Genomic DNA, 475,861 nt, shown 5'->3' with positions numbered 1-475,861 from the left:
GGATATTCTCGTGGAGATTAATCTATGGAAACGAAGGCTGCTCCCAAGACTTCCAGAAAACCAACACAAAGAACACTACACTTTCAGTATGGGCCACCACTATTTAAAAGTTTAATGTACATTAAGAGTGTGATGTAGCAGCCAAAGAAACTAACTAGCTCTTATGCGATATCAATAGACATAGTATCCAGAAGGAAAGCACTGATGATGCCCTTGCATGCTGTCCTAGGTACTGTGCTCAGTTCTGGGTGTCACAATGCTGACAAACTGGAGAGCCAAGTTACGTAGAGACACATAATTGCTATTTTTAAGGCCTGCAAGAGCTGCATATAGAAGAAGGATTAGTCTTGCTCTGCTTAGCTCCAGAGGATAAAAACAAAAAGAAATCACAAAAAAGAGCAATCTAGCTTGCTTACATAGAGAGATAGCTAGATGGTGGATAAAGTGCTAGGCTCGAAAACGGAAGAGTCCTTCTCCTGTGTTCAAATCTGGCCTCAGACGTTTCCTAGCTATATAATACTGGACAAATCACTTAAATCTAATTTGCCTCAGTTTTCTCATCTATAAAATGAGCTGCAGAAGGAAATGGCAAACTACTCCAGTATCTTTGACAAGAAAATCCCAGAGATGGACACAACTGAAATAACTAAAGAATATATAAAGAAAACTTCCAAAGAACTGAAGATCTTCCAGAGTAAAATGAGCAGCTCCCCAAAGAAGGGTCCATCACTGGATGTCTGCAAACAAAGGAATTTTTTTGAGGGAATTATAGAAGGGATTCCTTTATAGGTATGTGTTGGAATAGATGACCTGTGAATTCTATTCTACTTCTATTCTGATAACTGAATAACTACAATCTATTGTTGGACAACTTTAATTGTTAGAAAGTTCTTCCTTGGCTTATATAAATCAATGCAAAGTGAATTAAGCAAAACCAGGAAAAAATGTACACAATGACTGGAACAACACTGTGCTCCAAAAGCCTTTAATAGCTAAAATGACAATAAGACTTTTGGGGAATACTGTGTAATCATAATGAAGGTTGGCCCTGAAGATGAGATATGAGAACATGGTTCCTTTACCTTTTTTACTGATATGGGAGATTGTGGATTTGGCTAAATAATTATAAATATTTATAGCAGGTCTTTTTGAGGTGGCTAAAATGTGGAAATTGATAGGTTATCCATCAATTAGACAATGACTGAATAAGAAGTGGTATATGATTATGATGGAATAGTCTTATCGTAGAAAAATGATGAAGCGGATGGTTTCAGAAAAATCATGGATAGATCTGTATGAAGTGATATTAAGTGAATTGAACAGAACTTTGAGATCATCGTACACATTAACAGTAATATTGTAATGATGATCAACTGTGAAAGTTAGCCACTCTGATCAATACAACAATCAAAGATAATTCTGAAGAACTCATGATGAAAAAATGCTCACCACCTCCATGTATAATTGATGCCATATTTCTTACCTTCTCAGGGAGTAGGACAGGAGCTAGAAGAGAGAAAGAATTTGAAACAAAATTTTAAAATGCTAAAAAGAATAAATTGAAAAATAAAATTAAAATATAAGGAATGTAAACTAAGGATTTGGAACATTGCTCCTAATTTAGTTGACATCTTTGTGGTTATATGAACTGATTTTTTTTTCTTTCCTTTGTTGTATATTAGAAGAGATGGCTCTCTGTTATGGGGGAAGAGAGAGATTGAAAAAGGAGATATTAAGAAATGAAAGTTATATAAAGACAAAAGATATCAATTTTTAAAAAAAATAAGGTCTTTCTTAGTTTGAAGTCTCTTGAAATTATGACTTTAGGCATAATTTCCTCCAACTTTGCCATTTTACAAATAGGAAAACTGAGACTTAGAAGATAAAGTGATGCTCAGCATCACACAGAATTGCAACCAGAACACAGGATTTCTGACTCTGCTCTTTGAATTAAAGAAATGAAAGAAAGGACATATAATGGCAGAAAAGAGAGCCATATTGGGCATACAGTGAAAACTACATTAAAGGGAAGAGCCTATATAATGTCTCTATCCAGATATTTTTTGCTTTATGGAGTAGCTTTCCTCTCAACACAACAGATGCTTAATAAATGTTTGTTGAATTGAAATCAAGGCATTGCAGCCAACTGGCTGAAAAGTGAATTCTATTTCCCTCCAGATTATCTTTATAGAATCAAAAATTTATTTCCATGCCAGCAAAATACGAACTCTGACAGGTCCTGCTAAACTGAAACATTCAAGCACAGGCGAGCAATAATCTCTGTGTCTGTCACAGTGTTGTTGGATGATTGATTTAGAGCTAAGAGGAAGCTCTGAGATTATTATACCTAACCCTCTCATTTTACTCATGAAGAAATAGAGATTCAGAGAAAGTAATCAACTTAGCCAAACTCACACCAGCAGGACCCGAATTCTAGTACCCTGGCTCCTGAGTGTGGTCCCTTTGTTCTCTACAAAATGAGCTCTACCAAATTTCCTAGCTAAAGTTCAGCCAAGTGCCTAGAGAGACAAGCAACGTGTTTGTTTGTGGCCTTGGTAACTCATAAAACTTTGAAGCATGGAAGGGCTGCAATCTGCATCAGTGGAAGAGGTACCCAAATTGATGATAACAGATATTTTGAGTATTAAAAAAGTCCTCCCAAGGACATCCCAAGGAGATATCATTCTCCAGTGGACTATTGACTAAATTAGACAACATTTGGGGTTAGATGGTATCCAGATCCTTGGCTTGCAGGCCACTGAATAAAAGTAAACTATCTCTGTTGAGAATACTTTCAAAGCCCTTTCCAAGTTCCAAAATTTATCTGTCCCTGAAATCTAGCCAGCATGTAATGTATGATGCTTCCATCTTGAGATGATGTAAGTTCAACATGAAGGATTCTGGAATGAATTTGTCCTGGAATGGAAACCTAGAATTTTGCATCTTATTCTAATTTACAGAGTAAGACAATAATTTATATTTCTTTAGAACTTCAAAATTTACAAAGCATTTTCCTCAAGATTACACAGTGAAATAGGTAATCCAAGTATTATTATTCCCATTTTACAGATAAGGAAGTTGGACTCAATCAAATGTGAGATTTCTTACCCAGAGTCACACATCTAGTAAGTGTCAGAGTCATGATGGGAACTCAAGCCTCTCCTGGTTTTGAGGCTAGAACTTATAAACCTCTTGGAACTAAACTCTCTGACCTCTCTGAAGTTTGTTAGCATTGCTTGTCATCTTATAGAATAAGCTATTTAATCCTGTCAGTTGCCTATAAGTTTTGTGTTTGGTTATGTGACTTCTTCTCAGAGATGAGATATTATGGAAAGAATTCTAGCACTCAGTTTTTAAGGAGCTCCAGATCATACTAGTGTTTTGTTTCTTTCAACTTCACCTCCACTTCCCCTGGTCCCCTTGATTCATCCTTACAGTATCTTTTGTCTCTTTTGTCTCTATACCTCCTTGGAATGGGCTAGATTTTGGGGGTGACTTAGTGTAAAGATGAGGGCAGAGAAGAATGCAATAGATTCTGGTGCAGGATCAAGGGCAATTATGAATTGATCAGTAGATCAGGACTTTGGAAAGCAAAACTGGAAGCGGCCCCAAGGAATGAAATTGGCACTTTCTACCTACCTGCTATGTTCTCAAAGACTTCTTGGACTTTTTTTGGTTTGACAGTACAGAGCAGGATAGAAGCTTGAGTCCTTAAGATTCTGCCAAATAAAAATTGAAAAGAGAGGAAAAGGTCTTGGAAGAGAGGAAGCAAATATTAGGTTCAAGAAAGCAGTTTACTACAGGGACACTGCTTCAGTTGAATTATTATTTCCTCCCTTGCTGCTGGCACAGGGGCCACAGACATCATTGATGGGGGTCAGAGGAAGCTAGCTTTGATATGGATCAGAAGCATGGTTTGAATCCCCAGCTCTCTATCCACTAGTCAAAGTTTTTTCTCATATATTGAAATATAAACTTTCCCAAAATACAGGTAATTTCTAGGGGAAAGAGATTCTTTGGTTGAGGGATTAGCAAAGTCCTCATGGAGAGGTTGGTGCTTGAGTTAAGCTTTAAAAGAAACTTTCACCAGAGATATCTCTGGAAGGAAGGAAACAGAAAAGCGATTGTTCATCACAGGGGAGCCCACATCTTTTCCCCAGTCCATGTCAAGCACCTCATGGTCTTGTTTTATGACAGATATATTAAGAAATTCACGTTCTCTTAATCCATAAGTTTAAAAAAAGAGCATTGCTATATGTCCTTCCCTTTGCTAGACGCTGTAGGAAAGAAACAGTTCTTTTTTTTAAATTTATTTTTAATAGCCTTTTATTTACAGGTTATATGTATGGGTAACTTTACAGCACTGAAAATTGCCAAACCTCTTGTTCCAATTTTTCCCCTCCTTCTCCCCCACCCCCTCCCCCAGATGGCAGGATGACCAGTAGATGTTAAATATATTAAAATATAAATTAGATACACAATAAGTATATGTGACCAAACCGTTATTTTGCTGTACAAAAAGAATTGGACTCTGAAATATTGTACAATTAGCCTGTGAAGGAAATCCAAAATGCAGGTGGGCAAAAATAGAGGGATTGGGAATTCAATGTAATGGTTCTTAGTCATCTCCCAGAGTTCTTTCTCTGGGCGTAGCTGGTTCAGTTCATTACTGCTCCATTGGAAATGATTTGGTTGATCTCATTGCTGAGGATGGCCAAGTCCATCAGAACTGGTCATCATATAGTATTGTTGTTGAAGTATATAATGATCTCTTGGCCCTGCTCTAGAAACATAGTTCTATACCATCAGAGGAAAGACTCACCCTCTATAAGTATGTCCTGGTCATTCCAGCAATGTGCTCTGGCCATATGTGTTACCTGTGTGTGTTCCCCTATATTTTTTTACAAGTTGTTCCCATTCTTCACACTGATGCCATGTGCATTTGTGGAAGATTATGTACCATTTTTTTGGGGGGGAGGGGGGAAGTGTCCTATTACTATTTTTAGTATGTTATTTCATTGTGTCCTTGCTTTGAGCAAATAGTGTTTTCTCACAGACCATCACATTGGTGGTGACTCTTGACTTGTCATTTTTGAGTGGAGGGAGACTAACAAGGATTCTGGACCTAGAGTAACTTTTTTGAGAAGGCTTCCTTATGAGCAAGATTCTATTTTTTTCATTGATTAATTTTAATTTATGGAACAAAACAAAAATTTCCATAACAGTATAATAAGAAGACTGTGCAAAAGACTACAAAGTCATTATGCACTGCTATGGGCCAGAACTCTGTACTTGAAACAAGGATTCTTACAAGGTGTTAAGTCATTGGAATTGATGAGACAATGGTTATCTAGTTTAGCATGGTGATTGATAGTTCTCTAGTTTAGTATGATTGAATTAATCTTACAACAAATAATGGTTCCCTAGTGATGTAATGATTGGTTTATATTCACTATACTCCATATAAGCTGAGAGTGATTCATTCCATCTTCCACCTTTGTGATGGCTGGAAGCTGGAGCACAAGCCCTCTGACTGAGACAGACTTCAAGACAGAAAAGAGCAGTCCTCCTGCCTCCCCCACAGAAAGCAAGACACATTCCAGAGGACCTCCAGAAAGCTAGCCCGGGCTCCAGGTAAGGAAACTAGATGGTGAAAGAGATAATAAAGGATTTGGACTTTAACACCTGGTTATTCTTGTGGTGGTTACTTTGCTGAAACAAAGGCTGGTCCAGAGACCTCCAGAAAACCAACCAGAATACTATAATGCACAACTTGCTAATCTTTTCAAATATACAACAAACTTACATAAATTCACTTTTCTTCTTCCCCTCTTTCCTAGAGATGGCCACATCTTTAGAGAGTGTATATGTGTGTGTATGGGAATACATACACATATATTTGTGTATATACATCCATTCATATATATATACATATATATGTATGTATGTATGTCTACAGACATACATATATAGTGTGTAAAAATATATATGTAAAATTATTCTACACATACTTCTATTCATCAGTTCTTTCTCTGGATACAGATAACATCTTTCTTCATAAGTCCTTTATAGTTAATTTGACTATCTATATTTTTATTCACCTCTCAGCTTTTGCTGCTTCATCTTCTTACAAATCTTCATAGTCACCCCTTCATTATCCCAGTCATGTACCTTAATATGCTGTAGTTTGTCAGTCTTTCCTAAATTATTTTATTAAGAGCTGTACCCAATATTGTAGGTATAATCTGTATGAGACAGAGTTCAATCAAAGTATTACCTCCATTAGTATCATTAATGGGTCCTTAAGTTAAATAATTCAATCCAATCTAAACTAATAAGCATTTATTAAGGATCTGCTATATGCAAGACAATGATCTAGTCACTGAGAATACAAAAATAAAATGGGCAAAAAGCTTGGATCATCACCAACCATCTGCTTTAGTACACCATGAGAATAGTAAAGATGTGGAAAGTCTTGTAATAGCTGAAGCATGATTTCTCTTGACCTCATAATTTCTTGTATTGCATTATTATCAGTATTTTATATTTTTCCCATTCTCTCCATCAATACTATGTGTGCTAGTTGGAGAATATGCTCCAGATTCATTAGTGTAATGCTTTAGAGATACTGTTACTGTTAGAGATACTATTTGCCTTTGTTTTGTGATACTTGTATCTACTAACTGAATATGAAACCAAAATATACTGATGGGAGCTCATGAGTTACAGTTTTAGAAGTCTGGACCAACAGAGTACCTTGAAACTGGGGGAATGATCACATCTCTGAGGACCAAACTTGCAAACCTCTCATTTTTAAATTGGGGAGTTGCTCAGAGGTAATACTATAAATACTGAACAAATTGGATCTATGACTTACAGTGATACAGGAAACTACCAGTGCAGATTGACTCCCATCCTCATTACTGCTGATGCTTCCCTCTGTTGATTATCTCCAATCTATCTTCTATATGGCTTGTTTGTACATCATGTGTTATCTCTCTCAGTAGAGCTCCTTGACTTTCTTTTGTCTTTTTTTGTAACCATAACAATTAGCACAGTTTCTGGAACATAGTAAGGATTTAGGAGGTGTTTATTGACTTACCTATTGACTGACTTTTAGTCTTATAGAGTGTCCTAGAGCACTGGGAAAGATCATACCAGTCAGGATCACACGGACAGCATGGATCAGAAGGATGATTTGGATCCCCAGCTCTCTATCCACTAGACAAAGTTTTTTCTCATACATAGAAATATAAACTTTCCCAAAATACAAGGTAATTTCTAGGGGGAAGATGTTCTTTGACTGGGGATTAGCAAAGTCCTCATGCAGAAGTTAGTGCTTGAGTTAAGCTTTAAAAGAAGTAGAGGGATGCATGGAGGGCTTGCTAAGTCTTTTTCAGAGCTGCTAACCCATCTTTGGTGACCACCTTTTACCCAACTCCCATCTGTGGCTCCAAGAAGCTGCTGCATGTGCAGTGGCCACTCCTTGGTAAAACTGTCTTGGCAGATGGGCTACTCCAGGTTGAGGCAACCATTGGTGAGTTAGAGTGTCTACTTAAAGCGTGTGAAAACCTCTCCTGTTGGAAAGGGCGGTTGAGAGCAATTTGTTCCAGTAACCATGATGGCGGCTGAAGCATGTGCTGTGGAGCACTTAGAGCTTGGTCGGGCACTGAAAACATCATGGTCACCCACTGCATCCTGGGCCATCAACAGTTGTCCTGATGCTGGTCCCCTCACTAGACTTCCATGACTCTGGAGAGACTGAAGCAGATGATTTTGTGCAACTTGATCTTGCTTAAATCTAATTCAAGATGACCCCCTCACCCATGATGTCATTGATCCTCTTTGAAAACAGTGGATGACAAAAATAAAATAAATTAGAGATGCTAAGAGACAAAGGTGAGGGGAGAGCAGGCTCCAGCTACAACCAGCCCCCCACCATGAGAGGAAGGTAACTCAGCCTGGACTCCCATTGAAGCTAGGTCCATCCTGGAGCTCAGGATAGCTCCTATCTCTTCTGGAGAAGATCAAAGTGCTCCCTTCTCCAAAGTAATTCTGTAGAGATGTGAAATAGGCAGGGAAGACTGAGCCTCACATGCTCATTTCTTCCCTGACTTCTCTGCTTCCTGGTGGTCTTGGCTCTGTTCTATGTCTGTGGTCCGCTCTTGGCTCTCAGCCCTCATTAGCTGTCCCTCCCCACTCCATCTGCAGAAGCATTTATTAAATATCCCATTACTCATCTGGGTTTTTAAATCTTGCTTCATACATCAACCGTCCCTCTGGCCTCTTACTCATTTGGCTACCATCACTTTGGGGAGATGAGTACTGATAAAGCTAGAAGAGCTCAATGGATGCATCTGTTTTTGTGTCCGTATATATGTGACTATGAGAAGGGTGAAAGGGAAATGGGAAGGAATCTGTGTGTGCACATTACGTAAATATATTTCATTATATAGCATTATAACATATTTGCATATGGTATATATGTAGTATCTCTCTCTATATTTATATAAATATACAAACCCATACAGAAATATATGATATGTATACAGATATATTTATAGATATATACATATGGGATATGTATACACACATACATATATGTATTATATATACACAAACATATATATGTGAAATGTATACTTATATAAACATACATGTATATACACATGTACATATAACATATACATCTATATGAGTTTGTATGAGTACATATGTTTGTGTGTCAGTATGCCTGTGTGTACAGATGAATGTATGTGTATGTGTGTGTTTCTGTGCATGTATGACTACATGAATATGCACATGGGTATACAAGAACATTAGTGTGAGACTGAGAACAGCATCTTATAGTAGAAAAAGCACTATATCTGGAGTTAGAAACCCTGAGCTCAAACTTGTTTTTTCACATATTATCTGGGACAACTTGGACAAGGCCAATCTCTGGGCCTCGGTTACCTTATCTGTAATAAGATTCTTCCTGGCTCCAGCTCCAATACTTGCTCCACCACACCATGCTGAGAAAAGGAAGGTAAAACCAGTCTACTCTCTCGTCCCCTCTCTCCTCTTCAGGATGACTGGTTTCTCTAAATTGGGAAAACCAAACACATTTCCTCCATCTCTGAAGAAGATGGTTGGAGGAGGGAGTGGGGAGACAAAGAAAGGCCTGAAGAAGGTAATATTTGAAATGAGTTTTGAAGGAAACCAAAGAAATGAGGATGCGGAGGTGAGGAAGAAGAGCATTCTAGACGTGGAGGACAGACAGCGGATAAAAGGGCAGAGATGGAGTGTTGTATGTGCATGTAACGGCAAATAGACAGCTATACTACAATGATTGCAGACTGCATGAAGGGTGTAAAATGTAAGAAAATAGCAAAGGCAGGGAGGTGCCAGGTTATGAATAGTTCTATATGTCAGGCTTTTATAGTCGATCCTGGAACTACTAGGGAGCCAATAGAGTTTAAAGTGTACATGGGTGACATGAACAGGACTCCTTTGAAAAAATCATTTTGGCAGCTGAGAGAAGCTGAAGCGAAGCTGGAATATTATGGGCAAGAAGAGAAATAAGGAGGTTCTCACAATAATCCAAGTGAGAGGCGATAATGGTAGTAATGGTATGCACAAAGAAGTGGATGAAAATTTTATACTTTTTCTTAACCAGTTGTTTTTAGGCTTGTCTGAATCTTTGTGACCCCATTTATTTTCTTAGCAAAGATACTGGAGCAGTTTGCCATTTCCTTCTCTAGCTCATTTTACAAATAGGGAAACTGAGGCAAATAGGGTCAAGGGATTTGTCCAGGGTCACAAGCTGCATTTGAATTCAGATCTTCCTGACTCCTGGGCTGTTACACTGCACCTCCTAGCTCCCTGTGTTATAAAAGTAGGAATATTTGGCAATGGATTGGCTATATCAGTGTGAGAATGAGATCTTGAACATCTAGTCCTATCAGAATAAAGACAATAGGAATTCAAATCTAGGAAGTGAATAATATCAAAGAATTATCATTATCATAATGTACAGACTACACCTGTAAAATGAACATGGACTCAGCATCTTTTTTATTCATAATGTTTCATTTTCCCCCAGTTACATGTAAAAACAATTTTTAATACTACAATTTTTTTGAGTTCTAAATTTTCTCCCTCCCTCCCTCACGTTCTCCCTCCCTGAAACAGTAAGCAATCTGATGTTCTACGTGTTCAATTACGTAAAACATTATCATTTTATGTGAAAAAAGACACTCCAAGGAAACACACACACACACACACACACACACATACAGAAAGTGAAAAACAGTATGCTTGGATCTGCATTTAGACTTAATTAGTTCTTTCTCTGGGGGTGTGTAGCATGTTTCATCATGAATCCTTGGAATTGTCTTGGATCCTTGCATTATATCAGTGACTTAGAGAATAGCTAAGTCATTCACCGTTGATTAGCTGTATATAGTACAGCAAAGCTGTTACCATATCCAACGTCCCTGGTTCTGCTCACTTCACTTTGCATCAGTTCATATAAGGCTTTCCAAGTGCTTCTGAAATCTGCCTGCTCCTCATCTCTTACAGCACACTAATATTGCAGTACAGTCCTGCACCACAGCTTGTTCAGTCATTACCCTGTCCACAAAGATGAACTTTAGCATCTTAATGTGCTCTCTGGATCAATGGTACTGTGATCTTTGGCAGGCTATGTCCATAATATTATGCCAGCTCTACAGTGGCAAGGACAGATCTATAGTTGAATTAGAACAAAGGATGGGGCAACCCTTCACTAAAAGGTGATGATGGCCAGCCTTCTTGACACATAGGAATGGTGGAGGCTGAGGTTAACTGGGGATTATTGGGAACAAGGGGTCACTTCCTCCTGGCTAGCATCTGTGGCTAGATGAGGGATATTTAAGATGAGATTTCCATGTTCCAAAATGAAACTAATCGATTCTCTGTTCTCCATTTTGCTTTTTCCGGTATCTTGTAATACCCTTCAAGCCCTTTTTTGGAAAATTCAACCTTTGCTCCCAATGAACGAAGAGGAAGAAGTTTGTCCATTGTAAGACCTAGTGGTTAGGGGAAATGGGTTCCTTGGAAGTCAGACAGAGACTGGCAGCAACAAGTGAGGGGATTGTTAACCCAATACTATTCGGAGGAGATTGCTAGAGTGTAGAAAATCTTCCAGGAGCTGGTTTGGGGTTCAATTGTAACTTCTTATCCAAATGGAATGTTTCTTTGAGACAGTCAATAAACATTAAGCACCTATTATGTTCTAGGTACTGGACCTCTACTCCTCTGTAGTCCTACTCTGCTATTCTCTGTGCCCACCTTAGCTCCCCAATGCTTCCTCTCAATGCCAATAGGTCAGTCATTTCCCCATACTCAACTACTGCTTGCTAATGCCCACCTCAGCATGTTGCCCGTGCCCAGGATCACAGGCTTTGGCTGGCACAGCCCAGAGATCCAAACCCCAAGTTTCCCCTGGCAACAAACCCTGCAAGGGAATCCCAAGGGGACCATGGGCAGCAATTTGGGAGCTGCCAAAAATAAATGCTGGTTGAAAACCTAATTGGGTGTAGAAAATCAAACTTGGGAAAAACCACAGAAAGCCACGGGAAGTTGGCCTGTAGCAGGCATGGAATGCTGGGCTGGTGTGAAAATCCATCGGCCAGTGGTACCCACATCAGTTGTGAAACATCTGAACACATCAATCAAGCAATCTAGAAAAATTTATTAAAAGCCTCCTTTTTTTTCTGAATCAATTGGGGTTAAGTGATTTGCCTAGGGTCATACAGTTAGGAAGTGTTAAGTGTCTGAGGTCAGATTTGAATTCAGGTCCTCCTGACTTCAGGACTGGTGCTCTATCCACTGCACCACCCAGCTGCCCCAAGAACCTACTTTTTAAGAGCAACTAGATGGTATAGTGGATAGAGTGCTGGCCCTGCAATCAGGAGAACCTGAGTTCAAATCCGATCTCACACGTTTCCTAGCTGTGTGACGCTAGGCAAATCACTTAACCCCAATTGCTTCCAAAACAAAAACCCTACTATTTGCAAAGCACTACCATGGGGATAAAAAAGCAAAGTAAAACAGTCCCTACCTCCTCACAAGGTGTGGGGTGAGGATAATAAAGAGAAGAAAAGCCACAGAATTAATTTTTTTAATTTAAAATACATCTATATGGCTTCTTCTTCTGTCCCTCCGCACCCCCTCTTCTTTCTTCAGTCCCATGGATTGTAACAGGGAGCATCCCAGTTCTCTAGGAATTGCACCTCAGAGAAATTCCTAGTCACTTTTCTGTTCTTCCTAATCTATGGCTGGGAGATAAGGCATCCTGGGTCCTATACCTTACTTTCTTCATTTGGGGCTCTTTCCTCATCTCTCTATAGAATCAATCACCAAATCCTATCAATTATATCTTTGCAATCCTATCGCTGCCCTGTCCTTACAGCCTAATCCAGCACTAATGCCTTCCACACAACTTCTTTTTCTACTTCTGTCTACACACTTCTGCCCCCCTCCATTAAGACCCTCAGTCTTCTCCCACCTCCACGCCTTTGCTAGAGCTTCTATTCTTCTCTGTTGAATTCATCCCCAAATCTTCCAGCTTTCTAAGAAGGCTTTCCTGATGTTTCCCGTCAGGAATGACCGTTTCCTCATCAGACCACAATGTCATATTGTGTATTACAGTCACCAGGCCTGTTCTTTTCTCTCTGACAGACAGCAAGCTCCCTGGGGGCAAGGTTCAGACGCCTATATAAATGGCATTATCCCCTCGCCCCTGGCGTAGTCCTCTGCTTACAAATACAGAATATGTGTTTGTGGAATTGAACCAAAGTGAATTGAACTAAATTGTGTTAAATCTAATCGAAGGAACCCACCTGAAAGGCGCTGAATTGGATGGAACCTGAATGAAATGAATCAAACGGAATTGTCTGAAATGAATGGAAATAAGCCTAACTGGGTCGAATTGGACTGAACTGGGCCGAATTGGACTAAGATGAAGTGAAATGAATTATGTGCCACCTGAACTGAACGGAGATGAATGAAATTGGATGGAAATGAATGGAATCGATTTGCTCTGGAAGGAAAAAAATGTTAAACAATTCACTTGAATTGAAACAAAATGAATTGCTTTGAATGGAATCACAGCAAAGTGAGTTGAATTGATTTTGAATTGAATTGCAATGAAGTGAAGTGACTGGGGTGGAACGGGGCCCGGAAGGGCCGGGCCCTGCCCAGCTTGGCAGCGGCCCCCACCGCTCGGCTCCCTCCGAGAGCCTGGATCCGGCTCGGTCGGGCTGGGGCTGGCTCGCCCGCTCGAGGTGACAGTCCAGGCGGATAATTACAGGGCATTAAGCCGATTGCTTTTTCCAAGCGCGACAAGTCGCCGCCCTAGCCTCGCAGCGCCACCGTTGCGTTCGCCGACAGAAGCCAGTGCTTGAGGCCGGGGAGAACCCCCACTCCCAGCCCCTCTCCTTCTCCCCCCCTCTCTCCCTCTCCCTCTCCCACCTCCTCCTCCTCTCTCTCTCCCCTCCGTCTCCTCCTCCCTCTCCCCTCCCTCTTTCTGCGTGACTCCGAGGCTGACAGTCCCCCTTGCTAAGCGATGAAAAATATCTTGACAGAGCCTTTGTTGGTTTTCCATAAAAGAAAATCGTTTCTACAAAGAGAAAGCCTCAGGTAGCTTTTAACCAGCACTGGGGAAGCCTGGGGCAGAACGTGTTTAAGCTGGAGGCGGCTGTCACTAGGAGAGGGGAGGGGGGAGAGTGAGAAACCGCCTCCATTTCACCTTTTCTCCTTCCCTCCCTCCTTTACTCCTTCCTTAACTCCCTCTCTTGCACCTTTTCTCCTTTCTTTTCTCCTTCCCTCCCTCCCTCCCTTTTTTCTCCTTCCCTCTTTCCCTTCTTTTCCCCTCCCCTCCCTCTTTTTTGCCTTTTCTCCCTCCCTTCTTTTCTCATTCCTTCTTTTATTTCCTCCCTCCTCTTCTTCCCTAATCCCTTTCTTTCCTCTCTTCTCCCTCCCTTCCCTTTTCTTCTTCCTTTTTCCCCGAGAGGCCCTCACTGCATTAGCGGATGGAAGCGGTTCCTGCCCGGGGCCTGATTGAGTTTGCTCAGGCAACGACCAGTGGGAGAGAGAACCTTTCTAAAGAGTAGGGGGAAAGGAAAATCAATATTAATCAGGGACGACCGGCATTATCATAAGAGAAATTTTAAGCAGCTGTTGGCCTGATGTGGGGGAGGGAAGAGGACTTAGCACATGTCATTTGTAACTTGCAGTCTCTGAGGGAGGGGGAGGGGGAAGAGAGCTGGTGCTAGGAGAAATTACGAGCCGCCTGGGGTCGTTCTTTTTAAAAAAAAATAATATATCTATTGAACGTGCATTATTAACGCAAACCCATGCATGGGGGAGGGGAGGCTGTCTCTAACTGGAGTTAAGAGAGAGATGAATATATTCATTCCACTCAGAGTAATTGAGTGAACAATTGGAGTGTTTCTGCAGCCCATAAAACTGCCTGATTTGTGGGAAAGGCAACCAGACTTGATGGAGTAGGAATCAGCAGGAGGAGGGACCTAGATAGGGGCTGAGGATGTGAGGTCCAGAGAAGAAGGGTGGAGAAGCTAAGGCAAGTGACCTGGAGCTAAGACTCCTGGTTTTGGTCCCTCACTAACCTTTCCTCTCTTTTAAAAAAAAAAATCTTTTCAGTGATCAAAAAACCAAAAACAAACAAAAATCCTCTTGAAATGGTCCCTTTCTCTCTGCTGACAAGGCCACCATCTGGCTTTACCACTCACCTTACCTCATCACTTCTTACTGGAAAAAAAACAAAAACATGTTATCTTGGTTTCCAGTTGCCCCTTCTCCAAATTCAGCTTCTTTATAGCTGCCAAAATAATCTTCTAAAGACTCAAGACCCCTCATCATTTCACTCCCCCTCAAGAATTTTAGTAGCTCCTTAAAACTGTAGGATAAAAATAAACCTTCCTCAGCACAGCATTGAAAACCTTTCCAAGTGTCTTCAGTCTACCTTTACAGACTTACCTTCTGTTAGGCACTTTCACACAGCACATTCCCACCAAACCAGCCTACTTGACATTTTCTAAGTTCAGGATCTCATCTCCCAGCTCCGGATCTGTGCTTCCCTTTATTTCTATCCCAGGCCTAAAATATAGTCTCTTCTCACCTTCCCTTCTTAAGATCTTTGCTTTTCTCTGCGGCTTGGTTTACACACCATTCCCTACCAAAATCCTTCCTTGAACTATTGTTCAAGCTGCTAATTTTACAGATGAGGATACTGAGACCAAAGGAAGTGGTGACCTGTAGTCATAGACAGGATTTGAATCCAGGGCCTTGGAGACTCCAGAAACTTTATTCTATGTGGAGGCTGATCAGCACTATCAGATGCTGATATGTTCTGGCCACGGCAAATCATGAAATAATCATGGAGATTAGGGGAGGGAGATGTGGACACATATGTCTTGAGCTGTGTCTCACTTCTCAAGCTTTTTATATCAACTTATATATTTACAGGTTTATATTAGAATGAACAAGTTCTTTTTCTTTTTCAGTCTCCTCTTAGAATTCATGTGCCTAAAAGAGCATCTTATTAAATAAATGTTAGTTGGATTGGATCTCCCCTATACCACCTCTCCACACCAATTTCATAGACCTTAGAATTTAAAATGAGATTCAGAAAAGTAGAGGGATTACAAAGGCAGCTAGGAACAAAATGGGATTTGAATCCAGATCTTCTGACTTCTAATGCTTCGTACTTCAGCATGACAGACCAGTTTCTATAATCACTTCCCTTCACAAACCTTAATAAGCTAGCATCCTCCCCAAGTACAAATGCTGGGTATCTGCCTTGTCTCATGTGGAGACCTTGATCTCCCTGCTCCCGTTATCATTAGAGAGACTTTGAGAAACTTGGAGGTGCTAGAAAATCTGGAGGGAGAGAAGCAATTTGAGCCTGATTCCCCAGGTATCAGTTTCCCCACCTGAGAAATGGGGGTAGTGACCCCTTCTCTTCTATAAATTTGGGGAAAACTAACCCTGCTTTTATATTTTCCTGCTCCTCATAGGTCTGGAGTCTGGAATAATAAGCCTTGAGGGGATCTGGGAGATCTATCCAAAGAAAGAGTGCCCAGAAGCCAATTTGTGAAGAAGGACTCAAGGCCATCTGGAACCAGACTGCCAGCTCCCCAGGAGATGAGACAGGCTGAAAAATCACAGAACTCTACATCCCTCCCCTCCCCCTTCATAAATGATCACTTGAGGCATTTTAAGGTACCATTTATATAAAGGACCTCCCTCATACCATCTTATAAATGTCGGATATCATTACTGAGTAGCAATGAAAGTAATGGACTTAATTCCATTGTGAATGAATGAATGGAGAGCTATTTGTTGCTTTAAGAATCACTATAAAACAGAACCTTAATACTCCAAGAATATGGGATTTTATTTATTTTATCCACTTTCCATCATCACCCCTGCCCTCCTCTGCCCCTGTCTAGTACAGACAGTGTCTTGTCTTCCTGTAACCAAAAGATTTCAATATGCAATAGTGTGAAATCTCCAACTAGAACACAGAACAGAGGATCTGAATTCAAATCCTACCTCTAAGTCACTCTGCTTCCTTGGGGCTCAGTATTCATCTATAAAAAGAGCGGGGTGGAGGAGGTGACCCCTGAAGTCCTTTCTGCTGCTGAGCTTGAACCTTTCCAGCTGGAGGTCAGATTCCATTTCACTGCCCCCGCCTGTAGGAACCCCAGGAACCTTCTGTTCCAGGAGGAGGCATCTGAGGAAGACCTTCCCGTTGGTTCCTGGCGATACAATTCAATGAAGGTTCACTGAATCTTAAGCAGTTAAATAAACAATATTGTAAACATATCATAGGAGAGGCAGTGTGGTGAAATGGGTAGAGCCTCTGATACACAGAGATCAAGGTTCAAGAACTGTCTCTGAAACAGATGGGCAAATTACTTAACCTCTCAGTATTCTAGGCAACTCTTTCTGTCAGATGCAGAGGGAATCCTCATCTTCATCGGTAGAGGGATTTTTCTTATTTTGAAGTTCTTTATCCCAGCTAAATCACAGGACCAATATTTCCCGCTATGACCAACCTAAGGTAATATAATTCCTAATGGATAATACAGCTAGCTTCAGTGCCAAGAAGACTTGGGTTCAAATTCTGTTGCTAATGTGCTTTGCTGGGGAACTATGGACCAGGGACTTAATGTCTCAGTGCCCCCAGGCAGGTTTCTCAGTTTGCAAATTCCATGTTACAGAAGATATAATTTGCATTCATGGAATTTTCATGGGAAGGGTTCCTCACCCTGATGATATTCACACATCTGGATCTGCATTTGTCCGTCTGATTGTCTTTATGTCTCTGTCTGTCTCCCTCTGTCTCCGTCTATGTCTGTCTCTCTCTGTCTTTGTCTCTCTGTGTCTCTCTTTGTCTCTGTCTCTCTTCCATGTCTGTTTCTCTCTTTCTCTTTGTCTCTCTCTGTCTGTCTCCCTCTGTCTCCGTCTATGTCTGTCTCCCTCTGTCTCTATCTCCGTCTGTCTCAGTCTCTCTATGTGTCTCTCTCTCTTCCTCTCTCTGTATCTCTATCTCCCTCTGTCTCTGAGTCTGCCTTTATATGTCTCTCTTTTTCTCTGTCTGTCTCTGTATCTCTATCTCTGTCTCTGTCTCTCCTCCCTCTATGTCTGTTTTTCTCTCTGTCTCTCTGTCTGTCTCTGTGTATGTCTCTTTCTGTTTCTGTCTCTGTCTTTCTCTGTCTCTCTCCCCTATCTTCCTTTCTCCCTTCCACACTGAGGTTTTACTGGCTGTATCGAGGTGAAAATAATTTAAATTTCTTGAGCCTCAGTTTGCTCAGATGAGATTCAATCATGCAAAAATAAACTAGTAGAGTTACGAAGAGACATCCAAATGCCAAGTATTCTGGAGACAGGGAGTCAAATATGAAGAAACAGTTCCTGCTGAAGGCTCACATTCATAAACTTCCACAGAATTCACACTCTTACTACCTACCTCAAGGAGTACTTATAAGGAAAGCACTTTCATGGGATTATAGATTTAGAAATCATCCTGTCTAGTTTTACATTAGGTGACTTACCCAATGTCCCCTAGACAATAAATGGCAGAACCAATGGGATCCAGATCTTCTGACTTCCAATCTAGCTCTGTCTCTCTCTTTCTTGCTGCTGCCAGTTGTTAACTTGTCATCATTCAGTATAATATAATATGTTCTACTTTCCATAATGGCAGCCATTGCCATGTTCATACAGTGCACTAATCCCTCTTCTCAGGGGGCTCCCATCATGGAGATCAATGTAACTTCACCAATTACTTGGTGGTAATACCTCAGGTTTTCCTAAATGAAGACTGAGAGCAAAGGCTTCCTCTGCCAATCACTTCCTCCTTTCAAATCCATAGGATTGGTTCCAAGATCTAAGCATTTACCACCACTTTATTATTATGTTGGGATTAAAAATCATTTGCCTGGGAAAAAAGAATGAAAATTGATTTAAAATTTTAAAAATCCTAACAAAAGCCAGAAAGCCACATTGCAAAAGGTCCTGGTGGATTGTGGATCATCTCCAGAAAGAAACCAGATTGTTTGGGCTATGTTATTGGGCAATTTGCCTCAGTTTCTTCATCTGTAAAACTGAGCTGGAGAAGGAAATGGTAAATTCCTCCAGGATCTCTTCCAAGAAATTCCCAAATGGGATCATGGAGAGTCAAGCATGTCTGAAAAATAACTGAACAGAAACGACAAGAATGCTAAGAAATGAGAACTACTGGGAAATCCCAGACTCTCCCTGGTAGGGCACCCAAGAAAGGACTTTCCAGGATGGGAGAACAGAACTGATAGATTGAGAACAACCTAAACATTCCTAAAGAATTGAGAAAGAACTTTCAGATCTCCAGGACCCAGAATCAATAATTCTATGTGAGGAATAATTCAGATCTCAACTCTCAACTCTTGCCCTAGCAGTACTCCTAGAAATTGCCATCTCGAAAGATTTTCTTTTTAAATAATGATGCCTAGGGAAAAGTCATTGGTAGTTGGGTCCCTTCCCCCACCAAAAAAAAAGATAGTTTAAAACAGTAGTCCAAAAAAGAAAGACCAAAATTCTGTCCCAAACAAAAATAAAAATCTGCTCCACAATAATGTTTTTGGTGCTAAATGGGTGTGCCGATTTTGGACCTGAAAGTAAAATGAGGCAAAATGGAATTTTATACCCTGGAGAACTGAAAAGGAAAAAAAAAAGAGCTTTTTAATGGTCCTCTGATGTCATAGTTTTTGAAGCACATAGGGGCCTTCAAGGTCATCAAAATAATCCAGTCCCATCATTATAGACATTAAGGCCAGAGCAAATGAAGCATTTTGCCCCTTTGCCCAGTAAGGAGCAGAGCTCAAATTCGAACCTGGCTTTTCTCACCCCAGATCCAAGTCAGTCTTCATGCTCAGACTTGACACTCTTTGTTTCTTTCCTAGTGGGGTTGACCTACATAGAAACAAGTACTGGTTCCCCCCCCCACACACACACACACACCAACCCCCGGCTCCCCCCACCCAGCCCCTGCCTCCCCCTTAATTCAACAAACATTTACTGAGTGCCTACTGGGTTCAAAGCACTGCACTCTGGAGGCTACAGAGATGAATTAAAAGCAATCCCTGACCCCTGGGAGCCCCAGTATGGAAAGGGAGCACACATAATAACAGTACAAGGCAGAATGTTGAAAATGTCAGTAGAGGGGTGTGACTACAGAGGGTTTCAGAGGAAAAAGAAAACATCTCTGGCAGGATGGTCAAAAAAGTCTTAATGGAAGAAGAAACATCTGAATCAGGCCTTGAGGGATGAGTAAGAATTGGACGGGCAAAAATCAGAGAGAATTTCAGGTGGAGAGAATGACATGAAAAAGGGAATTTCCAAGATGTAAGAGCTACACTTTGTCACTAGGAGAGAAAAAGGGAACCAGATGCTAGGGGAGAGTAGCGTGCTACTCAGCTGTGAGGGCCTTATGGGTCTATTTAAAGGATTCATATTGTGATTTTTTTTCTGCCAACAATGGGGAGGGAGAATGAGCAGGGAGAGTGACATCACCAGACCTGGACATTAGGAGGTGAACCCAGAAGGATGGATTGTTGAGGGAACGGAGAAGCTTAAAAGGCTGGCGCAATAGCCCAGACATGACAGGGAGACCTTATGTACTCTCATAGCAATTAAAATCTATCGTCTGCAATTAAAACGTCTATCTCCACACCCTTTCTTCATTCATCCCTATTCCTGCCCTTTTTCTCCTCCTTATGTTGTTTTCTCTCAAGGAGGAAAATAGGAGATCTACTAATTCCTTCTGAGATGGGGAGGGACGGGATGCCGGTCTCCTCCTAAGAGGGAGTCACAGGATAAAAGGGCATCCCAGGAAAAGCAATGCTGAGCTCGAAGAAATGAAATGATGGTGATGATGATGATAGCTAACATTTATATAATGCTTTCTCTGTGCTAAATGCTTTACGATTATTAGCTGCAATTTCCACCCCCTTCCCCACCAAGAACCTCGGAAGCCAGATGCTATTATTTCCCCTTTTTACAGACAAGGAAATTTAGACATACAAAAGTGAAGTGACTTGTCCAGTGACATAGACAGTAAATGTCTGAGGCTAAATTTAAACATCTTCCCGACTCCATGTAGCCAGAGCTCCACCCACCAATAACAGGCTGATGAGAATTCTGCTGATAATGATGGAATTTCAGGCAATGAGGCAAGATGCTGAAAGCCCCAGACCCTGGTCAGCATGTGGGTGTGTGTCAGGGGGGTGAGAGGTCAGAGGTTAGGGAGGACTCCTATCATCCATCACATCACACCTTCTCTGCTTAAGCAAAATGTCAACGCTGTCTGAAAGGGGCAATGTCATGAAAAGAGCTTGGGTTTTAGGGGTCAGAGGACTCAAATTCAAATCCCACCTCTGATCAATGTCACATATGTGACTTTGGGCAAGACGTTCAGCCTCTCCAGACCTCAGTTTGCTCATTCGTAAAACTGGAGGATTGAACTAGAAGTTGGTCTCTGGGGTCTTTTTCCTTCTAAATGAATGGTGCTAAAGGAGTGTCTGCCAGGGGGATAGGAACACAGGAAAGACATTTCCCGCATGTCCACAGCTTGTGAGAACATCTGAGCAGCTTGATGTGAAAGAAATGGATGGAAACAGATTTTTTTTTAAATAGAGGAGAAAATTGGCAGTCTCCTCTGGGAACCTGCTCTCCTCGTGTTTCCTGTAGTACAAAAGCCCTGAAGTCCAGCCAGCCAACCTTTCCAAATTGGCAAGCCCATCTCCTGGTCAGAAATGTGTCATGGGAGTGCGCCCGGGGCCACAGGGACTCGGCAGAGAACCTCAGCTGTTTCAGGGGTTAGGAGTTCAAATCTCAGCTTGGTGGTCTGCTCAGCCCACTGGCAGGCTCTGCTTCCAGATGGGAGCCAGAGAAAGGGGCTGAAATGAGATCGGACCTTGGACGCCCCAAACCAGGGGTGGGTGGAGAAATGCCAAGTGCTTCCTTGGGAGAAAAGAAAATTGGACCTAAGATTTCAGCTACTCGATGGTAGAGACCCAGCAGTGCTATTATCTTATACTCTTAAGTGCTGTCTATATATTTCTCCAAATCCTTTATGCTGCCAATGAGCCGCTAATTCCAGCCAAGAACTTAAAGTCATGGGATCCTAGATATTGAGACGTAAAAGACCTTAAAACCATCAGTTGACGGAAAGAATAATTCAATAATTTGCCCAGAGTCACAGAGTTAATAAGGTGCCTGTGGTGGGATTTGAATACAGGTCTTCCTGAATCTAAGTTTGGGAACCTATCCACAAGAATGATAGAAATAGACAATAGTCAACACCAAGCCATTACTCATAGATGGAAGACTTCCCAGAAAGGGAAACACACCCTAAGAGATCTTTTGACTCACAAAATGGAAAATTTTGATGGACTCATTTAGACCAGATCCTTGGTTTATACAAATAAGGAAACCCAGGTTTAAAAAAAAGAAGGGACGTGTATCAGCGCAGGGTTCTTTCTCCTCCTCACTTCATAAATCTCTAATCATGTTCCTCTCATTTTGTTTTTGAAGTGGGCTTATCATTTCATTGGTACAAAGAGTTCCCAGGGAGAAACTCCCTCCTCCAATACAGATCAGCAGCTTCTCTACAACTTAAGAGACACATCAAGTGAATTGCCCGGGGTCACACAGCCAGTATGTGTCAGAAGTAGGACTTGAACTCAGATCTCAGTGGTGAGGTTCTCTCTCTATCCACTGTATCATACTGCCTTTCTTGAGGAATAGAACCCTAAATCATTAGGATTCTTAGCATCATAGGATCTCAGAAATGGAAGAAGCTTTAGAAGACTAGTCCAATTTCTTCTCAGTGTAGGAAAACCTGCCCCCTCAACCAAAGAATATTCGGCTTTTCCCTGGATACCTCCCACAAACCAGCATCTTGGCACCTCACAAAGCTCCTTATTCTATTATCAGACAGACCAGAACGCTAGAATTCTAGCTCCTCCCCCCATCCATACCATTGGTCCACATTTTGTTATCTGGAGTAACAAAAGATGTGTTTCATCTTCTACAAAGCAAATTTTGAAAAAAAATTTCTTTTAACAAATTTTAATAGTATTTTATTTTACTTTTACAAATACATGCAAGGATAGTTTTTGATATTCACCTTTGTAAAAATCTTCTGTTCCAAATTTTTATCTCTGTTCTTTCTTCTCTCTCCCCCCTTCCAAGACAGCAAGCAATCTGATAAAGGTCAAATGTTTGCAGTTCTTCTAAACATATTTCTATATTCATCATGCTGCACCAAAAAAAAAAATCAGATCAAAAGGGGAAAAACACGAGAAAGGAAAAAACAAGCAAGCAGGTAAACAATAACAACAAAAGTGAAAATACTCTGCTTTGATCCACATTCAGTCTCCATGGTTTTCTCTCTGGGTGCAGATGGCTCTCTCCATCACAAGTCTATTGGAAATGCCTTGAATCACCTCATTGTTTAAAAGAGCCAAGTCAGTTACAGTTGATCATCACATAATCTTCTTATCGTTGTGTAAAATATTCTCTTGGTTCTACTCATTTCACTCAGCGTCAGTTCCTGTAAGTCTCCCCAGGCCTTTCTGAAATCATCCTGCTGGTCATTTCTTGTAGAACAATAATATCCCATAACATTCATATGCCATAACTTATTCAGCCATTCCCCAATTGATAGACAGCCACTCAATTTCCACTTGCCACTACAAAAAGGGCTGCTACAAACATCTTTGGGCATGTGGGTCTTTCCCCCTCTTTCCTGATCTCACAAAGCAAACTTTTAGATAAATGACCCGCCAATTCTAGACATAGTCCCCAAGGCACCCAGCAGTGTGGGGAGAATTTGTCCTTCTGCAATAGAACCCCCTTTCAGCTCATTGGTGTTCCTTTTACTAGTAGGATGACTTGATAGAAAGCATTATGCAATGGGTAGGGGAGGCAACCTACCTGAACCATTCTCGGGGCAAGGCTGAGACCATAAAGCTACTGCTATACAGAGCCTAATTCAATGATGAGGATGCTTAATTCAAACATTTTTTCTACTAAGCAGTAACCTCAGCTCAGAGCAGGACCAAAGCCAGGAGTCAAATGGAAGTCCCCTATCCCCAAAGTCACCCTGATGCTTCTTGCATTGCCCTGATCATGAAATTCTACTCATTCTTTTTTTTGCCAAATAATCACATTCTTAATCCTGGATTTCGAGGTCTTCCACAATTTGGCCACAGCCTCTGTTTTATCTGCCATTTACGTATTCTCAGTTTCAAACTGAATTACCATCCCCTCTGCCATAATACTAACTGGCATTTATTCTAAGTATCTATGACAGTACCAAGTAGGCAGGTGGTACTTTGGCTAGAGTGCTGAATTTGGGGATCAAGAAGACTCATCAAATCCGGCCTCAGACTCTTACTTGCTGGGACCCTGGGTAAGTCATTTAACCCTGTGTGCCTCAGTTTCCTCATCTATAAAACAAGTTGGAGAAGGAAATGGCAAACCTCCCAATATTTTGCCAAGAAAACTGCAAATGGGATCACAAAGAGTCAGACATGACTGAAATGACTGAACAACACGACATTAAGAGCAAGTAGGGATCCAAGAAAAATAGGAATCTCCCGCCTCCTTCATCTTCCTCCATGGTCATCCTGCAAACTCTTCCCTTTCCTCTGTAGGACTTGATACCCCTGTGTCTCCTTTGCCAGGAGATTATCATGAACTTCTAGAGAAACAAAAACACTAATTTTGGATAGGGCTGAACTGAACTGACCTTCCCTAGAAACAGTGTACATGATTGCTTACACAATGTGATGTGAAGACACAGGGAACAATCCCCACAAAGAAACAGCCCAGCTCTTCCACAGGCTAAGTCATTTACCCTCCTCCCTCTAAGCCAGTTTCCTTATTTGTAAAATTAGAGGAATAGACTAGAATGAAATCTGAGGTCCTACCAGTTCTGAATTTATGATCCTATGATTTCCCTCAATGCTTAGCGCTGCCTATCAACTGCTAGAACATACTAGCTTGAAAGCTAATAGATCCTGGAATCATACAATTTGTGTCTGAACCCCAACTCTAGTTGTGTGACCCCCTGGACAAATCATTTATCTGAGCCTTGGTTTTCTCATACATAAAATAGGGTCAATAATATTTGCATTATTCATCATGAGATGGTAAGGAAAGTGCTATTAATCATATGAATTCGTATCATTTTTTATTCAATCATCCCTTCTTACAGATTTTTCTCTTGCAACAGACACTTCCTTGGGAGGGAGAGTTCAGTCAAGGAGAATGGATTTTTCCAGTCATTTTCCAAGGGACTGAGACAGTTTGAAGGCTTTAGGTACCTGGCATGAGGGAATGGAGGAGAAGAGGAGAAGGGGAGAAGAGTGAGACTAGAAGTGCAAACAGGGACAAAGGGGGGCATTCCTATGTCACTCAAACTTCAGGGACTTCTTAATGTTGCACCCTATAGATAGACCCTCGCCTGTCCAAAAAAGACTTGTTGGGTCCCATATATCCTCTAGGATATGGTGGGGGAGGAGTGGAGAGAGCTGGGGAAAAGAAAAAATATATAGGGCCCTGTCACTGCAGGCTCAGCCTCCTCCCTGTCACTCCCCCCCAACACCCAAGAACTGTCTTTCCAGAAAGTCAACACTTTCTCCATTCTTTGCTTGAGCTGGAGTGTTGAAGAAGACATTGAATCTCCATATGGTGGTGATTCACTCCCACTTCTCTCTTCCAAATGGGGCTTGGCAAGCCTGGGCATTAGGTTTGAGGAGCTGAAATATTCAATCCTACATCTCTTCTGCCTTCTCTGATGAGGAGAATGATCTTCAGACTGGAAAGGTTAGAACAAACACAGATAAGAGGGAACGGAAGCCCAGAACTGGTGAGAAGAGGGTAAGGAAGTATTTAGCTACCTTCCATACGTTAATGTCACCAGATCCATATGGATTTGAGGCTCCTGAAAAAATTAACAGATGCAATTATTGAACTTCAGTTAGTGATCTGTAAGAAAGAAGAGGGAAGTACTCTAAGATCGGATGTAATCATATATCAGAGCTATTTCCCCCCAAGAAAGAGAAAGTGGATTTTTGAAAATCTAGTGAGCTGAATATAGCTCCTGGAAATCTTCTAGAACAGAGTAGTTAGCAGATTGTCTATGAGGACGCGGGAAGGGAAGTGGTAATCACTAGGAGACAACATGGGTTTACTAAGATAAAATCCTGCCAGATTAATCTGATTTGCTTTTTTTTTTTTAATATCAAGACAATGTTATAGCATAGCATATCTTTATTTTGACAAGTTATTTGATAAGTTCTCTCAGAACATATGTGTGTATATACATATACATAGATATGCACATACTATTTATCAAAATACATACACATGAATTCACATATATGGTATTAGGATACGTACACAAATATTTGATTCGTGTATAAAATAGAGGTCTGCATTGGACCATAGTTATAGCATTGAAACTTGTTAAAAGACAATCGAATAATGAATTAATCTCACAGAACTATGACCTCAGACCTCTCCTGTTCAATGATTTATCAGCAGGTTTTTGTTTGTTTGTTTTTGCTGAGGCAACTGGGGTTAAGTGACTTGCCCAAGGACACACAGTTGGGAAGTGTTAAGTGTCTGAGACCAAATTTGAACTCAGGTCGTCCTGACTTCAGGGCTGGTGCTCTCTCCACAGCACCTCCTAGCTGCCCCTTTATCAGCAGTTTTAATGAAGATGTGGATTGCCCACTTATCAAATTATCTGATAAAAGCAGAGAGGGAAAGTTAATTCATTAAATGACACAACTGTGATCCCAATTTTTAAAAGTTTGATTCTTTTCACTTAACAAGCATTTATTTTCTCTCCCTTTCACCGACTGAAAAAGGGGAAAAAAGAAATCTTTGTTATAAATATATAGTCACCCATATTGATCACATAACTCTGTAAATCCTGCTGCCAGGAAGGCGGGTGTTTGGAGACATGGATATGGCTGGTATCTATTTCACAACTGGCTCTCTATAAATGCTCACATAGAAAATTTAACAACTGGCTTTCCGAAGCAGATCCTAGCTGGTTTCAACACATACCTGGCTTTTTGAACTCAGTGGCTCTAGTTCTGATCTAAGTTTATCATTAATATGGTGAGCCCCCCAGGATCAAGGGAGCCCATCAGATTGTCTGTCTGTCTATCTACACACACACACACACACACACACACACGTGTTCTTTGAGAACAGAACTCTGCCTTCTAAAAATTCTTGTACCTCCAGTGACAAGCATCATAGTTAGTTCTTGAACATAACAGGTTTAGAGCTAGAAGGAGCATCAAGTCCAATCATTTTACAGATGAGGAAACTGAGGTCCAGAAAAAATGAAGTGTCTTCCTCAGCATTAAACAGATAATAAGTATCTGAGGTGGAGTTTGACCCCAGATCTCCTTGATTCCAAGCCCAGCACTCTATCCAGGGCACTTAGGGAATCTAATTCTTCAGGGTAGCCCTTGCCTTATTTGTCATGTCCTTTATGTCTAAGACTGGACTTCCCTATCCCACTTGGGTTAGAGTGCTCTATCCCCCTCCAATTGCCATATACATACCTACACATACACATACATATGTGTACACATGTGGCTACATGGGCAGGTAGGTAATACACATACACATACGTGTGTGTACATATATACACATATTCTATATATGTGCACATATATGTATATGTCACATTAGAAACAATTGGAAAAGACTAAGAGCCATTGCATTGGTCCCTAAATATCTGCAAGGCATCCATTGGAAGAAAAATTCAATTAATTCTATTTGGCCCAAGAAGGCTGAATTGTAGACTGAACTCTGTTCCCACCCTAGCCACAGACTGACCTTGTAGTTTGGCCACAAACTGACCCTGGATCTTGGCCACAAACTGGGTTCTAACTTCAGGCAAAGACTGATTCCCTGACTCTGGTCCCAGATTAACCCTTCGCCCTTTCCATAGACCGATCTTTAATGCACACATTAAGCCCCAACCCTAGCCAAACTTAACCCTAGTCTCTAAGAGACTAACCTCTAACCCTGGCTATTACTCCGCAGGAAAGTAAATAAGATTTCTTCCTTTGGGATTTAACTCTTCCCCCAAACACTTTCCCATCGATTGTCTCTTTGGAGCGTCCCCACAACCCTGGGGAGCCTTGTTTGCACTTTAAAGAGGAAGCAGTAACCCCAATCTTGCCCTAGGTCACTCCGCCAGCAAGGGCTAAAACACAGTTGTCTCTGCTGACATTTACATGACTACACTGACTTACAAACTGCTTTTTGTTTTCTCACACAATCCCTTTTTCCTCCCAAAGGCTTATGGATTTCGAGCCAGAAAAGGTATCCCAATTCCCTAATTTTACAAACGAGGAAACTGAGTCTCAGAGGTATACAGCAAAAATGGGATTTAAACGGAAATCCTCTGCCTCCTAACTCAGCATCTTTTCCTCCGTACTAGTCTCCTATACTATAAAGCAGATGTTTTGTGGGGTCGGTAACGAATTCTGGAACTCGTGGGGACCGAGTCCGTGAAATTGAGCTGACGTGGAAACGAGAGGCAAGCACCCCAGCACGATGGAGCCCCGGGCGTGGGTCCCGGCCTAGATCGGCGAGAACAGAACCTTCACTTTCTCAGCGTCCCTCTGTCCTCTCCCCTTCCCTTCTTTCCTTCCTCCCAACCCATCCCATCCTCCCACCAAATAAGACATGTTAGGGAAGCACGAGGGGCCCCTCCTGACACTGTCCAAGAATCCTCACCTGACAGACCAGGTGAATCCAGATCTGGACAGTTTTTGCCGGGTCGCCAGGGCAGACAAGGCACCTTAGGCTCTTCATTAACAATCTCTACTCCACATCTCGCTAGAACTGCCCCCCTTTTTGCCCACCTGCTAGAATGGATGGGCTATCACCTGGGGAGGGTTTGCCTCCTCCTCCGAGGACATTAGCAGTGAGGTCAGAGGGCATGGGAAGACAATAAATCAGAGGGAAAACTATTAAAATTGCGAAGAATCTCTTCTTGCATTCTTCACTTTTAAACATTGGAGAACCTAGAATACAAGGAAATGGGCACTTACTGGTCCTGCAATCAGAAGACGAGTTTGAATATTGATTGTAACATTAACTGGTTAACAGCATGATCTTTCTCTGTCTCTGTCTTTTAACAGGGTTCAGTGGAAAGGACACTAATTTTTTTTTCTTATTTGTTTATATTTATTTGTGGATATTTTCTTTCTCTAGTAAACTATAAGCTCTTTGCAAAGATTTTCCACAATAATAGTGAATATTTACATAGAACTCTGATTAAGAAAGCACTTTACATATGCTATGTAATTTGATCCTCACAGCAACTTTGTTCAACAGAACCTCCTATAATCCATTCTTTTAAAATGAGGAAACTGAGGCAAACAAAGCTTAAATGATATTCCAGGTGCCATATAACTACCATTTGACTTTGAGGTGCAGCTCGATATTTGGAAGACTCATTATCCATACAGGAAGCTTGCTCCAACATTGGATTCTTTCGATTATTAGAAAATGATTATGTTGTTGAAACTTTAGTCCCTGTAACTCTCACTAGCCAGATTAGCTGTACCCAGTTAAATGTCTGTCACCTCCATAGTGAAATCTCCATTGTTTGGGCCTTTTTCAAGCTGCCTCCATGCCTGGACAGGGGACAATTTAAGGACACTAAATTTGGAGGCAAAGAACTGGGGTTTGAATACTGCTTCTATTTTGTAGTCTCTTTGTTGTTTATTCCATTCAATTGTGCCCCACTCTTGGTAACTCCACTTAGGGTTTTCTTGGCAAAAATACTGGAGTAGTTTGCCACTTCCTTCTTCAGCTCATTTTACAGATGAGGAAACTGAGGTAAATAAGATTAGGTGCTTGCCCAGGGTCACCCAGGGTTGTATCTGCTGGATTTGAATTTATGTGATCTAGGCCATATCATTTAGCCTCTCTTCCCTTTAGGCGTTAAGCTCATTGGGCTCTCTGGTTCTTTCAGGCTTTAAATCTATAATCCTATGGATCTGGGAAATGGGATAAGAAGATTTGTACTCCTTCATAGGGAGCTGGTGGAAAACACATCTTAAGCCTTCAATCTGTTGTTCAGTTCTGGCCACCTTATTGTAAAAGGGATAATGACAAACCCAGCTGCTTTGAGAGGAAGACAGTCAAGGCAGCTAGAGGTCTAGAATGGTTAAGGAAATAGAGAAGACAAGACAAAAAGGGGACATGACAATTATGTCGAGGGCTGTCCTGAAGAACTAAATTAAATTCACTAAATGCACTGGATGAAGAACTGGGTTTGCAGTCAAGGAGACAGGGGTTCAAATTCCACCTGAGGCACTCACTGACTGTTTAATGCTGGGCAAGTCCCTTAATTTTTCTGGGTCTCAGTTTCCTCATCTGTAAAATGAGAGGGTTGGACCTGATGCTCCTTCTAGCTCTAAATCTTGGCACTGGGAGTACATCAATTTTTAAGAGGCAGAGTCCTGTTCTCAAAAAGATTATTTCCTACTAGGAAGGACATACTATTGAAACAAATACATTTGCCAAAGTGGGGACAAAGAATAAGTTTAGACAAATTGTTATAGGAAAATTTGAGAAGGAAGCGAACAGTGTGAGCTGGGATCAGGAAAGGCTTCTCAGAGGTGATATTTGAACTAATCTATGAAGAAAAAGAAACATTTCATCAGGCAAGTGATAAGACCACCTAGGGAATGATCTATGTGAACACACGACAGTGGGGGTGAACAAGACAAATTCGGGGAGGCGGAACTGAGAGTAAAGTTTGGCTGGAATACAGTGTGTTTTATAGAGGACCATGAGCTTGTGAACTTCCAAAGGTAGAGAGATGGAGCCAACAAAGATCCAGGACTTTGCTTTTCAAGACATCAGAATCCAGCAAGGATGAAATCCAGGGATCAAAGGCAGCCAAAACGGAGCCATGTTGATTCATTCATTCATTGAGTGATAAGTGGGGAAAAGATTTCTCAGAGTTTATATGGGCTGCACATGCATTAAACATCTGATACATGCAAGACATGGAGGATACAGAGATGAATCATGGTAGTTTCTGAAAACAAATTTACATTCTACAGTGGAAAAGGAGAGATGGATCTTACAAATACACATATCTGTATTATCCAAGGTTGGATGTGATGGAGAAAAACAGAAAACTACCCAAAATTCTCTAAGCCAATTAGAGGTAATGAAAAGCACGGCTGGGGTGATGGTATTATGAGTGGACAGGAGGGAATGTGGGAGATGTTGGGAGGTCCCAGCAACAGGACTTGACAACTGATTGGCTATGGAGCTGAGTAAGAAGGAATAACCAGAGGCTGAGGCCTTGTCAGTTTTAGATACTCCTTTAGCTTTTGGACCTTACTGACCACAGGGGCTTTCTCAATGGGTGAAAAGAATCTTGAATTATGTATATTTCAGTTCCTTCCAATCCTTCCCACTATTTTATTAATGGTGAATACAAGACAACCTGGAGGGATGAAAAATTCAATTCTGTTCTTTCCAATTTCATTCAGAATCCTGGGATGTTTGAGGTGGGTAATGTCTGGTACTCCAATTCATTTTTACAAATAAGGAAATTGAAGCCCAAAGACATCATACACTGAGATTTGAACCCCTGCCCTCTGACACGACTCATTTAAGATGACCCAGAAAATCTGTGACAATGATAAGCTTTAAAAAACCCGTGTCTTGGATTGCTGAGCCATGTCAAGTGCTATTTCTTTCAAGAATTTTTCTACAATGACTCCCCTCCCCCAACTGTCACTGATTACCCAGAGCTAATGTTATAATGGATTTAATACTTGAGTCTATATTACTCCCGTTTCCAAATTTTAGCACTCTGATTCTGAAGGATTTTTTGTCTTCATCATGCCCAGCTGTCAGAACTTCGGCTTTTGCTTCCTGTGGCCCAGGAGATCATAGCATTAGTCTGGCTCCCCAACCTGTAGCCCCGGCCAGGGCAGAGCCTTGAGGGACAGCTTCCCGGGAAAGGCTGAACGAGGCGATCGGCAGGATTTAGCCCCAGCCACGCACTCAAGCCCCCAGGGGACGGCCGAGATGGCTGGTTAGGTCTTTAGCTGCTCTAATTTCTATAATTTCCCGTCATCATCTCCCCGCCATGTTCCCTCTTAAAGTGTCAGGTATTGGCTTCTGAGAGACAGGAAAATGGCTTTCAGGGGTGAGGGAAATCGCTCCCCTCCCAGCATCTGGGGAAGAGAGGGAGAAAATTACCTGGGGCCTGACAAACACAGAAACTATAAAAGTCTCCTAATGGAGCAGACAATGGAGGAGGGAGAGCGGAGCTGCGGTAATTGTGCCACAGGTGAAGTGTATTTCTTTCTTTCTTGTCATAAATGGCGAGGGAATTAATTCAGCCCGTTTAGCCCGGAGGAATTTTGAGATCATTTCAACCCCATTCTGGGGGGAGGGGAGGAGAGAGTAGTGAAGGAGGAAAACGAGGGAGGGGGAAAGAAGTGAAAGAGAAGGGGAAAGGAGAAGGAGGGAGGAAGAGGAGAGAGGGAAAGGAGAAAGGAGGGAGGAAGAGGAGAGAGAAAGAAGTGAAAGAGAAGGGGGAAAGGAGAAAGGAGGGGAGGAAGAGGAGAGAGAAAAGAAGTGAAAGAGAAGGGGGAAAGGAGAAAGGAGGGGAGGAAGAGGAGAGAGAAAAGAAGTGAAAGAGAAGGGAGAAAGGAGGGAGGAAGAGGAGAGAGAAAAGAAGTGAAAAAGAAGGGGAAAGGAGAAGGGAGGGGAGGAAGAGGAGAGAGGGGAAAGGAGAAAGGAGGGAGGAAGAGGAGAGAGGGGAAAAGGAGTGAAAGAGAAGGGGGAAAGGAGAAGGGAGGGGGAGGAGGAGAGAGAGGGGGAAGGAGTGAAAGAGAAGGGGGAAAGGAGAAGGGAGGGAGAGGAAGAGGAGAGAGAAAAGAAGTGAAAGAGAAGGGGGAAAGGAGAAAGGAGGAGAGGAGAGAGAGGGAAAGGAGTGAAAGAAGGGGGAAAGGAGAAGGGAGGGGAGGAGAGAGAGGGGGAAGGAGTGAAAGAGAAGGGGGAAAGGAGAAGGGAGGGGAGGAAGAGGAGAGAGGGAAAGGAGAAGGAGGGAGGAAGAGGAGAGAGGGGAAAGGAGTGAAAGAGAAGGGGGAAAGGAGAAGGGGGGGGAGGAGGAGAGAGGGGGAAGGAGGGAAAGAGAAGGGGGAAAGGAGAAGGAGGGAGGAAGAAGAGAGGAGGGGAAGGAAGGGGAAAGAGAAGGGGGAAAGGAGAGAAAGGAAGGGGAAAGGAAGGGGAAAGAGAGAAAAGGAAGGAAAGAGGAAGGGGAAAAGGGGAGAAGGGAGGGAAGAGGAGAGAAAAGAAGTGGAAAGAGAAGGGGAAAGGAGAAGGGAGGGAGAGGAAGAGGAGAGAGAAAAGAAGTGAAAGAGAAGGGAAAGGAGAAGGGAGGGAGAGGAAGAGGAGAGGAGGGAAGGAAGTGAAAGAGAAGGGGGAAAGGAGAAGGGAGGGAGAGGAAGAGGAGAGGAGGGAAGGAGTGAAAGAGAAGGGGGAAAGGAGAAGGGAGGGAGAGGAAGAGGAGAGAGGAAAGAAGGAAAGAGAAGGGGAAAGGAGAAGGGAGGGAGAGGAAGAGGGAGAAAAAGAAGTGAAAGAGAAGGGGGAAAGGAGAAGGGAGGGAGGAAGAGGAGAGAGAAAAGAAGTGAAAGAGAAGGGGAAAGGAGAAGGGAGGGAGGAAGAGAGAGGAGGGAAGGAGGAAAGAGAAGGGGGAAAGGAGAAGGGAGGGGAGGAAGAGGAGAGGAGGGAAGGAGTGAAAGAGAAGGGGAAAGGAGAAAGGAGGGAGGAAGAGGAGAGAGAAGGAGGAAAGAGAAGGAGAAAGGAGGGGAGGAAGAGGAGAGAGAAAAGAAGTGAAAGAGAAGGGGGAAAGGAGAAAGGAGGAGAGGAGAGAGAAAAGAAGTGAAAGAGAAGGGGGAAAGGAGAAGGGGGCGAGGAATAAGAGGAGGAGGAAGCCCTGTCTCTTGGGAAGCCTCTCCTGACTCGGGCTGGGACGGGAGGAAGGCGCAGGAGCCGGGGCTGGGGGGCGGGGCTGGGAGACACGCCTGCAGTTTCCCTGACGAGGCCAGGCCCTGCCCTGGAGCCCTGAGGCCATTGACGGGGAGGGGGCCCCCACCCCGGCCAGAGCCCTCCGAAAGCCTTGAACGGGCCCTTCCTTCCGCCCTGGCCCTCTGGAGGAAAACTGACGCAGCCTCGGTCGGGGCCGGGAAGAGCCGACCTGGAAACCGGCCCCCACGGGAGAGTTTGCCCGCCCCCGGGAGGGCGGGCTTCATGGGCGATCCGGGGGGGGCGCGCCGCGTGGGGCTGGGGGGGAGGCCTTGAGGCCCACGGGAGGGAGGGGGGAGAGGGGGGAGGAGGGTAGCTCCCCGTCTGCGTAACTGCAGGCCAAGGCCGTCACCGCCAGCAGGCCCGTGTCCCCAAAACGAGAACCGACCAAAGGTCGTAACTTTCCCTTCCCAGCTCAAAAATCTGGCTTGAGTTCAAATCTTACCGCTGCCATGTGCGTACAAATCCCTTAGAAAAGCCCCACCCTTCGGGGCAGCCGGGTGGCGCAGGGAGCAGAGCGCCCGCCCTGAAGTCAGGAGGTCCGTAATCTCACCCGGACTCAGCACGCCGTGTGACCCTGGGCGCACAACCCAACCTGAGCAAAAAAAAGTATTCTTTAATCTGGAAAATGAGATTGGAAGGAATAAACTCCCTCAAAGTGTAACCCAGCTGTAAAGCTGTCAATTAATACTTGTTCAAGGAAACCTTTCCTTAAGTGATCCCTGCACACAGTAGGTGCTCAATAAATGGCGAGTTATCTTAGTGGGACCTAGATATGGATGCTAAGGTCCCTTCACCTCTCGAATTCTGTGATTCTTGGGTTATTCTCAATGACCTCTGAAGTTTTTTCTGGTTCCAACATTCTGTGTTCAGCTCTACATGGCTCCCTGTTTTGTTTTGTTTGTTTGTTTGTTTTTTTTTGTTTTGATTTTCTGAGGCAGTTGGGGTTAAGTGACTTGCCCAGGCTCACACAGCCAGGCAGTGTTCAGTGTCTGAGGCCGGTGTCTCAGGTCCTTCAGAGCTGGTGCTCTATCCACTAACCTGTTTTTTAATCTCTCGCTCCCTTGCCCACCCTCATGCACACACAAACCCCAAACCCATAGATAACACTCCCATAAACTGTATCTTCCTCTGCTCAGCTGCTGCGGGAGGGAGATGGAGTGTGAGGAACAGAACAGAGGCAAGAGCCTCGGGAGGGCAAACTGTGACTAGTGGAGGAGGGCAAGGGAGCAGAACTTTAAAAGCCAAACAGGATGTTCTAGTTTATCCAGGAAATGCTTGAGGCAGTATTTGAATCCAGATCTTTCTGAACTCAAGGACGGGGAAATTTCTCCTTTGTGTCATACTGCTTCTACTTTGTACCTAGTAGGTACTTATTAAGTGTCTGTTGGCATTTTTTACCTAAACTTTAGATTTTCTCCAGCGTGAAATAGCCCCCACACAAAACAGGTCACCTACTCATTCAATTAATGAGCATTTAAAACGAATTCTTGAAAAAAAAAAAAGTAAAAGAAAAGAAAAAAGTAAATAAAGAGGTTTTTGTTGCACTCCTATTGCCTCACAAAAAAATTAAAAAACAAAATGGATCTATTCCATAGTAGGAGTTATGTCAGATTCTGGGGCTACAAGTCCCTGCCTTCAAAAGAGCTTACATTCTTCTCCAGAGGATACAACATGAACCCATGGGCACAAAATCTATGCAAAAAAAATAAATAAATAAAGTAACATAGGAAGGTGGCAGGGGGAGAGAGTACCAGCCACTGGGCAAGTCAGGAAAGTCTTCCTAAGCCTTAGTCACTTAGTAGCTAAGTGGCACTTAGTCAACTAACATGCACTAACCACGTGGCAGACTTTGAACTAAATACCATCATTGCCGGGATGCAAAGAAAGACAAGAACCGGGTCTCTACTTTCAGGAGCTCGTATACTGAAGACAATACGTAAATTATCAGGCCTTCACACTCAGGGCTATAACAATAACGGATCCACCTCCTTCTAAAAGCTGGAGGTGGATCCTAGTTATAACCCCGAGTTTGAATCCTGACTTTCCCACGTGGCAGCTATTTCATTTTGGGCAACTCGAGTGATCCGTGGGCCTCAGGTTCCAAAATGGGAATAATCTTACCTTGTAGGGAGGTTGTAAGATATAAATGTAATAAATTATGTAAAGTTTTATATAATAACAAAAGAAGCCGGAGGTGAAAAAGGTGAGCACTCCAACTCTGAGGGAGGAGGGAGCGGAACAGCTCATACAAAGGCAAGGAGGTGAGAGAACTTCTGTATGAAAACAGCAAGTATGTGTAACCAGCCTGGAAAAGTTAGTGTGGTCGTGCGTTCGGTTATTTCAGCCTTTTCTGCCTCTTTATAACCCCATTTGAGGGTTTTCTCGGCAAAGATACTGGCCATTTCCTCCTCCATTTTACAGATGAGGAAACAGACACACGGGATGAATCACACAGATAGAAAGTGTCTTCTGTGTCTTCCATATTCCAGGCCCAGCACTGTTCACTGCATCACCTAGATGCCCTTTGATAGCCCTAGACAGTTTTAAATTTAATGATTTTTTTTTTTTTTAGTGAAAAAATCTTGCTGGGCTGGACTCATTTATCCAGGCAGGAGCATAGTTTGGAAATCCAGCTGAGAATCATCCCTCTGGACCGAGACTGGTCCCAGGCTCAGGGTAACTCAGCTCTACTGAGGGGGAGGAAAAGCAAAAGCCGGGCCTGGCCCGTCCCTGGCTGGGCTCTTCCATGTGGCCCCGTTTCTGGGCCTTTCTCCCGACCAACCTGCTCCTGAGTGGCTGGGAGTGGGGGGGAAAGGAGGATGGGGGGACGTTATATTGTTTTAATCTTCCTCTTCCCCATGATTGCTTTTCAGCGACCCCAGGGCCCACTGGGGAAGGCAGATTTCCCCTCTAGATTGCTTTCTATGTTTCTGGGCTGGGAGACAGGCCGGGGCCTGGCCCATCTCAGCACTGCATTAATCCAATTGCAAATGAGATTTCATAACCTCAAATGAGATTAGTTCCTGAGGCTTTCCAGGCTCTAGGGAGGGGCCAGACAGACAGACAGACAGATAGCAGCAGGCACTCAGCCAGCAAGGAGACATGGGAGATACCAGAGCAGGGGAAGCTGGAGGAGAGGAGAATTTAGATTGGAGAATCGGGGACGGGGAGTGTCAACTGAGAAGGGAAAATCCAGCTTGAATCAGCTGTCCTTGGTAACCGAAGCCTCTTCCCTTCCTCTCTCCCTCCCCACAAGGTAATCTAACCCCTCTCTCCTCCCCTCACCCCATTCCTCTTTGACTCCCTCCTCCCGAAGGGTCTCAAGTTGGAAGAGACTTTAGGAGGCCGTGTGGTCTAAAACCTTCCCTTTGTAGAGGAAATAACACAGGCCCACTCTTCCCTCCGTGCTATTTCTCTCCATGCAATCTCACCATCACCTAAGGATTCAGTTACCTCTGCTGCTTCTCCAGTCTCTCTGCCCATCCTAATCTCTGGTCCGAGGCTCCAACTGGATGTCCAGGAGCATCTTAAGTTCAGCTTGTGCAAAGCTGAATGCATTATTTCCCCCCAACCCTCTCCCCTTCCTTTCCTATTACTCATAGGAAGTACTAATAAGTAAGAACAATAATAAAGGAATTAATAATTACTAATAGCTTTCCTATTACTATTGGGGTTTTCAGTCACCGGGGCTCACACTGGGGGCGTCATTTTTTATTTTTCCCTATCTCACCTTCCCCTATTCAGTCTGCCACCAAGGCCGGGGTCCACCATCATTAACAGCTCTCATCCACTTCCCCTTCTCTGTCTCCACCACCACCATATTGTAGGACCTGCCACTCATACCTGGCCTATTGCACTCGTTTTCTGGTGAGTCTGCCAGCCTCAAGCCCTCTCCCCCATCCAGTCTATTCTCTACTAACCTGTCCAAGTGATTGTCTTACAGTGTCAGTCTGCCCATGTCACCCCTCTACTCCATAAATCCCACTGATCCCCTTTCACCTCCAGGATCAGATACAAAATCCTCAGTTTGGGGTTCAAACCCCTGCACACAAACTCTTTTCTTGTCTTCTTACATTCTCCACATACTCGCTGATCTAATGACACTGATCCCTTTGCTCTGAAAAAATTCTCCATTTCTCAGCTCCAGAGTTTTTCGCTGAATCTCTGTATGTCTACAATGTTCTCCCTTTTATCTCCACCTTCTGGATCCTTTTAAGGCCCAAAGAGAATGCTACCTCCTGCAGGAAGCCTTTCCTGATACCTCCTTCATTTTCTGTTTTTCTCCTTTAGTTTTTTTTTTTAATTTTAAATTTGTAGAACAAAACAGATTTCCATAATACAATATAGTAATAAAAAAGATGATTACCCATGAAACTACTGATCTATAATGTATAATTTGCTATTTCTTTTAAATATATAATAGTTATCACATAAGTTCCTTGTTTTATTCTTCTCTCCTTCCCCCCACCTTAGAGTTGGCTACTATTAGACACAAATAAGCATATATATATGTATGTACACATATAAATGTTTGTGTGTATACTTATAGAGATGTATTATCATTAGACACAAATAAGTATATATAGACATACATATATGTATATACACACATATAAATATGTTTGTGTGTATACATATAGAGATGTACTACCCTTAGACATAAATAAGTATATATATATACATACATACACATATATATAAATATATTTCTCTGTATGTATATATATAGAGAGAGAGAGAGAGAGAGATGGCTACCATTAGAGACCAATAAGCATATATATGCACAAACATATAAATATATTTATGTATACATACATACATATACTTACATATTTATATATACATATATATTGCTAGTATTGTATACAGTGTTCTACCATTTCTGTTCATTTCATTCTTCATTATTTCATGCATTTCCAATTTTTTCTAAAATCACTGAATTAATCACTTTTTATAGCATAGTAATATAGTTAATTCTTGGCCAAGACATTGGAGCAGTTTGCCATTTCTTTCTCCAACTCATTTCACAGATGAGGAAACTGAGGCAAACAGGGTTAAGTGACTTGTCTAAGGTCACACAGTTAGTGTTTGGGGCTGGATTTGAACGAACCTCTTCTTGTCTCCAAGCCTGTACTCTATCCACTGGGCCACTTAGCTTTGCCTCTTAGAGGGAAGTTATTGTTTTTTGTTTTTGTTTGAATCCCCAGCACTTAGCAGAGCCCTTGGTATATAATAGTTGCTTAATAAATGTTTATTCATCCGCCTATTATGTAGCAAAGTCAGAATTTGAACCAAGCATTATGTGTTCTTATAAATCATGGATACCTCCTAACAAAGGTAGTAATGCCGGAATTAAAAACTAAAAAAAAAAAAATATCCTTGTCCTGGCAAAATGGAAAGAAATTTGAATTCAATCACCAGAAGATATGGATTCAAATCCTGTCTACGCTTGCCATTTGTGTGGTCTTAGGCAAGTCACTTAGGCAAGTCTGTTTCTTCTTCTGTAAAATAGAGTTTGATTAAATAGGTCTTACATTCCTTTTCAGGACAGCAAAGTGATAAAGTGGATAGAGCTCTGGGTTTCCTTGACAAAGACACTGGAGGGAGTTGCCAGTTCCTTCTCTAGCTCATTTTACAGTAAGGAAACAAGCACATAGGGTCACCCAGCTAAGATTTGAATTCAGGTGTTCAAAGTCCTGAATTTTGAATTCATACACACAAACACACAAGTATATTTGTGTGTGTATACATATAGAGATGTACTACCAGTGTCTTTGTCAAGGGAATCCCATATGGAGACATGATAGAAACAAGTGAACAACAATAACAGGTGTGGAAAAGAATCTCCTTCCCACGATAGGGCAAATCTTTCTATGATTCTTGGATTTGGGTCCAAAAGATTGGGTTTGAATTTGTTTGGCCACTTGCTTCATGATCCCGGTCAAGAAAGCTCAGCCCTTTGTGTCCCCATCCTAACTCTGAACCTGTGACCCTACACTTTATGTTTGGTTGTGTGACTGAAGGAAAATCAACACAGGAATTTAGTTGGAAAATCTGAATTTTATCTTCCATGAAACTTTGGAGAATTTTTCAAATCTCTTGGATGGAAGACTAGCTCCAATAGGGCTTCGGTATCCGGCTGGCTACAGGGAAGGGGCAGGGAGCCACAGCACAATTTAAGGGAGCCCAGGGAAGCATTGACTTAGAAAAGCTTGTGGGGAATTCAGAGCCTCTTCATTCTCATTACCCCACCAGCTGCAATTTCAAGGGGTCTCTGGAGGGAGATAAAGCTGCTTCCCATTGCCCCGCCCATCCATCACTCCTTGGGAAGGGCTCTCAGGCTCAGAGAAACCCATCATTCTCTTCCTCAACAAGATTCCTTGCACTAGCTTGGGCAGCCCAGGACCCCTCCTCAGCCCTGACCCTCCAGGCTGAATGAACCCGGGATGAAGAAGGGAGCGGGAATTAAGATTCTCGTATTCAATGGTAGAAAATGTTTCTTCATCTGTAAATGGGAATTACAACAATCAATATTATTCACAGGGACATTATAAGGCTGAACTGAGACTATAGGATACTGAAGAGACATTAGGGGTCACCTAGTCCAATCCCCTGGTTTTACAAAGGAGAAAATGAAGACTCAGAGAGGCGAAAAGCTATTTTACAATATACAAGTCAAAACTAGCCTAGCTGAGCCAGCATTAGAACTTGGGTTTTTTTTACTACAAAGGTAATATAGGTAAAGCAGTCCAGAAATTTTAAGGCCCAATAATTGATATTTATAGTTTCTTTTCCCTCCACATTTATTTTAATTTATGGAATAAAGCAAGCATTTCATAACATAGTATAACAAAAAAATGATTGTATATGAAACTACAAATCTACTATGTACAACTTCCTATTCCTTTCAAATATATAATAAAGCTATCATGTAAATTTTTCTTTTTTCCTTTCCTCCCCCCTAGAGATGGTTATCATTAGATACAAATATATATATATATATATGTATATATATATATATATATATATACATATACGATTATTCTATAGCTTCCTTTTGTTGCTCTGTCATTTTTCAGTCATGGCTGCCTCTTTGTGACCCTATTTGAAGTTTTCTTGGCAGAGATACTGGAGTGGTTTGCCATTTCTTTCTCCGGCTAATTTTACAGATGAGGAAACTGAGGCAGACAGGGTGAAGTGACTTGCTCAAGGTCACATAGCTAGTAAGTGTCTGAAGATAGATTTGAACTCAATGAATAGAGTGCTGGGCCTGGAGTTCAGAAGATTCATCTTCCTGAATTACTACGCCTTTGAAAGCTTTATTTTTCAATATTGTTATTGTATAAATTATTCTCTTGGTTATACTCACTTCATTTTATGTCAGTCCATAAAAGCCTTCCCAGATTTTTTCTGAAATCACCCCCTTCCTTTCTTTCAGCACAGTAGTATTAGTATTAGTAGTATAGCATTCATATTCCATAGTTTGCACAGCCGTTCCAAAACTGATGAGGATCCGTTCCACTTCTAATTCTTTGTTGTCACAAAAAGGGTTTTTTTGTGCCTGATTCTTTTTCTTCTTTCTTTAATATCTTTGGGGTATAGCCCATGTAGCAGTATTGCCGAATCAAAGGATATTACAGTGTGGGATATTACAGTATGGTGAAATTTGGACCCATAACTAACAGTGCTTAACAGATACTTTTTAACTAACTGATCAATGGAACAATTATCAAAGTGAGGAGAATTTAAATCAAGTGGTGGAGTAATGGCCAATAAGTACAGAAAAAGGTGAGATCACAACAGCTGAGGGGTGAGAGCTGCTCTCCCAGAGAAGTTAGGATGTGAATATGATCTCACAGGATAAGTAGGATTCCAAGCAGATGAAGGTGTCTCCTAGAACATGGGAACAAGCAAAGGATCCAAGAGGAATCATGGAGGAAGTGACAAGACTTTTCAGGCGAAAACTGAACATCTGTGTTGGGGAGTAGCTATGGTTGAATCTGTTTTACAATCAATAAAATGGGAAGAATGACATCTAGCTATTTTTAGTTATATTATCGGCATCAAAAGATAAAATTAAGGGAGAATGGGACCTTAAGAGACCATTAAACTAATTTATCTGATGAAGTCCAATAAAAGGAAGTGACTGATAGATCACATAACAAACAATCAAGTCAATACTTGAATTCAATTCTTTACATCTAGGCTAAGGCTCTGGCCATTTTATGATACTCCAGGTCTTTAAAATAAACTCATGGTTGGGAAATGATGGGAGGGGTGGAAAGGAATTGTTAAAATAAAAGCTCTCCCCTGCATTTATGTTGTCCAGGTAACTCAGCCCAATTCGTCTACCCAATATGAGGTCTCATTGTCCCTCTAGAAATGGAAGACGTAGGAGTAGTGAAAAGCTGGCAGAGTTGATTAGTTCAAAAAGCACCAGCTGCTAGTGTTCTTTATCAACTACCTTCTGATCCCTGTGGTTTTTATTTTATTTTTGTTTTAAAATTCTTTTATTTTATTTTCAGTTCCAAATGCTCTTTTTCTCCCTGCCCCTTCCCAAGCCATTGAACATGAGGCTGAAGCATAGGCTATTATTCATAATCTTTGAGTTTTAACTTTAAAGAAAGCAAATATTATATAGTTATTATCAACCCTTAACAACTTGGCCTGAATTAGTGTATCAGATTAAGTAAAAGTAAAACCTAGGTCCTGTATCCTTAGAACACAATCTGAAAAGGTTTTGTAGAACAATGGAGTAAGGGAGGTGAGGGGGAATGGGGAGAGAAGAAAGAGGAAAAGTCTTAGGGTCCAGGTTACTTAGGAGATACAGGCCTAGGCGGGACCTTGAGTTGAAGAGTAAGAACAGCAAATACTGGGTCCATGAGGATCACGGGCTAAAAGGATGGAGTGGAAAGTTGAAAGCAAACCACCCATTTAATGGCTCCTAGTAGGGCAAATCTTATTCCCATAGATGTTTTGAACTAGGGGTCCCCTGCTGAAAAATTCCTCTCTGCTTATGTACTAAGCAGAGGAGGAAGGAGGGGAAAGGGAAAAGGACAAAGTGGGACTGGAAAAAACACAGGATAATGCTAAGCAGAAGGCAGATCCTTGTCTACTTGATTAATGGCATCAATCTGGTCCCCCTCAGACTGTGAAAGCCATACAGAAATCCCTGCTGGTGGGAACAGCTCTCCTGTAGATAAGCCGCTGGACCTTTGACTTTCCTAATGAGCCAGCCCTATGACCCCGAGGAAGAGAAGGTGTGAGCAGAATTGGCCTTTGGAAGCCTGCCATTCTTCCCTGAGTGGTCTGCAGGTAGCCTCTGGATGGGTAAGAGAAGCATCAGAGGTCTCATCCTTCCAAGGAAGCAGTAACAATTCCCCCAGAGTCAACTTTCATAGACAGAATCAGCAAGACTTGGCAATAGCTCAGATATAGGAGAGGGGGCCTGGGAATGAATGACACTGAGGAGTCCAAAATCACTCCGAGATTGGTGTCGACTTCAACTTATTGGAAGAATCGTAATACTATTTCAGAAGAACATGGGAACTCAAGAAAAAAGGAGTAAGCGGTGTGTGTGTGTGTGATGAATTTTATTTTGTACTTGTAGAGTTTGAAGTGTCTATGGGACATTTAGGGAGAGATGTCCAGCAAGCACTTGGAGACACAGTATTAGAACTTCTAAAGTCCTTCATAACCCATCCCATCCTACCTTTCCAGACTTCTTACTCCTTATTCCCTTATCTCCCTCAGCCCCATTCTTTCATGTCCTCTGGAATCCACTGACACTGACCTGGATATTATCCTCCCATACCTGGGATACTCAGCCTGAATCTCTGCTTTCTCATTTTCCTGGAGTCCTTTAATTCTCTGCTCCAATCCTACATTCCACAGGAATCCTTTCCCATTTTCCTTAATCTTGATGTCTGCTTCAGAAACTAGCTGGGTGACTTAGGCAAGTCATTTAACCATTTAACTATTCAACCTCAGTTTCCTCATCTATGAAATAATCTAGAGAAAGAAATGTCAAAGCACTCCAGTCTCTTTGCCAAGAAAATCCCAAATGGTTGGATATGATGGAAATGATTGAACTCACACATTTCCCTCAGAGGTTACCCCCAGTCTGTATCTTGTTTGTACCTATTAGCTCATTGTCTCCATTAAGCTGTGAGCTACTTGAAAATAGTCATTTTTTAGCCTTTCTTTGTATCTTCAGATATACCCTAAGTACTGTAGGCACCTAATAAATATTAATTGGATAACTGAAATGCAAATAAATGATGAGAGCTCACTATGTAAGCATTTACAAACGTCTCACCTAACCCTCACAACCACCCCAGGAGATGGGTGCTATTATCACCCCCTTTTTACAGATGAGGAAACTAAAACAGACAGAGGTGAAGTGCCTTGCCTAGTTTCACACAATTAGGAAGTGTGTGAGGCAGTATTTGAACTTTCCAACACTTAATGCCCTGTCCACTAAGCTATTAGCTAATGGTTAGTCCGTGGAGTGGGAGGCAAGGCTAAGAAAGTCACCAATGGAGAACAGAGAAAGGAGAAAAAGCCCTGATGTTTCCCTATGGATGATGATCCTGTGAGAAAGATTGAGGGACTGGCAGAGAGCAGACTCAGGGAGACTCAGGGAGGAGAGAGGAACCCAAGAGCGACAAATGCTTTAGAGAGGTAAAAAAAAAATCAAAATGAGTCAGACATGTTCATTGGTTTTGTTTCCCCAACCCCAAAGTAAGTCTCCTTATTCCTTCTCCACCATCTCTGACAAGTGGTCACCCAATAGCTCCTTAAAGAGGTTTCATAACAGGGAACTCACTACTTCCTAGAGAGAGGTCTGTTCTTCTTTCAGTTCTTCTTTCTATTTAGCCGACTCTGCTCCTCTGCTCATCTCCCTAACCCTCATCTCCCCCGGTTTCTACCCAATACTTCTAATTCTTCCCTACAGGGCCAAACAGAGCAACTCCGATTCTTCTCTTGCATCATGGCCAAGATGCCTCCAAGAAAAGAAGGGGGCTAGCATGGAGGACCCCTGGGTTCTTATTTCGGATATTAACAACCTACAAGTCTATGAATGATGGCTTCCTGTGCTCTCATTTACCTATGACATCACATAGCATCCCCATGGCAACAGAACTTGCCCCTAACCCCTCAGGAGAAGAGAAAGTAAGTTCCCCAGGTCTCCGTGAGAGCAGGGAGACGGTGTCATCCCCTCGTCCTTCATGGGGGGGTGTGATGACTAAGGATGCTTGGCTGTTGACCCTGCCACACCCTCCTCATTGACTGCCATGTCTGTGGCCCTCGATGGCATTGCCAGACCTGGAATGCCCCTTCACTGAGGAAGACACCCAGCCACAGTTCTGCCCCGTCCACTCCCGATCACCAGAGGCCAGTGGATCGCACAGCCTCTAACTGTTACTCTGACCCATCTGCCCAGGGGATGTCCGTGTCGCTGTTCCACAGACTTGGAGACATCTGTGCCAGCCCCCAGGTGGAGCGGAACTGATTCTAGTTGACTCAGCAGTGCCAGACACTAGCACCCACAATTATTCATTGAGAAAGAATCGAAGAAGAAAGCTCCTCTGAAAAAGAATGGGATGGAACAAGAGAAGGGTAAGCTATTATTATTCCCTAGCTCTGTGAGGGTTAGTTTTTCACTTCTCCTCAGTTTTCTTATGTGTGAAATGAAAGCGATAATAGATAACTGTACTGAGTCCTTCTGTGCTTAATATCCTACCAACCTAAAGCATGCTAAATACAACATGGTGATCTAGCCTTCAGGTCGCAAAATCATAGGGCTAGCAAAGTATCTAAAGAATTCCTTCAACTCCCCTTTCTAGCCCAGGATTCAAGAACTCAGGCAAATAAATGTAAGTCTTTACTCATCACTTACCGTGTGCCAGTCATGATGTGAAATGTTGGAGATACACGTGAGCAAAAAGTAAAACCATCCTTGTTCTCAAAAAGCGTACATTCTTCTTTAATTTTAATTTTCAGTTCCAAAGTTTCTCTCTCTCTTCACTTCTCTCCCACCTATTGAGAAGGCAAGAAATATAAAACTCATTATATGTATAAAGTCATGCAAAACATTTCCATGTTAGACACATTGCAAAAAAAAAAAATAAGAAAAATAAAGGGAAAAATATGCTTCAACTCAAACTCTGAAACCATCATTTCTCTACGTGGAGGTAGAGAGCATTTTTTCCACAATGAGTCATTTGAAATTGTCGTGGATCATTTTATTGATCGGAGTAGCTAAGCCTTTCATAGTAGATTATTGTTGCAATACTGCTGTTACATGTGCAACGTTCTTCTAGATCTGCTCACTTCATTTTGCACCGGTTCGTGCAAAGTCTTCTCAGATTTTTCTGAAACCATTTCCTTCATCATTTCTTATAGCACAATAATATTTCTTCACAATCATATACACGATTTGTTCAGCCATTGCCCAATTGATTTGCATACCCTCAGCTTCCAGTTCTTTGCCACCACAAAAAGAAGTGCTATAAATATTTTTGTAAATGTCTATCCTTTCCCTTTTTTCTTTGATCTCTTTGGGATACAGACCTGGTAGGTAATTCAAAGAGTTTTATAGATCTTTGGGCATAATTCCAAATTGTGTTCCAGAATGGTTGAGCCAGTTCACAACTCTACCAACAGTGCATTAGTGTCTCTATTTTTACATCTCCTTTTCAGCATCTGTCATTTTCCTGTACTGTCAGTATTAGCCAATATGATAGATGTGAGATGGTACCTCAGAGTTTTAAAATCTGCATTTCTCTTATTATTAGTTATTTAAAGCATTTTTTTCATAGGATGATAGATGGCTTTGACTTTTTTCTTCTGAAAATTGCCTATTCATATTCTTTGACTAGTTATCAATTGGAGAATGGTCTCTTTTTTATATAAATTTGGTTCAGTTCTCTATGTATTTAAGGAATGAGTCCTTTAAAGGGGAGGATTCTGGGAAGATAGTGAATACAGCAGTAAGTTTCAAGCTCTCCAGATTTCCCACAACAGAACAAATTTGTGCCTCAGGTTGAACATAGATGGGTGAAAAATCAAGAAGATTAAGTTTAGAACAGGGGTCCTCCTGGTGCAATATGATAAGATCCAAAGAAAGACCCCAGGCTGGGGATTAAGCCTTGTAAAATGCAAACACTCCTCCTAGATTAGCTCAGCACAAACACCCAGTGGGAACTCCTAGGGTGAGCTGGGGAACCTCAGCAGGAACCACAGGAACTTTCGCCTCCTGGACTGCGTCAGAGTCAGAGTCCTGTCAGACTGAGGGAACCTCGGCTGATTAGGAACGTCAGACCCAGCTATGCTGCTGAGAGGTGGCCTTGGGGGAATAGGAACCAACACATCAGGAGGGCAGAAACAAGGGGATTGCTGCTGGCTGTGGGCACTTGCTGGAAGGGGACTCTTGGTTTGGGAAGGCACCATTCCCCTAACCCCAGATTAGTAATGCTTACACTAATAATTCTCATAAAAAAATGAACAGGCAAAGACTCCAAACATAGAAAATTACTATGGGAACAGGATTAATCTTTAGAGGAGGACACTGAAGTAAAAAAAAAAAAAAAAAAAAAGCCTTCTCCACCCCAAAGAAATGGCACCCTGCCCAGAAAGAATTTATAAAAGAGCTCAAAAAAGGGTTTAAAAATCAAATAAGAAACATTGTGGCAAAACTAAAATAAATAAAAACCATTCCAGAAAAATAAGAAGATTATGGGAAAAAGTTATCTAACTAGAAAAGGAGATAAAGAGTTTAAAGATGAAAATAACTCTTTGAAAACTGGAATTTGGGAAAGGGAAGTGGAAGTCAGTGAAGCTTATGAGACACCAAGAAATAACAATATAGAATATAAAGAATGAAAAATAGAACAAAATATGAAACAAGAAAAATAGTAACTAGAGAATAGATCAAGAAGAGAAAACAGAAGAATAATTGGACTACTTTAGAACTGTGATCAAAAAAAGAATCTTGACTTAATAATTCAAGAAAATTGCCCGGGGGTGATAGAACATGAAGGAAAAGTAGAAAAAGAAAAAAATCCACCAATCACCACTTCTAACAGATCCTTTGTGGAGACTACATAAGAATATTATTACCAAATTTCAAAAACCCTAAATCAGAGAGAAAATTCTGCAAGCAACAAGAAAAAAAACCAATTCAAATATACTGGAGCTACAATTAAACTTGTACAGGAGTTATCAGCAGCTGCAATAAAAGACCGCAGGTCCTGGAATCATAATATATTGGCAACCAAAAGAACTAAGCCTATGGTCAAAAATATCATATCCAGCAAAAGTATGCATAATGTTGAATGAAAAAAAAATGGACATTCAACAAACTTACAGATTGTTAGGACTTTCACCCAAATCTGAACTCAACATACAAGAGCCAATATCCAAGATTAATTTTAAGGAATTTAGCATGCACAAATTGTTTATGTTTCTTTATATGGAAATGTATACCATATGTTTAAGACTGACATCGGTAATTGGGTAGCTCAAAAGAAAAATGTATACAAATGAGATGCAGAGGAAGAATAGACACAGAGGCATTCGAGGAGGGAAAATCTACAACCTGAAATCCTAGAATGGATTAAATAAATAAAATTACATCTCTACCTTGAAGGGTATAGTACCTTTAAAATCTAGAAAGAAGTAAGTGGGAAGGGAAGGGTGGAGGGAGAAGAAAAGGGTAGGGGAAGAAGAGACAAGGGAGGGATCCATGAGAGGGGAGAGTTTAATTCAGAGGTCCTCAGACTTTTAAAATAGGGGACCAGTTCACTGTCCCTCAGACTGTTGGAGGGCCGGACTACAGTAAAAACAAAAATTTTGTTTTGTGGGCCTTTAAATAAAGAAACTTCATATCCCTGGGGGAGGGGGATAAACGTCCTCAGCTGATGTAAAGGACCCCTGTAAAATGGCAAGACAAGTTAAGGAGCAGAATTAAAGTAGAAGAGTTAGCAAGGATAGGAAAGAAGAGATATACAGAAACTCTACAACAAGGATCAAGAGTCAAGTTTATTAGGGAAAAAAAAAGTATGATTAGTAATCATTGATCTCAGACAAAGTCAAACAAAGATTCAACAAAGAGAGGAATATACATGTTTTTCCACCAATACTAATACTGTTTTCTATGTGTTTTCATGTGGGTAAATGCATGTGTGTGTGTGTGTCTGAGTATATGTAGCTATGGATGCATGTTGCTCTATGTGTGTATGTATGTGGATATATGTATATGTGTGTGAGTCTATGTGTGGATATGAGAGTGTGCGTGTATATATATATATATATATATGCATGTGTATGTATATATCTATTAAATATATCTTAACTATAGCCTGCTTGGAGGAGCTAGGGGGGAATTAAAGAAGAAAAAAAGAATAAAGTAAAAAATGCATAGCAAAGAAAAGATGGACACTCATGAATATGATTTCTTCTACTTTATATATCCTTTCTTGAACTGGAAATTTATGTTACGTATTTTGAATCCTCCCTGATGTGCTGCTGGGAACATGACAATATTCTGTTTAGTTTTGTTTTTCTTTTCTTTCTTTTTTAAATGTTTTTTAAATAAACAAAAAAATAAAAAGAAAGACATGAGGCTTTTATCAGAGAAACTTGCTGAAACAAAATTTCCCCCAATTGTTTTATTTATTTATTTATTTTTTTGCTTTCAAAGGATACCTTGGTTTTGTTTCTGTAAAACCTTTTAAATTTAGTTTAATAAAAATTATCCATTTTACCGCTTGTGATGCTCTTTAACGCTTTTTTGGTCATGAAATTTTTTCTATGTTCCCCTTATTTGCTTATGATATCAACCTTTATGTCTAAATCATGTCCCCATTTTGACCTTATCTTTGTATATAGTGTGAGATATTGGTCTATGCCTAGGTTCTGCTATTCTGTTTTTCAGGTTTCCCACATATTTTGTCAAATAGTGAGTTCTTGTTCTAAAATCTGGGATTTTTGTGTATATCAGACAGTAGATTATATTGGTCTTTTACTTTTGTATATTGAATACCCAATTTACTCCATTGATCAACCATTCTATTTTTTTTTTATCAGTCTCCAATTATTTCAATGACCACCACTTTGTAATATACTTTAAGATCTAGAACTGGTAGGTCACCTTCCTTCATTTTTTCATTGATTCCCTTGATGTTCTTGATCTTTTGTGTCTCACAAAATTTGTTATTCTTGTTATTTTCTTATTTTTTTTTAGCTCTGTAAAATAATTATTTGGTAGCTTGATTGGCATTGTATTGTACAAGTAAATTAATTTAGGTAATACTATCATATTATTATATTTGCTAAGCCTACCCACATAAGCAATTCACATTTCTTCAATTTTTAAAAAATCTGTCTTTATTTGTATGAAGAATATTCTGTAATTAATGTTCATATAAGTTGTTGTGTATGTTTTAGCAGGTAGAGACCCAAGTATTTTGTACCATCTACATTTAATTTTAAATGGAATTTTTCTTTTTATCTCTTTCTTCTGGGTTCTGTTGATGATATAAAAAAGTTGATAATTTATGTGTTTATTTTTATATCTTGCATCTTTGCATGTTATTTCAACTAGTTTTTAAAACTGATTCTCTAGGATTCTCTAAGTATACTATCATATCACCTGCAAAAAAAGTGACAATTTTGTTTCTTCATTGTCTATTCTTATTCTTCAATTTCTTTTGGAGGGGAAGGCAAGCGAAAGGGTCTTCTTGCTATAGCTAGTATATCTAGTACAATATTGAATAATATGATCATAATGGACATCCTTACTTCATCCTTGATCTTATTGAAAAGGCTTCTAGTTTATCCTCATTACAGAGAGTGATTGCAATTGGTTTTAGATAAGTAACCAGGGTTTGTGGGATGTTCAAGGAAAACTGAAATTTCTAGGGTGAGAATTTGCTGAGCCTTTTTCGGGACTACTCATTCATTTTTGATGTCTCCCTGATTCATCCAATTCTTACCTCCAAGAATCTGTACAATGCATGGTGGCTACGTCCCAGTAAATCACCTCAGCAGTATGCTGTACCAAATTGAAGGTAACCAACAGGACTAAATTCATTAGTGAGTCAGCAGTGAATAGGTGAGTATCTGTCCTAAGCATGTGAAGACTTTCCTTAGAAAAAAGGACAGATGAAAACAATTTGTTCTATAGCAAAAAAAAAAAAATAATTACTAAAACAGGTGCTTGGAGTGCTTAGAGCTTGGTCAGACATCAAAGACATCAAGGTCATATACTGCATCCCAAACATCATCAGGCATCTTGATTTTCATCTTGCCACCGGACTTTAATGATCCTGAAAGAGAAAATGCAACTTGTGCAACCCTGCCTCACTTAAATTCAATTTGCACACTAGTCAAGACATTATTCCATGATGTCACTGATTCTCTTTGGAAATGGACAAACAACAGTAGTTATATAGTAGTAATCATTGTAAAAAAAATTCTATTTATTTGTATGTTTTCTAGGGTTTTTAATAAGAATGGATGTTGTATTAAATCAAAAGCTTTTCTTGCATCTGTTGACATAAGATTTTTGTTATTAATGATATGGTGATTTATGCTTTTAATTTTCTCGATATTGAGTTGGTCTGGGAGCTGATATTCTAATGGAAGAAGACAACACACAAAAAGGAGCTGAAAAGCTGGGTTGTGTGGGGAGAAAAGGTACTGATACAGGAATCTGGGAGAGGCAGGAACAAAGCCAAGAGAGAAATAATGAATGGCTTGGGTACCTTCCCCAAATGGAGATTCTTAGAGGAACTCAAGAGAAGAAGGGGGTTTTAAGGCTAAAAGAGTGTTGGGATGAGAAGGCAATTGAGACCGGGCAAAGTCCAGAAAATCACAAGCAGAGCCAGGAGAGGAGCCCGTGAGAAGAAAATCTACTCAATAATGCTGGCTTTAGAATTAAGATCTGGGTCAAATTGGACCTTTACTACTATTGTGTGACATGAGCAAAAGAGAGGTTGGATTAAATGCTCTCTCAGGTCCCTAAATTTAAAATGCTATCATCCTATGCCCTTTCACGTACAAGGAGAGAGGGAGCCTGATACAGGAGATAGAAAGCAGCTCTCAGATTTATAAGGACCTGGTCTGAGTTCATCCTCTGTCATCCTTCTAAGTGACCTCCTAAACAAGTTGTTTAAGCTTTTGGTGTTCCTAACACTCTCAGTTACAGGGAAGGTATCATTTTACATCTAAAAAGAAAATTTTGGGGGCAGCTAAGTGGTGCAGTGGATAGAACACCAGCCCTGAAGTCAGGAGGACCTGAGTTCAAATCTGATCTCAGACACTTAATATGTCCTAGCTGTGTGACCCTGGGCAAGTCACTTAACCCCAATTGTTTCAGTAAAAATAATAATAATAATAAGAGAATTTTTTTTTACTATAAACTTCTTACACTGATAACATTGAAGGTCATATTTAAAGAAAAAAAATGTGCAAGACCCTACAGCTGAACTTGTATGAAAGGAGACACGAAGGTGGAAGAAATAATTCCAAAATGGAATAGTACTTACCCTTCAAGAGCTTACTGTCTACTGGAGGGATATAGCATGAATAAAAAAAATTAGCAGAGTATAATGCTATTTCATAAAGGAGGGGGAGCAACTGGGGAGGGGGAACTAGGGAAGGCTTTCTTTAAGAGATCGGTTGGTTGGTTAGTTGAAACTCAAAGAGGACCAAAATAACATCACTGTGTTAGAGTAGAATTACAGTGTGTCCGACTGTGGCTGTTAAGACCAATACGAGCTCAGGCTGCTCTGTCACAAATCAGCCATATATAGTCCATCTGAACATTTGGGATGGGCCTCTAGCTTTGCCCATCTCCTGTTTCTTCTGAGCTAATTCAGTTCTTCTTTGCTTAAAAAAATAAGCACCTTCTTGATGAGGATAGTCCATGCTGGGTGGTCCTGTGCCAGTGTCTCTCATGTCAAACAATCAATTCATTTGCACATGAGAAAAGTGAGACTTATATCTCAGAATGGGGACTCTAATAATAATTCTGTATTACAGATTTCGCCCTCATTTTCCTTGCTCTCTGATGTTTGGTGATCCTTCTTCCATTTTCCTTTTAACAAAGCTTACCTATCACCTATGTGTCCCAAAAAAATGTTTGTAGCAGCCCTTTTTGTAGTGGCAAGGAACTGGAAGCTGAGTGGCTGCCATTAACTGGGGAATGGCTGAATAAGTTATGGTCTGTGAATGTTACGGAATATTGATGATTTCAGAGAGGCTTGGAGAGAGTTATATGAACTGATGCTGATGAATAGAAACAGGAAAACATTATACACAGCAACAGCAAGATTATATGTTGATCAATTCTGATGGACGTAGCTCTTTTTAACTACGAGGTGATTCCAGCCATTTCCAATGGTCTTGTGATGGAGAGATCCATCTGCACCCAGAGAGAGGACTGTGGGAACTGATCACAACATAGCATTTTCACTCTTTTTGTTGTTGTTTGCTTTCTTTTTGTTTTCTCCCTCTTTTGTTTCTTTCTGATCTGATTTTTCTTGTGCAGCATGATAACTGTGGAAATATGTATAGAAGAATTGCACAGGTTTAACATAAATTGAATTACTTGATGTCTGGGGAAGAGGGTGGAAGGAAGGGAGAAAAAATTTTTTGGAACACAAGATTTTTCAAGGTTGAATGTTTAAAATTATCTATGCATATGTTTTGAAAATAAAAAGCTTTAATAATTTTTTTTAAAATTACCTGTTCTTATATCTTATGTTCCATCTGTGCAGGAATTCATTTGAGGTGTGAGTTATTTCATGAACTATTTTTTCTTCCTAGTTAACATATTCATTTTAATATCAGCCTTTAATTTCTTTGGGGTTTTTTTTGGGGGGGTTGTTTTTGGTTTTTGGCTAAGATCTCTAATGGCTGCATATCAGGTACTGATGGAGGAGATATTTTTTCATAAAGAGGGCTCTTAAATCATATCAGGAAATACATTTTATCTATTTCTTGGGTCAGTTCTGCCAGTGACAAGGGAAGCTTGGTTAATCATTAGACCACAAATCTGCTATTACTGCTTTTAACCATATTTCCCTTTCCTCCAGCCTCAATTATCTTTCTCCACCATTCTTTTTTTCTCTCTAATTTTGGGCTACCTTCTATAGTCTGCCTTTCCAGACTCTTCCAGGATGCTCTGTTCTCTCCTCTCTTATACCTCATATCTTCTGAGGCACCCAGATCAGCCAATCCTTGATCTTGCACTATCCTGTACTGTTCTCCAACTTTGTCACCTGTTAAGTCTTCTCTCTCCAACTAGGTTATGAGGTCCCTTAAGGAAAGAGACCCTGTACTTCTATTCTGTTGAGGCTTCAATGCATGGGAGCCACTGGGTTGAGACTGATTGATGCTAATTGATGGAATTTTGAGCTATGATAGGTGGGAGGAGAGAAAGGAGGGGGAAAGCATTGACCAAGTGCCTTCTCTGTATCAGGCACTGTGCTAAGTAATTAAAACCTTAAATGTAATGTAAAAAATGTAAAAAAAATGTAAAATGTAAAAGTAATTTACAACAATACAAAGTTGTATTTTATATAGCATAATATATAAATATATGATGATAATAGTGACAATAATTTAATCCTCACAACAACTGGAGATGGAAATGCGATTATCATCTCCATTTCACAGTTGAGGAAATTGAGGTAAATGGAGTTTAAATGACTTGCTTCAGGATTACACCCCTGGTAAATATTTAAGGAAAGATTTAAACTTTCCAGGTCTTTCCAACTCTAGATTCAACGTTCTAACCACCACACTAGCGAGATATTATAGAGTCCTAAATTTGGAATCAGAAAAATCTTTGAGTCCTAACTCTGCTATTTGCTAACATGTAATTTTGTAGAAGTTCCTTTATTAGAACTTAATTTCCTCTTTGCAAAATAAGGATGGTAATAGCTTTCACGTAGAGTTTTCCGAGGCTCAGATGATTAGGAGGCGGAATGGTACAAAGCAGATGCAGGGCTGGACTTTGGAGGCAGGAGGTGCTGGGTTTGCATCCCATCTAGCTGTGCCATCTGGGAAAGTTGTAAACAACAGGTAAACTACTGTGTGTGAAGCTTTGTAAACCTTCCAGAATGATACGGATAAAAATAAGTAGCCCCCGAAGGGTTAGCCATCTATTTATCCATCCACACATACGTATCCACACCTGTCTATATGTATTATAGATCCACTTACATTCATGTATTACATGTATGTGCATGTTTATACAATACAGGTGAGTTTATATACATATATACATATATGTACGTACATGTGTGTGTATATATGTGTGTGTAAAGCAGCCCTTTGGTTTCTTAAGTTTTGTCTGTCTATGGGATTACTGCAAATGCTTAGCAGGAAGACAGAATTTCTCCAAGGTAATTATACAGTTAAGGGACATTTTTCTTCTCTTCGCACCTCCAGAAATCTGTTTGTTACACATGCAAACAAGCCAAGCAATTACTCCGGTGTTGATTCATGCCGTGTTCAAATTTCATAATTTCTGGAAGGCTTTTTCACTGGGGGGGAGGAGGGGAGACTCTCACCATGGAGACGCTTAATCAACACTTCCCAAGGTTGCTGAAAATTGCCACGACTCTCTGCTCCGAGCTCGCGGCCCCCGCCCCCCGCCACTTCATGTTGAGGGTCAGCCCCAGGCACTGGAAAGATCCCCTCGATTTAAAGGGGCCCCGTCATCAGGTGGATTGTCAGCTATGAGAGCCAGGCTGCCGACGAGATCCATCTGGGGCTGGGGACTTTTAAAGAGACATTTGCATATCGTTGGCAAAAGTGATGAGGAGCTGATATTAAAACACCCTTTGGGCCTTAGGGAAAGTGGAAATTCAGAGGAACCTGAGCTGTCTTCTCTTTGTGAGCTATTTCTCCTCCTCCCCGGTGCCCACAGAGCTTCAGGGTCTTGTTGTAGGAGACACCCTGTGGCCGGGGTCCCTCTCCCGGAATCCCGCAGTCCCCGCCAGCCCCTCTAAAGGGTTTTGCCATCAAGAGAACGGTTTTCAGGCATAAACCGGCTGTGCAATGGGGGCAGTGATACTGGTACTACCCGCTGAATTGTAGCGAGGAAAGTGCCTTGTAAAATAGAAAGCCCCGCGTGCCCGCGGGGGCAAGTAGGTGACATCGTAGGGCACAGAGCGCCAGAGCTGGAGTCAGGAAGACGCATTTTCCTGAGTTCAGATTGGGTCTCAGCCCCTTACCAGCTGTGCGACTCTGGGGAGTCACGTAACCATTTGCCTCAGTTTCCTCATCTGTAAAATCAGCAACAGCTGTAATATCTTCATAAAGAAATCCCCCAAAAGGGTCCCAAAGAGTTGGACATTACTGAAAATGACAAACCAACAGCAACTGGGGAATACAGCTCCATGTATTTGTGCCTTAACCTTCACTGAACTGTAAGCTCCGTGAGGGGAAGGATTGTGTCTAGTCCGAGACTCATCTCCCCCAGCACTAAACAAAATGTTTTGCTCATTGTAGGGACTTGATTGAAATTTGTTGGACTGAACTGTGTTACACGGTGGTTTGTGGTTCAGTTTTGCCTCCTCTTCCTGAGCCCACTGAGGGTTTTCTCGGCAAAGATCCTGGAGTGGTCGGCCATGTCCTTCTGCAACTCATTTTACAGATGAGGAAACTGAGGCACAAAGGCCGGAGTGACTTGCCCGGGATCACATAGACAGCGAGTGTCTGAGACCGGATTGGAACTCAGAAAAATGAGTCTTCCTGACTTTCAGCCCAGGGCCACCTGGATAGAGGAGGAGATAGAGAGGGAAGAGCAGAGGAGAGAGGGAAGGGAGGAAGAAGGAAAAGTGGGGGGAACAAAAAGGGAGAAAGAGAATGAAAGGGAGAAGGAGAGAGGAGAAAGGGGAAGATTAGGGTTGTTGTGAGGCTCAAATATGTTAACATGGGTAAAAGAGCTTTTGCAAATTTGTAAAAGGGCTACATAAATGGTAGCTATTATCACCTTAAAAGATTATTTCTGTTCTTTGCAAGCTGGTTTTTATTTTAATTTCTTTCCTCCAGAGTTCCTTTTTACAATATCTTAACATTTGTCCCTGAGAAAAAGAAATAAGGAGATGCCCATACCCACAGCATCAATAAAGATATACAAAAAGGGCATTTGAATGGTTCGGGGGTGGGTGAACAGAGGAAGGCAGATAGAGACTGAGACTGTGACAAAAATAATCAGTCAATAAGTATTTATTAAGCTCTTACCAGCCATGTACCAACTACTATGTTCAAATCTGGAAATATAAATAGAAAAACAAAAACTTCAAGGAGTACACTCCAAAAAGGGAAAAACAAATGCATGTATGAACAGTTACAAAATCAATATGAACAAATAACTAGAAGGTCATTGGGGAGAAAGAAGAGTATTAGCTCTTGGGAGAATTGGAAAGCTTTCTGTAAAAGGTGATAAGTTAACTTCATCTTGAAGGAAGTGAAAGATGCTGTAAGACAGAATGAGGAGAAAGAGCACACCAGAAAAAAAAAAAAGAAAGTCCTAAATAGGATTCTGTCTGAATACTCTTCTCCATCTCCTTCCCTTTCTCCTTCTTGCTGACATTTCAGTTCTGACTCAAACCTAGGTACTATGTACCCCTCGTTAACCTTATTGGTTCCCTTCTGCCTTAGAAGACATTCACATATCTCCTCCCTTACCACTCTGGTAATGTATTTAATTTATAAAATTTAGGGCAAGGGAATCTCGCATTTTACATGTAGTTCTGATCTTTACTTGTATGAATACAACAACTTTTGTTCTTCATCTAGGAAACTAGGAGTTCATATTCTTCTCCTTCTTGGGCTGGCTTTTGTGAATCTAACTGGGATTTGAGAAAATAGTTATTATAATATCAATAATCCATGTGAAAACTTTGAGGATATAGAACTTCAGTTAGATTGGCTACTGCTGACTTGGGAGAAGAAAAAGCTGATTTAAGTCCCAGACTAATTTATTTCTGTGACTTGGGACAGTCAGCTTATATTTCTGAGCCTCAGTTTCTGCTTTTGTAAAACAAGGGGGTTAGATTTAGAAAATCAGATTTCCACATGAAATGATAGGCACAGCATCTTATGCTTTTTGAGACTAAGAGGGATGGAGACTGACAGAAGAAATCCTCACAATACAATTTCAAATTACCCTGATGGAGAAGAATAAAAGGAGCAGGTGTCTAAAGAGACCAATTAGGCTACACAGAGGGGCCCAGATTTTAAAAAGAAAACTACAAAAAGATGGAAGCCAAGGGCAATAACCAAGGCCAAATTCAGGCGAGCAACACAGACCTTTAGGAATAAGATTGGGAATGATAAAGCCCAGGATGAATGGAAATAAAGAAAGGCTTTTTGTTTTCATCTTTGTCTGGAGCAAGAAGGAGATACAAGAAGGGGCAGATGGTGTAATGGTAACAGATGATAGAGAGGAAGCAAAACTACTCGATTCTATTTTAGTGCCAAGGAAACTCCCTGACAAGAATAGCATCCAAACTCAAGAATAGTAGCCAAACAAGGTCATAAGAAGATTTGAGGTCCATTGGAAGTGAGGAGAGGAAAGGGTCCCTCGTTGTTCAATGCATCCAGGTCTCCAAGTCCAATTGAGTAAAAATCCTAATTATAATCATTATCTTCATTATAATCATATCATCATAAGCACAAGTGTGATCATCCACAAGCACAATCATAATCATTTGATCCTCACAATAACCTATGAGAAAGGCACTACCATTATTCACATTTTACAAATGAAGAAATTGAAATTCAGAGGGTTTTTTTTTTGTTATTCAGTCATTTTAAATTCTGTCAACTGAGACAGTATTTGAGCCTTTCTTGGCAAAGATACTGGAGTAGTTTGTCATTTCCTTTTCTACTTATTTTACAGATGGGGAAACTGAGGTAAACAGGATGAAGTGACTTTTTCAGGGTCACACAGCTAGTTAGTGTTTGAGGTTGGATTTTAATTCAAAGGTTCTTGACTCTAGGCCTACTATACTAGTTACTGAGCTCAAGGTCAAACAAGTGGTAAGTGTCTTTCCTGGGGCTTAAACCCCAGTTTTACTAACTCCCCAAGCTATCACTTTGCCACTAGGTGAATGGCATTTCAAGGTACTCTCAGAAAGTGCAGGTAAGATAGCTGCCTAGTAGGAAGAGCTGTTTCTGAGGAACTGAGAGATGGCACAGACTGGAGGTGGGCAGATGCTCCATTTTTTTCCAAAGAGAAGATTCTGGAAACTATAGGTTGTTGTATCCATCTATTAGACTAATAGGTGACTTGTGAGCATTAAGGAAAGCCTCAGTCCCTTAAAATCAGGTTCTATCAGACTAGATTTATTTCCTTTTTTGATAGGATAACTATTGATCATCTTGATAACTAATCCATTGGATCATGGAATTGCTGAATACATCACGTATTTAAGAATGTCTTTTGTGGATGAACAAATGAAACTATCATAGAATCCTACCACTTAGAGCTAGAAGAGACCTTAGAAGCTTCATTTTACAAATGAGAGAACTAAGACCCAGAGACAATAAGTGATGTGCCTGATCTCCCAACTCCAAATTTAAATTTCCACTGGACCATGCTGTCTTCAGTGGGCTGAGTGAGATAGACATGTGGTAGCTGGGTGGCTGAACAAGCAGAGGACCAGGATGTAGGTATCTTCCTGAAGGGAAATATTGTCTAATTTTGTCCTTTTTCAGCGTTTTGATCAATGATTCGGTCAAAGAAATAGATGGCAAGCTTTTTCCCATTTTCAAATTATGAGGAACTAAGAGGGAGGAACTGTACATTCAACAACAGAAACAGGATGCTAAAAGATCCTAATGGGCTGGAATGATGGGACAAATCCAATGAGATGAAATCTAATATGGATAATTAATGAATTAATATGGATAAATAAGAGTATTATTCTTGCTTAAAAGATTAAACTCTACAAGTTTCGGGCTGCAATTTTGTTCGATGTGAGTCATCTATGAGACATGGCAGCTCAATTCCACAGGCATGTATTAAACATCTTCTGTGGGATCGTTACTGTGTGAGACACTGGGGCTAGAAAAAAAGGAGAAAAATTAAGCAGCCCCTGCTTCAAAGAGTTTAGATTCTGCTATTATCTGAGACTAGGGAAAGCTAGGTGACACAAGGGATAGAGTGCTGGACTCATCTTCCTTCAAATCTGGCTTCAGACAGTACTGTGTGACTCTGGCCAAGTCACTTAACTTTATTTGTCTCAGTTTCTCCATCTGTCAAATGAACTGGAGAAGGAAATGGCAGATTACTCGGGTATCTTCGCCAAGAAAACCCTGAATGAGGCTGGAGTTAGATATGTCTGAAATGACTGAACCACAACAAATCCTCTGAGGCTACATCAATAGGAAAAAAAAAGATAGAAATTACTAGTGTGGAAAATACTGAGGGGTGCCCAGCAAGGGAGCACTGCGTGTTCTGGCCTTGAGTCGGAAAACCTGGGTTTTAATTCTACCTGTGTGACTGGGCAAATCATTTCTCTCTCTGGGCTTCATTTTACTCATCTGTGAAATGGGGGGCAGAACTAAACTAGTCTCTTAGGTCCCTTTCAACTCTGGAAGCTGATGATATTCAATCAGAGGCTGAGGTGGAGAAACTAAGAGGCAGAGTAATCAACTAGACCAAAGCTTCTTAAACTGTGGGTCCCGACCCCCATGGAGTCTTGTAACTGAATGTGAGGGTCACCAAATTGTGCTTTATTATCAGTAAATGTTTGGTTTGTATACCTATTTTATATATCTATATACCAAAGTCGTGTAAAAATTTCTCAGGCACGACGAGGTTGTGAGTGGGAAAAGTTTAAGAAGCCCCCAACTAGATTAGAGATGAGAGGGAGCCGGCTGGGTTTCTAGATTGCCAGGTATCAAAGAATCCTGAAGGAGTGGGCAACTGCAGACTCTCCCCATTTACATCCTGGATATTGTAGAAATTGAATCAGGGGCCCCAAAGTGGGTTCCATAGAAGCAAAGTTAAGACAAAGCCTCTTTTTTCCCTCTTTTTCTGGTTTTTTCCTCCTCCTCTCTCTCTCCCTTCCCTAAGCTTGCTGGGATTCAGAGTTCCCAGGCTTCCAGTCAGGGTGCTGAGCAATCATTTGGGGGAATGGGGAGGAAACTGAGAAGGGAGGGGTTGAGCCCTTCCTCCAGGAGTCTGGCACCCGATCAGCCCAGGAGAAAGGAGAAGACTGGGGGGAGAAGTCAGGAGGGGAGAAAGGGCTGTCAATGCCTTGGTCTTTAGGTTGTGTCTTGGCAACCTGAGCCGCTAGGGACATTTGGAGCCCAGAGCAGGCATTCATTAAGTGCTTCAGGGATGGCTCCCTGAGCAGGAGATGGGGAGGGCCCCTCAGCCTTACCCAACAGACAGGAGGGGCTGTGAGGTTCGCCTCTGCAGCCCCAGCTTCCTGTTCTGCTCCATCCCAACAGCCGGCTATTGCCCGCCCCTCTGCCTCAGGCCCACCTGTCAGGGAGGAGGGGATCAGAAACGGGTGTTGCTGAGAGGAGGTGAGAAAGACCAAGTGCTTGGAAGCCATGGCAACGCAGGAGAGAGCAGAGGAGGAATTTCTCCCGTCCTAACAGGCCAGTCAGAAAGAGGCCAAAAGGGATCCTGGCCTTGCCTCTCCACATCACTCTCCTGACCAGGTGCCCTCTGGGGGGACCGACCAATGGGCAGGAGGGAGGGTCAGGGAGGGGCTCTGAGTAACAGGCTTACAGGACCTCAGGGCTGTGGGATCCTGGGCAGGTCAAGGCACCTCCTGCCTGGGTTTCCTCGTACTGTACCATGTTATACTAGAGCAGATGGTCTTTTGGTCCTTTCCAGTTACAAAGCTTAGGGTCCTAGTTCTCCAACAGATGGAATGAAGAGGAGGAATTTGGGAAGGGATTCAGCTTTGTTTGCCGGCTGTGAGTCTGGGATTTTGTCTTTTCAGTGGCTAGAAGGGACTATAAAGCTCATTGATCCACCTTGCTAATTTTGTGGTTCTGGAAACAGAATTTCAGAAGGGTTAATCAACCAACAAGTATCTGTTAAACACACACACACATATATATGAGAGGATATGTATGTGTGTGTGTGTGTGTGTATGTGTGTGTGTCTGTGTGTCTGTGTGTGTGACAAAGATGGTGGGAGAGGGAGAGGGAGAGGGAAAAGAAGAGGGGGGAGGAAGGAAGAGAGAGAGAGAGAGAGAGAGAGAGAGAGAGAGAGAGAGAACAAAAATATATGGTTTGCAGATCGATTTTCATTTCCAGAGAGCTTGGCAGGGAGCAAACTTGACAATGCAGAGAAAAGGAGGAAGGAGGGATAATGACATGGAGCTTCTCTGGAAGGAGTAAATTGACATTTTTTCTGCCCTTTATTCTACGGAGCTTTCTTAGCCTCCCTGCTGGCCATCTTCCTAACTTCTGGGCCCTCTGCTCTGATCCCCCATTCTTTGTCCCAAGTTGGAAAGGAAACCAGGGCCATTGAGTTCCTCAAACATAAAAGGGTTAGCCCAGACCAGTCCAGGCTCTGGGGAAACCTAGAGTCTGGGTGTGAACACAGGATGAAGAATTGAGATTCCCAGCATCTTATCCCAAGGCTGATGATAATTTACTGTGTTATCTCGGGTGAGCAGTGCTGCTCTGCCGGCCTGCAGGTTTTCCAGTTAAAACAAACCACAATGATCCCTGTTTCTTTTTACCTTTAAAAGGAGAAGAAAGTACTTCATCTTTAGAGAAGTCAGGGAAATGCTTTACATAAGCTCAAGGCTAATTCATAGAGAACTGTTTGTCCCGAATTAGGAATAGGGAAGGGCAAACACCAACAGCCTTTTGTCCAAGCCTAAGTGTTGATCAAGTAGAGTCAGAATGATTAGAAGGATCATTAAAAAGCTATTTTCCTCCCTGGACCTCAACTTCCTGATCTTCAAAATGTTTGTATGGTGGGTAGGACATGGGATTTAGTCAGGAAGATCATCCTTCCTAGCTTTATGACTTTGGACAAGATATTTAACCACTTCATTTGTAAAGTGGGTTTAATTATGACACTACCTTCTAAGTAGCTAGGGAACACATTTCATACCTCTCAGACTGGCTAAGATGGCAGGAAAAGATCATGTTAAATGTTGGAGGGGATGTGGGAAAATTGGGACACTGACACATTATTGGTGGAGTTGTGAACTGATCCAACCATTTTGGAAAACATTTTAGAACTCTGCCCAGAGAGTTATTAAACTTTTCATACCCTTTGACCCAATAGTATCACTACTGAGTCGATATCCCAAAGAGATCATAAAAGAGGGAGAAAAACCCACATTTGCAAAACTGTTGTAGCAGCTCTTCTCATAGTGGCAGGGAACTGGAAACTTGAGTGGATGCCCATCAATTGGAGAATGGTTGGGTAAATTGTGATAGATGAATGTTACGGAATATTATTGTTCTGTAAGAAATGATCAGCAGGATGAATACAGAGAGACTTGGAGAGAAATGAACTGGTGCTGAGTGAGTAGAACCAAGAGAACATTGTGCACAGCAACAAGATTATGTGATGATCCACTGTGACAGGACTTGGCTCTTTTCAACAATGGGGTGATTTGAGGCAATTCCAATAGACTTGTGATGAAGAGAGCCATCTGCCTCCAGAAAGAGAACTATGGGGACTGAATGTATATCAAAACATGGTATTTTTACCTTTTTGTTGTTGTTTATTTGCTTGTTTTTTTTCTCACGTTTTTTCCCTTTTGATCTGATTTTTATTGTGCAGCATGATGAATATGGAAATATGTTTAGTAGAATTGTATGTGTTTAATTTATATTGGATTATTTGGTGTCTAAGGGAGGGAGAAAGGAAAGGAGAAACATTTGCATGTATTTGGAAAAATGAAAAGTTATTATAAAAAAAGAGTAGGGGCATATGGCCCCTGAGATCCCTTTTACTACTAGGACAGTAATTTTTTTGGGTAAACCTTTTTTTTTTTTTTTTGGATTAGAAAACTGCAACCCAGAGAGGGAGCCTTGCCTTGCTCGTGGTTACCAAGTTAGTCAACAGCAGAGCTAGGTTTCTGATCCCTGGTTCAGGGCTCTTTCCACTAGAAACACTTAGAAAAGTAAACTCCATGGGATTTGAAAGGGGATGGAGGGTATGAAAAGAGAGAGTAGAAGGGAGTTAGGGATGGAGAGAGATGATTTATACCAAAGCCAAATCTAGATGATTTTTACATTATTTAGTATTGGAATCACCATTCTCCACTATTAATCTGGATCGTGGCAGAATAGATTTGGGGCTGAGAAGGACCTTCAGTATTATCTAGTTCAAACTCCTCAATTTAAAGAGGAGGAAACGAGACAGGGTTAGGATGTTCCCAGTGTCACACAACTAGACAGGGTCTAGGGCAAGATTTTAATTCAGGTCTCTGTGACTCCAGCCTGGGCACCCTGTCCACTGTGACACCTTTTCTCTCCTCCCCTAAAAAAAAGCTAAAGCAAGAGCGTCTCTTCCGTCCATCCCTCCCTTTTCTTCCTCTCCTATTCAGGGCTCAGGGACCCGTAGAGGACAGAGAACCGGAGGAGATGCATGCATGGGCACCTTTCAGGTCTGCTGGTTTCAGACTGAGCAGGGCCTGACTCCTGGCTGCCCATCCAGCCCAGCCTCAGCCCAGAACCCCGAGAGACACCGGGGAGGGAGGGGAGCCACTGCCTCCTGAAGGAGGCCCCTCAGAGGAAGGCAGGGGCGGCAATCTGGACTTTCATTAACACCTCTGCTGCTGCTGATGGCACCTGCTCGGGCTGGGGAGAAGGAAAGGGTGGGGGGGGGGAATGGGTTCTGTCAGTCATAGAGGGGAGGGGTTTCTGAGCACTGCCCGCGTCTCTGCCCAGGGAAAAGCTGCTCTGGGTCCTGTCCAGACATCCTGTTGTCCTCAGCAGTTTTCCTTCTGAGCGTCTCATTTAACCGTTCTGAACATGGCGGAGGCAGAAGGCAAAGCCGGCTGGTCTGAGAGTCAGGGGCCGGGTGCTAGTCTTAGCTTGGGGACCAATTTGTTGTGAGACTTTGTAGAAGGACCTTCCCTTCCTGGGGTCATTGGTAACCTTATCTGAAACCCAAACTGCACAGCAGGCCTTGAAGTGTCAACCTGGGCAGTTCTGCTCTTACACACACACACACACACACAGAGATATATATATATATATAGTATATATATACACATGTATATATACAAATCTGCTATATGTTTTATTTATAATCAGTTACACATATATAAATATTATCTATCTATAAATCAGCTATATATTATACATTTATATATATATATATCTTGTCTATAAACCAGCTATATATAATATATGTATGTGTATATGTATCTTATCTATCTATACATCAGTTATATGTAATATATGTCTATCTCTTATCTATCTATGTACCAGTATATATCATATGTATATACATCTCATCTATCTATAAACCAGCTCTATATCTCATATGTATGTGTATATGTATCTTATCTATAAATCATATGTATATACAGCTTATCTATATCAGCTCAGGGGAAGATGGCTCAGTGCACAGAGTTCTGGGCCTGGGATGAGGAAGACTCTTCTTCCCAAGTCCAAATCTGGCTTAAAATATTTCCTGACTGGGTGCCCTTGGATAAGTCACTTAACTCTTTTTGCCTCAGTTTCCTCATTTATAAAATGAGCTGGAGAAGGAAATAGCAAATTATTTTAGTATCTTTGCCAAGAAAACCCCAAATGGGCTCACAAAGAGTTGGACATGACTGAAAACAACTGAATAACAACAAAAATTTTATCAGAAATACATATATAAGGCAACAAAACATTTATTAGAATATATTATATTAGATACTAATATATGCATCTGTATGTATACTGATCTATCAAATGAAGTAGAATGTGTGAAGTGCTAAGGTACACACTGCTTTACACAGCCTTTCCTTTTCTCTTCCTTATTTAAAGGATTCTCCATGGCCATGATTCTCCAAGGCCAAGAGGAGGGGCCTTCTACAATAATAACAGGGCATTTATGTGGCTCTTTTAAAATCTTCATAGTACTTTCATGTACTATTTGGTCCTCATGTGTGGTAGAGTACCACTGTTCTTCCCATTTTAAAGATAAGGAAACTAAGGCTGAATGCCAAGGTCACAGGGGTAGTAAGCATCTGAGGAAGAATTTGAACTCATTCCCACCTCCCGACTCCAAGGCCAGTATTCTATCCACATTGCATCCCCAGCACATGGCAGGGGCTTGTTGAATTGGACAGACCTCTAGCATGTCCCATCCTAGACAAGTTTCCTACCACTCTGTTGGGCCACTGCCTTCTGGTCACTGGTACTCAGAACCCTAACTAGCAAGTCTGGGAGGCTCCATCTTCAAGGTCGCCCAGCCAGGACACCTCCCAGGAACCTCAGCTGTACCTTGCCTCTGCTTCCTTTGCTTAGCTGATTAATTTGCCTCATCCTATTCCAGTGTCCTCCAGGCTCCCCAACCACTTGGAATGGGGAAATAAGATACTCCATAGGTACTGGCCAAGCCCTTTGCCTGAACCCATCCTCCTGTCCCCCAGACAAAACCCCATCCTCCAGTTAACAAAGAAACCCCATCTTTTCACTCTGCCTCCTGTGAGATGTGATGTGAGAGCTCTGGATTTAGAATCAGAAAATGTGGCTCAGTTCTCTTCCAAGCTGCTCAACCTTAGGCCTTACAAGTAACAGATTGCTTTGTACCTCCATTTCTAGTAAGGGCTGATATGGCCTAGAACTGATATGGCTTTGAATTAAGTCCTGAGAGAGGAAAGACAGACAGACAAAATAGAAGAAAAACGAATGTGTGTGTGTGTGTGAGAGAGACTAACATAAAGACAGAGACAGAGACAGAGTTAAAAAGCTAGAGAGAGGAGCTGTTATGTAGAGAAAGAGTCATTAACCCTGAAGAAGCTCTCCCTAAAATTTTTGATTGATATGAAGTTAGTCACCTTTTAACCGGATAGAGATGGTTGGTGTGACATAGGAGAGGCATTTTGTACCATCAGGTAACACCTGGGTCCATCAGCCCAAATAGGACGGGCAGAAGGAGCTCCCCAGAGGCAAAGACAAGATGACTTAGAATCACAGGAGCTGCCACATTTCTTCAGTGACAGCAAAGAAGCGATGTTACCCCCAAGAAATTCACTGGGTTTGAAGCAGAGTGATAAAAACTAAGAAGAACGCAACTTGGTGGAAAGAATCCTGGGAGCACAGAAAGGACAGAGGGACTAGGATATTGGAGTGGGACAAAAGAACTTTCTTTTTTTAGTATTCATTTTTAAATGAATTTTCTTAATTTTAAATTAAATTAAATTTTTGAAAAATGTTGAGTACCAAATTTTCTCCTCCCTCCTCCTTAAGATAGTGTGCAATTTGACATAAGTTAGATATGTGCCATTGTGTAAAACATTTCTATAGAGTAAGGAATTTGAAGAGCATACAGGTCCCAGAGCTGGAAGTCTAGCTCAGCAACCCCTTGTCCAATTCATGTCCAAGAGGAATCTGCACTAGAAAATACCTGACCGTGGGTCTCCAGCCTCTGCTTAAAGACCTTCAAAGAGGGAAAGGTCTTTGACTTCCTCCCCTACCCATCCCACTTGTGGATGACTTTTAATTGGGAAGGAGTTTTTCCCTCCACATCAAACTTCATTTTGCCTCTCTGACTTCAAGAGGGGCCCCCAGGGCTATGTGTCTGTCACTGGGTTAGGAGCAGAGGTCACAGGAGGGCACCTGCTCCAAGGAGCTTCTGCTCTTAGCCCAATCCTCTGTTCCACACGTTCCCCTCTCTGGCTGTGAGTTGTCGGGGAAAGTCCCTGCAAAAGCATCTAATAGAAAGCAGAATGACCAGTATGTTTCATCTGGAGGCTCAATATTCCTTTAAGGAAGGAGGAAGTCCAGGGACCCAGAATGGATAGATTTCCGGGGATCCATGAATAGTAATATCATCAGATCAAAGGGTATACCCAGTTTTTTGGCCCTTTGGACATAGTTCTGTATTATTCTCTAGAATTCTTGAGTTTGTTCACAATTCCACTAAGATTAGTGTCCCAGTATTTTTATCTCCTCTTGATGATTGGTCATTTTCCCTTTTCTGACATATCAACCAATCTGATGTTATTGTTATTTGTCCATTGTTCTTATATTTCTTTTTTTTTTTTTTTTTATTTAATAGCCTTTAATTTACAGGATATATACATGGGTAACTTTACAGCATTAACAATTGCCAAACCTCTTGTTCCAATTTTTCACCTCTTACCCCCCCCCACCCCCTCCCCTAAATGGCAGGATGACCAGTAGATGTTAAATATATTAAAATATAACTTAGATACACAATAAGTATACATGACCAAAACATTATTTTGCTGTACAAAAAGAATCAGACTCTGAATTATTGTACAATTAGCTTGTGAAGGAAATCAAAGATGCAGGTGTGCATAAATATAGGGACTGGGAATTCAATGTAATGGTTTTTAGTCATCTCCCAGAGTTCTTTTTCTGGGTATAGCTAGTTCAGTTCATTACTGCTCCATTAGAAATGATTTGGTTGATCTCGTTGCTGAGGATGGCCTGATCCATCAGGACTGGTCATCATCTAGTATTGTTGTTGAAGTATATAATGATCTCCTGGTCCTGCTCATTTCACTTAGCATCAGTTCGTGTAAGTCTCTCCAGGCCTTTCTGAAATCATCCTGTTGGTCATTTCTTACAGAACAGTAATATTCCATAATTTTCATATACCACAATTTATTCAGCCATTCTCCAACTGATGGACATCCATTCAGTTTCCAGTTTCTAGCCACTACAAAAAGGGCTGCCACAAACATTCGTGCACATACAGGTCCCTTTCCCTTCTTTATAATCTCTTTGGGATATAATCCCAGTAGTAACACTGCTGGATCAAAGGGTATGCACAGTTTGATAACTTTTTGAGCATAGTTCCAAACTACTCTCCAAAATGGTTGGATTCGTTCACAACTCCACCAACAATGAATCAATGTCCCAGTTTTCCCACATCCCCTCCAACAATCATCATTATTTTTTCCTTTCATCTTAGCCAATCTGACAGGTGTGTAGTGGTATCTTAGGGTTGTCTTAATTTGCATTTCTCTGATTAATAATGACTTGGAGCATCTTTTCATATGACTAGAAATAGTTTCAATTTCTTCATCTGAGAATTGTCTGTTCATATCCTTTGACCATTTTTCAATTGGAGAATGGTGTCCATTGTTCTTAAAGAAGACTGTGACATGCAAGTGAATTTGGATTTAAGTGAGGGAGGGTCATGCAAAGTCACCAGTCTCACTTTCCCTCCAGAGCCATCTGGGTCCAGTGGCCAGAGATAGATCAGAATAATTGGATACGGCCCAGATGCAGTGGGAAGCCTTCGTCTTTTTAAGCTCAGGTCTTCAACAGGTCTCTCTGATAGGTATCAGATGTGCCTCAGGATTGTTTTAATTTGCACTTTTCTAATCAATAATGATTTAGATCATTTTTTCATATGACTACAGATAGTTTTACTTTCTTTATCTGAAAATTTCCTGTTTATATCCTTTGACTAATTATCAATCACAGAATGATTCATATCGAACACTCAAATAAAAAAAAAAGAAAAGCACCCATATGTACAAAAATATTTATAGCAGCTTTTTGTGATCAAAGAACCAAAAATTGAGGGGATGGCCATCAATTGGGGAATATCTGAACAAATTATGGTTTATGATTGTGATGAAAACTTTTGTGCTATAAGAAATGAATAAAATTTAATGCAACATGAACTGATACAAAATGAAATGAGCAGAAACAGAAAAACAGGGTATACAGTAACAGCAATGCTTTATGATGATCAAGTGTGAATGACTTAGCTATTCTCAGCAATATAAAGATCAAGCAATTCTGAAGTATTTATGATGAAAAAGAAGTGATGGATTGAAACATGTCGGGTATTTTTTAAGCTTAATTTTTCTTGTTTTTTTCTCTTGTTTTCTTTTTACAACATGATTAATATGGAAATATGTTTTATGTGACTGCACATGCATAATTTTTATCAAACTGTTTGCCTTCTCTATAAGGGGGAAATTCATTTGTTACTCAAAATTGTAAAACAAACAAACAAACAAAAAAACCAACAACAAAGATTAACAATAGTTTTTACATGTAATTGGAAAAAATATTAAAATATTTTTTAAAAAATAAACTTTGTTCTAGACGCAGGGGTCCTCAAACTACTACCTGCAGGCCAGATGCAGCAGCTGAGGACATTTATTCCCCCTCACTCAGGGCTATGAAGTTTCTTTATTTAAAGGCCCACAAAACAAAGGTTTTGTTTTTACTATAGTCCGGCCCTCCAACAGTCTGAGGGACAGTGAACTGGCCCCCTATTTAAAAAGTCTGAGGACCCCTGTAGAGGATTCACTTATACCCCCGAATAATGCTTCCTGGTTTCAGCCATGAGGTCCATTGAGCCCCTATCCTGGGTCTCATGAGATTCCAATGATCATTGGGAAAGGCCAGAGTCACTCTCTGTGATGTCATCCTCACAAGACAGGGAGGTCACCTAAATACCAAACTCACCTCAGAAACTATGTGAGGATCTCTCCTCCAGGGTTTGGTGATACTCCCAGCTTAGACCTACTATGAGTTTAACATTATGATGTTACCTTCAGTGGAAGTGAAATATCCTGGGCTTGTTCCTTCCTTCACTTTCTTCTGCCTCAGAAGTGTTTGAGGTTTGATGAAGTCTGGGAATCATTTGACTCTCCTTTGAGAATTTATCAGTATCCATCTGCATGCCGTCTGTGCCTTTCAGCGAAGAAAATCACAAATTGTGATATTACCTCAAATGTCCATATATTCCCCCATTCTTCCTTCTCTGTATTAAAGTTACTTTTTTCTTTTACTGGGTCCTCCCCAAGCTTAGTCTAGTAGAAAGACCCCAGCCTAGTGATAGGATTTAGACCCAACTTCATAATGAACAATCTGGATTGGCCATGGGAAAACACTATTCTTTCTATGGCTCTCAGTTTCCCCATATATAAAATGAGTTAGTTTAATTATATGTGTGTGTCCATGTGATAAAATCTATGGACCCTCTCTCTGAATAATGTCCATATATGTATATGAAGGCAATGCTAAATTTCTGTTAGAAGTTAGTGATCATAAAGATGTATTTTTTTCTTATTCAGATTTGTAGATGCCTTGAAATTAATCCAAGAGACTCCCCCCACCTTTTTAAAATTTTAAATTAAAGCTTTTTATTTTCAAAACATATGCATGGATAATTTTTCAACACTGACCCCTGCAAAACCTTGTGTTACAAATTATCCTCTCCTTCTTTCCCTCCCCTAGATGGCAAGCAATCCAATGTATGTTAAGGATGTTAAAATATATGTTAAATCCAATATATGCATACATATGTATACAATTATCTTGTTGCACAAGAAAAATCAGATCAAAAAGGAAAGAAATGAGAAAGAAAACAAAATGCAAGCAAACAACAAAAAGAGTGAGAATGTTACATTGTGGTCCACACTCCATTCCCACAGTCCTCTCTCTCTGGGTGTAGATGGCCCTCTTAATCATTGGAACTGGCCTGAATCATCTCATTGTTGGAGATGGCCATGTCCATCAGAATTGATCATCATGTAATCTTGTTGTTAGCATATATAATGATCTCCTGGTTCTGCTCATTTCACTCAGCACCAGTTCCTGTAAGTCTCTCCAGACCTCTCTGAAATCATCCTCCTGGTCATTTCTTACAGAACAATAATATTCCGTTACATTCTTGTGCCATCACTTATTCAGCCATTCCCCAACTGATGGGATCCACTCAGTTTCCAGTTTCTGGCCACTACAAACAGGGCTGCCACAAACATTCATGCACATGTGGGTCCCCTTTCCCTCCTTTAAGGTCTCTTTGGGAAACAGGCCCAGGAGAAACACTGCTGGATCAAAGGGATGCACAGTTTATAACTCTTTGGGCCTAGTTCCAGATTGCTCTCCAGAATAGCTGGATTCATTCACAACTCCACCAACAATGTATCAGTGTCCTTGTTTTCCGACATCCCCTCCAACATTCCGCGTTATCTTTCCCTGTCATTCTAGTCAATCTGACAGGTGTGTAGTGGTATCTCAGAGTTGTCTTAATTTGCATTTCTCTGATGAATAGTGATTTGGAACATCTTTTCATATGACTAGAAATAATCCAAGAGACTCTTGAGGGACTCCAGCTTATGTACCCATGAGATGAGTGATAGCTTTAAGGTTCCTCTAACATCCAACATTTCTCTTGACATAGGGAGACCAGATGTGCAATCCGGGGGTTGGCTGACCCTAGAGAATTTGTTAGAAAAGCCCTGCCGTGATCAAAGACCATGCCCCAGTGTCTCCCCAACCTTCAGATCAAGAATAAAGTAGAACCTGAATCTGGGCCCAGACCACACTAGACTAGATAGCTGCGGCCATAGAGAATCAAAGAATTTAATGGGGGAGAAGGGAAGCAGGGTCAGGCTTGTCCATGTGGATGAAATTGAGGGCAGCAGGGGGTCCAGAAGACAAAGTCTATTCAATCCTAAGGGCCTGGCTCCGGCTTCAGGGTTTTCTCTCTTGTCTCATCACATCTTCTTTTGCCATTTAATGAGAGAAGGAGGTAAACACCCCCCACTGGTTTCCTTACAGATGGAATTAGGCCAAGTGGGCCTTGATACATGTGGAAACTTGACCAGGGTTGGTCCTGTCCCCAGGGTGGGGAGTTAGTCACTGTGGGAGGCAAAACCTGTCTCTTAAAAGATGAGACACAGCCCAGCCTGCTCTTCTTTTCCTCTTGGAGGTTAACCAGTTAACATAGAACAAAATAGTAACAATAATAGCAAATTTATACATTACTTTAAGTTTTAAAAAGTACTCTTAACTATAACAATAATAGCTGACATTTATACATTACTTTAAGTTTGCCCATAGAATAAAGTCCAAAGGCCTTCCATAATCTTGCCACTGACTTTCTTTCTAGTCTAATTTCTCACTGAGGTTCACTCAGTGTTCCCTAAACATGCCGTTGGCTAGCTATGTAGCTTTTGGTGAGCAATTATCCCCTTTCTAAGCACAGTTTGTAATTATAGCTCACTGATATACTGATTTAAGTTTTGCCAAGTGAGTCGTACACTTTATCTCAGTTAAACTTCATACCATATGATGTAGGAGTTATTCCCATCTCCATTTTACAGAAGAGATGATGAGATTTCGAGAGGTCAATCAGCTCATAAGTGTCTGTGGTAGAATTTGAATCTGTGCCTTCCAGATTCCACACACGGGGCTCCATTTCCCCCTGAGCAGTCCCGCCTCCATTTTTTTGCCTTTTCTAAATTAATGTTGTAGATGAGCCTTGAGGCTTTAGTGGACAGGGAGCTTGACTGTACCTACACCGTCCAGTTAAAACACGGCAACTGGAAAAACCTCCTGTGGTCTTTGGTTGAATAAAGAGAGAGGCACAGTGTCCAATGAGAGAGGCAATAACAGCCCTGCAGGACTTTGCCCTGGTCTTCCCACATCTGCAGTATTATCGGCCGGTATTGGTCATTACATTTCAGGAAGAAAATCCAGAGGCAGCTGAGCAGGAGACAGAGGCAATGACCAGCCAAGCCATGCAAGATCAGAGTTGATTGAAAGAAAAAGGCTAGCCCTAGAAGAAATGGCTCAGGGAGAACAAGAGCTGTTCGTAAAAAGCAGCATTTGTTTTCCTTTTCCTTGTCTCAGCAGACAAAAGCAGACACTGTGGACAAAAGACTTTTTTATAAAAAGAGCTTGTTAACAATTAAAGCAAAAGATGAATGGGTTTTTGTAGCAAAGTGGTGACTTCTCCTTCACAGAATATACTAAAGTAGAGGCCAGATGACCATTTATGGGGGAATGTCATGGAAGGAATCTTTGTTTGGCAGGGGTTGAACTAGGTATCCTTATTCATTTCATTCATATAATAAGCCCCTACTATGTATAAGGGACCATGCAATGGGACCACAAAGACAAGACCTCTGAAATTCCTTTATGTTGGGAGATTCTGAAATCTTTTCCCATCCTGCCCTTGGCACTAGGGGGCTCATTGGATAGAGGGCTGAAATTTCAGTTAGGAATACCTGAATTCAAATCTAGCCCCCAGATAATTTCTAGGTGTGTGATTCTGAACAAGTCATTTAGTTTCCTCCAGACTCAGCTTCTTCAACTATAAAATGGGGATAATAATAGTATCTACTTCAGGTTTGGTGTCAGTAACAATAAGATACTGTTAAAGCATTTGTAAAGCATTTGGAACAGTGCCTGGCATGTTGGAGTCACTATATAAATGCTTACTCCCTTCTCTTTCTCCTTTGTTAGATTTATTTCATTATTCACCTAGAATGCCCTCCTCTCTGACAATTTAAGACCTGGTTATCCTTCAAGGCCCACTTCAATTTCTAGTGATTTCTTCCCATTCTAAGCTGTTTTAACAATTACTGTCTGTATCAATTCATTTGGCAGTTTTCAAGATCTCTTCCATTATTGGTTTGAACTGTTATGAAAATCGTTTACTTAACTCTAGTTTCAAGGTAATAAGTCTCTGTCTTCAGGCTGTCTGCTCTCTAGAAAAATAATTCTTTTCTAAGACCCTAGGAATTCAGAGCTAAAGGTATTCTCTCTCTCTCTCTCTCTCTCTCTCTCTCTCTCTCTCTCTCTCTCTCTCTCTGTGTGTGTGTGTGTGTCTGTCTGTCTGTCTGTCTCTTTCTTCCTTCCCTTCTGTCTCTGTCTCTGTCTCTCTCTGTGTGTCTCTCCCTCTCTCCCTCGTTCTCTCTCTCTGTCTCTGTCTCTCTTTCTCTCTCTCTGCCTCTCAGTCTCTTTGCCTCTCTGTCTGTCTCTCTGCCTCTCTCTGTCTCTCTCTCTGTCTGTCTCTGTCTCTCTGTCTCTGTCTCTGTCTGTCTCTCTCTCTGTCTCTTTCTTCCTTCCTCTCTCTCTCTCTCTCTCTCTCTCTCTCTCTCTCTCTTTCTCTCTTTCCCTCTTTCTTTCCCTCTCTCCATCTCTCTCTCTCTGTCTCTCTCTCTCTGCCTCTCAGTCTCTTTGCCTCTCTGCCTCTCTGCTTCTCTGTCTCTCTCTGTGTCTCTGTGTCTCTCTGCCTCTCTGCCCCTGCCTCTCTCTCTGTCTCTATCCTTGTCTATCTCTCTTTCACTCCCCCTTTCTCTCTTTGTCTCTCTCTGTCTCTGTCTCTCTGTGTGTATCTCTCTCTCCCTTTCTCCCTCTTTCTCTCTCTGTCTCTGTCAGTCTCTGTCTCTTTCTCTGCCTCTCTGCCTCTGCCTCTCTGCCTCTGCCTCTCTCTCTGTCTCTCTATCTCTGTCTATCTCTCTTTTACTCCCCTTTTCTCTCTCTGTCTCTCTATCTTTCTTTCTCTCCCCCTCTATCCCTTCCTCTCTCTCTTTCTCTCTTTCTCTCTGCAATTCAGAAAATTTCTTCCTTTTACAAAAAGGAAACACTGTAAAATTCAATTCAATTCAATAAGCTTTTATGAAATACCTACCCTGAACAAGGCAATATCCTAGGTATCAAGGATATAAAAATAGAAAGACAAAATAGCTCCTGCCTTGAAGAATCTGACACAATTCCAAAAAAGATGAAGAAAATGCTAAGTTGTGTGCAACTTTTCAGAAAATGTGTACAGCAGACAGACAGATATGTGTGCTTGCCACCAAACAAGGAACTCGGTCAACTGTCCACTTCTGAGGTGGGCTTGACAGAACTTCGCATTTGACTGACTATGGTGAATGAGAGAAAGGGAAGCATGAAATAATACTCCAAGGTTCTGAGTCTGAGTGACTAAAAGCATGTTAAATTGAGCGTTAGAAATTGGAAGCTGGCGTGAGATTATGGAAGCAGACAAAAGGCTCCCCTGCTCCCTTTTTTAGAAATATTAAGAAAGCATTTTAATAAGTAATTAGAGAAGTCATTTAACAAGAACACAGAGTCCTCAATTAGGTCATTTTGATTGGATGAAAATCAGATTCTGAGACCTCCTAAGATCATCTCTGACCATCTCAAAAGGAGTATTTTGTGATGGGAATGGTCAAAAATGGATTGCATGATTTTAAGAAGCTATTTGTGACATCTGCTCTAAGTGATGAAGCAAAATATTAACTGAACTTCTACCTTACCCTGGTCTCTGTAACTCTATATTTTTTTAATATTGTGAAAGATCAACTTTATTTTTAAAAATCCTAAAAACTAGGATTAATGTAAAAATGATTTATGTTATATTTTTCAAGGGCATGAAAGGGATCTTGTCAGTTTGGAAAATTTTCTCCCTAAGCAGAATAAAGCTTGGATTAGAAGAATGACAAATTAATTAAAATTGATCCTGGCAGGCCTGTGCCTATAAAACAGAAAATGGTATTAATTTTTTTCCCTTGACAAGAGGGGAATTTAGGACATTTTGAATTTGAGAGATCAGCTAAAGCTAAAACTCAACAGTAAACCCAATCCTAAAGGAAGAGAGAACCAATGAGAAGAGATGGTAATAGAATAGAACAGTTGGAATAGAAGCGGCCTGGCTATAACATAATATCCTTTTCTCCTGGCTCTTTTCTGGTAGGTGGAAGAGAACCCCTTACCCCTTGAAGAAGCTTCTCGCCATGCAGAGACCTCCTATGGCCACTTGGCGCCAACCCAGAAGGAAATCATCACAATCAGTCTCCATGGGGCTGTCAACCTGCCCTCTCGCAAGACTGGCTCCAAACCCTTGGCCTTTGTGGTAGCGTGAGTACCTGGATGGGGGGTGGGGAGACAAGAATGGGTCCTAGGGAGCAGGTATATTCTGTATACACTTCATAAGGTACAGGTACTAGAGGTGTGCCTGCCAGACAATGAATATTGGGTGTGCAAAGTACTAGAGGTGGAGAGCAAGGGTACAAAGAAATTGGAGGACAATCTAAAGAGCAAAGTGTGAGCTACCTGGACTGTGAAGGACTATTAGAGGAATGATTCTGAGGTCTCAAGTCCTTGGGATCCAGGGACATGAAAGGAGGAAAATCAGAAACACAAGTACCAGATATTGAACAAATATTACTAAGGAGGGGAAAGAGGGAGGGAGGGAGGGAGAGAGGGGAAGGGAGAGAGAGACACAGAGTGACAGAGAAACAGAGACAGAGACAGAGAGAAAGAGAGAGAGACAAAGAAACAGAGAGAGACATAGAGAACTAGACAGGGAGAGAGAAAAGAAAAAGAAGAAGGAAAGAGACATAGAGACAGAGAAAGAGAGAGAGAGAGAGAGAGAGACCAAGAGAGAGAAAGAAAAGGAGAGGGAAAGACAGAGACAGAGACAGAGAGACAGAAAAGGAAAGATAGAGTGTACATATGTCCTGTATCTGTAGCCAAAGAATATAATTTTTTTTTGTTGTAGAATAATGTAATAGAAAGATTTAAAGGTAGAGTCAAAGGAATGTAGTTGTCATCCCAGCCCTTTCACTTATTATCTGGGCATCCTTAAACTGTAACTTCCTATTTCTGGACCCTGGGGTCCTATTCTATGCAATGAAGGAGTTGGGTCAGATAATCTCGTAACGTTCCTTCCAACTCTGAATGGATGGTCCTGTGTTCCTTTGTCACAGCAGTCACGCTGAAAAGATTGCACCAGTTTTGTGACCTCTACAGACCAAGGCCCCACCTTGAAATATTCTGGCCTGCAGCAGAGTAGGGATTCTTTGGCAGTCCACTAGACTGACTTCAGGATTAGAACAAAGGGGCCCTTAGTTAGGCTCAGGGTTAGGGTTAGGCAGCCTGGGGCCCAGCTGCTCCATGCTTCCTGACGACTCCTGTCACAAGCTGTATCCCTCCCTCCTCCTCCCTGCAATTCAATTCAATTCGTTTTATTAATCAATACATTGATAAGCATTGATCAAATGCCTACTATGGACAGTGCACTGGGGAAGACACAGACAATAGAAACCATCATGAAACAGCGCCTGCTCTCCAAGAGGAGGATACTGGGAAGATATAATATGTTTAGGAGGTTTGTTGTTGTTGTTGTTTCAATATTTACTTTTATTAGGGCTTGATTTCTAATTTTACTCTTCCTCTCTTCCTTCCTCATCCCCAAGATGGGAAGCAATCTGGTACGGTTACACGCACACAGCTATATTAAGCATAGAAGATGAAGAATGTACACAGAGTGTGTCCTAGAAGTTTTAGGGGTCAACAAGAAAGCAAGAAAACAGGGCTGCTGTGTGACTCAGGGGAGAGAGAGCCGGCCCAAGGCAGCCCTGGCTCCACTCCGTCTAGCCCTGTTCCTCGCTGTTTCTTCCAGGAAGGCCCAGACCTTTGCCTCTGGTCTATCTTCCTCTAGGATGTAGGGCTCTCTGGGGCGTTCAGGGCTAGACAGAAAGGAAAAGGAAATGGCTTGACCCTAGCTAGCCTTATTGGTCCTCCAGATACACATATACACCACATATATCTCCTCAACCCCTCCTCAAGGAGGCTTGAAAGGAAGGAGGAGGGACCATATCTGGAGGAAGGAGCTTCTGTCTCTCTATGCTCTGTCTGTCTCTGTCTCTGTCTCCCTATCTGTATCTCTCTTCTCTCTCACTATTTCTGTCTCCCTATCTGTCTCTGTGTCTCTCTGTATATCTCTGTGTCTCTGCATCTGTCTCTCTTGTCCCTCTATCTCTCTCTGTGTCTCTATCTTTGTTTCATTCTCTATCTCTCTTTTTCTCTCTCTTTCTGTCTCTTGTCTCTCTCTTTCTCTGTGTTTCTCTTTCTCTCTCCCCCCTCACTCTCTCCTTCCCCTTCAATACCCACATATAGCTCATTTTTCCATCTGTATTATTGTATTTCCCATTTAGATTGTGAGCTCCTGAAGAGCAGGAACTGTCTTTTGCTTCTTTTTGCAAGCTCAGTGCTTAGTCTATTTAGGAACATGGGATTCATGCACATCAAACTGTCAGAAGAGAATAAAAGATAGTGAATAAAGAATAGGCTACTTGGTGGGGTGGTACCTTGTTCCTTCCTCAGCTAAGTTTCCTGGAAATGGAGAAAAAGTATATCTTCAGCACTCATTACCAGGTATAAGCCCCAGGGACACAACTCATCCTTGATCATTTCCTTAAGCAATCTGGCCAGTTCAAGGTGGAGCCCTGCTTCCTCCTGAATGCTTTGAGACAAAGGCTACTCTGTAAGAGTCCTCATTCTTCCAAGAATACATACAGAGAGAGGATAACCTTTCCCTGATTCCGGGGAAAAGTCCATAAATACATTCACAGGACATGGGGTGGGATTTGCAGGCTACAATTGGTCAGAAAGTTCTTTGATGCTCCAGGGAATCAGTCAGTCAATCAATGAATATTTTCTAAATGCCTAATAAATACAAATACTGCATGAAGGACAGGAGGTACAAAAAGAGATCTCTTCTCTCAGGGAGCCCACAATCTCTATGGGAGAGACAACGACCAGTAAATAAATCTGTACAAAGAAGCTATCTATATACAGAATAAATGGGAAATAATTAACAGAAGGGAAATATTTGAATTAAGAGGGATTGTGAAAGGTTTCCTATAGAAGATGAGATTTTAGTGGAGACTTGAAGGCAGAGATGAGGAGAAAGAGAATTCTAAGCATTCCCAAAGTAGAGAAATAGGGTATCTTGCTCTTTGACTAGAAAGAAATAAGTGCCACTGAATTGTGGAGTACTTGGTGAAGGAGTAAGGTGCAAGATAGAAGGAAGGTGGGTTATGAAGGCCAAACAGAGGGTTTTGCATTTGATGCAAGAGGATAAGGGATTTGAGTAAATGGATGATATGGTTGGACTCATAGTTTAGGAAAATCACTTTGATGGCTGAATGAAAGATGGATGATAGTGGAGAGAGAACAGAGGCCAGCTGACTTCCCACAGCTATTGTAGGAGTCTGAGTATGATGTGATGGGGGACTGTAACAAAGTACTGGCCATGTGAGAGGGGAGATGGATTGCATTCAGGAGATGTTGCAAAGGTGAAATCAAAAGCTTATGGCAACAGATTAAATATGAGGAGGGATTGGGAGGAGACCGGGATGACACCTAATTTACCTGCTTGAGGGACTGGGATTATGGTGGTGTCCTCTGTAGTAGTTGGGAAATTAGAAGGCAGGCAGAGTTTAGGGAGAAAGATAATTAATTTAGTCTGTGACTTTCTGGTGTCAACTGGAATCCAGTCGAATTGGAGATGTGAGATGGGAGGTTAGCAGAGAGTTCAGGGATGGTTGAGAATGGAGATGGTTATACACTCTAAGGGAGCTGATGAGATCTCCAAGTGAAGCAGAAGAGGGTCCCTGAGAGACCCCTGTGCAACACCAAATCTTAGAGGGCAGGATCTGGAGGGAGGATCCTCTGAAGAAGACTGGGAAGGTAGTTAGTAATGGGAACCTTATTCTAGCTCAGATGAAAGTGTGGATGAGCCTCTGCTCAGGGGATGAATGCAATAGGAAATAGAAGGCTGGCAGTCAGAGAAAAGACTCACTCCAGTTAGAGCTGTGAGCTGATATAGTAGGTGGAGTGCCAGACCTGGAGACAAGAAGCCTTGAGTTCAAATCCATCCTATGACGCTTACTAAGTGTGTAACCCTGGGCAAGTAACTTAATTTCCATTTCCCTTAGTTTCTTCATCTGTAAAATGGGAATAAAAATGGCACCCATCTTCCAAGGTTGTTGTAGGGAATCAAATGATAAAAAAAACTGCAAAGTGCTCAGCACAGTACCCGGCACATAGTAGGTGCTCTATAAATGTCGACAGTTATTAGTAGTATCCGTATCATTATTTATTCTTACTTGAGGGAAGAGATCAGATGGGCACAGCAGGAAGCGGAATTCTTGAACACAAGAAGAAATTCGGTTGGCATAGATGGGACTCCCCGCTTACCTTGCCCATGTCCCCTTGGGGACATGAGCAGCAGGGGACAGAAGTTGGTGGTGGCCCCAGGTTTGCAGGAGCTGTTCCCCAAAGCCACACAGCTTTCATCCTGCAGTGACTGGCTCTAGCCATGGTGCTGATGAAGAACTAACAGTAGGAGGGGGTTCCTGCCTCCCTGTTGTGCCTGCTGGGCCGACAGCCTGCACCAGAGAAGGGGGGATCTGCTGCTGCTGCTGCCGAAGGCACAATTCCAGGCAGTTCCAGTTCTGCTTCTTTTCTCCCTGGCTTCTCACTCACCACCTCTCAGGCTAGTGTTGCTGGGAACTCCCCCCACTTCCAACTTTGTGGCTGTGAGAATCTTGTGTGCTGTGCCCCACCAGTCTGGCCAGCCCTGGCTGACCCTCCTATTTTTAGCACAGACAGGGCTTTTTCTGCATAGATGCCGGGCAAGGCGAGTTCCCTTATCACTGGATGGTGCAGTAAGCGTTACGCTTTGTCAAGAATGCTTACTGATGGTTGGAGCCATCCAAGAAGGTTTCATTCCCTTCCTGATGCTCAGCATCTCAGCCATCCATGAGGACCTGAATGGGCAACAGCTCCCATCCTTCTCTTTTTAGCCCAGCCTGACCTGATTGATAGACAGCTGAGTTGTAGTGGAAAATGTGCTGGTCTCAAAGTGAGAAAACCTAGATAGGAGTGTGTCTTGTCACCTGAGAATTCAATGATCTCATGTGATGTGGGAATAATATTCAGATATTAGTCATAGCACATTTACTTATCCTTTTGGCTTACCATAAGCACATTGTGGGACAAGGTTCAGAAAGTTTTCCTTTCTTTCTCTTGGTCTCACAAAGATTCTGGTCAAGCACGTGATCTACTCAGTGGCTACTGCTGTCTCTGGCCCTGTGAGCCAAGTTTTTATTCTGCTTTTTTTTTCCCACTAGTCTCATTCCTTATTTTTATGGAAGCTCATTTCTCATAAAGCATAAAATAATGCTTTGGGTTCAGCCATGTTGTTGGGATTTTAGATGATAAAGCATCTTAGAAATTTAGGGCAATGTAATTAGCTCTCAAGGGTTTTAGGGGAGAAACTGAGGCAATACCAAGCCAAAGAGGTTCTGCAATAACAGCTTTTCCAACCTCTCTTTTCTCCTAAGTATTTAACTTTTACACCCAGTTCTATCCCCTCTTCCCAGGAAGTAGACTAGTTGCTATCACTACAAGTGGCCCCTTAGGATGCTCTGATCCTCTTCTATCCTGCCTGAGGCATAAATAAATCCCCTTTCCTCCTCGTTCAACTATAACAAAGTGAAGATTGTGCAAAAGTGTTAGAAAAGCAGGAGAAAAGGGAACAGAGGCAAGCGGTTAAAAAACAGAATTCTACAGAGCAGATGTTTCATCCTGTGGTGACTTAGTGTATCACTTCCTAGGAGCTTTGCTGGCTCAGAGAATGGGACACTCGGTCTCACAGGGCACTCTTTGTCTCCTAGACAGTCAATAAATAAGTAATAAGCTCCTACTATGTGCCAGCTAAGACTGATTCTTCCCTTCAAGGAAACTCAGTTCCTTATTTTCTTGTTCTAGATTAAATCCGAACCTGGTCTCATGAAGTGTCCATTATCAGGACCCTGAAAGAAAGAACCCCTAGACTCCCTCTTCATTCCCTACTTGCTTCCCCAGGAAATTGGGACAAGCTCCTGAATTCTCAGTCCCACTAACAGGCAGAAGCGAGGGCTGTCTGCTGGCCCATATAATCCGGTCTGTACAGTCTAGCAGTCGTTCACTTTCCCCTTCGAAGGGTCTCAGCTTGCGTGCGATAGCTAATCTGGTGTGTTCTGGTGGCAATTCCCTTGTCTGGTACAGGTCTTGGCTTGCTTGTCCAAACCCCTGCTCGTATCTCACCCCCAAAGCCCAGTTTCCCCGACTCAAGGGTCATCTTCCATACCGACCCTTTGCTGCCCTCCTCCCCATTAACCCCAGGCTGCTGGAGACGGCTCTCCCCAAGGTGCTCACTGATTGACTAGTCAGTGTTTTCTAAGCCCTTCCAACTCTGAGATGCTGTGATCCCCCAAACCTCTGCGAATTCCCCCAGATGGCATAAAGCCTGGCTTAGCACAGGGTCAGACGCAGAGACAGCCGGGGAGAAACTCGCAGATTGGTTTGTGCGGGCAAACACCTGGTTACTATAGCAATAATCACCTTGGGAACCAGGGGATTTGAGCAGAGGAGAGAGGTCCTAATCCAACAGGTGAAACACCTGCTCATTGGCTGGGAGGAGGAGGGGCAGTCCCGCCCCACTGCTTCCTTTTCCCTCCCCCAGCCCTCACTATTTCTTCTCTTTTTTGCTCTTCTCTCCTCTCTCCCTCCTCCCACTCTGGCCACTCCTCATTTTCATGTAGATGGGGATTGTGTCCTGGGAGGACAGGTTGGGGGTGGGGAGTGGGGGAAGAGGAGAGAACCTGTTTGAAAGGAGCTCTCCATTTCATGGAGAGCTTAGCTCGCCATCTTCCTGGCAGGCCCCTGGGTTATTTCCATAAACCAATTATCGCCAGATGATCTCAGGAGAGCCCAGCGACACTAGTCCCCGAGATGGGAACGGGAGCGCAGCGTGTGATTGTCACAGCTCTCCCTGCAGTTGTGACAGTCTCCATCACCGCGTTACCATGGGAACGCCACTCCTGGGCGGGGAGAGTGGAGCGGGGTGAGCCGGAGCCGGAGCCGGAGCCAGTCCGTGGGCGGGAGGGTCTGGGAATTAGCCATGCAGGGCACATCGAGTTTGCTCTTAGCAACCACAGCCAGGGACTTGCACTGGGAGGGAGCCAAGTCTGGGACTTGAAGTGAAAAGAAGCTGACGCTGATGACACTGAAGCCAGAGGCAGGAAGGGGGGTGATTCAGAGGTAGAGGGGGAGAGTGATGGATCTGCAGGGAGGTGGGGGCAGGGCTGGAGGTGAGTGCCAGCCAAGGAGCAGACGAGGAGGTGTCTGAGACTCAGGGCCCCGAAGCAGCTGTCACCACCCCCGGCTGCAGGTGATAATGAAATGCTCGTGAAAGGAGAAAGGCAGAGTTGCTGCGAGGGAAGGGCGTCCCAGCTGTCGTCCAAAGAGGGAGATGAAAGTCTTCCCCAAGCCCCTTCCTCCTTCCGCTGCCCGCCTCCATCCTGCGGGCTCTGCCCTCTGCCCTGGCCCCTCTCAGCTCGGTGATGGAGGCGTGGAGGGCACAGCCGGCCCAGAAGTGAGGTCTCCTCCGTCCTGTCCCACCCTGCCCAGCCGGGGCTGCAAGGACCTTTAAAGAATCAGCTCATTCATTACAGAGAAACATATGGAGTATTAGAGAGGGAAGGGAGAAGGAGGAGAAGGGCGCAAGCACGTATGAAGTGTTACCATGTGCCAGCCATTAAACTGAGCACTTTACAAATATTATCTTCAGAAAAAACACTGGCTTTCAGATCAGAAAATCTGGATTCTGCTCCGTTACTGTCTGTGAGATCTTGGGCAAGCTGTTTAAATGCCCTGGTCTCTCTTCTCCCATCTGTAAAAGGAAGGGGTGGGACTGAAGTCTCCGGTGGCTCTATGAATGTCGTGGACATGTCACTACAAGCCCAGAGATCGAAAAGGTCCCAGGTCCAAGCTCATCCTCTCTGTGGCCTGGGTCATGTGACAGGATCTCTGTGAATCAATGAACAAGCATTTATTAAGCACCTACTATTATCTTCTAAGCATTTTGTTAAGCTCTGGAAATACATAAACCAAATCAAAACAGCCTCTGCCCTTAAGTTTTATATGCTAAAGGAGGAGGGGCACAACACAGTGTGTATATGTGAACTTGCACAGAATTAATACAACATAAGGCAGTTTGGAGAAAATGGCATCAACTGGGAGTCAAGAAGTCCAGTGAATTCCTGAGTCTGATGTACAAACTCTTCTGTAAGTAAGCAAAGGTAATTTGGGCTTGCTTTCAGGTCACTAGTAGCCATCCAACAAGTATTTATTAAGTACCTACTATAGGCCAAACATGGTGCTAATTAATGGGAATGCATAGAAAAGTAAAAACTTTCCCTGTCCTCAAGAAATTTGCATTCTCATGGGCACCACAACTGTGTAAAAGGTTTGAAGAGAAGTGAGGTTTGGGCAGCCACTGTGGAGAGTAGGAGAAAAAAAATCTATGGTGGGGGGTGTTGAGGGAATGATTGCCTTGCGGCAGTGAGAGCTCAGTTGAAGTTAGACAACGTAAACTTGTGGTGGGCCCCATGGGCAGAGTTTTGTGATTTCTCCCAGCTCTGCTCACCAACATGTATGGGATAAGGAGCAAGGGAGTCAGATGGTGAGAGCAAACCTTGCTAGGGCTTGGGCAAGCTTTTCCTCAGCAATAAAACAAAAGTGTTCAAGTTTTGAGAGTAGAGTAAGTAAGAAACTTTATTGGATTAGTTAGATGCCCCACTAGAGACCAGGAAGGGATGCTGATCACAGCTATCTCTACGGGGCTTCCAAAATAAACTTCCCAAGAATGGCAGGGAAGGATCTTATATAGTCCCTGCAGGGAATACAGATTCAGCAATATTCTTTTATTTTTATAGCTCATGGTAAGACCGTAGACCTTGTTGCAGAAGGGCATTAGTTATCTGTTGGAATAAAAAATCTTGAGGTAGTCACATGTGCTTGCCTTCTGATTTATTGAACACATAAGATCATAGAATTGAGGAGTAAAGGGGAACCTGAGAAAGCATTTGGTCTAAGCTCCTCATTTTACAGAGTCAGTTTTAAAAAGGTGATTTTCATTAGCTGCCCCTTCCTTAAAATAGAAAATTTCCCTTTCTTTTCCCTGCCTCTGAATCAATCCTTCAAGATTCAACTCCAATATCACTCTCTTCATGAGATCTTTCCTAGACCCCTTCCCCCATAAGCTTCTTTTATCTGCCTTCTCCCTAAGGTTATCCTTTATGTGTTTTCTGTATAGCTAGCTATGTGTGTGCGTGTTGTCTTCAGTTAGTATGTAAGTAGCCTGAAGACCAGGACTCATTTAGCCTTTGCATCTTATGCCTAGTACATAATATATCTTAATAAATGTTTATTTGTTGGTTAACTCCTTTTAGAGTCTTTCCCAAACAGATTCTTTGGAGGGCAGGGTCTATTTCTGGAGACAAGTTCTTTGCCAGTCATTGCCCAGCCCCCTTCCATTGCCACCATAATCTCATCAGACCATTTAATGTATGACTAAATGCTTTTGCCCCTGGTAAAAATATTCCTTCAGGGCCATGCAGTATCTAAACTATGACTGTAGTTGCCCTTAGTCAGGCGGCAAGTTGAAAATTTTGACTTATTTTCTTTTTTTATTTTATTACAGGTTTTTATTTACAAGATATATGCATGGGTGATTTTTCAGCATTGACCCTTTTTCTGTTCCAACTTTTACCCTCCTTCTCCCCACCCCCTCCCCAAGATGTCTGGTAGACCAATACATATTAGATATGTTAAGGTAAATGTAAAATGCAATATATATTCATATCCATATAGTTATTTTGCTGCAAAAATAAAGAATCAGACTTTGAAATAATGTACAATTATTCTGTGAAGGAAATCAAAAATGCAGGCAGAGAAAAATATAGGGATTGGGAATTCTATGTAGTGGTTCATACTCATTTCCCAGAGTTCTTTCGCTGGATGTAGCTCGTTCTCTTCATTATTGAACAAATGGAACTGATTTGGTTCATGTCATTGTTGAAGAGGGCCACGTCCATCAGAATTGATCATCATATAGTATTGTTGTTGAAGTGTATAATGATCTCCTGGTCCTGCTCATTTCACTCAGCATCAGTTCCTGTAAGTCTATCCAGGCCTTTCTGAAATCATCCTGCTGGTCATTTCTTACAGAACAATAATATTCCATAATATTCATATACCACAATTTATTCAGCCATTCTCCAATTGATGGGCATCCACTCAGTTTCCAGTTTCTAGCCACCTCAAAGAGGACTCTGGACTGTTTTCTTTCTGGGCCGCTGCCCATGATCTAAAGCTGCCACCCAACTTGTTACTGCCTGGCACAATGGATCAAGGATTAGCATCCCAGTATCTATCCTCCTCCAAGACTTGACATGAATAAATATGTCAATAAAAGCTCAGCAAGGGGCAGAACAGGAAGATGGAGGCAACTGGTTGGGAATGATGGTAGCCAGCAGGGCAGAGTCCAGAGGCAAAGAGATTAGCCTACAGTGTTTTGACTTCTAGCCAATGGTAAGGGCTACTTGGCCACTCTTTTTGTTCACAGATCTGCTGTTGGGGACTTAATGATTGATCACCAGATCAGCTAGCAGACTGGGCACTGGGCTAGGGAACAGGATACTGGAAACTGCAGGAAAGTAGATTGAACCCCATCTGGGACAGTTATCACACAAAGAAAAATCATGCTCCTTGGCAACAGATTGAACCCCTGTTCTGTCAATAGAACGGATCCTGTCCCTGGTCATAACCTGGCCCATTCCCCAGACCATATACCGAGTCCTGACAATAGACTAAACCTTATGTGTAGCCATTGCATGAGCCCTAACTCACTCACAAACTTACCCCTAACTCTTTTTTCCATACTGAAAATTCTTTCCTTCATCTCAATGCCTTTTGTCACTATCCCTTTCACTTCTGTTTTACATAATAGGTAGTCCTTCTCCACACTGAGGCAAACCCCTCTACTTGCACAAGTGATCCTCTTCCAACCCCTTCTCTCCCCCTCAAATTCTTTCACTTTTCTTCTATCTCCTTGTCTACTGGCTGCTTCCCTGCTATCTATCACATCTCTTCCATCCTCAAAAAAGCTTTGTTTTATCCATCCATCCCTACTTAGTTATCTTGCCATCTCTCTTCCCTTTTGTAGTCAAACTCCTTGAGAAAGCCATCTACAATTATTTCTCTACCATAACTCTCTATAATCCAAGTTCCAACTCCATCTTTCAATGGAAACTACTCTCTCCAAAGCTATTTATGATTTCTTACTTGCTAAATCAACAACTTTTTAATCACTCTTCATCCTTTTTGATGTGACTGCAATCTTTGATCCTTTTTATCACCCTCTTCTCCTTGATAATACCCATATTAACTATAAGTATCCAACGAGCCTCTATTCTGGGCTTTTTCTTCTTCACTTGGTGATCTTATCCAATGTCATAGATTCAATTGTAATCTCCGTACTAATGAGTCAAGTCAACTTACCTAGCTAGGTCTGATCTCGGGTACCACATCTCCAACTTCCTATTGGACATCTCAAACTGGATGTCTCACAAGCAAATTAAACTCAACATATGAAAAGTGAACTCTGTCTTTCCCCCCAAAATCCTTTCCCTTTCTTAACTTCCCCATTCTTGTTGAGGTTACCACCATTGTTCCAGTCATGCAGACTAACAACCTTCTTCACTCTCTCCTTCCCCCATATTAAATTGCCAGTTTCCAATATCTTTTGTATATGCTTTCTTCTTTCTTCTGATAATACCACCACCTAGTACAGGCCCTTATCATCTAACTCTTAGACTATTACAACAGCTTATTAGTTGGTTTCCTGCCACAATTTTTCCCATTAGTTGTTAGTGCTTCTATCTGATTTTGTGACTCCTTTTGGGGTTTTCCTGACAAAAGTATCAAGGCAGTGTTCTTGGCAAAGATATCAAGGCAGTTTGCCATTTTTTTCTTACAAATGAGGAAACGGATGCAGACACAGTTAAGTGACTTTCCAAGGGTTACATAGATAATAAGTATCTGAGGCCAGATTTGAATTCAGGTCTTCCTGACTCAAGTCTGATGCTCTATATACCATACAATCTAATTAATTAAACATTGAGAAATGTTTGTTGACCAATCTCAGACTACCTATGTGACCTCAGAAAAATCACTTAATCTCTCTTACTCTGTTTCCTCTTCTACAAAGGGCAAATAATAATAATAATAATAATAATAATAATAATAATAATAAAATAGACTTTCAGGATCATTGTGGTGATTAGGTAACATTATTGCTTTGTAAACCTTAAAACAACATAAATATCAGCTATCATTATTGTTAAAGGGGGAATGATGGAAAGAGTATGACTGCTTCAATATAATTCATCTCTATTGTTAGAGATGTGGTTCCAAGCCCCTTTTCTGCTCTTGCAGGAAGACTCATTTTGAGGTACATAGCACTGAATGTGGTCACTGAACAGAGGCTCTTGGAATGGCACAGTGGAAAGAACATTGGCTCTGGAGCCAGAGAACCTAGGTTCAAATCTTCCTCTTGATATTTTTGTTATCTCGGGGAACTTAAGTCATTTACTCTAACTGGATCTTAATTTCTCCTTCTATAAAATGAGGATGGCTGGCCTAGAGTCCTCAGAGGCCCCTCCAAGCTCTAGAGCTGAGATTGTGTATTATCCCATGTAGAATTGCAGCAGACATCATCAATGATCTCAATCATGTCACAAATGGATGACAGTCATAAGTGATTGATATTTAAGAGTGAGGTTGGAAATAGGATATATATAGCATCACAATTTACTTAGAGTTGGAGTTGAAAGTCTCTCCAACTAAAAAATCTCCATTTCCTTCTACTAGAATCATTCAATTCATCATATTACCACATCCCAAAATGATGCTGAAGAACAATCTGATCAATAAAGGATGTAGAATATTGGATTAGGCCCCAGTCAAACCACATTCCCTCTTTGGGTCTCAGTTTCCTCATTTGCAAAATGAAGAAATGCCCTGAAATATTCACAAAGGCTCTTCTCTGCCCTAATACTCTTTGTTCTAAGGCATTGTTCCAGCTCTAACATCCTAAAGCATGACCAGTGTTTCAAGCTTGCCTCCAGCTCAAACAGTTTATGAATCTGTGATTTCCTTTCTTGAAAGAAACACCCACCCTCTTCCCAGATGCACTGGGAGACAATGAGGTCTGCATTCCTGGATTCTCAGAAAAGAACCAGATGGCTCTCCAGAGAAGCCAGCCCAATCCAGACCATCTGGAATTCTTTCCCTCTCTGTCTCGTTGGCTCCGGGCCTCCTGGACATGAGGGGGAAGAATAGGAAGAGGAGGTAGGGGAGAACAAGCAGTCAATTTGACTAGGCAAACATCCCATCGCATCCCCAGGGTCCCCAGCTTGGGTAGCTGTTACGTTCACTCCAAGCCAGAACTGCCTGCTCTTTGGTCCAGCCATCCATAGAGGCCTGAAGTCAATTAACATTGGTCTCCTTTTCTCTTGATTCCATTGAATTTTTATTTGGTGAGAACTTAGAAAAATGCTTTGGAGGCCAGCGGAAGGCAGTAAACACAGCCTGAACAGAGGGAAAGAAAAGCCAGAAGAAAAAACATAAAATAGGGAAAGTTTAACATCAACAGTTGCCATCTTTCCTCCGATGGTAGTCAGAGAAGCCAGATTGGCAAAAGGCTGTAGCCCATGTTGTCTGTAGCCCATGTTGTCTAAGACTTGTTGAAGAAACTGAGGAGGTTTAGCCAGGGAGAGGACTCAGGAAGACACAACAGATGGCTTCAAGTATTTGAAAGGCTGTCACCTGGACGACAGATTAAACGCATTCTGTTTATCCCCAGAATGAAACAGTGGGCTAAACTTTAGGATTAAAATAATGAAAAATTTTCTGTTTCGTTGAGTCAGTGTTGGATTGTAATAAAAAATTTTAAAAAGACCATGGTTCAAACCCTGATTTATTGCTTTCTATTTTTATGACCTCAAGCAACTTCATTTTCTCTTAAGCCTCAGTTTCTTCATCTGTAAAACTGGAAGATTTAGACCAGAAAACCTCAAAATTTCTTCTTATCAGTGATTCTGTGATCTCACTGAGTCTCAGTTTCCTCATCAGTAAAGAAAGGTGGGATACTAGAAAATCACGAAGGTTCCTCTAAATCCAGTTCTAAATCTATGGTTCTATTCAAAAATGGAATGGGCTATCTCATGAGGTAGTGAGTTCTCCATCACTTTCCAGTCTTAAAAGACTTGATGAAGGGAGGGAAAAAAGGGAAGGGAGGGAGAAAAAAATTGGAATACAAGATTTTGCAAGGTAAATGTTGGAAACTCTCTTTGCATGTATTTTGAAAACACAAAGCTATTATTTTTTAAATGCTAGATGACCCCAGTCAGGTACATTATAGAAAGTGTTCTTGTTGGTCTCGGGGTCCCATCTAGCTCTAAGACTAAAACATTTTTGTGACCTTCTGATTTAAAGATACTGTCTACATTCCTGCTACATCTGCTCTTTCACCCAGTCCCTAAAGCAATGGCTGTTTTCACATCCCCTCACTATGGTAAGCCTGAAATCAAAAATCATTCCAGCTTTCCTTGCTGGAATCACCTCAAATGTCTTCCTGTTCTCATTCTGCTCCCCATCTTTATCAACAGCTTAGAAGTCAGAAACAGTCTGCTTCTCCAATATGCAGGTGAAGAGAGCAGGAAGGGACAGTTGACACATCCCCCAATATTTCACACTGGAGTTATCATTCCATCTACTAACATTGATTGCAACCCCAAGTCTTAGGGGGACCATTTTCATGAGCGACTGTGGCTGAAAAAAATCCAGCCCTTGTGGCCAAGTCTCTGGGAGTGAGCCTTCCATACTCAATAAGGTTGTTCCTCATAATTCAAGCTCTCTGTCTCTCTCATCCCACCCTGAAAACCTTCCCAACTCCCTTGGAGGCTTCAAATCTTGCTTTCTGTTGACACGATATCTGACATCATATAGCATATCCCCAAAGTTGTAGTGATGTTTTAAGCTTATAAGGCTTTGGGGAAACCCTCTACAATGCTTTAGAGTTTGGAAAACCTACTTTTTCATTGGAGCCTCACAACGATCCTTAGAGAGAGGTGGTGTTTTTCACTCGTTTCAATTGTATATGACTCTTTGTAACCCCGTGTGGGGTTTTCTCAGCAAAGATACTAGAGAGCTTTGATATTTCCTTCTCCTGCTCATTTTATAGAGGAGGAAATTGAGACAAGTAGGGTTAAGTGACTTGCTCAGGGTCGTGTCAGAGGCCAGATTTGAACTCAGGAAGTTAAAGTACTCTATCCATTGCACCATCTAGCTGTGAGACAAATATTACAGGTATTATTAAGACCTATTTTAGAAATGAAAAAATTGAGACCCATTAGTGGCCATCCCAAGGTCAAACAGCTACTTAATGGCAGTGCACAGATTCAAACCCAGATGTCCCAAAATTCAGCTCAGGGCTCTTTATTATATTCCATATGTCTTTTCCTACCTCACCGGGTCATTGTGAGGGAAGTGCTAGGGGGGGAAGGCACTCTAGGCTGAGGACTGGAATGGGCCCTGAAAAGAATACTAGGCTTCGGAGTGAAAGGATGGGGATTAAAATCTGAACTCTGATCCAATCTGTGTGACCATTGAAAATGGCTCACTTTGGCAGTTAGGTGGTGCAGTGGATAGAGCAAAATCCCTAAAGTCGGGAGGACCCGAGTTCAAATTTGATCTCAGACACTTAACATTTCCCAGCTGTGTGACCCTGGGCAAGTCACTTAACCCCAATTGAGGGAAGGAGGGAAGGAAGGAAGGAAGAAAGGAGGGAAAGAAGGAAGGAGGGAAGGAAGGAGAGAAGGAAGGAAGAAAAAGACTCACTTCTTTGGGTCTGGAAAATGAAAAGAATGATCCTTGCACTACAAATAGCTATAGAAACACTTGGTACCTACTATCTACTAGGGATTGTACTAAGTGCACTTAGTGCACTAAGTGTACAATTATTACTTCACTTGACCCTCACAGCAACCCCAAGCTGCAGGTATTATTATCCCCATATTACAGCAAGTGTTTGCACAGTACTTTAAGATTTACAAAGGCCTTTGCAAATACCACCTCTGATTCTGACAGCTCTGGGGAGCAGGAACTATCATTACCCCCCCATACCCCATACATTTTATGTGTTAAGTAAGACACAGCCAGTGTCTGAATCTGAATTTGAATTCAGGTCTTCCTCCCTTGAAGTCCAGCTCACCACCGTCAGATAAAAAGTATTAAAGGGTAGAATCTGTACCCAAGCCCTCTGAGTCCAAAGCCAGTGCAACCTTTGGAAATAATAATACTACAAATAACTCATGTTTCTATAGCAGTTTAAGACACTAAAGGTGCTTGCCTCACAATCCCTCTGAGAGGTGGGTAAGCTTGTGTTATTCTCTCCATTTTAGCGATTAGAGAACAAAAATGAGATGCGATTTGCTCCAGGTCACACAACCAAGAAGTGTCACAAATCCCATGCTCTTTGTATGTACCAGAAACCAGCCCTAGAAGCTTGGGGTCTTTCTGCACTTGAAGTCCTCTACTCTGCTCATGAGCCTACACCAAGAGCAATTTGAAGGCATTCACTCCCATTTCTTTAGTGAATATACTCTGGGATGAGTTTTTTGCTCAAAACACCCAAAAAATGTATTGAGTGCAAGGAGCCCCATTTTACAGATGAATATAAAAGGAGCAACCTGGTGACATCTAGGATGTCCTGTGTGACCTTGAGCAAGCCATAGTTGCCTCCTGAGTCTCTGTAAAATGACAGAGGTATGTTAAATTCTTTTTAATGCTCCTTTCAGCTCCAAAAAATCTATCATGAGATGAATTAATGAAATTGTAAGAGTTACCCCTTAAAGCTTCAATAAACATATTTGTACATATGAGTCTTTTCCCTTTTTCTCCTTCTTTGACATTTTTGAGATATAGACCTATTAGCACTATTGCTGGGTCAAATGATATGTACAGGTTAGTAACTTTGGAGAAATACTTCCAAATCATACAAAATGATTCGTCACTTTACAAAAGAGTTACCTACAGAATCCCATAGGTAGTGGTGGTGGTAGTAGTAGTAGTAATGGTAATAGTAGTAGTAGTAATAGTGCTAGTAGTAGTAGTGTAGTGCTAGTAGTGATAGTAGTAGTACTAGTAGGGCTAGTAATAGTAGGAGTAGTAACAGTGGTGGTAGTAGTAGTAGTAATAGTACTAGTAGTAGTAGTAGTAGTGGTGGTGGTGGTGGTAGTAGTAGTAGTAATAGTAGTAGTAGTAAGAGTGCTAGTAGTAGTTGTAGTAGTGCTACTACTACTACTAGTAGTGCTATAGTAATAGTAGTAGTAGTAGTAGTAGTGCTAGTAGGAGTAGGAGTAGGAGTAGTGGTGGTGGTAGTAGTAGTAGTAGTAGTAGTAGTAGTAGTAATAGTGCTAGTAGTAGTAATGGTGGTGATGGTGGTGGTAGTAGTAGTAGTAGTAATAGTAATAGTAGTAGTAGTAGTAGTAGTAGTAGTAGTAATAGTGCTAATAGTAGTAGTAGTGCTAGTAGTAGTAGTAATGGTGATGATGGTAGTAGTAGCAGTAATAGTAATAGCAGCTAATGTCTATAATGCCTACTATGTGCTAGTCACTGTGCTAAGAACTTACTAGTTATGCCATTTGGTCCTCACTAACTTTGGCAGTAATAGTGCTATTACTATTCTCATTTTATAGAAGAGAAAACTGAGGCAAAATTTAAATGACTTGTCCAGGGTCATATAGCTAGTTAAGTGTCTGGATCCAGATTTGAACTCAACTCTTCCTGATTCTAGGCTCAGAACTCTAGCCACTGTGCAATCTAGCTGCCTCAAGCAAGTCATTTAACATGTCTGCCTCAGTTTCTTCATTTATAAATTGGAAATAATAATAATACCTCCTCAGACAATTGGGAGAATAAAATAAGTTAATATTTGTGAAGTGCTATGAAAAGCTATGAAAAGTCCAACCAGAATGGACAGAGTACATCACTGAGGAGTTAATCAGCATCTGTGGGGAGAGGGGGTTGATTTTACCCAGTCCTATCCCTGAGCACTTGTCCCTTAATTCCAGGTACACCTGTAGCTTTGTTTACCCAAGGGGTATTAGTGCTTGTTCATTATGAGTCTAATTAATGAATGAAACCCCGCAAGTTCTGGCTGAGAAATGAAATGATAACAACCCTTGGCAGCACTGAAATAACAGCTCTTTTCTTGTTTCAAGTGATTTCCTCCCAAGAGCTCAAAGGATATAACAGATGATTATCTTCCTAGCCCCTTTGAGGAGGGAATGGTCTTGCTTTAGGGTTGTTTATTATTGGGTAATAGGGTAACAGGAAGGCAGGGCTAGAGAGAGAAGAATAAATCATATTTCCACTGTTCCTGAGATTTAAAAAAGTACTTTCATCAAAGCTCCATGGGACTATTTTTTCTTCCATTTTACAGATAAGGAAACTGAGACTTGAGAGGTTAAGCAACTTGCCCATGATGTCCCAGCAAGAAAACATATGAAGCAATATTTGAACCTAAGGTTTCTGGACTCAGGTTTATTCACTCCAACACTCTGCCAAATTCTTCTCCATTTTAAGGGGCAGGAGTCCTGGTGTTTTCATCCCTGATTATTGAGAGCTGATGTACAGATTTCTGAGACTCTGGCATTGGGGTGGACCTCTGGTGGATCGTGGAGGCTGGGGGCCTTGTCAACTCCCCATTGCTGCCCATTCTCCATCAGCATTAGCAGCACGTCTTGCCTAGAATTCCCCATGGAGCTCATTATCAGAGGTTTGGAGGCTCCAGCCTTGCCAGAAGGATGCAGACATCGTGCTAATATTTAGTCCCACCTACCCAGGTCTCTACTGGAGAGCTCGGTTTCAGCCCTGACCTTGTTTTCCTCAGAGTTGTTCAAGTGAGGGGATGAAGTCATTTTATAGGAAACCTCCTATACAGTTATATGGGATGTGTTCTCTAGGCAGGCAAGGTATGGACCAACTAGTGACAGTCTTTCTTCCTCCTTTCACACATTCTTTTCTCTTCCTTTCTTCTTTCTTTTTCTGATTTTTCTCCTTTTCTCCTTTCTTCCCCACTGATGCACTCCTCTTCTCTTTCTCTCTTCTCTTTCCCTCTCTTCCCCTCTTCCCTTCTTATTGTCTCTCCTTCCCTCTCCCCTCATCCCCACCATTCTCCTCTTCTCCCATCTTCTCCCCTCCCCTCCTCTCTCTTCAGCTCCCAGAGATTCAGTAGGCAGATGCTTGGAGTGTAAGGGTTATTTTTGTCCAGCATAGCTGCCATAACTGTCCCCCTTCACACATTCATTTATATGCTCCTTTATTTAACACATTCTGAACTGAGCCCCTGTCTCCCATCCAAGCCAGTGCCAAGCTCTGAGGAGGAAAGAAAAGAAGAAAAAAGTTAAGGATCCCCTCTCTACCCTGCCTCCACATCCTCAGATTACCCTCTTCTCTCCCTTCAGCCAAATCTCACCAATTTGTTCAGATCCAATTGGAGTCCACCTCCTCCAGGAAACCTCTGCTCTCTGAGTTCCTTCAGGTAAAACCAGATGGGGTAATGACTAGAACTCCGATCTCAATGGTCTCTAAAGTTCCTTCTAACTCAAAATCCATGATTCTGCAACCCTGTGAACTCTCCCTCTTTTAGGTAGCTAGGCAGAACAGTAACTAGAGCTCTGGGCTTGGAACCAGGAAAAACGAGTCAAGATCCAGCCTCAGACACTTACTAGCCATGTGATCTGGAACAAATCACTTAATCTCTACCTCAGTCTTCAATTGTAAAATGGGAATGATAATAGTGCCTATGTCTCTGGGTCCTTGTTAGGATCAATGAGAGAATGTTTGCAAAGCATCTGGCACACAGTAGGTGTTTAATAAAAGATTGTTTCCTTCTTTCCTTCTCTGGCCTTTTACAGAGAGAGTCTGATCTCCAGAGTCTAGCTATTGATAAAATATTTTTTCCCCTTGAATGTCAGTGATTTCAACATGTTACGAAAATTCACCAATGTAGATCAACAACTAGAATTTGGCTTCCTGTCATACTCTGGATAGTTTCCTGTGAATATTGAGTGATTCAGAGTTCCAGATGGTCTTGACTTCAGAGATGACCCTCTATCCATCAAACATCATCAAAATACTGTTAGATCCTGATTCATAATGTTCTCTCATCAAATTGTTTCCTATTGGACAGATACCTTGGTATACGAGCTCTGGACCTGGAGTCAGATTTTCTCAGGTTCAAATCTCACCTCCTGGACTTGGTGGCTCTGAGGCCATTCAATTAACTTTACCTGTAAAATAAAGTTCTTTCCACATTGGATTATTGTGGGAGAAGAGATTTGTACTGTAATGTGCTAGATAAATGATAGCCATTTGTGTATCTATATTGTGTCTTTCTAATCCAACTGGAGCATTTATAGCCCCAGAATGCCTTTGAAATTATATTAGGCAACTTAAATCTTCAATTTCTCGTGTATCATCTGAAACTCCACCATTAGAGGCTCATTCTTCTAAGTCTTAAAGAATTTGTAGGCTTCCAAATTCCCAAGAGAATCTAAATATTCCTAAGAGGAGTAAGTTTATTAGTGGGATGGTGGGAATTATTTTTAGATGCTTTCCAATTCTGAGCTGACATCTGGACCCTTCAGACAAGGGACACATTGAGGTACCTACATTAAGCTTAGGGAGGTCATAAGGATGTTTGGATCAGAGATGTAGAAGTGAGAGGGATCTCTAAAGTCTTCTAGTTAAGGTTATGAAAACATGTAGTCTCTAGTCTCTTAACTAGAGAAGTTAAGGACTCTCCTAATATAACACAGGAAGTAAATGATCAAATCAGTATTTGAACTCCTGATCTTTGATGACAATTTCTGATGACAATTTAGCAGGACACTGAAGGTGGATTTCCCAGGTAGGGCACTCAAGACCCACGAGCAACTTCACCTAATCCCATCCTGGCTCATGAATGCCAAAGGAAAATAGGGGTTACCGGATTGCAATTAATTTCTAGATGTTTCCTAGAGTCATCAAGGAACTGACAAATGTAGTCCACGAATAAAGAAGGAAATCATTAGGAAGAAACAGATTGGGAAGGGGATATAGACTTCTGCTCAGGAGAAATATGAGGTGTTCCCTCTCAGCACCTTCCTCTACTACAATCTTTTGAGCTAGATAGTACAAATATTAGCAATGTTGATTTTACAATTGAAACTGAAATTCTGGCATGTTGCTTAAATCACAGGAATCTGGAATCAACCCTAGTCTTTTGGTACTAGGTCATAAAGTCACTAAACTATAGCCTCAGAGGATCTATAATCCATTCTCCATTTTTACAGATAGTGAAAGTATGGGTGCTTAATTTAGACCCACAGAGGAAGCTGGCTACTTGGCGAGAGAAACCTAGAACCTTTGGTGTACAAATTAGTTAATAATTGACTTAGGTCTGTCTCTCATCCTGTAGAACAGATGTTAAATCCTTGTTTGCCAACTCTGCCAGAATGCCCAGGAAGCATCAGAGATGAGATTTGAACTTAGGTTCCCTGCCCCGAGAGCCAGTGCTGTATTGTCCCCCTCCCCAGCTCCTTGAGTGTCCAGGCTATAAGGGACTTCAAAAGCCTTCCACTACAAGTCTATATACAACATTAAGAAGTGAGTCATCTGAGCTCTACTGGCCACTCTTCTTCCTAGGTACCCTTGTGCTGCATCACGAGGCTTTCATGCCTGGGGAAAAGCCATGGGATCCAGAGGCCCAGACTGGAAACACGTGGGGTCATTGCTGTGATCACATGTTTTTCAAACCCACAAAAATGTGCTTCCCCAGGGATGAGAAGTTTTTTCCATAGCTCCCGGACTAAGATGGTCTTGTAAATTATGAGTCAAGAGACTTGATGGCCAGTTGGCTCCATTCTACGTCTGGGATCCTTCATCCTGCATCTCACTCTACGAGTTACATCATGGTCCTGGATGGGGAAACTCAGAGGCGAAGACTGTGAGCTGCCCCCTTGTTTCATCAGAGTCTCCCTCTTTCCTTCTCATGCCTGCCCCGTGAAGCTCAGCTTAGATATTGGGTCCTACAGCCGGGGCTGAGAGGGACTTTAGGAGTTTTTGAGTGCAACCCCCTGTGTCACACAGGAAGAGGGAGCCAGGATTGGCTCCCAAATTTACACCTCCAAATCTAAGGTTTTTCCCACTATACAAAACTACATCATATCCTGTCCCTGAGTCACAATAGCAAATTAGGGACATTGATTTGGCCCTGTAAGCATCATGAGATCATAGACCCAACATTTTCAGGGACTTCAGAGGACACAGAATTCCAACCCCCTTCTTTATAGGCATGAAAACAGGCTGGGCAAGAATAGGGGACATGCCCAAAGTCACACAAACAGCAAAAAACAAACAATAAAACCCACTGGGATTTGGACACAGCTTTCTGGACTTCAAATAAAGTCCCTATTCAGCTGCATCACACTAAAGTAAAGCCTTGCCTGTCAATTTGCTCTTACTACATTTAAGTTCAATGGAAACTCCTCCATTTGACATTTCTAGCTCTTCACAACCTGGACCCCTTCCATATGCTCTGCTGCCGACGCCTCCATCTCCTGTTCCCTGCCCCTGCACTAACTGGTCCCATGTGCAGAATTCCTCCTTTCTCCTCCCCTCCCTCACCACCTTCTGAGCTCCCTAGTTTCTTGTAAGAATAGAGCAAGTATCATTTTCTGTAGGAGCATTATATGCATTGCCCTCTTCCCCATTCCTGCCAGACCCCTCCTTTTCAAGGGTACCTTATATTTATTTTGAAAGAGAGAGAGATGGATTATACAGAGTATATTAAATGTCACATACACACATATAATGGATACATGTATATATTGCATCTGTACATATTTATTATATATTGAATATCATATGCACACATATAAAATATATGTGTGTATATATAATATATTTTTTATTATAGGTAATATGCTGTTGCTCATCTCTGACTCTTCATGACCCCATTTAGGGTTTTCTTGGCAAAGATGCTGGAGTGTGGGCCATTTCCTCCTTCAGCTCATGTTACAGTTGAGGAAATTGAGGCACACAGGGTTAAGTGACTTGTCCAGAGCCACACAGCTAGTAACTCTCTGACACTGGATTTGAACTCATAAAGATGAGCCTTCCTGACTCCAGGCCCAAAAATCTGTGCACTCCCCTAGCTATTCCCTATATATATAAAATATGTTGAATGTAGTAATATTAATTCATTTAGGTACAATGTAAATGTGAGCATATTATTATATTATAGGTTGAAAAAAGATATATAATAAATCTATCATATATATATAAGCAAATATTTTTAATATAATATATACTGTATTATCTATAAAATATAGGTTGTAATATGTGCATGCATGATGCATACATGTGCACAATATTATATGTTGTGAATAAAAAGTAATGCTTGCAATTATATATAATACATTTATGTATATTTATGCAATATATTTATGCATTATATAGTATACAATATGTTTCACATAGTAAATTGAATGTAATATACACAACAATATGCATATATATATGTGGAGATGCGATATATTGTACATTGAAAATAATATAGATCTAATATATATATTATATATATATATATATATATATATATATATATATATATATATAATGTGTGTGTATGCTGTGGCTTAGAGACCTTTAACTAATGACTAAAGTTACACTGACCAGTAACCGAGTCAGTTCTGAAAACTGATGCAAGGAGTTTTCTCACAATTATACTTCTCAAGCATTATATGTGTCTTATCTGAAAATTTGCCCTTACTAGTCAGTCATTGTTTCCATGTTCTTTTATCAAATAGTAATAAAAGCAATAGTTTGTGCTTAAATACAGTTTTACATACACATTACAGTAACACTGACATTGATCAAATGTCCATTGCATTATATGTCTTTATTAGCGATACATATATGTGTAATATGTTCTTGTGCTCACAGAGTATGTGATTATGTTCTGTACCATGTTAGAGATGAGTCAGATATTCTTTCAATATAATGTATCTGTATGTATCACCTGTCATGTATGATACACACATGTATGTGTTTGTTTCCCATACCTATATGTGTATGTGTTGTTTCCCTTATCAGAATGTAACCCTTGAGGGCTCCCATTTCCATTTTTATCTCTATATTCCCAACTCTTAGAACAGTCCTTGACCCTGGGTAGCTGCTTGATAAACGCTGATTAACTGGTTCTGGATGCTCATAGAGAGTTTTCATCCTTGCACTAGCCAAATGGCTGTTGGGGGCCCTCCTCCCTGTGGCCAGGCAGGTGGGTCCTGAGGACCAGAGGCAGAAGTCACTCCGGAGATGATCAGCTCACCAAGTGCTGTACACAGACTCATGGAGCACATTGCCCTTGTGGCTAGGAAGACCTGGCACTGCGGTCAGGGAATGGAAACTGGTGCACATCTTTCTCTTGTCCTGTGAAAGACACAGCAGGTTTGTGTTTGCCTGTCATGTCAGAAAGTGCAGGAAGAAGGCTTAGCTTCCCTCGAGTTTCTGGAACACATTCAGGGCTCAGAGGAATTAGCTCTGCCAGGAAAAAACCATTAAACTTACATCCTCTCTCCACCTGCTTGAAAGCTTCTTTCCTCCCCTCCAGGGACTAGAGCCCCCTCCCCTGCTTAAAGCTACCATGCTATTTTTTGATTCTCTGTATTCGTCTTTCAAGGTACTCGTTGGGCCCCTTAATCCAAAGAAGGATGGCCCCCTAGTCCAGGGCTTCTTAAACTGTGGTTCTCAACTCATATGGGGTCTCAAAACTGAATGTGGGCGTCACAAAATTGAGATTTATTTACAGCAAATGTTTGATTCGTATACCTCTCTTGTATTCTTGGGGTTGTATACAAATTTCTTGAATGAAATGGGGCAATAATGGAAAAAGTTTAAGTCTTGCCCTAATCACTTCAGTGCTATGGGGGTTAGTGAACATGCCAGGGGCTTTTGTCCAACTCATAAGATTAAGAGATGGGAAGGACTTTTAGAGATCAATTAATCCAATCCTCTCATTTTGTAGATAAGATAATGAATGAATAGACATATATTGCTTAATTTGTATAAATATTGTTCTGAGTACAGAGAATACAAATATAAAAGCAATAATAACCCCAGGCATCAGGAAGCTTACAATCTCAAGAGATAAACACACACACAAAATTTGTGTCATTCAGAGAGGAATAGTTTAATCTAAAAAAGTACAAGTTACTGGGAACATGGGGAAGTATACCAACACACTCCATCCAGGAACAATGACAGAGTTGTTGGATCATATGACTCCAGAACTGGGTTGAGGTGTGGAGATGTGTGCAGAATAGCCAGCAAAGTGATACCTTGGATACCTCAAGGAGTGCAGAATTAACTGAAATAAAATTTTAATTAGGTTAATGAATTAACTGAAGCTTTTCCAAAATAGTGATCTGACTGAGGTCTTCACTAGCTTTCTTAGCAGATGTGGACATCACTTATTGTCTCAAGTTTTCTGATTTAGAAAAACCCACTACTTGTGGGATGTACTTTTCTTGGTGTGAAGAAGAGTGGTTCAAATCTTGTTTCTGACACTTAATATCTATGTGAGCATGGGCAAATAATGTTACTTTTCTAAGCTCAATCTAACTCTAAATCTGTGACCCTATGCTTTTTTTCAATTAAGCAAAATGGCCCCAAACATAGCTGATTTTATATGTAAACAGAATAGGTAACCACCAACTTTTATGATTTTAGTGACGCCAAGGAGATATTTACAAGAAGACAAATCCATGCCCAAAATGTCGCCCATTCTGAAATTCCCATTAGTGTTTATAGAATCATAGATTCAGAGAGGGGCTCCATAGGCATCTGGATCAATCCTTTCATTTTGAAGATAAAAAAGCTGACGCCCAATGAGATAAGTCATTTTAAAAAGGCCACACAGGGAGTGAGCATCAGAGGTGAGATATGAATCCATACTCCTTTACTCCAAAGCCAGTTTCCTATCCATCATATCACACAAATTGCAGGCTTAGCCATTTTTTTGGAGAAATACAAAATGAAGAACTTTAGAGGGAAGGAAATGCTATTTATTGGTTATTGTTCAGTCACTTCAGTCATGTCCAACTCTTTGTGACCACACTTGAGGTTTTCTTGGCAGAGATACTGGAGTGGTTTGCTATTTCCTTCCCTAGACCATTTTACAGATTAGGAAATTGAGGCAACCAGGGTTAAATGACTCCCCCATGGTCATATAGCTAGTCAATATCCAAGATTCAGGAAGAGGAGTTTTCTTGACTTCAGGACTAGCACTTTATTCACTGTACTATCTAGCTACCCTTTATAAACATTTTTCTTTTAAAATATAAATTCCCCTGTGAGATATGAATGAATGCAGGAGCATTTATTAAGTGCCAAGCTAAGAGCTGGGATACAAATACAAATGTGTCCGATGATGCCTTAAGCTAATATTAATAACCAGAACTTTACAAAGGATAAAAATGCTTCTCAGTAAGACAGACCTAAAAGAAGAGCGGAAAGGGGTTTTTATTTTGCTTTGTAATGTTTCAGCAGGAAAGCAGAGAAGATGGCAAAGTTAGACCTGCACAGTAGCATGAGAAAGCCCCGGTGGGTCAGAATTTGTAAGAACTGACTTTAAAGTGTGACTCATGCCTGCTATTCGGATTGCCTTGGACAGGTGCATTCCCTAGTTCTCATTTTCCTATATGGAAAATGAGCAGGTTGAATTAGAAGGTCTCTGATGTCACTTTTAAACCCTTTGACCCATTCATAGAAGGCAAGCAGGATTTATGGAGGCTCTGGGCAGATCTCAGCAGCTGTAGAACAAAGGATGCTGGAGAGAGAGGCTCTAAGAAGAAGGAACAGAGAAGCACTTCAAGAGTACATTGTCAGAGTGCCTAAAAACAAAAGTTCCTTCCCTGACAATTATATCCAGGGTTTGGTTCCAACTCCCAAGGGAAGAGAGAACAATCATGGTTTTAGTGTTCAATCCAAAACTCAGGAGATAATGATCATCAAGATGGTGGGCAATGGATAGAATCTTGGAAGATTCAGCTTTCTGAATTCAAATATGACCTCAGATATTTACCAGCCATGCAGCCCTATTTGCCTCAGTTTCTTTATCTGTAAAATGAGCTAAAGAAAGGATCCAGTATCTTTGCCAAGAAAACCCCAAATGGGATCATAAAGAATTGTACACAACTAATTAATAACAACAAATTGAGGGAGAAGCCCTCAGCTCTAAGAAAATTCTCAAACTGAGGAAACAATATTCACATCCATTGACCTGAATCAAGTATTGGTCTTTGGGACATTCGGTCAATCAACAAGGATTTAGGTGCCTCCTGTGTGTCAGTTATTGTGCTAGGCACTGGAAATAAAAAGAAAAATGAGGCTATCCCTCTCAAAATCTTCTCTCAGGAGACATATAAATATATATGGACATCTACAAATATATCCAGAATAAATACAAAATAAATACTATGTCATTAAATATTAAATAGCCCAGAGGGGAAGTATTAGCATATTTAGGGATCCCAGAGGACTTTGTGTAAGAAAACAGAGTTTGATCTGCACCTGGAAGAAAAAAGGAATTCTACGTAGCAGATGAGGAGGAATGAATTCCAGGCATGGGGAATGGCTGGTGTGAAGAAATAGGAAGCCCAGAAAAGAGTCCACTTTGGCTGGATCAAAGTGTACAAACTGAGGATAATATATTAATGCTGGAATTATGTGAAGTTATAAAAGCTTATAAAAGTCAGTTTATAGGTTGTCCTGGAGGCAATGGGGAGCCATTGGAGTTTATTGAGCAGGTGAGTGACATGGTCAGATACACCATAGAAATATTATCCCCATTTTATAGATGAGGAAAGAAGTAAAGTGATGCCCAAGAAGGGACAGACAACTTAGCATCTTGTCACTGGAGTCACCTGGACTCAGTCTCCTCATCTGTAAAATGAGGCATTTAGCCTAGATGGTCTCAAAGGTCCTTCCAGCTTTAAACCTGTGCTCCCATGATCCATGAGTCTACATTTCTTACTCCATCACTCTCAGCCTCATTGAAGACCATTACAACCACTGAGTATGACCCTGCTAAGATGTAAAAGCAGCCCCTCATCATGCCAGCAATCCAGCCAAGTCCAGCTATCGCCTCCCTTGTCTGGAAAGTGCCAGACCTATACTATTTTAAAGCCCTCTCTTTCCTGTTATTTTAGCTGACTGTCACAGTACTCTTGCAGGGTTGGCTAAGTAGGAATTATTTTCTCTCCTTTCAAAGATGAGGAAAGGGGACCCAGCCAAGTAAAGTAACTCTCGCAAGGGCACCCAGAGTCAGTGACAAGCCAGGATCCAAACTTGGATTTTTTGACTCCTCTTCCAAGGAGCTTTCATTGACATCCCCTTTCTAGCTTTTGGAGGGGTCTCCTGGACTCATTGCCTCACTTTCCCTTAGTGACGGGAGCTCAGGCAGCAGGCATTGTGTCTCCATTCTGTTCCTGGCTGTGAGGGAGCAGTGTTGGGGGTGCTCACCTCATGAATTGTTGCAATTAATGTCGCATTACCATTCCAAGCGTCAATATAATAACTGTGTTGGCAAAAAGCTTATTAAGTCTCCAATTGAGCTATTTAACTGTGCAGTCTCTGGCGGGTACTTATTCCAGATCGCAAGGCTATGTTATGAAATCATAACAGCAATGATGCATTGGGCATCGAGCTCATATCCTGCCCAATCCAGTTGCTACATGGACAGAAAGACGAGTGAGCAGAGCTGGAGGAACTGACATAATTGGAAGCAAGAAGAGGGTAGAGGGACTGTGTAATGATGATTTCATTTTATTCCCTCCAGTATCCAGTTAGGACAGACGTTCGAAACCTGGGCTTCTGGGGACACAGTTCATGGGGTCTGTGAAAGGCTTTTAAAAATATTTGGATAACTCTGTAATTTCCTTTGCAATCTCATGTGCTTTATTGTAAACATTTAAAAATATAATTCTGAGAAGTGTTTCATATACCTCGCCAAACTTCCAGAGGAGTGCAAAAAAGATTAGGAACCTCTGAGCTTGGAGAGGAATAGATAATAGGTAGGTAGGTAGGAAGAAAGAAGGAAGGCAGAAGAGAACAAGGGAGGAAAAAAAGGAAGGAGGAGAGAGAAAAGGGAAGAAAGGAAGGAAGGAAGGAAGGAAGGAAGGAAGGAAGGAAGGAAGGAAGGAAGGAAGGAAGGAAGAAAGGGAGGAAGGAAGGGAAGGAGAGAAGAAAGGAAGGAAGGAGGGAAAGAAGGAGGGAAGGAAGGAAGGAAGGGAGGGAGGGAGGGGAGAAATGAGGGAGGGAGGAAAGGAAGGAAGGAAAGAAGACATAGTAGAAAGAGCACCAGTTTGTGCAGAGGGGGAATCAGAAGATTTGAATTCAAGTTTCAACTATGAGACTTGCTAGTTCTGCATCACTTTAAAGGTCATTTCCCCTTTCTGGACCTCAGTTTTCTCAACTATAAAATGGGAAGGTTTATATAAATGGATGGATGGGCGCAAAATTGCTTATTGAATGTCAGTAATACTTAGTGGATGCCAAGATTAGATAATCTCTAAGGTTCCTACAAGCTCTAACTCTCTGCAGGGCTCTCTGACATGGAGAATCAACAAGGTCATGTTTATGGTCAATGTGGAAAGAAATCCGAATTATCATTTCACAACATTAAATCTGTTATAAATCTTCAAAGTCACATAGATGAGGAAACTGAGATCCAGAAAGATGGGAGGGCATTAAAGGAAACAGCTTGTTGGTACAGCCCTCACTCTGACATTTGTCAGATAAGTGGCCTTTGGCTAGTACTTTGACATCTCCGAGCCTCAATTTTCCCCTCTACAAAATGGGGACAAGACCTTCTTCAAGGAAAACATTTGCAAGATGCTGTGTGTGTGAACTATCATGAAATGATTTGCCCAAACGAGACTAGAATTGATGTCTCTTATTCCCCAGTTAAGGATCTTTCCATGAAGCCATGTTACCTTGGTCACCAAATTGCTCAGTGCTAAAAAGATATACTGTCTTTTCAGTTTGTGTTGGAATCTTTACAAACTGTAAAGAACCATCTTATTATTATATTATATTTAAAGAAGAAAAAACACCAACAAGTTTGGAGGAGATAAGAAAGACAAACAGAAAGAAGTGCTGTGTCCCTTTCATTTGCACTGAGATATGTAAAAGACAGAAAATAGAAACAGATTAAATTGCAATTTTGACAAATTCCTCTATGAGAGAGCCTGAATGGATAATTACCTGTGATTATTTAAAATATAATCTGATAAAGAGGCACCTTGATATAGTAGATAAGGTGCTGCATTTGAAGGCGGGGAAGAAGGATCTGTATTCCAGACCTGATTTTTACTCTTTGTAATTGTGTGACTCTGGGTAAGTCACTTAACTCCGCAGATCCTCAGTTTCCTTATTTGTTAAATAAGAATAATAATAATGCCTTGTAGTACCCATTTCCTACAGTGGCTTTGAGGCTCAAATGAGATCAGGTAGCTAAAGTACTTTGTACATTTTAAACATTATGTAAATGTCATTTGATTGCTAAGTTTTTGAGTTGAATATTATTGGAGAGAGGTAACTCTCCTGATCTCTCCTTAACCATTCATTGACAGTTTCTGTGATGCTTGACGTGTACCATTGACTTTATCCTCATGGTATTTTTAGTGCTCTTAGGTTTTCACAACACAAAGGATAGTCAATGTGGGTTAGTTTCTTTTCTGTTCTTTCCTTTTTTCTTCCTCTCTCCTCTCTTCTCTTCTTCTTTTCTCCATTCTTCTCTTCTTTTTTCTTCTCCCCTTCTCTCTCTACCCTTCCCCTCTATTTTCCCTCTGTCACTCCCTTGCCCTCTCCTTTTCCCCTCTCTGTCTCAAGGTTGATCCCAAACAGCATGAGTCAAGTCCATTCCTGTTACCGTTCCCAGTCAGCTCACTCAGAACATGCCTCTGATGACAACTCTAAAAAACATTTATGAAGGCCTTACTCTAGGGTTTTTCTTTTTTATTTAATTAATTAATTTATTTCATTAACAAAATTTTATGTTCTCTCTTTCCCCCTTCCTCCATTTGGAAAAGGAAAAAAGAATCAAAGCCCTTGAAAAAAGCATACAACACAAATCCCCACCCTGGCCATGTGCAGAAAAGGATCTCCTTCTCTTGCTTATCATTTAGAGAATCTAGTTCTGAGCTAGATGGCTCTCACATTAAGTCGTTGGGATGAGACATGGTCCTTCCCACATGAAGCTTAATCTGAGAGGATGAAACACCCATGCAAAGAGCCACCAGACATGTGGCACATTCATTGCATGAGAACAGAGGAGCAAGGCCATTGCTTTTGAGAGGGAATCAAGGAAGGCTTCCTGGAAGAAGTGGAATTTTTGTTAGCTTTTTCAAGGATGGGCAGGAATTTAACAGAATGAAAGAAGGTAACCTAAGTAAACTTGTTATTTTCCTCCTTCCCTGAGACAAACACAGCTCTGAAAGCTCGTAATAATGTGGTTTAAAGTGAGCAATTACACAGGGAAAGGCAAGACCATACATTAGCCCAGCAACTAAGACAATTGATGAGCACGCCCTCAAGTGCTGGCAGGTGACATTGCTGGATAGCTCCTGCTTTGAGAAAACATTTCTGGTCTTCTCCTTCAGTTCTTTTCATCTTTGGAACCCTCACGACCAACGGGACTGGAGTGTGTAGGAAGGAGTTATTCCACCTTTCCTTTTCCAACACCCTCTTTTCCTCTATCCTTCCCCCCCCCCACCCAGGAAAACCACCTCACAGGAGGAAAAACACCAGGAGTCTACCGCCGTTACCTCAACTACCTGGGAGCCCACCAGAAGTCCCACCTGGGAAACAACAGTCAAGTTGGAGATCCAAACTGCAGACGTGGGTCGTGAAGGTGAGGCTTTGGGTTTGGAGAGCAGGTGAGCCGGAAGGGAAGCCCTCAGTGGTGGGCCGGGGATTACACTTGTGTCAAGCTCTCTTTGGAGCTGAGGGAACGATTGGGTCTCATTTTGAATAATATTGCCATGATATCTTATGTTCCAATGACTGGACTGAAAAAATTCAGCAAAGACACAACTCATTAAAACTAGCTCACTGAAGAATGTGTAGCTAAGTTAGTTTGCCAAATAATTGAGATTTTCCTTTTTTAGTGTCAAAATATTTTAATACGACCATTTTAGATGGAAATGACTCTTAAGAATGCCTTCTTAACAGAGGATATGCGTTTGAATGTAACCTTTTTTAATGATCTAATATTTTAGTACACCATTTTGAATGGAAATGACTCTTTTAAGAACGTCTTCTTAAAAGAGGTTATAGATGTGAATATAACCTTCTTTAATGATCTAATATTTTAATACAACCATTTTAGATGGAAATGACTCTTTTAAGAACAAGGATATGGATGTGAATGTAACCTTCTTTAATGCCATTGAGAGCGATTGAGCTATACAAGGCTATTGGCTCCTATAAATCATCCCAAGTGTTGTGTTTCAGAGATGATTGAATCAGGGACTGTCAGAGCTGAGACACCGAAGCCCAGTAACAGCCATAATTAGGACAAGGCAGCTGAGGCTTTGTACCAGGGTAGAAAATCCAGAGGGCTTTGACAACATTGTTCTTGGGGCACCTCCTTCCCTGTTTGTCCCATCCCCATCAAAGGTAACAGGCTTCAAGTCCTCAGCAGCTGAGCTTTGAGCAGCATAGAAACCTCAGAGAGTCTCCCGTCCTATCCCACAGTGGAAAGAACCTGGCCGTTGTCATTCTTGTGAGGAGCAGCCAATTAGTTCCTTAGAAGCCTGGAAGTCTAATAGAATCTCAGGGACCGCTGCCTCTTCTTGACTACAACATGGTTGAGCCTAGTCTTCAATCACTTGCCCCAACTAAAAAGATATTGATAAGATAAAGATAAGAGATACTGAGAGTCTAGACTAGTGATAACGAGGATGACAGGGACAGTAAGGATGAGAGACACCCTGAAGACTCAATGGATGACTGACTGTAGTGGTAGCCAGGGAGAGATTAAATGACTTGCCTAATATCTAGTTAGTGACAAGAGTCAGGACTAGAATCCAGGTCTTTTGGCCACCAGTCTAAAGTCCTTTCCAACAGTTCTTATGTCTTTTTTTCATACATTTTTATTCCACTGCTCTGCCTGCTCTAACCCCTTTCCCTTCACTCACCCCACTTCTAATTTGATATTGTTAATTCGGGGTGAGCTAAAATAAATGACAGCACTGAGCCGATTAAAATTTTATGTAAAATTAGAGTCAGTAGGGTCTGAGCAAGGACCATTAGATACTTTCCTATGCATTAAATGCATGCATGAACATGATGACATATACTTTGACAGCTTCAAAGAACTTTTTGGCTTTCTTCTGGGTTCTCTGCCATGTTTTAGAGAAGTGAGGTTATGGGTAAATGGATTGCTGCCATACTTCTAACCTCCTCTAGGGCTCACTTTCAAAATTCTCTTTTATACACCCTGGGCCAGCAGCTAAGTGGTTAAACCACTAAGAATGCTAACTGAGGTCATAAATTAAGATCATATGTTAACCAGTGAGCTTCTATAACATAGAGAAAATCTTTCTCCAACCCATAGACTGACCTCTCATCCTGCCTAACTACCATCACTCCTCTCATTCGGATTTGTCAATCCTGCCTCCTCAATGTCTCTCCTATGCTTATTGTCCTTCTTCCCTTACCACTTGCCTGGTTGGGATATCTCAGTTCCTTTTCCTTGAACCCCACAGAGTATATTAACTATTTTTCCCTTTTCAGTCTCCCTTTCAGCTCCTCTTTCACACACTGCCAAACAGCTGTCATCCTATTAGTTTCCTGATATAATTTTCAGTAACTCCCCATTGCCTAATTCAATCCAAATCCCTTAGCCAGACATGCAATGAAGACTCTCCACAGTCTGCTTCCATGGCACCCTCCAAACCTGATCTCATACTAGCCTCTTTTTTTCATCCTATGCTACAAAACAACTCACTTCTATCAATAGATGTCTGGTGGAAGGGATCTGGAAACCACAGACTTGGGTTTGCCTCCCAACTCAATCACTTCCTACCTTGGACAAGTCACTCAGCCTCATCAGTTAGACAACTTCAGAGGAAAACTTCAGTATCCTCATCTATAAAACTAAGGAGTTGGATAAGATTATATTTACACTCCCTTCCAATTTCCAAAGTAATGAAATGTTCTCCAGGCAACCTCTATGTGTTTGTTCATTTGACTCCTTCGCCTAAAATGTTCTTTCTTCCCCAAATTTGTCCTTCATTTGTCCTAGATTAAAAAATCCATCTCTCTTTGAAGCATCTTGCCTGATGCCTTTGGTCAAGCATCATCTGAACTCCCCACAGCACCATCTCCTCCCCTCTAATATACCATTGAGAACCTTTTACCTTGGCTTGGCCTCCATGTTTTTCTCTCTCCTAAATGGTAAGCCTTTCAAGGGCTGGGGCCCAGTCTTCCTTCTTGTTTCTTCCCAAATTCCTAGTGCCGGATAAATATTGAATTGCTCTAATATTTAGAGCACTAATCTCAATATTAGTCAGGGTGCTTCTTACCATAAAGATGTACAACAAGTCATAAAAACTGGGGGTGTCTCTGGCAGCTCAATATAGGCGATGCAGTTTGGAGCATGTTTCAGTGCAGATAAATGAGCAGGGAATGACATTTTTGTGGATAAAGGATGACATGTCTCTACATGACTATTTACTTTGTCCACTGAATGCCTAATTATTCCATGTGAACAAATCTCTACAAATCAGGCAAGGGTGCCTCCCTATCTCTCTCTACATGCCTTTTATCTCCCAGCATTTTTCCCTCAAAGGAAAATTTTTACCCTTTAACTCTCAGGGCATTCCAAGCTGTTAGTATCCTTGGAGCTGTTTGGGTTTCAAGCTCGGTGTGACATAAACTTGTAATAATTTAATGGAATTATGTCATTTTCTCCAGAGGTGCTCCAAGATTCATCTCTTCTCAGAATGTTAGAGGGCATTGGGAACTTAAGAGATCATGTCATTTGGAGGAAAAATAGAACTTAGGTTTGAATGTCAGCTCTGCTTTTCCCTAACTGTCTTTAGTTAAATCCCTTCTTTTTAGTTCAGTTCAGTAGGCTTCTTTGTCTGTAACATAAGTGGGCTGAAATCAATGATTTCTAGGGTCCTTTCTAACCTTTTTTCATCTGTAACATAAGTGAGTTAGAATCGATGATTTCTAGAGTCCCTTCTAGCCCTAAAATCTCTCAGTGAATCAGGAGTCTATGGAAATACTCTGTGCACTCATCTCAAAGGCAATCACTAAATCCTCCCCCCCCCCCACAAATTCCTGTCCTTCTGAATTGGAGATAGAGGGATTTAACTTCTCCAGAACTCTGCCCTCAGACAACCTTGGATTTCTTAGGTTTGCAGGGATTGGTTTTCTCCCAATGAATAACAGGACATTTTTATCTTCATAAAAGGCACTTAAGAAAAACCGATATTATCACTCAGGTAAAGTAACTCATGTCAGAAAAGGGGGAAGCCCACCCTGCCGGAAAGAAATCTCCTATTCTGAGGCAAATCTCCTATTCTGTTGCTGCTGCTGCTGTCATTATGAACAGTGACGGGGATTACTGGAATGGAGAATGATGGGTGAGGGGAGGATGGAACAAGGAAATGAAACATAGAAGAAGAAGCAACCCTGGGTGGGGTCTGGGACCCGGAGACATACACATCAGGGTTCTCAGAGGAATTAGACAGCAGCTGTGATACAGGGAGTGGGAAGTGTTCTACATCTCTAACCCCACTCCAGGGCTGAGGAAAGTTGGCAGAAGGTGGAGGAGATATCCCTGGCAGGGAGAAGTTTGCCAAGCAGCTCTCTCTGAGCCAAAGTGACCAGGGACAGGGCTGGAGGAATGGGGAGGACAGGAAATGCAGAGCTCGTTGCTGTGGTGATGTGTGAGGGCAGTAAAGAAGGGTTAAATTGGAGGAGGTGGAATGTGAAGGGGGAGGAATTTCAAGGACGTGTTAATGAAAAGCAAGAGAAAATTTCATTCTCCCTGTGTCAGGGTCAACATGACAGAAATGGCTTTTTGCTCATGACACAAAGAGAGCTAGCAGGAGGCAGGGAAGGGGAAGACAATGGCAGCAAACTAGACGTGTTCCTAGCATGAAGACCAGGCAGAGAGAAGTGGGGGCTCCTCAACCCCCAGCCCCTTTGCTAGCTAATCTCTTCAGTGAGCACACAGGATGCTCAAGACAAGGGAGGCCCCCTTCTCAGGAGATGCAAGAAGGAGCTAGCTGCCCATCTGGGAAGGAGGGAGAATAAGAAGCCTTTTAGAATACTGGGTTTGGGAAAACCTCGAGGAAAATGTTAGCAATCCACTCTAATCCAGCAAACATGTATTAAGGACCTACTATGTGTAAGGCCCCATGTTGGGTTAGGTGCCGGGACTATAAAAACAAAACAAAAACAAAATACAGCCGCTAGTTTCCATCTTCCCTTGCCTGCTTTGCCCACTGTCAATCAGAATACATCTAATTGAGCTAGAACCGCACTAGGGGTTTCTCAGGTGTACAATGAAAGGGCCTGGTTGGTAAAAATAAATATTGTTCTCTGCTTTAGTCATAAGACTATTGAATGTAAGCTCCTTGAAGGCAGGAACTATTTCTGCTGCTTATCTGTATCTTCACCACTTAACACAATGCCTAACAAATAGGAAGTATACTTAATCAATGTTTATTCATCAATAAAAGCTTTTGGAGAAGCTTTCTCCTCCCTCCCTCTTCTCTTCTTCCTCCTCCACCTCCACTCTCCTTTTCATACTTCCTTTCTCTCTCTCCTGATTTCTTCTCTTTCCCACTTCTTTTCTCTCCTAATTCTTCTCCTCTCCCTTTCTTTACTACTACTTCTTTCTTTTTTCTTTCTTCCTCTCTTGAATTCTTCTTCATCTTTCCTTTCCCTATCATTCACTTTAGTTTTCTGCTTCATCACAGCCTCTTTTTTCTCTTCCTTCTCATCCTGCTTTATGTTTTCTACATCTCCCATCTTCTTTCATTTGTTCCAGCTTCCATTATCTTCTCTTCCTCCTACTGCCTCACCTTCTCTTCATATCTTGGGAGACATAAAAAAATAATAAAAAGATCCCTAAACTTTGAGACCGAAGGCTTGGCCTTGCCACTACTTAGTTGTGGGACCTTCAACAGGGCTCTTCCCCACTCTGGGATTCAGTTCCCTGCTCTTTTCTCTAGCTCTGACATTCTGTAATTCTACTTCCACTCCAGAAGAATAAAAAACAGGTGAGTCCAAAGTAACAGCAGGTATGGAACATCTTCCCTTTGAAATGTGAAATTTGAATGAAATTGGAAATTCCCTGTGAAATGGGCTTCTTCTCACTCAAGGGAAAGGAAGGATTGGTAACAGAGCAACTAGAACACCTGGAGCTCATTGTGTGACACACACATACCCCCAACCTCCAGTGAGTCTGGGGAACATCGGTACAAATGAAAGCAGGCCTTGGGTTTGGTGAAATAGCTTGGACTGGACTGTGTAACCCAAAGTAATTGGGACAAGGGACCAGAAGAGCTGCTGGTTTGAAATGAATGGAGCTGTTAGACCTGGAGGCTCCTAAGTCCGGGGAGCGGGGCATTGATTGGCAACATCATCCCCAAATTCACATGGAGAGAATTTTCTGTAACATTTACTCAGAAAACAGATTTATTTCTGGAATTGAATGTGGGAGTGCATATGGGTGTTTAGATCAATGTAGATGTTTACATTTGTGAAGGTCTTTGTGTATCTATGTGCACATGCACATATTCTCATGTGGACCTATATTACTCTGCCCTCCTAAATTTGTGTGTATTTCTACATGTAAATTGTTCTTCCTTTTTATCCTTGAGCATGGCTTTTTCCTTCTCTTTTTGCTTCTCTCACTCTCTCTCTCCTTTCCCTAACAACCCTACTCTTCTCTTCATTTTCTTTCTCCCCTTCCAACTTCCTTTTCCTCTGTTCTCCTTTGATTCTCTTTCTCACCCTCTTTTATTCTCTCTGCCTCCTTTTCCTCCTCTATCCTACCTCTATCACTCTCTCCCTTTCTCTCCCTGTTTCACCTCTTCTTTCAAGCCATCTCCTTTCTTCCTCCTCTTTCATTTTCTTTCACTCCCTCTCCTATTCTCCTTTGGTCCTATCTCCCTCTGTTCTCTCCCTCTCATAGAGTGAAGCTAACCTGAGCTGTCCCTCTGCTCTCCCTTCCAGAGGCAATCCTGAATGTGCTTGACAGCAGAACCAAAGAATTGCTAGTTTCCTACCGGATACCCATTAAGTACCTTCGCCCTTTCCACACCTACCATTTTGAGCTGATGATGGTGAGTGTACTGGACCAGAGATCCAGCTTTGGGGGCAGCTCTGCTTTGGCCTGGCAGGGGATTAGGGCTGGGCTATTCCACTGCCTCTTTCCAGTCTAAGGTCAAACTCGGGGGAATCCATAATGGCTCTGTTCCCAACCTATGATTTAGAAAAGTACTCAAGCTTAGGAGTGAGGAAGTGGGGAGGACTTGCTCTGGAAGTAGATGGGCCAAACAAACATTGATGGGACAAGACTTTATTTTTGTTGGCATTTGGCACCCTCAAAGACCTTTTCCCTTTGTTTCTATTAGTCTGTGTTATCCACTACCTATTCCTCTCCCCAAATGAGAATAGTCATGTATGAAAATAAATCCCTCAACACGTACATGAGTAGTCAGGAAAATCAGATTAGCTGTGTCTGAAAATAGATGTCGTCTTCTGCATTTTAAGTTCACCTCCTCTCTGACTCTTTATCAGTTTACAGAGGTTTTCTGTTTCCTCTGAAACTGTCCATTGGTTATTCCTTATGGCCCAGTGATATTCCATTCTCATTCAGCAATTTGTTTAGTTGTTCTCCAATGGGAGGACACCTCCCTTAGTTTCCATTTTTTGGCTACCATGAAAAGAGCTACTATAGATATTTTTATACATGTGAGTTCCTTTTTCCCTTTTGATTTCTTTGGATTATTGGTCTAGTAATGGTATAATTGGTTCAACGTGCACACAGTTTAATAACTTTGGGGACCCAGTTCCAAATTGCTTTCCAGAGTTTGGGCCAGTTCACAGATCTACCAGTAATGTGAGTGTACCTGTTTTCCCTCAGTGGGAACGGGGGGGGGGGGGAATTGGAGATGAAGGGGAAACTCCCAGGTATAAAGTCTTTATGGGGAAGTAGAATCTCATTCATAGTTCACGATTAATCCTTTGAGTGACCCAGTAGCACTTCCCCGGTGTGATAGGAGGGAAACAGCCCCATAGAAGTCAAAAATTAGTCTCTATTCTATTGGTAGTTTTAGGATTAGAATTCAGGTCTTCCACCTCTCCATCTATCTGGAATCAGATCTGGAGACAATTCCTGGTTCTACCACATGCAGGCAGCAAATGATTTAACCTTTCTGGGATTCAGTTTCCTGGTCTGAAAAATGAGGGTAAAAATACCTGCTGCCCTCCTCACAGGGTTGTTGTGAAGGTCAAATGATATAGTAAAGTGCTTTTTAACAGTGAAGCATTATATGCTTGAGTTATTATATTATTATCTCTCAAATGACAATAAGGCTTTGTGGTTGGCTGCGATGTATGTTCATCTATTATATCATTGTACCTTCTGACATACTTTAGCCCAGTTATCCCTGTCTTTACAAGGGAGCAAGTAAGCCACGGTCCTTGTGAGGACGGTGAAATATTCAAATGGAAAAGCCAAAGATTTATTATAATATTGATCTTTCTGTAAAGGTTCCAAGGGACACTGGGCTTTAATTACCGGCTTCTGCTCCGGTGGTCATTCAAAGCCACAGTGGGGCTGTGGCCAATATTTGGCCACATGTGGGGCCTTGATTTATGGCTGGACCTGCTGCTTAACTTTGTGTTTTATCTCCTCTGTCTCTCCATCTTTGTCACCATCCCTTCCATTGTTCCTCAGGCTCACAAGAGTGGTTTAGCCAAATTGTATGCTTCAGTTACTCGGGAGAGCAGTTTCATGCCCCGATACATTGGATGCACTCACACAGCCTTAGAGGTAAGGCATGAAGTAGTCTGTCGGGAACGTTGTCTTGGGATAAGTAGTAACAAAATAGAGAAAGCTAGTGAATCACTATCCTCAGGTAGGAGAGGAGTGTGGGGACTACAGTTATAGGGAGAGGAAGGAATGGGAAATATCTTCTTTGAGGAAAATAAGGTACTATTGTGTGCAAGGGAGATGATTAGGGACCTTTCAGTGTGATCAGTGGTCAACAACCTCTTCAGAGACTGCTTGGGAAAAAAATAATAGCCCCAAAAGACAAAAGAGGAAGATAGGAAGGGGAAGAAATTGAGGAAGAAAAAAAATAAAAAGTTGATTTAGAGGAAAAAAAAAAGCTAATCTAACAAGAAGAATCCAGATTGACTCACAATATGCACATTCATAGAAATTAGCAGATGACAAATGGTTTTTGCTCCTAACCCTCACTGGTGGTCACAGGTTCCTTGTTTCTGTGTTGTTCCAACAATCCCAAATATCAGTATCTACCTGGATCTTTGGAAAAAACAAGTCTGTCCCCTTCTTGTCCATCATAGTTCCTGGGAAGCCCTCCTATCACCATGACACTTTACTATAGTGCTCTTCAGGAAGGCAGAAAGCACCCATCTTTTCAATGGAAAACTCCCAAGGAAATATCTTAGGACTGCCTCTACTCTCCTTGGTTTGCCAACTCCATTCCATTGTTCCTTCAAGGGGCAGCTTTATTCTCCCTATCTTAATGTCTCTATCAGCCACACTTGCCTGTCTTGGTCTGGGTAGAGACCGAGATTGAAATTGAGCAAAGAATCTGGGTATGTTCTCTCTTATCCCTCTTTTCTCATCTGTCTTTTCTCTTCCATACCATTTACCTCTCTCATCCGTATTTGGTGACTCCCTCTCTTGCTCCTGTCTCCTCTGGTCCATGTTGTGGAGTCCTGGAGAGTTCTGAATTTTTAGTCAAAGGACATGCATTTTAATCCCAACTTTGCCACTTATTACTTGAATGATCTTGGATAAGTCATTCATTCATTTGTTTGTTTAAAGGAGACATAATTTAGACATTTAAATCAAAGAAACTTAAGACCAGACTAAATACATTCATTCAAATACAATAAATTTAGCTTTTCAGTTTTATAATCATCAGTTAATAACAAAACTTTAAGTATAATTTCACGTTCTCATATACTTTCCATTCCAGTTCCCAGAGTAACAAAGTATTTTTATGTACTCTTATTTTCTTTTTATAATCAGGCATAATATCCGTTGTTTATAGAATATTTCACTTCATATTAAAACTGTTAATACATACTGTGGGTGAATACCATATTAAAACTCAACCCCAATAACTACAAAGTTTCAAAGAAAAGACTCGAAAGCATGGTAATAACTATTTGAACACTTGAGCTCTATGACTCCTTGTATGGGAGTCTACCAGAATAATTGGGAATAAGTGACTCTGGACTTGGATAAGTCATTTAACACCTTGGGTTCCAGTTTCCTCTAAATCCTCTTAGATGCAGCCCCTCTTCATTTCCTCTCTCGTCTCTATTATCTCCCTTATTCCTTTCTCCCCTTTCATCCATATTCCTTCTTTCACCCATCTCTCTTCTTTTTCACATCAGTTTTCTTCCTTCATCTTTGTCTCTTCTCCCTTCCATATTCTACTCCTTCCCTGTATCCTCTCAATCCCTATCACCTTCCCACCCTTTCATTCTCTTTCATCAGTAGCCCCTCTCTCATTACTGTCCTTTTCCCCAACCTTCTTACCTCTCCCATAATTCTTTTCATTGTTTCCTTTCTCATCCTTATGCTTTCTCCAATCCTTGGTCTCAATCTCTCTTCTATTCTCGTTCTCTCTCTCATAGCCCTATCTCCTTTCCTCCTCTCCCCCCATTCTCAGCTCTCTTCCATCTTAAGCTCCTGCTACATTATCCCCACTGATTTCTTTACAGCAGAGAAAGAATTGTCCCAATCAACACCCTGATGTGTGCCTCTGAGGAACACTTTCCTCCCTCCCAAACACACACACCCTTTCTCTTTCTACATCAAAGCTGTCAGGCTAGAATTGATTTGAGCTCTGAGGCAGAAGTTGTCTAGTTTCAGATTCTTAAAGAATCAATGACCATCACCCCCACTCCTGCCATCTTTTTCTTCTTTTTCTCTTTGAGCTAATATCTCTCTTCATCAAGTAATTAGAGGTTAAAGGTGACTGATATTTCCAGATGCCTGTGTCCTAGTTTATTTGATTGTGTTTTTTTTCTATTGTGTTTCTATCCTACCAGTGCCTTAAGGAACACTGGGAAAAATTGTCCATGTGTTCAAATTCCCCACTAGCCTGCCATGGTCCTTAAAAAATACCTTCCAAAGGCTTCTCACTGATATAGTAACCTTCTCACTAAGAGAGGGAACTCATGTGTTCTTCTTACTACAGGGAGTTTTCTTTTTTTTTCCAAAGGAGGAGAGGCAATATGAGAGCTCTTGAGGGAGAAATCAGCTAACAATAATTTATTAAGCACCTACTATGTGCCAGGAACCATGCTGGAAATTTTGAAATACAAATATAAAGAATTAAATATTCTTTATTTTCAAAAAGTTGTCATTCTAATGGGAAAGGTGACTATATGAAAAAATATATACAGCACAAATAAAAAATTTGTAAATACAATTATTTGTGTATAATACAAAATATTATACCTACTCTATATACACAATATATAGTACAAACAGAAATACAAAATAGTTGGGAAGGGAGAGCACTAATCATTGGGGAGATCAGGAAAAACCTGATCACACAGAAGATTGTGTCTGAGCTGCAGATTAGAGGAGGAGAAAAGAATTAGCGGTAAGGAAGGAGTGATTTTCCAGGGATGGCATTAGCCAGTGCCAAGGTATGTAGAGGGGAAATGAAGTGAAGTGGAAAGAGCCCAGAAAAAGAAGGGGATCACAGAGAAAAATAGCTGCTTTTTGCTAAGGTTCAGATCTACTAAATGATACTCAAGCAGTTGAACATTGTGGACAAAAATGAGAATGGGAATTCTACACTCCTTGGGGCATTAAGGAGGAGAGGGGTTTGTGTTTAGATAAGGGCATAACTGATGGGAACATAATCACTTTGGGAAACTGAGGCAATTTGGGGGTTAGGTAAAGCTTTCAGTGCCCCTTCACTCAGTGTCAGAAGGTTTCCTGGAGACAGTCTGCTAACATGGCTGTTACCCATGTGTCTCCTCATGGCACCAGGAGCTTTCCATGCCTCTTTTTCCATTTTAGTCCTTCTGAAAGGGCAGTGCCTAAAGAAGACTTGAGAATATCTCATTGTAGGGGTCTTCTAACAGGAGCGGGGCCATGCTCTACAGTATCCTTTGGCTCCCTTTTGCCCCAGGGAAAAGTCCATTTCCCCCAGTAACTGACCCACAGTAATCTTCCCATTCCATATTCATCAACAATCCTTAGGACTTGCTCAAGCCATTCAAATCCCTCAAACTGTAGTCCTAAACTGTCTTTTCAGGATTATCTCCTCCCCTATTCATATAATCAGCATATTTCCCATATAATATTGTTTCAAACACCACCACTCATTTAAACATTGTAATCAAACTTCATAGTAACATCATGAAACTAGGAAGATGACATCCCCAAGATACAAATCAGCTTGCTAGTGATTAGCCAAGCAAACTGGCTGTAACATTGTGTCCCTGAACACCCTGTTTCCTTGTAACCAGTTAGGCAGGATGTGCTTGCCCTCCCTGTTTCCTACCAGCTTTGCCCATCGTTTTGCTCTTGCTTGTGCTGTTCCCTCCAACTGCAATGCCCTCCCTCATGTATTCATCCTTCAGTGCCCTCTTAATTGCCACTTCCTCCTTGAAGCCTTCCTAACCCCTAATAATTGTAGCTCAACTTTATATAAATATACATCATCTCATTTGGTCCTCAGAACAGCCTGTGAGGGGGGTGTTAATATTGCCTGCATTTTACAGAGGAGGAAACTGAGGCACTTAGCTATGTTGAGCAATTTGTCCAAGGTCACGGAGCCAATAAATTTCTAAAATAGAATGCAAGCCCAAGTTTTCATAATTCCAAACCCCATGCTGTATTCATTATGCCAACCTGTCTCTCTGAGACAAATGTGATCAGAAGCCCCATAGCCCTTTGCTTAAATCTCTCATGGCAGCTATCACATTCTGATTGGCAATGAAGTGATTCATATCCATGTTTTATTCTTCCTGCTAGACTGTCCTCTGGGCAGCGAGGTTGCTTAGTAGATAGACTGCCAGGCTTAAAGCCAGGAAGATCTGATTTCAAATTCAACTTCAGACACTTGCTAGCAGTTTGACCTTAGGCAAGTCACTTCATTTCTCTAAGCCTCAGTTTCCTCATCTGTAACATGAGGGATTTGAGTTAGCTAGTCTCTGAGGTCCCTTCCAACGTTGGAGATCCGGGACCCTCACCATTTGACCCCATCTTTCCATCCTGATTTCTTTCCCCAAGCCAGATGAAACAAGCCCCATTCTCTCCAACTCCTCCCACTGGCCATCAGTTCAGAGAAGTTGCCTCCATGGAAGGCTTCTCTTCCAGAAGCAGGTGATTACAGGAGCAGCCTTGGTAGGGGGTGAGCCAACCAGAGAAATTGCTCCTGCTAATCCCAAGGATCTGAGTGGGGGCAGGTATCCAATTCACAGCACACCAGTCCCAGGATAAGTGTGAATTACCATCTCTTGCCTTTGGCACCTTCCCCCAGAAGCTCAGCTAGGAGTCCTCACCAGTTCAGAGGCCATTTCTGCCTCCCCCTGTGAGTAATAAAGGACCCACACCTGCCTAGTCACATGGTCGTCCAGGTCCATCTCAGCAGGAAACCCAACCTCTTTGTCTGGCTCCTCAGCTGACTTTACCCATAAGCAATCTTGGTGGTTTGAGTGGAGTAGGGCTGGGAAAGAAAGGCCTCTCTCACACACTTTTCTCCCCAATTGATGCGTGAAATTCCACTATTATGGAATCTTTTTTTGAGTCTTTAAAGGCTTTTCATTCTTGAGTTCCTTGATGCCATTCAAATAACCCCAGAAGGGAGAACTCCTTAATGTTCCTCGGTTTGAATTTTCCTGAAAATTAGTTAACTACCAGCTAAGGGAGAGACCTTGAAAGCATAAGCCAGAAGACTAGGGCTCGGGCTGAGAACTGAATGAGGTGGAAGGAGACCACAAATGAACCTCTGAGACTTGACAGTTTTGCCGAGAGGGGACCACCCTGTAAGTTTCTTTACTAGAGCCATATGAAGGAACCCATTCCAAAAGAGGAAACTTTCATGAGGTTGAGTTCCCTCATCTGTAAGTAATAATATTTATAGCTGGCATTTATATCACATGTGTTGAGATTTACAAAGCAGTTCACATATTGTCTCTTTTAATCTTCACATCAACGGAAGGAGGAGGTGCTATTATCATCCCCATTTTACAGATGAGGAAACTGAGTCCTTGTCCAGAGTCACACCTCTAGTAAATATTTGAAGTAGGATTTGAACTCTGGTCTTCTTTACTCTCAAGTCCAGTTGCTCCATCTACTTCAACAATGATAAAATGTATGCTAATAGATACAGTACTTAAACTCACTGGGTATTTGGAAGAGAGTGTTCCTTTAAAGCACTATAAAATAGTTCTGTAGTATTTTTGCAACAAAAGTCATGACCGTGTTTAGTGCTTCCTAGTTTAAAAGGGGGCCCTTACATGTACCTCTAGACAGACACACAGCAACAGTATCAAGCATTATCTTCACCATTTTGCAAGGAGAGAAAATGAAGTCCCAGAAGTAAGGGGAATTGGTCAGGTTCACATAACCTGTGACAAAGCCAGTATGGAATCCTAGATTTCTGACCTCCAACCCATACTCTTTTTGCTTTATCACATCTTCCTTCACAATATAATGCAATTCAATGTCAATTGAGATGGTAAAAGGCCAGAAAGAGGAAAGATCGGTCCAAACTATATTGATCTGGAAAGACTCCCTAGAAGAAGTCAGTCTTGATTTGGGTCTTGAAGGTAGAGGGGCGGGGGAAGGGACATTCTGGGACTGACGAAAAGGTTAAGAATGAGCCTGGCACATTTTGGCAGGCAGGAAACCTCACTGGAGCAGAAGGTGCACATTAGGGAGTTGAGAGTGGAGAGGGAGCATGTTTAAGCTGAGGATGGCCAAAACTGTTGAGTTGAGGAGGTTGAACCTTTGGTATGAGAGAGTTGTTCCCTGATTCTTTCTATGTCCCAAACATTCATTCACCTTCTATTCTTTCCACTTTCAGGTCTTTCTTCGGGGAATCAATGAACCCCTCGCCAACCCCTTTGGCCCTATCATGGTGGTTGCCCGTGTCATTCCCAACTACAAGGAGTTCAAGTAAGTAGAGAATGTTGAAATGAGAGAGTGAGGGGCCATAATGTCTTTCTCCTTTTTCTGTTTCTGATAGCAGTCCTGCATTTATCCATAGGTGAAATAGGCAATTGCCTGCATAGGTATAATTGCAAAAAACTTAAGAAGCCTTTAAAAAAAAAGATCCCCTTGGCTATGAATGATACTTTGAGATCCTTTCATAAAGTAACAAATTTCTAATTCTACACAGAAGGCTCAAGCTTGGAAGTTTTATGACCCTGGGAAGGAATTCCAAGGAAAGAGTCTCACTGAAGAACCACATTTAATCTCAGAGCTTAATAGGGAGAAAAAAGCTTGAGGAGCTTGGAAGGGAGAAGGTCCAGAGATTGGGGGGAAAGGAAGAAAGAAAGATAGCCACTACATGGGTGCATATAAGATAAACCATTTGTTACAGTTTTATCTGGAGATGGCTAAGTAACATGTGATGGTTGTCAATGGACGGTTTTACCTAATCAGGACTTCAATTCTTTGCTCAGAAAACTCCCATTCAGATCAGGGAAAGTGGGAGTTAAGCTCCTGAAAGAATCATTCTTAGATAAATAATCATCTTCATAGGAAACAAAGAAAGATAATAATGTATAGTAATAGAAAATATGGCAGAAAGAACAATGGAATTTTAATCCTAGTTCCACTACTGATTTATTATATTCTCTTAGCCAGAATATTTTCTTTCTCAAGAGTTCAATTTAGGCATCTATATAATGGGGGTGATAGTGGCTATCTTACCTATTTCATATAATCAGTGTGAGAATGGACTTATATAATGGATATGAGAATGCTTTGGAAAGTGCAGTGTGCTCTACAAATAGGAATGACTGTTGTGTTAATAGGCTGAATAGATTTTGCAGCACAATGCTGAGGAATAGAGACCTAGTATTGGAGTCAAGAAAACCTGGGCTAGAATCTTCTGCTACTTAGAATCTGTGTGACATTGGCTGAGTTATTCAGCTTTTCTAGTTCTCATTGAGAACCGTGGGCTGGGCAGTCCTTGAATTCCCTTCTAACCTTGAATCTAAGTCCTGTCTTTTGATGATGTGTTTCCCACATTTGGTCCTTTCAATTCACAAAACATTTTAAAGCACTTCTTATGTGCAAAGCATAATATTAGGAGCTAAGGTACTCATGAAAGAAGCTGAGAAATTCAAAGAACTCTTAAGTACAAGTAATTTCAAGGGTGTGGATGCTGAAATAAGTATGGTAGTACGTGAAGGGGCAAAGAGCCAAGTACCATAAATGGTAACTTAGGCAACAAGTAGGCCCCTGAAAATTCTGATATCCCTGATTCTGGAGTCCTTTGCTTCTTTTCTCAGGTTCAATGTAGCCATTGATTGAGTGATCAATTATGTAAAAAATAACCAGAGTCTCCATCAATAAAAACACCCATAATAAGACCAATGTTAAGAGGCCCCAATCTAATAGTAAAAGCACTTAATAAATAAAGTAATACAAGTAAAAAGATGAAGAAATCAATGGTACAGTCATTCTTTATCCGTCAAATACAAATGGATATGACCTCCTTAAAGACTTCTGAAGACTGGTTTAATCCTCTCTCCCAATCCTATGAGACTTCCCAAAATATTGAGAACTGACCACAATCTCTTTAGAACTCATAATTCTGTGGTAAAGGCTGTCTGCTTTGTGGAGTTCTGTAATCTTTCTGGGTACATTAGGAAACTTCTTGGAATGGACTAGAGATCTCTGAAGCCTCTTGTTTCAATTCAAGGGAATAAGGAAAGGCTTCTCCTAGGATATCTCATGTAAAGCTGAATCTTGAACACAGATAGAGATGCTCAAAGATAGAGGTAAAGAGGGTGTGCATTCTAGGTGAGGATAACAGCTTTACAGAGGATCCATAACAGGAGATGACTCACCAAGTCTGAGAAGCAGAAGTTAGTCCAATTTGACTGGAGCGCAGAGTAGCTGAAGAAAATGTCCATTACTGACCTGGAACAGGAGGCAGAAGTCAGACTGTAAAGGGCTTTAAATATCAGGTCAAGATGTTTGTTTTATTCTAGAGGCAATAAGGAGCCACTAGAGATTTTTTTTATAGATTTTTATTGATATCTTCTGCTTTTCCTTCCTGAGATTTATTTTTGTAACTCTCTTTCCTTCTCCAAAAGAGCCATCCCTTATAACAAAGAATCTAAAAAAGAGGAAAAATGAGCAAAACTAATCAAAGAGAGACCAAAAAGTCTAACATTATAGGAAACATTCCATACTCACAGGCTCCAACATTTGCAAGGGATGGAGCAAGGGTGAAGAAGGGGTATGTTCTCAAATGTTTTCTTTCGGGATTTTTATAATTTCGTTGCTTTCAGTTTCAGTGCTTTATGTATGATCACTTTTTTCATTTACGTTGTTGTAGCCCTTCTGTATATTGTTTCCCAGCTTTGCTTATTTCAATTTGCATCAGTTTGCATAAGTTTTCCCATGAAACTCTTAGAAGAATACTTCTTAGCAGTGTTGATAGTCCTTTATATTCATGTGCCACAATTTGTTTAGGTATTCTACAATCAATGGAGATCTACTTTATTTCCAATTCTTTGTAGCCACAAAGTACTGTTAGAAATATATGCTGTTTATGAAACTTTTTGGGGCTATGGCCACCTTAAGGCATATGCCCCTGAGAAACCTCTGGGCTCACAATTTCCAGACATTTGAATCATTTTCTTTGACCAATGTCACATTGCTTTCCAGAAGTGGTTGACCCAATCCCCACAGAAGATTCTCAAACAAAAATATGACATAGTCAGACATATGGTTTAGGAATATCATTCTGGCAACTATGTATAAATGGCTAGGACAAGCGAAAGACTATAACAGGTAAACCAGTTGAAAAATGGTTGTAAGAGTATGGGAAACAGGTGATAAGAGCAAGGACCAAGATGATGGCCACATGAGTAGAGATGGTTTGGGTGTCTTATTGACTTCAGGGACTTTTTCATGATCTATTACTCAGGAACTCATTGCGGAGATTACCCTCGGTACCTTACTTATGGTTTTACAATGCTCAGCCTATTCATGTAGTAAAAATTACAGTGATCATTTCCACTTCTATATAGGAGGCAAGTAGAAAAGGAGGATTGTTGTGTCTGTTTTAAAACTGAAGAAATGGATGCCCTTTAACAAAATAGCACTAGTCAGTAGATGAGTTGGGGCTCATATTCATGTCTTCTGTCTTGGTTTCCCAAAACTGTGTGTCAGTGGATTTCCGTTTCCTCATCTATTATTCTTATAGAAAATAAGGACCTATGCTAAATGAGAGGGATTAGGCTTGCTACTCACTTCTTGATCTAAGATGAAAGACCACTGTCCACTTCCAGGTGCTCAGGAGAGCAAAAGACTCCATTTGTTCTGCTCACCCTTAATCTTTCTTTTCTTCCCTAGGGAGACAAAGTTGAACAAAGAGCCTTTATCTTTGGGGCTGCCTATAAAAACTGTCAACTTTCCGAGCCCCTCAGTGCTGGCTTTTGATGTTCCTCGGACCAACAAGCAGGGATACCCTCAGGTCAGTATTTATCCATCTGTTCATTTATCTATCTATCTACTCAATGGCCAATATTCATTCATTTCTTCTTATATTGAGTAAGCTGGTATTCATTTCCTCATCTATTTCCTCATTTATTCATGAATGAGAAGCAAGTAGAATTGTAAAGTACATAAATTCAGGACTGAAAAGTCCTTTAGTAAAAGGGTGTCTCTCTCATGGAAGTTTACAAGATATAAATGCTTAGGGGCAGCTAGTTGGTGCCATAGCGGATAGACTCCTGGGTCTGAAGTCAGAAAGACTCATCTTCCTGATCTCAAACATTTACTAGCTATGTGTGACCCTGGACAAGTCACTTAAGCCTTTGTGCCTCATCTATGATTCCTCATCTGTAAAATGAGCTGGAGAAGGAAATGGCAAACTACTCCAATATCTCTGCCAAGAAAACTCCAAGTGGAGTCACAAAGAACTGGACACAACTGAACAAGATTCCTTCTAGTTCTAAGTCTCTACTTTGATGATCTCCATGATCCTTCAGCAGTTATCATTGGAAATGTGTAAAAGACAGGTGTTTTGGGAGGTGAGAAGCATGAAAAGGAGAGAAGAGTAAGAGGATAACTCTGAAAATACCTTACTTTGTAGGGGTCAGACTGGCCTTGGGTAAAAAGGGGTTCAAATGTTTATGGGTTATGTCAGGCTTAGTGTTTGGTGATGATGACTCATCTTTTGAACATGGCTTGGACACTGGCTTTTTTTTTGCTATTATTTATTTTTCATATTAAAGCTTTTTATTTTTTCAAACCGTATGCATGGATAATTCTTCGACATTAACCTTGCAAAACCTTGTGTTCCAATTATCTCCCTTCCCACCCTCTCCCCTCAATGGCAAGTAGTCCAACATATGTTAAACATTGTAGAAATATATCTGATATATGCATAAATATTTATACAATTATCTTGCTGCACAAGAAAAATCAAATCAAACCAGAAAAAAGAAACAAAATAAAATGCAAACAATAAAAAGAGTGAAAATGCTATGTTGTGAACCAAACTTAGTTCCCACAGTCCTCTCTCTGGATGCAGATGGTTTTCTTTGCCTGGACACTGGCTTTTACGAGGGGGTGACATCAGAGAATCCTGACCAAGAAGAAATATGAAGAGGTACTGTTTGGGATTAAAACCCAATCCCAGCTCTTTGGCTAGTTAAGAAATAAGAAAGTTTAACTGTTTGAAAAAGCTCCCTCTCCTCTACCAGAGGGATTCTCATAAGTGAGCATCCCTTAGAATCTCTCAGTCAAGTCAGAAGACTTTCCCTTCTCAAAGTCCTCCCCAACAACCCCAGGACAAACAGCAGTCCTCATTGCTCTGTGTGTGGGGGGGGGGGGAGAAGAAATGAAAACCCCAAGTGTTGGAAGAAGGGAATGAATAATATGGTGCCTTCTTCAGAGCAAGCAGGACCTATCACCAAGAAATTGAAACAAAAGCTCAGGGTTTCAAGGTCCAGGCTCTTTCTGTTCCTTTCTCTTAGGAAAGTAACGGTAGTGGACTGGGTCTTCCAGGCACTGTCTCTCATTCCCCTCTCCCCACCAAACAATTCCATCCTCACTCCACTGTAACAGGCTTTCTCCCCCAACTGCTTCTCAGACAACTGACTGGGTCCTGAGACTCCACAGTGAAAGCTTCAAGCCCTAGATTTTAAAAAATCGATGTCTGTTTCTTTTCACTCTTAAGTGAATTATCAGTCACTTGCACCCCAGTCATCATTTCCTAAGAGTCAGTTTTGAAAGGATGTAGGGGATCAGAGTAAGGAAGCTTTAGACGCAATGGGGCAATGGGAAGGAAATTGCTTTCTGACCAGAGAGAGGGGACAATGAAAAAGGGAGAGTTTATAGTGTGTCTCAAACAAATATTGAATTCACAGTTATGCCAAACAAATAACCTGGGGAAAAGTCCCTTTCTTTCCTCCAACCCTCCTCCTCCTATAACTGTCCTATTTGCTTCAGGAAAGATCCAGGAAGGGAAAAATGGCCACCCTTCCCCATCAGGAGAAGGAGCAGGGAGGGATACTGGCAAACTCTAATCAGAGATTTGTACCCATAGAAATCCTGACCTTATATTAAAGACCAAGACTTTTGAAGGCTGATCACAGATAAAGAAGAATAATTGGTAGGATAAAGGGGAGTGTGTGTGATGAGAACAGAAGTTGGAAGAGGGGGAGAGAAGAAATGAAAACCCCATAGATAGGAAACCTCATTCTCAACCAATTCTCAACTGTATTTCCTGTCAAGAGCTACATACTTTGGACATGGCCCTGCATTTAGCCAGTGAATTATTAACCAATCAGACTGAGCCCATGAGGCCGGAGACAATCAATTTTAATGAGTATTCTTCCCCTCTGGGATCTCCATTGTGATTGCCACTGCTGCCTCTTGGAGCAAGTGTGATCCAAGCACTTCCAAATCCAATAATTAGTAGTTTTCCCTATTATTCCCTCCTTGAGTTATATGTGGGACTTCAGGTCCAGGGATAGTTGGCCACTTGCTGAAGGGCACACAGTATAGCAGCACCTGTGTTGTGACCGCCAATTCGATGCTCCATGTAAATACAAGAAGAGGACAGGGACATGGCACTGAAAGGTCTTAGGCTGAGAGTTCTCTTAAAGGGTGCTTTGCCAATAGCAATAGCACTTGTGTAGCACCTACTATGTGCCAGACACTTTACAAATATCTCACTTGACCCTCACAACTACCTGTAAGATAAGTGCTATTTGTATCTCCATTTCACAATTGAGGAAACTGAGGCAGAAAGAGGTTAAGTGGCTTACCCAAGGTCAGTATATGAGGGCAGACTTGAACATTTCTGGACTCCAGACCCAGCATTTTATTCTTATTTATTTATTAGCTTTTTTTATTTTCAAAATATATGCATAGATAGTTTTCAGCATTCACCCCTGCAAAACCCCATTTTCCAAATCCTTTCTCCTTCCATTACCCCACCTTCCCTTAGACAACAAGTAATCCAATATACATCAAACATGTGCAGTTCCTTCTCATATGTTTCCATAATTACTATGCTGCACAAGAAAAATCACATCAAAAAAGGGGAAAAATGAGAAAGCAAAAAGCAAGCAAACAACAATTAAAAAGGTGAAAATACTATGCTGTGATTTACATTGAGATCCCAAAGTTCTCTCCCTGGATGTAGATGGCTCTCTCAATCACAAGTCCACTAGAATTGTAGACTTGGCATTTTATCTATTGTTCCATGCAGTTGCCTTCCTCCTCTTCCTCCTCCTCTTCCTCCTCCTCCTTCTTCACAACAACCTCAGGGAGGAGGTACTATTAATCCTCATTTAACAGGTCATGAAATGTGATTTGTTCAGTCACATCATTAGTATCTGAAGAGTATTTGAAGTCATTATTTCTTGACTCTAAGTCCAATGTTCTGTTCATTTTGATACCTAGCAATTTTTGTTTCTATCAGTGATGATAATGTGATTAGATAAATTGTGTCCTGGAAGCTATTAAAGACTTTGGGATACCCTGTAGAGTGTTTTTCCAGGAACAAAGTGCCTTCACTTTGGCATTGTCTCATTTGGGGCTTACAATGGCACATGACATAAATATTTGTATTCCAACTTGACAAAGGACAAGACCAAGCCTTGGAGAAGAGAAATGAGTTTCTTGTGCTCTTGTAGCTAATAAATGGTAAAGTCAAGACTCAAATCCAGATCTTTTGCCTCCCAGTGAAGTGCTCTCCCCAGCACCTTGGAAGGAGCACCAGACTCATCATAAATCTTGGTATATTTGGCACTGGATGGCAGAGGACCAAGTGGCCCAGCCACTCCTCCTCAAACCAACTGGTATGGTCTATAGGAGATGGCATATTTCTAACAAGTTAAGGTTAGTTAGATTAGTTTGTTAGTTCCCAGCTTCTTAAATTGTAGATCTCATAACTGAATATGGGGGTTGCAAAATTATGGTTTATTATCAGTCAATATTTGATTTGTATACCTGTTATATATATATATATATATATATATATATATATATATATATATCCAGAATCATGCAAAAAAGGGTTGCATATAAAAAGCATCTCTGATTTAGCTCACTAGCTGATTCACTTTGTGGACATTTTGGTTTGATTATCCAACTCCCACTCCAACTGAAGATGTTCTCTCTCTTCACAATTTCCCTAGAACCTTTCTTCTGAAGTTCTCCCTTACCCTCTAACAAATCTCCCTTCTATCAAAAAGATCTATGAACAAAAAAATCTCCCTTTCTCCCTCCTCCCACCAAAAAAAAAAAAAAAAAAAAAAAAAGTAAGCTCAAGGTAGGTAGAGGCAGCATCAGTTTGGAATGAAGAATCCCTAGTGGCCAATATTGTGTCTTGCATGTAATTAGTACTTCATAAATATTAGTTCAGTTTAATTGAATTCAATGAAAATTAAATAGTTCTAAGTTATAAGGCTTGTGTGATCCTAGGCAAGTGACTTAATCACAATTGCCTCAGCAAAAAAAGGGGGGAGGCAGCTAGATGGCACAATGGATAGAGCACCAGCCCTGAAATCAGGAGGACCCGAGTTCAAATTTGGCCTCAGACATTTAACACTTCCTACATGTTTGACACCGAGCAAGTTATTTAACCCCAATTGCCTCAGCCAAAAACAAATGCTATCCAAGGTACCAGAATGAAAATATGAAAACATAGACATCTGTAGCCTCAAGGAGATTACAATGTACAATGTACAAGGAGAAAACAACTTCCAAGGAAAAGTATTGTCACGGTTCCTCAACTGGAGAAACAATTCACATCAGGAACTTTCGTTTCTATCATAAGCCATGTCAGGGAATGTGTAATTGCTTGACGACACTCCTGTACAGATAAAGATGAAGCTGATAAAGGTAGAAGTAGAGATGGAGATAAAAGAAATAGGGAAAGAAGAAAATGGAATGAAAAGTAATTCTAGACTTGGAGGCTGGACAAAGGCTTACTAATTCATTGTTTGGGAGAGGGGTTAGAGGGCAAAGTAATGTTGACTTTCTCTATGACTAACATGAAAGGAATAGAATTAGGAATAAGCAAGAGGAAGATAAACACAAGGTCAGGGGTGGATATTATTGCTTATTTGCAATGAAATGGATGCTAGTGTCACCTGAATCCAAAGAGAGAAGATAAAGAGCACTATCTCTTTGCCTTCATACAATAAATACATAAATAAATAAATAAATATAAAGTCTTTTGGGAAAAGAATGAAAGAACTAACCACTGCAGGAGAATAGAAGATGCTCATATGAGGTGACATGAGCTGGAAGGCTGAAAGGGATTTCAAGAGTATGTGAGGAGAAAACATTCCAAACCTTGGAGACAGCCTGTACAAAGTCATCGATGTGGGAAACGAAATGCTGTGTATGGGAAATAGCATGGTGGCCAATCTGTCCAGAATGTGAAGTATGTGAAGGAAGGAGTAATAATTTTCTCCAGGAAAAAAAATGGAGGCAGATTATGAAAGGTTCTATAAGTCAGAGAGCTAAGCTTCTATTGAACTGAATTGATAAAAAAAAAATCAGCTTTTACTGATGGAGGGCCAATCAGAAGGAATCCTCTGAGATGATGCATGATCTCCAAAGTGAATGCAATTGCAAGTTCTTGGGCAGTAACCTAATCCCAAGAGCCACTTTCCGGTAATAATCTTTTTCTTCCCTTTTTTATTGCTTTATTTTTCTGGTTGCACATGTATATCAACTTTTTAATACAAATTTCTTTTTGAATCATGTTGGACGAGAAAAATCAGAACAAAAGAGAAAAACCACAAGAGAGAAAAAACAAAAGAAGAAGCGAACATAGCATGTGTTAATTTATATTCAATCTCCATAGTTCTCTTTCTGGATGTAGATGGATTTTCTATTTTGATCTATTGGGATTGCCTTGGATCACTGTACACTGAGAAGAACCAAGTCTTTCATAGCTGATCACTGCACAATCTTGTTGTTACTGTGTATTGTGTTGCTGTGTATTCCTGGTTCTGATTGTTTCACTCATCATCAGTTCATGTAAATCTTTCCAGGCCTTTCTAAAATCATCTTGTTCATCATTTTAAAAAATAATAACAATCCATTATCTTTATATACCACAACTTATTCAGCCATTCCCCAATTGATGGGCACTAGTCATTTTCCAATTCTTTGCTACCACAAAGAGAGCTGCTACAAACATTTTTGCACATGTGGGTTCTTTTCTCTCCTTTATTATTTCCTTGGGATACAGACCCAGTAGTGAGACTGCTGGGTCAAAGATATGTACGGTTTGATAGCGCTTTGGGCATAGTTCCAAATTGTTCTCCAGAATGGTTAGATCATTTCTCCTGCAATAATCTTTGTCCTCTGATCCCATCTTACACCCAAGGTGCTTCAGGGTTACTTACCTTCCCATTTTGAATAGTGTTCTGCTGTCAGAGTGAACCTAGGGTTTAGGATAGAAAGATTCCTTAGAAAGCATATGATCCAACCTCCTCATTTTAAGGATGGGCAGATGCTGTAGCATCCGTCCCAACTGGGACAGTGACTTGCCAAAGATGGAACATATGCTCATGTTAGAGCTGGATTTTGAACTCAGGTCTCCTGAATCTACCATCCACCTATTTCTCAATACACAACTCTTTAGTCATGAAAGAACAAGAAGCTAAGAAAAGATACATCGATTTCCTCTGAATATGCTCTTTTCTCACATTGGAAATGTTTCCCCTGATCCCCAGAACTGCTTAACTAAATTCAAGATATATAGGTCTCCCCACCTCATGCCACCCCACACCAATGGCTATAGAGACATGTCTTGTACAGATGGGGAGGGACTTTAAGAGAGTTGACTCAAAGGGTAGGCAGGGTGTATCACCAAAAGATCACTATCCTGAGAGTCAGGATATCTGAATTCAAATCCTCCTTCTTCCACTCATGATTTGTAGGACCTTGATAAGTACTTTAATTGCTGTGAGCTTCATTTTCTCCCCTTATAAAATGAGGACTATTTTAGGAGGTCTCTAAGATTTCTTCCAGATCAAAAAGCTGATAAATCTTTTTTATCATATAGTGGGGGAAGGATAGAATTTCAGTCTAAGGAACAAAGTTACAAAGGGACCTTCTTGTATCCCTATCCTGTCAGAGTCCCCAGGATCTACTTGAGAAACCCTAGGCAAACTATGTCTTCTGATTATCACAACCCTTGGCATGGGTGTGGAACTTGATTTTTTTCAAAGCACAAATTACAGGTATTCTTCCAAGCCCCATTCTCTCCATTTTAGAGATGGATAAACAAGGGTCTTAGAGAAGGTAATTCCTTGAGGACAGTTTGTAGTCACAAGTGACAAAACTTGGATCCCGTCTCAGCTTTCTAAGCCAGTTCAGAACTTTTTCCTCCACAATCTGCTTCTGACATAAAGTAAACCACAGAATCACAGGATATCTGGGAAAGTGATCTTAGTAATCTCCTAGTTCAACCTCCTCATTTTCTAGAGGAGAAAATTTGGATACAGAGAGGAAAGTAATAGCAAGATAGTGGCCCCATTTTTAATGGTGAAGAGAAGAGACCATAACGGTAGGAAATGATGTGGGAGCTTAAAAGGAAGTACAAAGCAGGATGGGTAAGGATAGAAGGATAAGGATAGAAGAGTAGTCACTTGCCCCATTTTGAGCCCAGAAAAGCCCCGATAATGACCCAGAGGAAGAGGTTCTGGTCCTGGCTCAAGGGAGGGTGCTCTGGTCACAAGGGTTAATGGGTTTACTGAGGTCACATTTACACCAGTTAATCATATTCCCTAATTCCACCAGCCCAGCATGCCATCAGGCCTGTCCCTTTCCATTAATGTCTTTCAGACAATGGCTTCCCCAACCCCCATTTCACCTTCAGCCAGGCAGCAGCTCACCATACCAGTGGCAAAGGATTTAACCCTTTGAAAATCACCCTTAATGATACCCCATTCTCTGTTCTTGTCCTTATGATAGGAAAAAGGGTAATGAGAAGGTGGTGTGAGATGAATAACATAAAGGATCAGTCTGTGGTTGAAGTTAGTGATGAATGAATGAATGAATTCAGCATTTACTATGTGCTAGTTAGTTTTATAGGGTTTGTTAAGTTGCTACTCTGTATCAGGCACTCTGCTAAGTATTGTGGATCTTAAAAAGGTAAAAGACACAATCTAATGAGAGAGACAAAATGCAAATAATCATGTACAAACAAGATGCATTCACCATATATTGAGTGTTGTCTCAGAAGGAAGGCACTCTTCCCTCTGTAAGGGAAGATTAAGGATTAGGAAAGTCTTCCTGCAGGTGGCAGAACTTTGGCTGAGAAGCTATAAAGTGAAGAAGAGGAAGCAGAGTATTCCAGGCATAAGGAACAAGAAATGAAAACAGTGAGAGTCTAGAAATGGTATGTCCTATGGGAGAAATGGCAGGGAAGTTTAGTAAGTTATAAAAACACTTTAAGGTACAAAAGAGTCAAATTACAAAAGCTTTAAAAAGCAAAGGGAGGGGTTTATATTTCATCCTGTAAATAACAGGGAGCCATTGCAGTTGAGTGAGTTGAGATGAGAGGGGTGAAGAACTATGCTATGTCCAGCCTTGCACTTTAGGAAAATCAATTTGACAGCTGAGTGGAGGATGGACTGGAGTGAAGAAAGATTTGAGGCAGACAGACCCACTCACAAGCTCTTTCAATAACCCAGCCTACAGCAAGGTGGTTTCTTTGTCAAGAGAGAAGGAGGGAAGTGTATGAGAGATGTTAAGAAAGTGGAAACAATAGAACTTGACAACTAAATGGATGGAGGAGAAGGAGAGAGAGCTAAGCAATAGGATTGATCGTTTTTAAAACTTCATTTGAAGTCCTCTAGTGATAGGAAACTCTAGACCCAAGATAAAAGACTATTTCATTTTTAAAGAGTGTCTCATTAATAATGCTATTCATAATAGCTGGTATATATAAAGCCCTTTTAAGATTTTCTAGATTCTCCCTTTCCTCAATGTACATCCTGTAAATTGACACCCAGAATTGGGCACAATACTCCAGGTGTGGTCTGTCTATAACAGAGAACAGTAGAACTATACCCTTATTCTAGTAGACAAAGTAGAACCTTATTGTAGACATTATACCTTAGTTAAGAGTGTCTATGGCTTACACTAATTTTTATTGACCTCGGTGCCATATGGTTGACTCACATTGGGCTTCTGGTCCACTAAAAACTGAAGAGCTTTATCAACAGACTGTTTTCTTACCACATTTTCCTCAATCTGTGACTTTGTGAATCAAGTGACTTTGTTGGGGTCAATTGTAGCACTTGAAATGTATTTACTAAATCTTTTTTAAACTTTTATCTGCCCTGTTGATTTCTTTGGGGCTGGCAACCCTCTTGTCTCCTGGACATAAGTTGAGTACCCTGGTCATGCCTTGGAATTATCCTGGGATGTCTTGCCTCAGTCCAGATTAGTGTGGAAAGAACTGGGACTTGATTGGTTTTCTTAAGCAGAAGCACCATATGTGTTGAGTTGGGGGAGCAGGGAGGGAGAAAAGAGTGGGGGAGAAAAGAGTGGGAAATGAAAGAGGGAAGAGTTGAGGCTGGTAGAAGAAAGATGAAAGGAGGCAAGATAGGGACTTCCTCCATAGTCCCACATCCAAGATTTCTTCACCCCAACAGAGTTTAGAAAGGGAAAAGAAGGGAAATGGGAGGAAAGGAGGATATTTTTGTCTTAACATATCCAGATTTTTTTCTATCTTATGAAAAGACTGATTCCCCAATTAAGATATTCTTTTCCTTTTCTCCTCATTAGGTATCTAAGCCTGGTGGGCCTGCTAGACAGCCCGAATGGAATACCTCCTTCCTCTATCAAGCCCGGAATGGGTGTACACAGTTCAATGAAGATCTGGCCCTGGTGCTGGAATATTATCCCATGATTCCAAGTAAGTTCCAAACAGCACTGTGGTGGTCATTGTTTAGAGTAGTTTACATTTCTCATTTTCCCACAATACCTCTGATGTCAATAACTCCCTCCCACTGTGGGAAATCTAAAGGCTAGGGAGATTTTTCCCAGTAGCATGCCCAATGCCCTCTTCCTTTAAGGTCACAAACTGTTTCTTATCAAGATAAAAGTAATGGGCCAAGACTTAGAAGATAAGTGCTCCGATCCTGTACCCAGCACATGCCTACTGTATGCTCAATCCTCTGTCAGATGCTATGGGAGAGAAAGAAAGACAAGACAGAACCTCCTGACTTCATGGAACGCACATCATGACTGGGGAATCCAGACTCACAGAACAGTCAGAACAGTCAATGTTGAAGTTGTCAGTCACTCCATAAATATTATTAAATGTCTAATACATGCCAATCATCGTTCTAAGTCTTAGAGGCACTAAGCTACTCTACAAAAGATTAAGTGCTTATATTAGGTGTAGAGCAGGTTGAAATGATCCACAGAGTCTAGGAATCTTTATAGCTTAGGATCTAAAATTTCCTAACCCGTCTTCAGAGAAACCAAAGTTCCATCTTTATGAAGAGTTTACGGGTGGTTGTGACTAGATGAATATACCTTCCACCTCTTATTTAGTAGTATGTGGAGCTAAAATTATATCTAAAATTATATTTATAAACTATGAACAAATCTTTGTAGTTTAGGAGTACTACATTCTCAGGAAAAAAAGCCTCTTTCCTTGGTCATTCAGAGGTAAAGAGGAGAAGGAAGTAATCCCCCTCCATAGACTGAGGGTAACAGCTTTATCTTAACTTAGTTCCCCTTCACCACATGATTAGTATACAATAGATAATCACAGGTAATGAGCAAACATATTTATTGAGGCAAGCAATAACATGGCAATCTTGAGGAAGTTACAGAGATTTGTTTAGGCGATAGAGCACAAGCTTGCCAGGAGGGGAAGGGTCTTTATTATTTGGTAGTGAATGACCAATTCTTAGTAGTTTCTAGAGAGAAGGGACTGGATATCACAACCTCCCTATATCCTTACAGCTTCAGTGTCTACTGTCTTCTCATTTAAAATTCTCTTTTTCTTTGTGTCTAATTTTCTCCCAGAAGTCTTTTAGCCAATCAGGATTCATATCTCCCTAACATACTTCATCTATGAAGTTATTATTAGAGAAAAAAAAGAGTAGTGACTTTCATGTCCAATTTTAGGGATGAAAGTAAACAGAAAGATTTAATAACACAACATGAAAATTACCAATTATCTGGCAAGTGCCCAGAGAATGGCTCTGAATTGTTCTCTTAAATGAGGTATATATTTTCCCTACCCTCTTGGGAAGATTCTACATGTGAAATGGCAAGAGTCTGCTGAAGAAAGGGGAATTAACTTTCAATTCATAAAGATTATAATTAACCCTTATTGATTACTATCTGCATGCATATATTCTACAGCAAGCAATATTACAAAACTCAGAGGACAGTTCCTAATGAAATTCTAAGAAGCAAAACCATATATACTCATAATCAGAAAGATCAATTGAATAACAGAGAATATAGAAAGCATTGCAATAGTTACAGTTTTGTTGGTCTTGAGACAAGGCTAGATCAGGTTTGTGAAGGAGGAAAGTTCTCCATGATTTCCATCTTTCTTCCTGCAGTGCCCAAGAAAGAATCTTGGAACCTCATAGAACCCTTGGGCATCTCTGTGTTGCCGCTCAACAATCGAGTTTACCGAAAAATGATGTCAGGAGCACCGACTGCACTTCATGTGAAAAAGCTTCCTATATTGGTTAGTCACCTCCACCTACTTCCTAATAATATCATTTGCCTCTCTCCTCAGCCTTATAGTCCTTGCCCAGGCCCTTTTCCACAGAATCTTAGAGTCTTTGAGTTGGAAGAAAACTCTGGGGCCATTTAGACTCCCTCCCCCCATCTTGGTCAATCTCTATTTGAAGACTTCCAATGATGGGGCATTCACTACTTCAAAAAGCAGCCCAAACCACTTTCAGATAGCTCTAGATGGTGGGAAGTTTTCCTTGTCACAATCGTTCTCTGGGGACTGGCAAACCAAGCTTATTCTTTCTTCCCAATGATAGCCCTTCAAATAGTGGAAGGCAGCTCTATAGCACCTCCATTATAGTTTCTTCTATTGTGCTAAATCTATCCAGTTCCTTCCACTGGTCTCCAAATGGCATATTTCTCTTATGGATACTGATCTTTTATGCTAGGGGGAGCTACCTCCATGGGACAGATAAGCAATTGATCAACAAGTATTTATTCAGTACCTATTATATGAGGCACAGTGCGAGGTACTGGAGATACAAATGAAAATGAAATATTCCCTACATTCAAGAAACTTACATTCTATAGATTAGAGGACAGGACAGCACATATGCATATATAAGTATATACAAAATAAATGCATATAGTTTTGGGGAGGGGAGCAAAAGAGGGGAGAACAGCAAAAGTCTCATTTAGGACATGGCCCTGGAACTGAATTTTAAAGGAAATAAGGAATTCCATTAGGCCAAGGAGAGAACACAAAGCCTGAGCAAAGGAATGGAGATAGGCGATGGAGATATTTGAACCCTACTTCACAGGTGTCTTTCCTTCTACGTTTCAAAGCTCTTTTACCTCCCAACCATTTTCTGTCAGATTCTCACTCAGTTTTCACCAAATTCCAATGTAGTAGGAGATTCAGGTATTACCATTTTAGACATGAGGCTCACAACTCTGGAGTCAGAGGAACTATATATAATGCTCTTGGGTGAAGCATTTAATCTTTTAGGGCTTTATTTTCCTCATTGCAAAATGAAGCAAAATATGGTCCTGAAAGACCTTCCAGTTTTAAATCTATGATTTTATGATAAACTTTGGTGGAAGGGAACTAACTCCTAAACCCAAAAAGGAGAAGCTAGAGGTTCTAATTATGTTGTAGAGCATTCATATTAATTTGGGTGGGAATAGAGATCAAAGGCTGGAGAACATAACAGATGGGAGAAAAACATCTTTGTCAGATCATGAAGAGGTAGAGAAAAGGAAATAGTAGAATTTCAGTTGAGCATATGATTAACTATCTCATGATATCCCAGTTGACATGATGTGGGGTGAACCATGATGTTCCCAAGGCTAATTGGACAATCTTACCAAAAAGTATAGAGTCTATGTGGTGTATGAAAAATAAGAGACCTATGAGGTTTGAATCCTGTCATTTCCAGTCTCCATGTGTCTTGGGAATATTTAGCTTGAAAACTCTTAGGGTATCAGGAGTCAGAGGGATTGATTAGTTTTGTTCTGTATGGCCCAGAAGGCAGAACTGGGATCAATGAGGGGGAAATTATCAGAATATATCAGGAAAGAGGCTAAAAGGGATCTACTTCTACAACTCTTACTGTCACCCCTTCCTCCTCTTCCTCTTCCTCCCCCAATTAACACCTACTACTACTACCTAGTCCTATATGAGACTACCACTACTACTACTACTGTTGCTGCTGCTGCTGCTGCTATTACTACTACTATTATGATTATTATTACTACTAATACCACCCCATCCTATTACTATTCCTACTACCACCCCTCTTCCTCTTCCTTCTCCTTCTCCTCCTCCTCCTCCCACTATTACCACCAATTCCTCCTCTTCTTCTCCTCCTCCTCCTATTACTACCATCTCCTTTTCCTCCTCCTCCTCCTCCTACCATAACTCCTTCCTTCTCCTCCTCCTCCTCCTCCTCCTACTATAGACTACCTACTACTGCAGTAACTTACTACTACTATAAACTATCTACTACTACAGTAACTACTACTACTGCTTATATATAAAAATATACATCGTATTATATGATGATATTATGTTTAATAAAAAATAACAATTACAGAACATTGTTAAGGTTTACAAAGTATTTTATGCATAAATATCATTTAAGCCTTATAATAATCCTGGGAAGTAGTTTATTATCTTCATTTTATAGATGAAAAAACTGAAGCAGCTGAAAGTTAAATGATTTGCTTAGGGTCTCATACCTAGTAATCACTTGAGACAAAATTCAAACTCAGGTTTTCCTGAATCCAAGTCAAAAATACTAGCCATGATTTCAACTCAAATGAGATAGCATCTATAAAGTTTTTTTAAAAAAAATAACAAGTAACAGTATGAAGGAAGTCCCCTTAGATCAATGGCAGTTGAAGTGTGAGCACTGAAAGAAATAAAATTTAGGAAGGACGTTGACAAGATGGAGCATCCCAGAGATTAGTGGAAGAGGCCTTAAAGACCAGTCAGTTTGACTCTTTCTTTCTAAAGGAAAAAAGGTTAAGAGGTTTGCCCAAGATCTCAGAGGTGGTTAAATGGTTAACACATCTAAAGCTTTCTGCCAACCTTATATCAATGGTAGCTATTAATATGATTATTATCTATTAATATCAGAACTGGGATGAGCAGGGAGCCATGCAAATATCTTAAATGATAGTTAGTTGAAAGAGCTAAGGATGTAAAGCCTTGAGAAGAGAAACCACAGGGGAGGTGTGATAGTGATCTTCAAATATTTGAAGGACTTCCTTCCAGAGGAAGAATCATGCTTGCTTTACTTGGCCCAGAGGCTAAAAATAGGATGCAGTGAGCAAAACACTGCAGAGACATAGATCTTTGAGCCTATAAAAGGGAAACTTTCAGCCACTCAGAGCTGTCCAAAAATGAAGTGAATTATGATCATATTGACCATAATACACTGGCAGTATATTGTAAGAGATCAGATTAATAGAAGTAAGGTAGAAATTGAACATGTGAAGTTCCTGTCAACTTTGGGATTCTATGAGAAGCTGCTTCTTGTTTATACCCTCCTAGAATCTTATCACATGAAATGGAGGCAGGATCATGGGACATGGAAGCTATTTTCTGATGCCTCTCCATGATCCTGTTTTCCCTTCTACTTAACAGAGAGTGAGTTGTTCTTGTTTCACCAATTGGAAAACAGAGGTGAAAAAGAGGTATTTCACCAAACAATCAAATTTCCATGCTATTTTTAGAAACCACTCCCTTTATTTCAAAGCACACCCTAGAAGAAAGGGGAATGAGTGCCAATGAAAATATTGTAAATTCAGTTACTTTTCTGATGATTTGACTTGCTAAACTCACTTTTGCTTCCCTATTGCCTTAGAGAGATACCTGGTACACTCTTTAGAGTGTGACTTATTTATTGGGTGTTCACTATATACAAGATCTTGCGTCTTTGGCACTAAAGTGGATACAAAGAGTTAGTTCCCATCACCATAGAGCTTATAGAGCACCAAGAATGAAAACTCCTTGATTGAGAGACTAACTCCTATTTCAGTGAGGATGTTTCTAAAGTGAGATAGTGGGACCCTTGACTAGAGAGAGAGAAGACTGAAAAAAAGTTAATAAGAGAAGAGCTGATTCTCAAACCAGTGGGCAGCTCACTATGCTAACTGGTTTATATATTATAGACAACTGGGAGAAAGGGTGAGGGGCTGGTCCTGACAGAAAATATGGTGCTGATTTAGATGAACTGATACTCTGTCCTTTATTTCCCAGAAAACTAAGCTGAAAGCGCTTTCGGGTGGAACACTTACTGTTAACCTTTCTTTCCAAGTGCTTTCCTCAGAGGTAAGACCAAGTGATTTTTTTCTAAGACAAGACATTGGATAAGACTCACTGCTGTTGACCCTTCTTTACCATTTTTGGGGGGGTTGCTCAAAGGTGGAGGGAAGTGAGAGAGGGCATGTTGCATAAGTTATCCCAGACAATGATAAAGTCCCAGAGACCAAGACACAGAAATAATAGGATGAGAAGGTAAGTTTAGAGGGAAGGAAAGCCTAGATCTGGGAGTCTCCTTAAATTTAAACCATAAATCCAGGTTCAGTGCTACCAAGGAATATTTCCACAGGGGAACTTGAGTAGGACCAATGTTTAAACTTGCAATAGAGGTAGTAGTGTTTCTTGCTTACCTAGGACCTTTTCTTACTTTCTCCATTCCTGTGATCTTCCCCTATGAAGCATTGCTGCATTACCTCAAACAGATTCCCCACCACTTTGAATCCATATTCCAAATTACCTTGGTTCTCCCAATTTTGCTGTGATTCACTTCAATCGTAGCCAATTAATGCACATTTATTTAAGTATCTACTGCTAAGTTTAGACTTATAGGAACAATGATTCCCCAGAAGTGGGACATTGTTCAAATTCCCCTACATATATCCATTGGGCTGGAACCAATGTCCATTTTTATATAATTATCACTTCAAATAGTGTGAATTTGAATACCTACAATCACTTCAGAGGATTCATTATTTGTACTAATAGCACCTGTACTAATTTGTACACATAATATTGCTAGGCACTCTGATAGGCTCTGTGGGTACAAAGATAATTATCTGTCATCAAAAAAATTAAATTCTATAGGAGGAGACACTATGCACCAAAAATAGATGGAAAATAAAGATAAATGCATTCGTTCAGCCTTAATTATCTTGTTCTCATTTTAAAGTGTGCACCCTACCTCTATGACTATCCAGATTAGTCAAGACTTGGATCTGTCACTTACTAGCAATGTGATTGGACAGGCTATTCTCTGGGCTTCCCTATCAGAATGTGCAAGATGAGCCTGCTAAATAATGGGCTATCTGGAGTCCATTAACAGGAGTGTTGTGGGGGTCCTGAGATAATGTACAAAAGGTATGTTACCAGGAAGCGACTCTTACTCTGAGGGCTGGGACTACTTGTTTGCTCTCTCTTTATCCTTGTACCCAATGGCATTACACTACAACAGGAGATTTCTAAATGCCTTTGGACTGACCCAGATGATTCTGGGTTCTCAGTTCTCAGCTCTCTAAAACACATTCTAACGGGCTGCAAGTATCTTGTTTAGAATGTGAGAGGCTGAAAGTCACCCAAGAGGTCATGCTGATGCAATAAAAATTATGTTGAATAAATGAACAAAGGTGAATGAGCACCTGGAAGGACATGATAGAGGAGATTCCTACTCACTTCTGGAATGGACTAAATCTGGGGTTCCTTACTTGAGGTCCATGAACCTAGCATTTAAAAATATTTTGAGAACTATATTTCACCATTTTAGAAAATGATTCCTGAAGTCCTTTTTCAAATCTGAATTTGTAATCCAATGATGATGGAGAGTGAGTCTTTTGTTTGAGCTAATGGTTCAAAACTCATCTGTTTCTCACCAAAAACAATTGGTTATTGGAAGGGGGTGTTTGTGATAAATCCATTTAAATTATTAAGGAACTATTTTTAATATTGAAATGTAGAGAACCCCAAATATCCAGCAAACAGTTGTTTGGATGAATTTTTTTTCACTCTGTCCATCTTTAGTGCATGCATAAATTCACCTTCAGAATAGCCCTGATGATTTCAGGATAAGGTAGAGAAAAATTGGGGTCTAAAGTCAGAACCCCCAAATTCACAACCTAGACTGATTTGCTGCTCCCAAGCACTGAGCAGTTTAGCCTTTCCAGCTCATAGTGCTTCCTCTCAGGTTTCATCAGGCAATTTGTCAATGTTGTGGTTAGATAGGAAGCAAGGCCTTTCTATGAAGTAAAAGAGGAAGTCACTTATACACTGTGATGTGAAAGGTGGCCCAGGAGGAATCTCTGGTCCAACAAAGTAGTCCTTCCTGATCATAAAATCCTCCCATTAACACCATTTACATTGGATCATAAGATCTTAGATTGAGTGGGAAGAAGTCTTAGAAAACTTTAAAATCCACTCTCCCTATTTTACAGATAAGGAAACTGAGGTTCAAGTGACTTGCTAGAGTCACAGAGCCAGTACAGGATTTCAATCCAGGTATTCCTGATACCAAGTCCAGGGTTCTACCCATTACACTACACTGCCTCTCAGTTCAAAATTATCTTCTCTGGAGGATCCCCTCCCAGAAGGGGACGTTCATTGGACTGCCTCCAAGATAAGTGAATTTTTCTCCCTCAACTGTCCAGGGCTGCCTAGGGCGTCTAAGTGGGTGAAAAGTAGAGATCCTGCAAGGGAAGAAATGCAGAAATGGGAGAGGAGAATACCAAGCACAGACTTGGCTAAGTTCCCAGCTTTGCTTCAGACTGCTTCTGATTGTAACCTAGAATTAAGGACACTCTTCTCTTGGAGTGCAATCTGGTTTTGGATCAGCTCTTTCTCCTCTTTCCCTCTATCTCCCCACAAATATCCAGGAGTCTCCTGGGAACATATTGGAGTCTATACTTTCCTTCACCTTTAAGGAACATGAGCTGGTCGTTCAAATGGGCAGTAATGGGGAAATGGGGAAGAGGAGAGAGGTCTGGCCAGTACTTGGCATAATTGCCCAGGGGTCTGGGCACAAGGGGGTCTCCATGTGATGAATTATTCACAGGACCAGCTCTAAGTGCAGAATTAATCCCTTTCCTTCCAGCTGGCGGCCTCACTAAATTATCCCTCCTAGTCATGTGGGAAAATGCTGCCCAATTCATTTCACTGATGACTGTTTTGATCTGGGACTTGTGATTTTAGCTCTCCGCTGCTTCCTTCCCTCCCATAGCCAACCCCCATCCCTCCTGCAGACACAGCCCTTTCCTGGAGGAATCTCAAAGAAGAAAGGCTATCCAGGGTGGGGGTGGGCTGTTAAGACAATGACACTAGGGACAATTCTAGTCCTTCGGAAGAGCATTCATGAACCACACACTCGTGCAGGATACACTTATACACACATACACACACACACACGTATGCTTATGCATTATACAAATATCCAAAAAAAGTCTATAAACATGCATTCAAAAATTGACACACAAGTCTCCTCGCATATTTGCATATATGCACAATCCTCATTAACATGCTTATTTATACACATATAAATATTTACACTCTCATACTAAGATACAAATATAGAGATGTATTTCATATTCCTAATAAATGTATACAAAGGCATACACGTTCTTACAGACACATGTACAAGCATTCACGTGTACACAGAAACACTGAACTATTTCCCAAACCTAACCATCTTTTTGATGATGCAGATGGTATTTCGGGATTCTACAAGTTCTTGACATCCTCACTGTGCTGTACACATTTCGTACATATACATATGTATATATATGCATTTTTTGAGACGTTCTGTATTATATATAAAATCTATCTTCAAACATGTATACCTTTCAGTCCTCTCAATATATTATCCAGTTCCTTTATATTTGGTACTAGTTATATTTTCCCCTTATTTTTTGAGATAAATTTTCTTTGTTTGAGATGTTCTGTTCCCTGTTGGTTATAATGGAAGATTATTTTGGCATCTCAGACTTGGACTGAAATGAATTCCCTAAACTCACATAATTAATGTGTCAGAACCCAAACCTAGACCCACATCACCTAATTCCTAGAAAGTACAGTTGCTGCTTATTATTATTTTTATTATGGAGTATAGGTATTTATCTTGTTCTGGGATCTGTGTTTGCTATAGAAACTCCTCAGCATGAGATTACCCATTGGTTGCTCCATTCTTGGAATTAGGGCTAGCTTCTTCCTTTTACCTTCACTCCTTAGAAGAGTATGATGGATTCTGATTCTATTTGTAAGAAATGCCCTAGTGTTTCCCCCAAACTGCTTTCAAAGCTCTCTGTAGAGACTGGGTGAGTAAAAAAAAGTCTGCTGGCATTTTCTTGATGTTGAGTGGAGGAGGAAGAAGAGTTTTACTATGGTATTTTATGATTTTTTTTTTCCAAATCCATATCTAGTAGCCCCAGGCCAGTGCTCAAAAAGATCTCCAAACACAAACCAATAGACTATTCCCATACTAGATGGACATTCATTTCCTTGAACACAGGTCCAGGATATTGTGTCATCTTTCCTGAATGAAGAGAAATAAACTGAATGATTTGTAAAGCACTACCCTTGCCAGGCTCTGAGATTCCACCCTAAACCCACAGATCCATGAGCTCCCAGGACTGAACTCTCATCAAGGATAGATGGGAAGGATGATAGTTTCTCTCTGTCTCTCTTTGTCTCTTTGCTCTGTCTCTGTCTCTCTGTCTCTGTCTCTGTCTCTCTCTGTCTCTGTCTCTCTCTGTGTGTCTCTGTCTGTCTGTCTGTCTGTCTCTCTCTTTCTCTCTTTGTCTCTCTCTCTCTCTCTCTCTCTCTCTCTCTCTCACACACACACACACACACACACACACACTCTCTCTCTCTCTGTATGTCTCTCTGCCTCTCTGTCTCTGTCCCTCTCTCTCTCTTACTCACACACACACACAATCCATTTTCACTTTCTTCCACCCACTACGCCATCAAGAGATGAAAACTGATTCTATAGCCAAGTTGGTGGAGGAGGCTCCAGGCTCCAACACAAAGGAAATGCCTCTGGTGACAGCATGGATTCTGATGGAGCTGACAAAGTAGGTAGTACCTACATGAATCGATTTAGGGAAAGCAAAAAGGCCCCACCCAGAATGACTTCCAGAACTATATACTCTTCCCTCAAAAATGTTCTTCTCCCTTTCATTAAAGCTTTTCCCATTGGAATTTGATGTTTTCCTTTGTCCCAACACTTCCTTCATAAGGCAATCATCTCTGAGAGGGGGCGTATAATCAGTTGTTGTTACTCCAGCAGAAAGTGGTTTCTCTCAGAATAGGAGTAAGATGAGAAACCTAAAGTCCTAGTTAGGGACCATGGAGGAGAAGGAGAAAAGAATGTGAAACAATAAGCATTTGTTAAATGCCTCTTGTATGCCAAGTACCATGCTAGGTACTAGAGATATACAGAGGAAAAAAATTGAAGTTCCTTTCCTCAAGGAGTTTATGCTATACTTCCAGAAAACAGAATAATCTCTCATTTCAGAGCATGGAAAAGGTGAGGCATATCAGAGATCATCCTACCCAGGGCAGGAATCCTTGCTTAAGACTTTTTGGTTGGAATCATCCACTCTTAAAGACTTCTAGGTTGCCAGCTCTTGAAGAGTTATAATCACTCATCCATCAATCAGTGAATACTTCATTGTTTCATTTATTAAAGTGAGATCTGCCTCCCTGTAATAATTCTCATCCCAGTCCCTCTCCATTCTAGTTTATAAATTATCAAATTAGAGGTGGAAGAGAACTTAGAGACTATCTAATTTTAAAAGCCATTTTACAGATGAGGAAGCTTATAGAACAATTGATACTGAAAGGAGGAGGTGGAAAAAGAAAAGGGAAAGATAAAAAGTAGACCATAATAGGAAGGAGGGTGAAGAGGATAACAATACTGGCTAAAGAAAATGAGGAGAAAAGAAAAAGATATGGAAGAGAAAGGAAAATGGAAGATGACTGATAAAAGAAGGAATTTAATTCAACAAATATTCATCAGACACCTACTATGTGCAAGGCATTGTGTTAGGCATGGGAAAGGGGGGGGGGAGATACAAATATAAAGATAAAATAGTTCCCATTCTCAGGAGTTTGCCTTCTAATGAGGGAGGTAACATGTACACAGAAACATAGATGCAAGTTAGTTGACAGGCAAGATACTACTAACAACTTTAGGCTTCCAGTAATGTTTCATTGGGAAAAGACTTAAAAATACTCAAGCTGAGAAAATTAAAGACTCTAAAAGATGAAACATAATAATGACAGTTTTGTGAATACACAGAAGTAGAAAATAGTATTTGGGGAATAGGTTGAGTTTCACTGGAATGTAGATTATGTAGACAGGAGGATTGTGAAATAAGGCTAAAGCAGTTAAGAGGAGGCCAGGTTTTGGAAAACTTTAAATATTAAGATGTGGAGGGGAATGTATTTCACCTTAGAGGCAAAAAGGATACCACTGAAGGTTTCTGAGAAGAGAATAACCTGTACCTTAGATTATTTTGACAGTTATGTGGAGGATGGGCTGAAGAAAAGAGACACTTGAGGCAGAAAGTGAAATTAGGAAGCTATTAAGGCAGGGTAGCCAAGAAGTGATGAGGGCCTGAACTAGAGTGGTGGCAGTCTGAGTGGAGAAAAGAGAATGGATTTGAGAGATGTTATGGAGATAGAATCAACAAGACTTGTCAACTGATTAGATACAGGTCTTGAGGAAGAATGAGGGGAGACAAGAATGATTTCTTGGTTGCATACCTGAGTGACTAAGAGGATAATACATTCTCATAGAAAGCAAAAATTACAGGATGAGAGTAGATTTGGATGCGGACAAGGAATAAGAGAAAGAGAAGAGGAAAATGAGGAGGAAAAGAAGAAGAGAACAAAGAGAAATCATTCCATATTCATAGCATTTAGACTCCTCCCTTCCTGACCCTCTGGATTGCTTTTATTTGGATTCATTTTAAAGAAAGGTTAATAAAAGCTCACCTTAAGCATATCCACCATTAACAGGACATCCCTGGAAAGTCCAAAAGTGCCACTCCCAGGCACAAAAATAGCTATACGCTTATGCTTTACCAGGGTCTCCTTGTTTCTAATCTAACAAGAGTTCATGTCCATGTACTTACCAATGGAGCTGCCTTGAAAGGATTTTAAAGCTTCAATTTCCATTCAACAAGATGTCCCTGCCATTATTGGAAAAAAAAAATCCTTATGGAGTTTGGACCCCCTCCCTTCTAACATCATGCCTTACTAACCAATCAATGAATGCTCCCACTGACATGATTTTCTCAGAAAGTAATGCATCACTAGGACCCCTTCTCCACTGTGAGCCAGATAGGAGAATGCTTATTGCTTCCATATTGCCAAGGGGACTAGAGGAGACAGTATAAATTAGTCCAGCTCTACTCTACCACCTGGTGAAGAGAGCCCTCTCCCCTGGGGAGGAGGGAAGTAATGTCTTTGTCTGTGCATTTAAATAAAGAGATAAAAATATATAACTATAACCAACAGAAATGAAAGCTATTATGTGAATAGAGAGTTTCTCCGCTCCAGCAGTTTCCACTCCAACCTTTGCCGGAGACACCCTTATCTGGGTGGAAATTGCATCAGGGCTCCCAGGTCACTAGTGAATGGAAGCAGATTTCTCTGGACTCAGTTTGTTAGATAACTAATGAGTAGAATACAGCTGGGCAGAGCCAAAAGCATAAAGGCGGAGGGAAGGGGGAAGGGAGAAAAATATCTTTGTTAAAACGAATTTGTCAGTTTCCGCTCTATCCTCCCAGGGGAAAGTTCAGGAGCAAGCTAATTGAATTAGGGACATGTGTGCCCCAGCTAGGAAGACTCCCTCTCTATCTCTGATGCTGGCCAGCAAGGTAGTCAACTCTGGAATTGCTGATTATTTCAGCACCGAGGACAGCAGCTGTGCACTGGAAGAAGGGCTATAATTGCCCAGGCCTGGCTAAACTGTTGCATTTTGCATGACCCACGATGGCCACAAGTATGAAGGGGGTGGGGGAGGGGAGGGAGTAGAATGAGGGAAGGAGAAAGATTAAGGGAAAAGGAAAAAGGAAAAGTGTATAAAATAGATGAGGGAGGAGGAAGAGAAGGGGGGGGTGAGTCTTTGTGATTGCAAAGATCTTTATTTCCCAATCTATTCCATTCTCACAAACAGCTTTTGAGATAAACAGTTTTGCTGGTGTTTTCTATATAATATAGCTCAGAAATTTTTGTGGTACAATGGATATTTTGCTATCAATGAGAAAGCTTAAAATTCCATCTCTGTACATTCTAGCTATGTGATGAGAAATGAGTTATTTAACCTCTCTGTGGACCATCTCTAAGGCTATAAATTACAACCATGATTATAATTGTGGATCTGCATGGGCAGAGGGAGTTTCCATACCAGGATTCCCCATGCCAAACCAAAAAGCAATCCAATTTACATCCTTTATAAGTGGAGAAGTCAAGCCCAGAATCCAGGTCTTTTGATTTCTAAATCCAATGTTTTTTGTACTACTAACAAGAGGAGTAGGTAAGGGCATTGATCAGCAGCAGAAATAAAAAATAGAAATAACCCTTGAGACACTCAGTGCATGGTCATGCATAGCTATGTGTCTTCAAAGACTATTTCCAATTAAAGCACTAATGAAGTCAGGCCAGCTACTATCACGAAGTAACAAACAGCACAGGCCACTTGGCTGCCTCAAAATGATAGATGCCAGCTTGAATTGATTAGAGGCTAGGACCAAAAATGGGTCTTGCTAAATTATGGGGGTGGAGCCTGAAGTTCCTAGAATTCTAGCATTAGAAGGAACTTCAGAGGCTATCTATTCTAATGTGTACCTGACCAAGCATCTCTTCTGTAATGTCATGTAGCCTCTATTGAAGACCTCCAGGGAGAGGGAATTCATTGTTTACCATGGCAGACCATTCCACTTATAAATAGCTTTAAATATTTACCCTTACACTGACCTAAATCTTCCTCTCAGGAATTTCCACCCATTGCTCCTATTTCTGTCTACTGGAAATAAGCAAATTCCTATAGAATCAAAAAAACAGAACTCAAATATCGCCCCTTCTACTTATTATTTATACCCTTTAGCAATTCACTTATGACCCTCCAAAATTCACACTTTCCATAGTGTGTGAGGAAAGAAGGGTTTCACTATCTAGTCTCATGTCCCAGCTTGTAAAATCCTATAATCTTGAGAATCAGCAAAATAAAGTGAAAAGAGTGACAGATAATGGAGACGAAAAATCTGGGTTTGAAGCCTGGCTAGTCTATCTATCACTTATGTGATCTTAAACAAGTTATTTAACCTCTCTGAAACTGTTTTTTATTGTTGTCATTTTCAATCATGTTTGACTCTTTGTGACCCCATTTTGGGTTTGTTTTTTTTTTGGCAAAAATGGTGGAATGGTCTGGCATTTCCTTCTCCAGCTTATTTTGCAGATGAAGAAACTAAGGCAAGAAGTGACTTGCCCAGGGTTACAGATCTAGTAAGTATTGATGAAAAATTAGTAGTATATAAATTATACATATCATCATCATTATTAATAAAAATCATAAGTATTTTTCTCAGAGTCCAAATGTGAACTCAGCAAGACGAGTCTTTCTTGAGTTCTATCTATTGCACTACTTAGCTGTACATACTCAGTTTCCTCATCTGCAAAATGAATTAGTTTACTAAATGATGTCCTTTACCAAGTAAATCTATGATACTATGATCTAGCTCTAGGAATGAGAAGCAGATGCTTCCTGGGTCCTGAATGGTCATGCCCCAATAGCACAGGCAATTGAGTTATCTTGGACATAGACTTTATGAAAAGAAGTTGGGTTAGATAATAGAGGATGAATGAATGCAAGGGAGTAGCATAGTCCTATTAAAATAGTGTCAGGGTGCTAATGTTTCAAATGAACTGACTCTATGAATGTCAAGGAAAACAAAAAGATTTTAAAAACTATGCTTTGCCAAAAGAAAAATCAAAGAAGAAAACTTTGAGTAGGTAGAAGAATGATTATGGACTAGAGAGGCAGTGTGATACAGTGGGTAGGACTTAGAATTAGGGACACCTTAGTTCAAATCTCTCCTCAGGTGCCTACTAGTTATTTGATTCTAGGCAAGTCATTTAATCTCTCTGTGCCTCAATTCCCTCTTCTGTAAAAGAAGTTTTGATTCAGTGGTATCTGGCTCCCTTCTAGCTTTAGATCTATGAAGTTTTCCACACCAAGGGAAATGATCTTTCTTAAAAAATGGTTAGCTTTTTTTCTTATAACAAAACTGAATAAGGAAATGGTAAGAGACCACATGGTTGCCCTCACTGAGTTCAAATCACCAAGACAAACTGCACTCCAGGGAACTGAAAGAACAAGCTGATGTAATTGCTTAACCTTTGTCAGTGATCTCTGAAAAACCATGAAGAGCAAGAAGCCTGAAGAAGGGCAAATAGAGGTGGAGGAAGGATAAAGAAGAAGTCAACAGTCTGCCTTCGATTTCTAGCAAATTTATAGAATTTGCATATATGCAGCACAGAATCTCCTCCACTCACATAGATCAGCAAATCATGTGTTCCTTCCAAATCTGTACTATCTATAATAATCTTTGAGAATTGCCCAAGATGCTAGGGGTGGTGACTGTGTCAGAGGAAGTATTTGAACCAAAGTTGTTTTGCTCCAAAGGGTGGCTCTCAATTGTCACTGTTTCTCATAATAATATATATTAAAAGCATAACGCGTGAATATTTTGAAAAGGAAATAATGATCCATAAGAGCCAGCATGGTTTCATTAAATATGAGTCATGAAAGGACTAACCTAATTATGTTTTTCACAGAGTAACTAGAGAGGTTGATCAGTGAAATCTTATCCATGTACTATACCTGGATTTTAGCAAATCATTTGAGAAAGTCTTTTTATGTGATCCTTGTGAACAAGAAAGAGATATGTGAACTAGAAAACAGAATATCTGGGTGGAACTAGAATTGATTGGATGTTTGGACCCAAAGAGTTTTTAGTGATGAATACACATGAACTTAGAGGGATGTCCCTGGTGGAGTGTCCCCAGGATTTACCCTTGCCCCTGTGCTTTTTTTTTTTTTTACCATTTTTATGATTTGAAGAGATAGAATGTTAATCAAGTGTGCAGACAGCACAAAGCTGGCTAGTGTGCCTAACATGTTAGATAAATCATCGTCATAGTCAAGATCTAATAAAGAACTCAAGATGCTAAATTACGTATTGAACTTAGTGAGAAGCAACTTATTATGGGTACATCTACAATCATATACTTCAACTTAAAAAAAACAGCTTTATAACTATATAATGAGAGAGATGTGGTTAGACATTTGTTTGTGTGAAAGTAATCCTAGGGGTTATAATATAAGTCAAAGATATGACATGAAAACCCAAAAACCTTAACTCAATTAATAGAAGCTTGGGATCCAAAATAAGAGAAGCTATAGTCCTCCTATAATCCATCTTGGTTGTGTTTCATGTGAAGTTTTATGTTCTAGATACTCATCTCTAGAATTTGTGTTCTTAACTTGGGATCCATGAATTTTTTGTATAAAAAAAAAGATTGAGTACTGTTTCAATAAAATTGATTTCTTTTATAAATTTATGCATCTTATGTGCAGCTAAAAACTTATTTTGAAAAGGGGATTATAAGTTGACTATACTGCCAAAAGAGTTCATGATAAAAAAAAAAAAAAGTAAAGAACCCTCTAGAATATATCCAGAAGAAGAAAGCAAAGGATTAAAGAGACTGGAGACCATTTTGTATTAGAATCCCTCAAAGAAATTAAGGCTGTTTAGCCTAGAGAGGCCATAAGTGAGTATGAATGCTGTCTGCAAATATTTGAATGGCTGACATTTAGAAGAGAGATAATTTTTCTTTTTTCCCCTCAGCTCATCCTTTTTATTGATACAAATCATTAATTTCTCTTTTTATTAAAGCTTTTTATTTTTCAAAACATATGCATGGATAATTCTTCAACATTAACCCTTGCAAAACCTTGTGTTCCAATTGTTCCCTCTTCCCCCACCCCCTCTCATAAATGGCAAGTAGTCCAATATATGTTAAACATATAGAAATGTATATTAAATCCAATATATGCATACATATTTATATAATTATCTTGCTGCACAAGAAAAATCAAATCAAACCAGAAAAAATGGGGAAAAAATGCAAGCAAACAACAACCAAAAAGTGAAAATGCTATGTTATGATCCACATTCAGTTCCCACAGTCCTCTCTCTGGGTGTAGATGGCTCTCTTCCTCACAAGATCATTGGAACTAGTCTGAATCATCTCATTGTTGAAGAGCCACGTCCATCAGAATTAATCATTGTATAATCTTGTTGCCATGTATAATGATCTCTGGTTCTGCTCATTTCACTCAGCATCAGTTCATGTAAGTCTCTCCAGGCCTTTCTGAAATCATCCTGCTGATCATTTCTTACAGAACAATAATATTCCATAAAACTCATGTAACCATAATTTATTCAGCCATTCTCCAATTGATGGGCATCCACTCCATTTCCAGTTTCTAGTAGAAAAAGGGCTGCCACAAACATTTTTGAACATGTGGGTCCCTTTCCCTCCTTTAAAATCTCTTAGGAATATAAGTCCAGTAGAAACACTGCTGGATCAAAGGGCATGCACAATTTGATAACTCTTTAAACATAGTTCCAAATTGTTCTCCAAAATGGTTGGATTTGTTCACAATTCCACCAACAATGTATTAGTGGCCCACTTTTCCCACATCCCCTCCAACATTTGTCATTATCTTTTCCTGTCATCTTAGCCAATCTGACAGGTGTATAGTGGTATCTCAGAGTTGTCTTAATTTGCATTTTTCTGATCAGTAGTGATTTAGAGCGAGATAACTTTTCAAGAGAGTAGGACAAAAGCAATGGCTGGAAGTTATAGAGAAATAGATTTAGGCTTGGAATAATTAGAAAAAGACTTCCCAACAGCTAGACCTGTTCCATAGTGGAACTGGCTACCTTGTAGAGCATTATGGATGTAACCTAATAGATGTAATTCAATCTACAAGAAGAGACTGAATAACCACTTGGGATAGATATTCGAACTATGGTGTCTATACAGATAGGAATCATAAGTTATATTAAATTACTTTAAGCTCCTTTCTAGGCAGTTAGGTGATGCATTGGGTAGAGTGCTGGGTCCAGAGTCAAATTTTACCTCAGATACTAACCATGTAATTCTGGACAAGTCATTTAAACTTGTTTGCCTCAGTTTCTTCATCTGTAAAATGAGCTAGAGAAGGAAATATCAGAGTCACTCCAGTGTCTTTGCCGAGAAAGCCCCAAATGGGATCAGAAAGAGTCAGACAGTGCTGAACAATAATGACAACAAGAAAGTCCTTTCTGTCTTTGAGATTTTGTAATTCTGCCTATGAATCTTATGATTCTAGTTCTGGGTCCCATGATCCTAAGATCTTATATGGAATATCCATACAATTATTATATGGAAGATACCAATAAATATGTTGCCCATTCACCACCGCAACACTCTTCCAACCATCTCACCCCCATGTCAGGTAGGAATAATCCCGAACAGATTTAAGAATAGCTCTAGGAGCCCATTTGTAAGCAGATTTAAGAATAGCTCTGGGAGACCATTTGACTCTGTAGAAACAAGAGATTGGTTGAAGTAGACTTGGGAATTAGTGAACAAACCTTGGAATCCATATTAGATAGACAAGAAGATAAAGTAAAAAGAACAGTAGACTAGAAGACAGAATTAGTCTGATGACTTTGGCCTTAGCTTCATTTTTCTCATCAGTAAAATGGCTTATTAATATCCATTCTGTCTAGCTTACAGGATTGCCATGAGGATCAAATAAGATAGTGCACGTCAGCAAGAAAGTCCTGGTTCTATCTTTTCTAAGAAAACTACATGTGGGGTCATAAAGAGTCAAGCATAATTGATAACTATACAACCACAAAGCTGGAAGACACTTTAGAGGCTGTCTAATCATATTTTCTCATTTTACAGTTGAGGAAATGAGGGATTTACCTCTTGGGATCTCTAGGAATTTCCAAGGGTGAGATCTGAACTTGGGTCCTCTGACTCCAGAATCAATGTTGTTCTCATTGCAAAACACTGTGTTCTAGGTAACTTACTCAGAGTCACAAAGAGAAGGGTTTAGGAATCAATTTTCCTACTCATTCCATTCCTTTTGTACTCTTATTTCCCTGACAAAGATGATCTGGGTTCCTGGCCACTGACCTAAACTTTAGAATGAGATCCCAGTAGATCTCTAATAGAACTAAGGGATTCTGAACCCAAGATCTTAATTTTTATAAGTGAAAGAACAGGATTAGAGAGGTTCAGCAATTTGTCAGTCACCACGTGAAGTTAATGGCAGCCTCAAGACTAGAATGCAAACTTTTCACCTTCTGCTTTCATGTTTCTACTACAATATTATCCTCTCATTCCTTAGGCTATGCCATTGCCAGATCTCTATGTCTTATACCAGCTGGTCTACTTCTCAGCCAGATGCCAGTCATCAAAAGAATTGTCTTCTCTGGAAGAAGCACCCAAAAGAATAGACTTGAAACTGTCTCTCTGTGTATATGTGGTAGGAAAGGGGAGAGCTTTTATCGAGGGTCCCTTTGGGACTTATGCTCCTGACCCTGCTATCAGAGATGTGCTGGGGGCTTAGTAGACTCCTGTGTTGATTTCATTACTTCCACTTCCTCCCATAACCTGATTAGTCTGAAGTCTATGAAATCCAGGGCTGAAGCCTAGAGGAGTGGGGGGAAGGGAAACCAGCTTATTGCCTGGAAATGAAGACAAATTGCATTAGGGGCAAGATCAGCATCTTGCTCCTGCCCCAGGGGCTTCTGGGCCAATGGGAAATTGGTTACACCGACTACACCGGAGCTGTCCAACTTAGCTGACTAAACTAAACTAATTCATTCAGCAAACATTTAACAAGCACCATCCCCTGTGCCAACCTTCTTTGTGAGACAGACAGCCCCTTAAATAACTAATAAATAGTCTGATCTTAAGGAAAGAAGACCAACTATGTGAAACAATTGGAGAACTGAATCCTATAATGTCAAAGCTGGAAGGAACCTTAAATATCAACTAAGTTGTTCTTCATCTTTATTTTGTACCATTGACTGAACTTTTGAAGTAGGGAATCCTTCTCAGAATAATGTTTTTAAATGTATGAAATAAAGATATATTACAATATACTTATCAAAGTATTTTTAAAACCAAATTTAAGAAGCTTAAAAGCGCTGATCTAATCCAAGTTCCTCATTTTACAAAGAAAGGAACTGAGGAAAATGAAGGGAAGTGATTTGTCCATAGCCAGTATGTGTCAATGCCAGAATCAGAATCCAAGTCTCTTGATTGAATGTGTAGTGTATTTTCCACTATACCAGATTCTCTCCCTAAATAAGCTAGTACAGCATCAAGACCTACAGGATGCAGTACAAAGAGTTTCTGTAATTCAGTAGTTTAGAAATTCAAACTGAAGGAAATATTTCTGTGGAGATAATGGATTCTGTGGAGGACTGCTACTGATGATTCTTCTATAATACTTCATGACAAGCCTTTCATGACAACTAGACAACCAGGCATCTTATGTGACCCATTCCTAAGAATCAGCTCAAATGATCATCTACCTACCACCTGGAGATTTCCAGAGATGGGAAACCCTCCATCTTCTGAGAAAGACAATACTGCATTTGGATTTGAAAGACTGCCTTTTCAACTCCAGGTCATTGTAGCTGGTTCTGCTCTTTGGGACCAAAGCCAAGCAAGACAAATCCCATTCCCATGGCAAACTTTGAAATACTTGAAGACAAATATCATGTCACCAGTCAAGTCTTCTCTTTTCCAGGTTAAACAACATCATTTCTCTCAAATGATCCCCATAAGGCATAATTTCTAATCCACTTATCATTGTCATTGCACCCTCTGTGATCTCCATTAGTTTGTAGGAGGCATTTAGGAGTTGGTGATTAAGATCTTAAACTCATCTATAGTGTCTCAGTATCATCATCATTAGTGGAGTAAATGAGATCTTGAGGAACTGTCCAAAAATTATCATAAGTTATGTATAAACAAATGCTTGCACTGATAAGGAGAGATTATCCCCATTGCATTGGACTAACACCTCAGTAAACATGACATCTCAGCTAAAGAAATTGATCCCATAGGTCTCCTTTTTAACGCTCTTCATTTAAGTTTTTGTTCTAGCAGGATTCACTTATCAAGAGATACTGTAGTACTTGGAATTTTCCAGTTTCAGCTGTACATATTCCTTCCACTGAAATAATATGTGCTTTTTAAGGAAAAAGCAATGATTCATTTGGCAGAAGTTTCTTTTGACTTTTATCCTTTGACAAAATTCTTTATGACCTTTCAGCAATAATAGTCATCTAAAGAAATATTCCCTCCTCTTCTTCTCCTCCTCTTCCTCCTCCTTTTCATCTTCTTCAGATAGAACTAGAGAGAAAAGCGTATTTTCTCCTCAGAAGTAATAGAAACAGCTTCAATCTTTCTTTTACCAACCAAACCAAAACCAGCTGATAACAAATGACAGTGCAGAGAGAGTATGTGTTGTGATTTCAATATATTCCCAGTGAATTAGCTGAGTTCTCTATAGAGAGATCTCAACTTATTTTATGATTAGAAGCATTTTTTTCCTTCTTCACTAACAGAGCCATAATCAGGTAAAGGAATTGTTCAGTCATTTCAGTAGTATCCAACTCTTCATGACTCCATATGGAGTTTTCCTGGCAAAAATGCTGGAGTGGTTTGTCATATCCTTCTCCAACTCATGAGGAAAGTGACAAATAGGGTTAAGTGACTTGCCCTAGGGTCACACAGCTAGAAATGTCTAAGATCAGATTTGAACTCAGATCTTTCTGACTCCCAACCCAACACTTCATTCATTGTGCCTACTAACTATCTCCACGTGTTCCATAATCATAAAACAGTTTTGATGTTATTTCCCTAGTAACTTCAAAGTTCTCTTAACTTTTCATATGTAAATAAATCTTTGAAACAAAACAAGTTCTATTTTTACTCCCAAAGCTCTATGACCTGTCATAGGCAGATAAGCACATACTGCCTCAATACTGAGGTTAACTTAATTTACCAATTTTTTTTTTTCAGAATCCTGGGTTGGATGTAGGCCCTATACAAGTGAATTGTTAAGGACCACTCCTCTTATACAAGCATTTAATACCAACTATGTTCCAGGCAGAACAGTAGTGCTTTACAATTCCCAAAGCATTTTCACAAATCATCTGTGAAGTAAGGAGAGCAAGAAACCAAGCCTGGATTTAAAGCCAGATTATCTGATTCTAATTCCCATGTTCTTTCACTTTACAATGATGCTTTGAACCGTCCCATATTGTGATGTCAAAAATCAGAAGCACTACTCCTCTTAAATCTGTTCTTGTCTTTATTTCCCAGAGGCCAGACAACTTTATGACTCCTAACAATTGTGCAGACGTTCCTGTCCTGAATCCTACACTCTTAGATGCAGAACTTGGCAACATCCGTGAATCGTGGTCCAAGGGCCATGTAAGCCCAGATGTGGAGTCAGGGTCTGAGCCATTTCCTGATCCTGATCCAGATTCAGAACCAGAGCCAGAGCCAGAGGAAGAACCACATGTAGAGTCAGAACCAGAGCTAGAACTAGTGACAGAGCTAGACCCAACGCCCAAGCCAAAAATCTTTGTGGACAAGTGCCTTTCTATACCATCACTGACTGAAGTAAAACCTCTGGAGCCTCTTCAAGAAACAGTGAGTATCTTTCTGCCTTCTGGATAAAAGTACATTTACAGGAAATGTCTCACCTTGGAGGGGGAGGGGATAAAAATGAAGGGTTGGGAATGGACACCTCTTGAGTCAAGAGTTTCCTACGTGGAGATTACACATCTTGCATGGATAGCAAGTGCTTGTGTGTTCTGAAAGTGAATTCTACACATAAAAATCTAGACTGACACCAATGGGAGAGGAGAGAGAGTGGAAAGGAGGATATTCTTCAAGTTAGAGAAGTATTCTCCATTTTGTGAAGAGATTTACCACCAGGATCTTTGATATGTCAAACTCTCCTGATATGTTTAAAATAGGACTCAGTTTGCACATATGTTCTTTCTTGGCAATGCCTTCTCAGTTCAAAAAGTTAATGAAGCAAGGAATTCCTGAATGTTTTCCCCATTATATAAAATGGAGTTCAGAGAGGAAAAGGCATTTTCCCTGTATCAAATGGCATGTATCTTGGTTTATGTCACATAGGAGTTCTCCTGAGAATGCTTTGTTGTCAACTGGGCTCTCTCTGTAATTTTACAAGTTAGAGAGAATAGGGTTGGGATTTGATTTGGGAAAAGATTCTATGACCAAGCAGAAGTTCACACTCATCCTCTCCTTTTCTGATGTTCTTCAGTCAAATTCAGTCATCTTTCCATCAGCCTGACTGTCTACAGTCAGTAACCTTGCCTAATTTAGAGGAGAGGTTCTGACTCAGAGATAAGAAATGACCTCGAGGATGGTGAGGCGAAAGGGGAGAGACACCTAAATGCTTAAGCTTTGGGAGATCACTTTTCCACCTCTTTGTGGCCCTGTCATTGTCATCAGTTTCTCTCCATTTTCTCTTAAATGAATCCCATGGAATTTCCTAACATCTTAAACATGATGTAAAAATATGGGTGACTTATAATGATGACCTTCAGTAGTCCCCCTTTCTGCCTTGACATTTCCCACTGAACCTTCAACAGTTTCCTTTATCATGAACTCTATCATATTTGTACCTACAGAATGGGCTACCAGTACTTCAGGACAACTAGGCATTCCCAGGGAGCTTTCCAAGCTTCTGAGTGAGGGGGACCATAAACTACAAAAGCCCTCTCCTTGTTATGGGAATATGGAATGAAACAATAGATTCCCAAAGATATGCAGAAGGGAAATAGTATCTTCATTTGAAGTGTGGAAGGCAGTGTTGCATAGTAGATACCACTGTAAGCTTAATAACAGAAAGATCAAGGTTAAAATACTACCTCAATACTTACTAGTTCTAGAACTCCGGATGGCTCATTTAACCTCTAAGTACCTCAAGTGACACCCTGGGACTTATAATAACACTAACTCATCTACAACTCTGCCTCATCTTGGGAAGATCTTCGTTCCCAAATATCTTTACAATCTTTCACAAATGAAAGCACAGTCCTGTCCAAATGACAGATCTTCTGTGTGTGATGCAATTTATCCTTAATCTCAGAGGAGGCAGAGGAGTAATCATACTTGTTAATCACCTTCAATTTAAATTAGTTTTAATTCAAGGAGCAGGAAGTACCTACTGTATTTCACAGAGCCAGTTTAGCACAGTGGATAGAGGGCCAACCCTGGAGTCAAGCCATGTGTCTGACATAGACTGGCTTATGGCCCTAGACACATCATTTAATCTCTCTATGCCCTCTAAGCAATTCTCCAAGACTACAAGTTGTTAATCTGTATTGGCAGGCAGAGATTTCTCCCTCTGGTAAAATTAGCACTCTAAACATTCTTTCTTACCAAAATAATATATTTTGTTCTAGGGATGTGGAATATCTAAGAGAAAAATGAGAAATGGCCCTCTGGCCTTCAGTGACTTTACACTCTCATTGTCTGGTTGGATTTGAATATGTCCCAGAATAAGAAGTTTCTGATTGTTCAATTGTTCAACTTATTCAGTTAGGAAAGAAAAAGAAAAGTAAATAATGCAAAAGATTTATCCAGGAAACCGGAAGATGAGAATTATTTATAGTTAATCAATTGGATAGAATTTGAAACCATCCAAGTGCTTGATTAGTATTGACTACCAGAAACAGGAATGTTTTTTGTCCTTATAGAGCTCCAAAATATGTTTGGGGAAGAAGCAAAGCCAATATCTGCATCGCAATAGCATACACCCACAGATAATATTTACTCAATTCCATTCATTGTACAATATCTAATGTAATTGCTAGCATATGTTAGCTGATAAATTTACCTAGCATTCACCCAAAATGGAGAAATGAGATCTCTCCATTCAATTATGGGCCTGATTAAGTGAAAAAGAAAATCTATTCCAGAAAGAAATATGACAAATCTCTCTCTCACAGTAGTTCAGAACAGTGGTCATGGTGGATAGGCCAAAGTCTTCAGTCACTTGATGCTTTATAATCTTCTAAGAAAAACAGCCATCATGTAAACATGCTCAACTAGTTTCATTTCCTTTTTTATAAAAGGAAATATCTTAAAATATTTTTAAAACCTTCTTTTTATTAAAAAAAAGTTAATAGATTTGTAAATCAAGAGAATACTATTAATTTAGTTTACCTAGACTTTAGCAATCTATTTGGCAAAGTCTCTCATGCTATTTATTCTTGTGAACAGGATAGAGATGAGGTGTTAATGCAATTAGCTGAATTCATAAAGTGGAATGACCAAGGTCAAAAAGTCGTCATTAATTGTACCATGTCAGTGTGAAAGATCTCCAATGGAGGGCCCTGGGCATCTCTTGTTAATCCCACTAATGTTTTTTTTTTTTTATCAGTAACTTGCATAAAGACATAAGTGACATTCTTGCCTATAATATTTGTACATGACCCAAAGCTGAGAGGGTTAAGTAACCTGTTGGTTGACAGAATAGGGGTCCACAAAGATCTTAACAGTCTAGAACCCAACTTCTTAAATTGTGAGTTGCAACTCCATATGGGAGCTCATAACTTAATGTGAAAGTCATGAAATTATGATTTATTATCACCAATATTTTATTTGTATACCTGTATGCCTGGGATCACATAAAAATTTCTCAGGTGAAAAGGGTTGCAAGTAGCAAAGATTTAAGAAGCACCAGTCTGGAATATTAAGTCCCATCTTATAAAAATTACATTTACAAGATATAAATGTAAAATCTTTAGACACTTGATCCTCCCAAAATCAACTTGATAAATACAAGCTAAAGTAAACATGACTAGACTTGCTAAAAAAATTGTCATTTTATTGGTAAAGGAAATAGAACTAGGAGGAGTAGAAGAGACAGTGTAATAAAAGAAGGAAAGTATAAAATAATGTTTGAGGGAGAAGAAAAAAGGAGAGATAATGCAAAAATTTCCTCGTTAGAAAGAAAGTCAAGTTAAAAAAATATGGTTATGCTCTGCAAAATGGGACTTGTGTTTATGAATCTAGGGAGAGGAGATCATATCTGATTTTTCCATAGCCAGGCACAAACAACTGGATATTCAGTGCCAAGGATCTGGCTTCCTTAGGAAGTTCCCAACCAGCTGTGGTTTTCATATATATGGTTGAAGTTGACTTTATTGTAGTTGGATTTACCTCACTTTATATCATTTCATGTCTTTGCCTCACTATACATCATTTCATGTCTTTCCATGTTTCCTTACATTTTCCATGAAGTTCTCCTTCACAGTACAACCTGACTTTTGCTCTGTAATTTGACCTACACAAAACCTTGTATCCCTGATTCATATTTTGTTGTTTCTTACATAGTTATATATATATATATAATATATATATATATATATATATATATATATATTCCTTGCAATCTATGCTTGATATTTTTGAATACCCCTCTTTTTCTTTGCAAATCACACATGGCACTAACCTGGATTATTACACAGCAGAATGAATAAAGGAAAGTTTGGGTCCATGAGCTAACATATCCAGAAATGGTGGCAGCAATAGAGAGATGGGGAAATGTGATGAGGGATTGGCTATGGCAAGTCTCTTAAGCCAAGGGTCTAAACAGGCAAAAAAACCAAGATGACCAAGGTCTCAGTATCTCAAACTCAGATGAACCAAAGTTTAGAAACAATTTTAAAATGAATCCCTGAATTTCCCACTCATTTATGATCAATATTTTATCACTGGGCCTTTTTTCCTTTCAGTATTTATCCCAGTGAGGACCAAGTTGCTAATGCTGCCAAACTTTCTGGACTGATAAATTGTTCTACTTGGAGAACTTTTGCCTCTTGCCCTCCCCTCTCCCCCAATTCACTTTGTTGAATTAATGTGAGCCAATGAATTTAGAACTTAAAGTAAGAAGACATAAAGGTACAACTCTTGACCCTTGTTAATAGTGAGATATGGAGCAAGTGACATCACCTTCTTCACCCTCAGTAAAATGGAGATACCAATCCTTAAACTCCCTACTCTAAGGATTGTGAGGAGAGTGCTTTGCTAATCTGGGATTGCTATAGAAGCAAATAGGTTAGATGCTTCAAACATCCCCTGTTTTATGGAAGAATGTTCACATCCAAGTCAATGAGGGATTAGAATATGGAGTAAACTAATAAAGACTATAGAGATAAAGACTGACGATAAGAAAACTGAATGTGGTCTTGTAACAGCAGAACATGGTAATATGTGCTATTGCTCATGTTGATATGGCAACAGAATACAGACATGTAACAACAGGACAAAATGTTATCACAGTAGGATACCGTGATGTAACAATAGATCAGAGCTTTGTAGCCATGGAATGTGGTATTCTAACAATAGCACGTGGTCGGATAGCAACCACACAAAACAAAAACAAACCCACCACACCACCCAAACAGCCAAATCCCAACCTCTCAGCCTCTGAACTAGTTATGGGTGATATGATATGAACTAGTTATGGGGTGATGGTCACCCCATAACTAGAATACATTTGGCTGTGGTCAGTCTTGAAATACACTTCCCAGGGCTCAAGAAACAATTTCCCCTCTGTTTCCCTCTAGAATCTTGTTCATCTTAATAGGAAATAAGGAATTTTCTTTGGGATAATACATTCTGCAAGTGATGACAATGTTATGGGGGTGAGGTAGTAATATGGGCTGAATTCCCTAAGAAGAGTCTTAAGACTTGAATGAAACAGAGTGAGGGAAAAAATCCTGCTGGTTAATTCCAGCTTAAGGATGATAAAGAACTTTATTCTAAGCTTAGTTATTATAGAACGATCAACCAACCCCTCAGATTGATTCTTAGAAGATTCACTTCTTTAATAACCAATTTCCTCTTCTTAGGAAATGGGAGATTGACAGACCCAAATTTACCCACCATGAGGAAGTTCAAATAAGATAAGAGATGGAAAACTTGCTCTAAGAAGCAATTGTGTTGCTGTTTCTACTGTTCTTATTGGTGGTAGTGATTAGTGATTGTATGATTGCTGCTGTTACTGTTGCTACTATTATGTTATTATTGTTGCTATTGTGCTATTTTTATTGTTGCTACTGTTTGTTGCTATGGTAGTTATTGTGTTGTTGCTATTATTAATGTTCTGTCATGACTTATTGTTGCTGCTGTTGTTGCTATTGTGTAATTGCCATTGTTATTCTCCTTGCTTCTTTCTCATTATTGTGATATTGTTACTGCTATTGTGTTGATATTACTTCTGTTGTGTTGTTGCTATTATTACTGTTGCTATTGTTGCTGATGCTACTATTGTTGCCATTACTATTGTTGCCATTGCTATTGTTGCCATTGCTATTGTTTCTGTTGTTGCTGCTATTGGTAGTGTGTTATTGCTCCTGTTGTGGTTTATTGTTGTTGTCTTATTACTGCTCTTGATGTTATTGCTGCTCTTATTGTTGCTGTTATTGCTGTTGCATTATTACTGCTGCTGCTTTTATGTTGTTGATGTTGCATTGTTGTATTATTGATGTTTTGTTGCTGTTGTTCTTATGGATGCTCTTGCTGTTGCTGCTGATTATTAGATGCTGCTATTGGGGTGCTGTTACTACTTTTGTTGCTGCTATTTTGCTATTATTGTTCCTGTTGTTGCTATTTTGTTGAATTGTTGCTGCTATTGTTTCTGTATTATTGTTGTCTGTGGTTGATAGGGTGAGAGCATTAAACTTGAAGTCAGGAAGACCCATCTTTGAATCCTACCTTGGACACTTAGTAACTGTGAGACTGAAAAAATCCTTTAATCTCTCTTTTTAGATTTTAGATTCAACAAACATTTATGAAGCACTGAATATGTGTCTAGGTTTTCCCATCATAAAATGGGGTTAAGAATAGCACCTCCTTTCCATAGTTGTTGAGAACCTAATGAGATCACACATGTACAGTGCTCTGCAAACTTTAAAAGTCTCTATTAATGCTAGCTATCGTTATTGGTGTTATTCTTGACATCAGAGCATTTCTAATCCCTATAAAAATTTCCTTGTGCTTTTTACCTTGTTCTTCAGAAGTTGTTTTCCATTTTATGTCAAAGTTATTTGTCTCCCAGCTTATGAATCTGCCATTCAAGTCTTCTCCTCCAGGTTATTTGGTCTCTTTAGTTTGAGTGCTGCCAAAACACTACAAAGAGACAGAAAATCATCTTTCCTGAGTTTCAAATCAAAGATAAGTAATAATAGCAATAATAACTAGCATTTATGTAGTATTTAAGGTTTTTATAAAGAATTTTCCAGCTGTTATCTTATTTGATCCTCACAACAACCCTATTAATATTATCCTCATTTTTACAGATGAGGAAACTGAGACAGAGCTGTAAGTGACTTGCCTATGATAGCATAACTAGAAAATGTCTGAGATCAAATTCAAATTCAGTTCTCTCTGCTTTCCATATCTAGCATTCTGTGCACTATTGCCAACATGATCATCTTTGTGATTTACTTCTTTCCATCAAGTCTTTATTCCAGCAAGCTTCTAGCAATCAGAAGAAGGGTGGCTTGAGGAGGGTTAATCAGGAAAGGTCTTCACTGCCTGGGGAGAAATTGGGACTTCAGCTAAGATTACCTCTCTTCAATCATCTTATATAAAGAACCCCTGTGGAGCCTTATAGGCTCAGTCCAGTGTTCCCTGATATTTGAGGAGAGACAGAACAAGAACCACAGTCCCTAATCTCTGAAAGTTTCCCAGTCTGTGTTGAGAGACAAGACTCACATTCAAAGAAGAGAATAATACTGAATAGAGTGTGAGCAGCAGAATGTATGGGTAAGACAGTAAGTGTTACAGGCAGCTAGGAAGAGAGATCTGTGTTAGATAAATGTGTAGCTTGTTGAACAACTATAATGGATCAATGACTTCCTGGAGGAAGGTCCTTAACCCTGTGCTGTTCAGTGTTTTTTTTTATTACAAATGACATGAATGTAGACATAGAAAACAATCATCAAATTTTCAGATGACAAAAATGAGAGGGAGTTAATGCATTAGTTGACAGAAGAAAGATCCAAAAAAGACTGGACAGGCTGGAACAATGTATCAAGCCTAACAAGATGAAATCTAAATGGAATAAAGTGGCTTAAAAGACATTTTCAGAGCCAGGAGGTGGGCCTGTCGTGTAGTGATCATGACAGACAACAGATGGCCAGCCCACATGGTACCCTGGTATCCTGGAGGTACTAAAAGAATAAGATGGAGGCTTCCATTTGATTCAGTGAGATTTATTGGCAAGTAGGACGAAGAATTACTAAGAAAAGAGAGCTGGAAAGGTGGTGTTCTACTAACAAGGTGTACTCCCAAGCCTGTGAGAACAATAATCAAGGAATTGATACCTTGCATGGAGGCTCTAAGAACTGAAGGCACAAGTCCAGCATAAAAGAGATGCAGTTTAGCAACAGTTCATATGAGGTGGGGGAAAATCTAGGGTTTTGATTGACCACAAGCCAAGCCAGTAGTACACAAAGACTTTTCTCTCTTCTTTCCCTTTTCTTCTTTTACTTTCATTTTTGCCTCCTCTCATCCTTTCATTTTTACTTCCTTCCTCTCCCTTGTTCATTACTCTTCTACTATCCCCTATCTTCTTTTCTCTCCTTTTCTATCACTTCATACTTCTCGCACTCTATCATTCCTTATCACTTCTTTTCTTCCTTTCCCTTTCATTCCTCCATTCTTCTCTTTTTCCTTTCCTTATCCCATTGACTTTCTCCTTCCCTCTTCCTTTCATTCATCCTTCTTTCCACACATCCTTCATTCTTCCTTTATCTTTCCATGAGCCCTTTATCTTTACCTTCCCTCTAGATCTCTCTCTCCGTTAATCCTACCATCTTGCCCTCCCTCTCCTTTCCTATATATATCTCCCTCATCCCTACAAACTTTTTTTCCTTTAGCCCTTTCTTTTAAAATTGTTTGCTTTTCTGATTCTCTCTCTCACTCTCTCTCTCTCATTAGTTCTCTCTCTCCCTCTCTCCCTCTTCTTCCCTTTCTCCCATTCTTTTCCTCTCTCCTTCCCTCCTTCCTCTGTCTCTCCTTTCTCTCTCCCCCCTTCTCTTCCTCTCCCTCTCTCTTCCTTTATAGAGAACCCTCTTCCCTACACCATTTGGTCTCTCCTCCTTTTATTCCTCCCCCTTCCCCTCCCTTTCACAATTTCCTCTATCTTCCTCCTCCTCTGCCTTTTCCCTAAAGAAATTTGTAGCAAACCAGAGGGCTCTCTTACCAGAAGATGAATAATTGACAAGGGATGTTTAAAGATTCAGTGGAATTTTTTCAGCCTTGCCAGGCTTGAATAACTCATTTTTTTTCCTTCCTTTCTTTGAAGAAATCCTCCTCACTAGCCCCCAAGTCTTGGGCCAGATTCTTTGTCTCTTTTCTTTACATGGTCTGCTGTCCTCTTAGGACACCCAGAAGAGGATTTATTCCTCTGAAGATATCATCCCGTCTGTTTTCCTGTCTTCAGCAACTCAGCACATCCCAGATAAAATAGGCCCCCTTCCACTTTAGTGAGTTAAGAAATAGTACCAGTCTCATCTCAGAGGGAGCTCAGAGATGAATGGCTACTTTCAAGAGGTCACACAGGCAACAGTTTTCAGGAAAGAGAACCTGAGGGATCTGGTTTCTCAATTCAGCATTCTAATTTTGAGTACCTCAAAATCCAGTTGTTACTAAGTCATCACAACATTAAAAGTTCAGGCCATGCAGAAAATGGAAGCATGGTAAAATGGTCAGTTTCTGGACTAGAAAATGGGAGACATAAATTTCAGTCTTGTTTGTGTTGCTTCTCTGGGTCTCAGTTTCCTCATTTGTACAACTAGAATAATAATAAGTTCTCCCTTCTAAAGAGTCAGAAAAGTAATCCAAGTGGAAATATTTGGGAGAAATGTAAAAACTGATTACAATGAAATAGGATCCCTCTTTATCCCTGGACAAGTGTTTCCTGAAACTGGGCTCATGTATGGAAAACTGGCACCTAAGCTGGAACTGTCCCACCTCCTCTACCCTTTCTATTGCTCTGCTCTTTATCTGGAAGTCATTACCCTCACTATCACCTAACCCAACAAAAAAAGGGGATTTCTGTCTATCTTTGGATCTCTGTCTCTTGTCTCTCTCTTTGTTTATTTCTGTCTGTGTCTCTCTGTGTGTTTTTGTTTATTTCTGTCTGTGTCTCTCTTTGTCTCTGTCTCTCTGTGTGTCGCTGTCTTGCTGTCTGTCTGTCTGTTTGTGTGACCCTTTCTTTAATTATGTTCCTGAAACTTAAAATCTTCCCTCTACTCATCAACTCTGATAATCTTCCCCAGCCTTAAAGGCTCAGTTGAAGTCCCATTTCCTCTAGGAAGCCTTCCTTGACCAGACCATCTTATAATGAAGTCTTTCTCAAATAATACTTTTCAAGTTTCCTCCATACCAACCAACACAGCCCTGTGGGTATACAGTAAGTGCTCAATAAAGTCTTGTTGAAGAGCACCAAACTGCAATTCTAAGCATGTTTGCAGCTCTACCTTGGTGCCATCTAGTGGCAGATCATCTTTCCACACACCCTTTCACCAGCTCCCTCTCCTTGGTTCCCTTTTTTATATATGGAGAAATTCAAGTCTAGGTGGGGGAAAGAGACTGACCCAAGATTACAAAGTCATTGTCTTTCCCCCACAGACACCATCAAGAAATCTGATGCCAAAAAGAGTAATTTCAGTAAAGAGGAACTGGATTTTAGTGGACAGAATCCTACCTAAATGTGGGTCATCCAAGCACGGAGCCTTTTCTTGGACAAATGAATGGGAGCAGGGAAAGAAAGGGGGGAAGGAGAAAAGGGGGAGGGAGAAAGCAGGCAGGCAAAGAAGGGAGGGAGGAAAAGAGGGAGGGGGGAAAAGAAAGGAAAGAAGGAAGGAAGGAGAGAGATAAAGACAGAGACACAAGGAAACCACAAGATCATCTTGTCCAAACACATAATTTTATAGAAAAGAATGTTAGGGCCCAAGGAAGGTAATATTATTTTATACTTACCACAAAGTATAAACCTAGTTCCATTGCTCCAGCTTCTCTCCCTCTGAATCATCGTGCACAGGCTCCTGAATTAATCTTCCTAAATGAATGCTTTCCATGTCACTTCTCGGTTTAATAAGAGCTTCCAGGAGCTCCCAACTACCTCCAGCATTAAAATCTCAAATCCTTTACCTGTAGAGGGCATTCAATATCCTCCATAGTTAAGTCTATTCAAAGTTATCCCTTATTTTTGACCAGTATAGTTGCCCTATTCTAATCAAATCAGTCTTGTCACTGTCTCCTCACAAAGATAATTCAAGTTTTCATTCATTTGTTAATGTTATTTTTCCTGTTTTGAAATTTTTTTTTCTTTTAAACCTGCCTCTCAAAGTCCTACCCATTCTTTCGACCCCAGCTCAAGTTTTGGCTCCTCTGAGAAGCCTTCTCTCACCACTCCCACCCTCCCTGACTTCTCATTTTTCTGTCCACCTCTGACATGTAGAGTCTAGACCTAATTTATGTCACTTGCTATTCACAAACTGTCCTGAGTTTTTCCCTGTGTCATGTGAATGAATTTTTTTAATTCCTCAAAGCCCCAGGCTTCTGTTTCCCCTAGACCAAAAGGGTTTGACCTGAAGGGAGGGTTCAGTAAATGTTTGTGAAATACATGAGAAAAACACCAGTAATGATACATATCCCTTAAATATCTACACCATGAAGCTACCAAGTCAACACTTTCACAGGTTTAAAAGATCCTTAAAGACCTGGAGAGAGAGAAGACATGGCAACATGGTAGAATAGAAAGATTCTAGATTGGATGTCAGATGATCTGGTTTCTCTCTGACTCTGACTCTGACTCTGCTCAGTTATTTGATACCTGTATTACCTTGGCCAAAGTCACTTTCTTCCTCTATCTTCATTTCCTTATCTGATGATAGTGGGGTTGGAATAAACAACTTCTAAAATGCCCTCCATCTCTTAATCCTTGTTCCTATGCATAAAGAAAGGGCTTGGAAAGTAGAAGAAGGCACATCTATTCTTATAATTCCTATGGTTTTCTTCCAAAGGGATGGTGCTATATACCTACACTGGGAAACTTAAGGGACTGCCATAGTTCTTCACTCAGAGGAGAGTCCACTCTCTCACAAGGCTTTTGCCCCCCTTTTCTTTTGTGTCATGGATACAATAGTTTTTAGAGCCCATGTTAAGCTGAGCCTCTTGTGGCCCATTCCCCCCTTGCATCCATCACTCAAGACTAAAGAGATTAATAAAAGACTCCCATAAATCATCAGCCGAGAGCACATCAGATATTTACAGCCCCGCTTCACTTTGCAAAGAGATTAAGTGTTTGCCAATTTATTTTCCCTAATGCACCAGGAGGCCCATAGAAGTCTGCAGGGGGACTGTGTACCCCCTGAGTTTAACCTATGGGCTAGTCAAGTGTTAGGACTGAGAGATGTCCATGGTGCTGAATGACTCCCAGCATTTCCATCAATGATGAAGTAAGATTTGAAATATTCAAAGTCCATATGGTTTTTTTCCAATGAAGAGGAAATGAAATGATCCCTTATTTTTGACCAGTATAGTTGCCCTATTCTAATCAAATCAGTCTTGTCACTGTCTCCTCACAAAGATAGTTCAAGTTTTCATTCATTTGTTAATGTTATTCTTCCTATTTTGAATTTTTTTTCTTTTAAACCTGCTCTCAAAGTCCTGAGGAAATGAAAAAACTGAAAGGGGGAGGGTAAGAGGTAGACAAGGGAATGTAGTTAAATCCAAGAACCACAAAGTCTAGAGAGAGAGAACCTTAGAGTTATCAGACCTCAAACTCATCAGATCAGGATAGAAAGAGATGAAATTGTTGTCTTGGCTTTGGGTCAATTTTTTTTATCTCTTTGTAATCCTCCATGACCAGCCAGCCTGGCCCTCTGACTCTTCCTCCAGACTTCCTCTGTGTTATTGCAGCTGCAGAGCCACTCTCAATGGTCCAGAGACAGGATCAGTTGCTTCAGGAGCAGGAGCAAAGAAGCAGGATTCAGAATTCCCTTAATTAACAATAATAACAATGATAATAAGAACTACCATTCATATAATGCTTAATATATTCCTGGCACTGTGCTAAGCACTTTATCAACATTATCTCATTTGATCTTCACAGCAAACTTGGGAGGGAAGTGCTATTATTATCTTTGTTTACAGTTAAGGAAAGTGAGGCAGTAAACATTAAAACTGACTTCTCCAGAGTCACACAATAAGAATTTGAGCCTAGATTTTTAAGTCAGGGCTTCCTGATTCCAGGCCCAGCACTGTACTCACTGTGCCATTTAGCTTTCCCTAAGCATTTATCAAGTACCTACTGTGTACAGGTTAATATGTTAGACACTTAAGATATGCTTACAAAGAATTAAATGACCTTTACTTGAAAGTACCTTACATTCTAATGGAATGGAAACATACATACATATATGTCTTTCCTTCTTCTCTGAGGCAGCATGATATGGTGGAAAAAGTGGTATTTAAAAAGTCCAAAAACCTAGGTTCAAGTCAGACCAGGTCTATCACTAACTTGCTGTGTGACATTGGACATGACATTGAATCCCCAGTTCTTCGTCTATATAATGAAGTCTTAACATAGGCTCTGAAGGCTATTATATCTATGTCAGAAAAGAAAAAGAAGCAAAAATCTTGTGAAAGAATGGTCTCTACCCTGAAGGAAGGACTATGGCAGTCCTTCAAGTTTTCCATGTAGACATAGCATTATCCATTTGGGAGAAAACCATAGGAATTGTAGAAATAAATAGATGTGCTTGCTTCTATCTTCCAATAGAACTAGACAAACTTTAAGGTGCCCTCTAATTCTAACATTCTGGAATTCCTATGCAACTGGGTGTCCAGGGTACCCTGAGCAGGAAATGGAAGAAAAGCAATTTATCAGAATTTATCAGACGGTGCTTTGTGAGCACCTATTATTCATCTATCTCATGTACTAAAGGAGAAAAAGGGATGGTAAAACAGCACAGTTCTGGCTTGTGGAAGTTCATACCCTGGTTGGAGAGTTAAAATCATATTATAAGAAATAACTCAAAAACCCCAGAGTTCTGCATACAGTCCATGAGTAATAAATATTTATTGAATAAATAAATGATCAAGTGAACAAATGAAAGAACAAACAAATAGATTCATGAATGACTGAATAAATGAATATCTATCTTCCTTGATGGGCAGTGGACAGAACTGAGTATATAAAATTAAGGGAGTGGTCTGGTATAAAAATGTGGAGTACAAAAAGGGCAAAAGGAATGCTGGAGAGAGGAAAAACACTAAAAACTAGGTCAAGGAAAGCTGCTTGGGAAGGGAGAGCACAATAATTGGACTATGGCCAGGATCTGGAAAGAGTGGAAGTGGAGATGGAAGTGACCAGCTTCGTCTGAACTAGCTGGATCTCTGTCAATCTCTTTAACTGTGGTAAAAACTCAGCCATGGTAAACTTTCTCTTTAAAAACTATCTTATCTCCATAATCTGCCTCCATTTATTTCCTATAATCCACTATGGCTAGTCTCTTTTCCTAGGGTCAGATGTCTATACCCGTTAGGCTGATTAGTTCTTGGATTTGTGTTCTTTTTATCTATTATTCCCTAATCTCGAAAAACCCTAAATTCACTCTAACTAAAGAGAGAAGTTTGTCCATACCCCAAACTGGAGGAGACCATAGCAACAAGCACAGAGCCAATGGTACCCACAGATCTCACTTTACCTGAATGAGTAGACCCATCAGAAAACCCAATTATGGAGAACTGAGAACCTATATAAGTGCAGTTCTTTTCCCACCATGAGTAGGGCAGTGTAGGAGAAAGAATTTGGCGTGGGAATCAGAAAACAAAGTGTTATTGCTACCTATGTATATGTTTTCTCTTCCTAAGAGACTTCTACAGAACTTCAAGGAGATGTGTGATATATTAACTTTTTTTCAAGTCATTGAAGGAAGAGGAATATTCATCATTGCCAGAACCAGGTCTGTTTAGTCTAGAGAAGACATATTAGAGAAATCCTACTGGATGTTCTGGATACATCCCTAGTGAAATGAGTCGTTGTTGGGGAGCCCAAGATAGGTTTGTGAACTCTGAGTGGTTGTTCTCCAAGCCCATTGGAATAAGATTCTCCCTCATTCATGAGGGCAAGAATAATGTCAAGAATCATTTAACTTGATATCTCTTCCAGCTGTGGTCATAGAGTTCTGCACATAGTAGATGAATAATGAACATTTGTTGAATGAATAAATGAACAAATGGGTGGGTAGATGAATGGATGTGTGAATGAATGAATATCTAGTCTCATTTAATGGGCAGTGACACAGTTACTACACTGTAATGCCAGAGAAACTGAGACAAGATAGAGATTAGAGCGTTTTTAATATTTTACTAGAGGGAGAATTTGGACTGGGGGCAAAATAGGATCCATGGTGACCCCATCCGGCTAGATCGGACTCTTATCTCAAAGTATCCAGCAAGGAGCGAGGGATTCCAGAGACTCTTATGGGGCTTCAGTGATCAGGGTAACAAAAGCAAGGTCAGGGTAGAGCACCGGTGAGCAAGAGTTCCAGGAAAGGATTGTAAATTCAATTCTGACAAGTTGGGGGTGAAGAAGGATCATAAATTCTGCTAAGTTGGGAAGGGGCTAGGAGCCTCTAAGTCTGGTTCAGAGGTATCCCATCTAGGTATGAGATAAGCTATCTGCAGTTTTATGACTCTTTGGAATACTAGTGGTCAGGGATCCCAGCCCTAATTATCTCAGTCCTAGTGGCCAGGAAGGGGGTTGCCACCAGAGAAACTGAGGCAGAACAATTCAGGAAAACTGAAGCAGAACAATTCAAGGAAAGTGAGGCAGAACAATTCAGGAAAACTAATGCAGGGAAACTGAGGCATAACAACAGATATAAAAAAGCAGTAAAATATGTGCTATTCTGATTTTTCATTGCCCTAGTCACTTTACTAAGAGATTCTAATTGCCCATCCTAGAGTCACATAATCTTTACTTGCAACATAGACTTACTCTTTCTGACTGTGATTGAAACACATATTTTTTAAAATATTATTTATACTGCTACCTTTTGTTTTTATATGAGCCTCTGAATATATGGTTCTCCCCTAAGCTATGTAGACATAGGATGAGCTGCTACCTTCTGACATTCCCTTCCTCTCTAAGCTACCCAAAGAGCCATCTCTTGTATAGGGATAAGGGGTATAGATAGGGAATAAATATGGTATTTCATTATTATGGAAAACACGGTGATAAGGAAACTTCCTCTAGAAATTCTGGTCATCACAATCTTTAAAAAAGTTGGGTGACTTGTCCAAGGTTGCACAGCCAATATGCAATAAAAAGAAAAAAAAACAATTTAGCAAACTAACCTATCAACCAAGTGATACAACCTAGGTAATATTCTATAGTTGTAGCCTACCATCTCTGCAGAGAGGGGAGGAAGATACATTATCACTTCCTTCAGGGCTAAGTTTGGTCATCAGAATTAGTTTAGTTCCAGTTGTCTGTTCTCATTATTTGCATAGTTGTAGTTTTGTATATTGTTTTCCCATTTGTACTTTCTTCACTGATGTTCTTCACTGAACTAATGTTGACATCAGTTCAAATAAATAATCCCATATTCCTCTAAATTCATCACATTTGCCTTTTCTCATGGCACATTAATAATCCATTCCATTCATAAACCACAATGTATTTAGCCATTCCCCACTTGACAAATCTCATCTCTTATAACCCTCTTCTGTTCCCTGCTGACCACAAACTATGAGTAATAAGCAATATTCCTGGATTTGTACTGTGCCTTCTCCAAGATATTACCTGTACTTGGGCCTGAAACAGGTAGTATTCTGTCCTAAAGTAGACCATCATTCCCTCTCTCCTGTCCTACAGACTGGCTTGGAGCTTCTTCTTTCTACTGAGGGGTATTGTTGTTCCTTTCTCAAGAGTTGTGTATAAATTATTCCTTCCTCCTTACCTTTGATTCTCTGTTTACCTCCACCCCATAGATTCTCCTCCTTCCTGATCATAGATGCCCTCATAGGAAAAGTAATTGGAAATATTTCCCCAGAGTGAATTTTGGGTATCATGTCATCTCTGCTCTTGCCTGCTTCCCAAACCTCAAGAAAGGCCAGTGAAAAGTGGGAATCCAGCTACCTGTACTGTTCTTTCAGGAAATGTCCACTAAGAATCTTTCTTGGTAGATAGGTAAGGGACTATAAGTATAGAATAACAAATGTATTGTGTTTTGAATTGTTTAACTGCACTCCTTTATTAGAAGGCAGAGGCAGGGGGCAGTTCTGTTGTGGGAAGGTATCACTGGGAAAGGATCACTTTGTGTGTGTGTGTGTGTGTGTGTGTGTGTGTGCGTGTGTAGGGAGACAGAGAGACAGACATACAGAAACAGAGATAGAGACAGAGATCATTAATAAATTATTTTTAAAAGAAAAAAACTGAGTATGTTCCATTGCCCCCAAAACAAGGAAGAAAGGGAGAAATCCAGGTCCAGAAGGGCCCAGGCCAAGCTGTGCTTCCCAGTTTTCCCCATAAAGCCTCATTGTTTCCTTATACCCTATTTTAGCCAATTTTATGATTGGATTTGAAAGGACAGGGGAGGAGGATTAGTGTTAGCCTTGAAATGAGGTACTTGGAGACAAAGAGAGGTGATGAGCAGACATTAAGGGTTGATGAAAGGATTTGGTAAAGAGCAGAGCCATCACAGCCTTTGTACTCTTGTAATGACTCCTCATCAGCCAATCAGGAGTACCAGACAATAGAAGAAAAGAGACTGAGAAAGGGTGAAAAAAAGCTTTGCTTCACTCAAGGTTCTAGAGACAGAAAGTCTAGCATCTTCCAGTAACACAGAATGATCCACAGGACCCTGAAAGAAAAGCATAGGATAGTGGGAAGGGGCGCTGAATCTTGAGTCAACCTGGCAGAGCCATCCAAAAAATAATAGTCTTTGGCCATATTAAGAGAAGCAGAGTTTGTAGAACTGGGGAAGTGGGAGTCTCTCCTTTGACCACTTCTGAAGTGCTGTGCCCTGAGCCAAATGCCCCATTTAGGAAAGACATTGACAAGGGACATTGAACATGTCCAGAGAATGAATGGTAAACAGAACATTAAAGGGACTGATGAGCCTTGGTCCAAGGACTTAGGCATTCCTCATATAAAGAAGTGATTGCTGTTGTCAAGTACTGAAATGACCATTTTATGGAAGAAAAGTTCTGTGTTTGGTCCCAAAGAGATGGCCAGAGGTAGACAAAATGACAAGAAGTAAGTTTAGGCTCAGCTAAAAGAGAAATCCAACAGAGCTATCTAGAATTGGCATAGGCTGGCTGATTAGAAAGTGGGAAATATTTTGTTTTTAAAATAAAAGATGGAAGACTATTTGTTGATTAGTTTTAAAAGTGATTCTTAGTTATATATGGAGTCCAAACTATGGTGAGCGGGAATCTCCAGGCAGGGACCATCGGTTCTGATAGGTTGGGGGGGGTAGGACAATAAATTCTTGATGACTTAAAAGGAGTGAGGAGCCAGGAAGTGTGAACTCCCCTTATCTTGAATTTACACATTTACAATTTATAATCTTAGAGTAACTAGCCCTAAATTATATCAGTCCTAATGATCAGGAGGAGGGTTGTAAACCAGGGGGATTAAGGCAGAACAATTTAGGGAAACTGAGGCAGGACAATTAGAAAAACTGAGGCACAACAATATAAGTATATAAAATAGATATAAAAATCAAACATTTGCTGAAATAAATCATAAAATATGATTCCCACATTCAGTTACAAGATCCCATATGGAATCATGAAATATAGTTTAAGAAGCCAGCTCTGGTCCAATTCCACACTTTACAATTGAGGAAACTAAAGGCAAAAAAAATAAAGGTTATTCAGCAAGTCACTTCCAGAACTGGAACTAGAATCCATGTCGCTGGACACCCAGTCCAGAACATTTTCCAAGATAACATGTGACCTATGTCTGAGTTGCATAAGAAAAGGACTGATCCTTCCCTTTGGTGAATTGGGGGCAAATGGAAGAATTCATCCATCAGATCCATCAACCATGGGTGCCACAGAACAGAAATGTCCAAGGCTAGAGGTTGAGGGGAAATTGTAGGGAGCATCATATATATGTGCATGTATGTATATATGTGTGATATATATGGATAATAGATATATAACCATATAGATATAGATATCTAGATGAATGGATTATAGGTAAATGGATGGATGATTAAGTAGGTAGATAGATGGATGGATGGATGGATAAATGGGTAAGTAGGTAGATGGATAGATGGATGGATAAATGGATGGATAAGTAGATGAGAAGACAGGTATGTAGGTAAACAAATAAATGGATGGATAGATAAGGTAACTTGAAGGGGAGGGGAACATTAATAGCTGGGAAGATCAGGATACCATAGTTGTCATGAAAATTTAGCTAATATATGCCCAGAGAAAGAACTCTGGGAGATGACTAAAAACCATTACATTGAATTCCCAATCCCTATATTTATGCCCACCTGTATTTTTTCCTTCACAAGCTAATTGTACAATATTTCAGAGTCTGATTCTTTTTGTACAGCAAAATAATGTTTTGGTCATGTATACTTATTGTGTATCTAATTTATATTTTAATATATTTAACATCTACTGGTCATCCTGCCATCTGGGGGAGGGGGTGGGGAGTAAGAGGTGAAAAATTGGAACAAGAGGTTTGGCAATTGTTAATGCTGTAAAGTTACCCATGCATATATCCTGTAAATAAAAGGCTATTAAATAAAAATAAAAAAAAAGAAAATTTTAGCTAATAGATAATAATAACTGAAATGCAAACGTTAAGGTTTACAAAATACCTTACATATGATTCTTGTAAGAACCCCATGAGTTAAGTACTATAGATAATCCTAAAGATTTAAAACTAATATTGGCCTTGTTAATAAAATGGTTAAATCCCCCCCCCAAAAAAATCAAAAAGTCCATTGCTCTACTAGGTGAAAATGCTTTGGTGAAGTTAGAAAAGGGAAATACTATCCAGCGGAGAACCGAGGCAAAGAAACTAGTACTTCAGCACTAAATCTCCATGTCCTACAACTAGGAAGATGTGGGGATGGTAGTGGAAAGAAAGTAAGCAGATAAGTATGGGAGGAGAAAGGATGAGAGAGGCTGAAGAATTGGATATCTAAATGATAAGGAACTAAGCTGAACTGGAAAGAGACACAGACAGACAGACAGACAGAGGGAGGGAGAGAGGGAGAGAGGAAGAGAAAAGGGAGGGAGGGAAAGAAGAGACTCAGTATTGGGGAGGGGAGAAAGGAGGGTGTTGAAAGCTGTTAGACTTTCACAGTTCATTAGCCCAGATGATTTAGGGAAAGGAGGAGGGACAGGGGTATCTGTCCTGTGGTATTGACCCATCCCTGTTCCTTGATTAAATAGCAGAGTAGGGGAATTGAGGTTATCTCAGTAAATAAAACGAGATGATGTGGCCATAAAACGCAGGGTGATTGAGTCATCAATAAAAGCTTCTAGGGCAGGGAAGGGGGGTGAGTGGGTAGGAGTCAGTCTGAACAGTGCTTTGATATAGAATCCAAGGTAAAATTAAGAAATCCCTAAAGTTTGTTACTTAGTCCCTGCTTCATATGTCCTTTTCCACCCCCATTCCATTCCAGCTCTCTTCCAAGAGAGCCTCAAGGGCTCTCTTAGCCAGATTCTCTAACCCTAAAGAAATATATCAGACAGCTCCATTCTCCGAGATAGAAGGGGATGAGAAGGACACCTTCCAAAGGGAATTTTCAAGATATTAGAGGAACTGGGAAATGGTGATGCTGGTGCCAGAGGCTAAAAGCTAAAAGCTCTAATGGTTTATGTAGCAACCACTGGGAGATATTTGGTGCAGGATGATGGGAGCCCTCTGCTGCCCTACACATTCTATCCCATAAGCCAAGGGGAGGGTAAATATCTCCTTTTCTTGGTCTCTCCAACCTGTTAAGTCTTCATTCTGCCCTTCACTGGTGCCTTCTCTTTTCCTTCCCCCTCCCTAGTAGAATAGGAGTAATATGACTGGAAGGGATTCATTAAGTCTGGGAGTCAGGAGACCTGGGGGGGGGGGAGACTAATTTTGACATTGACCAAATCACTGAATCTCTCTGGGACTTGGAAAAAAGAATAGGGTTAAACTAGATAAACTCTAAGATCTCTTACAGGTATGGTACTTTGGCATTTTAAAATATGTCTCAATCTTCCTAACATCTATATCCTTACAGGAAGAGTTCCCCAAAAGGAAATGCCCTTAAAAAAAAAAAAAAACTTTAGCTTGCAATGATATTAGAGAATAATGATTATAATAATAACAATGTACATGGAACACTTTTAAGGTTTGCAAAGCATTTCCCATATATTAAATCTTTTGACTCTCCCATTTATTGTAAAGTACTGTGAGGTATTATTATCCCCATTCTACAGATCAGAAGTCAATTGACTTGTCTGTGATCAGGCAGAACATTCCAGGAGAGGATTCCAACTTAGAGCTCTTTGACTACAATTCTAGCATTTTTTTCCTATACATCAAGCTTGTGTGGCTGGTGCTTCATGCAATGCATTTTCCCAGAATGTTGTGATAAAGGAGACATCTATTACAGTGGAAAGAATACTTGCTCTGAAGTCACAGGACCTGGATCCAAATCCCAACTCTGATTCTTAATGCACATATGACTAAGCAGATCCCTTAGACTCCCTGCATCTCATCTCCTAGGCAGGAGAATTAAATGGCTTTTCATTCTAGATCTATGATCCTCTGACATCATTTGATTCTCAACAACTCTATGGAGTGGATGGATAAGGGAAAGAATTATTTCCATTTGACAGATGGGGGACATTGAGGCACAGAGCTATGAGAACTGATGTCTTTTACATGCTTGCCCTTTCCACTAAGGACCTATTGCATTGTCTACAGGGTCCTTATAAAGATATGGAAGAGAGACAGACAGACAGGCAGGCAGGCAGAGAGACAGGCAGAGACAAAGAGAAGAAAAGAGAGAGAGAGAGAGAGAGAGAGAGAGAGAGAGAGAGAGAGAGAGAGAGAGAGAGAGAGGAGAGAGAAAAGAGCAGTATTTCCTTCTAATCTGGAATGCATGGGCTGTTTGTGTCTTCTTGGGGTATCAAGAACTCCCACTAGTAGGGGCTTCCATGCGAGTTGTCCTGAACAGGTCAGATTCCTATGGCGATCCAGTACTGGCCCATGGCAGTTGAGTAAAGAAGGATGGATAGTTGCTATTTTTTTTTTTTTTTCTATTTGACAGCTAAGGATACACAAGCTTTGGAAACTACTCTCTTATTTATGTATGTGGTTTTCTCCTCTTCACTCAATGGTATTCAGGGGAGGACCACCCTCGCTCATAGTTACACTCTGATTTTATCATGGATTCTGGCATATTTTGGTTGTTAGGGCAACTAGGTGGTGTCATGGTGCACACAGAGTGCCCTGTCTCTAGTCAAGACTCATCTTCCTGAGTTCAAATCCAGCCTCAGACACTTATTAGCTGGGTGACTCTTAAGTCACTTAACTTTGTTTGCCTCAGTTTCCTCATCTATAAAATGACCTGGAGAAGGAAATGGCGAACCCCTCCAGTCTCTTTCCCAAGAAAACACCAAATAGGGTCACGAAGGGTCAGACATGCCTGAAACATATCACAGTTAAGTTAAGTTGGGGTTTAGGCTAGAGCCGGGTGTCTTGGTCCTGGTCCCGTCCTCTGTACCACGTAGGCAAACATTCCCATAGACTTCCTACTTTCCTAGCTTTATAGCATCATTTGGGAATAGCCATCTTAGGTTCTGTACAGCCCACTCCCCGGCGATAGAACGTTACCTCCCTTCAGCCCACCCATCCGGCCTCTGGCGGAATAAGGGAAGAGGGACCGGCCCCCGTCTCCCTCCTCAGTCCAGAGCGGCTACAACCCAATAATTGGCCTCTCAGTGTTATCTCCCTGGAACAGACAGGCAGGGGAACAGCCCACCTGGTGCTGAGAACATGGCTGGTGGGGAAGCTGAGCTGTTAATCACGGGGCTTTCCTTATTTCCCTATTAAACGCCACATCAGAGCCCGGAGTCGGCAGGATCCCCCCTCCCCCCTCCAGCTCCCATCCTCAGAATGTGAGCAGGATCCCCCTCCCCCAACATCTTTATCATAGTGGACTCTTCTGCTCAGATTAAATGCTTTTTGATGCAATCCAATTAACTCCTTACATTGGCTAGGAAACCCAGTTAATACAACCTCCCCCCTTCCCCCCATATTTGGTGTAAAAGATACCATCAGACCCGTAGATTATGTCACCTGAGACAGGGCAATTCAACCCCGGTTTAATCAGATAAAACGCCGATTAATTGCTGCCCTGGCCCTACCGGCCGACCCCATCCGCCCAAGCCCAGGAAGAGAAGGCCAGGGAAGGAGCTAGCCCTGCAAGGAGCCTTTGATCCCCCGGAGAAAAGCCCCAGTGGGTTTCGGCCCAGGGTGGGCGTATCTCCCGGGTGCTGCCGGGGGCCGGAATGTGGAAGCTGTACCTTTAAATGTTTCAAAGGGGAGGGGGAGGGAGGGGTCAGGGAGGGGCAGGCGGAACACCAGGGACTAATTATCCTCCAGCCCTCAGCCGGGCTTACACAAACACACAAAGAGCGGACTTGGCTCTGCTGGGAATTAGCCGCCGCAGCCGGATCTCCTCGGCGCTCAGATATGCAAATCCGCTCGGGCTTTGTGCGAGGCTGGGTGCCGAGCGGAGCCTCGGCTTAAGGGATTGTGGGGCCCCGGGGGCAAGGATGTGTACCGAGTGTTACTGAGCCGCTTACCCGGCCCGCCTCCGCCTCCGCCTCCGCTGCCAGGACCCGCGGCAGATTGGGGATCCCTCCAGAGCTGAGGAAGAGCTTGTGGGAAGGACGTGGGAGTTGGGGTTCCGATCCTGGCCCTGACAAAAGCTAGCCGGGTGACCTTGATGATTCTTCTGTGTCACGTTCTGAGCGCTCCCCTGAACCTCAGTCTCTCCATCTGTAAAATGGGGATGCTGATACTTGGACTCTTCTGCTTTTTGTAGCAATCCAATTAACTCCTGGCATTGGCTGGGGAACCCAGTTAATGCAGCCTTCCCCCTCCTCTCCATATTTGATGTAAAAGATACCATCAGACCTCTGTAGTCATTGAATGAAAAGAACTTTATAGACTGGAAGTTATGACATAGGATCATAGGTTTGGAACTGGAAGGGACCCCTAGTCCAGCCCCCTCATTTTACCGTCAGTAGGTCAATCAATACACATTACTTCAGTATAAAGGCTTCTTAGATACTAAATTCTATGTCAAGCACTGGAGATTTAAAAACAAAATGGACAAGTCCCTGCCTTCAGGAAGCATCCATTCTAACGGCGAGACAACATTCAAACACTCATAAGTATAATTTAATCAGAGTCTCAGATATAGAATTAAGGACTTCAGAGGCCATCTAATCCAACCCAATGTTTTATACCCAATGACCCAAGCTATTAATGAGCCAAGCTTTGTGTGAGGCTCTGGATACTGACAGAATTGAAAGCAATAAAAGTCCCCATGGCACCAACATCCTGATGGCATACATAGTATATACCAGGTAGTTTGGGGGAGGATGGCACTGGTAGCTGAGGAAATCAGGAAGCTGGGGGCCAAACAGGAAAGGAATTTGTCCAAGGAGTTTCTGGAATAGAATTTGAACTCGGATCCTCTGACTCTGGGACTAGTGTTCTTGTCTCTGTATTTTGCCTAAGTATCTAATGTGAGCCATTTATTAGTTTAGGGGAAAGTACCAACTAGCCAAGTAGTACAATGGATAGAGTACTAGGCCTAGAGTCAGAAGCCTAGAGTGCAAAGCTGGCTTCACACACTTCCTAGCTATGTGACCATGGACAAGTCACTTTATCCTATTTGCCTCAGTTTCCTCATCTGTAAAATGAGCTGGAGAAGGAAATGGCGAACCATTCCAGTATTTCTGCCAAGAAAATAAGAAATGAGATCACAGAGAGCTGGATACTTCAGAACAAGGGAACTGGAATCCAAACAATCTCCAGGGTGGGAAATTAAGAAGAAACAGCAGGTCAGGAATGTCTTCCCTCTCCCAGCTCATTCCTTATCAGATAACTGCCTTTGACCTAGAATACATTTTTCTCCCAAATAAAATAATTTTCCTCTTGTTCCCCTGCCAGACCCGGCTCCACTCTACAGGGGCCCTGGCCCCATCCTGGGGCATGTTTTCTGTACCCCACCTTCTGCCCAGCAGCCGGTCCTTCAGCACTGTCAGAACCAAGGACACTCCCCTCTCCCCTCTGCTCTAGTTGCAGAAATTGCTGTTTGAGGCTTTAAGGGAGAAGGGCTCCGAAGAGTAAGGCTCAGGCTGTCCTGGAGCTGAAGACAACTGCTCTCAGCTCTTTCCCACTGGCTCAGACTGAGCCCAGTGGCATCAACCCTGGGTCTTAGGAGAGCTGAGACAGACAATGAGGGGACATGCAGGAGGGACAGAGTCAGAACTAGCTGGGAATAACTGTCCCTCCCTCTCTTTCTCCCCAGATTATTTACTCACAGACTCTCCTAATCAGATACACATCTGGACCCCTAAAGATGCCTATGGTATCAATTGCCCCATAATTTAAGGTAAATTCCACCCCCCCTCATATGCCAGTCCTAAATCAGAGCCTAGAATGACCATTTTTTAATGCAAGCCCCCTACCTTCCATCTGGTAACAGACTTAAGAGTGGGGAGACAAGCTATAGTCTTGGGGGCCCCATCTGGGATTCTCACAGCTCTCTGGCCAAGCAGGCAGTATTGCAAACCTTTCTAAATACATTCCAGGTGAATTGATGGGGCCCAGGAGACTCGACAGAACCTGTCACCAGAGATGCGTGCCTATGATTGCACACAGTAGGCACTTGATTAAATATTTTTTGAATTAAATTGAGTGCTCCCCTGGCCCCAGGTACAAATGAGATTTCATTTTCTTCTCTGAGCTTACCTTCCCCCACCCCTATCCCCAAGCCTGCCCTGTGACTCTGCAATTGCTTTCTCCCCCTTTTCTTGTCATCCCTCCATGATGGAAGACGAGATGAAAGTTTAAAGGCAGGAATAGTGATTTTTCTTGCTGAGGCAAAAAAGGTCTAAGAGGCTGAGACATCATTCAGGAGAGGGCATGGAATCTCATTGCTGGAAGGGACTTCAGAAATCATCTAATTCAACTGGTATAAACCAGTTAGTCCCTCTATAACATACCAGACAGGTGGTCATCCAAACACTGATTAAATGAAATAATATTGGGAAAGCACTTAGCATAGTACCTGGCACACAGTAGGTGTTACAGAAATGTAAGCTCCCTTCCCATCCCCACCATCCCCTAACAAGGAAGAATCCACTCCCTCCCAGGAAACGCCTTTCACTTTGGTCTGACTGTTGGGACAAGCTGTTAGTCTAGTTGTAATTGTTGGAAAGTTGTTGTTTAAAGCTATAATCTGCCTCTCTTAACTGCCTCCCCTTGCTCCTTGCACTTTCCTCTAGAGCTAAGCTGCCTCCCCTTGCTCCTTGCACTTTCCTCTGGGGCTAAGAACCAGCTCTCATCCTATTTCTGCATAAAAGCCCTTCAAATACTTGAAACCTGCTCTCATGTCCATGTCAAGTCACTGGCCAATACATCCCTCATTCCTTCAACAAACAGTGTGGTTTTGAGTACTCTGAATGTTCTCCAGTTTGCCAATTTCCTTTGGAAAATGTGGTATTCAGAATAGAGTGAACTCAGATGTGGTCTCTACATGGGGATTATCCCTTCCTTCATTCTGTACTGTACTGTAATTAATGCAGCTTAAAATCATATTTTCATTTGGATATTCATAATTTTCATCAAATGAACCATATTCGAAGCATGTCCTTTTTTTAGCTGCTTATGCATAGGCAGTTTATTTTTTGAATCCAAATGCAGTTCTTTACATTTATCTCTCTATGAGAGCAATTATTTCTATCTACTGGTCAAAGAGGGAATGGTGATCTGAGGTTGCAATATAAATGAGACATGAAAGGGAAAGAAGGACATCAGTTCTGGATAATGAGACAGAGTCAAGACCCAGGGATCCAGATTCCAAACTGTTTGTTGTTCAGGGTAAAGACATAGAGATAAAACTCACAAAACTGACTTTGAGCCATTCATTTATTCCCCAAATAAAATCCATCTTCCAAAATGTATATGTAAAGTATACAGGCATAGAGGAGGAAGGAGAACTAAGGGATAAGTGTAACAATACATAACTATAAGCAACATTTTAATGCCAGTATTGCTAAGGGAAAAGCCAGAATCAGGGCTTGAAAATGCTGATTTGTTTTGGGAGAGGTGACTAGATGGGGGAGGGAGAGGGCACAGGGATCAGAAGGGGAGACAGTTCTGGGGAAGACAGGATGATGGATATGAGAAGCTAGTCTGAATTAGGGAGGCTCTTGGGAGGATTTTACAGCTCAAGAATTTGACCTCAGGAATAGGGAAGTTTCACTTTGTTCAAGAGATTTCTATGGAGTCCAGGGATAGTCACCTGAGGGGCTAATAGGGGCAATTTTTATCTGCTGGAGCCTTGGTTTACACAGAAGAATCTGGAGCCCAATAGAAAAGATCCAGGGAGTTGGGGAAATTGGGAAAAATCTGCTCAGTCTTAGATTGGAGTTGGAAGTCCAGGTATCCCAGGTTAGAGTGACCTAAAGGTTCATTAAACTAGATAAGCAACAAGTTGTTCTGAGGAGAGGGGATGCAAAGTAGAAATGGCAAGAGTTTGGAGAGATTGAGCAAGGCTTACTGACAGTTTCTACAGTCTGGTACCTCATTAGTGATAGGATAAATGATGGGGCTTCTTTAAACATCAGTGGGTTACGGTACTAAAAGAGACACAGGGAAAGCAGAGAATGATAGAGAAGGAAGGCAAAAAGGGTAGAAATAAATCCCAAGAACTCAGGCTGTAGAAAAAGGGATGACTTCCTACATCCCAAGATGAAGCATCTGCCCCACTTGAAGAGCGTGAAGGGAAACCTACCACTTTAGGGGTATGGGGTGTTTGTCTGTGTATGTTCATCTGTGTGTAGATATTTGTGTTTGTATATCTGTGTGTGTGTGTGTGTGTGTGTGTGTGTGTGTGTGTGTGTGTGTGTAGGAAAATGACGTAGGAAAGACACTCAGGGGAGAAATTACACAAACTGGGATCTCGGGGCAGAGAAAGGCAGGCACCTGTGCCAGGTCCCGAATTCTCTGCCACAGCTCAGTGGAACTTCCATTATAGAAATGAGGAGGACTGAGTGGATATTTACCCTGCCTTGCAACCAGTTACTTCCAAATCTGGTGAAAGGAAGCATCAGGTATTGCTGTGAATCACATGCTGAGATGCCTAAGCACAAAGAAATGCGTTCTGGATCTGCTCTTTGCCAGAACCTGTAATCGAGGTTCAAACTCCAGGATTATGGCATCTTGGACAAGCCAGTTCTCTTTATTGCATCTCATTTTCCATATTTGTGAAATAAGGGAGCTGAAGTAAATGGCCGCTAAGGTCCTTTCCACCAGCTCCTTGTCCCAGGATCCTATAAATCATCTTAGTTTGTTCCTCTGGCTAATAATGGCCAGTGGCCAAGAAGGCACAGCATTGTGAGTAACTGAGACTTTGGACAAAAAGTCAGAAAAACCTGAATTTGAATCCTATTGTAAGCTCTTAGTAGCCGTGTGATGCTGGACAAGTCACTTCTGTTTCCTCATCTATAAATGGTGATAATAATAGCATCTCCCTCTCAAGGTTCTTCCCACTAAATCATGCTGCCTCTCAGAAAGTATTTTGTAAATCCTAAAAAGATGACACTTTGCACACCATAAGGGCCACAGGAATAGCCACACTCCTATGTCCAGGAATCACCAACCAGGTATGATTTATCAAACACCTACTATGTGCCAGATACTGTACCAGTCACCAAAAATACAAGAACCAACCAAAAGTTCTATGTAAAGGCTTGCTGTTGTTCAGCCACGTCCAACTCTCTATGACCCCATTTGGGGTTTCCTTGGCAGAAATTATGGAGGGGCTTACTATTTCCTTTTCCAGCTCATTTTATAGATGAGGAAACCGAGGCAAACAGAGTTAAGGGATTTGCCCAGGGTCACAGAGCTGGCAAGTGTCTGAGATCAGATTTAAAATTTGGGTTTTCTTCCCAGCTTACCGACTTCAGTTACTCTATCCACTGTACCACCCAGCAGCATTCTATGCAAAGGCTAGCTTGATAATATTCTGCATATGGGAGCACAGCTATATGGGCATCTGTGATAAATAAACTACACAGAACTCATCCTCAATGCAACTTTTAGAGAAAATTTTAATTGAATGGAATGGGAACAGAGAGTTCTCTCATAGGGAAAAGTTCCTGGAACACCACCACCTGAGAGGGGAGACAAAATGCTCAATATAACAGGGTCATTTGGGAACGTTCTTGTTCTTATCTTTGCTAACTAGGTGGTAAGCAATGGCAGAAATCAAGGCTTGTATTTTGTTTGGCAGTTGAGCTGAGAATGGATCTTACATTTTTAAATACAATAAAACTATAAAAATGATTTTTAGCTCAAGGGTCACAATTTGGCAACCCCTTATTCCACAGATATCACTACCCGCTAAATATTGGAGCCTTGGAGCAAAGTCCCTATTACTCCATCCTTGTTACATCTCTGGATGGGGAAAAACTGAGAAGAAATAAGTTATAGTGCCTCTCCCTTCCAAGGCAGGAAAAATCTTCTCCTTTTAGCTTATAGTTGAGGCTGGGAGCAGAAGATTTCCCAGAAGAATTAAGTACTAATGGTGAGTAAGAAATCTCGGGGCAGGATACTTATCCTGTGAGGCAGCCATTAGCAGAGAAAGACCACATCTGCTGGGCAGCTCTCCTGGGGCAAGATGGCACCTGCAGTCAATAGTTGTAGCCAAGGCCAGAGCAGGAATCACACTTCAGGAGACCTGGACATATCCTTCCAGCCATGTCAACTGTCTGGTGAAGAAAGCACCGGCCAGGGCTGGGCCATCCCCAGTGGCTAAGAGGGTGTGAGGAGTAATGAGGGCCTCTAATTAAGGTCTCAGAAGGTTCCATTAGAGGATTTATTGACACGGTCTGTCGATTGTTTTCCTGCCCAACTCCCCTCCCCTGCTCCTCACCAGGGAAAGGGAGACATCATCAATATGTTGTCATTAGAGCCTTCTTTCCTCATTAACCCCTCTCTGTTCCACGCCAGCCATCAGTGGGCCTGCTTTCAGGCCTCATGAACATTGTTTACACTTAATTAATTTGAACTTGTTTGTAGAGCATGCAGAAATGCATCCGCTCCTGAATAAGTCTGGGGAAGCGGGAAGATCTCTGAGTCCGGAGTCAGAAGCCTTAGTTGGAAAGTCCCGTTGGGGCTGGGTGCTGCCAGTTAGGAAGGCCACCATTCAACTAGGAAAGGTCACAAGGATGGCCGATCAATCACCCACCCACCCAATCCATCAACAAAAAACCTAGAGCCGTGTCAAATGTAGATTCATTGAAGGACCCAGGGGATGTTTAACATGGAAACGGGCAGACTAGGAGGCTCAAGAGCTGGGTTCAAGTACCTGGAGAGATCAGACTCCCAGAATTTCATCCCAGAGAGCAGAATCAGGTGGAAAATGCAGATTCAGGTCTGAAATCAGGAAAGAACTTCCCATCAAAAAGAACTTCCCCAAAGTAAAACAGATGACTGTGAGGCACTAGGGTCCCCTCATCAGAGGTCTTCCAGCAGAAACGGGATATCCTCTTTTTAGATGTGTCATAGTGGAGATTTCCTCTGTAAGCAAGGTTTGGACTCTATGGGCACTGAGATATCCCCTTTAACCTTCAGATTATAAACCTCCATGAATAATTCCCTGAGTCCCAGATTTAGCACTTACTAATTAGGTAAATGTGAGCAAACCACTTGACTACTCCAAAACTCAGTTTCTTCGTTTGTCAAATGGAGGTAATAGGGTTTACTTTACATAAACAGACTGACAGAGTTGTTTTAAGGAAATGATTTCATTCTTTCTCTTGAGTTTTAAGGCTCTTTTCTCACATTCACCCTCTGAGCTAAGTAGTATAAGTCTTACTCTCCCCACTTCACAGATGGGGAAACTGAGAAAAGAGAAATGTTTTACATACTGTTAAGTGAGTCCAATTTACTTTCCACTAAATCATGCTGCCTCTCAGAAAGTATTTTGTAAATCCTAAAAAGATGACACTTTGCACACCATAAGGGCCACAGGAATAGCCACACTGTTATGTTCAGGAATCACCAATAAGGTATGATTTATCAAAACACCTACTATGTGCCAGATACTGTGCCAGTCACCAAAAATTCAAATGTTTAAAAATTGCTTATAGTCTAATAGGGGAAAATGAGAGAGAGAGAGAGAGAGAGAGAGAGAGAGAGAGAGAGAGAGAGAGAGAGAGAGAAAGCGCCAAGCATTTGCATATGTCATGTCTCAGTCCCCATCTCTCAAACCAAGGCCTCCCCAAAGTCAGGGACCAAACATTCTACCTCAAATCAAGAGTTAACTGAAGGTAGGGTCATGTCTTACCTATCAGGTTTAGGGTTCCTTTACCAACTCCCTGATAAGCCGCCTCTTCTCCCCTAAATTTGGGTCTCAGTTTTCCCCATCTATAAATAGGGGACAGGATATGCGGTGAACTATATGGGGTAGAGGAAAGCATACCAAAAAGGGGTCAGTATCCAGACAGGTCTGGGGATCCCCCCCAGTGCTACAACATTGAGAGATGGTCTCAGGTAATAACAGCCTCCCCTGTCCCAGGGCTCCCTGGTCCAAGACACTAATGTAGACCCCGCCTTCCTCATCTGTGGAGTTGGGTTGTAGTAGACTGGGTAATCTCCAGTCCAGAAACCCCGTGGACCGGTGGAAATTCTCTTAAGATCTGGTGAGCTAACAGCAGCCTGAGAACTCTGATCCAAGCCCTATTACTGAAGTGCTGGGATAGAGCTGTGACTCAATTTCACCAAACAACAAATGGTCATATTTGTGACTTCCCCATAAGCTTACAAGATGAAATATGAAAGAAAAATGCGTTCCTCCAGATAGTAGACAGTAGGAATCAAGAAGGACAAAACTTTTACTAATGCCTGAATTAGGGTAGCCAGGGATGCAGTGGATAGAGTACAAGTTCTACAGTCAGAAAGACTTATCTTCCCAAGTTTTCAAATCTGGCCAAGGATACTTAAATGCTGTGTGAACCTGGCAAGTCACTTAGCTCTGTTTGCCTCAGTTTCCTCATCTGTAAAATGAGCTAGAGAAGAAAATGACAGGCCTCCAGGATCTCTGTCATGAAAATCCCAAATGGGGTCACCGAGAGTCAGTCACGACTGAACAACAACAAACCCCTGAATTATCTCCAGGAGTGGGTTTTAAGTACTTGGGCTCCCCACTTTAGACAAAATGGCCTAATCCTCCTTTACCACTATTCTCTGTAATCAGATTACATGGTCATACTGCCTCACTAGACCAATTGTATGTTCAAGCCAGTCCATTACATTAAGGCTTAATGCTGATGGGTGAAATGTGTGTGGGCTGAAGGAGGGTTGAAGGGGAATTGAGGGGAGATGGCAGTAAACCCTATGGAATTTCTAACTCAGCTGACTAGTCTCCGCCTCCCATCTATCCCTAGGGAGGCGGAGGGAGGCTTGGGGGCCCTGACCCTCGGTGGTTTCCTTGGCTGTAGACGTCTCTAGGTCACTGTACAACCCAGAGGCAAAGCTACATCTGGCCTCCAGATGTGTTCTGTATCCATTTGTGGGGTCTGTGCCCTGATGGAGGCCCCCAAATGATCCAGCAGCTTTAGAACTTTGGGAGCTCTGGGTTCCTCTCCCAACAACCACAGGGCTCCCCTAAGTAGTAGCAAGCGATGTCTCTCCTCCTCAAACACAACTCACCCAGCCAAGTGTGCAAATGTGCAAACCGGCGCCATTTTATGTGAGCAAAGAAAACGGTCTGAACTAAAAGAAAATTAGGCAGCGGGCCAAAAATAATTAGACTGAAGTCACCTCATCTTCCTGCTCTTTTGTATCTGGTTTTTGTGGTGATTTCACTACAGGTGACGATGATAGGGAGAAAGATTTAGGGTGAGCAGGGGCCACTATTGTCTCTTCCAGGATGGAATGGGATTCTCTGCAGGAAAGGGGGCCATAGAAAACTGTGGATTGGGGCCAAGGCTGTTGGACAGCTGAGGAAGCCAGAGCCTGACTGAAAGCAAGCCCACTTTGGGGATTGGGTTTCCATCAATATGCCTTTTCAATGAGTCAGTCACTAAGTATTTGTTAAACACCTCCTGTGTCCCCAGCTGTGTTTGAGAAGGTGCTGTGGGACTGCAATAAAATGACCCTTCCAGCATTCAAGCCACTAGGACAACTTTGTTACTACCATGTTAAATTTGTCATATTTTTTAAAAGAAAAAAAAAACAAATTGTATATAATGGTTCATGGTTTGGTATGGAATCCTCCTAAGGGTTTGTCCTTTGTTTATTGGATGCTTGTGTTTGTTAATGGCTGTTCGGTTCATAATTGAAGAGAATAATTTCTTTAAAAGAGATTCCCTTCCCAGGAGGTTGAAGAGTCTTTGAATTTGAAGTTCAAGGACAAGGGATGGAGCCTCTGGCTTGACAGTTTGTTTGTTTGTGTGAACTGGAGCCAGCTGCTCCCCAACTGTGGACCACTACAAAGGGGGTTACCCTAGGCCAGGGGAACTATTTAGTCTCAGCACCCCTTTAAACTCTTTAAAAATTACTGAGGATCTCTAAGAGCTTTTGTTTATGTGGGTTGTACATACTGATAGTTACTATATAATAGAAGTCAAAATGTCTTAATATTATTATGAATATATATTTTACCTCCCAGATCTGCTGAAATGATTTTGGGGACCCCCAGAAGTCCCAGGACTATACCTTGAGAATTGTTGGGTTAGATAATGATAATAGTAGATAATGTATAGTGCTTAAGGTTTGGAAAGTGATTTACAAATATATTATTTCATCTTCCCAACAACTCTGGGAGGTAAATTCTATATTATTATTGCCATTTTAGAGATGAGGAAACTGGGACTGAAAGCAGTTCAATGACTTGAACAGAGTGAAACAGCTAGCAAGAGTCAGGGATCAGAATTTGAATTCAGGTTTTCCTGATAATCTTCCTGAGCCTCCTTCCAGCTAAGAATAAATGATGAACTTCTTGGAGCCACTTCTTTCTCTATCCCCAACCCTTAGTAGAATGCCTGACACACTGTAGGAGCCTAATAAATGTTTATTGAGTTACGAAGGTCCTGTTCCTTCTAGTCCCAGACTGAAAGTTTTACAAATGGAGTGTTATTAACCCATGAGGAAGGAAATGATCTTGAGCTAAAAGACACCAGCTTATGGAAGGCAAATCCTGAACTCTGTGTTGGTGTGTTTGCATTTGGTGTGACAGAAAATTCGAAGTTACTGAATATTTATGTATGTACATGTACAGAGATACATGGGTGTATGCAGAAAGAGACAGACAGACAGACACGTTGATGGCTGGTGGTTGGAAGGATGGAGAGAAAGAAGAAGAAAGAAAAGAGAAGAGAGGAGAAAGGGAGAGAGGAGTCAGAAAGAAAGAGAGAAACGGAGACAGAGAGGGAGAGACAGAGGCACAGAGACACGGAGAGGAGAGAAACAGAAAAAGAGAAAGACAGGAGAGAGACAGACAAAGAGAGAAGGAGGGAGGATTAAGAAAGGAGAGAGACAAATACAGAGAAAGAGAGAGACAGAAACAAAGAGAGACAGGAGACAGACAGATAGATAAAGAGATAGAGTGACATAAACGGGGCGAGGGGGAAGTTGATTAAGAGGGAACTGTGACAGTCTAAGGTGAACTGATGAAGGCCTGGCCCATGGTGGGGAACAGGAAATTGCTACTTTGATTTCTGTATCTGCAACAAAGACTGAAGGTCAGAGAAGCTCTCCTTCTCTGCACCATTTGCAAAACAGAGTTTCCAATAGTCCAGGTAACAAAGGTTTGGCTGGGAAATGAGAATGCGAGCTCCCAGAGGCCTGGTATGTATCAGTCCCAGTTGGTGGTGGGATGGAAGCTTTCTCCATCACTTGCTTCCATTCTCACATGTAGGCCTTATTTCTGTAGAAGTCATTATCCAGTCTCACCCCTGGGCAACTGGGTGGTACAGTGGATAGAGTACCAACTTTGGAGTCAAGAGGACCTGAGTTCAAATTCAGTCTCAAGATACTTACTAAAATGTGTGACTCTGAACAAATCACTTGACCCCAGTTGCCTCTCTTCCCCTCTCCTTCCTCAAAAAAGACTTTTCTTTTCCCTTTTTCCTTTCCTTCCTTTTTTCTTTTCCTTTCTTTTCTTTGTTGAGGCAATTGGGGTTAAGTGACTTGCCCAGGATCACACAGCTAGGATGTGTTAAGTGTCTGAGGTCAGATTTGAACTCAGGTCCTCCTAACTTCAGGTTCTAACCACTGCGACACCCAGCTGCCCTGAAAAAAAGACTTTTCTAACCAATGTAGCTTCTCACATGGAACACTATTTAGCTCCTGGTCCCCTGTGCCCAAGAATGGGTGACTGGGAAGGAAAATCACCCGAAGCATCCTCCTCCTCACTGGCCTGCATCAATGTATCATCAGCTTTCTTTCCTGCCCCTTCCCCATCAGGCCTCCAGAATTAGACTCCTCCACTTCTGTCCTTGCTTTCTGCTCTAAATCACAATGGGAGTCCAGAGGACGTGGGGAGCTTGCAGCTAAAGGGTCCCTGAGTGAGTGTGTTGTGTTCTGGGATACCCTGATCTCTGCTTATAGATGTTTCCTTATCCCCTTTGTTCTCTGGGTAGAGGATTTGTGCAAAGAATACTCAACAAAGAATCAAGAGAGCTGGATTTTAATTCTGACCCTGCTACTAACTCTTATGTGATCTTAGCTAAATTGCTTATCTTTCTGGGCCTCAGTTTCCTCATTTGTGAAATGGAAGGTTTGAGTGGAGTTATCTTTAAGAATCCCCCTCTAACATCAGATGAGTCTGATGGAAAAATCTCTAGGGACCCCTTCTCCCACTCCTTGGCTTCTGAACTCAGAATAAAGTAGCTGTTCCAACTCCAGCTTCCTCAGGAGTTATTCTTAATTTATTTTGAGATGTCAATTAGCCTTGTAACTTCAGATCTATCACTTAATTACCTGTGTGATCTTGGCCAAGTCAGTTTATTTCATTGGGCCTCAGTTTCCCTATCTGTAAAAATGAGGGGGCTGGCCTAGATTGATTCCCTTCAGGATCATACGTATATGATCTTATGAAATAACTTTTTAAAATCATAGAATTCTGGAACCAGGAGGGGTCTTAGAGATCGGCCAACCCAGCCGTTCTTACCTTGGGCTCTGTGAACTTTTTAAAATATATTTTTAGAACTGCCTATTACCACATTACAATATAATTTTTATTTCCTATGTCTTTTATTTTTATGTATCTAAAAATGTTATTCTGAGAAGGGATCCATAAGCTTCACCAGAGGACTCCGCAAAAGTCAAGAACCCCGGATAATCTCTTCACTTTTCAAATGGAAATTTTGAGACCCCCCCTCCCCAAATAAATAAAAATGACATGTCCAAGATCACTCAGCAGTTCTTCCCTTTGTCATCACAAACCTTCTCCATGAGTTGCACCAATTCCTCGGGGGAGCTACAGGAAGAGGTCCCAGATGAACTAGTTTTCAGGCGAGGGGGCTTCTGCTGGCTCAGTCCAGACACTACCACCCAGCTGGGCTTTGTAAGCAGCAAATCGCTGGCAATCATTCTAAAGTCCCATGGATTCTTGTCTTCTCTGCCCTTTCCAGCATCCGGGCCCCCAGACTGCTTGCTTAAATTGGTGGGAAAGATAAACCACAGCTGGGCAAGTCACAAAAATCAACAATCTGGAAGGTTGCTGGAAGCTTGGCCCCCACCACTTCCCCAAAGCTGCAGCCACCAGCCCGCAGTCTGCAGCTGGGCTGGGGCTGAGATGGAGAGCCAGCCAGCCGCAGTGTGGTGCATTATTGATGGGGCCTTTAATTGCACGCTTCCCAAAGTCTACAGAGCCTTTGATGAAAAATTCATGGCGAGCCTGCGGGAGGGAGGACATCAAATCGATAAGCAGCCTGGCTCTTGAGTGGTAGGAGGAATAAGGTCTGCGCCCCAGACTTCAGACCTGGCAGAGAGGGCCTGGCTCCAGATCCCCAGGGAGAAGCCCATGGGCCTTTGGCCTTCAGCGGGCTCACGTGGTCCAGGAAGAGCAGCACTCAGGAAGGGAGGACACCATCAGAAGAAGCTGAGCTCAGGGCACTTGGGGGGAAGGAGGGATTAGCCAGAATGGGATAACCATTTCCCCAAGCCCCAACTATGTCCCCATGGCTCTATACCCTTTCTCTGTCTAGATATACCCATTACCCTGCCTTAAGGAGAGAGAGAGAGAGAGAGAGAGAGAGAGAGAGAGAGAGAGAGAGAGAGAGAGAGAGAGTTATAACCTCAGAGTCTAGAGCTTGGAAAAAGGAGATTCTTCCTTTTCTGTCCCGAGTCTCAGTTTACTTATATGTTTGGGTGACCTACAACAAACCACAATCTGTTCATTGCTTTTAAAGTTTCCTACTGAAGAAGCAAAGGAATAAGATAGTACCTGAAATTCTGTTCAGCCCAATGAGCTCAAGGTTTTAACACTTAGCATCTCTAGTGAGTAGATAATGTGCCTTTACACAGAAATCTATGTATTAACACACAGGGGATACATACACATGCACACTGCATCCCATTGGCAAGTTATTCGGATGTCTATTCATAAAATCGTCTATTTTCCCCCACAGTTGCATAGGACATTTGAGATCCCCTAATCCAGTCTCCATATTTTATAGATAGAAACTAGCACTTTACACGGAGCTAACAAAAACCCAAAGAAATCCAGCATTTGATTCATGATTCTTTCCGCGGTTCCAGGAACTTTCCTAATCTCTAATGTCCCTTTAGCCACTATTAACCTCCTCAGTTTACAGATGGGGAAACTGAGGCTGAGAAGCTCACAACATTTTAGAATTCTAGAGTTAGGCTCTCAGACCCTCTAGCCCAACTCATATTAGAAGAAAAATCCCCTCTACAGAGTCCCTTCCTTTGAAGCCAAGTGCCTAGTTTAGCAGTTCATTATCATTTTAGTGAACATTAGCTCTTAAAGAGTTTTTCATGTGCATCATGTTAAAATCTCCCTCTCTGTAGTTCCCGACTCTCCTCTCTGGGACCAAACAGGACAGTTCAATCCCTCTATCATCGTAGTCTTTCGGATACTTGAAAGTGACTATCAAGTCCCTCCCTCCCCCCATCCCAATTTTTGTCTTTTCCTCTCATGGCAGGGTCTCTGCTCCTCACACTAGTGGTCACACAGCTCTATATGTGCCCCAGACTGTTCAGGTCCCTCTGAAAGGCGGCACCCAGAACTGAATGTGATTCCAAGTGTATCCTGGATATCACATCTCTCCATGCAATCTAACATCATCTTAGCTCTTTTTAGCCTCCATGTTGGCTACCATACTGTCGAATTACACTGAGCTGATACCCCACTAAGCCCCCCCCAAATCTTTTCCCCATGGACTCCCTTGTCTAGCCATAGTTTCCTTATATTGTACTTGGGTAGTTGATTTTTGTCACAGGACTTTATACTTATATCTATCAACCTCCTCTTTGTACTGGTCTACCCATCCACCTTATTGGAAATTGTTCAGAACCTGGCCCCCTCATCCATCTCTTCCAGATTTGGGACACTTGCAAATCTGATCATTGTGTCATCCATGATTCCATCTCCAACACTGATTTAAGAAAAATGTCAAATGATCAACAAGTAACTCAGCCAGACTCACACAGCAAGTTATTAGCAAGCCCCTCCTTTTCCATTGGATCTCAGCTCAATGGAGAGCCTTGGTGGTCCCCACCCAGCAGGAGAGAACTGGTGCTGTCCCCATCCCACCCCTTCTGCTGCCTTAGAACTCGGCTGGGCTTGTTGGAAGCAGGAGGGACCTTCATTAAGGCAAAGAAAGCCGAAGCAGCCAGACCCGAGGAGGAGCCCTGAGCTCCCACCTCAAGATCCAAGGAATGGAAATGAGAGGCAAGCGTGTGCTGGGTCATAATCTGACTTGGCCCCATGATTAGCCCCCAGGAGCCTGCCTCATTAAGTTCCATGTACCGAGGAGGAGAGAGCAGCAAAGATTGAGCATCAAGAAAACTGAAACTAATGGGTCATTGGGGGACCAGGATGGTCGGAAGAGAGGGGAGCACAAATCAGAGGGGAAAGATAATGGCCCAAAGACAATGTAACCTATTCAGTTTCTGTATGTGCAGCATGAGCACTAGTCTTACAAACAGCAGGTACTAAATAAATGCGTGCTAATTCAACTACAGAATTTCCCCCAGACATGTATGTTCTGCTCATCCCCCCTCACACACACAACATTCACAGCTCTTGCCTTCATTCTGACCAGTCCCTTAGCTTAGAGTGCCCTCTGCCATTCCTGAGCCTCCATTTGTAAGAGGAGGAACTTAGAATGGATGAAAACTAAGGTTCTTTCTACCTCTCATGGTCCATGGCCCTAGAATTGTTTCACACAGCCCAATACTTTATCATATTCCAATGGTCAATAAGCATTTATTAAGTGTCTACTGTATGCCAGGCATCTTCTCAGATTCTGGGAATACAAAGAAAAAAGTAAAAGAGGTGATCCCTGTCCACAAGGTGCTTACTTTCCAATAAGGGAGAAAAAGTAGTATATGTATGTTTCTATGTACATGTATGTGTATATACACATCCCTTACATGTGTATGTATGTGTGCACTCATACTTAAACCTAAAAGGAGGCTGGGAGACTAAGGAGGACTTTAGGACCGAGGGAGAATTGGAGCTGGGTCTTAAAGGAAATAAGGGATCCCCAAATTTAGAGATAAGAAGGGAGCATTCTAGACATATGTCTTGTGTTATTCATTGTCTGTTTGTCCCCTTTCCTTGAGTATCTCAGAAGCTCCTCTATATTTTCTACATTATATATATGCATATATATGTATATATATTTTGCTCCTCCATGATACCTAACATAGTATTGGTGTATTGACCCAAAAGAAATCATCTCAGACTCCAGCATGTCTGAGTTTGAACCATGAGTGTTTTATTTACATTAATGAGAAGAAATTCACAGATGACACTGAGGATACAATGTCATATACTCTAGATCTGGAAGAAATCACCAGTTTTAGTCATCCCATTTTACAGATGGGGAAACTGAGACCCGGGCAAGTAAAATGATTTGCCCAAGTTCACATAGATGGGAGTAAAGTGGAAGAGCCAAGGTTCTGTTTTAGATTATAGGATCACAGATTTTAGAGCTGGGAGGGATTTCTAAAGTCACTGGGTCCAAACTTCTCATTTGACTGATGAGGAAACTGAATTTCAGGTAACAGAAGTGACTTGGCCAGGTTCATACAACTGAATAAGTGTCTGAGCCAGGAAATTTGCTGGGGGATGGATTTGAGGGAAAAGATGTCGTAATGCAATCCATGATGCTGTCCTCACTGTCACGATCTACCAGTGCTTACTTGACATCTCTTCCTGTGTATCTCAGTCTGCCCCAGCTAAAATGGGTTTCCCCATGAAAACGCGAGAGGAAAAGCTCTTACTGATCACAGTCCCAGACGACAGAGCCCTTGTGGATGGTTTCTGACACAGCCCTGAGGTTATCTGGGAGTTAGGAAACTGCGAAAAGGGGGACAATTGACCCAATGCTTGGGCCTTGGTTAGGTTATAACTTCTCTGAGGGGTTGAGGGTTTGAAACTTTCAGTGTTGAAGGGGTAAAGTGTGAGGGGGGCAGAGGGTGAAAGATAAAAGCAGGTGTGACTGTTGGAGACACCTTATCCTAAGCTATTGGGGGTGGGGGAGGTTGGTGGGGGTGCTTGACCCGTCCTCTCCCTCTTCAGTCAGTTGATCACACACCACTAAGGGGCAATTTACAATCCCTTGGGTTCAAGTCTTGAGTTCACTACCTCAGATAAGCCCGGGCATTCCCTTAGGACATTCGCAATGATTGAGAGTAAAGATAGTCTAAGGGTTGCCAGCTGAGGTTCTTGAGCAAGGTCAGATCTGTAAATACAATGTCTGGTGAGGTCGCCGAGCATGTGTGTGTGTGTTTTACGGTATCCCAACAATCAGTCTCGCTTTGGAGATGTCCCAGTGGGGCGGTCCATCTGTGCCGGTGCTGGACACAGCCCCAGAGACTATATGCTTGCCCAGGGGATGGGGATATAAGCACGAGATTGGATGCAGTCTCCAGAACTGTCTCACTGAATCACTCCCCCATCTCAAGAGCATGTCAGTGCCTGGGTCCCAGGAAATGAACTAAGGAGGTTGGATTTCAATTCAGTGAAGACCTTAGGACCATCAAGAGGAAAGTGGAGATGAAGGTCCCACAATCTTTGGAAGTATCTCATCCCACTTTTAAATAGCCAGTCACTATGACTTAATTTTTCCTTACATTAAACTATTTGTCCAACCTCTCTCTCTCTCTCTCTCTCTCTCTCTCTCTCTCTCTCTCTATATATATATATATATATATATATATATATATACATATATACATATATATATATAAAGCTTCTATCATGTACAAGGCACAGTTCTAGGCACTAGAGAGAAAAAAATTTAAAGACAACAATCCTTGCCTTCAATGCCAATGCCAAATCTTCTGCCCATTAGTTCTTTTTCTGTCTTCTGGGGCCAAGCAAATCGAGTCTAATGCCCTTCTCCCAGAGAGCCTTTTCTCTGAGGAATCTTCCCTACTTCATCCCCAATTTCCTCTTCTTTCATATTAAATATACCCCATATATCTTCAAGTACTGACATTTGGCTCCGTCTTTACATCATCATGGTCACTGTCTCCATAACACAATCTATGCTCTAGCTGAGACCCATAACATTTCAGGGCCACATCAATAATATCTCTGGCCATTCAAAAGAGACCAACCTGACAATCACACACAGTTGAATGGGTAGTCTATTGAGTTAGACCATCAGTAGAGATGCTATTAGACAATTAGGAAGATCTAGAAATAAATAAGAAGAAAGTAAGAGGGACTGCATTTGGGGAATTGTGCAAAAACTTCAACTATTCCACACTTTTTCTTGACATAAAATACTCCTTAGCCCTGATATCTCCCCGAGGTTGCCATCTGATTATAAATTATACATTTGAAGAATGAGAATTATTTATGACCACCCCTCCCACCAAGGACAATGGAAAGACTCATGATGGGTCTGAATGGGTTACTCCATAATATTAATAATTTCTTGTGAGCAAGAAGAGACATAAAACACATTATCAAAGATATGTATAGTTGGAAAAGGAGTAGAAAGATCATAGAGTAGACAAAGCAAATGATACACAAGTGCCCATGGAATGTTAGAAGTCTACCAGAAGGCTTCCTCTGCATTGAAAGGTTCTTTTATGGACGATTTATGGAAGGCATCAACATGAATCACTCAGAATAAGAAGGAAGCAATAGTTTGTGATCTACATTGGCTGATGGAGAGCCCACATCAGTGAAAACACAACTCTATCAAAGTATTGATAGACTTTTCTCTATTTAGTGTAGAATTTGGGCAACCCGATCTTCTATGGCTTTTCAATTTTGTAGGATCAAAGATTTAGTTAGAAGGTCAGACCTCCTCTTATTTTACAGATGGGGAAACTGAGGCCCACTGAAGTAGGTGGTCCCTCAGGGAGTAAGTGACAGAACTGGGATTAGAACTCAGCTTCTCTTGTGGGTGCTTTCAATCAGAATTTATGCTTTGTTGGAATTACCCTTAAGAACTCTTGCTACTTCAATTCCATGATATGACACCATAGTAGGACTTTTGTGGAATTCAGGAACTCTGGCAGGAAGGACAAGGAAGCTGACATCAAGATCTTCTCACTGAGTCGTAATATTTCTTTGATCAGAAAGCCAAGAGACCTGGTGCTCTTCTCAAGCCCTTCTCATTCCTGAGTCCTATCTAGGTGCCAACAGAATGCTTCCTCTGGCCTGTGTCTGCAGGACCACCCTTCCCCTTCATGGAACTCTCCATCTGCCCTGGACTGGAGCCAGTTCAAGCCTCAGAGGGACTCCAGCTCTGCTGTCACTGGGCAGGCATCCTTGTTGTAGCAACAGCTCCAGAGAATCAACTACTGAGAGAGTCCCAACAACTGAAGGAAAGCATGTTCACCCCCGATCCCCCTCCAGAATCTCGGGCTAAACCTGACCCAGCTGAGAGCCCCCCTCTTTCTCTCATCCCCACAGTAAGTCTGATCCTCCTGATTGTGGATTTTAGGACAGAGACTGTTGTGAAGAAATCCTAAGGGATGGAAACTGGGGAGAGGTGGATGTTGATTCATTCCAGGGCAGGTGTGTTGGGACAGTGTTACCTGGAAACAAGAATGAGGCATTTCAGAGCTGGGGAAGGTGTCCTCTGGGGTGGAAGGAAGGTATGAGCCCGGCACCAGAGTCAGCATATTACAAGGAGAGCCAGGCAAATGTGGACCAGGTCATGGGTCCAATGACCCCAGCAAATGGCCTACTACTACCGGCCGCCATCATCTATCGTAGGTATTGGATCAGACTGGAGGGATGCAAGCAGGGGCTCTAGGGGTTATAGAATGTTCTGGAGGATGGTAAACCCTTTGGACCTTGGAGGGAGAGGAAATGGAGGCCATCAGTCCTGACCTAAGATGGTCTCTGGAAAATTCCTCATGGCCCAAGAGGTCTCATGGTGAGGTGGGGGGGGAGAGAGAGAGAGAGAGAGAGAGAGAGAGACAGAGAGACAGAGAGAGAGGAGAGAGGTGATGCTTGGTGATTGTAGAAGTGTAATAGCTCCCTGAAGGGGTCAGCTCACTGTAGGATTGATTATTTCCCCTCCCCTTTTTCCTTAGCCTACCTTGATTTTCCCATCCAGAAGTGGTTGGAAGAATGTTTCATCCAGCTCCCAGCCCAGAAGGATCTCCATATTTAAGGGGGTCTGGAGCTGAGGCAGCCAAGGAAAGAGGTTGAGGAACTCTGTGTGTGATGAGTGTGGGGAGACTTCCTAGAAGATAAGAGTTCAAATCATGCTTTCTCTTCAGTTGGGTTTGGGGATCTGGGTTTTTGTTGTTGCTGCTGTTTAGTGGAGGGGAGACCTGGTTCATATAAAGCAAAACAAGATGGAAAAGGTGCAAGGAGGCTTAATCACTGAGAGGGAGAGCCTCTGAGGCACACAAGAGGAACAAGGTTGTGCAGGGGAGGGATTTGGAAGCTGGCTGTATTGATATGGGAGTCTCTGAACAAGGGAGTAAGCTTGGGATGTGAGGACCTAGACCAGAATTGGGGGCAATGGCCCCCAGCTCCACCTTGTGCTCCATCTCAGTGTCTCTGAAATCACAAGCTACCCAGCCTGTACAGGGAAAAGATTCTGAAGTCAGAAGAAAGGGGTTCAGATTTCTCTTCTGGGTCATTCAAGTCATTCAACCTGGCTGGGACTCCATTTCCACACTGGCATAAAGAAAGAGTTGGACTGGATTGTTTCTGAAGGTTCTTTCCAGACCTTCTGGTCATAGCATCACAGCCATAAGAGGGAGCTTGGTATGTGCTTGCTGATGGGAGAGGAGAAAGGGTTTTTCCATGACATGTGACCAGTGAAAGATCTAGGAGAATGAAATGAGGACCATGGGAAGGTGAAGAATCTGAGCTTCTGGTATACATCCCAATGCCTTCCTTTCTCCACTAGCAGAATAATACCATTGTTGTTGATCTGCCCATCTTTCTGGAGCATCTCGCTTCTCCGGGGCAGGCAGTGAGAGAAAGCACAGCCATGGCCTGGGAGCCCACCCTTGGTTAGGAGGATGGGCCAAAGACAAATGACAAGATGTATTCAGGGGGATGGAAACATCTAGCTGCTTTGAGAAGTAGTGATTTTCTCTTCATCACTGGAGGTCTTCAAGGACAGGCTGAATTGCCCATTGGGAATTTTTTAGAAGGAATATTTTTTTCTAGGGAAGGTGAGAGTAGATGGCCTTAGGTGTCTGTTCTGCAGCTGAACTTAAGTCAATGACCCAGCATCTTGTGTTCTAAGGGCTGAATGCAGGCATTCCACTTATGAAAAGAACTGTAAGAAGGTGTTAGTAGATGAGGAAGGATGTCCTTTCCCCTCCTCCTACTTTCTGAGGCAGTACCATTTCTCCTGAGCCTAAAATTGTCACTAAAAATTGGTCAATAAAGGGCAAAGAAGTTTAGCAAAAGTAGAGCTCCCTTAGGGCTTTGGTGATCAGGGATGGATTTTCAGAGGAGGAAGCCCTTGAGACAGAACTGAGCCTTGAAGGATAGGCAACATTGAGAGAAAAATAGAGAAAAAGGAAGAGGACTCCTGAGTGGATCCTTAGTTCTAGATTTCAAATCCCTTCATTTTACTGAGATGAAGCTTGAGGACAATTGAGGATTAATGTGTGAGAGGTAGTGTGGAAGGATGGAAAGGACAGTAGAGTTAATGAGATGTGGGTTTCTGTCTTAACTCTGTAAACAACATATTGTAGGATTCTGGCTTTTAATCCAATCTGTTATCTGCTTCTATTTTATGGGTGAGTTCACCCTATTCACATTCACAGTTAAAATTAACTCTGTATTTCCCACCATCCTATTTTTCCCAAGTTTCCCAAGTTTCTTTCTCCTTTCCCCTTTTCTCTCCTTCCCAGTGTTTTGCTTCTGACCAACACCTCCCTCAATAACCCCTCCCTTATTTCTTTCTCTTTCTACTTTTGTTCTCCCTTCTATTAGCTGCTCCCTTTCCTTTTCCTTTCTACTTCTCTATAGGTTGAGGCCAATTTCTATATGAAATTAATTATGTATATTTCTCTTTGAGCCAAATCCAATGAAATTAAGATTCAAACAATGCTCATCACTCTCCCTTTTTTCTCTCAACTGCAATAGGTTTTTTTTTTTTTTTGCCTCTTCATGTGTTGTAATTTACCCCATTTTACCATCCCTTTTTTCTTTTTCCAATACAATCCTTTTTTCACTTCTAGTTTCCTTTTATATATCCTCACATTAAAGTCAACTTATACCTTCATCCTCTTACCCAACAAAGATACAGTTCTCAAGAGTTATACATATCATCTTCCTATGTAGGTATGTAAATATTTTAACCTTTAAAAAACAAAGGGTTTTTCCTTCTCTTTTTACCTTCTTGTGCTTTTCTTGAGTTCTATATTTGAAAATCCAAGTTTATTCTTCTCATCAAAAATAATTGAAAATTCCCTATTTCAATAAATCTTTTCCCCTGAAAGATAATGCTTAGTTTTTCTGAGGAGTTGATTCCTGGCTGCAGTCTGACCTCTTTTGCCCTTTGGAATATCATATTCTGTGCTCTTTGATCCTTTAAAGTGGAATTTGCTAGTTCCTGGCTAATCCTAATTGTGGTTCCTTGATATTTGGATTGTATTTTTCTGGCTGCTTGCAGTATTTTCTCCTTAATCGGATAATTCTGGACTTTGGCAATAATATTCCTTAGAGTTTTTATTTTAGGGGTCTCTTTCAGGAGGTGACCAGGAGATTCAATGGTTATTTTACTCGCTGATTTTAGGCTATCAGGCAATTTATGCCTTGATGCCTTAATGATTTCTTGAAAGATGTTGTTCAAGCTCTTTTTTTTCACCATGGTTTTCAGTCTAATAATTCTTTGATTTTCTCTCCTGGATCTATTTTCCAGGTCAATTTTTTTCCCCAATGAGGTATTATATATTTTCTTCTATTAGGGGGAAGTTTTGCTTAACTGATTCTTGATGTTTCATTGAATCATTCACCTCCATTTTTCCAATTCTAATTTTTAGTGAAATATTTTATTCAATTAGCTTTTTGACTTCTTTCACCTTTAGCCAATTGTACTTTTAAAGGAGTTGTTTTGTTCTTTGGACTTTTCTTCCATTTCATCAATTCTATTTTTTCAAGGAGTTGTTTTCTTTTTCCATTTTGCCAAATGTGTTTGTAAGGAGTTGTTTTCTTCAATTAATTTCTATGTTTTTCCAAATTCCGGCAAAGCTCTTATTTCCTTTTCCCATTTTTCTTCTAACTCCCTTTTAAGATCCTTTTTGAATTCTTCCAAGAGAGTCTTTTGAGTTAGAGACAAATACATATCACCCTTTGAGGCTTAATCTGGAGGCTTTTGCTTTTAGTGTCCTCAGGATTAGAGGTCTGTTCTTCCTTGTCTCCACAATAGCTATCTATGGTCAGAATTCTTTTTTGCTTTTTTGCTTATTTTTAAAGGTTGATGTCTGTTCCTAGGGCACAGGGGAGAATGTCTTGAGCTTCCTCTACAGGGTGACAGAGGTTTCACACTATACTGGGCCAGGCCTGCAGTGCTAATTAAGGCCTGCCTGTTATGCTGGGGTTCAGGGCTCACTATTTGACTTCTGTATTTGCATTGGAGGTCTCACAGCTAGTCTGGTGATCCACTGGCCTTTTGAACCAGGACAGAGTAGCCAATGCTACTGTGTTTTGTCTAAGAGCCTCCCATTAGATTCCCAGTGCAAGGCCTCTTTACCCTGGCTCCCTGTGCTGTGTCAGGCTTAATTTTGATGGTGGTTGGTTTGTATACCTTTAGGGAAGCAACATATTCACCTATATGAGCCTTGGTTCTTCTATCTGCAAAATGGCGATGCTGATGATTTTGTTTATTTTTCTGGAGCAGTGAGCTTTAGAAGCAGGAGCTGTTACTATTTCCTACCCCCACTCTCACCCTCCATTTACCATTAAAACTATAAAAGCAAATTTACAAAAGCACATTTAAGCTAAGTAGGTGGACTTTAAAAGGGGAAGGGAAAATGCATTAGAATTACCTTTTGGGGGGTTGCTTTTTCTCTAACTACTGAATAGAGCTGAACAAAGACCTGCAATCTCCTACTTACTAAAAGCTGGCAGAGTCGACTCAATGTCTATTGTTCCCCATCCTGCCCCCACCCCCTCACGATAGCAATTTAATTCAAAGCTTCTATTTGCATGTATTTGCATGTTGTTATAAGAATAATTAAGATCCTGCCATTAAGTCAAACTAGATTTGGTTGCTGGTTAGGTCCAAGAAAAACCAAGATTCTAGGTGCTAGGCCCAGGGAGGATCAGCCTGTACAAAATTAGATGGAGCAGAGATAGACTCAGGCAGACATAGGCACTCCAAGGGCCACTGAGTTAGCAGATTAAAAACTATGTATGTCCCCTCCACACAGTCTTCAAAACATGGGATCTACAGGGAAGCTTAGAGCCCCTCTAATCAGTCACCCCACCACTCTACCCATCCCTGTCATTTTATTCAGATGGAAACAGAGACCCCAAAAAAGGGAAATAAGGGACACTCAGCTGGTTGATGACAGAATCAAAATTAGAAAGCAGATTTCCTCTTTTCCCAGATTACTATGATTTCTACTATCTCAGAATCAAATTGAAACTCCTCAGCCTGGCTTTCAAGACCCCAGCTCAAACTCTCATCCTCCCTAAAGGGCTTCTCCATATCTGTGTTCTTACATGAATCCCCTGAGTCTCACTATCCTCACTGTCCTGACTCCTGCACCCTTCAAGATTTTTTCTTCCCTAGGCTATTTCTGGATGTCATGCCTCCTGAAGCTTCTGCCTACCCCAAAAGCTGATACACACTGAGCTCACCCTCCTCTGGTTTCCAGTCAGAATCTCACTCCTGATATTCTAGGTCTTTCCTATCTCCCCATTAGAATCTAAAGATCCTGAGATCACTGGCATCTTCTTCCTCCTCCTCCTCTTCCCAGATTCCATCCTGGCTTGGGCTTACAGCAGGCATTTAATAAATAAGGGGTCCTTTGATTAAAGAATCAGGAAAAGGAGATGGGTTGCTTTGAAAAATGAGTGTCTACTCTAAAATCTGAACTTCTGCAAGTGAGAAATTAAGTGACTTAGCCAGGGTCATACAACCTATATTGTCATTTATATATGATATATATATATATATATATATATATATATATGGGTATATGTCATATATATATGAGAAGGATATATATATATATATATATATATATATATATATATCCTTCTCAGAGGATTATGTCATCAGGAAAATGATGCTATGACTTGCAGGTGAATTGTATTTAAATAAGAGATGGCAAGATCACAAGATCACCTGCCTCACTTTCTCCTCCAGAACCATCTGGGTCCAGTAGTCAGGTATATATCAGGATAACTGGAGGCAGTTCTGGATGCAGGAGGAGATAGACCATAACATCAGGGAGATGATGCCATGACTTGTAAGTGAATTGTATTTAAGTGAGGGAGGGCTGTGCAAAGTCACCTGCCTCACTTTCCCCTTCAGAGCCATCTGAATTCAGTGGCCAGGTTTAGATTAGGACAACTGGAAGTGGCTTTAGATTCAAAGAATGACCTTGAACTTTTAAAGGTGAGATCTACAAAAGGTGTCAGTCTGACGACAGCAATCACTCATTCAGTGATTAAAGCTGGTAAGAATTGAGGCAAAAAATGGCCGGCTTCACCTTATCAAAAGAACAAAAAAAAATCAACCTGGGAGGGAAAAATCCTCAGGGTTTCTGCCCCCAAATCACTCTACATTCACTCTGAACCATCAGGACTCAAACAATGACCAAGTGAAACTTGAGCTGAGACCTTTTGTTGGTCAAGCAATGGAAGCCAAAGTGATTTGGGTTTAAGACCAGATCCTTAAGAAAGAAATCTACCCCATGAAGCCCAAAATATCATGCAAGGTTTGAGCAATCAAAATTTAAATTGCTTTGGGGAGTCTGTATGTCTATAGAGAAGATGCTTTGTGCATATGAAAAATGATGCCTCATCCTAAGGCCAAGGAAGAGAACTTCCTTGTGTCCTTCCTCCCCATCCCTCTCCATCTGAGATTGAGAGAAAGTAGCTAAGATCATGAGGAAGAGCAAACCCATGGCCTTCATCCCCCTCCTGGGGGGGGGGTTCTGGGTGAAGAAAAGGCCCGTTTGAGGTGACTTTCTCTCCTTGGATCTCACACTAGAGGGGAGCAGATGTCCTTAATTCTGGAGCTTCCCCAACCCACCAGTGGCAGCCTGGCAGATGACTTTTGGGAACTGATCCAGGAGTCAGGAAAACTGAAATTTGAATACTGCTCATTTTGTGGCCAGACAAGTCACTGCACTGAAAAAGGGAATTTCCCTAAACCAGTGATATCATAGCTTGAGCCCAAAAGGAAAGAAATTCAAGCCCCCATGAGGGAAAATATGCCCCCTCACCCAACTAGTGTTCTGAGCTCCCTTGTGGCCCTGGCCCTGTGCACTACAATGGACAGCTCCCCTATGGGGCTGGCCATTCGGCTTCTTGGAGGAGGTGAGACCAGCCCAACCCAAGGATGGATGATCCTTTGCTGATTTGTTCCTGACCTTCCCAACACACCTCCACTTTGCCTCCTATAAAAAGGGTTCACCTGAGAACTCTTATCGTAGGAGGTTCTGGGACGAGGGCAGTATGAGAGGGGAGGGGAGAGAGGTCTCACCCAGGCCACAGCTTGGTGACCAGTGGCTTGATCGGGTTCCACAGCTGGAAGAGTTCAACCCACGCTGGTCACATCAGAAGGTTATACACAAGATCCAATCAAGTTCCCAGTTCTCCAAGGTGGGGTCCCGAGAATCGATACATGATTTCTCCACTGTGCCCCAAGAGAAGTTTCAGCTGTATAGCAGGTATGGAGGGCGTGGGAATGGGGTGGGACGGTCAGTCAGAGGCAGGGCCCTTGGGTGCTCAGGGCCAGCATGGAGCCCATCCAGAACAGATGGATCCTCAGCTCCTCTCAAAAACAGAGATTGTTGGTGGGAGAGATCAAGCACAAATGGTCAAATATTTTGTCAAATCTAGACATGCTTGCTCATTTCAAGCTCTACTTTGGGCATCGGCAGCAGATTGTAGTAAGAAAAAAATTTTGGATTTGAGGCCTGAGTTCAAATCCTAATTCTGCTGCTGACCTCCCATGTACCCTTAGAGCATGTCAGTATTCTCTGGGTATGTGTCCTTTTCTGTAAAATAAACAGATCGGACTAGTTGACCTCTGAGGTCCTGCAGCATTGATAGTAACCAAGACTAGCAAGAGCAGAGCAAAGCAGATCAGTAGGCCCGGTTTTGAATCCTGCCTCCATCAATTTCATAAAGTCATTTAGCTTCCCTATGCCTCTGTTTCCTCATCTGTAAAATGAGAGGATGGGACTAAATGGTTTCTAACTTTAGATCCACAAAGGGTTGCTTAGTGGATGACCTGTTTTAAGGGCTAGAGATGGACACACGATTCCCAGAGCAATCAGATAACCAAAAACTACATCCTAGCCACTCTGTGCTGTCTCAGAGGCTGTATCAATTAATTAGATGTAAATAAATGGGTCGTGTCAAAGCGCATGGGATCTTAAGCTGTTGACACATTTCCCAAGCAATCTCATTTGTGCTCTCATTCTGTTGCTTGGGACCTTCTTTCATTGAAAGCACAAAGAAAGGGACTGTTAGTTATCACAGCTCCAAATTAGCGGGTCTGAACCAAGACACTCTGACCATATTTGTTTCTTTACTGCCAACAATCAATGAATCAGATGAGTACTCGGCAATACTCTGCTCCTGTACTGAGAGCTCTAAGGGTACAGGGGAGAAATAGATGATATTTCTGTCCTCAGGGAACTTATAAATAAAAGATGAGGGAGGGAAGAGAAGAGATGAAGTTGGGGTGGGAGAAGAGAAGGAGAAGAGGGAGAGTGGAAAGAGAGGAGGAGGAGGGAGAGAAGGGGGATACGGAACATAGAGACAAAAAGACAAAGAGATATGGAGAGGGAGAGAGGGAGATGGAAGGAGGAGAGAGAGAGAGAGAGAGAGAGAGAGAGAGAGAGAGAGAGAGAGAGAGAGAGAGAGAGAAACTATTACATTGTGATTCCTGTAAGGGAAGATGCTAAATTGTAAGGTTAGTGATTGGTTGGTGTATATCAAGGAAGACTTCCTGGAGGAGATTAAAAAGTTCTTGCCTGTGCCAGGTGAGTGAGGTGCTTGGGTAAAGAAGCCTGGGGAGTGGGAAAGGGGGGAGTTTGGCTGGATAGAAGTAAATCAGCCAAGGGACAAAGTTCAAAGCTTCTTTTGAGAATTTGAGGGGCCATGGGAGATGTCCAAGAGACCAGGTAGTTCATGGCAGGGAGGAGGCCTAGACTTGGGGTTGGAGGAAGGGCTGGAGGAGATCTAGATGTGGTGGGCTCTGGAAAGCAGCAAGACACCATTTCTAGTTGAGGAGCTGTTCGTGGGAGCAGAGATGGGAGGAGTTTCCTTTGGGAAGCATCTCCTTTTCCCTCCAGAGTGGTCCAGACTTTCTGGTTCCTTTTTGTGACTGCCCGCTTCTCATTCTCTGCAGTCTTTATTACTCGGAATCCACAGACAGCCGAGACCACCAGTATCAGGTGAGTAGCTTTGATATGGACAGACTGGCCCTTCCCTAGACATCATCAATGGCTCCATTTCCTAAGTCTCCCCTCCCCAAAGGCAGGCACCTCTTGTACTGGTCAGCCAGTGGCCCCTGACAGTTTCAGGGCACTTCGGGATGCCTCAAGTACTTAAGCGAGTACTTAAGAGAGGGAAAATGGAGTCTATGTGGCAAGCCCGGCATTTCTTCTCAAAGCCTAAGAGAGCTATGGAGAAGGGAAAGAAGGGAAAGCAGAAGCTCTGTGTGAAGGCCAGGTGGAACTAACTAGCAAACTGAGCTAAGTGATCCTCCCATCAGGCAGCTATGTCAAAGCAGCAGAGTCTGGCAGAAAAATATCCCAAGCCAAAAACTTACCTCTTCCAGTTAATACCTGCGACCTTGGACAAACTCTGTAACCTGTTTATAAAAGGTTGCTTTCCCTGAAATCCCAGATCTCACTATCTCTCTTTGTGTCACCATCTATCTGTCTGTCTCCGTCTCTGTCTCTCTCTCCCTCTGTCTCTGTTTCTCTCTCTCTCTCTCTCTCTCTCTCTCTCTCTCTCTCTCTCTCTCTCTCTCTCTCTCTCTCTCTCTCTCTCTCTCTCTCTCTCTCTCTCTCTCTCTCTCTCTCTCTCTCTCTCTCCCCCTGTCACACATACACACACACATACAGAGTCAGTCAACACACGGCCATTAAAACTACATACAATTTCCAGTAGTCATAGGAACTCCAATTCTTCCTCTGCTAACTAACTGTGTGACATTAGGCAAATCACTTTCTCTCCCTCAGCCTCAGTATACCTCTTCCACAGAATGAGAACACTGGACTAGGTGGTCCCATCAGCTCCAGAGTTTTGCATGCCCTGTTTCTACCAGAAAGAGGACTTGATGGTTGATGAAGGAGAAAATTCACCCATAAATAGAAAAGGAAGCTTGGGGGACTTTTTCTTCCCCATAGTCAATATTTGTTGATTTACCGACTAGCTGAATGATCAGCAACCCCGTGGTTCAAAGCCTTTGTAGAATCTGAAGATCCTAGAATCTCAAGAGCAGATCTGGCTTCTGCCGTTCAATGGGCTCCTTCAATGACAACATTGCCCCGTGCCTCAGTTTTCCAGTCTCTTAAAAGGAGCAGCAATGTTTCCCTTCCAACTCTAACATTCATTCCTCTCTAGGTGGAAACAGTGGTTGGTGTTTTTTTCTAGCAGCCCACCTCAGACAGTGAGAGATGGGGCTTCTGCCCGAAGGGGGTTAACAGCCCTATCCCTCTGGGTGTGAAAGCATGTGTGTTCCTGCTTGTGAATTCCTCTGCATATGTGCTCACAAGATGCCATCTGTCTTACTTTAAAGGTGCTCCCAGCCTTGTGGTTGGCCCCTCACTCTACTCACCTCTATCACCCCATGCTGCTTTCCCAGCTTTACCAGTGAGGCTCCTTATTCGTGCAATATTCTGTATTCACATGTTACTCTAACAATGGCTCATAACTATTTACTGAATACCTACTGTGTGCAATTCACTACGCTAGGTGTTTTCAGGTCTTCAAAGGACATTTAAATGGGATTTAAGAAGTCTGGGTTCTAGACTAGAGTGGGGAGGATGATTCTGGACCTCATTTTCCCCTTCTTTAAAATGAGGGAGAGTAATTAGCAGAGGGAGCTTCTAAGAACCTTTACAGATGGGATGTCGAATGACTCTATAATGTTCTTATTTTATTCCTTCTCTCCTTCAATCTTTCCCAAAGCTCTTGGAGCTGGATTGAGCCAACCAGGGACAAGCTTATCCCCTGTTTTCCAGATAAAGAAACTGTAGCTGGAGAAATCAAAGTGACCTGCCTAATGTCACATAGGAAATTAGCAGAGCCTCTCCCAGACCCCAAGTCTCTTCAAGTTTCTCTTGGGGGGGAATTGAAAAAAATAAAGAAATTTAAAAAAATAAATAGAATAAAGAAAGAAATTGTGCAAGAATGGATCCATGAATTACTGGTCCCTTTAAATTCAGAAGTGGGACTGAATTGATCCCATTTCTCCGGTCAATTCACTTTTTTTCTAGGCTATTACAAAGCAAGATTAATTGCTTGTTTCTATTAGGATTTAGGGATCACATGATACTTTCCATTTAACAGATGAGGAAACTGAGGTACAGAGCAATTAACCAACTGTCTACATCTAATATCAGAATTAGAATTTCTGAGCTCTGGATCCAGACTCTCTCCACCTCCCCACTAAATTATGGCTACCTCTCACTAGAGATTAGAGACTACCCGTTTAAGAACATAAATAGAGAAAAGAATGAGGAGGTTCTCTGGAATTATGAATCCAATTTACTCATTTTGCAGATAAGGCCCAAAGGGGAATGATTTATCCATGGCAGCACACAAAGTGAGTGCTAAGACTCCAGGCTGGTCCTTCTACTTTACATCGGCCATGATTTCGGTCCTCAGGCTGGTGGAGGAGAGGAGGATGCTGAGAGAGCTCAGGCCCAAGTGCACTTAGGATATCAAAATGTAGTTTAAACAAAGCATTTAACTCACACCTAAAAGATTTCAGCTACCTCGGCTCCCTCCACATCTTCCACCTTTCCTATGGTACTTCAAGGTGCCCAGAGCCCACCTCCCTCCAGCTAAAAAGTAGCTCCTCCAATGGCTCCCATCAAAAAAAAAGATCAAAGCTTGAGGCAGGATCATTTGTGGGAAGCGGCCTCCCTCTGCTGGCCAAAGGGAAAAGTGCAGATTCCTGGCCCCTCCCAGAAGGTTTGAGACTTAAAGGTACCTGTTGGAATAGGTACCTGGAGAGGGAGGTCACCCAGAGGGTCTCCATTAAATCTATCAGCTTATAGAAAAACAGGGCCTCTATGGAAAGAATTCAGCTCCTCAACTTCAGGCCAATGAATGAGACATGTCCTGGTCGGCAGGGCTGGGAGTGGTAGTGAGGGACAAGAAGTGATTTGATGGGGATGATGATTAGAGAACGTTAGGAAATGGGATGGGATGAGGTCCCATGGTGGGGAAGGGATGTGCTAAACTGTGGAGGTCTCAAATGCCAATCTAAGAGATTTTTAAGGCACCATGGTATCCTGAAAATGACATTGGACCTAAGAGATTTTGAGTTTAATTCCTAATTAATCTTTCTAAGTCTCATTTTTCTCATTTATATAATTCAGATTATATCTGTGATCTCCATCAAATGAAAATCCCATACCTAAAGTACCTGAAGCACTCTTAAGGTGCCCTCTAAATTCCAGCTGCTGTTACTTTTCTGTTACCTACCTCCAAGTATGGCATCATGGACAGAATGTTGCACTTGGAGGCAACTTGGAGGCAAGAAAATCTGAGTTCGAATTCCACTGCAGACACTGGCATGACTTCCTGGTCATATAACTTAACAATTTCTCTTTGCAAAATGGGGATAAGAACATCACCCACAACCCCTGGTTATAGGGAGGATCAAATGTGACAGTATTCATAAAGCACTTTGTAGCAACTCGTAGGGGGTAGCTTAGTTAAAAAAAAACTGGCTTTAATTCCTAATTCTGGCGCCTACAAGACCCTTCACTTTCCTGCATCTCCAGCAAATCCCTAGGATTTAGATACTAACATCATTAGTGGGTTGTAATGTGTGTCAGCAAAGGGAATGTCTCCCTTGAGAATATCTAGGGATGGCTAACTCACAAATCTTTGGGGTATTTGCATTCCTATTTCGCAGGGTTGCAGCAAGAAAAGTGCTTTGTAAACCTTACTCTGTTAAAAAAAAAAAATATGTATTTATTCATGAACATGAAGAAGAGGGCTTCTTAAGAGATTTTTGAGCCAAGGGATGACCACGGCCCAATTAATATACAAGGAATATTAGTCTGGCAGTGGAGTAAAAAAAAAAAAAAAGGAAGGAATGGAGGAGGGAAGACTCATCAGGAGGTTAGAGTATAAGCTCCTTGAAGGCAGGGACAGCTTGGCTTTCATTTTTGCACTGCTGGGGCCTCAAACGGCATAGTGCAAGCTTAATAAAGACTTGTTGGTTGATTAATTGATGGACGCTGTAGCAATGGTCCAAGTATCTGGTAATGAGTCCTTGTATTTTTGATGGTTTTTCTTCATTTTTGCATTGTGCAATTGCAATTGCATTGCATTTTGCAAATGCAGGATTGCATTTGCATCCTGCTACCCAGGATAGCATAGTGCAAGTTTAATAAAGGCTTGTTGGTTGTTTGATGGATGCTATTGCAATGGTCAAAGTGTCTGGTAATGAGATCTTGAATTTTTGATGGGAATGAGAAATGGAGGGGCAGCATTGTAAATAGGCATGAGAAGTATTGTAGAAGTAGAATTTACTGTCCCATTTGACCAATAGGTGATGATTCCTTTGACCAAAGCTCAAGTAGATGCTTAGAAATATAAAAGATTGTCTTTTCAATCTACAAGTAAAGTCTACTATAGCAAGCAAGGATGGCCGAGCTTTTCTTGAGATGGCTATGAGACACCCAGGGAGATGAAGCTGAGTCTGATTAATCTTTCCAGACAGATTTAACTTTACCTCTCTCCATCATGTCCTCTATATTCCAACCAAAATGGCCCATTCCCTGCTGCCTGGAGTCCCCTCCCTACCTTTAAAGAGGCTTTCCTGAAACCTGGACTCACCTCTGCCCCATAGCAGCCTCAAGTGCTGTTGCCTCCTGTGCCTCCTCCATTAGCCCTTTCCTGATCCTTCTCCATCCAGGGATTAGGATTCTCCTGTCTTCCCCAGACTGCTTTTACTTTGCTTATATTTCATACTTATCTGTGCTGCATGGGGGAATACAACCTCCTTGAGGGCAGGGACTATTTGGATTTAATTTTTGTATATCCACTACTTAGTACCCTATAAATGCTTGTAGACTTGAATTTTCTAGCACTGAAATAGACATCACACAAGCCATTGACAAGGATGTGACGTATTTTAAACCTCATGGCTCAGAACATAGAGAATAAGACAAAACCTAACATGAGTGAATGAAGTTCTAAATTGCCCAACATGATGAGTCTCATAGGAACTTAAAGATGCTCTGAATTCAAATCCCAGCTCAGTTACTTACTGTGTGAAGTCATGCTTCTGGGCCAGTTTTTTCTTCTGTATAAGATGGGTTTCAGTATCTATTTCTAAGGTCTCTTCTAGATCTAAATCTATGATCTTATAATCTGGTGATTCTTTTTTTTAACTTCTCTTTTTCACTAAAAACTCAGTCTCTCCCACCTCAGAAAAAGGAGGCTATTAGGTACTAACCATCCTGGTCGAAAAGATTTGGATATCTTAGGATCTTTAGTACCTGGCAAGGAAAGGAGTTGGTGGACAAAGGAAAAAAGTGAGAGAACAGCAAACAAACTCATCTCTGCCTTGAATGGGGTGTTGGGATCTCTGGAAGTAGGGACTGGGAAGGATTGATAGTTCTAAAAGCACAGCTCTTTTCCTCAAGAAGGTCCAGTGGATCCCTACTACCTTTAGGATAAAATGCATATCCCTCTATTTGGCATCTAAAGTCCCTCAAAGTCTGGCTGTACTCAAGGATTCAAGGATTATCAAATATTTCTCCCTTTCAAACATTCTATGATACCATCAAACTGATCTGCTGATTGTTCCTTGTACATAGCATTCTGTCTTCCATCTACATATCTTGGTGCAAGTTACTCTCTCCTCAGTGATATTTTAGAGAAACCTTAGCTGACTTCAGGGTAAAACTCCAAGGTTACACCTTACAACAGACTTATTCCCCCAGTGGTCAGCACCTTCACTTCCCTCACCCCTGTTAAAAAATTATTTTTGTATGAATTATTCATTTATTGGAATGTGTGTGTTTTGTTCCTTCTCAATAGAATAAGGAACCGTTGCATTTTTGCCTCTCTATCTTTAGTACCTAACACTTTGTGGCATATTGTAGTTGCTTAAACAGTGGAAAGAGGAGACAGAGACATACAGAGACAGAGACAGTAAAAGAGACAGATGGGGGGTGAGAGAAAAAGAGGGGAGAGGGAGAAAGGAGAAGACAGAGAGAAGGAGAGAGGGAAGAGGAGATGGGGAAGGGGAGGGAGAGACAGAGAGAGAGAGAGAGAGAGAGAGACAGAGAGAGTGTGTAGAAATCTGCCTGTGCTCCTGGTGATCCGGGTGTGTAAGTGACGGGTGTCTGGTAGGAGGCAGCAAAGACTTAGGAAAGCGAAGGCTTAAGTCCCTCCTCAGAGCGCGCCTGCCCGGCAGGGAGGCCGCAGCCAAGGAGAGGTCGCGAGGGAAGGGGCCGCCCCGAGCACTTTGTTTATGGGCGCAGCCTTGTCCATCCCAAGGCTTCGGCGGTGACGCAGAGGCCCTGATGTGGGGGACGGGCGGGGCGGGCGCTGACCATGGGCACAACTGCACGGCTTAGCGGGTCAGGGCTGCCGGGACCCGGTTTCCCAATCTCCGCTGGACCCCGCCCAAGGTCTTGTGGACCCAGCAGTTGTGGGGTGGAGGCGGGGAGCATGGGAAAAGTCTCGGGTAGAAGGACCCCACGTTTGCGCACCTTCCTGCCCTCCGCAGGACGCTGACACCTTTCTGTGTGCACTTTCATCCCCCGAGCCCGGTGCCCGCCCCTCCGGCCTTCTGCCCCCACAAGCCGCCTTCTCCCTCTCCGGCCCCATCCTCCCTCTGGGGCCCTTCGGGATGGAAAGGGCAGGTTATTCAGTCTCTGAGAGGAGAGAGTTGGGAGCCAGGGGCTCACTGCAGCCCGGTTCCCCCAATGTTGGAGGAGAAGCTATCAGATGACATTAAGAGGGGCCTAGGAGATAGAGGGAGGACGGCCAAAGAAGGGTGGTTTTGTCCATCATTTGCTCTTAGAAAAGTAACCACACCCCTCCTGCCGCCACTTTTTTCCCAGCCGCAGTCAGGCCGGCCCGGCACCAGGCCCCATTGGGAACGCTGGGAGGCCAGTCTCCATTCATTCAGCTACTCATGGCCTGCTCCCTCCTCCTGATCCCTGCTCTGCCCAAGGACAAAGAGACTCGGAGCTGGAAGTTACCTAAGTGACCAGAAAGAGCCCAAACGCCTCGTTTTACAGAGGAGGACATTAAGTCCCTGAGAAAGGAAAATCTCCCTAAGAGATCTGTCCCAGCCGCCCCCCAAACCGAGATCACCCAGCCCAACTCATCTACAACTGACCCCATATATAGAACCATCACATGTGGAACCACAGGATGTGCTGGGTGAAGTCCTAGCCCCTTTTCTTTTTTCTTTTTCTTTTTTTTTTTAATTTAATAGCTTTTTATTTACAGGTTATATGCATGGGTAACTTTACAGCATTAACAATTGCCAAACCTCTTGTTCCACTTTTTCACCTCTTACCCCCCCACCCCCTCCCCCAGATGGCAGGATGACCAGTAGATGTTAAATATATTAAAATATAAATTAGATACACACTAAGTATACATGACCAAACCGTTATTTTGCTGTACAAAAAGAATCAGACTCTGACATATTGTACAATTAGCTTGTGAAGGAAATCAAAAATGCAGGTGTGCATAAATATAGGGATTGGGAATTCAACGTAATGGTTTTTAGTCATCACCCAGAGTTCTTTCTCATCATCTGGGGAGGGCAGTATCCAAGGGTCTTTACAAGGAACTGGGACTTTGGAGGAATGGTCCTGTATCCTACTGAATTCGGTTCAACTGGTTAGCATTTCCCTGGCAACTAAAAGGAGGAGAAATTGACCCTGATGTGTGGTTAGTTAACTGGTTATGTTGTTTTAGGAAGGTGTAGAGCGCTTGGGAGCAAGGCAAGGGATAAAGGGTGCACAGCCCTATTGCAGTGAACAGTGTAGCCTTTGGAATCAGAGGCTTAAATTCTGAATAAACTCTCTGTGAGCCCTCGAAGATAGGTTGAGCCTCAGTTTCCTAAGGTGTAAAATTCTTTCCATTTCTAAATCCTCTAATTCTGATTCTATATATCTGTGTCTCAGGAGCCAGAGGAGAAGGAGGCAATTAAATCTCAGGGAGAGATCTCTATTTATAAGAACTTCAGGTCACAGAAGGGAGTCAATGACCAGCCTGTAAGGGGATTCAGCACACCTGAGTTCCTCTCTGCCCAGGGGTTTGTAACTTTTTATGTCCCAGATCCCTCTGACAATCTGGTAGAGCCAACAGAAAAGATCTGTTTTTCAGAATCATAATTTTAAATGCATAAAATAAAATACATAGGTTTACAAAGGAAACTTTTAAAATAAAAATGTCATCCCCCATTTATTTTGTGGTTCAGTGATGTCTGACTCTGGGACCCCATTTGGGGTTTTCTTGGCAAAAGGACTGAAGTGATTTGCCATTTCCTTCTCCTGCTATTTTTACAGATGAGAAAACTGAGGCAAATAGGATGAAATGACTTCCCCAGGATCTTATAGCTAGTAAGTATGTGAGGCCAGATTTGAACTCAGGGAGATAAGTTTCTCTGACTCCAGGACAAGCATTATGGCCCTCCCAGCCACCCACCAAGTTTATAGACCCGTTAAATTTGGGTCACAAGTTAAGGACACCTACATTAATTCAATGTGGGAGCACCTGGATGGAGTGTTGGTCTGGAGTCAGGAAGATTGGAGTTTAAATTGGCCTCAGTTACTAGCAATGTAATCATCGCTAGTCAATGATCAAGTCAACTAATCTGTTTCTTCATCTGTAAAAGGGGGATAATAGGACCCTTCTCCCAGGGTTGTTGTAAGAATCAAATGAGATAATAAACATATAATCGCTAGAAGCAATGTTGGACTGGTGTCCTGTATCCAAAGAGATTCATTTAAATACACTTTAAATACATTTACAAATGTTACTTAATTCTTTACAAATTATTGTACTTTAAATACATTATTTCTCACAACAAAAATGGGAGGGAGGAGCTAATGCTAGTCCCATTTTACAGATGAGAAAACTAAGAAATTGCATTTGAACCCAGATCAGCCTCATTATATTTTGCATCTCCCCCTCCTTGACCCACTCATATACAGTGGGCTAAATAAATGTTTATTGAATTGAATCTCCACTTAGAAAGGCACTTAGCTTCTACCCAACATGTTTCTATTTCTCTCAATATTGTTCTATGGGATCATTCTTAAAAATGTAGCCAGATGGTAATAATTACTGATGTTAGAAAGTCTGATCAAACACTTTGTTCCGAGACCAGACTGCCCTTGACTTCCTCCCCTTTTCGGGATTCTGCTATACCTTCTGTAAATTTGAATTTTGTTTCTATGGAGGTACCTGTAGATAAAAGACTTACCACCTTAAAAAAAATTAAACACTAATGATGGGATTTCAGAACTCACATGAAGCCATCCACTTTTCATTGTGCCGGGAGAAGCAGCCTAGTGTAAGTGGGGGTTCAGGTCTCTCCTCTGACTTTTGCTAGGTGATTTTGGATAGTGCCTTAGATTAACACTCTTAAGATTTTAAATTATAAATTGGTTTTACAGATATAAAGGAAGTTTTCTATCCAGAAAACTCTCCACAGCAATGAAATGATAGGTTGAAACTTTTTTTTCCTTTTAACGATAAGCCATAATAAAGAAAGAGTTTATTTAGAGGAAAAAGCACTGATCTTTTTGAATCTGGAGACCTAAAGTTGAAACCTTGATGTTTATTATCTATTTTATCTGTTATTGCTCAATTGTTTATCATGTGCTACTCTGTGACCTTGTGGATCATAGCAATCCATTCCAATGTTTATTTTTTTAATCATTCTAACATTATTCACAGGTTGTCTTGACAAACATAGGAAAGGGATTTGCCAATTCTTTCTCTACCTTTCATCAGAACTCTACTACCATACCCTGTCTGTCTTGGGTAACCCTACACAGCTTACCTCATAAGTTTCATTAATTATATGAGTTTCTCTGCCATAAATCAGTAATCCAAGAAGGGATTGTTTATATAACCTTGAGCAAATAATTTAATTCTTTCAGAAGATTAATCTGGAAATGATTTATATAAATGACTGGAGGAGGGAAAATTGCAAGTTGGGAGAAAAATTAGGAATCTAGTACAATGAACTGGCTCTAAGACTCTGAACTAGGGCAGTGGGAGTACAAAGAAGAGGGTAAATTCCTTCTTTTTTAAGTGTGTTTTTCTCTTTACCATCTTCTAATAACATCATTTTATAATGGTCATGAGACCTGAAAATGAACGGGGAATTAAGAGCAATGCTGAGGAAGAAGACAGCTGGGTAATTCTATCCTCTTCCCCAGGAAAGTAGGAAAAAAAAAAAGACTCAATGTCTTAAAGAGAGGCAATATGGTGCTATTTCTAGAACATTCATCTATAAGTCAGGAAACATGGGTTTTATTTCTCATTCTAACACTAAAAAGCTACATGATTTTGGGCAAGCCACTTCTCTGGCCCATTTCTTCATCAATAAAATGAGAAAACCAGACCACATCAGAAGTTCTTAACCCAAGGTATACAGACTTGGGGGGGGGTACTTTTATTTTTGATATTTTAAAAATATTTTGTATGTCAGTATATAATCTTTGGTTTCCTTTGAAATACTGTGTATTTTATTTTATGACTTTTAAAATATTATCCTGAGACTCCACACAATTCACCAGTCAAAGGGATCTAATATACACAAAATATTAAGAATCGCTGGATGATCTCAAAGCCCTAATGTCCTAGTCTAGTCTATAGCTAGATTATTCTACTGGGATTCAGATGAGTTTTCCCTACTCTTTCTGCTATACAGAGGCAGACACAAACTGCTCAGTTCTTTATTTAAGGATTTCTACTTTCTCAGGAACTCAAAGATTAGATAAATTTCCTTGGTACCAATTCTATATAGATTTTCTCTGAGAGAGACATACATAGTTCATAGGCTAAATAAATGGAAAGAGGAATCCCAGACTTGGCAAATAGGGATTCCATGAATTATATCATTCCATTTGGGTGTGGAAGATAGGAACCTGTTTTACCTAGATAGCCGATCAGAGAAATAAGAACTCCAGCCCCAGAGGGCTTTCTACCATTAGTTCTTATAGACTTTAACTTAATTTTAATTGCCTTAAACTGGACAGCCATGCTCAACAGATGTACCTCAGCTTAGAGATCCTATGTGGTATTTTATGTTCTTAATTTCCCTATGTTGACTAATACTTCAACAGATTGATTGTATGTGAGGCATAGCTTTTGCAAAGTAGATAGGATTTGTGTCATTCATGTTGGACATTTTGTTATGGAGATTTAGAGCATTTGACTTTTAACAGTTTTTAGAATTAGAATTTTTAGCACAGAATTTATCTTGGACTATTCTATTTATGAAAAGAATCTCAGGTCAGAGACCTCTACTGGTGAACCAAAAATTTCCCAGTGTGAAAGAGGGCTAAGAAGGTCTGAGATCCAGCCTCTTGGGGAAACCATTGTCAAAGGTTAGAATCAGAAAGTGAGAAACAGAAAAAATAAGTGGGAGGGGGGAAGATTGACATTAATAAAAAGCTCAGGAGTGTTGTGTCTGCTTTCTAGAGCCCCCAAGTTGGGGTGATTAAAATATACCATCCTAGTGGAGAAGGGATGAGGCAGGACTCCTGAGAATAGTGGAAATACGGAGTCCATTTATTCCAAGGACTTTCCCCTTTTTATACCCTCATACCCTTATGTAGCAAAAACAACAGTGGGCATGTGCCAAATATATACTGCACACGTGGGACCACAAACAACTTGCTATTGTGTGTAGATGACTCTTTGCTACTTGGTATCACTCTGCTTCAGTCACAACTCAGGTTGTTACCTGACTTTTCAGGAAGGCTGAGGGGCCCTTAGGGGAGATGGGGAGTCAAACCAGACATTGTTAGCAGGTTCCCTCTGGGTTGAAGGGTCTTATACCTCACCCAGAGTTTCCCCACTGTCTGTGACCCTCTACACAGGAGGAAAAAAACCTCAAAGACTTTGCGCATAAGTAGATAAACTAATAAGAAAAACACTAATAGTGGAAGAAAATATGGCCTCCAGATCTAGTAAACAATTTCAGTCTATAAGTAAATAATGAAACAAAAGAAAATTATTTAACCCTTTAAGTAACAGAAAACGTGGATTTGAAAAAAGAATAAGGAACCACAATATACTGTTCTGAATGGTATAAAAATTAAGAATTGTGAGGGCAGAATTTATGGTCTGCAAAGCAAACAGATATTTGGTAGAATAGGAAAATGAATGAGATGACAAAACTCACCAAAGAAACAAGAAAAAGAACAAGAAGAATAAAAAGAAGACGATATAGAACATAAATGTACAAAAGTAGGGGATTATTTGGAAGAAGAAAAGCTTAAAATTACATTTAAAGAAAATAGACTTTCCATTCAAGTAAAATATATTGATCCTAAAGATAGGATGTATTTAAAAAAAAAAATAAATGATAGCAGTCTCTTAGAAGAATATAAGTCAAAAAAAACCTGAACAACATGATGCAACAAATAATAAAAGAAAATTTCCAGAACTTATGAATATAAAACAAAAACATCAGTGAGAAGAATTCATAGATTGCCTTCAGGAAAAAATATTCAATATTCAATATTCAAAAAATATTCAATTCAGAAATAACAAATGCTGCAAGTGACCAGGAGAAAGGGTTTCAAATACAAAAGAAAGAAAACTTAAGACTATTCTGTATCCATCAGAAAAAACAGAAAAATACCTACCCTGAATGGCCTACCCTGAAAATCTGAGTTTAATGATAAATGAAAATAAGATGAACATTCTACATTGAGAGACAGACAAAATAAAACCAGACCTGAAGAAATTAGCCTGTATGACAAAAATGCAGAATGGGTGAACAGACGCCATAGCCTGGACACATAGGACAACAAAAGAGAGTGACATCAGAGAGACCAGTACGAACCTCCTTTCTAAATAATACACAGACACAAAACGGAATGCAAAAGTCAGGAAGAAATAATGGTGGAGAGGTAGGCATAGGCATTATAGATATAAACTCTTGGCACTCCGTGTGCAAATGAATCAATGTATTTTATGGGATTAAATTATAAAAAAGGAGGTTCATGGAAAGAGGAGAGGAAAAGAGGGAGGTGAAAAGGAAGTGTTGCCATCTAGTCAAGGACTAACACTTTCAAGGGAATGTGACTCCTATGGGGTCTCAGAAAAAGTAGAGTCTGAAGAGGGAGTGAATGAAAGGGGGGTTGAAAGGAAAGTTTTAAAGGGGGGAGGTAAAAGGGAATCCTTGTTCTGGTGAGGGGAAGAAGCTAGACTGAAGAATGGTCCTATGGGTAAAGGGATATGTTCTATGAAGGAAGAGGGACCTTTTGCTAGAGATTGTCTGTGGGGATTTAGTGCTTAGAAAGACCACTTGTTCTGCCTCAGGAGATGGGGGAAGAATATAGAGCCCCTGGAGGTAACTAGTGTCTGGATATCAACCTAGGGAGGAGATTTGGGGAACAAATGAAGGAGGAAGGTGATTAGAGGGAGGATATATGGTCAGTTATGGGTTACATAATTAGGTTCATGAGAGGGAGGGTCCTGCCACTGGGTAATATCATCTCTATGACCTGAAGAAATTGACTTTTTTTCCTTTTTTTAAAATTAGGATTCTTTTAAAATTTTTATTTTTTTTATTATAACTTTTTATTTACAAGATATATGCATGGGTGATTTTTCAGCATTGACTCTTCTTCTATTCCAACTTTTTCCCTCCTTCTCTTCACCCCCTTCCCGTAGATGGCAGGTAGACCAATACATGTTAAATATGTTAAAGTATATGTTAAATACATTATATGTATACATATCCATATAGTTATTGTACTGCACAAAATAAAAATCGGACTTAGAAATAAGGTGAAAATAACCTGTGAAGGAAATAAAAAATGCAGGCAGACAAAACCAGAGGGAGTGGAAATGCTACGTTGTGGTTCATACTCATTTCCCATAGTTCTTTCACTGGGTGTAGCTGGTTCTCTTCATTATTGAACAAATGAAACTGATTTGGTTCATCTCATTGTTGAAGAGAGCCATCAGAATTGACCATCATATAATATTGTTGTTGAAGTATATAATGATCTCCTGGTTCTGTTCATTTAACTCAGCATCAGCTCATGTAAGTCTCTCCAGGCCTTTCTGAAATCTTCCTGCTGATCATTTCTTACAGAACAATAATATTCCATGGCATTCATATACCACAATTTATTTAGCCATTCTCCAATTGATGGGTATCCATTCAATTTCCAGTTTCTAGCCACTACAAAAAGGGTTGCCACAAACAAAATTGATTTTTTTAAGAGGGAGAGAGAGAGAGAGAGAGAGAGAGAGAGAGAGAGAGAGAGAGAGAGAGGAAAGGAGGGAGAGAAGGACAGAAGGACAGAAGGACAGAGGGAGGGCAGGAGGGAGACATCTAAAGGGCAAAGGCAAGTTTCACAAGGAAGTAACAAATTGCTTAGAGAGTAAAACCTAGAAAGGCCACCCCCAAAGTTCTGATTCCATGAAGAATTGGGGGAGAGAAATACTCCCTAGCAAGAAGCAGAAAGAAAGAAATTTTTTAAACTAATAAATAGAACTAGGTGAAGGGAAGGCAATGAAGGGAAAATTTACTTGATCAAGAAAAATGTGGAAAGGAGAAGAATTAAATTTCCAGAATGAAGCAGGAAAGAAAAAGAACCTAATTTTAAAAATTCCAAAGGGAAAGAGCTAACAAATGAGAGGAGAGATCAGAGGTGAGGAGAAAATAGCCAGTGGAAATAAGTCACCTGTAAAAATATTAAACTAACATAGAGGAGACATAGTATTGTATTGATAGCAGAAGAGGGGGGAAAGAAATAACTTTTTTTAAAAAGCATTAGAGAAAAATGGAGAAAATTATAGAGTTATAGACCTTAATATAACTGGATTAATAAGCCAATCAGACAAGAAAGGTTAACAGACTGGAGAAAACAAAATCCTACAGTCTGTTGCTTACAAGAAACACATTCTAAAAAACAAAACCATACACAAAATAAACTGGAAAGACAGTAAACATTTTGACATACATTAAATGAGTCCAAAAAAACAGGTGTTGCAATCATACTACTTGACAAAGAAAAAACAAACATTGAAAAATGGAATATATAAGAAAACTACATTAAGCTAAAAGGAAACATAGGCAACAAACCAATATCAGTAATAAACATATATGTTCCAAATACTTTAGTATCTAAATTTATAATTTAAAACTTTAACTGAGTTACAAGAAGAGAGAGAATTACAATAGTAACAAGAAACTTCAATGTCCCTCTCTCAGTTATGGATAAGTCTAAACAGAAAGGTAATCAATGGGAATATGTGGAACTGGATAAACACTGGAGAAACTAGAATTAAAAGGTTTACGACATCTTCTAAATGGGAGTACAAAAGAATTACATATTACATCAAATTGAACTTTTACAAAATTTGTCTATGTATAAGGGCACAAAAATACTGTAAACAAATACTAAAAGACACAAATAACCAGTACATGCTTTATAAATCATAATTCAATGAAAACGGTTATTTGTTCGATGACCACAGACAAAAGACACAAACCCAACTGGAAACTTAAGAATTTAATGCTAAAGAATGAGTGAGTCAAAGCACAAATCGTAGAAATTATTTGAAAGAAAATTTTAATGATGAAGCAACCTCAAAATTTGAGAATGCAAATAAATCCGCCCTAACAGGAAAAATTATAACTCTATATGTATGTGTGTATGAATATACATAGATTTGTATGTATACATATATAAACTAAACAGAAAAATAAGATTAATGAACTGGATATATATTTTTTTTAAGTTAGAAAGCTAACAGACAAGAGTAAAATAATTGCAAAAAAGAAAAAAAATTATAAAGTAGAGGAGAAAATGAAAAAACTGAGAACCAAAAAAAAATCCTATAGAAATGATAAATAAAACTAAAAGCTGGTTCTTTGAAAAGACTAATAAAATGTATAAAACTTCAGCTAATCCAATTTTTTTTAAAAGATGGCAGGAAATCAAATCAGTGAAATGGCAAGTGAGCAAGGTAAAGTCACAACAAAAACAGAAGAAATAAAAATAATAGTCAGAACATATTATGTACAAACATACTTAACAAAACTGAGAATGCAAAATGGAAGAATACCTTCAAAAAACATAAAATATCCAAATTGTCAAAAGGTAAAATAGAGCTTTTAAATAACCCAATCTGAGAAAAAGAAATAGATGTAGCTGTAAAGAAACTGCCAAATTAAAATTTCTGGGTCCTCATGGATTCACAAAAGGATTCTATCAAACTTTTAAAAATTTATTATCTATTTTCAAAAGTTATTCTCAAAAAAATATTTTACTGGAATCTTTTATGAGACTAAAAAAAAAACCAAAAAGATAAAATTCAGAAGGAAAACTATAAACCAATTCAAAAATTTTTGAATTTAAAATTCTAAAATTCAAATTTTTCATTTCAAAATTCAAAAATTCAAATTTTCAAAATTCAAAAAAAAGTTTTTTTAAAAATCCCATTAAAGAGATTACAATAATTTATCCAAGAAATTATGCATTATGATCAAGTGATATTTATACCAGAAATGCAAAGATGGTTTAACATTAAGAAAACAATCAATATAAATAATCACATTAAAATTAAAAGTCTGAAACCACATGAAAAGATGCAAGAGAAAAAAACTTTTTATAAACTACAACACTCATGCCCCAAACTCTACAAAATATGGCCACAGAGAGACTTTTTTTTTAATCACAAAAATGCAGTTATCTAAAACCAAAAGCAATTGTCATATGCAATGGGAATGTGCCAGAATCTTTCCCAATAAATGCAAGAATCAATAAGAATGTCCATTTTCCTCACTATTACTTTCTGTAGTTCTGAAAATAATAGCAACAGCACTAAGAAAAAGTTAAGTCACAAATATAGACAAAGAGTAGATAAAGCTATCTGTATTTGCTGATGGCAAAGTGATATACTTGGAAAACCCTAAAGAATCAGCAAAGGTACCAATTAAGACAATAACTTCAGCAAAGTTGCAGACTATTAAGAAACAAAAGAAATTAAACTTGGAATTCCTCTTCAATGACATCCGACAGAGTCTCAATCTTCAATGAGTCCTCTTTATCCAATATTTCTGCATTGTGTGCTAATGTTATTTCTAGGGAACAAGTCTCTTATTGAAGACACATCATAGTAAGATTGAAAGAGGTCTGAATCTGACTTCTAACTAAGTATCCTATTGTAACAAGTCATTTCATAACTCTGAACCTCAATTTTTCTATCCATAAAATAAAGGGCATGGAAATTATAATCTCTGTCAACTCAACATTATGTGATTCATTTCCTTAATTAATGCTTTGTGCTCATATTTTAGCTCAATTTTAGGGGATAGTTCAAAGATTTATATGGATACATATGTACAATGTGTTCCTGAGCAAATGAAAATGAAGGTCAACCAAAGGTCATAGAGATTGGGAAGGGGGTGGAAGAGAGATTAAAGACATCTAATCCAACTCTCTCATTTGGCAGATGAAGAAACTGAGATCCAGATTGGGAAAGACTTTTGCCCAAGGACAGGTAGGCATTTACAAAATCAAGGAAATGGTGGTTGTTTGCTTTCCCAGGTGGAGAAGAAGCCTAAACAATCAGATGCATCATTAAATACCTGGAAGGAAACGGACAACTATCAGAAAGCCATAACAAAGATGGCCAATGACATCCTGTCTCTGCGAAGGCAAGTGACCTCCCTGGAGACAGAAAACAATTGCCTTCGGCAACAAGTGTCCACACAGGAACGGATGGGTCATGCTTCTGTGGAAGATGAAGAGATGATAGGTGAGAAAATCTTGAGACCTTCCATGCAGAAAGATTCAGGAACAGGAAGGCCCCTGGTATGGGTTATTTCGTTTATAAGAGGGTGGGACATTGAAAAAGTAATGGAGATGAAAGTTGGGTACCATTATGCCGTTATAGTAAGTGTTGATCATTTTTCCTTCTTTACTGCTTTAGGAGGACTGATGGTCTGTGTTCAGGTCTCAATCCTCCCAGCCCCTGGATAATAAGATCTATGTTTGGGGAGAAGAAGGAGCCTGGGGGAAGTGAATTTGCCCTTGGGGTTCCTCATCTTTTGACCTGCTCCTTTTTGGTCTATGTTGAACTACCCTTTGGTATGACTGGGGCTTGTTTGGGCTGATGGTGCCCATTGAATGATCCCTCCCATCCTGTCTCCAAAGCAAACATGAAGCAAAAACTTTCCCAGAGCACCACAGAAACGAGAAGGTTGAAGGACAGGATACAGCAGCTGCAGAATGAGTTAATTCGGGTGAGTGGAATCTTACAAAATGGAGAATACAAAAGGGGTGGATGGGAGGAATAAAAGTAGAGTGAAGAATTGGAGAAGGGGGAGGCAAAAGGTGGGGGGAAGTATCAGTCCATGGTGGGGAGGTATATCAGGAGAGGGGACTGTCCAGGGTTGGTTTTCAGTGTTTCTCTCTGTACCACAATCCCTCTTATATCCCACTCCATCATCTTTGCAGAAGAATGATCGGGAAAAGGACTTATTACTAATACAACAGTCTCACAATCAACAGCAGCATAATCTGAGAAGGTATCAGGACAAACTGCAGAAGATGAAAGGTCTGGAGCAAACTGTGAGGAGTCAGGAGAAGGTAGGCTTACTTATGGATCACCCAGGCTATGATGAGGTGGTGGGTGTAGGACCTGAGGGCCTTCAAGTCAGGTTACACACACACAGACACACACACACACACACACACACACACACACACACACACGGCAAGTAGCCAGAGAAAATAAATTAGGGAATGGTGATAAAGCAAGGCAGACAAGGGATGGAAACAGGAATTGCTTCATGGACAGATTAGACTGGGGGCTACTAGGAACCCTTTTAACTCTGAAATCTTGTGATTTTAAAAGGCAACTTGCCAAAGTTAAAAAAAAAATTTGCTCTTTAGAAGTCGGGGTCTCGTCTTTGGGAAAGGCTCTTTCCATTTCTGGGCCTCTGTTTGAAACTGTAAAGTTAAAACTGTATAAATTAAACAATTAGGCTAGATGAGGAGTCCTTAATGCTTTTTGTGCCAAGGACCCTTTTGGCATGTGGTGAAGTCATTGGACCCCTTCTAAGAATAATGTTTTAAAATGCATGAAAATACATTGAAATTCAAAAAACAATTAAATATTGAAGCAGAGTTATCAATGTTTTCAGTAAGTTCATAGAATCAAGTAGTGAGAATCCTGGCCATCATAATACCTGGTCTCCCTTTCTGGACCCTGAGTAAAAAGACCCTGAGAGAAGGTGAAGAAAGAGCAATCCACATTTTTGGGAAGCTCATGAGACTGAGGAGGTGAGATGACTCTTACTTTCTAACATATGAGCAGGTGGTTTCCTAGCCCATCAGTCACAGAAAGGTACAGAATGTGAGATTCATTCCCCCATCAAGCTCATGGAGCTCTGGGTCTCTGATTGCTGTTGATGTACAGACACTCAGGAACTGAATGGGAAGCAAAGAAATCAATCAGCAGGTGTCTGGACTTCAAAACCTCCCTTATCAATCACAAGGACATTGTGATTAGGAAAGTATGTCAACCTTGTACACCTAGATGAGATGAAGTTGCCTTGCTAAATGCAAGCTTACTAGACCAATTACTGGGGTCTATAGGAACCTCCTAGTACATAGGGAAGTCAGTAGTCAAATGTGAAGTCATTTCTGTCAATCCTCCCAGGCTCACACAGGGAACAAATTAGACACTACCAAAATCCAGTGAGTGAGACATACAGACAACATTTTATTCCTACTCTAAGCTCCAAACTCAGCTCTGTGCTAAGCCTGGGCAACATCCCTCAGATCCATTAAAATAATTACCTCACATTTCTATAGCACTTTAGAGTTTACAAAGTAATTTTCTCACACTACTCCATGAGAAATAGATAGAGGCTTTGTTGTTGAGTCATTTGAATCATGTGTGATTCTCTGTGATCCCATTTGGGGTTGGTTTTCTTGGCAAAGTCATTAGAGTCGTTTGCCATTCCCTTCTCCAGCTGATTTTACAGATGAGGGGACTGAGGCAGATAGGGTTAAATGACTTGCCCGGAGTCACACAGTTAACAAGTATATGAGGTCAGATTAGAACTCTAAGTCCTCTTGACACCAGTCCTGGTCTTTTATCTATTGTATCACCTGTCAAGTTAATTTATATATACATATATATAATTATACATATTTTATATTTATATATAATTATACATATATATATAATTAATAATATGTGGTAGAGAGAGGACTCATTGGAAAATGTCAAGATTTTCAGTCTAGTCTTCTTCCCCTCTCCCTATTCTGTTTTTCATTAGGTCAAGAGTTTTAAACTTAGGGACATATATGTGAATATGTATGTTTATTTCAATATAATTTCCTTATTTTGTAAACTTCTAAATTTTAAAAGATTTCACCTATCAAAGTGGTTCTTGGCATAGGAACTATTAAAAAGTTCTGATCTAGGTCCAGACAAAGAAAGGCCAAACAGCCTAGAATCCTGTTCAGCTCCAGCTGAGTGGTACCGCTTGGCTGGTTCACACCTCGCCATTCTTTTCCTTCTCTCTGCCATGATGGTGATTCAAACAATGGAATTTGACTGGTTCACATCTCCCTGTTCTTTTCCTTCTCTCCATCACACAGGTGATTCAAAGAATGGAGAAGATCTTGGAGGAGAAAGTATTTCAGCCATCCACAGAAAGATCTGATATAGTGACATCAACCCTGGGACGACCTCTTGGGAGGCACACGGGTAAGTCATGGCGGTTCTGAGCAATTTATTTTAACTCAATAATTATTTATCTTGAATCACCATCCCCTGGGACAGACCCTGAGGGAGACATACAGATGAAGAAGACAAGGGATCTGCCTTCAAGAAGCTTAAAATCTAGAAAAGAGCCCCACCCTTCAGCTTCATCCCTAAGATGCATGGCCACCATCCTGAAAGGACCCAGACCTCCAAATGGTCATCTTTGGCTATCTCTGTGAATGAAACAAACCATTAACATACCTAAGCCCCACACCTGTTTCTCTTTAATTTATTCCATTAACAAGCCTTCACTGAATACAATCTGTATGCTCAGAGCTGTGGAGAAGGCAGGAGACACAGAACCTCTCCTTAGAGAACTCTCAATTAGGTCAAAAAGACTATAACATGATCTCAAAGCCCTTCATCTTTCAGGTCACTCTTCTCAAGGTGCTCTCTAGTTTATCAATGTCTTTCCCAAAATTTGGCAACCAAAGCCGAACACAGGACTACAGTAGGACAGCTAGGTAAAGCACTGAACTGATAGCCAGTATGATCCTGCCTCCAAGGCACTCTGCATGACTCTAGACACATTATCTGACTCTCTGAGAGTCTGTTTTCCCATCTTTAAAATGAGGGGATGAACTCAATGATCTCTAAGGCGCCTTCTAGTTTCTATTCTAAGATCCAATGAGTATGTGGTCTTCACTGAGCAGGGTACATTGGGGAATCATTATGTCTCTCTGTTCTGGTTACTTCCCTCTCTTAATATAGCCTAACTCAGGCTAATTTTAATAGACTTGTGATGGAGAGAGCTATCTGCATCCAGAAAGAGGACTATGGGGACTAAATGTGGATGAGAACATAATTTTTTCACCTTTTTTGTTGTTGCTTGCTTTTTGTTTTTATTTTTTCCTTTTTGATCTAATTTTTCTTGTGCAGCATGATAAATGTGGAAATATGTATAAAACAATTGTACATGTTTAACATATATTGGATTACTTGGAAGGGAGAGAGAAAAAATTGCAATACCAGGTTTTGCAAGGATGAATGCTGAAAACTATCCTTGCATGTATTTTGAAGATTAAAAAAGCTTTTATTCAATTAAAAATGTTCATCATAAGTAAGTATACTTTGGAAATTGATGAACATTACAAGTCAGGATTTGTTTATTGTTTTGTTGTCTAGACTTAATAAAGTGATGCACATAATTTAAATATTGCTGATTAAACTTAAAATAGGTTAAGAAATCTTTTTGTTGTTGAAAACAGCCACATCCATCAGAGTTATCATCACATAATTTTGTGGTTGCTGTAGACAATGTTTTCTTGGCTCTACTCACTTCATTTTGCATCAGTTCATGTAAATCTCTCCAGGCCTTTCTTAAATCTTCTGAAATGAAAACATTCATATACCATAACTTATTCAGCAATTCCCTAACTGATGATCATCCATTCAGTTTTCTTGATACTACAGGAAAAAAAAGCTGCTACAAAATTTTTACAGACATGGGAGCTTTTCTCTTTTTATAATCTCCTTAGAATACAAGTCCAGTGGAAACAAAGCTGAGTCAAAGGGTATGCACAATTTGATAGCCCTTTTGGCATAGTTCCAAATTGCTCTCCAGAATGGTTGGATCACTTCACAACTCCACCAATAATGTATTAATGTCCCCTCCAACATTTATCATTATCTTTTTTTGTGATCTTAGTCAACCTGAGAGGTGTATGGGGATACCTCAGAATTGTCTTAATTTGTACTTCTCTGATCAGTAATGATTTGGGGCATTTTTCATATGACTAGAATTCGTTTTAATTTCATCATCTGAAAATTGTCTGTTCATATCCTTTGAACATTTATTTTTTGGAGAATGGCTTGATTTCTTGTAAATTTGAATCAATTCATTATATATTTTAGAAGTGAGGTTTTTATAGAATCCTTGGATGTTAAAAAGTTTTCCCCATTTTTCTGTTTCACTTCTAATCTTATCTGCATTGATTTTGTTTGTTACAAAAAGGTTTTAATTTAATAGAATCAAAATTATCCATATTGTATTTCATACTTTGCTCTAGTTTTTCTTTGGCTATAAATTACTTCCTCCTCAACAAATCTGAGAGTAGGCTATCCCTTGTTCTACTAATTTGCTTATAGCATCACTCTTTATGTCTAAATCATCAACCCCTTTTGATCTTATCTTGGTATAGGGTATTAGAGTTTCTACCATACTATTTTCCAATTTTCCCAGCAATTTTTGTCAAATAGTGAGTTTTTATCCCAGAAGTTGGCATCTTTGGATTTATCAAACACTGGATTACTATAGTCATTGAGTTTACAATGAACATTTAACAATCAGTTCTCTCTTGAGCCTATGCTCCAGCAAAGCATTGCATTTATCCCTATTTCATCTTATCTGCTTAGATTGAGTTCAGGCTGTAAAGACTTTTCTGGATCATGTCCCTGTCCTTCAACAGTTTATCTATCCTTCATTGTGTCAGTTACAATTTTGATAAGCATACTATCTTATACTACACAACTGATTCTATTGGTCCCTTTTTGGTCAAAGAAGGAAAGGCACTACAGAGAGAGTGACTCATGAATATTCATAAGTGCCACTTCAGTCCACAGAGAAATTCTTTTAATTCCTATATTTAAATTTACCTGGGTTAGATCCATCTTGGGGGCCCTTTACCAAGTTACCTGAGTATCCTTCTCTTAGTTTGGTGCATTTGTAAGAGGCGTTAGTGCCCTTAGTATATCTCAGTACAAAACCACACAGTTCCTAACATATGTTGGCAATCTATTAGCAATTCTATTTATCAGATCAGTTTTAGGTGAAAGATTTAGAGCTAAAAGAGGCTTTTAATTCCATTCCCTCACTCCTCATTTTACAGATGAGGGAATTGAAATGAAGTGAGATGAAGTGACTTGCTGAGATTCACTGGGAGTTAATGTCTATGGAAAGATTTGAACTAACTCCAAAACTTCCTCTCCTGCCTCTATAGTTTAGAGCAAGTTGCTTGTTTAGTGTGCAGTTTTTGCATGATGTTTCAAGTACTTTGAACTGAACCAAAGCAGGGAGCAGGTAAGGCAATCAAGTAAGGAGAATATGTCCTGCACCCTTTTGTCAAAGGAGTATTCCCACTCAGTTAGTAAAAATGAATATAAAACTTGATGAAATCCGTTTTAGATAATAAACTCATAGATAATAAAGATGATCATCCCCTTTTTGTATTTGTATCCCTAGTGATCAGCACAGTACCTGGCATATGGTAATATTAGCACAGTATTTATTGATTGATGGATTAAGCATATTTCAATACAAACCTCCTTCCAAATGGACACTGACTGGATACCCTTGAACCACTTCTGATTTCATCTTGCTGTATTGCCTTCTAGCCTTTTTCTCTCCAAATTGTTCACTAAAAATTGTGAGAGATTGTCAATGCTTTGCTGAAAGTCTAGCCATTTACAATATTTCCCTCATCTAAAAGTATAGAAACAAAAAAAATTAACAAAATCTTTAATGTGCTATTTTTAAAAATTATCACTCTTCTAGATAGGAACCAATCATCCTTTTGATATATTTAACAATTTTACCAGTAATCAAAAACAAATTGATTAGTTTATACTTTGCCAACCCCATTCTCTTCCCTTCGTTTGAAATTAGTGTAATGTTTTCCCTTTTTCAATAGGGGTCTTCATTCTTTTTGAAGACTACCAACAAGGGCTCAGCAATCATAACCACTTCTTTCAGTATCTTGGACTATAATTCTGCCTGGTAACTTGAATCTAACAAAAAAGCATTTCTTTGTTTTTCATTTGTTCCAACTTCCTAATAACATTTTGGGTCTATTTCAATTCAAATATCATTCTCCTTGCAAAGAAAATGAAAGAAAATCAGAGTTAAATAGTTGTTCTTTCTCTTGATCTTTGTTTATCATTTAGGCAACTAAATACAGAAGTGGATAGAGAATTGGAGTGAAGAAGGTCCGACTTTAAACCCAACCCCAAACAATTACTAGCTGTATGACTCTGGGCAAGTCATTTAACTTCTGTTTACCTCAGTTTACTCAAGAGTAAATTAAGAATAATAATATCAGGTATAAAGGTCAAATGAAATAATAGTTGTAAAGCACAAAAAAAATTTGTAAAGCACATAGCTCTTGTGTAAAGCACGTAGAACACGATAGGTTCTATATAAATGATTATCCCCTTCTCCCATTGTCTGATGCACCCTAAGTAGTCCTCTTCCTTCTCTTTTTTCCAGTAGCATTTGTATTGTTTTTAGCATCCCTTATAAGCTTTAGCTCGGTATAAGCTTTAGTGTTCCTGACACCATACCTTGCTATGCTTTGTGGTTCATTTTTGGTTGCTTTCTCTTGCTTCCCTCTCTGGTACATGTCCCTTAATAACCTAAGTTGGTCAGTGAGCACCTTGTATATCCACATTGGTCTCTCTAAATAGCTTCCCTCTTTTTCCTTCCTATTCGGATTGCTTCTTTTGGTGCCTTGAGAATTTCATTCTTGATAACTTCCCTTCCTCTTTGTCTTCTCCTATAAAATTTTAATCCATTGGATCCAATCCATTTTTCTCTAAACACTGAAATATTCTCTCTCAATAGCTAGGGGATGTGTCCCACTAGGATTTTTTTTCTCTATCACAGACTTTAACATTTCAAAATTGCCTGCTTCAGCAATCAGTCCTTCCTTGCTGGTAATAATCTGGTTATAAGTCTTTCTTCTTTTCTTCTTCTACCTCTTGAAGGATTATTAGAGGTATGGGGCAGTTAAGCCCGAAAGCATCCAAGTTTCTGGGATTCATCTGGATCATTGAAATGTCCAGTCTCATATCATCTGGAACACTAGGCTAGTCACAGTACATTGCAAGGCTTACTATTTAGGAAGTCTATATAACCTACAAGGCAGAATATCAAGAATCATGAGATCACTGATTTTAAAGACAAGTAAGTCCTTGGAGATCATCTAATCTAAATCCTTAATTTTACAAATGAGAAGATTGAAGTTTAGGGGAAGGAAGTGTTTTGCCCAGGACTACCAGATACGAAGTGAAATAGAGCCAGGATAAAAACTCAGGGTATCAGATACCAAATTCAGTGGAATCCCTCTTCCCAACACCACGTTGTTCTCTCTGTGCAGGATGGACTGGATAAAGAGAAGCTGAAGGTAGAGAGCTAAGCTAGTAAGGGATTGCAGCAACTTTTCATTTTTCAGATTTTCTCATCCCCTTATTCCCCCCAACTCAATTCAATTCAGTAAACACATATTAGGTACATACTATGTACAGAACACTGTGCTAGGTGCTGGAAGAGTTAGAAAGTTTAGATCTTCAATGAATAAGCATTTATTAAGTACCTCCTATGTACCATGAACTGCTAGGTACAAGTACAAAGAATGAAATAATGCCAGTTCACAATGAGCTTACATTCTAATGGGGGAGATAACAAGTACACATAAAAATATGTATAGCACAAATATAAAGTGAATATAAAAGCAAATATATACTAAAGAGTCCCATCCAAGAGAGCTGGGCTAGTAAGCAAGCAGTTGGGAGAATTGGGAAAGATTTCATGCAGAGGATGGTGCCCTGGCTACATCTTAAAGGAAGAGAAGGACTCTTATCAGAGGTAAGGAGGCAGTACAGGTAAGACGCCATTCCTGTCTTCATGGAGCTTACAGTCCAGGAGGAGGTTATGATACATCCCCAGAAGACTTGAATGCACTATAAAACCTAAGGGCATTAGGAAGATATGAGTGAATTTCCATGTTAGGTCCCTTCTAGCCACTCTTCTCTCCCTAGGCCCCATGGGGGAGAGTGTGCCCTTTGACTTTTACTCCATATTGCTGTCCGAGAACGCAAGGCTGCGGAGTGAGCTGGATAAAAACCGCCACCAGTCTTCCCCCATCATCCTGCAGCAGCAAGCCCTACCGGTAAGAGCCCGGGCTGCCAATCCACAAACATGCTTCTGCATTGTCCTTTGCATGCGGACTGCTCGCCTGCTTCAAGCCCCCAAACACCCACTCAGAACAGGAAGAGACAAATCACAAGTAGCCAACCATCACTCAAAGTCAGACATAGGAAAACTTGGAATATACCACACTGTTGGGACAAGGAATCTAATCAGGCATGTCTGGGAGCTCTGGGGTTACCTCAGAGATGAGGAACAATGGAATTATGGGTTTGCTTGCCAGTTTAGATCTCTGGTCCTATTATAATTTCTAGTTGGTTCCACTACTTTGCATGACCATTCTTCCCATGCATGTCCCTATATCTTCACCAAGAGAGCAAAGGGTTTCACTGGTTTGCATGACCATTCTCCCTATGCATGACCCTATATCTTCACCAGGAGAGCAAAGGAGAGTCCTTTCTTTTTCTTTTTGCTGAGGCAATTGGGGTTAAGTGATTTGCCCAGGGTCACACAGCTAGAAAATGTTAAGTGTCTGAGACCAGATTTGAACTTGGGTCCTCCTGAATTCAGGGCTGGGGCTCTATCCGCTGCACCATCTAGCTGCCATTAAAGGATCCTTTCAAGCTGGAATCAGTTAGTCACCAGGTTGGATGATTAATTACCAGGTACCACAGCATTGCCTACAATGACCCATGACTCCTAGTGCAGGCTGGGTAACAGGTGTAGGTCAAGATTTTTTTTTTACCATGATTTTATAGAGGTCTCCTGGAACTTCAGCTGATTTCCAGCTCTTGAACCAAATTGATTACCTCTTCATATATGTGTGTGTATGTGTACATAGCTTTATCCACTGAATAATGGTTAAAGTAGATAAGAGTAGCTCCATTTGAGAGCTTCACTTTCCACTTTATTCTGTGACAAAGGGTAACCCAACTTCTGGACCACCACTTTCCACCCTCTCACACTCTATGCTCAATATCCCCATTGCTTCCTACAAGTCCATTGAGTGGAGCCAATGGAAGTCCTAATTTAGAGGCTTAGGCTTCCCCTGCCTGGGCCACAAACCCAGTCTTCCTCACAGCCACTCTCTCAGTGCTCTTCCTCCCTTTCCTGACATCTCCTGGGATTCCTGGAGAGAATTGGAGAGTTTTTTTCCTCCACAGTCCCAGGAGAACTCTGGGGAGAAGGGAGTGACCAGAGACTTGGCAGAGAGGCTGCAGAGACAGATGAGCCAGCTATTCATCACACCTGGGCAGTCTACTTAGAATCCTCAGAATCCAAGAGATTCATTCTGCTCATTTTCAGCCTCCAGGGCACTCATACACAGTTGAGCACTGCCCTTTAATCAAGCCTACACATGCAAAGAGCTGAATTTGCTTTTTTTAAAAAAAAATATTTTATTTACCCCCAGTTACATGCAAAACAATTTTTATATTTGTTTTTAAAACTTTGAGTTCCAGATTCTCTCCCTCCCTCCCTTCCCCTCCCCACCCCACTGGGAAGACACATGTGAAATTATACAAAACATCTCCATAAAACTCTTGTTGCAAAAAAAAGATAGTTCTTCGCCACAAAAAAACCTTCAAGAAAAATAAAATTTTAAAAAGTATCCTTCAGCCTGAATTCAGACATAATCAGTTCTTTCTCTAGTGATGAATAGCACTTTTCATCATCAGTCCTTCAGAGTAGTCTTGCATCATTGTATTTCTGAGAAAAGCAAAGTCATCCCCAGCTGATCATCCCACAACATTGCTGTTACTTTGTACACAGTACATTTCACTTTGCATGAGTTCATGGAAGGTTTTTCAGGTTTTTCTGAGATTATCCTACAAAGAGCTGAATTTGCACAGCAGATGAGCTCTTGGGCAAGAAGTTTCTTCATTTCACAAAAGGACTTTTAAAAAATGGGTCCTCCTTTGGACAAACCCAATAGATAAAGAAATCCTATTTCTGTAACAGATAAATAGGGGTAATAAGTAAATAAATAAACACATAGATTCTTTGCTTTACAAAATTATTCTTTCACTTTACACAACCATTTGGCAGAGGTTTCCTTTAAGTAGAGGGCTTGAATATATTTGAAATGACTTGATTTATACTAATAGAATTTATTTTTAAAATTGAATTTAAAAATTTTTTAAATTAAAATTAAATATTTTTAATTAACAAAATCTATTTTCTCTCCTTCCCACCCCACCCCCATCTTTGGAGGAAAAAAGAAAAGAATAAAGAAAAGCAAAATTTTTGTAACACATATGTATCATCAAACAAAACAAATTTCCAAATTGGCCAAGTGCAAAACATGCATGTTTCATTCTGCACCTCCCCCCAAACATTTGACTTAAATGCAATTTTTTAGAACCACAATGATAAAATAAAGTCAATTTTACCTATCCCACAAAATGGACCACTGTATCCTACAGGATAGTTGCTGTTACTTTGGACTCTAGAGTAAATTCCTTATTGCCAAGGAAGGGGTAGTCTCCATGGAGGAGTGAAAGCAGTGGGAAAGAAACTAGTGTCTAATGTAGATTTGGGGAGAGAGGGATGCCATTTAGTGCCAACTGCTTCGATCATGGTGTGGCCAATCCAGGATCTGGGACCTTAGTCCCCTACTTTCTCTCTCTTAGGAAAGGATATCCAGAACAGATTTTCTCCCCCTCTATCCTTAACCAAGAAACATACCTATTATAGCTTCAGGAAAATCCCAGCATATGAGGAAAGATGTAGGACGGTTCTCTTCCCATCCACTGGCATGCTAATATAACTATGTAGTCCTTAACTCAGACTCCATTAATATAGAATTGGTGACATTTGAACGGGAGATACTCTAACTAAAGCTTCCTTTTACACTTACAAAAGGATTAACAGAATATAAATGAACCGGGTATATAAGATTTAAGAGGACCCAGCTAACCTAAGAGAAAAAAATTATTTTCTAGCATTTTAATTGACATCCTGACCATTCTTACTTTTCCATTGAAGCAGGCCTTTAGTTACCTCTACATTATCAACATTTCAGTATTCTAAATCAAATTTGCATTTTAAAATATTCTAAAATTTAGATTTTTAAATATGAATACAAATCAATACCAATTTGCCCATCTCTCACTACACCTCTTTCTAGGATACTTCCCCCTTCTTTCCTTAAGCCATCCTTTGTCATCTTTTCTGGAGCTAAAATCTGATTGGAGTAAATGGTCCCTTTTAAGGGAACTTTTTCTGCAGAATTCTTGATAATCAGAGCAATAAAATATTTTTAATATGAGTCATCTCCCATATATCTTCAGCAGGTTAGCTATCAGATCCTTTTTCTGTATGCAATTTGTTATAGCAAGATTTTATTCATCTAAATCTCTTGCATACTATTTTATAGTTTCCAAAGTTCTTTACTCTCCCCTGAGGTAGATGGAGTAGGAGTCTATCATTCTACAGATGAGAAGACCAAAATCTGTGGAATGTAGTATGCTTAGAAAGTAGTGCTAAATATGGAATTAGATTTGACTGCTATCCCTGAAAACTTAGGCAATCAGTTTCCCGATTTGGAAAACTAGAGGTTTAGACTAGATGCCCATAAAGGTCCCTACCAAAGTCAAGTCCTTTGATCCCTAGTTACAACTTCAGGACTTAGCCCTAGGGTCATGAAGGCTCAATAAGACATGATGGAACCAAGACTAGACCTATGGTCAGCTCACACCGTTTATTTGTTGTCAAAAGTGACTCACTTTCTGTTCTATGTGTACGTGAAACTTCACAGAGGTCAGGGGGTAACTTCTGGCAGGTCACCTACTCTGGCCGGATCTCAGTTTGGCTCAGGCATGTATTGGGATCATAATAGTGTGGTTCCCCTACTGGCCAGATTTGTGCTTTTGCCAACAGGACTTCCTTTCCGGCACTTCAGACAAGCTCAATCTTATGGCCAAATTGGAGAGCGCTCAAGGTCATATACGGATTTTGGAGAACGAGGTGGGTGAAGTCTGAAGTTCTCAATGGAGTCTTCCTAGATGAAGGAGAGAAGGAAGAGGTCAGGGCTTAGAAGAGGTCAGAGCTTCAAGAACCATGACTACAGACTAAAGATTAGGAGTAGAGTGTTGGAGCTAAATGGCAAGAATTCACCTGGAGTTAATCTTCCACATGATGATTACACATTTGGGGGGCAATGGGGTGGGGGGTAGCAGTGGTTCAAATAAAACATGGAGAGATGGAAACATGGCCATGGAAAATTGCAGACCAAGGGTAATCAAAGCAATGAAATATTTTTACCATGAGTCATCTCTCAAGTATCTTCAGCAGATTGGCTATCAAGATTTTATTCATCTTACTCTCTTGCATACCATTTCGAATGAATGGTAAGGATTCTTGGTAATGAAATCATACCCTTCCATACTTATAAAATGAAGGGGTTGAACTCATTGACCATGGGATGGAGGGAACAATACAAGAGAAGGGAAACTAAATTATTTAATCAGAGCACACTTAACTTCCAATTACCGTGGAGTGAAGCCCATGGTTCCAAGAGCCTGAGGCAGGACCTTTTTCATAGACATGTAGCCACCAGAGTGGAATCCCACCTACCCTTCCCTATTCTCCCACCCCAGATGCCATTATAAGCCCAAATATCTGCCCCAGGTGGGGAGGAGGGAGATAGCCCTGAGAAAGCACTGAGCCCCCACTTGTTGTCCCATCCCCCTGGACAGTCTCCTCTGTCAGGACCCTGACACCCCTCTTCCTTTCTTTCTGGGCTACATAAGTTGGAAAATTCGGCTCGACACTGGGAACAAGAAAAGCAAGGCCTGATGTCGAAGCTGGTGGAGCAAGGCCGTGGCTCTACACCTGGCTCCAATCCTATGTTGATGGATGCCCAAATGAGTGGCCTCCCGAGCCTGGGGACTGGAGCGAAGAACATGGAGGTGGGTACTGCCCCCAGCCTGTCTGTGAAGGATTGGCTTTAGACAAAGGAAGCCTGGTTTCCAGCATCAGCTCTGGCACAAATTCCTTGTGAGATGTTGAGCGTGTCCCTTCTCTGTAAATCTCAGTCTTTTCATCTCTAAAATGGAGCTCATCATTGTCCCATCCCCATCATCAATACCACCATGAGGTATCTGGCTCTGAGACCGTCCCAGCACAACAACTGCTGGGGGAATGTCTGGAGGAAAGAGGGTTGTGGGACTGAGAGATCAATTAAGTCTTGCCCCTTCCCCATACCCTGTGTAATGGCTGAAAAAATACCATGTCAAAATGGATCTAGACACAGCAAAACTGCCTCAGACACTTAAATACCCTGGAGACATACTTACATGGGCAATCCATTAGAACTTCAATTTGTTTATATGTAAATCATGTGAACTGATATTCTCCCTACCCACCTCACAGGTTTGTTATAAGGGTGGTGCTTTGTCAAACTTAAATGTGAGTTTTGATGAGGAGAGAGCTTTGTCCATGACTTACCCTAAGGGGAAAAGGGGTGAGAATCCCAGAACTCTGATTCTGGCCATGATGAATCAGGCTGATTTCAGGAAAAGTAGAAGAAGTAGCTGCCCCTTTGTGGTGAAGAGGCCAAGGGTACTGCTCTCTACCCAGAACATTCCCCTCTCCCCTTTTAGTACATCTTACTTTGGGTTTCATCCTGGTGATTTCTAACTCCTCCTTTCCTCCTTAAGACTGCTTTGTCTTAGCCAGAGTAACCATGGACTATTGATAGACTGAAAAGGAGCAAGCCTGAAGACTGTGGTCAGTTGTAGAGAGGAAACAAAAAAGAGAATTTCCATCAATCCATGATTTTCTTGAGAGGCGATAATGGAACAATAGGTTGAGGGAGCTGAAGGAACCAAAGTAGAAAGCTGTGATGACCACATTAGCACCCTGGATACTTTAAAATCAGCCAGAGTCAGGATAAGCAAAAGTCCTTGATTTTTATTCTTTGTGGATGTGAGCAAAATGGTGACACTAATCTGGCCAGGAGTCACTATGGCTTTCTTACTCCACCCTTTAATCCCGCCTCCAAATCTCTCTATACACTAACAGATCAAGCCAGCACAGAATGGTGGGGCAGGCCATTTTCCAAGCAAATGCTAATAGAGTATTGTCCAATTGGTAATTAGCCTTAAGTGCTTACTTGTCCGAACCTCAGAAAGTCTGTTCTACTTTATGTCCAAAATTCTTTAGGTCTAGGTGACAGATACAGGGTATCTGCTTCCAAACTAGTAGAAAGAAGATCTTTCTAAAAACAATCACACGAACGAGCTACTTTATTGCAAAATGAGTTCCTCAGTCCTCAAAGTAGTTTAATTAAGCTAAAGAACTATTTTTCATAGATGTGATAGAGTTCTCTTCTGTGAGAATATAAGAATTTTTAAAAGGGAAAAGAGAATTTTTAACAATTTCAAAATGTAACTTTTTAAAAGGCAATAGAACATGACATAAAAATATACATGGGTCTGTGTACATGTATTTATGTGTGTATATGTGTGTATTTATATATATAATAACAAGTACATGTAGTATATGTGCTATGTGTACATATATGTAAATATATCTATATACATTTTTTATTAATCAGAGTTGTGATTTCCTCAGTGGAAAGAGGTAAAGAATGAACCCCTACCAATTCAGGTTGGCATTCCCCGTACAAACTGGAATTTTAGAGAGAGACTAGGTTTCCATTTACTACTCTCTGCTGCCTTTCCCATTAGATAACATATACTTTTTATAATAAAAACTCTCTACAATGCCTTGAGATTTGCAGAACAATTTTCAAACAGTCACCTCCTGTGTTGGGTTGTGAGCTTATTATTATGCCCATTTAAAGCTGAGGAAAGAGATCTGCATGAGGTTGTGCATGGAAAGCCAGACTCAAAACTACAAAGCTGTGCATTCAAGTACACATACTGGCTGTGGAACTCTGGGTAAGCCAAAATCTTTCAGGGCCAGATGGCTCGCTAAGACTATAGGTTCTAGAAAAGATCCGATCTTCATTGATAAGATTTTCCTCAATGAAAATCCCTGTACCAGTGAAGTTACTGGTTCAAACAAAAAGCAATGGAGAGGGGCAGCAAAGTGGTGCACTGGATAGTGTACTAGCCCTGGAGCCAGAAGAAACTGAGTTTAAATCTGAACTACTAGCTGTGTAATCTTACTCATCATTTAACCCAGATTTCTTTGAAAAAGAAAGAGAAAGAAATGGAGATAAATGAGATCCAGAGAGAAAGGCCAGACCCAGGGTCACACAACAGAATTTTTCGATAACTTTGTCTATATTAGTTTATGTACTTATTTTCCTTTTTCTAAGGTAATACAGATTAATAGAAAGGCCATCACTGACCTTTTCTCTTCAGACGTCCCTTGGTTGAAGGCAAATGAGTGGTCCCAAGGAATTCCCTCTACCCCCTCTCTCATTTATACATGGACTATTGACAGACTGAAAAGGAGCAAGCCTGAAGACTATGGTCAATTGTAGAGAGGAAGCAAAACAAAAAAGAATTTCCATCAATCCATGGTTTTCTCAAGAGGTGATAATGGAACAATAGGTTGAGGGAGCTGGAGGCTGCAAAGACAGTTCCTGTTACCCCAGGAACCAAAGTGGAAAGTCTGTTCTATTTTCTGTCCAAAATTCTTTAGATCTTGGTAACATTTATATAATAAAGAAACCAGGTTATTAATTGTCCCCATGGAAGTCAAGAACAAATCTGACCTCCATTGCAAGGAGTGAGCCAAGAAGGGATTAAACATATATTAAGAGCCTAAACTCTTGATTTAAAAAAAAGAAGTGCTAAGCACTTTTACAAATATGATCCCAGTTGATACTTACAAGATTGTGAGGTAAATGCTATTGCTAGCCCCATTTTACAGATGAGAAAACTAAGGCAAACAGAGGTTAAGTGATCTGCTTACAATCTCACAGGTAATAAGTATCTGAGGCCATATTTGAACTTGGGCCTTCCTAACTCCAAAACCAGCACTCAATGCACTTGGGTCACTGTGATGCCCCGTCTAGAAAAAAGGTAGAAAGAAAAGCAGAGCAAAATAGGAAATAGGAAGTAATTGCCCAATAAAGAGTAAGGAAGGAAGAACCAAGGAGAGCAATTTCCAATTCCTTGGTGCTTTGGGGGGAGAGGGTTGTGGTGGGAATGGTTGGGAGAATAGTGTAGAGAAATCATGAGTGACCTGGTAGAGCAAATTATTGCTGCTACTAAGACATTTTCTATGAATGAGATGTTATCAGATAGGTAGAAGAATAGATGGGAAAGAGGGATGGGGAGAGAAGGGGGAAGAAGAAGAAAGGAAGAAAGGAAGGAAGGAAGGAAGGAATAAAGGAAGGAAGAGAGGGAGGGAGGGAGGGAGGAGGTAGAAAAAGAGAGGGAAAGAGAGGAAGGGGGAGAATGGAAGGAGGATGAAGAGAGAAAGGGAGGGAAGAAGGAAGGGGAAAAAGAGAAAGAGGAAGGAAGGGAGGGAAAAAAGATGGAAAGAAAGATGAAAGGGAGAGAGGAAGAGATGAAGGGAAAAAGAAATGAAGAGAAAGAGAGGGGAAGAGAAAAATAAGGAAAGAAAAGAAAAGACAGAAAGAGAAGGAAAGAAAAGGAAGGAAAGGAAAGGAAAAGAAAAGAAGGAAATGAGAAAGGAAGGAAGAAAGGGAAGAAGGGAGGAATGGATGGTGAGAAAGAAAAAAATAAAATAAAAATTTAAACAAGTAGAAAAAGGCTGAAGAGTGAGAGCCAGAGAGTCAGAGCAGTAGCCTGTTAGAATGTAAGCTCTTTGCAAGTAAGGATTGCTTAATTCATTGTCTCTGTATCTCTAGCACAGTGCCTGGCACACAGAAGGGTCTTAACAAAGCCGAGTGATTATGTGAATATTTTATATAATCCAACTGTGGATTGAGCAGTGTAACTTTAGCCAAAATAAAGGAATGGATACCAGTAGAGTGTGAATATGTGAGTTTGTTTGTGTTTGTGTGTATGTATGTGTGTATGAGTGTGTTGTGTGTGCCAGTGTAGTGTGGGTGGGTGTGTCCCCACACAGACATACACACATACACACCCTCCCTTATGCCGGCCCCCAGAGCTGCCCCTTCAGCTAATTGACGCGGGGGATCTCAGTCCCTGGCCAAGTCGTAGCATTCTGAGCCGGTAAAGACCTTGGAGGTCATTCAGCCCAACCTCCTGATTTTACAGATGAGGAACCAGAGCTCCAAGGAGTGGAAGTGACAAACTCGGGATTGTCAAAGAAGTGAGTAGCCAAGCCGGGGTCCAGCCCCAGGGGGACTCATTGGGCTGCCACCTCGAGGCTCATTGCTCCCTCCCTTCCCGTTCCCCCCCCCTCCCCCAGCGTAGAGCAAGACGTCACTAAGTTTCAGATCAAACCGGCTAGACAGTCACTAAGTACCAGCCCAACAGATACGTCCGGATGATACCGGAGGTGGAGGACTTGGTGCTTTGCCCTAAGCACACCAAACCCCCTCCCCCAAGGGCTCCTCAGTGAGCCGTTCTGGCTCGTGGGCCGGGTTATGTCTGGGCACGGGGTGATTAGAAAGGACCCATTTCTAAGACGTCATGATCTATGTGAGGTCCCCTTGCCTTTGTCTTCTGTGCAGAGGAGTTCTACGGGCCATACGACTTTCAAAGAGCCGCAAAAACAGGATCCGTTACCGCTCCATCCAGAACTTGAGCCGTAAATGTCACCGAAGATAGAAGAGAAACCGGCAGGAGCACAGAACAGGCATCCTTCTCCTGGAACCAGGCCCCTAACAACTTTATTAATTGCATAGAGCTTGGTGAGTGTCCGTGAGGAAGCCCCAGCAGCCCTGGAAAGTCCCCACTCCTCCAGTGCCTCTCTCCCGCCCAACCGAGTCTCTCCCTTCCCAGACTCTCTCCTAGAACCCCAGCCCAGAATCTCCGCAGGGCAGAGAGCAGGCAGATCGGTGAGATCGGGGAGGAGAGAGAAGAGAAGAAGGGAGATTGAATCCTAAGTTAAAGAGTATGTGTGAATCTTGGACCGTCAGAGTCAGGAGGACTGCTGATTTCCCAAAAAAGCAAGATGACATCGGGATGCCCAAGGAAAAGGAGCTTAGGGCATGGGGAGGACATCTCCTCCAAAGGCTTTCACTGGACAGAGGGAGCAATGGGAGGCTCAAAACAGTTTGGGGATTTGCTTGAATTAGTGGCAGTCAGAAGTAGTCCTACTCCCAAATATCCTATTCCACTCTTTTCCAAAGACTTGATGTAATGTGATAGGATCAACTTTCAGCCTGACCCAGATAGGTGACTGCCTGGTTTGACCTGAGAACTACTAGGGAGACCCAGCACTCAAATGTATCTTCCTCAACCCTGTCAATTTTGCTCCAAATTCTGCCAAATTCTTGAGATTAAGACGTTGTCCTTATATGAAATATAAATACCTCTTGGTTAGACTAGATGATTCTATGTCTCCTAAGATATAAGAAAGCAAACTAATTGGGCTACTATCCCAACATGACCATAGACACCATCCAGGTCCATCTATATCCCACCCTCCAAGGAGACCTTAAGGCAGAGTCAATTGATTGGGACTCCATTTTGTTATAGTTTTGTTCTTTTTTATTCATTTATTTTCAATGAATAAGCATTTATCTTCTCAACCCATTCATCCCCAATCAAGAAAAAGAAAAAGAAAACCTTTGTAACTAATATGTATAATCAATAAAAAAAATCACATATTGGCCATGTCCAAAAATATGTCTTACTCTGCATCCTGTATCTCATCTCTCAGACAATGGGCAACAGGCTGCTTCATTGCTCCTCTCAGAAAGAAACTATGGTCTAGAGAGCTTAAGAAATTTTCCCATAATCATACAACTGGTGAGTAGCAGAGCCAAGATGCCAGCCCTGTCTTTGGACTCCAGAACCAGATCTTTCCATCCCAACATTCCATGTTGCCTCAAATCCATGTGAAAAAAATGATCTTTTCTACACTCAACAGGACTCTCTCTGCTTGAACCATGTCAAGATTAGAGCAAAACAGCTTTTTCATGTTCATAAAAGAAATCTGCATTGAGGATGATAGTCAGGAGCCTAATCTTTGTAATTTATTTTTTTTTTAAAGAAATTGACATTTTGAGAAGTTTGTATGTGCAAAGTATTGTTTTCCTTCCAGTCAAATATTTAATAGGCAAAAAATGGGAGACAGCAGATCTTATAGTGAAATCTCAATTTAAACCAATAAGAAAGAAAGCTCCTATCTACCTTCTTTAGTAGATTTACATTTCTCTGGGGGAGATATGGTATAAGAATGGAAGAATCCATAGACCACAGGTCCTTAACTTTTTATGTCATTTAATCCCTTTGGCAGTTTCAGGAAGTCTGTGGATTCCTCAGAATCATGTTTTTAATTACACAAAATGCTCAGGATTATCAAAAAAACAAATTATACTGAAACATATTCTCCAAATATATATATTTTTAAAAGTTCACAGACCTGCCCTAGATAAAGAGGCAAATAATTCCCTTGGCTCAGAGTCAAACCATTACCTTATCTATTTGGGTTTGTCAACTCTGACTGGATCTGCCTCGATGCTATCCCCAGCCTCTCTCTATAATAATAATACACAGGAGTCCTATCTCTCTGTGTTACAGCTGGGGCTTGAAGGGCCGGAAGGTGAACACGATGGGCTTGTCAGGCATCAAGATGAGATTAAAGGTGGTCCCCACATCTGAAAGCTTCTGGACTTCGACCCTGAAATTCTCCAGAATCTGCGAAGAAGAAAGAACTAGGCTAAATAATAAAGGTGGGAGACTCCAATGCAAAGTTCCAAAAAGGAAACTGCCTTGGAGTGACGAGATGCTCGAGGAAGGTTCTTCACTCACACGATGTCTTGCGCTGATGCCCCAAATACTACCATCGTGTAATTCTTCAGTCCCTCCTGAATGGTTTCTATAATGCAATACCCATGGAGAAAGCTTGTTCTATGGGAATGGATAATACTTGAGAGGCACTAAAAGTGGAAAAAGGATTGCTGGGGGTCCCATATAAATGAGCTTGGAAGAGTCTACAGTGTTTTTTTTCCCCTTGCCTCGTTCATGGGCAATGAGAGCAGAGATGCAGGAGAAACAAATATCTTACAAGGTCTGCCAATAGTTTCTGGGGACTGAGAGATTGATGATGGAAGGGTGGGGGCAGGGAAGGGTTATTCCTCTGATATAAAACGAGGTTATTGGACTAAACCAGTGGTGTCAAACTCAACTAGAAATGGGAGTCACTAAATGATACCTAAAGATAAGCCTACAAGGGTAAGCTACACATTGACTTAGAAAATTATGCATTTACATCATCTATGTTCCCTTTTATTTTGTTAAATAATTCCTAATTATATTTTAATCTAATTCCAATTACATTCAAGAGTGGTACAGGCCATCTTCCGGGCCTATGTAACACTTCAGAATAGATTATTCCCCAAGATTCCTTCAAATTGTAAATATTATGACACTGCAATAATGACCTTGGAGCTGCTTCTGCCTCAGCAGGAGATTATTTATTTATATACCCTGGTAGGTGGAGAAAATATTCCAGTCCTCCTGCCATCTTTCCCCTCCCCATCTCCCTGGGATAAAGATTTATCTACAAGATCCTGAGAACATAGATCTTCCCCCTAACCAGCACTTTCACATCAGCCGTGGTTCTCATAGCACATCAGACAGAGACTGCTGGGGCCCCAGAAGAATCAGTTTAGGTTCCTAGCCTCAAGTATCTGTGATCTAAAACCCAGAGAAGCAGGTGGAGCCTAAGAGGGAAGCTATGCTGGTGAAACAGGGAACTGGAGCCCAAAATGGCTAACTTGGGTCACTGAGACATCAGTCTTTCTACTCCCTGTCAACAACTCATCTCATTATTTTCTCTCTCCGGGATAGAGAGGGAAACCTTTTCATGAGTAAGAATCCCTTCCAATCTACCAATGTCAAAATGGCTCCAATATACAGACTTTAGTCCCCAGAAGGGAAAGGGATTTGGGGCAACTTTAAGGAGAGTCCCTCTCTCCTTCCTAAGAGATGTTAGACTCACATGCATCAGAAAGATAGTCATCTCCAACTCGGCAATCCTCCGTCCGAGGCACTGCCGAGGGCCAAAACCAAAGCTCAGAGCACGGAAGTAGGTATTCTCTTGAAACCATCTGGAGGGGTCAAACTTTTCTGGGTTGGGGAAGAAGTTAGGATCCTTCCCCATGGCAAAGATGGCCACCTGGACCAGTGTCTGGAAGAAGACAGAGAGGAGAATACACTAGAATTACTCCCATGCAAAATACCCAGGACAGCCTGTACTGTGGTACCTTCACTATCCCAAATGTATCATATGGGGGAATTCTGAAAGTTAGCTCAGGAACCCTCACCAAAGAGTCAGGAGACACTCCAGTGTCTGGAAGAAGACAGAGAGGAGAATACACTAGAATTACTCCCATGCAAAATACCCAGGACAGCCTGTACTGTGGTACCTTCACTATCCCAAATGTATCATATGGGGGAATTCTGAAAGTTAGCTCAGGAACCCTCACCAAAGAGTCAGGAGACACTGAAACCAATTAGGTACTGGCCATGGAACCTCGGACAAGTGACGTCACACTTCTGAACCTCAGTTTCCTCATCTTTTCCAATGATAATATCAACCCCCATATCCCTTAATCAAGAAAATTACCATAAAAGAACTTGGAAAAAGCATAAAGCAGTATTTTAATGCAGAGTAATTGCTGATATTTCCTTTCTAAGAGGAACCTTGCTCCTTACTGTGTCCAAAAGGATGGTCTTATTAACCCCCAAATTGAAAGCGTTGAAATGTTAAATTCCTCATTAAACACCTACCTCGCTCCCAGAGCTTCCATCCAAATCACAATGTATTTCTTTGCATAGAAATTACTTGACCATAGAAACTCTGCCTTATTTACCTTTCTCTAGATCACAGTACAATACATTATACATAACAGTATCTAATGTTGGCTGAATATAAAAGGAATTAATTACACACTGGCATATGTGCCAGCATTAAAAAACAATGACAGTCCATTAGGCAATCTGTGCATTGTATTTCTGTTTCCAAGGCTAATTGATTTTCTAGCCCCATGATTTTCTATAATAACCATCATAAAAATTATACTTCTAGGTTTATGAAGCCTTTTATATATGTAATCTCTTGTGATCCTCATAATAATGGTAGGAAGGTAGATGCTATCATTCCCATTTTACAGATGAGGAAACTGATGCTGAAATAGAGTAAGTGACTTGCCTGGAATCCTACAGCCAGCAACTGTGAGTCAGAATTTGAACTGAGATGGTCTTGATAGACTTTGCCATCTATACTATAGCCCTTAGTACATGAAAATCTATTATCTGAGCCTGCCTCCCTAACAACAAGTATAAACCTATTCCATTTGCTAAAAACCCAGTAAAATCACAGTCTCAGGATGAATACACTAATTTACGTATACTATGGACTGACTATTTCTAGTAGCTTGTCTCTATCCTTCTATGTCAATGTGTTGTCCTCTGTATTTCTAGGGCAAGGAGCCCATCCACTAAATTTCCCCATATAGCACAGACAAGGTCATAGAAACACTTAATACAGGCATTTGAATGTGGAGACAAAAAAAAGAGACATTAGCAGGAAATTATGGTTGAATGGGCTCATCCAGAAATGATAAGCACCTGTCATAATCACTTAGAAGGATGCTCTGGATGGAGACACTATGAAATGTTCAGACTATGTAGGGGTGGATTCTGCCCAACAATGGCAAGAAAAAAAAAGCTTAAATCCTTCTATGTGTTCCCCTCCTCCCAGGAAAAGGGCAATTGACCATCACCCAACCAAATCCCCAGAGTGTTTCCCTGCCTGTTCCCTGATCTAGTTTTAGAGAAAAAGACAATGATTTGGGTTCTCTCGATGCCTTATGAGTAGGAATGAATACAAACTAGTTTGGGGGCTTACTTTAGCAGGGATGGTGTAATCCTGGAGAACTAAATCCGATGGAATGTACCGTTGTATGGTGATTGCAATGGGGTGTAACCTGAAAGACAAGGGATACTGAATACAGGCACTAGTCCTGAAAATGATCATGATCACAAGAAAAAAATTCAATCCCAATTCAACTGATCAGCCACCACCTGTTTTCTCATTTACACTTCCTATTTCTAGCTCTCCCACAATTGTCGCTGCTTTATCATTTCTTTCTAATATCCTCCTCTTCTCCCTTTCTCTCTGGAAGCTTTGGGAGGGTGGGGAAAGGCAAATCGATCTGGACTTCCCCAGGATGGACACAGGCTTGCCTCAGGGTTTCCTTGATGGCGGCTTTGAGAAGGGGAACAGATTTAAGCATCATCTTCACATCTCCCTGGGCATTTCGTCGGGCAGCCAGGACTTCAGCCCGAAGCATATCTTGTACCTTTAGGTTCCTAGACAATTCATACAGGCACCATTGCAAGGTCATGGATGTCTGAAAGACATAATGGAATATATTTTAATGTATTTAACATGTATTGGACTACCTGCCATTAGGGGAGGGGTGGGGGGAAGGAGGGGAAAATTTGGAACAGAATGCTTTGCAAGGGTCAATGTTGGAAAAATTACCCATGTGTTGGCATGTGTTGGAAAGAAAAAGCTTTAATAAAAAAAGACATAGTTGAGGGTTGGAGGGAGAAAACTTGAGTCCCCCCAGTTGATCTAAAGCTAATTTTTCACACCTTCATCCTCAACACACATACTCTTAAATTTCGTATCACTGTCAGCCTAAGTAAAATACATCATGTACCTACATCCCATGTCAATAAAGGAGGACTTTGGGGTTCTCCCATTTAATGACATGTACCTTGGAGCCCTAACTGGCACTATAGCATTATTGCAGCTAATAGATTATTAAGCACTATTAAAGCTTCACAGAATAATCTAATAATGGTTCTAATAATCCTCAATAATCATATAAAGAAGAAAAGATTTGGTATCATCCCTTTGTACAAACAAGAAAATTAAGATTCTGGGAACTTGTTTTAAATTTTTGTATATTTAAGTTTTTGTTTCTTCAAAAATCTCTAAAGCCTATATAAGCACATCTTATTTTATGTAGTGTTCTCCTGAAAATATCTCAAATGTGCCAAGACCTCCTTTAAAGGGACTCTTTGGTCTTTTCAAGGAAATGATTTCATACAATAAAAAATCCTTAAACGAATAACATGTAAATTTATCTTTCATGTAAATCAAGATTTCTATGTCATTTCTTTCAAAATTTCTATGGCAAAACTGACAATCCTTTCACAATTTGGTAAACTTTTGCAATTTCGCAATTAACCTATCTGCCCTCATTTTTTCATTTAGACATTGACATTAGTCAGTTAATCTCTATATTAATCAGTGTTTGTGGCATTTAGCTTTGATATATATCAGTGACTAGAAGGACTTGGCCTTGGAACACAAACGTCAACTTGCCCCACAAATTTTCAGTCTGGTTATAAGTCCTGCTCGTCTCTAGGCAGAGTACATTCCAACTTCTGAGGGAAAGAAAGAATTGAGTCAATATACCACTTTCTTACTGAGAGGTCTCAGGTGCTACCTGAGCTTTATGTTTAAATGTCAAAAAGACAAGAAGATGCCTTTTACTGAATCAGATGATGTATCAGAAGCTTTTTTGGAATAACACATGGCGTAGCATATGGATGCCCACTCCCAACTTCTCACAAAGGAGCAAAAGAAAGGGATCACTTTCCTTCAACATGTATTTCTTTGAATATTTCATTTTGCTATTCAGCTGAAAAAGTATTCTCTTGGGAAGAGCTAACTATTCTTCCATAAAATTTTGAGCTTTGTCAAATTTGTTTCTATAAGTCCACCTCTTTTCTCTCTGTCCTTTTTAATGACCTCTCTACCTCCTAGCTCAGTGACTATTCTCACCCAGTATTGTTCCCTCCTGTCAAGAGGGAAAGACTTATAACCTCAGTCACACTTAGGTAGGAAGGTCTAAATGGGTTTTATTTTTAAAAGGGAGTCTCGAAAAATTAGCACTAATTCACAAGGAGCATTCCAGGAATTCATGGGGAGAATTTTGAGGGGACATACAAGTGCCCCCATATGGTAACATTTTACAATATTCTCTAGTTTGTAAACCACTTTCCAGGTTCTACTTATGTTACCAAACTTAATACAATGATCCCATGAGAGAGGGAAGACCAATATCCCTGTTCCTCTGTGTACAGACACCAAAGCTCAGCAATGTTCAAATACTTGCATGAGCATGATATTTGTGGAAATGTGTATAGAAGAATTGCACATGTTTAACATATATTGGATTGCTTGCTGGATTGGGGAGGGGTGGGGGAAAGGGAGGGAAAAATTTGGAATATGAGATTTTGCAAGGATGAATGTTGAAAGTTATCCTTGAATATGTTTTTGAAAATAAAAAGCTTTAATTAAATAAAAATATGACAAGCAAAAAAAAAATACTTGCAGGTGTAGAAAATGTCAGAGACAAGGGTTGAACCTGTGACTGCTGGCTCTGAGAGCTCAGTATATTGGGCTATTTTTGCCATATTGGACATGGTCCTCACCTGGCTTTTATCCATAATATTTGGGACATTGCACAAGTTCTTACACTCTCCCCACTTTGTTCTCACCGTATCTACTCCTCCTGCCATCATCTCGGTAACATTGGCTTTGACATCTTCAAAATTCATGGTATTCTTGTCTAAGAGACAGTAGAGAATGCCCGAGTAACACTTAGTGACTTCCGACCTCATCTTCTGGTCCTGGTAGAAGGTCTGCACATAACTTTCAGCTGAGAGACAGGAGGAAGAAAGGGAACGTTATGGAGTCTCTCTGAATGGAAAACCAGCGTTGGGTTGGGGAAGAGACATGAAGGAGCTGAGGAGGTTTAAAAGGAACAGAGGGGTTGGGGAAAACTAGAAAGAACTCATCATTGGAGTCAAGAAATGTGGGTTCTGATCATGTTAATGCTGTTGACCATTTAATGACTCTGACTTCCCTCTGCCTTTCTGGACCATATTTACATGAATATCTTTGGGGTCCCTGAAAGAACAATGAAGTGCTCGACAAAGGTATCGTTGCCATCTTGCCAGTGACAGCTTTGCCATGCTAGCATTTCTGTTGTCTCAAGGGCTAATGAACTTGGCACCCGTAAGGGTAGATTATTTTTCATTAGCTCTACCCATACTTCTTAAATTTTAGAATTCAGGGCGCCCTCACCTTGTGCAGAAGATGTGTGCATGTGCGTACAAATACATGTGTATATATGAGCAAATCTTGTGTACATGTGTGGCTGTTGCATGCATGCACTCATGTGTGTGCAATACAACACATTCATACTGTGTGGCGACCAACTGCATGTGCACATGCATGTATACATGCTTGCTTGTGAGCCTATGTGCACCATACACGTGTGTATGCACATAGGAACATTTGCACACATTCATGATATGTATGTACCACATATACACGCACAGTATAATGTACACATGCACTTTTCTGTGATGATCTTAAGAGATCCCCTTCTCGTTCTTTATAGTTTTCCATACTCATCACTTGTTCCCACCCTCTGTCAGGTACTTAGAGGTCCTTAAACAACCCCTTCAGCACCCCAGGTGAGGGCTGGGGAACACTGTGTCCTTCATGATTGCTGCATTATTGAATACTAGAGTTTCCTCAAGGGGAAACAGCTGAGTGACCGAGCCAGCAGAGACTTGCCTTGGGGGTCTCCCCTGTTTCTGCCCATCTCCTCTGGGAGTCAGAAAGCTGCCCCAGACCTTCCTCCGTGCTCACTCCTCCTCTTACTCTTGGGGTCTGACCTGTGCCTGCCCCAGCTCCGGAACCCCCAGTGGCCCCAGAAGGATATTCAGAACCAGGAAGCTCACCTCGATCAAAAATCAGGTCCCACGAGGCCACGTGGTCCCTCCAGGTCTTGGCCCTGACCATGCGGAACAATTCTGGAGGGACATTCAGCATCGGAACACTGGTATCAAACAGTGTTGACACGGCATCAATGAACTTCTGGGCCTCAGGGTCCACAAACTCTTCCAGGAGCCCCAGACGCTCCCCAAAGAGAATGTTGCAGATAGCTGTGGGGCCGGAGATCATTGTCATTAATATGCCTGATTTGTGGCCTTGTTGAAAACTTCAGATGACTGGAATCTCCTTGACCTGGAATTCTGCCTTCCCTCTCAAGGTCATTAATACCCTATGTTAAAACAAGGTTTTTTGTTGTTCTTTTAATCAGGATGCAGTACAAGGGACTAGGAAAGAAAAGACAGTTTATGAGGGACAATGTCTTTTTTACAAAGTAAATCTTAGGAAATGTATTTTGTCATATTATTATTTTAAATATGGAAAAAGGAACAACTATGAGGATATCTATAGCACACCTGGAAAAGGGGCCTAGTAGGGGAAAAGACTCCGTCTTTTTAAAAACTTGCTTTTATTAACTGAAATAAATTCTCAAATATTCTCAATATTCTCAAACCCATAAACATATTTCTCAAAAATACTTAAGCAAAACTACATAATGGAATGACCTTTATGATTAATGACATAATTTATATTTTATTAATTAAAATCAATTGATTAAATCATAATCAATCAACTAAAATTTCCCTAGTGTTGTAGTTCGGTCATTTTAGACTTTGTGATCCCATTGGTTTGCTATTTCTTTCTCCAGCTCATTTTACAGATGAAGAAACTGAGGCGCCCACGTGAAGTGACCTGTCCAGTAAGTATCTGAGGCCAGATTTGAACTCAAGGAGATGAGTATTTTATGCACTGTAGCATCCCTTCCCTAGTTTACCTCCTTGTTTAATGGGATATAAACATAATCAGACAGGGACATCTTGTTGATCTCTTGCTTCCTTTCTGTGTACTCACAAAACCATTTGGTCGAGGGTACATTAGACTCAAAGATAAGAACTTTCTGTACTGCTCACTATCTCATGTACTGCTCACTTTTTTTCTGAGTGTCAAGTCCCTCATCTGCAAAAACTAGGATTGGAGGGATACTAATACATGGTTGGGGGATTGGCAAACTGGTTCAAAGATATGGGGCAACAATTTGGAATTAATGCAAGAGAAGTCACTAAACTATAACCTACGGAGATTCCACTGATGGAAAGAAGGAAACAATCATTTATTAAGCACCTATTTACAGGCATTCTGCTAAGTGATTACAAATATGTCATTTGATCTCACAACAAACCTGGAAGGTAAATGCTATTTTTACCCCCATTTTCAGATAGGGAAACTGAGGCAAACAGCATTTAAGTGCCTTGACCAGATTACACAACTAGTAAGCATCTGCAGCAGGATTTTAGCTCAGCATCTTCCTGTCTCCAGACCCCCACTAAGCTATCTGCTTCCTCAAGCCAAGAATCAGGCTTTGGATTTAAGGAGGCAAGTGAACCCATTTGTAATGAGTCTCAGTGATTATTCTACATACATGAAATTGGCTGATCTCATTAGAGTTTGTGTCCTGGGATTGTCTGTAATAGCAAATAATTTTCTTATAAAACAGCAACAAAATGATAACTTTGCTTAATAATAGCAAAATAATTTTCTCATATTCTAAATCAGGGACTCTTCATCTTTCCTGTATCATGTATTCCACTGGCAATCTGATGAAGCTCATTTCTTAAATAACTAGTATTTATAGAGTGCATTAAAGTTTGATGAGATTTAAATCTCATAGTACATGAATATGTAACTCCTATGTCTCCACTATTCCTATTCTGAATACCACCCTATACACTCATCCTATCACCTTCTGTGCTATTCTTATCCCCATTTTAAAGATGAGTTAAGTGACTTGTCCAGAGTCGTACAGCTAGTACGACTAGTCCGAGGTTGGATTTGAACCCTTCTTGAATCCAGACTTGGCACATTATCTACTGCACCATTTTGCTGCGCTTCTATCTTCCTTATTTCTGTAGAAGGCAATGCCATTCTCCCAATCCCTGGAGCTGCAAGCTGGGAGTCATTCTGAATTCCTCACTCTCTCTCATCCTATATATCCACTCTATCACCAAAAGTCTGTTGATTTCTCAGTTATAGCATCTCTCAAAAATACCCCTTCTCTCTCCGGAAACTCTCATCATTCTACATCACCATACTCCTGATTATTGCAATAGCCTGTTGGGGAAGAGTGGGGAGGGTCACTCTGCCTCGAGTCTCTCTTTGCTCCATTCCATCTTTTATTTATTCTATGTCAACCCCATCATACTCAATAAATTCCCATGGCTCCCTATTACTTCCAGGATCAAATACAAAAATACTGTCTGACATTCAGAACCTTTTAAAATCCAACCCCCTCCTATCTTTCCAGTCTCCTTATATCTTACTTCCCAACCCATACTTGTTAATCTAGTGACACACTGGCTTTCTGGCTGTTTCTCAAACAAGGCACTCTGTTTCTAGATTCTGAGCCTTCTTTTGTCTGTGTCCCATGCCAGACACACTTTCTCTTCATCTCTGCCTCCTGGATTCCCTGCCTTCCTTTAAATCCCAATTAAAATCCCATCTTCTACAGGAAACTTTTCTCTAATTTTAAGTGGCTTCCCTCTGTTAGTTCATAAGCCATTTATGCTGTGTGTAGCTTGTTTGTACATCCATTTATTTCATGTTGTCCCTCCCCTTGAAGGCAAGGATTCTTTTGTCTGTTTTTGTATCCTTAGCACTGGGCCTGGCACAGTAGAAACGTAGTAGGGAAATAATAAATATGGATTGATGAGTCCTTAATTGCTAAAACCCTCCTTCAGTCAGACTTTACTCACACTCAAAAGCAAATCGAAACAGGTCCTGACTGAGGTCCACAGTGTACTTTCCTTGGTCACTCCTCTCAATCTCCTTGTATATCTTCTTTACAAAGTCCTCTGAAATTGGGGTGAGAAGGGGCTCAAAATTGTTGATGGAGTCCAAAGCCATCACAAACTGGTTCAGGAAAACCCGATCTTTCTTCCAGCTTTCAGAGTTCCTGAGAAGGAAGGAAATAAAAGAGGCTGAAGGTAATGAAACAGACTGTGATGGTCCAACTATCTATGAAGGCATCTCCACCTATTCCATGTTAGAGAACCCAGAGACTCAAATAGCTCACTGCTCCTTCTTTTCTGTGCAAGGACCTTGGAAAAGGGTTTCTTACCAATCTAACCCCCATCACTATCTTTCATATTTCTCTGTCATTTCAGCCCTTCTGTCCCCTTCCTCGCTCAGCCAAACCTGGTGTTTGAAAGAGAAATGCACATACATGCAAAAGGTACCTAATGAGTGATAATGGTCCTCTCTCCTCCCTGACTGGAAGGGAGAGATGCTATAAGCCACTTGGTGGGGAAAGAAATTTTAGACTCTTCCTGCTTGGGCACATGGGCTACCAGGTGGCCTGTGACTGTAGACCATTATTCTTTGCTCCCTTGCCTTCATCCTTTCCTGTTCTTGGGCAGAGGAGGAGTCTGAGCTTTGGCCTTCATTAAGTTGGGAGAGCAAGCTGCCAGAGGCCCAGCAACCAGTATCCCATGCCATGTTAGATTTTATGGATGCCCTGGCCAAAGGAACAGCCGAATCCCAAAAAATTTACTCAACCAGGCAAAGAAGTGGCCATGTTTGAAAGGGAATTTGGGGGAGAAACCATTATAGTAAGTGCTTTAAAGTTAAGCCCACTCCCCCCTAACCAGGGATCAAAATGATACAAAAAAGAATTTTGAGAAAAATGTTTTATAATTCTTCTAGAAACTATCTAGAAAGCTAATTGACATCAATTGCTCAAATAATATCGGGGTGAAATAACTGTTGTTTGATATAACAACCAATAAACATTTATAAAGCACCTACTATGTGTCAGGCATTGTGCTAAGCATCAGGGATGGACACTTAGGCTGATAGGATTAAAGAAGAATCTCTCTAACGTTTCTGGGGTATCTCTGGAACCCTCAAAGCACAATGTATTTTTGCTCTAGGGGACCTAACATTCCAAGTAAACACGATGCAAAGAACAATCTGACATGAGTGTTCCCTGACGCCCTGCCCAAAATCTATCTCTTATTCCTCAAAACCCTTACAGTTCTTTGGTCATATCTCTTTGCTCATGTCAGAGTGTTCTTTCTATCATGCTTGTTTTTGTTCAACATCTCTATTACACTCAACTGAAAACAATAAACCAAAATATTGCTAAGGGTCTTCAGTGCAAAGCTGAGGAACTGGTATTTTCTCCTAGAAACAGATACTGACAATGTACTTCTGTGCAGCCATTTCTTTATTCAGTCACATTACGGAATTGAGTCTACTTCCTCCAAAGACTTCAAACATCTTTGAATGAACACATCAATTAAAAAAAGTTTTAGTCCACTCCCAAAATATGTATATTTATTTACTTATAATCATATTTATAAATGATGTGCTAATAGTTATGTTTATTATGAAACTTACACAAAAATGATACTTTTTTTAAATGAGCTAAATATTAGCTAATGATGTATCCTAAAGTCACCAGAGTCAGTGGGTCATGATCAGATCTACATTTTAGGAAAATAATTTTGGCAACTGTTAGGAAAAGGGATTAAAATGAAGAGGAACTCCAGAGATGAGCCAACTATCGGCAAGAAGTGATGAGAACCTGGAATAGATTAATGGCTATATGAGTAAAGAAAAGCAAAGAGACATAAGAGATGTCATAAAGTTAGAAATGGCAAGATTTGGCAACAGATTGGATAAGGATAGTGAGTAACAGTAAAGAGCCTAGGATGACATCAAGATTTCAAACTACCTTTAGGTAGTGTCCCAGACCAAAAAAATGGGGAGATTTATACCAAGAAGCAGCGATAGGGAGTGCCTGTGTAATTAAGCACTCAATTTATTAGCTGTATGATTGGGCAAGTCATTCAACTTCTGTTTGGAAAATGGGAATAATTATAGCACCTACCTTCAAGGCTGTTATGAGATAATAATTGTAAAATGCTTACTTAACACAGTTTTAGCACACAGTAAATGCTGTATAAATGTTAGCTATTATTATCATTATTATTATTATTAAACTATAGAAGAAGAGATTAAATTTTCAAGAATTCAAATCTCAAACTCTCAGTCAGAAGAAACAATGCCCCCAGCAAAATTTGAGGACACATAAAGAGCAGGACTGCCATTCCAGTTCTGATAAAGATGCTTGTGATTATTACCATGTCCACCATCCTCATGGCCAAATGCTAACCCATTAACTTTGTTATAACACATTTCACTTTTCCCCAAATTTTCTCATTTTTGAGTTTATCTGAGCCTCACCACATTTTGAGGCATCAGAGAACAGGAATTATTCCTTCCACTAGACAGATTTACAAAACCAAGACCAAGTCAAGGAAAGGGATGCCCAAGGTTACACAACTCAAACTTGGAGAGCTGGAACCAGCGTCTGGATCTTTTTATTACTCGGCTTCTGTTGATTCTATAAAAGGTTCCTCCCCACAACTCTTCAGATGTCTTTTGATTCCTTCCCTTGTGATATGAGGAGAGGAAGTTGTATCTCCAAGAGAAGGAGAAGAAACTTACTTGAAAAGGACTCCAATAGGTTTTTTCATGTAGGTGTGATAAGCCACCCATGGTGGGACACAGTATCTTTCTGGATAGGGTCCTTCTGCCTTAAAGAGGCAGGCAGCATCATCAGGGTTGATGATAAAAACAGATTCCGTATTGCCAAGTTTCTCCCTGAAAAAGTTAATGAAATCAAGAGATCAGAAATCAAACCCTAGAGATCTGCCCCTACAGCCCGAGACAAGCAGGATTAAATCTTTGATTCTAAGCACTAAATCAGTCTTTAGGACCAAGCAGCCCCAAACCAGTTCAGTCAGCCCTTGTACTAATCCCTCACACCTGAGCAGGAACCTCCTTCTGGCCTGGCTCAGCCACAAGCCTGACATTTATTACCTAACTATAGTCAATGCTAGCCAGACCTCCCTTACCTGCTTACTCAGTGACTGAAACTGGAGTCAGATTTTAAGACGGGGGTGAGCAAAGTAACAATCTCTGGAACTGGAATTCCAACTTTCAGAGAGCACCTGAAGGAACCTTCAGGAGATATGAGAGTCTAACTGGCTTGCAATGGAAATAATGTCACCTGTATGTCAGGCTTGCAGTCACTGCATACATACCTATTATTTTAAATGTCCATGTTGTAAGACTATTCCCAAGAAACTGACTCCAGGTCTGGTACTCTGTCTGCTGTGCCGCCAAGCTGTCCATAGAGGTATATATATATATATATATATATATATATGTGTGTGTGTGTGTGTGTGTGTGTGTGTGTGTGTAATAGTTATATAGAGAGAATAGTATATGACATGCGTATAACATCTATAATATCTAGAAGTAAGAGGCAGGCTCTGTGGCACAGTGGATAGAGCATCAGCCCTGAAGTCAGGAGGACCTGAGTTCATATTTGGTCTCAGACACTTAACACTTCCTAACTGTGTGACCCTGGGAAAGTCACTTGACCCCAATTGCCTCAGCAAAAAAATAGATAGATAGATAGATAGATAGATAGATAGATAGATAGATAGAGATATATAAGTATATAACATATATAAATACATACATAATATAAAATACATAGAGGTATATGCATAAAAGGTATTATATAGAATATCTAAAGCCATGCAAATATGTAACATGCATAATTATATAATTTCTAGAAGTATATGATACATAGGAATATATACATAAAATATGTATAACATACATAACAGATAGAAGCATGAAAATAATATATAACATATGCATAACATTATAATCTCTAGAAGTGTACATATAGACATATACATAATATGTAATGTTTAGAAGTAAACATATAATATAGACTATATACTTTATATCAGAGCTTCTTAAACTTTTTTCCATTTGTGACCTCTTTTCACCTGAGAAATTTTTACATGGTCCCAGATATGTAAGTATATAAAATAGATATACAAAGCAAACAGTTACTGATAACAAATCATAAGTTTATAACTCCCACATTCAGTTTTGAGAGCCCATGTGAGGTTGGAAACCACAATTTAAGAAACTGAGCTTATATAATATGTAGAAGGATATACATAATATCTAATATATACATTATATAATACACAGAAATATGTACACGATATGTTACATATGCATTAGATATAATGTGTAGAAATATAATATATAGAAGTACATTCATAATGTAAAATATATCCTATATATATAATATATAGAAGAATATACAGAATATATAACATGGAAGTACAGATAGAATATAGAATATAGAGATAAATGTATACATAGTATATAATATATAGAAGTATACACATATAATATATACATAATATATAGAAATATATAATATATAGAAGTCCATATATAATAGAAAATATATACTTTATATATAATATGTACAAGTCATTGAAATCTATATACAATGTATGACATGTAATATATGGAAGTAATACATAATATAATATATAGACATGTATATATAATATATATAGTATATATAATATATAGACACATACATTTATATGTGTGTGTGTATATATATATATATATATATATATATATACATACATACATATACAAGGTAATGGGAGATAAGGGAGCATCAGCAGCTCAGGGGATCAGGAAAAGCCTCAGGTACAAGATGATACTTGAGCAGAACTCTGAAGAACTCTAAAATTCCAGTTTTAGAACTGGGGATTCTAAAAGGTGGAAGTGAGAAGGGAGGATGCTCCAGATAAGGGGTGGAGGTGAGGTAGAGACAACCAATGCAAAGGAATGAAAATGAATGGTATGAGGAGCATCCCAAAGGTCAGCTGGTACCATAGAATATGTGAAGAAGATTAATCAATGCTTTTGGCTACCCCTTGCCCATCCCCTCAGCCCCCCAGTCCCCACACCCCACACTCCTCCCCATCCATCTCATAGCATCCTGTTTTTCAATCTAGGATTTTCAGGGTAAGAGAAGTAATTGATGCAGCTGATGCCCCCTTCCCCAGGCTTTAAGGAGAAGAGAGGCCATCAGTGGAAGTCTCAGGCTGACGTGGTTTTCTCCCTTATTTACAAGAAAGCTTGGAGTTTCCCAAAAATCTGTTCTGCCACAGTCAGATCATTTTTACCCATAACTTTTTGATCCTTAACAAAGTAACCTTCAAGGCCAGGATGAAAAATCCAGACTTTTCACTCCAGTAGAATGACTTATTTGATTCTGAATATTAATGGTATATCTGATTTTTTGGTGACTTAAAAATCTTCAAAGTTTCTCATCATCAGTAACAAAGCAGTAACAAAGACCTTTTTGCTCTGGTTTTTCTTGTGTAGCATGATAATTGTGGAAATGTTTAGAAGAATTGCACATGTTTAACTATATTGGATTACTTTTATCTAAGGAAGGGAGGGAAGGAGGGAGAAAAATACTGAATCAAGGTTTTGCAAGAGTAAATGTTGAACAAAGTAACAAAGTAACTGGGCTTATATCCCAAAAAGATACTAAAGAAGGGAAAGGGACCTGTATGTGCCAAAATGTTTGTGGCAGCCCTGTTTGTAGTGGCCAGAAATTGGAAAATGAATGGATGCCCATCAGTTGGAGAATGGCTGAATAAATTGTGGTATATGAATGTTATGGAGTATTATTGTTCTGTAAGAAATGACCAGCAAGATGAATACAGAGAGGCTTAGAGAGACTTACATGAACTGATGCTGAGTGAAATGAGCAAAACCAGGAGATCATTATATACCTCAACAACAATACTGTATGAGGATGTATTCTGATGGAAGTGGATTTCTTTGACAAAGAGACCTAATTCAGTTTCAATCGATCAATGATGGACAGAAGCAGCTACACCCAAAAAAAGAACACTGGGAAATGAGTGTAAACTGTTTGCATTTTTGTTTTTCTTCCCAGGTTATTTTTACCTTCTGAATCCAATTCTCCCTGAGCAACAAGAGAACTGGTCAGTTCTGCACACATATATTGTATCTAGGATATACTGTAACGTATTTAACATGTATAGGACTGCTTGCCATCTGGGGGAGGGGGTGGAGGGAGGGAGGGGAAAAGTCGGAACAGAAGTGAGTGCAATGGATAATGTTGTAAAAAAATTACCCAGGCATGGGCTCTGTCAATATAAAGTTATAATTATTTTTTTAAAAAATAACAAAGTAATAAAAGGAGGACAGGAAGAAGAAGGAGTGGGAGTCAGATTTGGATGGCCATTGGAAGAAGAAAAGGCAAGTATGATGAAAGGGAAGAAAAGAAAAGGAAGAAAAAGAGAAAGAGTAAGATTTCTCCCCAGCTCTGAATGATCTTTGTCTAATATGTTCTCTCTGTCTCTCTCTATTCTGGTTCTTTCCCTCCTTTTCCCTTCCCCAACCCCCTTCTCTTCTCCCTCTCTCCCTGTCATGTTGCCTCTTTTTGTCTCTCTCTCTCTGTGTGTCTCTGTCTCTATGTATGTGTGTCTCTCCCTCTCCTTCTCTCCCTCCCTCCCTCCTCTCTCTACCTCTCTCTGTGTCAACCTCTCTCTGTTTGTGTGTTTCTCTGTGTTTGTCTTTGTCTCTATCTAAGTATGAGATCAAAACATTCTGCAAAGCACATACAAGATCAGGCAAAAGGAAGCATGTCCTTCTCTTCCCCTTCCTCTCCCCCCTCCCCAGGCTCAAGCTTCATCTTCTCCATGAGCTATCTATATATTTGATCAATTTAGATATGGAGTGGGGGGCATGATATAGCAGATAGAGCACCAGGTCTGGAGTCAGGAAGCCCTGAGTTCAAACCTAACTTTGGACACTTACTAGCTGTGTGATCCTGGGCAAGTCCCTTCATCCTGTGTGCTTCAATTTCCTTATCTATAAAATGATCTGGAGAAGGAAATGGCCAATCCCTCCAGTATCTTTGCCAAGAAAACCCCAAATGAGGTCGTGAAGAGCTGGACACAACTGAACAACAGCAACAATTAAACATTTGTATAATGTCAACATTTCCAATGTGTATTTTTAATAACTTCCCTGTTGGCATATTTAATTTTTTTTTAGCATTTTCATTATACATGAAGCCATGTGTAGCCAACTATAAAAAGGATGTACAGATGTCTTTGTGATCCCAAACGCCAGAAAATCTAAGACTTGTGAGAAGTTTAAGTGCTATCTCTCAACTCCAATTAATCTAACTCAATTAAGGAAACTTGCTCATGCAGAAAGGCATGGGGCCACGAGCATCTTGATAGTTATATTAATCTAAGCCTGAATATTGAGAAGTGATCCTGGGTGGGAGGAGCAGGGGAGAGGGGGCAACCTGGAACCCTGAGAAAGCATTGGGGGGAGGGAGGAAAGGGAACTCACAGGAACCCCAGCTTGGTCACTCACTTATCAAATGAGGAGTTTGGACTAGATGAAGTCTGTCATCTCCTGAATCCCTCCTATCGATCAACAAATAGTTATTAAACAGCTGCTATATACTGAATCACCACATAGTATTTTCACTTCTTTGTTGTTATTGTTTGCTTGTTTGCTTGTTTTTTCTCTCATTTTTTTCCCTTTTTGGTCTGAGTTTTTCTTGTGCAGCGTGATAATTGTGGAAATGTTTAGAAGAATTGCACATGTTTAACTATATTGAATTACTTTTACTAGGGAAGGGGGGAAGGAGGGAGAAAAATATTGAACCAAGGTTTTGCAAGAGTGAATGTTGAAAACTATCCTTGCATGTATTTGAAAAATAAAAAGCTATTATTAAAAATAAACAAATCTACCATATCCTACGCAGCAGGTCAGTCCAATCCATACTGACAACAAGTCTAGACCCTAATGAAGAAGACAAATTCACATAAAGATAAATACAGTGTAAATAGCAAGCTAATCCTCTACATTCTAGTCTGGAAGTTTCTGACAATGCTAACCACTGTCTCTTCCTGCCATCTCTTTCCCCTCAGCTTTCGTATCCCTGTTCCCCTCTAGTTCTCCTCTAACCAGCACACTGTGTGAGCTCACTCTGCTTTTGTGCTCTTAACTGTGAATGATTTTCTCCCTCTTCTCTTTACAGCCTCAGCCTCTTCCCTGGAGAATGCCTCCCTATCCCCAGCTCTGATCTCCACTGAGAGAATCTCCCAGTATCTCCACCAGGAGCATCTCCACCCAAGATGCTGTCTTATCAGCATCTTAAATTCAACTTGTCCGAAAGAGACACTTAAACCTGCCCCCCTCCAAAGTCCCTCTTTTGGGGACTTTTATCTGCAGACAGCCTCCCTTCTTTTCAGCCCCCTGTCTCTCAGTATCTTCTCACTTCTTCCTACCTTGCTCATCATATTCAATCCGGTGCCATTGCCTATCGGACTTAGCTCCCCAGTCCAGCCCCTTTGTCTTCCATGTCTGACACAGGGTCAGAGCTTACTTAAGATTTGTTTACTTGACTTGACTCATACCTGGAAGAATGTCACAGTGGATAGAGGGCTAAATTTGGAGTCTTCAGACCTCAGCTGGAATCCTACCCCAAACACTCACTATGTGCCCACAGGAAAGGGGAAGGAAATAAGCATTTATTAAGTGCCTACTATATGCCAGGTATTCTGATAAATGCTTCACAGATATTATTTCAGTTAATCCCCACAACTGCTTTGGTAAGTCAGTGCGATTAAGATCTCTATTTAAGTTGAAAAAACTGAGGCAGAGTTGAAACGGCTTCCCCAATGTCACACAGCTAGAAGTATGTGAGGGTGGATTCAAACTTGAGTCTTTCTGACTCTGGGCCCAGCACTCCATCCACTGCACCTTTTAGCTGCCATCTAAGTACAAGGCCCGTAACCCCTCTCTCAGTTTTCTCATCTGTGGAATGGATATGATATTGCCGTACTTAATGCACTGAGTTTTATTAGACTCAAATGAAATAATACATGGAAAGTGCTTTCCAAAGCTTAAAAACTTCTATAACATCAGTTTTATTTTTTTTTTACATAAATAGGATGTTCCCAAGATATGGTAAAAAGAACATCATCTCCAGGGCCAGAGGACCTGGGTTCAGATCCTGCCAATGATGTTTATTGTCTATGTGACCTTAGGCGAGCCTCTTCACTTCTGCCTCAGTTTCCTCATCTGTCCAATGAAGGCCTCTGGTAGCCTTCTCAGCTTTAGAGCTCTCATCCTATTATCATATTCTCATGTGAATTATTGTTATAGACTCTTAATTTCTTTCCTTTTTCACTTCCCACTCAATTCAAACCATATTCCATCTAGCCACCAAAAGAATTTTCCTAAGCCAAGGACCTGATCCCATCATTCTCCTGCTCAAAAGCCTTCAATAACCACCTGTTATCTCTAGGACAAAGTACAAACTTCCCAACCTGTCATTTAAGGCCTTCCATGTTTGCCTTTCTAATTATATTTACATTACCCTGCTTGTGACTCAGCCATCTTGGGCTGATACCAGAATTCAGCATTCCATCTACTGGCTCCATGAATTTACTCAAGCAACCCATTCTGCCCGACCCTCCATCCTTCCTCATCTCTGCCCTTCAGAATCTTCCTCTCTCTTTAGGTGTCCAGTCCTGAGCCACCTCGGCCACGAGCCCATCCATTATCCCAAGAATAATTAGTATCCCTTTGTTTCCACATCACCCTATATAGTTGCATCACTTATCTGTGTACCTGCTTCATCTTGGATCACAGTACATAATCTCCTTGAAAGCAAAGAGTGCTTAATGTGTGTCTTCAAACATACCAGGAACAGAATCTTCTTTTTAGTAAATACAAAGTAATGTTTGTTTGATGACATTAAAATTCTGTTAAGGAAAGATTGATTAAGCACATTTTCTCTCTCTAGACCTCCCAGAAAAGCAAATGAATAACTAAATAAAAGGAGATAAGGTTTTCAGAAGACTGGAAGGAGAGACGTCCCGTTCAGTGCTCTAGACAAGCAACATGCATTTATTAAATACTTATTGTAACAAGTGCTATCTGGGAATATCAAACGGTAGAAATCATTGAATCATAAATAGAGGGAGCCTCTAAACCAGGGATTCTTAACATGGGAGTCCGTGATCTTGTTTGTATATATGTGTGTGTATGATTGTATTTCAGTATAATTGATTTCCTTTGCAATCCTCTGTATTTTAATACATTTTAAAACATTCTGCAAAGGATTCTCTAGGCTTTAACAGTCCAGGACCCAGTAAAAGTGAAAAAGCCCTTCATTCTACAAATGAGGGAATTGTAATCCTAAATCAGTTTTAGGATTACAATTTTTAGGATTTTTAGGATTATTCTGAAAATAATCTGTGTTCAAAGCCATGCATCTGTTGTTCAGTCACTGAGTCATGTCAGACTCTCCGTGACTGTGGTAGCATGCCAGTACTGTCTGGGAGACTTTCTTGGCAAAGATACTAGAGTGGGTTTGCCATTTTCTTCCCCAGTGGATTAAGGCAAACAGGAGCCCAGGATCATATAGCTAGTAAGTGTCTGAGGCTGGATCTGACCTCAGGTCTTTTTGATTCAGACCTAGACTGAGCCATCTAGCTACCTCTAATTAGTAGCAAACCCAAAACTTGAATCCAGACTAGCTTCTAGTCCTTATATTGTCCCACCTCAATCTCAGAAACCAAATCAATAATCCCTGGGAAGAATGGTAGCTCTGTTTATAGGGAGAAAGATACAAGTAATAAAGCGGGGGAAGAAAAAAGGCTGAGTCAGGACTTAGCAAGTCTTGCAACTTCACAAACACACATACATCCCCCCACAAAACATTCATTTGTATTTCTTTCTCCTTTACTAGACTAGTCTGCAACAAAGCAAAAAAGAGAGAAATACCAGAATGAAGGGATTAGGGATTAGGGTGGGATAAACAAAGCAAGACATGGGGAGGAACTTGGGCCAGAGTTAGGGAAAGGGCATTTATGTGTGTCCCCCAAGAAAGACTGAAAAATCAGCATCCCTGATGAAACTGTTCCTGACAGGTCTGACTGTGTGAGGGGTAGGGAAGGGGTTCAGTTATCTCCAAACAAACATTGACCAAGGAGCATTCTTTGAGATCTTTGGATAGACTTCACAAAGTCCTTGACCTTAGATAATTTTTTAAAAGATCCTCTTTTTTTTTTAATAAACTCTAACTGAAAGTCAGCATTTCCTTCAATTATTTTAGTTTTTTTAAAACATTACCCAAATCTTTTTTTCTGAATTTTATTTTTTCCATAAAAACCATGTTGTGAAAGAAAATATATAATCTTCCCCCCCAAAAAAATCTCAAGAAAACTAAAGTCTAAAAAAGAGCATGCTTCAATCTGTATTCAGCCACAGTCTCTGGGTATGGATAGCATTTTTCATCATAAGTCCTCCAGGGAAGTTGTGGATCGTTCCTTCAATTATTTTAAAGCATTCTTATTTTAAGATGGGATCCATAGGCATCACCCCAACTGTCCCAGGGTCTAAGAACATTAAGAACCCCTCTGTAAAGTCAGCAGGGAAATTCAAGAACTCCCCAAATCATCTCCTCTTAACAATTCTAACATGCAATTTGACTAACCCAAAACAAACTCCTACAGGCTAGACTATGGAAAGGAATGTTTATAAAAGATCACATCAAAATTACTCCTAGGCCTGTTGACATTACCTTGCCTTCACCTTTGTGGAGGGATCTCACTTACCGGTAAATTGGTCCTAACTGTTGGAAGCCCTGCAAGGTTCGGATATGCAGGTTCCGTATCCCATTCTCCATCCAGAAGTGGAACAGATTCAGCCAACCATTGGCTCCATTTAAGGGTATCTCGTTGAAGGGCCGGGGCCTCCGATCCCGGAGAGGGAAGGTGGCCAGGTCACTATCTCTAGCTGGCAGCTGAACTCTCCGAACATTAGATGTCCAACCATCTTGTCTTGGTGAACCAAGGAGGTAACGACAGCGCTTAGCCAGAGCTGACTGTTGTGAAATTCCCCTGGTAAACATCACCCCAGGTACTGCTGCTTCTGTTGCTGACAGAAATGGGACTATTCCTAGGTCACCCAACTCACTGTTTATAACAATACTAGCTCAAGGTTAAGTAGCTTGTCACAACCACTGATATCTCTCCCCCCCTCCTTCTCTCTCTCTCTCTCTCTCTCTCTCTCTCTCTCTCTCTCTCAATTTCTGCTCTCTTTGTGTCTCTCACTATGTGTCTTTCTCTCTCTCCTCTCTTTCTCTCCCTCTCTCTCTCTTTTTGTCTGTCTGTCTCTTTCTTTCTATCTTCTTTCTCTGTCTCTCTCTGCCCTCTTTCCACCTTTCTCTGTATCTCTCTCTCTCTCTCTCTCTCTCTCTCTCTCTCTCTCTCTCTCTCTCTCTCTCTCTCTCCTCCCCCTGGATTCCTTCCAGAGAAAGAAGTGTCAAGGAGAAGGCCTTTAGCCTGAGGGACTGGATTTCAATCAACCATTCAAAAAAAGGGCTAATCTAGAGAACAAGGAAATTTGATTACAGAAATATATATTAGGTGCCTGCCATATGAAAGGCACTGATAAAGAAAAAATGACACGGTACCAGCTCTCAGTGAGTTTATATACTAGTGGGAAAATATGTAGAGAAGTAAAATATGAGAGAGGAGGAGAGAGATAGATACAGAGACAGAGAAGGAGATAGAGAAAGAAATGGAACAGATTATTAGATAGGTCAATCAGTAATTAGATGGATGGAAGGATGGATGGAGAAGGCATTTAGCATATTTGCAGTCAGTGCTAAGTTCTGGAGAAACAAATACAAGCCTTTGTCCTCAGTTATGGTCTAATAAGAATAGGGAGTGAAGAGGTCAAAGGATAGCTCCAAAAAAATATGTGGAAGGACAGGATATTGATAATAGTGAAGATCAAGGTAAGTTTCATAAAAAGAGATGGTGACTGAACTAGTGCAACTGGATGGTACAGTGGGTAGAGCACCAGACCTGGAGTCAGGAAAATCCAAGTTCAATTCCATCCTCAAACACTTATAACTGTGTGATGCTGGACAAGTCACTTAACCCTGTTGCCTCCATTTCCTCATCTGTAAAATGAGTTGGAGAAGGAAACAGCAAGTCACTTCATTATCTTTAACATAAAAAGCATGCATGGATTTTGTCCATGGAGCCATGTAATTGAACATGATAGAATGACTAAATGATAACCTGGGCTACTTTGTAGTGAAGGATCCTTGGTCCAGAAATGGGAGTTTAAAGCAAGCAAGTGAATAGGCAGACCAAGAGACTGGGTGAGTGCAAAGTGTGGGGGTCAGCAGCAGTATGTATCAATAGAAGTATGCAGGCATTTCTAGCACCCTTTGCCCATGTCCATGAAAGGTTAGTGGAAGAACATAAAGTTATAGATTTAGAAATAGATAGTCTAGTCCAATCCTCTCATAGTAGTGGAAAAAAGCTGTGACTTCTCCATGGTCATTCAGGTAACAACTAATAAGTAAATGGCAGAGCAATGGTTGCTTTTTTAAATCTTTATTTAATTTCACTTTTCTCATATATAAAAAATTTTAAACTTTTTTTCAACATTTTAAGTTCTAAGTATTCTTTCCATCTCTTTCACCCCATTGAGAAGGCAGACAATACGATATAGATTATACATGTGCAGTCATGTAAAACATACATCCACATTAGATCTGTTGGAAAAGAAAACACAGACCCCTGCCCCCACCAAAGAAAAAAAAACATAGAACAATAAAGAAAGTATTAAAAGTATACTTTGATCTGCATTCAGTCTCCATCAGTTTTTTCTCTGGAGACTGATGGCACCTTTCATCGTTTAAGTCCTTCAGAATTGTCTTAGATTATTGTATTGCTAAGAATCATTGTGGTTCTGTTCACTTCACTTTGCATCAGGTCATTTATATGACGTTTCTTTCCAAGTTTTTCCAAAATGAACCTGTTCTTCATATCTTATTGTACAATAGTATTCCATCACTATCCTATACTAAAATCTGTTCGGCCATTCCCCAATTCATGGGCATCCCCCCAATTTCTAATTCTTTGCCACCATAAAAAGAGCTCCTATAAATCTTCTTGTGCATGTGAGCCCTTTCCCCTTTTCTTTAATCTCTTTGGAATATAGTGGTATTGGTATGGCAGTGGTATTGATGGGTTAAAGAGAATGCATAGTTGTACAGCCCTTTGGGGATGGTTCCAGATTATTCTCCAGAAAGTTTGGATTAATCCATAACTCAACCAACAACACATTAGTGTCCTAATTTTTCCATATTCCCTCCAACATTTATTATTTTCATTTTTTGTCATGTCAATCTGATAGGTTAAGACAGTGCCTCAGAGTTGTTTTAATTTGTATTTCTCTAATGAGTGATGATTTAGAGTGTTTTTCCTATGATTATAGATAGCTTTGATTACTTCTTCCGAAAAGTGCTTATATACATAATCTTTGACCACTTATCCATTAGAGAATGACTTGTATTCTTATAAACTTGATTCAGCTCAGAGCAAGGATTTCAATTCAGATTTTTTGCCTTTGTGTTCTCTATTATATATAAATTTGCAAAACTGGTGGAACCATGACTCCTCTCACTTGCCTCCATCACAAGTATTCTTGAAAGAAAGGGGTTAGACCTTGGCTCATCATTTTTGCTGCCCCAAGGAAAGGGCAGAGTCCTGAGCTTTGGAGTACTCACAACTGAGAGCTAAAGAAGGGCAAGGAGACAGTGATGAAATATATGAGGCACAATGAGATCAACTGAGGGACTTGTCCAAGGATACATGGAGAGGGGCAAAGATGGGTTTAGAACCCAGGTCTCCATATAGTCTCCCATATTCAGGAAGCAGATCTATTATGTTTAAGTAAAAGGGGGACATGTGGGGGAACTCATGCATATTGACTTGGACTCTCTTGCTGAATTCCATTGAGTCTCAGAATGGAAGTAGAAATTGAAGGAAAGGTTTGGAACAATCACTGGATTGTTCCAGAGACAGAGAAGGAGATAGAAAAAGAAATGGAACAGATTATTAGATAGGTCAATCAGTAGGTAGATGGATTAACCAAAAAGGTCAACGAGAGGCTCAGATGAGAGAATGAGGAGTTTGGAGAAAGACAGAGGGTCCAAAATTCTTGTCCTTCAGATAGCCTCCAAAGTTCTACTTGATCACCCTGGATCCTTGTCCCCACCCTCATCCCACTACTGACAGTTGGTGTCTTACCTTGTTTGGAATGAAGGTGAGCCTTAGGGGCACCCGAGATAGACCTATCAGACTAAATTTGATCTCTTTGAATTACATAAATATGTTTATACATATTGGATTTAACATATATTTTAATATGTTTAACATATATTGGGTTGCTTGCCATCTAGGGCAGCAGGTAGGGGGAATGAGGAGAAAATCTGAAACATAAGGCTATGCAAGGGTCAGTGCTGTCAAATTATCCATGCATATGTTTTGAAAATAAAAAGCTTTAAAAATTAAAGAAAAAAGAAAATATATCCTAAAACAGAAACAATAAAAAAAAATAAAAATAAATGTGATCTCTTCATGATGATCTTCCTCAAGTGTCTCAACAAGGGAGTGACCATGAGTTCTTTAAACTCCAGCCAAGAGATCAACATCTCTTGTAGGTCCTAGAAGATGGAAGAATTTCCGATGAGCTGAGGTAGCTTTGAGTGGTGGCTAAGGCACAGGGCTTGGAGTCAGGAAGTCACGAGTACAAATTCTGCCTTTGACACTTACTATTCATTGGATCCCAGATGCCACATCTGTAAAATGGAGAGATTGGATTCAATAACTCCCATGGTCCCTTCTGGCTCTAAAGTCAATGATCTTAAGAAAAGAGAGGCCTTCACCTGATTTTTTTTAGATTTTTAGGCCCTATGTTTGATTGTGCATGGTTTCAAACTGGTGTTGATGGAAAGAAAACGTGCTGCACTGAGGAACCCACAAAGTTCAAAACTGCAGTATTTTAGAGTTGGAAAGGACCCTCAAAGCTCTACAGAGCAAGCTTTTCATTTTAATAGAAGTGGAAACCGATGTTCGGAGAGGGAAGGTGATTTGCTTAGTATTTCAGACCTATTAAATGGCAGACTAGAGGTTGACATAAACCCGGGTTTCCAAGTTTCCTGGACAGTTCGCTTACCGATCTATCACAAGGACTAATTTTAAAAAATCAAAGTTGCTTAAATTACATATTTGCCATATAGACAAATGGAAGAGTTCGGGAAATACCAAAGCATCTGATCAGTTAGACTGGGAAATGCTATAACTGGACCAAAAGAAGCCAAACCTCTGAAAAGGGAATTAGAAACAGAGAGCGCATCTTTCTAGTAATTCCAACCTCCATTTCTCTTGCTCCTCGAACTTTAGCATATCCTCAGAATAATTCTGTGAGGTTATTAAGGTAAGAGGGAAGTCCGAGCACTGGACACGGAGTCCGGAGACCTACATCCAAATCTCTGCTAATTTCTACCTGTGGGACGCTGACCAAGTATTTAACCCATGGTCACTCTTTACAGCTACGGGATTGTAGAGTGAGGGGGTAAGACGAGACTCATCAGTGCAATGAGGGGTCTGTGCTGGCCGTTCCGGCCCCAAATCTGGATTGTAGGGTTTCCCACTTGATGCAGCGAGTTTAAATTATATTTTTAAAGTCATTTTGTTTTGCGTCAACGCGGATCCTACCAGGTCACGGGCTTGGAAATAGAAAGCACAGTTGTCCTGAAGAAGCCTACACTGTATGTGAGAAAGACAAATAGATATTCGGCAAATGTATCTCCGGCCTCCTTGTTTGGCTGCGTAATCCCCTAAGGTAAGGACGAGGCTCATCCTTAGGGTGTCTCCCCCGCCGGTGGCCGGGACAGGGCTGTGCCCAGGGCTGGAAGCCTCAGAAACAGGGAAGAGGACAGGGCGGCCCCTTCCCGTGCCGGGCTTAGAACTGGCACTTGTATCAGCCGGTCTTACTCGGCTCCCGCCTATCACAGGTAAACTGAGTCCCAGGTCGGAGAAGAGACCCCTCCCAAGGAACAGATCGCGGACCTCCCCCCTTCCAAAGCCAGACGGGATTGCGTGAGGTCTCTGGACTTCCGAGTCAAAGTTCTTCTCACTCCATCACTCTCTTGGGATTCCACAACTTCTTAACCTCCCAGGGTCCGGGATGACGCCAGTGCTGTTCCAGCGCCGGCCCCGAGAGGTCAAGGAGGCAGCAGCCTTCCTCCCGAGGCTGGACCGAGGCTGTTTCTCAACGCAGGGTTACCTTGTCTCGAGCTTTGGTGCCACCTAGTGGCAGAGTGTGGAATTTCAAAGGAGGATTGCTTTTTGTTTGGGATTTTGGCTTTTTGTTTTGGGTGGGTGGGTGGGATTGGTTTTTTCGCTTGACCCTTAAATAAACAATTATTGGCAACTGATGGAAGTTACGGGGAGAAATATTTTAGGCTCAATTTCTGTGAGAGAGACAGACAGACAGAGAGACAGAGACAGAGACAAAGAGAGAGAGAGAGAGAGAGAGAGAGAGAGAGAGAGAGAGAGAGAGAGAGAGAGAGAGGAAGGGGGAAGGGAGGAAAAGAGGAAGGGAGGAAGAGAGGAAGGGAAGAAAGGAGAGAAGGAGGGAGAGAGGAAGGGACGGAGGAAAGGAGAGAGGGAAGAGGAAAAAGAGGGGAAAAAACATTGATTAATCAAAGCTGTCCAACCATGGATGATAAATTTTTCTGTCTCCAAAAGCATTAAGTAGAGGCTAGATTTTTCACAATCAGTAGAAGGCAAAATCCATGCAAGAAAAAGAGTGCTGAGTTTGGGGTTAAAGGACCCAGTATTTAATCCTGGATCTTCCACTTACTACTTGTGAGACTTTGGACAATCAAATTTACCTCTCTAAGCTCAGCTTCCTCGTTTATAAAAGGAGAGGGGTGCTCTAAATGGCCTCTGGGGTCCTTTCTAGGCTTATGTCCATGATCCTATGATTGTGAAATATACTACTGGAGGAACTGAATGACATATATAAATATTCTTGCTATTAATGGAATGAGAAGCAAATAATTTCAGCTAAATAATGAATGTTTATTGATTGACTAATAGAAATGGTTGCCAGCACTGCTGACTTGCACCATCTATATAATAAACTGCCATGATAACCTGTACAATAAAACTGTCTCGCTATTAACCAACTGCAAGCTCTTAGTTTACCTTCCTGAGAACCTTTGAATCACAAAGTCCCTCCCAAATGGTCTGAGAGAGAAGACTTTATCTTGGAGGTCTGGAATTTCCCACCTGGTTGCAGTGAGAAAACTGGATAAGTCAGTGGCCTTAGCTCTGAAAAGTGCCTGTAATTCCCTTAACTTAAGCCACAGGAGTCACTGCAATGTCTATGAGTTGCAGATCTTAAAATACACTCCAGTTTCACCATCCTTGACCAAGCCTCTCTTGACCAGAGGGAACTGATGCTCATGCCATTCCCTGTATTTAGGCTGATTCCTCTGGTAGACTTGTGTAGGGTATATTGTAGGGGAAAGACCAAATACAAAGGTAGGGGATCAATTCAATGATAGATATCACAGGGAATGAGATCCTTGATTGAAGGGTCTGTGATGGTAACAGAGAGGAAAGGGCAGCTTCCTTTTAAAAAAATAGATAAGGGGCAGCTAGGTGGTACAATGGATAGAGCGCCAACCCTGAAGTCAGGAGGACCTGAGTTCAAACATGACCTCAGACACTTAACACTTCCTAGCTGTGTGACCCTGGGCAAGTCACTTAACCCCAATTGCTTCAGAAAAAAAAAAAAAACTAGATGAGTGGTCTCTCTCTACTATCTTCAGGTACTTCCCATTTTCACTTTTGTCACTGGGTCTGAAAGTGACCAAAGACATGGAAAAATGCTAAAGAGGAGTCCCGCAAACAGGTAGGGACTAAGTTTTTGTAATTGTGGGCACTTCATCTACTGATACAGATCCCAGACTTCCATGTCTTAGTAGATGGTTTGGAGGAATTGTTCTAGTTGAGGGGTAGTGTGGTGCAGTGAATAGAAGACGACCCTCAAAATCAGGAAGATCTTAGTTCAAATACCACATCAGAGGCAGCTAGGGGATATAGTGGACTCAGAGTTCAAATCCAATCTCAGATACGTCCTAGCTGTGTGATTCTGTACAAGTCACTTAAGTCTCTATTTGACTCAATTTTCTCAACTCTAAAATGGGGGTAATAGTATATATCATCAAGGGATGTTGTGAGGATCAAATAAGATAATTAATTATAAAGTGCTTAGCAAACTTCTTGGTACATAGCAAGTGTAATATAAATGGTAAGCAAGTCTTTTTGTCTCAGTTTCCTCATATGGAAAATGAGCTGGAGAAAGAAATGGCAAACCACACTGGTATTTTTGCTAAGAAAACACCAAATGAGGTCACAAAGAATCAGTCAGCTCAAGTAAACAAAGCTGGACTCATTCGAATACTTCCTACAGGGCTCTATTACTGTCTACATTGGCCACTAACAAATAAATTTACAGAAAACAATTTACCTTCTACCAGTTTTAAGTCTCCTGCGAGTCTGAGGTTTGTTGTTGTTTTTTTTTTTCATTTGTTTTGAGTTCTTTCTTCAATTGCCAAAGGTTAGTAATTATTCCCTGAACAGCCTTTTCTAGAGTAAGTCTCAGGAGAGGTGGTATTTTTATCCCCCAATCAATAGTTATTTTCTAAGTGAAAGGTTCTTCTTCACCCAAAGCTGAGAACTGAAATATGGACACATCCATGTTTATATTTAAACAGAATAAAATAATTATGTAATTAACTAGTAATTAACTAATTAATTGTATATAAGAAAGTGAAGTGATTTGAGAGTCTCAGGATCTGGATCACTAATTAAGCTGTGTGACTTCCATAAATCACTTTACATCTTTTTGTTTCAGAATTTCTCTTCAGGTCTTTTACAAGAGTGGAATTAGTTCATGAACTAGTGAGTTTCCCATCAGTACTCATCTTCATTCAAAAGCTGTATTTATTTATTTCTTGCCGAGAATACTGTGGTGATGGATTTCAGTGATGGATTAAACTCCAAATCTGAGATTCTGAGATTCTGGAAAGTAGAAATTAAGATTCTTGAGGACAGTGGCTTTTTTAAACCTTTATTTGTGTCCCAGTGCTTGGCACACATTTACGAAATGACTGTTGATTGGTGTAATATCTGTATAAAGATTGGAAATGACTTTCATGGAGAAACTATTATTACCTTAACAATCTAAAATATAAGGGCTTCTGTAGTAGGTGGATTTGAAACTCTACTTCTTTAACTAGGAAGAGGGGGTTATTCTGGTTAAGGTGAAATTCTCTCACAAATGTTAGGGGTACTGTGGCAATCAGCAGTCATTAGGGTGCTTGGAGCTAAGAGCAATGAGGATGTCAATAAAAAAGAACCAGAGCCAATCAGAATCTCCCACAAACTGTCTTTTTATAAGATGGAGAAATGGATTAAAAGAAAGTTAAAAGTTAAAGACCCAAGCAAAAATACAAGTAATACCTAAAGGAGATGGGCAGAGTAGTCAGCTCTGAGAATCACACATTAGGGTATGCTAGAACAGGCTCCTACCAACTCAAAAGAGCTGATTGTTAAATTTTCAGTTTGAGTATTTACACCTTGGAAATTGACAACCATAAGCACTTGATTTGTTGTTTTGTTGATTGTCTAAACTTAAGAAAGAGAAGGAGGGAATGTTAATGATGTCAATTAAACTTTTAAATGTGGCAGGTGTACTTTTTGGGGGATGGAGGGTCTGCTATTCATCATCTACAAGCAAGCTTCTGAACATAGACCATTTGGATGGAGAGGCAAGAATCTGGGGCAGAAGCTTATTAAGTAGAAACAGCTATTGAGAAGAAAAGAATCTCTGCTTTCTCCACTAGAATAGAGCAAATCTAATTACAAGACTGACTATCAGTCTTCCAGTCACACTCACCCATTAACTCAAAGCTTCCTACCACACTTACTTAGGCAAATCATGGTTAAATGGTCAGGTATTTCAGACATAGACTTTATCACTTGCTCTAGAGTCCTGGGTTGGGCTTCATAGAGATGAAGGAACATCCTCAAGACCATCTAAAAATCCTCTAGAAACTGAGTCTTACATACATAAACTGATGCTAAGTGAAATGAGCAGGACCAGGAGATCATTATACACTTCAACAACAAGACTACATGAGGATCAATTCTGACGGACGTGGCCCTCTTCAACAATGAGGGGATCCAAATCAGTTCTAATTAATCAGTGATCAACAGAATCAGCTACATCCAGCAAAAGAACATTGGGAGATGAGTGTGAACCACAACATAACATTTCCACTCTTTCTGTTATTGTTTGCTTCATTTTTGTTTTTCTTCCCAGGTTATTTTTACCTTCTTTCTAAATCCGAGCTTTCCTGTGCAACAAGATAACTGTATAAATATGTATACATATATTGTATTTAACATATGCTTTAACATATTTAACATGTATGGGACTACCTGCCATCTAGGGGAGGAGCTGGAGGGAAGGAGGGGAAAAGTTGAAACAGAAGTTTTTGCAAGAGTGAATGTTCAAAAATTACCCATGCATATATTTTGTATATAAAAAGCTATAATAATAAAAAAACTGAGTCTTAAACACACACATACACACATATTTTCATATTTGTAGATTTGCATATCTACACAGACATATGCTCAAGTAAGGCAACAATAGCACTTGTCCTTTCGGATGTACTGAATATTTTCTCCTTCATTCTTTACTCCAAGAGTGAAGGAAATGGGATTCTGATGAATTTATGATTATTGCAGCAATGTTAGCTCCTAACACAGGGCTCTGTTTATTGTAAATGTTTAATAATTTCCTTTGATAAATACACCGATACATATTAAATTGATACATATCTGTATTCATGCATTTCAGCACTGTGTCTAGAAATAGAATTTGAAAGGGTAGCAGGTCCTAGCCAACACTTAGAATTATGGGATTTGGAACTGGGAGGCTCTTCAGAAGTCCCTTTGTCCAAAAGTCTCATTTTACAATGAAGGAAACAGATTCCAAGAGGTTACATGATGTACCCAGAATCATAAGTAGCAGAGCCAAGAATAAAACCCACATTTTTCAGGCTCCAAGACCGGATCTTTTCACTATACACATTGCCTCATATTCATATGAAAAATGGCACATCTGTGTGTCTCTCCGTGTGTAGCTGGCACTCCATCTGCTTGGACTAGGTTAAGATGGGAACACATAGGACTATAGTACTAGGACAAAATTTTTCTTTTGCCCTCCACAAGTCCTCCTCCCTTTGGTGAACTTCTTCTGGAACCCCCATTCTGGGGAAGAACCAAGGTCAACTTGCCTTTATCTCTGACTCTGTTTCTGACTTCCCCTAGACTCCAAAACTGTGCCCCCACCCTTGGGACCTTCCCTTTCCCCCTCCTGCTTTTAAGCTTTTAGATGTTACTTTCCCCTATTAGAATGGAAGCTCCGTGAGGACAGGCACAATGTTGCTTTTTGATTGTATTTGTATTCCTAGCATTCCTAGCAACTGCCTGGAAGTCAGTTGATTAACATTCATTAAGTGCCTCTAATGTGTCAGGGGCTGTACTAAGCACAGGGAAAAGAAATATAAAATAGAAAAACCTGCCCAATCTATTCACCAAACCTGGAATATATTCTTTCCGACCCTTCATCTCTGAGAATCTTTGAGCTCAACTCAAAGAGCATTTCCTACAAAAGGTTGTTCCTGCCCCCCAGCTACCAATGTCTTATTCCCAATAACATTTCTATTTTGCATGCTTGGAGCATAGTAAAGTGTAATAATTTCTTATTTGTTAACTGATTGATTCCTTAGACTAGGCCAGAAAATTCAGAGGTTTGGGTCACTCCTTCGCCTTCTCTGGGAAAGGTTCCTCAGGACAAGTTCCCCAATAAGTCTGTACCCCATCAGTCCTTAGATGATTTCCTATCACTGCCTCCTACATCTCTCTCTGTGTTTCTTCCCCCACCTCTATCTATATGTGTGTTTGTGTCTCTCTGTGTCTTTCTCTGTGTGTATGTCTCTCTTTGTCTCAATTTCTCTCTTTCCCCCTCCTCTCTCTTTTATCATCATCATCATCACCCTTTCTTCTGTCTGCTGTCTCACCAACAACCACAATACACAGTATAGTCCTGATATATTTGGAAGGTAAAAGAGAAGGAAAAATAAAAACAGAAAAAGGAAAAAGAAGAGGAAAATTAAACAAGCAAATTCCCCATATTACTTAGACTCAAAGCTGAGATCCCACAGTTCAACAAAAGCAGAACCAGAATTCAACAAACATCGATTGGATAAGAAAAAAAATTAATCCTCAAGAATATTACAATTTAATAGAGAAATAATGTGAACAAAAATAAGTATGCTACAAAAAAAAGAATGTGATATGGGAAAGTAAAGGATCTGGACAAAGGGCAATATGAAATTTGAGGAGGAAGAGACCATTTTCAATGAGGAACCAGGAAAGATTTCAGATGGGAGCTGCCCGTAAACTAGGCTTTTTTTATATTTGCCTTTATATAATCTCTTTGTATTTCCTGCTCTCTTTCTCAGAACTCTAAACAACAAATTAAATATTTCAAAAAGAAAGAGAAATTATTTGAAGCCAGACAGGGATGGGGAAGGGGGAGTAGAATATGAATGAGAATATGAATGGGACTGTAACATCATTCATTCATATTCATATTCATTTTTTCACTATGTGTGTCTCTGCCTCAGTATCTGTCTGTCTGTCTCTCTCCCTCTCTCGCTTTCCTTTTCCCTCTCTCCCTCTTCTTCTTCTCCTTTTTTTTCGTTCTTCTTCTGGGAACTGACAAGGACTTTAACCTGGAACTCTAAATGTACCTCTACAAGAATGATCCAATTGGATCCAGAAAAGGGTATTTTTGTTGTTCTATTCCTCTTCTCAAAAATAATTTTGCTGAAGTTACAATTTCCACTTCTGTTTGCAACTTCCATTTCTTTCTCCAATTTTCTTCTCTTGTTCATCTTCTTTTCGTATGTATTTACCTCCTCTACTTAATTGTGTGATGTGTTTAATTTATCCTTAGAGGCTCTTAAGGCTCAAAAATGACAAAACCCCAAAATGTAAGTTGAAAGAATTCCAATCTTTAAAACAAAATAAAATAAAAGTTTCAACCTTAAGAAATTAGCAGCCAGAAGGAATGAGTGGATGCCCATAAGTTATGGTATATGAATGTTATAGAATATTATTGTTCTATAAGAAACATTCAGCAGACTTATTTCAGAGAGGCCTGGAGAGACCTACATGAACTGATGCTGAGTGAAATGAGCAGAATCAGGAGATCATTATACACAGCAACAGCAAGATTATATGATAATCAATTCTGATGGACATGGCTCTCTTCAACAATGAGATGATTCAAACCAGTTCCAATTGTTCAGTGATGAAGAGAACCATCTACACCCAGAGAGAGGACTGTGGGACTGAGTGTGGATAGTATTTTCATCATTTTTGTTGTTTTTTGTTTGCTTTTTTCTTTCTCATTTTTTTTCCTTTTTGATCTGATATTTCTTTGCAGCATGATAATTATGGAAATGTGTATAGAAGAACTGCACATGTTTAACATATTGGATTACTCACTGTATAGGGCAGGGAATGGGAGAAGAGGGAGAAAATTTTGGAACACAAGGTTTTACAAAGATGAATGTTGAAAACTATCTTTGCATGTATTTTGAAAATAAAAAACTATTATAAAATGAAAAAAGGTAAATTAGCAGCCAGGAGATGATGAGGAAGAAGCTTGCCTGCGATACAACAGGCAATTTTGTTATCTGCTGCTTTTGTAAGGAAATGAAAAGAAGGCAAAAAACAACCATCTCAAAGATAAAAGTGAGTCAGTATTATGTAGGAGAACTGGACTTAGAATAACAAGAGACCAAGTTTCAGCTCCCCCTTCCAACAATTGCTGGTTCTATCTTCAAAAAAGAATCTTGAGCATACTGAATTAATTTACAAAAATTAATATATATATATATATATTGCAAAGTTACCCTTAATAACTAACAAGACTTAATTAACCAAATGAGTATTCAAATAGATGATATAAGTGAATGGATGTGGCTCTTGGGTGGCTTGGATAGATATTATCTGAGATGAAGAGTTAAAAACAATATTATAAATTCAAGGGGTCTGGGAGAGGGGGCAGAAAGAAAAGGGAGGAGGATTCACATCACTGAGAATGGCTATTTCTCTCCAGTATCTAAGAATAGCAGACTGGAATTATATCTATCTGCCACCCCTCAAATATCTGTTTGATCTAGGGGCGCAAGTCTGGGTTCATTTTAGTAGTCTATGAATTCTAAGCAAACCCAGGGATATTGTATGGCTGGATTCTCATGTAGATCTTATTTCAAAATCTTTTTCTTTCCTTGCTGAAGTGACTCATGTTCATGTGCTTCTCCAAAAAAGCTCCAGCATCAACTCTATAAGTCACACAAGTATACACCAGCAAGCTCAGCATTCTCTCCATTAATCAGGAGTCACATCTCCCTCTGTGACACAACTAATGTCTTTCTTCCACTCTATTTATAACAGAAATTATAATAGATAACAAAACTTCCCCCAGACATGACTAACTATTGACACATAAAGTCCTATCCTGATCAGTAGAGTTCAAGAGAGAGAAGATTCTTATAAAAGCTATTGGTCATTGCATCATTGATATGTTAGGGCTATATAAAGTTTCTTTATTAACGTGATTTACCAATGTCTCATTTTATCCCAAAATTGATTCTTAACTATCAAAGTACTAGTATCACACCAGTTCTTAACATCCTCCACATACAGCAAGTTGCACTGACTTGACTTTTTCCCTTCCCCTCCAGTGGGAGCTAAGTTACAACACAGTTATCAGGTAAACCAGGTCACTGATTTCTGTTTTACATGTGAGGAAACTGGAAGCAATAAGAGGAATACATAAGGAGATCTGAAGTCTCCTAGGTACCATTCCACATTTTTCCCCAGAATCTTTCCTGAAGTCCAGGGTACTATTGGACTTCTGGGCGGTATCTAGATGACTCAGTAAATAGAGTCAGGAAGATCTGAATTAAAAATACAGCCTCAGACACTTACTGGCTGTGTGAGTGACTGGCTGTCAAGAGGCAACATGGATGTATACCAAAGAAAAACAAAATAAGCCTATATTGGATTTACATGTATTTTTACCGTGTTTAAATAAATAAATGAACTCAAGATAATTTGGGGGAGAAGGAACTCACAGCAGCTAAGAGATTGAGTGACTTATTTGGGCAAGTCACTTAACACTATCTGCCTCAGTTTCTCATCTGTAAAATGAGCTGGAGAAGGAAATGGCAAACCACTTCAGTGATTTTGCCAAGAAAACCTTAAATGGGGTCACAAAGAGTCAGTCAAAACTGAAACAATTGAATAACCACACTGGACTTCCCCCCTGCTGAGATCATCCTTTGAACTAAAATTCCAAACAGAACTTCACAGAACCCTAGATCCATTCTAGAATTTTCTCAGAAAAAATTCATCTGATCAACAAGAATTTCAGTGACAACTATGTGTCAGGGCACTATTCAACAATGGAGACATGAAGACAAAAATGAAATCATTCCTGCCCCCAAGGAACTTATAAGACTGTCAGGAGACAACATGAAAGTATACTAAATAAACACAAGATAATTGGGGGGAGAAGGGAATCTCAACAGTTGAGGATCAGGTGACCTTATTTAGAAGGTGCTACTTGAATTGAGTTTTGAAGGAAACTAGAGATTTTCATAGGGGAAGGCAAAAAGGCAGAATGTTCTAGGAATGGGGAACAGCCTGTGCAAAGGCATGGAGATGGGAGATGGAACATCATGTCTGAGAAGAGCAAGGCTAGTTTTCCTGGGCCCTAGCTTTTGAAGAGGAGCAATGTTAATAAAAGATCACTTGAAATCAGCTTGTGAAGGCTCTAAAGACCAAAGCAAGGAGTTTGCAATGGACCCTTGAGCACAACCACAGGAGCTTATTAAGTAAGGGAGTAAAATGCTTTTTTTAAATCCTTTTTGCTTCTGTGTGAAGAATACACTGAAGAGGGAAGAGATTTGAGTCCTTGACAGAGTTGTGGACTTGAACTTGAATAGGGGTTGTGTGAAATCAAAGGATGGATAGAAAAAATGTGATGGAGGTAAAGTCAACAAGACAATTCAAATGATTGGATATGTGAGAGAGATTGAGGAGTTGGAATGACTCTGAGTTTACAAGCTCTGTGACCAGAAACATAATTCCTTCAATGGAAGTAGGGAAGATCTGAAGAGTAGAGAGTTTGGAGGATGGCATAACATGATAGGTTATGTTTTGACCATGTTAAGTTTGAGATGACTCTGGGTGACAATGGCCGGTACCTAACTGGAGATGAGGAGCAGTAGTTCTAAAAAGAGGGAGGGAGCTGATTATATGAATCTGGAAGCCAAATGTGTAGAAGTGACATTTAAATTGATAAGGCAATCAAGGAAGAGACTGCAGTTCTGGATCAAATGACCAACAAGATGGAGGACTGTACATTTGTTCTAATCTCTACAGCATCTCAAACTTTTCCAAAACAGAAATATATGCAGAGATAAATTTGTGTTGTAAAGCAACTTCGAGTGTCTTCATGGTCTAGGGGGCTGAGAATTCAAAAGAAGATTGAAAAACTATGAAATGAGACCCATTTGGAGCCCATGAAGTCTCTCTACCATTGGGTATGATGCTACCAGCATCTAAAGTACACAAGCTTCCCCAAGAACCTGACCCATAAACTTGTCCAGGAGTCCCACCTTACAATCTGGCCCATTCCCCCCACCTCTTTCTAATGCCTCAAAAAAATGTTTCTGGAACTTCAGTGGCCAGCACTGAGACAGCACTTTGTGCAACACAAGATTTCTGAAGAAAGTGGAGGAAATGGCACAGGAAACATGTGTGAGTTTTAAATAGAGTTCAACTCCACACCCTGACTTTCTCCCCTCTCTTCCCAGAATCTTAGAGATCCAAACTCCAAAAGACAAGAAATCACCCGCCAGCTACAGTGACACTGCCATTGTGACAATGTTCCAACCTGTGAGACCCAGTGTCTATCGAGTGCCAGTTCTGTCCCCACACAAGTCTCTGGAGAAGAGACTTAAGCTAGTGAGCCATACCTATCATGGGCAATAGGGCGGGTGGGTGGGACTGAGAAACTTTAAGATTCAGCTTCCAAGGAAACCTCCATCAGAGGTGAGAGAAAATAAGCAATAGATAAACAGGTAAAAATAAAGAGAATAAAAAAGACAAATTACCAAAGATCTCAAGAATGAGCACAAGCAAATAGATGGATAATGAAAACAATAACAAATAAAAGGAAATGTAGCTTCCAGGTCTATTGAATGACTTCCAGCATCTCTGAATAAATACTGCACAATTTTTAAAAATATCCAATATTTGGTGAGATAAAGAACTTTGGGGAAGTTGAGGGTAACATGGAACCATAACACACTGTTCCTGATGGGATTTAACAGAGGGAGGGGGAGGGAGGGAGAGAGGAGAGAGAGAGAGAGAGAGAGAGAGAGAGAGAGAGAGAGAGAGAGAGAGAATTATGAGAGCAGAATTTATGGCTTGTTTAAAAGAAAATATGACCAGAATAGGAAAACTGGAATCTGCAATGGTAAGTTTCACCAAAAATACAAAAGAGAGAACAATCAATGGGAAATACAAAACACTTAAGTGAAGGATAGTCTACAAGAAAACATTAAAAGAAAATGTGATCTCCATGTAATCAAAATATACTGATCTTGAAGACAAGATGTGTAAATAATTAGGATTATCAATATCCCAAAAGAAAAGTGGGGGGGGGGAACAATACAAGAAAATCATCCAAAAATTCTGAAAACTGAAAATGAAATTCCAACTGAAAGAATTCATAAATTGCCTCCAAAAAAAACCAAAAACAAACTTCAAATTCCAAGACATATAGTGCTTGAACAACCATTCAAATAAGAAACAAATTCTGCAAGTAATCAAATGCAAAGGAAAAGAAATCCTAATAACATAAAATAATTTTTGTCCCAACCAAAAAGTGCAATAGGGAATGGAATAATAATGTTCTGAAGAGCAATGGAGCTCAAGATTCAGCCTAGTGTGACCCATCCTGAAAATCTGAGTTTAATGATAAATGGTGGCAGATCCAAGATGGTGGAGAGGACACACGTTTCTTTCTGACCTTGTCCCACATCCCTCAAACTAATTAGCAAATCCAGCCTCAGAATTAGTTCTGGTCTGGAAGAACCCATAAATATTGGGAGTGTAACAAATGACTGGCAGAAGATAATTTCGAAGCTCCTCAGAAAAGATTTGTTTCACTCAGTAGGAAGGGAAGCAGGCCAAGTGCAAACAAGCTGAGCACAGACACCAGCGCAGGCAGCACACAGTCCCAGGGAGAAATCTAAGTAGTGTTGGCTACTCTGCCCTGGTTGTAAGCCAACAGATTAGCAGAGAAGTTATAAAACATCCAACACAAACACAAAAGGTAAATAGTGAATCCCCAGCCACTGCCACTTCTAGATGAAGCTTGGACCATCTCCCTTGCACTAAAAGCAGATCTCAAATTTTTTAAAAAATGAGTATAAAAGCAAAAAGAATCCTGACCATAAATAGTTTTTATAATAATAAAAAAAAGAACAGATTTTAAACCCTGAGGAGACTAAAAGCAAATCATCTTCAGATGAAGACACAAAGAATGCTATAAGTTGGTCCCCATTATACACAAGGTGCTCCTAGAAGAAATTAAAATGGATCTTAAAAGAGAGCTAGAAGATTTCATTTCCTTTCCCCATTTTTCTTCTAGTTCTAAAAAGCATATAACTCGTTAAAAGATAGATATGACAAAATGGAAAAAGAAAACAACTCACTGAAAAACAGAATTTATGAAATGCAAAAAATCCATAGAACAAAACAACTCATTTAAAAATTCAATTGGACAAATATAAAAAAAAGTTTAAAAAAAAAAGTAAATGAAGAAAATAATTTACTAAAAATCAGAACTGAACAAATGGAAATGAATAGCTCAATGAGTCATCAAGAATCAGTCAAGCAAAACCAAAAATAGAAAAAATGTAAAATACCTACTTGGGAAAACAACTGACCTGGAAAATAGATCTAGGAGAGATAATCTAAGGATTATTGGACTTCCTGAAAACCATGATGAAAAAAAGAGCCTAGACACTATTTTTCAGGAAATCATTAAAGAGAACTATCCTAATGTCATAGAATCAGAAGGTAAAATAGCCATTGAAAGAATTCACCAAATACCTCCTGAAAGAGACCCCAAAATTAAAACTCCAAAGAACATCATGGCTAAATTTCAGAACTATCACACCAAGGAAAAATTATCACAAGCAACCAGAAAAAAACAATTCAAATATTGAGGAGCCACAATAAGGATTACCCAGGACCTAGCAGCTTCCACCTTAAAGGCAAAGGAACTTGGAATACATCCAAGAATAAACTACCCCACTAAACTGAGCATTTTCTTTCAGGGAAGAAGATGGGCATTCAATGAAACAGATAAATTCCAGTTATTTCTCATGAAAAGATCAGAGCTAAACAAAAAAATTTACCTCTAAATATAGAACTCAAGAGAAGTATAGAAAGGTAAAGAGAAAAGAAGCCTTGAGAACTGTATTTCTGTTATGGGTATACATAGAGAGTGCATGTATGTATAATTTAATTTTACTGTTATAATATAAAACAGAAATGAGGTGGAAAGGCAAGGAGAAAGTGGAGGCTAAATGAGGGAAATTACATTTCACAAAGAAACAAAGAAAACCTGTTTTAATTAAGGGAAAGAAGGGGAGGGAATGAACATTGTGTGAATCTTACTTTCATCATATTTGGCTCAAAGAAAGAATAGTAGACATATTTGGTTCCATAGAGAAACTTCTCTCACCTCATAGGAAAGTGGGAGGAGTAAGGGGAAAAGGGAAGGGATAGGCTAAATAGAAGGAAAAACAGAAATAATAGGGGAATGATGTAAGAAAGGGGGAGGGACTCTAAAGGGGGAGGGCTGCTTGAGGTAAGTGGTGCTCATAAGCAAAATATTGGGGAGGAGGGAAAGGGGAAAAGGAAATAGAAAAGTATAATTTGGGGTAAATAAGATGGCAGGAAATACAGAATTAGTAATCTTAACCATAAATGTAAATGAGGTGAACTCTCCCATAAAGTGGAAGTGGATAGGAGACTGGATTAAAAGCCAGAATCCTACAATATGTTGTTTACAAGAAACACATTTAAAGCAGAGTGATACATACAGAGTAAAGTAAAAAGCTGGAGCAGAATCTATTGTGTTTCCAGTGAAATAAAAAAGCAGGGATAATCATCCTGATCTCAGATTAATCAAAAGCAAAACTTGATCTAATTAAAAGAGATATGGAAGGAAACTATATCTTGCTAAAGGGTACCATAGATAATGAAGCAATATCAATACTAAACATATATGCACCAAGTGGTATAGCATCTAAATTCCTAAAGGAGAAGTTAAAAGAGCTGGAAGAAAAAATAAACAGCAAAACTATAATAGTGGAAGATCTCAACCTTGCACTCTCAGAACTAGACAAATCAAACCACAAAATAAATAAGAAAGAAGTTAAGGAGGTAAATAGAACACTAGAAAAGTTAGGTATAATAGATCTTTGGAGAATATTGAATGGACACAGAAAGGAGTATACTTTCTTCTTAGCAGTTCGTGGAACCTATACAAAAATTGACCATATAGACATTTGACATAATATAGACAATTGACATAAAGACCTCAAAATCAAATGCAGAAAGGCAGAAATAGCAAATGCATTTTTTTCAATATCATGATGCAATAAAAATTACATTCAGTAAAAAGCCAGGAGAAAATAGACCAAAAAATAATTTGAAACTAAATAATCTCATCCTAAAGAATGAATGGGTGAAACATCAAATCATAGGCACAATAATTTCATCCAAGAGAATGACAATAATGAGACAACATACCAAAATTTGTGGGATGCAGCCAAAGGTAACAAGGGGAAATTGCTTATCTCTAGATGCTTATTTGCATAAAATAGATAAGAGTAGATCAATAAATTGGGCTTGCAACTAAAAAAGCTAGAAAAAGAACAAATTAAAACCCCCCAATCAAATACCAAACTTGAAATTCTAAAAATAAAAAGAGAGATTAATAAAACTGAATGTAAAAAAAGCTATTGAATTAATAAATAAAACTAAGAGTTGGTTTTATGAAAAAATCAACAAAATAGATAAACCTTTAATTAACTTGATTAGAAAAAGAAAAGAGGAAAATCAAATTGTTAGTCTCAGAAATGTAAAGGGAGAACTTTCCACCAATGAAGAGGAAATTAGAGCAATAATTAGGAGTTATTTTCCCCAACTTTATACCAATAAATTTGATATCCTAAGTGAAATGGAGGAATACCTAACAAAAATATAAATTGCCCAGATTAACAGAAGAAATCAATTACTTAAATAGTCCCATTTTAGAAAAAGAAATAGAACAAGCTATTAATCAACTCCCTAAGAAAAAATCTCCATGGCCAGATAGATTTACATGTGAATTCTATCAAAACAATTAACTTCAGTACTATATAAACTATTTGGAAAAATAGGGAAAGGACTCTTACCAAATTCCTTTTATGACACAGACATGATACTTATATCTAAACCAAGTAGGATGAAAACAGAGAAAGAAAATTATAGACCAAGTTCCCTAATGAATATTGATGTAAAAATCTTAAACAAAATATTAGCAAAGAGATTACAGAAAATCATCCCCAGGATAATACACCATGACCAAGTAGGATTTATACCAGAAATGCAGGGCTGGTTCAATATTAGAAAAACTATTAGCATAATTAACTATAACAATAATAAATTAACAAAAACCATATGATTATCTCAATAGATTCAGAAAAAGCATTTGATAAAATCCAACATCCATTCCTATTAAAAACACTAGAGCTTAGAGGAATAAATGAACTTTTCCTTAAAATAGTCAGTAGCATCTATCTAAAACCATCAGCAAGCATCATATTTAATGGGGATAAACTGGAAGCATTCCCAATAAGATTAGGGTGAACAAGATTGCCCACTATCACCATTACTATTCAATATTGTAATAGAAATGTTATCTTTGGCAATAAAAGAAAAAAAATGATTAAAGGAATTAAGAGTATATAATGAGGAAATCAAATTATTATTCTTTGCAGATGATATGATGGTATACTTAGATAATCTTAGAGAATCAACTAAAAAACTATTAGAAATAATCCACAACTTTAGCCAAGTTGAGGATACAAAATAAACCCACATAAATCATTAGCATTTTTATACATCACTAACAAAATCCAATAGCAAGAGATACAAAAAGAAATTCCATTTAAAATAACTGTCAATAGTATAAAATATTTGGGAATCTATCTCTCAAGTGAAAATCAGGAACTATATGGGCAAAACTACAAAACACTTTCACACAAATAAAGTCAGATCTAAACAACTGGAAAAATATCAAGTGCTCTTGGATAGATGGAGCCAATATAATCAAAATGACAATACTACCTAAACTAATCTATTTATTTAGTGCTGTAGCAATCAAACTCCCAAGAAATTTACAAAAAAATAACAACAAAATTCATCTGAAAGAACAAAAGGTCAAGAATGTCAAGGGAATTAATGAAAAAAATGTCAATGAAGGTGGCCTAGCTGTACCAGATCTAAAACTATATAATAAAGCAGTGGTCATCAAAAACCATTTGTTACAGGCTAAGAAATAGACTTGTTGATCAGTGGAATAAGTTAGGTTCACAGGACAAAATATTCAATGACTATAGTAATCTAGTATTTGACAAATCCAAAAACCCCAGCTTTTGGGATAAGAACATTTCCTTGGAACTACCCCCCAAAAAAAACCACAGACATAGTTCCTAAGAAGTCAAGGACCCTGGATACCCAGTATCTATGACCCAGTTTCTAAAAAGCTTTTAGCAGTAATAAGAGAGGAGGGATAGGGCAGGACCTAAACTAGAAAGTTTTAGAGGATAGGATGGAACAAGTAACTTCCTAAGTCATAGAGCCAATATGTCCCTGCATTTTCCTTTTACTGAACTCAGATTATTAAAGATAGCCCCACACAGCAATAACTGAATCCAATGGTATGGCGCTCTCCTTTCAAATATCTTAATTCCCCACATATTTTTATAAAAAGGGGGCAGACATCAGAGAGAATATGCAGGTCCTGAAGGACAAGATTACAAGAGACAAGATAGAACTTCTGAAGGTCCCTGATGATGCCCATAGGTCCTGGGAATGCCTCTGGCCCCAGATCTAGAGAGAGTATTTCTATGACAGATTTATGATTTGCTTCTTGAAATCTACATCTATTTCCAATTTATGCCCAGGTACCTATATTGACAAATATGACAAAATTACATCTACTTTTCCCTCCATTGATCTTGACCCAACTATTAACCCTGCCTTTTTTTACATAATAAATTTTACTCCTGCTCTTTATTTTAGCTTTGTGTGTATCTTTCATTTTTATTGTGTTTTATGAAAGCAATATATTGTTGAATTCAAAATTTTAGTTGCTATCCATTTCCATTTTGTGGGTAAATCCATCCCATTCACATTCTAAGCTATGTTTAATTGTTGTGTATTTCCTTCTTCCTATTTTTCCTCACAATTCTTATTACCCTATTTATCTTATTCCTTCTCACTACTTTATTTCTATCTGCTACCTTGGCCTCCTATTCCTTAACCTACCTACCCCAATAAGAATACTTCCCTTAAGCAATAAACTGGGAAAACATTTTTACATCCAAAGATCTGATAAAGGCCTCATTTTAAAAATATATAGAGAATTGACTCAAATTTATAATAGTTCAAGCCATTCTCCAATTGATAAATGGTCAAAAGATATGAACAGACAATTTTCAGATGAAGAAATTCAAACTATTTGTAGTCACATGAAAAGGTGCTCCAAATCACTATTGATCAGAGAACTGCAAATCAAGACAACCTCTGAAGTATCATTACACACCTTTCAGATTGGTTAAAATGACAGAAAAAGATAATGACAAATGTTGAAAGGGATGTGAGAAAACTGGGACACTAATACGTTGTTGGTGGAGCTGTGAATGGATCCAACCGTTCTGGAGAGCAGTTTGGAACTATGTTCAAAAAGTTATCAAACTGTTCATACCCTTTGACCCAGAAGTGTTTCTATTGGGATTATATCCCAAAGAGATCTTAAAAGAAGGAAAGGAACCCACATGCGCAGAAATGTTTGTGGCAACCCTTTTTGTAGTGGCAAGAAACTGGAAACCGAGTGGATGCCCATCAGTTGGAGAATGGCTGAATAAATTATGGTATATGAATACTATGGAATATTATTAATTCTGTAAGAAACGACCAGCAGGATGATTTCAGAAAGGTTTGGAGAGACCTACATGAACTGATGCAAAGTGAAATGAACAGATCCAGATCATTATACACGGCAACAACAAGACTATATGATGATCATTTCTGATGGACATGGCGCTCTTCAACATTGAGAGTTCCACTTGTACAGTGATGAAGAGAACCATCTATACCCAGAGAGAGAACCATGGGAACAGAGAGTGGAACACAGCATAGCATTCTCACTCTCTCTGTTATTATATTTTTGCATTTTGTTCCTTTTTTCTCAGTTTTTCCTTTTTCTTCCTTCTTGATTTGATTTTTCTTGCACAATCGGATGGCGTGTGAATATGCATACACATATTGGATCTGGCATATATTTTGGCATATTTGGCATGTGGACTGCCTGCCGGGTCACAGAGGGAATGAGGAGAAGAAGAGAAAATTTTGTGGCAAGGGGTTATGTAGGGATCAATGTTGGAAAAATTACCCATGCATATGTTTTGTGAATAAAAAGCTTAAATTTAAAAAAAAAAAAAAAAAAAAGAATCTTTCCCTTATCCTCTCCCCCAACCCTATCCCCTTGCCTTATTATTTCTTTCTGATTTTAGAAGACTTTCATACCCTTCGATGTGTGTTTGTGTGTGTGTGTGTGTGTGTGTGTGTGTGTATGTGTATGTGTGTGTATTGTTGCCTATTTAATTCATTCCTGGTGAAAGTAGAGTTCCAGCACTACCTACCTTCCTCCCTATTAGCTTCTTCTGTATCAACTCTTCCTTTTATACCTCATTTGCATGAGATTATTACTCCTTTTGGTCTCCTTTTACATAGTTTTTTTTTAGAATCCCTCGCATCATACCCAGTTCAGCCAAAGTTTTTCTTTCAAATTGCTCAAATGTTGACAATTATAAGAATATTGCTTATTTTTTTCACATTTAAGAAGTAAACAATATGACCTTTCAAGTCCTTTATAATCAGTCTTTAATGTTTACCTTTCATTTTTTCTGGATGTTATAGGCCAAATTTTTCTTAAGTTCTTCAGTTTTTGTCAAAAATACCTAAAAATATTTCACTTCATTTCACTTCACTTCATTAATTTTGCTGGATAAGTTACCTTTGATCATAACTCCAGCTCTTTTGCATTATGAAATATAGTGAACACTATTCCCAGGAGGACCTACAATCCTTCAACATAATAGCTTCTAGAACTTGTATAATCTTTATTGTAGCTCCACAGTATTTAAATTATTTTTTCTTGTTGCTTCCAATATTTTCTCCTTAATCTGAAAGCTTTGAAACTTGGCTATGATATTCCTATAAGTTTTCCTCCTGGGATCTCTTTCAGAGGGTGATCACTGGATGTTTCTTTTTTCTATTTTTGCTTTGCCTTCCTGTTCTAGAACTTCAAGACAATTTTCCTTGATAACTTCTCATAATATTGTCACAATTATTTTTATCATAATTTCCAAGTAATCCAACCATTCTTACATTATTTCTTCTCAAGCTTTTCTCCAGATCAATTGTTTTTTTGATGAGATGTTTTAAGTTCTTTTCTATTTTTTTAAATTTTATTTTATTATTTCTTATGACTTAGAAGATCATTAGTTCTCTTGAGGAAACTGGGAACTTATAACAATTTTGCTGTTTCTGCTGCCATTTTATACCAAAACAGTCCCCAAATCAGGGTAAAAATAAGTGTCTAATTAGTAGTATTACAGAACATACATGGAAATCTGCCTCTTTGAAAGTCATTATTCCTTTTGTGTAATGGGTTCAGGTCCTCTTAGATCTTAAAATTATACATTTACTTCAAATGCACACAAAAAATAACAGTTTCCCCAGTACTGCAGGAGCCCAACCCTTCCCCACTGTTATCTCCTTCTGAGGGCCTAATACTAACAGTATGAAATATTAAGCTTTTCAAAATAAAAGAAAGCTAGATCTCCAAACTCTGCACTCTATGTACTATGCTACCTCCTAGCTGCCCTCTCACTGAGGAGATTAATGAATGAGTTGTACTAAATCATCTCTAAAGCCCTTTTGAGTTCTAAGCTTCAGTGAATTATCTTTGTCCTAAGGCTTCTTGACTATTCTGATTGAAGTTCTATGTCCTCAGGATTCCTGTCCAGTCTCCTCAACTGTAAGCACCTTTTCTTCTAAGGCTACCTTGTATTTTCTTTATATGCATTTTGTTTATATTTATTTCTATATACATCATCTCTCCCATTGCTCCTTGAAGGCAAAAACATTCCTTTTTGCTTTTTTTCTTTGTATTCCTGGCATTTACTCAGTGCTTGGAACACAGTAAGTGCTTAATAAATTCTTGTTGATTGATTGAATGAATAAATGAATCATCTTGGCAGTGACTTGTTCTCAGTGTCTTCATCTTGCTTCTCTGGAAATCTGACCCAAGCTACCCTTGATTTTGTTTTTTTTTTTTTCCTTCTCTGTCCAACTCAGATCAATTTGCTCCTCCTTGACAGCTCTGCTGATTTAAACTCAGACAACTGGTCATGTTCATCATCTTCCCTCTCATGTATAATGAGACTTTCTTTCTTTCTTCCTTGTAGGTTTATACCAAAGCTGTAACTAGACTGGAATTATAGGGACTTTTCCCAAAAGCACCAAAATTTAGAGGGGAGATGATGACACTTTAGCTCTTCAGAAGCTTAAAAATGATTAGCAAGAATAGTTATCAAGATCAATTTATTAAAATGTCTTTAGCGTGAATAGATCTTGACAAGGGCCGTCTTCCTTCGCTGGCGCCTTCTAGTATTTCAGGATCTTCTCCCCTTTCCCCTAAACTGCAGTGTGAGTATACTTGGTGCTATTTGCCCAGATGTGTTTTGTGAAGCACTGGAAATATAATGTGCTAGCCATGGCTCTATTTGGCCCTACCCCCATATCTGCATAAGGGCTGCTGGTAAAATCTGCTGAACTGGCTTTAGGCTAGATTTACAGCAGTTGAAAGTTACATTAATCCCTGGACTTTAGACACTCTGGTGCTTATGAGACTAAAACTTCACAAAAAATTAATTACTCCCTAATGTTACATGTGCCAGTCCTCCTGAACTAGTGGGACAGGGGTGAGGAGATGGGAGGAGGGGAGACATAGATCCTAAAGTCCTATATAGATTTAGAATTTTTGATCTGGAATATGCTCTAAAATTACCACCAAAAAAAACCTAAGAAACTCTTTCAAACCTGTTCTTGAACCCCCATCCCCATTTTTGGAGCCTCCAGATCTTCAGTGCTGATGAATTTCATTCATAGGACTCAAGTGTTTTGTCTTTTATGACCACATGGTTTACTTTAAGTACAATAATATCACTATAAACTGTAGAGAAACCAATGAATAAATTTTAGTATAACGAGCTATAATAAATTGGCTTTGTTTGCTGCATTCCAGTACCCCAACATTTCTTTTTACTCAGTGGATGGGAGAACATAATGAGGGAAGTGATTAAAAATCTGGGGAGGGATGGGAGAGATAGGATAAAGAGCAGAGTCAAGGGCAAATTGGAGCTAATCTCAGAAGAAATGCAATAGCAATGAGAGGATTCTGGAAAGACTTCTTACAGAAGGTAGGATTCAGCTGAATCTTGAAGGAAATCATGGAAGCCAAGAATCAGAGTTAAAGAGGAAGAGGAAAAAAATAAAATAGAATATTTCCCAAAAAGGCTGTCAAATAGATTAGGAAGAAAAGGTCAAGACTCACCTAACCACATCCAGCCTCTTCTTTTCCTGTTCAGTTTCATGCCATCTTAAACTCACAACCAGCTTTGGGAGATATAAGAAGGTTAGTAAACATTTTATTAGCATTAGGAAAAACAGGTATAGAGCACTTTGGTTTACAAAGATCTTTATCTAAAGTAAATTTGGGAGTAGACTATGCATAAGTTTTAGATGAGATTACTTACCTAAAATGTCCCTTTCAATGCAGAGAATCTATGCTTTTACTAAAAATACTGTGTCTTATAGACATGGAAACAGACATTTGGTGACGTTGAATGACTTTTTCTAAAAACACATAGCTAGTATAAGTTTGAGGACTTGAACCCAGGACTTCTGACACCAACCAGTATCCTTTCCACACCACAAAATTGTATAAAATCAATTACATCTGGTAAGAATGGATTTTTTAAAAATTAATATCAAAAATCACACTCAATTTGATATTTCCAAATCAATATGAACTCAAAACTGGTCACAAATAATTTTACTGAATAGTGGGATGCTCATTCTTATATTTTGTTTTTGAAATTGCATAAATTGTATTGACTAGAAAAAATGAACTCCTATATTATCTTCTGCATGTTGCCTTATTCATCACCTTTTGTTTATATCTTTAAAAGGTAGGATAATCTAATGAGAAAAGCACAGGATTGGAACCTGTGGTTCAATTATAGATTTTAGGATGATAAAGGTTTAAATTTTTCCTTTGCTTCCTGTATGAATACAGGAAAGTCCCTTAATATCCTTGCCTGAAAGACAGGGGCAGAATAGATGGAACTTTATAAGGATAAAAGCAAAATTTTACACTTGGGTTCAAAAAATCAATTTTGTAAGGACAAGTTGGAGAAGTGTGGCTATGTAATACTGAGGGGAAAGAGGTTGAGAACTGAGAACACAAAGGACTGAGTGAATTGATTTATTCTTGATAGGTACAAATATACTCCAAAACTTTAATCTGCCACAACTAAGAAGATAAAATAAAGAAGCAAAGGGTGTTCACACATTAAGAGTGGCTGGAACTGCTCCCAACCTGCCTGCTCACTCCTGTGTAATGGTTTTGTGTTGATATCTCGAGCTTTGGGAGCCCCCTGGTGATATATGTGGTACTGCGTCCCAAGAAGTTAACTGAGCCCCTAAATGCTCCTTGAAATTCAGTTAATGTGAATGGGTGTGAAGGAGAGTTTCAGAATCGCACTATTAGAACTGCAGTGACCTTAGAGACCACCCTGTCCAACATTTTCTTTTCCAGAGGAGAAAATAAAAGTCCAGAATTAACGTTAAAGCATGGACATTCTTCAGTTTTTTTATTCTTTCAACCGGTTTGCTGAACTTTGTCCACTCTTGGGCTCATGAGAAGATGAAGCCCCGGCCTTTCAGAACAACAGTCCCTGACCTTGTTACTCAAGACTGGCAGCTAATGAGAGCAGGGTCCTACCAGGTGCACCCCACCCCAGAGCTCACCATTTTCCCAGGGCATTGCCATGTGGGGAAGTTTAACTACTTAAGAATGGCACAGTTTCAAGGCAAAGAAGAATATTAAGGATAAAGGAAGTGAAGGCATCCTCAGATTAGCCAAGAATTCCTTGGACTGGAAATAGTCGGACCCCTGAAATTCCCTCCCTCTCTCTTCCCAGAAGATCCACCACACTTTCAACAGGATAGATCCGAGGGCTGGAGAAAGACTTTGAGAAGTAAAAGACAAACTCAAAGGAAAAGAAAAGGTCGATGGGGAGCCAGTAGACAGAAATGTCTCCAGGAAAACAGGGAGGAAGGCCTCCCTTCCCTTTCTTTCTCCATGCCTTAAAGATTCTCTCTGAATAACCTGCAAATGGGCAAAGGAGAAGAAGCCCCTTTGAGGGCTCCTGACACTGCTGGTTCCCAAGCTTCTGTGCATTAGGAAGTGGCCCCTACAGATCTATTTTTGTTTACAGGGAGGGACGTGCTTACTAAGCCGTGGCCAGGCCTCCTTCCCCATCCTTGGGCTGAGTCAGCTTGGTAGCCAGAAATCAGCCTCGGGAGCCCTGGTAGATAATCAAGTTGTTCCCTTACTGGAAACTTCAATGTCCTTTTAAGTTCAAAAGAGTGAGTAGGATATTTCTTGCCTTTGAGTTATTCCCCATCATGGGTAAAGTTCTGTTCACCCTGACTTGGTTACCTAAATGATCATATATATGAGAATTTACTAACAGATCCCTCAGCAAAATTGAGGTAAAGTGTATTTACAGAATTAAATTGATTTAGTAGCTATCAAAAAAGCAAATCATTAGGTATCATTTGTCCTTGATTCTACCCCCTTTAGTTATATCAACGCTATAATTCTTACTGGTCTACCTTTCAAATCACCAAATGCCTCTTGGACATCCTGACCTGGCAATAAGCTCCTTGACAGCAGGGACTGTTAATTCACATCTCCAGCATTTAGCCTCAGTTTCTTCATCTGTAGAAGGGATGCAATAATACTTGAATTACAAACGTATTATGGAGTTAATATGGAGAAAGACCTTTGTAAATCTCAAAGTACTAGAAAAAGCTGTGTTGTGATCAGCAGGATGATTTTAGAAAGTCTGGAGAGCCTTACATGAACTGATGTTGAGTGAAGTGAATGGAATCAAGCGAACATTGTACACAGCAGCAACAGGATTATGTGATAATCAATTCTGACGGACGTGACTCTTTTCAAAAATGAGATGATTCAGGACAATTCCAATGGACTTCTGATAGAGAGAGCCATCTGCATCGAGAAAAAGAACTGTAAAGACTAAATGTGGATCACAGCTTAGTATTTTCATCTTTTTTGTTGTGGTTTGCTTGCTTTTTGCTTTCTTTCTCATATTTTCCCTTTTTGATCTGATTTTTCTTATGCAGCATAATAGTAGTGGAAATATCTACAGAAGAATTGCACATGTTTAACATAGATTACTCCCTGTCTAAAGGAGGGGGAAAGGAGAAGGGAAGGAGAAAATTTGGGGATATAGGGTTTTGCAAGGGTGAATGTTGAAAACTGTCTTTGTGTATATTTTGAAAGTAAAAAGCTATTATTTAAAAAAAAAAAAGAAAAATGTCAAAATGAAAAAAATAAAAGAACGTTTTATCCCAGATTAAAGATTCTTTAAAAAAGAAAAAAGGAAAGACTATGTGTGAGCTTCAATTTATTCTACCAAAATTTGTGTTTGGAGTAATCAATGAAACCCATTTTATAGTGATAGCTATTAGCAGTGGTAGTAATAGCAGCAGTATACTCTCATATAATAACAATAACTAGAATTTCTTTCCATCTAAGCTTTAAAAAGCACTTTATATTTTCTCTCAGTTGGTCTTCACAACAACCCGGTTACTCCATTTTATAAACAGGAAACTGAAGTAGACAAAGGTTAACTAGAGTGTTTGAAGCTACATTTGAGCACAAATCTTGCTATTCTAAGCCACCTAGTTGCCTTAAAACACCTGCAAAGAGATAAAAGAAAGAGGAAAAAAGATTCATAAGTATAAAAATATTTGTTGCAGCTCTATCTGCTCAGTAGACCTGGAAACTAAAAGGGTTCCATCAATTGGGGAATAACTGAACAAGGAAAATGATGTATCATGATGTAAAATAAGACATTCATCTTTAGACATGGACAATGTGGGAATTTGTTTTGCTTAACTATGTGTATTTGTTACAAGGGCTTGGCTTTGTTGTCTGATTTGAAAGGGTGAGAAGTTGGGGATAAGAAGAAGAAAAAATACATTTTTGTTAATAAAAAAATCTCAAAGGCTTTTGAGGTGATTGCTTATTTCATAGGATTGTGGATTTATAGCTGGGAGAAACTTTAGGAGCCTCTTCATCTGACCCCCTCATTTTACAGATGAAGAAGCTGAAGTCTAGAGGGATGAAATGGTTTTCCCGGGGTTACATAAGTAATAGAGACACTGATCAGAGGCAGGACTAAAACCATGTTCTAGGGAGCATCAAAAAAACCTAAAGTAGAGACCAGTCAGGATAGCAAACTATTAAGTACAGTTGAGTTCTTTAAACCCCGCCACACCTTCTTCACATAAATCTAGAACACACATCAGATTTAGTCTTCATTGGAAAATCCAATATGAAAATCATAGTGAGTGATTCTTCCAGCCCAAATCAGTATAGAGAGATAGAGAATCTTATAGAGCAGGATTGAGCCAGGAGCTGTGACTCAGAGAATTCTGGTGCAGCACCTGAAAGAGGAAGGAGTCTGTCCACAAAAGCATGTGGAGCTCCCAGACCTAGGAGCATCTAGGAGCAGTAGTCCAAGATAAGGAGAGTCTCGAAACCTAGGTTACAAACTGAGGAAGGATCAAGCTCAGAAGCAGCAGCATCTGCATGTCTCTGACCCAGGAGGGGAGCAGAAGCTCAGTTCTAGCCCCCAGCCCAATCTGAAGCCTCCAGTGGAATGAGGAGGGCAGGAATTCTACACCAAAGAGGAGTCTGTAGTTCTGTCACCTTGTACCAGCAGAGTTTTCAGCTGCCCGATAGTGGATAGGTCCAAAAGCAGTCCATTGGAACTTCCATCAGAGGCAACCCTGTGTTAGTCACAGCCCAAGCCAGGAACTTGCATCACTCAAACTGGACGAGGTAGGGATGGGTGGTGAAGGGTGTAGAGTGGGGAGGGGGGAATGACATCAATTAGATTTTGCCCTGAATTAAACCATTTGGAGAGCACTAAAAGCTAGAACAACACAACATTCAATGTCCTAAGAAAACAGCAGTAGGACCCAAGAGGACACAAGCTCGATCCAGACATTCCCTCTAGACATGGGCAGAACTCAGTTTTAATATAAAATCCAGAGTCAGGAAGTAGGCTGTAAGAATGAGAAACAAAAAATAAAATAAATCACACTATTAAGAGCCATTATGATATTGAAGTCACTCAAAACACAAACCCAGAAGAAGGAAATTATTCCAAAACATCTATAAGTAAAGCTTAAAAGAAAAACAGTTTTAGTACAAGGTTAACTAGAATTCCTGAAAGAAATAAGCAAGAATTGTCTGAGTTTTTCAATGAGTTAAAAATTATTTTATAAATTAAATGAGAATATTAGAGAAAAAATAAGAAAAGAAATGAAAGCTATGGAGCAAAAAAAAAAAAAAAAGAAAGAAAGAAAGAAAGAAAGAAAGAAAAAGGAAAAGGAAAACAATTAACAGCTTGGCTTAAGAGGTACAATATTAAGTAGAAGCCAATGATTCCATGATCCAAGAAATATTAAAGCAAATTCAAAATTCTGAAGAAAAAAAGAAAAGAAAATGGAAGTGATACCTAGCAAAACAACTGACCTGGAAAACTGATTAAAGGGAAAGAATTTAAGAATCTTTGAACTACATGAAAGTTATGACCAAGAGAACCTGACTACCAAATTTTGAAAAATCATAAATGAGAACTGCTTAAAATAAGAAGGCAAAATGGAAAAGGAAAAGATCCATTATTAACCACCTGAAAGAAACTCCAAAATGAGAACTTTTAGTAATATTCTAGTCAAAATCCAAAGCTTTCAGCCTCAAATTCCCAAGTCAGGGCTTCTGTCCCTGCATCATCACCTCATTGTCTTTTTAATCATGACTCCAGTCCACTGGGGCTGCTATTTGAAGAAAAGGAATTCTTTCTTTTGAGACTCCAAGGCCTTCACAGAAAGAGAAGACTGGTCAGGAATGTTAAAGGCCACCATAAGGTTCTGTTCTGAGTACTGGGCTACAGAATCAAAACCCAAAACTGCTCCCGTTTCCAAAGAGAAACAGAAAGAATGAATGAGAAAAGCACTTATTAAGCACTTAATTAGGTGTTTTAGGCATTGGGGATAAAATTACCCAGGTGAAAACAATTTCTGCCCTCTAGAAGTCTGTCTTCCAACGGGAAAAGCACGGCTGCTGTAGGGAGAGCGGGAAGGAGTATTTTGGTTCTGAAAAGGATAGGGGTGATTTGCAGAGTCCCAGGGGAGTAGGAGCTGTGACTAAGCTCATTTGATTTTGTTTCCAGGACTGAAGGAGGGAGGAGAGAGCTGAAGGAAGGAACTAATGAATTAATTGAATGACTGAATAAAAAGGCACTTATCAAGCATCTGTGCCTGCTATTTCTCTTCTGCAAACAGCCTTTAGGCGGTCTCTCCCCCGGGACAAAAGTGAAATTGTGGATTCAGATGTCCGCAGAAGTGGGAAGTTACTGGGAAAAATAACTAATCCTTTCCCAGTTCCAGGCCCCCCTGATTTTCCTTCAAATCCAAGTTATAATCCCCCCTCCTCCAAGAAGCCTTTCCCAATAGCCCTGAATGCTCAGGACTTCCTTCTCTCCAAACTAACGCTACCTATATCATGTTTGGACAGTTGTTTGCGTGTTGTCCCCCCTCTCCCTCCCCATTAGACCGTGATCTCTGATGACGGGGGCTATCTTTTTCTCTCTTTGTAGCCCCACGGTGAGGGGCACACAGCAGGCACTTAATAAATGCTCATAGACTAATTGCTGGAAACACCCGGCTGCCAAACATTCGGGAGTTTCCTCGTTGCCATTTCATTTGCATTTTGTCCGACAAATGCTTTCTAAGCTATAATGGAAAAGTGAATTCCTTTAGGTCGCCAGGAACCGAGAAGCTTAAGTACCTTAATGGAAATGGGAACCGAGCCAATCGTCATAAACTCATGGAATAGATCGGCGCCCAGTGGGCAGCAGGGGCTGCTGTCCGGCGACAGCAGATTCAGGGGGTGGTAGAAGGGTCCCGCTGTTCAGGATGCCTCGGGGTAACTTTTCACAGGCTGCTCCCTTCCCCGCCCGGCGCCTGCTTGGGGATCTCTCCAGCTCTCCTTGCAGTGGGGAATCCACTTCCTAGCATCCCCTTCTGCTCACACAGAGCTATAAAAGTCTAGCGATCTTCGTTGCGTTGGTAACCTTAGACGCCACAAGAAGAAAGAAAATCGAGACCGCGAATCGGCGCGTCTGAAGTGCGGGCGCTGCCGTTACCCGGAGCTTTAACGGAGTCCGGACCGGCAAGACTACGTAGTCCGAGTGCGAGCTTTCTGTAAGCCACCAGAAGGCGCTCCGAGCTCGCCTTGGCTGCCCCAACATTCGCTCAATCCGCTTCTCGATTTTCCACCCAGATTGGCTTGTGAGCCACAGTATAAAAGAAAAATGTGCCCCAACTGGAGAGGTGGCTCAAGGGAGCCAACCTTCCAGGGCTGGTGGGTGTGGGAACATGAAGCTAAAAATCATATGTACTATACTCAGGAATATAAGTGACTGGAGAGGTATAAAACCCAAACCAGGAAGGGATAACCCCAGTTTTGCATCCCAAGCGACCTTGATCATAGAGCAAGACTAAGAGAGGCAAGTAAGTGTAAGGTGGACCTCCAATAGGTCTTTTTTTTTTTTTTTTTTTTTTTTTTTGGCTGTGGCAATTGGGATTGAGTGACTTACTTACCCAGGGTCACACAGCTAGGTGTTCAGTGTCTCATGTCTCAGGACTCATGTCCTCCTAACTTCAGGGCTGATGCTGTATCCACTGCGCCACCTAGCTGCCCCAATAGGACCTTCCCAAGCGAGTGGGTTATGAAACAGGCTCAGCGGAGTAAGCGTCCAATAGAACCATGTCTTTGCAGAAAGCATCTGGAGGGGGAGGGGGAATGTGAATGATGGCAGGAAGACCTTAGCCTTCCTCCTTCAATTCTCTCATCCCTGTGATTTATATGCTCCTTAATGAGAGTAGTAGGGATTGAGCTGACTCTGCAGCAGGAAATCCAGGTTATATATACACTGAGAAGAACTATTTAACCCTTCAATAAGTTATCAAGGAAAATTGTAGCAACTTCCTTTTCTGGAGCTTTTAGAACCCAGAAGAGACATGGAGCTGTTGGGATTCTGTGGGTCTGCTGCATATAAGTTAGTATTACAATCATCATAGCTTATTATTTATATAATGTTATAAGATGCTTTACAAATACCACATTTGACCCTTGAAAACACCCTCAGTTGTAGATGTTATCATTACTCCCAGATAATTACAAGTGAGGAAGCTGAGACGGGCAGAAGTTAAGTGATTTGCTCATGGTCACACAGCTGCTGAGTGTCTGAGGCTGGATTTGAATTCAGGTCCTTCTGACAATCTCCTGCTCCAAGTAGACAAGATAGAGTCTGATTCAATGCCAAAATGAGGGATAAAACAGAAAGCTGTCGCTGGGGATTTACACTCCAGTCAAACCACCGCTGTCTAAGAATAAAGAGTTCCGTGAAGAAGTCAGGGAAAGTAGAACATTTCAGTGAACAGAAAGTTCAACAAATGAGAAGAAACAGTAGTTTCCCTTGGTTACTCACTGGATCAGAGGAGAGAACACTTGGTATGGATTCAGTAAGAGCTGGATTCCAGTCTAAGCTGACCCACTTACCAGCTGGGTGAGTAGCTGGGCAAGTCACTTAACTTCTGCCCGCCTCGATTTCCTCATTTGTAAAATAGGGTTAATAATAGCACCTACTTCCCAAGGTTGTAGTGAGGATGAAAGGAGATAATATTTGTAAATCCCCTAAAACAGAGCCTGGAACAGAGTAGGACTATACAAATACTAATCCTCTTCCCCCTTTCCCTTTTGAGAGAGGAGCTAGGAAGACTCTAGGGTGCCAAGTCATCAATACGTGGAATAGGATGTTTGAAACCAACTAATAAGATCACATGTGAGTAACCTTCAGAGGCAATTCCAACGTGGTCACTTCTGGGTCAAGCATTCTTCAATAAATCCTAATCAAATCAAGGAACTGGAGATTTAAAGATGGAAGGTCCCATGTGTCCAACTCCTTCATTTTACAGACAAAGAAACTGAGTAGCAGAAAAGTTTAATGACTTGTCGAGAGTCACACAGGCTGTAAGGAGCTGTCTAATCCAAGGTGGAAGAAAATAAATGTCAGAAGCCACCTTGTCTAACTCCCTCATTCGACAAATGAGTTAATTTTAAGGAGCCCAGAGAGCTTAAGATATTGGGCTGAAATCACACAGGCAGTGAAAAATTAGAGGTATCTTTTGAACCCAGACTTCTAACTCCAAGTTCAATGTTCTTGCTGATGCAACTCACTTCAGAGAAGAGATTTGCAAACCATTTTACTCAGAGTTTATCATTTGCAATCTTTGAGAAAAGTACACAACCGTTAAATTTGTCCAATGGGAAAAAATAGGATGGGCAGGGTGGGGGAGATAAGATAAGGATTTTCAATGTTCTACGAGATTAACAGTTGTGCATACCTGGCTCAAATTTTCTCTCATTCTCCAGTTTGTGGGTATAAGTCATAACAGGTGTAAATCCTACCCCCATTTCCAGGGAGGGTAGATTAGACCAAGGTAATAAACTAACAACGGCTTTTCTAAACTTTCCTCAATGAACTTTTGTCCTATTTTTTTTCTCTTCCATCCCTTAATCATATATTAAAGTTCTATTCTGTGGCTATGAAACTACAGCATTATTTTTTTTATTGTTCACACACCTCATCAATTAAAAAAAAAATTTGACGACCCATTTCAATAGATAGACATTTATCATAAATTACATTATGTACTATTGTATAAAATTATAGAAATTAAATGAACATAAAGAGAAAAAATTTTAAAGAAATTAAAAGGAGGGGCAGCTAGGTGGTATAGTGGATAGAGCACCAACCCTGAAGTCAGGAGGACCCAAGTTCAAATCTAGCCTCAGACACTTAAAACTTCCTAGCTATGTGACCCTGGGCATGTCACTTAACACCAATTGCCTCAGGGAAAAAAAAAAAAGAAATTAAAAGGGATAAAGTTGAAATAAATATTTTAAATGCCTTGAATTTTATTGTATTATTAACATCCAATTATTTTATTAGCATGGCAATATAATCAATCATTTCATAATATCATGTCTATTGAGGAATAATTTTGTTTATTAATATTCCTTGATGAATAATTATTCATTATATTTTAATTATATATAAAATGTATTAATTGATAGTTTATTAAAATGAAAGACAAACTCAAAAACAGTCAACTGAAACTTTTATTTACACTCAAAGGAGATTTAGTATCTCTGAGTACAAAGCTACCTGGATTTTTCCATAGGGCTTATTTTATATAGAAAAGCAACAAAACCAAAATAATTGCTTTTTCTATTCTGATAATAGATGCTAACAAGATACAGGAATATCTGCATGTAACATCCCTCTTCCCCCCCCCCCCAAAAAAAAACCCCAGCAACAACAACTTCCAGATAAAAAAAATATTTATTCTAAAAAGATATAGGTGATACATGGTACAAACAATTAAAGCAGGTTTTAGGACAGGCAATTGACAACAATAATCTATTCAAACAGAATCCAAGGAAAAGAAGTTTGGTTTTTTTTTTAAATGACTTATTGTACATTTTGTTCTCCCAAGAAAATTCAGCAATACCTTGATTGCTTAAACCCAAGATAAAATCACTTTAAATTGTACAAAAAACCTTTATGCTCTTCCCCCCTTCCAGAAAAAAGTCATTGTATTTAAGTTAGAGCAATGTGATAGAATGTATGTGCTTATTTTTTAAACTTGATTTAACTCTTGGCGATAGAGCAAATCAATTTTAAAATAATTTCTTATCAAATTTTAATGTCGGTTATAACTGAAAAAGCTAACTCATAAATGTACATAGATCCAAATGGAATCAGTGCATCTATGTCTCCACTAATTCTACAATTCTTGTTTTTCCCAATCCAATCCACCAATTTTACAAATGTTTTCACTGAAATTTGTCCAATTTCTCTCTTCCCAGATGTCAATCGGTTGTCTTGAAAACTAATTAGAAGGTCTTGCCTTATTTTTAACAAATGAACTTCATTTGAAAGATTTTATAAAATAGGTTAGGAAATTCTCTTTCCAAGTTTTTAAAGTGAGCAGATAAGAGACATTTTGAGAGGTGACACATTGTTTTCAGCCACAGAGGATTAGTTTTTAAATCTCTTACAAATTATGGTGGCTTACCCTATCATTAACTCCATATCTCAAGACAGAATATAAAGTTTAAGGAGAAGTTCCCTCTTACTGAGAGTGGATGCAAATCCATGATTCAAATAATCTGGCTAATTTCAGATTTGCTTTGGGAGGAAAAAGGCGGAGAGATCAGAACTGATCAGATTATTACCATTGTGGTTAACTTCCTAAAATAACCGATAAAGTGTTCTAGAAGATCTCTGCCATTTTCTTTTTGTTGGCATTATTGCTGTAATCTTCAATTCATGGCTTCTTTGCAGAAATCTTTTTAAACTACTTGTTCATTTGTATGAGGTTTAGTTTCTTTAAATCTTGACAATATAATCCATAAAACCACTTACCCAGGAACACCTGGGCTGCACTATGATTCAGAAACCCTGAAAGGGAACAAAAGAACGAGGGCACCATTGTCGACGAACGCCTCCCCAGTAATGAGACTGTCTTCCCTCAAGATAACTTGTCATGTGACTATCTGTTACATATACCAAATGAGGGTGCCAAGGTCAATTACTGGATATGTACATATTATTAAAGCTTGATTTCTTTCTTATTTTTACTAGAAAAATAAATGTAAAAAAGGAGGGGTTTTTATATTTATTTTTAGTTCCAAATTTTCTCTCTCCCGGATCTATTAAGAAAGCAAGCAATATGATACCCCTTATACATGGGAAGTTATGCAAAACACAGTAAATAAAAGTTCTAATATTTCCTTTGAGTATCTTTGGACCCAAGATGGGATGCCCCTTGGAGATCCCCTCATTGGAGGAAAGAGTATAGAAGTCAGGAGCAAACAGCTTCTGAAACTTACAACCTGTAAGTAATCTCCTAAATGTCTCCTAAATGTAAAATGGTCTCCAGGTGAGAGAGGAGATTCTTTGCTTAAATTGTTACTTGGCCTTAATCACTGAATGGGTGTGGTCTCAGTTAAACTGAGACCTGTTGAAGAACTTAGCTTAAAAAAGTCAAGGTCTCCCATTGCATCCAGGGCCATCTCCAGTGGTCCTGATCTCTATCTGGCCACTTGACTCAGATGACTCTGGAGGGGACAGGGAGGCAGGTGATCTTTAAGATCTCCCAGATCTCTCTCACTCAAATCCAATTCGCTTGCATGTCATGGCATCCCCTCCTGAACTCTTGGTCCTCTTCTGTGAAGGGCTGAAACTCTGAGTTGATGCACTGAGGTCAGACAACCAAGCACTTGAGGCTAATTACCGATTGGACAATACTCTATTAGTATATGCTCGGGGAAAATGGTCCTTCCCACTATTCTGTGCTGGTTTAATCTTTTGGTGTTTACAGAGAATTGTGGGAGGGATTAGGGGGTGGAGTAAAACAAGCCAGAGTCACTTTGGTGGTAGACTAAGAGAAGGAAGGAGATCCTGTGTCCATCCTGTTCACTTCTACCCCTAAAGACCAAGGACTTTTGCTTATTCTGACTCCAGCTGATTCTAAGGTATCCAGGTGCTAACTCGGTCTTCACACTCTTCAAGAGTGAAGAATAAACAGCACAACAAATAACAATCAATTCTTACTTAGCATCTCAGGGCTGACAATCCTGAAGGAAAACAATACAAGTTAAACGCTTAAAAACTGGGAAACACTCATAATGTCTAATGTTATGTTACTTCAAAACAGTTTGAGAGGGAAGAGCCAAATCCTAGAATTCTATCCCTGATATAAATTACCTTTGTAACCTCAGGAAGTCTCTTTTCTTCACTCTTCTCATCTGTAAAATTAGGGAACTGGACTCAAGTCATTTATTTAGGATTATAAAACTAATTAGCTATAGAGCTCACATTGCAACCTAGGTCTACTCCTGGTTCTTAGTCTAATGTTCTCTCCAATAATGCCCCTTTTAAAAAATAATAATTCTGATGAATTATCTTTTGGTTTTCTATCATCTACATTTCCCCAGAGCTACCCTATATAACAAAGAATTTTTTAAAAAGAGGAAGAAGAGGGGATAAATCACCAAAATTGTTTTATGCACCCCAAGTGCATAAAAATGCAAGTTTGAAAATGTATATGATGTTGCCCGTCTGAAGTAAGATGTTTTATCTTTTCTTTGAGGTTGTGGGTAATTTTGCAACATTCTTAAGCTATTGCTTTTTGCATTATCAAAGCCATAGGATTGTTTTCTTGGCTAACCTTGCTTTCCTTTGCTCCAGGATGCCTCTTCATTGGTGACCAGAGTCCAGTTCGAAGGAGCTAGATTTAAAATCAAGATATTAGTCAGTCTCCAGTTCTCCAACTTTTTTAAAGATTCTACTTCATTTCATAGACTTGAGAGGAGAAGAATCTAGGAGAGCTCAACACCAAATAACTGCCAGGCCTTTTGGTAGGAACCAATCCACTGCCTTCCCAGGAAGCCCCCATTTCAATTAGAAGAGGTGGTCAGAAATATTTTCACCAAGGATAAAAATAGATCATCAGGAAGACAGCAGACATCCTCAGAGTAGAGGACAGTCTGACCACAGAGGCAGTCATAATAAAACAGAAACTGTTCTGACCCTTGGCTCCACACAAATTAGAGGGAAATGGAGAGAGGGGAGGGGGGAGAAGGGGAGAAGGAAAAGGAGAAGGAGAGGGAGAGGGAGGAGGAGAGGAAGAGAGAGAGAGAGAAAGAGGGAAAGAGAGAGAGAAAAGAAGAGGGAGAGAGGAAGAGGAAAAGGAAGAGAGGGAAAGGGAGAGAGAGGGAGAAGGAAAGGGAGAGGATGGAGGGAGAGAGGGAGGGAAGGAAGGAGAGGGAGACCATGGCAATGGAACCCTGGGTATAGGGAGGAGAAAGGTGGATGTGTTTGAAGGCAATTGCCTGAGAAGAAAATCTACTTTTCAGATATCAGCTCTTTGGGACAAAAAACCCTGTTCCTCCCATTTTAGTCGTTTGTAAGTCTCTCACTGTATATTGAGGTGAAGATCTCCCTCTGGGAGGTTTCACTCATTAGTCCCGATTATGCCCTGTGAAGTCACCTTAGAAATTAAACATTTTGCCATCAGGTGGCACCAAAACTCAATGCAGAAATTTTTGACTCAGCAGCAAGATTTTTAAATCTGTTTAAAAAAAAACAAAACAAAAAACAGCTGTACAGACTGACAAAGAGCAACAGATCTAGGTGGTCTGTGTTGATATCCACATCAAATCAAAATTAATTTTTTATGTTTCTGCCTAAATGATTAAGCTTGACTGTCCATATGGATCCAATAGAGCATTGTTTCTCAAATTCATGGAACTGGGTTTTAATTCCCCCTCTGACAGTCACAATGATATGTCCATCGAGGAGAAATCACTTTAATTCCTCGAGTCTCGTTTGCTTTTCTCTACACTCAGAGAATTGTATTAGATGGCTTCTGAAGTCCTTTAAAGATCTGATCCTATGAATCTAATAGAAATTTTGAACTGAAAGTAACCTTAGATCTGATCTCTCTATTTGTTTCTCTGTAAAGAAAAGGACAGACACTCCCTAAAGACTCTTCCAGATCTAACACCTTCGTTGCTCTAAAGTCCCTTTAAGTTTCAAATCTATAATCTGATGACTCTCATCTAGTTCCAACTTTTGCAGATAATCAACAAAAGCTCAGAAGGTCAAAGCTTCCCTGATCCAGCTGTAACTGGAGCCCTTCCTACAGAGCTTACATCTTGCTCACATCTGTTATGTTTATGTGTGGGACTTATTTAGGAGAGTTCTGATAAATGATTTAACAATAGGCACTCTTGAGGGGGAAAATGTAGGCATGATACACTTTTAAGTTTGGTTTAGTTAATTGGTTTAATTAACATTTTCTCCCTGTAATAAGGTCCATGAGCAATTAGGTTGCTGGGTGGGTGGAATGTTGAGTCTGGAATCAAGAAGACTCATCTTCCTGAGTTCCAATCTAGCCTCAGATACTTACTAATTGTGGGATCCTGGGCAAGTCATATAACCGTGTTTGCCTCAGTTTTCTCCTCTGTAAAATGACCTAGAGAAGAGAATGGCCACTTTCTTTGCCAAGGAAACTTTACTTAAATGGGGTCATGGAAATGGGACTTAACTGAAACAGCTGAACAACTGCAACAGTGGTAACGTCCATGAGGTCAGGGAATGAGTATTATTTGAACATCATATCTCCTTCACTATTCTACTATTAAGTACGATGTAGTAGTATAATTTATATATTTGCTAATGGAGTTGACTTTATTTGATCTAAAGCAGGTTAACAGCAAGAATGAAACTAAAACTCTAAGTATTCCTTCTATAAATATTATATATAATTACATACATTACGTAAATATTACGTAATGTAAATATTAGCTGTTCCCTTCTGGCAGAGAAAATAAGCTGAATGATACTTTGAGTGCCACATGAATTCTAGAAGAAGAAATTTTGAGCAGTCACTCCATGTTTCTCCATTTATCTTGAGCAAATCATTCCCTCTGTCCAAGTCTCGGCATCCCTATCTGTAAGACAGGAGTAGTATTATTGTGAGGAAAACATTGTAAATGGCTAGGTGCTGCCGTGGGAGCTCTTCTCTAATGGCCTCCTTGCCTTCAGAAGAAATATCCTCCAGATAAATCAATAAGATCCTATTCATCTGTGTAAGCCCTTTTCCTAATGTGTGTCAAGGATCTATAATTGATCTGGGGTCTGGAGTCACATCAGTGTTATTTTAAAAGTCAGGAAAGCCTGGATTCACCTCTGACTGAAATTAGCTGTGTGGCTATGAGCAAACAATTTGTCTTAGTCAGCTTCCTCATCTATCAAATGAGGAAAATAATAGCACAATAGTTCCCATGGTTGTTAGAAGATTCAAAGGAACTAATATATGGGAAGGGTTGGGCAGTCTTTATTGTGTTATTATAAATGTCACTCATTATTGGAATCTCTGTAATGCTACCTTTCTCAAGAAGCATAAAAGTTGCTCTCATCCATAAGCTCATCACCCAGTGGCTAACGTGGTGAGCAATCTCTCCAGACTTCATCAGGCTGGTCTCCAGATACAAACATAATTTGTTATTGTGCCAATAAACTTTTCAGTTTGATTTGTTATTGTTCAATAATTTCAGTTATGTCTGATTCTCTAACCCCATTTAGGGTTTTCTTGGGACATCCTGGAATGGTTCGCCATTTCCTTCTGCAGCTCATTTTACAGATGAGGAAATTGAGGCAGAGTTAAGTGACTTGCCCAGGATATATGGCTAGTCTTCCTGAGTTGAGTCTTCCTGACTCCAAACCTGGAACTCTAAACACTATGGCACCCCTTAGCTTCCTTGAAAGGCTTCCTATAACCTTTGAAAATCCGAGATCAGCTCCATACCATGAAAATGTTACTTACCCTCTATTTTCTTTATCTATAAAATGAAGTAGAATAAGCACACTATTTCACAGGGTTTTTGTGAAGATCAAATGAGATCAGTTACAGTGCTACATAAATGCTATAGTCATTATCAGGATGAGGTCTCAGAATGGGATTTTGTCTGAGAATTTGTAGAGAGCACAAAAAAGATATAAAGTCCATTGTCTGAACTTGAGAATTGTAAAATCTCACTGGGGATGCAAACAGAACAGAAGGACAAAGCAGTACATTCCATTCAGCAGTGATTCCCCAGCCTTTGTCGAGTTCCTTTTATATTTCTGATACTTCAGGGAGCAGGTGCCTTGTCAGTGGCTATTTCATCGGTGAGTGTCTTGTCACCACAACAGATTGTAAATCTTCCACATTCTTAATCATAGCGTGGACAAGAAATGAGAGCTTATTAAATACAGGATAATAATAATGTTCATTGTTTTCTACCTAATACACGCTTTCAGAACTATATGTTTAGATTTCAACATCACCATCTAGGAAGGATATTAACTAACAATCTAGAGTACATCTAGAAGAAGGTACACAGCTGAAGATCTTACCATACTAGGAGGGAACGAAAAAAGTTTCCTTTGGAGGAGCAAATATTTAGGAGGACTGAAGAGCTATCTCCAAGCATCTAAATTATTAATGTATGGAAAAGAAATTTAGGCTAGTCCTACTTGTCCTAAATGGCAAAATTGGGACCAGTGAGTAGGACTTTCAAGGAAGAGGTAGAGTTAAATGTAAAGAACATGTATTTTGTTTCCTTTTTTTTCTACTTTTAAAATTTTTAATTAATAAGATTTTTTTTTCTCCTTCCCTCTTCCTGCCCACAGAACAATTAAAAAAGAAAACCTAATATGCATAGTCAAACAAAGAAATCCTCTTGCCTCAAAATTTACATCTCATTATATATTTTAACTTCATCACCTCTCTGGCAGAGGTGGGCAGTCTGCTTCATTTATGGTCATTTGGATTCTTGGCTTGTTATTTCAGTGATCAGAGTAAATAAGAGCAACCTAATGATTAATATGGTACAGAAATGAAATGGGCTTTCTCAGGAGGTGATACATTTCTCCATGATTGGAAGGGTTAAGATCAATGAGCTCATGGGGGTGGGGAAAAAAGAGCCCTGGGTAATGCTGTCTACTGAAAACTGAGGACTTTAAGCAGATGACATGGGGGAGCTATGAAAAGGTACAAGGAGATCAAGCAGCAAACATAGGTACCTCTGTAGGATCCCTACCTGTACAAGGTAATTCTTTAATGACTGGGACTATCCATGAGTCTCTTAGGAGATTTCGCAAGTACAGCTGTTATCAATGGGCTCTGGTGCAAGCCTTGTTTCCGTTCTGTGATCTCAAAATAAATCCCTTCACTCTTTGAGCCTTGTGAATCATTTGCTTATAAGAGGTGTTAGTGATGCCCCACTGGCTGGTGTCAGACAGGATGCTTCCAGATCATCTGAGTGGGAGCAAAGAACCAAATAAGTGAGAAATCTAGAGTCAAAGTCCTGGATTTAAATGCGGCCTCCAAAATACACACTACCCATGTGACCCTGAGCAAGCAAAATAGGTGAATGGGGCTAAGTGAGGACCCATTCATCCTAGATCTGTGATCCCATGCTTTTTGCTGCCCAGGTGCACTGGGCTCACAGGGAGTCGGAAGGTTGCTGCAACCCAGGCAATGAAAGCATGGGACTTGGGGGGAGACTTCTGTTTCTGACCTTTACTCTATCTCTTTGTACAACTCTGCCTCACTTTAATCCAATTTACACACAAGTCAGAAGACATCATCCATACCATTTTACCATTTCTTCTCAAAGTTCTGTGGTGACAGGCAAGTAATGAAGCAGCAGGGGTGGATACCCTGGGAGCTACAGTCAGAATCCTGCACACAGACGGCCCAAACCATAGGGTTGTCTTCTCACTGGAAGCAGCCGTGGGTCTCTGAGCAGCCTTTTAAGGACTGCACTGCTCACCTCCTGTGTGAGGAAGGGGCTGGAAAAAGTGCCCTAGAAATTGTCTGCTTATTCCTGACCTGATTACCACAGCAGGTGGAAATCTTACCTTCCAGTCTAAATACCAAAATATGTACAAAAACTCCTTATTCTACTTAACATCGGTATCTGGAATATGTACAACACTTATATGCTATGCAAAAATCCAGTAGATCTGTAAACGAACAGCTCTTGTTACAAGAAAATTCAGCAGATATTGGATCCAAATAGCAGCCCTGAGTGAAACAAAGCTGGCAAATAAAGACCAGCTTACTAAAGTCAGAGCTGGATACACATTTTTCTGGAGTGGCTGGAGTGAAGGAAAGCACCTGGAAGTTGGTGTAAGTTTTGCAATAAAAACTAAATCTAATCAACAAACTTATATGCTTCCCAAAAGGAGTGAGTGATAGGCTCATGATAATGCAATAACTCCTTGTAGGAAAGCACCATAACACCATTTTCAGTACCTCTGCTCTCACAATGACAAACCCTGATGAAGTCAAAGAAAAATTTTAGGAAGACCTGGAGACCCTCATCACCGTGTGCTATTAGAAGACAAGCTTACAATTCTGGGTGACTTTAATCCTACAGGAGTCTCAGACTACCAGCCTTGGGAGGAATGGATTTGGAAACAGCAACAGCAATTGTCATATACTACTGAAGACTTGTGAATCTCATGACCCTCTCATCACTAACACTGTCTTCTATTTACCTAAACACAATAAAACTTCACGTATGCTTCCTCACAGCAAACATTGGCATTTAACAGACTATGTGGTTGAAGACATACATCTCATGACCTTCTCCTCACCAACACTTTATTCTATTTACCTAAATGCAATAAGACTCCATTTAAGAACCCTTGCAGCAAACACTGACATTTAATAGACTATGTGTAAGACAAGATAGACAGGATGTCTGAGTGAGAAGGCAATGTGTAGTACAGACTGCTGGACTGATCATAGACTTATCCTCTCCAAGCTGAATATTTGCATTCAACAAAAGTGGTGGCTCCAAGGCAAAAAAAATTAAAAAAAAAAACCTACCAAAAGAATTAATGTCAACAGATTAGAGCCTTCTCTGAGTGGGAATAGTTTGTTGCTAACAGAGGGAAAATTAAGAAAACACACAGGTGGCAACAGTAGAGCAAAAAAGGAGCGGGAAGTTTTCAGAGATTTGGTGTATTGCATTTACTCATCTGGACTAAAAATCAAGATTGTTTGATGAAAATGAGTAGGAAATTCTGAAGCTACTGAATGAAAGATAAGAACTTCACAGAGCATAGCAGCAGAATGGTTCATCCATCTCTAAGAAGGCAACCTTTAATTCCATCAAAAGTAAGACACAAGAAAAGCGTGAAGAGATACAAGATTCTTGCTTCAGTAAGAAGGCAGATGACCATTTTCCTCTGCTTGAAATCAATCCCTTCCTAGCTGAAGTCCCAACCAAAAAAGAGATTTTTGAATGCCATTAGGATCCTTTCATGAGGCAAAGCATCTAGTGCTGATTCTATTCCAGCTGAGATATACAAGGTGGTTCATTGCTCATACAAAAACTAAAGTTTTCTGGGTTATACGATAAGATGAGGTTATCCCTCAGGAGTTCAAGGATGCCTCCATTGTTTGTTTCTATAAAGATAAAGGGAATAAATTGTCCTGTGACAATTATGGGGAGTGGGACTCTTTCTGAGTCATTGCTTGTGTGATTCTTGCCAGAATCTTCCTCAATAGACTGATCCTACACCTAGAAAAAGGCAGACTACCTGAGAGTCATTGTGACTTCACAAGGGGCCAAAGAACAGTCGATATGGTATTTGCTGCCCGACAACTCCAGGAAAAATGTCAGAAGTAGAACAGAGATCTGTACATGATGTTTGTAGATCAAACCAAGGTCAGTCACGAGAGCTTATGGAAAATTATGTCAAAATTTGCCCAGAAAAGTTTATCAGTATTGTACAGCATGTCATTATGCTTGCCTGGGTTCTGAATAATAGATGATGAAGTGAATTTCCATAAAGTGAAACAAAGCTGTGTTCTTACTCCCAGGCTTTTGAGTATGAGGTCTTCGGCCATGTTGTCAAATGTCTTCAATGAGGATGAACATGCATCAAGGTCAGCAACCTCACTGATGATGGATTCTTCAGCTTGAAAAGGCTACAAGCCAAGACTAAAGTGAAGGGAGTGTTGGTGCATGATTTTTGGTTGCAGATGATTGTGGACTCAATGCAGCCTCTGAGGCTGAGATGCAACAAAGCACGCTCTTCTCTGCTACTTTTGCTGACAGTTAACACCAAGAAAACACAGGTGCTCTATCAACCATCCATATGTGGAACCATCAGTTACAGCAAATGGAGAAGTTTTGAATGCTGTGATAGGTTCAGTTACCTTGGCAGATACTTTCCAGGAATGTCCACATTGATAATGAGGTTGACACATGTATTGCCAGAGCTAGCTCAATGTTTTGGAGGCTCTGAGGGAAAGTGTGGGAGAGAAGAAATATTAGAGTAATTGCCAAACTGAAGGTCTACAGAGCCATTGTGCTGAGCCCATTGTTGTATGCTTGTGAAACCTGGACGGTGTACCAGCCCCATGCCAGGAAACTCTGAATCGCTTCTGTTTGAATTGTCTTAGGAACATTCTGAAAACCACCTGGCAAGATAAAATACCAGACACTTGAAATAAGTTGCCAAACATTCAAATTCTATTGCAGAGAGCTCAATTCTGATGGGCTGGCCATGTTCGAATGTCAAATGAATGGAGACTTTTATGAAGAACTCACATAGGGCAAGTACTCACAGGGAGGTCAAAAGAAGTGATACAAGGACACTCTCAAGGTCTCTCTTGAGAACTTTTGATTATATGACATGGCACAGGACCGCCCAACATAGCGTGTCCTCTTCAGGGATGGTGCTGGGCTCTATGAGCAATGGAGAACCAAATTAGCTCAGAAGAAACATGAGATGCGCAAATTTGGAGACTCCACCTCAAGTATTCACATGAACTACCTGTGCCTAACCTGTGGTAGAGCTTTCTGAGCTCTTATTGGTCTGATCAGCCACAGTCAGACACATTACAACATGTCTTTAATGTAATGATGTTGTTTTACTCCTCCTCAAGAACAAAGAACAACCATACTGTACTTCTAGCTTTTCTCACTCATGTCAAAAGAAATTGCTGTACCTTAACTTTGAAGGATTCAGCATCTTTCTTGTCCATCCTGTTCCTCCCCCCAAAATGATAAAAATAGATTTTGAAGATTATTAAGTACCAAGTAAATGTGATATGTTGTTGATATTTTAAAAGCTTTAAAGTTTGCAAAGCACTTTACATATTCTTATTAAAACAAATCTTGCTAAATAGTCTGATTAAGGCTTTTAAAAAATGCTTGGGCACCTGGCCCAAGTGGACACCAGGGAGCAGCTCTCCTAAGTCTTGTTGTAAATCAGGGAGAACTCAGCAGCCTGAGACTCCCACACACTGCAGCAATACCTCCCCCCTTCAAGCTGAGCATCTGGACAGGGGCCCAGCCTTGCATGGGTCATTCGTCTCGGCCCTCTCCTGAGAAGTAGCTCCATAGCCTCCCAGGCTGGGAATCCAGCATACTATGGCCTTCTGCCTGCAAAAGATGGCTCCTTTTTGGAAATGGAAACCAAATTTGTGTAATGGCCCTCTTTGGCATTCTAGTGAAACCTATGAGCCTCTTCTCAGAATAATGTTTCTCATTTATATTAATAAGTGAAGGAGATGCTGAATTTCACTTAAAGATTAGTAAAAGCAAAGATGGACTTTATTTCTCACTGAAGTTCACAGATTCTATAAAATCTAACCATGGATACCCTTTCAAGGGAACCCCATACTAAAAACCCCTGGTAGAGAGATTAATATAATTCAAAACTTCATACTATAGTGAATGGTTAAGTATGAATAGTATAAACGAACAGACAATCCAAAATTATATCTACTGTTAGTGAAAGAATGTTCTTCTCCCTAAGTCTTGTACTGATGCTCCATCATGTATGGAGATGAGGGATGCAAGCTCTGATCAGAAATGAGACAGAATATTATATAAAGCTTATGTGTAGATATCCCTGTGACAATGAGCTCTACCACTTCTCTGGGTCTCAATCCTCTTACTGCAAAATGGAGGTGATTGCCCCTGCTTTTTCATGAAATAATGGCTTGTATAGTGCTTTGGAAGAAGGGAAGGGAGTTTCCTGAGTGGAATTGCGGGAGGTGTGGGGGAGGGAGGAATGTTGGGAAGAGAGAGCTGTGGCAAGTGTGTAAGGGTATAGTGGGAAGTATAACCCAAAGGAAATGGGAGTGGTGAATACAGGACACAGATGTCCAGAACGGTGACTGCGGAGTCCAAACGACCCCAGGAGGCAATTCAACTACCCACTAAGACGGAGAAGTTGTGTCTTTAGTGCAGGGAACATCTTTTTCTAAATAAATAAATAAGGAAAAAAAGAAAAGGAGGAAGAAAAGAAAAGAAAGCTTTTTGTTTTTATTAGACTAGATATTTCCCAATTCTGAGACCATTTGATCTCTGATGAATTAAAGCCCCCCCCCCCCAAGGTAAGGTCGTGCTTTCTGTCATATTAGTGACTTCCTTGCCATTGCCACCTTATAGATCCAAGAGTGGGCCATGGTAGGAGGGTGAGAGAAGGGAAAGGTTTCATTTTTTCCACTGACTCCACTTTGGACTTGAATATGTTCCTAAACAGACTCAATACTGCTGTGCTTCCATCTGCCCTACACCACTTGCAAAGAAGGAAGAAACAAGCATTTATTAAATGCTTACTAGATGCCAGGCACAATAACAAATATTATCTCACTTTAAGAAGGTGCTATCATCATCTCCATTTTACACCTGTAGAAACAAAAGCAGATAAAGATTAAGCAGTTTGCCCAGTGTCATACAGCTGGGAAGCATCTGAGGCTGGATTTGAACTCAGCTCTCCCTAACTCCAAATTTGATGTTCTATTCCTTGTGCCATCTGGCTACAGAAACAAGGTACCTTCATCCCAGCTATGTGACCGTATGCTTTTCACTTCACTGCTCTCAGTCTTATTTAACTTTGAGGAATGAGATGTGTTGCCCATCTCAAAGGGTTATGTAAGGACAACAGTTTGTAAACCTTCAAACATTAGAAAAATGTGAGATATTAGGACTGTTATTAGCATTCCCTCTTCATCTATGCCCTCAAATGACCGTATTCCAGGGGCTTTCATTCCTATCTTAGTCTGTGGGAGTTGGGGCTGTGGAGAAGCAGGTTTGACTCTCCATGGTAGAGCTGGTTCCTGGTACCAAGGATGAATGACCTCACGCAGAAAAGCATGTTTTTCCCTAGACTTGAACTATCTTTTCTCTCCCCAACCAAAACATTCTCAACTGCCCTTCCCTTCAGGGAGATGATCCTAGTCTTCATTCTCCTCCCCCACCCAATCTACAAGCTCATATGGAAAAGGCTGTTTGGTTTTGCTAATGAGGGGCCTCTCAATGGAGATAAGAGAAAGCTTTGGAAAATATGAGAAGACGCCTTCTCCCTCAGAATAACTCTTCAGACTCACCCTCAGTCTCCCTGTGCCTGGAGTTATTTTTTGTCTTCAAAATATTTGACACCGAGCCATTCTCACCCTAATCTCTATTTTGTTTGGTTGGGCCAGTCTATAGCCAAGGATCAGGGTCAAAATGGCCTAATTAGGGATCTGTACATGATATGATATTACTGTTTGGGGAAGTCTCAGAGAGCAGACCAGAAGAGATAAGAACCAAAGACCCAGGGCCACAAATAATGTGTTCAAAGATTCACCAGATGTCGGGACAGCTCCCTAATGGCTTCTCCAAGGTCAGTTTCCTTCTGAAAGAAGTCCAGGTTGGTAAGTCGAAGGACTAGAGACTCTAGCAGAAAAGTAGGAACCACTGAAGGATGAGGAGAATAATTTTAGTGCCTTCCCTCTGAATCTATTCCCAATTTATCCTGCATATATCTTGTTTGTACATAGTTCTCTGCATACATCTCCTCCATTGGACGGTGAGTCCTCAAGTATTAGGGCTGGTTTCTTGTTGCTCCTATTTCTTTGCATTCTCCAGTGTCCAAGCCATAGTAGGCACATGATAAATGCTAATTGGCTGACAGTTGTTTTTGAGTTCTTTTGAGTTTTTCATGTATTTTCTGAATTTGTTTATGGGCTCCTTCAAATAGCTCTGAACTTTCTGTATAAAATCTATCCTGTACCCACTTACACTTTTTATCTTGAATTCTTTTAGGAGAGATGGAGACCCTGTTATTCACATGTGAAAATCTAGACAGAGATCTACACAAACTACACTCACTTATTTCTGGGAAATAAATTGGAGCTAAATATCTGGAGGCCCACCACAAGATTAGATCTCATTCATATGAGCAAAGAGTTTGGGGGGGAAAGTTGCTCAATCACTGGTTACATCAAGATTTTATCTACATATAAATCTGAGCAGGAATTAAACATGCATCCTTGGCCTCCCAAGCCCTCATTGCTAACTCTGATGAACATGGCACCCAGAGATCATGGGGAAAGGAAGGTGACTGAATTCCCAAAGCCAATTCTTCTACTTTCACACTGTTTTCCAGGCTTTCTATCCCACCACCACCCCTAATCCCAAGAGAAACCAATATGATCCATCTGTTCTCCCAGCCATGGCAGTAGTCTTGGGTTCCAGTAACCCTCAAGCAGGATGAGTGACTCACTAGGAACCAAATATTTTTTGGACTATTTATGAACTCTCCCAGACTTCAAGAGAATAGAAGAGTGTGTAATTAGACATTGGAATCATCAAGAAGAGAGGAGGAAGACTAAATGGTGTAGGATGTGATGAGGAATTGGGAAGGAAGTGGGACTGGATCCATTTTACCAGGTTATTTACTCTTTCTAAAAGTTCCCATTCTGGTTAGTTTCCTCCCTCTTTCTGCAAATCAACAACTCCTACAGGTCCTGAGAGATTCCTGTCTCCATCTCCAGACATACCAGACACCCAAAATAGGTTCATCCTGTATGTTATAATTTCTTATAATAACATGCTATACCACAGTCTTTCTAAGCTTGTCAATCGTGAAAAGCTTTGTGCCCTGCCCTTCACTCCCTGAGCACCCTTTCTTGCCTTTAATCTTCCCTTAGAGGTCCAGGATCCTCAGCTTTCTCCCCAAACTTCATCTCCTCAAGAATCAGTGATAGATATTCCTCCATTTCCTCAAATTTTGTTATTGTTTGTTGGTCAGTCATTTTCAGTCATGTCCATCCATTGTGACCTCCTTTGGGATTTTCTTGGCAGAGATACTGGAGTGGTTTTCCATTTCCTTCTCCAGCTCACTTTACATATGAGGAAACTAAGGCAGGGTTAAGTGGGTCACACAGCTAGAAGTGTCTGAGGCTGAATTTGAATTCAGGAAGAATTTGTTTTTCTGATTCTAGGCCTACATATTGACTTTGAAAATCACATATCAATATTATTTATACTTTATTGTATTTTTATTTATTTTAATGTTTATTATAAATCATTATATATTTATTTGGTTAAATCTTTTCTAATTACATTTTAATGTAGGGTAGCTGCTCTGCTCTCTGGAGAATTGAGAGCTGGAAGCAGAAGTGTGTTTGACACTTCTGGTAAAGTCCATTGGATTAATTAAATGATCAGTCAACACTTACTTGGTGACAAGTATACAAAGAAAGGCAAAAGGAGCTCTTGCCCACAAAGAGTTCTCATTCCACTGGGGAAGACACATGCCATATTATCCCTACATGAGCCATGTCGAAGAGGCAAAAAAGACTGGGGGGAGCAGGAAAGGACCCCTGCAGAAGACCTTGAGCAGGTCAGGGATGCCAAGGGGCAAAGTTAAGAAAGAAGAGCATTTAAGACCCAGGGGGCAGCAAAGCATGGAGAAGTGTCCTGGGAAAGGAGCCGAGTCCCTTTGGAACCCAGACACGGGGCTGAATGCTGGCTCTTTCACTTACTACCTGTATATACCTACCAGGTAGGTCACTGCCCCCACCTCCCACCTTTCTGAGCTTCGGCTTCCTCCTCTCTTAAAGGAAGGCACTGGACTCAGCGGTCTGGGAGGGCCTTTTTGGCCCCCAATCTCTGCACCTTTAAGCCAACATGACTCACCCTGTTCCATTCACCCACCTCATTAGGAGGCTGTTCCATTCAGCCTCCTAAAAAAGCCGGTCCAGATCTCCTTCCCTCTGAGGATCCAGGCTCTCCCCAGCTGTTTCCATTCATTCCACCCACTAGATCTCCCCCTTCTCATCTTCCATCTGAAGGTCCCAAACTTTAACCCCACCCTGAGCCAGCTGGGGCTCTGAATTCTCTCCAGAGGAGTAAGGCTGGGAAAGAAGCTGGCATCCCATACCGGGCCCAGCCCTCCTCTCCGGCTCCCAGCCCGTTCTATTCACTGGCTGGCCCTGGAGCTCACATAATAATAGCCTGCCTTCAACTGTTGTTTCTCTCTTTTAACAGCAGCTTTCCTCCCAGCCACTGAAAACCTATCCTATGGACTTTTAACTCGTTGCTGCCCACTGCCCTGAGAGAGGGTGGGGTCATCCCCAGAGCAAGGAAAGGGGAGGCAGGAATGCAACCCCCGAATCCTAGCTCAGAGAGGAGGCATTTTTCCTGGAGGCCCCAGGGAGGCTCCTGCTCAGTCTCAGATCCCATCAGGGATTACCCCATCACATTTGGAGATGGGGAATAGCAGAGTGCTATTATCTGTTTGCACCTTCAGAACCTTACAGTAGTAAGGCTAGAATGAGGTCTTGGAGATTATCTTGCAGATGAAGAAATGAGAGGCCAGAGGAATGATTTGGACAAATTTTATTTTTTTATTTTTTATTTATTATATCTTTTTATTTACAAGATATATGCATAGGTAATTTTTCAGCATTGACAATTGCAAAATCTTTTGTTCCAACTTTTCCCCTGCTTCCCCCCAACCCCTCCCCCAGATGGCAGGTTGGCCAATACATGTTAAATATGTTGAAGTATAAGTTAAATACTTGGAAAAAATTTTATAGTGAGAGAATGGCAGGGCTAGGTCACTGACACAGTTAGAAAGACCTTGACCTCAGCCAAGAATCTTAATGCTCAACTGAGGGGAGCTGTCCACCACACTGCTCCTATTAGGAGCGTACCCACATAAATAAGTTATGTCTCTGCAACTAGAGATAGAAAGTTTCCTGGGAGCCAGAGCTAAAACCACCTTACTCCAAGCATCACCTTCAGGCACTGAACTTGGGTAAAACCTCGAGAGGTTCCACTAGCTGCTTCCCACGAGAGTGACTTCTCCTTATGGGACTACCCAAACATCAACCCTCTCTCTTTCCCCCCACTTCTGACCCTATCCAAGTTGTAGAAACATTAATTACTCATGGGTAGTTCAAACCAATATTAGGAAAATTACAATATTACTTAAATTAACTTATTTTTCAATTCTATGCCAAACTCCCAAAGGAATACTTTATAGAAGTGGGGGGGGGGGGGAGAATAAATTCATGCAAAGAAACAAAAGATCAAAAATCCCAAAGGTAATAATGAAAACTAGTAAGGAAGGGGTCTGTCAGTACCAGAACTCTGAACTACAAAGCAGTAATCATTAAAACAATTTGGTACTGATTTTTAAAAAGAGCCAGGCCGATCTGTGGAACAGATCAAATATACCATACAACATGCAGAGGCAAGTACAGTAGCACAGGGTTTTATAAATTCCATGTGTTAAAATTGGGTCCTGTGCTGGTCCCCATGTAAAGCCTCCCCCTTCTAGTCAATATAGTAAGTATACAAGCAGTTACTATAAAGGGGTGATAGAAAGAAATAAGGGTGCAAAGAAGAGCCTGAAAGATGCAAATCATCCCAAAGATCAGAGAAGCATAATTTACAAATTGCACATTAACCAAAATTCTCCACCTGGCAATAAGTGCTGAATCAGTGAGAGACACCCAGCTGACGCTATCAGGGGTCTTAGGTGCCATGACAGGTAAATTCCAGACAAATTTAGACATCCACAGAAAAGACCGGCACATGATCAAACAGTGTTGATGATTTTGAGATGATATGGACATGTTAACTTTGAATTTTACCAGCAACTTTGAAATGATTTGAATTAACTCCAAAGGGGATAGTTAAGAGTTAGTCTGCTCCCCCCCAAAAATAAAACCCAACTATACCTTTAGTACATTTAGAGAAAGAGAGTGAGAGAAAGAGAGACAGAGAGACAGAGACAGAGAGACAGAGACAGAGAAGGAGAAAGAGAGGGAGGAAAGAAAGAAGAGAAAGAAAGAGGGAGAGAGACAGAGATAGAGACAGAGGGGGAGGGAGACAGAAAGAGACAGAGAGAGAAACGGAGAGAGATAGACAGGCAGAGACAAAGACAGAGAGAGAGACTTTTTGTGATAGCAATCTTGGAAACTAAGGTGCTATCAGCTAGGCCCTGTCCTGGCAGCTAGGTGGCACAGCAAACAAAATTTGAGCTCTGATGTCAGGAAGACCTGACTTCAAATTCAGCCTAAGGTATTTACCAGCTGTGTGACCCTGGCCAAGTCACATAATCCTATTGTGTCAGCTTCCACATCTGTAAAATAAACTGGAAAAGGAAATGGCCAATCACTTTGCCAAGAAAATCCCATATGGAATCATGAAGAGTTGGATACAACTGAACAACAACAAAATTCCAGAGAAAAACAACTTTGAAAGACTCTGGTCTAAAGACTCTGGTCAATGCAATGATAAATCAGGAGTCTAAAAGAATGAGGATGAAATGAGTCACTTACATTCTGCAGATTCTATCTGCCAGAGGTGATGAACTTAAACAAGAAATAAGGTAGCCTCTCCTGACTCCTCCTAATTCTAATGTCTCCCCTTTGTCGATTATTTCTAGTTTATCCTGTACATTCCTTATTTGGACACACCTGTTCATGTCTTGCCTCCCCCATCAGATTGTGGGCTCCTTGGGATCAAATGAAATAATATTTCTAAACAACTTACTACAGTGTTTTATATAGTAGATACTTAATAAATGCTTGTTGACTGACTGAGAAATATACATTTTTTGGTGATGGCGAATGACCAGATTGTAAATTCCTTCACTGGATTGTAAACTCCTTGAGAACAGAGACTGTCTTTTGCCTTTTTGTTGCATCTCTATTATTTAGCACAGTGCCTGAACCATAATAGCATTGATTATATGGACTGATTCATTGAATGAATAAAATTGTTTTGATGGACTATGTAGATTTCTGTTGAGGGATTTGTTTTTCAAGATTTTTTAAAATATGCTTGACGGAGTAAGGAGGGATAGTTAATTAATTTGGGGATTAATTTTAAAATTAATTTTAGATCTGACCTGAAATTAAAATTTTAGATTAATTTTAGATTCATCTAAAAATTAACATTTTAGATTACTTTTTAAAAATACTAGTTAATTGAAAAATAAAGATAAAAACCACCTTTATAAAATCAACTTGTAGCTTTTCTTTTTTGTACAACATGTACAACATGGTGCCAGTGTAGCATAATGTGAAGGATACTACTCTGGGCCTTGATTCAAATCCAGCCTCCATCACCTATGAGCTGAGTGACTGTGGGATGAAGGACTTAAATTTTCTGGTCCCACCTTCCTCATTTATCGAATGGGGATGAGATGACCTTGAAAGTCTTTCCCAATGACAACATTCTAGGTTCCCAAATTAAGCCATGGAACTGTTCTCCTCCTCCTCCTCCGACCCAGATAACAAAGGTGAGGAGGAGGAGAAGCCGTGCAATCAGTAAGGAATCTGGCTTCATGACTTCTTTATTAAAACATCTGTTCAGTAAACAGGAGAGCTGCTGTTGAAGTGCCTCCTTCTCCTTGACTTCTCCTTGAAAGGTAGAGTAGTGTAGTGAAGGCAGAGGGCAAAAGTCCTCTGCTACATGCTTCTGATCTAACTTTGGATAAATTACCGCTTTGTGCCTCAGTTTCCCCATCTGTAAAAAATGAAAGCATTGAATTAAATCATCTCCAAGATAGCTTTCAGCTCTAAATTTAGACTTCCACGATTCCTGTCCTATCTTACCAATTCTGAGCACTGAGAGACTGCAGAGATTTCAGAAGATTAAGAGACCAGAGCCAGGCTGGAACAGGTTCCTGCTCATCCCCCTCCCACCTGTTGTCTTTTGTCCCCTCCTGTTGCCTTGCTGTTCCAGCAGGAACTTCTGACCCTGGCGGGCAGCCCCGCTGGACTTTGGCAGGAGACCAAGCCTTCAATTACTTCCCAAACCCTTTCAAAGCAGGAGTGTCACTTCCCATTAGGGGATGCAGCTGGAAGAGGTCAGGGCCACAGAGAGCTGGAAATGATGGAAACAAATAAATCTCTAGCTCAGAGGACAATGGCCTTGATAGGGAAGGCCCGGGGCAGTGTTTGCTATACAGTCCGGTTCATGGGGATACACACGAAGCCAGAGCCTGAGAGGGCAGTTCTTGCTCATCACATGCTTGCTGCAGCAGCAAAATAGTAAAATCCTCCACCCGTTCTACAGAGAAGGGACAAAAATCCAGCAGGGGTGAGGGGGAAGAGAAGAACCAGCCTCAAAGAAACTCCCCTGTCCATCTTAGTCTTTCTTTCCTCCACTCATCCACTTATCTCACAAAGCTATCGTGGTGGTCCCGTGGCAATACTGCATCAATACAGAACTAGTTAGACCTTTAAGTTCCATATAAAATAACAGCTTTTATTAATAGTACATCTGTATGATCATACTCAAGTCACTGAGTATATCAGTAAAAAGGGGGTTGGTGGGAACTACCTGTTGCTTTGGCCTAATTACTCATCTACAGCAAGGTGTCTATGGTGGAAAAGGACCCCTCCTACTTGTCAGATTTGCCTTAAGCCAAAGAAATAAAACATTAGTGGGAAAACATTAAGCATCCTGGTGGCGGTGACTTGTCCCAGAGGTTGGGGGTTTTATGGGGGTCAGGGGTGACATTCGGACCACCCTCCATCACCCCCTCTATTCAGTCTCCTCCTCCAGACACTGGCTGGGCTGTGAGGGAGAGCTAGGCTGACCCCCTCCGTTTAGAAGCCAGAAGCAGGTCAGGGCTTTGGTTCTGTGGAGACAAAAGATCCATTCATCTTCATCTCCCACCAGATGTGTGGAAGAGAAGGAAGTACGGGGGAGGGAAGGGATCTGAGACAGGGCAGAGAGGAGCGCTCTGTGGGAGTGAGTTTGGGTACCATGTCCTTGATGAGCACCCTTCCTCCCCCCAGCATCCAGGTGAGTACACGGATGTCATCGCTCCCATCCAGGGGAGGAAGGTTGGAGTTTTCCCGTGTGGTTTAATATTTGCACATGGGGAGAAGGAAAGGGAGGGACAGAGCTGTGGAGGAGAGAGGGGAAATGACCCCCCCTCCAACAGCCACAGAACTGAGACAGATAAGCTCTCCATCATCCCATTTCCACTCTGGGGGAGGAGCTGGGAGTTGGAACCCCAGACTCTTCGGCTTCCCCATCAATAAAGAAGAGGCACCCAATGAGTCTCCTGGGGAGACTTCCTCCCACACACATACACTCCCCAGTCTGTGCCTTTATCATAAAGGCAGAAGGGTCTGCGGCTCCTGGCTCAGACCCAGGAAGGGACAGAATTTATTTCATTGAGATGCCAGGGAGGCAGGCAGAAGACTGCTGAGTCGGCGAGGAAAAGACTGGCAGAACAAAAATGAGAGGTTAGGGCGTTGGGAGGGGGGATGGGATATCAGATTTAAAGAAACTCCCCACTGAGATCGTGGCAGAAACCATGTTTCTCTCAGCAAAGGGGGCTTCCTGTGAGTGAGAGAAGACTCTCTTCCTCCTTGAGTCTCTCCCCTGCCTGGGGCATTCTGGGCTCTGCCCACAGGGATCTCAGTCTAAGCTTCCAATGGAAGCATCCTGACCATCTCTGGCAAAGAAAAAAATAGCCCCTGAGATCATGAAGTCCACTCTGGAGTCTGTTCTAATTCCTGACCGTTTATGGATCCATGAACCCCTTCATCTTACAAATGAGAAATATCCACAGCTTAGGAAGGCACGTCTCTCCAGTCTAATCCACCCTCCTTCAGGTATTCAAAGCAATTTCCCTTCATCTCACATCTCATGTGACTCTATCGCTCTCCTTCTATAAACTACATTGGCTCCCTATTGCCTCTAGAAAAAAGTTAGAGACTGGATCTATCTGTGGTTTCATTGACATAGAGTATTTTCACACAAAGAAACGCCTGTGCTCTGCAGCTGAGTCTAGGAGAAGGGAACAAGAATTCATTAATTATCTTTACAAATATCATCTCATTTGATCCTCACAACAAACATTGGAGGTAGGGATTATACCCATTTCACAGTAGGAAAAGCTGAGTCAGAGATTAAGCGATTTATCCAATGTCACAAAGCCAGTAAAGCATCCCGGGCGAGATTTGAACTCTGCTCTTGTTTCCAGGCTGGGAGCTCTATCCACTGCACCCTCCAGCCGGTGGTAACCTGAGTAAGCATCTTATGCAGAGTCACAAAGCTGCTCTGTGTCAGAAGTACGTCACTGAACCTGACTCCAAAGACAGCTTTCTGTCTGCTATACCCCACTGCATCTCCTTGCCTCTGGGCTAAATATAAACTTCTCTGCTTGGCTTTTAAAGCCCTTCACAAGTTGGCCCCAATCTATCTTTCCAGTCTCATTATGCAAGACTCCCCTTCCTGCAAGCTTCAGTCCAGCCAAACTGGCTTTCTCTCTGCTCCTCACACACAGAACTCCATCTGCCACGTCTCCTTTGCACCGGTCGCCCCCCAAGCCGGGGAAGCTTTCTCTCCTCACCCCCTACTCGAAGAATCTCCCACTTCCTTGGGGGTGAAGCTCAGTCACTCCCTTCTACATAAACCTTTTCTGTTCCCGATTGCAGGGGCCCTGTTTTCCAAACTGCCTTGTATGGAACCAGCTTCTGCTTATTTCCTATTTCCTCTGTATACACTCATAAATGTAGACTTATTTGTAAGCCCCCCGAAATCTGGAACTGCTTTATTTGGTGGGGAAGGGGGAGGTCTCTGTAATCTCAGATACTAGCACAATACGTGGTGCATAATGGCCTATAACAGATGTTTCCTGATTGATTGATTGATTCACTGTCAAAATGAGAGCTAGGATTAAAACACAGATCATCTGGCTTTATTAACTCATTCAACAAATATTGATTGAATGAACTATGAACTCAGCACTCCTTCCACAGCATCACCTTTTCTTTCTGGATATTAGGATTGTCCAAAAATATAACTGGAAAGATGGTGTTTCCTATTTTTTGACATTTCCAAGAAAAGTTTGGATATGGCCTTGTCAGGATAATAATGGAGGGGAGTATTACTAGATAGAGGTTGGACTAGATGGAGTCTGGGGTGTATTCAGTGGAAGAGACATGGGTTAACTGAAAATAAATAAATGCATAAATGCTGAACATACAGAGTCCATACAAGGGTAGGTGCCATCCTTTATTCATCTAGTTAGTACATGGTGAGCACACGTATGTGCACACACACACACACACACACACACACCATTGTTCTGAGACTACAATACATAGAGCCGTACCTGGGAACAGAGTAACAATTCTGATCTGCCCACCGGGAGCCCAACTTGGGTCTTGGTGACATAGTCCAGCTGAGGAAGTTTATCCCCTTCATCTCCTTATTGCCCATCATTATATTTTCTTTCATGCCTAAGTAACTTTAGCTGTCCCAGAAACAATTTCAGTGCATTGCTTCCCCCTAAAATAGACCAAAAAGAGACAGCATAAGATAGTGAATAAGGAGCGAGCCTGATTCCGGAAGACCTGGATTTAAATCTCATCTATGGCAAGTCATTTAAATTTGGGGGTTCCAGGCTACTCTCTAAAACTGTACATTGGGGGGCAATTGATGGCCTAATCAATTAGAGTGGACTCACAGAGAGTGTCCTGCTCCAATGAAAATCATAGCTCCAGGCTATCCAACCATTCCCACCCCCCACCCCCAAAAAAAGGTTGGCCTGGATGGAATGGGCTCCCTGCTCTGAAGGGAACCTTGAAGCTTGAGAAAAAACCTAGACGGATCAATGCTGACTCTTAAAAAAAATTGATTATCCCATAGCAATAATAATAAATGTCCCACTTTCAAAAGCACTTAGAAGTAAGTGCTTTCTTTCGTACAAACTATTGAGGCAGGCAAATCCATGGAATGGGCTCCCTGCCTTGAAGGGAACCTCGAAGCTTGAGGAAAAAACCTAGATGGATCAATGCTGACTCTAAAAAAAAAATGATTATTCCATAGCAATAATAATAAATGTCCCACTTTCAAAAGCACTTAGAAGTAAGTGCTTTCTTTCCTACGAACTATTGAAGCAGGCAAATCCTACCTGCAAGTTTATCACCATTTTGGAAATAAGTAACAGCTTCGGGTAAGTTGTTCCTTTCCAAGGTCACCCGACTAATAAATATCCAAGGATGCTGGGATTAGAATTCAGGTCTCCAGATTCCAAACCCAGAGGTCTTTTCATCAGCCTGGGCTGCTTCAAATAGGTCATTTCAGGCACTGAGACTGATGAGACAGTAGGGGAGTTATTTTTGTCTTCCCCGGCATCCCTCTCTCACATCACACCAGGTAGGCGGCTGCCTACTCTGTCTAGCCTCAGGGAAAGCCCTGTTCCCCACCACTACCACCTCCATTTTTTCTCTCATGGGGAGGGTCTATAGGAACTAAGAGGCCTGGGGTTTGACACGTCAAACCCCATCAGGGATGCAGAGCCCTGATGTTGGGGGGCGGGGAGAGGGGAGCTGCCATCTCTGAGTGGAGTGTTCAAAGCCCCAGGGAGGAATGAAGTTTCAGCCAAATGGTAAAAATATAATAGAGTGCTGTCATTTCATCTTTCCATCAGAAGCTGAATAGTGGGGAGACAGGCTCAGTCAGGCAGCTAGTCACCTACAAGAGAAAATTCTCTGTTTCTTTGGAGAGCATGCGTTTGAGAAGGGGTGAGTTCCTCTCAGCAGCTTTCACTTCCTACTTCACTTCTCCATATCTCTCACCCCTGGCTCCCCTACAATGTTCAGTTACTCTAGTTTTTCCAAGGACTAAGACTTCAGAGGGCTTTTAGAACTCAATGTCAGATACTGAATCCTCCTGCCTGGAGACAGGGGTATGGTCTAAATCAGGGCTTCCCAACCTATCAGCTTCAGAATCCTGGGAAAGGGGAGTGCAGCAGGAGCTTGTAAAGAATCCCTACAACCCTAGATGAATCTATAAATAATCCCATTCTTATAGGCTGAATAAATGACATACCTCACTCATAAATTAATACTATTTTTCAAATGTAAGTAGGCACTGCTGAACTAGATAAAGTAAAAATAAAATAGATAGAATCATAGATTTAGAGCTAGGAGGAGTCTTAGAAGTTATCAAGTACAAGCTTCTCGGTTTTTTAGCCATTTTACCACACTTCTAGAGGCCTGAAATGTGCAAAGGAGCTGTCCAGGGTGAGGAAAAGAATCCGGGTGAACCAACCACTGGGCCAGCCTGCTTCTGTGAAAACAGAGGTCTCTTACACCCCCCAATGGCCGATGAGGTCCCCCAATAAGATTCCCCGGATTTAAAGGGTCTCATAGCTAGGTATGAGGAAAAGGAGTTATGGGCCAATAGATTCGGACTGGGGGGGGAGGTCTGGGGGGGTAATAAGGAAAAAAATGGTGGGATGTCCTGGAGGAACATGGAACAGAAAAGATGAGGGAAGTGAAGAGAAGGGAGGAGGAGGAAGAGGATGGAGTAGGCAAAGAGACAAAGAAGAAAGGGAAAGATGATGATAAGAGGTAGTTATTAGCAGTTCCTCACTCCAGTCCTGGAAAATTAACTCTCTCATCATTTGATTCCCCAGAGTAAAAACTGGAAAAGCCCCCAGCATGGGTTCATGGTCTCAAAGAAATTTAGGGATTTTCTTAAGATATACAGTGAGCTGAGGGAGGAGCTTCAGCATGTTCCTGAGCCAGCATTCAGCAGAGTTCCTCTCCCAGTTCATGTAAACTCCTCTGACAGCTTTCAGAGCCTATATTAAATGTCCAACTTTCTCTCCTTCCATCCCTCCCCCAGTCTTCTTCCCCTACAAGAGTCTAGCAGTCCAGCCATTCTCCAGACATTTTCTTCTTCTTCCTATTTCTGTTCCTTTTCCTAAGCTCCTACCTGCTGCCCGGCATGCTCTCCCCCACATACATGTCCATCCCTACCTCTTCCAATTCCAATTCACCTTCAAGAGCCAACTCAAAGTCTGTGATCCCAGTGAGAGAAAGAAAAAGAGACAAAGAGAGACAGAGACAGAGAAACAGAGAGAGAGAGAGGGAGAGAAAGGGATGGAGGAAATGAGAGGGGATGAGACAGACAGACAGTGAGAGAGAGAGAGAGAGAGAGAGAGAGAGAGAGAGAGAGAGGAGAGAGAGAGGAGAGAGAGAGAGAGAGAGAGAGAGAGAGAGAGAGAGAGAGAGAGAGAGAGGGAGAGAGAGAGAGAGAGAGAGAGAGAGAGAGAGAGAGAGAGAGAGAGAGAGGAGAGAGAAAGAAGGGAGAAGGGAAAGAGGAAAGGCAAAAGAGAGAGGTGGAGAAAAGAGAGGAAGGGAGAGAGAGAAATGTATATTCTATATGTGTACACACACACACATACACACACACACGCACACACTTCCCTTGCTAAGCTGAGCTCTTAATATATAGCATAGAGGGTGAGAAGAAGGCTTCTCCTGAATTGAGTAGAATTTATGGAGGAGAGGGATTCCCCTTAGACTAGAAGGATTCACGTGTAATGAACCCAAGCAGCTTTGCTAGCTCAGAAATGCAAGCACTGCAGTAGACATGGCAAAGGCAGAGGAAGACTCCATCTCTCAGAATATTATAGGTCAGAGTTAGATGGAAGAAAAATCCTGTGCAAAGGCTTGGGGTGAAAGCAGAGACATAACAGAAGTGGGGGAAGCAAGTTAAAGAGGGCCAAGAGAAGTACCCAGGACTGAGGACTAGGGGTAGCAATAGTATCAATGACAACGGAGACAATTACTCTCCAGGCTTATTTCCCCAAGGTTCAAATATCAAATTCTTTCTTTGACTTCTTTTTAACTTGGATTTTTTGATGATTACCAATCTGATGCTTTTTTAAAAAAAATTTTTTTATAAAACCCTTTTATTTTTCCAAATACATGCAAAGATAGTTTTCAACATTCATCTTTCAAAATCTTATATTCCATATTTTTCTCCCTCCCTAAATAGCAAATAATCCAATATAGGTTAAATACGTGCAATTCTTCTAACCATATTTCCATATTTATCATGCTGCACACTTTCTTTAACTTTTAAAGTCTTTCACAGCCTAGTCCCTCCTTACCTTCTCAGGTTATGCTTTATTTTAGCCTCTTCTTCCCCCACCCCTCTCCCACACACATGCTGTGAGCCAGCAGATACTGGCCTCCTGCTGTTCCTCAGATCCAACACTCTATCTCCCAACTTGTGCCTTTACTTTAACTCATCATCCCCACTTCTTAACTTCCCTTGCTTCCTTCAAGACTCAGCTTAAATCCATCTTCTAAAGTTAGCCTTCTCTGGTCTCTATCCCTACCTCACCTCAGCTGCCAGTGCCTTCCCTCTGAGATTCTTGTTTAATAATAAAAACAGTAATCACATTTGTATAGTTTGCAAATTTCTTTTCATATGTTAGCTCATTTGCTCCTCAAAACGACCTTGGAAAGTGGGTGCTATTATTAGTCCCATTTTCCACCTGAGAAAACTGAGGCTGAAAGAGGATGGATGACATGATAGTAAATATCTGAGGAAGAATCTGAATTCAAGTCTTCCTGATTCCAGGCCCAGCGTTTCTGTCCATTGTACCACATAGCTGACTGCAGGCTTGTTAGTTTTTTTAAACCTGCTTTCTTTTCCATTAGAACAGAGCTTCTTAAATTTTTTCCACTCACAACTCCTTTTTGCCTAAGAAATTTTTGCATAACCTCAGGGATATAGTATGTAAAATAGGTACACAAATCAAGCATTTACTGATAATAAATAATAATTTTGTGATCCCCACATTCAGTTATGAGACCCTACAAAGAGTCATGTGACAGTCTAAGAAGCTGGGCCTTTGAGAACAAAGACAATGCTGTTTTTTTGCCTTTCTATATATTTTTGGAGTTTAGAACCTGGTAAGCGCTTAATAAATGCACGTTGACTGACTGAGGATTTCTAAGCTAAAGCAGGATGGATATGGTGACCAGTCTGAACTAAGCAGATTTGTCTGGCCAACAGACTCCAACAAGACACAATTCCAGGGCCATCCGGAGATGGCAAGTGCCGGGGCCTCTGCCCAGGAAGCCTCAAGTGACCAACACTAAAATGATCTGATTTTATCCCTATTGCAGTGACTTCCTTATTCCCTTGTAAACTTGTTCCCAAACACTAGATTCAGGTCCAAGGTCCTTCTATGTCTTTGGCTATCTTGGGATAGGCAGCAAGATGCTTATGTTCAAAGTGTTCATTGGTCACTAGCAAGTGAACTGAGAAGAACAGAAAGAACACTGGCTCCCAAGTTTAGAGAAGTTTGTGTCTGTGTGTGATTTAACTCCCTGGGCCTTAGTTTCCTCCTTTGTAAAATGAGTGTTGAACTGGATGAACTCCGAGGTCCCTTCCAGCTCAAAATCTAGAAAGAAGGAAAGAAACAAGTATTTATTAAGCTGTTGCTGTTCAATTGTGCCACCCAGCTCCCCTATTAAGCTTTATTAATTATTTATGAAGCTACCACAACTCCTTCCAAATATTCTCATCCAGACTGAAGGCCTCTTATTCCTTTGCCAATCACTGTACAGAAGGGACTCCAGTTTTTTCATTAGACAGTTCACTTTTTTCTAGTTTCAAATTGTCTCTTTCCTAACATGTGATCACCAGGTGAGCCAAAGGTGCTGTTCCTAGCTAAGTCTCCAAGTTCCAATGTGGGGCTGACAGACATAGGAACCTTCTCAGGTGACACACAATGCCCCCTCCTTAGTGACCCTGCTGATGTGCAAGGCCAGGGCCTCAGTCTGGGCAAATCTCTGGCCCATTGCTAGAGCCATGAACTAAAAAACTATACCTAGTGGTCGGGTTAGGAAAGGAGTCTTTGACCTTCCTCTCTAGTTCCTAGTTCCTGAACTCTCAGGGAAGCTGGTAAGAAGAAGTAGAGGGATATCACACTGTTTGCTGTCTTGGAAAGGTGGGAGGGAGGGAGAAAAATTGAAACACAAAGTTTTACAAAAAATGAATGTTAGTTATGTATATCTGGAAAAAATAAATATTATTGAGGGAAAAAGTAATAGAGGATATCAAGGAAAGAGCACTGACACCTATAAAATAAGGAATTTGGACTAAATGGCTTCTGATGTCCTGTCTAGCCCTGAATCTAATGTGAGCACACTGTGGGGACAGTTTTCAATGGATTCCAACATGAGAAAACTCCTGTGTAATGATTACAATCTCTTCCTCCCAATACTCACTAGGGGGACTGTGTTTCCCATTCAGCACTACTCCATCCAACATGGCAAATGGTTGCAAAAGCTCATGCATTTGACTTAACATGATAACAGAAGCCCAAACTTTTGTCATGAACTCTATCTTTATAATAAACAATCTTTCACTTTATATGCTGCTTAACGGTTCATCAAGTTTCTCACCAAGACATTATCTCCCTTGATTTCCACGAGAACCCTGTGACATAGAGACAAGGGGTATCTTCAGACTACAACTCATCCCCAAACCCGTGCTATCAACCCCAGCCCTGGGGGAGGATCACATTTTCACCCAACCCAGAATAGGCCCCATAACTCCTGAGGGAAATAATAACTCAGATTTGCATAGCATTTTTAATTTTGCAAAGCAAATTTCTTTACAAGAATTCGGTAAACTTCAAGAATTCTCATTCCTCTTTTACAGAAGAGAAAATTGAAGTCTGCAAATAAAAAGGGATGGGAGCCCCCATCCCTTTTTATTTGCAGACTTCAATTTTCTCCAATTTCTTCAATTTTATAGTTACAAGGCCTCTAACTATAAAAGCGGGGGGCTTCAACTCAGAGCTTTGACCCCAAGTTTGTTTTACTTTCTATTACAATCTGAGATTTACTCTTGGCTCATGCCCCTGGATTCATCCTATCATGAAGAGGAAGGGGAGAGAGAGAAGGAGAATTCTGGATTTCCCCAAGCCAGGTCTCATGGTTTCTCATTTGCCAGGTTTCCACCTACATCCCAACCACATCCCATCCCTTCTATCCCCTTCTCTGATAAAGAAGCTTTACTTTTACATTATTCTACAAACTTCTTTCCCACCACCCATCAACACCTGGCCAGGTTGGGGGGCCCTCACAGGAAAGGTACGGTGAGCTCCTTCACTCAAGCATAGCCTCCAACCAAACCAGGAAATGACTAGTCACAGAAGCAGCCACAATGTCCTGGGGCAGAGGGGGGTGGGGGAGATTTTTTTTCCTCTGTCCCATCTCTAAATGAGATTTTCATTATTCAAGACAAATTCACCCCAAGGATCTTAGCACTAAAATAGGGATCTTAGAGACGATCCAATGCGATCCAATGCGATCCAAACCCTCATTTTATGGATGAGAAAAGTAACCAGCCCATAATCACCCAGCTCCAAGCATGGAGAGGGGAACCGGAGCCCTCCTTCTATCAATCAGTCAGTCAACAAGCATTGTTCTGTGCAGGCACCAGGTGCTAGGAATAGAATGGAATGGGGTTTGATGCCATTTGTCACACGTGGAGACTCTGGGGAAACTACCTTGGGGAGAGCTGTGATGATTTGTAGTGCAGATGCTTTGGAGAGGTCTTGGGTCATATGTGCACATTCTGTAACTGCTTCAAATCTTCTCACTGAAGAGGAGGCTTGGGGATTGTCTGCAGAGACATTCAGAAAATCCTGTTAGTCTCAGCCTCCAAGTCATCCCTTTCTGCTCTTCTGGTTTGACTCCCTACTCCAGCTCTGATGAGAAATGATTCAAGAAGGGGAAAAGCTTCGGGGCTTTCTCCACCCTGAAGCCCTTCAGTTCTTAGAAATGAGCTTTAGTCCTTGGCCTCTGGGTTTTGTTCCTTCCCATTCTAGGTAAAGGGACTGGAGGCTCCAGGTGTGTGGGTTCCATCTTCCTCGTGTTCCAGAATTTGCCTTTGGCCCCTATGGTACCATCAAGGTCATGGGGATCAAGGAGTGACCTTTGGGACCCAGTCTAGCAATAGCTGGGATGAGGCTCATCCTACCATGATGCTCCATTTGGACTTGAAGTTGGTGGGAGCAATAGGAATTTCACTAAATTTTGAGTGTATTTTTCCCAAACACTAAGGTGGTAAAGATCAGAATATGCCCCCTGGCAACAAGAGAAATGATGATATATCTTCAAAATCAGTTTTTTTGTGGAAGCTAATTGGCTTTAAGTGGTTAAATGGAATTGAGGGCTAGTTACTGGCTCCTAACGAGAAGAAACCCTTCAAGGTACCCTCGAACCCCAAGAAGCAGGTGAAGGAAGCCCAGCTTGGAATCCTGGGCCAGAGCAGAACAGACTCACTTCACAAGCAAAAGTGAAATAAATACCTGCCCTTCGGGAGCTTACACTCCCCAGGGCAAACAACGTGGACATAGGTAGTTAAGTACAAAGACAGGTACAAGGTAATTTTTGAGAGCAGATATTCACAGCTGGAGGGATAAAGAAAAAGTTCATAAAGAGGGTAGTAGTTGAATGGAATTTTGAAAGAAGTTGGAGATAGAAAGCAGAGATGGTTAAGAGATGAAGAGATAGAGAGGTAAGGAGGGAGTTCATTCCAGGAGGGGAGACAACCAATACAGAGGTGAGGTAATAGCAGATGATACATATATGAGGATCAGAAAGAAAATCAGAGTGTATATGAAAGAGAATATTGATGATCGTTGTTGATTTTGGATTGTCAAATGCCAAACAGGGTTGAATATTTGATCTCTGATGTAACAGGGATTAAAGAGATAAGCGATGTCATTGGACCTCCCCTTGGGGAAAATCACTCTGGCATCTGTATGGAGGATGGATTGAAGTGAAGAGAGATGTGAGCTGGGAAGGCCAATTAGAGGTGATTATGATGGTCTATGTAAGGTATAATGAGTATTTGAGTGAGGGTAATGAATGGACGGGAGACAGATGCAAGGGATATTGGGCAGGTAGAAACATGGTTTGGTAATTAACCGGAGGGGAGACAGAGAGAATGGAAGAGTGCCTTTGCTATGCCATCTGCAAAATGGGCAGAAGACCCACTAAACAAATGACTTCCTGGGACTTCCCCCCTCCCCAGGCAAAGCAAATTAGGTGCTCTTAAGCAAGACTGACTTCTCAGTGGTTAGATTATAGTGAAAATATGGTCCTGTGTTCGTGTGGGTCAAGTAGTGTCATGCAGAGCAGACTGACCTCCTAACTCTGACCACAAACCAAGCCCCTCATGCCCCTGCCTCTGGTCCAGTGTGGACTCTAGCCTGGCTGCAGACACATCCCCTGTAGCCTTCTCACAAATGCAGTAGGTCACATGGAGAACCAGGAGAGGGATGCGAATGGCTCGGTGCCATCCCTCTCCATTTCTGGAGAAAAAGCGTAGATTATGCATCTTACTGCGGATGGGCCAGAAGCAGTATCTAAATATACAAGAATGGCCTGTTTTCAAGTCGGGGAACCCGGAGGAGAGAGAACTGAAAAAAGGTTCCAAGAACATGATGATATAAATCCAAGCAAGGAGAAGTAACCGGGGGCTGCTGGAACACAGGAGCAGATGGAGCCCCGGAGGGAGGAGGGAGGCTCATTTTGTTGCTGAAACATAAAGGTGAACTGATGGGCAGGAGAAGGGGGAAACCAGAGAGAACAACAGAGCCGGCCCTTTGCTACAAGTTTAAGCATTTAGAATGACATTGAAGTGACCTCAGGAGTGACCCTCATCTGGTCCGGTCATTTTATTTCACAAAATTCAATGAGGTTTGGGGTGTGAAAGGACTTTGTCCAAGGTCACCCAAGTGATATGTGACAGAACCAAGGTTGGGTTTGCTGGAGCCAGCTTGAACCGGCCTGTGAAAATGATTGTTAGATTTTCAGCGGCGCATTTGTATTTCAGCAAAAATTACAAATCATAGCATGATATTTTGTTTTAATAATTGTTTAGATTTAAGAAAGTGATGGAGAACATGTTAATGATGCAGATTAAATTGAAAAGTAGGTCTTTGGGAGGAGCTAAATAGTGCATTAAATAGAGCACCTGTCCAGGAGAGGACCTGAGTTTAAAGCTAGCCTCAGACACTTGACTAGCCTTGGGACTGAGCAAGTCACTTAACTCCATTGCCTCAACAACAAAAAAAAAGTCTATCATTTGTACTTTTGGGGGGGGGGGACAAGCCTATTGTTAAACTTTTACTAGCATATCCCTGATAAGACCTCAGATCTTCTGAATCCAAAGCTTTCTCTTCTACATTATATCATACTGAAGCCCACAAAAACTTCATGAGAGTACCAAAGCCCCTCCCGTATTAGTTGCTCCATTCCCTGGTACTCATGGTTAAATTTCAGCAAAACTAGAACAATGGTACATTGGCCCCTGCCTTCTAAGGCCACATTTTTATCACAAACATTTTCTGAGTCCCTACTATGTGTTATGTGAGAACCTCTCTGAGATTCAATTTACTCATTCATAAAATGGAAATAATGACATTTTACTTACATTTCTCACAAGGTATTGGAAGGAAAGTCTTTCCTAAGATAATAATGAAAGCTACCAAAGACATGATCTCTCTTCTTAAGGAAGAGAGAAAGCACACACTAAGTCACAATAGAGTCAACTGGGTGGTGCAGTGGAGGGAGTGCTAAGAAAACTAGAATTCAAATCTGACCCCAGACACTTAAGTAGCTGTGTGACTCTCATGTAAGTTACTTAGCCTGTCTGCCTCCGTTTCCTTAGCTGTAAAATAAGGATAATAATAACACAGGATGGTTGTGAGGAGATATTTGTAAAATGCTTAGCAGAGTGCTTAGCACATAGTAGGTGCTTAATAAATGCTTATTTCCTTCCTTCTACATGAGGCAATTTAACTAAACACAAAACAGAAGAATTGAAAGAAATAATATTAAAGGTTTTTTTTTTCCTGTTCTCTCAATATATAAGATTGTGAATACCTGGAAATGTTCATGACCCAAAGAAAACATCTCTATTCTTGGATTTATCATTTTTGTTCAAGACTATTCAGCAAACATTTATTCAATGCTAGACCCTACAGGACAAAAACAAAACCTTCTCTGCCCTCGAGGTTCATGTGTTCACCTGAGGGAAAACTGTCTACAAACAAAATGAATGCAAGGCAATCTCGGGGTGAAATTACAGCTTAAGTATCTGAAATCATAACACTCAAAAATTTTATCAAGGCTTCATATATAATTTATATTTTACAGTACATCTTCACAAACAAAAGAACAAATTTTCAGAAGTAAAATATGTCTTGGTCATGTCAGGGAAATTGTAGCTCATAAATGAATGTAAAAATCCCTATTTAGCAAAATGAGAATTAGTCGGAGCCATTAGTTATTCACATGACAGGTTTAATCTAAACAGCTTCTGATCATAAATTACATACTCTACTGTTCTGCTTGGAGACAGAGTAATAAAAATACCTCTCCTAATTATGGGGAAATAAAATTAACACTTGAGTACCTCTAGCACATAGAAGGTAAGTAAAGTCAGTACAGGGTTTGTACACTTCTTTGATAGCAGAAACTCATGGTTTCACAGAAGCAATAGTTAGAGAGACAGAAACTGAGATAGAGAGGCACAGATAGAGATAGAGACAGAAAAAAAAAGAATATTAGGGGGAAATGTCAGAAAAGAGTGCTTATAAAGGGCTCGATAATCAAGTTCTCAATTTCCAATTTGATCATAGTAGTAAATGAATCCAGAGAAATTTAATTAGGAAATTTAATATATAAAACCAATTTTCCTACATAATTTGTGAATTCAAATTTAATTAAGAAATTTAATATACAGTCAATTTTCCTATATAATTTGTGATTTCAAATTCAATGATTCTATAATTGCGCAATCCAAGACTACATTGAATAAGCCTTAAATGAGTCGCAGCTTTAAATGCTACAAGAGAGTGAACAGGGATCACTGAGGAAGTGAAGTAAGCCAAGAAGAGTTTTTGGAGGTGATAAGTCTTGAGTTGGAGCTTTTGTTATGGAAGGTAGTGAAACAGGAGGGCTATCTCCAAGACTTCCATATAAGCTTTCTCCCATGCCTGAACACTCTTTACTCATCTCTATCTTTCAAAATCCTCCTCTTCCTCCAATGTTGAGCTCAGGTAGTACCTCTTCTGAGAAGCCATCTCTAATCAAAGCTTACTCACGATGTTATGGGACTAGTTATGGGGGTAGACTGAACTACTTTCCCATGTACTCTTCTCACTCCGAAACCTAATTCACTCATCAGTAGCAAAGAGAACCAATATAAAGGTTTATATTAGTGTATTTTATAGATTTGACTCAATCAGTGTATAGGTACAGTGAAAAGAACTCTTGTATTTGACTCAGAAGACTTCCATTCAAATTGTCAAATCTGTCAACAAACTGGTATGAACTTGGATTTACTTCCCTCTGAGCTTCAATATCCTCTCTAGAAAATGAGAGGTTAGGTTCAAAAATAGCTAAGGTCTCATCCATTTATCCCATGGGGAATGACCAACAGCAAAGAAAAAGGAATAGCAGTGTGGATGCTATACAGCAGGGACCCTGTGATTTTGACTAAGGATTGGCAGGAATCTTGAATCGTTTGCCTTTTGGGTTTGGGTGATACTACTGATCTGGTTGACACCTAAAATTGCTTCTATCAATCTAAAAACTAGATGATAGAGCATGAAAGTGTAAACAGATCCTGTCAAAATCATTATGATGAGCAGCCTGACACAGAGGACAGAGGAGTAAGTGGCATTCCTTTGAGATCTAGTAATACCAGAAGGCAAAATAGACCAAAACAAATCAGAAATCCCAATACCCCGCCTGCTGGAAATGCTCTGTTGCAGATGGCACTGGCCACCAAAGTGGGTAAACCATGAATTCGCTTAAAATAACTGAAGCTATGAATGTTCTTAGTATAAACCAGTCAGTACTCCATGCATCATGACAAATTTGGAAATAGTTATAGGCAAGGATTTTATACAACGTTTTGTCAATGATGTTCTCAGCTTCGAGTTATATGAAAATGCACTATAGATCAGTGCAGGGCAATCATAAGAGATAACCATTCTTCAACTTAGATTAAATGAAATATGAGCAGAAATTGAGGAGCTACGTAAGTGTGAAGAAGGAAAATCTGAAGAAACTAAAGGAGGTAAAAATCTACACTTAGCATGAACTCTAAGATTGGTACATGCTACCTAACAACATAATGAATAACAAAAATAATACCATTTCCTAATTTTTTAAAGAAGGGGGGCATACTTAGACTGGAATTTTGAAAAATCCTTTAATCCAACTCATGGACAATCATACCCAAAGATAGTAATTTTAAAAAGCTGGTATCTAGCTATGATCTTCATGAACAAAATTTCCATCAATATTTGACCCCCCAAAAGTGGAAAACATTTCAGGATCTATATATATTGCCCTGGTAAAGATCATACATAGTAGAAAATGTAGAGCAATTTAGCAATATTCTCAAGGGCAGATGTCAAACACCACTGTGACAGAAAAAGCTTCAGAACACTACTGAACATCTGTGAGATCATAATAGAAGATGACAAATAGCCAGTCTTTGACAAAAGTAGACAACTTGAATGCTATATTGCCCATTTTTCAGACAGCAAAAAAAGGAACATACAAAATAAAAGCTAGAAAAATTACGTATGAATTTTTTTATTTTCTTAATAAACAATTAAAAGCAGAAGTCAAAAGATCAAGGTATTAAAAGGAGTTAACACCGTTTTTTAAAAAAAATACCCTCATATCTATTAAAAACCATGATATGGAAACCTGAGAAGGAAAGAAATGAGAAGAAAGAGAAAATCCGCAAAGAATAAGGATAAGGAAAATTTCTGCTTAGTTGGTCAAAAGAAATTCAATCCAACAATAGCACAAGTTGGATCAAGCCCAAAACAGAAAGCTTGTATGCCATTAATTCAGTGAATGACAGAAAGCCTACGTCAAGTAATTGAAACTCCAGTTTCTCTGCAAAACCAGAAAGTGGAAGCTCTGGCTAAGAGCCACAATTTTTGACTCAAATGCTTCATAGAAGCATTGCTAGCAAAGCCCTTTACCAGCCTAATTCTTCAATGATCCCATAATAATTTGAAGACAGAAGGCTTTATATTTTATATGTATGTGTATATGTATGTGTGTGTGCTTCCAAAATATTAAAACACCAATGAAACCTCCAAATTTTTAGGTCAATATGTTTGTATACTTTAAACAACTTCCTTCACAACTTATATTGCTCAAAGTCTCTAAGTACTTAAAAGAAAATAGCATTTTGATTGAAGAGCAAAAAAAAAAAAAAAAAAAAGACGTGGCAATAAGTCCCAGAGAGGTAAAGAACTACTCATGTCCATTTGGTGATATCAAAGAGCCATCCAGAAGTGTAACAACAGTTGCACTGCTTTTGTTGATGGTCACAAAGATCTTTTTCTGAGTTCAGTACTCACAGATTAGTCATGTACTGCCAAACAGCTAAGATATATCCAAGCACAAGTGGGATCTTTGAGTATTTGATGGAAAAAAAATCTAGAAATTCATGGAAAATATGTAAAAATATGTGGAAAACTATTCTCTATTTAAAACATGCCACCAGCATGATAATGTCAAAAAGACTTGATATAAAACACGGCATTTTCTAGGGTGACAATTTAAGCCCACCTGATTTTTTTCCCTAGCTTTAAATCTATCATCGTCATTCCTAAATAGAACTGAATATGACTTTCAATTAAAAGAGAGTTACACAATCACATCATATTGGTACCCAGAAGTGAGGTGCATACGGGATACTGGAGTCAGGAAAACCTAAGTCAAAATCTGGTCTTAGATACTTACTAGCTGCATGTCCTTAGGCAACTTCTTTTTAACTTCTATTTTCCTCAGTTTCCTCAACTGTAAAATGAGGATAATAATAGCTCTTATCTCAGAGAGATGTTCTGAGAATTAAATGAGAAAACTTTTGCAAAGTGTTTAGCACAGTGCTTGGTACATAGTAGGCAGTATATCAATGCTAATTATTACAGTTTGCTATTTTCTATGACACCTCTGAAAACCACTTAAATTAGCCACTTTATCTTGTGGAATTTCTATCCAACAATACCAAAATGTCATTTGGACTTGAACAATACATATGAGTAGAGGAAAAATAGGAGATCCCAATAACTTTGAACTTGAATCTAGAGGCTAAATTTAATCAATGGAGGTAAACAATAAGTGCAAATAACTTGGCCAGCTCTACTCAAAGTTTAACAAAAATAATACAATGAGAACAATTAACACAATACCAGTCTGGAGCTCCACCCCTGTGGAGTACAATCAGAGTTGCCATTTCTGGTTTCAGTTGACCATATGGAATCTTTTATTGACTATTTCTGGGTAATCACATGTGTTACTCAGCTTTGGGGAATATTAGAAATGACAAATTCCCTGGCTGCTTCTGGCCTTATGGTTACTCATTGCTGAAAGAACTTTACATTTTAGAATGATGTGGCAAATCTTGAATGGACTCTTTGCCCTATAACAAGCTCTAAAAGTGGCATTAGGGTATACAGGAGAATTCTATAGAGAAAAACAGTAATTTCTGCCTAGTGCTTCACTCTAGCTTTTCAGCGGGATGAAGAGAATCCAGTGAAGGCGAAAAAAGGAAAGTCTTCATTCTGGGGGTTATGATATCTTCATCAACATGGCACCTAGTACTAGGGGCACAACTAAAAATGCCAGAAAATTTATTTTTAAGGAGCCCACATTAGTTGATCATTACAGATTATTCAATAGAGTGGTGGAAATTGTGCAGCTAGAACTGTTTAAGTTGCAAAAAATTTAACTTCTAGTTAGAAAGATACAACTAGTTGTCTAGAATTATACACCAGCAGCTCATAATCCTTTATAAATGAAAAATTAGCAAATCTCACTACTACTAATGTAAACCACAAAATATCCTTGATAAATTAGTAAATAAGCCATACTAGAATTGGCACCTCGTTATAAACAAAGCTATTGTACACAACCACCTGAATATAACACATTTAATGCCAGTAATACTATATTTAATACCATAAAATTGAATTCCAGCATTTCAATATATGTTGCCATATTGATTGTTCATAATTTCCATACTAAATAGGATGAAACATTTTCAAAATATATAGACTAGCAAAAGAAATCAAAACTACATGGGAACAGAATGAGGCACATGTCATCCTATCCTGAATGAAATAATTAAAAACAGATAAATAGATAAATAAATGAATACATGGAGATCTTTTTTTAAAAAAAAAAAAGTCATGTTATCTGTTAATGGAATTATCACAAAGATATTTTCAATAACTTATTAAGAAATACACTACATCTTGAAAAGCTTTCATTTCGTTTACCTGTGCAGTTGTCCACATAATATTAAATATAAAATAATAACAGTAAGATAGAAACTTGCTTTTGAGCCATTTCAATCCAAATTCCATCAAAGAAAAGATGAGAAAAATGAAATAATATTAATAGCTGATATGATTGTGTGCTTTAAGGTTTAGAAAAGACATTCTATGCATTATTGATGTGTATTCTAAGCCCTATTGTATGAGTTTCATATGGGTATTGATCTCTACCAAGAATTTTATACCAATGGGTTTTGGGGTTTGGGTTACATATATATTATTTTCTTAAAATCTCAAAACAACTTTATAAGGTTGACTATTATTCTTCTCATTTTATGGTTGAGAAAATTGAGGTACAGAGCAGTGAAGAGAATTTCCCAAAGTCAAATGATTAATAAGTATTTAGAGCCATATTCAAAACAAGGCTTTCCTGACTTCAAGCCTATACAAATCTATCCACTATAATAAAGGAGGAATCACTAAGGTCCTTTTCATCTCTAAAAGCTATGAGGTTATTAATTAAGTCCCGAGGGGCTCAAAAAGGGAAACCAGAATTAATGTCAGACCTTCAGGGACCACCACCTAACACAAATCTTATATCTGGAATTGCCCCAAAGAAACCAGATTAGTGTTGGGTTGGGAATGACCACATCAGAATGGGGAAGCAAAGCCTGCCCAAACCCAAGGGGTGGGGATTCTGAGGACTTCCCCAAATACTTGTATTTCTTATGCTAGAGAAAGTCACCACCAACTGCAGCTACTTAAGAACCCATGTGGGATGATGTCAAGAGACCATACTCATAGTATGATGCCTAAGAAACATCCCCAGAATAAAACTTACTCAGACTAGAGTTGAAAACTAGGATCAGAAAATAAGAAGAGTGCCTTAGGTCCAGGGAGGGATTGAGAGGATAAAGGAAACTTGGAGACTTTCTGATATATTTGTTTCTCTACTTCCACTAATGGCTTGGATCAAATTGACAATCAGAAGAGAGTTTATGTCCTTTGGTCTAGAGAAAGTAGTATGTAAGGATTAAAGGGAAAGGATAGTGTGTAAGGATTACAATGAAAGGAAGAAGGAAGGGATAGTGAGTAAAAATTACAGAGAAATGAAGAAAGAAGGAATAGTAGGAAGCTCCACAGGGGTGGAGCTACCAGGAATAGAAGGAAGGAATCCTTGTAAGGATTACAAGGAATAGAGGAAGGAAGAGATACTTAGTAAGGATTACAGGGAGAGGACAAAGGAAATATATGCTACCTTCAACCACAAAGAAATATGATGATTTTATTTGGCTAAATTCCCCTTTCTGTCTAATCAAGTCTTCTTTGCCAAAATATGAGAGCTTTGTCATAGACTTGGGAAAGTCCTTAGAAATCACCCAGTCAAAGGTTAATTGATTCAAAAAAAGGGGGGGGGGGACTTCGGGGACCATGTCATCCAGGTTTATCACTTTACAGATGAGGAAAGTGAGTCTCAAAGAGTGGAGTCACTTACAGAGACGACAATAACAATAGCTAGCACTTATATAAAGCTTTAAAATTGGTGAAGAATGTACAAATATTATCTCATTTGATTTTCAATGGAAGGTGAGTACTATTATCTCTTTCCTGGATAATGGCAGAAGCTAGTAAGTACCTGAGGCTGCATTTGAACTCAGGTTTTTCTGGCTCCAGGCTGAGTACTGTGCTGTCTAACTGTCTCTGACTCCAGATCTTGGTTTCTTTCTACTGCACCACATTATCTTTCTTATTGTTCTTATAGCATCTGGTCCTTGTAACAGCCCTAGTTGATAGACAGTGAGTGTAACCTGACTCATAGGCTCAAAAAGAAAGTCCTACAAAACTAATCAATTAGCAGAGGCGGACTTGAAGTTTCGTCTCCTGGTTCCAAGTATATGATCTTTCCACCACACCATGAATGAAGTGTTCTTTTGATAAGAGCACCAAAGTTGCAACAGTAGATAAATAGATCACCAGCTTTTAATTGTATCTCCCTCTGGAAAAGACTTTGTATTTTCTTGCCTACATAAATATCACATTGTATCTATCACCCAGTAGTATATAAACTCTGAAAAGGGCCGGGACTGTCCACTTTCTATCTTTGTAGTACTTAGCAGGGTACCCTGAATAGAGAAGGCTCTGAGATTTGGAGCTAGAAGGACTCTCAGAAGAAGCCATCTCCAACCTTTTTGTGTTATGAATAGGGAAACCGAGGGTCAAAGAGATGAAGGTATTGAATAGGTTATGAAATTGAATATTTTATAATAATCTACAAGGAACAAAGGAAACTTTCTGAAGGAATCTGCTGAAACCATTTAAAAGTGACACATGCTCTCTCCCCGACAGAAGGGAGACACCTTTGTCTTGCTGGAGACACCTATGCATAAGGACATTCTATTTCTCCTCAGTTAAGTCTTATGCTTAAGTCCTTAAGTCAAGGATAGATCTCTCCTCTCCCCTTTCACTTTCCCTTGCAATGAAGGGATGATGCATTCCTTAAGTGACAAATGAGGGGATAATTGTGTCCAAGTGGGGAACCTGTGCTGGTGACAGAGAATAAAATCTCTGAGCTGAAAAAGTCCAAGTCATTCCAGAGCAGGAACCTTCTCATTCATGAATATCCTTATTGGAGGTCATTAGCTTGGGAGAGAAAATGCCAGCTGCATGCAGAGAGAGAACTATGGAGACTGAATGTGGGTTGAAGCACAGTATTTCGGGTTTTTGTTTGTTTCTTTGTTTGCTTTTTCTTTCTTGTGGATTTCTTTCCTTTTGATCTGATTTTTCTTGCACAACATATGAGAAAAATCAGACCAAATTTAACTTAATATCACTTTGCTTGTTGTCTTGGGGAAGAGGAAGATAAGGGAGAAAGGGAGAAAAAAAATTTGGAACACCGACTATTACAAAAAAAATGGATGAAAACTATCTTTACATATATTTAGAAAAATGAAACACTATTGATTTAAAAAAAAAAAAAAAAAAAGAGGTCATTAGTCTCCATGTGGATTCCTCCAGAAATGAGGAACCCACTGCCTCTTGAGTAAGTTCATTCTACTGTGAAACAGTTCTAATTTTAACAAGTTATTTTTATGGAGAGCCAAAAATGTTCCTCTCCCTAACTTTCACCCATTGCTTCCAACAATCTGAAGCTAAGCTGTCATGTCCCTATTAAAAGTCTTTTCTCCAGACTAAGTAAAGCCAGGTCTTTTCGATTAGTTTTTATCACTCATGCTTTTGAGTTGCTTGGCCATTATGTGGCTGGCACCTGGATCTTCTCCAGCTTGTTGTTTGTCCTTTCTAAAATGGGACCTTAACAACTCAGGCAACATTTTTTAGTGCTGGGTCTCTATGCTGTTACTCCTCATCTTTAGGATTCCAGAGGGCTAAGCAATAAACATTGAACAAAGTGTTCATGTAATGATATATATGTGTAAACACTTCAGTCAGGCTAAAAGAAATATGCCACCCAATTTTTTTGCTGAGGCAACTGGGGTTAAGTGACTTACCCAGGGTCACACAGCTAGGAAGTGTTAAGTGTCTGAGACCAGATTTGAATTCAGGTCCTCCTGACTTCAGGGCTGGTGTTCTAGCGGCTCCTGCCAATTTCTAATTTTTAATTTCTATTCTACAACCTACCAATCATTCTTTTATTCTTTAGTCACTGAGTAGTATTTCCTCTGGACTCAACCCTGTAGAGAAGGCAAGATGAAAAGAAACCCCCATTCTTGCCCTCAGTGAGCTCCAGATTTTTTGGAAGTGATGTGGTGTAGCTCCTAGGATATAGCAATAATCCTAAGGCTACCTGGCCTTGAAAATGCCACAAATAATATTGGCTGTCAATCTGTTGGTCAGTATTAACAGAGTTTCTGAGAATTCAATAGCTGGGTAAAGCCCTAGAATTCAATATTCCTCAACTCCACCTCCACAACCACTCCATTTTATCATTAATTAAGCCATAAAATTAGTATGTCAGTGATTTGAAGAAGCTCATCTTTGTTTCTTTTTCTACAAAACTATCTTCTCGCTCCTGATTCTTTGCTAAACTCCCTTGGAACTTAGCCCACCGTCAGCAGCATAATAAATCTTTGCCTCTTAACTTTGGAGACAAACTGAGTTTGTGAAAACCCACAACACTGACCTGGGGACCCTAATATTGTTGGAGTGTCTTCCACCGCAACAAAGGGACAAGATGTCTTCTTTATAAAATGTTCAACAAGAGTATGTGATGTAAGAAATGTCAGAGGGTAGTGTATACTAGGTAGAAAACACCAGGTACAGACAATATGAGAGCTACAAGATTAGAGGAAGAAGATATTGCTGTGAACTACCCTGGAATTTAATGGTTAAGGAACTGAACCTGACCTCAAGAAAACCAAATACATATCTCTCTATAAATATTCATTTACCAGGGAATGACTGGCAAAGTGGGAAAATCACAGTTTCCCTTTTGACCACTAAGATCCCTTTCAGATCTGAAGTTATAATCATAGTTGGACCCTGGAAGTTTTGGACAGGCACAGAAGAGTAAGAAGGAAATTCTCAGTATGAATAAGTAGTAATAAGAAACAGTGTGGGCAAAGACACAGATGAAAACAAACCCGGCACTTGAGAAAGGAGGTTGAAAAGGGCGATGAAGAAATAAGTCTCTTAATATGATACAATACAATAAATAGAATTGGTATTAAGCACCGAATATTAAGTAGTTTTAAATACTTATTGTGTCCAGACCACTGTGTTATGTGCTTGAGGATCTCCAACATTTAGATCAGAAATATGGATAACCAAGCAACAACAGGGAAGTGGGAGCAAAGGTTTTCTTTGGGAAAGGGGTAGAACAAAGTCAAGAGATAAGAAAGTAGTCTACATTGTTTGCCTTCCCTATCTATTTACAGAAAAGCTTTGTCTTAAGATTTCTATAGATAAGAAGTATTCAGCATTAGCATGGAATGGCATTTTATTTAAAAAAAAAAAAAAAGATCCAGTGAGAAAACAGGATCTAACTGTGGATAATTGAGATAAAAGTTTGAGCCGGATGAGGGAGTTCCTATATGGATCTAAGAATTTTGCTCTTTATTTTTAAGTCACTGAAAGAGCTAGAAAGGTCAGCGATGGCAGCAGTTGTATTGTTTTTTAAGTCTGGAGATATCTAAAAACATCTTTGGAGGCAAATATAGAATCGGTGGCAACCAAGAGGTGGAAGATTTAAGAGAGAATGGGGATGGGGAGTTGACTGATGGACCTACATCTGGGAGTAGATTGAAGGGAGTGAGAAGATTACAGAGAATGAGATCATGTCTTTTTGGATCTGGCAAGGAAATCCTGAGGAAGGAGATGCTAGATGCTGAGATAAGGTCTGAGAGATGGTAAAGGAGGACTAGATAAGTTGATGTATCATAACAATTTTCCCACTAAGATAGGAGTCTATTCATCTAAGAGATAATTATCATTGATGGAGAGGGAAAGAATGAAAAGATTCAGGGAATATTCACCTTTGGGCTAGAATGAGAAGTCCACCAGACTTACCAAAGAGCATTAAGGATCAAGTTCAGTTTCTGTGCCAGGAATTTGCGGCAAGTGAAATTTTGTTATTTATTCTGGTTACTCAAGAGCCATTGAAAAGAATGGAAAAATCAGCTGATGGGACTTACCAGGGAAGAGAGTTTTCAGATCAAAAGAAACAAATTCAAGAAAAGGACAAAGGGAAAGAAAATAAGCTTTTACATAAGACCTACTATGTGCTGGCAAATGTACTAAGTACCTTTTACAGAAATCATCTCATTTGATCCTCACAACAATCCTGAGAGGTAGCTGCTACCTACAGAAAAGGTCTAGAGATTCTAGGTAGTAATTAATGAGGTTTCAAAATTGCAAACCAGAGGGCCAACACAGGTATGAAGCTTGATGATACAGAGACAGGAAGATGGGGAGACGTACCTAGGGAAGAATAGGAAATTCGAGGATCAAAGTTCTCAAAATAGGGGAAGAATAGGTTCAGTGTGTGTGACATCATGAGAAAATAATAAATAAGGCTGCATGTAGTAGAATAATTTACAAAATCAGATCTAATATGGTACAATTCTAGACAAAGGATAAAGGATGGACTGAGAAGGAAAAGTGGTCAGTCCTTGAGTTTAGAACTGAGGGGTCCAGTTCTTGAAGGGATCATCAATACAAATGTTGACGTTCTTAAGGACTGAAGCAGGGGATAAGGTGAACCAGGTACCAGTTCTATTTTGATGATAACAAGGAAATGAGAACCACCAAAATGAAAGTGCTACAGATGTTCTAAATGGACCTCAAAAGAAGAAAGGTCATTGAGGGACCAATGAATCATTAAGCATGTAGTAAATACCTACCACGTCAGGAAGGCAAGCTCAGAGTTAAAAGGAAGGAAAGGAGGAAGGAAAGAAGAAGGAGGGAGAAGGAAGGAAGGAAGGAAGGAAGGAAGGAAGGAAGGAAGGAAGGAAGGAAGGAAGGAAGGAAGGAAGGAAGGAAGGAAGGAGAGAAGGAGAGAAGGAAGGAAGGAAGGAAGGAAGGAAGGAAGGAAGAGGAAGGAAAGAAGGAAGGAAGGAAGGAAGGAAGGGAAGGAAGGAGAGGAAGGAAGGAAGGAAGGAAGGGGAGGGAAGGAAGGAAGAAGGAGGAGGAAGGAAGGAAGGAAGGAAAGGAGGGAAGGAAGGAAGGAAGAGAAGGAAGGAAGGAAGGAAGAGGAAGGAAGGAGGAGGAAGGAAGGAAGGAGAGGAAGGAAGGAGGAGGAAGGAAGGAAGGAGGAGGGAAGGAAGGGAGGGAGAAGGAAGGAGAGGGAAGGAAGGAGGGAAATGAAGGAGGAAGGAAGGAAGGAAGGAAGGAGGAGGAAGGAAGGAGAGGAAGGAAGAAGGAGGAAGGAGAAGATGAAGGAAGGAAGAGGAGGGAAGGAAGGAAGGAAGGAGGAGGGAAGGAAGGAAGGAAGGGAAGGAAGGAAGGAAGGAGGGAGGAAGGAAGGAGGAGGAAGAAGGAAGGAGGGAGGGGAAGGAAGGAAGGGAAGGAAGGAGGGAAGGAAGGAGGGAAGGAAGGAGGGAAGGAGGAGGGGAAGGAGGGGAAGGAAGGAGGGAGGGAAGGAAGGAGGGAAGGAAGGAGGGAAGGAAGGAGGGAAGGAGGAGGGAAGGAAGGAGGGAGAGAAGGAAGGAAGGAAGGAGGAAGGAAAAGAAGGATGGAAGGAAGGAGGGAAGGAAGGAAGGAAAGGAAGAAGGGAGGGGAAGGAAGGAAGGAGGGAAGGAAGGAAGGGAGGAGGGAAGGAAGGAGGGAGGGAAGGGAGGAGGGAAGGAAGGAGGGAGGGAAGGAAGGAGGGAAGGGAGGAGGGAAGGAGGGAGGGAAGGAGGGAGGAAGGAAGGAGGGAGAGAAGGAAGGAAGGAAGGAGGGAAGGAAAGAAGGATGGAAGGAAGGAGGGAAGGAAGGAAGGAAAGGAAGAAGGGAGGGAAGGAAGGAAAGGAGGAAGGGAAGGAAGAGAGGGAGGGAGGGGGAAGGAATGGGGAAAGGGAAGAAAGGAAGGGAGGGAGGGAAGGAGGGAAGGAGAAGAAGGTAGGAGGGAGGGAGAAAAGGAGAGAAGGAGGGGGAAGGGAGGAAGGAAGGGAAGGGAAGGTAGGAGGGAGGGAAGGAAAAAAGGAAGTCATTGATACATTTTTAAATGCATAGGAGAGAACAAAAGGAAAACCTCAGATAATTACAGATCAGCACAACAGCTTCTAATGTTACACTGGATTTATTATATTTAAAAAGAAAAGCAAGTTGCATATAATAGATACCTGCAGTTTCACATACAATTCTCTTTTTCTATTCACAATGTATGTAGAAATGCCCATTTTATTTGATGTTTGAGTTCAAAATAAGAACAGGCAAATAAATACAAGTAATAATACCATGCCAGACAATGCCCCAGAAGTGTCTGGGGGCCTTTGGAAAGACATTAGCATGTGAAGCATATATATAGGGCTATCGGATCATGCATCTAGGAAGCATCTCGGAGGCCACCTAAATCCAATCTCCACATTTTATAAATGAGGAAACTGAGGTACAGGGGAATGTAAGTGATTTGCCAAAGGTCAGAAAGTTAGAGATGAGATTTGAACCCACACCCCCTGACTTCACGGTGGGAGGGGTGGACTATTCTTTCCACCATACTACTGGATCTCCTATTTAAAAGACAGAGAGTGGCTGTCTCCTCCCTGTGCTCATCCTCAAATGGTTTATTAAATTAACCTGGCAAATAGGCTCCTAAAATCTCCAGGTTACACCGATGTCAATAGCCATTTATAAGCCACCTGCCCTTCCCTTTTCACCAGCCCCAAGGTCAAAAGCATGGAGATAGAGTGTTTATCTCTTTTATTCACATTTTGGCTTCTTAGAACTTTAGAATTAAGGAGCCTCAGACTCATTTCTGTGCCCTGGGACTACATATACACACACACACACTCACACCCTCACACACTCACACACACACACTTTGGAATCTCAGAGGCTGGCTCTTTACCCTCAGTTCTCAGGAAACAGCTCTTACACAAACTAGTTTCCTACCAGTAAATCATTAGGCCTCTTTGAGCCTTAATTATCTACACTTATTGGAACATATGATTTCGCCACTGATAAACAGCAGCTAGTGTAGGAAGGAGCAGGGGCAGGAGCCTTGCCAAAAAAACCTACATGTAGACAGTCATTTTTTTACCCCACCAATACATGATGGGCCCAATTCTTAGATTCTTCCTCTCTGAAAGAACTGTCAAGACAGCTGAGAGATGCTGATTCAAGCCCAGAAATCGGGGAGGGAAGTTGCTATTCCAAGCCGGTCTTTGTGGGCACCGTCCTTGTCTTTAAATCCCCTGGGAAGGCAATGGCATTACCATCACGGATGACTTGCTCTGAGCAGAGGCAGAAGTGAAAGTGGGGAGCCTGAATGTTCTCCCTATGGCACACTTACCCTGTGTGACCACAAGGCAAGACTTGACGCAGAGCCCCATCCTGCCCCCGTCCTCCTCCACACAAAACTAGCCCAGCAGAAATGTCCATTTCCTCTGCCAACATCAGCAGCCTCTATTCCTGGACTCTACCCCCTTGCAGTGATCCCATGCGGCTCTTGCCCCATAGTTTTCTGGACCCATTAGCTTCCTCCCATCCTTTATCCCTTTCTCCTGGGATCTTGCCCTTCTATACTACGGGAAGGAGCTGAAAGACAGCCTGGCATGGGGAAAGAGCCGGACTAGAGGTCAGGAACAGTTCCCTCTCCACGTCTGCCATTGTTGGCAAAATTGCTTTACTCCCAGAGCTTCAGCTTCCTCATCCTTCAAATAAACTGAATTAGGTCTCAAGGTTCTCTCCAGCCACAATGGGCTATGATTCCATGATGAGTTCACTGAGCTAAGGGTAACAATAAGGGAACTCCCTGAGTTTCCCCTCTACAGGATTATTTGCTTCTCAATCTTACCCAGAGGAACTGAGTTACACAATGGAATAACCTTTGGCCCTGTGAGAGGACCCAGATTCAAATTTTGCCACCTTCAGGCACACAGAGTGTGACTATAGAAACTAGGTTGCAGAATGTATAGTGTTGGTCCTGAAGACAGGAAAATCTGAGTTCAAATTCAGCCTCAGACAGTAGCATGATCCTTGGCTAGCCATTTAATTTCTGTGTTCCTCAGTTTCCGCAACTTTAAAATGGAGCTAAGAATAGCACCTACCTTACAGGATTGTTGTGAGGATCCAGTAAGATGATATTCTTAAGGCTTTCAGCTCAGTGATCAGCACATTGTAGATGCTTAGTAGATATTTATTTCCTTCCTAGTAACTTAGCAAGATGGCACCGAAACTTTATTTGTCTGTCTCAATTTCCTCAACTATTAAATCCAGGTAATAACACCTACTTCCCTGGGTTGTGGTGAGGATAAAATGAGATATTATTTATAAAGCACTTAGTACAGTGTCTGATACATAGTCGGTGCTTAATAAATACCTGTTCCCTCTCTTCCCATCCTTTCCTTTTCTCTGACTTCAATTTCCTGTAATGTAATTGAATGTGGGGGGTCAGGAAAAATTTGGCAACAGTAAAATAGTAAATCAAATATTCTGCCAGGATTTAATTCTTTATGTAAAAATAACAAGCACATCCATCTCATTAGTATGTAAATTTGCTTTCACCTTTAATAAATGGTAAGATATATGCAAAGAAGTGTTTTAAAATAAATGTATGATTTATTATCAGTAAATGTCTGATTTGTATACCTTTTTTATATACCTGAGGTCGTGTAAAAATTTCTTGAGCAAAAAGGGGTCCTGAGTGGAAAAAGATTAAGAAGCACTAAACTAGATGACCACTGAGGTTTCTTCTAGATCTAGACCTATGATTTATCCTGTACTTGAGGTCACTGTTAGAAATAGACTTTTGACATGGAAAATCAGATATTGAGGAAAATTTATTAAAGAAGAATTTTAAATAATCATCATAGCGTTTCTGGCCAGAAGCAGACTCCCCTTCCCTTTGGGAAAAAGGAGCCCTGAGCACAGAAGTGAGAGAAGCTTTACACTTGCTAGCTTGATACAATCCCTCCTTTCAGAGATGGCATTGGTCCATTCCCTTCTGGGTTACAATCTTTCTGATACACCCACTACATATTTCCCCTAAATATGTATAAACATGTTCCCTCTCCCTCACCATATGTCCCATGTTCAAAAATGATAGAAAACTCCTCTTAAGGAGTATGTTCTTTAATATTCAATTAGCCTATTAAGCAGGTGCAATGGTGATTTGGTCAAGTCAGGTCATTGACCTCAACCAGTTTGGCCAGGATTGGCTATTGTCTCATGTTTATGATTTTCTCAAAACCGTAAGATTCTTCCTGATTGGCTAACTTCACCTGAGCCTTCCTAGCTCCCCAATTTCTTGTTTGCTCAAGGCTTCTATTGATCACTTAATTGTTCTATGGAATCTCAGCAATCTCAGTCTTCCTTAACCTTTCACATTCTCTTGCTCAGTGGTACTCACTATCCCATGTGCTCTCCAAGCTTGCACCACTCTATGGAAACCCAATTTTTCATTATTTCTTATAGTCACTGAGTCATACTTTATCCCAAAATTAAGTTTAATGGGGGAGGCTTCCTTTGGCCATGGAGATTTTTATTCCCAGAGAAACAATCACCACAACCAAGTCATTCATGAGACTGTTTTGGTTGACTTGATGCCAAACAACTGGTTTGACTTGTCTGATGGTTTCTCTCTGCATGATCCCACTGTCTGGAGGGCACAGAGTGGATGGTGGCTTGAACAGGGTGATTTCAAAGGCCCAGAAGCACCCCAGATTCCTTCCTGTTGATACCTGATGTCCCTTTCTACTACCCTTTTTGCTTTTCCTTGAATATAGAACCCTGTAGTCCAGCTACGTGCTTTTTCTCTGGTTACCCAGTGATCTGGAATGCTCTTGATCTGTCTCTGTCTCTTGGTTTCTGTGGCTTCCCTCGAGGCTCAGCTCTTCATGATCCCCCTGCACTCCCTCTGAGGTTCTTTTCCATATGTACCTTATCCAAATTTTTTATGTTATCGCTCCCATCCAAATAGGAGCTCCTTGAGGACAGAGAAGAACACTATTTTTTCCTTCCTTTGTATCTCCATCACTGAACACAGTGCCCAGGACATAGTCAGCACTTAACAAATGCTTGTTCGCTGATTATATTCTGCCAGAGAAGGTTCCATTTTAGGACTCACATAGCCCTGAAAAAAAAGGAAAGCCCAGGGATGTGTCAAGCATTCTCAGGAAAATGTCTCAGAAACTCTCCAGAAAACATGTGCGAGGGAGGTCAGGAGTGTATCAGTTATCCCCATTTATCCTTCCTATATCTTATTTATACATAGTTGTTTGCATGTTGTCTCCCCCCTTATTAGCCTGGGAACTCCATGAGGGCAGGAGCTGTCTTTTGCCCTCTTTGTATCCCCAGAGCTTAGCACAGTGTCCAGCACGTAGTGAGTGTCTAATAAATGTCTATTGATTGGGTCAGAAGAGAGGGTCAAATGTGGGAGGAATGTAAAATGGGAGTAAAATAACTACTTTTCCTAATTATTGAGGATAGCCCTGAGATCTAGTTTCCAGATCCAAAAGCTTGAGACAAATATGAAGGAGAATAGTTGATAGCAACCTGGGGAAGCATTGTTTTCTCCCTTTATTTCAGTCCTCTAGTTCCATCTTTCTACATACATGGGGATGTAATAGATTTGGTTTTATACCTTAGCTCTGCTATTAAATGCCTATTTGACCTCAGACCTCACTTATATGCTCCAGACTTTGATTCCTTGTCTATACAAAGAAAGTATTACACTAGGGGACCTTGGAACACTGACTCTATAATCCTATAATCCTGTATGAGCAATAGTTCTTTAGCTCTGACTTAATCACTTGATCTCTCTCTGCACATCTGCAAAATGGGGATGATCCCAGCCCTATCCTACATCACATAGTGACATAAGAAACAGGTCCAGTGGACATCCAACAGGACAGGACTGGAGATCAGGAGGTCTGGGATCTAGTCTGTGCATCCTCCCCTCCAACTTTGTGACCAATTCCCAATATGTTCTAGGGCAAGGTCAATAATGTCTCTGAACCTCAGTTTCTCCTTTTGTAAAATAGAGATCACAGCATCTCCCTAACCAATTTCAAAGAGTTGTTGTCAGGATCTAGTCAGAAATGGGATGGGAAAAGCACACTGAAAAATTAAAAATATGATCTAGTTGAAAAGGGCTATCATTCTTAGCTGCTTCTTCAAGACAGAGAGAGATAAAAGTCTTTAACTGCTCACATACATCTCAGTGGCATTGGGGAGTTCCTCCTTGTATCTTACTGAGTTCTCTCCTGCTTTAACAATAAATGTATTTCCTCTTATTTAATCTTCCCATTACCATGAAGAATATTAGTATTATGTGTAATTGTAATAAAAAGCTCTGAACTTGAAAATGGGAAAAGTTAGGGTTCAACTCCTGACTCCACCCATTTCTGTGGCCTGGGCCACTCACAACTTAGACTGCCTCAGTTTTCTTATGAGTAAAAAGGGCCTAATCATCTCTTGCCCTCCCTACCTCACAGGGATGTTATGGGAGTCAAATGAGATCATGATGTATATGAAATTGCTTTATAACTATAGAGTGCTATGAAAACATAAGCCATTATTATTTATATGTTATTACTCTTCGCAGACATGAAACCAGTAATTATGTTACCTCAGCACCCCCTAGCCTTCTTTTTCCCAGGCTAAACAATCCCCCAATCCCTCTCACTTTTCTGTTTAGAACATTTCCCAGATCTTTGATCAGAATGGACTCTCAGGAAAAAATGCCAATTCACCCTGACTAGATTTTCCAGTGGTTTTGGAGGATTCTCATCTAGAGACAGCATGGCATTGTGGATTTAGTCCTTGACCTAGAATTAAGAAGATTTGAATTCAAATTCTGCCCCTAACACGTACTGTCCAGATAAGCTTGGGCAAATTGCTTAACCTCTCTGAGGTTCAGTTTCTTCATCTCTAAAATTATGACTGGGACCTCCTTGAGAACACATATTATTTTTGCCTTTTTTACATTCCCACCTTATTTAGCAAAGTGTCAGGCACAGAGGAAGTGCCTAATAAATACTTTTTGGCTGGCTACCTGACTACAAGAGAGGCGATATTCACCTACCTCCCAGGGTTACTGTGAGAATCAAATGAAATAATGTTTATCTTGCGCTATATCAATGTTATCTCTTCTTATATCCTCAGGAAGGTTCTTCAGAGATCCTCAGAGATGAGTCAAACTCTTACCTGAGCAAGAACCCGCTTGAATGACATCTATTGATGGGGAGCTCCTTATCATTTAAAGTAGTTAGTTCTACCTTTGCCATTTCTAATTATCAAGATGTCATTCTTTGCAGTGAACCTAACCTTGCTTCTCTAAACTTCCATCCATTATCCAGCTGTCTTCAGAGCATTAAATATAAATGAATAAGAACAGACTAGTGGCTTGTCTTGGGAACTGCTTCTATCTGTACATCTCCCCCCAAAAGATAAAAACATAATATAAATGACTTATTCATATGTTCTTAGGTTTTCCACATGAGGTAGGTACAAGAGAGCAACTCTTGTTCCCAAACTTTCAGGAAGACGGGTCAGAGAGCTTAAAAGCTTTGGCAAGATCCCACAGCTGGTAAATGTCCAACCCAGATCTCTCCTGCTATCCTGCCCAGCACTCTTCTGATTAGGATGTGTTTTCAGAAAACTGAATCTGGGATTTCACTCCTATAAAGGAACTCCCCATAAGCAAAGACCCTCCATTGATGATTCAAGTTCCAGTTCCTCCACTTCTGCTCTTGGTGACTTGTCCAGAGTTCCCATCAATAAATGTCAGAGGGCATTCTTGAATTTGCGTTTTCCTAATTCCTCTTTAGCCCAGTCTGTCCCTTCTTTTAGAGGGTACTCCTTAAATACTCGAAGACAGCCCTGTCTCATTCTGCTCTTATACAGTCTAATTACCAGCAGTTTCTTAAACTGATCCTGCTATGGCACTATTTCAAGTCCCCTCCATGTCCTGGATGTCTTCCCCTGGATGTGCTCCAACTTGTCAATGTCCTTCCTTGAACGTGGCACCCAGGCAAAGATCTAATTATCTATCTTGGCTGCTACAACTTAGATTAAATGAGATCAGTTAGGGAATGTACCAGAATGATTGATCGATAGGGAAGACTGAGGAAGACCTCCATCTCTTCCAAGAAATGTACTTACATTTGAAGAGGAGCTGCTCACACTCACACCACTCTGTGCTGGATGAAGATAGGGGACAGGGAGGTGCCAGAAGGGAGTGGAGTGGGAGAGGACTTGTATAAGAACTCCAAAGTGCCCTACCTGGGCATTCTGTCCTGGAATAGCATCTTACCTCTGTGTTTTTTCCCCCGAGGTTAATCCACCTGTGGTTAGACTAAGGCGACACTTGTACAAATGTGGTCAAAGAGAAAAGACAATGGAAGTCTCATTTCACCCATTCTGTGCTACCCTCCTTTGTTCTAGCAGACAAGAGTCTGTTCTCCTCCCTTCCTGTGGAACATTTTTGGAGTATTGTTGCTGGGTTGGTTTTGGAGGGCATGAGGAGGAGCAGAGTATTCAGAGGAAGAGAAGCCTTCAGCATAACAAAGATCTGGATTCCATGTTATATGAGGCTGATTTGGAGGTACAAGGTCATTTAAGCTAGAGAAGAGAGGATTTGGTGGGGTTAGTTGTTTTTAAGGGTTTACCAGCATAAAGAAGGATTAGCCTATTATTCCTTAGTTTCAAGGGCGGAATCATGATCCATGAATAAAAGTTTACTCTGAGACAAACTTCCCCTTCATTTATCTAACTTCCTAACAATTGAGAGGGACAGTGAAGTTGCCAGTCGATAGTGTTCTAGAGTTAGGAAAACTCATTTTCATGAGTTCAAATCCAGTCTCGGGCACTTATTAGCTGTGTAATGCTAGACAAGTCACTTCATGCTGTTGGGCCTCAGTTTCTTCATCTGTAAAATGAACTGGAGAAGGAAATGGCAATCCACTCCAATATTTTTGCCAAGAAACACTCTATGAAGAGTCAGACACGACTGCACAAAAATAATTATGGTTTGTCTGTCTCAGAAGGTAGTGAATTCTGGAAGCTACAGGGGTGCCCATCTGGCTGAACAAATTATGGTATGAAATGCTAACATGTTATAAAAATAAAGAAAGATGGTTTCAGAGAAACCTTGGAAAAGTTTTATGGGCTAATGAGTTAAATTGAGCACCTGAACTCTGATTGAAACAATGAACAATCCTGATTCAAGAGGATTAATGATGAAGAAGGCTACCTGCCTTCTGTTAGAAAAGTGATGGACTAATATGCAGAATGAGAATCCCTACTTTTTGCCGCAACCGATTCATCTTTGTCCAATTTTCATCATCAGGGTTTTTTCTTTGCATGGAGTCTAAACCTGCTTCTCTGCATCTCTCATCTATTATTCGTTGTTCTGTCTTCCAAGACCAAGAGAAATCAGTCCAATCACTCTTTACGCTGACAGTCCCTTAAATACTTAAAGAGAGCTATAATGTTCCTACCAAGTTCTCTCTTCAATCCTTCAACCCATTCTCCTATGTCACATAATGATAATAATAATAATAATTTTATCCAACTGTCTGCATAGCATTAAATTAAAAGAATGATGGCAGGTAGTGACTTGTGATACAACTGCTTCCATATGAAAACCATCAAAAATGTGAGAATAAAATATTAATAACCCAACAATTCTTTGGCTAATGTGGGAATCAGTATTATATATCTATGCTTATTTGTTATAAGAGCTTTGTCACAGATATTGTGAAAGTTGTTTTTAGAAATATTTGTTGTGAGTACTTTGTAAACTATATATGGTATGCTCTATAAATGTGAGCTAGTATGTAAACTTCAGGAGAGATTGGTCTCTATGAGTTCCAAGTACTCTATCGACTCAGATCTGATGATGAATGACTGCCACCACTCTACACCTGAACCCTTTAGATCTGTAATTACAAATCAAAGAAAACTCTGGGGACAGTTAGATGGTACAGTAGATAGAGTGCTGGTGCTTGATTCAAGAGTTCCTGAGTTCAAATTCAGTCTCAGACACTTATGTAGTTGTCTTAATCCCCAATTGCATGACCAAAAAAAAAAAAAAAAATTGGAGAAAAGTGAGCTGAAATGTGAAAGGCAACATAAAGGCCACTGGACTCAGAGGAAGAAGTCAATAAGTATTTTTAAAGTGCTAGGAATACAAATACTAGCAAAAAGAAAAATAGTTCCTGCTTAGAAGACGCTTACATTTTAATGAAGGAAAACAACTCATAAAACTGGGGGTGAAGGGGAGATGATGATACCCAACAGGGGTAGAAATTCAAGAAAGCAACCCAAAAAGGAAAAAAGGTATAAAAAAAAGAGGAGGAAGAGAAAGGAGAGGAGGAGGAGGAGGAGAAAAATTTTTTTTTAATTTGCTTAAGTAACTTTTAATGAAAATTTTGAGAAATGTTGGACTCTTCCATATGATAACTTGCAATAGTCATAAATTGGTTACTATGGCAAAAAGTGGTGCAAGCTGCCCCTGTCCTTCTCTCTATCCTTAATCTCAATTAAGCCCTCACGAATCTTGCTTGAGCAGGACAAAGAATTTGAAATTGAGGGATACCTATCAATTAGGGAATGGCTGAATAAATCTCCGTATGTGACTATGATACTATAAAAAATGATGAGCGAGGTGCCCTTAGAAAAACCTGGAAAGTCCTCCATGAGCTCCTGCAAAATGAAATGTAGTGTATACAAAGTAAGCACAAAACTGTAACCTGATCAGTTGTGAATGACTTTGCTATTTTCAGCTATACAGTAACCTAAGACAACTCTGAAGGACTTAGAATGAAAAATGCTACTCATATCCAGAGAAACAACTGATTGTGTCTGAGCAGATTGAAGAATACCTTTTTTTTAAACTTTATTTTTCTTGAGGGTTTTTTGGGGATGGTAGAGGCAGGGGGGATATATGTTTTCTTTCACAACATACTTTTATAGAAATGTTTTACATAACTTCACATGTGCCTTCTCAATTTGGGGTGGAGTGAGGAGGGAAGAAAGAGAGAGAATCTGGAACTCAAAATTTTTTTAACGTTAAAAATTGTTCTACATATAACTGAGGAAAAATAAAATATTAAATAAAAAGTCTAAAAAACAAAAGAATCTTATTTGAGGATGATACTTTCCTACCTGTTCCTTGGACTTGCCAGTCATTTTCCTTCGCATTTTATCCATTATTACAACCAAAACTGAAGGTTTTGGAACTGTGGGCGAAAAAATTAGCAGCTGCTATCAGTAATGTTAAGAAGGCACCAGTCTTTCATCTTTGGGGGCTGTCTTTAGGCTGGGAGAGCCTAAGCCTCTGACATGTGGTTCCCAACTTATCCCTTATAAATGTAACTGTGAAGCTGAGTGTGTTGAAAGGAGAAAATCAATGAAAGATAAGTAGGACCTCTTTAAGGAAAGAAATCTGGGAAAATAAAGTGAATCACATGGCTTTCTCTGTCTCTGTGTTGTGTGCCTGGGAAGGATTTTATGTATTGTATTGGGGCATGTGTTGATTAAAGATTCAGGTATTGAATATAATGAAAAATCAATCAATGATGATTTTGTGTTATAAATTATAAGCAATAGCTACATTCTTAACACTTTCTGAGCACATCAAAGATGGACTTACGTTCCTATGTCAAAAATCTCAGTCATTGTTAGAGAGACCTGCAGGTCTCTCCTGCGTCTAACCCTTTAAATATTAAACCCTTAAACCCTCAAATAGTTCTCTCTGTCCAGAGGGCTTTTCCAAAAACACATTCACCAATTGGTTTTTCAGGTTGCTTTTACCATGAGTAAAAACTTAGCTTTTTAATTTTTAACTGCCATTTGATCTAATCATACCACCAAGTCAGATGCCTACAATGCATTCTTGAACTGGACTCTCATATAGTAACTACTCTTTTAAAACTCATGTCCCTTTTATGGACTAATCTATATGAGAGCCACCTCTAATCAATCATTCAGCCATCAACAGAGCTGAGATATTAGATACACACTAAACCCAGGGAATATTCCCTAGCAAACCTTTTTTAAGCCATTTCTACCCACTTTTCTTTGATGATTCAACCTCAGATGCCTCAGACTCCCTAAATCTAATCTTAAACTTTAATAATATACAACAGTATGTATTATGCATTATTTTAGCTATGTAGAAATAACAATTTCTATATAAGAGCATAGAATCAGGGAATTGGACTAGATCACTGGTTCTCACATTTTCTGGTTTCAGGATCTCTTTATATTTTTTAAAGTTATTGAGGACTTCCCCCCAAAGAACTCTTGTTTTGTGGGTTACATTGATCCACAGTCACTATAATTAAAATGTACCTATTTTAATATTATTAGGGGAATTTTTTTAACTTTGAAATCCCCTGAAAGGTCTCCAGAAACCCCAGAGATCCCTAGACCACACCTTGAAAATCACTAAATTAGGTTACCTGAAATACCCTTTCATCTCTAGAATGAAACCACAGACTATTAGCCTTGTAAGGCACCTTTGATAACTAGTCCAAACCACCTCATTTTATAGATGAGGACCCAAAACCCGAAGAGTTGAAGTAGCCTGTCCATGGTCATACAGGTTTTAAGTAGTAGAGCCAGAATGTCTCATATTCTGTGTTCTACATCCTCCTAACTCTCCTAGCTCTAACATTTTCTATATTCTAATGTTCCTTCAATCTCTGAAATTGTATGTTCTGTCTTCTAAGATCCCTTTCCATTCCGATATTCTATTTTCTAGTGTTCCTTCCAGCCCTGACACACTACTGCTCTGGAATTCTATTTTTTTAAAGATTCATTTCATTACAGAAACACAGGAAAAAGAATACCAAGTCCTTGTCCTTAGCCAGTATTCATTTGGATTGGGAGGTAGGATTCTAAGCCAACAAGTTATGAGAAAATAATAGGGGATAGTATAAAACCAAGAACTAGACTAAAATAAAAAGTATGCCGGTGGGGGTCAGGGATAGAGAACACAGCTGAAGGCTGGATTAATAGGAAAATGTTTCTTCAATCATGTAGTCCTTGAGTTCGGTCCTGAATAAGATTTGGTCTGCAATTGAAGTGGTTGTTTTCAGAAGTTGGCAAGAAGCAAGGTATAAATACAGAAAAGGGAAGTTGGGGGTGAGGAATGTTGGAACAAGGATCCTTGAACCAACAGCAGGGTCATTCTTGGAGAAGTGGACTATGGGAGGAAGGAAAAGGGAGGAAAGGTAAGGGAGCCTTCCCTGGTCCCAGAACAGGAAATGGTAGAAAGTCCCACATTGCCTGCTCATACATTTCTATTCATGATGCTTTGAAAGAACTATTCTATTGGTCAGCAGATGTTCACTAGATGTACAGAGAAGGAAAAGTTTGATAAGGAAGTTGGGGAAACAGATTTTAGTTTGAATCATCTACTTTGAGGGGCTGTAAGAAGAGATTTTAAGAAAGGGTTAGGGGAAGGAATCCTTCTGAGAAATATAGTCTTTGATCACAAATCATGAGTTGATGTCCTCTTGCCCTGCAAATCGCTTTATAGAATCAATATATGTCCTAGATTTACAGAGAAAACCAATAGCATCTGTGGATGTTGTGGAGGATGTTGTACAGTAGCTAGAACACAACAGGAAAGGAAATCACAATCACAAACTCAATCACCCTCCCAATCTATTTATTTGTTTTGCCACTAACTCTGAATGCAGATCAATCCCTAATTCTGGACACAATAGGACTTCTGACCACCACACTTTGCACTAAACATGATCTTTTATCCCAGCTGTAAATTAGCCCATCACCCCAGACATGGACTGACTGTTTCTTTTCCAATTTTTTACACATGTTTTATTTAAAGCTTTGAGTTACAATTCCTTTCCCTCACTTCCTCCCTCACTTCCCCACCATCCGAGGTGGTATATTTGATAGCAGCTGCTAACTTTTTCTCCTACAGCTCAGAAACCTTCAGTCTTGGTTGTACCTTTTTAAAATAATAACTTTTTAATTTTACATAATTAAAATTAACTATTTTACCTTTTATAATGCTTTCTATATCTTCTTTAGTACTAAATTCTTCCCTTACCCATAAATCTGACAGATAAACTATTCCAAGCTCTTTTAATTTGCTTATAATATCCCCTTTAGGTGTAACTCATGTACCCATTTTGACCTTATTTTGGTAAACAGTGTGATATTTGTCTATACTTAGTTTCTGCCATCCTGGTTTCCAGTTTTCCCAGCAGCTTTTGTCAGATGATGAGTTTTTGTTTCCAAACTAAATTTTTGAAGAAGTTAAATTGAATAAGTTACAGGAAGAAATAGATAACAAAACTGGGGGGGGGGTATCTTATAGAAAGTTACTATTATCATTTATTATAATAATGTAATTTCTATCTAACCTATTCAACTTGACCTACACTCTATTTCTTAGCCAGTACAAAATTGTTTTGATAATTATCACTTTGTAATACAGTTTGAGATCTGGTATGGCCAGACAACCTTCGTTCTCATTTTTTTTCCTTGATTCCCTTGAAATCCAAAGCTTTTGTTCTTCCAGATGAACTTTGTTATTATTTTTCTAGCTCTATACAATAATTTTGATAGTTTGTTGTGGCACTAAATAAGTAGATTAATTTAGGTAGAATTGTCTTTTTATTATATTGGCTTGGCCCACATGAACAATTAATATTTTTCCAGTTGTTTAGATATGATTTTATTTGTGTGAAAAGTGTTTTGTAGTTGTGTTCATATAGTTCCTAGATTTGTCTTGGCAGGTAGACTCCCAAGTATTTTATATTGTCTACAGATATTTTATGTGGAATTTCTCTTTCTATCTCTTGCCACTGGACTTCATTGATAATAAATAGGAATATTAATGATTTATGTGCATTTATTTTGTGTCCTGTAATTATGCTAAAGTTGCTAATAATTTTAAGGGTTTTTTTTTTAGTTAATCATCTGCAAAGAGCGATAACTTTTGTTTCCTCATTATCAATTCTAATGTCTTTAATTTCTTTTTCTTTTATTGCTAGAGGTAATATTTTGAGTACAGTATTAAATAATAGAGGTAATAATGGACAATTTTACTTCACCCTTGATGTATTGGGAAGCTTCTTTATTTATCCTCATTACAATAATGCTTGCTGATGGTTTTAGATAAATATTACTTATCATTTTAAGGTAAGCTCTATTTATTCCTATGATCTCTAATGTATTTAATGAGAATGGATGTATTTTGTCAAAGGCTTTTTCTGCATCTATTGAGATAATCATATGATTTCTACAAGCTTCATTATTGATATGGTAAATTAGTTTTCCTAATTTTGAACCAGTCCTTCATTCCCGGTATAAATCCCACTTGGCCACAATGTATGATTCTTGTGTTGTACTTCTGCAATCTCTTTGCTAATATTTTATTTAAAAATTTTCATCATCCAGAGAGAACTATAGAGACTGAATGTGGATCAAAGCATAGCATTTTCACTTTTGTTGTTTGCTTGGTTTATTTTTCTCATGTCTTTTTTTCTTCCATCTTTTGATCTGATTCTTCCTGTGCAGCATGACAAATATGGAAATATGTTTAAAAGAACTGCATATATTTAACCTATATTGGATTGCTTGCTGTCTATGGGAGGGGCTTTGGGGACAGAGAAGGAGAAGAATTTGGAGCAAAGGGTTTTTCAAGGATGAGAGTTGAAGGCTGATTTTGCATGTATTTGGAAAAATAAAAAGCTATTAAAAATAAAATAAAATTTCTGTATCAATATTTATTAGGAAAACTGATCTATAATTTTCTTTAGTTCTTTCTGGTTCTATCAGAATCATATTTATATTGTAAAAGGAATTTGGTAGCATTCCTTCTTCATCTATTTTTATAAATAGTTTATATAGTATTGGGAACAGTTGTTTTTTAAATGTTTGATAGAATTCCCTTGTGAATTCATCTAATCCTCATTTTTTTTCCCTTAGGCAATTCATTGATGGTCTATTCAATTTCTTTCTCTAAGATTGGGCTATTCAAGTATTTTATTTCTCTATTAATCTGAATAATTTGTGTTTTTGTAGATATTCATTCATTTCAGTTAGATTGTCAAATTTATTGGCATATAATTGAGCAAAATAGCTCCAAACAATTGTTTTAATTTCTTCTTCATTGATGGTGTTTACTTCTTTCATTTTGTTGATACTTATAATTTGGTCTTCTCCATTTCTTTCTTAAATAAAATTAACCAATGATTTGTCTATTTATTGGATTTTTCATAAAGCCAGCTTCTAGTTTTATTTATTAGCTCAATGGCTTTCTTACTTTCAATTTTATTAGTCTGTCCTTTGATTTTCAAGATTTACAATTTGGTGTTTAAATAGAGAATTTCAATTTGTTTTTTTCTAAGTTTTTTTTAATATGCCCTCTTCATTGATCTGGTTTTTTTTTTTTAATTTTATTAATGTAAGCAGCTAGAGATATGAATTTTCCCCTAAGTACCATTTTAGCCACATCACATAAATTTTGTTATGTTGTCTCTTTGTTGTAATTTTCTTTAAGAAAATTATTGGTTGTTTCTATGATATTCTTCAACACACTTGTCTTTTAGGGTTAGATTATTTAATTTCTTTAATTTTTAATCTCTCTTTTCATTGTCCATTATTGAATATAATTTTTATTGCATTATGATCTAAAAAGGATGTGCATTTGATTGCGAGATTTTTAAACTTCCTAACACACGGTCAGTTTTTGTGTAGGTGCCATATACTGCTGGGATAAGATATATTTCCTTTCTATTCTCATTCAATTTTTCTTTAAAGAGCTACAATATCTAACTTTTCCACAATTTTATTCATCTCCTTAACTTCTTTCTTGTTTATTTTTGGTTAGATGTGTCTAGTTCTGAGAGGGAAATATGAGGTCCTCCACATGTATAGTTTTGTTATCTATTTCTTCCTGTAATTTACTCAATGGAACTTCCTCAGAAAGTTAGATACCATACCATTTGGTGCATATATTTTAGTAATGATATGACTTCATTGTCTCTGGTATCTTTCAGCAAAATTAATTAGATTTATTTTTGTTTTTGTTTTGTCTGAGATTGTGATTACTACTCCTAATTTCTTTGCTTCAGGTGAAGCTTATATACTAGATTCTGCTCCAACCTCGAATTTTTTTCTCTGTTTATATACTTGATGCTTTAAATGTGTTTCTTGTAAACACATATTGTAGGATTCTTGTTTTTAATTTATTCTGCTATCTGACTCTGTTTTATGGGTGAATTCATCCCATTCACATTTATAGTTATGATAGCTAGCTTTGTATTTCTCTCCATGCTATTCTTTACTTATTTATCTTCCCCTCTCTTACACTCTACCTTTTTCCTCCTTACAAGTGTTTTACTGCAGATTCACTGCTTTCCCCAGTATATGCCCTTTTTGTTTCCTTTATAATAATATAGATTTCTGTATCCAACTGAGTTTGTAAACTATACCTCTTTCAGCCAGTTTTGAGGAGAGTAAGGTTTAAGCTTTACCAGCCACTACTATCACCAATACTCCATTTCCTTCTCTATTAAAATAGCTCTTTCATACTTCTTTTATAATGGATAATTTACACCCATTCAATCTCCACCTTCCTTCTTATTCCAATCAATTTTCTTTCTCACTCCTATAATCTGTTTTGGGGAGTATCATCCTGTCAAAGTCATGTTATATCCACACCCTCTATTTACATATATACCTTCTAATAACTCTTATAGTAAGAAAGTTGTTCAGAGTTACAAATATTATATTGCCACATAGAAATATAAACAGTTTAACCTTATTGAATTTCTTATGTTTTCTCTTTCTTGTTTTTTGTTTTTTTGTTTGTTTGTTTTTTTATGTTTCTCTTCAGTCTTGTGTTTGGAGGTCAAATTTTTTATTCAGCTCTGGTGTTTAAATTAGAAATGCTTGAAAGTTCTCTATTTTGTTAAATATTCATTTTTCCCCTGAAAGATTATATTCAATTTTGCTGTGTAGGTGATTCTTGTTTATAATCCAAACTCCTTTTCCTTTCAATATTTCATATTCCAACTCCTCTGATTCTTTAATGTGGAAGCTGCCAAATCTTATGGAATCCTATCTGTAGCTCCATGATATTTGATTCTTTTTGGCTGCTTGAATACTTTCTACCTGATCTGTGTGTTCTGGAATTTGGCTATGATGGTCCTGGAAGTTTTCATTTTAGTATCTTTTTCAGGTAGTGATCAGTGAATCTTTTGATTTTGATTTTGCCTTCTATGGGCAGTTTGCTTTGATAACTTCCTGAAAGATGTTGTCCAGTCTTTTTTTTTTTTTTTTTTTTTTTTTTTTTTTTTTTTTTTTTTTTTTTTTTTTTTTTTTTTTGTCATGGCTTTCAGTAGTCCACTAATTTTTATATTATCTTTCCTAGATCTATGTTCTAGGTCTCTTGCTTTCCCAATGAAAACATTTACATTTTTTTACATTTTTTTTATTTTATCACATCTTGATGTCTCATACTTATTAGTTTTTACTTGTTCAATTCTAATTTTTAAGGAATTATTTTCTTCAGTAAGCTTTTGTACTTCCCTTTCCATTTGGATAATCTTATTTGAGTAGAGTTATTTTCCTCTGTAAATTTTTCTATATCTTTTTCTATGCTCTTGACTCTTTCTTCATTACATTCTTGCATTACTCTCATTTCTCCTCCCAATTTTTCTTCTGCTTCTCTAATTTGCTTTTAAAAATCCTTTTAAATTATTTCAGGAATTCTTTTTGGATCTAAAACCAAATTAGATTTTTCTTTGAGGCTTCACACATAGTCATTTTGACATTATTTTCCTCTTCTAGATCCTCCTTATTTCTTGATCACATGGTAACTTTTCTACACAAGCTCCTTTTCTTGTTGTTTGTTTTTTGCTCTTTTTTCTGCTTTTTTTGTGACTTGGTGTTTTTATAGGAGAATTGGGTCCTGCACACTCCCAGATTTTTTGTGCTAGAGCTCTGGGTCTTACAGTTGGTTTTAATTGGGCTTCAGGGCTTAATTGCTTGCTTTCTCTGGAGGATGGGCTTTTCTTCTGGTTTATATTGGGTGGGAAATGGCGGGGGGGGGGGGCCAACCTCTGGGTGTTGGGTTTAGCTGCTGGGCCTTGCTGCTGAACTGCTCTGGTAACAGAACCTTTTCTGGCTCTGGAGTAGGAAATCCTACTGCTCTATCCCAGGGATGGGTTCTCAGTGTTGGCAAGTCCCCCTCACTCCCCCCAGGGCTTCACTATTGGTCAGCAATGTGTCAAGTTATAAAGCTATAACTTTATAGATTAAAGTTAGCTATAAGAAGATTCTTATAGGTAGGTGCAGCTAGTTGGTGCAGTGGATAGAGCACCAGCCCTGAGTCAGGAGGACCTGAGTTCAAATCTGTTCTCAAACTATTTCTAGTCATATGAAAAGATGCCCCAAGTCATTATTAATCAGAGAAATGCAAATTAAGACAACTCTAAAATACCACTACACACCTGTCAGATTGGCTAAGATGACAGGAAAAAATAATGATGATTGTTGGAGGGGATGTGGGAAAACTGGGACATTGATTCATTGTTGGTGGAGTTGTGAACGAATCCAACCATTTTGGAGAGTAGTTTGGAACTATGCTCAAAAAGTTATCAAACTGTGCATACCCTTTGATCCAGCAGTGTTACTACTGGGATTATATCCCAAAGAGATTATAAAGAAGGGAAAGGGACCTGTATGTGCACGAATGTTTGTGGCAGCCCTTTTTGTAGTGGCTAGAAACTGGAAACTGAATGGATGTCCATCAGTTGGAGAATGGCTGAATAAATTGTGGTATATGAATATTATGGAATATTACTGTTCTGTAAGAAATGACCAACAGGATGATTTCAGAAAGGCCTGGAGAGACTTACACGAACTGATGCTGAGTGAAATGAGCAGGACCAGGAGATCATTATATACTTCAACAACAATACTAGATGATGACCAGTTCTGATGGATCAGGCCATCCTCAGCAACGAGATCAACCAAATCATTTCTAATGGAGCAGTAATGAACTGAACTAGCTATGCCCAGAAAAAGAACTCTGGGAGATGACTAAAAACCATTACATTGAATTCCCAATCCCTATATTTATGCACACCTGCATTTTTGATTTCCTTCACAAGCTAATTGTACAATATTTCAGAGTCTGATTCTTTTTGTACAGCAAAATAATGTTTTGGTCATGTATACTTATTGTGTATCTAAGTTATATTTTAATATATTTAACATCTACTGGTCATCCTGCCATTTAGGGGAGGGGGGTGGGGGGGGTAAGAGGTGAAAAATTGGAACAAGAGGTTTGGCAATTGTTAATGCTGTAAAGTTACCCATGTATATATCCTTTAAATAAAAGGCTATTAAATAAAAATAAATAAATAAAAAAAAAAACAAATCTGTTCTCAGACACATAACACTTTCTGGCTATGTGACCCTGGGCAAGTCACTTAACCCCAATTGCCTCAGCAAAAAAAAAAAAAAAAAGAAAAGAAAAAAGTCTTATAAGTGACTTGTGTTGGAGGTGGGCTCTTGCTGAACTACACAAACTGCTCACTTGCTTAGGGGGCTGCTGGCTTGCAGGAAGGCAGGGCTCTTTGATGGATTGCCCCAGGCTCAAACCCTTGCTGCAAGCTCCCTGCTGTGAAACTCAATGACTATTCTCCCTGTGCAACAAGAAAACTGTTTGGTTCTGCACACATACATTGTATCTAGGATATACTATGACATATTCAACATATATAGGACTGCTTGCCATTTAGGGGAGGGGGGGAGGGAAAAATCGGAACAGAAGTGAGTGCAAGGGATAATGTAAAAAAAAAATTACCCTGGCATGGGTTCTGTCAATAAAAAGTTATTATAATAAAAAATAAAAAAGAAACTCAATGGCTGCTGCTGCTCCTCCTGCACCTGTCCCACTGAGCCGAGTTTTGCCTGCTTCTAGATCAAGGCAGTTTTCTAGTTGTTCAGTTCCTGACTCCACCATCTTGGCCCCAGAAGTCTCACAGACTAATCCATCTTTCTCATTACCTACATCTAACAATAGGGTTCCAGATGACTCTGAAGGAGACCTGGACTGTGTGTTCTGAGAGGCCTATGGGCCTTTTCCAAAGGATTAAGGGGTAGCGATAGGCTGAGACCCTGAATACTCAGACCTTCTTGGAAGCCAGCCCATCCATATGGGGCAGGGAATCCCACTCAACTAGTGGTAATTCAAATAGCAAAGATTTCCCCCCAAAATAATATTGTTGAAAGTGAGCCATAACAGGGCTATCTATAGCAAGGAGTTTGTGGGTAGGACTTTGCATACTGAAATTTAGCAAGCATTGGCAGCATCTGAAATACTTCAGTAATGTAGAAACAACTATATTTGGTACCTAGTTAGCAAGAATAATCAGTAAAAATTGGAAGATCCTTCCCCTAGCATCTATACCCCAGATAAACTTCTTCTGGTTCTAATGCCCCATCCACCTGCTGATGTCCTCCAGTAGGTTTTGAGGATGCATATAGTGCCATTTGCCTTGATTACATCAACTATTACCTGTGCCCAGTTAGTTATGGCTTTGACACAAGGGCCTTTACCTTGACTTACACTAGAATATATGTTCCCCAGGAACTTTTGAGGAGCCTCCTATTCTGTCTAGAGAGAGCTAATGGATGGCTTTCCTGTCTCAGGGGTGACTCAGCTCCCCACCCTCACTTCCCAAGCATTCCCACATATGTTGAACTAATACTGACTTGGCAGGAAGTGGATTCTTGAGGACCTAACAGCAAATGTAGCTTTATCTGGTCTTAATTTTGGTTTAGGTTTTGGGGGAAAGGAAGAGTAATTTAAAACTCTATAATTTATCCTTCCCTTACCCCATAACCAGTAAACCAGAAGAAGCCTTAATTCTGCTTGTGTCATGATAGCTAGTGTTTGTAGAGGTCTTTAAGGTCTTCTAAACATTCTGTTATGTATTTTTTGCAACAACCCTATTAGGCAAGAACTGTGGAATTATTATTATTATTAGGAGAAGAAGGAAGAGGAGGAGGAGGAGAAAAAGGAGAAGAGGAGGAGGAGGAGGAGGAGAAGGAGATGGAAAAGGTGAAGGAGGAGAGGAGGAGGAGAAGGAGGAGGAGAAGAAGAAGGTCTTCAAGTTGGACATTATATTTATTAAAGGCTTAATACTAACAGTATGAAATATTAAGTTTTTTAAAATAAATCTTCTTTTCCTTCCAAAAATAACAAATATTCGAATATACTAAAACAATCTCAGAGGAGGAAATTCCATTTCTGTGAACATGTGTTTTGGAGTTGGAAATGATGATAGTTGATGGCTGATATCAGTGGCTCTAGTAAAATGCTTTGTGACAACTTCCATTTTTCACTTTACTTCTGCATATGAGTTTGAATCAAGGGGGGAGGGGGAAGGTGTTTCTGTGGATCTATTTTTGCTTTAAAATACCAAGATTTTTGTTTTCAAACTGACAGATCTGTTTACAATGCCTTTTGATATTATGCCAGAACCAGGGAATTCTACCACTTTTAAAAACTGAGTAGTATCAGACAGCACACCAAAGAATCATCAGGAGCAAAGCCAGAGTCAGAGAGTGAGTCTCACATTTGAGCTTCTTCTGCATCAGGGATTCAGTCCTGAAAGAAAATTGTGGATGCTTATTTCATTATTAGAAGCAAATCCCAACTTTTTTGTCTCTTCTCATTTTCTAGTAGTGTCTACTTAGCTTTAAAAATAAGCATAAGTTTTTAAAATTATATAGTTTCAACAAAATAATAATGATTCTAGTGGATGATGATTGATGTGAAGCAGGGTGGTGTAGTGGACAGAAAGGAGGCTTTGGAGTTGGGAAAGTTTGATTTCAAGCCTTGGCCTTAAGCCATGTTGGCTATGTGACCCTGAGCAAACCACTGAAATTGTCAATGGCTCAGGCACTCAAGACTCTAAGTTTCAGAGGGTATAATCAGCACTAATAACCAGCTGAGGGTAATATCAGCACTTTCTAACAATAAAATTATAGCAGCAACAGCAGTAATTATAATAATAGTAGTTATAGTAGTTAGTAGTAGTAGTAGTAATTGTAATAGTGGTGGTGGTAGTGATAGTAGTATTTAGTAGTAGTAGTAGTAGTAGTTATAGTAGTTAGTAGTAATGGTAAGTAGTAGTAGTAGTAGTAGTAGTAGTAGTAGTAGCAGTAATTAGTAGTAGTTAGTAATAGTAGTAGTACTAGTAGTAGTAGTAGTGGTAATTGTAGTAGTAGTAGTAGTAGTAGTTAGTAATAGTAGTAGTAGTAGTAGTGGTGGTGGTGGTAGCAGTGATTAATAGTAGTAGTAGTAGTAGTTAGTAATAGTAGTAGTTGTAGTAATAGTAGTGGTGGTGGTGGTAATAATAGTAGTAGTGGTAGCAGTAGTGGTAGTAATAGTAACTGTAAGTACTATATAGCACTTTTTAAAGTGCTTTATATACCATCTAATTTGAACTTCACAACCAGCCTGGAAGCATGGTACCACAGACATCATTATTGCCATTTTACAGATTAAGAAATAGAGACACATAGCCAAAATGTTTGTGGTAGCCCTGTTTATAGTGGCCAGAAACTGGAAAATGAATGGATGCCCATCAATTGGAGAATGGTTGGGTAAATTGTGGTATATGAGTGTTATGGAATATTATTGTACTGTAAGAAATGACCAGCAGGATCAATACAGAGAGGCCTAGAGAGACTTTCATGAACTGATGCTGAGTGAAATGAGCAGAACCAGGAGATCATTATATACCTCAACAATGATACTGTATGGGATGTATTCTGATGGAAGTGTATTTCTTCGACAAAGAGAAGATCTAACTCGGTTTCAATCGATCAATGATGGACAGAAGCAGCTACACCCAAAGAAAGAACACTGGGAAATGAATGTAAACTGTTTGCATTTTTGTTTTTCTTCCCAGCTTATTTTTACCTTCTGAATCCAATTCTCCCTGTGCAACAAGAGAACTTTTCGGTTCTGCACACATATATTGTATCTAGGATATACTACAACATATTTAACATGTATAGGACTGCTTGCCATCTGGGGGAGGGGGTGGAGAGAGGGAAGGGAAAAGTCGGAACAGAAGTGAGTGCAAGGGATAATGTTGTAAAAAACTATCTAGGCATGGGCTCTGTCAATAAAAAGTTATAATTTAAAAAAAAAAAGAAAGAAAGAAATGGAGGCACATGTAAGGTCTTAAGAGCCCAGAGTATATACATCATTCAGACAAGCTAGCAATCAACTGATTGTACATCTTATACGTTGGATGTACTCAGTCATTTATTCCAGACCGCTAATCAGTCTACTTTTTTGGTCATTTTATCCAAAGGATCTCCCTGTTGGTTAACACAGCAAACATGTGGTACAGCAAAAAGAATAGGCTTTCTGAGTGTCCTTGTCAATGGTTAAAAAAAAAATCTCCTCGGAACTCCTCGGACAGTTCCCAGATCCCTCGGATCAGGGAATCTTAGGCTCTGTGGAGCACAGATTGAGAAACATTGGCCTGTGGGACAGAGTTCAAATTCCTTCTCTTGCCCTCTCTAAGCTGGTTCCCATCCCCCACTCCATCCTTATCCCAGCACTAGGCAACAGGACTCAGTTTATTAGCAATACCAAGTATTGTGTGATAAGGCCTTGGCCCATCCTTTGGATATTTCCACCGTCTCTCTCTCTATTCCATTCCAAGAAATTCTTACTTGCATATGGGTAGCAAGACCACTGCGACTGGCAAGAGTCAAGGTGACTCCAGATTGTGCCACTGATCCTCCAGAAACCTAAAACGCAGCGTCACCTCCCTCCCGCAAAAGTGGCTCTTGTCCTCAGCTGTCTATTCAGTGCCGGAGACAAAGAATAGAGAATGGCAGCAGAAGGAACCCAATAGGCCCTCTCCCCTTACCCTCCTTCCTCTCTTATTCCTTAAAACACATAGTTGGGTGGGCAGGGTCCCACACACACAGTGCATTAATCACAGCCCTACCCTGTCTGAGCACGCTTCCCTGCCTCTTCACTTACAATCATAAAAACCACATGGTGAGTCTCAGAATCTGTAGATTAAAAACTAGCCCCAAAGGAGCTTCAGCCGAGACTGCCACCAGTGGAAATCATGGGAGGACCTTAGAGATTCCCTGGCCCGGTTCTCTCCGGGCTTGTGTTTGAAGCAGATGTGCTGGCACACTGAGGCTGGAGTTGGGGCCACAGAGCAGTGCCTCACCTGCAATACAGGTCACTACAGGTTGGAGGCCTCGGGTCCAGCAGCGGATGCCAAGGGAACTCCCTGTTAGTGCCGCTGCCGAATGGGAGAGGACTGAGCTTCGGGACTCGGAGGGTGCACAGAGCCCTCCAAACAGGAGAATCTCCAAGCATCAAGAGCACCGGGAGCCGTCCAGTCCGTCTACATCCCGGAGCCCTCCCATGGGATGCCCGGCAAGTTGCCCACTGAGTGGACCGCACATAGAGCGCCGGTCTTCAGAGTCAGAATAGACAGGATTTGGAATTGTCACACAAATGTTTACTAGCTGGATGACCCTGCGCAAGTCACCTACTGTCATTTCTACAAAATGGGAATAATGTGTTTCTCTGGGCTGTTGTAGGGATCTAATGGGATAATATACATAAAATATACATTAAAACACTACATAAATGCTAGTTTTCATCATCATCATCATTATTATGTATATTATATATATTATTATGTATATAATATACATAAAAACACGACATAAATGCTAGCTTTCCTCATTATTATTATTTATTATATGTATTATTATGTATATAATACACATAAACACTACATAAATGCTAGCTTTCCTCCTCCTCATTATTATTATATTATTATTTATTATATTCATTTCATTATTTAATGTTTATTATTAATAATACTATTTAATATTTATTTTATTATATTGTGATAATGATGTGATCATCCAACCTTTACTTAAAGACCTCCAGTAAGGAGGAATTCACTCCCTCTGTTGGCAGCCCATTCCACTTTTGAATAAAGTTAGTTAATAGGAGATTTACAGCCAGCCAAAATGGGTCTCTGAAATTTCATTCGTTCCACAAGCATGTATTAAGCACTTAATGAAAACAGTCCCTTCAGGATATTACATTCTGTTGGGAGGAAACCACATGTACATAGATTAAGCATAAAATATACAGTCTTACTGCAGTCTCAAATTATTAAAGCTTAAAAGTGCACTAAACTTTTAGAACATGTATATAGTAATGGGAGAAGATGATGAGGGAGGATTAACTTCCACCTGTTGTTTTAGTTCTGATTTCTAGGACGAAAAAGAAAAAGTCCTGGCTGTTCTCAAAGACAGGAGTGATTGAGAAGACACAGAACTGAGGGGAAAACCTAAAAATAAAAACCCTAAACTTCCCAGCCCTGAACAACATGGGAATTGTTAAAGAATCTGCCAGTGATGTCAAAGAAGCTGCAATTCTCCTTTTTTTGCTCCCTGGAGATGGATTCCATAGTCTGCTTCTGAAAAGAATAACCAGGCAGGCTGATGGGTAGATGAATTTTCCTTTATCTATAGAGATAGGCAGGTCTGTCTGTGTTATCACAATAAGAGATGTTTATGTGACACTTTACACAAATAACTTTATATGATCTTCTCAGTGACCCTGTGAGGTAAGTGGAAAAACAATTATGATCCTCAGTTTACAGATAGGGAAAGTGAGGCTCAGAGAAGTTAAAAGTCCTGTCCAGGATTCTATACTGTGTCTTAGAAGAGTTGGAACTCAGACCTTCCTGATTCCACAGTACAGGACTCTTTCCACATCATCCCACCCAGCTGTCCCATCAAATCTCCAAGGCTAGAAAGGATCTAGCCTCCAGCCCCTTTGTTTTACAGATCTCTAGCTCGTGGTCACCCAGCCAGTGTTGCTGCAGAGTTCAGAGCCCAGGGCTGGGTATATCTGCTCTCTGTGCGCCTGCCTCTGTCAGGTTGTGTATGTGCACCCGTAGGTCCCGTGGACACCTACTGGTACATATCGATGCATTTGTGGGTTTCTGTGTGTGTTCATTCTGCATGTGGGAGCGTGTTTTGTTTGTGTTCATTTATATGGGTATATAGGCCTGTGAGTATAAGGTTCAATGACATACCACCCAAGATATTGCACAGCCAGTGTGGGATGAATGATTTGAATAGGAGAATAGAGTCTAGAGTTTTTCCTCTCTTATAAATAATCTCCTCCTAGTTACTGCTCATCTATGCAAGTATTACACCCATTCTCCTTCCCAAGGCTTCATTTTTTCCAGCACGTTATCAAGAAGACCAAGTACCAAGCAGTAACTTAAATTGGTAACTTTACCTCCTCTCCATGAAAGGCTGGGAAGAACCTTTGGGGTCTCCTAAGCTCTTGAGAACAGACAGGATCTTTCCTACTTAGACCTAAAGACCAGAACTTTGAAACAGCACTTCTTCCCTGGATCCAGCTTTAGGGATGGGTAGAGGCAGTGAATCAGAGACCCAAAATGGGCAGGTTGAGTCACAATTCAGCCCTGAAACAGAGTAACTTCACTGGTAGATTATTAGGAAGTAAGGGAGTTTCTAGTGACTGTATAATTTCTGAAAGGAAACTAGAAAAATGAATACCTTTCCTTCCTCTTTAACAGCAAAGGAGGCCCCTGATTAGAAAAGGTGATGAAACCTTATTCCTCAAGTAGATTAATTAGAAGACTACACTCATTCCCCCTCCATCAGTCTCCCTGATTGATCCATTCAAACATTAAAACAAGTTCCCCTCCTTGGATCTCATCAAGCACTGTTTATACTCTCCCACTCATAACACACCTATTATATAATGTTGAATATCATATAATGTTGTATCAGATTAGATACAAATCTTGTATATTCTCCCAGCTCTGAGTTTAAAGTTCTAAGATGAATAAATGATTATGAATGAATGAAGACGAGTTGGGAAAGATTGACTACTAAAAATTGATTTCAGTATTTAGAGGGAGGAGTGTGAATTCATGGAAAAAGGATAGCTCTGGAACTATAGGGAGTCCTCCCCAATCCATTTGTGGAAGAGAAGTCCATTTGTGGTAGAGGAGACCTTAGAATTAGAAGGCAGCATGTAATAATAATGAATCTATATGACATAGTAGATAGGGCACTGCTTTTGAAATTGGGCCTTCACCTATTAGCTATATAACTAATGTCACTCTCTAAAATAAGGGAATTGCACTCAGTAATCCCTAAGGTGTCTGGGATTCCAACAATGGCCATACCATTGGTTTCTGGTATGATTTTAAGACAGTCCTAATTCTGCCTCCATCATGAGCATCAGATGAAATGATAAACATATATGAAATGATATGACACATGGCACAAATGTGAAGATTACTCTAACCCCTCTTAATTTTCTGCTGGGAGAATGGCCCCTCACGCCTGCCTACCCACCACCCTACCTTTCTCCATTAACAATCCCCAAAACCCACCCAACAGGAAGGAGATGACTGTTTCTGAATACCCCCAACTGTGAAGTGTGGAACCCACAACTTCCTCTACCCCAGTGGTCATGGACCCGTTATAGCAGCAGCAGCCTCAACACCCACTTCCTGGAAGCCCCTGCGAGAGGCTGTCTTGGTTTAAGCCTTAAACAATGGAGAGAATATTGTAATTGGAATCAGGGGACACAAGCTCTGGGTCAATTTTCCTTTCCCTTCATCAATTTGATCATCTATAAAATAAATCATCTGAAAAAAAAAAAAAAAGACAATGACTTCTAAGTCCCTTCTATCCCTAAATATATGAACCCCTACAAGAATTGGGACCTAGCTCTCCCCCCAGTGTACAGTCCCCGGTACTGAACCTAATAGGAGATATCCAATAAATTTATAAAGCACTTAACAGTGTCTGGATACAGTAGGCATTATAAAAATGCTTGTTCTATTTCCTTCTCCTTCACACTTCCCTTCTCTGCTTCCTCTTCTTTTCCCTTCCTTTTCTTTTCTTCTCTTCCTTTCCCTCCTTTCTCTTTTCTTCCTTTTTTTTCTCTTCTTTCCCTTCTCTTTCCTTCCACTCCTATTGAAAGTAATTCTAAAACTATAAATTAGAGTGAATTGAGGCCTGTATTAGGAATCAAGGGGACTGGGTTCTAATCTCTGCAATCCCTCTGCTTGAGGGACTTCTTCCATTTAGACTTCAGGCATTTTACACACAAATAGACATAATAACACGGAGATCAAAGGACGATCGGTGGCAAAGTGCTTTGGAAAGTAGGAAACATCATACATATCAAGCAATGGGCATTTATAAAGGCATTGAACCCAGTAGTAAGGATTAAAAAGACAATAATTAAGCTATCACCCATGTGAAGTAGATTGTTAGCATTTTTATTCTCATTAATCACCCACAAGACAAATCTGGAGTTGGTTGCACCTAGCAGACACTGGAGAAGTATCCATTGATCAGAATGGGAAGCAACAAGATGCTTGGAGACTCCACCAGGTGACGTGGAGAATACCAGGTTCTCTAGCCCAGGGTTTCCCACTTTCTCATTGCATTGGACAAGTCACCTTTCCTCAGGATCCCAAGTCTGCAGCCCAGTGTGAAGTCCTAGATTCTTGGGATTGTGTGTTTAGAGCTAGAAGAGACTTCAGAAGTCTAGACAGCCCAGCCAGCTTCCTTTTTTACAATTGAGAAAACTGACACCTAAGAAAGGAAAATGGCTTGCAAAGTCACAATATTATTACTTTCATTCTCTCCCTCCTCTTCATCTCTTGGAATCCCTAGCTCCCTTAAAAGGTTTAGCTGACAAGGGAAGTTACATTGTATTATTTTATAACTATTTTGCTTATAATTGTTGCCCCACCATCAGAAGATATAAGCTTCTTGAGAGCAGGACTTGTTTCCCTTTCAAACTTTGTATCCCCAGTACATAATTGGTGCTTAACACATATTTAAATTGAATGAACTCGGTTAAATCAAGAATATAATAGTGTCAAGATTTAAACCCAGATTTTCTAACTCCAAATCCAATTTTCTTTCCACTGCACCACGGAACTGTTCCAGCTCTGACATCCATAAAACTCTGATGGCTTTGTTTCCCTCCTCCACATCCCTGCTCCCCAATTCTTGCCCCAATCAAAGCTCACATAGAAAAGAGATGGGGTGTAGCTTCTAGGAGAAATATAGCAGTAATCCTGAGTTCTCCTGAGCTTAGAGTGCTATTGTTCTAACAGTCTGTCTGTCAATGATTGTAAAGTCTCCTGGCCTTAGGGATATTATAGTATAGTATAGTCCTATAAACATTGCTAATTGTCAGATAAACAATCTGTTGGTCAGTGATAACCGAGCTCCTGAGACAATAGTGAATAGACTGTTGAGAATCAAAAGGGACTCCAAAAAGTTGGGGGTCACAGACTGGTGTCATGGGTTATCTCAAAAGAATTTGTATGCTTGAACCCATATCCATGTCAAGGAGCAAATTTTATTATAATTGTAACACCAATTGAAGTGAGCTAAATTCCAAAAGAATTTTAGCAAAGAACCAAAAGTAAGAAGATAATTTTGTGGGAAAAAGACAGAGAGATATGCTAATTTTGTGACCCAGAGGTAGAACTGAGTAGTCGTCTCAGGAACTTGATTATCATATATCTGACAGTCAGCAATGTTTGTTGACAGACAGATTGTTAGAATAATAGCATTCTAAAATCAGAAGGCCTCAGGATCACTAATATATATCTTCCCTAATATTATATATATATATAAATATGTAATTATTATGTAATATGTATAATAATATTATTATATTCCTAGGCCAGAGAACTTTTACAATCATTGATGGACAGATTGCCAGAACAATAGCACTCCGAGGTCAGGGGGACCTCAGAATCACTGATTCCAAAGCCAGAAGACTTTAGAATCACTGACAGAAGCATCCCAAGGTCAGGGGGACCTCCCTACTGTTGTCTCCCCTAGAAGTTATATTCCATTCTTACCACCCCTCAAACCTACCTGTAAACCATAAGATTAGCAAATAAGTAACATGAAGCTCCGGTCTCTCTAACTTTTTCTATAAAATTATCTTTTTGCTCCTGGTTCTTTGCTAAATCCTTTTTGAACTTTGCCCACTTCAATTGGTGCTTCAATTGTGATCTTTCCCCTTCCCCCATGGCCCGTATTATCTCCCCTAACTCCATTATGCTTTCCAACCCCCCTTCTCTTCCTTACAGCAAATTCTTTTAGGGTGCTAAATCTCAGGATTTATCCTGCCAGCTAAGGGCATGGCCCCAACCTCGTGGGGTGTTCCCTTTCCACTGGGTAATTGTGAGTTCCACAGAAAAACTTGTCTTTCCTATACTCTCCCACTCTATTTCCTGTTTACTATTCCTGGTATTGATTGTATGCCTTCCTTTTGCCTGTAACCTTTTCCCTAAATAAATCTACCTTTTGCCAAAGAGAACAGCCATTGGGAATTTCCACATCATTTGATGATAAACCCCACACCATAGATCACATCAGAAAGCATCTTTTTTTCTTGCTGGCTTCACCTTCCTCAAAGAGGCAGCTTACAAGGCAGATCTGATTCTCTTTGGTGCAGAAACATGCAGGGAATTAAGAATCAGAGTCCCTCTGATAAACACTTTCCATGATCTAGAAACCACACCTCAATATGAGCATAGACGCCTCTGGAGTCATATTACACTGACTTACTTACTATTGATAAGGGAAAACTTAAGATATCAGAAAGTGTAAAGTCTAAGAAAGATGAGCGTCATGAAATCACAGAGACTGGATCCATCACTAATCAAGTGATACAATCTCAGTTGCACTCTCTTATTGACTCATATCACACGTCACCATTGCCACTACATATGCTGGATTCAGAACATGCTCAGAGAACTTAGGGTTGGAAAAGAAAGTCTTTTTTTTTTAATAGCTTTTTAGTTACAAGTTATATGCATGGGTAATTTTACAGCATTGACAATTGCCAAACCTTTTGTTCTAATTTTTCCCCTCCTTCCCTCCACCCCCTCCCCTAGGTGGCAGGATGACCAATACATGTTGAATATATTAAAGCATAAATTAAATATAAAATAAGTATACATGTCCAAACTGTTATTTTGCTGTACAAAAAGAATCGGACTCTGAAATAGTGCACAATTAGCCTGTGAAGGAAATCAAAAATGCAGGCGGACAAAAATAGAGGGATTGGGAATTCTATATAATGGTTCATAGTCATTTCCCAGAGTTCTTTTGCTGGGCGTAGCTGGTTCCATTCATTACTGCTCCATGGAAATTGATTTGGTTCATCTCATTGCTGAAGATGGCCCAGTCCATCAGAATTGATCATCATATAGTATTGTTATTGAAGTATATAATGATCGCCTGGTCGTGCTCATTTCACTCAGCATGAGTTCATGTAAAGTCCCTCCAGGCCTTTCTGAAATCATCCTGTTGGACATTTCTTACCGAACAATAATGTTCCATAACATTCATATACTACAATTTATTCAGCCATTCTCCAATTAATGGGCATCTACTGTTTCCAGTTTCTGGCCGCTACAAAGAGGGCTGCCACAAACATTTGTACACATACAGGTCCCTTTCCCTTCAGAAAAGAAAGTCTTGATGAAGGAATCCTCACCTTAATGTTCCTGAGAGTCATCCAGCCTATAGATGATGACCTCCAATGGAGGTCTCCTGCTCTTCTGACCAAAAAGAATAATTTTTTTCTAGGACAACACTTCAAATGTTTGAAAAAATCCACCACCATCCAGAGTCTTCTCTCACTACTAAGCATTCCAAGTTCCTTCTACCTATCCCCTAATTCAAAGTTCCCTAGCATATTCCTCATATCAGCTGCTCCAAATCATCTCTTCTTTCCCCAATGTCATCCCCCCCTTTCTCTCAGTATTTGACCTAGTCCTCTTATTTAATGAGGCTCACCTATCTCTCCCATTCCATCGCTCAGAGAATGAAGTAGCCACTCCTGTCAAAACTACACTCCCTATACCTCATCCCCATTGATACCCTTAATCACATATAATCCTATCGGTAACATATTATGATGGAAAGAACCCTGAAAATGGAGTTCAAGGACTTGGCTTGAGTACCAATTTTACTGATTACTACCTACAAGACATAGACCAAGTCACTTTAGGTCTCTAACTCAGTTTCTTCATCTATAAAATGCAGAATTTGTATTAAATGGGTTCTAAGGTCTCTTCTGGTTCTAAATAAATGACCCTGTGATGCCAATGAAATTCATCTCACAGATTCTTTCTTCTTCTTCTTCTTCTTCTTCTTCTTCTTCTTCTTCTTCTTCTTCTTCTTCTTCTTCTTCTTCTTCTTCTTCTTCTTCTTCTTCTTCTTCTTCTTCTTCTTCTTCTTCTTCTTCTTCTTCTTCTTCTTCTTCTTCTTCTTCTTCTTCTTCTTCTTCTTCTTCTTCTTCTTCTTCTTCTTCTTCTTCTTTCCTTCTCCCTATTCAACTCTCTTTCTCCTCCCCTCCAATTTCTTTCCCTCCCTTCCTCCTTCCTTTTCTGTTTCTATTTGTGTGTGTGTGTGTGTGTGAGACAGAGAGAGAGAGAGAGAGAGAGAGAGAGAGAGAGAGAGCAAGCTTCAGTTAAATTCCTCTCTCTAGGATCCCTTCCTGAATCTGTCTGCTCCTTCTCAGTTCCCGAAATTTGGAGGGTCATTTTTCTTCTTTTCCCTAAGCTGGGTATTACCAAAGCTCTCCGCTAACTTATCTTTCCTCTCTGTATTCTCTCCCTTAGTGAGATCATCCATTCCCATGAGTTGAATTATCATCTCCATACAGATGGATACTTATTCTTTATATCCATTGAGATCCACCCTTGCATCTCCATCTGCCTGCCTACCATCTCCTCTAGATGTCCTGTTGATAGCTCAAACTCAATTTGTTCAAAACTAAACTCATCCCCATTCAATCCTCCTGACTCACATAGTCAACTCCCTAATTCAAATCTTTATCTATTTCTCTCTTTAGCAATTGAAATACCTTCCTACCACGTCTTTCTGCCTCCAGTTTCTCCATTCATCAGACCATTCTTTTCAAAATAATCTTTTCAATGCATTGGCCCTCCTCTACTCAAAAACTTTTGTTGATTCCCTATAACAGAATCACAGAATCTCAGAGTTAAAAGAGACTTCTGAAGCTAGTTCAATTCACAGAGAATTGAGAATCTTCTCAAAAAAGTCAACAAACGATAATCCAGCATCTGTTTGAAGATCTGTACCTAGGAGGAACACATCACATTCTGAAGATCCTATATAACTTTGGAGCAGCTCCAAATGTCAGGAAGTTTTTCATCATATCAATCCAAAATCTGTCTTCCTACAACTTCCAACTTGTTCCCTTGGGGACCAGTTAGAATAATCTAATTCTTTTTTTTTTCACATAACTCTTATTCAAATACTTGATGACACCTCTCTCAGTTCTGCCCAGGTTAGAGGATGTTCAGAAGTGAGTGGGATGGAAAAGAGAATTGAGACCAAAGACCACAAGGACATATTTGAAGGATAGTGTTAAGCCTGGAAAGGAAAAGACATGAATGAAATGTTAACTTAAATAGAGAATAATAAAAATTTCAGAGTTAAAAGGATCTCCAAGTTCATCCATTTCCTTTAAAATACCTCCTCTCCCCAAAAAATGGTAATCCAATCTCCACTTGAATACATCAAGAAATGAGGAACTTAGTACCTTCTGAGTCAATCAGTCCATTTCACTTCTCCATATCAGAAACCTGATATAAGAGATTTCTCTAATATCCATCTTAAATTTGCCTCCTGCAACTCTTAGCAATATTTGTCCTAGTTCTGCTCTCAAAGACTAAGTAAAACAAGTTTAATAACTATTCTACATATAATCTTTCAAACACTTAAGTAGTTGGCCAGAAAGAATTGGCTGCCTTGATTAGTAATGAACTCCCCCATCATTGAAATATGAAATCACTAGTTCAGAAGGATGAAGAGGGAATTCTACTCAGTCATAAATCAGATCAGATCTCTGAGGTTTCTTCCAACTGTGAGTTTTTATGATTCTCTAACCTTACAGATGAAGAATTTGACACTCAGAAAACTAGTGACTTATCCAAGATCTCAGCTACTTAGTGTTAGCGTCAGGACTTGAACCCGGATTTACTGACTACTAAACCCAGTTCTCTTCCTTGTGTTGGCCCCAATTCTTTCTTTTCTTTCTTTTTCGGGCTTCGCAACATGATTAATTTTTTTTAAGAGGATCTTTTTTTTTTAATATGATTAAATTTGTCTGGAAAGTCAAAGAAGACACAAGGAAGGAAAGAAACCCCTCCCTAGAGAGCTGGCCAAGTGCTTGTGGGTGCTCCAGACAAGACAACATCACTGGACCCATTCGATTTGTGGTTGTGTTTCCCAAAAAAGCACTTGGATTATCGGTTTCTTGTTTTCCTCCAACTTCCTGTCTTTGTGCCTTCATGTACTCAAGGTCAGACAAGGGATATTAAATTTTTTTTTTATCTTTCTTAAGAGTTCATGAATTAAGCTGCCTTGAACAGAAGGAGCAACAGGACTCTGAGTTCCTAAACTGTAGCTCCAGTGCCCTCTGTCATAGAGATCAGGCCAAAAAATTTTCTAGACTTCCTTGAAGAGAGAATCATGATGTAGATAATGAAAGCATCACTGAACTGGGAACCAGAGAGCAGACTGGACTTTAAGCTTATTATCAATCCGACTTCAGAGAAGTCCCTTTCTTTCTCTGGGCTTCTGTTACATGTTGGAACATCTCTAAAATCCTTTCCACATCCTGGAGTGAATCGCTTGTTTAATCAGATAAGGTTGGAACTGTGGTAATGGTTTTTTTTCCCTTCTAATTTAGTATCAGTTTTGATCTTAGCTCTAACTAGCCCAAAGCCTGACTATAGTTCAGAAATACCACCCACTTGAATTAACAGTAAGCAGTTCATTTCCTGAGTAGAGATGAAGACAATTTCCATTTTTGTGGTGATGCTCAGTATTTCACATGCAATGACTTCTGATTCTGTTATTGGAGAAAGCATTTTGCGTATGTTTGTGTGTGTGTATGTGTGTGTGTGAAGTAAAATTCTGACTCATCAATCCACCTTTACCTCTCTTACTGCTTAATTCCAAGCCATATTTTCCAACACTGCTTGTTATTGGAAATTTTAATCAATTTCCATTTTCTCATTGAAATCATCGTGGATCAACATAGCCATTTTAGATGATCCTTGGGCACATTTTTGTAGAATTTTTCTATTTTGCTCTCTATAAGAAATATCGGCACCGTGTCTGGAACTAGCTTTAGTGCTCTGTTAACATGAGCTCTATGAGGTGAGATGACCAGGTGTCCCATGAAATCATATGTCCTGATGACTCTAGGCACAAAATAAAGTCGACTATCTTGTTCATCTTCTCCAAGGAGAAACTGCTAGAAACTAGCAATCTGGCCAGCATTTATTAATCATTTACTATGTGCAAAACAGCAGGTGTGATCAAACTACAACATATAACTAAAAAAGGAACTTTGATGAGGAACTGGAATAAAGGATATCTATATCATTACAGAAATGTATGATAGGAAGAGATGACAAACTAGTCACAAGATGAATGGTCAGTCCAAGAGCTCCACAAATATCTTCTATGTAGCAGGAAAAAAGAAGGAAGAATTCCATTTTGCTGGGAGGATTCTTGTTGGTGTTCTCATGGGGGAGATGAGTAAGAGTCACACAGGACAGGCAGGCATGAATGGCTGTGATCTGCCTTTTGGGAGGTTGAATGTAGCAGTGGAAAGAGCACTGAATATGAAATCAGATATTTGTGTTCAAATCCTGGCATCCCGCTTAAAACCTGTGTGAGTGTAAGCAACGCAAGCTATCTCAGCCACAGTTTTCTCATCACTAAGAGGAGAGGATGGAATTCTCTAGATCCTTTCCAACTCTAAATCTATCATCCCATTATCCTTTGAGAGAAGTGCCAAATTGATAAGATCAGATAAATTTTGAATATTTGAAAGTATGTGCCAGGAACCATGCTAAATGCTGGAAGAAAACAGTCCTTTCCCCCAATCTTGAAGGAATTTATAATCTTCCATTTAGCTTCCATTTAGCTCTGTCTTCTGATTTCATTGACAGTGAATGTGTTAATACTGACATAACTCAGTCTCAGTCTCAGACTTCCCCCATAGTACATTCATCATTAAACAAAAATCTCTCATTGGAGGACTATTAATCTATTACAAATTAACATTTGTGTTTGCAGATGGTCTAAAAACTATGTAATTCTTAGCACCCTCTGTCCCCTTTTCAACCTCTCTACCAACATTGCTATAATTAACAGAAAAGAATTACATAGGACCATTTTAAAATTTGTCTTTGTCTTGTAGATCACCGTGGACAAAGAATTCATCACCCGGGACTTGTTTGTCTGTTTTAAGATATAAAATCCATCACTTGGGGTATAATAGCTTTCTTCAAGTATTTGAAAAGCTGCCATGTGGAAGAGAGTTCAGGCTTGTTCAGCTCGACCCTGAAGGGCAAGCAAAGTATAGAAGTTGCAAAAAGGCAATTTGGGCTCAATGATGAAAGAAATTTCCTGGCAATTAGAGATATCTCAAAGTGGGAAAGAGTTACCTTTAAAGGTAATGAGTTTTCCCTCATTAGAGGTCTTTAGGCAAAAGACAGATGGCCACTTCTCTGCTAAGTTATAGAGCAGATCCTTTTTCAGGTATAAATTGGACAAGACAACCTCAGAGATTCCTTCCAGTCCTAAAATTCTATGATTTTTCAACCAAATATACAATCTATGGATGATAAGCTTTCCACACCTGGAGGGGGTTGGCCCTACCAACAAAAGACACTCTCTGGGCCCACGCTCAAAGGCTTGCCAACATTATAAAACCTTTCAGAACCAATCCTTTACTAGCCAAACTTTTGAGTTGCCAGGATCAACTCTCCCACTACCCCGAGGCCTGAAAAGAAGGCATTATGGAGAGGTTCTAAGTTTTCTATAATATGCTTCCCTTTTGATTTCAGAGAATTTTTCCTTGAACATGTGATGTTTGGCAGCCTAAAATGGTCTATTTACTTATTTTAAGAAATAAGAAAGGAGACATAGACCACAGACATAAAGGAGCTGTAGACTGTTTCTTCATCCCTATTTGTGCTCTTCTTTATAATATTCTGGCTCAATGCTTGTAGACATCTCCTCCTCTCTATGTCTCTGTGTGATGAATTTTGGGTATTCACAGTGTGTGGTGAATGAAGACAAATTATTGTGTCTTGGAAACAGTTTTTCCTAAACCAAAATTCAAGAGTGCTAGAATGATCTGGTAGAAGGAATGAGCATGATATGTGTAGTGAGAAGCATTCGGGACTAGGAATCCCGAGAGCTGATTCTCCCATTCTCTTCTATAGCTGTATATAACTGGGCAAATAACTTTCCTTTCCCTCCAAAACCTGTTTCCTTTTCTGCACAGTGAAGAGTTTGGATTAGATCTCTAAGGTCCCTAATTGTCTCAGAGTGAATGTAAATAACAGCCATTTCTGCTTTGATCAGAAACTCGAGGATCTTCCCCTTCCAGATTTGTGTTTATATGTTTTTTATTGATTAGGTGAAAGAGGAGATTTTTTACCTGGATTGCTACCTAGCCTTCATCGCTAAATGGGTACAGCGTTAGTCAAATGTTGAAGACCTGAGCTTAAAAAGACCAAGGGCTCCCTCTGCATCTTGGGCCATCTCCAAGAGTCCTGATGTTTGGCCATCGCACCCAGATGGCTCTGGAGGGAAAGTAAGGCAAGTGATCTTGCACAGCCCATCCTCGCTTAAATATAATTCACTCACAAGTCATGGCATCAGCTCCCTGATGTCATGGTCTATCTCCCCCTGCATTCAGGACCATCTCCAGTCATCCTGATCTATATCAGACCCCTGGACCCAGATGGTTCTGGAGGGAAAGCTAGGCAGGTAACTGTACCTAGCTCCCCTCCCTTAAATCCAATTCCCTTGCATGTCATGGCACCACCTCCCTGATGTCATGGACCTCTTTGAGAACAAAGGGCAAAACAACAGCAACAAGATCCATTTCCATTCTATCGTTCCATGATCCTGTGATTTTAGTTTAATCTGGAACCAGTCGGAAGTCATGGCCTCCAGTTCAGGCTCTGCAATTTTCTACTCAAGTCACCCTGGGCAAGTGACTCAAACTCTCTGAGTCTTAACTACCCCATCTGTGAAGTGGGTCTAATGTGATTTTTAGTACCTATTTTTCAAAGAGTGTTGTGCAGATTTGGGGAGCTACTGTATAAAAAGTGATCTATGTGAGTTGTTACTACAGCAGACCCTGAAGGAAATGGCTGGTGTAGAAGGCAAAAGAAAAAGGCCAGTCAGACAATAAGCATTTAGTAAGTGTTAATGGGAAGGGGCCAGGGAGAAAAAAGAATGAGCATTTATTAAATCTCTGTTGAGAAGAGCCACGTCCATCAGAATTGATCATCATACAGTATTGTTGTTGAAGTATATAATGATCTCCTGGTTCTGCTCACTTCACTCGGCATCAGTTCGTGTAAGTCTCTCCAGGCCTTTCTGAAATCCTCCTGCTGGTCATTTCTTACAGCACAGTAATATTCCATAACATTCATATACCACAATTTATTCAGCCATTTCCCAGCTGATGGGCATCCACTCAGTTTCCAGTTTCTGGCCACTACAAAGGGCTGCCACAAACATTTTTCCACTTGTGGGTCCTTTAGTATTTCTTTGGGATATAAACCCAGTAGTAACACTGCTGGGTCAAAGGGTATGCAGGTGTGATAGTCCTTTGGGTATCCAAATTTCAAATTGTTGAGCTAAGTTTTCAAAGAAGCCAAAGAAGCCAGGAGTCAGAAGTGAGGAGGGAAGGCGGTCCAGGTATGAGGTACAGGTAGTGCAAAGGCTTGGGGTGAGGAGACCAGTCTGACCCAGTCAGATGATCCGTGTCCAGATTCCACCTCTGACATTTCCTACACGTGTGACCTGGAACAAAGTAATTTCTGAGCTTCCATTTCCTCATCTGTAAAATGAGGAGGCTGAATTAATAAGGCATCACGTGAGTCCCCTTGCATTGTATTGATGATTCGATGACCAACTAGTTTCTTCCTGGGAAATGGACTCACCAGGTGACATTGTTTGGGCGCCACTGGGAGCAGGTGATATCTGCCCTGAAAGGTATTAGTCACTTCCCTGAGAACAGAAACTGTTATTTCCTTTATCCCCATCCTTTAGCCCAACACCTGACACATACCAGAAGCTAGGTAAATGTTTACTGACTGACTGGTAGAACTGAGCATTTCCTGAGACAGGAAATGCTAAATCAAAGTCAGGAGCAGGGGGTGAAGACACTCAGCTAACACCACTACACTCCAGAGATGCAAAAGCAGCTGGTGGGGGGGGAGGGAGGGGGTCAAGGTCAAGTGTGAGAAAATGGAGACCAAAGTGACCAGTGTTTCAGATGACCAATCAGCCCAGTGCTTCACACACAGTAAGCGCTTAATAAATGCTTATAGCTTGATCAGATGGGCAGACACACATGGATATTTTCTTCCTCTTCTACTCCATACTCAAGGTATGATTCTTGCCTTTCTCCTTATACCCCCTGAGGACCACCCTGTCTCTTTGCCTTTGCTACCAATGTTTATCTAGTCTGCGTGGACATGCTCTTTCCTTGCCCTTTATTCACTCAAGGCAGAGGCCAGGATTTAAAAACTAACTTACACATTGAATGTAATAATAATAAAATAAATATAAATAAAATAAAAATAAAAATAAACAGTGTAATAATAACAAAAATAATAATAATGCTAAGCTACCTGGACTGAGGGGAGGATTTTCCCTAAAGAGAATTGTGATCCGCACACACAGGTCTGGCTGCAGCATCACTTGGCCAGACCCCATGCTGCACCTCCTTCAGAGACAAGGCCCTTTCCCCTTTATCAAGCAGTTGCCAATTCTCTAAATGCTGATTTCCAGGGTCAGCATCTCTAGGCTCCCTAGCAAGATCCAGCGGAGACTGATGACCCTAACCTCAGATCTCTCCTAGAGTCCCTGGAGACCCCTCCCCAGTCAGGAAAAGGCCCCATAATTCCCTCCCTGGGCCACAGAAGAGCAGCGAAGTCACTGCCTCCAGGGAGAGGCTGAGGAGAGGGGATGCTCCAGCCGAGAGCTGGCAAAGCTGGGAGGGGGGAAACAAAATGAGGAACCCATGTGTGGAGGCAGTTTCCCAATTAGGTGGCTGAGGGGGAGGAGGAGGAGGAGGCTGGGATCTGGAGCACCGAGGGGGAGGCCAAGAGCAGGCTATTTTTAGAGATTCCACGTTGGCTTCCTTAACAAGATTCTGCTAGAATTGAGAGATAAGAAGGCTCCAGCTTCAGCCAATCAGGGGAAGGCCCCCAAAATAGCCCCTTCTACCTAGGATTTGAACCCAGGGCCTCAGGCTGCCCCTGTGACTTCCTCTTTTTGCCCCCAGGGGGAACTAGGGAGACTGAATCAAGGTCCCTTCCCCCAGCAGAGGCAAGCCTTGCTACAGTCCTGCGACAGAAAGGCCCCAATAATAGCTACTCATTTACATGCTGCTTTGCATATCATCTGCATGGCATTCAAATATCATTGGAATAAACTGAAATTCTGCCCCCAACACACACACACACACACACACACACACACACACACACACACACGCGCGCGCGCTCCAAGTCCCTGCTGAACCCTTTACCCCACCCCCAAATTTACTATAGGGGCTGCCCAGAGTAATTCCTAGTCTTTGGGGCCCAGGACCCCCATCCCCAGGAAGAAAATTGCTATTAATCCCTTAAAAAAGCTGAGTGAGATTCTCATTCCTGAGGGTCTTAGAATAGAAAGGAAGGTGGAGGGAACCAGGGCGTTGTTTGAATTTTCTCCCAAGTCCTCATCCCTACAACATGGCTGACCTACTTCCTCTTCCAAGGAAACTTTAAAAGACCAGAGTCTGCATCCAGGACCCTCTAGTCATCCTAACCTATACCTTGTGATGGAATCCGGGGGAGACAGTGACCACTTCCTCATGCTATCACCTCCTCGATGTCGTGGCCCTCCTCCAGAGCGAAGGACAAACAATTTGTGAGGAACAAACATTGCTTAAGAGAAGGATGTGGACCAGCCCTGGATTTAGAACCATTTAAAAGGACCTCAAATCCAGCCTCACCTGTAATCGGTATAAACCACTTAGCTGTTCTGTATCTCAGTTTCTTTATCTGTTAAATGAGGAAATTCACTCAATGACATACATCTATGCTTTCATATTAAACAACACAGATTAAGCCCAGAACTCCGTGTAGCCCTCTCTAAAAGGGTTTTCTTCCAACTTAGCATCAAACCATGAATGATTAATTTTTGCATCCAGTCATTCAACCAGCTCCAAATCGACTTAAATTTGCTATCAACCTGTCCTCAGACACTTAACATGTCCCTGAGCAAGTCACTTAACCTCAATGGCCTCAGAAAAAAAAAAAAAAATTGCTATCATCTAACCTGTATCTTTCCATCTTTTCCATCAAAAAATCATGAAAGAGTTCATTGAATAAATTATTAAAATCTAGGCAAATATTTCCTTGATCAGTTCAGGAACCAGTTCAGGAACTGGTTATAAAAAGAAATTAGGTGAGTCTGACCTGTTCTTAACAAAATCATTATGACTCTTCATAATCAATTTCCTCCTTTTCTAGTTACTCATTAGATATACCTTTAATAATTCATTCTAGATTTTTTCCCCAAGTCAAGCTCCCAGGTTTATAAAACATATTTCCTTCCTTTTTATTGTTGGAAAATCAGGACACATTTGGCTTCCTCTGATCCTGTGCTTTCTCTTTTTTTCCATGATCTTTCAAGATCTTTCAAATATCACTAATATCTGTTTGTCTGAATTGCATCATATGATCTCATCTAGATCAGAGAAGTATCTCTTTTTCCTTATTTATCTTGCCTATTAAATAGAGGAATGCTGATAAATGTTCAACAACTGATTCTCAATATAAAAATGTATTCAAGACATACTTTTAAATTTAATCTCCATTATTGGCTCTTGAGAGTTTAAGCTTTGTCCAAAACAGCCTTGGCCTGTTCAACTTCCATCAGTATTTTGCTGACTTACTTCCCAATCCAAAGATCATTGTCTTTAGCTGAGAAAAAGAGAAAATATGAGTTAAGAAGCTCTGCTTTCTCCTCATTGTTAATTAATAACACCCCATCTGCCCTATGGGATGGTCCTATCTCTTTTTTGATACTTTTCTTTTCCTCAAAATAAACCCCTCAAGCTTTAGTACATTCAGAGCTCTAGCAATTGGGCTGCCATTCTCACAATAACATACCAAGCTCTTTTAGTCATCCTCTTTTACCCATTCTTCCTTTATTTTCTGCATATTTTTAAACCTCTAAGCAGGTTCCTAAATTCTTTGTATATCCAAATCAGTCTCTTTAAACAATTGTCCCTTTTCTGTTTCCTTAGGATTGTTTTCCTTTGTGTGCTTACAATTTCATCTTGAGAGCTTCCCATGCGAGCTTCCTATACCTCTTTAACTCACAACCCGTATATCAGTTTGTTTCATGGGATCCTATCAATTTTTTTCGCTGTATCCTTTGAAATCTCTCTCCAGTTCTAGGATGCACTCCAGACTCTTTCTAGCTTTTCTCTCCTCCTTTCTCACAAGTTCTAAGATGGTGGATCCATTTCCTCTCAAAGTTCTAACCCCTGCAATTCATTGCTCCTTGCTGGTAAAAATCAGGTTTAGATAAAAATTAAAAATTTCCCCTTGTTGGCTCCTCTACCTTTTTGAAGGAAAAAAATCATTATTAAGGCAAGTTAAAAAAAAAATATGATTAATTGCTCTGATGTTGAATGGAAGGGGAGAAGGGAACGAGAGAGAAGGAGAGAGAATGAGAGAGAGAGAGAGAGAGAGAGAGAAGGAAGAGAGAGAGAGAGAGAGAGAGAGAGAGAGAGAGAGAGAGAGAGAGAGAGAGAGAGAGAGAGAGAGAGAGAGAAGGAGAGAGAGAGAGAGAGAGAGAGAGAGAGAGAGAGAGAGAGAGAGAATTCCACATAAGATAGATAATTGAAGTTTTTTCTACCCCAATTACTCCTATATCATGATTCTATGGTAATTTGTAATCTCTTTCCAAAACTCCTTTATCAATTTCTTCTTTCTCTCCAGTTGGTCTCTAGCATGACCAAAGTCCAATATCATTTCTGTTTCTGTCTTTGTTGATCTACATTCACGTGCTTTCTGTAATGCTTCCCCACTGTGGTGGTTGGACCCTCTCACCCGAATATAACTTCTTAATGTACAAAGCTACTTCTTCACTGTACCCCCTTTATTTAGTTTCTTCTGAATAAGGTGTGTCCTTTCCAAGGTATATATATTATGAAATCCCATCCCACACTAAATGTCAGCAAAGCCTCTGAAGTCAAATATACCCCCTTGTTTTAGAATTTGTAGTTAATCTTACTTAATTTGTATATTTGTATACTGCATAGATAGCTGAGACCAGTTTTATGACTGCTTCCTTTTTTAGACTTTAACTCTTGGGGATATCTCAACTGTCCTTCATCCTCTGATAACATAGTTACTCTTTATGTTTCTGTTGGTGGACCTGTGTGGGAAATTTTCTTCTTCCCTTTCTTTTTTAGAAAGATTTTCTATTAAATTTGCAATGCTACAGGCAGATATAATTTTATCAGTCCAATTTAGTTGTACTCCAAGTACCCATTATTCCAGTATTGTAAGCAATAGTCCTCAAATTCAATTTCTATTCTTGTTCATCATCTCCTTAACCAGTTTCTCATTTCCCAAATCTGCCTTTCTCATCTTTAGTGGGCATCAGTGATGAAAAAACTGGAGACAGTGTGGTATGATGGAAAAGCTGCTGGATTCAGAACCAGTTTCCTCATCTATAAAATGATGGAAGTGGACTATACCACTTTTGGGGGTCTTTATAGATCTATGATTCTATGACCTATGCCCCTAAGAGTTCAATTCCTTGCCCAAGACTTCACAATGTCTAGCAATACTTTCTTGGTTGATTCAGACCATAGCATGTGTGCTCTACATACATCACCAGAATTAGAGAGGAGGCATCCAGTCTGATCAGTCTGTCACATCTCAGACACATCCTTAGGAAAACAGAGGATTTCTGGTCATCATATGGCTGCCTCTCAACAGAGTCACCAGATATTCCCTGTGACTGTCCTTTGACTCACAGTGAACAAGAATCCAATTGCTTCACTGCCTAAAGGACAAGCTGCTGCTTCCTTCTCCTCCTCAAGTGTCAACCACCTTCTTCTTTGGGGAAAGTCTCATACTTCTTTCCAAGTTCCAAGTTTTCAGTGGCCCCTCTTCCTCTTCTCCTCTGGGTACCATTCCTGGTATAGATTAAATTCTTCTCTGACCCTTCATTAGAACCATCCCAGGACTTAAAGCTGGACACAAGTGGAATAGGATCACTCAGAAAGCAGGAAGAAATGGGGTCATATTGTCAAGCACAGAATGAGTGACCACTTATTGGCCAAGTTAGAATGAGGATTTCTTTCTGGGATATGGGTTGAACTAGATGGCTGTAGGTGTCCTTTTCCACTAAATTCTATAATTCTTTTGCTGTGGTGATAATGACTGTTTTCTTTCTTTGAGAAATATTTGAAGGGGAAAAAAGTGGCTCAATCATCCAGAAAGAACCATGAAGGCTCTATCATCATTATCACTATATATATAAATGTGGGGGGGGTGTTTTTTTTCCACACTATATCAGGAGATCTAGAGGAAGGACTGGTTGCCACATTGGGTGAGCCCTCTCTGTAAGACTTTTCAGAGGGCATGAACAAGACAGCAAAGCTGAACTGCAATCTCTATTAATGGAGATAGTGCCCAGATTGATGAGATCACAGATTAAATGACATAGTTATCTATGTAAGGGAAGTTGCTTAATCTCTCTAGGCCGGTTTCCTCCTCTATAAAATGGGGATAATAATAGCACCTTCCTCACTAAGCTGTTGTGAGGATTAAATGAAATAACATTTGTAAGACACTTTGCAAGACTTAACGCAAACCGTAAGTGCAAACTATTACCAATGGATTCCTGTCAGACATGTCCTTGAACATGTCCTTCAAACCACTTACTGCATTAGAGTCTTCATTGATAATACACTGAAGCTGGCTTCCACCTGCCATGAGTCTTTCAAATCTAATTGGTTTTATACAGAGGAGCAGTCCTTTGGGTCACTTGCTATTATATTTCTCTTGAGATCATAGTATTTCTTAATCCACAGACAAATAATATCACCGGAAGATCTAGACATTAAAAAGATGGTCTCTATCCCCCATTGGGGGATGGCTTAACAGACTGGTACATGAATATAAACGAAAATGGCTATGTCATAAGAAACAGTGAATATAAAGCTGAGAATCATAGAAAGATCTATATGAACTGGTACAGGTAAAATAAGCAGAGGCAAAAAAAATAAAAAAACAACTTACACAAGGACTACAACAATGGCAATAGAAAGGATGATAAAACAAAATTAAACACTTTATAATAACAATGATTTTGTCCTTGAAGAAGAAATGAGGAAACCCTTCCTTTTTCAAAGAGGTGGAGGACTATGGGAGTTAGGTACTGCATATATTGTCAGACTTGATTCACATATGGATCAGTGTTATTGTTGAGAAATGAGGGGTGAGAAATACCCTAACAGCCATGGGGTCCCCAGGCTGGTGTCTCAGGCAGTCCCAATCTCCAAGGGAGGTTTTTTGGGCAAAGAAATGGGATTACACTGAGAAATTCCCTCAGTGGGCTGCTTCCTGATAGGAATTAGCAAAGGTTTGAGTGCACAGCCTTCATTATATTTAGGTTTCTCTGGCCCAAGACTAGGAAGCAAACTCCAGATGAATTGAGGGACTATCAATAATGGGTGGTAGGGGGCAGCTGGGTGATGCAATGGATAGAGCACCAGCCACCTGAGTTCAAATCTGGCCTCAGACACTTAACACCTCACACTTCCTAGCTGTGTGGCAAGTGACCTAACCTCAATTGCCTCTGCAAAAAATATTCATAATAATAATGGCTGATAATTATGCCCCAGGTCAAGATCTCCAAATAAATTGTAGGCAGATATTATTGTGGGAGTTTCCCCTAAGAATAAAATAGGAGGGTGGGGATGTTCCCAAAGGTCAAGAGGAGTTGAGATTCAAGGTTTTTCCAACCCAAGTCTACCCCATAACCACCAAAAATCAGGGAGACAGAGTTCCTATTGCATCATTACGAAATTACATTTTTGTCATTTTAATAATAACAAGTATTTATATTGTGCTTTAATGCTTACAACTTACAAATATTCAAGCAAACTATAATAAATTAAATTATACAAATTAAAACATTTTACAAATATTATTTCCTTTGATACTTAAAACAACTCTGTGAGATAAATGCTATTTTTATCTCCATTTTCCAGATAAGGAAACTGAAACCAAGTGACTTGCTCAGAGTCAGACAGCTAGTAAATGTCTGAGGCAGTATTTTAGCCCAAAACTTCTTAACTTTCTCTTCCAGCACTCTATCCATTGTGCCACCTACCTACCTGAAAATGTTTTATTTTTTTATTCTTCATTATAAGAAATCATTCTACGATTAGTAAAAGAAGGGATATATTCAGAAATGAAGATAATTTTAACCTAAAGTTTTCAATGTTTTTGTTTTTTAAAAAAAATCATAAAAAGATGAACTTTAGCAGAAACAGTCTCTGAAAATATTGTGTGGTTTCCCACATCCAGCCCAATCTCTTACTATTCAACTTTTTTATTGTTGTTTAGTTTTTTTTCACCGTGTCTGACTCTTCATGACCCAATTTTGGGGTTTTCTTAGCAAAACTAGTGAAGTGGTTTGCCATTCCCTTCTCCAGCTCATTTTACAGATGAGGAAACTGAGGCAGATAGGTTAAGTAAGCCCACGATCACACAGCTAGGAAATGTCTGAGGTCATATTTGATTTCAGGAAGCAGTCTTCCTGACTTGGCCAGGCCCAGTGCCTTAGTCATTGTACCAGTTAGTTCCACTTTCATCTCATTCAAGGTTTGGAAAGGATGACCTCCAACATGAAGAGGGGACATAGTGATCCCCATTAAGTATGAGAGCTCCTCCCCAGCCTGTTTTCTGGACATTGAAGATGAGAGGTCTTTCATAATATCCTTTCTGGTCTGGTTTTACCTCACCCACACTCTCTACCCACTGAAGGTCTAATAACTAATTGCCTGTTTTTATAATCAAGCAAATGACCCTGTTTACCTCAGCTGCAAACACTTGCTCAATACTTGTTGTCTTCAGATTGAGAAAGGAAGGGGAAGAGAGAACTGGAGATCCATAATGGACCCCGCCTGGGTTCTGCTCCTGGCTGAAACCCATGAACTTTCCAGTGCTCTAGCTCTCCCTCCTACAGAAGATCTGGGGGCCTTTCGCTTCCGCTCCAGCCTTCACTGTTTACTGCTTCTGATCACTGAGTCCCAGCTGGATTGAGAGTCCATGACCCTTTGGCTGCCTGAGACATCACCTGTACCTGTCTTCTGCTTCCTGCTGCTGCTGTTGTCTCGTATCCACTTCCTTCTTTTTTTTTTGGATGCAATGGGGATTAAGTGGCTTACTCAGGGTCACACAGCTTAAAAAAAATAGCCTGAGGTCACACCTGAATTCAGGTCCTCCTAACTCCAGGGCAGGTGCTCTACCTGCTGAGCCACCAACCTGTTCCTGCCCACTTCCTCATCTTCAGGTCTAGAGCCAGATTCCCAACCCACTTGTTTTATAGATACCAAAGATAAGGCCTCAGAGGACAAGTGACTTCCTCAAAAGTCCATGAGGAATAAATATCCTCATATTTGGACCCAGGCCCCCTCCCACTGCTTCCTCATCGTGCCTTCATGTTCTAGGATTTCCCTAGTAAATGCTAGAATTTATTTACTTTGGAAGAGAAAAGACAGAAACTCAAACATAACACAATAGTATTAGGTAATTAATCATTCCCACAAAACAAATCTCCCAAATGAGGATCTCATGCTCGGGAAGCTCCCCTGCCCACAACACACACATTTGCTCCTGTCCAGAACATGAGTCTGAGCTCTTGCTGCATCATCAGCTTTTTGGACAGTTGGGGGAAACTAATCTCAGAAGAATGCTTATTGCCTACATTTATAATGGAAGGAAACACAAAATTTCAGTTATAGGTCAGTCTACAACATCAGGAAGAAGCATTTATTAAACATCTACTGTGTGCTAAATGGTGGGTTAGTGAAAACGGAATTTTTTTTTCCCATCCAAGTTTATAAATTCTTACAAAATTGCTCAATAAACTCATGGGGTGTCTATCAATCCCAGGCTGGGATTTCCTTCTTGGGACGTGGTTCAATATATAGGATTTGGGATAATCAGGGTTCAAATCCTCCTTCTGCCACTTACTACTAGTGTGTCCTTGATCAAGTCATCAGCATCACTGAGTCTAAGATTCCTTATCTCTATAAGGAGATACTGGACAAGAAGGGCTCTTCTGGCCATAGAATCATCTCCTGGTCTATAAAATGACTCTTTAAGGTCCTTTCCAATTCTATTCCATAATCCTATAGACAACATTCTCCATTCCTGATCATTTGAAATATTGTTATCTCATTCTGGAGACCACCTTCAAAGAGGGGCTTTAAGGGACCTTTCTAGGGACCACCTAGAAAACTAGGTGACATGAACAGCTGAAGTGATGGAAGACATTTAGGAGGGGTAGATATCAAAGAGCTAGGAAGTCCCCTGTGGAGCAGAAGGTTGGTCCATGCTATGTAGCTCCAGACAACAGAACTTTAACAATGAGGGCAATTTCTAAGGAGACATCTCAGTCAGGGAAACATTTCCTAATAATTAAACCCATTCAACAATGGAATGAGCCCCTTTGGGAGAGAGTGTGAGCTCCCCATTACTTTTTCAAAAAGAGGAAGGTTGCAGAAAGGATTATTGCATTGGGAAGAAGATATTTAAGTCTAAGAAAATGATCTACAGAACATGGGGAACCTTGCCTGCTGCTCTCTTATTTTTCCCTGGGGGGAGGCAATATCATTGTCCCAAACACCCTGCCACTCATCTCCATGACCCAACCAGCTCTAGAAATGGTCTTCACCATCTCCTAGATAGGAGCACCAGTCCAGCTGATGATGAGAGTGAGATAGGGGGGCTCCGTACCCCTATGTCTTACAGAAACTCCTCAGAACTCTGTTGGAGAGAACCCTGGAGGTAATGACTTACCTACACTCATAAGATCATAGGATCATATATCTAGAGAGCTTAGAGGCCATTTTAGAGATGTGGAAATTGAGGTCTGTGGTAGTTAAATGATTCACCCAAGATCATACAGAGGGTAAAAGCAAAAAACATGATTCAAAACTAGATTCTCCCATTCTCCATCACTTAGTGAGTCTATGGCTTTGCTGGAATCAGGGCCAAACCTCACAAATCCTGATCTTGTTCTCTCCCTTCCACAGGCTCCTCAAAGCCTACTTACTGACCCCAAGAATGTGTTTGAAGTCTCCCTTTCTCCAAGTTCACCAAAACCAAAGGAAACATTTGTTTTTTCTTTCTGCGGGTGAATTCTATTTTATTTATTTATTTATTTATTTATTTTGCTCATCATCCCATTGGACAGTGAATGTTTTTTGTTTTGTTTTGATTTTTTTCCCACAGAAACCCCACCAGAGTGACAACTCCTGGCCTGTTCCCTTCTTTAATCTTTATTCAGAAAGAATCTGGGGTGTCACTTCTGTCCTGTGGGAAATGCATTGGCCAGTGGTCCCCAATGACGCATCCCAGGTCCAGCATCATTTCATATTTCTTTCTCAGACAAGTCTATAAATAGTAAAAACAAAACAAAATAAAGAACAGTTCCTGCCCTTCCTTGAAGGTCCAGCTTAGGGGCCACCTTGTCCATGGAGCCTTTTGCCACTTCCTTCCTCCCCACCCCAAAGTATTTTTTCCCTCCAGGTTTCTCATAGTGGTTTGCCAAGACTTGGTCTTTGAGGACAATGTCATGAATAAAGTGTTAAGCTTGCATATGAGATTTGCCCTGACTCCCAAAAGCCCTGCTATATCAAGGCTTGTTAAACTTTTTCTACTCGTGACCCCTTCTTGACAGAGGAATATTTATATGACCCTGGGATATGAATAGGTATATAAACTAAGCATGCAAATCAATTTACTGATAATAAATCATCATTTCATGATACCCGCATTCAGTTATGAGACTCACATGGGGTCACAACCCATAGTTTAAGAAGCTGGAGGGTCTATTACCATGTACTAATCATTAACCTCCCTGCACCTCAGTGATCTCCTCTGTAACACAGGAAATCCTATATATGTGCAAGATTATGGAACCAATCATGGAACTGGACATTAGCTATTCTGGAGTCCAATTCTCTCATTTTTTTCCCAACGGGGAAACTTGGATCTAAGAGGGAAAATGGCTTCTCCAAGATCACCAACATGAAGGAGCTGGGGCTTCAGCCTAAATTCCCTGACTCAGAGTATGCTCCTTAATTCCACTGAGGCATACAGGGTGAAATGGCTTGCCCAGGGTATCTGAGGCAGGATTTGAACTCAGGGAGATGAGCTCCATCCCATGATACTCCAGAACTGAGACAAGAGACAAAATTATTTTCTAGTCCACTTGGGAAACACTCCCATTTACCATGTGAAACCTAAAGAAAGACTCTCTATCCTCTTCCTCTCTTTTGCGATATTTTTAGATTGTGATGTTGTTATTCAATAGGTCATTCAGCCTCATTCCCACCAGCTTCACATCATCATTTGAGGAACATGTCCTTTCTGTTTTTAAGCAAGTCTCTGACAAAAATGTTGAGTGAAACCGAATGCCTCTGGTTGACACCGTCCCTGAAGCAGGGCCAAACTGTGTATTCTGATGCTTGAGGGGAGGGACTCACTGTGATCCGAGAGACCACTTCCCAGTGTGTCTTGGGGTCGCTTGGTACCTGTGTTACCTTCCTCCCCATCCTGAGTGATAGAAAGAACTGCATCCTGGGCAAGGATTATTCCCTTTTCTTTTTTTTTTTTTTTTCCTTTTTACCTTCAGTGCCCAACTGTATTTGGGACACAGTAGCAGCTTAACAATACTTTTTAATAGTTTAATTGAGTCTTATAGCCAAGCCGCTGACCCTAGGGAGTCTATGACCTCAAATGCTCTCTCTCTCTTTAGACTGCTTGATGTTTTTCTTGAGTCACATTGATGCTCTTGTGGGTCGAACAACTCAGGATATCCCCTTTCAGGAACATCCTAGCCCCATAGGTGGATGGATGGTACCCAGGGGACTGCTCTCCAGGCAGACGCTTAGATCCAGGCTTCCTGGGAACTGCCACACAGGAGCCATACTCAGTTTGGAAAATCAGCACTTCATCATTTCTCTTCCTGGAGCCATCCAGAACTTAACATATCCTGCCCTTCTTTTGCCCTCCTTTCTGGATAGAAAAACATTAGAGTCAGCATTATGTGTCAGTACCCTGGATGAAGTACTAGATGCCCTGCCTGAGTTACATCTCTGACTTCTCATTCGTCCCTCACAGGTTGCCATGAGGCTGAAAAGAGGTAATATATGTAAAATGCTCTGAAAGCTTTAAAATCTCATGAAACAGTCCACTCTTAGAGGCAGTGTGATGAGGTAAATTGCTTTCTGGGTTTGGAGTCATAAAGAAGTAGATTCACATTCAGCCTTGGAACTAAATAACACTGGGCAAGTCACTTAATTTCTATATGCCGTAGGCAATATCCAAAGATTTATCTATTATTGTTCAGTTGTGTCTGCCTCTTCCTGACTTCATTTGGGATTTTCACAGCAAAGACACTAGAATGATTTGCTATTTCCTTCTCTGGTCCATTTTACAAAGGAGGAAACGAGGCACACAGGGCAAAATGGCTTGCTCTCTGAGGCAGGATATTTACTCAGGGAGATGAGCTCCATCCCATGATATTCCAGAACTGAGACAAGAGACAAAATTATTTTCTAGTCCACCTGGGAAACACTCCCATTTACTATGTGAAGCCTAAAGAAAGACTATCTTCTTCCTCTCTTTCTAGGAGAATTGGAGGCATTTAGGGGGAAACTGATTTTAACTTCCCCGGAGACTCCAGGCCTGGCACTCTGTCCCTGGCACCACCTGGCTCCCCAGGACTGATCTACTTAACCACAAAGAGGCTGTGATCTGGGGAGATGGAGAGATCCCACACCAGTTTTCCTCCAGAAGAAATCACAGATCTCTCACATCATGGCTTTATCTTTGTATCGCTAGCTCCTTGCATAGATGAAGTCCTTAATAAGTACTGGTTGAGTGGAATTGAATTGAGATGGGAATTTGAGGTTCTGGGAATGGCTGGTGATAAAACCTAAGATAATTTGAGTCCTTTTTATCAATAATATCTTTTAATAGGGGCTTAAGGTCAACTAGAATGAAGGGCCCTGGTTATGTCACTCCCCCCTAAAATGTTTGTAACACTTCTCACTATCTCCATGTAAATGAGGACCATTCCAAAACAACTTTTCTTTCACCTAGATTTTTTTAGATTTGATTTAGTCTTTAATAAGACGTAAACTCTCCTAATTGACGGTGGGAAGGGGTTAGGAGTGTGTGTCGTGTATGGTTGAATAAACGTGCAAGTTACTGATTGATTTAAGAACATTTAGAACTGAGCAAAAGTGGAATTATTGGCAAGAAGTTCCCGCTTCCTGGAAGTTTCCAAGAAGAGGCTGAGAACTACTCATCAGAGACACCAAGAGAGCTCTGTTCAGGTACAGGCTGAACTAGCCACTTCCCTTCCAGCTCAGAGACTCCATCCTCATTGCCTCAAGGTAAAATAGAAATGGGCAACTCATTCAATTGGATGAGTGAGAAGATTAAGGGACATGTTGCTGAGACTTCATGTTGAGACAAATGATTGTTTTTCTATTTTATTATTAACTAAATGAGGACTGAGGATCGGTCCTCATTTAGGGACCAGTTCTTGTAGAGTCGACTTTCAGCTTCAAAAGGACAAGGCTAATGATGAGATTGGTTTAATTCTCCAGAGAACAATTTCCTCAATCTTAGTTTTAAGTTATCTCTCCCAACCCCTCAGCCCCCATCCGGACAGTTTACTTCTTATTAAAGAGTAAATTGAATCTAAAAAAATCTAGGTGAATTCCAGTCCTGAAAGCATTAGGCTTGAAATCCTTACCCCCCAATCCCGTCATTCATTTGGAGCATCTAGGTGGAGATGGGCTTTGTCAAGTGCTGGAGTTTCACCATCGGAATCATGTTCTCAGCAGGAAGAGCTGAAGACTTTTAGCCCACTTCCCATTAAAATGTCTATACCTTTATTAATTGTTCACCAATCAAGACTGATTTTCACCTCACATTGGAACATCCTATTCCAAAAGTACTTAAGCACTGATTGAGTCCTTGTCTTGGTTTTTGGTCCAAAAGAAACCATTGATCATCAATTTAATATTTGCTAGCTTAATTAATAACTGGATTATTGATTACCCAGGAACTCTGTCTCTTGGGCTTTTCATTGATCTCAGTTCCCATAATGCTTGGAGCAAAGAGAAAATCACTCATTGGGAGACACTGCCTGCACTAGATCCCCAAAAGGCTGCGAGTGGTGATGGAACTAAAAGAGATCTCTGGTGAGGAATGAAGAGGAAGGAAGTGGTCCCCATGGGGTGGATCCCAGAAAGTGAGCAGCCCAAGCACTCCTAGAGACATTTAGAAATAGAACTATGATACAGAGACCATGTAGAGCAATATGGTACGGTGTCTAAGACATGGATTCATCACTGGCCCATGGTGCTCCAGAACTCAGACAAGAGATTGTTTCGCCACAAAATTATTGGCAGATGACAATACCCACTACCATTGGCCATATGAAGCCTAATGAAAGACTATATATCTTCCTCTTCTTTCTAGGAGAATCAGAGGCATTAAGGGGGAAACTGATTTTAATGTCTCTGGAGCAACAAGAGATAGAAGCTACTTAGTCATAGAATGTTTTTACACTAGATGTTTTTCATTATTTGCAGCATTTATTAATTACACATTGTTTGTCTTTTGTATGGCTTAGTACATAGTAAACAATTGGACAGGACAGCAGAGACTACTTCGAACAAATAGAAGAGGCGCCTTTCTGCTACATTTCCACTGTTTAGTTGTTGCCATTTTGTTCCCCTAAGGGAAAGGACGAGTGGGAGGTGAGGGGAAGCCATAAGGGAGCAGGAGACTGACTCCTAATTCTTTTTCTGACCTCAAATTCTACAGTGCCCCAGCAGGACCGACCCTGCGGTTCCGATGTAGACACGAGGAGGCCGAGGAGGCCGCCACTGGTTTTTGAGTGAGGATGTTGATTGGAGGGAGAGGAGAGCAGACCATTCCTAGCTGGCCGCTCCATCAGACCCATTTCTGTAGCTGACTGCATAGACGGTCAGCCAAACCATGGGCTGGGGGTGGGAGGACGAGGTCTGCAAAGGGAAGAACAGCAGCCTTCTTCTCAGTCCCCACCTTTGGCCTCACTCCTGATTTGTATGTTATTTTGCATGAGATTCCCGTAAGGCTCAAATATACAAATTTCCTAGAAGCCGCTGTTCTTCCTGGTGCCTTCCATCGAAACCAAGATTTTTGACTCAGATAGGTAAGTTGGGCAAATAACATCCCCATCTGACAGCTGAGAAAACTGAAACCCAGGAAGTAAAGAGACTCGTCCAGTATAAAACACGGTAATGGCCGGAACCGGATGGGTCAAAAGCTCCTTTGGGCAAGGGAAGTGGCGAGGTTAGGAAAGGTCCTGCCCTGGAAGTAGAGCCCCACCCAGTCAATGACCAGACACAGGTAAATAAATAGTCTGTTTATTAGTAATGTTATTAAAGTGCATCAAGAGGAGATAGCAGACCCAAGACGGCCAGGTTCCCGGGCCTGGGCCCACAGGGCACAGAGGAAGAAGGTGGCCTGGGCTTGCTACTGAAATGGCGGACCAAGGGCCCGGGCCCTACTCCGGAGCCCCGGGGGAGTGGGAGCTCGAGCCTTCGCAGCCCCGGGAGAGCTCCTTCTGGGATTCACAGTTTATCCTAAATTATAATATGACCTGAGCTGAAGGCATGAACCCGGATGGAAGCACAGCCCTTGGGGAGGGGACCACAGAGGGGATTAGAACGGGCGGCCCCTCCTCGCCCCCAGCCCCAACGGGCAGCTCTAGAGGCCCAGGCCCTCGCGAGGGCCAAACCCCTTCTAAATGAACACCTTGAGATTTGGACCAGTTATATCCTTCATTCTTGTCCCCCCCCCCCCCACCTTCCCCTCCCAATAAGTCCTCGCCTCCCGCCACGGGGAAGACCTGCCCCATGACTGCCATGCGGGGGGCTCCCGAGCCGGTTGCTGGGTCTCCCCCTCAGGCCTGGGGCTCCCTGGGGGCGGGCGGCCTCCCCTGCTCGGTCCCGCCTTCCCCAGTCCGAGCCCTCCTGGCCCCTGGCGGCCCCAGGTCGGGCTCCCGGACCCCAGCAGACAGTGCCCCCCTCCCGCCCTCCCTCTCCCCTAAACTAGACTTTCTCCGGATTATGATTCCAGCCCCAGGCGCCCCAGGCTGGGCCACCTTCCCCCCTCCCCCCCGCCCCGCCCATCCTTGTGTAAGCTTCATTTGGATGCAGTTGGAAGTTGTCAAACGGAAAATAAGCGAAACAAACATAAATAAGGCCCTTTCCGCCGAAAGGAAACTTCCCTAGATAAACATGCAAGCTTCGGAGGCCCCCCCAAGGGGACGGGACCCCGGGACGCCCGGATGGCGCGCCCTCCCCGGGGGCCAGCGTGCCCGGGGCCTTGCCCGGGGGCTGGGGGCGGGAGGAGCAGAGTCCAGCTCTGGTAGCCGGGGCCCAGGAGGCCCCGCAGGGAGGCCGGGCCGGGCTCCGGGAGGGGGGAGGGGGCGGCCGGGCCTGGGGAGGGGCGGCCCGGGAGGGGAGGGGCGGGCCGGGCTCCCGGGAGGGGAGGGCGGCCCGGAGAGGGGGGGCGGGCCGGGTTCCGGGAGGGGGGAGGGGCGGCTCCGGGAGGAGGGGCGGCGGGCCCGGCTCGGGGGCGGCGGGCCGCTCTCCCCGGCCCCTCGCCCACCCCCCCAATGCATAGTCAGTGTAGTTTCCAGCTAAGATTCACCTTTGGCAAGCTCTTCCCTTCGGCCCCTGACGGGGGACCCCCGAGCCCGGCTTTCTGTCCGCGGGCGCTGCCCCCGTGTCCCCGGGACCCCCGGGGGCGGCTCTCCTCGGCGCTCACCCTTCACGCCCTCGGGGGGAGGGGGCGCCAGTGGGCCCAGCCCGGGCCGCTCCGCCTCCCCACCTGCGCCGGGGCACCCCCGGGCCTCTGTGCCCCAGCCCCCGCCCGCCTCCCAGCGGGCCTATGGCTCAGAAACGTCCGCTCCCCGGAAGAAAGTGGGGCCCCAGCCTCGGCAGCGGCCCGAGGGCGCCCCCCGGAAGCGGCGGGGGGGCAGGCCCCGGGGCCCCGCGCCTCAGTGAGCCAGCAGCGCCGGCCAGCAGCAGCAGCAGGAGGCCCGGCAGCGGCTGCGCGGCCGCTGCGCCCATCAGCAGGTGCTCGGCCGTGGCCTCCCGGCGCAGCTCCCACGCCACGGCCACGCGGCTGTAGGAGCCCTCCTGGGCCTGGCAGCGGTACAGGCCGAACTGCTCGTCCGTCAGCTTCTCGATGAACAGGATGCAGTCCGAGCTCGGCCAGCCCGGCTCGCAGCGGTGCAGCTTCTTGTCCCCGAGGTGCCACGAGTACGTGGCGTGGTGCGACTCCACCGGGCACGTCAGGTAGTAGCGCGCGTTCCGGGCCAGGGTCACGCTCTGCGCCTTGTCCTGCTCCTTCCCTGCGGGACGGCCCATGTCCGGCTCAGGGCGCCGCCCCGGCCCCGCCCCGCCCCGCCCCGGATGTGAGGGCGCCCCCTTCTGTGCCACCGCCCTCGCACCCCCTCCCCCGCCCCGCCCCGGATGTGAGGGCGCCCCCTTCTGTGCCACCGCCCTCGCACCCCCTCCCCCACCCCGCCCCGGATGCGAGGGCGCCCCCTTCTGACCGACTGCCCCCGCCCCCGGGGGTGAGGGCGCCCCCTTCTGTCCCACCGCCCGGGAGGGGGGCCGCGCCTGGGAGGGGCCCCAGGACCGGCCCCTCGGGCCTTCCCGGGCTCCCTCAGGCGGCGGCCCGTCAGCCCCGGCCCGGCCGGGACCGTAGATCCTTCCAGGGCACCAATGAGACAGAGGCTGGCGGGGCTTCGGGACCGGGTCCCGGGGAGGGCGTTCAAAGGCCTAGTGGGCCCGGCCCGAGGGTCAGCGCTCTCAAGCACTCACACTCACACTGACACACTCACATTCACACACTGACACACTCACTCACACTCACATTGACACACTCACACTGACACAACTCACTGACACTCACACTCACACTGACACACTCGCACTGACACACTCGCACTGACACACTGACACTCACACTCACATTGACACACTCACACTGACAACTCACTGACACTCGCACTCACACTGACACACTCACACATTGACACACTCACACACTGACACTCGCACTCACACTGACACACTCACTGACACTCGCACTCACTGACACTGACACACTCACATTCACACACTCACATTCACACACTGACACACTCACATTGACACACTCACACTGACACAACTCACTGACACTCGCACTCACACTGACACTGAAACTCACACTGACACACTGACACACTCACATTCACATTGACACACACTGACACAACTCACTGACACTCACACTCACACTGACACACTCACACACTGACACACTGACACTGACACTGACACACTCACACTGACGCACTGACACACTGACACTCACATTGACACACTCACACTGACAACTCACTGACACTCGCACTCACACTGACACACACTCACTGACACTCGCACTCACTGACACACTGACACACTCATTCACACACTGACACACTCACTCACACTCACATTGACACACTCACACTGACACAACTCACTGACACTCGCACTCACACTGACACTCACACTGACACTGAAACTCACACTGACACACTGACACACTCACATTCACATTGACACACTGACACAACTCACTGACACTCGCACTCACACTGACACACACACTGACACTCGCACTCACACTGACACTTGCACTCACACTGACACACACACATTGACACATTCACTCACACTGACACACACTCGCACTCACACTGACACACTCACTGACACACACTGACACTTGCACTCACTGACACTCACATTCACACACTGACACTCGCACTCACACTGACACACACTTGCACTCACACTGACACTCACATTCACACACTGACACTCGCACTCACTGACACACTCACATTCACACACTGACACACTCACACAGACACAAACACAGGCTGCCGCAGGGCAGGCTGGGGCTCCCACCCCTTTCACAGGGCTGTGGATCAGGTCAGCCTCCCTGGGACTCGGCCCAAAACGCCCGGCCCTCCCGCTGGGCTCCGTGGGCCGCTCCCCTGGGTCAGACCTGTGCTCTCTGTGTCCCTGCTAGTGCCTGGCGCAGAGCAAGCACTTCATTGCTTTTACTACCCATCCGTACATCCCACAACGGGACCCCCAGGACCCCCCCTGACTTACCCAAGTTGGAGGAAGGACATTCTGTGTGAGGCTCGTTGGGCCCCAGAGCCTGTAACAGAGGCCTAGAAAGCAGATGGTACAAGGGTCACACGAGCAGGAAGGAGGGGGAGATTCCCGCCCCCCCCAGCCCCAGGGCCCCCCTCTCTCCCAAGGCTCCCAGAATGTCCCAGCCTCCCTCCCTCTGAGCTCCTGTGAGACCCCAGCAGCGCCAGCTTCTGAGGGTCTCAGAGAGAGGTAGGGGCTGCTGAGGCGGCCATGGCCGGCGCACCTCGCCGTGGGGCTCTGGCTGCCAAAGCCGGCCCCCACCCACTAAGCGCGTCTCTCTGCTGCTAACAGATTGTTGGAGGGGGGGGGGGACGACCCCAATAAGGACGCCCCTTCCTCCATGTAGCTTAGCCCGTTTCCTGCAGCACAGAGCGCAGGGAGCTGCCCCAGGCCCAGAGAAGGAACGGAACTTCCCGGGAGTATCTGGCCAGGATGGGCCACAGGCAGCGGGCAGACCTTTGAAGCCACTTCTCTGCCTACCGGGCTGTACTGCCTCTTTGTGCCCGAGACGGAAGCAAAAAAACAAGACAAACCAGTCCTCGCCTGGAGGCATTCCCATTCTAATTCATTTTCTGTTTCTCATCAATTAAAAAAAAAAGATTCATTTTTTAAAAACCCTTCGTTTTTTGGACTTGTTTCCACATGGGCTAAAAAACATCATGTTGAAAATTCTTTGTTCTTTGGGATGGCTGGAAAGGAGGAGGGGAGAGGATTCTGAGACAAGGCAGGGGGTCTTAAAAACAAAAGCCAGAAATAAAAAGTCGTTTAAGAAATAGGATTCATAATTCCTGGAATGGCTACTCCTAGAGCAGGCTGTGTCCACATGCAGAGACTGGCAAGTACTTCTGTGCGCCAGTGGTTAATGGGTCCAAAGGAGGGAGCCCCGGGGGGCCGTACCCACCCTTTATACTTGTAGATGGAGACACACTGGCCGTGGGTGTCATCCCAGCCGCAGTAGGGATCCCGGGCCATGAGGCAGCCCTGGCAGCCCCCCCGGTACTCGCTGCAGAGGTCCAGGGGCACCTGGCTGACCTCCCACTGAGAGTTCACGTACAGTTTCATCTGAAAGAGGAGGAAGGCCCCGGGTTATGGCTCTCCATCCCCCAGGAGGCTCCTCCCTAGGCTGGCAGCCCCTGGGGAGCAGGGGAAGGGGGGGAGCCAGAGCCAGACCCACAGCACAAGCGGGCATCATCAGCCCAGGACCTCACCGTCACGTTGTCCAGGGTCATAGACTGGATGGTGGCTGGGTGGTGATGGAAGGGCTGGATTTCCATGATGTTAAAGGCACCATAGGCTGACTCCACCACCTTATGGATCGTTCCTTTGTCTGTAGAGAGAAGTGGGGTGGGTGGGGAAAAGGGCCGGAACCAAGAGGGGCGACCAGGGAAGGGGGGAAGACACAGAGGGAAAGGGAAGGAAGAGAGAAGGAGAGAGGATGAATTAGGGAAAGTGTCCCGTGTCCTGGAGACTGAGCCCTAACACCTCTGCTCTATCTCAGGCTAACCCTCCCTGGCTCGGGTCAGGAGCGAGTGTGGAAGAACAGCAGAAGGATGGGGAAGGGAGGCAAAGGAAAAAGAGCCTTTCTCTCTGGGCTCCCCAGGTCACAGGCCTGGAGGCAATAGAGGGGAGCAGCTGGGGCCTGGACTGAGGAGGGGGACCCTGCCTCGGGGACCTCCGCCCAACAGGGCCTTTCAGAGGCCAGGGAGTCTGAGCTGGGCCAAGGTGGGGAGGGAGTGATGGTGAAAAGCTGGGGTCCAGAACGAGGCTCATAACTGACAGAGCCATAACTGCACACACACCGTCTCTCAGGGCACCAGTGAGGGGCACTGGGAAGCTGCCGATCTTGTCCCAGAACCCGGGTCCAATCCAAGACCAGCCGCTTACTGCGATATAACCCTGGGCAAGTGAAGGGACTTGGGCCTCATTAATCAGGGCAATGACTAATTAAGGCCATTCCCTCCGTTCTGGGGAGAGGCTTCTCTTCCCCCGTTGTGGCCCAGCAGGAACGCCGGGGGCCATTTCTAGGTAGGAAGGACAGGCTAGAAGGAGAGCATGGCACCCGCTGAAGGAATCTGGCCTAGTTGGAAGGGAAGGGGATGGGGAAAAGCGCAGGCCTGGGCAGGGGAGCTATCTTCAAAGATCTGAAAGATGGGCCATGTGTTCCATTCTCCAGAGGCCAGAACTAGGAGTAAAAAAAACAAAGTTCCTAACCACAGAATCAAAAATGGAGTGGGTTGATCTGGAAGGGAGTGAGTTTTCCACACTGGAAGTCTTCAAGCAGACACTTAACCACTTCTCTGCTTCCTATATGGTTTGGAAAGTCCCTTTCAGCTTTGAAAGTCTGTAATTCTCTAGTAGCTGGTCCTAGGCTCTGACCTCTCTTTTGGGGAGAGGGGAAGGTAAGGAAGGGAGGGAGAAAAATTTGGAACACAAAGTCTTACAAAAACGAATGCTGAAAACTATCTTTACGTGTATTTGGGAAAAAAAAATTTTTTGGAAAAATTGGAAAAAAACTTTTTAAAAATTAAATCCACATCTTAATTCCTAAAGGTCCCATCTGTAAGAGAAAGGCCTAATTCTTAAAGGGGATGTAGAAAGCTTAAAACAAGGGTGGGTAGAATGAAGAAAGGACTAAAGACTCATGTAGTAACCCGCTGGATTTGGATTCAAGAGGATCTAGGTTAAAATTCCACTGTAGCCTTAAGGTCCTATATTTCTGTGTGCCTCAGTTTCTTTATCTGCAAAATGGAAGGTGGAGAGGTGCTGCTGGTCTCTAAGGTCTCGTCCAGGTCTAAATCTATCATTCTGATACCAACTTCTTCCTGGGTCTGGGTCCAGGATGTTCTCAGAAATAGAGCTCATGGAATCATTGACAGAAAGGAAATACTAGATTTCAAATCAAAGATGCCAATTCTGATCCCCACTCTCTATTTAACTACCTCAGCTTAGCTTAATTTCCATGACCTTCACTTTCCTCATCTATCAAATAAAGGGATTGGACTAGATAAGTTCAAGGCTATTTTCAGTTCAAATCCAAGGAAAAAACATCAGATTTCAGGTCAGTAGCAATAATCTGCCTCTCCCTCTCATTTAAAAAATGAGGAAATTGGGACCCCAAGATGTCTGAGATCAGACATGAGTTAATACAGAACGAGGAACAGAATCCACTACACTCTCTATGACCCAGTATGTCAGAGCAGAACAAACTGCTGGAGATCACCTTGGCCACCCCTCTGCTTTCCAGGCCACCTGCCCTACTTTCCTAACAGAGTCCTGTTTTCTCTGTCTACCTCACCTAAAACAATGTCCCTCCCCGCTCTCTCCAGGGGCCTGTTTTCCTCTCCCAGCCTGAAATAACCTCTCTGAGAGGCTGATGACTTCTCCATTTGATCCCCATTGATCTACACTGGTCCAATGACCAACTTTTGGAACTGAAAAAGGGGAAGTCAGAGCCGAAAGGAGGACGCCAGCAGGCAGGCGGGCTGGGGAGGGCTGCCAGGACCACGAGCTCGGGACCATCCAGGGGCCATCCAGAGCACGTCAACATGGAGGGCTGGAAAGCTCATTACATACTCCACAGGAACTCCAAGCCCAATTAAGCTGATTTCCCCATTAAAATTGTACCCAACAGCAACATTGTGTGATGATCAGCTCTGATCTCTTCAACAATACAATGATCTAAGACAGTTCCAAAAGACTTGTGATGGAAAATGCTATCCACATCCAGAGAAAGAATTATGGAGTCTGAATACAAAACAAGCGACTTTACTTTTTTTTTTTCTTGCCCATGATTTTCCCTTTTGCCCTGATTCTTCTTTCACAACATGGATAATATGGAAATATTCTTGATGTGATTTTACATGTATAACCTATATCAGATTGCTGTCTAGGGGAGTAGGGAGGGAAGGGAGAAAGGGGGGAAATGAAAATCAAAATCATATAAAAGTCAATGTTGAAAATTAAAAAACAATTTAAGGATGATGAGAAATGGAAAGAAAAGATCATATTCAGGGCAGATGTGGATCAAGCTGGTAGGATAAAAAATTGGGACAAGCAGGACCTGGGAGAAGACCAGAAATCAAGCTATTTTGCCCACAATGGAAGAAATCACTTTAGGAAGCCAGGTCGGGAAGCTGGAAGCATTAAGGTCCTAACTCTGAGTTGGGGGCAGGAAGGGAGTGGAGACCTAGACTCAGGCTTCATGCAGCGGTGTCCCAATTTCCTTTTAGAATGACGGAATTCCCAAGTTAAAAGGGACCATGAATGTTTGCTGCATTGCATTGTTTTGGGCTGAACTGAATCAAAATCACAGAACCGTGATATCTGAAGGATACCTTAGAGAACAGGAATCTGAAACTGTGGGTTGAAATCTCAGCTCTGCCTCTGTCTGACTTGGTAACCCACAGGGTGAGGGCTTGGCTTTCAAAGAGTCTCTGTACAAAGGTTCGCCTCCTTCACCTGGAGCAATCATCAGCCACAAAAAATGCACAGCCTCTCTCTAATCATGCCAGGGTTTGGAAGGGGCCTCTGTACTACTTCCCTCCTATGTGATTCCCCACCTCCCTGTTTTTGACAAACAGCTCCCAGGTCTGAATTGTTTTCCCTGCCTATCTCTGTATCAGCTCTCATGCTGCTGGAGGGTCCCTTCCCGGCATCTTTGCTCTCCTGCTTCCTCAAATTACTCTGTATTTACTACAAATCTATTTTATTTTTATTTATCTGTATTTATGCTATTTCCCTCCAATACAATGAAAGCTCCTCGAGAGCCAGAATAATTTTTTTTTTAAACTTCCTTTAACCCTGGTACCATACACAGTACCTGGTTCATCGCAGGCTATAAATGCCTATAAATGGAACTGAATTGAACTGAAATAATATATATATATTGCAGGGGGAGTCTGCCCTGATTCTTCCTGCAGCAAATTCAAGCCTGGATGGACACACAAAAATTAATCATTCTTATCACTTAGTCATGCTGCCTTCACAGTCTTCAAGGGGACTTCAAGGTCTTGACTTCTGTCTTCTTTTTCTCCAACAAACTGACTTCAAGCCCCCTGGTATTTAATAGCCACGGGGCTTCCAGCTGCTTTGGTCCATACAATCTTAAATTCTAGAGCATTCAAACCAGAATTCTGGAGGGATCTGGAAGAGATGGTCAGAAACTGTCTCACGATGTAAAGTATGCTGGATTTGGAGGCAAGAGAAGGCAAGTTTAAATCCAAACTCCATTGCTGACTAGCTCTGTGACTTTGCAGGTCTTTGAAGGAGTCTCATCATTTTTAAATGAGAGTATTTGGCTTTAATCTTACACTTCCCCATTTTTCAGATCAGGAAACTGAGGCCCTCAGCGGGTCATGGCCTTGTCCAAGGTCACACAGCAGCCAAGAGTCTGACTCCAGTCCTCAGTCCACCACATCACTACCCCTCAGGAGCTGGTCTACAAGATGTCCGTCTTTTGTTTCCTTTGGAGACGCTTTGAATTCTGGTGGGGGCTCAGGGTCAGGAAGGGCACTGGCTATTCTGGTCAAACTCTCTTGTGTCCGCTGGACTGGCCTTGTCAAAGAAAGACTCCAATTCCCCTAAAAGGCCTGTTTTCCAGGAGGCTAAACAATAGCCCCCCTGAGTGGTCCTGGTTTCCTGGCCACTATGGAGAGGGAACTTTGAAGTTTGTAAATAGGAGGAAATCTGACAATGTCCCAGCTGAAACAATCCCACTAAATGTAAAAATAAGTTTTGTTATAAAAATAAACTCTCCGCAGAGATCTACATCCAACTGAAACTCTTTAGTCACCTAAGGGAAATTCTGTCCTAAGGGCTGGGGGTGGAGAGGGGAGCAGAGGAGACTCTAGTTACAGGCTTCTTTCTCCTAAATTCAACAAGCTCTTATTGATCGCCTCCAATGTGCCAAGCACTGTGCTAGACCCTCAAGATAAAACAAAACAAATTCTAGCTTCCAAGGGAAGCTTCTGTTCAAGGGAAACAACAGGGACACAGTTAAGCAAATACTCCAATTACTGCCTCTAGAATTCCTCTGTTTAGCTTTTAAATCTCTGCACAATCTAGCCCCAACCTACTTTTCCAGTCTCACTGGACATTAGTCTCCGTACCTTTGGAGGGTACAAACAAAGGGACCTTCTCTCTGCTTCCCATTCATCCTAATCCTTTATCTCCATTGCTTCCACCCCTAGCCCCCGCCCCTGAGCCTGGATTGCATTCTCTCTGCTTACCTTCACCCTTTCCCTTCAAGAAACTTCTCAGGTACCATCTTGTGCACGATCTCCCCTATAACTAATGCCCTCTCTGCCAAACTACCCGGGCGTATGTCTTTATTAACCTTATATTATTGCTGGATCTATTTTTATGTGCATTTGCTTTCCCTATTCAAATATAAATGGCTTGTGAGTACGTATTGCTTACTTCTTTGTACTTGTATCTCTAGTGTCTAGATCACTGTGATTATTAAATTAATTTTAATGTTTGTGGCATTTATTAAATTTATTGGTTTAATTATTTATCATTGAATTCATTAAATGCATTATTAAGTGTTTGGTGATTGTTAGTTTATTAGGGAAGGAACACAACAACAGGGAAAATCAGGAAATATCTCTTCTGGGAGGTGATACTTAAAAAGAACTGGGGGTTCCAAGTAGAAGTACAAAGGAAGAGCATTCTGTATATAAGGAAGAAAGAACCAGGACAAGATTACGGCCAGAAGAATTAATGTCCCGTAAAGGGAACTACATGGAGGCTATTTCAGCTGGTGGAAGAAGGAAAAAAGAAGTACACAGAGAGAAGCATTATTGTTACTCCCTCCCTGGGGAAAGAGACAATATGGATTTTTCCTTTGTCAAAGACAAGAAGAGTCCTAGCAGCAAGCCAGATGTACCCACTTACTCCTCCACCCTGGTCCCTTGAGTCCCAAGAGCCTGAGGTAGGGACGGTTGGCTCTCCCCCCAAACCAAACTCTGTCCCATCACCACCCCAACTTACTGACCAAACTCTGTCCCACCATCACCCCAACCTTCTGACCAAACTCTGTCCCACCACCACCCCAATGTTCTGGTCTCTGGAGGAAGAAACTAGTTTAGCCCAAGCCGTTGTCCTGGGCTGTTCTTCCATAGAAACATGGCAGAAAAGATCTGTCAAACTCAGATCTTTTTGATCTCATTAAGTGCTTACTGTGTAGACTCAGTGTCTATCTGCTTAAGCTCTCTAGAACTTTCAGAACTCTCCAGGGAAAGCAGTACATCATCCACATTTATCTGTCTCCTCCATAGAGAATGTCTCACAAACACAGGGATGAGGATGATGAAGAAGGAGCTTAGTCAATAAACACTTATTAAGCACCTACTATGTGCTAAGCATGGGTCAAAGCACTGGGGATAACAGGAAACTCTTGAGGAGTTTGCAGTTTAAGAGGGAAGACAAGAGGCATTAACTATATATAGACAAAGAGGCTGAATTGGAAGAGATTAGGAAAGGCTTCTCATAGAAGCCAGAGGTCTTGGAGGAGCTGATGGAGATCATCAACTAGGTCTGACCCACCTCCCAGATCTGCTTCTATCACAGACCCTCACAATGGGAAGGGACTTTTCAAGGCTCTTCTGGTTCAACCTTTGCTCTTGTCCAGTCATTTTTCATTCACGTGTGTCTCTGTGACCCCATTTTGGGCTTTCTTGGCAGAGACACTGCAATGGTTTAGCATTTCCCTGTCCAGTTCATTTTACAGATCAGGAAACTGAGGTAAACAGGGTTAAGTGATTTGCCCAAAGTCACACATCTGGTAAGTATCTTTGGCCAGACTTGAACTCCCGATGATAAATCTTCCTGATTCCAAGTTCTCTCCATTGCGCCACTTAACTGCCCCTACTTCAGCCTTTGCCTGTATCAGAATCCCTTCTACAGCTTCAGCGGTGGAGGACCATTTGGTCCTTCCACTTTGGGATGAATTCTGCTCTAATCCGCAGTAACTTTTCCCCGATACTGAACCTAAATCTGCCTCTCTGCAGCTGTTATTTAACCATGATTCCAAATTCTGCTTTTCTAGGGCAAGGTAGAACAAGTATCTTCCATATGACAACCTTCCAAATAGTTACCGACAGCCGAACCTTCCCTTTTCCAGGCCACCCAGCCGCAGCCCCCCCCCCCCCCACCTGAATCCCACCTACGAAGAATGATTTCCAGCTCCCTCACCAGCCTGGCTGCCCTGTGGACATGTTCCAGGCTGTCAATGCCTTTGCTAAAACATGACATCCAGAACTAAAAACAGTACTGAAATGTGGTCAGGCCAGACCAGAGGACAGAGTGCTTGCACTAGCCCTGTTCCCCACCCAGCTCACAATTTGGGGCTCCCACATCCACTGGGGCTCGTTGGACTGGACATCTCCCAAGCCCCCCAAAGTCATTTTCATAGAAGCTGTGACCTAACCACACCTCCCGCATCCTCTGCTTCTACATCTGATTTCTGAGCACAAAGGAAGGGCTCGGCCATTGATCACTAACCAATTTTATGCCACTGGTTTCAGCTCAGAGTTCTGGGATAACGAGCTATGGGGGGGATCCTGACTTATACAAACGCTCGTCGCTGCTGCCAGATACGTGGCACCTGAATTCAATAAGAAGCTCGTTCACATTTTCCCCCAAATCCGATTTAAAAAATAGAGAAAAAGGACAAAGATAGTTCTGAGGAACTGCCCCAAAGACCATCCTCACCTGTGGCAAGGTAGAGAACTTCAAAGGTGGACCCGTTTCTGGCCTGCATTTGATGCACTAAGACTTTCTTGTAGTGATATTTGGAGTGGAAAAGGGGGGTCTTCTTTTCCCCAAAAGGCTCAACCCTCTGGGCCACCTCGGGGTGACTGTCAGCCACCTGGAAGGTCTCTGTGGGTGTCAGTTCCTGGTCTGGAAGGCACTAGGACAAAGGGAAAGAGGATGATAACAACGACAATTCAAGCCCGGCACTCTGTCCCCGTGTCTGAGGATGGGGAGGGGAAGGACACTGGGATGCTGCTCACCTTGCCCGGCCGTGGGTTGGGGAGCGCCCCACTGTAGCCTTTGAGTGGGGATGTCCGGAAGATCCGGTCTATGTCGCCGATGGAGTACACACAGACGGCCGAGTAGTTCCTGCGGGAAGCACGGGGCCCTGTCTCAGCACCTTGGCCAGCCCCTGCCCCGGTCAGCTGGCCCAGCTCAGGGAGGCACCCTGAGCAATAACGCCAGCCCCCTGCCAGGGAGATCGGATCCTCTCCCTCCCACCCCCCGCGCCACCTAAAGCTTCTTGTCAAGGCCCTGGGCCTCCTGCAGCCCCCCTGCTCCCAGCCCAGGACGCTCCCTCTGGCATCCCTGGCAGTGAGTATCCAGACCCTGTCCTCAGAAAGCACAAAACATGGCGCGCCATCTGGGTGTGCCTTCTGCCCGGGGAGGATGGTGTCTGTCCCCAGCCCCTCTCTCCGGGAGCCCACGGTGCTCTCAGCCCCAGGCTCAGCTCTTCCCCTTCCCCCCTGGCCCTTGGAATTCCATCTCTGAGCTAACCACAGTCCCCTGCATCCTCCCCCACACGCGCCCTTGCTGGTTTTCAATCGATTAGAGTGATTAAGAGGCAAAAATTAAGAAGCTGAGGACAGTAATTGGGCCTGGTGTGATAACACCCTCCGGAGGCCGAGGCAGCAGGAAGGGGTGCTATGAGCTCACCTCGCTCCTTGGGGGCTGGGGATCCAGGCCTGACAACTGAGAGCCGAAGGGGAGCTCAGCACCCCCCAGCCCCCCTCCCTTATCTGACCGGTGAAAAGTCGGGGTGTCCTGTCTCTCCACCTCAGTGACCTGTGGCCCTCCCTGATGCCCCTTCTCCAAAAGCCCCCTCCTTTAGCCCCTGCTCTCTGGCCGAGCCCTCCTCCCGTTCCCCACCTCTCAGCGTAACTCTACCAGGGCCCGCTGCCCTGCCCATGGCCATGCCACGCTGACCGTCCCTGCGCGTCCCCCCCGCTCACCAGGGGTTGGAGAAGACCCCGTAGACCTTTGTGGCGCGCCAGTCCCCCGAGGCATCTGGGACCAGGAAGACGTCCTGCAGCCAGTTGAAGTTCTTGTTGGTGGTTGGGTCACTGCACACCAGCATGGCCTTCAGGAAGGTGTTCCACTTGGAGGCAGACAGGGAGCTCACGCCACCTCGGTCCCCCTGCCCGGGAGGAAAGGGAGAGGGGGTCATCACGGGGCAGGGCCGAATCCGGGCGTGGGCAGCCCGGTGGATCATGGGGCAGGCCCAGGGACTCCGCCTGAGGACTGAGGAGCCAGAACCTGGGGAGTGGGAGTCCCTGGGCAAGCCCCTTCCTCTCCATGGGCCTCAGTTTCCTCATCTGTGCTATCAGAGCTGGACCAGACAGTCTCCAAGCTCCCAGGGAATAGATTTATAACCCAAAGAAACTCTGAAGGAAGTAGGGAGGACCTCCAACCTTTCTCCAAACCCCAAAGATAGAAGGAATGATCCTGGCACGGAAAGAAGGAAGTTTGTGAAGCAATCCCGAGCCACCCCATCCCCTCCTGCAGTCACTGAGTGTATGTGGGGCCTCTGGGAGTCCGGGCAGGGCTAAGGCAGGAACCGACCCCAGGCTGCGGAGAAGTTCCTGGCGTGTCACAAAGGGAATTCAGAAGAGCCCCAGCCCTGAGGGCCCGAGTCCAAATCCGGCCTCAGACACTTAACATTTCCCAGCTGTGTGATCCTGGGCAAGTCACTTACCCCCAATTGCCTGGGGTGGGGAAAGAGAATTCAGAAGGACTACAGTGTAATGGAATCAAAAGACCCCAGTTTCCCTTCTGTAAAATGGGAGGCCTGGATTAGTGGACCTCTCAGATCTAGTTCTAAAATCCCAGATTTTTGGCCTTTCCCTGCCTTATTTCCCCTGGGCCACCCCGCCTTTAGTCCAGGGCCAGGATGGTCCCCGAGAGTCCAAGCCCCCACAGCCCCCAGCCAGCGAGCCCCGTGGCTGCACCTTACACAGTTGGGCCACCCGGGAGACGTTCATGGGGGCCTCAGGGTTCTTGTCGGGATTGTTTTCCCGGAAAAAGTAGTAGATCTTGTCATCGTAGGCTTCGTCCTGGTTGATGATGGTGGCCTTGATGAACTGTGGGTCTGGAACACAGAACCGGGCCGGGTCAGCCCCCCGACTTCCTCCCCTTCCCCCCCCCAGAGACACCTTCTCTCCCCCACCCGGGGTCTGCTGGGCCGCCGGCGGGGAGATGACGCTGCTGGAAGCGGAGGGACGAAGGGCTCACCGGGGGGCACCAGGGCCAGACGGGGAAGCCCGCTCCTGAGGGGCAGGGGGGCGACGCCCTCACAGCACCGTGACACGTCGGTGCTTCCAGGGCGCCCTAGCCGAGGCTCTCAGTCCTGCAGCCGGTTCTGGGCTTTCTCCTTCTGGGGTGGGGGCTGAGGGGGGCCATCTGTGGCTGAGCTAGAGGGGGCTGCGTCCCTGCAGGGGGTCCCTTCCCCCAGAGCCTCAGTTTCTCCCCCATGGCCCCGAAGCCGCAGCCCTGGCAACCCCCATTCGGAGGTTCTGGGATCCCTGCTCTGAGGCCTCCAGGAGCCCGAGAGGGCAGGCCCAGTGAGGGGCGGAGGGAGGCCGGCCCCTGGAGGAGAGCTTTGTTTTTGAACCTTGGATGAGCAAACTGCACAAAGAAACAATGACCTCATGTCCCAGGGAGCAGCCAGGAGCTCCCCAGATGTTTTAGCTGTCAGCTGTGCCGGGGAGGCCGAGCCTCATAATGAGGGAGTGGGAGGGAGGCTGAGGGCCTCCAGATGAGCTCAGTCCTCCCCAGGGTGGCTGGAAGGCAGGCCGAGGGCAGAGAGAGGAACTCCAGGCCCCCGGGGCTGCCTCTCCTGGGGCTCCTGACAGCACATGCCCATGCTGAACTCACCTTCTGTGTGTGCGGCCCCAGGGCCAGCTTTCTCTCCCAGCAGGTCCTCCTCCCTCAGCCAGCCTTGGCCCCTTTCTCCCCCCTTTGCCCCAGCTAATGCCAAGTTCCTGGCACCCCTAGCCTGTGCACAGCTCTGCTTCCTAACATGCACCCACCTGAGATGCAAGTGGGCTCACTGCCTCTCAACCCTTCCTTTCCCTGTGCCCTTCTCCCTACTCCCTGCCCTTCTCACTTCTCCGTGCCCTTTTCCATGCCCTTCTCCCTTCCCCATGCCCTTCTCCCTTCACTATGCCCTTTTCCCTTCCCTTCTCCCTTCTCTGTGCCCTTCTCCCTACTCCATGCCCTTTTCCCTTCTCTATACCCTTTTCCCTTCCCTTCTCCCTTCTCTGTGCCCTTCTCCCTTCCCCATGCCCTTCTCCCTTCCCTGTGCCCTTCTCCCTTCACTATGCCCTTTTCCCTTCCCTTCTCCCTTCTCTGTGCCCTTCTCCCTTCCCCGTGCCCTTCTCCCTTCTCTGTGTCCATCCAAATACCACCCACCTCAATCCCACTCCCGTCAGGAAGGCTTCCTCAATAACCTCTCCTGACACTGATTTCCTATAGCTATAGATTACTATCTGGGTCCCTCCATCCAACATTCAATCATGGGCCCCTTGTGGGGGCCAGCTTCATGTTTATGGATCCTCTGTGAGCCCCCGAGAGTGGAGTGGAGAGGAGAATCCACTGCACCTCCCCCTGCCCCTTCCTTCTAGCCTCCCCTCAATCCCAATCCTGCAGTCCCCACAAGAAAGGGAGGGGAGGACAGGGATACGCGTCCCCATAGGGAAGTACAGTGACTGACTCACTCTGCATGACCATGTCGCTGGTGTATAACTCCCGCTCTCCTCCGATGCGCCGGAACCTTGGGATCTTGCCGTTGTATTCCTGCTTTCTGATTGTGGAATACACGTGGTCATCTGCAGTCGGGATGGAGACAAGGCCCCTGGTCAACCATCACTGCATCTAAACCCCACAAACCCTGAGGGGTTATTGAGGCTCCCGGTGCCTTTCACGGCTACAATCACCCACAAGACTGAGCTTTTGCAATCATCTTTGTTTCTTTGAAGAACTGGATGCTACATATGGCATCAAACGTTCCTGAATAATATTCTGGTTAACTTTGCTGTTTTTTATTCTTTATTATAAGGGGATGACTCTTTGGAAGGATGGAAAAACAAAATAACTTAATAAAAATTCATTGTTTTAACCTCAGTGGTTACTGGTCTAGTTACTCAAGAGTCTCCCCAGAATTCCCAATAAGCAATTCCATGCAGAAACATTTAGGGCAGCTAGATGTCTCCATGGACCACTGGGCCTAGAATCAAGACCTGAGTTCAGATTCAGATTCAGACACTTACTAGTCTGTGAAATGGGGCAAGTCACTTAACTTCTGCCTCAGTTTCTTTAACTGCAAAATATGGATAATAATCACTTCTATTTCCTGGGATTGTAAGCACTGTTCTGGTTACAGTTGGCGATGACTCTGGAAGAATCAACTGAGCCCCTGCAATTAATGCCAACTGTTTTCCTTTTACTATATTTGGTTATTTCATCAAAGGGACATTTTCTTGCTTTAAGATCATTTCCCTTTTTCTGGACTGTACAGTCAAAGGAAGAAAGATTTCAAGCAGAAGGGGCTCTTAGAGATCATCCGTCTAACCCCATTCAGTTCACAAATGAGGAAACTAAGGTGACTTGCCAAGGATGACACAGCTAGGAAAAGTCTAAAGCAAGATTCAAATCCGTCCTTCTGACTCCAAGATCAACTCTCCGCCTCTCTAAAAGCGTTTTCTTCCTCTATAAAATGAGGTTGTTGAAACCGATAATCACCAAGTTGCCTTCCTGTCCTGGTCTGTGATACTAGGAATGCCATAATGCTGCACAGGAGATATCACAGACAAGCCTTTTGCCTGTGTGCCATCACTGTGCTCATCTACAAGCCTGGAAATCCCTTCAGACGGACCTCAGTCCCTCCTCCTTCCTGGAAGGGTTACGTACCACTGAACAGGACCAGGGAATTCTCATCGGGGGTGAATGGAGCATAGCCCCGCCTTTCCCCAAGCAGAGTGATGGTCTTGTTAACCTGGGAGAGAAAGAACAGCTGGGGTCAGCTGGATCTCCTAAAATCCAGGTTCCTGAGCCTCCTTTGTGAACATCCCTGCCCATTCTCCTCCCTGCCAAGCCATGTCCTTCTGCTCCCCCAAAACTCATCAAGCCCCCAACTCCCTATTCCCTCACCATCACTACCCATGGCCTAGATTAAATTGCCCTTCCTTATGTCTCTGGGGTGAGTGTCTGGGGGTGGGTCATCCTTATATTTATTTCTCATACATATGTAATCCCCATCCCCTCAGACTGGCGTCCCTGGGAGTAGGAACTCTTTCTTCTCCGTTTCCCAACATGATGTGAACTGGCCGTTCCTTCAGAACAAAGCCCACGGCCCAACCCTGACCCTCCCTCCCCAGCTTTGGCTGAAATGCACCAAATTTTCCTCAGAGCCCCGAGTGAACCTCACCAAATTCCAGCAGCTGGGATGGCGAGCGTTGGTCCCACAAATGAGCAGCCCTTCCGCCTGCTTCTCCAGAAGGGTGATGTAGTTCTCACAGTCCTAGCAAACACAAGCGAGCCGGCTCAGGACGGACACAAAATCGCAGCCACCCCAGAGGGGGAAGATGATATCAAGGGAAAGAGACCCCAGACAATGGGCCGCCAACTGGTGAGCCCAGAGAGAAGAGCTAATTTGTGGAAGTGGGTTTCTATTCAGCAGAAGAATTTCCTAACAGTCAGAACTAGCTCACAATGGGAAGGCCTGCTGTGTGAGAGGGGGAGTTCCTGGGTAACTGGGCAGTACTCTAACAAAGGCAGGACCATTACTGTCAGGTTTGCCACAGAAGGGGTTGCTGCACTGAGTGGAGGGTTGTTCTAGGATGAACAAAATTGGATAATTCTCCTCCCCGGGATGAGCTTCCTAGTAATTAGAGCTCAACCAAAAAGCAGAATTTCGAGACAGCAATTCTCCTTTCACAGGAAGTATCCAAACGAGCTGGGTGGCTACTGGTCAGAGATATTTTAATGAAGATTTATACTCATTCCAATAGGTCTGGGGTGGAAAATGCAGAGAGAATTATGGAGATTGAATATGGATCAAAGTGTAATATTTTCACCTCTTTTTGTTGTTGTTCTATTTTCTTTCTCAGGTTTTTTTTTTCCCCTTTTGGCCTGATTTTTCTTGCACAACATATAAATATGGAGATATGTTTAAAAGAATTACACTTATTTAACCTATATCAGATTGCTTGGGGAGAGAGGAGATACGAGAGGAAGAAAAATTTGGAACACAAAGTCTTACAAAATGAATGCTGAAAACTATCTATACATGTATTTGGAAATACAAAATACTATTGAGAAGAAAACAAAATACCCTAAAAACTTAAAAAAAAAAAAAAGATTTCATACTCCCTGCTCCTTTCCACTTACAGAATTCTATAAGGTCAAGGGCGGACAGAAAGAGAAAGTAGACAATCTACCATTGTTCCTCTATACTAAGCGGGGAAAGAAAAAAACAAAAGGTACCAGATACCCTATCTTAAGTTATCAATCTAGTTCCACCCTCATGGGACTAGGCTATGGGGCAAGAGTCGGAGACTTATCACTGGGAAAAGATCTATGATATCTCTTAGGAAAAAGCCCTCTGATTCTTTTCCCACACTTCTCCACAACCACAACTAATACATATTGCTCTGGAAATGTGCTCCACTCCCTGCCAAGGACACCTACACTCAGTGCGGGGGCAAAGAGCAGGGCTCCAGGAGCAGCAGGACAGGTTTCTCCTACCCCAACAGCAGCCGAGAGAAGCACAAAAGTAGCTGCTGAGAAGGCCCCTCTACATTTACCGCTCACTCCCCTCGCCCACCCACTAAGGATCCAGTCTTACTCACCAGCTGGTTCTGGCAGAATGCTTTATTGGGACCGATGTACACCTGTGTCAGAGAAAGAGCAGAAAGATAGCATTGGTCCATACTGGCCATGCCGGAGGGGTCTAGAAAGAGGGGCAGGGTCCCTAAATAATGTCAGCTGATGGCAGAGCACAGACAGCCCCAGACGCAGCTCTCTTACCTCCCCCAAGCCCAAGGGACACTCTGGCTTTCTTAAGCAAGTTACCTGACTGGAGGTGGAAAGAGATGACATCTCAGGGGAAAGGGAAGTAGCCACAAACTGCAGTTTCACATCTCTTTTCAAAAGCTGTTTGATTCTAAGGATGCCTCCTTACCTCTCGTACTTATCTTCTATTAGACTAGAAGTTCCCTGAGACCCCTAACAGACCCCAGAGGGCAGAGCCCCAATTTCCTTTCTGTTTCTAGGGGAACATGAGAGCCATCCTCTCCCTGGGGTCACTGAGGAAAAGGAGGGCCTTTGGTAAACAGGAAAACCTATTAACATGAATATTTTTAGCTTCTTAGTTCAGAGCACTCATTGACACCTGGGGATCTCCCTCTTTCTCCCAAGGAAGGAGGTCCAATCTCATTTTCCAAGAGGGCAAACTGAGGTCCAGAGGCACTCATCGATTTGTCCCTAGAGGGTCACCGTGAGTCACTGACTAAACGGAGTCCCAGGCCACCAAGGTTAGGATCCTTTTTCCACCAGAAGAGGTGGGACTCATTAGCTAATTGTTAAGTGCAATTATATCGCGAAGTTTCCACCCCCAGTCTCCTCCATTTGGCCTATTGTTCAGGGCTCTTCTCCCAGGGAAGCATTTATAACAGATGGAGCAGGGAGGGGAAGCCAAGCCATCCCCACCCTCACCTCCACCCCCACCCTATTCCCAACTCCCAAGGGAACAGAGGGGCCCAGGGCTTAGAAGTGAGATGTTTCACCCTCCCTTCCCCCACCAAATGTAGACACCCTCGGGGGGTTTGGCAAGGCAGAGAATGAGAAACGTTCATCTGGATCTTCCCCTTCCTGGAGGAGGAAGAAAAGAGAGAAGGAGGGAATGAGAGGAGAGGGAAAGAAGGAACAAAGAAGGGACAGGGAGAAGAGGAAGGGATAGGAGGAGAGGAGAAGAAAGAAGGAAAGGGGAAGGAGGGAAGAACATGGAAGGAAGAGAGAAAGAAAGAAGGGAAAGAAAAGGGGAGGAGGGAAGAAAAGGAGAAGAGAGGAAGGAGAAGGGAGACAGAAAGACAGGAAGGGGAGAAGAGAAAGGAAAAAGAGAAAAAAGAAAATGAGAAGATAGTGAGGAAAAAAAGCCCCAAAAAGAGAAAGAGGAGGGGAAGATGAAGAAAAGAGAAGGGGAAAGAAGAGGACTAAGGAGAAAGGAAAAGAAAGCAAAAGGAAAGAAGAGTAAAGGAAGAAAGGGAAGAGAAAAGAGGGGTGGAGTAAAGGGGAAATGATAAGGAAAAAGGGGATGAGGAAAGAAAATGAGAAGTGATGGAGTAGAGAAAGAGAAGAAAGAGAGAATGGGAGAGGCCTTTCATGGTGCCCAAAGTGGGCTACCCACGGTTACAGGAGACAAGATAGTAGGGGATCTGGCAGTGGAGGGTGGGGTCAAAGCTGAGAAAGAAACATTCCGGCGGGCTCCGCCATGGGGAGGGAGCAGAGGCTTTACCATGTTCATTGAGGCATTTTTCCCCTGGATGAAGTCAAAATGGTAGAGCTTCCCTCGGCCGCCCACCTCGACAGAGTCACTGCCCAGCTCGTGATACAGCACCGTGTGGGGCTCGGGCTGTGGGAACCGGTAACTCTCCTGCCCTGCAGAGACCAGAGGGGGAGAGAACGGTTAAAGGGAGGGGGAAAAGGGGGGGGAGCATCACGGAGTCAGGGGGGCAGGGGGGAAATCCGGGGGGGAATGGCTCCTGAACCCCTGTCAGCCTTCGGGGTGGATTCCATCTGACATTCATGGGGAGACCAAGTCTTTCCTCATCACTAGTTCCCCAAGGACAGGAGGCATTTCTATTCCCCCAATTCTCCCAATACAGCCAACATGGGGTCAAGCGGGCACTGTTGAGTAAGGTAGGGAGAGAGAAAGGAAGGAAGGAAGGAAGGAAGGAAGGAAGGAAGGAAGGAAGGAAGGAAGGAAGGGAGGGAGGGAGGGAGGGAAGGAAGGAAAGAAAGAGTTAAGTTTTTATTAAACACCTACTAACTATATACTAGGCATTGTGCTAAGTGTATTACAAATATCTGAAATATCAACTTAAAACCCTTTTTCTGTCATGTCAATTAACAAATATTCATTAAACACCCACAGTAAGCCCAATGCTGGGGACACAAAGAGAGACAGAAAATAGAATCTCTGCTTTCAGGGAGCTCACAATCTAATGTTTCCTCCCCTGCAAACAACCATGTACATACAAGCTCTCTACAGAATAAATGAGAGGTAATCTCAGCCGCAAGGTTGATTGCAAACTCCCTCTCCCAATATGTGGTAAATCTATAGATCCCTTCTCAAAGGCATCAAACAAAGTTCATGAGGTTACAGAGGAGCCTACTTCCATTACATTGCAGTTTGCAAAATATTTTTTTTAAAAAACCCCAAGCTCCTGGAGCCTGGCTTAAGCTCCCTTGGGCAGTCAGCAACATCCCACTAGCTTCTGGAAGCTGAGGAAAATGACAGCAGTTCCAGCCAGCAGGTTACATAACAAAGAAAGCGTCTTTGGAAAACCTTGAACTGCGGCATCTCCTAGAATCTGGAAATTTAGAACTGGAAGCCAACTTAAGAAATGAGCCTTTCCAGGTCTCCTGGGACGAGTCTCAGAATCAGGAAGTGATTGGCACAAATCACAGAGCTCCTGGAGAATTAAACCCAAGCCTTTGACTCCAGCCAGCATCCTCCCCAGTCTGCCACACTCCCTCCTTTATCCCCAATCCTGAGTCCCCATCCCAGTCACTCTGCAAACAAGCCCTTTGGTACTCAGTCTACTTACAGAAGATTCCTGAGAGGCAAAAGGAATATTCACCTGGTTTGTAATACATAGAATACTGGACTTGCAGGTATCTGAAAAACCTGGGTTCAAATCCTGCTTCTGTCACCTATTTTTGGCACCTAATAATTTTTCTGATCCTTGGTTTCCTCATTTGTAAAATTAAGAGGTTGGACTAACTGGCCTGAAGTCCCTTCTAGCTCTAAATCTATGATCCTATGAACTGGAAGGTTGTAAGTAGTAATGGCAAGAGACGGAGCATTTATTAAAGACTTACTGTATGCCTGGCATTGTGCTAAGGACATAGGAAAAAACCACATGCATACAGAGGGGACTTCAGAGCTAAAGGTTGTTTGAGTTCATGGAAATAGATGAATGATATTCAGAGTGAGCAGGGAAAATTCCAGGCAGGAAGAGAAGCCCTCAAGAATCAGTAGGAATTAGAATTACAGGCACAGCTGGGAGTAACTTTGGAAATTCTATTAACTATTCCTCTATAGCAAGTTGTAAATGATGTAGTAAACAAGTCTTTGAGAGTTATCTGAGGGTGAGAGGAATAAATGAATTGCCAATGACTAAATGTGATGGTGAGAGAAAAGGAGGAGGAAGAAGAGTCAAAAAGAGGAGGAGGAAGAAAAAGGGAGAAAGAGGGGGAGGAAGAAGAAAAGGAGGAAAGGAGGAAAGAGGAGGAGGAAGAAAAAGGGAGAAAGAGGGGGAGGAAGAAGAAAAGGAGGAAAGGAGGAAAGAGGAGGAGGAAGAAAAAGGGAGAAAGAGGGGGAGGAAGAAGAAAAGGAGGAAAGAAGGAAAGAGGAGGAGGAAGAAGATAAAAAAGGAAAAAATGAAAAATAGGAGAAAAAAGAGTAGGAAAAAAGGAGAAAAAAACAGGAAGAAAAGAAAATTTCAAACCATTTTCAAACCAACATTTCAAGTCCTGCTAACTCAAGTCCAGTTTACCATCCTGTAATCATGTAGCTTCTAAGAGAAAGACCTTTGGAGTCTACCCCCCCCTCATAATACAGACAGAGGAGAGCCACGGCTTGATGTTAGCCGCCTAGCTCATGGCAGAGCCAAACTTAGAATTCCATCTCACCCGCACTACACATGTGGTCACGATTAGTTTACAGAATTTCACAATTGAAAGGGGCTCCGAGATCATTAAGCTGATACCTGGGCAGAAATACCTTCTACAACATCCCTGATGAATGGCCATCCAGTCTCCCTGGCAGCTGTTGTGACCCTACTCCTGGTTCTACCTCTGACACCTCCAGCCATTAGCAAACTATTGCTCCTGGAGCCAGGATGCCTGGCTCTGAGCCTCGAGTCTACCTCTAGTTAGTTATGGGCCTTTGGGCAAGTTATCTGAACTTTGGGAACTTGTTCCTTGTACAGCAGAAAATAAAGCCCTTCCTAAAGTATTAAATGTGTATATTATTACTATTGTTGTTACTGGTAGTGAGAACGGCATAGGCAAAGGCACAGCGGTGAGAAAGAAACTCGTGTGTATCGAGAACAGAGAAGAAACTATTCTGGCTGGAGGGAGAGGGCAACGTCTTGGAGAATAGGAGAGAAAGAAGACAGGGCCTTGAATCAAACCATAGAGTAGAAAGTAGGCAATAGGGAGTCATCATAGATTCTTGAGGGAGAGAGGAGTTAAGGAACAAGGGAATGAGATCAGTACGGTGAGAGCAGTCAGGAGACACCTTAGCTAGTGTTAATTTGTTTTTTAAGGAGATTAGCCTGATAACCACTTCAGGATAATCTAGGAAGGTAATTAGTCCTGAGAGCTGCACTGGGGGCCCTCCAAAGTAAGGAAAAGTGCCTAAGCTGCCCTCGGGCTGCTGGGCACCGAAGGGCACGAGGAAGCCGCCCAGCCTGGCCTTTGGGGGGCTTCCCCTCTCAGGGTCCGCACCGGGCCACCTCCAAGGCCAGGAATGGCTAGAAGACAAGCAGGACCATAGAGCTCTCATTCCCATCTCTGGGACTCCCATCAGCCAGCCAGAAGGCCTGTCAGCCTTCTCCCCTCCTATCCAAAGCCTCCCTGGAGACGGCCCGTCGGCCCAGACGGTCCCCACAGCACGAATGCCAAGCAGAGAGATGGCAGCCGGTGCCAGCCTGCCCACAGATGCTCCCCCAAGTCCTTTCCCCTCCCCCACAACATATGGACTATGGGGGAACAGTTGGGGAGGGGGGAAGGAGGGAGGCGTCACAAAAGATGACTTCCTCAAGCCTGGAGAAGACAGGCTTTCCCTGCGTAAGGGGAGAGGTAGGGTGGTTGTGAGTGCTGTTAAGTGAGGGAACAAGGGAGCTTCTGTCAGGATGCAGGCAAAGCCTCCGCCACCCTCAAACTGGAGCAAAGAAGTGCTTCTCAGGGTCACCTTCAGTGCGGCTCCAGCCCTGCCTGTTCCGCTGTCCCCCTTCGACTTCCCCAGGGTTCTGGGCCTCCACTTCAATCATCCCCCCAATTACTCTGTGACCCCAGCTACTCACTCCTCCCCCTGGAGAGAACAGAATGGTCTCTGATCTTCCAAGTTCCAAAGCCCAGTCTGATTGAATTAATTAAGAAATAAGAGTGGGAAGATTATATTATGGAGAGCCTCAGGCCAGGGGGGTACCCACCACGAGAAGCCTCAGGGGAGATGGCACTGGTCCTGAAATTTAAGGATTCATGGACGGTCAGGGGGACCACATTGCCCCAGATGTCCCCTCTCCCTATCCCATTCCCCCTAGGGAGTTGCCACTGATTTCCCAAGTCTTACATTTGATCTTACTACTTTCCAGCTGTTCCCACTGTGTTCCAAGACCTACGTCCCCCAACAGACTGAGCCCTGCTAGAGAGCATCTCCTCCTGCCTCTCCCACAAGTCCTGGCGCAAGACTGAGCATGAGGAGACAGAGAGGGCTCAGCAGACTTATTGGTTGCCGGGTGGATCGATGGGGAGCCCTCATTCCCAAGACATTTGGCGTTCTGAGGCTCCTGAAGCAGGGCCAGGGTCACCAGAGCAACTGCCTGTGCCTTTAAAAGCAGAAGGGCTGACTCGGCAGATGGAAGCTCCTGACCAAAGAGGAAACCGTAGATCTTGCTGCCTCCAGAGAGTAAATGTATCTTCTTCGCTTCAGAATGTAGCTGAGCTGAGAGTTGGGCAGCAGCATCTTCAGGGAAAGAGACCAGAGACCCGAGTCTAACACTGGCAGGTCTTGTCTGTGAACCTGTTTCCTTATTTGTGCAAGATCACAGACTTAAATGTGCAAGGGATGTTAGAGGTCACTGGACCCAACCTTTTAATTTGCAGATGAAGCAACTGAGGCCCAGAGAGGTAGCGACTCACCCAGCCTGTAAATGGCACAGGTAGGATCTGAACTCAGGTCCTTTGGCTATAAATCCTGTGCCATCTGCACCAAGGCAGGCAGGAGACCCACACAGGAGGTTCCTCCCATTCTCCTTCAGTGTTTTCTTTAAAGCCCCCAAGCTTATATTATTTACCTGCAGAGATTAGGATACCTTAAAACTTTATAGAAATACATAGTGTTCTTATATTTATTCTCAGAATTCTCCTCTCTGGGGAGAAACCCAGCACTCAGTCAATGACCCCTCCCTCCCTCGGTGCAATTTGTTCTGGAGAAGGCTTTCTTCCCCCAGGTCATGTTCATTCTAAGCCTGAGCTGTCCGTAGGGAATGATTATATCCTCCTCAGAGAAAGGGATCTCAGGCTTCATTCAGCAGAGAATGGAGAGGGATTTTCATGGAAAGGTAACCTCTGAGAGGCCAGAAGCACAGCTTATAGAGAGCCACCAGCTCCGCTAGCTACTATCAAACCCTAAACCCTAACCCAGAAAATGAGCCCTATTGAGCAGTCCTTGAAATCCTCAGGAACAAAGTTACCCTCCATAGCTAACGGTAATAAATTAACTTTTCAACTGGTAAAGGAGTAGAGGTAAGTAGGGCATATCCAGGTAAATGATTCCTCCCAGAACCCATTGAATCCTCGCCTGGTCACCGGCTCCAGCATCTCCCCTGGTTGTGCAAAAAGCCATTCTAGGGGTGCCTCAGTGGTCCCATGAGATCTTGGATATGAATTAATCATTATGGGTTAAGGCTGGCAGAGGAGCAAACTTTGAGTGACCAGGTAGATACATCCCAGTCTAGACAGACAATGGACATCTCCTTAGTCCTTGCTTTCAATAGCCTTGATACTCCTGTGCTCTCACCCAAGTCCCTGCTGATGCAATTTGAAGCTACTGTCAATGGGTCTACATTTCACAGAAATCCACCGTGGGAAAATACCCTACAAGATGAAAATTGCCACAGTCCCCTTCTTCTCACAAACAAATCCACTTATGAGCTCTCTGAGCAAACCCTTCCCCCTGACTTGGGTCTTTTCTCATCTGTGAAGTGGGGGCATTGAATGAGAAGAATCCTTTCCAGCTCATCCCAATTCCTAGAACTTCTCCCCACTTACTTTTCCCATCTCCCACTTTTATATCCCTTGATAGTCTCATTTCATAAAATCCTGGAATCAGAGTTAAAGAGGACATTAGGTAATAACTATAATAATAACTACTATTCACATAGCACTTTGTAGATATTATTTAAGTGACTTCCTGGGGTCACACAGCTAGAAAATCATTGGAGGTCAGATTTTACTAGTCAAACAGTCACAGGAGAACAGCTCTAGGGCTGGGAGGGACCTCAGAGGCCATCTAGCCCAATCTCCTCAATTTACAATTGGGGAAACTGAGGCCCTGAGAGGTTTAAGTGTTTTGTCCAAAGTTACAGCAGTCCAACAAACAGGTAGGAATAGAACCCAGCCCAAATCTTTCCACTGACCCTACAACCTCCCACTAATCTGTTCTCTGGGGCGAGCCTCCTCCGCCTTTTGTTGGGTGAGAGGGTAAGGGAGGGAAGGAGCTGAGTCAGTAGTTAAAGGCCAGTAAGGAAAAGGGTCACTGGAGGGCTGCTTTGTGCAACACCCCCCCCCCCAACCAGCCCTCGTTGGAAGTTCTGCAAACATCAAGCAATGGGGCCAGAGGATGGGGAATAAACTGTTAAGCCTTCAGATTCGCCCCCTCCCCATGAGGAGCTTCTGGGTCTCTGGCTGAGCTGAGGGCACCTAGCAAAGTCCTAGGTTGCCCCCAAATTGCCCGGAAGCCCTGGGCAGCTCAGCTCAGAACTTCTCCTTCTTTCCTCTCCTCTTGGAGGGCAAAATGAGACTGAAAGGATTTCCTGATTCAGCTCTTTGCAGCCACCAAGCTGAGGTACGTTTCCCCCATGCTCCCTGGGGAGTGGAGCCTGGGATCCGGGCTGTCTGCTGGCCTCTCCCTCCGCCTCTGCCCTTACTCAGGATGGCTCTTCCTTCTGCCCCACGAAAGCCAGGAGGAAACAGCTGAATTGGTGTCTGGAGATGCTGAGCCATTTCCCAGGAGCATTTCCTCAAGCCCCTCACATCTTAAGAGGTGACTGGCCGTGAGGGCGACCTCCTACATGCTGCAGGCCCGACCCTGCTCCCGCCGCCACATTGTGGCCCTGGCTGAGCCAAGGGAGACAGAGGGGGGAAACGCCTGGACCCCCAACCTCAGGGAGCCCCCACGACCAAGCCGGGCTCCCCATGCAGAAATGCCGAGAACACTGGCAGATAACAATTAATGTGTCACAGACCGTCCCACTCAGGAGATTTGGGATAAAGGAAAAATAATATTAATAATACCTCGAAATAGCCTTACATTTTCCCTAACATTTTCAAATCCATTATCTTCCTTGGGTCCCACAACACTGCTGTGAGGTAGGCAGGGCAGGCGTCATTAACCCCACTGATGAGGAAACTGGGACCCATGGCGATTAATTCGAGCTCAAGGTCACAGAACTATTTGGTTGTGAGAACAAACCAGAAACCAGGTTTTACAGGAGAATGGGGGCTGGATCCTAAGGCACAACCCCTGGATTTGAATCCTGGCTTTGCTACTTGCTCCCAGAATGATCCGGGGAAAATAGCTCGGCCGCGGGCCTTGGTTGGCCTGGATCATCTCAAAGGACCCACATTGTGTTAGATTTCTGACCCCATACATCAACCATCGGCGGGAAAAGAAGCGCGGAGGTAATCCAGGAAGGCTTCCTGGAAGAAGGGTAGCTCTTGGTGGGAGGGGTTCCAGGAAAGGCAGCAGAGGCTGTTGGGGAGGAGATGACACCAGTTTCGGGGGGAGGAGGGAAAGGGGGAACAAGGGCCCTGGCTCATCCTCCGCTCCCAGCCCCTGTTCACCCCCCCCCCCAGCCAGAGCTCAAAAGGCCCGATTGTTCCCTGCAGAAGCATCCAGCGGCAGGATGAATGCAAGAATGAGCCGCTTTGTTCATTTTGGGGATGGGGAGGGGGGTGTTGCCATCAGCACTCTGGGTGATCTGCCCGTGGCCGAGTGCAGAGGAGGGCAGCCGGGGCAGAAATCCCCGTGCCCACGAACCTAGGGTCTTGTCCTTTGGAAAGAGGGGCAGAAACAGCAGGGAGCTTTGGGAGCCCCTGGGGGAGGGGGCCACCCGGCTCTCGCCATCCCCCAGGCCGGACCCCTGAGCCTGGGGAGAGGGGCAGGATGGCGAGGGGTGTCCGTTACGCTGCGCCGATGAGCATTTATTATGCCCCGCTGATCACTCTCTCGTGGCGCTGGCAGGGGCTGCGTTTTATTAGTTATTAAATTTAGATCCCTGCTGCTTCCCACCCCCTCCGCCTCACTGCTAAAAGCACAGAGCAAGAAATCATCTAAGAAACTCCGTGAGATAAATAGGCCAATACAATCGCAGCTTCTGTCCTCGCCATTGGACCTCGGTCCGCCGTGGTCCGGAGGAAATGAGAGAGCCTGGGCTTAGTTGGACTCGTGGGAGATGGATTTTAATCCTGACCCTGTCACTGACTATGTGACCTTGGGGAAGTGATTTCATCTCTTCTCTCAAGGCTTTTCTCCTCCTTCCTTCCTCCTCCCTCTTTTCCTTTCTTTCTTTCTCTCTATTTTTCTTTTCATTCCCTCAACAGTAAAAATGGGACAATTATAATACCTATCTCAAATTATCAAATGAGATCATGCACAGCAAACATTATCTAAACCTTAAAGTACGATATAAATGTCACAGTATTAGTATTAATTTATTTAATTGCTCTTCTTGATAATAAACGGCAAATGAGTTAACATGTATTAAGTACTTTTTAAATCTTAAAACTCTCTATAAAAGTTAGCTCTTTTTAATAAGATAACATAGAGAGACCCGACTGCTTGGGGGTTCGGAGGCCCCTGAAGCTGGGGTGGTCTATCTCCATGTCCCATATTGGAAACCCCACACATACACGTGACATGCTGTGACTCGTACGACCGGGTCAGGGAGCAAAGTCTCAATTCCTGACCATTTCTCCCTTTGCCTCCCCAGGAATCCAAAGGGTTGGGGAGGATGGAGAGGCTTTCACTGGGAGGAGGGAGAGGGCGAGAGCAATCTCGGAGGAGGCAGGGAGCCTGCATTCCTGGAGCGGGGAGAAGGCCGGCTCTGCTGGAATGGAGGGTCATATTAATGTAGGAGATAACATGAGAAAGGTGGATTGAGACCAGACTGTGGAGAAAGGAGGCGAGAGGGAGGCGTTAGAGAACAACATTCACGGAGTAAGGAATTTGTCCGGGAGGTGACAGAGAGACAGCGAAAATCTGAGGATAGAATGGTGGAGTGGAAGGGTTGTTAGCTGGGAAGCCAAGAGATCGGGGTTCTATGCCTGGGTCCTGACTATAGGACTAAATTACTCCATCTCCAAACCCTATTCTCTTTCTTTATCTCTTTCTTTTATTCTTCTTTCTTCCTTCCTCTTTTTTATTTTCCTACCTTTCTGCCTCTTTTTTCTTTCTTTCCTACCTCCCTTCCTTCCTATCTTTCTTATTTTCCTACCTTCATGCCTCCTTCTTTCTTTCCCACCTCCCTCCCTTCCTTTCCTACTCTCCTGCCTCTTTCCCTTCCTGCCTCTTTCTTCTTACTTTCTTTCCTACCTCCCTTCCCTCCTTTCATTCATTCCTTCTTTTCCTACCTCCCTGCATCTCTTCTTTTTTCCTTTCCTACTTTCCTTCCTTCCTTTCTTTCATTCCTTCTTTGTTCCTTCCTTTCCTACCTTCCTGTCTGCCTTTCTTCTTCCTTCCTTCCTAACTAGTTGTTTAACCTTGGTGCCTTCCCTCTCTGGGTCTCACTTTCATATCCATAAAAGAAGGATGGGAGGTGCTGAACCAGATAAAAGCGCCCCATAAGGGCCAACTCTCTAGCTCTGTGAGTCTATGATTCTCCAAGAGCAGAGAGAAGAGCCCTGCATCAAGTGACTGTTTAATTCATCAAATATCTCCCTGCCCTGAAGATCTGCTGGGGGAAGTATAAGGAAAGCACAGCACAAAGAAATGAGTAATGGTGACAAAGGGGAAATCCAGACAAGATGCTCTAGGAATATAAAAGGAAAGTAAACATTTTTCAGAGGGATCGAGGAAAGGTTCATGGATTAACTTGAAGGAAGAGAATTCTGAAAGGTGGATGAGAGACAGAGACATGGACAAATCAGCTCTTGGTTGCCATTACAGACCCCCAAGAAAAAGCCCCTATAAAGTCTAGTTAGTGACACTGAGCAGTGGGATAATGGGAGGTAAAAAATCCCCACTATCTATGGCTTCCAGGGCCCAAAAATGGAAGTCTCCTCCTCTGGGGAGCTTTGGGGCAGGATGGTATAGCAAACTTTGGGGGACAGGGAGAAAGGCAGAGTATAGGGCTGGCTACTGGAGAGCTGAGGGAGGAGGGTCCCATGCAGGATGGGAGCCCAGCAGACAGCTCCGTAACCGACATCACCATCTCCCACTCCCCGAGGCGCCCAGACCAGGGAGGCCAGGGAAGCCCCCGGCCTGGAAGAAAGCCCCTCATTCAAGGACTGAAGCCACTTTTGCCAGTGCCCCGCTTCCCCAGCCCCTCCCACTTCCTGAGGGGCCCAGCTGCTCATGGCTGTGTCTCCTGCCTGCTCTCACACACCTTTCCCCCCCCTTCCCCTCCAGTTCCCATGGACCAGGTTCCTCCCCGCGGCCTCCGCTGGCTGGGACAGTGTGTCTAAAAGAAGCACCGTCTGGCACCACAGCCCCCCCCTCCCCCTCGGTTCCTGAACCTGACGCATTAGTGGCTGAGTAAGTAGCAGCTAAAAGCTCCCAGAATAAATAATGGGGGGGGGAGAGGATCCATGGGGTGGCTGCTGGCCAGTACCTACCCAATGCCATGGCCTCTCCCCAGAGCCAGCATCGCCCTTCACCCCCCCATCCCTTCCACTCCCCAGCCCAGACCCTGGAGATGTCAAAGAAGCATTTGTCCTTTTGGGGTGCTTTCTGAGACTCAGCAGTACAGAGATAAAATCTCAGAGCTTGCAAAACAGCATGGTGCAATGGCAAGGGTAAGATATGCAGCCCAAGGACCTGGATTGAAATGGTACTTGGTTCAAATCCAGATTCTGCATGAGTGATTTAGTTGCCCTCACACAAGGAAAAGACTGGATTCAATGATCTCAGAGGTTCCTTAAGTAACCAACCTGTAATTAACCTCAGAAAGCTGCCAAGGTCCCTTTTAGATGAAAATCTATAATCCTTCTTTCTGCACCTCAATTTTTTCTTCTTTAAAAGGGAACCACCCTAAAATCCCTCCCAGCTCTTAATCTTAAAATCTCCTTAAGGGATTTCAGCTCCCTTCCACACTCACTCCTTCACTTTGCAGGTAATGTGGCAGGATGGGCAGGCGCTAAGTCACTTCCCAGAATGCCTTTTTGGTGAAATGGAGAAAATAATATGGGCTGTTGTCCTGACTTAATAGATAATAATGGAAGTCAACGCCCTCTGGAAAGCCCTGTGTGAATGCAGAGATTAAGTGCAGAAGGAGGTGAGGGAGCCCAACTTATGCATGTACCCATTGAAAGGCATAGGGATCTGCCTTTAATTCTGCCCCCCTCCCCATCCTGTTTGAGAATACCATCAGGACTGCTTAGGGCATGAGCAAAGGGAGGTTTCTTTAATTTTTCTCTTAAGTCCCAGGACTGAAGGACTCACACAAGGTTACAGCAACCAGGAGGAGTGGGAGGCAGCAAGAAAGAGATAAAGATAAAACATTTATTAAATATTTTCTATGTTCCGGGCGCTAGGAATGTGCTAAGCATTGGAAACACAAATGATGAAAACAAGATGGTCTCTACTCTCAGGACCTTCATTCTGGCAGAGAAAGATAAATTGTAAGGGGGAGCTGGGAAGCAGGGGAAAGAGAGGGAGCCCCTCCACTCGGTGGGATTGGGCCACTGAAGGTGAGTGGGAAAGGCACAGTGAGAACACTTAAAACTAGTCTAGGTTTTTGATTATTTTTTTCAAATTTCGACTCTAAAATTTTGTGATTCTGAAAGGAAAGTAGCTTTGAAGGGTTGGGGATAAATTTCCTCGGGATTATCTTGGAATATTCTGCAGAGGACCTAGAATTCCCTTCCTTCTTTAAGTGATGCTCTTTTAAAGGTTTAGTCCAATCTCTTGTCTTGAATCTCCCTCAATGGCAGCTGTGTTCTGGAATCCCATCTATCTGGTCCATGAATGAAAACCCCTGACCTTGACATTAGTCAGTTACAGACAAAGGATGCCATTGAACCTGTAATTCCCAAAGTTACCTGGCCATGTCTATCTCCATTCACCTTTTCTCGGGTCCTCCCTCCGGCAAGGTCCTCCTCCTAGAGACCCTTCTCTGCTACAGCTCAGTGCTCCCTTTGTGCTCTGGATTATCTTCCTCTTGGGTTCTCCCTCCCTCCCTCACAAATACCCATCACAAGCCCTCTGTACTTTGGGAGGCCTTCCATCTGACCCCAGCCTCTTAGGCTCCCAGATCTAAAGATCTAAGAAAATTCAAGAGCCTTTTAATCCAATCCTCTCATTTTGCACTTGAAGAAACAGGGGTTTGAAGAGGTTTTTTTTTATTACCAACTCAAGGTCATGCTGAGTATCCCAGAGTTGGGATTTGAATCAAGGTTCATAGGTCAATGGGTCCTAAAGCTGGAAGGGACCTTGGAGACTGTTAATCCGACCCTCTTAGTTTATGGATAAATAGATCACTCAGATCTATAAACAGAGTGGGACTGAAACTCCAGGGCCACAGTTCTTTCTATGATACCACAAAGTTTCTTCATCTGTAAAATGAGATAATACATGTAAAGTGCTTTACCAGTCTCAAAGGAACCAAAGAAAGTAATTTCCCGGTACCTAACCTTCTCATAATGAACCTTGCCCTATCAAGGCTGGTCCTGGCACCCAGAACCCACTGGCGGTCCATACTTGGAGATTGTCTAGCTTGGTAAAAGTGACCAGAACTTGCATTCCATGGGTACCACTCTTGAGAACCCAAGACCAGGTCACCACCACAAGTACCAGGAGAGGACTTTAGTGGATAGGAGCTCATCCCTGTAGACCCAGCAGCCAAGGAGACTGATCTGAGGATCCCTTGAGTTAGGGAGCACTAGTAACTGTACTAAGACTAAATCCAGGTTCAACAGTGAGACCTATGGAATGGGGGGTAGGGATGAAGGAGATCCAAGAAGGTCAAAGCATCTCAGGTCAAATCACTGGGAAACTCATTCGTTTATTGATCAATTCATAAATAAATAAACTCATAAATAGATTGATGAATAAATGAATGCTGATAATACATATTTTTATAAGGGAAATAAATTTTATTTCCTTATTTTTCTCTTAAATTTCCCCTAGTCCCCTATTACCCAGCTATTTTTCCATACTCCTGAGACCCTCAATATAACATTTATAGGTTCCTTCAGAATATTTCAAGCCTCAAACTATTTCCCCAACCAAATGAAATCAGAAAAGACTGCTATATATTCGTGAACTGTTGTCCCAGGATTCATCCACATGCAAGGTGTGTACCCCCAATTCCTAAGGGTAGACCCAGATTCTTTCCCTCCTGTCTCCCCTATAGAGCCCAGCATGGAATCAGACACTTTCTCAGTAGATGAGGGGTGGGGTGGGAATATAATGGACAGAACCTTGGACTTTTAACTGTGCAGCCCTTACAGCATAGTCTTTACTAGCCAGTTTGCTCATCTGTCAAACAAGGGAGTTGAACTTAGTGGATTCCATGGTCTCCCATCCTGCCATGGATCAAGCATGAGATATGGTATTCATTCAAGTCACCCAAACTATGCAGGGCACGGCTGTCCCAGAGAGCCCCCCGAACCCTCTTCTCAGGGCCCTCGGAGTGCCAGGAGAGTCGGGCTCTTTGTCCCCAAGCCCAGTGCCAGACTGTCTGTTCCTGTCTGTGCTGCCCCAGCTGGGATCCTGAAGTCAACTCCTGGGTCTCTCCGCTCAACAGCTGTGTTTATCTGTCTTAGCAGCAAGTGTCAAAAGATAGAAATTGTAGGGAAATGACTGCCAGTCCCAATTCAAACAATAGATCAAAAGTGGGAACGAGGCAGCAGGGCAAAGGAGAAAGAACAGCTGCAAATGAAAGGAATGAATGGATGAGTCTGTGGGATGCTGAAAGAGTCAGGGGAGCTTGGGAAAGAGAGGGTGGGAGAGAGAAACAGGGGAAAGCCATTAGCTGCTGGTCAAGAGACCCTTTCTCCAGACTGGGCCATGGGGGGAGAGAAGCTTAACAATGGAAATCAGGCAGAGAGAATGAGGGCATCACCAGGATCCAGAAAGAGAAAGCTGGGTATGGAAGGGCCAGGACTCTAGGGCTAGACTCCAGGGCTGGAAAGAGGCCTCCAAGACCCAGGAGTTTTGCCTCTGGGGGAGATGGGATGCCTGGACCACACAGATCCAGATTGTGTCTTCCTCTCATCCTTGGATGTGGCCCAGAATAAAATCTGGGCTTACCTTCACACTTAGTCATGAAGACAATAAAGGAGGAGATCTCTGCTGTCCTCGGGATAAGATTAAAGTAGTCCTGCTGGCATCCCAGGGAGGAGGAACTGGATGGTTGGAAAGTGGGACCAATCAGCACAGATCATCCTAGTTTACAATCAGTCCAGTCCTATCTGCAGGGTCGGCCCCTAGGAATAACTGCTCTTTGTCTCCAAAAAAGGCAGAGCAGCGGGATAGAATCATTTGGAGATAACCCAGATCCTTTCCCCTAGATGAAAAGTGAAGTCCTCCCTCCTCTGCCAACCCAATATAAAGTAGGGTATGTCCCCTGCTTCCAATATTACCCATCAGTAGCAGGACCTCCAAGGCTCTGAGGAAGCTCCCCTACATCTTCACTTGAAATTCCTTCTATAGATGCTTTGTCCAGGTTTATAAAAATCTTAGGTCTATAATCTTGGGGGGATTTCAATATTAAAAAAAATATTTTGACCACTGTATTTCTATAGGTCTATATATTATATATACTATATATTCCATAGGTTTATTTCTATATACAGATAACCCCAAGTCGATCACACAATTAGGAAATATCTAAATCAAGATTCAAATTCAGTTCTGGACTCCGGGTCTAGCACTCTATACATTATGGGCATCCAGCTGCTTTTTTCCAGGCCCGAAGTCTAGTCCTAGAGTCCTGGCCCCTCCATTCCCACCAAATCCCTGGGCCAGCTTTATGGAGACCATTACAAAATCCAGCCAGCATGTCTGAAGTGGGACCTGGGAAATTTAAGCCAATTCTGCCCCAAATGGAGGCTATCCCCTGGAGTGACTTCTGTAAAACAACCCATTTCCTAGTTTGTTAAACCTAAATGGTGAATTGTCTTCCTAAAAGGCCAATTTCTAGTTTCCTAAAACTAACTTTTCATAGGGTGAGTTTTCTTCCTGTGAGGCTTCTGCAGATTGCACTGCCTATCTGCATGTCATCTAGATGCGGTCACCACCTATCCTCCATTTCAGAAATCCTGTAATTCTGGGTCATTTGTTCATTCAAAGGGAAACTCCCATAAACCAAGTGGACAGAGAACAACTGTCTTGTGGATGGGCAAGTTGGTAAGCGATACCAGAAGATCCTGAATACTAGGCTCCGAGTCCACCTGGGATAGAACTTTAATTCAGAGGAAATCATCTGACCCTACTGATTATTTGCCCTAATTGCTTTGAGATGGAGAAATCCCTGGGAATGTTACTAACGCATGAGCAAGAGGAGAGTAATGTTTCTGGAATGAGGTAGGCTGGAGAATTCTGATGGGGGCCAGGTTTCGGATCCAGTGGAGAGCCACAGATTTCTCTCCTTATTTAGTGCAATCCGACCACACCCTCAGCTCTGCACCTGGCCTCTGATATCATCCCTTACCTTCCCATCACTTTAAGGAATTCAGGCCAGAGAGCCAGCTCGCCAAGGGCAGCATCCTTCATACCCCCACAAGTGACCCCACTCACTTCAGAGATGCTCCTCAACCTGACTCCATATTATCTTTGCCCTGCTTTCTAGCCATAGGGAGCCTCCGCCCTGCCCTGATCCCACAGTTGGGGCCGGAGATCCTAGGAGAGGTCCCTTGTGAGAAGGTCCTCCCTTTCTTCGTGGGAGAACATGGAATGCTAGTTTTGAGTTGGGAGGAAACTTTGAGATCATCTAGAAACTGAATCCCTTCCATTTCCTTAGGAAAATTCTGAAGATCACCTGGCAAGATAAGATATCAGATATATTATCTGGGGCAGCCTCCCCAGAAATACAGCACTCTAGATATTGCCAAGAGGCAATAGGACCTATCACCTCTCAGCCTAAGGTCTGGGAGAGGCGACTGGCCTGGTGGATAGCACAGCGCAGAGAGGAAACTTTACCCCCAAGGACAGAGACAGAGGAAAGCAAATAAATAAAAACCCAAATAATACCTCAGAGAGTGGGGGGAGGTTCTGTTTATCTCAGCTACAGGAGACACTTCGGAGAGATAAGATTAGTCCCTAAATCACAAGTTTCTTCTTAACTCCTTCTCAAGATACTTTGCTGCAAAATTGTCCTAGGAACTGATGTCATCTTGACCTTTATTCATTTATTTTTTACCTAGATTTATTTGGAGCTGAGACATCATTTTTAAAAACATGTCATGGGGGTGATTAAAATAAAACACATTTAAACGGGGGGGGGGAGGGAGGAGGGGGAGTCTGTCCCAGGAGAAGCGACAAGGGCATAGCCAATATTTTTCTGTCCTGTCCCTTCCTTAGGGATATAAAACCTCTTCTTTGAGGAGCTATAAGGCTGTTCTCTGACTTCTGCCAGTCTTTTCATACCAAAGGTGCCAAGCATCCCTCCAAGGGCAGTACAGTGAGGCTCAGGGCTGCCTGTGCTTAACAGGGTGGCCATAAATAGAAGGAAGGATAGAGAGGAAGAAGAAAGGAAAGAGAGAAAAAAGAAGGAAGGAAAGAGGAAGGAAGGAAGGAAGGAGGGAAGGAAGGAAGGGAGGGAGGGAGGGAGAAAGGAAGGAGAAAATGAGCATAATTAAGTGCCTATTATTTTCCAGGCACTGTGCTACATGGTTTACAAGTATTATTTCCTCACAACGACCCCAAAGATATGTGCTATATTTATCCCCATTTTACAGTTGGGGAACCTGAGGTACACAGGCCCAGGGTCACACAGCTAGTGAATGTCTGGGTCAGATCTGGACTCGGCTTCTGGACTTGGGGCCCAGCACTCCGACCACTGCACACTCAGCTGTCTCTCAGGGCCAGTGATAATGGACAGCAGGGCTGCCATAGCCACCAGGTCCCGGGTATCCATCAATACACATTGATAGCCTTTTAAGTCACTCATCTCAGTCACTTCTAGCACTTTGTGTTTTAAACCATCACTGGCTGCTCTAAAAGGCTAATGTAATATAGCTCATCAAATGGCTCTGGCAGCCAAGCGCGGGGTTTCTCTGTCCCCCGTTTCTCCAGGTCCCCAGGAGCCTCCCCCTACCTCTCTCCCCCATCTCCCCCTTAGCTGCCCAGGGGCCCAAGTTTCGGAAGGCCCAATAATGCCCCATGATCCTGTTGTCCCTGCCCCCCAGTCTGATAAAATAATAATAAAATCCCCAAACCTCGGAGCTAGAAGGGTCCCTAGTACATGTCCAGCCAGTAGAACAGATCACAACAAACCAGACAAATAATTGTCTCAGTTCCACCCGGTGACTTTTGGGCCTGGAAAACTCCCTTCCTTCCAACACAGCCCATCTCATTGGTGACAAGTTCCCAACTTTAGATCCGGGAGAGACTTTTCTCACTCACTTAACGCAGCCCGTCCTGTTTTACAAAGGAGGAAACTGAGGCCCATTGAGATTGTTCCCTGTCCAAGGTCAGACAGCAAGCGGCAGAACCAGGAATCAGACTCAAACTTCTAAGCCCAGCACTTCCCCCAGTGCAGCCGGCCATGAAACGGGTCCGACTGTTTGTTGTGTGGCAGAGGGACAGTGGATAAGAGACTCAATTTGTTCTAAATTTGCCCTTTGGGGCTAAAAAACCAAATCTAATCTCTCTTCATGTCAGTCCTGGTAAACATCACATGTCCCCAGATTTCTCTTCCCCAGAGATCAGGGCAAATACTCGCAGTTCTTCCAGTGCGTCCTTTCCACACTCAGGCACATATTCCACTTTCTCACTCCCCCCACCCCCCCAGACCAAACAAATAATCTAACTGAGATCTGATGGGACGGAGCAGGATGGGATTCTCCTCCTACCTCACCTCAGAGCATTGAGACAGGGGAGCAGCAGCCTTGGGGGCTGGCCAGGCAACTACTGGCAGTCAGACGCTGGGAAAGTCACTCAATTTCCTGCCTCAAGAATCAGTAAGCTCTCACTCACAGACAGCTGTGGTCAGCTTTCCCACACCAGAAGTCCCCATATTTACATTTACAAAATCACAGTCTTTCATGCATTTACCTAAGATCATAGTTCCCTTTTTTTAAAGATGTCATATCACAATGTGGATTCCCACTGAACCTGTTGTTGGGATCATTGTCTAGCTACATTTCTATCATCTTTTACTTGGACAGTTCATTTTTTAAACCTAAACACTTTAGAGAATTCACTATTAAATTTCATCTTATTAGGTTAAGTCCATCATTCTAACCTGTCTAGGTCTTTCTGAATTTCAGATCCATAATCCAACATATCTTTCCTAGCTTTGTATTAGTCACATATTTGGTAATTAAACACACTATTTCTTTGTCCAATTCTGATAAATGTGATGAGTAAGATAAGACCAAGTCTAGATTGATGAGACATTTTAATAGGGATTTCCCTGCAGGTTGATATAAGTCCACTAAATATTCATTTTAACCTGTGATATGTTTGTGTATTTGTGTATGTATGTATGTATATATGTAGTATCTATATCTATATTTATATAGATAAATATTGGTTATTCAGAAATTTCAGTTGTCTGAGTCTTCATGACCCCATTTGGGATTTTCTTGGCAAAGATGTTGAACTGTCCTTGTCATTTCCTTCTCTAGCTCATTGTATAGATGAGGAAATTGAGTCATAGTTAAGTGATTTGTCCAGTCACACAGCTAGGAAGTGCCTGAGGGTAGATCTGAACCAGGACTCTTCCTAACTCCAGAACTGGCCTGCTATCTATACCTATTTATGTACATATCCATATATAAAGCTTATTATACATATGATACTATATCATCCCTCCCATCACAATGACCAGGATACAATAGTCTTGTATCTTGCTGAACATCTAGTTTTGCAACAAATAAAATGGCTATCTCTGATTATATAAATCTGGAAAAGTTTTTGTACAAATCAATACAGTTAAAATTAGTAGGGAAACAATGAAGGAGTAGGGAGTGGGTGGGAGGGAGGGAGGGGGGAAATTTTGCCACAGGTTTCTCTGATAAAGACCTGATACCAAAGATACAAAGGAACTGGTTCAAAAATATGAGTGCCATTCCCCAAGAGATGGTTCTCAAAAAGAAATCTAAGCCATCCATAGATATTTGAAAAATGTTCCAAATCATTAATAATTAGAGAAATGCAAATTAAAATGACTGAGGTTCTCCTTCCCATACCCTTCAGGTTGGTAAAGAACACAAACAAAAAAGGAAAATGTTTGTTGTTGGAGGGGTAATAAGCAAACAAATACCTCCTTTGTGGTACTGAACATGGGCCCAGCCACTCTGAAAGGCAATTGGAAACTCTACCTGTAAATCATTTGACCTAGAAATACCATGACTAGACCTAACAAAGAAAGAGGGAAAATGCCTCTATGTTCATGTCTGGACATTTCTAGACACCAATGTTTTCCTCCTCTTTTGGACTCTGCCCCTTGGTTCCTGGGCTTCATTTGGTGAGCTCTGGCCTAATCTTTTGCCTGAAACAAGGCCTTTCCCTCATTTCCCAATCATTTCCAAACCTCTTTCAAGTATCCCTTGATGTTATCTTCCCCCATTATAACGAAATTTAGAAAGCAAAGATTGCCTCATTTGCTCTCTGTTTTGTCCTCCAGCATTTAGCACAGTACCTGCTATACAAAAAGCTCTTACGAAATGCTTTATCATTCACGCGTTCATTCATATTTACAAAAACATATATCCCAGCTCAGTCTGTGGTGGCAAAGAACCGAAAACTGAGGAGGTGCTCGACAGCTGGAGAGGGACTGAACCGATTATGGTTTATTAATGTAATGGAATATTATGGCTTCAAGAAAAATGACAAAAGGGATGATTTCAGACAAACTTGGAAAGACTTGGAAGAATTGATGCAGAGATGTGAGCAGAACTCAGAAAATATATTTGTATATATGCACACATGCAGGACAGCTAGGTGGAACAATGGGTATAGAACACTGGGTTCGGAGTCAAGAAGATCTGAATTCAGATCCAACTTCAAACACTTGCCAGCAGTGTGACCTGGGAAAATCACTCAGTTTCCTCATCTGTAAAATGAGCTAGAGAAGAAAATGGCAAATTAGTGCAATGTTTTTTGCCAAGAAAAACACCAAATGGGGTGACAAAAGTCTCACATTCTCCTTCTCCACCCATATATTAATATATATATATATACACACATACATGTACACATGTTTGTATGTATATGAAATATATACATATATACACACATGCGTACATCTATATCTGTACAATAATAAAGATACTGTAAAAGTAAACAACTGGGAAAGGCTTAAGTACTCTGATCAATGCAAGGACCAATAGCCTGATGATGACGCATGCTACTCTCCCTCCTGACAGAGAGATGATAAACTCAAGATGGGGAAGGAGAGACATTTTCAGACTTGGACAATGCAGGGATTTGTTTTGCTTAACTATGCATATTTTTTAACAAGGGTTTGTTTTTCTTACTGCCAATTTGGGGAAGCAGGGAGTGAGAGGAGATCATCGTGATAAGGTTATCAAAATGAAAAAAAGAAGATAAAGAAAAGGACAAAAAGAGGGTCATTGAAACATTTTTTCTCAATGCATAGAAAAGAATAAAAGAAAGTTCACTAGGAAATTCAGACGTGCAGAACAACTCTGGAAAATACAGGCTGAATTTATTACATACTTTTTAAAAATAACAATGTCCATAATAACAATTTATAGCTTCATGTCTTTCCTGTTCAATTGGGTATATGGAAATGTATATTTTATTTAGTGTTTCGTAAGTTCAGATTTTTTTTCAAACATTTTTGTTAAGAAACTCAGTTTTACTCTGTGGAATTCCTTTCTTTTACTTGCTTAGAAATCCTGTCAAAAATGAATTGTTTGAAAGGCTTTTGCCCCATTTTCCTCATATTGAAGGAAAATTTGCATTTTCCATTCTCTATAATTTTCCTAAATCGGAAAGTCTTCCCATTCTAGGACTCACAGTCCCCATTGATCCACTTCCTCCCTCAGTCTCTTATCTATATATATATATATATATACTTTCCAAACCATTCTCATCCAATCCTTACAATAGTGGGGTGAGGTAGGGAGGACATGCATAAATATCTTCACTTGACAAATAGAGGAAAACTGAGATCCAAGGAAGTTAAATGTCACAATGTATACAACATCACAAAACAAGTAAGTGATAATTCAAATCTAGGTTTTCTCATTTCCAGGTCAATGTCCAGCTGAATGTCTGCTACACTCTGGATGGGGACAGAGAAGAGCCAGGAGTGAAGCGGAACGGACAGTGGTCTGCGGGGGCAGCAAAGTTTGAGACTGAGACCCTAGAGCCAGGCTCCTGACATTTCCCCCTTATCCTTCACAAGCTTTGGCTTGCAATTGTTTGCCATGTCAGATGGGAAAATCTTTGGCCTTGGAGCCTTCATAATTGAGCCAATTTTTCTGTCCCAGCCTGTCTCCATCTCCCTCTCCAACTGCTACTGGAGAATCATCCCCTATATTCTTCCCTTAACTCCACTATTGATCTGAGTTATAATCACTTGAATTCTGTGAAGTTCAGTTTCTCCATCTCTCAGAAAACCAATCAAGTCTGTTTTGTGTGGAGTGTTTTGGAAGGTACCAAAGATATGGCTGCTAACACCCCCCCCCAAAAAAGTTTACAATCCAAGTAACTCATCTCTAACTCCTGCTGAACACCTCCACCTGAAGGCAGAATCCAAAATGGCCAAAAAGAAGCTCATCATCCTTCCCTTGAATCCCACCCTTTCCCCTCATTTTCCCTATTTCTGTGAAGTGTACCATTCACTATGGGAGTCACTTCTGGTGACATATTTCCTCTCGCTTTCCACAAATAATGACAAGTTCCATCATTTCTCCATCAAAGCATTCCTCATTCTACTCATATGACCAACACTCAAGGTCAGATTCTTGTAGCCCTTGCCCGGATTACTGAACTAATTTCCTATCAGTCTCTCCGATTCCATTAATCCGCCCTTCCCACAGCTGCCAGAACAAGCTTCCTAAAGCCCAGGTCTAACCATATCAGGTATGTTGACAGGGGGTGGGTCATTTCCCATCTGAGTTCTCGAGATTATTTCCATAGCAGGACTCTGACAGTTTAGCATGTATTCTTCCCCAAACTGCTCTAACCTCATTTCACCTTTGTGAAAGCCAGACCTGCCATTCTGCATACTCAAGTTCCATCCCCACTCCTCGGCTATCGCCTGGGATGGATTCCCTTTCCGTGTCTGACTCCTTCTGAAGCTCCTCTCCTCCTTAATCTGAGTTACTAAATTACTAAAGCACGGTTCCACAGACCTCGGATTTATCCTGACTTGGTGCATCCTGCCCCAGCCCATAGAATGTAAACTTCATGAAGGCAGAGGCTGTTTTTATTTTATTTTGTTTACTTTTTGTTCCCAGACAGGAGCTCTTGAGCATAATGAGGGTTTGAATAAATATTTGCTGAACTGAGTTGCTTAATCTAGTGAATGAAATAAAATGAATGCATGTGGCACCTCCTGGGGGAATGGATGTACCCTTAGCCACTTTAGATAATTGAATCCACACTTGCAAAGCTGCCAACTGCTGCCTCCTGGCACCATGACCAGGTTGAGAAACCTTCCCCACTTACTGATTACCCCCTTCATCCTTCCTCCTTTTCTCTTGCCCCCTCCCTTTCTGCCAGACTTTAGGATGCCCCGAGAAAAAGGGAAAGCCGGAGGGGGGCTCAAACACCTGGCTGGTGCTGCCAGAACCCATTCAGAGAGCCTTTCTCCAGGAGCACAGAATCATAATGGACTGTCTGATCCGCAAACGGACCTCATGAGGAAGAACCAGCCCATCAGCAAAGCTGTTCTGCCCTCCCAGATAACAGAACAGCTCTTTCCCCATTGCGGCGGGGGAGGGGCTGGCTGCCGCTGCTGCTTTGGTTCGGGTTTTGGTCGAGGCAGGGCTCTGAGGACATTGATGAGTTTGCCCCGGCAGGCCAGCAAGGGAAAGCCGAGGAGGGCTCTGCTTTCAGCCGCTGACCTCGGCCGTATCCTAAAGGGGCCTCCCCTTATCAAGGCTGGAGGGGTCTCATCGCTGACACACAGGGGAGCTCTGCCCCCCCCCACACATCAACCCCCCCACACACACCATCAGAGACGGGCTGGAGATTCAGCAGGGAGTTCAAAGGCTTGAGTGTTCCAGCCACAAGAGGTGTGAGCTGGCCACTTGTACAAACATCCCTTGATGTCCAACATTTCTCCGCCATCAAAGCCTTGAGAAGACAAATCAGTAGAGATGGGATACCAAAAAAACCCATTGGGAGTCTAAAGAAATGGAGGCAGAAGCTTGTTGGGGGGTGCTCTGTAGTGCTCTCAGCCCCCCAAGGGCTCGTTCTCATTTGCCCTCCTGCCACACAAGGACTGGCAAAAAACCAGGGCATGAAGGAGCAAACACCAAACAATGGGAAATTGTATAACACAAAGGCCAGGCTAGGATGCAGGAGGTCTGGGGCCCATTTCCAGTGCTGCACTCGGTTACCCCATGACCCTGGGCAAACCACTCTGCCCACCCCTCTGGGCCTCGGCTCTCCCTTTTGTAAAATGTGGATGTTCGTCTATTGGATCTCACATATTTTTAACATGCTTAACATATATTGGATTGCTTGCCATCTGGGGGGAGAGGGAGGAATTTGGGCGCAAGGTTTTGAAAGGGTCAGTGTTGAAAAATTATCCATGCATGGGTTTTGTAAGTAAAAAGCTTCAATTAAAAAAATAAAAGAATCTCGTGAAATGATACTTGGAGTCATGTTCTAATGCTGTGGAGAGGAAAGGCTTTGGGGGCCAAGCAGAGAGGGAGGAAACTGGTTCAGCCCATCCTGGAGTCATAGGAGGCAGAGGATGTGCAGAGTTGGGTTCAGATCTTCTCCTGACTTGCTCGGTGACTTGAAACAAGCCCCCATCCCTGCCCTTGCCTTCTGTAAATTATGGGAGGGAATCTCTAGCTTCAGGACCCCTTTCTCTAAGTTCTACAGCCTTTGAGCTCAGAGGACTTGGAAAGGAACTTCCTAGCTTAATTGAGCCCTTTGATTCAGAGGTGAGGTAGGGGAAAGTGGTAAGACTTTGTCCAGGTACATGGGGTACAAACACTGATAAATAAAGGATAAATGTAGAGATAATAAATAAACAAATACCTCATGTCAGGCCCATTTCTCCGAGAAGGCAATAAGACTTTGTCCAGTCTGTGGGGGACCTCTCCCGGGGCCCTCACCCTGCTCCCTGCTGTCTCCTGGGTGACAGTCTGTCCCTCCAGGCAGTGATAAACACTGCTCCATGTTAGGTACCCTCACAGTAAGCCCATTTTTCAGAAAGGAGTAAGCACTAGGAAACCACACGATAGAGAACGAGATCCCACGCTCAAAATAAATAAACTATTTGGAGAGAGGAAAGATCAAGTTTAGACGCTGGGAATTAAGTGAGCTTATTCGGTCGGGGGTTTTGCCAAGATTCTCAGGCAGCAAATGAGGTGCATCTGGTCGGGCCGGCAAAGGGACCCGGGGGTGCTTTGGGACCAGGACTTGGGGGTCGGGAGAGGGCACCAGGCCCTTGGGGAGCACTCACCCATAGAGGCACCAGAGCCGTCCCGAGAGTGGGACACGGGCAGAGGGGCTGCAGAGTGCAGCCCGGGGCTTGGCCACTGGCCAGGCTGCACCACTGCCAAGCCAGAGAATTTGTGCCAATCAGACATGACAGGGCGGAGATGGAGCAGGGGAGGAGGGCAGGGGGAGGAGGCCACTGCTGCAGAAGTTGGGGCCGCCACAGGAGTAGGCCGCGTGCCCACCAGCAGCCAAGCGCCCCCCATATGGAGGAACTCGGCCCGACCGGCCCCATCCCGGGAAGAACCAAGAGGCTTTATAGGCAAGGGGAGAAGGGGATAGCGGGTCAGTCACCATGGACAGTCACCAGCAAAGCAGGAAGGTCCAAAGCAGAAGGTTCTCAGAGATTGTGAAACTCGGGCCTCTCGTTTTACAGAAAAGGGAACCGGATCTGGACAGGGGAAGTGTCTTGCCCAAAATGGGGGCCTCGGGCCCTTGCCTTTGACATCTGAGGCTGTGAGAAAAACACTGGGGGCTCTGGGGAAGCAGACCAGGGCGTCTGGGCACCTGCAGGCGCCCGCAGGGGAAGGGGGCCCCAACTGTGGCCCGTTCGCACACACACACCTGTGAGCTTCCCGTGGGGGGGGGGGGGGGGGTCGTGTGCACACCCCTCCCAGGGCAGGGGGGCTGCCCAGATGCACTGCGAACACTTGGGCACGCCCCCTGCTTCCCTGCGGTGCTTGCGGCCACACCTGGGCCTCGGGGGGCCTGGGTGGGAAGCAGCCTCCTGCCCTCCAGGAGCACCCGGGGCTACGCAGAAGGACAGCGCCAGGCCCGTACTGCAGGGTCTGCACTTCTGCTGAGCCTGCAGTGCATCTGCCTCTGGGAAGGGGCCAAGAACGGAGTAAACTGGTGCATTTGTTGGACTTATCGACAAGGTCAAAGCTCCGGCTGCCAAAGGGAACGATAATATTTGCTTGTTGTGAGAATTAAGAATAGACCGGAGTCTCCCAAGAACATACGTCCAAAAGATAAACAAGTCCGTGGCTCTGGCAGAGGAGACAAAACAAAGTAAAAGGAGGAGGAAGCCAGCGATTGCCACGGCAACCCTGGGGGGTGGGGAGGGTCTCTTCCACAGAAGGGAGCGGCGGTCCTTGGCTGCTACTGATGGCATTAATGCTTCTGGAGCTCTGTCATGTCCCCATCACCTCCCCATCCCTGGCAGAGGGAGCCATATTTATTTGAGACATTAAAATATGGTAGTAAACATAAGGGGGAGGGGGAAGGGTGCCACTCTGCCATGTTTTCTGATATATCTCCGAGCCTAACCACCGATCCTGGACACTTCCTCCCTCTCTCGCCGGCCCCTCAGCCCCTGGCCCGCTCCTGAAGGCGGCTGTCGCCAGGCTCCGTCCCGCCATGTGCTCTCCTTTCCAACCTCATTCACTCCCGTCTCCAGCTACGCAAGGACAGAGTTCCCAGACTTAGAACTAGGAGTCCTTCCCCTTGGACAGAAGCAGGGCGGGGGCCGCTGGCGCTGGGGTGCGTTTGACCATGGGCACGGAGAAAGGACCACCCCCGGAGAGAGCCTCCCTGAGCCAAAGCCCCTGCGCTCCATCCCAGTGACAACTCCGCTCCCCGCTACCCTCCAGACCGGCTTCCCCGACTCCCTGCGATCCATCTTTACCTGGAGGTCCCACAAGCCTCCAGCTCAACCTGTCCCCAGCAGAGCTCATCGTCTTCTCCCCTAACCAAGGTCATCTTCTTAACTCGGCAGTTTCCGCCAGACATCCCCATTCACCGAGTGGGTGTTGTCTGGGGCTTTTCCCTTAAGAGAAAAATCTCTTCCCATAAATAATCAGCTACCAGTCCCTGTCCTTTCTGCACAATCGCTCTCACCTCTCCTTCCCACTCATGGCAATCGCCCTGGTAGAGGCTCTAGGCCATTTGAGTGGATTACAGCAGTGTCCTCCTTCTGCTATTATTTCTCTCCTCCAATCCAGTGTGATTCTCACCATGTCTCTCCTCTACTCCAAGATCCCCATTGCCCACTGAATAAAATTCAAGTTAATCAGGCTGATGATCAAAGCAACCTGGGACCCCCCCCCCGCCTTCTCTCAGTAAGGCGACTCCCCTCCATGTCCCCCACATCTCATCCTCCCTCCGGGACTCATGTCCCTCTGCCCAGGCTATTCCCAGGAATCCTTGTCCCTTCTCCCTTCCCTCTGCTTCCCCCACTGACTCACCATTCCTTTGAAACTCAACTCAAATGCCCTACAGGAAGTCTGCCTTGATTTCATCGGCCAATTCTGAATTTCCTCCATTTCCCCAACCACATTTTTCCCAGATCACATGGTATTTTTCTTCTACCTCTTGGGCACACTTAACATGATTATATTTATTATATATAATTATATTATTATCACATATTATTATAATTATTTGTGTCTTTGTCCCATTTTTTTCTTACTAAACCATTAGCTCCACGATGGCAAGACCCCTGAGTCTCTGCAGCTCCATTCCCCTGAAATGGCTATGCAAATTGTGCCCACCCTTCAAGGCCCAGGTCAAATCCTGCCTCCTCCGGGGAGTCCCAGAGGCTCACACTGATCTCTCTTCCCTCAAGTCCCAAAGCATAGATACTGTGCCTCAGGAGGGCGGGCCCTGGATGGCATCCTCCCTGACTGCGTTCCCCGTTCTCCCTGCATGACTCGGTGAGTCACCTGGAGCTCCCAAACGGCCAAGCCCACGTCTCCCCCCGGGGCCCGACACAGGCGGTGCTCAGCAAATTTGCAGGATTTCACACAGTGCCCTGTGGTAAGTTGGGGTGTTCCCAAAGAAGCCAGTCGTTCCGTCCATCTGGTCCACACATCGGTCCATCCATCTGGACATCAGTCTGTCTGTCTGCACATCAGTCCGTCTGTCCGCACGTCGGTCCGTCCATCTGGACATCGGTCTGTCTGCCCAGACATGGGTCCGTTGGGACACCCGCCGCAGAACCAAGAGGGTCCCATCCCCCAGGCCTTGGGAGATGCTGACAAGCCTGGCTAATGGCCAGATGGTCCTGTGTTAAACCTGGATTAATCAGAGGAGCCGCAGAAAGCTGCTGGCTATTAGTAATGAGAGGCCCAGGAGGCAAAGTCACCCTATACAGCTCCCTCAGGCTTGATCACATTTCTTCACCTTGACCTTGACCTTAGCACCAGCTTTGTCTCCTTGGAGACAAAGGGGCACTGCCCTCCCCCACAAAGACCCCCAACAAGGAGGCAGCAGGAAGACTTAGAAAGAGTGCTCCAGCGGGGAAAAGTCAATTCCCTCACACCATAGCCACTCCTGAGGCAGGGAAGGGGTGTGGGGGGGCGTGGGGCAGGTCGGAAGCAGGGAGCCCACTTCCTCCCCCTCCGAGACCACCTCAGGCTCGAGCCTCTCAGGAGCCCATTGGGCTTAACTGTGCAAGTGTCCAAACCTTCTGTCCATTCATTCCCTCATTCATCCATCAGTCATTTAGGAAGCAGCCCCTACATGTGGACCTCATGCCAGGAACCAAGAAAGATGCTGCTCCTGCTCTGAGTCGGGGGAGTGGGGGAGCAGGGGATGGAGCCTGCAACCCGATGCCGTAATTACCCAAGAGCCAGAGCACAGAGAAGGCCATAATAAGGGCAGCACAGAGATAATGGTCCCCAGGACAGATCGTCTGCTGCCCAACAGCCCACGTGCAAAGGAGCTTCTCACCAGAAGGATGGCCACTAAGTGATCTCTCTCTCTCTCTCTCTCTCTCTCTCTCTCTCTCTCTCTCTCTCTCTCTGTCTCTCTCTCCCTTCCTCCCTCTCTTTCTCTCCTTCTTTCTCCCTCTCTCTATCTCTGTCTCTCTCCCCCCCACACCTCTGTTTGTCTGTACCATAGAAACCCAGGAAACCAATAAAAATAGAAAATGATCTTAAGTCCTGTGCTTAGTATTGGACTGGTTCAGAAGACCTGAGTCCAAATGTTATCTCTGACACTTAGCAGGCAAACCATTTGACCACTTCAAGTCCCTATTTCTCATTTTTAAAGTGATTATAATAATAGCTCCTACCTCACAGGTCAACTGAGATGATACATACAAAATGTTTTGCAAAACTTTAAGAATGATATATGTCTACTTTAACATATTTAACTTGTATGGGACTACCTGCCATCTAGGGGAAGGGATAGAGGGCAGGAGGGGAAAAGTTGGAACAGAAGTTTTTGCAAGGGTCAATGTTCAAAAATTACCCATGAATATTTCTTGTCAATAAAAAGCTATAATAAAAAAGAATGATATATGTCAGATATCATTAGTACCAACATTATTACTAGACCTGTCTTACAAACATGAAACTAAATGCTAGCATTCTAAATATCTGCTCTTTGTCCAACCACTGAGTAGACACGTTCCTAGAAGAAATGAACCACTTCCATGAAAATGATACCTTTTGTTAGAAATTAAGCCAGAAGGTGTGAACAGGTTGTACCTCCAAGGACAGAAACTCAGGGATGCTCCTCAGGAGAAACCTTAAGGAGATGAAAGAGTTATGGAATTTCCAAGGAGGAAGGACCTTGAAAATTGCCTGGTCCAAACCCTACATCTTAACAAGTGATCATCCATCCTTTTCTTAAGGACCTCTAGAGAGCAACAACTCACAGCCTTCTAAAACAGACCATTGCCTCTGGAACAGCTCTGCTCATTGGGGACCTGCACCTCCTATTCCCTTCCCATAAGATGTGAGCTCCTTAAAGCCAAGGACCATTTTGATGCTGTACTGGGATCCCCAGCATCTGAGATATAGTAGGTTCTTAACAAATGCTACTGATTGACTGACTGACTTATATAAGGTCTAAATCTGTCAATTTGCAACTCCTACCCATTGCTCCTATTTCTGCCTTCTGAGAACAAGCAAAGCAAGTCTGCATTTCATCCGCATTTTATTGTGTGCCAAAAAGCAACAAGAAATGCTGTTCCATGGAACACTTAGCCGGCTACCCTTAGAGTCCTCACCAAGAACCTAAGCATAATGCAGACCATCACGAAAAAAACTGCCTCCAACGTGCTAACATCTGGTGCAGAAAACGGAGCACAAAAATTCTGTAAAGTACTTGAAATGGACGTCCACTTATTATGTCAACATTATGTGCAACCAAAAACCAGGTTAGAAAACTTGATTTGTGATTAATGAAAGAAGGCATGTTAACCAGTCAAATTTTCACATCTGTAAATCATGAACACTTTGGAGAGAGTTGGAAGGCTCAGGACACTGAATATGAGAGACAGAAAGACAGACAGAGAGACAGAGACAGAGAAAGAGATAGAGAGGGAGGAGGGAGAGAGAGACAGAGACAAAAACAAGAGACAGAGAGGAAGAGGGAGAGAAGGAAGGAAGGAGGAAGGGAAAGGAAGGAAGAAACAAAGAAAAGAAGGAAGGGAGGAAAGAAGGGACAGAGGAAAGAAAGAAAGAGATAGAAAAAAAGAAAAAAGGAAAAAAGAAAAAAAGAAACTAGCTTTCTTAGCAAAGAGGAAATATATTGTTATAGATATAAGTAGCATTTAAAAATGAGCTATCTGTATGTAATCACATTGTTAACTGGTAAGGGAAAAGGTCAAAAACAACTACAAATTACAAAAAAGGATAAAGATAAAAAAGAAATCACTATGTGCAATTCATTGCGCTTCCAACCCAACCAGTTGACCAAAAGTAAAGACACTTATCAGTTTTTAGAGAAAGTTTAAGTTATGCCAAACAATGACCACACACAAAACAAGGCAAACAAGGAGTAACTTGCCTCAAGCAATAAATACTCAGTCTCTTAGTCAAGAAAGATGCGAGAGTGAAAGTATTCTAAACCATAATTCTGGATTACAGAAATAGGAGCGATCAGGAAGGTGGAAGACTACTAAAAGACAATGGTAGATAAAGTGGGAAGGGGACTGTAGAGGCCCCAGTATAAGAAATTACAGAGGATATTTTTTATATACAGCTGGAAAGAGGACAACAAATAAAATGAACCAGATCAGCCCACATTTACCTTTCTATCTATTCTCATTAGCTAAGGGATGCCATTGTTCATAGAGTGCCAAGTCTGCAGCCAGAATGACTCATCTTCCCGAGTTCAAATCCAGCCTCAGATGACTTGGCCAAGTTAATTAATTCAATTTGCCTCAGTTTCCTCATCTGGAGAAGAAAGTGGCAAACCACTCCAGTATCTGGAAGATCAACTCCCTATTGGGGAATAAGGCTTCTGGATGTTTTTGGAGATGAAATCATCCTGAATGTAGCAAGCCCTACAACACTTCCAGTCTTTGTCAATGCTGAGATCCGTGAGCCCCTAAAAGGGACCACGTTAGCCATCCATACAAGAAAAACAAAGGGAATAAGAATAAAATATGTATTTCCCAGACAATGGTAGTCAGTTAGATGGGTGACTTGTTGAGTTAGTCCATCAAGAAATCAATCTTTCACATTTAGTGAAAGTTTTCTTCAATCAACCAACCAACAAGCATTCATTAAAAGTGGCGATTATTTTGTTTTTGACTTTGTTCCCCAATTGCCTAATACAGCACTGATACATAAAAGGTACTTATGTACCTGTTCAGAGATGGAGGAAATGGGGGGGGGAGGAGCTACTGAATCCATCCCCTTCCTTTTATAGAGGAAGCCCAGACCCTAACCACAGGGTCACACAGAGAATAAGAATGTAAGGTTGAAAAATAAAAATAAATTTTTAAAAAAGAGTGTAAGATTGAATTTGAGCAAATTCTAGCATAAAGTCCAGTGTCTAGCCATTATTCCATGCTGCCTTAATGAATGTTTATTGAATCGAATCGGACAGCAGTGGAGATGGACAGACAATAAACCCTGCCTTGAATTGAATCGAAAGAGATAAGGCTGGGTCCCATTTGGGAAAGCAGCACAGTCACTGATATTAAACTGTTCCCTGACACAAAAGCTTGTCTTCCTCAATACCAATATTCTCCCAGTGATGCTACATGATATCACTCTGAGCTCAAAAGAACCAAAATTGCAGGTGACCCCAAGGGGGGAGGGTAAGCAGACTGCAGCACGTTACCAACCATGACTTGTACTCAAAAACAGAAGCCAAAGGCATAGCCAAGGACAGAAAAGGAGGCCGTGAAGCAAGAGCAGGAGCTAACAGATGGATGGCCCGTCTTTGGAACTGGGATTGTGTCAGAACCAGAGGAAAATGCAATCCACTGCAGCTCTGCTCAGCCCTAGGAATATTTATTAAGCAGGTGCTTAATAAATTTTAATTTAATTTATTACACTCAGAGCCCCCAAGAGCGCCAACATTTTGTCCAGATATACTGCAAAGCCTTCGGGATAAAATGGCATTAGATGGGAGGGCAGGAAAAAGGTTGTAACCTCCTCCAGTGGAAGGGGTAGCCACTCAGATCCACCCAGATGGGGCCTACGAAGTGCTATGGAGAGCTGGAGAAAAGGGGCCTTTCCTTCTAGAGATGTCAAGGCAGGTTTTCCAGAGCAGATGAGGAGGCTGGGTCCTAAAAAATGGACAAGCCTGAGAGGCTGAGGGAGGAGAAAAGACCAGACAAAGAAAGATAATGATTTAAAAAAAAAAAAAAAAAAGCAGGTTTGCTCAGACATGAGGGGAGTCTGGGAAAGAGGAAGAACTCTTCTCCTACCTCTAGTAACACAAGCTGAGAAGGAAGTAACAGAAGAAGGGGAAATGTGGACACAGGGATTGCTCAAGGACTACTCTGAGACACCTGAGAAAACTGGGATCTAAAAAAATCACCAAAAAAACTATATGTATATATGTATATATACACAATATATATGTATATATACACATATGTATATACACACACATGTATATATATGAAAGAGTCCTGACTCTGTAGCCCCAGGACCTGGGTTCAAAACTCAGCTTTGCCATTTAGTATTTATGTGACTTTTCAGAAGTTACTCAACTATCTTGGATATGAGTTTCTACAACTTCAAAAGGAGTTGGTCAAAATGTGTAAGATCCTTTCCCGCTCAACTATGATCCCATGACATCTCAGAGAGCCAATCCCAAGTTTGCCTTGACTACATTGCCAAAATTTTCTCTATTTTTTCTTGTAAATGATTGGGAAGATGGGGGAATGGAGCAATACTAGGAATATTGACTATAGGGAAAAGTTGCGGTTCTTCAGTGTGAGTTGGGAGGAGACAAAGAGATTCGTATGGAAAGAGTGCAAATTACTTGTGTTTTCTTTCTCAAAACTGATTTGCATGGGGGAAAGCCACTGAAGGCAGATGGAAGTGGAGAGCTGTTACTATAGATAGAACTGGTGGAGATCCAGGGTTCCGTGGTGAAATTGCCTGTTGCCTCTGCCCCATACATGGACCCTAGGACTCCAGCTGTCCCCTACTGGGAAGCCAAGAACATGTTAAAGTCCCAGGTACAAAATGTCCACATGAGGAAATCAAAAGAAGAGGAAATATAGTTTCTAACAAACTATGGGTAACTTCAGAGAAGGCAAGGGGAAGTGTGAACTCTCTTGTGACACACCCTGGTCTGTCCAGTTTAGGAGGGGAAGGGGATAGAATGATGAAGGACAGAGGACAAAAATGCCAGCTCAGGGAGATTAGGGCCTCAGAAAAGGATGGAAGAGGGCCCAGGAGGGCAGTGGATGCCCCCAAAATCTGGGGTGGCAGGAATGCGGTCTTGGACTAGTCAGACCCATGGTCTACAAAAGTACCTAATGGCCCTCTCTAAGGAGGAACATTGTCCTTTGGGACAAAACTTCCTATGTGCTCTGAGGTGAGAAGCACCCTATGCAGCAATTCCATCTCCTTGTTAACTCTTGTTTAAGGGACAGAAGCCTGTGATACAGTAGGCTCCCTCTACTAGCTCTGGGACATGAAGTCACTTAACCTCTCTGAACCTCAGTTTTCCCCTCTGCACAAAGGAGAGGTTAGCTTAGAAAACCCTTTAAGGTCCCTTTTATCTCCAGCTTCTATGGTGCTATTTCCCAACAGCTACCCCCAGCTCCCTTCCACTCCTCTTAGAAGCCTTTCTTTCTTTCTTGGTCCCCCTCTCCCCTCCCTGTCTCCCTCTTTTCTAATCTCCCTCAGCTCTTTGATCTCACACTATCCTACCATTATTTTCTAACCTTTTTATACACAAGTAAACCGAGGCAGACAGAGGAGGGTCTGAGAAAGAGTTTGAAAAACGGTCTCCCCAATTCTGAATCCAGCATTCTAATTAACATGGCACCCAGCTAATAAAGAAAAGCTTAGAAGCCTGGGATACAGGGGAAGCAAGGGGCATTTGGAGCGGAAAGTCCCAGGTTCCCACTCTGGCTCTCTCTGGGTGATCTCTATAAGCCTCAGTTTGCCCAAGTGAAAAAGGAGGGGTTGGATCCAACGGATTCCAGGGTCCCTTCCAGTGCTAAATGAATGAGCAAACTTCTTCACCATGTGAGCAATACCCCAGTCAAAGGGGCTGTTTGAGAAGGAAGTGGATTTCCCAACTGGAGGCAGGATGATCCCTTAGAGGGTAAATCATAGAAGAAGAAAGCAAGTTTATCTGTGGAATTTTTGGGAGGGAAGACTCCCAGGGTTTCTGATCAAAACAGAAACAATTACTAGTTATATTCACTCTGAGTCAGTGGCCATTCTCTGCCTCATTGCTTTCCCAGCCTTAATCATTGAATGGATTGCCTCAGTCAAAGGGAGATCTGGGAAAGACCTTGAGAGCCATCTCCAGTCCTCCTGATCTCTATCTGGCCGCTGGACCCAGAAGGCTCTGGAGGGGAAAGTGAGGCAGGTAACCTTGCCCAGCCCTGGCATCCAATACTTGCACGTCATGGCATCCCCTCCCTGATATCAAGGTCTTCTTTGAGAACCAAGGACGAACAATAACAATGTGAATTTTACTAAGGGGTGTCTAGGATTTTTCCAACCTTGTGGTTCTGTGATTTTTTTTCAAGGATTAAGAATAACAAAGTTTTATATTTTATATTTTTATTTTCTATTTCCAGACCGGTTTAACGTTTGCAAAATGCTTGGAAGAAATTATCTCTTTTAATCTTCAGACTCAGGGCAAGAATGGTTAATCCCATTTTACATTTGGAGAATTTAAAGAAAGAAATTCAGATTCTCTATAGCCACACAGCAAGCAAATGAGAATCCTGAGTTGGGCTGGGTTTGTTCTTTGGGGGAAAGATGGAAAGCAGGCAGTGATACAATGGAAGGCCTGCTAAATTTAGAACCAGAAGACCTGGGTTCAAATTTTGATTCCACTTGCAACCCATTGTATGTAAGTGACTTGTCTCTCCATTATCTGGGCCTTCCTATCTCCATCTATAAAATGGGAAGAAAGCTTGCAATCTCTAGCTCAAAGCATTGTTCAAAGGCAAGGTATCAGTGAATGGTATAGGATTACAGAAATGTCAGCGGTGATTATTTCTGGCTGAGCTAAATGGATACTCCCAAAGGGCTCTGGGGAATTTTCTACCAAGTCCTCAGGTTGGGGGGGACTTCCAAGCTCCCCTTCCCCGATGATGTCACACAAGACAGCACTAATGACTGAAAACTCCCTGCCTTCCCCTGCCACAACCACCACCGTCTTGGTGGCCCAGGAACTTGTCAGATCCTAACCCCAGAGAGAAGGAGCCCTGCCGAGTGGGGACACAAGTCACTCCCAGAAGAGATGAGCAAATAAAGCCCCTGGAGACTGAAGGATTTCCACTGGAAATGCTAATGCTTGGGGAGGCCCCAAAGTGACTTCAGCCTGGGGAAGAGTAACAACTTCCCTCCTCCACCCTCACCCACCCACTGGGAATAAGACATCATTCTCCCCCTCCCCGCCCTCGTGGTGACCAAAATCGGAAATAAATCCCCCCTTGTTAATCGGCTTGGTCTCAGGAGAGAAGCTGGGCCAGCGAAGGGGGCCACCAGACCAGCTGGAAGGGCAGGGCCACGTTCACCTCCTTACGCTGGCTTGGACAGGGAATGGACTTTCCTGGGCATCTCTTGTCCCCCAAACCAGGTATTCCCCTTTTGTCCCACTGGCAAAGTAAGACAGAAGAGGACTTTCATAGACAATTAAAGCCAGAGGGACATTGGAAGGTATTTAACCCCCATTTTAGAGATTAAGAAACTGAGTTACACAGGTGGGAAAAATGTCTTGCCCAAGACTATATTGCTTTTCTCAGGATCAGCCTTCACATCTGGAGTCTTTGAACTCCAGGTACCCTAAACCATGCTGGCAGCAATGATGGGAATGACCAGCCTTCCTTGTACTGTCAGGCAGCCCGTTTCTGAGGAACCAAGGAAACTTTGGAGCCTTTCAGAGCCCTGAAATCCCGCCTTCTGGGACTCCTCCAGGAGCCCTGAGTCCTGCCTCCCTGAATCTTAGTTCAGCTCCACACAAATGTTACCTTTTCCCTCTCCAAGTCCTTCCCCATCCATCATCTCAGGATCCTCACAACAAACACCCTTGGGAGGGGAGTAGGATAAGCATTATCTTCCCATTATATGGCTGGAGAAATCAAGGCCTAAAGAGAAATGGCTTGATCAAGATGACAGATTCAGGAGCGGAGCTCAGATATCCAGTGCCCCACTTTGTCAGAGGTCACGGTTCTGATAAAAAGGGTAAAGGATTGTGAAAGAGCCTCTCCCTTCAGTCTTCCCTCCTGAATGCTGGCTGATCAACTGATTACTGACCTCAGCCCTGGATCGGGATCAGCAGCATCCAAGTGAGAAGAATGTTACATTTGGAGTCAAGGATCATGGATACAAAATACCTATGTCTATAATGGATTTACATACATTTTTACCATGTTTAACATATATTGGATTACTTGCTATCTAGGAGAAGGGGTGGGGGAAAGGGGGAATTGGAACACAAGGTTTTGCAAGGGTCAGTGGCTAAAAATTATCCATGCATATGTTTTGAAAATGAAAAGCTTTAATTAGAGAGACACAGAGAGAGATTGAGAGACAGAGAGACAGAGACAGACAGAAAGAGAAAGAGAGAGAAAGAGAGGAGAGAGAGAGAGAGAGAGAGAGAGAGAGAGAGAGAGAGAGAGAGAATGAATCATGGATACAGAATTCCAGAGTCTGATGGGAGCTTGGTGACCATCCAGTCCATCTCAAACTTTAAAGGCATTTTCTCTAGCACAATCTCAGGTGATCAAAGGACTACAAGGAAACTTGCTGTCAACTAAGAAAACTCATTTCACTGTTTGTCAGCCCCCCCTTGCATTAGGAAGAAGTTGTTTGTTTCTTACATAAAAGTTCTTTTTTTTTTTTTTTTACATAAAAAATTATCTCTCTGCAGATTTTTTAACTGGAAGTTCAAGATAATACACTTGAAGGTCATTTGGGGGACAAGCAGTGGGGAGAAGTGCACTAACCACCACCCCACCCATAAAAAAGCACAGCTTGACCGTGTCCAGATGCCAACTGAAATAGCTCAACACCTTCTCCAGAAAAAGGAAACTTGAGTCACAGAACACCTCAGTTCAAATCCTTCCCAGCCCTGTGTGATCACGGGAACAGTCATATCCTCTCTAGATCTCAGTTGTCTCCTCTGTTAAAGATGAAAAGGCTAAATTATATAATTCTCCAAGTTTTGATCTTTTTTGTCCCACTTGTGAAGGGAAGTATTCCAGACATTTTCCTGATCTGGATTCTCCCCAGGTCTCTGGGGTCTCAGGAATAGAGTAAAACTAGGAAGAAAAAATGTCCCAACCTTAAAAATCCATAAATTATAGCCCTGGCTCAGGCCATTCCCTCAATATGGCCCTCTTCAGAAACTGCTGTCCCTCCGATAAAACTGTAACTAGTAGGAGAGGGGGAGAGGGAAGGGAGGCAAGAGGCAGTGAGGATGCAGGAGCCAGAGTTTCCAAGTTAGGAAGGCAAGGGCTGAAGGCCAGATAATAGGGAACAGGATGGCCATACTCCTTCTGATGACAAGGGAACTCTGGGCCCATGGGCTTCTCCATCCCACGCCCTGTGGTCATTCTGTTCATTGCCAGCTCCCGCCCTGAGAGCCATATGCCCCATAGGTTTCCTGAAGGCAGCTGTCAGCCGGCCCAAGCCCGGAGGATGAGGCAAATGGCAAGGTCTGAATGGCGGGCACCCCTCCCGGACAACTGGTAACGGGTTCTGGAAGTGGACTGGGAACAGATGGTACCCTGCCTGGGGTTAAAGGAGGAGGGCCTCGGAGGATCTCCCAGTCCCACGTCGTTACTTTTTATCATCATGAGAAAGCTCTGGAGTCTGAAGTTGGGCCATTAGTGCACCAACAGCATGGGAACAGAAGTCAGCCTCTCAGTGCAGACACACACAGGTAGATGAAAGGGAGCAAGCCTGGGGATATCCAGCATCGTCTGAGAGGATTTCCTCCGACTGCCAGGGAGGCAAAAACTGCTTTGTATATGCCCAGCCCCTAAAAGCACGGAAAGCTAAGTGCCAGGAATAGGGAGGGGGGCCTCATAAGGTGCCACAAAGTTTGGGGAACCCAGAGGGGAGTGTGGGTGGGTGTTGAATGTCAGGCCCCCGGGGAAAGGGGGTAAGTGCTAAGAATAAGGGAGATGGGAGGGGACTAGAAGCAGAGAATGGGGATGGAGGGGCCAGGGGGTAAGTGCTGATGGCAGAGAGGGGGCTTTCAGAACACATAGATGGACAGCCAGTACCATCTCAACCACACCTGTCTTAGTGGGGGAGGAAGAGGGGAGTGGAATAAGCTCAGGGCAGTGCTGATCCAGGCCCGCCCCTCAGTCAGGACTGCCACCAGCTCCAGGAGCAAAAGGAGTAGAGACAAGAACTGGACATTCAGTACCCTAGGACATCAGGTTCTAGCAGAACCTTGGGCAGGACAGAGCTGGGAACCTGCTGCCAGCCTTGCAGTTCAGCCGAAGCTCCTTGCAGCAATGGGACGCCAAGTGAGCCCCTCAGCTTTGTGTGCTGGGGCCCTGTGGGTACACAACACACACACTCTACACACACACACACACACACACACACACACACACACACACACACACTGGGATTTCCTGGGGAAGCCTTGCTCCCTAGTGAGAGCTCTGAGCTCACAGCTGCCTCTTACCTGCAGTACCTGCTCCCATCCTATGGCTAAGTCAAATAAAATCCTCCCCAGCCATCCACCGGCTTCCCAGCTGCAGTCCGGGCTCCAAGGACCATGAACCCGAAGGTTCACAGCTCTAGGGGATCCAAGAGTTCATCCAGCCCGAGCCTGCACTTGGGGAAATCGAGGCAGCGCGGGAGTTTGCCCAAGGTCACGCGGGCGTTAAGTGGAGCTGCAGCCCCGCTCTGTCTCCCCACTGTGCCTCCCTTCCTCCTCCCTCCCTTTCCCCAGCATTGGTAAAGGTAACTTGAAATACGAAGCCCGAGCCGGCTCCTCCACTTTGTTGCACCCCCAATGTCTAGTTCGCTGTTCCGCACATAATAAGCATTTAATAGATTGCACAGATGAGATAGAGAATAGATATTAATAGATTCGAATGAATGAACGGGAAGCTCGCTCCGAGCTAGGAACGGCTCCGCTCTTTGCTCAGGTTCCTCGGGCCGCTCTCCGGGGCCCCCCACCCCCGTCAGGTTGCCTATGAGTGTGCTGTGTGACCTTGAACCAGTCATCTTCCCTCCCAGTGCCGCAGTTAGGGGATTTTTTTTTTTTCCCTTAACCACCTCGGGCTAAGAATACCTGCCCCAGATATTGCCTGCCTAGCAGCAGGGATTCCGCATTTCCCAGCAAACCCGGCCAACATCAAAGAGCTCCGGCTGAAACCTTGCCCCGGGCTGCACCACGGCGGACCGCCGGGAAGAAGAGATTTCTGGGCCAGACCCCGGGCCCAGGTAGGGGGAGGCGTTTGTGCATTGCAGGGGAAAGAGAAGAAGAAAAGCCATTTGGGAGCGAACGCCTCCCCCTCCCCTCTGAGAACCACAAGCCCCCGACTCCACCTCTCAGCCAGTGTCCCCATTGTGGGGAGGACGGAACTCGGCGCTCCTCCGAAAGCCGGCGGGGGCCTCCAAGTTCACCGGGGAAAGATTTCCTAGGGCTAAAGCACTCCGCTACTCCTCCTCCTCAAAGGCAACTCCCCCCACCCCCAGCCCCCAGCCACCCTGCTCTTTCAAACGGCAGAGCCTTCTGTTGCCATCTTCCCTTACCCGCACAGTTCCTGGGCACCGCCGTACCAGGAGGAGGAGAAAACCCAACAGCAAAAAAAGGAAGCCTGGCATCCCAGGATGCTATCCGCCACCTGCCGGGAGCCATGTCCTCCCCAGGCCAGCCTCCCATCGGCCCCGAGCCCCGGGAAAGCCCGCGGAGGCAGACTCCAGCAGCCAGAGGGGCTGCACGCCCAAGCGGAGCCGAGCCTCCCGAACCCGCTCTTGCCCCCGTGCCCGCGGAGCGGTTCCCCCCGGGGACGGGGCCGATGGCCGCTGTCCCGCCCACCCCTGCCGGGCCGGGCTGCTCCCCGAGAAGCAGCCCGCGGGTCGGGGTGCAGCCCGAGGGCCGCCTGGCCCCCTCCCCTCGGACAGCCGCACGCGCTCCCGGGAGTCCTGAGACAGGCACCCCCGCTCACGTGGCGGGGCGAAGGGGCGAAAAGGGTCTTTGTTCAGGCAACAAGAGAAGGAACACCAGCAGGCAGGCGGGGTCTGCACCAGGCGCAGCCGAGGAAGGCGGCAGCGGGCGCGTGCCACGCGCTCCGCAGCCCCGAAAGGAGGGGGAGCTGCGGCCGGCCGCCCCCAGGCCCGGCCCGGCCGGCTGGCAGCCCGCGGGAGGCAGGCCCCGCGGCGGCCCGCGGAGCGCAGGGGCGGGGGCGGGGCGGGTCAGCCGCAGCCTGGGAGAAGGGTCTCGGGAGCGGGCTCCCGGAGCAGCCCGAGAGGGAGCCGAAGTTGGGGCGCTCGGAGATGCTCTCCCCTCCGTCCTTTCTGCACCTGCGGCCGCCGCCCCCTCCCAGCGCCGCAGATCGGGCTGCGGGCAGGTCTCGGAGGAGACGGAGCTGGGCTCGGGCGGGCAGGGACCGCCGCCGCATTATCGCGGCTCTGACACACACACACACACACTCAGCCTCACACCGGCGGGCTCTGCTGGCACGCGAGCGAGCACCCCGAGGAACGCGGGGCACACGCGTGCACACCAGCCTGGCACGGACTTCACGCCCACAGCCGGGGACAGCCCGCTCGCGGAGGCGCTCACTCACTGCCCGGGGAGACCCCCGCCCCGGAGCCGGCGCTGCAGCGCCCGGACACGCTCCCGCGGGCGCCCTCACACCCTCGCGGCCAGCCCCGGACCGCGGCTGCCCGCCGACCCTCCCGGCGCTCGCGCGCTGCCTCCGCGCGCACCCACCTTTCCAGGCTGCGGTGATGCGGGGGCTCGTCTTGGGGCGGCTGTCGGCGGGGTCCGGGGCAGCGGCGGCGGAGGGAGCGGCTCGGAGCAGCAGCAGCAGCAGGGGCAGCCCGAGCGGGAGGCGCGGCGGGCTGGCAGCCCTCGGGGCGCGCGGCGGGGGAGCGGGGCGCCGGGCTGGGCGCTGCGGCAGCGGTGTCATGGCCCGGGCGGGCTGAGGCGGCGGGGCCGGGAGCCGGGAGAGCTAGCGCCACCCGAGCGAGCGAGCGACTGGAGGCAGCGCTCTGCCAGCCCAACCAGACCAACCCCAAGGCTGGGGGCGGAGTCACAGGCGGGCAAGCACCGTCCCCTCCCCCCGGCCCGGCCGTCCTCTCCCCGGCTTCGGCCACCTGGGACAGAAAGAGGGGCCGGGTCGGGGGGGCGGGGGGCGCCCCGAATCCCGCCGCGAGCCTCCCAGAGGAGTCAATGGGGCCCTAAGCTCGGAACCAGACCGCGCGTCCAAGCGGGGCTAGAATCCCCGGGGAGCCTCCTAGCTGAGAAAACTCCGGGGCTCCACCAGCCGTCCCCCCGCGAGGTGCCGGCCTGGGAAAACCGAGACTGTGACACGGCAGGAGGAGCGGGGGGCTCCCCGGGTCCGCGGGAGGAGTGGGGGTCGCCTCACCGGCGCTGGAGAAATACAAACGCTCCTAAACGCTCTCCAAACTTCCAGCTTAACCCAAGACAGCGACTGCTCCGCCAGCCGGGAAATCCGAGTTCGAGTCCCGCTTCGGATCACGAGCTTGCGATTCTGCAGTTTCCTCATCTGTAAAACTGATGATGATGGTGATGACCCGACTCTTATTATTAACAAATGGACAATTTCACAGCAGCATCCCTTTACCACACACACACACACACACACACACTGAGCAGTCGTGCCTTCCTCTTGCCCAAGTCTACATTAGTTTACATTACACTGGATCAGGAACGTCAAGGACTGTAGCCGGCCTGTTTAGGAGACAGTGGTAAAGTCGCTCAACTCCTCCGTGCCCCCAGGCAGCCCGAGTCTCTTAATTGCGGAGAAGGTGCTAGTCTGCTCTGGTTCAGGGAGATCCTGGGTGGATGTGCCCTACACTGAGGAAGCGACATCTGATCTTAGGGTTGGAGTCAAAATAAAACGTACATAACCAGGCAGACCAAGACTATCTGTGCAACTTTTAGGGTTTCCTAGAGCTTTAAAAGGTTGATTTGTCTTGACCTTGTACCTGTCCTCCTGGCTTTGAAGCCGGCATTCTCTGCACACTACCTCTGCCCAAGCATGCTGACTGTTGTTCAGTCTCCTTGTACTCTCCCTGACCCCTTTTGAAGTTTTCTTGGCAAAAGCTACTGGAGTGGTTTGCCGTTTCCTTCTCCAGTTCATTTTACAGATGAGAAAACTGAGGCACACAGGGTTAAGTGACTTGTCCAGGTTCAGACCTAAGTATCTAAGGTCAAATCTGAACGGCCTTCCTGATTCCGGACCCTGGGGCTTTATCCACTTCTACACCAAACAGCCTCCTTTAGAGCACCTCAATACTTTCAAAAACTCCACTCACTGCTCCCAGGTAACACATCCTGGTTCCTGGTTCCTTCATTCGTTTCCT

At 41.7% G+C, this 475,861-nt stretch overlaps 3 protein-coding genes across 5 annotated transcripts; 1 reads left to right on the top strand and 2 right to left on the bottom strand.

Moving 5' to 3' along the window:
• Window positions 1–44,860: 44,860 nt before the first annotated feature.
• On the top strand, window positions 44,861–250,207 carry CCDC33 (coiled-coil domain containing 33). 3 transcript variants are annotated; one of them, XM_012545514.2, is made up of 22 exons: window positions 44,861–45,330; window positions 76,388–76,551; window positions 108,261–108,394; window positions 114,745–114,854; window positions 116,474–116,569; window positions 122,832–122,923; window positions 126,344–126,464; window positions 136,265–136,394; window positions 138,067–138,197; window positions 141,954–142,025; window positions 159,198–159,530; window positions 209,627–209,769; window positions 211,461–211,506; window positions 229,093–229,303; window positions 229,702–229,790; window positions 230,005–230,136; window positions 232,162–232,270; window positions 238,082–238,212; window positions 242,070–242,156; window positions 242,942–243,100; window positions 247,358–247,412; window positions 247,777–247,893. In XM_012545514.2, exons 1-21 carry the CDS (start codon window positions 45,310–45,312, stop codon window positions 247,388–247,390), a joined length of 2,544 nt encoding a protein of 847 aa, XP_012400968.1. In that variant the 5' UTR covers window positions 44,861–45,309; the 3' UTR covers window positions 247,391–247,412; window positions 247,777–247,893. The 3 variants fall into 3 exon arrangements, 2 of the variants coding, with proteins under 2 accessions (XP_012400968.1, XP_031812481.1); XR_004232550.1 differs by lacking the exon at window positions 238,082–238,212 and adding an exon at window positions 249,794–250,207 and having other exon boundaries at window positions 44,862–45,330; window positions 247,777–247,956; XM_031956621.1 differs by lacking the exons at window positions 209,627–209,769; window positions 211,461–211,506.
• Window positions 248,744–272,237, bottom strand: LOC100923284 (cholesterol side-chain cleavage enzyme, mitochondrial). The gene is made up of 9 exons (XM_003754971.3): window positions 271,793–272,237; window positions 262,713–262,868; window positions 259,955–260,154; window positions 257,054–257,257; window positions 255,800–255,960; window positions 253,466–253,632; window positions 253,128–253,206; window positions 251,217–251,405; window positions 248,744–249,910 (listed from the first exon to the last, which is right to left on the bottom strand). Exons 1-9 carry the CDS (start codon window positions 272,086–272,088, stop codon window positions 249,788–249,790), a joined length of 1,575 nt encoding a protein of 524 aa, XP_003755019.1. The 5' UTR covers window positions 272,089–272,237; the 3' UTR covers window positions 248,744–249,787.
• A 140,770-nt stretch (window positions 272,238–413,007) lies between these two features.
• Window positions 413,008–475,575, bottom strand: SEMA7A (semaphorin 7A (John Milton Hagen blood group)). The gene is made up of 14 exons (XM_031956620.1): window positions 474,243–475,575; window positions 433,185–433,327; window positions 431,521–431,562; window positions 430,098–430,190; window positions 429,581–429,665; window positions 428,389–428,499; window positions 426,622–426,761; window positions 425,626–425,810; window positions 424,654–424,762; window positions 424,352–424,550; window positions 416,848–416,966; window positions 416,541–416,701; window positions 415,595–415,656; window positions 413,008–413,787 (listed from the first exon to the last, which is right to left on the bottom strand). The coding sequence occupies exons 1-14, from the start codon at window positions 474,439–474,441 to the stop codon at window positions 413,327–413,329; spliced, it is 2,109 nt and encodes a 702-aa protein (XP_031812480.1). The 5' UTR covers window positions 474,442–475,575; the 3' UTR covers window positions 413,008–413,326.
• Window positions 475,576–475,861: the final 286 nt, after the last annotated feature.

Source organism: Sarcophilus harrisii, chromosome 2 (genome assembly GCF_902635505.1).
Source record: "Sarcophilus harrisii chromosome 2, mSarHar1.11, whole genome shotgun sequence".
NCBI lineage: Eukaryota > Metazoa > Chordata > Mammalia > Dasyuromorphia > Dasyuridae > Sarcophilus > Sarcophilus harrisii.
Note: the sequence above shows the minus strand (reverse complement) of the source record. Positions and strands in the feature narration are given on the sequence as shown.

Bases quoted from the DNA above. Each gene is read 5' to 3' on its own strand.
- CCDC33 (XM_012545514.2), top strand. From the start codon at position 45,310: ATGGGATGGAACAAGAGAAGG. The intron at 122,924-126,343 runs GTAAGTAGAGAA...TTTCTTCCCTAG, and splicing joins CCCAACTACAAGGAGTTCAA to GGAGACAAAGTTGAACAAAG. The intron at 126,465-136,264 runs GTCAGTATTTAT...TCTCCTCATTAG, and splicing joins ACAAGCAGGGATACCCTCAG to GTATCTAAGCCTGGTGGGCC.
- LOC100923284 (XM_003754971.3), bottom strand. From the start codon at position 272,088: ATGTTTACCAGGGGAATTTCACAACAGTCAGCTCTGGCTAAGCGCTGT. The intron at 253,633-255,799 runs GTGAGAACAAAG...TATGTCTTTCAG, and splicing joins TGGCAGGAGGAGTAGATACG to ACATCCATGACCTTGCAATG. The intron at 253,207-253,465 runs GCAAGCCTGTGT...CTTGTCTTTCAG, and splicing joins GCCATCAAGGAAACCCTGAG to GTTACACCCCATTGCAATCA.
- SEMA7A (XM_031956620.1), bottom strand. From the start codon at position 474,441: ATGACACCGCTGCCGCAGCGCCCAGCCCGGCGCCCCGCTCCCCCGCCG. The intron at 429,666-430,097 runs GTGAGGTTCACT...TTTCTCTCCCAG, and splicing joins ATCCCAGCTGCTGGAATTTG to GTTAACAAGACCATCACTCT. The intron at 426,762-428,388 runs GTGAGTCAGTCA...TCTGTGTTCCAG, and splicing joins CAGCGACATGGTCATGCAGA to ACCCACAGTTCATCAAGGCC.